The sequence below is a fragment of the Dermacentor albipictus genome, chromosome 2, assembly GCF_038994185.2.
Source record: "Dermacentor albipictus isolate Rhodes 1998 colony chromosome 2, USDA_Dalb.pri_finalv2, whole genome shotgun sequence".
Taxonomy (NCBI): Eukaryota; Metazoa; Arthropoda; class Arachnida; order Ixodida; family Ixodidae; genus Dermacentor; species Dermacentor albipictus.
Window position 1 is genome coordinate 79,959,034 of NC_091822.1, and position 479,508 is coordinate 80,438,541.

Below are 479,508 nucleotides of genomic sequence, written 5' to 3' on the forward strand. Positions count from 1 at the left end.
GCACTGAAGAGAAGCATTAGATCATTAATCATTGGCCATTAAATCCTTTATATTGATCTCCCGCTACAGGTACCACCGAAGAGCCGATTGGGGAGGCAGCAGCTGCGGATCCCCATGCACTCACCAAAGGAGGGGCCATCCGGGATAATGAAGGGCGCGCCCAGCTTTCGCTCATAATTTCATTGCCACACATTAAAACTAATCTGAGCAGCGAAACTGCTTGTCCGTTTGCTGTAAATAAAAAAAGATTATGTGCTTATTAACGTGACTTCACGATTAAAGTAATAGAGGCAGCACTTGGAATTGCTGCCAGAATGAAGCATGACATACATATTAACATGCATGCGCATCATATGGCGTGGTAATTAATTTATGTTGATCTCCCTCTACATGTACTATCGAGGAGCCAATGAAGGAGGACCTAGCTGTAGAGCGCCAGGTTACCTGCAGCGCCAGGGCAGTCCGGCCTACAGAAATGTGCGCAAGCATGTGCGCAAGGCTTTTGTTCATAACTCCATTGCCAGAAGTAACAACTAATTTGAATATAGAGATTGCTAAATCGCTTCTGCAAAATGAATAGAGGTTTCCTTTGTGAAGGGGCGTTCTAAACGATTTTGTCCAAGTGATCAAAGGGTATATATGAAAAATGCTTCGGCGAGACAATGCTTTTACATCTAAATTTTATAATGATACCACACGCGGAGTAACCCCTACATACCCATAACATTCTCGCAACCAATAATCTACTTTTTCTCCTCAATATTGTCATGACGTGGCTGTGGTGGGTTCACAATCCTGGGTTCACAATGTTGCCTTGTAGCAGCGATTACACTGGAGCCTTCGACGAGTCATGAATAAAAGGCGACGCGCTGACTCGCAGATCAGATTTTCGACAATCGCCGACTGCGTTCGCCGCTAACGCTGTGCTTTGAATGTCACTTGCCTTTAGGGGCACAAGGTCACTCAATAATGACTTATTTTCATCATTCATGGTTTTGCTAAGGTGTCCTTGCCCGTCACTACAACGTGATTTCTGTTGAAGAGTCTTTTACGTTCATTTACGTTTTGACGCCCCCGTAAGTTCCACACATCGAAGACAATGCCCGCATCGCCCCGGACCATCGAACAAGCCGCAGGCTGCAAAACCTGCCTCCCGGAGCACGGACTTCTACCTAAAACGACCGAAAAGATCGTGGCCAAATCAAAATACACAATGGCAGTCCCAGCGTTCGCCATCGTGCTGCGTACCAACTGTTCTTCGAGTACAGTCAGGCTTCGTCACACTGCACTCTGATGAAGGCTGTTCCACTAGCCGAAAACGTTAACACGTCTTACTTCTAAAACGTTCGTCGCCTCTTTCCTGCTTATGTTACGCCGGCTCCTGCGTGCTGAATTTTGAAGAAACTGATATATATATATATATATATATATATATATATATATATATATATATATATATATATATATATATATATATATATATATATATGTATATATATATATATATATATATATATATATATATATATATATATATATATATATATATATATATATATATATATATATATATATATATATATATATATATATATATATGGGTCATTCCATCTCAAGTGTACTCGGTGTTTTATCGACCATCTGCGATTCTGCTGAAAAAAATCATACTGTTTTACCTCAAAGTGCGAAGTAATTATTCAAGCGATTTTTCTTGAAAAAAAAATTTCTAATGCCCTGAGGACGCTTTGAAGATTGCGCACACAAGTGAAACTGTGCCAGGTAGAAAAATTTCTACAAAGTTATTGCTTTGACCTGTTACTGCGAATATTTTTTGAAATAGTCGCCAGACGGTGCTCTTTCGTGACTATTGTCGTTTATTACTTTTTCTTTTAATTTACATAATTTTTAGCCGTTAGGAAAAGTCGACAATTGCCCCTTTTTAAATATTTTTTATAAAAGAAAGTAACGTTTCCACGAGGAATATATTGACAATAGGGGCTTGGTATGTGTGTATACTAGATGATAAAAATATTCGTATAAGAAATAAAGCCTAAGCTTTTGCTTAATGTCACGGTAAATATGAAAAAAATTACGTTCTGACTCAATTTGTGGCTTCATTTTCGCAATGTAGCGTTCCAAGTAAAAATATGGCATAGTCGGCATAGGATAGTATGCTTTGCTGTCTATCTATGTACAAAGATTCAAAAGATTAAATTTTGTTTTAAGCGAGAAAAAAATTTTTGAACTGCACAATCACAAGGTTGCGCGGAGCATCTCTTTGCTTCGCCTTCACTGCATAGCACGTCGGCCGGTGTTTCAGTCTCGCTCATTTTACGCGCTTCTTTTTCTTTTTGAAGACGAGGTCTTTTTTGGCGACTTCAGGTTGATTTGCGGTTCGTGGGGACTGAGTTTCTGGCCATTGTCATCTTGTAAGATTATATAATTGCAGGCCTTCTAGTGCACGTAGGACAACAAATAGGCGTCTGAGTTAAGCTTGGAACGCAAAAGATGCAGAACCTTAGTGTGCTAATATATACGGAGAAGTTATAATGCGTAATTCTTAAAAAATACGGTGAAATAAGTTCGATCAACATGCCACCAGTCACTAAAAACGCGCCAGAACAGGAACCAGAACTGTGGCTTTATAAGCCACCTGTGGCACGCAAAAAGAGCAAGAAACGTAATTCAACTTTACGGCCCGGTTTTTTCGTCCTCCTACGAATGTAAGGCTAGAATTTTTATGTGCATCCGGCAACACAATGGCGTTAAAATCACCCCTTGTCCTGGAGAGGAAATACATGAACTAGAGACATCGTGTAGTTTAAACGTGCCATGAATTATTACGCAAATCCATGTACCTGAATTCCCAGAAGCTGAAGACGCACCAAAACTGTCGTCCAGTCTGTCGACTTGATACATTTTCTTCACACCTCGATCATCGCAAAGAAACTGTAAACATGAACGCCGGTTTGCTTCTGTGACAGCTGTAGCTTTGCCTGGGATAAAGCGGAGCAGTAACAGACGACACACCTATCGTCTGCTCGTAATGCACGCTCCTCCCGTCGTCTTGACGTCGCTTTCCCAGCCTCGGTGGGTGGCATCGCGGGACGCGTTTACGATACGAATACGTGTTCCAACCAGACATTTAAGGCCGCTTCGCAGACATTCTAGGTATCAAGCCGGCCAGTGGCCTTTTTCGTTGTTTTAGGTTTAGCAGAACGCCACAAATCGCCTGTTCGTTGAATAAAGCCACAGTTCTGGTTCCTGTTCTGGCGCGTTTTTAGTGACTGGTGGCATGTTGATCGAGCTTATTTCACCGTATTTTTTAAGAATTACGCATTATAACTTCTCCGTATATATTAGCACACTAACGTTCTGCATCTTTTGCGTTCCAAGCTTAACTCAGACGCCTATTTGTTGTCCTACGTGCACTAGAAGGCCTGCAATTATATAATCTTACAAGAAGACAATGGCCAGAAACTCAGTCCCCACGAACCGCAAATCAACCTAAAGTCGCCAAAAAAGACCTCGTCTTCAAAAAGAAAAAGAAGAAGCGCGTAAAATGAGCGAGACTGAAACACCGGCCGACGTGCTATGCAGTGAAGGCGAAGCAAAGAGATGCTCCGCGCAACCTTGTGATTGTGCAGTTCAAAACTTTTTTTCTCGCTTAAAACAAAATTTAATCTTTTGAATCTTTGTACATAGATAGACAGCAAAGCATACTATCCGATGCCGACTATGCCATATTTTTACTTGGAACGCTACATTGCGAAAATGAAGCCACAAATTGAGTCAGAACGTAATTTTTTTCATATTTACCATGACATTAAGCAAAAGCTTAGGCTTTATTTCTTATACGAATATTTTTATCATCTAGTATACACACATACCAAGCTTCTATTGTCAATATATTCCTCGTGGAAACGTTACTTTCTTTTATAAAAAATATTTAAAAAGGGGCAATTGTCGACTTTTCCTAGCGGCTAAAAATTATGTAAATTAAAAGAAAAAGTAATAAACGACAATAGTCACGAAAGAGCACCGTCTGGCGACTATTTCAAAAAATATTCGCAGTAACAGGTCAAAGCAATAACTTTGTAGAAATTTTTCTACCTGGCACAGTTTCACTTGTGTGCGCAATCTTCAAAGCGTCCTCAGGGCATTAGAAATTTTTTTTTTCAAGAAAAATCGCTTGAATAATTACTTCGCACTTTGAGGTAAAACAGTATGATTTTTTTCAGCAGAATCGCAGATGGTCGATAAAACACCGAGTACACTTGAGATGGAATGACCCATATATATATATATATATATATATATATATATATATATATATATATATATATATATATATATATATATATATATATATATGTATGTATATTGTACTGTAAAATAGGGAGCAGTGGGGCTGTGTCTAGGAGAGAGACAACGACGACGAGAACGAACAACCTTGTTTCGGTGCTCGGTCGGCTAAACTACCTCTCGCTGCTCCAACGTTCTAGTCGCGAACGCTTGCTGCTCAAAGTGCTTCGCGACATTTGGTGGAAGGTGCTGGACTTATTGCAAACCTGGAACTCCGAAGCCGGACGATCCCTGCCACATCTCCCATGCCTGAGGAGACTAGTCCTACCGCGCCACCCATGGCACCGCCTCCAGTCGTCTGTCCTGGTGCGCCACGCCAACGGGATCCTCCCATATTCAATGGCACTGACGATCATGACGTAGAGGACTGGCTGTCTTCATACGACCGAGTATTTCCAACAGTCTACGCCCGCTGTTCTCAATCCGTGGCGCACCCATGACAATCGACCTATCTGTTATTCGTGTGGCCTACCTGGGCATGTAGCACGGCTTTGCCGCCGGCGTGGATGGTATCCTTCGGATTCTCCAAGGGCACAAAGTAACGGTTTCGACTCTCCGTTCCGTTCTGCTACTGCCGCTCAGCGCTTCGAAGCCTCGTCTCCTCTTTCCCGACCCTTCAATACCCGTCGGTCTCCGTCTCCCCGTCGGCGTTCTCTGTCGCCGCTTATCCGTCGTCCTGAAGCTATCCGAGAGGAAAACTAAGGACCGCAGTTCCGGAGGCAAGAACTGCGATCTCAGCGAACTCCTCAAGACCTCATTTATTTCCTGCGTACGTCCTTGAAGTTTATGCAGAAGACATTGCCGTCCATGCGCTTGTAGACACGGGAGCAGCAATATCAGTGATTTCGGACCAGCTTCGTCTTACCCTTAGAAAAGTCGCGACGACTTATTCAGCCATTTCATTACGTACAGCAAGCGCTGCGCCGATTGAACCCTTAGGGAAGTGTACCCTGGGTGTTGTTATAAGTGGCGCTTTATACCATATTGAGTTCGTTGTCCTGCCTCGCTGCTCCCATGCCATGATTTTAGGATGGGACTTTCTGGCCTCTCATCACGCCGTTATAGATTGTGCCCGTGCTGAACTCGTGCTGTCGCCATTCGGCACCAACGTTTTTGAAGATACTGATGACACTTCCGGTCGTGTGTTCGTCACCGCCGACACCGAGATTCCTCCATACTCTGCCGCACTTGTACCCGTTTCCTGCGTTGGGTTTTCCGACTCCACAGTTCTTTTCACGCCGTCTAAGCTTGTTGCTCGCCGCCATCCTTTCTTGCTTCCTTTTGCCCTTCTTGCCATTCGACAAGGTTCGAGCGCACTTTATGTATCGAACCTGTTTCCTTGCCCTGCTAGGCTGCTCCACAATGAGTGTCTTGGTTATGCCGACGAAATCGAACCAAGCTTCCTTTACGACGTGCCAGACGACCCGGCTTCTCCTCCGGTTGACGCTCTGGCCCTTCAAGTTTCTCCTCCCACGCCGCCGTGTGACCCAACATTTTACCAGAGTATTGATCCCAACCTCACTCCAGCGCAGCACGCCCAGATCGTCCATCTTCTAGACCGCTTTCGCACGTCATTCGACCTACAACAATCTCGCTTAGGCCGTACTTCCACTGTTGTCCATCACATCGACACCGGCAACCATGCGCCTTTACGCCACAGGCCGTATCGTGTATCCGCCACGGAACGTAGCGTGATCGCTGAGCAAGTTGCAGACATGCTCCAACGCGGCGTCATACAACCTTCGCACAGTCCCTGGGCTTCTCCTGTAGTGCTGGTAAAAAAGAAAGATGGCACGATTCGCTTTTGCGTGGACTATCGGCGACTTAAGATCACACGCAAGGACGTTTATCCGCTACCCCGTATTGACGACGCGCTAGACTGCCTCCAAGGCGCTGAATTCTACTCATCCTTAGACTTACGATCCGGGTACTGGCAAGTGCCAGTGGCTGAGTCAGACCGTCCGAAAACGGCCTTCATCACACCTGACGGTTTATTTGAATTCACCGTGATGCCATTTGGCCTGTGTAATGTGCGTGCCACATTTGAAAGAATGATGGACAACATCTTGCGCGGCCTCAAATGGCAAATATGCCTGTGTTATCTGGACGACATCGTTATCTTTTCACCGGACTTTCCTTCCCACTTACTTCGTCTTGAAAGCGTCCTAAAGTGCATCGTCGATGCTGGCCTCCAGCTTAACTTGAAGTGTCACTTCGCTGCCCGGCAGCTGGTCATCCTCGACCATGTCGTGTCGAAAGAAGGTGTACTTCCTGATCCGGCGAAACTACAAGCTGTTGCCCAGTTTCCCCGACCAACGACTTTGAAAGACCTGCGCAGCTTCATTGGATTAGCGTCATACTTTCGCCGTTTCATCCGCAATTTTGCTACTATAATAGCACCTTTAACGCAGCTTATTCATGGTGGCCACAACCTTTCAACCTGGTCACCGGATTGCGATGCCGCCTTCACAAAGCTGCGTCGTCTCTTGACGTCACCACCAATCCTGCGCCATTTCGACCCCAGTGCTCCAACTGAAATACACACGGATGCCAGTGGCGTTGGCCTTGGGGCCGTTCTCGCTCAGAGAAAGGCTGGCTTCGATGAGTACGTCGTTGCCTTCGCCAGTCGTGCACTCACTAAACCTGAATCGAACTATTCTGTCACAGAAAAGGAATGCCTGGCTATAATTTGGGCCATAACCAAATTCCGTCCGTATCTTTATGGCCGCCCGTTTGACGTCATAACTGATCACCATTCGCTGTGCTAACTGTCATCCTTAAAAGAACCGTCCGGTCGTCTTGCTCGATGGGCCCTTCGACTGCAGGAGTATGACATTCGCGTACTGTATCGTTCTGGCCGAAAACATTCGGATGCGGATGCCTTGTCTTGTTCGCCACTAACAGACGAGGCTAGCTTCCCGAACGCCTCATTGTCCGAGTCTTCCCTTGCTGCCACGGACATTCTTCTGGAGCAGAAGACCCATGGATTGTGTCCATGCTGCGTTTTTTTGTCCAGCCCATCGACACCCACTAACAATCGCGCATTACGTCGCCAAGCACATCACTTCTCCATTCGCGACGGGCTCCTGTACCGTCGCAACTACCTCCCGTACGGCCGCAAATGGTTGCTTGTCATCCCGCGACACCTGCGTTCGGATATTTGCGCAGCGTTCCACGACGATCCCCAGTTCGCGCATGCAGGGGTACTGAAGACATACGCGCGTCTACGCCTTCGTTACTACTGGCGGGGGATGTTTCGATTCATCCATCATTATGTCCACTCCTGTATGGTTTGCCAACGCCGTAAAGATCCCCCTCGTCGTTCAACCGCCCCATTGCAGCCTTTGCCTTGCCCAGCACGTGCTTTTGATCGAGTCGGCATCGACATTTATGGACCTCTGCCAACCACATCAGATGGCAATCGCTGGGTAATCGTGGCCATCGACCATCTTACGCGCTATGCGGAAACTTCCCCTTTGTCCAGCGCTTCTGCACGTGACGTCGCCTGGTTTCTCCTGCGCCACATCATCCTTCGCCACGGAGTTCCCAGGGAATTACTCAGTGACAGAGGCCGCGTCTTCCTTTCCGACGTCATCGAGGCTCTCCTCAAAGAATGCCGCATCATTCATCGCACCACTACTGCGTATCATCCGCAGACGAATGGCATGACCGAGCGCTTTAATCGCACTCTTGGTGACATGCTGGCCTAGTACGTTGCATCCGACCAAACCAAATGGGGCCATGTTCTACCTTTTCTGACCTACGCTTACAACACCGCCAAGCAGACTACCACGGGATTTTCGCCCTTCTTTCTCCTGTACGGACGCGAACCTTTTTCCACAATGGATACTATCCTTCCGTACCGCCCTGAGTCCACGGAAACAACTACCCTATCCGAAGCTGCTGCACACGCAGAAGAGTGTCGCAAGCTTTCCCGTATATTTACGTCAGAAGACCAGCAACGCCAGAAGCACCATCGAGAAAGCCCCAATGCTCCTGTATCCTATGCTCCTGGCTCGCTAGTGTGGCTTTGGGTTCCAGCCTCTACCACTGGACTGTCACCGAAACTCGCGTCGAAGTACCAAGGCACCGCGTGATCAAACAAACGTCTCCAGTCAACTATATTGTGGAACCCCTCGAGCTACCTTTGGATCATCGCCGTCGTGGACGCGAAATTGTGCATGCCCAGCGTCTCAAGCCCTACTATGATCCGCCTGTGCTGTCCTACCCGGAGGTCACCGGGACGGCTTCCTTTTCCGTGGGGGAGATAACTGTACTGTAAAATAAGTAGCAGTGGGGCTGTGGCTAGGAGAGAGACAACGACGACGAGAAAGAACAACCTTGTTTCGGTGCTCCGTCGGCTAAACTACCTCTCGCTGCTCTAACGTTCTAGTCGCGAACGCTTGCTGCTCAAAGTGCTTCGCGACATTATATATATATATATATATATATATATATATATATATAATCCTCCTCCGCAGTGCTAGCAAAGCGGGCACATATATATATGTGCCCGCTTTGCTAGCACTGCGGGCACAGCGGGCATATATATATATATATATATATATATATATATATATATATATATATATATATATATATATATATATATATATATATATATATATATATATATATATATATGTATATATATATATATATATATATATATATATATATATATATATATATATATATATATATATATATATATATATATATATATATATATGTGTGTGTGTGTGTGTGTATATGTGTGTGTGTGTGTGACGGTGTTTTTAAGCGTGAAAGAAGCCCGCGAACACACGCAAAGTGACTCGAGAGCCCGCTTTGCTAGCACTGCGGAGGAGAAGGCCACTTCGACAACCGGTACCCGTAACGGAAGATGGGACTACGAGTCTTCGCCGTTAATGCGCCGCGTCCACATCTTGGCGAACGACCATGTGACATCGCCAACTACAATCGCTGCGACAGGGTCCGACGTCCTTGCCATTCACCTACGCCGGGACGTTACCTTTCGCCGCAGAGCCGACCGTCACACAGGACCAACGCGTGGCCAGTCCGTAAGCCCATATCCGCAAAACTAAAAGCAGCAACCGATGGAGGTGCGGTTGCTGTTCGTCGAAATGCTGAAAATCCTGCGCCGACGACGACGTTGCAAGAACCACCTCGACACTGCCGCAACGAAACGACGCCATCCGCACGACGCCTCGAAGCCATGCAAATGCCTTGTCAAGAAAGACCGACGACGCGACGTCACAACGACAAGGCCGTGATCCGACGCCACAACCTAACCGCAACGCAAGGCGAAGAACTGCCGACCTCGACGCGCTTCTGGACGGCCACGAAGTCACCGCTCTAGTGGACACAGGAGCCGACTACTCCGTAATAAGTGGATCATTCGCCGCCCAATCGAAGAAAGTCAATGCTGCATGGGACCACCGCCAAATTCGGAAAGCTGGAGGAGACGTGAAAACGCCGACTGGAAACTGCGCAGCAGGCATTACAGTTCATGAGCGGACTACGACGTTCTTTGTCCTCTAACAGTGCTCGCGAGACGTAATTCTGGGTTTGTACAGCGTGTTGTACAGCGCAAGTAAAAGCAGCCGAACCGCTTTTACTTGCGCTTTTGCTTGCCGAAGTATTAGCGAAGCAATAAAAAACTCAGTGCTCTTCCACTCTGTGAAGAAGGATGACCAGCGATGTTGTGTATCTGGTCCCCTTAATGGCGAACTGCACCTCCGCCGCGGGTCGGCCCGGCATTGCACTATCTTCGGGATGGGCCCACGTATGGAGAGTGCTTAACGCCTGCTTCACCTCCGCTGAGGGTCAGCCCGGCATTTCTGACCTATCTGACCTTTCGCTTGACGTTATTTGTTGCCATGTTGCTCACCATACAGGAAGCATACTTTTTGGTAAGCTTCCTAGTTCTTTTCCTCCACTGTGAATCAATGTTTTTCCTCCGATGCGGTAGGGGCGAGCGTCATGTGGAGGTGCCGCAAGGAACCGGGCGCGCCGCTTTGTGGCCTTTGAGATTTGTGCGCGCAAGTCAGGGAGGCCATGGCCGCTCTGTGAAAAACAGAAACGCTGAAAAGGGGGTTTGTAGTGATCGGAGGCGATTTTAACGCCCAACACATGGCATGGGGTTACAAAATCGAAACTCAAAAAGGCAGGAACCTATGGCTAGACGCGCAGCAAGAAGGCCTGACCCTCGTGACCGACCCATCTGTTCCCACGAGAATAGGTACCAGCGTTTGCGCGGATACTTCGCCAGATCTAACATTCACCAAGAACATACGGGACGCGCAGTGGACAAATACGCAACACGACTTTGGGAGCGATCACAATATACTAGAAATAACGGTAAGGGCAGGACCGCGCAAGACAAAGGGTAGACCACTTAAGATTGTCGACTGGGACAAATTCAGGAAAATAAGGGAGGAGGCCGATGACACGACACAAGGTATTGATGAATGGACCGAAAAACTAAAGGGAGATGTGGCGGCAGCTACGAAAACGGTCCCACCGGAGGCGCATCTAGAGAACGTAGACAGTAAGCTTCTACACATGTGGGAAGCTAAGGCAGGGTTGCAACGGAGATGCAAAAAACAAAAGCACAACCGGACGCTTCGTAGAAAGATAGCCAAATTGAACAGGGACATAGAAAAGTACGCCCAGCAGCTATGCAAACAACAGTGGGAGGAAAAATGCAACAACATGGACAGTCAGATAGGAATGGCAAAAACGTGGAACATCCTTCGATATTTGTTAGACCCGGACGGGACAAAGTCGGCACTTAGGCAAAATATAAATCGGCTAATACAAACGTACCGACGGACAGAGCAGGACTTCCTCAAGGAAATCGAGAAAAGATACATCTCGCAAGTGCTGCCCGTCGTACACCCTGACTACACAGGGCAGGTAAATGACGAATTAGACAGCAAAATCGGCGAGTCAGAGGTCAGGGCAGCCCTGCAGAAACTCAATACCAAGTCGGCACCCGGACTAGACGGTGTAACGAATAAAACGCTAAGGAACTTGGACGATGAGTCTGTAGCTAAGTTAACCGAATATATTAACGAATGCTGGGAGGCAGGGCAGATTCCGCAGCAATGGAAGACGGCACAAATCGTGTTAATACCTAAACCAGGCAAGCGACTGTAAATTGAGAACTTGAGACCCATATCTCTCACTTCTTGCGTGGGGAAACTCATGGAGCACGTGGTCCTAGCTAGGATGACCACCTACCTCGAAGACTGCGACGCGCTCCCGCCCATGATGATAGGATTCAGGAGAAACCTCTCAGCGCAGGACGCTCTGTTACAACTTAAACATCAGATCATAGACGATTCGGGCAGATCAACAAAGGCAATTCTCGGGTTGGACTAGGACTGGGAAAACGCACGTACGATTATGTACGCAATTTTCTAACGGGCAGAAAGGCAAAGATCACGATAGCGGACCCAGTTTCGGAGGATATCGAGATAGGCAGCGCAGGTACGCCACAGGGCTCGGTCTTATCACCGATGCTATTCAATCTGGCGCTTATCGGGCTGCCAGCCAAGCTACAAGAAATCGAGGGTCTAAATCATACCTTATACGCAGACGATATCACCCTATGGGTGAGAAACGGAAGTGACGGGCAGATAGAACAAACGCTTCAAACAGCGGTCGAAACAATCGAAAAATATCTAGAGGGGACAGGGCTAACATGCTCGGCAGAGAAATCGGAGCTGTTACTGTACAGACCGACTCGCAGAGGTCGCAAACCATGCAACTACAGGGAAGAGCTCACCCATAGAGAGGAGATACAGTTACAGACGGCCGATGGGAAACCCATACCCAAGGTCGATAGGATCAGGGTATTGGGGCTCCTCATTGAAGCTAAGGGCAACAACGGAGAAACCCTCAGAAGACTGGAGGGAACTGTAGCGCAAATCATGAGGCTAATCAGAAGGATAACAAATAAACATAGCGGGATGAAAGAGGAAAACACGATCAGGTTAATACAGGCCTTCGTAATAAGTAGAATAGTGTACGTAGCGACGTACTTAAAATGGCAGGTCGCGGAAAAGATCAAACTAGAATGCCTCATTCGGAAAATATACAAACTAGCCATAGGACTACCGATCAGCACCAGCACGGACAAGTTGCTGCAATTAGGCCTACACAACACTATAGACGAGCTCATTGAAGCGCAATGTACGGCACAATATGAACGCCTCTCTAAGACTAGAGCAGGCAGACACATCCTAGAGAGATTAGACATAGGTTACCACGCACAGCATGGTGTCAAGGTGGACATCCCGAGAGATACAAAGGAAAGATTGGTAATACCTCCGTTACCAAAGAAGATGCACCCAGAACACAATGAGGACCGAAGAAAGAACAGAGCGAAGCAAATACAGAAGAAATTCGGCAGCGACAAGGACGCAGTGTTCGTAGACGCGGCTCGATACAGTGGCAGACGGGGGTTTACGGCAGCCGTAATCGATAGGGAGAAACGGTGCAAGACGTGCGTGAAGATACGCACCACAAGTAACGAGACAGCTGAAGAAGTAGCCATAGCGCTCGCAGTAGCTCAGACTAACGCCACCGTGATAGTCAGCGACTCTCAGACGGCAATAAGAAACTTTGCCAACGGCCGAATCTCCCCGGAGGCACTACGAATTCTTCTTGCAGGAGGGCAAAATTACAAAAGAAAGATATACATCACCTGGACACCAGCTCACACCCTCGCAGAGGACGGCAACAACGAGGCGGCACATGACGCGGCTCGAGGGCTTACGGACCGAGCCGCAGTCGCAAGTGACGCCCCGACACCCTCCGGACGTGACGGTGCGGTAAATGAGTGGGAGTGGGAGGACAGAATGACAACATATAATGACATTACGAAACATTATAGGTTACAGAGGTGCATATTCCCGCGACCTCACGCAAAATTGACAAAAAAGCAGTCTGTCGCATGGCGGCAGTTACAAACTAGGACGTATCCGAATCCTGCGCTCTCGCACATCATATATCCGGATGTATATCCTACGGACAAATGCAAAACATGTGAATCCAGAGCCACTCTGGAGCATATATTATGGGAATGCAGAGGGCTAAATAACAATAAAGAAAACGCGGCCTCTAGCAGCAGCCTTCGCACGCGCTGGGAAGCAGCGCTGCTCAGCCCCGCCCTCGAAGATCAATTATGGGCCGTCCAGCGGGCCGAGGATGCCGCCAGGACCCAAGAACTCCTGGCCGTCACCTAGGTGGGGCCTTTGGCCCTCCCCACCAACTCGCAGGGCACACAATAAAGTTCTTTCCTCCTCCTCCTCGCGTAACAGCATTATGTTTTCTCGTATAGTCATATTACAATCCCACGCTATCATGTCTGTAGGTTGTGCGTAAGTAGTACTTTACGATTTTTCTGGATAATTTACCTTGATAAATTCAATTAGTTCAGTAACTTCCTTGCTCCACAGGGAGGGCCTGTGTGGTTCGGAATGCTTGGTTCTAAATTATTTGTGCCAAAATGACGTCCGACGCTGGACGCCGGCGCCGGATTTTCTGCGACGTGGGCCCTTAACAGGAAGCTTTAGCTTGGACCACTGCGTAAGAAGTTACTTCATACACCGTGGCTCGGACCCAACTCCGATGGGGCCTATTAATACATGTAAAATGCAAAGACGTTTTTCTGAGATAACCCCTGGACCTATTTTAATGAAATGTGTAGCATTTGAGAGATAATGTTAAGTTCTAGTGACAGTTGGAAGCGGAATCTCGATTTAGGGCTTGAATTTTGTTAAAGGAATATTCAAATATTCGAAAGCTCGAGAAGAATAGAAGCACGAAGTTTACAAATAATAGTTCTGCATCATGAATAGATATAACGGTTCTGTAAACGGCATCCATTCGATCATTCAAAGCGGAGAAATCCGATATGCCAATTTATATCTTACGTGAATTTATTACGTTGTGTACAAGGGTTCTGCAAATGTTGTATTTTCATATTACGACTTTTTTTCCAGATTCACGTGTAACATATTAAGCGTGTCAACTTTACATGTGCTATCAGATGCAATTCCCAGAATTGTGATGTCATTTTTCATTGCGGAGTTACAGAGCTCTAAACTTCAAAATTTACAATTTTTGCCAATCTTTAATAAAGAATTGACGACCTAAATCCAACATTAGAAACAAACAGTCACTAGATGTTACGTTTTTATTTTAAATGCAAGAAACCTCGTCAAATTCGGCGCAGTGGTCGCCGAGAAAAACGAATTCTCCTTTTACATGCATTTAGATAGGAGCACCCGAGCTAAAGCTTCCTCTTAACGCTGTCACGTTAAAATGTAGGCAGCGCTATACGTATAGCAACACAACATATTGAATTGAGCGCCGAACACGGCGACCTTAGTGCAGTGAACACATTCAATGAATCCATGCGAGAGGGAACACCGTTATATTTCGTGGCAGTACAAAATACAGAGATACAACGAAAATTGAGGCGCAATGAGATTGGCCAAAAAAAAAGTATTTCATATACAGTTTCCATATCGCTACCGAGCCGTGCTTCACGACAGCATACTGCGTCATAGTACGAATTAACCAGAAAAGAAAGTTCACGTTGGCGAGCTTCTGTGCTCGGTGCGTGAAGCGGGCGGGAAAAGCCATTCGAACGGCGGTCACGAATCGCCCTCTGCGGCGGCCGTCGCAGAGGTCGATTCGTGCTCGTCGTCCTCCTTGCTGCGCAAAGAGGCGGCCAGCGGGTTGCGAAAGGTCTTCTCCTGCTTCGAGGCGGTGGACGCGTCGGCGTCGCCGCTGCCGCCGTCGTCGTCTTCGTCGTCGGCGTCGGTGCTCTCGTCTTCTCCTTGCGAGGGGCTTGCACCGCTCTCGGGGGCCAGGGCACCCCAGCGGTCCTCCTGCATCACCTGCGCGCCAGTGCAGAGGAAGCCAAGTGTCATCTTGTTGTTCCACGTCTGCCTGTCGATGCAGGGTTCCCGTCACCATTTCGATCGTCGCCATTGCGGCCCCGCGAACTAACTGGCTGAGTCAACAAGACGACTGGTAGGAAGCGCAGGCGCACTTAACGTCGCCGTCGGTCGCAGTAAGAAAATGACTTGAGTCATCTCTCCTTGAGTAATCGTTCTGCTGGAACACTGCCAAATAAATACCTCGCAACTGGGTGAAACGTATTACTGGAAGAAATTTCACGAATGTTTTTCGCTTCAGAGAAGATAAATAAGTTACAAAATGTAAGAAATTGTACAGATCCGACAAACATATTGGAACCTTTGTGAAGCGAAGAGGTTCATTAAACACTGTACGACTAAATCCGATGTAGTTTACCTTTTGCTTGGTGAGGGCCGACCGGAGGCAGCAGCAGAGTACAATGCACCAAGTGAGCAACAGATCGGCCAAGCCAGCTATAATCAGGACCAACGAGCTGAGTGGCATCACTGAAAACAAAAGGAAATAAATAAAAAGGAGAGCTAAAGCGCTGTCATAACGTGAACGTGAAACGTGCATTCTTTGAAGCAATTTATTTGTTTGCTAACATACTGGGCCTACTTAGCACTTAGCCAGTGGCGCTGGCTAACACTTCGCGGAATATGTGCGCTTTGCTCCCACCTACGGCAAGTTGGCAAGTTGTTTTTCTGGTTAACTCACCTGTCCCTTTTCTTTGTTATATAGTTCTACATTTGAATTAAACATGGCAATTATTTTTATTATCACTCGTCTGACTTCATTGTTTAATTCATACGAGGGCGACAACATACCGGGTGTCCCAGGAAACTTGTACCAAGATTTTTAAAAAACTCGAGAGATTTAGAGACATTGAGCCGGCTGCATAGCAACCGTGGTCGCGTGTACTTATTGGCAGTATTTATTTCATCACGAAGTATTAATTAATTGCTTTTAATTAGGGATTTTTTTAAATTACTGCTTGAATCGCGAACATATCCATGACAAGTTGTAGGGCACCTCAAATAACTTCCGAATCAAGCATTTGTTTCGTTCTCAGCTCTGCCTCGTTGGTTTTTCCGAGAAAAAACAAAAGCGCGCTAGACATCCAAAATACGAAATAGATACGCGCTCGCGCGCCTCTACACAAGCGCTCCCAAGCGACGGATACGCGGCTTTACTAGCGGCGGCAGCTCGATACAGGGCTCCTCACTATGTGATAATCACGGCATCATGAGAACACGCCGCCGGCACTTGATAAGCGTACAGCGGAACCGCAGGGGGTGGGGTGGAGGAGGGGGTATTTCGAAGTCGGAAAGCCGTGACGGCGCACTTGGGTGTGTAATTTTGCCCAGTCATCTTGTTCTGTAGATAGGCACGCCCGGAACATATGTTCGTTTTGTTCCCTTGAGCAATACAAACAAACCTTGCGCAGGCTATGTCCATCTCTAGTGCATTTTCACTGATCTGTACGGCCAGGATAAGCTGTAAAGATGTAAATCATTCTTGCTTGACGTGTCAGTGCGTAGTTAATAACGGGAGATCTCAACCGTACCACGCCAATGGCCTACTCTTCAAGAAGACGGTCATGCCCTCCACGAATGATCAGAAGGCTAAAATGATCCTGGCTCTGGGGGCGGCGCGCGGCGACAAGAGGAAGGCAGCCAAGCTCTTCCGGATGTGGCATTGTGGAGGAAGCCATAGTCAGTCAGCAATACTTAGAGCGTACGAAGTCCTTTGCAGGTGGAGTAGCTTCACAAGAAGAAGCGACACAGGACTGCGACGGTAGTTCAACAAGCGGAAACGGATGTTTTGACATTGTTTGCTGCTAACCCTCACAATAGTGTGCGCGACGGCAGTGCAGAGGCCGGAAACTCAAGGTCATCAGAGGGGAGGATATTTTAAATAAAGGTCATATGCACCCATGTACTACATCTTCTATACATCTACATCTATACTACATCTATACCATGTACTACATCTTCATCAAAGACTTGGAAACCGAGATTTTGAAAACACACTTGACTTTGCCAATTGGATTTTCATGAAATGTAAAGAAGAACCGGACTTTCTCACTCGCACGATTTGGACGGACGAGGCTAATTTCTCCAGAAACGCACAAGTTAATCTTCACAACGCGCACTACTGGAGTGATAGGAATCCCCACTGGCTGGCACAAACATGACGCCAATACTAGTGATCGTTTAATGTGCGGTGCGGCATTTTTGATGGCAACGTCATCAGACCCATCTTTTTTTGACGACACACTAACGACGCAACGCTACGTCAACGACATCCCCGAGGGCCGCGTGAACGACGTCAGTTGCAACGTTCCACTTGCACACCTTCGTAACATCTGGTTTCAACACGATGGTGCCCCTGCACATAGTAGTACTTATGCTATCTTCGGCTGGTCGTTTCTGAGCACTCTGGAACGCTCTCGCGAGCGGTGTTGTCTTCGGCTGGTTGAAAGAGGGTGCGCGCCCTGCGTTCGGCTGGTTCTTCTCGATTGCTCTCCTCCATCTTGGAGCGCTCTGAGGCGCTCCGAGCCCTGTCGTCGGAACAGTCACTGAGACTGAAACCATACTGAAACGTCATCGCAGCGCCGGGTCGCTGCCGTTGGCGACGGCCCACCGTAACCTTGGCAACCTAGATCACTGCATGCTGGCGTCTCGACAAACGTTCGTCCCGCCGGCACGTCCGCCGGTTTTTCCGGCAGCGTCGGGAGCTTTGGATAGGCGAATCATCGGACGTTGGCAGTAGTCACGTGGTTTCGCATCAGCAATTTCCTCCTCCGAGAGCGAGTCGCACGTTCGGCTTGCGCGCTTGTCCCCTGCCTTTGAGCTCGGGAAACGACCGATCTACCCGACTCTGCTTCGGGGCATGCAGGCGACCAGTCGAAGATACCATTAGTCTCGAGAATGGCTCGACAAGATTTTTCCTGAACATTGGATTGGCCGGCACGGACCTGTACCCTGGCTTGAAAAGTCACCGGACATGACACTGCTGGATTTCTTGTGGGGCTACGTGAAAGGTAGCGTGAATAGCAGCGAAACTACCACACTGGACGCCCTAAATTCAAAAATAAGCCGAGCCTGCCGCGAGATTCCAACGTGGTTGGTTAAAGCTGAAACAGCACAATTGTTGGTAAGAAGCAAGTATTGTACTGCTTCAGACCTGTTTGAGCACGTGCTATAAGTGGTGATGGAAAATGACAGCTCGAAACTGGCGTAAAACGCGACTGTTTAACGCACCTTCATGATGTCACCCTATCCTTACATAAACAAGCTTGTGACAAAAATAGAAATAGGTAGAAAACTACTTTGTCTTGCCTCTTTTCCGGAGTTCAAGAGATAGAAGGGGTAAATGGCTAAACCCGTTGCACCGTTGGATGTTTCTTTGTGGGCGGCTGAGACGCCTTACGTGCTTTCGGTTTATTTTTTAATGAAATAAACTGCTGAGTAGCTCTTACATGTTCTTCCGAGATCTGCATCTTTTCTTCTTTCGTGTTCTTTTGCGTACTGTTCTTTTAGCATTGGTTGAAATTGTAGCTTCGTTTTATGATACGCGAAGGTTAAAGCTATCCCGAGTGCCTCATGATCGAGCACAACACTCTCGCGTCCGCAGATGCTGACGTTTATCGCACCACGCTAGTTAGGTCGCGAAACCTCTCGAGTCATCCTACATGGCGAAGCCTCGTACGATGCGGCGATAAACGAATGCGGCCGTATACCTTTCAAAGCTTGCTTGGACGCGCTGGAGTAGCGGCGGGCGAGCGCGCATCTATTTCATATTTCGCGTATTTCGCGGGATTTTTACAAGGCACACTTCAGCACGAAATAAATGCTTCATTCGAAGGTTACTTAAGGCGCCCTACAACTTTGTAATTGACATATTTGTGATACACACAATAAAAAAATCTCGCTAAATAAAATTAATTAATTTATACTTCGTGATGAAAAAATACCAGCTGTAAGTACACACGACTTTAGCTACTATGCAGTCGGTGCGATTTCTCTAGAGCTCCTGTTTCTTTTTTCTTTTTTTAATCTTGGTCCAAGATAACTGGGACGCCCCGTAGATGTTGCAGCAAAAAGGTGCTACGTGCTTACACGCTGATATGGCATGCAACATAAAAGTATGTTATGCGTTGCCGAAATCACATTTCAAGTCAGGGTCAGGCTATACATGGAACCATATACGAGAATACCATATTTTAACGTTCACGATAAGGGTTTAATTACAAAGGGTAGACTGGACGAGGTTCCAGTACGATCTTCGTTTTTCTTCAGCGCCCGATTTTTGTCCTCCACCAAACGCTGCGGAATAGTAGCATATCGTAACAAATAACCAAAGGTGTGGCGTGAAAGAGTAGGAAATTCACCTTGGGCCTTAACCTCAGTTGCCCGTTGTTAGATATGGAGCTGTTTCCTGAGGCTACTTCGAGTTCCACAAACCACTTCGAATCGCAGCACAGCTAATTGAGGAATGCAGAAGCAGGAAAGCACATTCCAGAGGAGCGGACGAGCCAACAAGTTTGTAAGCCGCCGGTAGCTATTCTCTGCTTCACTCTTCCAGAAAGCGAGGGGATAGCACGGCATTGTTGGAAGTCAAGTGGGTGCCAAACCAAGACGGCGGTAAGGCGCCGTGAAAGCCGGACGGCTGTGACGTACCGAGAAGGCCCAAGCGTACCTCTTCATCGCCTTTGAAGAAGACAATTGCTACCGCTGAGGAGCCGAGCCACCGGGAGCAGGTGGGCCCTTGTGCAATGGAGCATGAGCGCCCCCCCCCCTCCTTCTCCACTTTAAAAGAAGTGGATTGCCAGACTGCGAGGCAAGATCGCAGGGGGATCATGCGATCAAGAGGGGAGGACCAGGCGCCGACTCTCTTCGCCGGGTATGACACCATCGCACGGGCGCCTACCATTGGCTGAAAGTGGCGTCATCGGAGCGGACTCTCCCATTGGTCAAACATGACGTGACTTCCAGTGCTCGGAGGGTTTATAAGAAGCCTTCCAGAGAGACCTGAGCATTCTGGGACATTCCCTGATTCACCTCTCTCGAACTTCTTGCCGCGGGCCGCAGCGTCCGAGTTGCTGCCGGCCCGTAATGAGTGTACGACTGTTAAATGACGCTCACCTCCCTGTATATAATGTATAATAAACCCTCCCAAGTTTTGTTTTCATCCCGACGTCCGTCCCTCAACCCCTACATCTGGTTGGCAGCGGTAGGATCGCCACCGAATGCATCAGCTGATGGCAGCGCTACGGATCAACCTTCGTCGAGAGAGATCCTAAGGAACCGGGAAGAGCGAAGAAGAGAGAGCCTTCGTCGAAAGAGGTCCGAAGAAACTGGGAGTAGCGAAGAAGGAGCGAGCCTTCGACCCAGGGAGTCCGGAGGAACCGGGAACAGCGGACGAATGAACCGGATGGCAGGGTGCTGCAACCGTAAGTGAGCGCGTGGTTTTTTCCTTATGATTCGCCAGACTCAAATGTTGTGTGTTCATTTTGATAATTCTGGGAATCGGGAGTTTGATGCATTGTGTGTTTGCACAAATTAATTAAGGAAAACAGTTTTAACCACCTGTCGGGGCAGCTGCCATGGATCTTAGAAGGTTGACGAGGTTAGACTTGTTGTTGGTGTGCGACGATTTGGGAGTTGAGGCGGACGAACGGATGAAAACGCCAGCTATCATAAAGGCGATTCAAGATAGTGGCAATGATGAGAAAAGCATTGAGCTTGCTTGGGAGGTGATACAGGAACCACTAGAGCGGGAGCATCGTGTACGTGTGCGAGAGCGTCGTGAACTTAAGAGTAAGAGTAAGCGTGAAGAACGCGAGAATGAACGGAAGCAGGAGCTTCAAGAACTTGCTCTTAGGTGTGAGCGACGCGAACGTGAGTATCAGGAACGTAGGAGCGTGAGCAAAAGTATGAGAGAGAGAAGGCAGCACTGATCAAAGAAATACAGCATTGTGATCAGTTATTGGCACAGAGACAACGGCTGTCTGAGAATTCTGTAGGTAGTACAGAGCGAAAGAATGAGGAAGTGTCTAGCGGGCTTTCGCCAAAAGCCTACGAGAAGAGCAGTGCCTGTGAGATTGGCTGCCGATTGATAAGTGAAGGGAACAGGCTAGCTGCTAACGATGCCTTAGTGGCAACAGAGGCCGTTAAAGGCCGCAAGGAGAGCGACGAGGTGCTGTGCCAACAGATGACTGTAGAGACAGCTAGGTCAGCTGCGAACAAATTGGCACAGTTACCGAGCGTGTGCGTCGCTGGTAATGTTAGCGAGGTTGCTAGCGAAGAAAAGGGTACTGTTGGCGCGACAGAGGCGAGCACCCACGTAGAGCCAGATCTGCGTGCAGAAGTGAAGTGCGAGCTGGACGATGCAGTTGAGAATAGTTCTCGGGGTGGCGAGCTCCGTAGCTCACGAGAGAACAACTGCATTGTTCAGGGATCGGTGCGGCTCTCCGCCAGTCTAGGTAGCCTAGAGAGGGATGATTTAATAAGGAATCATTCGGACTGTGCGCGTGAGACAGCGATCGATACCGACGGGCTGTGTGCCGATGCACAGCGTGCGCTGGGCAATGTAGTAGAGGGCAGTTCGCAAGAGTGCGAGTTGTCTAACTCGAGTAAAACCTGCTCCATTGTGCCAGAGTCGGTTGAGCTGTCCGCCAGTCGAGGCAGAGAGAGTGTTGATTTAAGTGAGAATCACTCAGACTGTGCGGGTAAGAGACCGATCCGGGCCGACGAAATGTGTACCGGCCAGCACGACGCACGAGAAGGCGACATGAAGGCGAGTGCAAAGAGAAAGCGTCGTAAAAAGAAGCGCAGTAAAGACCGAAAGACGGTAATTAATGTAGCGCCGCCAAAAATGGCGAGAAACCCAAAAGGGCAAGGCGCGAGGAAAGAGGTGCGGTCGTCACGGACGATGTTGACGCATCAAAAACGTTCGAGCCACCGGTCAAAAGGCGACCGCGAAGCATGTTCTGCACAGACGCGGACAAAGGGCACGAGGCAGTTAAACTCCTCGTCGTTCCGTAGTTCTTTTCACAGCTCAGCGTGCAATTCGAAGAAACGCAAGGTGGCAGGACGAGACCAGGTGGGGAGTAGCGACGCGGTCAGTCGAGGTCCTGTTGAAAGCGGGGCAGGAGGACGCAAATTGGCAGGAGACCGTAACGTCTTGGGGGAGCTGATAGTGAATCAGCCCTTTTGTTGTCTCTCGGCAGCCAGAGTAGCTTTCAGACCACGCCCACCCCGAGTACGGCTCAAAGTATGAGTCAGTCATAAGCGTTTGGAAAGGGAGGCCAAGAGAGCTTCCGGAGAAGTAAAACGTGTTATTTTGTTTTATTTTTGAACATCCTAGAGTTTTCGCGATTTGAGACTAGGATTTCTTTCAATGTGTAATGTTTGAGCTTTGTGTTTTCGTTTGAGAAGCTCCGTGATTTGAAAGATGCGTTTTAAGTAAACATGTAGTCTCGCGAGATGCTCATTAATAAGTAGATATGCTTTTTTTTGTGTGTGTGAGTAACCTGAAGGTAAAGGTTATCGTTGAGAGGCCTATAGTAACGCGCGTGTGTTATTTAACCTTCTTTCTTTTTAAGTATTTTTGATTTTTCTAAGGTTAACCGCGTAGTTTTCAGTGAGTGCATGAGTTGCACTGAGAGGCGTTCATAGTTCCTTTAGCGCGTGCCCTGTGTGGACGGAAGGAAGCAGATTTATGACTGGGTTGCTCGTGTGTTGAGGGCAGCCGTATTCTGACTTCTCTTATAAGTACGCGTGGAACGAGTTATTAAAAGACGCATTATTTTAAGAGTTCTGCGGAGTGTGTAAGTCCCGCAAGTTTAATTGTTCGTTTATATCACGTGTCCTGTAGGACTTTCAGGGAAGAAACGTGAGTAAGCGTGAATGAAAAGTTTGCCTACAACGCAAGTACGCGTTTTGTTTAGTGACCACAAGGCTAGTGCGCTTGTGATTACGTACTTGTGAGGTTGACCAGATTGTTCAGTGGCGATACGTGCGATAAGTGCGCCACTGCGATAGATTGGAAACATGCTGTTCGTGTAGTTAGGCCACTTAAGTTATGTTCGGCTGTTTTCATTTGTTGTTTGCATCGTCAACGACCTTTTGTTTTGCAACAACAATAGTACTCTGGTCTTGTCGGCATTCGAGGAGAAATGGATGGCTGTTTGGAAGGGTGGTTACAACTGTTTTGTCAAAATTGGGGAACTAAAAGATCAGGGTTCATTTTGACTTAGTAATAGCCTGGCGAGTCAGGGGCGAAGAGCCTGCGCTTACACGTGGGGCAGCGCTGTGTTGTTTTGTTTGTTTGACGTCTGTTCTCCAGGGCCAAGGATCCCGAGGGTTGTCAAACGAGGCTCGACACCAATACCCTGCAGGTTCTTTCAGCGTTCCTCATGGCCAGCGAATTGAGTTCACCGGCCATTCAGAACAACCGGGGCGAGGACGAGCTGTTAGATATGGAGCTGTTTCCTGAGGCTACTTCGAATTCCCCAAACCACTTCGAATCGCAGCACAGCTAATTGAGGAATGCAGAAGCCGGAAAGCACATTCCAGAGGAGCGGACGAGCCAACAAGTTTGTAAGCCGCCGGTAGCTATTCTCTGCTTGACTCTTCCAGAAAGCGAGGGGATAGCACGGCATTGTTGGAAGTCAAGTGGGTGCCAAACCAAGACGGCGGTAAGGCGCCGTGAAAGCCGGACGGCTGTGACGTACCGAGAAGGCCCAAGCGTACCTCTTCATCGCCTTTGAAGAAGACAATTGCTACCGCTGAGGAGCCGAGCCACCGGGAGCAGGTGGGCCCTTGTGCAATGGAGCATGAGCGCCCCCCCCTCCTTCTCCACTTTAAAAGAAGTGGATTGCCAGACTGCGAGGCAAGATTGCAGGGGGATCAATTGATCAAGAGAGGAGGACCAGGCGCCGACTCTCTTCGCCGGGTATGACACCATCGCACGGGCGCCTACCATTGGCTGAAAGTGGCGTCATCGGAGCGGACTCTCCCATTGGTCAAACATGACGTGACTTCCAGTGCTCGGAGGGTTTATAAGAAGCCTTCCAGAGAGACCTGAGCATTCTGGGACATTCCCTGATTCACCTCTCTCGAACTTCTTGCCGCGGGCCGCAGCGTCCGAGTTGCTGCCGGCCCGTAATGAGTGTACGACTGTTAATCGACTCTCACCTCTCTGTATATAATGTAGAATAAATCCTCCCAAGTTTGGGTTTTCATCCGCGAAGTCCGTCCCTCAACCCGTACACCGTCCAGATACCTAAACACGAAGAAATTGTTTTCGCTTCAATAACTAGCAAACGGATTAGTAGATGAGCAAGCTTTGTCGCGGTGCATATAAACTATGAAAGCTTATTTCCCCTATCACCGAACCCTTCGTGTTGCACTACGTGTAATGGCGGATCTTCTTTAATAACGAGAAGAAAAACTAATTATTCCACTTTTAAGGTCACGCAGTATGACGCTCGACATTGGATATGTCCCTTTCGGGCTATTGTTCAGACTAGCTTGATAGACTGGACTTTTTGAATAAAGCACAATTATCTGCAATCAAAAGGACATTGATATGGAGATCAACAACTGTTGTATAGGTTTCTTAAGAGGAACATTTAGTTCGGGGCCAATTCTAATACTGCCTGATCAAATATATGTAAAACGCACAAACGCTCGTGAGACAACCGCGGGACTGTTTTCAACTCTATTTCTTGCATTGCAGAGAAAAAGTTAAAATCTAGTGACTGTAGGAAGCACAATATTTATTTGCCGCCTGTTCTTTAAAAAGAAACTGCTAGAAATCCATAACTCTAAAAAAAGAAAGGAAGAAAGAAGAGAGAGACAAGCATAAAGTTTACAAGTCTGTAACTCTGCACTAAAGACAGATATCGCAGTACTTAAACTGCACTTGTTAGAGTGTCTATAGTGGACCAATTTATACGTCAATTTACAGTTCATGTGAATTTGCTACAATGTTTACAAGAGTTTCGTGAGAATCCTACTCAGATATTAGTGGCATGCTTCAAAGCGGAGTATACTGCGTCAAACGTGTGCGCTTCAGATTTATTGTTAGCTGCAGTTTAGACAATTATGATAGCGTTTTTCATTGCTGAGTTACTCGACAGCTTCGTTTTTGGAAATTATACTATGTTCAACATTCCTTATATATATTCAACAATCTAAATAAAAGCTTCGCTTCCAACAGTGACTAGATTTTGTCTCTTTCTTTTAAATGCGTGTAACCTCATTAAACTATTCAAAGTGGTTGCCGAGAAAGTTATTTCTCCGTTCCCATGTATTTAGATAGGAGCCCTGAGCTAAAGCTTCCTCTTACGGCGCAATGCGCACAATAATAAATGAAGGGAGCCGTACATATTGTCACCTTGTAACTGGCTTACATTGGACAAAGACCTTAAAAATTTTGCTAAATTCAAGAATCGTGAGGCCAACCTGAGTATAGTCAGTGAGGAATAGCCTCGTGCAGAAACGATTTCATGAATGTTGTTACAAGTTCTGTCGATGATTACGGACCTTACGCTTATGTGTGTGTTACATGATGCATTTTCAATCCCGATCGAGCTCGATGGCAATGGAAGATTCCCCGTGTGACACAGACACTTCTATTATACCATTGCGAGAACCGCGTTGGGAAACTGATCAAGTTGTTAGGTTCAAGTTAACAAAATGAGCAGTAATATTTCCAAGCATTTGTCAACATGTGGAAGTCAGCGAAATGGAGTGGTTGCTTTCAGCGAAGAATCGGTTGTCCCTATTTTTTTATGGAATGTGATGACACAAAGAACACTACAATTGTCACTATTGATCATAGTGACAAACAAAAGATAGTTGTTAGAATGCTGAAGTGGTGGTTCCGCAAGCTGACGTAACATCAGATATACGCAATCTTTCAAGGCCGCTGAAGCGTCTTACCTACGCTTGCAGCAACAGCTATAGCGCCCTCCGTCCCTCTTTGAGATTATTTAAAATAAAGTTCAAGAACGATGAAAGATGGCGCAAGGTCCATCTAAATAGGCTGTGAAGCTTGCAATGAAAAGCGTGCTGAAACCTATCGCCAGATATATCAGTTTGTGGCGCACCATTGAACCTCCACGATGTGTAAAAAAGAAAACCTGTGTAAAAAAATGTACGAAAATGTTTAATGAAGATACTGTCATACTATAAATGTGCCGTCTCAAATATTTTTGCTGTACTAAAACAACGAATGTCAATTTTTTTATTTCACCATTTATTAGTTTGTTCTTGGTGACCCCTACCAACCAGTGATTCTGGCGCAATACTTGGCAAAACTGTGCAAACGAGCTATTATGCCAGGCGGAATGGCGTTACTCACTTGAACGCGGCGGTTGCATCCGAGTTCTTTTTATTTGCCTGCGTGTTTGTTCAAAGTGTAGCGTACGCTTCACTTAAACTTTTCCCCGACCTAGCACAGGGCATTCATTGGCGAAAGGTGTAAGTGCAGGTTCTTTTGTTATCGTGCAAGTTCACGCGACGCGCTGTGTCTCATCGTTACGATAAATGTGGAACGCTCCGCGAAGAAACGTCGCGCTATGTTCGTTCGCTTTCCGTAACACAGGCACTGAGTGTCCGACGGGCAGCAGAATTACTATGTCGAATGTCTTAGAGATAATGTGGGGCATTGTTGTCTTGTCTGATAACTGATGGATATCAATAGATGTTGTCGCACGGAATTGTGAATGATTCTATCAAAAGCTTTCTCATATGTTGCTACATACATTACGACTGTGTGCTGGTCGTACTACTTTTCATCCATTGAAGCGTACGTGTGTTGTTTGGTCAATTATATTGGTTAAATTATTCTAGACTAATAAAAGTGAAGTCGCTTTTACAACCTCTGTGGCACTGTCATTTATTTCCATCCTATAGTCGCTCACCTCCCTAAGGAACCTACTGGAGCAATTGTCAATAACAGCCTAAGTATGCTCACATTAAGATATACGCCACCCCTATAGTTTAATGACACGCTGGCGCTTCATTTGAGGCGTCGCAAGCTTGCCTAAGCCTCAAAAGAAAAATAATTGCTGGCGTAGCAGTCGAAATGCCGGACGCTAAAGAAATTCAAAGATTCGCGCCAAGCAGCATAAGATATTGACGTCACTGCCATTTCCGGTTGTGACATCACTCTTTATTTCTATTTTTGCTTGCTGTTAGTGGTCCCCTCGATACGTAGATGGCGACGGTCGCAACGAGCCGCCATTTTCTTGACATGTGGGCTTCTATGGAAGCTTCGCTATAACAGTTTACATATACCGTGGATGGTGCGCGTTTGGCTGTCGTTAGCAGCAAATACACAGCGAAATACTCATTACCCTAGTAATAAATATTACCAAAATGAACAGAGCCTGCTTTTAAAGATAGACTTTCGCCTGCTTTAAAAAAAGATTTTCGGATAAATTATTTGGCTCGTTTTAATAATAATAATATTTGGGGTTTTACGTGCCAAAACCACTTTCTGATTATGAGGCACGGCGTAGTGGAGGACTCCGGAAATTTTGACCACCTGGGGTTCTTTAACGTGCACCTAAATCTAAGCACACGGGTGTTTTCGCATTTCGCCTCCATCGAAATGCGGCCGCCGTGGCCGGGATTCGATCCCGCGACCTCGTGCTCAGCAGTCCAACACCATAGCCACTGAGCAACCACGGCGGGTCTTGGCTCGTTTTGGAATAACTTATACACAAGCCACGTCACTTAAGGTATAGCTGTGGGAGGCCTTGCGAATGCATTTGGTCAACCTTGGAGCCATATTTTATGAAGATTCCTTTCAATTTGCGCACTTCTTGTACCCTCTCTTTTCCTTATTGACATGTGAGAACGAGGCCATGTTGGCGCACAGATATGGCTACTGGGCTACTCCTTGCCGAGGCCATGTTGGCGCACAGATATGGCTACCCGGCTACTCCTTGCCTCATAAACGGGTAGCATGGTTACACGTAATCTAGCGCACCTTATCGTGACGGAATCAGGCGCCACTACGCCGCCGTTATCGGCGGTATACCTTACATGTGGTGACATGGATGATGGCACGAAAACAATAATGTTGTGCGAAATACATCGTTGCATAATTCGGCTCACATAGGCATGTAGAACGTAAGGATTCCTTTGGCTCGATTCTATGCCTTTTTTATCGACCACCGTCCACGGCCGGCCGATCGGGGCGATAACATGAGCGGACCGCCACTCCAACGACTGACGATGCGCGTAAATGAATAGCATTGGAATAGAATCGCTATACGATATTCCGGCCACACTTTCGCACACATATATTGCGACGCGACACTCACGGCACATGGAATTGCCCAGCTGGGCTTCGTCGCTGTTGTCGCCGCAGTTGTTGACGTTGTCGCACCTGTAGCCCTTGTAGATGCAACGGTCACCGGCCGTGCACTGGAACTCGTCCGGTCCGCAGGCGCCGTCCTGGGCTGTGCGGCGACGGGAAGGTGCGCGTCGGTCAGTCGCCATTGCGAGTTAGTGAAACGTGACGTGCGTGCGAGACAGAAAGCAGTACGCAGTTACAGGCGGACTATTGTTAAGTTTTCCCTCCAACAGTTCAAGGCCACAAGGAGATTAAAACGACATTGAAGCGCAATAAAAAGTTCAGTTCTTCATTATACTCGGCAACCGGTGCATCAATTCCAACAAAGTTTTTTTTTTTATTTAATGGTAAATGTAATTATCTACCGACTGCGGGTAGCACGTTTTCTTTTCTTTCTCATCCATATTTTCTTACAAATATCTTAGAAAACTGCAAGAAAAAATACGACAGCAGATCAGTTGACATCTTAGTACCTAAGCAATAAGAACGCCACAATTCTGTAAACTGTGCGTATTGAGACATCTAAAGCAGGTATGTCTTATACACCGCTTCAAAGTAAGTACTTAATTTCTGAGCAAGACTTGCGCAAAGCACTCGTAAGCATTGTAACGATTTGACGTGAACTGTAACCTTACACGTCACGTTTTCGCGCATTACATTATGTATCAGATTCTGTTTCATGACAGCGATATCTGTTTCTGGTAGGGAGTTACACATTTGCGAATATTGTGCCCCCAAATTTTTATACCTTACTTATTTTCGGACATTTTACCAAACGTTCGAGGCCATAAATCAGATTTTTGCTTCCTACAGCAGGTAGGATTCAGTTGCCCAGCTTAAACGCAACAAATTTCATTCAAATCGGTTCAGCGGTTATCTAACTCGAGCATTTCTGGGTTTTACATGCATTTGAACACAGAAATGTGAGTTGTCTCCCTGGCTAAGCCTCCATTTCGGCTATCAAAAGATTACATTTCCGCAATATCAGAAAGGTCGCTCCTACCGCTCTACCGCTTCTGGTTTAGTAATCCAGAAAAATGCATAAATACGGAAGACTGCCGGGTGACTCTAGCTGTCTCGAAGTTCATTGCGGCTAAACAGCAAAAAAAAAATCACGTATTACACAGGGAAGAAAGGGCGCTGTCTTGTCTCTTTTTTACCGTGTAATACGTTATTCTTTTGTCTGTTTAGATGCACTCAAGTCAAATCAACTATTTATTTATTTATTTATTTATTTATTTATTTATTTATTTATTTATTTATTTATTTATTTATTTATTTATTTATTTATTTATTTATTTATTTATTTATTTATTTCAAGGTACTGTCAGCCTCAATGCGAGGCCTTAGGTAGGAGGGGGCATTTCGAACTACCACAAACAATGAACAAGATACCAGACAATATTGCTTTGCTGTAAAGCTGCACAAGAAACAGCACAGAAAATAATTTCCATTTTGACGAGTAGAGGCAAGACAACAGAGTTACGGTCTATGCGCTAGTGCGCAGAGGAATGCTGAAACCGTTTCGCATTTAACATTGTTGATGAACAACGCGCTCGATTCAGAAACTGTATGCGGGAAAACTAATTTTTAAATACTTTAGTCCTGCATGAAATGTCTAACCTTTTTTGTGCTGTACGAGCGTGTGGAGCGCTGGTTAGCCGGTGAAATGTATGTGCTTTTACCTATGCCTAATTGGTTGTAGAGTAAATAGAAAAATAAACCTATGTCTATCTCGGTAACGCAATGGTGCAAGATTTTCGAATTCTGCGGCTTCTGGAAGGCATGATGGGGACGTGCGCCAGCTGTACGAGTTAAAGATGAACATAGCTGATTTTCTTTGTTACCTTGTTAAGTTTAATGATGTTATTTGGTGCGTGCGGATCCCATACAATAACTGCGTGCGCTGGAAGAGGTAGAATAAATGTCTTGTATGTCAAAACTTTTATGTCAGGGCAAGCTTTTCCTAATGTCCGCCTTCAAAAGCCAAGTTTCTGCATTAGTTTGTTATAAATTTATGTTCCATGTTTCACAAAAGACAAGATAAGCGTGAATCCAGTTAAGTAAGGTTCTTTCGGTTAAGTTGTTTTTTTAATGGATTTTAGCTTCAGTGAAAATTTGGAGTGAGACAAATGGTCGAACTTTTTTTTTCAAAATCGAAGAATATTATGTCAACTTGGCTTTGCCTGTGTAGAGCTGTGGCTGCGTAATGAATCGTTTCTACCAGTTGAGTTACAGTCGAGAAACCTCGCCGGAAACCAGACTTTGTGGGGTCAATTATGCCGTTATCGTTCAGGAAAAAAAAAATTATGAAACTGTGCTTGAAAATTATGCGTTCGAACGCATTCGCGCATGTGCCGAGTAAATATATCGGCCTATATGATGTTAGTAGGGACCGGTTTTCAGTTTTTGGTATCGGGATGACTTTTGCGTCTTACGTTCGGTTGGGACTTATGCGCATGACAGTGATTTCTCGAATATTATTTAAGTAGTATGAGCACCACTCAGCATACCAGAAAAGTAAGGAATTCGGGATTCCTTCAGCGCCAAGTGACTTCTTGGAGTGTAGGTTAAGCAAAAATGCCAATACACCTTCTTGAGAAATACCGTACTGACGTCACCCATTGGCAGAATGTGCAAGGTCGATCCAAATAGGTCGCGAAGCTTCGGGCGAAAAGCGGTTCAGTACAGATTGTCACCGACATCAGCATGGGGGGTTATGGGAGCAGCGATTGAAGCGCGACTATGTTTGGAGGGAACAAACATTGGGAAAGAAAAACGCGTTTTTTTAATTCAAACGAGACACAGTTAGATTCATTCAACGAAAATAAAATTCCTAGACAATTTTATACATTCTTGACGAGTTAAGAAAATAGAAGTTTAATATTATTATTATTAACAAATGCATTTCTTTTAAGCGCCCATCGCTACAGGGGGCGTTGACGCCACTATCACTCGCAATGCAACGCACGTCTTGAAATGGGCAGAAAGGCGCACTCGTATCACCTGTTGAAATACGCCCCCCTCACAGTTTGTGGTTTCTTGCTTGTCAGTTTGTCTGAATTTGGTGACGTGGGTAGCTTCATTGCTTCTTAATCTGTTCATTTACTCTGGCCGTGCTCGCAAGCTCACGTAAACTACGGCCAGGACAAGCGCAAGTTTGAAGAGGCAATCCGGAGTGAAGAACTCGCTCTCCAACTCTGGGCCGTCCAGCAGGTCCACGACGCCGCCAGGAAACTCAACCTCCCGGTTCCGTCGTGGGAGACGCCCACTCCATGAGAGCCCAAAGCTCTCGTGGCCTGCAGGACCTGAATAAAGTTGATTTCCTTCCTTCCTTCTTAATCTGTTCAGTCAAATGTAGTGAGTTACGACCGCCAGATAATTGTGGAGTTGTTTTCGTGCGACCGCGCTGGCCGACGGGCTTGGCATCCAACAATAGGATCAGCACTCTACACCTAAAGCTTTCGTCCGCCTCCAAAGAAAGTACGTTCTGTGCAGGGATGCGATTTCGACAACCGTACGGCTGGCCTTTTCCTGCATCGCTTTCCACGCTGAAAGCTCGAAATGCCCATCCAGTCGAATGGCAGGCCATTTGAATATATAGCTCCAAAGGAAGAACAACAAAACAAATTTCGCGCCTTCGAAAACAAAATGACGTCATTTCTGCTTTTAACGGACAAGGCGTCACACTATCTTTTCTTCCGCCGGAAGTGTTCCCACCACATACAGATGGCGCTAAGCCCCATGGACCGCCGATGGACCGCCATGTTTTGAACGTATGGGCTCCCATGGAAGCTTCGCTACCAGGTACATTTACCTTGGAATGTGCTCGTAACTTGAGAAGTGTGGGCTTATTAGCCCCGAGAACGAACGCGAGCGGCGCTGCGAGCGCCGCTCGCGTGACGTCAGGGCACGGACTCGCGCCTGTCGTCTGCTACAGTTCGGGCGTTGTCCGGGCGCTTTCTGCGGTGTTTTCGTTTGTTCGACCTCGTTCTCTCTGCTTGTATACTTATGGTGGTCGTCTCAAATATATTTTTACGACGTCTTCCTTTGCGAACATTTATTCAAAGAGCTAATTTCTTAGACAACAATGCAGCTCTCGAAGGCAACGCTACAGTGCCAGCCGAAGCGACGCAGACCAGCCCATTGGGGGTTTTTCATACGCGGATAGACAATCGCAAAAGCATAGCCTATAGGAATCCAGTTATGACACCATACCTGCCGCGGTGCAACAAGTATGTCACAAAGCTCGCTATATATGACTTCTACAGCAGTTACGTTGATTTTATTCCGCTAAAACAGGTTTGCCCACGACGAGTAGTTCATGGTATAATATCGAATTTTCGCATTTCCTCACAGAAACGCTCGGCAGTAGCACGGGGACTTAACTAATACTGGAGCTTAGATTTTACACGCCTCATTTGCTTCTTTAACTGCTTGTCAACATTAGGCGGTTCTTCACGTGTTCATTTTTTTTAAACGGCGGAAACTTGAAGTAATGTTAATGAAGGCTTACAGCTATTTACAGAGTACAAATAGGAATGTACCAATATATATTCCCTTTTCCGTGCTACACGTTCAACTCACCTCTTTAGAGCGCGTTTGTTAATGATTAATAATGTATGTTATGTTCCTCTTTTTTTGTCTATGTTACCTAGTGTATATCATTTATTTATTTCAATGCCGCAGTGTGTTTTGCATTGTTATTGTGGAAATATTTCACTGTTCTTTCATATATTGTATAACTGCAATGTTTTATGGCCACTATATAAATGTAATTTATATGGCGCTTGCTGTGTTACCCCATGCAGCCATATTGTACCTAAGGGGGTGAGGTTACCTCAAGCCGCGTCTGTGCGACTTTTTTCCCTCATCCACCTCCACTTACCACTCCTATGTACATGTGTGTGTGTAAACGGAAATTAATACATCAAATCAAACTCACTTGAGAAATTTACTGGTGCTTGTTACTTGAGGAATATACATGACGAATCTGTTTGGCGAACTGACACAGGCTGCTCGGCCCAATTCATTTAGTGAAGTATGCCTGCTGGACCGCATAGCTGCAGCCAGAAAGAAGTCGAAGCGTCAATGATTAGTAGTATGGGACATATTGAAGATATCGAAATTCCCCCGGTGGAGGGTCAGAAATCAAGTGAAAGTATATGCAAGGCTTGTGGTGCTTTCTTTATTAATGTTTGCGATTGGATTGGAGCAAACTTAATTTGCCTGCAAGGTTCTCTTTTATGTACCAACGAAGCGAATAGTTATCCGTTTGTATAATTGAATAACGCTGGATCGAGACATGGTGAGACAGAAGGTGCTTAAATTTTCCTTTTCTATACAGGAAATCTAAGCTGCGGTGTAGTAGCTCGAGAATACATTAGCCATTCCAGTTGGCGCTGTAAAAAACATGCTTTATGGTTTTAATTCGAAGTTGTAGTGAACTGATGGGTTTCGTGAACATAGCGTGCCTCGCCATATGGACAGTCGATTGCTACCGTTACGTGATCAGGGGGGTGCCATATTGTCGATAAAGGCTACTGGCCAATATGAAATATTTCATCACTTTCAATTGAGTGGCTCTCGATCTTAACAATAAAACTTTTCTCTCAGGTGATTGCTACTATGGTGTTTGTGAATTAACTATGTAAATACTCTACATGACGCGCCGTCGTGTTAGCAGCCATGAGCAATTCGTTTTTTGAAGGCCTGTTTCTGAGGGGGATGAAAGTAGCAGCAAACTTCTTCATAAGAAATGCGCGCCTAACTATTTTTTTACGCATTAATGAAAGGCCATATTTGAATAGAACAACACACCAGAGTAATAGGAATCATGATGACAGCTTCGCTGGGCAGTGTCTTTCTAACATCGGATAACATGTTGACGCCAATTACCAAATTTTTCTTCCACGTAAAATGCAATGCCTCTCATAGCTAAATATTAAAGGAATGTTAAGTGTTTATCGAAGCATCATACACAACTTCGCGCGTTGAATTTGCAGATATTCTTTTTTTAGTCAAAATTTACCGATAGACGCGGCGCATATATGCACTGCTAAACCTAATAGACCCCTTTAACGCTACTTAGCTTGCGATATCTAAGCCGCAAAGTTTCTCGACTCACACGCTTTTGAAGAAGAAACTTTGGTTAAGGTATGGCAGCTGAAAGAAGCCGACGTATTCTTCAACACGTACGGCTCGAGCCACCCATACCCCAAGCATACACGAAGGGAACGAGCACGCGCGGCAGCCGAGCGAGCCGGAGCGAGCGGAGTCCTGGCCGTGACGTCACTCGCGAGAGGGCGCCACACCTAATTCTCGCCGCTAATACCGTCATCGTGTGTGGACAATGAGCAGAAGCAGTGGTTGAGCCTATCTGCGAATTCTGCGTCGCAAGTTACAAAGATATCATTGATACAAAGTCTGGATGCATTTTTTTTTGTGACAAGTGCTGCCAGAACTTTCCGAGGATGAAACAAGAAAGTTCTTCAGTGTTATTGTCCGACAGTGATCCTTGGCCCTTGTTATGTTAATTGATAATAAAATACGTAAGCTGAGCAACCCATCACTCATTGCAGCTCATTCATTTCAACGCTGATTCGAAGTTCCCGCTCCACGCATCCCTGATGCCATGAATTTTCACAGCGTCGGTGTGGGTCTGGTTTTGCCGATAGATAAGGATCGCACTTAACTGTAGAGGCAGCAAAGACTCAGCCTAGCAAGTTTGTAAACTTTGCTAAAGCCGCCCAAATGCGAGCAAATACGTTAGCATTCGTGACGTCACACTGATGTAACGGTGCTATGGTTTCTTTGCTAAATTCAAGAAGTTTGGTTATATATGCTACGCAGTAGTCAACCTTTCCCATCAAAAGAATGAAAGCAGAGTCTGGACATTGAATTTCGAGTGTTCAATCCTTACAGACAAGCTGGGTGTAAACATTTCTGTAGGTGACTTTTTTTGCTAGTTCTGGTCAGTGATGACAAAGGGCAAAAAACAAACAAGAACGTCAGAAATGAATCTGCGGGTAAATTAGGCCTCTGCATATACAAAGTTGCTGCACTTTAGTTCAGCATGCTGCCTATAGTGCAACGCATGGCCACTTTCGTGAAGGAAGTACCACGTTGACATCATGTTCCACGCGCTGATCGTTCCGTTAGCAGTGACAAAAATAATCATTTTTTTCTTCCTTCCAAGTTTTCAGGAATTAACTTGTTCATCATCTTTGAGCAGGTTATTTTTTTAATGACAGAAGTGCGAAATGAAATACTGTTCACTAAATCATTATTTAGTTATTCTGAAATCGTGAAGACTTAGCATAAAAAACACATGGCATTATCCTACCACGTAGGCTCACTTTCATTAAAGTCTGCAGCACTCTGGAATTAATTTGCGTACACTCGAACGCCTCTGAAAAAAAAAAAAGCCACCACAACAAAATTACCTGCATAACGAAGGCATAGGTAGGTCCCGGCCGAATTTCTATCTTTCGTATGCATTGCGCTTTCAAGGAAGACAAGTACAATACATTCGTCTACATAACGAAGCAATTTAGGCGTCCTCAACGCCTCACTCGTCGCTTTACAACGAATACTCGTACAGAGATTGGCACCACCACCGCACTCCGAATTATCTACGAGGATATGGCAGCCTCCCATGCCTGAAGTAAAAAGCCCAAGGGGCAGAATACTTTGACGAGTGCTACCACAGTGTGCATAATAGTGAAACGATAACAGTATATGGTAATGCTGATAGCCGGTCCAAAATCAGCAACAATATAGTTATGAAAACCTCAGTGCATCTGCTCGGTGGCGGTACTCATACCGAGCTGTGGGAGCTAGCTATGGAAATGAATACAGGCGAACCCTGCGAACAACAATCGCAAGCACATATGGACTAAACTCGCCCCTGCAGAGGGGCCATGTGAAGCTATCCCTCTGAAAGTTCACGAAGTGACGTAAATTTCACCGAGCGCCGGCCAGCACTTCCCTTCTCTGTCGGCTGGAGTCGCGCAAACTCGTCGGCCGAACGGTTCAATATGGATTACTAACGAGCGAATTCTTTCACTAAGCATCTCTCGAACTCAATTGAATTAAGGACTTCCTTTTGCTGGACATAGGATCGCCGGCGCTAGTGCAAGCGGTACAGTGAGTGAGCTTAGTCGTTGATGAAATGGCACCCTGGAAGTCGAAGTCATCCGCAGTATGAAAAGTACGAACAGAATCGTCAAGTGCACCTGACAACGCAAGCTCAAAGCAATTTGACTCAAACTGCGCGGCCTACCTGTAGACGGCGTAAAATGCTATCGCACTCTGCACAGCTGCATATTCCAGGGGCTGCGAAGTGCGCGTGCCCCTTTGAGAGACATGCGCCCACTCACATTCCGTGTAGCTGGTGGCAACCACAGCGAGGATGTAGTCGTCGAAGAAGTTCGTCAGGGGCGTCTTGGAGAAGAGCTTGAGCTGCAGCGAGTGCGTCGTGGCGAAGTGGTAGTTTTGCTCGCTCGTGATCCGGCCGCAGCGCTCGTCCTTGTCCGAGCCAAAGTTGAACTTGGTTATCACCTGCGAAACGAAGGGACTATAGGTTCAACACTGCCGGCGGCAGTACGAGATCAGATTGACCCCGTCAATATGTACTGGAGGTTAGGACAAGGTCGCAGATTATGTTACTCGACTTGATAGCCTCACCAGATTTACAGCGTTCAGGGGGTTGCAACTCTTAAGTTGTTTGCGTGTACGTAGCAGGATGCCAGCCCAAAGTCTCAACGGACCTAATCCGACATCAGGCTGTCCGAACAAACCAAGTCGACACTCACGACTGTTGCACGAAATCAGGAACACTTCTGCGAACAACCTGCACCGTTGGTTCCTTGATCATGCGAGAAAGGGGGGCGCACTCACGGAGATGTAGTCGATGCAAGACTCGTTGAGCAGGCCCATGCGCAGGTTCATCTCGATCACGGACACGATGAGGCCCGAGCTCCCCGGCGCGGAGAACTCGAAGCTGCACCCGTTCTCGCCTGTGCCTCGCAAGTCTCGCAGCTGCGACGCCGTCAGGATGCCGGCCGATTGGGTCGCCGATGTGTCGTTCAGGCTCTGCTTGTGGTCCTTGCTGTCGCAGTGGTCGTTCAGGGACACTGCAACGACCGATCAAGGCGATCGGGGACGTTGCCGCCGCTTAAGTAGCACGATATAGGCACGGCGTGAATGTGTATCGTCTTTGTTCACACAGGACGTGACCCGCCCTGGTGGCTCAGTGGCTATGGCATTGCGTCGGTGAGTACGAGGTCGAGGGCTCAATTCCCGGCCGCGGCAACCGCATTCCGATGCAAACTGAATGTAAAAACCCTCGTTTGCTGTGCTTTGTAAGCACGTTGAAGAACCCCAGGTGCGTAAAAAAGAACCCGGAGCTCTCCACTACGTCGTCCCTCATAACCCACCGTGCCGTTTCGGAATGTTAAACCACAAATTTTCTTAACACGTGACATCGCGGGAGCGCGGGGACACATTTTCCTCTGAAGCATGGATATGAATTTTTCCCACTATCGGAAGCGCGCAAATGTAACCAGACAATTTTACGTTTTATTACGATAGCAATTATATGGACACTCCAGGAGCATTCGTCGCCGTGAGGTTCCGTATAAAGCCCAAGGGCGACAAAATCTCTGCCGCGCGCCGTATGATGTATGTGCAAGTGATAGCGCGCGAGGGTGAGCGGGCAATCGCGGCTCTATCTCGTGCAAGCAAGGGAGGGAAGTGGGGAGGAAGCGCGCCGTCTTTCGACGCGCGAGGCTCCAGGTGCCCGTTCTACTCCGGGCTGCCCGGGCCGCTTTATCTTGAAAGCCATCTGCGACGGGGACACAGTCCGCCACGCGCTGTGTTTCCGCAGCTTAGTTCACGTTGATGCGAGACGCAGCACGAAGATCAACTCGCTCGCTGCTGCTGCCGATCTTCCTCGCTCCAGCGTATTGACAGTGAGTTTCCGCGGTCATCGAGTGAGATTTGTTCATGTTTGCTTGTGCGTGCGTGACAGGCGTGCTTGTTAACTTATTTAGTATGCCTATGCTTACGAGTTTACACGGCCGATAAAACTACTATTCTTGCTTCGTACAGCTGTCCACTAATTTGCTACCGCAATTAGTGCTTCGCCTTTCAGGCGAAACTGCGACTTTCTATCTACCTTTGTAAGATGTGTATCGTTCAGCTAGAACGTATGTTACCGGTCCAGACCGGAACCACATATCTAAATCACCTGGTCCTTGATCAACACCTACGCACCAGATCGCATCACTGATCAGCTGTCCAGATCTTGACCACTGAACGAGATCGCTCACTTGTTCAGAACTGGGTTACAGACACACACCACTGCTAACTTGTCCAGATCTGGACCATGTCTAGACCCTACTTGTCTATATGACTGACGACTTTTCCAGACCTTGACCATAGGGTTGCATCACTGGTCCATTGTTCAGACCCGGCCCACCGGCCCACACAATTAGTCACTTTTCTGGTCCAGGACCACTACACCAGAATAGAGGTGGCACATCCAAATCTCAACCATTGAAACAAACTACTGACCACTACTTTAGATCTGGATCAGTTGACCAGATATCGCTGCGGTCCTGTATGAAGCTGGGGCGTTTGGCGAGGGTTCCTCGTGTTAGCATGTCACTAGCCACCCTCCCTCTGGAAGCGCTCGTTATGTACTGCACTAGTAGGTCTGGGACCCACGTAGTAGTTGTTGACTGGTCGGTGAAGAAAGAAGGCGTGCGACAATGCTCGTGTGATTTCGCCTGCTGGGCGTAGCCTGCTAGCTGTATGGCCATGTAACGTATTATTCTTCGATTAAGCAACCTCTTTCTACTACAACTTGTGCCTGAGCCACCGACGGAAAGACAACACTCGGCACACTCGTGTTGCCACAAAGATCTCCAAGAGCGCAGGCCGGGGATGATAAAAGGGACCTCAACTTTGCCAACCTTCCTTTTCCGCTCACCAGCTACGCGGCATTATAGCGCTTAAGCTACGGGCATAGATCAGGCATGCAATGGCGTATAGGACAGTGAAGCTTGCAAATAATGCGCCGTGAATCTCGAATTGAGGCTTTTCTACAACTATCTTTGCGATCTTCCAAGCTGATAAGAAATAGAGAGCCTGGGACTCGCATTTTAAATTTGTGACAATAAATGGTGCCGAGCTTTTCTCGAAACAAGGCAACTGACAATGCAAGCACGCAAGACCCACCAATTTTGTATGCGCTGGGGTCATCGGGTTCGATGATTGTTCCTCCAGCGGCCGTGATGACCATGGCGGAAGCAGTGCATAGCCATAAAATCATGTCTGGTGGGAACGCCACATCGGAAGAAGGGAAAAAGATGATGATGGTGATCTCAAACTATGGAGCGTACCCGCTTATGGGGATGAGTCAAGGGAGCGTTTATGAATACTAATAAACGCTGGCAACGCCTATAGATACCTCGAGTCAAGGACCGAGTGGCGCAGGCAAAATATAATAATTTAGCCCACTTTTCAAGCACCGTAACAGAAACGATGAAGACAAATTTAAAGGCGTGATTAAACAGATGCGGACGATGAGAGTTCTCTGTCTTAAGTAAAAAATAAAACAAGAAGTTTTGCGGATACAATGCGCATATTGGAATCTATGCGAAGCGAAGTTTTGATGAAGCGTTTAATTAAGTGCTATAAATTAGCCCATTTCTTTCCTTCGTCTTCGGCGTAAAGGAAGCGGGCGCGCGCGTGTGATCTCGCTCACCCTTGCTACGTGATGTGGGAAATCTTATATTGGCTTATTCTTCTCATTTATTTTATATATACGGCCCGCGTCTTGGCCGATCGCCCGTGTGGCTATGTGTCATAGTATCGAAATCGTCATCATAATCAACACGCGGACACGCTTCTTGGCTTCCTCATTGTCGATATTTGCCATAGCACGGAAATCATAATCATCAACACGCGGTGATCATCTCAAAGAAATAGTTGGCCTTTTCACAATATGTACCGCCAACTTGTTGGTCAATCTCCCGTTGCGGGCATGTTTCGTTGTACCGACCGCTTCTTAGCAGCGAAGTGCAGACGACGGCAGCCAGGAAAGTGACTTCCGGTCACAGTGCGCTCGAACGAAACCTTGGACAGTCCCCGACAGCTGGATCACGTGGCTGTCACACGCTCTTCTGTCAGGGCTAGGCAGACCAGAAGCCGCAGACGGTTTGCAGACAGTCTGTGACTCCATACTCGAAGAGACCCGCTGATTTCGCTGTGGATCGGCGGATATGGAAAGAACAAATACAACGAGCTCCCGGCTACCATTGCGCTGCCTCTCGCACTTTCTGAACGCACACGCAAAGCTTGGCGAATAGATAGAACCCCTTAGGTGCACTATGTATGCGAAATTCAAAGCGTAATGGCATAGCGTCCCGCGCGTAAACTGCGCTATCACGCTATATATCTAAAACTCGCTTTCTGCAAAGTTCGTTTGCTGAACGGTAACGCTATTTCCCCCAACCCCGCTAACCTAACGTTACACAAAAACAGTATAATACATAGAAAAAGTTTGTTACGGAGAACGCGTTGCGCGCGACAGCCACAGGTACCTTTTCTTATGCCACCAACTACTAGCACTTTCAGATGGTGTTGATTATGATGACGATTTTCGTACTATATGGGGCACGTACCCAGAACAAGGTTTTGCCCAAGAAGCAGGTGGTACATACGGTGCCAACACCAACTAGCAACTTAATGGCCGTGCATTGACGGTGATTATGATTTCCATACTATGGCACATAACCACGAGGTGGCACCGGCCAAGAAGCGTGCCACTTATTATAGTGAATTTCCATACAAGAGCACATGCGGACATCGGGGGTCTGACCAAGAAGCGAGAGGTACATCACGTGCGAACGCCAGCTTTGATATTATTGCCGCATGTTGATGATGATATCCATAGAATGGAACATACCTACAGTAGGAGATTGTCCAAGAAGCAGGCGGCGCATTCAAAGTAAATGAGAAGAAATGAAAAAAAAAAATAGAAGCTTATATAAGATTTGCCACGTTGCGCAGCACGGTTACGTGAGAGCGCATAATGCGGGATTTTTTTTTTTTTGCGAATAAATCTCCATGTCTTTTCCTAGTTTTACGGCACTATACGCGCTTCCATAAAGAAACTTTTTCGTGGACTTTTGCACCATTAATACTGGTTCTTTTTTTGTAACGTTTGTTTTATCGTTGTTTCTTCAATAACACTCATTTGCGGTGCCGCATTATGACTAGCTGCTTTTAAAAGCTGCGTTCACTCACTTTCCGCGGAATTCGTGTATGATCGTTACATCATGTCGCCTGAACACTAAGCATCAATGTGAGCTCGTTAGCTGTCGGTAAAAGAATGATACTTTTACGGGGCTCATTACAGACGTTCTGCGTCAAGACATCCGACAGTTTCGTTTTATTTAAGTCCTCGATAAAGTGTGCTGGATGAATTCGCCGTCATCAACATGAGGTGCTTTAGATAAGTGCCGAAATGTGCTGAGCCGTCGTTGAAAAAAAAAATGTCGTTGGAAGACGTTGACCCGTGCTTAGTAGTGCGGTGCACATGTCAATGCAAGAGTGGGTTCGGAATGTACAAAGCTAACGGTTCTTTATTTTCCCGGGCGGGGGGGAGGGGGTCTTTCTCCTTTTGGCCCTTCCATTTGGCGTATTAGCTGGTTCATTTCCGGATTACTCTTTCGTGGCAGAAGGATTGTTTGCTGGCTCAAGTTTTTGTAACTCGTGCCACCTTCGGTGAGTTCCTTCCACCTGGAAGTACTCAAAGGTTGCACAGTACATAACTGCGATTTGGGGGCAGTTTGTAAGTGACGATTGTTGCATTTGCCTTATGATTAGCGAGTGCTATAGTTCTCGTTGAGCAGAACGTGAAAATGTAACTAGGTCTGTTTCTTATGAAGGTTGCGATATGTTTTCTAGCACGCACTGACATTGTCGCAACTCTTCACGCTTAAAAATTAACCTTGCACTGTTTCTCTGTTGCGTTTGAAATTGACCAAATCCAGTTGAAATTGGAGACGGTGCGATGCGGGCACTCGTATGAGAGGCGTGTATGCACATGAGGGCAATGGCTTGCTCACCTGTCATAATGAGGTACCTCGCATCCTTCATAATTCGTTGATGGCTATGAACAAAACAGTAAATTGCAGTCTCGCCCGCAACACCAAGCAATGACGCGATTTCTGTCGAAATAGGCATAAATCGCCGTAAAATTCGGTCTGTTTCGTATTGTGTTTGTTGGAGTGAACATTCGCCGATGAGAGCGAATAAACTCATTTCGAGAATAAATATACGGATCCAACGCACTTGCTGGAATCCACGCGAAGTGAAGCTTTAGTGAAAATGCTTTAAAACTAACGGCGAAGCATGCAATCTTGTTTACTTTAATCCTATGCAACGTGTAATCTGATGGAATGTTTACGTTGATTCATCACAAAGGTCACAACTTTCCTGTAATGCAATATTTTACAGCGAAGCTGTATGTGGCTAAGGTTCCGTGCATTTTTGTTGTCCGGGAACAAAAACTATCAACGTCAATGGCTCATACCCTCGTAAGCATTCTTGCTCCCGTAAGCGAGCAATAAATGCAATGGTTCATAGCCCCGTAAGGCAGAGGCTAAAAGCACTCAACAAAGTGAAGCAAACAGTGCTTAAATTATAATTGCGCATACAACATATAGAACAGCATGTCGAAAACTGTCATCACCTATGGCTCATACCCCCGTGAGCAAAATGGCTCATACCCCCGTATATGGCTCATACCCCGTAAGCAAGCAACAAATACAATGACTCATAGTCCCGTAAGGCTCATGGCTACTCGCTTTGCGTAAATTAGCTGCGATGACACTACCCCTGTTGTCGTTGTCAGTTATTTCAGTGAGGATGTATTCGTCCCGAAAAGGGAGTGGCTTAGCGTTCCGTATACTGCAGACTTTGCAATATCCCTTGCGAAGCCACGTCGATCCGACCCAACCGACCACCCATCGGCGTAAGTGCATCGATTTGACATTATGAAAGAATGTTATTGCAGCTGCGAGTGAAATAATGACCACCGATCAAGACAGTAAATGAGTGTGCGTACCTTTCGTCGCGGTGCAAGAGCAAGAGAAATACACTCGGCCCAGCGCTGACATATGTTGCTGACATATGACATATATGCGTATGTTGCTCTAGAGCATGTCGACACCAGCCTACAGGGCTCACCGTCATATTTACCCTGATGGCTCCGTTACGCCTACATCATCTGCCATTGCTGTGTGGATGATGCGCCTGCGAGTTTTACCATCTCTGCCACTCTCAGTCACCACACTTCAGCAACAGCCACTGAACAAGCTGCATTGCGGGTACCTTTTAATTACATCATACACCAGACAGCTGAGACTCAAGAGCGGCCCTGCAGTCCTAGAAGTCGTCGCGTACGCAGGAACAACTCGTAATAGACATTAGACGCCTATGCAGTAAAGTCTGCGAACTGCATCACGGCGTTGTGCAGCAGTTGTTACCAGCCCACTGCGATATACAATGCAACGTCCAGGCTGACTGTGCTGCCTGGTCCAGATACGTTTTTCTAGAAATGACGCGGTAACACTGGTATCAATTCACGCTTGGCGTCTCGAGCGATCTCTCTGAACAGATGCAAGGCACCAGTAAGGACCCCTACGCAAAATAGATCCATCGTGTGACTTTTACATGCCGCGAGGCTTCAATACACGAGACCCTAAAGCGCTGCTGACGTTCTTGCAGGCCACGAACCTTAATGAAACTTTGTAACTAGCTCTGCAGTGTATATACGTATATATGTGTATGTGTGACTGAAAGTGATGTTCAGTGTTTATCACTGAACCGCCTGAAGGGTTGCGTCTCTTCAGGTGGTTCCGCGTCGAGTCGCTGGCGTTTGTCACGTTCTCCCAGTTGTGAACCTCGGGATCAGCGCGGCTATAGCGCGGTGACGGCCTCTGGCTTCCGTCTCGTTGACTCGCACACTCGGATCGGATTGCTGACGGATACGCATGGCTTCTACTTGCCGTTGCCTATACACGGGGTCGGCCTTCCAGGCACGATCGCGCTCGCGCTTACGTTCGCCTACGGCAGCCTCTACTGTCGTGCGCTGCACCCGCGGCCCATGGTGACGGCCGGCAATTCATTGCGTGACGCGCGTAATGCAATGCAGATATATGCAGTTCGTCTGGGTAGCATGGCGTTTTCCAATTGGTCGAGAGCATGACATTGTTCCCATTGCTCTTATCGGTACAACTACGAATATAAACTGCAGTGGTCAACGCAGACGTGTATAGTTGGCTTTCCTGCAGTGCATTTTCGGCACTCACGGACAAATCAGTGAGACATAGAAAGCTTCGCTTTAAAAGTTGCACAGACACTTAAGTCTCCTCACATGTATTAAATGCGAAAGAATCCGACTCTTCCGCGCGATACTATTCACTTGGTCATGTGCTCGAATTGTGCAAGGTCAATTTTGAGGGCGGGCCACCCAAATTTTAGGACTGGGCTAAGTCAATCTTGGGAGTGGGCCAGGTCTCTTTTGAACGTGGGTCAACTAAATTTTTGAATTAGGCAGTCAATTTTTTGGGGTGTGAGCCGCTCAAATTTCGGGGGTGGGCCAAGTCACTTTTTGGGGTGCGTGCCACGCCGTCGGACGCTGTGCCTATTTACCGTGGGATTTGACAGTGCGAGCCGCAGCAGTTCCAGCGCCGCGAACGTGACGTCATCACTTGATCACGTGCGTTTTCTTGCCATCGGATCTGAACGCCGGACGCTCACCGGATTTTCCGCTACATGGACCATATAACGTCATCGGCACGGCTGGCGCGGTGTTACGTTTGACCGGCGGGGGCTGGCGATCTTCGGGGAAGCGACCAACGGAAAGGCGCCCCCAGGTCTGCTGCAACTACTCGCTTTGAAAGGACGGCAATACTTCAGTCCCCAGCCCATCGGCGCCACCATTGATGCGGCGGCGACTCGTTTTGTAAGGAGGACAATGCGCCGCGTCCCCAACGAGAGGGCGCCGAGATGGCTAGACGCAGTCGGAGGAGCAAGTGTTGTTAGTGTGTACGCCGTCGCCGTCAAGGTCTGTTTGGAGAAGGGGAGCTCCTGGAAGCTATTTTGCGGTGCCGTCTGACGCAGCTTAGAAGTCGTCAGTCAATGGACAGACGCGGCGGCCACTGACTGCAAGGTCAACTCTGGGATAAAGAGGCGCCTGCTCGGGTCAAGCACCGCGTCTGCGAAAACCCACTCACCTCGCCGTGGTCAGTGCAACCTGTGCGGAAGTGAGTGCGTAAACCCTCCTCATCAAATGCGGGTCGGCTACGATGGCTTTGGACGCTCCGAATCGGTGGGCGGTGAACTAGCGTTTTCTCTCACCTAGGGATCTAGGGAGGGCAGTGTAGTTAAAGAGCCGTTGGCGGCTCCTCAGTGTGCATTCCGCTTTCAGTCATACTTGACTGACGAACTGTAACGTTCTCATGTAGATACTGTAAATAAATCCCATATTCCTCGTTCTCGATAGGAACAAGTCTCTCCCTTCAACAACGTCCTCAGCGTGGATAAGTTGGACGACGGTATGGACCAGCTACTATTATTCCAAGCCCGGAGCAGGTGGCTACAGCGCCCGACATAACTCGGCGCTCGGAGCCACGTAATAAGTTCTGTATCGGCGCTTGGAAAGAACAATAGATGCACAGTACGATAATAATTAGATAAATAACGACGCCCGAAATGAGAGAACGCATACGACATACGGGTTCACTTCGTGGAACGAGGACCGTGTTTTCTTTTTTTCGGCTTACTAAGCCTCTTCTCGCGGCGAGTTTTTTTTTTGCGTTTACTAATACAAATCAAGTAATCTTTCTTTTTATAGTCTTTCTAATAGGACCAACAAAGTCCTTTGTGAAAGGCCCCTCACCAGGCCCGATTGCATATTTTGGTTATGCACTGGAGAGTGTGAAACATCGTCTGAAGAACGTTTACGGAAATAAGTTTTTAAATCCTTTCATTATTGAAATAGATCAAAGAAATAAACTTTGCTGTTACCAAGCCGCCAGGAGGCAAGCGTCACTGCCAACGAATACATTCTGTGCCTCTAGTAGCGTTCCCAAGAGGTGCTCCTTAGGGTGCCTTGATGTCCTCCTCCTCCACAGCTGCGGCGGAGGAGGAGGAGGAGGACATCAATGCGCCCAAGTATTCCTTCCCTGCTTTCTCCCCTACTAGAGCCGGTGCACGTACCATGGCGTCGAGCCCCGCTTCCTTTTTACTGCGAAGCTGTATATGGCTAGGATGACAAAAACTATCATCATCAATGGCTCATACCTCCTGTTAGATACGGGACCTTTTCCTGAGCCTCCTCCGAGTTCACCAGACCACATCGAATCGCGTCACAGCTAATTAAGGAGCGCAGAAGCACATCTACCCCGTTCCCGAGGCGCGGCACGTGCAAACGAGTTAGCGTCCCCCACCTCGTACGCCGCAGGTGGAGCTATTCACTGCTTGACTCTTCCCGAAAGTGTAGCGAGAACCTGGCACTGTTCCAGGTAACGTGGGTCCCGAAGCAAGACGGCTGTAATGGACCGTGAAGCCCTGGCAGCAGTCGCCCCCACGTCCGCCTTTGTGACGGTAGTTGCGGACCGGGAAGGCAATACCGCGGCAGAAGCTTGATGTGGGCTAGTTGGTTTTGCATACTTGATGAAAAGAGCGCTACGAAGACGCGGACTAAAAGAACAACATGTACGACGGACAAGGCGCTACTTCCAACTAAATGTTTTTTTTTTTGAAGAAACAGGACTTTAAATAGATGCGGCCAAGAATGGCCCATCGTTACATCACGACCTCCCTATCTCATTATCTCATCTTTTCGGTAAGCGTCACGTAACATCTAGTTGGAAGTAGCGCCTTGTCCGTCGTACATGTTTTTTTAGGCCGCGTCTTCGTAGCGCTCTTTTCATCAAGTAAGCGCTTCGACAATTGGGGCCTAAGGAGCCACCCTCTCCGCCGGGTGTGACACAATCGCACGGGCGCCTACCATTGGCCGAAAATGACACCTGAGCGGGCTCGCCGATTGGCCGAAAATGGCCTCACCTGAGCGGGCTCGCCGATTGGCCGAACGTGACGTGACTTCGAGACACCGAAGGGCTTAGAGACCGGGAGCAGCAAGAGAGCATTCCTTGATTCATCTCTTTCGAGCTTCTTGCCACGGGCAGCAGCGTCCGGGTTGCTGCCGGCCCATAATGACTTTATGACTGTTAATTTCTTTGAACCCTCAATGTAAATGTAAATAAAGCTCCAGTTTTCACCTCAAAGTCCTCCTCAACCTCGGCCAACTCCCGCACCCAACGGCAAGGTCCAAGATATCTGGGGTACAGCAACGGGATCGTCCTCAACTCCAACACCCCGTAAGCATTCATGCTCCCGTAAGCAAGCAAAAAATGCAATGGCTCATAGCCCCGTAAAGCAGACGATACAAGCACTCAGCAAAGTGAAGCGAACAGTGTATAACTTCTCTCTACTCACGCATACAACAGGCAGAACAGCATGTCGAAAACTGTCATCAACAATGGTTCATAACCCGTGAGCAATGGCTCATACCTCCCTGAGCAATGGTAGCTGCGATGACCCTACCCTGTTGTCGTTATCGGTTATTTCAATATGATTGTGTCGGCACTGAAAAGGGAACAGTTTACGCGTTCCGTGTTGCAGACAGACAACACAGAACACGGACCGTTGCGATGGCACACCGATCCGGCTCAACCGACCACCCAGCGGCGTACGGGCGTCGATTTGAATTTGCAGTTGCGAGTGAAATAATGACCACCGATCAAGAAAGTAAACGAGTGTGCGTACCTTTCATCACGATGACCACCCATCAATACAATAAATGAGTTCGTTACTCTGTGTCACCTCCGTGTCGTGTGCTAAACAGCTTCGCTGATCAACCACCTTCACAGAGTGGAATGGCTCATATTTTTGTGTTTCCCTTACTTCTTTCTTGCGCCATGACGTTGCACTTTCCGCACTGGATTAGCCATGGTGACTGACGAAACACGCACCGCGAAGAGGCATTTGTTCGTGTTACATCGACTCTCTTGCTTGGTGAGCGCCGGACGCTGGCGTAAAAATAAAATTTTTTTTCTCTCTCTCTGGCTTCATCCGGAGCCAGCTTCTCGAAAGGGAGGATGCGCGGCGTTTGGTTTGAAATTTCAGCTGTTTTTGCGGCATACAACGTCGTGATACATTGCAGACACTATCGTCAGCGCGTCGTGTATGGGACCCGCCGTGGTTGCTCAGTGGCTGTGGTGTTGGGCTGCTGAGCACGAGGTCGCGGGATCGAATCCCGGCCACGGCGGCCGCATTTCGGTGGGGGCGAAATGCGAAAACACCCGTGTGCTTAGATTTAGGTGCACGTTAAAGAACCCCAGGTGGTCAAAATTTCCGGAGTCCTCCACTACGGCGTGCCTCATAATCAGAAAGTGGTTTTGGCACGTAAAACCCCAAATATTATTATTATTATTATCGTGTATGGATACCGGGCGCTGGCCAGATGACGTTACGGCCGTTTCAGCTTCTTGCAAGATCTGCCGACGCCATCCGCTCGGGCTACGACGGAAACGAGACGATTTTCTGAACAGCAACAGACGTGCGCAGTTTCAATGCCTCTCTTGAACGCTATGCTTGCTCGATTCTGATAAGCAAATCATTGCCCGATCACGTCAGCATTCGGACGCATACGGCCATGGCCGATCTGGAGCGCGCGCCTGCGCAGGCACCAGACGCGCGCTCTAGACTGGCTATGATACGTCATGCGCAGTAGTACTGTACTGGGTGTTCCTACGAAGGCGAACTAACACTGAAACTTAGCCGTTTCGATATAAAAGGACGTTTGCTTGGGAGATATGCCGTCAGTAGTGGCGACCACGGGGTGACAAGCCGTAATTAGTCGCCAATTAACGAAAAATCATTAGCTTTTAAACTTTTAGTTTTTGCAGGCTCATCGCCGAGAAATTGAAGCGAGCAAGATGTATCAACCTTTGGATCCACAAAAAGCACGATAGTCCGCGGTACAGCGGCACGACGCATCTCGGCTATCGGAGCGCGCGAAACAGAAACTAGGAGGCTGCAGCGAGCGCAAAGCCGCGCCCCTCAAGGCGACGATTTACCCGCGTCACCCAGCAGCGGGCAGCCAGCGCGCTGCGGCTCCGTGCCCTTCGCTGTCGTGCGCTGGCTGCTCGCTACTGCGTAAGCAGAACTTCGCGCCAGCTTTGCGATCGCTCCTGTCACGGCTGTATTTTTCTCCAAGGAAATGCATAGCTTAGATAGGATGTAAAAGAGCTCCCTTCTTGCAGATGGCGCGATGAACAATAATTTTAAAGCTTTTTTATGTTATCTGGTAGGTTTATTTTTTTTTTGCTTCCTTCATTTGCTATTCTGCTTTTGTCCCCATCCCACAAAATCTATTATGAACTGCCTTATCAGGCGGACTCGTCCAAACACAACCGATGTCCGAGTACCTTGACTCTAAGCAAAGCCTTTGAAATCGAAGCGTACACGTCGCCCTTATCATTTGTACTGCGCTCGCGAAGCTGTCCCTCATAGTGAAAACCATACTCTAATTACGAAGGCAGTATAGCTTTTCAGTAGAGTAATAAATCAACGCACACGAGCGAACGTGTGTGCTATATGAAGCTGCCGCGCCGCTAGTGTGTACTAGAATAACGTCGAATGGGAGGAGTGGCTGGGGCGGCGCATGCTTTGCAACGAGGCCCACGACGACGAGAAATACTGTGGCAGCACTGCGATCGAAGTGGATTTAAGTAGGCTGCATCAATGTCGGGCCGTTGGAAGCTGCTGGCGATACTTCTCGGAAGGGTCATTCGTACTATTTCGCACCGAGAACGACCTAGAGGGGCGCTGCGAGCCCCGCTCGCGACGTCAGGGCACGGATTCGCGCCTGTCATCTGCTGCAGTTAGGGCGGTGTCCGCACGCCTTCTGCAGTGTTTCCATTTGTTCGCTGTCGTTCCCAATGCTTGTATACATATGACGGGCCTCTCAAATATATATTTTACGATGTCTTCGTTCGCGAAAATGTAATCAAGGAGCTTGTTTCATAGACGAAAATATATTTCTCGAAGGCAACGCTATAGTGACACCCGAGGGAGCTCAGACCAGCCCATTACAGGTTTTTCATGCGCGGATCTACACTTTCCAGTGGTAGCTCACGTGAATAATAAAAGCATAGGCGCAAAAGTACAGCACATAAGAATCTAGTTAAGATTCCATACCCACCATGGTGCAATATGCATGTCACAAATAAACGCCGACTACATATGACTTCTACAACATCCATCGTGATTTTAGCCCGCCAAAACATGTTTGCTCAAGATGAATAGCTCACGATATAATATCGAATTTTCCTATTTCTTTACAGAAGCCTACGGCACTAACACGAGGACTTAACTACCACTGCAGTTTAGATTCGGCCAGCACCACTTGCGTTTTTAACTGGTTCTCAAAATTAGACCGTTCTTCACCGGTTAAATTTAAGTGGCGGTAACTTGAAGCAAAGCCGATTGAGGTTCACAGCTGTTTGCAGCACACAGAAAGGAATGTATATTTACTCCCTTTCCGTGCTACACCTTCAACTCAATTGAGAAATTTACTGCTGCATGGTGCTTCTTGCTTGAGAAACAGACATGATGAATCTGTTTAGAGAACTGACGCAGGCTGCTGCGGTCAAATATTTGAGTGAAATATGCCTTTTGGACCGGTTCGCTGCCGCCAGCAAGAAACCTAAGGCCCATTCATTAGTAGTGTTGCACATATTCAAGATATGTGGAGGTCAAGTGTTCATGTAAGACTTGTGGTGTCTTCTTTAAGAAGCGGGTACGCGAGGTTTTCTTTTATGCACTGACGAAACAAATAGTTTTCAGTCTGTGTAATTAAACAACGCAGGATCGAGACATGTTGAAGCAGGATGTGTTTGTATTTTCCATTTCAATACAGCCTAAATAAGCTGCGCTGTAGTGCTTCGAGCATGCTATAGGCATTGTAATTGGAGCTGTAAAGAGCTATATGATGGTTTCAATTCGAAGTTGTAGTGAAATGCTGGGTTTCGGGAACAAAGCGCGCCTCACCATAACGACAGTCGGTTGCTTCCGTTGCGGGAGGGGTGTGCCATGTCGTCGATAAAAGCTAGCAAGGGCCACTGTGACATATTTTATTGCTTGCAGGTGATTGCATGGTTCTCGATCTTAAGCACGAAATTTTCTTTCATGTGATTGCTGTTATAATGTTCGTGAAGTATATATTATTACGATATCATCGAGCGATGCTCGAGGGACGAGCCGCCGCAAGAACGACGACGAAGTGGGTCTGTGCCCTTGGCGCGAGTAAATGTCGGCCTAGTGCTCTGGCTCCAGTCCAGTGCAAATAGCCTGTAAATAGCCTCTTTCATCTGTGTGTTTCTACACGTAACAATATATACGATGCGCCGTCGTGTTTAACAGCCAATGCGTTTCTGGGTGCCTATTCTAAAGAACGGTGAAAGTAGTACCAACCTTTTCACACAAAATGCGCGCCTATCTCTTCCATTTGGGCCTTAATATATATACAGTTGCCACATTTGACTAAAGCAACTTACCATAGTGATAAGAATTATGATGAAAGCTTCGCTGGGCAGAGTCCTTCTAACACGAACTTATAATGTTGACACCAAATATCAAGGTATTTCTTCCATGCAAAATACTATGTCTCTCATACTAAAGTAATAAGCGAATATGAATTGTTTAGAGGAGCATCATAAATAACTTTGCGTGTTGAACTTGCAGACGTTCTTTTTAAGCAAAATTTGTGAACAGACAGGTTGTATATATGCATTGCAAGACCAGTAGACCCCTTCAGCGCTACATAGCTTGCGATATCCAAGTCGCAAATTTTCACGACTCACGCGGTTTCAAAGAAGAAACTGCGGTCCGCAGATGGCAACAGAAATAATGCGAAATAACCTTCCGTAAGTAGGCTCAAGCCGCCAATACACCAAGCACGCACCAAGAAGAGCGCGCGCGGCAGCCGAGCGAGCCGGAGCGAGCGGCGTCCTGGCCGTGACGTCACTCGCGAGAGGGCGCCACTCCAAATTGTATATGACATCTGCAGTTGATGCCTCCGGAATAGATGTCTTTCTTTCTCTTTAATTATCTTTTCTTTTTTTATGCCGCTCAGTGATTGCGCATGCATTGCGGCAACAGTGTCGGCTTTCATTCTACCATGTTATTCTACGGTTCCCTCTGAAGAACACATATTTTTTCTTGTTCTTCAAACAGCATGCACCTCTCCAGTGTATTTTTGAGCGTATAGTTTTCCATCAGTAAGTGAGTAAAAACTTCAATAGGTGGTCTTGCGAAACGCACACGGAAAAACACATGTAAACTTTCTGCTTGCTGTTTCAAACAAATAAAACATTTCTGGCCATTCCGGCGCCCTGTACTTGGATTTCCAGAAAGTATTCTTATATAAAAAGAAAAGAAACTGCAGTCTAACATTCCATCTACGTTTCCGTCTTCCTCGCGTAACAGAACGCGGAGTAATTGGTACGGGCCCTTTTATTGCGGTCGGACCTCGGGCGCAGAAAACAGTTTTAGGTAGCCATTACATATGCTGATTTTTCGCCGTAAGCCACGTGAAATTTTTTGTCCAGTAAACGCTTAATTAGTAGCTACGTAGTGGATATGGCGCTGTGCTGCTTTACGGGTTCCAACCAGGTCGGGGAATTCGTTATTAAAGAACGCGAAGTGGTGAAAACTGAACAGCGTGCCTGGGAATCATATCGCCAGACGCAAAACGCCAGAATTCGTTTAATTAAAAGAGAAAAACAAGAAAAAGAAAGGTAGCTGCGTCCTTTAGTTTTTTCTAGAGGTGTAAATGAAAAATTATTCTAGAAGAACTTTTTGTTGGGCTAGTTGGTGCATATTACTGAAGTACTATAGCGCCAAACAGACGACACAAGAAGGGACATGGACGAGCGCTCGTCCATGTCTCTTCTTCTTGTGTCGTCTGTTTGGCGCTATAGTACTTCAGTAATTATTCTAGAGTCCGACTTTTGAGAAAAAACATCCTACGCTTTCATCTTATATTTCATACGTAAATGTAACCCCGTTCCCAACTGTACGTCCGCTCAACTAAGCAGCTTCTGCATTATAAACGGTTGCTTTCAGTTATCCGGTGCACTATCACAAGGGCAATAATGAAGCAATTAAAGGAACGGCAGCCCTCACATACACGTAGAGGTATTTGTAGATCTGCTATGTTTGTTGAAGAAGTGTGGTACCACATTGGGCACCCAGTTTTAATGGGTTGCAGACATGGCGAGGCTGTCAAAAATGTTTTCTTTGCCTCAATCAAAAAAATCAGTTAGCAGATTTACAGGCTGCCCCTAAACGGGGCATTTATATTGAATGACAGCTAGGAACTTGTTCAGCAGGACCGATTAGCACCCACGCGTTAATTATCCCACGAACTGGTGCACCTCTGTGCAACAGCCACGGCTCTCCAGAAGCAAACTCGTTCGGTATAAGAGTCATCACTCACATGGCCCCTCACCTTCGAAATTTCAAATTAAGTGCTGTCATGCGTTACATTCTAATGGATATGGCTACTCGACAATTTTTAAGAGTGAATTATGAAGTCGAATACAATTTGAATAGCAAATACCATTCGGTTAGACAATATGTTTCTACTTCATTTCGCGTGTTGGCACGTTGAAGGAGATCGCCAGACAAGCCAAGGAGATTGCATAGGTAGACTTCCCAGTCTCCCCAATTCAGTCTGGGTACTTAGGAAATATCTTTTCCTTAACACTGTTGTCCATATTGACGTCCAATAATTGCCTTGATTCCCTTTCTCAGAAATTCTATTTGTTCACCTGGGGCTGGTGCAGCTTTAAAAAAAACATGTTTATTCTGGTTGGGAGTTTTCACTTTTTCAGTCGGTGCATTTAGAATATTTGACCATTTTCCTTAGCATATATGTCGCGGATACACAGGGTATCCCGGCTAACTTTAGCCAAAGTTTAAAAATATGCAAATGCCACGTAGCTGGAAGAAACCAAGGTAATGTTTTTTGCCGTCTCTTGGAGATGCCCAGATCATGTTCTTCATTCCGTCAAATTAGATTAGTATTAATTAATCAACTTCTCAAATATTCAGATGAGAAGTGTCAGTGAGAAAATTGTAGAGCTTCTAGAAAAACACCCAATACAGCTTTCTGTTCCTCAATACGTGCTACATAAAAGTGTTTTTTCCTAGTGTGAAAACAGCTTGCAAATGCACGCAATATCGCCATGCGACTGGCCGCTCGAGGCATTCGGTGATCACTCAAAAAGATGCTCACGCACGAGTAGAAAAGCGTGTACGCACGTTAGCTGCCATGCAACAATGGAAAATGCTGTATTGCTGTTCCACTCGTTAACGCTATGAGAGCACTGCTTTTCAACATGAACTTACTTGAAATTGACACACATAGTGAAAAAGACAGCGCCAGCCAGCAAATGGCTTTTGAGATGAAAACAAAGGTTCATGCTTAAACGGTTAAACTGCATACACATATTTCCAATGATGGGAGAGCGCCATGATAGTACTCAGCATAGTATAGCTTCTAGTATTAAGAGACATTCGTTGATGATTTCATATCTGAATTTCCTTTTAAACTGGTAAACTATACGCCTGACCATGAATGTAAACCATGATATCACTTTTACCATAATACCGTAACATGTCTGAGTCAGTTGTCAATATGTATGAAGCGAAAGTAAATTCATGCGATATTTCGAATGCACCTCTGTCACAAGAAGCACAACAGTGTGGTGGTCACTGAAGACACAGGACTACAACATGGCTAAAATCATTTTTATTTCAGAAGAATACTCTTCTGATTTTCTTAAATAATTTCTTTCGGCCTAGCGCACGTACGTCATACACTTCACCAACCTCATTCCCTCAGGCACTCCTCTCTTTCTCTCTCTCTCTCAACTTTCTCCAGACGCACAAGACGCGCTTTTTCTCTGCAGCTTTCACGCCATGCAGCAAAGGAGACGAAGCGACAAGGGTGGGACAGAAACAGGAAATAAAAACGACAGACAAGAGAAAAAAGTAAATTAAAAGGAACAACAAGGCAGAGACAACTTTGGGTCTACGGCAAGCGTAAGAGCGGTGAAGCTACAACAGCTGTAAACATTGTATGGCACATTTCTGTCTCTTCTTTCTCAGAACTAGAAAAGGTGGGCATGGAAACTCAGAGCATGAGTTGAAGTTGCACCAAGCACATGCGTCTGCATTTCTCTCACTAGAGCAAACATGAAGGAAAAAAAAAAGGCCAGCAGGGAAGAAAATGAAGACAATGCAAAATGCACGTAGTGACTTTGCTTCTATGGGCAGTGTTTTGTTAACGGCAGCCTTGCAAATAAACTGCAATCAAATGCAATGCGCAGCTAGCGTTCATTCAAAGCTACACAGCAACAGGATGACGCGATCAAGCAATTGTGTGGCACGTTTCTGTCCTCGCACTGTTTTTCAATAGCTGACATGGCATCAATGCATGGTTTACAGCAACATTCCGACGGTAGCTTGCACCAGTTGACGAGGTATGCTCGTGAACTGCAAAAATTTGTGACATGCTGTTCCTGTGCACACTCACGTGTGCCTCAGCTGAGACATTGTTTCACAAATTTAAAGAAATAATAATGCGTAAGCTACTAGGAATCTTGACTCAAATCTCGCATGAAGATAGAACACTGCAGCGGATGCATGGTGTCCGTTTGTTGACAACCCAGTTTATCTTGTCAAAATGGTGTAGGTGAAAATATTTAACGCTAACTGGCTCCGATAGGCGAAAGTGGTTCATGCCAAAATTCCGACTTGAGGTTAAGTGGGACTGGACAGTTCAGAACTGACAGAACTGGTTAAAACCACTAGGGGCTTTTTACCATAAATATTGTGATTGGTTTCTCTCTCCGCCATGGCTAGGAATCAAAGAATCAATGCTTCTAAAAAAAAAAATGTGTTCGTGTCATTAGTACAATACTTATTCAGCAGAAAAAAAAATCGAAGTGCACCATTATGCTAAGTTGCAATAACATGATATAAGCATTGTAAATGATAGATTTCAATGTGTAAGAACCAGTAGATTAGGCGAAAATTTTGAAATGTCTAACTGCTTAGAGAATGACTATGCAGGTTCTCGGGTGCGTTGCTCAGGTGTGTTGAACACAGCACGTAGTAAATAACATGAGTGTACAGCAATGCCACAATTGCAGAAATGAGATGATGGGCGTCTCCTGAAGTATACTGTTTATCAGCGCATATCACTGCAATTATTCATCAGTGCTCTGCCAGAATCCTGCCCTGCAGAATAGCACAAGACACATTTACCCTATGAAACTAATCCCCCCCCCCTCCAAAAAAAAATGAACAGGAAATAAAGACCTGCATGTGCAGCTACTCGTATCGACAAGTTTCTCGCCAGCAAGCCCCTTTCATGAGTAAAGCAAAAGGGACCCGTGAACAGTTGTGTCAAATTTGTGTGTAAATATTATGCTCATGCAACCCACCTGTCTAAAGTGAGTAGTCAGGCTCCAGTACAATTGTGAAGCCCTATGCTTTGGTTTCTGAATGTGCAAGAACTGCCCGAGATGCATAAGAACAGCTTTGTGCAGAATCGTAAGTAAAATGCATTGCGGTGCCTCATATCCTTGCCTCAGGCACTTTAGTTCATTCGTCAGTCCCAATAATTAGGAACAAAGGATGTAAAACCATGACATTTGCAAAAACAAAACAAAAAAAAAGACAGTTCGGTATATCCCGACTTCACAGGAAATTTGGGTGGTCTTCTTGTTTTCGCAGCTTGCATTTATGTAAGCACAGGGCACAACTGGATTTCCCTCGGCACAACCATTGAGCTCAGCCAAATCGGCTTGGCAAGTATGCCTGGTGAAGTGCCTGAGACAAGAAACTACTGAACCCTTTGTTCATCGGCAGTCAAAAGCATTTGTCACATATTATGCATAAGCATCACTCCTGCAAAATGGGAACCGAGCACGCAAATAAGCTGTTGCACTCCAGACTTCAAAAGACGCTCATGAGTAAGGCAAGCACGTCTCTGAATTCAGAGGGGGGATGGCAGCTGTTGTTCTAGAGAGATTTTACTAAATGTTTCAGACTTCCCAGGGGAAGGGGAGCGGCCCTCGTCAAGGCTCGTTCACGCAGCATAATTTTGCGGCGTGAAATCGTTAATTCGCATTTGTGGATGTACTCTGGACATCCTTAGATAAGCATTTTCAAGAATGAAACAGGCTGAAGGGGGACAGCAACTGTTTGGGAGGAGTTGAATGGAAGGAAAAAGGGAAGCATCAGAAGAGATGTGGCAGGGCGCTACTGGCCTTGACTGAATGCCACAAAGTTTCTGTTCACATGGACAGAGAAGAGTGGTCACACATAAGCAACGTCTACTCCAACATGCACAAACAAAAATAACATACACTCATTTCTCTTTCTGTACAGCGGTGGAGGTGGGGGGCAAACATCACACACACACAAGCGCACATACATACATTCATAGGAGCTAACAAAAATCGGGTAAACAAGTCTACATCCAGAGAATTTTACAATGTCCACCACACCTACCAACACAAGTATTTCTGGGAAGTAAGGCTGTGGAACAAGAATGAAACAGAAAAAAAAAAATTTGGAAGAAGGGTGTTGGAAAACAGGAAAAGGTGAGGCCTACGTGAGTGCATGCACACACACGCACACACACACCACAATGTAAAAAGGTGGGGGTGGGGAGGGGATCATCACATGGTGTTGTACAGCGGGTTGGCATGCCTTTGCCGCACGGTCAGTTTGCTCAGCGGGTGAGTTTTGCCTTGTTGCTTGCGCACTTTTCTCTGGAGGCCACCAGGCAAGGTAGTGGTAGCGTTGCCAACAGGTGCCGGCGCTGGCATGGTAGCAATAAGCGCCACGGTGGGTGTAGCAGTGACCATCGCCGGCGGCGAGGATTCACCGGCTCGTGGTGCCCTCGGTAGGAGTGCCGTTATGCTACGACTAGCTGACAGCTTCCGAAGTCTATCAGCATCGAGACTGGTACACCTGTTTGGCGTGGGTGGGGCTGGAACCGCAGGCTCTGGCAGTAAGTCTGCACCAGTGGGCCGGCCCTCCGAGAAGGCACGAAGACCGCGTAGGGGCTGGCTGCAGCCATGGCGCTCACACACGGGGGAGTTGGGCGTACTCGAGCTGCCGCCACTTATCGGCTCGTTGCTGTCACCGCTGTTCCTTTCGACAATGACGAGCCTCTCGGCAATGCCAGCAGGTTTAGTCTTGCCATTCCGTGCCTTGGCCTCCAGCTCTTTGGTGAGCCGCTTGACTACGCCAACTGCAGATTCATCATCATCCAGCTGCTGCTGCTGCTGCTGCTGCTGCTGCTGCTGATCGGTGGTATTGTTACCGCTGCAGAGAGCTGGAGAGTCACCAGTACTAACATTAGGAAGCATGGTGCTTCCGAGTTCTTTGATGATTCGAGCTTGCTCTTTTTTCGTGCGTCCTGTGCTGTCCCCCACCGGAGGCTTCCGGTCAGTTCTGGCAGCTGGAGGCACTGCCGCTGTGGTGCCTCGCAGCGGTTGCAGCCCTTCTAGCACAGCTCTCTGCTGTCGCACAATGCCCACTTGGGGAACTTCGCTCAGCTCTGATGCAGGAGTGATGTTTGATTCGATATGTTCCAGACCCTGACCGGAACAGAGCAGAGGCGAGTAGGCTTCCGGCGAACTGTTAGCACAGGGGATAAAGTGCATGGCATTGGAGATGACGTGGCGTGTCTCGCAGAGGACTTCGTTAACGGCTTCCATTACTGATGGTGTGCTCATGCTGTGCTTAATTTCAGGACTGGCCGAAAATGAGGGTAGCGGCTGAGCTTCGCCTGATCCCAAGGCGAGAATTTTGGGCGGACTTCGCCCGCTCATGCATGTTGATGCAGCAGGCAGGGCAAGAGACCTGGGCCGGTGCTCACAACGCAGGCTCTGAGAACGGAGTATCTGCCTGCTAGGTGAAGAACCATCAGGCAGCTGTTCCGGAGGCGTGGAAGGTGTGGAACGTGTTTGTGACGGAAAAGCGCCGCCTTCGAGGCAGAGTGAACGGGCGAAGCTTTTCTCTTCGAGGCACGGTTTTGCCTTGCGGAGTTTGCAGCGAGTTGGGAGCCCTCCAGTGCGATCTACCGGCGGTCCCGTCCGCTCTTCATGGAGTTCGGTCTTCTTGCCATCCACCTGAAGCTCTGCTACAAGAGGCAACTGTGGCATCACAGCCACTGTGGTATCTCTGCGTGCTTCCACCATGGTACCCTGGCTCCTGTCCTCCCCAAAACCCACCTGTAGCTTGCAAATCTCTGCCAATGGTCTTGCAGAGCACACAACGGCATCGTCAGAGTCGCAATGCAGCAAAGGGTGATGGCGGCCTGCCGGCCGGCAGACCACCTGACTAGAGGATGCCAGCAGGCCTATATCAGTTGCTGACCTTTGCAGTGCAACGCCCCCTGGACCTTGCAAAGTGGGCACTCTGTCTTCCACACTTCTCCTTAACACAGAGGAGAAGGTAGCTTCCTTAGCTGTAGGAGGTGGTGCCACTGTTATCATCGCCGGTTCTAGATCCTTGTCGGAGTCACCAGCTCCACCTCCCAGAGTCCAGGTAGAAGGTGCAGGTGACGACTTCACTATCACAGCCATGTGCTTTGGGGTCAGTGGCTTGGTCTGAGACGCCACAGGCTGCACATCTCTCAGCAGCTCCAGTGACGATGACTCACCTCCGCCACAGCTCGGTAGACAGCTGTACAGGTTTACCGCATTCTCATCAGAGGTGCCGGTTTTCGCAGGTCCACCTAAATATGCCGATGGTGGCTTGTTTGACCATGTCACTGCCAGTGAATCGGCTGTGCCACTGCGGAGGATTTCAGGCTTCGCTGCCTGTTTCGCTCCAGCTGCCACCGATTTTGGGACACCAACCTGCGATTCCAGCTCGCAGATGCGATCCTTGACCGAAGCAACGCGGCGTAAGCCAGGGTCTTGCTCATTATCAGTAATGGCAACGACAGCGGGTGAGCACATGGAGGGTGTCACGGGAGCCACAGTGGGAAGGCCAGCCTTCGTGCCGTTGGCAGCAGCATTCTTTGCATTCTTCTCTTGCTCTGTGGCTTGAACTTGCTGAAGTGTCGACATGGCGCTGGTGTGGGGTATGGTGTAACACAAAGGATCTGTTCCATACCGAGGGCGCCCTGTCCGCCTCCGAGAGGATTTTGTCCTTCCATTTGCGAGGGCCACTGAAACATAAAAGCAAATTGGCATTCATACACGGAGTTGAACCCTGTTTTAAACTAAATGGACTGTAGCTGACTAATGGATATGACAAGGCAATGGTAATTACCCTTTCACGTCCCACATAACCGGGCTTTTAAAAAGTTGTTTTATCCTTGACACGTAAAAACTCATAATGTAACTGATTGTTTTAACGAAGTAAATATTCCCTAGAAATTTATATAATGAATCATATTTAGTTCAGATTGAACATTTACTTATCATTTGGCAACAACTGAACTCTGGCAACACACAACACTCCAAGTAAGTCGTCTGATGCGGCTGTTCAAAATTTTCTGAAACTTTCAAATACCTGGCAATGTGCAAAACTAGCCACAGTGCCAAGTCAGTGACTATGGCCTCCGAGACCAGGCAGCGCGTTGCTCACTAATGGTCTTGGAGGCTGTACTATGGCCACACTATACTTTCTCAACCTATCGCCACAAGGTCTCTTCAATTTGTTGTCCCGGCCTGTCCAGGACTGCCCAAGGCACTGCATACGCAACACTCATTGGGCTCAAAGCACCACCTCGGGCAGTCTGGCATTGTCAGGGATGGATAATGAGGCCCACCAACTCCCATGTCCAGTGCACACAATGTCCTGCACTATAGTCGAGTGTCAAGTTATCATCCGAGCACCTAGCCGATTGGTAAATCCTGTGCGGTGTAACTGTGGCTGCACTTAACTGCTGCATAGGTGCAATTAAGTTAAGGGCTTCACCTTCAGCTCTTAGTATTCTCGCTTATCAGCATTTCAAGAGCGAGAGCGCACCAATGGAGCACTGCAAGCACCCGACTTCACACAATGCGGATTACTAGACACCAGCGTAAAGAAAAAGATATAGTTCGTGGGGACACTCGACTCTCACGTGAATGAATGAATGTGCGATGTTTAGTGGCGCAAGGGCCAGGTATGGCCAAAGAGCGACATGCTAGTGTTAATGAGCTTGCAAGTGGACTGATGAGTTCTGTGAAGTTGATGAGATGTGGCTGTAAAGGGGCCTAACATAGTTGCTGTGAATTGAGCGAAATCTGTTTAATAAGGTTATGGCAATGACTAATGACGTGTGCTATCAGCCTTAAAATGCACTGCGAAAGAATGATGCACATACAAAATGTCAGATGCTAAAATTGGCTAGGGCACTACTGCCTCACCAGAGCCCTCGAAACTGAAGAGCCTAAATAAAAAATTAAATTTTGGGGTATTATGTGCCAAAGCCACTTTATGATTATGAGGCACGCCGTAGTGGAGGACTCCGGAAATTTCGACCACCCGGGGTTCTTTAACATGCACCTAAATCTAAGTACACGGGTGTTTTCGCATTTTGCCCCCATCTAAATGCGGCCGCCATGGCCGGGATTCGATTCCGCGACCTCCATGTTCAGCAGCCCCACACCATAGCCACTGAGCAACCACGGCGGGTCTCAAGGGCCTAGAGGCATGTGCTAAACTAAACAACTATCATAGCAGCATCCTCTGGAAAGAGGATGTGCCACGAATTTAATAGGCTTATGACATGTAGGACAACATCACTCAAGAAAGCGAGGACTGGTTTGGTCTTAAAAAGCGGTTTCTCACCAAGAAACATAGCTGGATGAAGAGGGACACAATAGCGGTATGCAAGAGGAAAATGTTTCTTCCCGTCTCTTTTGGCTTCCCAACACTCCAGGGAGATGTGGAGGATGGTCAGTCTTTCACCACATCTACCACAGGTTGGAGGCTTGTCACTAGTCAAGAGAAAGTTACGAGTGCCAAATGTGTGTCCTATTTTAAGTCTAGTGAATAGGACATCTGTTCTTCGTGTTTTCGTAGTTGGGGGCCAGCAACCTAACTTCGGCTTAATCATGTGAAGCTTATTGCTTGTTTCAGCGTCCCACAAGCGTTGCCAGTGGCTTTGCAATTTGCTTCGTAGGAAAGGCTTCATGTCTATGGCAGGGACAGCAGCAGAACGAATACCTTGCGATGCTATTGATTTGGCGATTTTGTTGGCAAGCACATTACCTTCAATTCCTCTATGGCCAGGAACCCAGCATATCACTACATGTCTACACGATAAATAAATGTTGTACAAGATTGAGCAAAGTTCAATAAAAACAGGGTTTGTATGCTTTTATAAGGACATTAACACTTTTAGAAGACTTAAAAAATATTTGAATATTATTGCTCTGTCAAGCTTTAATTTCTTTATATATTTTACTGCAGACAGTACTGCATAGGTTTCTGCAGTGAAAATACTTGTTAGGGGGTTCAATACATCAGATTTAGAAAAAGAGGGACCAACAGCAGCATAAGATGTGCCAGCATGTGACTGACGCGTCTGTGTAAAATTCAGAGCACAAGTAGTTCGACTAAAGTTCATGGAAATACACAGCAATTTCGAGCTCAGGAGCGTGCTTTGTGACCTCAAGAAAGGATACATCACAATCTATCACCTGCCACCCCCAGGGTGGTAATAGCTTAGCTGGAGGCATTAGGCGATGTTCGAGAATTGGGACATCCATTTCTTCGCTAAGTTCTCTCAAGTCGCTAACGATTGTGGAACACGGATTAGGTTGCATTTTGAGAAAGCAGGTGAAGCTGATGTATGTTCTCTAAAGGTGCAGTGACCGCTCATCTGACTCTACGTGTACACTTTCGACAGGGCTTGTTCTAAACGCGCCAGTGGCCAGGTGGTTACGCAGATTGTGATTGGGATGTAGAAACTTTAGTGTGCTCGGGGCAGCAGAGTGATATAGCACTACACCATAGTCCAATCGTCGTGATCGAATTAGGCTCCTGTGAAGATTCAATAAACACTTCCTATTGCTACCCCATGTTGTGTGGGGTAGGATTTTGAGTAAGTTTATTGCTTTTAGACATTTTGTTTTAAGATATTTTATGCGTTGAATGAATGTAAGCCTGGAGTTAAGTATAACACCTAGAAATTTGTGCTCTTTGCTCACAGGTATTTGTTGCCTATACATTTCGACAGGGATCTGCAGCAAGCTTGTTCTTTCTGGTGAAAAGAACACAAACTTTCGTTGGGGTTCACATTGAACCTGTTTTTGTCTGCCCACTTATAAACATTGTTCAAGCACTGTTGTACTTGTCTCTCACAGACTGTTAGGTTGCAGGATTTGAAACCTATTTGCATTTCGTCTATGTAGAGGGAATATAAACTAGCTAGTGGTAATGATGTAAGAACCACTTTCATCCTAACTACAAAGAGCATGCAACTGAGTACGCCTCCCTGGGGTACCCCTGTGTCCTGTATGAATGTACGCGACAGTGCATTACCTATTCTTACAAGGAATGTACGGCTGTGTAGGTAGCTTTCTATAAAGTTTAACATATTGCCGCGGATGCCCAGCGCTAACAGGTAGCGCGGGACTCCATAACGCCAAGATTCCATAACGCCATAACGCCACAACGCTAAACACGGATAAGAAGGATTGTTTATGTGCGAAGGCATCGCGAATGTTTGCTTCGATGCGCACGATATGGTCAGTTGTGGATCGTCCTTCTCTAAAATCAGATGGACATCAATCAAGAATTTTGTTTGACTCAAGGAAGTATAAAAGGCGACAGTTTATCATTTTTTAAAAAAGTTTACAAGTGCAACTTCTGAGAGTGACTGGGCGGTAACTTGTATCTAATGTGGGGTCTTTGCCTTGTTTCATAACCAGAACGACAACGGCTTCTTGTCATGCAGTAGGGAGGTACCCTGCAGCGCATATAGCGTTGAAAAGTGCGAGTGGCGTTATTTGAGCATCACTGGGGAGGCATTTCATCATGTCGTACATGATCCTGTCAGGTCCAGGTGCAGAGCTCTGACACGCAGTCAAGGAGGCTCTCAACTTGGCAATTTAGAAGGCAGATTATAAGGTCCATTCTGTCTGCATTTGCGTTCGATGGCCTTGTGTTCTGGTACTTGTTTGTGCTTTAGGAATGCCTCAGAATAATGACCAGAACTCGAAACACGCTGAAAGTGTTCGCCAAGAGCATCAGTTTGGTCTTTCAATCTGTTCTCTTCAACGTTCACTAAGGGCAACGGATGAATTTCTTGTCCCTTTAGCCTTCTCAGCCTGTCCCATCCTTTAGCTTGTAGAGCATACGAATTTATGCCCGAGAGAAACCACTGCCAGCTCGCCCTCTTTGCATATTGTCGCGTCCTTCATCTCTGGGATTTACCTGTTTAAATTTTAGATTTTTGGCCGTAAGACATTCAAGTAGTTTGCCCCAAGCTTTATTGTCTCCTCTGTGCCTTTCTACAATCATAATTCCACCAGGGGACCCATCTTTTGAATGAAGTGCCCCTTGTTTGTGGAATGAACTTTTCAGCAGTGCCAATGATAAAAGCGGTAAAGTATGAAACAGACTGCTCTATACTAATATTATCTATAAGTCTTGTGATAAATAGGTGAATTCCTTAAAACATTCCCAATCAGCTGAGGCCAGTTTCCAGCGAGGGAAGTGCAGAGGGAAGTGAAGTTGGTTTACTAAGTTCAGCGTTACTGGGAAGTGATCACTTCCAAATGAATGTTTAATCACACCCCATTCTAAATCAGGGAAGATAGAAGCGGAGCTGATCGACAGGTCTATTGAAGAGTATGAATTATGATGTGGATTATAATATGTTGGTTCTTTCTTATTGAAGAAGCACACATCGGAAGTTAAAAGGAAGTTTTCGATGAGTCGAGCTCTCACGTCACATTGCGAGTCGCCCCACATTGTGTTATAAGCATTAAAATCTCCGAGTACGTAAGGCTCGGGAAGCTGATCGATGAGGTTATAAAAATCTGTTTTTTCGAGACGATGGTTCGGGGGTATATAAATGGAACATACAGTGACCAATTTATAAAAAAGAATGGACCGAACTGACACTGCCTCAAGGGGCATCTGAAGGGTGACGTACGATGTCTGAAGGGGGAAGGCAAGTTACAGACTTGTCGGCTACTATGGCTTCACCGCCGGTGAAGCCATAACGTTCTTTTCAAAAGATTCTGTAATTATGAAGAAAATTTGTGTTCGTAGGTTTCAAATGTGTCTCTTGAACAAATAGCAACTTTGGGTTGTGTTTGTGTAGTAGTTCTACAATGTCGTCGAGGATATGAAGAAGTCCTCTGACATTCTATTGTAGTATTTCTGTTTCTATTATGATAAATGTGTCTGGTGCTGTGTGTTGAAGATATGGAGATTAGCTCACGGGCCCTTTCGAGGCATCATGATGCGAGGTTTGTCTTTTTTTTTTTTTGAAGCGATAGCAAGAATTCCATCGGCGGTGGTGGCCCCATCTGGCTGGTTGTTGGTCCAAACACCCGGCATTGGCTCAACCCCAAGATCCCCTTTTCCCCGGACACGACTAAGCCGCACACAGTTAGACACAGGAGGGTCCAGCCCTCGTGTGCTCGGGTACGTGGTGTCGCAACAGACCAAACGCTTGCCGACGCAGACGCCCCTGCGGGCGACTCTCACTTGTCCCTTGACATTGTTTCTTTCACATGGCTCTCGCGTCTCTTGTAATCCAGCTTCTCTGCCCAGCTAAGTGCCGGCGGCAGTCGGTGTGATCGTAGGTTACCTAGTATGAGAGATGGCACGAGTGTTGCGCTACTAACGCCACCTGATGGTGGAGTTACTTGGGCATAAAGACCTGTTTGGCTAGGGGCCGGCGAGTTGCATGGATGGTTCGCACACGGCTGCAGACATGTTTCACGGGACCGTCTCGAGAAATGCTTCAGAGCAGGGCCCTGGGATGGACGAATGCAACCGTTCACGTGTGACCGTACATGCAAATGAGTAGGCATTCGTGTCTAGTGTGAGGGCGAACATAGTTGTTGAATATCCTGTTGCAGTCAGTCAGACTTCCTCAATTTGTCGTGCACCCATCGGCAAGTTCTATGGGTAATAATAATTCGGCTGGCTAAATTGCTGTATAAAAGGCGCATTAAATGCCCTTGTAATTGTCTGCAGTACTCTGTTGCCGTTCTTTTGTCCCAAGAGCATGTTTGTGACTCCACAAGTTGATACCTCTGCAGCTGCCTTTATTTGTCTGCTCGTGTCCAGCGACGACCATTGTATGAAATCAGAGTATTGCAGTGCTTCTAGCATATTCAAGAAATGCTGATAACTGAAGTGATCAGCTTATGCCAGAAGAATAAATTTACACATGCACTCTTTATTCCTTTCATGATCTTCCACCGGCTGTTATGTTGGCGTAGGCTTAACAGGGGATAACAAACACAACCACACCGTCCAGCAATCAAAGTTGGCCTGGAGAGTGGTGAACATTTACAGTTAAAACTTTGTTAAAACAATACATTTTTCACGAGTATTTTAGACACTAGAGAGCATTTTTTCAGTTAGGTAGGGGGCACACAATGCTATTTACAAAATGAAGATCCCGAAGGCTGCGAGTTCTACGAGCAGCCAGTCAACAACAGTGGGACCTTCAGACAAAAGACACTGGCCCAAGTTACCTTCTGGAGAAAAAAATAAATGTAATAGTGAACTTGTGTTGCGCAACTAATCCTGACCCATAGAAATGCATGGGTGCCAGCGAGGACCTTCAGTCCAGATCAAATTACCTGAAAAACTTTCTTAACCAGATCCAAATTAACAAGCCTACTACAGTATGCAGATTTTTGTGGTTTATCTTCTTCACCACAAAATTGTTGGCTGGATAAACTTTGTTAATTATTTATTAAATACTTCTTTCTTTCAACCCTTTTGTGTTTAGAAACAGCACTTAATTTTCTACAAGTTATAATGCTGCATAGTATACTAAAGCATTGTCTATAACGACGAATGCTTTTCTAAGAATCTTGAAAAAGAATGATACCTTCCTGCAGTAACAAAAGAGTTAAAAGAATGTCAGCAAACATGCTGCATATCTAAATCACGCGGAAGTCGAGAAAGGCAGAGAGGCACCAATTACCATGGCAGGGGGTGGGCATGCACTCAGAGTTGTTGTTGCTGTTGTTGGCAGCAAAGAACACCTCGGAGGCGAGATCATCTGGGGACCACGACTTTGGCCGGCTCACACTACCAGGGACCAGCAGGCTGTTGGAGGCACTGCCACGACTGCCACCGATTCTCGCCACGTTGTTGGCGTCGGCTGGGCTGCCACGACCTCCACCGCTGCTTCCCATGGCGAGTGCCTGAGAGGCTGCTGCTCGACACTCGCGCCTGCCTCCCCCACGGTCAGGCTGCTCGTCCTTAAGGTTGGTTTCAGACTTTGAGCGCCAGATACTGTTGTGCCGCTGTTTGCTGCACAAAGATAAAAGAAGGGAAGAGTGGCATTAGCACTGGTGTCCTGCAGCATCATCAAGCTGCACTATTGGACCAATGGCAAATGAGAAAGAATCCTTGTAGGGGCGCACAAATTTTTGAAACTTTAAATATGGATAATATCATAATTTCAATGTTCATATTCCATTGAAAAACCATACCATTAGATCACTTTTGAATATTAAGAACTAACGAAGTATTTGAGAGTGCACTGCTGGGCACAAATTTTGTTTCCCATGGTTATTGTCGGCAGCGTGATGGATGTGGGGCCTTTGACAATAAAGAGATCATGGGGGGCGAGGCAGTACCAACAGTGGACTACGCTTTAGTTGGCTGGATGACTACTTTCTGAAGTCGTCGTCTCATCACATAGGTGATCATTTTTTGATCATGGTAAAAGAATGTTTAAATGACCACTGATAATGTGTTCATTATTTTTTAGTACTATACAACATTCCTACTCATAAATGGTTCAGTAGATAGCACAGTTCACAAATGCAGAATGCTGCTCGATATGACATCATTACATTGTCATCATTATCGCACCAATCCTGCTTTTTTTCCCCCTCTCTTTCTTCCTTTGGTGCTAAATTTGGTGGGGTTGGAGACATTCAAAAGACAGCAATTGCTTGGATTTTATTCAGTCATCAACATTTGTTTTAGTATCAAGACTTACAAGAGTAGCTCTGAAATGTTGTTTCTCCTGTTACAGGGATGGCAGTGTCCTGGCTCGCTCTACGAAAACTTAACTGGACCAAATAAGTGTCTGTCACCAACTTTGTTGTGGAGATAATTTTGATGCATTAAGGTTATCGGGTACTGGTGGATAATGAGTGAAACTTTGTTGTGCCAAAAATTTCATTGAACCGGCTTTCATTATGCAGAGATTCAACTGTATAATTACCTACCCTTCCTTATTGCCACTGATTACAAATGTTTAAAAGCTTTCAACCAATGAAAGGTGATGAATTCCAAGTGTCACATGAATGCAGTGAAGTGACACAGATGTGTGAGCACACTTACATTCTGCTATAAACACTACACAAAAAATTTGCAAGCACACATCTCTCCATAGCTCCTATGGCATTATTGATATGCCAGATCCTATGCTCGAAAAAGGCACAAGAGAGGGCCTCCTGCACTGAGAGTGATGTGGCAGGCTAGCGTGCGAGAAAAGCTCACATGCACGCACATAATGCATGCAGATATGTGCATGCATTAAATCTTGCCATTGTTGTTCTAGTGGTGGCATACAAACTGTACTAAGACGTCCGCTTGCAATTGATATCATGTGCCGCCACCTTTTCTGCAAGCTCCAGTAGACATTCACTTAATCTACCATCATGAAAGACAATGCACTCATGCAATGTATGCATAGGAGGGGACGAAATCAGGTTTACATCTTTACACTTGCTGTCCCAGTGGCCAAGTTAGGAAGCAAGCGCTGTGGTGATTTACCTTGCGTGCAGGATGCCCTGGTATGTCTCGAGCTGTTTGAGGAACCCCGAATTTGGCTTGATGCAGCTGCGGCGGGTCTTGACGAAGTCAAGGGCCTGCCGGAGGTCCCAGCCATAGGCCTTCATCACATATGCAATGACCACCGATGCCGAACGGCTGATGCCCATCTTGCAGTGCACCAACACTTTGGAGCCCTGCTCTCTGCAGGGAATCGGTGGAGACAGCCAACACTGTTGAGGCCTGCAGCTCATATTTCCCACACTTGAATTGTGCAGCAAGATACAAACACACCTTCTCCAAGAATATTAAGTCATCGCTTTGGTGACAGTGATTGTGCCCACAGTTAAACTGCATGCCAAGTTATCTGGTGCCCTACATATGATCACACTAATGAAATACACCGAAACAGCTGACCAACACGTTGCTGCATCCACAACACCATTTCTGGAGCAAAGAGACAGTCCCAAGGTAGACAAACCTTACTAGCAATGTTCTTATACGTCTTATCTGCTAAGTTTCAAGTTTCACCTGCAGCACAGGGCTATCCAGCAGTGACACAAACATGGGAGTTCCTGTGAAATGCAGATCATAAATACTGAAACACAGAACATGTGCCGTGCAGTGAGACAGAGAGAGAAAGAGAGAGAAAGAGAGAGAAAGAGAGAGACCATTGGCAACAAGGTGGTAAATGCAAGAGTATTAGCACAATGTTGCACCTCTGAGGTCCTGGATCCTTGATTGAAACTACATTAACCATATTACTAGGTGTCGTTCAGGAGCTCAAAAACACACACGTACACATGCATGCACGGATGCGCTCCTCTAAGCTTTCCCATACCACATACCTGCACCCAGCTTCCTACACTTCCCACACTACCCCCCCCCCCCACACTATTTTATGCTTTGACAGTACTAACGTTAACACATTAACCCTTTCAGGGTCAATGATGCAAGTATACAGCACCGCGAACAAGTCCGAAATGATTGGTGCCGTATATTTACGGTGCCATCTGTATGTTTAAAACAAGCGCCAATTTCCAAATTTTTTCTTTTCTGGCATGTGCTGCCACTATGTGGGAATACAGGGTATTTTTTTTCTCGTGCCTCCCTCTCTCGGTTTTCGTTGCATGGTTTGTTTTTGAGCTAGTTTGCTCTGGCGCGCATATATACTATCACTCACTCTTTGGCGCATGCACGGGTGGGTGGTGGTTTGGGTTTTGTTGCGCAGGTAGTTTCAGCTTCTTGCGCTCGCAAAACTGATGGCTATCTCATTACTAATTGCTTAAAGGGCAATCGCCTGTTTCTCGCTCGTTTAGTGCTCACAGAGGTGCGCATAGGAAGGATGCCGCCGTACATGCGTTTCCTTTTCTTGTCTATTTTGGAGACTCGCAAAAACTGATTGCCTCTGGTTGGTGATAAGATGGACATTAGTGTAAGTGTCATACTTTATGCTTTTTTGACGGGCACACAACCACACAGTTTTCTTGAGTGCACTCACCTATGCAGTTCGATTATGCTATGGATGTAAATATTAGTGTAAGAGCAGGAACATTTCAGACTTGCAAAACATTCTCGTGTGCACATTTTCTAAGCCTTATGTGTATAACAATGAATCAAATTTTTAATTCTTATAAGTTTATTTCCTCTTTTAATTGTTGTTACTCATGAATAAACAGTACATATATACGAAAGCAAAACATTTTTTTCTCACTTTACAGTCACCCTAGAAAAATTACAGTAAATTTTTTTCGAGATAGGTCCCTAAAAAGGATTGGAATCTGCAATAAAAAAATATCAACCCTGGGCGGTCCCATATGGCGAAAAAAATCGAACCTGAAAGGGTTAAAAAAGGAAGTGAGGCTGGGGATATAAACGTGACATGAACTCTTCGATCTGGAATGAGGGGTAATGTCACTTGCAAACCATAGTTGAAGCAATGGGAGGGGGCCCCTGCCACAATGGAGGTGGCTCACAACATCTTATTGTTGCCTTGAAACATTTGATCTGCTTCTATCTCCACCATTCCTTAATTTAAATTAAAATGTGGGGTTTTACGTACCAAAACCACAATCTTATTACGAGGCATGCCGAAGTAAGGGCTCCAAAATTAATTTAGATCACCGGAGGTTCTTTGATTCTTTAGCCCTCAATCTCAAGCTGTAATCAGCATGGGAGGTTGCACCAATATCGCGAATGAGAAGTCGCACTTGTTCAGCTTAATGTTGTGCTGCTCCCAGTGCCAAAGATAAGCTACGCTTGGCATTGAGGGAAAGCAGCCCTCAACAGAACATATTTTTTATTTTTGTGTTTATTCTAACCAGAAACCGATCAAGTTATGTATTTTCAGAAGCAGAATGACATCAAAAAAGATTATGACCACATATAGAATTTCGGAAATTTACTATGTTTTTTCAGAATTCATTTGAGGGTTAAAGGGTGTCAAGAATGGCGAGCTGTGAAAGAAGATTGCCACACAGTTACGACAGGGCGACACGACGCGCACCTCTCCCTCTCCGTCGCTGCAGCTGGGAGGCGTTCAAAGAAGCGGCCTTTGCGCTGGAATCCGCCGCCTTACTCCAGCCCCTTCGACATTGTGACGGAACTAGTTCGGTGTGTGAACAATGATTCCGGAGTTCCCCAACGCGGAGCTGATTTGACACGCATGGACAAGCTGCCGTGGGGACGACGTATTTTGGAGCGTCTCACGCTTCGGCCTAGCACGGAACAACGAGCGACCCTCGATCGGCGCCGATAGTTTCCCGGAACGGCACCCCGCGCGGTTGCCTCTGTGTACAGAGCGCGGTTGCCTTTGTGTACGTAAACTGGTCTGCAGAGCAGCGGCGAGTTGGTGATGAGTAAACGAACGGTCGCCGCGTCGTAGGACCGGCGCATCGAGTGTATAAAAACTGTGGTTGTGCGAATGCTGAACACTTCTCTTGAGCAGTCATGTTAGACTGAGTCACTTCTCTCATGCAGTCATGTTGGACTGATACTCTTTTTCTCAAGCAGTCATGTTAGACTGAGTTAATTTCTGTAAATAAACCCCTTTTCCTCGTTCTCGATGAGAAATAGTTCTTCACTTCATCAACGATCTCAGCGTAAATAAGTTGGACGACGGCATGGGCCAGCTACCTTCGAATTCATGCCGTACTCCAATCTTGGCAAAGGACCACGGACGATGGGATTGAGCCCCCAATCCTGACAAGGGTCAATGAATTTTGGGTATTTGATTTATGTGCCAAAACCACGATTTGATTATGAGGCACGCTGTAGTAGGGGACTGCAGATTAATTTTGACCACCTGGGGATGTTTTAACGTGCTCCCAATGCATGGCACATGGGTGTTTTTGCATTTCACCTTCATCGAAATGTGGCCGCCACGGCCACGATTTGATCCCGCGACCTCATGCTAGCACAAGACCATAGCCGCTAAGCCACCGTGGCAGGTCTCCACTATTATTAAATTCTTTTGATGAATTAGTGCAGTACAATGATGTCTGGTACGCACTGTACAACTTGCAGAAAAAACGAAAATTTATGACAGGCCTTGTGAAGATTAAGCTCTTCGTTTGCAATTGAATGTTCCTCTTTAAATATAAACACTGTGTGAAACATGAAGACAACAGATGCGGGAAAGCAGACGCTTGAAGAAAACTTACTTGGCTTGCGCAATATACTTGTAGGTCTTATCCCAGTGCTTGAGCATTTCTGTCGTCTCATCATCATAGACACGAATGTTGAAGTAGTCGAACAGGCCCGGATAGAAGTTGTCAATTTCTCGAGTAACATTGAGGATGTGGCCAACCCTGCAAAACACCATTCGCAAAGAGAACATAAGTCATCCAAGGCAACAAATAGTTTTTTGAACCCTTACAATGTGACATGTTTCAAAGGAACTGAATTATCAAAGCACTCCTCAGTTACTATGCACGTTGCTGCTTCTGTGTGCCTTCTACTTAGCAAATGGCAAGTAAGCTTCTAGTTTTCACTAAGTAAGACTGTTCTGCTGACTTAATGTTGGTTCACCTTGTTAGGCATTTGCACTTCACCAAAGTCAACCAAAAATCTGAACTCCCCTGTCCTTTATTGTCCTATCTAAGCAGGCAGTAATGTCCTACGGTGTATAAATTGCAGCTAGAATGCATCAAATAACTGCATCAATTAAATGCAGAACAATACAGTAAAGATTTAAAAAATTTTTATTAATCTGACTTTCATGTCTTTTCAGACACATCTATTGACTGCCCCAGTTATGTATCTATAGCTACACAAAGCCATTGTGTAACTCTGCAAGTTGACACAATTAGCTTTCAGTGTGTCCACAACAGTGAACTTTGTAGTCTGTTGACTGGAATCACTTAGTTCTCACAATGGACAACCTCTCAGTGAGCCACATCTCAACAAGGTAGAATTGCTATTTTTTTCAATGTTCAGAAGCTTCCGGCCCAGACAGAGGCCTGACCTATGCAGTGGAAGTCTGACAGCTGCTCTGTCACATGTGTGCAGTGATTAAAATATCCAAGCCAGATGGGGTACACAGGAAGATGAAAATTTAAAGTGATTAAGAGTGGTTAAACAGGGAACGTCTGTTCCTTCCTTGTTCCACCACTGTTGATCCCTTGAACAAGAAAGGTCGCACATGGCTACCACCGCTAGCATCAAAATCAGCAAGCTGTAAAGAACGGCGAGTTGCGCAACAAGATTGCCACCTTGCCACCCGATTACGACAAGGGGTGCAAGACGCGCACCTCCCGCTCTCCGCCGCTGCAGCTGCGAGGCGTTCAAAGAAGCGACCTTTGCGCTGGAATCCGCCGCCTTCCTCCAGCCCCTTCGACATTGTGACGGGACGAGTTTGGTGTGGGGACAATGATTCCAGAGTTCCTCAACGCGGAGCTGATCTGACACGCCTGAAGAAGCTACCGCGGGAACGTCTTATTTTTGCGCTCTCACGGTTCTGCATGTTGCAAAACAACGAGCGACCCTCGAGCGGCGTCGATTTTCCGGAACGGCACCACCTTCAACGCCGTCGCTTGGGCTTCGGAATGTGTGTGCCTTTGTGTCTGTAAACTGGTCTTCAGAGCAGCTGCGAGTTGGTGATGTGTAAACGAACAGCCGCCGCGTCGTAGGACCGGCAGATCGAGTGTATAAAAACTGTGGTTGTGCGAATGTTGGACACACTTCTCTTGAGCAGTCATGTTAGACTGAGTCACTTCTCTCATGCAGTCCTGTTGGACTAATACTCTTTTCTCAAGCAGTCATGTTAGACTGAGTTAATTTCTGTAAATAAACCCCTTTTTCCTCGTTCTCGATGAGAAGCAGTTCTTCACTTCATCAACGATCTCAGCGTAAATAAGTTGGACGACGGCATGGGCCAGCTACCTTCGAATTCATGCCGTACTCCAATCTTGGCAAAGGACCACGGACGAAGGGATTGAGCCCCCAATCCTGACAACTGGCTGACAGCGGTGAGATGGACTTTGCGACATGGTGCTGTATCTGCGGTGAGTGCTTGGTTTTTGCTTTGACTCTCTAGGCTTCATTTTGTGGTTGTTCTGTTTAGAACAGTAGGGAAGCTAGATTGTTGTGTGTTAGCTAGGTTGTGTTTTCCTAGCTAGATTTAGAGAGCAGAATCAAGGCAGTAAAGCAGCAGTCATGGAGTTAAGGACACTGCTGAGAGACGAGTTGTTGATTGTTGGTGAGGAACTGGGCCTAGATGTACGCAAGGAAATGCTCAAATCGGAATTATTGGAGCTAATTTCCAATCAGGCCAGTGAGCAAGATATTGAAATGGGATTGGAACTTCTCAAAAAGAGAGAGAAACGGGAAAAAGAAAGAGAAGAACGGGACAGAGAAAACCGCGAGTTTCAGTTAAGGAAAATGCAACTTGAACTTGAAAGCAAACGTTTGGAGTTGCCTCAAGGAAGTGAAGGCGCTCTGGGTCGATCAAGTGAGGCAGAATCATACCGCATGGACAGGCTATTAAAGCCATTTGAGGTCGGGACCGACATAGGCTTGTTCCTAAGCAATTTTGAAAGGACTTGCGAGAAGATGAACTTCGGCCCGAGTACATGGCCACAGCGGTTGCTGTCTATGTTGCCGTGTGAGGCGGCGGAAGTAATCGCCAGACTAAGTGTGCAGGATGCATATGATTATGCGAAAGTTAAGGCTAGTCTCCTGAAGAAATACCGCCTTTCAGCCGAAGCTTTTCGGCAAAGGTTTAGGAGCACAGGCAAGAAAGATAGCGAGGGCTATCCGGAGTTTGCGTATAGCTTAAAGGCCAACCTAGTCGAGTGGCTTAAAAGCGCGGAAGCGTACGACAGCAGAGACATGATCATTGAATGCATGTGTCTAGAGCAGTTTTACAAAACCATCCCCCAAGCTGTGAAACTGTGGGTGCAAGACAGAGGTAATGTAAACACTGTGGAAAGGGCGGCTGAATTAGCCGAAGAGTACGCAACCCGTAGAAAATTGAACGCCGAGGAGGGAAACTGGGACGGTCGAAATGGACCGCGGAAACCATTTCCGTTCAAAAAGGGTGCGCAAACTAGACGATCCGAGCCTGTAGACATGGCGGAAAAGCCCGCAGAAAAGAGCGAGGAGAAACTTAACGGAGAAACCGCACAAGAACAGAAAAGAAAGTTCGGATCTTTTAGACCAATTCGCTGTTACAAATGCCACAAACTGGGACATATAGCTGTAAACTGCGAGAAGTCTAGCGTAGTTTTTTCCTACGTGGAGGAAAAAGATGAGAATATGGAACTTTTAAGTCCGTATCTCCACAACCTGCAAGTTAATGGAAAACCATGCCGAGTGCTAAGAGACAGTGCCGCCACGCTGGACATTGTCCATCCGTCTTACGTGATGGTAGAGGACTTCACCGGAGAAGTAGCATGGATAAAACAGGTTGTAGAAGAACACAGCGTGTGTCTGCCCATGGCCAAAGTCAAAATCAGTGGACCATTCGGGGAGCTAGAGACTGAGGCTGCAGTTTCCAAATTTTTGTCACTGCAGTATCCCTACATCTTTTCGAATCGCTCGAATCAGTTACTGCGTGACAGAGGGCTCAAACTGGGAGAGGGCATAGTACAGGCATTGACCAGAGGCCAAGCTCGTAAGATCGCGGCGCTTTCGGCTGAAAATGCTCAAGCTCCTACAGCTGAAGCAGAAAAGGGGATAGCTTCAATACCCGAATCCGAGCTAGGCCCGAGGGACAAAAGAACAGTTGAGGAGAGCCTGCCAGTTGACCAGCTCAATGAGAGCGTAGCACTAGAGTGTCAGAGTTCTAGCCTGCAGGAAGAGCATGCAGACGCGCTCACAAGCGAGACAGGGTCGTTATTATCACCGGCCTCAAAGAACTTTGATCAACTCTTACGCGTGGATAGAGAGTCACTGGCAGCTGAGCAAAAGAATGATGAGAGCTTAGCTAAATTACGTGACACAGCTAAAGAAGGCATTGCTAGGCGCAACATAACGATACATGAGAAAGGAGGATTGTTGTATCGGCATTACAGAGATCGAAAGGGTAGGATTTTAGATCAGTTAGTCATACCTACTAAGTATAGGGAGGACCTTTTGAGTCTTTGTCATGGAAATGGGTGGTCCGGCCACCTAGGCATAAACAAATCAAAGGAAAGATTGCTTATGGAATACTACTGGCCTGGCTGTTTCAAAGATGTAGAAAACTTTGTAAGATCATGCGACGCCTGCCAGCGTTCTGGTAAACCAGGAGAGACTTGGAAAGCCCCACTGAAGGTAGTGCCCTTAATAACAGAGCCTTTCAGACGACTTGTAATAGACACGGTAGGGCCTCTTCCAAAAACAAAATCAGGCTACAGGTACTTGTTTACCATGCTGTGTCCGGCCACCAAGTTTCCAGAAGCAATCCCTTTGAAAGAGCTCAGCTCCACTGAAGTAGTAGACGCGCTTTTGACAGTGTTTGCACGAGTTGGGTTTCCAGCCGAAATTCAGGCAGATCAAGGGTCAGTATTCACGAGCGCACTGACTTCCACATTCTTGCAAAAGTGCGGGGTAAAGTTAATACACAGTTCTGTCTATCACCCTCAGTCAAACAGTGTAGAGAGGTGGCATTCGGTGCTTAAGCGAGTTTTGCGTGCGCTCTGTTACGAGCACAAGGAGGACTGGGAGAACTGTCTGCCGGCAACTTTGTTTGCTTTGCGAACGGTTCCACATGAGGCAACAGGGTTCTCACCAGCAGAACTAGTGTATGGGAGGACACTCCGGTCTCCACTGAGAATGTTAAGAGAGATGTGGGAGGAAAGAGGGGAGAGTCCAACCGTGGTTGAATACGTGCTAAATTTACTGGAACGGCTAAGCGCAACCCAAGAACTAGTCGGAAAGAACATGGCACTAGCTCAAAAGAACGCCAAATTCTATTACGACAGGAATGCGAGGCTTCGTACGTTTAACGCCGGAGACCAGGTAATGATCCTCAAACCTTCAAGAAAGAACAAGCTTGAAGTTCACTGGGACGGGCCCGTTAAAGTGTTGCACAAACTTTCAGAAACTAACTATGCTTTGAGAATGCCCGGTCGCAGGAAGGAAGTGAGGATATATCACTGTAATTTGATGAAGCCGTATGTAGAGCGGAGCGGAGTCGTTAACTATACTGTCAAAGACCCGGATGGCATTGGTACCAAGTTTAAGGAGGATAGGGCAACCTCCAACTCTGAAATCGGCCTAGAAGAAGTAGTAGAACACTCGGTAAGCTCGCATGCTCTAAGACCCGAGCAGCTAGATGAGCTAAAAGGGGTGTTAGGGGAATATCTCGACAGATTCAGCGATCGGCCGGGTAGAACCAAACTGATAACGCATGAAATTGAGCTGACTTCTACCGAACCAGTTAGATCAAAACCTTACAGGGTGTCTCCAAGACAGAGAGAGATTATGGAGGCAGAGATACAGCGCATGCTAGAGTTGGGAGTTATTGAGCCCGCTGAGAGTGACTACACGTCACCGCTAATACTCGTAGAAACCCCTAACAAGGACCCTCGTCCGTGTGTTGACTACAGGAAGTTAAATGCGATCACTAGGGATCAGCTGTACCCGATACCCAACATTGAGGAACGAATTGAAAGAGTTAGCGCTGCTAAATACATTTCAACTATAGATCTCGTGCGGGGGTACTGGCAAGTTCCCCTTTCAGAAAGTGCCAGCCGCTATGCCGCATTCATCTCGCCTGTAGGCACTTTTCGCCCTCTCGCACTCAGCTTCGGGCTGAAGAACGCGCCGTTTAGCTTCTCTAAGTTAATGGATATTGTCCTAAAAGACTTGCAGGAGTTCGCCTTACCTTATCTTGATGATGTAGCCATTTTTTCGGACAGCTGGGAACAACACGTATCGCACCTCAAACAGGTGTTCTCACGGTTGAGGGAAGCCGGCTTAACGATGAAAGCGGAAAAGTGTAGGTTTGGTTGTTCGCAGGTTACTTATCTGGGCCATGTTGTTGGTCAGGGCATGAGACGGCCGGCTGAGCTGAAAATAGCTACGATTGGAGATTTTTCTCAGCCGCGCACGAAAACGGACGTTCGTTCATTTTTGGGACTTGTGGGGTACTATCAACGGTACATTCCGAATTACTCGCAATTGGCAAGTCCATTAACAGACGCCCTCCGAAAGGGAGCACCGAGTACCGTACTCTGGGATAAGGACAAAGAGAACGCTTTCCAAAGTTTGAAAACGCTATTGGTTTCTCGCCCTGTGCTTCGCGCGCCAGACTACACTAAGGAATTCATAGTTCAATGCGACGCAAGCGACAGAGGTATGGGCGTGGTACTTAGTCAAGTCGGCGACGATAACGAGGAGCATCCTATCCTCTACGCCAGCCGTAAACTAAATGTAAGAGAGGAAGCCTACAGCGCTTCAGAGAAGGAATGCGCTTGTTTGGTTTGGGCCGCCCAGAAGTTGTCGTGTTATTTGTACGGAGCGAAGTTCATCTTCGAGACCGACCACTGTCCTCTGACGTGGCTCAATCAAATGTCACACAAAAACGGCCGCTTGCTCCGATGGAGCCTCACTCTCCAAGAGTACAACTTCTCCGTTAGATATAAGAAGGGAAAGTTGCATAGCAATGCGGATGGTTTGAGCAGGCTACTTTGAATTCTGCGTTTGAGGGTCCCGCCTAAATTTTAGGGTTACTAGTGTTAATTTTATTAAGCGAAGAAGATCCCCTCTCATTTAGCAGGATTCCCTCCATGATTGCTGAATTTGTCAGCAGGAATTTGCTTCAGAAATTGGCATAGTGAAATGCAGCATTTTTTTTTGTTTCTGCACTTATGTTGTTGTTGTTTTTTTTGAAGCCTAGCGAGTCTAAAGTGAGAGCCAATGCACGTCATCTCGGCGCAGAGCCGTGTTGTGGGGTTCATTTTGCAGTTGCCTGTCCTTGTTGGATGTTTTGGGGCGGTGACATCAATGCACAAGTGGTCGCTGCGAGCCAAGACATCAATCCCCCCCTGACCAGCAGCCGTTCTCTTCCTGCCTAGCGGTTGTCAGCGCTAGACAGTCGAGACTTTTCGGGCCATGGAGGCGCTGTAAAGAACGGCGAGTTGCGCAACAAGATTGCCACCTTGCCACCCGATTACGACAAGGGGTGCAAGACGCGCACCTCCCGCTCTCCGCCGCTGCAGCTGCGAGGCGTTCAAAGAAGCGACCTTTGCGCTGGAATCCGCCGCCTTCCTCCAGCCCCTTCGACATTGTGACGGGACGAGTTTGGTGTGGGGACAATGATTCCAGAGTTCCTCAACGCGGAGCTGATCTGACACGCCTGAAAAAGCTACCGCGGGAACGTCTTATTTTTGCGCTCTCACGGTTCTGCATGTTGCAAAACAACGAGCGACCCTCGAGCGGCGTCGATTTTCCGGAACGGCACCACCTTCAACGCCGTCGCTTGGGCTTCGGAATGTGTGTGCCTTTGTGTCTGTAAACTGGTCTTCAGAGCAGCTGCGAGTTGGTGATGTGTAAACGAACAGCCGCCGCGTCGTAGGACCGGCAGATCGAGTGTATAAAAACTGTGGTTGTGCGAATGTTGGACACACTTCTCTTGAGCAGTCATGTTAGACTGAGTCACTTCTCTCATGCAGTCCTGTTGGACTAATACTCTTTTCTCAAGCAGTCATGTTAGACTGAGTTAATTTCTGTAAATAAACCCCTTTTTCCTCGTTCTCGATGAGAAGCAGTTCTTCACTTCATCAACGATCTCAGCGTAAATAAGTTGGACGACGGCATGGGCCAGCTACCTTCGAATTCATGCCGTACTCCAATCTTGGCAAAGGACCACGGACGAAGGGATTGAGCCCCCAATCCTGACAAAGCGCAACAAAGTCTGCTTTACTATGCCGCCCAGTTACTTAAGCCACAAAAAGTTAAAGAGCCACTCGCCCTTTGTCTTTCAGTTCCTCAAGATTCGAGGCATTCCACTCGGAGCCAAGGTAGAGGTATTCGAGGATCTCAGTTGCCGCATCCATCTGACCCAGGATGGTAAGCATCTCCTGGTCGATGAAGGACTTGAACTCCTGCAGGCTCATGTCCAGCTCCTCCTCCAGCCGGGACCGCATCTGCACAGCCCACAACAAAGGTTAGCCCTTACTTCTGCTTTGTTTTCTGCCTTTTCCAATGGCATCTAGCGAAGATGAATGAGGAGCCTTTATGTAGAAATGCTCCTGAAAGTTATCTAGCACAGTAAAAAAAAATATTGACCTCATTCTGTGCCGATATGTTGTGAGCACAATCAGACAGATTAAAGCCCATAACTATAATCCTTATTAGAAATTTCGCACAGATCTGTGAGCACAATGCAACGGTACATATTACTTGTAATGCAGCATTTAATGAGAGAGCATGCTGCACTGGCCTTGAACAAAAAGCAAACTGAAGATGGGTGGGGCACTGATACTGTATCAAGTCCCTCAGCCAGCATGACTATGACTTACACGAGAAAAGAAGAAATGTTTCCAGAAGAATTATGGTATATCTATTATTGCCAAATTTGCTGAAAAATAGCCGAGACAGCATCTCTAAACTGAAAGACAAATTGTGTCTGACAAAACGAACCTCATCTTTCTCCAGTAACTGCAAATACAGCTAATGAAATAAAGAGTTGAAAAAGAATACCACCGACCAGGTAAGGCCATCACTGCCTTTTTTTTTTTTAACTGTAGGTTGCAAGGACAATGTGACCTTCACATCACTCTCCAAAGTGCTGATTAGCTCTTAAATGCTAATGTAAGAAAGGAAACAAATGTACTCACAAATTTACTGGTCACTTCATCCAGATCCACAGACATCATAAGCTCCTTCAACTTGCTCCTGATAAGTGCTTCTGTCTCTTCCTTTTGCGATGACCTGGAAAAATATGCAGAAAAAAAAGAATTCAGGAGAAATTCCAGCAGAACCCAGTCCACCATGAATGTAGACATAATTGCAAATAGGGTTGAAGCAATGTAGCAACAAGCCATACTGCCACCACCAAAATGCATAACATACGAGGCATGCATGAGATGGAAGCCCGCATGTGACATGGGTTTGATAGCACCTAGCACTAAATAAATTTTAAAGGATTTTTTTTTGTCATTTAATAGCTACACATACGCAGTGTCGCAATACTCGGTGACCAAAGTTAATCCTACAGTTAGATTTGAACGTGGTTCCCTCAGCACAGCAGCCTGATGTTTTACCCATTAGACCATCGACTACCAGTGACCTAAGTTGACGGGAAAGAGGTCAGCCAAGGACTGACAGCTGAACAGACATGACAAACTGCGTGAAGTTCCCAAAAAATGCTTATCGCGTTATTAAAATTTTTGTAAAAGAAAACGCCAGCTGGATGTTTCACACAAGATTCGTATGCCATATTCATATGTAATATGATATTCACAAGTAAAACATGCCTGCGTGTCTCGCACTGCAAGGGCAACATGGGCGCAGTAGAAGTGCCGATACCTTACATATTGGGAAGGAAAAAAACAAAACATCAACCTCAACATGCGTGCGCTACGACGTGATCCGTTTAAGCATTAGCAAGCAACAGGTGTCGAAAATCATGCCATAAGGTTATTCTATCACACATAATGAGAGAGAGAGAGAGAGAGAGACGAAGAGGGAAAGGTAGGGAGGTTATCCAAGGACGCGCCCAGTTAGCTACCCTACACTGCGGCTAGTCTCACTGCACAAATTGTAAGGCATCAGAGAAGGCAGCATCATGCCAGGCCGTCAGGAGGTCGATATGCCATTTCTCTTGCATCACACATAATGGTGCAAGCAAAATGGCATAGCCAACTGGGCACGTCCTTGGTTAACCTCCCTGCCTTCCCCTCTGCGTCGCTCGCTTTGCCAAAAATATATATCAGACACTCAAAAGAAGTAAAAGAAAAGAGTAATAGCAAGCAAGGAAACAAACAAACAAAGTTGCTTGCAACAAGACTAGATGAATGTGTTAGCTTTAGGCAACACAGGCTTTAGCCTAAGCCAACCATTGAAAAATTAGATTTGCGAGATGTTGCTTCACTGCAGTGACTAGTGGCAAGGCAGGAAAGCTAGCACAAAGTAGCTTCGTTTTGAAAGCCAACAAAAAAAATGCTGGCATTTGCTTGAACAGTGGTGCTGCTTACTTTAACAAAAACAGCACGTCATTTACTAGGCATCACAAAGTTGGTGCGGATTTCTAGCAAATATGAAACAGTCGTGGCACGTTTTAACAAGCGTGACTTTAATGAACTGCATGCATTTAGAAAGTACCATTTATATAAAAAATAGTTTAGGCGCTTTGAAAAAAAAGATAGGTGATTATTGTGTTGCAATTAGAAACCACGGCTATCAAGACTGCTCATCTACTGCACACTGACTATGTGGTCGACCTCTTCCTGGTGTGCAACATTTCTTTTCCCCACACCGTTGTAACTACTGTGGCCAACTACTGAATTTCGGACTCTGCCCTCAAATTCTTCCTCATGGCATAAGACCTCGCCAATCTACTGCCACCACAGGAGTGCTGCATATCGTCACTGTCAGCTAACCTTCTTTCCAACATCTTTTTCGTTGCTTTAGTAACATGCCAGCCAAAGCACTAAGGATGCCATTATTTAATTTGAATCGTGGTAAGCTTTCTTCTTGCAAAAAGAAAAAACCCAGCTTTACAAGCCTCAGCATGAGATAGCTGACAGTCCATCGAGTCTTTGAGGGCCCAAGGGAAAAAAAGAAGACTATTGGATGGAAACTCACCGTGAGCGATCGAAGTCAGGCGTCGGGGGCCTCTTGGAAACCAAGTCGTCCATCGCATGCCTTTGGAACAAGAGAGAAAAAGAAAGATGAAGAGCATCACCGTTAGTAGCTGAATGAGAAAGCTGACTGCTCATAACTGCAGGAAGTGTTACGTACCACTCGTTAAGGCAGGACTGGTCCGACTGTATCCTCTCAGCATAGTACTGCACCCACTGATGGGTTCCACCCCCCTGGAAGTAGTTGAACTCCCGTGCTTTGGCACACGCCTTGTGCAAGGACTGCAGCGCAGACCTGCGAGTCAAAAACAGGGGGGGAAATCACATTAAGTTTCCCACGTCTCCAAAGCACTGTTCAATCTCAACATATCAAAATTTGATAGTCCCACTTTTGGTGCACCATATAACCTATTTACTTGAATAATGATAGCACATTCGGTTTTTCTTTTTCTTTCCCGTGTAATGATTGCACCCCAAACTTGCCGCAGCAATATGTTGTGAGCCAAATTGAGCTAATGATGATCGGTACCATGCTATGTGGACAACTCTTCAAGACATACCCAGTGGTCTGCACACATGAAACATTCTTAAGCAGATGCCCCATTTTACTCCTTTCATCACTTTCCACACTTCCATGAAAAAAGAAAGCTACAACCAAACTTGCCTTGGCTTTATTATTTGTAGGCTTCATAATGGTTGTGGTCAACAACAACAAAAAATGCGCCTTTGGTTCTTCTCATCTGCACTCTTGGGCACGCAACAAATCGCGAGCGGCAACGATAGTAGCCACGTTTATACTGATACGTTAGAAGTGTACCCTATTCGAACACCAATACTTGTAACACAGCTAAGATATCTGCCCACCCTTAGCAGAAACATGCCGTATTAGGATAGTAGTGAAGACAAATGCCACAGTTTCCGCAGCATACCCGCCAAGTGTTGCTATGTCACTGGCAGCTAAGTACGCCCACCTCTGTTTCTGTCCCCTCAAAGTAGACATGGCTATGTTATTGCCACAGACTTGCCGATATTAATGATATTATTCATTACTGATACGGAAGAAACTGTTTCAATACGTACAATGTACTCGCAAAAAGAAAAAAAATCGCGTTCAACGCGTTCGGCTTGCTCTGCCGGCCACCACCTGTTTTTTGACCAGTTGTCATCCCACAGCAAATGTAGGATAAAAAAACATTTTCTTTTCGCGGGAAATTTAACTTATGCAATGATCGCACCCCTGAATTTGCGGCAATTTTTTTTCTACAGAGAAGTGCGATCATTATGCAAGTAGATGCGGTATTCAACAAACTTACGAGCTGTACTTTCATGCTACGATGCTTAGGGATAAGTTTCAGTATTCGGGGCTTCTCGAACATGTGGTCTACCAAGAATATTCCTTGGAATTGGTTTCCCTAATGAGAGCACTCAGACCATTGAGGCCAACAACGAAAATTATTGTTAGAAGGTGCCAACCAAAACGATCCCATTGAACATTCTACCACCTCATTGCCTCCTCCTAGTCGAACCTCAGCATCTCTTCCAAGCCTTTTATAGTAAAGTTTAAGAGTCAGTGACTCCTTTCTCCCACAGCCTTTTGTAGGAGTCGATACGAAAGACTTTGGAAGAAAGCAGTCAACAGCTCGCAGACATTACTATACGAGGCCCTTCCGAACAGCAGCAGCCGCATAAACATTACCGAAGCCTTGCAAAATATAACAAAGTGAGCAGCAACAGATCCTGACCATGTCACCGCAAGCTGTGTCTCGCTGTAAGTTATGGGAAACATCACTGGACGCCTCCGTGCTTGGCATTCTCAGATGCTGTGTACTAAATAAACGCCCTTTCATGAGCAATCAAGAAAGAAGAGCCCTTCTGTGTCACAAAGCACATGCACAACATCAATAAAGATGCAACACAAGTAGAGCTCACAGGGTACTATGAGCTACCGCCACATACAAGCACAGATGAAGGTATGAATTCAGGGCCAGACTAGACTGCAGAGCCCAGCATGCTTGAACTATGCAGAAGGTTGTGAGGGATGCCATAGAGGGAGCGTCCAGGATTAATTATGACCACACAGAGTTCTCCAACGTGCACACAAATCGTGCAACAAGCGCTTTTGCATTCCTCCCCCAATATAACGAGGCTGCCGTAGCAGAGAATCGAACCCTGGACCTTGTGCCACCGCAGTGTATGAAGACCGCATATGTAGAGCTCGGTATGTAGAGCACAAGATTCGTGATCTTAACATTGTAGGTTCTTACACCACCATTTTCGGCAACAAAATGCAGTCGATAAACCAGGCTGCACACCGCGCGAGCGTCAGCAGTGACCATTTGGCTAGAAGCCTTTGCAAACCAGCCATAGGCCAAAACAGGAAATGTACAGTCGAGTGCTAGAATTCACGGACCTCAGGATCCAATAAGATATATTGTTCATACTCTGGGTATTTGCCCAATTCTTACACGCCCAACAATGAAGAGCGCGCCGCCTTTTGTGTATAAATTATAAAACTAACGCAGAAATAACATTAAAGCTACTAAACAAGTACAAATCTAACGCGCACGCGATATTATGGCATGAAAAATGGGCAAGGGTATATTAAGTGTTGCACCATCGCGGCCGCTTTCCTAAGATCAACTTAGCCGCAGTACATCTATGTCAGGTGGTAAAGCATACAAAGGATGTGATGGCGGTTTTGGTTTCATATCCGACTGCCCCACGAAGACAACTTTCGGTCCATTTTTCGTCAAAAAAATAAAAAGGCCGCACATTAGAACTGGGTAAATATCGTAATACGTAAATACCGTAACACATATAACGCTCACTTGGCATCCCTCCAGGTAATCCAGAACCAATCCATAAGAATTATTACAAGCAGTTCACGCTTTGCAAATGGAAAATCACCGCTACATGGAAACAACATCCTAACCATATCAGAACTCACCAAATATAATCTAGGGATTTTATTCTATAAATATATGACTAAGGAACTACCATCTATCTGCTTCTCACATTGTGAACCGACAGCTCATAGTCACACTAGATTGCACTCAATAATTTCCGCCTACCTAAAGTGCGTACTAACTATGGTAAACAGACTGCAGAATTTTCCTCAATATCGCTTTGGAATACGCTACCACGCATAATCAAAAATGAAAAAAATTTATACCAATTTAAAACAACTTTCATGAGCATTCATAATAAATACTTACTGATATTGTCCGTCTTTTTTTTCTAATTTTGTTCTGTTCCTTTACTGTCATGCTGTTAACAAGTGTTGTTATTACTCATATCCTATAAACATGTTTTCATATTACTCTTAGCTCTCATCTGTACTACTGTTGCTTTAAACATTGTATAGCATCATAAGTGTCTTTAAGACGAGGTCCCGATACAGTATTCCGACTATGGGACCTCCTCATGTATACTATGCACATGTAATATTATGTATTTTTACCGATGAAAAAATTATGAAAAATTATGAAACAAAAAGTCATTGGTAAGCTGCGTTTATTGCTTGAAAATATTCCTAGGACAGGCCGAAGATAGGAGTTTTTGAAGGGAGAGGACATGTGTTCAAGGCATTTACTATCCCCTAGGCTCCGCCGAGACACGTCCCAGTGCCTTAGGAAAGGGGAGAGGGAATAGAAGAGAGAACTGGTCGTCGCGGCCGCAGCATATATAGCTGACAGCGGCAGGCAGACGGCGCACTTACAGCTTAGACACTAGCCCTGTGTCCGCCAAGAACCTAAACGAGCGGTCGATCACGTGCTTCATAGATAAGTACTATCGAGAGCACCCAGCTCCGTGCGGACAACAGGAGATATATCGGAAGACGCGTAAGTTGGGTCAACACTCACCAGCGACCGGTGGTGAATGCGGCGGTCAGCTGCGACGTCCACATGACGTAGGGGACGTCGCCGACGCGAAAGTGGTGCGCGCTCATCTCCAGCCGAGCCGCGAACTCGACCATGCCGCACTCGAACGCTTCCGCACAGCGGGCGGAAGAACCGCAGTCGGCGAGCAGGGCGAAACACATGACGGCTGCTCGAAAGGTGCGGAACGAACGCGCGCCCGACACAACTGCAAAGGTTCTGGCGAGCCCGCAGAATCGCACGGTGTCCCTTGCGAACGCTGTTGAAGGCTGATGCGAGGGAAGCTGGTGTAGATGCACGGACCGTGCGAGGCTTCGAGAGAACGTGACCGCGCACGTGTCGGCTATTTCATTTGCTCCGCGAGACGTTCATCTGGCACAAGGGAATTCATAACCGTAGAAATGTAGCATTAGGCTACATTGGTGGTGGCGTCTTCTCGCGGTCAGCAGATGATTTCGAAGAGCGACGGAGCATAGTGCGGGTACGAATGTAAAGAACAATTAATGCACACCTTAGATATCAAAATAACGATTGCGCTCTATTCATGTGGCCATAAAAAAAAGCAACGGCAGTAATTCCGGAAGACTCATTCCTTCAAATCTGACGATTTCAATGACGTCCCTGACACCTATAAAGTGCCCGCTGCGATTGGCGAACTCTTCAGAAAGCTGGGTCTTCGGAACGGGAAGAATCGGAGCATTGTACTTCCGTCTTCGAAGTGACCTAGGTTGTTCGTCCACAAACCAGATGCACGTGTTGGCCAGGCCACAGCTACACAACGATCAATGGACTGTCTCCCGGCTCTCCCACAGCCGCCGAAAGATCGCGAGATGACTAGCTGCGTTCGATAGTAAAACCACGATGGGAGTAAGCAGTGCACGGGCTCAAGAACCGCGGCTCGACTCCGGGAGCAGCGAGAACAACTCTGTCCTTTGAGCGGAGCAGCGGGGCGGGAGCCCACGGAACGCGCACATAGCAGCAGCGACCGCACAGCGTCGAGTGGTGACGCAAAAGTGAGCCAGGCCGGGCCATGCGGCGACTATAGCGGGCGCTCCGCGTAGGACACACGCGTGGGAAGGCGGGCTCCGGCGCGCGCCCACGCGTCGCGTCGGCCAGAGCCTTTCTGGGACCCTGGCAGACAAATGGCCGTTCGACGATTTCCCGGAAGGCGATCAGCGGACGGAACGAGAACAGACTGTGCGATCGCCGACACCCATCGCGAAGTGCACGGTGCGCGCGATCAAACGCACCGCAGAATCGCGTGACATGGTACGCAAGTGTGTTCCGCGAACATCAACCAATTGATGAAGTTTCGCGGACCAGCTTTGGTCAATAAACACGCCACAGTAGAGGGTTCCAGATTATTGTATTTCTTCTGTCCGGGGTCCTTTAACAGATATACGAGAAATATACGAGGCTGGCAATCGACCCAGTAGTGGTCTCATAGATGAGTGGGACAACAGCACTTTTACGACGCGGACGGCGCGTCTCGACGCTGCTTGTCTTTTTGTAGCGACGCTGTTAAGGGCTACTTTGCCCGGGATCGTGTCCATGCGTTAACACAAAACTATCATCATCACTAGTGGCTGTAGCGTCATCGTCTTCCACAGCCGACAGCTGACTCGTTGGCGCCCCTCGGCGCTGCAGCGCGCACGCGCTCGTGCCATTCGTCGTCGTCGTTAATTAATTAAGTAATCAGAAACAGAGGCAAGCAATTTTACAGCGAAGCTATTAAGGGCTAGTTCCCCAGGGTCGTGTACGTGTATAGACAAAACTCCCTATACGTGGGCCGATCCCGAAGATAGTGCAATGCCCGGCCGACCCGCGGCGGAGGTGCAGTTCGCCATTAAGGTGGCCACATACACAGCGTCGCTGGTCATCCTTCACAGAGGGCGAGGTCACTGAGTTTTTTTTTTTTTCGTTCGAAACGCAATGATGTGGTAAATATCAATCGGGTACCGCCTTATCGATTGCAGCGCATCTAAACAACACGACTAATCTAACCACGCCTTATTACTTTGCCGTACCAATAGTTCACGCTGAGATTGAAGCTATTGCAGAGCTTCAACATAACAGATTTAGGAATACGTGTCCGACTCCGACATGTCGCTTACAGAGCGCTAATGAAGAAAAAGCACACATTCTGTTTGTGCTAGTATACGCGAGCTTCCTGCTTAACAAGCGGAAGTTGTTACGCAGGCACGCTTCGCAGTTCTCGGCCGAAAGAAATGCACAACGACAACGCGCAGCTTCGTTTCAGCCGTGAATGTGCGCGCCACCGCCTGTTACGAGCACCGCGTGCCAGAGGCGCACGCCTTATTAGCCGCACGACAGCACCGCGTGGGCCGGCTCATTAGGAATGCAAAGACCGCGCGCACGCAAGCGTGAGCGAAACCGAAGGAAGCGTGCAGTGGAAAGCTGCTGCTGCGACCAGATCCGGGCAACGAGAAGGCAGCGCGATTTATACGTGGCTTTATTTTCTGTAGGCGCTGCAGTGTAAAAGCGATGGCACGAAATCAAACGAATTTGACGCGAAAATTTCTCAGGCAAACTCGTAAATCACGAGGAAACGCAAGCGTGCTAAAGAGATGGGGCCCAACGTTTTCACCAAATGAGAAATGAGCGGTGCATAACACGAATGGAGAAAGAATTGAGAAAAACACCGTTTAAACAGACTGCACTTGTATAACATACATAACGTGCAGCAAAATGCGTCTAACAGATATAAATGGCGTGGTTCCACCGCGTGAGCTGACCGCGCGCGGCCTGTGAGCGCCAGAAGGCGTTCATTAACGTAACTATTAAATAATGAAGTTGACAGTAAACACGAACAAGACGTCCAGACAAATATATAGTAATCCCTTTATCAATAAACGGGCGAAAATGTTTCGTTTGTCGTAGATCCGTCCTGCGTTATATATATATATATATATATATATATATATATATATATATATATATATATATATATATATATTCTGCTTAGACGCTTACCGCTTTCGAATAAACTTAGGTATACGCTCGCGCTCGCTTGTTTCCTTTCTTTGTGTCCCGTCCGTCCGTCACGCCATTCTTACACCAACGACTGGCGGTTAGTTGGTAAGCGAGATACAAGAAAAAAACATAAGATTCGACGGCCTGCAGCAGCCTTGTGGGCGCTGGGCGCTCGCCGACGTGCAATGGAATCCGTTCGGACACACGGGCGAATGAGACGAGCGAAACGGAGACGGCGGCAACACAGTTGGGGCAATGAAGAGACCTGCGCCATTTAAAGCGAGTTTATTCCGCTCGCACGACCCGCGTCCAAGACGGGGCAAACCCATCCAGAGGCCGCACTCGACGGCAAGACACGGAGCTAAGCGGCCGCTTTGGACGCTTCAAAGAAGGGCAAATGTTGGCGCGTGCAAAAGGAGGCGGCTGCGAACCAACGAAAGGGGAGACCCGCCGAGCAGAAAGAGAACAACAATGAAAAGGGAAGGGCGTTATGAAATATGCCGCTCTGTCTGGCCCTATCGCAACCATTTCGTAGCTCTTACCGCGAAACCCCCGCGTATATACCGACGGCAGCGGCAGCACGCGATCGTTCTTTTTTCTTTTTTTCCATGTATGCGGGTCGTCGTCTTCCCCAGTTCCTAGAGAACATTCGCGATTTTATTACTACTATTGTCGTTTGTCTCCTCGTTTCGTTCCGCTTTTTTGCGGAGAGTGCAGCGAACATGCAGACAATGACTTCCTGCGCAGCGAGTGTCGCTGGCGGAGGCCGAGTTCCGAGAAGTGTGCTGCAATACACGGGCGTGAGTCATGCGGAGAGGCTGAATATCTTGCAAAGACAGTCATCGAGCGTCATTAGGCGGCAGACTTGTCGGAATCATCAGAAATGAATGTTCTCGCGACGTTACCAGACTGTTCACCACGCTACTGGCAGAAGTTAGCCGGACTACGGTTGGTAAAGATGCATTATTAGAGAGGGGAAGAAGCCACGTGCGTTTCGTCTCCCCTTGCGTGCTTGGCGTCTACTTGCGTTGTTTTAGTGAAACGAGCGAACCTCTTAGAATCGTGAAATAAGAGAGCAGGCCCGCATAAGTGCTGTAGCGCTGCTGCTAGTAACTGCGGCGCCCGCATGCAGATGCGACTCGATAGCTGTCGTTATCGACTCTTTGTTGGCCGTTATCTGTAATTTCAAGCTCGTCGATAATGTGTTCCCGAAAAGGTTACCGGAGTTATTCCAGCCTTCCTTTACTGTCGGCTTTCTTAAACCACCGTGGTTAACGCGTATGAACAGCGCCAAGACAGAGAGCAAAATTAATTTTGGCGTAATATTCAGCCATCAGTTTGCTTAGGTTTCGGCTGCAGGGACACATAGAATCCACGATATGCCTATGAATTTCTTAGTCTCGTCGCTAGATCTAATACACTGCCACGCTCGAGAACGTTTTCCTTCCCCCTGTTATGGACCAGATGTCTGCCGTCCTGTTTTTATAGCAGATAACCGGTCTCGCCTGTTTTACGCATTGCACGACTTGCGTTGCTCCTCTTAATCGTCAATGGATTGTCAACTGTATACTCGCGTTTGACGTCCCATGCAGATTACAATATTTAGATCGCTTAAACGTTTTCCTAACTGCTGGTTGTGCAGTCGCGACCGTCCTTTCCGGTTTCTTTGTTAGCATACGAACTTCGACGTCATACGTTTGCACTGACAGAGTGCAGCGGTTATGTTGTATTCTTATATTCAAGCATATAGGTAAGCTGCCATTCATGACTTGAGATTAAATGCGAAATATGTCTCCCCCTCCCCCCCCCCACCTTTTCTTTTTACCTTTTCCAGATCTTTCTCGAGACAAGGGCTCTCCGCACTACCCGAGCTATATAAGCACACCATATTCGACTGCTTCTATAGATCGCGACCATTTCCGTGCCAGCAGTACAAGCGAACAGGCACTATGGAAGTGTGAACGTACGCATCCTCCCCACCCCTACCTGACGCACTCCCAACAGATCCTCCAGACCCGCTCTCTCCCATCCCCTCAGCTGCTATCCCACTACTGTGGCACCTCCCCTACATGCTCCCTATGCGGAGACCCTCACGCCACACTCTCCCACATCCTCTTTGGCTGCCCTGCCGATCCTCCCCCGCAGGGACAGCCCGCCATCTCAAGCTGGGAGGACTGGGAGGTCCTGCTCTCGTCTACGGACCCGACATCGCAGCTTACTGCGGTGGCTCGGGCTGCCGACGTCATGAACAGAAGGAACATGAACGTTTCAACGTAGTGCGGGACCGTGCGGTGGTCCAGGGACCCAGAGGAGTCCAAACTCCCTTGCTATCAATAAAGTTTTTCTGTCTGTCTGTGTCTGAACGTACGCAACCGAAAGTATGGAACATCCCCTCAACCTCAAAACTGTCAATTCGAACGCCGAAAACAAACTAAAGAACAAACAAACTGTGCAGGTCACCGTCAAACGGGCGAGCGAGGCAAGTCGGCACAGGAGAGAAACGTGTGAGAAGGCTTTTTGAAGAGAACGGCTAGCGCCTCAATAAATATTGCACACTTTTAATGCGCGCCGGCCCGTCAAACATTATGAGCTTTCGTTTTGCAACGGCTCCGCCAACAATGCCCAATGCCTTCACATTATACTGACCCGCAATGGCTTAGTACAGCAGAGACTTAGTACATTAGTACAGGATCAATTCAGAAGAACAAGGAACGCATGGCGCTCAAGAAGGTCAAGGAAGCGTCCACAGCGGAAGACATTAAAAGCCAAGAGAAACCGCAAACCCCTTGCCTCGCCGCTGTAGACAAACGACGTTCACCCTTCCTGGCACGAGGCTTCGTCGAAAGGCCCTTTAAACGAACCTGGACCGGAAACGGCATCGCTTAAACAGTGCACTTTCTGTGCCAACGTAAAACTCATTGTTACTAGTTGGGGAAAAGAAAAAAAATCGAGGCAAGCCACGAAGGCTGGCAACAAAGCGTTTCGCAACGCGTGCAGAAGCGCACTGCCGCAACTGAAGGATATACGGGGTCCCCTGCTCTAGCAGTCCATTCGTCACGCATCGTTAGCCTTGTACACTGCCGCGCAGCGCCTAGGGGAGCACAGTTCCGTGCAGTGCGATCCAAGGCGTCGCATCTCTGCTCGAGCAAAAGAAGGAAAGGGGGAACCCCGCCAAACGATGCGCCTTTCCGGCACCAACGGGCCGCCGGAAGTACACTCCGAAGTTTAAGTCGGGGCCACCTTTCATCCAACGTTAAAGAAACTCTGCGATGTAGGCTGCACGTATACGCGTACCCAGCAAACTCGCTGCCGTGCGAGTCAGCATCATAAGGAGCCCGAATAGTGACCGGTCTAAAGGCACGCGCAATGTTCGCGCTATTACACTCGCGCAAGGAGCTCTCACAGTCACCCATTCCGAAGGCGTCCCAACGCACAACGCAGGGCGAGAAACCCAATTTGTAGCAAAATCTGACAGCGACTGTGGGGGCAATCATCTAGCAAGTTTCTTACGAAGTTTCTTCCCCGAGCTGTTTGGCGAACGCAGCGTGGTTAAGCCGCAATGTGCCAGCACTTTCATGAGGGAGGAATCGTATGTTGATCCGTACGGCGGTGTTTGCGGCTGGTGTAGTCCTTAATGCGCCATGAAGCGGCCTCTACTTACGGGGCGTTCATTTTTTAAAGTTTTGCAGTATCATTAAAAATAGCTTACGGCAGATATCGCAATTCCTGTACCTTGAGCTGGATTATTCGACGAGTCGGACATTACCAGCACGACAAATCGAACTATTTAATTAACAGAAATTCACTAATTAACTTACTATTTAGTTTACGACCCATACTGCAAATTGCGAACTGTAGCCAGTGAGTTTGCAAGACGTAACCACTTGAAATGAATTTTCAGGAGGACACCAGTCTAGAAATATTTCCCCAATCGCGGGACAAAATACGTGGACGTTCCAGTTACTTTTGTGCTCAAATGCATAAAAGAGCACTATTAAGAAAGTTGAACAGTGCATTTTCGCGCCGAGTTTAAGAGCGCATATCTCCAAACTTATGTCATTCTGGAAATTCATTCCAAGTGGATATGCCTTGTTAAAATTCGTAAATTACAATACGTACCATAACGTAACTGCTTAAGAAGGTAATTAGTGTTTTTCTGTTAATTTAATGTGTGCTTCGATTTATCCTCCAAGTAATGGCCACCTATCTGAATAATCCAGCCCAAGGGCTAGAATTAGGTTATCTGCAACAGACAATCTTCTTAAAAAAAAAAAAGTTCTGTAAAAGTTAAAAATGATCACCCCGTGTTGAACAGTGGCTATAGCCACAGTGCTATACATGATGCATTACGTAACTTGAGCAGAAGCAAGGTAATGTTGCTTGCCATCGCTTGGAAACAATCGTGTCATTTTTTGCATTTCGCCTAATTACATAATCAGCCTTAATGAACTCAAATATTATAATTAGATGAAAAGTTTCAGAAAATTGTACAGCAACACGAAAAACTCCCGATGCAGCTTTTCGTTGCCCAGTACGTGCCGCACAAGAGTTTTTCCAAGCGTGAGAGAAGCCAGCAAAAACACGCAAAATTGGCGCGCGACTGACCGCTCCAGGCACTTCGCGTGTATTCGCGGGCTTCTCTCACGCTTGGAAAACACTATCTTTCCTGGAGGTGCAAACTTCCTCACTTTATACGTCTCGACGCTTTTTTACATTTCATAACAGTAACACCGGCCGGAGTTTCGTCCTTCCGAATATTTTTCGTCAGACATAAAGTCGACGTAAATCTACGAGGAACACTTGCAGACGCGAAATGCGTAGGGTATTCTGCGATGCCAGGTGTCACGTTACGCCTGGTGGCTGACATTTAGGGCATACTGTTACGGTAAATGTCACTGAGACCGATGCTAGCTTGAGAGTTCAGACAAAACGAAGTATTAGCAAGTAATAAAAGCCCACTCATCTGAATTACCGCTGCTAATAGAGCGCCGCTTACTTACAACATGTCACGATGCAGTCATAAACGTTCCCGTGCTCAGCGCATATCTATATTGCCGTTCCCTGTTAGCGCAATCCAACGTTGTCACGGTAGCACTAGAATCGAGCGTCACGCGCGGTGAGCTCCACACGTGCACGGCTTATGGGGGGAGCAGCGGACACGGCGTGGTCGTCTTTCTCGTTAGCGCGGGGGGCGTTTAGGCTGGCCGGACCAGCCACGCAAACGTGTTCTGCCGCTCGAGAAGCGCTCCGCTGCGAGAAATAAAAAAAAAAAAGCGAGGAGGCACGAAACAAACTGCATGGCAGCGAAAGCGAAGTCGGCGAATGACGTGGTCAGCACACGTACAAGCTCGTGAAAGGGGTTGCGACGCGCGTGCAGGTGCGCAAGAAGTGGCGCTGTCGGCGACGGAGGTGGCACCGCGGCGGCGCCGACGCGAGAAGCGTGCATAATTGACACGCGGTATGAGCACACACGGGGCGTGTCCGATCGCCAAATGGAAGGCAGCGAGCACATTTTACTAGTCGATCGCGTATAGAGTATAGTGCCGCTGTAACGTCGCCGGTGTACGGGTAGGGGCTTTCCGCAGGCGTATTTTAGCTAAAGGGATCCGCCAAGTCAGTTCACGAGTCCAGAGGCGAAAAGAATGAACAAATCACGGCCGAGCGTGCTCAACGGTTGCGCGAGTGCAATGAGCATTGATAAGACAGGGTTTAATGTCAATGGGAGAGCCCAGTATCGCCAAAGGGTTAGCCTGCAGCCGTACTGAGAAAAACCAAAATACATGCATCATAAGCTGGATATCCAAAAATCCCATATGATGGATAAGAACATACGGGGTTTTGTATGGGATCACCATACGTTCCCGCGGGATCATTAGATATCGGGGTGAATATGACGAGGGACACGCACACACACACGCACGCACACAAAGAAAAAAAAACGCCCACACATATACAGGTTCCGGTAAAACAACTCAGTGGTCCATTCCATTCCGATACACTGCCTCCCCTTCGTGCAGCCCCTATACAGAATTATCTTCACACAGACGAAACGCACAGACACGCGAATGCGAACAAATCACACAGCAGTTAACAGGGGCAATGACCCACGGAAGCGCATCTGCAGCGCGCAGCACAGAGGCTCCACACAGAGAAACTTGCGTTGGTGCCAAACGAAAGACAGACAAGGCAAAAAAAGAAACTGCCAAAAATACAGGCGACGGCGCGAGACAGGGAAGGTCTCGATAAATGAAGTGCCGACGGTCGCATCCCTTGATATAGAGCTGTCAACATCGAAAGCGAGAAATTTTCTCTAATGGTTTCCCTGCGTCATCAAAGCAACCTGCGTCGGTCATAAATATATACTACAATCACTAACCGAAAACACTGCGAACTCACCACCGCGAAACCAGATCCAGGCTTTTGTACGCTCAGGTTTTCTTTCATGGCAGAAGAAAAAGAACCGGGTCGTGGGTGAAAACGGCGTATGACGGCCAGCAAGGCCGTCATACGCCGTTTTCCCAACTCCATCTAGCTTGGCGTATACCCTGTAGAAGTACGCAAGAGACGCACTGCAGCGTGCTGTGCCACGCGCGTAATGCTTGGCGAGCGCTTACCGTGCTGCCACTGCGATGCCGCAAACAGGAGAGTCGCGCTTCGGCAGCGGACCGGTTACATGTGTCAAAAGACGACGAACTACCGCATGTCGAGGAGCGTTCCTACGCACGAGCGCAAGCGCGCGTTCAATCAAGGCCGGCTTCCCGCGAGCCAACTCTACCGCGCAATCGTTTCAGTTTGGCGCGATCGTGGAAAAGCAGATGAACGCGTATCGTTGACGATCGTGTAATGAGAACGGGAGCGTCGCGGATCGCAAGGTGAGCAGATGCACTGCTACCGAAGAAGTCAATTCTATGATCCGCGTGCATAGAGACTGGTTCGGCCAGTATAGCGCAACGCAGGGACGACAGAAAAAAGAACACCACTGTTCTATGTTTCACTTCTGTCGTTCGTACACGTCATGCTGGTTGAACCAGTCGATATGCACTGTTAGATATGGAGCTGTTTCCTGCGATTACTTCGAGTTCCCCAGACCACATCGGATGGCAGCACAGCTAATTGAGGAATGCAGAAGCAGGAAAGTGCATTCCAGAGAAGCGGCCGAGCAAACAAGTTTAAGGCAACAAGTTCACGTGCCAACAAGTTCGTGCGTCGCCGGGATTAGAAGGGGGCCTCGTACAATGGAGCTCAATCGTCCCCCTTCGGCTTTGAAGAAGGCATCTGCTACCGCTGCGGAGCCGAGCCACCGGGTGCAGGTGGGCCTTTGTGCAATGAAGCATAAGCGCCCCCCCTCCTTCTCCAGCCTAGAAGAAGTGGATTGCCAGTCTGCGAGGCAAGACCGCAGAGAGCCGCCAGGTGCGACACCGCGACACGGGCGCCTACCATTGGCTGAAAGTGGCGTCATCGGAGCGGACTCTCCCATTGGTCAAACATGACGTGACTTACAGTGCTCGAAGGGCTTATAAGAAGCCTTCCGAGAGAGACCTGAGGATTCTGGGACATGCCCTGATTCCCTGATTCACCTCTCTCGAACTTCTTGCCGCGGGCCGCAGCGTCCGAGTTGCTGCCGGCCCGTAATGACAGTACGAATGTTACTTGTCGCTCACCTCTCCTTGTAAATAATGTAGAATAAATCCCTCCCAAGTTTAGGGTTTTCATCCCGAAGTCCGTCCTTCAACCCCTACAGCACCAAATTATATAAAGCAGATAACGAGTGTATCCGCCACCTATACGGTCCGCTCCGTTTCGCACCACAATGTCGACTTGAAGCGACGCAACCGGAGCTGTAAGCACCTCTTTACTCCGTCAGTGCAAGCGCGCTCGCTCCCGCTTCCCCCCCCCCCCTCCTCTTCGGCTGCTCTCGTCGCGTAACTACACAGAAGAAACAGGAAACGTCAGAGCCTCGCTCTTCCCTCCTCCTCGTCCCCACCACCGGTCTGTCGGGGCCTCGGGGGCTTCTGGCGCCTTCGCAGCGACTCCGGTCAAGGCTTCCGGGCACTGACTCACAAGCCGACTATGAGGCGGTCCGGCCAGGCACGCCGGGGATAACCACCGTGCAAGTACGGGGACGTTCCCCCGCAGGACAAAATATACGTGCAAAAGCAAGATGTAGAGAAACGCCGCACAACGACCATGGATCACGACAGCGCAAAACAGCCAGCCACATGGGTGCCCCTCCGAACACGATATGCGCGACGACGGCATCCTGCGGAAGAAGCGCGTCCCGCAGTTGGCCATCCTCCCTCCCCCCCACCCCACGAGGCCCTGCTACGGCGGCAACAACATCCGTGCGCGTCCTGTGCAACGTACGGGAGGCAGGGAGAAACCCCCACGGTTCGCGGAAGGTTGCTGAACTGAAGCAGGGCCACCACAACAACCCAACGCAGAGGGGTTGGCTGAGTCGCCGTGTGTTTGCAGACCTTCATCCGGACAGCCATTAGGTCTCGAGGGGAATCCCTTACGCCAACCATAGCACAGCGAGGACCATCACGCCAACAGATGACTATGCGCAGAAGCAATGGGAGAAATGACGCCAGGGCATTCGCATCAACCCTTTATGGCATCGCCCAACTGTGACTGATGTTAACAATGGCAGCACTCGCGTGGGAGATCGTATTGCAGTGCGTAATCACACGTCATGGGACTCTGGCTTCCATATGGCCCGGTGACCTCTCACGAAGGTGGGTGGAAATGTTACCCGCATAGGCCGCGAGCCAGAAGGCCTTCTCGCTGCCACAGGAACACCGGAGCGAATGCACGAAATGCACGCACGGACAGCGTCACCGCAAGGATGCATGAGGGGAAACAAGAACAATGAGAAACACCAACAACGACGACGACATAGGCTCTACGCCTCGCTTTCGTTCAACAAGATTTGCATGGAGGCGTTCGCATGTGCACACGGGTTCTTTCCGTCGACACAGACAAGAACGACGCGGATAAGAACGACGAAAAGAAACAGACGAGAACAAAAGACACGACCGGACAGGCGCTGTACCATTGCTTCATTAGTTTAGAAGAAGTCTCAAGCATGAAGTCAACAAAAATTTAAAAGAGACAGGAACGTTCCCATTAACGCTGTGCCATAAATGCACGAGGCGAGTAAGGCGCAACAATGGCCTTATCGAATCTCTAGTTATGATAGATCTAACTCACTACTACAGCCTGCGTCGCTCGGTGCGCGAGAAATATGATCCCCCTATAGGGCTTGGAATCGGCCACCTTTGTCCTGCTGCAAGACTCAAAGGCGGTGCGCGCGTTTGCTGCCGGGTTGTTATCGTTCTTTTTTTACGCAGGCACGCAATACTGCTTTAAAATTATAGCCCCTCCAGAGAGACGGCTGAACGCGTGCTACCGCGGACACTGCACGCCCCTTCAATCACCGACCCGGTAGCCTGCCGACGACGACGAGCCTCCGCGCAGTACACAGCCCGTATTGGGACATCCGTGCAACGGGTCAGCGAATTGATATCAGCGCTGCGCCCGAAGCGACCACACCCTCGACGTAACTGCCGCCGGCCAGCGCAGAGTAGGAAGGGGAAAGTCGAGGGTGATGATGACGATGAGAAAAAGAAGGAGAAAAAAAAAACGATCTTCCACGCCGATTGTGCATAATTGATGGTAGCGGAACATCGGGAGCGCGTATTACACGCTGCTCCTGGGCTCACGCCACGCGCACACTGCAGTACACTGCAGTGCCGCGCCTATACACAGTGGCGGCTCACGCAACAGATACGCATCGCATCGTGTTCTCGTAACAGCGGCGTTAAGCGCGGGTCTACAGTCAGCGAGGGTGGAGCTCTCGTCCCGCAAACTGAGCGGCCAACCGCACCGACCGTCCGTGGCGGTCTACGGCGGAGCAGCTGCCGCCGTACTTGTCAGCGATCTGGGCGCGCAACAATCACGACGAGAGGTTGGTCTGAAGCGTGATCTCAATTCAAAAGTACGCCTCCGCCGAGCGTTCTGAACGTAGTGTTTACACGAACCCTATCACCCGGGAAGTGCAGAACCTAAAGGCCCTATTACGCGCTAATGATCGAGTGGGCTGCACACTGACCGCAAAATGTCGTCTCGTGGCACAAAGGGCGAAATATTGCCAACGTGTCCCGAGCCGCGCTTGCGGCCTCAAATCGTAAACGGTGATTAGCCTCGCCGCCCCGACTCACGTGCCGCAGACCGAGACAGGCCCGCGTCTCTGCGGTGCTGCTGGGCATACATAGTGTGTGCCGCTTTCGTCTATGCTTTCTCGAGGCGAGACAGCGCAGCAATGCCGGCGAAAGCACAGCTCGAGGAAGAGCCGAACCGGGGTGGCGAAATATGCTCGGAAATCCTATCCCGTGTTTTCTTGTGACGCGGCCCCAAACGCTGAGGCCCCACTGCATACACAGCGTGTATATGCGTATTCATCGCGCACCTTGTAAGCAAGCGTAATGCGATTTTTTTTTTTCTGCAGCGCGGTACACAACGGGTGTATGCGCAAGCGTCAGGAGGACGCGCATACACGGGCGCACAAAGGAGTGTTCCGTCTCTTCGGCTCGGTCGCTCGCGTGCCGAACAAAGATCGCTCGTCCTTGGACACCCGCAGGGGCTGGAGCCACGCCACGGGAAGAGACGAGACAGACAGACGCGCGCAACAACGGGTCGTGTACCCTCGAGGCGTCGTCGCGCGACGGACGAGGGACTGCCGCTTCGCGACGGCTCGCACAAAGGCGACGAATTATGACAGTTATATTTCTTTTCTTCTTCTACGGCTGTTAGTCGGGGCGTCATCCTATTGCGCGACAGCGAGGCCCGTGTCCTCTTCCACAAGACGTGGAGAAGAAAGCTGAGGCCGCGGCGCTCCGTTGCGACACGACGCTGCACATGCCACGAGGGCCAAGCCGTCTCGTCCACGAAACACTGGAGGAGAGAAAGCACATGAACGGAGATTACCGACGGAGAGAAGCACCGTGGCAACGAAAGATCTGGTGTTACCTCATACGCGTGGTCTACGAGGGATGCCGAAGAAGGACGCGTCATTTCGAATCGCCCGCGTTTCTTTCAAGCGGCGACCACTAAATCTATTCAGTCGAATTAAGTATTTCCTTAAGCCACAATTTGCATTCATTAGGCGGCGGGTGGTTATTTGTGGAGAAAACGAAGGGCTATATTTACCAATCAGAACTTCACGCCTGAACCGCAGCGAGTATAAAAACTAAAATACTCTTATATTATCCGACGCTTACATTTACGCATGCACGGACACGCAACCAGATGCTTGCGGTTCTCTCAGGGAGCCATTTTTCAATGGGACATTCAGAGCTGGCGCCTCCTGCTCAGGCGGCCGAGTGGCTTCACTGCCCATTCAATGCCCACACAGAAGTCCCAGCAAAACCAAACGCCACGACGGATTCGGCGCCAGCTTGGCACCGAATCCGTCGCCGGCGTACGTAGACCGATATATAATCCACGGTCATAAGCCGCCGCTTCTCTCCTTGAAGGACATCGTTCATGAAGCCAACATTTATTACTCATTTCTGCAACTTCAGTGCGCATTCGAAACGACCTGCTTCGCGCGGTAAACGGCATCCGCTAAGCGTCGCAATATATGCGTCGCGGCTCCAACTGTGAACGGCAAGGCGAAGGCCCCGCTGCGCGCCAGGTGCTCATTACGACACACGGCGCGGGAGGGCCAGGCTTGGCGGCGGCTGCGTCTTGTCAAACAGGGGGCCCACTCGTCAGGTGAGCGCGAGGGAGGAGGAGGAAGCCCTTGAACAGAGGTCCTTGTGCGAAATGAGGGGGCTGGAGTCTCCGGTGGGGGGGACACAGAGAGCGAGCGGAGACGAGACCGGACAAGGCAGGGAGGTCAGCGGGCGCCGTCTTCGCGCGTTCGAGGAAAAGTGGGCTGACAAAACACCGTTTACCCTAGCCAGCGTGATCGACTATCTGCACACACACACACTTCGCCTTCGTCACTATACGGCCAGCTCCACAACAAGGCGGCTGCTATTTGAGCAACGCGTGTCAAGAGAGAGCAAGTGCAGCGTCCCCGAAAAAAATCTTCATGACGTTTTGCCGTTGGTAATGGCCAATTCTCAACAAAATCGACGACAGTTGAAGTTTGAGGCCAGCCTTTGAGGAAATGGACGCAAGGTGTCGAAATGCCCTAAAACTTGGCGAAAGTCAAAAGTACTCCAGTAAGGGTTGCGAAGCTGAAAAAGAAAAAAAGAAAACAACCGATCCTATTTGGAGTAGTTTCCAGCGGTAAATACGATGCGCGACCCTCTTGAGTGCTGCTCTTAACGTAGGTGCTCTTATCGTCATAATTAGGTTGAAGAGCTCTGTGTCAACGTCAACTATTACCCAGCTCCGCAAGGACGGTGCTCTTCTCGACTCGAAACCGCAGGGACAAGAATGAAAAACCAAACAACGCAGCAGCTGATAATACATGAGGACATGCACTTCAGCCGCCTAAGAGAAGGCGCTATCTCTGTTTCTCCGCGTCGCAGGCACGACAAGCGAGGGAGCCACCGCGCAGAGCAGACGACGGCAGACTGGTCGCTGCGTGGGGCGCGTGATTCATTCGCCCGTGATGCGTACCGACGTAGACTGCACAAAATAACAAGACCAGAAAGGCAGGGCAGGACATGCCGCGGGGAACAAAGGGCGGCCCCTGTGCTTGCGCCGCCGGAAGGCCCTTGGCACAGCGCCCCAGGAGTCGACGAACACGGGCCCGCGGAGCATCCGAGGTCATTCCGGTTAGCTCGAAACGAGGAAGCGCCGAAGGAATGACGCGCAGACGAGCCACAACAGGAGACGATGGCCGAAGCGCGGCACATATACGTGCATGCGGCGGCTCCGGCATCATCAGTGCGATTCTTGTTGATAACAAGCGCTTGTGGTGTCCATCCTTCCTTATCAGGCCTTGTTGCTTTCGCGATACCTGCACGTTATCAGGAAGGATAACGGGATCTCGGGTTTTGGAAAATGGTCGGCACTCGTAACTGTACACCACTGTAATTGCGCCGAATAGCGTAGTAATTGAAAAACTGAAGTTAAAAGAGGCGGGAGGGACGTGGAGAGGGTGTACGAAAGTGAAACGTCCATCTCATCACAAGGAACTGCTGGAAGATAGTCCACAGCGAATGAGCAGCGTACGAAATTTCTGAGACGGCCACATGCTTGGTCGCCAAATAACGCTTCACCTATAACTCAGGGACTCCGTGCACGGGGCAAAGCCAAACAATTATCGAACGCGGAACGTGTTACAAACAGCCAGCACGGTCGACAGCTTCGCTCACAGCATATGGATATGCATATGCGCTGTGCACTGGCCAAAGAAAGATAAGAGAGCACACGCCCCTGTGAACGAATAGCGCCCGAGTCGGGACCCCCAGTTGACGAGGCGAGAAAATTGGACGCACAGCATCAACATGGCGTGTCGTGCTTCACTCACTATAGTTTGGCACCAAGTAAAAATGGAAATCAAGTTCAAATGAGTCGTGTATGTATATATATATATATATATATATATATATATAGTGCTGTAACACATACAGTCGCACTCAGGACATAAGATTTTTCTTTAACAACCGCAGGTCCACCTGGCAGGGCGACGGCGGGGCTCACCGCTACAAACACAAAGCGTCCGCAGATGCTTCCAACACCTTTTCGTCGCTTGAAGCCCACTGGCGATGAGACGCGCACGACAACGAATGTCAAGCGTGTCACGCGTTGCGCGAGCTCTTTTCGTCACCTGTCACGGATTGCTCAAGGGGCTCACGCACGTGAGAACGGCGGATTGATACGAGCGCATAGATAAACACTGATATGACAACGCGAAGAGCGAGTGGATAGCAAAAAAGACATGTTCACGTGCGTACCGATGTCGGGGTCGCTGTTATAGCCAATTTGTTGCAGAAGACTGCCTCGAAGGAATCGCTCAGAGGTGACCGTACACGGCGCGTGGATCCACTGAGAGCGGAAGGTGTTCGCAAATGACATCGCTTTTGGCTTCGTATACACTGTTCTCCCTGTGCAGTGAAACTGGCCCCGCCGCAGTACGCTGACTGGGCATGCACAAGTATAGACCCGGGGCACCGTGCAGGTGGCCGTGACCGAACCCAGCGTGCGCACGTCTGCTTGCGTTGTGCATTCACGTTCGTGCATTTTTTTGTGTCCGAGACAGCGAGAGAGAAGTGAAATGACGTTGCGAAAGGGTGCTACAGCTATGGAGGGGAAAGGCCTCTCCGTTCTGTCAAGCAGCCAGCGTGTCGTTGCCTCAGCAACCGGCGCGCAAAAGGTTCGGATGGATGGATGGATAAACGTTTACTGAATACAAGAAATATCATAAGGGGAAAACGTGAAGGCTCGGTTCCCCATCCGAGGACTCCAGCGGCCGCCGCTGCTTGCTCAGCTTGATCCAGGAAGGATACCCCTTTGGGTATCCAGGTCAGCACGGGCGAGGACGGACTTCCAAAGGCTACCGCAACATTGTATCAGAGGTGAATGTGCCTCCATTGGCATGTTCTGGCATTGCCATGTTACATGCTGCAGCGTCGCTCTCGACTCGCACCACGAACATTGGTTTGTATGTTCACTCGGATTTATAAGATGCAACCTACCCAAATATGGGTGTGTACTTACCAGCAGTTGTCGAAGGCTACGCGCCTCTTGCACATTCAATAACTTATGCAGTGGGACATACCGCTGTCTTGTCTTACGTTGATGATCTAGTATAGCGCGAGCAGTGTGTGGTTGGTACTGCTGATCCCTGTTGTTCTTAGCTCGGTTTGTTAAATCAAGAGCTAAGGAGCGCTGGCTAGAGTCGGCGGTCAAGAGCACGCATCCAAACGTTTTTGAGCCGTATTTCCAGGCTAGGCGCCGACGTCTCCACGTGACCAATACCGGCCGAAGCAGCAGTCACGGTTTTGCGTCTTGTACGGTCGTCGGCTAAGGCGCGTAATCGAGAGTAGGTGTAAGCATGAAATGGCAACCGGCAAATCAGATTGGTTGGAGATGATACTAGCCGTAAACTTAAAGTGAGTGTAGTGCATGTTCACAACGGCACAACCCACCGCACCGCACCACACCATACTGTGAACTGTACCATATGGACTCTGCCCAGTTGGAAGAAGAAAACCGGCATAAGGCGACACGGCAGGCAGCGAAAGACGCCAGGGAGACAGAGCGCACTAACCAGCTAGAGCTAGAAAAAGACAATCGCCTGATGGAGGCACCGCGCAGCGTGGCGCCATCTCTCGAGGCGACGCAAAACCCGCGCCGCGGAACTTACGGGCCGCTGGCGTTCAAAAGGGCACAGGTAACTCTGTCTTAGCGCCAAAAGATGACAATGAAGTGTATGGTGCCCTGTATCTGCCTTTTGAGCGTCACCTAGTGGAAATGACAAATAAAACTTTAGTGTACTAGAAGTTACGGCTTGAGTGATATTGTGAACATTAGGAAGGACTCGGAAGCAATATTTTGTTAACTTGCTTGGAGAGTAACTAGAGTATGTAATGCGGTCCCGTACAATGGGTAGGAGAGGCCGGAGACAGCATTTTCCTCCAAGTTTTGACCGGTTGGCCGGATGATCTCGTTTTGTTCTCGCAACTTGCCGGGATACCGGCTATGGCTTTTGGCTCAAGGTCACTCGAAGGTCGCGGACAACGGGAACTAAAAGCATTTCATGCTCAAAAGGTCACAACCGCGACCATCGTGCTTGCGTTCCGCGAAAAACACAAGAGGGCGAAAGGAGCGCAGCTAGCGGGAAAGCGCGACCTTGTCTACACGGTATACTGGCACCCAGCAACTCCGCGGCCCGCCGACCCAGTGGCGGCACACACGCGACGAGCAGTCACGCTCCGGGCCGCTAGCTCGCCGCGTCCCTTTGTCCTGTCGGCTGCGCCAGCAAAAGAAGAAAAACAAAGACACGTGCGGCGGCACATTCTCCGCCACAATGCGACCGCAAATTAATGGCCCGTTCGCCGCTTTGTCGTCCGTGTCCCGTCACGGCCACGCGATTTCGCGAGGGCAGCCCGCAGCGAAAAGGCTACGCACATGCGCACTCCCGCTGCTCTGCGCATGTCGCTGACCGCACCTCGAACCAGCCCAAGCAGAGACCACCCCCGCCTGAAGTTCGGCGTACACAGCATTTGGCCTTCTCAACGCTGCCGGCGACCGTCGCAAAACGTCCGCGCATACTGACGCACACAAAAGTTTCGCGAAATGCGCAAGCTGAGAAAGAACTCGGTAGACATCTCGGCGCACGCATGTATACCCATTAGAAATTATCTCTGCACTCGACCACGAATACGAGCACGTGTTCTGCATCTGTTATCCCCACAGTGCCAAACGTATCCATTTTGATTGATTCAGGCGCGGAAAGCTTAATCCCTAGTAGGGAAGCTTAAAACCCATAGCTGGGCGTTTAACATGTTCAAGGGGTTCCATTTGTTATAGCTCAGCAAACCAACAATTAATCGATTAATATACCAGTTAATAAGGATCAAATAACATTTTATTGTCTGCTTGCGCGAACTTGCTCTCCACGACCAGAAATAAATGTGAACACTTTCATTTTTTCTTTCGTGCCGCATGGCGTTTGGTCTTTGCTGGGCTAACTGCAGGCTATTTCATCGATCAATCAATCTTTCATCTGTACGAAATACAGCCTCAACACAATGCAGGCATACGAGCGGTGGACGTCCGAGCCACTTTTACTGCGAAACTTGCAGTTTCACGTCGCTCTGTTGATTCATTATATCCAAGTGCAGAAGTGCACGAACACCTATCGCATAACGGGCAGCGACCTTCGCGTCCGGAAAACGCAGCCTCCAGTAACAACCGTTCAAGATACAAACGAGAGCGTTAGCAAGCGTTGGCAATTGCCATGACTCGGAAGTGCTAACGCTGCAGTGGGTGCATTTTTCTCCAAAAATGGTCACTACGCACGACTCGCAAATGCTCCCAAATTTACAGTACATTTCGATTCCTTCTGCAGACTGAGGTAGCCGTTGGTAACGATCTAATTCCTCTATATAAACCCTCAATAGCGGCCGAGGTAATATAGCTGACAGAGCGAAGTTTCTGCGCGGCACGCAACTGTGCGCAAAATTAGGGAGTCAAGGAGAAGTTGGCCTATGGGGCCACGATGCGACGATGACACGTGTGACGCAACGACGACGGCGAGCGTTGTGAGGGAGCAATATAGCGGCATCAGTGATTTCCCTAGCGAGCAATACGGGACTGACGCTCCGCAATAACTGTATGCAAATGTACGTGATGCAGAATGGCAGACCAGCTCGCCAAGCAAAGCGCGAACACGAGCCCCGGCCAGCTGGAAAAAAAAATAAATAAGCGCACCGTCTGTACAATGTAATAACTGCTAATGCATTTTATGACCCGCCGTGGTTGCTCAGTGGCTATGGTGTTGGGCTGCTGCGCACGAGGTCGCGGGATCGAATCCCGGCCACGGCGGCCGCATTTCGATGGGGGCGAAATGCGAAAACACCCGTGTGCTTAGATTTAGGCGCACGTTAAAGAACCCCAGGTGGTCGAAATTTCCGGAGTCCTCCACTACGGCGTGCCTCATAATCAGAAAGTGGTTTTGGCGCGTAAAACCCCAAATATTATTAATGCATTTTATGCACGGTGATACCGCACTTGCAAGATCGATCAGCGCGCCTTATAACTCAAGCTGAATCGCGTCGGGTGCACCTCGTCGAAGCGCAGCTAGTTGCGTAAAGGCACGTAATAAAATTGCCGCAACAGCAGCTGCAGCAGCAGCAACGTCGGCCAAGAAGCTCTCGCGACGGAGACACCATAAGTTCAAGGCAAGCGGCTTATCATTCCGCAAAGAAAGGAAAAGCGAGACGAGGCCGCCAGCTAGGCCGCGCCATGTACAACGACCACTTAGAGAAGGCGTGCACCGAAGCTGGCTCATTTACAGAAGAGACGCGCCTTGCAAGCTGGAAACCGGAGAAGTACATCCCGCGAAGCGCCGCCGCGTCTTTATAGTTAGGGCTGGCTGCGGCGACGGCCGCGTCTCCCTTCGCCACAACTCGGAGATAACAGTCAATAACGACAGCATGTGTGTACAAAGCAGCGCAGACGCTGCAAGGTGCACAGGCGGCACCGATGCGCGCACGATTTTCCCACCGTCGAGGCACACAAAGTGCAAGTTCGGTGAACCAGCGAGGGGGGACGCTACGTACCGGTGGCATCGAAAAAAAAAAAAAAAAGCCGGACCGACTATGCTTTTCGTGCACTGATTTATGTGGGACAGGTTTTTCTTCGGACTCGCAAATGCCCGCACTCCCGTCAACCGCGCGTTTTAGCTGCCACGTCTATCCAGAAGCCACGGTTGTTGCTGTCGCGTTAGTTCGCGGCGAATTTAATATTAAAAGCAGACATCGCAGCATGAGAAACGGGTACCGCGTTCAAGTGTCAAGTCTTCACGTTGCGAGCGAAATGAACGCTAACCGAATGCGTGACTTTTTTTTTCTTGGGTAAAAATCGGTACGGGAAAGAAATAAGAGCAGGTGGCTCTGTGGCAACATTCTTGGAGAGAGAGAGAAATGGAGAGTGAGCGCTAACCCGACAGCCTCCTTCCCCATCTCGGCTGCAACGCTTGGCGCAAATATGTGCAGTCGCCAACAAAAGTTTAAAAGCTAATAATGCTGAAGCGAGTTTTTTTTTTCTTTGTTTTTGCGCAGCCTGTCCACGCCGGCTGAAATCGAGTGGTGCAGCCTAGACGCGCCCATTCGGCCAATTCGATGTATTCGAGCAATTCAACGTTGCGCAACTGTCCAACAATAGCCGATAGCACGCCTCGAGCTTTCAACAACTGCCAGGAGGGGTCGCCACGGGGCAAGTGGCCGTGGGCATACCGAGGCAGCGTGGGATCAGTCCAAGGCAGGCGAGGATTTGGACGTGCACAGAGTGCGCAACAGTTCCTTCAAAGGCATACGTGAGGCTGAGTCAACCGACCGCCACCCTTATACACACACACACACACACACACACACACACACACACACACACACACACACACACACACACACACACACACACACACACACATACATGCAGTGCTCGAACGCGGCACAGTCGACAGCATAAGTGGCATATGCGGCTTCGGGCGAGGTCTGCGCTCGCTCTGAAGGACGACGGCGCATAACCCTTCCGCCGTAGAGGTTCAACTGAACGCACACGCATGGCTCGTCCCGTTTAAGAACACCCGGCAAGCGACGTCGTTAGATAAAGCAGATTCCACAACTAACGCCTGCGACGAAGCGTGACGGCCGCTAAATGGACTGATTTGTGGCCCTTCTCCCCGCCACCGCCATTACTGCAGAGTGCCCTCCAGCGTTCCTCGCTTAGGTCGCGACCGGGATCCATGCACGCCGTCGCATGCGTGCCACCGACCGCAAATGCGCAGGGTTCACGAGCGCACGCGAGTGGGCGGCGACAACGCAACGGAAGGGGAGGGGGGGGGGAGTGGTCTCGAAGAAGGAGTGCGCTAATAGAAGAGCGGTCTCTCCTCGGGGATCTAGCTACAGAGTTGCGCGAGAACAGAGATAGACATTGTCTCACAAGGGGAAGGGGGGGGGGAGAGACAAGATTTCGAAGCATCGGTTGCGATAGCAAATTAGTAGACAGCTATACGAAGTAAGGATAGTACTTTTAACGGCTGTATAAACCAGTAAATAATCGCTTACTAACTAAATTAGCAAACATAGTCTCACGCGCGCACAAGCAAATACGAATGCTTCTCACTCGATGACCGCGGACACTCGCTGTCAAAACGCTGGCGTAAGTGAGCGCGGCAGCAGCAGCGAGCGAATTGACATTCGTGCTGCCTCTCGCTTCAGCGCAAACTAAGTGGCGAGAACACAGCTCACACGACGTCATCAGCACTAGGCACACTGTTCCATCGCAGATCGCTTTCAGGAAAGGTAGCGCACGGCCGCGCCACATGCAGCCGCCGCCGGCTCCCCTCCCTCCCCTCAACCCGGTGCCTTGGGTCCGGCGGAAGACGGCACGCTTCCTATCCGCTTCCCTCCCTTGCGCTCGCGAGATTGAGCAGCCATCGCAAACTCACCTACGCATGCTTTCACTCGCACAGACAGCATACGGCGCCCGGCGCCGATGTTATCGCCCTTGGACTTTATACGGAACATCACGGCGACGGCAGGAATGCGTCTGCAATATCCGCATAATCGCTATCGAAACAAACGCAATGCGAACGCATACAAATGCCCGAAACAAAGCGAACCGAGTGCCATGTCCTAGCTGCAACGAGGGCTCGAGGTCGACAGCCATTTTTCGACGTCGCTGGGAAGTCGCAAAACGGGTTCTTTCTCTTGGAAGCGTTGTGTTGCACGTGTCCACGAATACCTAAACTCTTTGTATGCGGCAAAAAATATCTGTGGCAAATCTCCACGTGCGTCGCGTGACCGTCAATAACGTAAAGATGGTCCTGGGGACGATAAAGGATGTCTGAAAAAAAAAATGTCTGCAAAGTCTAAAAGAATTCGCGATCCCGTTTCTGGATTGCATTGCGTCTCCCGTTTGCTTGACTGGTACATATCCTTCATGCTGCTCGTGAAAATTGATTGACTTAGAACCGATTCACAACTAGCGCCGTCGAGTACTGGCACGTCAAAGGACGTCTTCACGCTAATTTCGCTCAAATCATAGTACGCACACTGAATTAACAACACAGCTAGTGATTACAAAAGACGCTCCAAATACGAGAAAGCTTTGTAACGCCGCAGAATACAGGCACTCGCCGTCCCCAGCAGCAGGTGCGCACAATACAGGACTAGTTGCTTCCGGTACACAGGCGCTCGGGCTGACGCGTCGGCCAAGGACACAGACCACGAGCTCCTTTCCGCTCGCAGAGGACAATCGCGTCAGGGACACACAAACAATCCCGTCGGACTGTGCATGGAAGCATCACGGTGCCCTCTACCTGAAAGCATAATAGCGATGAAAAAGAACGTCTGGGCAGGAGCCCTTGTTTTGTTTGGGAGCAGGAGGTGGCTTCACGTCGGACCAAGTGTACGTGTCGGCGCCCATTATCGAGCGCGAAAAGAACGTGCAGACAGGGCGATATCAATTTTTCTTGTCACGTCGTATTCTTCCAAAAAGAAAAAAAAAAGGATAGGAGTTTTCTTACACAGTGCAGTCGGCGACAAAGCAAATCAGGAAGGATATACGAGACAGGAGATGTACAGCCGATGACCCGTGCGTTGCCTTTGTGGCCATGTTTCCGCTGGCTTCCAGCACGCGCACATCAGTGTCAGGCTCAAAGGCACGCGCATGAGGCGCAATACGGCAGCGGTGAGAATGCAAACCACGAATATTTATTTGTATGTGACAAGGCCCGTCATTCGCTGGCCCTGATCCCTCACAGTGGACAAAGGATATTTGGAGGCAAGACACCGGACAAAACATGTGCCGCCATATTTCATTTAACACCGCTTGTGGTTCACGGCATATGTTATACCTTCTTTTCTGTCCTCGTCGTCGGCGTATAAAGGAAGCCAATGATAAAGAAAAAAAGAATATTTCGGCGTCTAACACCAGTCCTGCTGCTGCTTTTTTCAGTCCGGGCTGGCGCGCGCTGGCAAATTATCAATACGAGCCGACGAACCTTCTTGGACTGTCCTTTCGCTGGGACCATCCGCTGACGTTCGGGAGCGCACACGATCGACGTGCGCATTTCGTGTGGCGTGAAGGTTCATCTGCTCTCCGCCTATTACACGAATGCTCAGTTCGTCGCTCTCGAACTCCTCGACCATATGCAACGAGTCACTATGTCACTAGACGCACCCCGTTTAACCTTACTTCCCGAGAAATAGCCCTCGTGAATCCCGCACCCTACCGCCCTGTCCGCAGGAAGGCTATACCACAGAGTGCAAACTGTGGTATACGCAACCTCCAATCGCTCGAAATCTGGCTCAGCTCCACCACCCGAGGCACGAGAGGGGAGCCCCGCCCGCAAGTACTCGTAAGCTATACATGTCAGGTGAGACCTGGCAAGGCGCCACTCCCGCTGATGAACGGATCCTTATTATTTCAATAATTTATTCACTTTTGAAGGCTGGCCCTAAGCATGAACAGGAAAGTTTAAAATCTGAGCTTTTACGCGCCAAAACATCATCTGATTATCAGGCACGCTGTACTGGGAGACTGTACTAAGTTTGACCACCTGGGGTTCTTTAAGTACGTTTATACATTCCGCCCCTATACAGATGCAGCAGCCGCGGCAAGGATTTGATTCCACGCCCTCCTGCTTAGCAGCCCAACAACCGCAGCCACTAAGCCGCCACAGTGGGTAACGTAAAAGTTTAACACAGCCACGCCGGAAGTTTCAAAGTTTCAGACAAACAGGAACCGTCGCACTCACCACATGGCCTGCACGGAGACCGGCTTGAAAATGTAATGCCCGCTGCTAGATGTCACGCTGAAACCTCTGAAAAGGAACAGACAAAAAGCAAAGGCAGTCAAAGAACTGTCACGGCACCGTCCCCACCAAGCAATCGCTGCGCGACGGGACAAAACAAAAAGAACAACAGGTTTGCTGGGCTTATGATACAACAAATACAGTTCACAGTGCCTTCTATTTTCCTCTTGGCTACATCATTCATATGAATTAAAATAATCTCCTTTTCATAACTTGTTTGACGAGATAATGTGCTGTGAAACTAAACCTGTCTGAAGGTGTTGCAGCCGTGTGATGTCAATTCTTCACAGCCCTCCGTAGTGATGATGTGCTATTATTGTTGCTTGGCAACAATGGACAAATGAAAGACAATGTAAACCCAATGTACAAGCGCTCGCAGACCGTCTATTAAACAGAAAAAAGGTATCGATGATTATCGCAGTTTTCTTTCGATAAGAATTCGAAGGAAGATATCCGTGAAAAGGCCAGAGGCTTGAATTCTGAAACGTAATGCATGTGCACAAGCTTGAGAGAAGTGGACGAAATGAAATTTCGCATTTCGAAAAAGGTATTTTACTATTTTAAGTTATTAGAATGACAACCGATTAGTGCTATCACCACGAGGAAATAAAATACGATTAATGCTAAAACTATTAAGACAATCTGTAAACGCCATTGCTGCGATGTCCGACAACTTCCGCTTGCATTAGGTCGCCTTCGAAAGCGAATTTAGCGCAATGCTGCAGGTTGCATTTAACGCTTAGAGAAATTATTTCGGTGTGACAATTAAGCATCCAAACATTCGCTTTCGGCATGTAACTTCCACAACGGTTACGGCCAGTTTGCATACTTAACCTAACATTGCGTGCTGCGATCTAGTGCTCACTGGGCCGGCTGAACACTTGCGCAGTCCTCGAGATCGGTCACACCACCGTCCGCGAAAGAAACACCAAACTGAAGCTGAAACGAGCGGCCGCGGACCCACAACCGCGCAGGAAAACACTTGCACAAGGCTGTACGGGTACAAAAACAAGCGAAGCGTTACAACAAATACCCGCCACGGAGTGGACAGCCATCGGGTCACTTTCGACGACGTCCATCAGCCGTGCCGATGAACGTAAGTAAAAACGGAACAACGCAAAAGAGGGCCGTCGCAAGGCTCGAACCGTGCACGCAGTCGCGCGAGGCGTTCGGAACACCGAGCGAGGCGACACCAGGAGCTGCGTCCCCGCACTTCACGCGAAGATTGCCTCGCCGATGACTCTGTCACTGTCAACGGCACACTGACGACGTGGGGGCGGAGCGCCTCTAGCGACACGATCGCGTGGGAGGCGACAGAGCAAGCGGCGGCTTGAGCGGGTGCGCTTGCGAGGCGGCCGCGAGCGGAAATCGACGAAAAAACGCACGACGAGGGGGCAACAGCCCGCCACCTGTTGGGGGGGGGGGGGGGCACGTGTCGATGGAACCGATCACTACGGGGCAACAAAACGGCGCAAGGCTGCGTGATCGACTGTAGTCGAAAAAGCTCCGGGATTCTACAACAGGATGCGAGTACTCAATTAGTACTGCACAAATTTTGCGGCCCTGCAAACATCGACTGCTCGAGGTGCGGATTGCATGTGTGTGGTACTGTACCAGGAACAACCTTACAGGGAATCTGCTAAATGTCTAAAATTCACCGAGACCGTTCAGCAAGGTTGTGAATGAAGATATATATTAAAAGAAGAACCAAACTGTTCTGTCGAAAAAATCAACAACTTCCCGTGAGGTCCTGAACGGTGCTATATTAAAAGTCAAACTGATCTGCTGAAAATTTCCGTCACAGGATCCCATATCAACTGATCGATCCCGTCACCGACTTCATTTAATACACGTACGTCTACGAGTATACGGTGTCGAAAAGCAATACCTAACATGCTGAACAGTCACTAGAACGTGGCATTACTTTACTACCGTGAAAGTAGTGTGCGCTAGTGTAGAAATGATCTTAGAGAAAGAATGTAATATAGGTCCAAGTCAATGAACATTTCTGTAATCGAAATCTCACGTCCAGCAAAAATAGTTGACAAAGAACAAAGCTGTACGAGATCCGTGAAAACTTCTCGTAGGAGTACAAATAACACGACCTGTTAAAACTTCTTGAATGGATACTTTCGCTTGCCTGGATAACATCCCGGTCATTCTACCTATTTCTCTCTCTCTTTCTCGCAAGGCCCGCAAGAATATTCAAATGTTATTGTAAGCTCATGCTGGCACCCTTATAGATACCACTCAATGCGTGTGCATACGCTTGCATAGACCACTGGAAACCCAGTACAACGCTGTTTAAGGAACTCATCAGATGTATGCAAATTTTGACTCGGTTGCTGCAATGTTGGCGTTCATTACGTTTTCGCGTCTGCCTGCGTGGCGATCGTTCAAAGTCTTCCGCAGGCTCCCACTAAAAGAGCGTATGCGATCCTAACGGTTCGCGCTAGCCGCCTACACGCAAGCCGTGCCACACACATCAAACCGCCACGTTTGATATGCTGCAAAAGCATACCGCGTTAGCGACAAAACGAACGTATCCTCTCAACCATTTCACACCTGCCCGCGGTTCTTAGGCAGAGTCCAAAATCGGCAGTACATGTGCCCACAAAATATCTTGCGAGAAACTGTATATACGAGAACACATTTAAAAGAAGAAGAAAAGAAACACGTCTGTCGCGGTAGCGCTACTGTACTCCTTGAGCTGGATTAGACAAAAACGTGTACATCATCTTCAGGAGAAGTCGAAATAGATAATCGAGTAATTATTCATCTCCCTGATAACTTCGAAATTACACACTTCACATGGCACAAGCTTTGTGGGTAGGATGCAGCATGGCGCGTGTCATACACGCATGCGCCATCGCATCGTCGGTAGACCGCATTTCCCCGACGAGTACATTGCCGGTGCACAGGGAGGCACGTTTACAGCAGGTCGCTCCACTACGGCGAGCTTCCGCAGACACCTGTCATACGATTTTCGGGAATGCCGTGCGCGCACCTCCACACATGTCGCAACGCTTACGTGTTCGTGCAGTACTAATACTACCCGCCCACAGGGCACAACTTCAACATCGTTGCTGAGGGAGGGTTGTGGGGGAGGGGGTACACACAAAGAAAAGGCGGGCTCGTGTGCTACGCTATTACAAGAACACCGAACCATTCGCGATTCTCGCGGAGAACGGGCGCATGCTGCAACCCGATGCTGTGCCCGACAGGTGTCGAGGCAAAAGCAGGGACTTCCGAGTCAGTGTAGCAGATTGCCCGCATAGGCATAATTACAATTGAAATAAAGAACGCTGTTATACCGTAATGTCTTTGACAAACGAAAGTCGTTTGTATACCGAAGACTTTTATTCATCCCTGCCAGACCGAGCACGCCGATCAATATATATCTTCGCCGAGAGGCGGTAATGCGGGTGGCAAATACAGGCCACCACGCCGTGTTTACATGCACCCTACCGCTAATGGGGGGGGGGACCCACCCTTGCTCTCTGCGTTCGTCTCTTGGCTACGTGTATAGACAAGCGATCACCGTACAGCCTCAACCACAAATAGCTCGCGAGCTGCCGAAAGAGACTGCGGCAGCCAAAGAGGGGGCCCCCTCCGTTCAGCCGTATAGTGTTTGGGATATGCGGGAGCTCTCGTTGGACGCCAGACGTAAACCTCCACGTGCACGGTATCGGCGCCAAAAGGGGAAAAAAAAAAAGCAAGCCCGAGATGGTAGGGGAGCCTGCGAGGAGGACGAGCCTCCGCTTCCAAAAACGAGATGCGGATACGGATGAGCGCGCGTCGAACTCCCGCGTGTTTGTGTACACGCGCGCACATAAGCAAAGCAGGCACGCAGAGCGAGTGGAGGAGGGACCGGAGAGCAACGACCTCGCATGCAATCGCACACCAACAATCCGCGCAAGCCTCACTGCACATCCCATTGCACGCTAACTGCAACTTGGCTGCGTTACTAACGCCAGATTATAATCCCGCGCGTGTAATCTGTCGCCTACCTGCCAAGTTCGGACAAGCCAAGTCCGGAAGATTTTGTGACCGGGTGTGGGGTCGGTGTCGGTGACTGCCGCTCTCACTCTGCATTGCTCTGTGGTACCAACAAAATTGGCGGCGAGGAGTTACGGAGTCGCCATCTATCGGAAGCGCCTCGCTGGCGTAGTATGAGGGATCACGTGGCGCGCTCTTCATAGGTTTTGCTGTCGGCGCTCACTGAAAACACCACGCGCGAGCTCTCCCGGACATTTCTGTAAGTACTTTTGAAACGAGAGAAGTTCTTACTGCCCAAATAATAATCTTGGGCAAACTGAAAGCACAGAATCCTTTACAAACGCGATCTCTTTACCGAATACGTACAGTTAACGCCACTGCGCGCGGTCGCCGCGATGGAGTCTCCCGATTGAACCGGCTTCTTGCGTGAAAGATAGGTAAACGCTGAGAGCAAACTATGTGAAATATGTTCCTATAGTGTTTGTATAACTAAATGGAGCGTAATAGAACGAAGCCTCAATGCAGCGATCGCGCAGATTCGCAGCGACCGACTGCGCGTCTGCATGCTTGTCCGCGCACTGTTTCGTTTTCTCCACGTGCGCGTTTTCGCACCGTGCCATGAGCTTTAGGCCGCAGAATATGAGCATTTGACAGTATACAAGCAACCATTGCTGCGTGGGCGCTATCAGAGCTGTTCAAAAATAATTTCATTGTAGAGACTTCGACGCCTACAGGGACTGTGATGTGCCGTCGCGACGATTCAATATTTTTTTTTCTTCTAAATTCGTTGACCTTTCAATATTATTTCTCGAGTTGCGTCGCACTGTATGTTTATCGGTGTTCTCAGCGTGCAATTTCCCGCTGCTCCTTTTTTGTAATGCAGTGCATTAATTCACAACACAAACATGACCATATGCCATGCTTTTTTTTAAATGTGCTTCGTACCGCTGCCTTTCCACTCCACTGAACTTGATCGTATCTATAGCATCGAAAAGTTTATAGACCAAACCGTCGTGACATTAGTCGTACAGCGGACTCGGGCGAGCGTCTCAGTGCGCGTTTTCAGAACATCGCAGACCGGGCGCCGTAGCAGAAATCTTCCTCGCGTCTGTGCTTGCTGCATACCCGAGTTGTAGCCGATGTCTGTTTGCCGGTTTTATGTTTCGCGAGCCAAGCTTCACACAGCTTCTTGTCCTGCGGCTACGTGTGAATAAGGCTGACACCGGCCTCCGTTACGTGCGTCCGGCCCTGCGGCACCGAGCAGTAGCCTACCATGTTGCGCGCCTTCAAAGGCAGCCACTACCTATTTTAGGGCTTTCAAGCGTTGTAAAGGAGACACTCGGAGGGGGAAAATTTCGCCACTAAATGAGGACCGCAGCGTACGAGGGAATTTAAACTCGTTTTCAGCTCGCTTCGGCGCTCCCGAAGCAGCCGATGCGGCCGCTATGTCCACGTGATCCCTCCTAGCACGTCACGCCGACGGTGGCGCCAGCTTTTCCAGTGGTGGAGCTCGAGGCCAATACCGAGCACTTCCGTTGAGCTACTTGGCAGTTGAACTACCACTACTTTAGAAATAGTTGATACTTTTTTTTTCGATAGTGTTCCTTGCTGCTTTAAGCCATGACTGACAGTAGGCCTACGCAACGCCAAAGCGGCTGACGCCGAGAACGATGGAGAGTCTAGTGTTGCTGTATTTGCGGAACTCGGCATTCGCTCACTAGCTGAATGAGACTACGGCCAGGGCACCCAACAACTCCGTCAGCGTGAAGAGCGGCTCGTGTGGCTGACGAAATAACGCACGTATAGGGTTTCCCTACTACTTTCTTAACAATCCTATGTGCCATGGACGTCCCACCGGATTGGACTGGGTTGGATTTCTTTTGCCAATATGGCCAGACAACGCAGTGGGTGCGCATAGAAACGGGGCACAACTGCAATTGACGGTTTGCAAAAATACTATTGCGCATGCGCGAACACGGCTGTCACGAGCGCCCTCTACATGGTTAGGTACGAGAAGCAGACGAACCGCGCCTTGAGACGACGGTTTGTGGTGGTTTTGATCGCGGTATTCTCGTGAAAAGGACGGCTCGTTGTGATGCGTATTGTGCACAAAGTGTTTCACGAGCAAACGGAGCACGAGTTTATTTCGGTTTCCGTCCGAGAAGAGCTATCCGGCGAGGAAAGCAGCATGGATAAGCGACGGCCGGAGATGCCATCACAGCACACAACTTGCTCGCTCCTCGCCGAGCCGGTTCTCATCGCGCTATCATCTGCTACTGAATTGTCATATGCCAGAGCTGCGAAGTTATTTCGGCCTGCAAGCTTCGAGACACCCTTAAACGCAGCCGCATTTTGCCGGAATAGGGAAAGTTCAAGATGGACGGGGACGGACAGCGCTTGCGAACGCGCCGTGGTGTCACTCAGTTGTCGCTGACACGTTATTATACTAAATATTATAAAGTGACGTCGAAAGTGCGTCTCATATGACAATCAGCGCCTAGTACTACGCCACTGAAGTGATCGAAACACACCATTCGAGGGCAGTTTGTGTGACCGACGGGCAGCGCGGAGCGACCACTGCGACGGAGTTCGGCTGGTTTGCTCTTTTCTGCCGACGGTGTACAGATAGGCAAATGTATTTCCTATTTAGCCTTTTAATACTGATGCATGAGGTAAAGAGCTAGCAAAAAACTATGCCTTCACTTCCTAGCAGAAGCTTCTTCGTAACCGGCGACACCCACGGCCAGCGAGCGAGGCCTACCGTCTTCATCGATGGCAATTAGTGCGTCGAGAAAACGGCGCGTCGTTTGAGACATTCCCGTATTTGCCGTGCGCGAAAAAAGGACCGTCGTAACAAGTCAAACAGCTCCGTGAAGCTTTGCTTTGTTCCAGATGGGCCATATTAGTAGGATAAACTCTCCTAAGCGGAACATCCCACTCGGCGCGCTCACTTTGTCGGCAGCCGCCGAACGCTCGAGCCGGCAGGCCTAGCTCCCGGTTGTCGAAGCAGCAGCCGACGGCGCTTGTAATGAAAACGGAGCTGGCCATAAAGTGTTTATTTTCATGAGTATTTTAGCGTCTGGACAATTATGTCGCGGTTAAATGAACGCAGAGTTGGTTGTCTATACTCTGTCGGCAGCAAAGGGCAAATAAGGCTAGCCGCCTTGCACGGTGGTCGCTGCGCGCGGCCAGTCTGCGAAACCAAGTGTGGACACTCGGCGACACATCGGCAGCGTGTTTCGGCGACGCGCACTCTGCTCTTTGTTGAGGGAGTGTATTTCGCACGCGTCAGTCCCGTGCTGGCATCAGCAGCCCCAAATATACGATATCTTTAACGTAATTGTCATTCAGTGCCGAGCCTCGATGAGCCTGGAGAATAGTGGCAGTTATACAAAGCAGATGTTTCCACACGCGATCAGTTTGTGTGGTACGCTTCGAGAAGTCGGAGGTCTATGACATGCGCGAAAACTGGAACGGAGTGACGGCGTCTTCAATTATTTTTGACGTCATGAACACACGCGGTTGCCGCGGCAGAGGCCAGGCAGCAGCCGAGAAACGAAACTCGCTCTCTAACCATATAATCTCGCACGCAGAGCACTGCAGCTTTGCCTGTTGTGCGCCAGGTGGCGCTCACTATTTTGCAAACCGTCAATTTCCGGGAGATTTTCCTGTCAAGCGTACAACCGGAAGAAATGGCCGAAATCTCCCGGAGTCTCCCGGAGAATCCGGGAGACTGCGGGTGTGTCAATGTCGTCTAAACAAGAACAACGTAGACCACATGGTGAATACTACGGACGCGCCAGTATATTGCAGTTATTTCGCGAGTCAGACAGTGTTACGATCAGCCTACAGGGGTACTGCTCTGCAAAGCTATTCCAGCCCGCTGCACGTGCTTCGACCGACCCGCGGTGGTGGCGCCCTTCAGAGAACCAGCGAGGACGACAGGATTTAGCGACCATGAACTTCCTTCAGAGAACTGCGGACTACGGCGGCGTTAATCCACCATGCGCCTCGTTCGGAGAATCGGTGACGGCAGCAGGGCAGGCCACGTTTGGTGCCCAACGTATTGTTGGTTGATTTGCCGGGTCTTCATGGTCTCTCCCTGCAGCAAGAAGAGCTTTCCCTAACAAAAGGGTGCTTTGCGGTACGGGGGCTCTAGGATTCGTCACAGTCTGCTGACACTCGTGCGACTACAGGAGAAAGGCAGCTCTGGAATTTAGAGGCGCAAGACAATGGGCAACCGGCGGCCGCGCTGCGGGGGTTAGCTCGGGGAGCCGACGCCCCTTTCAAGACTCAAGATAATGGACAACCGGCGGGTCGACTGCGTTGACGCTTGACGCTGCGAATCGGCGGTGAACGGCCGTTTTCCCTCCCCTAGGGATCTAGGGAGCACGGAGTATTTATAAGCGGCTGTTTGTCGCTGCAAGTGTGTGCTCGTGCTCGTGAGTTGTGTGCTCGTTTGCTGTATGCTTCGTCTTGCGTGCTCCATTTGGGAGCCACGCTAGACTGTCGATGTATCTCTTGTTTAAAATGTAAATACTGTAAATAAACCCTGTACGCCTAGTTCCTCCCAAGTTCCTCTCTACGACCTTCAACCCTTACAAATGGTGGCAGCGGCGAGACCGTCCGTTGTTGGATGTGGAGGACAATCGCAATTGCTGTCCCCCAGATTTTGGACCTTGCCGTTGGATGCGGGAGTTGGCCGAGGTTGAGGAGGACTTGTAGATGAAAACTGGAGGTTTACTTAAATTATTTACATTGAGTACAAAGAAATTAACAGTCATAAAGTCATTACGGGCCGGCAGCAACTCGGACGCTGCGGCCCGTGGTAAGAAGCTCGAAAGAGATGAATGAAGGAATGCTCCCTTGATGCTCCCGATCTCTGGCTTTTAAGCCCTTCGGTGTCTCGAAGGCACGTCACGTTCGGCCAATCGGCGAGCCCGCTCAGGTGTCGTCATTTTCGGCCAATAATAGGCGCCCGTGCGAGTGTACGTCACATTGGGCTCAGAGGGTCACTCCTTGGGATCCAATTGCCCGAGAGATTATTTGTCTGCGGTATTGCCTTCCCGGTCTGCAACTGCCTTCACGAAGGCGGATGGCGGGATTGCTGCCAGGGCTTCACGGTGCATTACAGCAGTCTTGCCTCGGGACTCACGTTACTTGGAACAGTGCCAGGCACTCGCTACACTTTCGGGAAGAGTCAAGCAGTGAATAGCTCCAGATGTGTCGCATGAGGTGGGGGACGCCAACTTGTTTGGACGTGCCGCATCTCAGGAACATGGTAGATCTGCTTCGGCGTTCCTTACTTTGGTGCGGCGCGATTCGATGTGGTCTGGTGAACTCGAAGGAGGCTAAGGAAAAGGTCCCGCATCTAACACCGACAACTCCTACAACTGTATGCCAGCGGTGGGTTCGTCCGACAACCCTAATAACAGTAAAAGAGGCGATTGTAGGCAAAAGAAGCGGTGCTACTGCGACCTCAATGTCAACAGCCTGAAGGAAGACTCACTGCCATAAGTTGTTCGTACACATGAATGTCGTCCTGCTACTCCAGCATAGAACATATGCACGTGCCCTAAGAAATAACATCGTGGCTGAAACCATCGTAGATATGATTATCAAAGTCAGCGATAGCTTCCTTGCGCGACTCCACTGCCCGCCTCCATGCTATCCCGTGACCCACGACACACGTTGCATGGGCACATCAGCCGACACACTAAGGCGTCACCACGCTAAGCAAACGCGCGAAAAAAGTTCTGGTTATTGCAATGTCGAGCTACTACCGAAAACGTAGAAAACATGAGCGCGCGAGACATGCAACATTGTCGTGCGGTCACCAGGCAACTATACGCCAAAAATGCCCACAGAACATGCATGGGGTACAGCACTGTCACTCACGTATCAACGAGTTATATCTACAATAATGAGCTGCAAGTTTGAATAGGCGTGAAAAACTGCTACAAGTTAGATATTTTCCATGTCTTGAATAAGTTCTACAGCAAGAGACCTTCAAGCGAAGCGTGTTTTCATTGCGATTGAAAGCAATTAATACTTGTTGTAAACGAAAGTACGGTTTTAATTTACAGTGCTCATAACATTCTGCATTTTGTAACATTATTACTTTGGAACAAATGTTACATCATTTTGCAAAGCTATCAAATTTGCAAAAATAATTGAGCAAACTGCAGATTTCCCAGGCATTTGGTTTCCCAGGCATTTGGTTTCCCAGGCTTGCTAGCACATGGAAGGGTCGAGTTTTAGAATGATTTCGATTCTGTATACCACCTGCAATAGCCTCCTGGCAAGATCAGGTGGCTAGTTCCTCCAATCAGGACAAATGTTCCTTCAATTGCGACTTCCTGGGGAAACCGTACGGGGTTTCCTTTGTAGCGTCGAGCTAACGAGGATATTTCCCCAAGATGATGATGATGATACGCGCATTCCCTTTGAAACAAGGCGGTAGCACACACAAAAATTTTTGCACCTTTAAGTGTGCTGGTTTGTCCCATGGCTTAGCCTTGAGGGGAAAACTCGAATCGCTGATGGGAGACAAATGCAAGTTTTATTTTCTGATGACTTTTTGTGGAAAGTCAATGTGACGGATGCACAGGAGGACTACACTAACACTGCAGGAAACAACCTTTCATTGCTCTATCAAACTGTCTAGTCAATGTTTCAGTGCGCACCGAACACGTGTCGTCAGAAACGGTACAGTTTTCAACTACGGCTTTTCTCAGAACAGCTTTAGTTCGAACACGCTGTCGCGCATAGGAGAAAAAAAAAAGGGGGGGGGGGAAGCCTTAAAGTTAGTGGTGCCAACCATAGCCCAAACCAGCAGCTCTAGGAGTTAACCTTACTTAATGTGCATGGCACCAAACTCCTCGTTTTAACCTGCCTCCTCTACATGAACATTGAAACGCTTTTAATGTGTCAATCCTACATTACACACAGCAGAAAGATTCGCATCCTTTCGCGTGCCTCGTACGCCGCAACAACCAGCAACTGGTAGGCAACGTGCCGCCCGTACGTACCCGTCCCCGTCGAGTGTGATGCGGGCGTCGGCCCAGACGGGAATGACGAGCCCGATGGTGGTGCGCGAATTGCAGTCGATGCCCAGCAGGCAGGCCTCCTCGGCGCCCAGGGAGCCCGTCCGGGAAACCACGACCAGGTAGCGGGTGCGACCCGCCGGGTGGGCGCTCTCCAGCTTCACCGCCTGCGTCGGAACACGCCCACACTTAGGACAACTCGGGTCGGCGCGACGAGTGGCAACGCTATGGCGAGATCAAACGGGGGGGACCAGCGGCAGTATTTTCAAGCATTTACACGCACGATGTAGACAGGAGCAAGATCCGTGCGCCAGTTCCTTTGAATGTGCTTCCCCATGCACCGAGCAGAAGATGGCGCCATCAAGTACTTATAATTACAGTACAGTAATTACCAATAAAGTAACGGGCAATCGTTATTATAAAATTTTTTTAAGGGGTGCTGAAGTTAAGTTCTTTCACGGTAAAAAAAAAAATTCTTTTTCTTCTTCCTTAATAGAGTGAATTAGCGAAAGCTACTTAGCAACCTGTTTGTTAGTGCTAAGTTTTTGTTTGTATTTTTTTTCCCAGTAAGTGTAACGCGTGATTTTGATACTTATTCTATAACTTAACGGAATGAAATGAGCATAGCATGAATCCACTGGTAGCCTATTGTTCCACGCCGAAATAGATTCCTGCTTTAAAAGGCTAGCCTCACGTGTTACCGTGTATGTGCTAAATAAACGAGTACCAGGTCGCGGGCTGGTATCGCGCTGCTCTGCACAACAGGGAGCGGAAATCGTGGCGCTCGCGTCAGCGTCGTCCCACGCAGGCACGCTATACGCTAGAAGTAGGCAAACAGCATTCAGAAATTGTGCTAAGCTTATAGGCTGTACACGATTTGCCGACGTATACACGGATTTCCAGGAGAGAAACACGAGAGCACGGCTGAAACGCAACAACCCCAATAAAAGAAGCTATTGCTGGGAGGAAACATTGCGGCTGCAGGCTCTAATCAGCGTTCTTCAAAGACAGTGCTTCGACAGAGCAAGCTGCGGTCGGTGCCAGCCAACGCGATCGTGCTTGTGCAGTGAAATGAGCAATGAACGAGCGCACTTGCCGAAGGACGAAAACAAGCATTGCGCAACAAGAAATCAAGGACAAAATTAAGGATTCAGAGCACAGGACAGGCGCTATAGTTACCGCTGGTCCTGTGCACTGCATCTTCACTGTTGCGCCGTATTTACCAGTTCTTCGGCACGAACCAGCTCACCTAAGAGAAAACGCTTCGCTGTGGACTTGCCGGCTCACTGTCTCGGATGCGGGTGGTGAGCAGCTAGCAACACAGTTCTGAGCAATGAAGATTTTAGACCGAAGCGAGTGTGCTGTACCATGTGGCCAACCAGACGCGGGGTGAGGGGGGGCATCACACGAAATTCAAGCGCGATCAGCTTCTTGAACCACACATTGTTAATCTTTCCTCACTGAGAGATGTGGTGTCCTTTCCGCGTATGCCGAATGTGTATTGTTAAGAATGGCGAGCTGCCAAACAAGATTGCCACACAGTTACGACAGGGCGACACGACGCGCATCTCCCCCTCACCGTCGCTGCAGCTGGGAGGCGTTCGAAGAAGCGGCCTTTGTGGTGAAATCCGCCTCCTTCCTCCAGCCCCTTCGACATTGTGACGGAACTAGTTCGGTGTATGAACAATGATTCCGGAGTTCCCCAACGCGGAGCTGATTTGACACGCATGGACAAGCTGCCGCGGGAACGACGTATTTTTGTGCTTCTCACGCCTCGGCGTGGCGCAGAACAACGAGCGACCCTCGATCGGCACCGATAATTCCCGGAACGGCAACCCTCCAACGCCGTCGTTTGGGCTTCGGAATGTGTGTGCCTTTGTGTCTGTAAACTGATCTGCAGAGCAGCGGCGAGTTGGTGATGAGTAAACGAACAGTCGCCGCGTCGTATGACCGGCGGATCGAGTGTATAAATACTGTGGTTGTGCGAATGCTGAGGACACTTCTCTTGAGCAGTCATGTTAGACTGAGACACTTTTCTCAAGCAGTCATGTTAGACTGATTTAATTTCTGTAAATAAACCCTTTTTCCTCGTTCTCGATGAGAAACAGTTCTTCACTTCATCAACGATCTCAGCGTAAATAAGTTGGACGACGGCATGGGCCAGCTACCTTCGAATTCATGCCGTACTCCAACCTTGGCAAAGGACCACGGACGATGGGATTGAGCCCCCAATCCTGACAGTATGCGTAAATGTACGTTTCTAAAAAATAAATTTCAAGTGGCATACAGAAGCGCTTGTTCTATCTATTCTCTGCCAGTTTTGGTATCTTGTAGTACTAAGAATGCGTATGTGGGTCTCAACAGCCAAGTAGCTTAACAGGGGGCACTATTAAGAAAAGCGCGTGTAAGTCGTATCCATGCGCCCTTGACCATCGGGACGTCTTGCTGTGCAGACTCGAACTCCAAAGTACGCCGCGTATACTACGTTCGAGGCCGAATCACTGTCCAAAATTATTGTCCCGCACATCGCACTGTCCAGTCACGCCTCCGTCCACGCTATGTGAATTACCCGTTGAATTCTATTTAAACATCTATACCCACCCGAATTTAGATTATTATTTTGCGGGTTGGCTTTTCACCACCATTATGTTATCATCGTCACGGAACAGCGATCGCCCATCACAAGAAGCATGTCTTTCGACGCCAGCAAGCACTTTCAAAGTTAGAGCAACGTTGTGTGCCTTAAGCACAAACATCGTGGTTCGCTTAGAAATCGCTTTATCAGTTCTCGGTGATGCGTCGGCACGAATATGGCGAAACAGGCCTCTGTATAGGTGTTCTTTGCAAACTTGCAAGCAGTGTTTCAGGTCGATTGGCTGACGAGATACAAAGTCCCAAAGCTACGCAGCGCCGATCATAGACGTCGCAGAACATTGCACTGGATCAGCAGAATTCCTTTAGGCGCGTACAATGTTCGGCACACGAGTTTTTTCAGTCCACCACGCTGTAGAATGCGACGATGGCCGAAAGTAAAACCCGCGGCCTGGTTCTCGGCATCAGAAAGCCGCATCCAAATATAAGTCGACGTGATCGGTGAGTGGGCCCGCGCACTATCTGCCGCAATGGGTTCAAATTTAGCGACTGTGGCCAGCACGTACTGTTAGATATGGAGCTGTTTCCTGCGCCTACTTCGAGTTCCCCCAGACCACATCGAATCGCAGCACAGCTAATTGAGAAGCGCAGAAACGCGGAAAGCACATTCCAGAGGAGCGCTCGAGCAAACAAGTTGAAGGCCGCAAGTTCACGTGCAAACAAGTTCGTACGCCAGCGGTAGCTATTCACTGCTTGACTCTTCCAGAAAGCGAAGGGATAGCCCGGCACTGTTGGAAGTAAAGTGGGTTCCAAACCAAGACGGCGGTATTGTGCCGGGACGGCCTGACGGCGGTAATGCGCCGTGACAGCCGGACGGCTGTGATGTACCGGGAAGGCCCAAGCGTCCCCCTTCTTCGCCTTTGAAGAAGGCATTTGCCACCACAGCGGGGTCGTACCGCCGGGAGTAGATGGGCCCTCGGACAATGGGGCCAAAGCGTCCCCCTTCTCCGCCTTTGAAGAGCGCATTGCAAGTCTGCAAGGCAAGACCGCAGAGAGCCGCCGGGTGTGACACCGCGACACGGGCGCCAACCATTGGCCGAAAATGGCGTCATCTGAGCGGACTCTCCCATTGGCCGAACATGACGCGACTTCCAGTCCTCGAAGGGTTTAAAAGAAGCATTCCAGAGAGACCAGAGCATTCCCTGATTCACCTCTCTCGAACTTCTTGCCGCGGGCCGCAGCGTCCGAGTTGCTGCCGGCCCGTAATGACTGTACGACTGTTACTTGACTCTCACCTCTCTGTATATAATGTAAAATAAATCCTCCAAGTTTGTTTTCATCTCGAAGTCCGTCCTCAACCCCTACAGTACGCACATACGGTACACGATGCCCATTTCGCCAATACACGGTTCTTCTGGCCTCGACGAAATCGAAAGCACCCACAAATTAGTCCATCACGGTCAAATATAGAGCCACCATATACAGCGATATGACCGAGATGGTCGGGAACTTCTGGCATGCGAACTTTTGAGACAGACAATACCTGAATACCCCGGTCAAGCGGGCAAGTTAAGTGCACTTACGGGGAGTGCACTTCGGGACCTTGAATGACGCTTTAGGCTACGCGGTGCTAAAAGGCAGAACAGAGCACACTCGCAGTGAAGAAAAATTGGCAACAGACTAAGATCGGATTTTTTGAAGATGTAGATTAAAAAGAAAAAAAAAACTCCTAGAAAGTGATTGTGTTAAGTCGTATTATAAATAAGAACACACTTCAATATTTTTTCAACAAGAATGAAAATATAGCTAATCCATAACAACATTGTAACGTGAGACGAGGCGGCATTTGATCGTGCTAGAACAGAATATGAGCAAGTTCTGTTCTGATTGTTTTGTTAAAGGCTGTTCAACTAAAATGAACTTAAGTGACCTTTTTTTTATGCATTACATGTTGTACCATTTAAACCGCTGGCTGCGAGGCTACGCACTCAGCAAGCAAAGTGCGTTCCGTGAACGCCCTCGATCCGACCGGAGTGCACTGTTCTGCAACTGACACTGCACTTGCGACGTTTAGATTTGGCAAAGTGTACTGAAACCGAGGGACACTCTCCATAACTATACTTGCCCGCTAGACAAGGGTGTTACTTCGTTGGTTTTTCCGGGTTTTCGCCGACCCTCAAAGGACGCAGTCTATGCTCGGTCGTAAACAAGCTTTTCTTATTTTATTTTTAAAGACTTTTTATGCAGTACAAGTACGTTATCAAAGCGTAAGCGTTTGTTACACGATGTTCTCGTGCATCTACAAGTGCACTTACTACATGCGTTCTCTTGAGTGCCGGCCTCTCGCATGGAGCGCAGACAGGTCGGCGTGTGATGAATTTTCCACGGGCCGTTACTCGAGCACATAAGCATATCGCTTCCACATAACGCTTTCTCTGCATGCACAAGCTTTCCCCTACGCCTGCCGGAGGCTGCGGCGCGAGAGGAAAATCAACACAGTGCTGCCACTGGATCGACAAAACAGCGCCCGTCCACGAGCACGTACCGAACTCGTACGCGATTTGCGGTAACGAGGAAAGCGTTCTTTAAAACCGCACTCAAATCGCTTTTCAGCAAACGGGCCTTCGGTTTCCTTTGCGACGCTTCGAATCAAAAGCGTTTAAACTCAGGGAGGAAACGTTGCGGCGAGTACAGTCGCAGGCGTAACTAAAATACGGAAGTCACGAAGCGCTCAGCCTAAATCCTCGGTGACGCGGCAGCAACGCAAATGGTAACTGGCACTGCGCGCGTCTCTTAACAAATGCAAAAAGACGATGAAATAATACCCCATTACGAACGCATTTGCTCGGACTGCCGGTTTACGTCAGTCGTTTTAAATCTCCGTAAGTTTCAAAACTGGCCTACCCGCCTACTCCCTTTCTGTCGGAAACGTGCAATTATTCGCCCTTCCGTTCGGCAGTGCCTGGAGCAGCAAGGAAAACGGGCAAAGAAAACGCGCGCGGCAGGAACAGTTCGCGGCGCCCGCTGAGTCATTCCAAACGTGCAGCTCCAGGGCGAAATCCGCGGTTTCAGGCGGAAACCGCGTGCGTGAGCCTCGAAGGCTTCCTTTATTTCTTTCGCTCAGGAGCTGGGAGCTCATCGTACCGGAACAGACGCGCGCTCTACCGCGTCGCCTGCGCATTTCCGCGCTCGAAACACCGACCAAGCAGCGGCCGACTGCTCTGCTCGTGCGGCACGGTGCACGTGCGGGCGACGGAGGAGCGCACGCTTGCCATAAGACGCGTTCGAACAGCTGAGCTGAATAAAAAAACTAGGGACTAAAATAAAGCCGGACAAGGACGTCGTCGTGGTAACTTCCGCAGTACTACGTTTTTAAGCGCAGCTGTTCAAGCTATTCATATACATATAGTTGAACCAAGTGGTGCACTTAAATACGTCCTCATGCACACTCGTCCCTCCCGAAGTACCGCGATTCTACGTGCAGCAATGTCCCCTGTGCAGCGGAAACCGTTTTCCTCCATGGCGACGTTTCTGAAGAAATCACCATACAGTTACAATTATACGACGACTACGATAATAATAATAATAATAATAATAATAATAATAATAATAATAAAGTCGAATGCTTTACGTGCCAGAACCACGATCTGATTTGGAAGCACACCGTACTGAAAGACTGGATTGACTCTGGTCACCTGCGTTTGTTCAACGTGCACGTGAAAGCACACGAGCGCTTTTCGCACTTCGTCTCCATCGAAATGCTGCCGCTGCGGACGGGATCGAACCCGCGCGCTCGAGCTCAGCAGCGCAACGTCATGGCCCCCGAAATATCGCGGCGGGCGAAAAGGCGACTACGTGACACCGGCAGACCAATCTCGGCGTCGCACCTATTAACTTCTCCAAAACTTCTTGCACTACACGGGCGAAGCTATACATGCGAAAACGAAGATGCCAAGTACAGCTACTGACGCGACACAGAGAGCACTCGGGAATGGGGAGAGGACGTCTTTGTGCTAAGCACTTCACGCGGAACTCTCGGACAAATGCTGCCCCCAATACATGTACTCAACTTCAGTGTTCACTATACGCACTCGCCGCTGACTCTAACGGCCCGCTGAGGTGCAAGTTTTGCCAGCCAGTTGCGACAGCGGCGTCAACTTTTCTTGGAAAGCCACCGTTACGCTCTAGCCTCGGCGCCGTTGTGACTAAACGCGATCGGCGGACCAACTATTGTTACTGAACCCGCCACCGCTGTTAGGAATGGCCGTACGGGGTGACAACGTGCCAGCTATTTCAGCCCGCTGCACGTGTTCCTATCCAACCGGACGGGGCGCACTTCAGAGAACTGCGAATAAACCGGCAGCCACGTGGCGCGGGGTCAGCTCAGGAATGTGGTACTCGGCCGCGCCACCCGGGACTAAGCAGAGTTCTACGAAGCCCTCTGACGTCGGCTCCGGACCTTTACACCTGTGTGTGTGTCCAACACGAGTATGTGGGGCCGCCTCCTCCAAAAGGGCGGGTCATCTTCGGTGACGTCGAACGATGACTGGACGAACGTTTCCGTCCACTGGGAATCAAGGGGGGGACCAAGTGCTTATAAGCAGCGTTTGCCGGCTGCTAGAGCGTGCTCGTCGTCGGGAGCTGAGTGCGCGTTGTCAAGCTAGAAATGTATTAGTGAGCTGTGTTCTCGTAATCTGTTTGCTGTATGTTAGTCTTGCGGGCTCCATATGGGAGTCACGCTAGACTACCAATGTATCTTGTTCAAAATGTAAATATTGCCATTAAACCCTGCTCGCCCAGCCCTGTCGTCCCAAGGTCATCCCTACAACTACGACCGCTCCAATCTTACACCGCCAACCTGATCTGCTATGAGCGGGGGAGTTGCCGAGGGAACGTCTCCGGAGGCCCCTACCCACGCTACGTTCAAGACGCAACACAATAGACAACCGGCGGCCTCGCTGCGGGGGCCAGCTGGGGGAATCGGATGTACCATTCCTGACATCAGCTCGGAACGAGTTCGGTGGGCGAGCAATGGTTCCGGAGCTCTCCAGCGCGGACCTGATCTGATACGCATGAACAAGCTGCCGCGGGAAAGCCGTTTTTTGGTGCTTCCCAGGCCTCGACCAGGCACCAGACAACGAGCTACCCACGATTGGCGCCGATACTTCCCGGAACGGCACCCCTCCAACGCCGGCGTCGGGCATCGGAATGTGTGTGCCTTTGTGTACGTAAACTGTTCTGCGGAGCGGCGGCAAGTTGGCGATGAGTAAACGAACAGTCGCCGCCTCGTATGGCCGGCGGACCGAGTGTATAAAAACTGCTGTTGTACGAATGCTGGACACACTTCTCTCGTGCAGTCATGTTGGACTGACGCTCTATTTCTCAAGCAGTCATGTTAGACTGATTTATTTCTGTAAATAAACCCATATTCCTCGTTTTCGATGAGAAGCAGTTCTTCACTTCATCAAAGTCCTCAGCGTAAATAAGTTGGACGACGGCATGGGCCAGCTACCTTCGAATTCATGCCGTACTCCAATCTTGGCGAAGGACCACGGGCGATGGGATTGAGCCCCCAATCCTGACAGTGTGTAAGCCCTCGTCTAGGGTGCCTGGTCGAACGTTTCCCTCACCTTGGGACCGAGTGTTTATAAACCGCTGTTGTGCGGCTGCTCAGTGCACTTTCTCTCACAGTCATGCTAGACTGATGAACTGCAACGCCCTGATGTAGATGGTATAAATAAACCCATATTCCTCGTTCTCGCCGAGAAGCAGTCGTTCCCTTCAACAACGTCCTCAGCGTCGATAAGTTGGACGACGGCATGGGCCAGCTGCCATCTAATTCATGCCTGACTCCAATCTTGACAACTGGTTACGAACGGTGGGATTGACCTCCCAATCCTTACACGGCTTCGCGAGCTCAATCTAAAATATGAGTGAAAACAATTTAATAACATATCCCTACAATTAAAACAATATTCCTTCAGTGCTCTACACGCGCTTCCTCAAACCAATAGGTACAAATAGCCAGCACGCTTTTCTAGCGCACTATCGAGTGCATTCGGAAGCGCTGGCACAAAATGGTCACTGCATGATATAGCAAGCGATAGGCGGCATGCGCTAAGGTTGCGGGGTACATTCACATGAAAAGGAAGCAGTGCCCGAAATAAATCACACAAGAGGCGGCCGACCGATAAGCAAAAAACGGGTCGTTACGGTATGGGCGATCTTAACGGCCGACAACGCATCCCCAACCAGAGTTTCATGCAATAATTACTGGAGGAAACTGTGGCGCCAGTGTCTACGCCAGCTGCAAGCAGGGCAAGTTCGGCCAGCGTGGAAATGATGGCTATTAAATGGATTTGCCTAAACTTCATCCTTCTGGCTTTAAATGGCTTGGTAACTTTGCAAAGTGATCATTTCTTAAAGAAAGCACTGCGTTACACATAGCTCAGTAAGCATTATTGAAATTATCCGACGGCAGGATTCGAACACAGGACCACTAGCACAGAGGCCAGATATCGAACTCGTTACGCCATGGACGCATGCATCGACAGGCGGGACCAATGAAATCGGCGATTATTCGCGTTGCTTGCATTAGCTTTCGCATTAAAAAGTATAAATTGCTTCGAAATTCCGGCCAATTTAGGCCCAGATAAAGCGTAATAAACGAAGCCACAAGAACGTCTGCAGCCCCAAGCCCGAACATGAAACAAATCCATGCACTACCCATCATTCCCATGGCGGCTGAACGATCGCGGCGGCAGAGTTCCCCATATTAATCGCAGGGAGAAACACTGCGGCGTCAACAGCCCACGCAGCCGAACGCAAGTGTCCATCGAAATGCACTGTGCCAAACTGCTTACATTTGGGACGAAGTAGCGGAGAGCTTCACGTTAATTTCGTCTGCGCGGTCCTTCGAAGCGCACGAAAGCAACGATATACAGGAGTGTTTCTTGCGCGTCAAAATGTGGCCGCCACCATGCATTATCGGAAAAAAGTAGAGCGCAGCTATATGAACGACGCGACATGAAGACACGAGCAAGCGCTGTCAATGCAGCTGCGAACGCGCGTCGAAGTGCGGCCACGCGTGCGCGCGTACAAAAACGCGCTCGACTTGCACGAACTGCGCGCACACGCGCCGGGCTCGCGCGACCTTCCTTCGACCAGGTGCCGCAAGCGCCAGCGCTGCTCACCGACCGAGGCAGAGCGCCGATCCGCAGTTTGGCCGGCCGCTCAAAGCGCGCGCTTCGGTAGAACCTTTCTTTTTCCCATGCAGCCCTTATCATACAGCTGCCTGGCATGCTTTGTTACATACTTGCCACTAAGAGGGCACACCTTTCTATGTGTGTTCTTTAAGCGGCAAATGCGTGTTAAAGCAGGCGGGAACACGTGGCTTCTAGTTCCTCTCCTGTTGTTGTTGTTGTTGTTGTTATTACTATTATTATTATTATTTTGCAAAGGAAAGGTACAATGACCGTCTGGCTTCGGAAACATGCCTGCTATCGTGTATTCGCTCAACGTGAACAGTCCGAGAGGTTCTGTAGCCCACCGATCACGAACGCACCGTGAATGGCACCACGTGACGCATATGCACGCTAATGGAAAAAATTTACGGGTTCTTTACTCAACTGAAGTAAAAGAGCAACCCCAGCCACATTAAGCGGATCGGTTGAGAAACATTAAAACGACATTGCAATTTAGACCAATGGTGTTGTCACCACAAAGATTGAAACTAAAGTAAATGAAAACAGCAAACGAGTTTCGGTTTTCCATTATTGCTAGCCAAGCCTCCCTCCACTCGCAAAGTGATTGACCTGTTTGCAATTCCGAAAACGTGACCTACAGCTGGACGGTGTATCTCATAGTGCGACCGCGCCTTGTTCTTAAGGGTTGACACCGTAGATAATGCCGCAGCGTTTCCAATTTATAAACAAACGTGCCACCATATTCGGCTCCGATTTATAGACTTTGGGCAGTCGTTTGGAAGCGACACGACAAGATATGCCTAAGTTGTCAGCCTATATTCCTCGTCATACATTTACCTTGAAGGATACACCAACACAAGCGAACTGCCAACAAGCGTTTCTTGATCAGCGTGGTATCGCGCCGCAAACGAGAACTGCGCGCTGTGCAACACTGTTGGCCGCTGTGATGGAACAAGGGCTGGGCGCATGTAAAGGAACTGCAGCGAAATATACGGCACGCGATTCGAACAAGCCGCGTCAAGCTCCAAGTATTCGCCCACGTTCTCAGTTTTCATCAGCGAACGAGCCTCCACGTCTTCGACAGCACAGCGATTGTTGAGATATACGACACGTTGGGCGCGTTCACACACAAGAAGGCCGCACAGGTGTTATTCCTCGTGGCGCGGCCGCCTATTCGCAACGCGAGCTTCGGCAAACAGGAGAATCGGGCCGAGACTGCATTCAACGCCCCCGCACGGGCGCCGTTCGCTTAATCCAGGCGTGTTCTCACCCGCCCACGCACGCACTGCGTGCCGGCGTGCGCGACACCGGCGGTTAAGCTACACATTTCCCAAGCATTCTATCAACTGCGGGAGAAGGGATACGCGGAACAGGGAGGAGGGAGGGGAAAGGAGTTCAGGAGGCAAACTTTGTTACGCACCGCCTCTTCACTGACCGAGCGCACAATGGAGAGAGCATGCACTGGGTCACTCTGGGGCGCCGCAACCGTTGGGGAACAAGCGCGGCTCCGCACCTTTGCGTGGTGTGCCGAAGCGTTGAGGGTAATGAGATTATTACGAGCGCGGCCCTATAAGGCGTCGCACGAGACTTGCTACCAGTTCGAGACACCGGCATACGGTTCGATTGCGCTCAATTACGCACGACGCTGCAGGGACACGCTGTATAGCTTGAACGATTGTTTTAAGCGATGCCTTATGGGAATTATCGCCGCGCAGTGCAACGCCTGCGCAGCAAGCTATGCACAATAGTGAACGCACGCAGGTCTGTAGCCGCTACTATGCTTGCGCCCCGTGGATTCGCCCGTTCGTTTATTTCCCCGACGAATCGGCCAAGCCGCGAAGAACGAATGCGGCATTTCGTCTTAGTCTCTATGGTCTAACGGACGTGCGATTCCCGAAAAGGAAAACAACTCGAATATACAGTCAAATAACTATTCTGGCCTAGATTACCCTGAATCGGTAAAGCATAGGGCACGGTCTAAGAAGTCAAGTTTTCTAGGCACAATTTTCTATAGTCAGGCGTTAGCGCAGCTTAACATCCGTTAACGCCCACTTCGAGCGAGCGGTTCTGGGCCCGTTGAAGGGCAGCGCCTCGTTCTTCTGCTGCACCGCCGGCTGCCTCGTGTGCGTGCCAGAACGCAGGCTGAGGGCCCGGCCGGCAGTCTCTATAAATTGGCGCGGTCACGTGCGCACGTTCCGAAGCGGCCGCCGCGCGCGTTGCGCCACACGAGAGCGGCTTTCGTTTGCGCAAACGGCCCGGCGCCACGCCTCGCAAGACGCACACAAGCGTGGATACGCGGCGCAGTTGTTTCAGCAGCGCGCTTCGACACCGCTACACGGACAGGCAGAACGCACAAGCGAGCCAGAGGCGGCAACACGAGTTGCTTGCGAAAGGCCGCAGCACTAGACACGCGAGCTTTTCTGTTGTGAGTGCGTGTGCGTGCGTGCGTGCGCGCGCGCATTAGTGTGGACTTTTGCCACATGCCCAGACCGAGGCGCGCTGCCCTCGAACTTGGCTGCAGCAGGACGAGGCCTCTGCGAACCCTTTCGGCGCGAAGCCTGCGCGGCTAGCTCACACGCGGCTGTATAACCGCCAGCTCGTCACAGTCGGGGCAACACAGAGAGGGAACTGCAAGCGAAAGCTGCGGACCGTTCAAACAGCAGATATAGCGCGCGAGTTTATTTTGTACCACTTTTCTTGTCCTCTTAACGAAGCGAGTCACGCGAACGCGATTGAAGCGATCACAATAGCGGCGCGTACACCGCAACTTCGTTCGACAGGTGGTCCGCGTCGCCCTGACGTAACGGAAAAAGCCCACCGGTACTGAATAGCTAGGCGTTAAGGGCGCAAACTAGCCGTGTAACGTAGCGTACACAACCGTTACATTCTACAAAGGAGTACACCATTCGGGAGGACGCTCCCCAGTAGGCGCGACGCTTGGCGCGGAACGAGCCCTGCGAGAGCCTCGCGAGGGGACTTGCAATCGCTGTCAACTTCATACACCGCCCACGAGGGCAACTCGCTACACACACACACACACCCCGCAAAATAAAGCGGACGCTCACAACGCCGGCAGTCGACGCGCGAGAAGGGGTCGCAGCATAGGCGGTGCACTTGCACCGCGCGCGCGCCGTTCGGCCGGGTCCCCGAGGAGCGGGGGCCGCGGGGTAATCGGAGTAATTAAGCCCGCGCGCGCCCACCCAGGCGGAGCGTGCTGCCCCCTTCGTACATAGGCCTGTACGTCCAGCGGCTACCTGTGTTCGCGTGCAGCCAGGCTACACGGTGCTGCTGCTGCTGCCGGGATCCCCGCCCCGGCCTCGTTTCTACGCCCTTCCGCAAACACCGTCGAGTTTCGACACACCCGATATACGCGGCGGCGGCGGAGAAAGGCAGCGAACGTGTGTGCAGGTGGGAAGGCGAGACTCGTAAATTGAGCGCATCGAAGCTTGAGCAACCTCGCTTTCGGACAATTTCCGAACGTTGCGCGTGCGCCTATACATGTACGCGCTAGCGCCCCTTCGTGGCACAATTCAATAAGCAGCCTTGCCCCGCACCTGCCACGTACGCAGATCAGTCGCGGAACACGGGCGTCGCCAAACGCCGAGCTCCTGCTACGAGCAATGGTCTAGCGAAAGCAACGTTAAGCTTAAGCTGCGCTGTAAATATGTCAGCCCTGCCGAGAGCGAAGAATGTGCGCGTTAAGGAAAACAGCACGAGGAGCTATAGGGGAAGGGCCTGCATGCGCGGCTGCCACCTTCAATTTCCCGCATCAGCTCCCTTTGACGCCTTAATACCGAGGCACTGTGAGGCAAGACTACAAAACCGTTTGTTAAATATAAATGAATAAGCCCGAAAGCTCAACTCAACGGGTTTCGTAAACATTTCAAGGAAGGGACGGCAGAAGTGTTCCGTGCGGACTGGGGAAAAGGCTTAATCCCACACTTAACAAAGGGATCGTACGGGCCCCACCACACGCTTTTATAGTAGGATGTTCGCTTTTAGTAGAATTGTCCAAGACAACAAAAACGGCGCAGTCGTCGGCTACGTTGTCGATATCAGCGAAAAATAGAACTGAGGGCAGGGTGGCCCAACGTTTATGGCCAGCATTCGGCGGTGTCGCCAATTAATGGGTGTCATCAAAGCCACGCCCCCTCCACCAAGTGTACATGGCAGTGAGTTTGACTACGCGAAGTCATATACATTTCGCGCATATTACGAAGTGCGGCGGCAGTGCCAGACGATAGAAAACACAACGGGCGAAAGTAAACGCTTCTTGTCAGGAGGACCACCCATTGGTGTTCGCTGCGCCCGAAATAACGAACGAACAGCGAGACCGCACGAAGCTCTGGGAGGAAAACGGGGCCAAGGATATACTACGGCGAGCGACCGTGTCCCCCCCCCCCCCCCCCCATCACGTCCGTCAACGGAGACGGAAGGCGAACAGATTGGCGACGCGAGGAGGAGGGCGGGAAGCGTTTCCTGGCACGGGGACCGCGAAGCGCGACCAGACGACCCAGAGCGCCCGCCGGCGACAGAGACGTCGGCTTCGAGTGGCGGCGGTACTGCGCGGCGAACAAGGAGGGGGAGACCAGAAGGTGGGGCAGGCGCTCGGGCAAGGCCCACGTTGGAGTTCAGCAGTTCTGTTCGGTGGGCGAAGACAGGCTATAGACATCGTATAGCAAGCATAGCACCAGGCGTAGGGACATGCGGGTCAGGCCTTTGTCGAGGGCGCGAACCACGACAGACACCTGCAGATACTTCGCTGCACGGGCTCTCGGCGCTCGAAACGGAGATTCAACGGGCTCACTACGGCGAACAGCCAAACGCGCGTCTCGCCGCGGGCAAGCATGTCGATCGAAAACTTTGCGACACGACCGCCGTCGTCGCGACTCCTGGTGTGTTCGCAAAACGGTGCGAATGCCACCTCACTCGACGGGGTGCAAAATAACGACGTCGATGATCCGAAAATACGCGAAGCACACGAAAGAACGATCTCTCTAACCTTAACTCAAACAATCGGAAGATACTCCAATACGAGGCGGAACCAACTGAAACGACAGACGGCTGTCTGCTGAGCAATGCGAGTGTGGGGCCACATCTGGCGGTGTTCCAGAGTTTTCTTTTTATCCTTTTTATCTCTAAAAGAGGCAAAGCGCAGTAGCGATTCGCAGAGTTACGCATCGTTCCATCCGCAATCGGCAACTGTGGAGTATACGATGCAACAAATAGGTGGACCACCTCGTCACGGTAACCGGAGGAGACTGAACCTATGCGGAACGATTCGTAGGCGTTGACCTCGCATCTGGGGTGACCGCCCGGTCCGCGACTAGCGGGACTGTCCGTCATTGAGGGCTATTGTCTCGCGCCCCGCAAGAGATACGAAAATCTTCAAAAAAATGTCTTGCATTTCACGCTTTATTATTACTGTTCGGCAGCGCCTTGAGTTCGGCTGCATCTGGCCACCCTGTTTGAGGACGTGTTAGCTGCAAGCACTCCCAAGCTTCTAAAAAAGCCAGCCAGCCGCGCGGTTCACGGCGGCGACGAATGCTTTCGGCGCCAGCTGCGCGCGCCGTCCCTCCCCCCCCCCCCTCTCACCCCCTTGATGTGGGCCCCCCGGTCGAACACGAGCGCGCATTCGCGTCTTACCACGCACTGGCAGTGGCAACGAAGCAACTTCAGTGCTTGGACTCGCAGCGCGAACTAACGTTCAGTGACCTTGCGAAGGTTGTTGCAGGGTTCCAGTTGACATTGGCCATGAACATGGACGAGCTGTATAATGAATTGTGCTGTCGGCAGCCAGCAATCAGGCGGCTTGTCGCAGCGAAATAATAAAAAAAATGTTTAGGAAACAAGTGGAGGAGCTTGCTCAAAAGTGCTGCTTTTTCCAAATCTGACTGTAGTGCGCTGTCAGTTGTGCTGAGCATTCCAGTGACTACTGCAAGATTTGGAGTCGGGCTTGTAGGACGATCGGAGGAACTTGGGGCGACAAGGACTAGGCGAGCAGGATTTAACTGCAGAATCTACAGTTGAACATGAGATACATTTACACAGTCTAGCGTGACTCCCAAATGGAGCCCGCAAGACAAGGTATACAGCAAACGAGCACACAGCTCACGAGTACATTTCGAGCACAGAGCACGACGACGAGCACACTCTAGCAGCCGACAATCGCTGCTTATAAGCACTTGGTCCCCCCTTGATTCCAAGGACACAGAAACGGTCGTCCAGTCATTGTAAAGACGCTGCCTCTCGCCGGGACGGCTTACACAAACACACGCACGCAAACACAGATGCATGGCCCGGAGCCGACGTCAGAGGGCTTTCGTAGAACTCGGAGCCCACCCGGGTTGCGCGCCCGCGTATCACATTGTCTTGCGTCTTGGTCGGCGCGTGGGAAGAAGCCTACGACGACGTTCCCGCGGCAACTCCCCCACCCGTAGCAGATCAGGTCCGCGTTCGGGAGCTCGGTAACAACAGTTGGCCCGCCGAACTCATTCCGTCACAACGGCGACGAGGCTAGAGCGTAACGGTGGCGGTTTCAGCACAAAGCCTGCTTCGTCAAACGCATCCTGGCTGAAGCGACGGAGAGTGGAGGACGTGCGTATTGTTCCCGACACAAAGTAGACTTAGTCACGCCGTGGCTAGAGGTTGGCGGCGGCGTTTCAAGATGAGGTTGCCACCGCAGGCGTAAATGGCTGGCAAACTTGCACTGCAGCTGGCCGTTCTTAACCCTACCTCTTTCGCGGAGCGACTTTCTTTCTTTTCACTCGTGACGGGAGCTTGGAGCAGTGAACGAAGCCGATGCAGCACGGATCTGATCAAGGCCAAAATATCGGTAAAGGCAAACTATGAGTAAATCTGCCAGGAGTTCTACCAGTTCGTGCGATCAGACCGAGCCATGTTCGAGGCGGTTCGGTCTGACGAAATAAATGACTTGAGAGAGTAAGACAAGCGGCGTCGAGTGCTTCCCAGGCTCTTAACCAGTAATGTGTGGAAACTAAGCCACAGTTGTTTTGCGAGTGACGATTTTTAGGTGCCAAATTTTACGTTGATATTATTAACTTTGTTTCGTGTCGGAGCATACTACACTGTATATATAAAATAGTTTTGAACTTCAACTTTTACCAGTTACTCTATTTCCCTGTTTCAGAGATGACAAAACATTGCAAGAGAAAATTTCTCCCCTAAAGCTAAAAAATAAATTACTGTAGTTAATTTCTCATCGTGCTGAGTCAATACCCCCCCCCCCCCCCACCTCCGGTCAGCGTGTCCCGCATTGCGCCAGTAAGAAGGTGGTCACCTTACTCGTCTCTTACCCAATTACACCAAACCTCGTTAGGGCAGCTCTCCGCGCAAAGGCAGCAAAAAGAACGCGTTATCAACTGCCGCTGCGACTTTACCGCCGCAATGCCACTTCTTGCGAACATCGTCGCACTACCCTCACAACTGGTTAGCACGAAGCTCGCATGGAGGCAGGCGCTGCGTTGCCGTCCAACGACGCGTTCCGTAGAACGTCTATAGCGCGCAGATGAGAAGGCCGACTGCGCTCCTTGGCGGAATTTTCCCAGGAAGCAGACACCGGAATAGCCGAGCTCAGGACGAGATCTCCATGCGGCGAGATGCAGATAGAGAGAGTGAGAGAGAGAGAGAGGAGAAAGAAAGAGAACAGGACAAAGAAAAATAAGGGCGCCTGTTTTCGGGAAACCTCGTCGCTTTCCCAACGGACTCGGGTGTCACCGGTCCCGCGCCGGAAGCCGCGATACATGCGCGGGACTCGTACGCAGAAAGCAGCTGCCAGCCCGACGCTTTGCCGGCGCGCGTTTCGCAAGGCGGCGGCAGCGAATTAACAACACACACGGAGCAGCAATCGCCGTGCGCCCTGACGATACAGCGATAACCAGTGCGGTACAGTCCCGATCAATTTGAAGGTGATCGCGCGAGCATCGACTGGCGGGCTTTCCAAGCAGCATAGCGGCCGATTTCGGAACTGCGAAGATAGAAATTGCGCTGCCTTCTTCCCCTATTATGCTCTTCCAGGCTGCAACCATCACCCCCAAGTCCAACTCGCCACATTTTTGTGTTTGTTTCCCTTTCATGGCAATGATCTGTGTGCGTCGCTTCCTCATGCATATCTTGCCTAACAATGACGCCTCTGTGCAAAAGCTCATGACGCAATCGAAATTAATTTGCAGGTTATGCCATGAACGGTGACGGGAGTGACAGCTTTTCAGGAAACACCAAAAGAGAGAGAGGAGAGCTATCTGATGTTTCCCTCTCGACCGACGGTGATGACGTAGCGTGGCGCTGCTCCTAGGTAGTTTTGGTCGCTTCTCGAGCGAATACCTTCAAATTGATCGCGACTGTACACCTTCGCGATCAAAAGAGAGACGGGAATTTCGAAGCTCGCAGTGCCAAACTTTTCGTACACGCATGCGCGCGTCGAACGTACGTTTTTGTTTCGTTTTGTACGGAAGACTCGCGGTAAGAGTGCGTACACGTATAATAAAAATAAAGGGCCGTTCAGCTCATATATTCCAAGTGCCTGAAACGTGCTGCACCGCATCGCGGCAACTTCCAACGACATTGCACATTACGTCAACGCTACTGCGAAGAAGAGGTGTAGATCAGTGTCACCAAATGTCATTGTCCTTTCAATTCGCGCAGATCACCTCGAAGGCCGCATATATGCAGGCATCTCGAAAATCAACACCGTCGATCGTTAGACTAAAAAGTTCATCACGGTCCGAAAATCGGACGCGGGACAACCAGCTGACAGGGGCCGAGTCGGTCCGCTCCAAGCGTTGGAATTGTGGTTGAAATCGGTCACTGTACGCCTCGGCAGCGCCAAGGTGTTCGCCTCTCGCGAGCCACACACATACACACACAAGGGCCGCCGACAGATTCCCGACTCGTTCGCAGCTGTATTTTTGCTCCGGCTCGCGCAAAAGAAGAAAAAAAAAATAAGACAGGCGACTCACCATTTTGAGCGTGTCTTCACGCCGTAGCATGTACAGCATAGACTGCAGGTGCGCCCTGATGTCGCCGGCCACTGCAACACACGGGGGAAGGAGGGAGAGAGAAAAGGAAATGACGTCACTTTCGGCAACGGTTTCACGCCAGCCATCACGGACGAATTATACACGGCAATCGAAATAACACCACCGCGTTACATCGCTCGCTAAGTCAGGAATTCTCGCCAACGTACCATAACAGAGAGGGTAGACAGTACTCGCAAAGACTGCAAAATTGTGGGTCAAGTTTGCTGGTCAAAGCATATACGTCACATCGGAAGGAAGAACAAAAAAGAATAACGTCGCGTTGCTAAAGAGGAGCCAGCGAGTAAGTTAGCGACGGCCCCTTTTAATGCAAAATCCCAGGGGCTTTCAAGGCAGCCAAACCCTTACGTTATTCGCTCTTGTCTCTCCTCAGCTCACCCGCACTAACCCTTACGTTAAGCACAGCAGCACCATTGTTAAAACAAAAAAGAAGGAAAAAGAGTTAAGACAAGGATAATACCGGTCATGTGAACATGACGAGAGCGCCTGAGCCAGTCTTGCGGTTTGCTACACTCTACTTGGCGAAGCCAACGTATACCTTCAGCTATTATGTCCTGTGGTTGTTGGTCAGGGCAAACCCCAGTATTGGCCAAGTTATAGCAAAAGCCCTCCTGCATAGTGAGGCGTTTAAAGGCCAACTGCAACTAAATTTCATTTTGGCTGAATTTCTTATAAATGAGAAGTATATATACTACAGAAGCAACATTTACAAAGCCAGTTGGCCGGTAATTGTCTACTTCTTTATTGGCAGCCTTAAAGAAATAGCACCTGAGCAGACGACGCGTGCATCTGGTGGTTGGCCGAAATAACGTACAGTCGCGGACAGAATAAAATGGACCACGGCATCTCCGAAACGTTTAATTCCCGAGCAGCCTGTAGCAGTAACCAGTAAAACTGCCCACGACAACGTTGTTAGCATAATCTAGTCGAGGTCCAAAATGCAAATACAAGATTGCGTTGTGAGGTTGCGGAGATATTCAGCTTTTTCTTAGATTTCATGGTCCGTAATATTCTGTCCACGACTGTACATATCACAGCACGCCGCCTCCATTATTTTTCGTTGCGCCACGGGCGCCCCAATATTTGAGGTCATGCCGAGGAGTCCCACGATCTGAATCACACGTCACTTCCGGCAAGCAATAATAGGGTCGTTTCTTTTTCTTCCTTTTTTTCCAGTTTTGATATCGAACACGCCTACCTTGCGAACATGTTGCGACGCATCAGTTTGTATTTCAAACGTAAAACTTCGCACAGAGATATCGCATCTACACTATCCGAATCTAGGCTTTCTACGTGGCCCAAAATTTATTCGCAGTTGGCATTTAAAGGGACACCAAAGGAAAATATTAAGTCAAGCTAAAGTGACAGACTAGTGCTCGAAAATCTCTAAAGGATCAGTCAATATTATCGCAAACAGAGCCTTAATAATTGAGACATTGACGTAAATGCAGGATATTATTAGAGACTCCCCCGGGGCATTCAAGTACTTGCCCGATGACGAAAGCAATCATCAGTTAATTTCTCTCACTAGTACTCAATCACGCATTGCAAAAACATATCACTGAATTGTATTATAAGACGAAATAAACTGCTACTTGTCCGGTCCCATTTCACTTCTAGTAAAAAGAACTCATTGGCATTACCCTTGGCAACGACTCGGGCGGTCGAAAGGTTTCGTTTTCGCTCGACTCTGCACCGCCGACACTTTCGCATTGTTTCAGTAGTTTCGTTATTGCGTAGTGCTGCGCTGATTCTGCTGGCTCGCGAAACTCGCGCACCAAGTGCAAGCAGCCGAGAATTCAGCTTCCACGTGATGTCGCGGGATGTCCGAACGGTCTACGCCACTTGACCAAAAATCAGCTGATGCGGCGAATCCGCCGCTGTGCCTTGGCTCGGTACTGTCGGTACCGCCGTCTGTGGGGCGCCGTTTTACTCACCCGCGGCAGCAAATGGCGGTGATGGCGCATGCAACGTCACCACTCCCCCGTTGGGTGGCGGGAGATTTGAATTTCGAAAAAGGTATTCGGACCCTACAGATGCAATTTTCTCGCAAACAAAGTCTTTTCTTGGCACGAAACAAGCGTTGCGAGGTTTCAGGTATGGTACTTAGACAGTCCACGTCCACTTGATATTTGCCTTTAGTGTCCCTTAACGGAAGCCGCGTAAGCAGAAACGGCTTTCAGAATTGATCTGCGCGGTGCGCTTCTATGAAACACATGGCCTGGGTAGCTAGATCGTGCACGAACGATTCTAGAAGAAAGCAGGTATGCCCAGTAATGAGCAGAAATGCTGACAACAGGAAAACCAGCGCACGCTCCCGACATTACCGTAACATTACCGTAATCGACTGCTTGCGTGGCGGTCGAAATGCATGACGCTAAAGAATTCGAAGAATACGCGCCAAGCAGCATAATATTTTGACGTCAGTGCCACTTTCGGTTGTTACGGAACTTTTTTTTTTCTTTGCTTGCTGTTAGTTGTCGCCCTCCCCCTCCATTCTTACAGGTAGATGGCAACGGTTGCAACGAGCCGATATTTTCTTCACACATGGGCTTAAGCTTCGCCAGCAGTTTACATATACTTTGGTAGAGCTACAGAACAGATTAAAATTCTTCGATTTTTCCATGATGTTTGTCCTGTTTACAGATTGTGGACTCCATGCGAGAACGCCCTGTAGGAATGTCAGATATGAAAACAAGGTATTTCATGGCTAGTATACTTCAGACGCTCGAAAAATATGCCTGATGTAAAATCTAGTGAAAAAGATATGAAAGAAGTGAAAACCCATGACCTGACGACATACTGACACGGAGCCCAGTCGTGTACACCTTATAACACAGTTTTACTGAATCACGTTACGTATATTATTTTAACTTGCAGCGCAAATCCAACCAGAAGTGTTTCAAGACGCACGCGACAAGTATAGAATACCACTGCTTCCATCAGTGGCTTTGCTTCTGATGCAGTATCTTGGTGCGCACAAAGCGCCTGGAAAGGTATTTGGGGAGAGCGAAGCACACAAAACCGCAACTATATGCGGAAAAACATATCGCTATACACTGTCAGAGTTGTCGGACGATCCCACAGCTGGCATACAGTTGTAGGAGTTGTCGGACGATCTCGCCGCTGCCACCATTTGTAAGCGTTGTAGGTCGTAGAGAGGAACTTGGGAGGACAGGACTAGGCGTACAAGGTTTATTTACAGTATTTACATTTTAAACAAGAGAGACATTCGACAGTATAGCGTGGCTCCCAAATGGAGCACGCAAAACGAAGCATACAGCAAACGAGCACGAAGCTTCAAACACACTGACGAGCACGCAGCTCACGAGTACGAACACGAGCACAGAGGACGCTGTCAAGAATGGCGAGCTGCGAAACAAGATTGCCACACAGTTACGACAGGGCGACACGACGCGCACATCTCCCTCTCCGTCGCTGCAGCTGGGAGGCGTTCAAAGAAGCGGCCTTTGCGCTGGAATCCGCCGCCTTCCACCCGCCCCATCGACATTGTGACGGAACTAGTTCGGCGTGTGTGAACAATGATTCCGGAGTTCCCCAACGCGGAGCTGATTTGACACGCATGGACAAGCTGCCGTGGGGACAACGTATTTTGGTGCGTCTCACGCTTCGGCACCCCGCCAACGCCGTCGTCGGGCATCAGAGCGCGGTTGCCTTTGTGTCTGTAAACTGATCAGCAGAGCCGCGGCGAGTTGGTGATGAGTAAACGAACAGTCGCCGCGTCGTAGGACCGGCGGATCGAGTGTATAAAAACTGTGGTTGTGCGAATGCTGAGAACACTTCTCTTGAGCAGTCATGTTAGACTGAGTCACTTCTCTCATGCAGTCATGTTGGACTGTTACTCTTTTTCTCAAGCAGTCATGTTAGACTGATTTAATTTCTGTAAATAAACCCTTTTTCCTCGTTCTCAATGAGAAGCAGTTCTTCACTTCATCAACGATCTCAGCGTAAATAAGTTGGACGACGGCATGGGCCAGCTACCTTCGAATTCATGCCGTACTCCAATCTTGGCAAAGGACCACGGACGATGGGATTGAGCCCCCAATCCTGACAACTGGCTGACAGCGGTGAGATGGACTTTGCGACATGGTGCTGTATCTGCGGTGAGTGCTTGGTTTTTGCTTTGACTCTCTAGGCTTCATTTTGTGGTTGTTCTGTTTAGAACAGTAGGGAAGCTAGATTGTTGTGTGTTAGCTAGGTTGTGTTTACCTAGCTTGATTTAGAGAGCAGAATCAAGGCAGTAAAACAGCAGTCATGGAGTTAAGGACACTGCTGAGAGACGAGTTGTTGATTGTTGGTGAGGAACTGGGCCTAGATGTACGCAAGGAAATGCTCAAATCGGAATTATTGGAGCTAATTTCCAATCAGGCCAGTGAGGAAGATATTGAAATGGGAATGGAACTTCTCAAAAAGAGAGAGAAACGGGAAAGAGAAAGAGAAGAACGGGACCGAGAAAGAGAAGAAAGGGACAGAGAAAAGCAAGAGAGAGAGGAACGCGATAAAGATCGCGAGTTTCAGTTAAGGAAAATGCAACTTGAACTTGAAAGCAAACGTTTGGAGTTGCCTCAAGGAAGTGAAGGCGCTCTGGGACGATCAAGTGAGGCAGAATCGTACCGCATGGACAGGCTATTAAAGCCATTTGAGGTCGGGACCGACATAGGCTTGTTCCTAAGCAATTTTGAAAGGACTTGCGAGAAGATGAACTTCGGTCCGAGTACATGGCCACAGCGGTTGCTGTCTATGTTGCCGTGTGAGGCGGCGGAAGTAATCGCCAGATTGAGTGCGCAGGATGCATACGATTATGCAAAAGTTAAGGCTAGTCTCCTGAAAAAATACCGCCTTTCAGCCGAAGCTTTTCGGCAAAGGTTTAGGAGCACAGGCAAGAAAGATAGCGAGGGCTATCCGGAGTTTGCATATAGCTTAAAGGCCAACCTAGTCGAGTGGCTTAAAAGCGCGGAAGCGTACGACAGCAGAGACATGATCACTGAATGCATGTGTTTAGAGCAGTTTTACAAAACCATCCCCCAAGCTGTGAAACTGTGGGTGCAAGACAGAGGTAATGTAAACACTGTGGAAAGGGCGGCTGAATTAGCCGAAGAGTACGCAACCCGCAGAAAGTTGAACGCCGAGGAGGGAAACTGGGACGGTCGAAATGGACCGCGGAAACCATTTCCGTTCAAAAAGGGTGCGCAAACTAGACGATCAGAGCCTGTAGACATGGCGGAAAAGCCCGCAGAAAAGAGCGAGGAGAAACTTAACGGAGAAACCGCACAAAAAGAACAGAAAAGAAAATTCGAATCTGTTAGACCAATTCGCTGTTACAAATGCCACAAACTGGGACATATAGCTGTAAACTGCGAGAAGTCTAGCGTAGTTTTTTCCTACGTGGAGGAAAAAGATGAGAATATGGAACTTTTAAGTCCGTATCTCCACAACCTGCAAGTTAATGGAAAACCATGCCGAGTGCTAAGAGACAGTGCCGCCACGCTGGACATTGTCCATCCGTCTTACGTGATGGTAGATGACTTCACCGGAGAAGTAGCATGGATAAAACAGGTTGTAGAAGAACACAGCGTGTGTCTGCCCATGGCCAAAGTCAAAATCAGTGGACCATTCGGGGAGCTAGAGACTGAGGCTGCAGTTTCCAAATTTTTGTCACTGCAGTATCCCTACATCTTTTCGAATCGTTCGAATCAGTTACTGCGTGACAGAGGGCTCAAACTGGGAGAGGGCATAGTACAGGCATTGACCCGAGGCCAAGCTCGTAAGATCGCGGCGCTTTCGGCTGAAAATGCTCAAGCTCCTCCAGCGGAAGCAGAAAAGGGGATAACTTCGACACCCGAATCCGAGCTAGGCCCGAGGGACAAAAGAACAGTTGAGGAGAGCCTGCCAGTTGACCAGCTCAATGAGAGCGTAGCACTAGAGTGTCACAGTTCTAGCCTGCAGGAAGAGCAAGTAGACGCGCTCACAAGCGAGACAGGGTCGTTATTATCACCGGCCTCAAAGAACTTTGATCAACTCTTACGCGTGGATAGAGAGCCACTGGCAGCTGAGCAAAAGAATGATGAGAGCTTAGCTAAATTACGTGACACAGCTAAAGAAGGCATTGCTAGGCGCAACGTAACGATACATGAGAGAGGAGGATTGTTGTATCGGCATTACAGAGATCGAAAGGGTAGGATTTTAGATCAGTTAGTCATACCTACTAAGTATAGGGAGGACCTTTTGAGTCTTTGTCATGGAAATGGGTGGTCCGGCCACCTAGGCATAAACAAATCAAAGGAAAGATTGCTTATGGAATACTACTGGCCTGGCTGTTTCAAAGATGTAGAAAACTTTGTAAGATCATGCGACGCCTGCCAGCGTTCTGGTAAACCAGGAGAGACTTGGAAAGCTCCACTGAAGGTAGTGCCCTAAATAACAGAGCCTTTCAGACGACTTGTAATAGACACGGTGGGGCCTCTTCCAAAAACAAAATCAGGCTACAGGTACTTGTTTACCATGCTGTGTCCGGCTACCAAGTTTCCAGAAGCAATCCCTTTGAAAGAGCTCAGCTCCACCGAAGTAGTAGACGCGCTTTTGACAGTGTTTGCACGAGTTGGGTTTCCAGCCGAAATTCAGGCAAATTCAGACGAGCGCACTGACTTCCACATTCTTGCAAAAGTGCGGGGTAAAGTTAATACACAGTTCTGTCTATCACCCTCAGTCAAACAGTGTAGAGAGGTGGCATTCGGTGCTTAAGCGAGTTTTGCGTGCGCTCTGTTACGAGCACAAGGAGGACTGGGAGAACTGTCTGCCGGCAACTTTGTTTGCTTTGCGAACGGTTCCACATGAGGCGACAGGGTTCTCACCAGGAGAACTAGTATATGAGAGGACACTCCGTTCTCCACTGAGAATGTTAAGAGAGATGTGGGAGGAAAGAGGGGAGAGTCCAACAGTGGTTGAATACGTGCTAAATTTACTGGAACGGCTAAGCGCAACCCGAGAACTAGTCGGAAAGAACATGGAAATAGCTCAAAGGAACGCCAAATTCTATTACGACAAGAATGCGAGGCTTCGTACGTTTAAAGTCGACTTAACGGTGAAAGCGGAAAAGTGTAGGTTTGGTTGTTCGCAGGTTACTTATCTGGGCCATGTTGTCGGTCAGGACATGAGACGGCCGGCTGAGCTGAAAATAGCGACGATTGGAGATTTTTCTCAGCCGATAACGAAAACGGACCTTCGTTCATTTTTGGGACTTGTGGTGTACTATCAACGGTACATTCCGAGTTACTCGCAATTGGCAAGTCCATTAACAGACGCCCTCCGAAAGGGAGCACCGAGTAACGTACACTGGGATAAGGACAAAGAGAACGCTTTCCAAAGTTTGAAAACGCTATTGGTTTCTCGCCCTGTGCTTCGCGCGCCAGACTACACAAAGGAATTCATAGTTCAATGCGACGCAAGCGACAGAGGTATGGGCGTGGTACTTAGTCAGGTCGGCGACGATAACGAGGAGCATCCTATCCTCTACGCCAGCCGTAAACTAAAGGTAAGAGAGGAAGCCTACAGCGCTTCAGAGAAGGAATGCGCTTGTTTGGTTTGGGCCGCCCAGAAGTTGTCGTGTTACTTGTACGGAGCGAAGTTCATCTTCGAGACCGACCACTGTCCTCTGACGTGGCTCAATCAAATGTCACACAAAAACGGCCGCTTGCTCCGATGGAGCCTCACTCTCTAAGAGTACAACTTCTCCGTTAGATGTAAGAAGGGAAAGTTGCATAGCAATGCGGATGGTTTGAGCAGGCTAATTTGAATTCTGCGTTTGAGGGTCCCGCCTAAATTTTAGGGTTACTAGTGTTAACTTTTATTAAGCGAAGAAGATCCCCTCTCATTTAGCAGGATTCCCTCCATGATTGCTGAATTTGTCAGCAGGAATTTGCTTCAGAAATTGGCATAGTGAAATGCAGCATTTTTTTGTTTCTGCACTTATGTTGTTGTTGTTTTTTTTGAAGCCTAGCGAGTCTAAAGTGAGAGCCAATGCACGTCATCTCGGCGCAGAGCCGTGTTGTGGGGTTCATTTTGCAGTTGCCTGTCCTTGTTGGATGTTTTGGGGCGGTGACATCAATGCACAAGTGGTCGCTGCGAGCCAAGACATCAATCCCCCCCCTGACCAGCAGCCGTTCTCTTCCTGCCTAGCGGTTGTCAGCGCTAGACAGTCGAGACTTTCCGGGCCATGGAGGCGCTGTCAAGAATGGCGAGCTGCGAAACAAGATTGCCACACAGTTACGACAGGGCGACACGACGCGCACCTCTCCCTCTCCGTCGCTGCAGCTGGGAGGCGTTCAAAGAAGCGGCCTTTGCGCTGGAATCCGCCGCCTTCCACCCGCCCCATCGACATTGTGACGGAACTAGTTCGGCGTGTGTGAACAATGATTCCGGAGTTCCCCAACGCGGAGCTGATTTGACACGCATGGACAAGCTGCCGTGGGGACAACGTATTTTGGTGCGTCTCACGCTTCGGCACCCCGCCAACGCCGTCGTCGGGCATCAGAGCGCGGTTGCCTTTGTGTCTATAAACTGATCTGCAGAGCCGCGGCGAGTTGGTGATGAGTAAACGAACAGTCGCCGCGTCGTAGGACAGGCGGATCGAGTGTATAAAAACTGTGGTTGTGCGAATGCTGAGAACACTTCTCTTGAGCAGTCATGTTAGACTGAGTCACTTCTCTCATGCAGTCATGTTGGACTGTTACTCTTTTTCTCAAGCAGTCATGTTAGACTGATTTAATTTCTGTAAATAAACCCTTTTTCCTCGTTCTCAATGAGAAGCAGTTCTTCACTTCATCAACGATCTCAGCGTAAATAAGTTGGACGACGGCATGGGCCAGCTACCTTCGAATTCATGCCGTACTCCAATCTTGGCAAAGGACCACGGACGATGGGATTGAGCCCCCAATCCTGACAACGCCGACGAGCACACTCTAGCAGCCGACAACAGCTGCTTATATCCACTCCATTGGTCCCTAGTTCCCTAGGTGAGAGAACCGTTCGACGTCATCGTCAACGCAGTCGACCCGCCGGTTGTCCATTACCTTGAGTCTTGAAAGGCGCGTCGGTTCCCCGAGCTGACCCCCGCAGCGCGGCCGCCGGGTGCCCATTGTCTTGCGCCTCTAAATTCCAAAGCTGCCTTTCTTATGTAGTCGCCACGAGTGTCAGCAGACGAACTAATCCTGGAGCCCCCGTACCGCAAAGCACCCTTTTGTTAGGGAAGCTCTTCTTGCTGCCGAGAGAGACCATATCGGCTGTGGCGGGTTCAGTAACAATAGTTGGTCCGCCGATCGCGTTTAGTCACAACGGCGCCGAGGGGGTGTTGAAGCGGCACCTCGAGGTCCCTACGAAATGAGTCACCGTAGAAATTGTGATAGGCTTCCATGGTTCTCTTGGGGGAAGCGCGCAACGCTCGCAGCTGCAGCTGGCTGAGAAAACTTGCATGTTGCCACCTCGGCAGGTCATTCCTAACACCACCAAGATCGAGCGTTTTTCGTACACTGTAGGAAATGATTCAACTCACGGACAGCACAGATTTCCTCAACCATCTATTTTTCGATAACGGGTGCGCTCACAGAAAAAAAGGAGAGAGAGAGAGCATAACAAAGGAAAGAAGGAAACGTTGCAACACGCCGCACTGCCGTGGCATGTGTATAGGAAATTAATTGAGGCTCTGTTGCGCACAAGGGTACAGACCTGAAGACAGCGTAGCGGTACGGGGTAAAATAAGGAAAAACTAACGAAAACAATAAAAATAAAAAAAACAAGCAAGCTCGAGCCACAAATCCTTCCAAAAAGTGACGCTAACACAATCGGGTCCTCAAGCCGCCAAATTTTACTGGCACCGATTCAAGGTCAATCTCAGTGCAGCCGCCACAAGAGTGCGAACGGCACGTACGGGAAGAAGGAATTGTTCCCTTCGTGCTGTTTTACGCTAAGTGCCACAACGTGCTAACGTTAATAAAGAACAGTGCGTGAATGCACACTTTCACTTCTTTTTTCTAGCTTTCCTCGTCTCTTTTATTGCTTTTTCTCTTAATCTCGCTCTGCTGGTTGAAACGTCACTTCAGCGTTTGTACAAATTGTTCAAAAAAAAAAATATGTGACCGACATGACGCTGCAGTCGTATGTGCACTGAGGAAGGACAAGTCGGCAGTCATTCACTTCTAGTCTCCGATGCACCCTTGCAGCTGAAGCGTTATCTTCCAAACCTTGTGCCCCATACTGTGCACAGTCACTTGCGGATTCCCGCAGAACTGGTTTGTCATATTCAGCGTCTACGCGATTCGAGTTGTCGACTAATCTAGGCCTCTCTTTGCGATCTGCCAGCCTCCTGGTTGGCTCAAGACGATAAGGGCGACCACCCCAGCAAGGCGTTGGTGCAAGGTTCCAAATGCGAAGCTTTCCTTTTGAGAAACTAATATGGGTTTCCTTTGTAGCTTCACGGTGTTCTCAGAAGGATGGCATTTGCTTTCTTCCTTGTTCATTAAAAAAAAACTTCCCCCTGGAGGAGCCATATATGGCGGTGCCGTGTTCTGGTGGTCAGGGCTGCGGGCGGTGGTTCGTTCGAAACCCGCCGCCAGAGGACCCAGCCGGTAAAAACGGGCACAGACGTGACCCTGACCTGGCGCCCAGCTTTTCTTCTGGGGTGTGCGTCTGGGAGAGCTATGGGCCTCGTAAATACCGCTTTTGGCTCCTTATGGATCGACACTGTCGGACAACTCCAACCTGAAAAGGTGGCACTCGAAGCGTAATGCCGCAATCACGTGGGACAACGGACTGCCGTGGATTACCGCTGTCGCTATATTTTTTTTTTTCTCTGCGTGTTTAGCAGAATAAATTAGCAAGGCCAGGTGGTCGAATCGCAATTTCCCCCGTAAAAATAAATATACCGTAATATATAATGTTTTAGTAACGCTGGAAAGCGCCCGCAGCTTCGAACAGGAGCAGCTGCGCCCGCAAAACACGAGCGAACGAGGGCGTCTTGAAACGCAAATGTGTTTTGGACTCAAACCAAGCAAGCGGCCGCCTCCTGGCTCGGCGCGCTATAGTTACGCGTTGGTGACAGGTAAACAGCCTTGCTGACGTCACGTTTACTTGCGCGATAATTAGAGAGCCTTTGCGAAGGGGTTCTCGGAAAAACGCTGGCCACCGACTGCGACCGCCGCCGAAACACCGACTTTTCGAGTTCGCGCATGCATGCACATTGCGAGCTCGGCACAGCGTGAACGAAATGGGACGCTTGCCGCAACAATCTATTCCACGTCGTTAAGAAAGAAAGAAAGAAAGAAAGAAAGAAAGAAAGAAAGAAAGAAAGAAAGAAAGAAAGAAAGAAAGAAAGGAAGAGAAAGTCACCGTCGCTTGACTTCTCAGGATCGTGGCGGAGTACAAAAGCAGATTGTTGAGTTATCAACTGCCCGTAATCCTGCGAATTGATATCTCGATCTTGCGACGCTATCAAGGCATTCAAGGCGTACAGTCAAGGCATTCCTATCAAGCAAACAAACCTCGTTCACTAACTAGCGCAAATGGCGAAATAATTGTAATAGAACACAAGAACGCGACAAATAACATTACGCGGGCGAGCGTACCCGTTCGCTGTCAAGCGTTTCTCGCCAACGGCAGTGTGGCACTGTACAGCTCACAGCCATAGAAAGCAGGACATAGTAAGCACGGAACACGGTCCCTAGAATGGCGTATATTCCTGTTCGGTCGCTTTCTGGTGAATACGCTGTAAAGAACGGCGGGTTGCACAACAAGATTGTCACCTTGCCACCCGATTACGACAAGGGGTGCAAGACGCGCACCTCCCGCTCTCCACCTCTCCGTGCTGCAGCTGCGAGGCGTTCAAAGAAGCGACCTTTGCGCTGGAACCCGCCGCCTTCCTCCAGCCCCTTCGACATGGTGACGGGACGAATTCGGTGTGTGGACAATGATTCTAGAGTTCCCCAATGCGGAGCTGATTTGACACGCCTGAAGAAGCTACCGCGGGAACGTCTTGTTTTTGTGCTTCTCACGGTTTGGAGTGGCTCGGAACAATGAGCGACGCGCGATCGACAACGTCGATTTTCCGGAACGGCACCACCTTCAACGCCGTCGCTTGGGCTTCGGAATGTGTGTGCCTTTGTGTCTGTAAACTGGTCTTCAGAGCAGCTGCGAGTTGGTGGTGTGTAAACGAACAGCCGCCGCGTCGTAGGACCAGCGGATCGAGTGTATAAAAACTGTGGTTGTGCGATTGTTGGACGCACTTCTCCTGAGCAGTCATGTTAGACTGGTTCACTTCTCTCATGCAGTCCTGTTGGACTAATACTCTTTTTTTCAAGCAGTCATGTTAGACTGAGTTAATTTCTGTAAATAAACCCCTTTTTCCTCGTTCTCGATGAGAAGCAGTTCTTCACTTCATCAACGATCTCAGCGTAAATAAGTTGGACGACGGCATGGGCCAGCTACCTTCGAATTCATGCCGTACTCCAATCTTGGCAAAGGACCACGGACGAAGGGATTGAGCCCCCAATCCTGACAACTGGTGGCAGCGGTGGGATGGACTTTGCGACATGGTGCTGTATCTGCGGTGAGTGCTTGGTTTTTGCTTTGACTTTCTAGGCTTCATTTTGTGGTTGTTCTGTTTAGAACAGTAGGGAAGCTAGATTGTTGTGTGTTAGCTAGGTTGTGTTTTACTAGCTAGATTTAGAGAGCAGAATCAAGGCAGTAAAGCAGCAGTCATGGAATTAAGGACACTGCTGAGAGACGAGTTGTTGATTGTTGGTGAGGAACTGGGCCTAGATGTACGTAAGGAAATGCTAAAATCAGAATTATTGCATATCATTTCCGAACAGGCCAGTGAGGAAGAAATTGAACTGGGGTTTGAACTTCTGAAAAAGAGAGAAGAACGAGAGAGAAAAGAAAGGGAGGAACGCGATAAAGATCGCGAGTTAAGAAAAATGCAACTTGAACTTGAAAGCAAACGTTTGGAGTTGTCTCAAGGAAGTGAAGGCGCTCTAGGACGATCAAGTGAGGCAGAATCGTACCGCATGGACAGGCTATTAAAGCCATATGAGGTCGGGACCGACATAGGCTTGTTCCTAAACAATTTTGAAAGGACTTGCGAAAAGATGAACTTCGGTCCGAGTACATGGCCACAGCGGTTGCTGTCTATGTTGCCGTGTGAGGCGGCGGAAGTAATCGCCAGATTGAGTGTGCAGGATGCATATGATTATGCGAAAGTTAAGGCTAGTCTCCTGAAGAAATACCGCCTTTCAGCCGAAGCTTTTCGGCAAAGGTTTAGGAGCACAGGCAAGAAAGATAGCGAGGGCTATCCGGAGTTTGCATATAGCTTAAAGGCCAACCTAGTCGAGTGGCTTAAAAGCGCGGAAGCGTACGACAGCAGAGACATGATCATTGAATGCATGTGTCTAGAGCAGTTTTACAAAACCATTCCCCAAGCTGTGAAACTGTGGGTGCAAGACAGAGGTAATGTAAACACTGTGGAAAGGGCGGCTGAATTAGCCGAAGAGTACGCAACCCGTAGAAAGTTGAACGCCGAGGAGGGAAACTGGGACGGTCGAAATGGACCGCGGAAGCCATTTCCGTTCAAAAAGGGTGCGCAAGCTAGACGATCCGAGCCTGTAGACATGGCGGAAAAGCCCGCAGAAAAGAGCGAGGAGAAAGTTAACGGAGAAACCGCACAAAAAGAACAGAAAAGAAAATTCGAATCTGTCAGACCAATTCGCTGTTACAAATGCCACAAACTGGGACATATAGCTGTAAACTGCGAGAAGCCAAGCGTAGTTTTTTCCTACGTGGAGGAAAAGGATGAGAATATGGAACTTTTAAGTCCATATCTCCACGACCTGCAAGTTAATGGAAAACCATGCCGAGTGCTAAGAGACAGTGCCGCCACGCTGGACATTGTCCATCCGTCTTACGTGATGGTAGAGGACTTCACCGGAGAAGTAGCATGGATAAAACAGGTTGTAGAAGAACACAGCGTGTGTCTGCCCATGGCCAAAGTCAAAATCAGTGGACCATTCGGGGAGCTAGAGACTGAGGCTGCAGTTTCCAAATTTTTGTCACTGCAGTATCCCTACATCTTTTCGAATCGTTCGAATCAGTTACTGCGTGACAGAGGGCTCAAACTGGGAGAGGGCATAGTACAGGCATTGACCCGAGGCCAAGCTCGTAAGATCGCGGCGCTTTCGGCTGAAAGTGCTCAAGCTCCTCCAGCTGAAGCAGAAAAGGGGATAGCTTCAATACCCGAATCCGAGCTAGGCCCGAGGGACAAAAGAACAGTTGAGGAGAGCCTGCCAGTTGACCAGCTCAATGAGAGCGTAGCACTAGAGTGTCAGAGTTCTAGCCTGCAGGAAGAGCAAGCAGACGCGCTCACAAGCGAGACAGGGTCGTTATTATCACCGGCCTCAAAGAACTTCGATCAACTCTTACGCGTGGATAGGGAGTCACTGGCAGCCGAGCAAAAGAATGATGAGAGCTTAGCTAAATTACGTGACACAGCTAAAGAAGGCATTGCTAGGCGCAACGTAACGATACATGAGAGAGGAGGATTGTTGTATCGGCATTACAGAGATCGAAAGGGTAAGATTTTAGATCAGTTAGTCATACCTACTAAGTATAGGGAGGACCTTTTGAGTCTTTGTCATGGAAATGGGTGGTCCGGCCACCTAGGCATAAACAAATCAAAGGAAAGATTGCTTATGGAATACTACTGGCCTGGCTGTTTCAAAGATGTAGAAAACTTTGTAAGATCATGCGACGCCTGCCAGCGTTCTGGTAAACCAGGAGAGACTTGGAAAGCTCCACTGAAGGTAGTGCCCTTAATAACAGAGCCTTTCAGACGGCTTGTAATAGACACGGTAGGGCCTCTTCCAAAAACAAAATCAGGCTACAGGTACTTGTTTACCATGCTGTGTCCGGCTACCAAGTTTCCAGAAGCAATCCCTTTGAAAGAGCTCAGCTCCACTGAAGTAGTAGACGCGCTTTTGACAGTGTTTGCACGAGTTGGGTTTCCAGCCGAAATTCAGGCAGATCAAGGGTCAGTATTCACGAGCGCACTGACTTCCACATTCTTGCAAAAGTGCGGGGTAAAGTTAATACACAGTTCTGTCTATCACCCTCAGTCAAACAGTGTAGAGAGGTGGCATTCGGTGCTTAAGCGAGTTTTGCGTGCGCTCTGTTACGAGCACAAGGAGGACTGGGAGAACTGTCTGCCGGCAACTTTGTTTGCTTTGCGAACGGTTCCACATGAAGCGACAGGGTTCTCTCCAGCAGAACTAGTGTATGGGAGGACACTCCGTTCTCCACTGAGAATGTTAAGAGAGATGTGGGAGGAAAGAGGGGAGAGTCCAACCGTGGTTGAATACGTGCTGAATTTACTGGAACGGCTAAGCGCAACCCAAGAACTAGTCGGAAAGAACATGGCACTAGCTCAAAAGAACGCCAAATTCTATTACGACAGGAATGCGAGGCTTCGTACGTTTAACGCCGGAGACCAGGTAATGATCCTCAAACCTTCAAGAAAGAACAAGCTTGAAGTTCACTGGGACGGGCCCGTTAAAGTGTTGCACAAACTTTCAGAAACTAACTATGCTTTGAGAATGCCCGGTCGCAGGAAGGAAGTGAGGATATATCACTGTAATTTGATGAAGCCGTATGTAGAGCGGAGCGGAGTCGTTAACTATACTGTCAAAGAGCCGGATGGCATCGGTACCAAGTTTAAGGAGGATAGGGCAACCTCCAACTCTGAAATCGGCCTAGAAGAAGTAGTGGAACACTCGGTAAGCTCTCATGCTCTAAGACCCGAGCAGCTAGATGAGCTAAAAGGGGTGTTAGGGGAATATCTCGACAGATTCAGCGATCGGCCGGGTAGAACCGAACTGATAACGCATGAAATTGAGCTGACCTCTACCGAACCAGTAAGATCAAAACCTTACAGGGTGTCTCCAAGACAGAGAGAGATTATGGAGGCAGAGATACAGCGCATGCTAGAGTTGGGAGTTATTGAGCCCGCTGAGAGTGACTACACGTCACCGCTAATACTCGTAGAAACCCCTAACAAGGACCCTCGTCCGTGTGTTGACTACAGGAAGTTAAATGCGATCACTAGGGATCAGCTGTACCCGATACCCAACATTGAGGAACGAATTGAAAGAGTTAGCGCTGCTAAATACATTTCAACTATAGATCTCGTGCGGGGGTACTGGCAAGTTCCCCTTTCAGAAAGTGCCAGCCGCTATGCCGCATTCATCTCGCCTGTAGGCACTTTTCGCCCTCTCGCACTCAGCTTCGGGCTGAAGAACGCGCCGTTTAGCTTCTCTAAGTTAATGGATATTGTCCTAAAAGACTTGCAGGAGTTCGCCTTACCTTATCTTGATGATGTAGCCATTTTTTCGGACAGCTGGGAACAACACGTATCGCACCTCAAACAGGTGTTCTCACGGTTGAGGGAAGCCGGCTTAACGATGAAAGCGGAAAAGTGTAGGTTTGGATGTTCGCAGGTTACTTATCTGGGCCATGTTGTTGGTCAGGGCATGAGACGGCCGGCTGAGCTGAAAATAGCTACGATTGGAGATTTTTCTCAGCCGCGCACGAAAACGGACGTTCGTTCATTTTTGGGACTTGTGGGGTACTATCAACGGTACATTCCGAATTACTCGCAATTGGCAAGTCCATTAACAGACGCCCTCCGAAAGGGAGCACCGAGTAACGTACACTGGGATAAGGACAAAGAGAACGCTTTCCAAAGTTTGAAGACGCTATTGGTTTCTCGCCCTGTGCTTCGCGCGCCAGACTACACAAAGGAATTCATAGTTCAATGCGACGCAAGCGACAGAGGTATGGGCGTGGTACTTAGTCAGGTCGGCGACGATAACGAGGAGCATCCTATCCTCTACGTCAGCCGTAAACTAAATGTAAGAGAGGAAGCCTACAGCGCTTCAGAGAAGGAATGCGCTTGTTTGGTTTGGGCCGCCCAGAAGTTGTCGTGTTACTTGTACGGAGCGAAGTTCATCTTCGAGACCGACCACTGTCCTCTGACGTGGCTCAATCAAATGTCACACAAAAACGGCCGCTTGCTCCGATGGAGCCTCACTCTCCAAGAGTACAACTTCTCCGTTAGATATAAGAAGGGAAAGTTGCATAGCAATGCGGATGGTTTGAGCAGGCTAATTTGAATTCTGCGTTTGAGGGTCCCGCCTAAATTTTAGGGTTACTAGTGTTAATTTTATTAAGCGAAGAAGATCCCCTCTCATTTAGCAGGATTCCCTCCATGATTGCTGAATTTGTCAGCAGGAATTTGCTTCAGAAATTGGCATAGTGAAATGCAGCATTTTTTTTTTGTTTCTGCACTTATGTTGTTGTTGTTTTTTTTTGAAGCCTAGCGAGTCTAAAGTGAGAGCCAATGCACGTCATCTCGGCGCAGAGCCGTGTTGTGGGGTTCATTTTGCAGTTGCCTGTCCTTGTTGGATGTTTTGGGGCGGTGACATCAATGCACAAGTGGTCGCTGCGAGCCAAGACATCAATCCCCCCCTGACCAGCAGCCGTTCTCTTCCTGCCTAGCGGTTGTCAGCGCTAGACAGTCGAGACTTTTGGGGCCATGGAGGCGCTGTAAAGAACGGCGGGTTGCACAACAAGATTGTCACCTTGCCACCCGATTACGACAAGGGGTGCAAGACGCGCACCTCCCGCTCTCCACCTCTCCGTGCTGCAGCTGCGAGGCGTTCAAAGAAGCGACCTTTGCGCTGGAACCCGCCGCCTTCCTCCAGCCCCTTCGACATGGTGACGGGACGAATTCGGTGTGTGGACAATGATTCTAGAGTTCCCCAATGCGGAGCTGATTTGACACGCCTGAAGAAGCTACCGCGGGAACGTCTTGTTTTTGTGCTTCTCACGGTTTGGAGTGGCTCGGAACAATGAGCGACGCGCGATCGACAACGTCGATTTTCCGGAACGGCACCACCTTCAACGCCGTCGCTTGGGCTTCGGAATGTGTGTGCCTTTGTGTCTGTAAACTGGTCTTCAGAGCAGCTGCGAGTTGGTGGTGTGTAAACGAACAGCCGCCGCGTCGTAGGACCAGCGGATCGAGTGTATAAAAACTGTGGTTGTGCGATTGTTGGACGCACTTCTCCTGAGCAGTCATGTTAGACTGGTTCACTTCTCTCATGCAGTCCTGTTGGACTAATACTCTTTTTTTCAAGCAGTCATGTTAGACTGAGTTAATTTCTGTAAATAAACCCCTTTTTCCTCGTTCTCGATGAGAAGCAGTTCTTCACTTCATCAACGATCTCAGCGTAAATAAGTTGGACGACGGCATGGGCCAGCTACCTTCGAATTCATGCCGTACTCCAATCTTGGCAAAGGACCACGGACGAAGGGATTGAGCCCCCAATCCTGACAACGCTTGCACTCGCGTAAGTTGCAGCGCGCCACTCCGCTAAAGCGAGCGGCATCCTGACCACCAAATCGGCCAGTCAGCGCGGACAAGAATCGGTTAGCCCTGAAAGTGCTCGACCGGAGGAACACGCAGCAGGGCCCCTGGCTTCGCACGCGGGCGCGGCGGACACGCTGCCCTGGCTGCCGCGGTATTCCCGCGAGGTCCGCCTGCCAGGGTGCGCCGACCAGCGCCTTATAAAGCGGCGACTCCCACCTCGCGCAGCGCGGTCTCCGAGAGGAGGGCGGGCGCACTATTTCGGTACGCGGCGCGGATCGGGGGGGAAGGGAGGCAGCGGGCGCCCTTTTCGGGGCACGGGCCGCGAACACCGGGTTCACCGGGCGGCGAAGGACCATCGGGCCGAAACGCGCGCGACGACCGCGCAAGCGGTCCAAGCTCCCCGACGAGCACTGGGCGCGTTTACGTAATGGAAAGGGGTGTGCAAGCGGACGTAAGCGGCGGGACGGGCCCGAGCTCGAGCCACGAGGCGGCGCTCTTTCGCAATTCGGGCGGACTGCGCGTGTGCCGAGGACACGGGGCGTCACAACCTGCACGCTGCTATGCGCGGTGTTTTCCCCGTTCGACACTCGTTGCGTCAATGAATGGCGATGCCAACGAACCCTGCGGTTACGTAATAGTTACGTTTGCGTTATAACTAGCGCGAAAAAATAATATAAAGAGGCATTCCCCATGTCATCGAACCCTGCAGAATTTGAGCATATATACAATCACGCTCAGTATGAGCTGCAACGCGAATGTGCGTGGCAAAGCGGTGGCTCCTACTGAGCGTGATAGTACCTCAAGTGTCTAATGCGATTTCTACGTTGATTCTCACGTTAAAGAGGCCATTACGACCTTGCAGCTTCAGTTTTTTTAGTAGGACTGTATTTGCGCCAGAGTGTTACTAATCACGTGACCTGCCAAGGACTTGACTTGCAGAGTTTCGGGAACATTTACCGCTACACAATGGGCCAGATGCGAGTAAATACATTTGAAATTCCCGACATCACGCTGACGTCGTGGATTGGAAGTATGGCCTTCATTTTATTCTCACTAATTGACATCATACCGTGAAATAAACGAAAAGTAAGCTTTAAAAGAATTATTTAAGGTTTATGCTTCTCTAGTTTATGTCCCATTAAAATAACCGCTGTCTTTCATTCGACGAAGGGCAGCGGCGTCTGCGAATTTCCAGCGTGGAAAATCTCGCTATGTGATCGCTTCGCGCGGGAACTGAAACATCGGAGTGCTCGTGTACGGTCAACCCAACGCAACCCCCGAAGCGTTAAGCGCCAGTCGTTATAGGATATTTGAGTCGGCCTCCGGCATCGCTCTCACGCATTTGAAGTCTAGCATGCTATGTCTACGTTAGCCTTCTGTATGAGGCCGATGGTGTGGCTAAGACAGCGATCACTGAGGTTTTGCAGACCAGCTTGATGCATACGAGTTTTGTACTTCCGCATTGTCTCTTTGCCTTGTAAAGCAATTATACCCATAAGAGACCGCCTAAAAAGAACGCGACGGCTGTGTGGACACAATTTCTGTAAAATGGATGAGGGTGTCGTCAAGGATGGACTCAACACGACCAAGCAAAAAAAAAAAAAAGCTCTTCATCCCCTTGAGGCTTCTCCAGCTTCAATCACACTTGTTAAAGTGGTAAATCGGTCGATTCAGTAGCCATTTTTCACGATAACAAATTTGCAGATCCCACGCACTGTTGAAGACTATGTTATGCGAGGCATTCTTCAGGTACCTGGCTATCCAGCATTGCTTGGGGTTCCGCAAAACAATACCAAGTGCACCGACGCGCCCCTGTAAATGGAATAGTTGTAAGTCGCGAGCGTAGGCGTTTGTGTCGACACCAGCACGGCGGGAATCACGTTGTAGAGGACCGTAGGACGACAATATGGTGATCTCTACGCGAGTCGTTCGACACCAGGCTATGACCTGGTGATTGTTGGGTCCTACATTGTTTGCGTACGAGAGTAAGCGAAAGAGACACGGACCCCGGCGTCATCAGCCACTACGTGTCATACAGTCGTACGCACGCATGACTATTTCATGTAGTTTGTATGTTAAAACAACGATGACATTTGTACTTCAGCGAATAAATGGTAAAACTTGATCAAATTGGGCGACCGTAAAGTCTGTAAAAACATCGTGCAGTTTCTACGTAGCGTACGCTCCTACGAGGAAGGTACGGTAGCAAAGCTGGCCGGTGCTGGAGATGGTGCAGTCTAACACGGCTCGTCAAAGCGTGAGCTGTTATAAGGAAAGACGACGACACAGTAGCGGGGAGTACACGCGCCGAGTGTTTCGAAGACCTACAGCTGGCTTTGGAATGAGGGAAACCTGCCTGTAATCGTGGCCTTATGGTTAAAGCACCCGGCCGTTGTGCTCGATGGCAGAGGTCCGTTCCCCACATCGGTCACACAGTTATTTTATTTTTCTTAAAGCGATGCGAGAATGGGAACAACCTACCTACGCAAAATGCCAAGAATGAGGCAAGGAATGCTTCGCATTGAAATAAGACACCGACTTTTGCCACCCACAGCAAGACCAGGCGTTGTCATCATGCTGCATGATCGGCCAACGCTGTACAGAAATAAGGACACTCGCAGAGTCGACAGTCGGCCGATGGGCCCCTCGACAAGTGTGATTTGTACTGTACGGTATGCTGTTATCACTAACCAAAATTAGCTTATTCACTGGCGACTACCTCCTAGTCCAACAAATGAGGTAGTCGCACAATGTACCTACAGGTAACCTGAACGTCTGCCACAGTTAAAGGCGCAAGCTTTTCCTCATCGGAATGGCACCCACGCTGTTACTATCCTTCCGTATATTTTCTAACTTTGCATCGTTGCTAAACCACAGCTTAAAATTAAAGGCAGAATGTTGCAGTAAGGGCACGTACGTGTGAAAAAAATTTCGATACACAGCCTATCTCCGAGTCTGATTGTGTGGGCTCAAGCACGCGCGCACACATCGCACTGGGTGCTCCGTCCGCTTCATTGGCAGTAGAAACTGCGACCATTCCATGCTAAATCTCTCCAGTGCGTCTCACAGAACCCGAAAACAACCATGAGCAACTTTCATGAACGTGTGTAGCTGGCATACAACATGAGCGTCTGCCCAAGCCAGCAGGACTACGGCTCACAGATGGCACCACTGCCTACGCAATATGGCAGCGGCCATGACAAAGAAAAAAAAAAGAAAGAACAGGCTCTATAGGACGACCAGTGAAAATAATTCCTTCAAGAGCACGAAACACGAATGCTGAACTCACAAGAACTGCAGAGTAACGCAGTTAGCTGTGCGTGGCCGCAAGTGGCCAAAGTGCAACGGATAATAATGTACGACACAGACTTCGTTCAGGTCCCCTCAGCTCAAGAAAAAAAAAAAAAAAATCTCGGAGGTGCTCTTAACACGGTTTTCCCACTGTTACGTTTAACGTATAGATATAGTATAATTTATCGTAAATAAGACTATACCGCGCTGTTTAGCGTAGGCAGTTGGCCGGCAAGCTATAGGGCTGCGTTCCTACTAAGCGCGCACCGTGCACGGCGGAGTGTGGCGAGCGGCGCTTACGTCGTCGTCCCTGCGCGCCGGCGGTGGCCGCGGGATTGCCGGCCAGCGGGACGGGCGAGCGGGCGGCGCACCACCGCGTGCTGCTGCCCGGGTTCTTGCGGCGCAGCACGCACGACGACCAGGCCAGCTCGTACTGGGAGCACGAGGGGCCCGCCGCGGCCAACGGGCCGCCGCCATCCGACGGCTGCTGCTGCTGCTTCAGCCGGGGCGGGTCGCCGCCCGCCCGGCCCCTCCCGGACTTCATCGCCGCCCGGCGTCGCGTCAGCGAGGCGATGACCATACCGATTGGACCAAGGCTCGGCCCCTGCTACAACCATAGGACGCCGGACACATGGCCGCGTCCGCTTGCACTTCTGCAGGAACTTCGTCTTCTTAACTTCCACGACCCGGCACCCATCTTGCACACAAATGTCCTCACCTTGCCTCTCAAAAATACAGAGTGCGGCAGGTATTTAAGGACACACATTCGTGACCTCTAGGTACATAATAGCTGCAAATACTTCTTTGCTGCAGGTAACCATGGCAGAACTCCAGCTTACTCAGCAAATGAAGAGGCACGCAGTTATCGTGTCCTTGGCTGCAGGAGACCTTGATTCAGAGATCGCAACATTCTTGAAGGTTGCCCGATCATTTGTGTTCAAAGTTCGGAAAGAATCGAAGGCTGCCAGGGGTGATGTGGACGCTGTTTCACAAAGGAAACGACAGTGTCAGCGTTCTGCCACTCTTAGGACACCAGAATTCATTAGTCGCGTCCACCGTATCATTGATGAAGACCCTGGAGAGTCGATAAGAGCCCTAGCCACGGAGGTGGAAGTTGACGAGGCCACTGTCAGACGTGTGGTTCATGAGGACCTTCGCTACAAGCCTTATGCTATGCGGAGAGGGCAGTTCTTGTTTGAGAAAACCAAGGAGAACCACCTGACCAGTACTAAGCGTCTCCTGAACAAACTGAAACACCCAGAGGATCCTGAAATGTTGTGGTTTTCCTCCGATGAAAAAAACTTCGTCCCGGACCAGAAGCTGAACCGCAGAAATGATCGGTGCTGCGCGAAGGCCCCGAGGATGTTCCAACTGTCATGCGCACAAAATTTCCAGCATCAGTGATGGTCCTGGGTGTCGCGAGCACTGAAGGAGACGTGATGCCACCACATTTTTTTTTCTCTCCAAGGTGCCAGAGTTACCGCAGTTGCTTACACTGAGGTAGTGAACACGCTTGTGCAGCCCTGGATTGCTGCTGTAGCACGTGAGAGGCCCTATGTTTTCCACCAAGACTCTGCACCATCCCACACAGCCCATACCACTCAAGAATCGATGGCCGAAAACCTCCACGACCACGTTACTCCAAACAAGAGGCCTCCGAGCTCCCCAGATCTCAACCCAATGGACTACTACGTATGGGGCGTAGTTGAGACGGTGTCCAATAGGCACCCACACAACACCCCTGAGGCTCTCAGCGGAGCTGTTGTTGATGCAATGGCGCATGTTCCGAAGACGCACCTCATCACAGCCTGCGGTCGGTTTCGGTAGCGTGTGGAGTCTGTGATGGCTGCTCTCGGTGGTTTCATTGAACGATGACATTCAATGCACGCATGGCCACCTGTGAAAAACGTTAGTTATAAATTATCTGTATCCAGTATCTGTGCCTGTTTGCGTGTGGGCGTAAATTTGTTCTCAAATACCTGCCGCACCCGCTATTGCGACCGAACCCATCTCGCGACACACGTAGGCTAACAGTCAGTTGGCTCAAAGTGTGACAGGCGTTGGAGGTAGCTGTGCACTCGGCTGTGGAGTTGCCTCTGCGGCAACGCAGCTCTGTAAACTGCGAAGATAAACCTGAAGCCTTTTCAATGTGTTCGCATTCTAGGGCTACATCACGCACTTCCCAGGGTTATCTGTTTGTTTGTATCTAACCCTTTTGCCACCTACCTCGGTCACTCGGCATAATCCATGGTCGAATGCGTGGCGCATCGGGCTGCTGTGCTGAGGGGACAGGGTTCCAAGCCAACCATCGGGCCAACTTGGGTAACAGAATGTGGCATTGTGCACATACGTGCCGCTATTCAACGAACCTCTTTCCCGAACCGAGTGCTCTTAGGGAAGCGCGAAAGAGGAGTCTCGCTGCACTACACACACCTCATAAATGATTCGCTTCAACGGTGGCAATACGTTATCTCGCTAGATTCATTCAATACTAAACGCATTACCATCGACAGCCATCGCGAGATGGACTCTGGCGATTTTTTTTCCCTCATACGCCTTGACGTGTACCTTAGAAGGCTACAGTTGGTTCTTAATGAGAGGAACGGCGCAACCCACTTAAAGGAATCGGCCAAAAATTAGTTTGTAGAAAAGGTCAGGGGAACGTCCTTGAGTACTACACGACGAAAGTAAATAGCGTGAAATCTAGAAATTAATGTTATCTGATACAGATATGAATCGAAAATGACAACAATAAGATAACTGTAAATAAAAGTGATTTCCTAGCACGGCATAAGGGACGCGTCGTCTTTTTGACTCTAAGGTCAGAACTAGCAACTGTAAGTGTTGTGCCAGAGAGGATACTCTGTGCCTGCCTGATCTCGTTCAATAACGTCAAAGAGATGCCCAAGGCCAGCGAAAACTTAAAACGAAGCGTGATGATCCTTGCAAAGTACACTTAGGATGACACACGTCGGAAACGTACTTGGCTGACAGGTTATTCTTACTTCCCGAAATCTGCGTCAACTGTGACACTGAGCAGGCACTATCTGGTTTCTTGCTTTGTTTCTGAGGTCCCTTAAGTTGGCAGATTCTGTAAAAGCAGTCTTGCACTTCCAGCGCAAGTGGTATATGTGCAGTTTCATCAGTCAGCACGGGAACAGTCGCTAAAAAAGGCTTGCATACAGAGGACAACGCTTCAGACGATGTCTGGACCAACTTCGCGAAACCACTTGAATGGAAGGGAGCAAGCTTACAGTGCTTTAGAAGGGTTCATCGAGAGAACGACAAAAGACCCGACGCCGCGATACCTGTCCACGTGTCAGCGTTAATTTACAACGAGCAACAATGAATCTGCATGTCTGCACGGATTCTTGCAACGTACGTACATACACTATATGAATAGCCCATTGTTTTCTTTTCAGTTCAACAACTTAGCCTTTGGCATCCACAAGTACGTACACGTACCTGTCGCCGCTGAACGTCCTGTCCTTACGTTTCGATTCCGCCAGGCTGGCGCTGCTTGTTGGTGAAAATAAAACAGCAAGGAAAAGGCGCAAGCTATGAAACGGGATTTTCCTCAATCCACACGTCAAGTCATTAAATCGCACTAGATGTATCTTCTACCTTAAATTATAATATAATCTCAAAATTTGACAGTAGATCACATGAGGTCCACCCCGCTTTCCGTCGCTTCTGGTCCTCAGCCAATCTCACCAAACCCCGATTACCAAATCCCGTCCACGGATAGTTGTCACGCGTCTCACTTCAAGCCACTACCTCAATGTATATTCTTATACGTGCTTTTATAGACAGTCAAGCATCAGACCTCTTAAGTGCGCGGCAGTAAAAGCGTGTAAGTATCGACACAGAGATAAGACGAACTCCTCGGCGTCCTCGTGGGCGATGACGAAGTCTGCAGCGCTATGGCACAAGGGCAACACAGGCGAAAAGGCGTCAATATTATGACACATGGTGAGAAATTAAGGAACGAAGGAAGGAAGGGAAGGGAAGTAAACCAGACTTTGTGCAGTTTTCAACCCCCTACGGTGTATGTATATGTGAATGGATGGCTGTATACTGAGACCTAAAGACCCTTTCGTCGATAGCACATAAATATGACCGGAAACGAGCCTAAATCCCTTGTATTTTGAATTTTTTTCTGGCTTACGTCAAAGTAACTTGGCTGCTTGCATATTATTCATGCATATCCTCTAACCCAACGAGCTTTTTTCGCTCTGCAACGTAACCGAAACTGTTCTTTCTGAAAGTTTCATTTACTGAAACAGTTGAATCTGCTGCCGATTTCTTTTTTTTATATTTTTCTCAGTTCTCTTTTTTTTTTTTCTTGCAGGAACGTTTTCACTGCGACGGGAAATTTCGTTCTTCAATTTCGCTGTTTCCTCGTTTAAACTATCGTTTTCATTTTCTGTTGGCCCTAAACTAAGGGCTCCACCCTACGAGGAAGTCTCCCCACCTTATTCTCCCCACCGTTGCCTTTACTGGGGGAGGAGGGTGCTTTTTTCTTCCCTCCTAATATAAACCAACTTGAATCTTAATTTAAGATTTCCGATTTATTTATTTTTTCCTCTTCAAAAGTTCGTAGGTTCAATTTGAATGGAATATATCTGACGTTCTTTTCGCTGATAAAGAGAGAGAAAAATTTGTTGTGAGAAATGCCGGAGGAGCTGTGTCTCTGGCCTATTACTACGGGTACAGGAGAGCGACTTGCATGCAACCAAGCTAACGCCGCCGGATTCTTGTACGATCCCCTCTAGAGGGTGACTGTTAGTGTTTCTGAGGTCATCATCGTCATAATCGAAACAAGAAGACAAAGTGAAAACAAAGATCGCGGTCCACGTTCGGCTGGCCGCCGCGTGCCACGCGCCTGGCCCAGTCCGTGACAGCCACGCGCCTCGAGCAGCCGGCCGAGACAGAAGCAAGGTCATGGGCGAGTCGAACAAGTCCAGCGGTTTTGTGCCTGCTGCGCACAACCGCGGCGACGCCTGGAGCTCCCGAGTCACCCCGCCGCCACCGCCGCCGCCGCAATCGCTGCCGACTTCGTCGCCGCTGCAGTCTTCGCGACGGGAATGTCGATCCCCGTCGGGGTCCTCCGTGTCGGCCGAGGACCGCGCGTTGACCGACCGGCCGCGGGACGCCAGCGTGACCGAGGAGTACAGCGAAGGTCAGTGGCTAAAATGCGACTCGACCGAGCTCAAGCGGCGCCGGGAGATGGCCACGCAGCAGCAGCAAACGCGACCGCCACCGCAGCAGCCGCTGCCCGCCGACGCGGCCGAACCACTGCCGCCGGCGGCGGCGGCAGCTAAGCGGCCCGAGATGCCCTGGTTCTGCGAGCGTGGCTCCACCCTCGAGTACATCGTCTCGTCCCTCAGCAGCAGCGTCGAAGAGAAGCCGAGCCTGCGGTCGGTCGACGACATTTCGCCAGTGGCGCCGGAGCGCAACTCCGTTCCGGCCACCCCGCCTCCGACGGCGCTGCGGTGGTCGCAGATCACGGGCGGCCACGCCGAGCCGGTCGGGGGGCGGCCGCAGGGGAGCCTGTACGGCGGCACCGAGGACTCGCACTTGCCTTACTGGACGACGAATGCCGAGTGCACCGGTAGGACACCCGAGTGCCCGCTGAAGCACGATTCGATGCCCGCGCATCTGCAGGTTTACGACACGGAGAGCGCGCGCGAGAACAGCTCCCGCGGAAGCAGCGCGCCCATCGATGGCGACGACTCCGAAACCGGCGCAGAAGGCAGCACCACCAAAAGCACTGGCGACGACGGCAGCACCGACCACCACGCCGAGCCCGAAGCTGGAAAGCACGGCGCCGCCGCCAGACGGCGATCCCAGCAGGAGGAGCTCACGCTCGAATCTCTACGGGAAACGCCTGGCGCTAAAGAAGCCGCTGCGATACCGTCGGCAGCAGAGCCACTCGCGGCGAAACCACCGATGGCTGCTGCAACAACAACGGCAACCTCGGCACAACCTCCCGCAACCGAACTTCCAGCAACAGAACCTTCAGCGACAAAACCTTCCGACACAAGCCTTGCAGCGCCACGGTCACATGCGACTGCAGACGCTACAGGCACCACAGCTGCCCTCGCACCTGCTCTTACGGCCGCTCAGGCAGTAGCCGGCCAAGCCAAGGACAGCATGGAACACCAAGCTCCAGCGGCTATAACGTCGCAGCACTTAGTCGTTTCGTCGCCTTCCGAGAAACGTACGCAAACTTGTCCTAGGAAACTGCAGAGAGCCCAGCTACCGTCGAATGAGAAGTCACGGGGCGGTGGCATCGACCGCGAGAAAGCGGGCGCCGTTCCGAAAACGGGAGACCAGCTGCGTTCGTGTTACGACAACAAGCCGGAGTACCACCACTACGTGACCGCGGTGCTGCAGAGGATACCGATGAGACTGCTGCTCTTGGACCTGGCTCTCGCCTTTCTGTTCGTCATCTTTTCGCACATGACAATCATGAGCCTGCGAGAGACTGCGAGGTCGACAAACGCCACGTCAGAGTTGCCGGCTTTCGTCAGCGAGCGGCCCGTTTGCCGAGACCCCGCGTGCGGCTCCGCCGGGCTCAACCTTTTCTACACGCTGAACGAGTCCGCGGACGCGTGCCGCAGCATCTTCGACATGGTCTGCCACCCGTGGGTGCACGAGCCGCCGTCCAAGTACCACAGGGTGCTCGTGGGAGGCGAGCGACTCGTCGTGGCCGACGTGCTCCGCGAAGTGGGCAACTTCTTGGAAAGCCAGCTGAGCCAAGTGTGGCCATCGACCAGCCGTGGCAAACTGGCGCTGCTGTACGCGAGCTGCCGGGACGACGAGAGCCGCGACCGCGCCGGGCTGGAGTACTTCCGAAGTCTGCTTCGACGCTACGAAGTTGACCGGTGGCCGTTTGTCGAAGGGCGCGCAGCCTTAAGGAGGCCACAAAGAGTGCTCGAGCTCTTCACGCGCGACACGGGAGCGGAACCCTATTTTAGCCTTCGGCTGAGCAAGTCGGGAGACACGTTCCTCTTCACCGTGGGCTGTCCGCTACTCGGTCTGCCGCCGCTGAGCTTTATCGAGAAAACGGCAGACGTCGGAGTGTACTTAGACTACATCGGCTTCGTGCTAAAAGCAGTCGCGGGCTTCTATACGAACCGAAGCGACGTGCCGGCCAACGTAGTAGCCTTCGAAACGAGCCTGGCGAGAACGCACGTGCAGTCTTGCAATGACGAAAGCGGCGCCTATAAACGGAAGACGCTGAGCGATCTGGCCGGCAGCAAGTGGAACTGGGAGCGGTTCGTGGACGAGGTGACCCAAGGAACTGCCAGGAAGTACCGCCACCTCCAGTCGGCGTCCTGGGAATACGCCTCCAACGTCACGGCCATCATCGTTGGCGACAGCGTGCCGGCAGCCAACTACTTCGGTTGGAAAGTGGTGAGCCGACTCGCTCCGTACACGACCACGACCATGGCGAACGCGTACAAGCAATTCCTCGAGGCGACCGGCCTGGAGACTCATCAGCCGTCGAGGCACTGCCTCACGCAGGTCAACCAGGTGCTGCCGTTCGCGATGGGCCGCGTGTACGCACTCAAGAGCCCCAGGACGTCGACAAACTACGAGGCGTCCCGAGTGGCCTACCACGTCGCCAGGAGCCTGGACATCTACATCGTCAAGGACCACCGGTCGCTGGCTCCAGAGGTCGAAAGCGTGTACCGCAAGATGCGCTCCACGATGGATCTGACCCTCGGCTACCCCGAGTGGGCGGCGGACGAAGCCCGCGTGGACGCGTACTACGAGCCGGTGCGGATCGGCGGCTCGTACCTCGAGTCTCACGTGAGCGCCGCCAGGGTGACCTACCACCGCAGCTTCGACCCGGCGCGCAGCATGTGGGGCCGCGAGCGGCTCATGTTCCCGGAAGACCCCGAACGCTGGACGCTCGATCCGGCCTGGCTGTCCATTTACGACATCCAGGACAACCGCTTCTACGTCCTGCCGGCCGTCCTCCAGCCGCCCTACTATGTGGAGGGAACGGCGCCTTCCCTCAACTACGGAGGCTTGGGCTTCCTGCTGGCCACGGCTGTGCTCACCGAACTGTTCTCCCACAACGCGGAGCAGGCAGCCGCGACGTCTTCCGACGGCAAGTTCCTGGCACGTTCGCTACGCACTGTGCGCGCTCGTCTCGTCCAGGCCGCGGCGCGCTGGGGTGCGGGGGCAGCGCACGACGGCTCCAGGAAAGACGCCCTAGCCGCGAGGGTGGCGTACCTGTCGTACCATATGCACGACGACTTTCGCGACGGTCCAACCGTAGAAGGGCTGCAGACGGTGGCGCCGGACCAGCTCTTCTTTATCGGCGTGGCCCGCACCCTGTGCACTCTAGCCCGCAGTCGCCACTACGCTCGCGTTGTGGGTCAGCGAACTTTGGTGGAAGCGCTGACTGCGATCGACGACGCCCTGCTGCCGCTTCCAGAGTACCGGGACGCGTTCAATTGCAACGCTTCCGATATGCATCGATCAATTGCCAAATAGCATTTCATCCTCGATAAAACTATTTAAATACAATTTTGCTGTATTATCGCTAAAGTCTGCCCATAGCCGGATCTATTCTATATGTACGCATATTCGCACCACTATCGAATGAATAACGCTACCGAGAGTCGTTTTCATTGAACCGAGCACATTGAGTCGTCATGAACACGGGGAAAACTGTACAACCGCTTTTATACGTGTTTGCAATCAGAATATGTATAGCGTGTCCAGTTAATTTAGAATCGAGCCTTGCTCGTATCGTCTCGTATTGTCGTATAGTCCTTACTTGTTAAATAAAACTCCATGCTGCAATCTAGACTTCAGCGACTATGAAAATTCTGAGGTTTTCCAGAACCACGTTCCGATTTTGAGGCACTACATATTGCGGGGTGCCTCCGGATGTTCTGACCACCCGGAGTTCTTTAATTATGTGCGCCAAAATCTGTGTGCACGAGCGTTTTTATCTTTTCGCCGCAGTCGAAATCCGGCCTCCGCGGTCGGAATCAAAAGGGCGACCTCGAGTTCGGCTGCGCAACGCCATAGCTATTAAGCTATCGCGGCGGATATTTCGGCGACTGACATTTTAACACCACGTCGAAATTCCTAGACCGCATGCATTTTCACAAGCTCGGTTGAAAGCACTACTACACAATCTAGTCTCCTGTCATCGCGGTTTCATTGTCCTATCAACATGGAAATGCTCTACTATGACAATACAACAATATTTAGCTCACACTAGTCTCCGTGTTTTCGCAGAGCCTCGCCAGACAAGACCAGTGAAACCAACAGTGCTCAGTGATGTTATTGACAGGGGTAAAAAGGAGGATCATTCGCTTCACAAAGTACAGATCGCAACAGACAAACTTTAAAGAGCGGCCAGCCAAGGATTATCATATCCAAGTCGACAGTCGCCCCCGTAGGCACACGCTGACTGCGCCGTTGACACCGCAGAAGGCCACGAAAATAAATACAGGGTGTCCCAGAAGTCTTTTTTTTAATTACAAATATGCACCGGCCATAACACCACTGTATTTCTTCCTTTGTGGTTATGTCAGGCTTACCAAACACCAGTGAACGACATAGCAGCATTATGGCGCAGAATTTCTGACATAACATCCATCCCTCACGAAATGCTGACCAACACCTGGGTAGAATTAGAATATCGCCTGGATATCCTTTGGGCAACAAAAGAAGCACCCGTGGAAATTGTATGTGTGTACACAAAAACTGTCACCTGCACTTCAAGATAAAATATATGTGTCTAAATGTCATATTTTCTACCTTCTGCATGTTTGTAATCAGGAAAAGACTTCTGGGACACCCTGTGTGTATGAACAGAAACTACAACAAAGTCAGTTCGTAATTAGTTTGCTAAACGTCACTAACAAAACTACTAGAGTAAATCATCTGGATTATAGTAATAGTGTGAACGTCTTTATTGAAATTGGGGTGGTGAGGTTATCATATGGGGCGTTTGCGAAATATATTCAAAGGTCCCAGATATTTACGTACGCGCACGCAAATGTCGTTTTGCTCTCTTTGTATTCATCATTCGCTGAATATATAGTGACGCAAATGGACACGGGTATAACAAAGCTTACGAAATTAAGCTCTCTACCTATAATTTCTCCAACAGTGCACGTGTGCCCCTGTAAAGCTGTCTTTTCTGCTCGGCAACTGAGCTATGCGACATAGCCAATGCTCAACGAGAGATGCCGACGATAGGCCGCCGCAATGGTGACGTGATCGAGTCATTAGGGCGTCAATATTTAATATCTGTATTTTCACCTTTTCCAGCTTTTGTTCAATCTCGGGCTCAGCAAGAGAAGAAGAACGGTAGATTGGGCGAGCTTGTGGTTTTCCATGATGTTTAAAAACAGCGCTAAAGGCGTACAGCGATGGCGATGTGAGTGTGTGTCCCATATTATATTCTGTTGTCCGGAGTACGTCTTTAGCACTGCTGTTAAACGTTATCAACAAGACAATAGGCAGTTCTAGAAGTGAGTGACCCAAAGTTTAGAGGACGCTATCGGCCAGGCGGACAAAAGAACGCAAAAGGCCTACGAAGACGTTTTGGCACTCAATGTGTCAGCGCGACAATTTTTGCTGCGCTGCAAAGACCGAGTAATGAATCAGAAGCGGCAGCACGGCACGTTTTGGCCCACGCCCCCAAGCGCTCCCTGCCCATTTGGATCCTCCAATGCGGGAACGAGAACTATACGAACAACATCCTGAAAAGAGCCAACGTTCCTTCCGATTAGAGTTGGCTTATGAACGGCCAGTTCTACTAGTGTCATGTTGTTTAGTGGCGGTGAAGAACCGGACAGTGACCGAACCGTGAATCGCGAATCAATATCCTTAATGGGGGAACTTATGCCCAGAAAAACAACAACAGCACAACGGTTAGCCGCGATCACAGTCGTCAGTCATTGAAATGCAACCTCGCGGGTCAAGTCCATCCGCTACTTATGCATGCGTCAAAGCACATTTTAGAATAACCGCTCGTCCTCGCTTACAGCCGAGAATGCGCAACAGCATTCGCGTCGCGCCAGCAATTTGATTAGGCAATATTCATTTGGTACAGAATACAGGAGAACATGCAAGACATTTTAGACGCAGTAGACGCGCCTTGAGCCGAGCGACAGATACATAACGGTGACAATTCCGCTGAAATATGGTCCCCACCAGCAGTGGCGTAGCAACAGGGGGGGCCGGGGGGCCGTGGGCCCCGGGTGCAAGGGGCCAGCGGGGGGGTGTCCTATACGTCTGAAGACACCCCTCTTTCCACCGGCTACACCCGGGGTGGGGGGGGGGGGGTTACAGAAGACCTATGGGCCCCGGGTACCAGACGACCTAGCTACGCCACTGCCCACCAGAAAGCCAAAGATTGCACAGTGGTACCACGGTTCACGAACTTTAATTCGCTTCGCGATTCGTGTCCCGAACCGAATCAGTCGTGAAGGAGCGCTTCGAACAGGAAACAATGTAAATGTGGTTAATCCGTTCACACTCTGGGGATTTAAAGAAAAATTATTTCAATACAATATCAAAATAAATTCAGTACTGTACAGTGCAGTACAGTAAAAGGATCGTATAACGAGAGGTAATACACACACTTTCCTGGCAGGAGGGAGAGGAGGGTGGGTAGCCTACGTGGCAGCCGATTAAATTAATAAGGCCAACATGGCGATCTCTTTCAAGGATTTGCTCCTCCCTTGAGAACTGAGCCTTCGGCTAACAAAACAATTTGTGCAGTGTGATTTGTTTGTCTCCTCCTCAACACAACCACCCGAAAACGAGAAACCACGTTGTCGTTGATAAGGTTAAGCACTCTGTTCGCTGCAGTGATGTTGGAGTCGTGCTCCACAACGAAGACCTGGCATTCAACCAATTTTCCCAAAATTTGATGGCATAGCCTACCAGTAGACCTCTTCGTCAGAGTAGAAAGTTCCTCGACAAGGGCATTCTGTTGCTCAGCGTGAATTTCAGCAAGTTCTTCTGTGGTCAGATCTCTTCTATGGTCTTCGAGAAGTTCATCCAAGTTTCCATGAACAAAGCCCAGACTACGGAGAAAGCCCAGACCCTTACTCCTACAGGTGGACAGAATATTTTCGACAACCTGTGCCTCAAATTCTTCAATGTCAAGCTAAATGACGTAATCGGCCAACGTTCTTTCTTGAAAACTTTATAGTAGTAATAACTTCTTGAACTGATGCACCATTACACAGCTTTTACTTCAAACCTAAAAATCAATCGTAAAGTAATATTTACTATAAATAAAGGTGCTTTTAGTTAACGATAAATGGCATCATCCGAGCGCCACAAGAACTATGTCCGTGAACCCGATACGACGTTCGTGAACAGAGGCGGAGTTCTAGAACCTAGGTAAAATTTTGCGAACGCCGCTGTTCGCGCACGGAAACGCGTTACAGCTGTACTATCGACATAACTTCAAACGCGAAATACTCAAACGTGACTAGATGGCGCAGTCGCGTCTCCAGCTCAGCCTGCGTCGGTAACAGTGGCTTTCATTCAGGATCTGCAATGGACATACGGCTACACAGCGTGCTTAAAAACGGAATACAGAACGACTGCGCATAGCACTGATTTGTGCTTAGAAGGAACAGGAGTTCCGATCAAATTTCTCTCGGGCTCGCGCTTCAATTAAAGCTGACGATATATGCCGATAACATAAGCCACTGCTGCAATTTCTTACACAAGGTGGGAACAACAGCCTTTCCTTTAGCTACCTTCACATTCCGCCCGGCAACCTGCATAACTTTTTGTGTAAATTACAACGTCAAACTAAATTCCGGGGTTTTTCAGGCCACACACACGAAGTCATTATGAGGCACCCAGTAGTGGGGGGCACTCAGGCGTGATTCTGACCACCCGGGGCACAGTGCATACTTCGGGGCACTTTTAAACGAGCGAGTGCATATTTCGCCCCCACCGAAATGAGGCCGCCGTGGTGAGGTTGAAATCCACGACCTCAAACTCGGGAACACAACGTCATAGCCAGTGGGCTACTGCGACGGATAAAAAGTTACAGCACATACGTTCTACGACGTTAATTTTAGAGGTAAAGTAAATTTTATATAAGTAATCCGTCCATCAGCGATCGTCACATTGAACCTGACGTCCCCGGCAAGGACTGATGAGTCTCTCGACAAAACACGTTCAGCCCCGTGTTTTCCTGAACCACGCGGTATCGCACAACGAGAAACGAATGCCCGAGGAGGGCACGGAGGCGGGCGGGCACTCACCGACGTTGTTGTTGGAGCAGCGGTAGACGTGCATGGACTCGTCATGAGGAAGCACCAGCGCCGTCCCCTTGACTGCAAAGTAGGTCTCGCTGATGCTGCACAGAGAAGGAGAGCGCACGTTGAAGAAAAAAGGACTCGAACCATCGCGTTTCAAAGGCTGAGGGCCACTGTAAAGTTATCGTCAACCGTAATCCGCGTCGAAACACGTCAGAAAGCGACAGAGCTTTGCACGTTTCCGCAGAACTCATTTGGGTAAATGCGGGGAAATTTTGCAAAGTGTAGCGTCAAGCCCGTTTCACGCGCTGCGTACTGTCCGCGATTCCGGCCGCGGCAGAATTCATACTTTCGCAGTGACGCTGTGTCTGACCAATGGCAGGATGGGAACAGGGCGTGACGCACAAGAACTTGCGCTCGCTCATGTGGGAAGTGATGATCGCGGCGGCGGGAGGCGCTGGAACTCGCAACATGTGAAGCGAACTATTCGTCATGGCGCCGCTGGTCCGCATCATTAAGGCGAACCTTTCCTGCGAACCGTCCCGGACTTTCCTCACCGTGGCTGGGTGCTATAGGACAGCGCTACCATGTTTACTACCTTTATCCTGGAAGCTAGCATTGTTTTCTACGGAATCACTCAGTAATAAAAGAAACGATACGTAAATATCCTCGTTGCGAAAATACACGTAATCGAAAGCACAATTCCTTTATAATAATGCAAGCCTTTTTTTTTTTTTTCACCTACACTTTTTCAAGGTTTGGGGTTTGGTGCATCTTCTTGGTCAGACTTTCGCCGAGTAAGAAACAGCTTACTGCTGCACTATATCCAGGATGATCGGCCCGCTCTAGCCCGCGCCCCGATATATAGATAAGGTGCGATAGCAAGCGGGCCCAATCCCGGATACAGTATAACGCGCGGTCACGTGGGTCACGCGTGCCCGCGTCTTTTGCGTCTTCACTGGCGAGCAGGTACCAATCTCTACGGTGGAAAACGCTCTGCAAAAGGTTGGATGGCATTTATTTAAGCGCTTCACGAAAGCTTCACGTCTCAAACTAAAACATGCGAGTTGGATCTGCATAATTTTGTTATTATTATTATTATTATTATTATTATTATTATTATTATTAGTAGTAGTAGTAGTAGTAGTAGTAGTAGTAGTATAAAGAAAGAAAAATTTGTCCACTGGCGCTACATGGACGGGAACCGCACGAAGGTAGACAGCGCTGCTTTAAAAAAAAAAGAAGAAGAAAAAACAAAACATGGAAGACCTTCATATGCCAACGGCGGGTTTGGAGGACGAATCATCTGCGCCACACCGGTCGCGACATGTGCGGTGCCACACGTAGGCGGGAAGGAAGCCGCTCCTGGCATCGCTGTGCGCGAGGGCGCCGCTTTCTCGCGAGACGCTCGCCGTGCCGACCCGCCGCGCCTTCCGCCGCGCGGGTGGTTGCCGCGAAAACACACACCGCCACGCTGCTGCGTAATGTATTCACAACCGACGGGCGGCGGAAACGATCGACTCTAACTTGACTGGGCATGGAATAATGCATGCGGGCAAGGAGAAAGCGAGCTTCGCTAACAAACTTGACGGCCTCCACGTCGAGAAGAAAATGGCGTAACACAAAAGAGAAGCACACTTGGTGCTGTAACATCGTAAGAGCGAGCGGTGCGGAAGGAAAAGAGGAGAACAAGGCTGCGCGAGAGTTTAGGGCACGATCCGAGCTGAAGGCTGCAGGGACAGCGATGCGCAAGAAGTGGGTGGGGAGAGGGGGGGGGGGGGCTTTTAGATGTCTGCGCCCACACTAGCAGACAGAAAATATACGCACGTTGGCGCTTGTACCCAACGAAAGAAAGGCACGGGCGACTCTCACCTTATGATTATTCAAAGTCGTTCTGGTTAAAAAGAGCACACGATACCGACGCCACCCCTCACTTGCACGTGCTGCCTCCGAGCGCCGCGTTCTCCCATCTTCCCTTGCCCGCTCAAATCGGTCGAGCAAACCAGCAGTAAAGCCATAGCGTGTACTCGTGAGACGGAAATTTCCGGAGAATGCCGGAAGTTTCTGCGTGCAAGGCCGCAGCAAAGACGATACCGTGTTGTCTCAGCCTCCTTCTATATATTATACTATATATACTATATATTAATATATACTATATATTATTCGTCGCGTAAAAGTATGTGTTCGTGGTTTGTCGTCGTCATCGCTACTGCTGCCGTAAGTATTTCGCTGTTGCACCGTAGTGCTTTGGCTCGTAGTACCTCCGTCAAGTGGCATCGTTGCTTACGGATCCTTCGGACGTATCTGCGTGCATACTGCGGCCGACAGCACGATCGTTCGCTTACCAAACGTTACGCCACCGTTATCGTGCTCCGCAGTCCTACGGACATTCCTCTAAAGCCCTGTGCCCGTACATAGAACTCACACGTATCGACGCACGCGAAAAGCCGAGCCAGCTTCATCAGAGAGAGCCCCGAGGAGTTAACGACCTCTCGTGCAGCTCCCGGCGACGGGACGTCGCCGGTGACGATGCGTCGCCGGTGACGATGCGTGACCGCCGCCATCGCACGCATATACATACCGCGCTGCACACGTGGCAAACGCGATCTACCGGAGTCGGCGGCTTCATACAGGCTGCACCGTAACTTATGCATGACGGAGGAGAGCGCCGCGCTTTAATTCGCGCCAGGGGTGTTGCCACGGGCACGCGGCGCCTCCGTGGCGACACATCGGCGCCACATATACACCAGACGTGTCGTGTCGCACGCGAGACGCAGGAAACTGGTACCCGCGCAGACGCAATGCCTCGGGCGCGCTACACAGTGTTGTGCTCTAGTTCGATTCACGATTGCGCCCAGTTTAGCCGACTAAGCCACGTATGAGCGCGGATACAAAGGCAGCCTAAATGAGGCCGAGAGTTTTTCGGCGGGCAGCTAATCAGAAAAGGAACTGGGCACTTTTCATCTGTTGCCGCTATTCTTTTATCATCATCATCATCATCATCATCATCAGCCTGGTCACGCCCACTGCAGGGCAAAGGCCTCTCCCATATTTCTCTATTCTTCTCTATTCTTCTCTATTCTTTACTATTCTTTAGTATGCGCCAACATCGTGACACAATAGACAGGACACGCCTTCCTGTTTATTAGTTTCTATGCATCCCGTTCATAACCGCGCAGCGTTATCATGCTGTGAGAGTGAGCGCACTGGTTGCGCGCATACATATGTGTGTGTGTGTGTGTGTGGGCAGTTTTTTGTTGTAAATGAGGAGAAAAGACGCGTGCGCGCTAGCAGATGTCTGTAGCTTTAATGTCTGAGCTGTAAGTATACAGAGGTGTCTGCATGCTTTTCTACAATATAGCAAAGCAGGGCAGCCCAGTGAACAGTGTCACCGCAGTAAGGCCTCGAGCCCACTGCATCTCTAAGACCACCACTGCGGGCTATGTGTTTTCGCCGCAGACGACGCTACACGTCAACGGTCGCCAAGCGTTTCGTGCGCGTTGTTAAGAACGGCCCGATGACATGCAAGTTTTGCCTGCCAGTTGCGACAGCAGCGGCAACCTTGTCTCGGAACGCCACCGTTACGCTCTAGCCTCGTCGCCATTGTGACTAAACGGGCTCGGCGGACCAACTATTGTTACTGAGCCCGCGGGAACGTCTACTGAGACCCCTTCCCACGCACCGACCAAGACGCAAGATAATGGGCAGCCGGCGAGCGCGCTGCGGGGGTCAGCTCGTGGAATAAAAGTCCCCTACGGTGCCTGGTCGTCTCCCCTACGGTGCCTGGACGGCCGTTTCCGTCATCTGGGTATCGGGGGAGGACCGAGTGTTCATAAACCACTGTAGTGCGGCTGCTCAGGACACTCTCTCTCAAGCAGTCATGTTAGACTGATGTACTTTCTCTCGCAGTTATGCTAGACTGATGTAGATACTGTAAATAAACCCATATTTCAGAAGCAGAAGCAGTCCTTCCCTTTATCAACGTCCTCAGCGTGGATAAGTTGGACGACGGCATGGGCCAGCTACCTTCTAATTCATGCCCGACTCCAATCTTACGAGCGATGGGATTGAGCCCCCAATCCTGACAGAGTTCAGACCTTGAGTATATCGCAGCCAGCACACGTTGTTTTTATCGCTTTCGGTAACGAAAGTTGCGCCCACCGCGGGCCAGCAGGCACATCGCCCCGCGGGGCTCGATTACGGAATGTCGCCGCGCGGGCGAGCGACGCCGCCGCGCCCGATGCACGAGGCGAGCCTCGGCACCAGCCGAGCGTGGCGGCGGTGCATTCGAAAACGAGGCGCGACCGCGAGCCGAGGCCGCAAGCAACGCAGCCAGAGCTGGCGACGGCGCTCGCGAAAGCCGCGAAGGTCACGAGACGCAGACGACACACCGGTTTCTTCGACAGCGAGGACTGCCAAAGCCGACGCTGGATGCTCTCCTACCACCCAGAGCGGTCAGTCCGCTCAGCACCCAGGAAAATGCCGTGCGTTTAAGGCAAGCTTTCATGTTACCGGTAATCCTACATTCGAATGGTAGAGAACATACGGAGGAAAAGGCAGACACTCTGCAATGCCCTGTTTCTTAAGAGTAGTTCTCTCGTTATCGCGAGCAAACTAGCCAGTGGAGCTAATCTTACTAAAAGAACAAGACAAACATTGTGTCCGTACGTTGGAGGGAACGTGATAGTCAAGGTGCGGCGAGTGCTAACCAAACAAACTAATGCTAACGACAAACGACATCGGGAGTCGTATGGAGGATCACGGGTGACGCCGGCTTGATCACGAAAGCGTGCCGATGACACCAGATCACGGTAGCTGCGGCACATGTTTTTCAGGGAGGTCATGGGTGAAGTAATAAACTCCCAAAACCGAACCGCAAAAATACAGTGCGCATTCCATACGCGAAAGTCTCGGCTATTTATTGCGGTCACACCCGCTCTGCTACTAGGCGGAGCGTACACGCACACGGAGTATATTACTGCGACCTCATTCAGCTCCCCCGTCAAAAGGGCGGATGGGAGCTGAAAAGAAAGTACTCGTGCGCGTACAAGGGAACGCTATTAGGAGGTCCTCGCTCTATGCAGGAAATGTGTCGCCATCTCCAAGCAGGTACACAACGGGGGGAAAACGAGCCATCCGATGTCGGCGCACACCTACTTCCGCATCTCGTTCGCCGCATGACGGGTGACAAAGGGACAGAGGGCAAAACGGGAAACGCACCGTAAGGCGGACAAAAAAGAACATATCGCGCACATTCGCGCGCCTCTTGCTTGCAAAGAGCTGTGGAGAGTGGAAGAGGGACGTAAAAGAAATAAACGTTCGGCCGCAGGCAACCTCTGACCCACCCGCTCCGCCTCTGCTCGGGGTGGCCGCACTGCCTTATGGTGCGGCGGCGCGGGCCGGTATTTTTAGCGGCAACCGGGGAAAACGCATGCGCCACGGAAGCGAGAGCGCGCGCTCGGGAGGAGACGCTCGCGTCGCTAACGCGCCGCAAGGCACGACAGGGAGAGCGCACACCCAGCGGGGGTATGCATACGCGCGCGAATATTACAGACGCGCCGCATCCTGGCACCGCCTGTAACGAGCGACTCGTCTTCCGTGTATGCGCGACAAACAAAAGGAGATGGTCGTGTAGCGGGGCAGCATGTGCAGGTGGGGCTTCTGCGCCACAGCGCATTACGAAGGTGCGCTCTTGCGTGTCCGTGCTTGCCTGCCGGTGGAAGGCGCACTTTCTCCCGCGAGAGAGAGAGACAGAGAAAGGGAGAGAACACTTCTCATTCAATATTGCGGCGCATGTTCCCATTCTAAACAGTGTTGAACCTCCTGGGTTTCGAGAGTCAACGGATGTTCGTTCTCGGCTTGCCACCGCGATGCTCAACATTATATGTCGACCCGCCGTGGTTGCTCAGGGGCTATGGTGTCGGACTGCTGAGCACGAGGTCGCGGGATCGAATCCCGGCCACGGCGGCCGCATTTCGATGGGGGCGAAATGCGAAAACACCCGTGTACTTAGATTTAGGTGCACGTTAAAGAACCCCAGGTGGTCGAAATTTCCGGAGTGCTCCACTACGGCGTGCCTCATAATCAGGAAGTGGTTTTGGCACGTAAAACGCCATAATTAAATTTAAAACATTATATGCATTGCGCGCCGCACCAGTTATTCCTCGGCATGGATACGACCGCGAGCAGAACGTTTTCGACGACCAACATGAACGCGGGCATATCGATGATTACATCCTGACGGAACCCCCCCCCCCCTCACCGCCCCCCTCACCGCCCCCCTCCCCTTCCCCGCCGCCGTCATTTTATGCCCTGCGTCGACAGAAGAGCAGGGGAAACGTTCCCGAGCAGACATGCCACACACTTCAGTTCATGTTTGCGCGCGGCTGTCAGAGTAAAATGGCGAATGCTTTTAGTGTGACATCACAAGATGCGTTGATAGTGCAGAAAGACAATTCATGACGTCACGACAGCTGCAGAGGAAGCGGCTAGTAGGAAAAACTCGTGTAAAGTTATATCGTGAGCGAGTGACTTGATAGGTGAGTGGTAAATGTGAAAAGCAATTAATTAAGCATCCTATCGTAGCTGTTTCTATATTCAAAATTAATTAAAACTGTTTAGTTGTGGGCTAACGTTTTGCTGCTCACTAACTCTCTCTCCCGTTTCAAGGCATTTCTAGCATTGCTTGAATTGCTTCGGATTTGAGCAACCATTTGCAATTTAGTCGCAATTAAGGTACTTATATTTGGGCGAATACAATATTTACCTACCACATCACGCCTTCAAAAGCACCGTAATCCCGCGAGAGCTAGAGGTCCCAACTGGCGCCTTAATTTCATTGGGAATAACAAATGCAGCCTCTCAACCTCCGTCACGAACACACACACGGGCAGCCGCGGAACCTCGGGTGAACATTACACTGCTTCACAAACTCCATTGAATATTGTGATTTTCAGTCTTTTAAAAAGGACAGATAGCGCGACGGGTGCATAAACAAAACGAAAGCGCCCTTACAGTACACTAGACAGTGAATCGACGGTATGTCCACATGTCACTCGATGCGCCAGACTATAGAAACATATGTATCAGTTTACCGTGCCTGCACCAAAGTCCGCGCGCCAGTTCACGCAACCGTGTTGTTCAAACAAACGTCTCTGTGTAACGAGAGACGCACTTTCGCAGCCGGCTTCTACTCATCTGTCAGTGCGAGCGGGCAATGACCGATAACCTTCCACGGAGAGTGCGACACTCACGCGAGATGCTGGCGCAAGTGCCGATTACTCTGAAAACGCGAGCACGTACACGCGCGAATAACGCCGATAAGACCTGTCCGCAAAGCACTTCGCGTGCGCGTCCATGCGCGTGCTTGAATACGGTAAACGGTTAATGGAAAGCACGCTTCCACTAAGAACGCCTGTCTAGCGAGCTCAAGGCGAAAGGGGTCCAGGTTAAAATGGGACACTGATCATTCGGCTTCTCTTGCCGCTCCGCCTGGAACTTACGGGTTTTCCTCCTTAGCTTTTCCTTTCGGCAATAATCGTTGTGGTCCCTTAACTGGCTTCAATGTTCGGCTCGTCGACGTCCGTCGCAACATGTGCGCGCGGGGTTTTTTAAAGCATGAAGTGTTTTTAGCCCCCGCTGTTGGCGACCTTCAAGAGACATTGAGATAAAATCCAGAGCCATTGCCCGGACACTCAAGACAATAATGGGACGAGGCTGGGGTGAGAGCGAAACGACAACATTCGGGCATCGTTGCGAAAGCAAAACGAGATCACCCTGGCAACGAGCCAAAAATTGAGAAAATGTAGTCTCTGGCCCCCAACGCCTCGAACAGGGCAGCATTACATATACGCTAGTTACTGCCCAAACACGTTGAAAATATACTGATTCCGATTTCTTCCTCATGTTTGCTCACATGACCTGTAACTTTCTAGTACGCTGAAGTTTAATTTGTCATTTCCAATAGCGGGATCAAACAGGCAGATTCAGTGCACCATACACTTGTTTGTCATCTTCTGACGCTGAGACAGGGTTGTCTGTACTCTTTTGAACGCCAGTGGTCCGTGAGTTACGCGGCGCGGGTTTTGAGCGACATCCTTCGAGAGATGGCGCCACGCTGCGTGACCAGGCCGGCAGCATGCCGCGCGCCGTGGATGGTTGCGAGATGGTTGTGAGTAATCGTCGTAATTACTCCAACCAATCTGCTTTGCCGGTAGCCATTTCATGCTTACATCTACTCTCGATTACGGGAGAGCCAGCAGTTCTTTTTTTTAACCTAAACTGCATCTGTACCGTAAGGAATCGCGCCGAAATGCACATGTAGCTTCGCACTCCAGAGTCATTATGGTTGCGCTATATACACGTACCTTCTTCCATCTCAATGCCACTTACGATGGATGCGCAAAGGAGCTGTTATACCCTAGTCACACAGAAATGTTTCAAAAGCCATAATGATCGAGGGCCTTTTAAACATCGGAAATCGAACTCGAGAATGTTGCGTTGCAGTCACGTGGCAGCTTCCAAAGACCATCGAGAGTTTCACTTGTCGCTGGTTTCGTTCTTGTTTTGTCTGGAGCAAAAACTTAGTTGAAGCAAGCAAATTACTTCACTATATACTTGGGTTACAGTCAAGCGCTTTAGACTGCCAATGACACCATTGGAGATAAGCTGCGACCCACTTTTACGCAGTGCTGGCAACATTGTAGGCAGTCGTCGCTCATATACTGCTTCACCGCGCTTGTCTTGCCTTGTTGCCTGCACACAGCGAAGCGAGTGGAGTACTAACTGTGCGAGGCCGAGTTCAATCGCTTGATCCGACTGCTTATAATGGTACATATAAAAATTATTTTTAACCTGACGCGACGCTGATAATTATTTATAGAATGTTTCGGCCGCAGACATTCCTTCTGCGCGTTGGTTCGAAAACGCTGCTACGAAGGCGCGCGACCGCACCATTTCTAGACCTTCGATATTTCGACAGAATTTCATGCAACTCCGACGACTCGACTGGTTATTGACTCGAAGAACGTCGAATTCGCCCGAGCAGCAGCACTTCGCTCCTGAGTCGAAGTACTATCGATTCGAGGGCCTTCGAAGTGCCAGTTTGGCGGCAAAGCGTCGGTAAAGGCAGGAGACACACCCGCATGGACTATCACTCCGCCTGCCACAACGTGTGTGTGTACGCGTGTTCCTGGGCGAAGCTGCGACTCCCACGGTACCTCTTTCAACGCCCGTTGCACGTGTCCCGGAAGGCGCACAGTATCGTCGCACGAGTATCAAGGAGCGTGCCCGAATTTCGTCATAATCTCGCATTGCTAAACAGTCCGCGCCGAGACACTGGAGTTGGAGAAAAATCGAAACGCCGGTAAAACCAACTCAGCTATCAGTACTTCCGGGCCCGGGAAGCGGCGGATGGTGGACATCAACAATGACGTCAGCATCCAATGGAAGATGTGTCAAAAGAAAGAAAGAAAGAAAGAAAGAAAGAAAGGAAGGAAAAGGTGTTCGCAGCGCAGCGCCTTTACTTCGTACGCACGTAATTCGACGGAAGCTATTTTAAGGAGACCTTTTGGAGGCAGCAAGTAGAGAAGGAAAACACGGGCCGAAACGTTTAGACGCCTCCTACAACGGCGACATGTATCGTAACGAAACTTTGATACCCTTGAAACCTACCCCGAAAACAAATAAAGTTCGAAAGCAGTTTATTTGGCTATCAATGTCAATTTATCACCAATTAAAAATTAAAAAAAAAAAGAATGCGAGCACGACAGCTCGAGGCGGAGAATCATAGGAGTGTAAACGACCCAGAAATGTTAAGTCCAACGGGACCTACAGATAATGTGAGTGGCAGTGAAGCTGCCAACAGAGTGAATTAAGGAAGTATAGTGCAGTAGGAGCAGCAGCAGTAGTAGTAGTAGTAGTAATAGTAGTAGTAGCAGTAGTAGTAGTAGTAGTAGTAGTAGTATAAGGAGTCAAACGCCTGCGGTCTCTTTTTTTCTCGCTTTCCCTTTCCTTTGAGAGCCGGTCACGCGACACCCAAGTCCCGTGCCGACGGCGGCAGATGAAGACATCCACGCGCGTCCTCTTGACATGTCGCTGACGAACACCGCCGCGCGACAACAAAGGGTCGCCTTGTCGCGGCCTCGGCATTTTCAAAAAGAAAGGCCCCCCCGGGCCATTGTCGCCACTCGAGGAGTGTGCCCGCCTTTTCAGAGCAGTTCAACGGCCGCCCCGCCAGCGCCCGCCGACACGGTGTTTTTCCTAATAGCCCCCCCCCCCCCCCCCCCCCCCGCTGTGTGCCTTCCCTGCCCCTGGGCGCCGTCGTCCTCGCAGTTGCCCAGATGGCTGAGCAGAGGCGACGCGTGCAAGGAGTGGCGCTTCCAGCCAGAACAGCTTCTCCATCACGCGTCCACTTCCCAAGGTCTGCTTAAGAACATCGCGCAGGCTCGGGCACCTTTCTGAAGGCGGTCGAGTTACTGACGCTCCACCGATAAGTGACCACGTAAAACTCGTTGTTACGCGTTGTTTGCTATGTAAAAAGTGCTTGAATATGACTAATCACACTGAATAGGCATAAAAAAGGTCAATAATAATAATAATAATAATAATAATAATAATAATAATAATAATACACTATAGCTGGAGCCATTGTGCCGTAATGTCCCTGGTAAGCATTACCAATAATTATCGCTTAATATACAGCGCAATAACGCGGTTCTCTTTTCTTCACATGTATTATGTTACCTTCTTGCGCATTTGAAATACTACCGACTTACTATGACAATGCAAGCAGCAATTGTATATCGAATTGGCCCTATTGTATTGTTCGTAATTACATTTCTGTTGCCGAGGTACCTCCAGTACCGAGTACTCAGTGCTACCGAGGTAGTAAGTACTAAGTTATTGCTATTCACTAGCTTCAGCAGCCAGTGAAATGCACTATCCCTTTACAATCTTCCCTTACTAAGGTAGCGCTTTTCGTGACAAGTACGGTGCTAGTATCTAGTTAGCGAATATGACGACCTTTCTTTTAGGAGTGTAGCTGCATCAAGCGATGATAACCGTCAAACGAGACAGAATTTCGCCATTTTCACGCGCCTCGTTATTCAGCGCGGCTTTCCTCCAACGTATTTTTTATCCCGGACTGTTGGATTGCGCGACCGCTGTAAATAGGCCTCTTTCAGAACATATTCGTTTTCGGCGAAATGCCACTTATAACGAAAGTCCGTGCCATGTCCGATGATGCTGTTTTATCGTGGTTTCACTGTATTTACTGTTCATTTGGCTTTGACTACAGTGCGTATAGAGTTCATATAGATTGCTGCTGTGCTCAAAAAGAGATTTCTTATATTTCTGACATGCACATGTAATGTAACAGGCACCACGAAGCAACATCAGGGTAACCTATTACTTACATAATTTCCCCGACGATACATAAGAAACAAAAGCAAACCGAAGAAAGGAACGAAGTTAGCAGGCGCCAACAGTTGGGCGAATGTTCAGTGGCCACCGTTAAGCACAAGTTTCGGAGCCAGACCACACGCGTTCTCGATCGTCGCAGCGATAGAGCGTCTTCTTCGACGGGGCACCCCACGTTTCAAACCGTCCGGCAGCGGATCGATATCGTTATTGTCTCCGGGACAGGCCCAAACGCAGCGGCGAGAAGGAACGGGTGCAGTAAAAATGAACGGCAAGCCCTACACGAACGAAAGATAGATAGAGAGCGAGAGATAAAAGACGGGGGGAGGAGGAGGCGCGGGAGACAATGGCCACACCGGCGCGGCGAACCCGCTGCGGCGCGCACGCGGTACCACGCACCGGGCGGATCCGCGCGCTCCCACCGCGGAAGCGATCACCGGGCCACGGGGCTGCGCAACGAGCCGGCCGACGGGCCCGGGCCACTTACGCGTCATTACGCGCGCGCGCGCCCCGCCAGCGGGCCTTCTCTCTCTCTCCCCCAGCACTTCCCATCCCCTCCGGTTTTCCTTTTTATTAAGCGCGGCCAACGAGCGCGCTTTCCAGTGTGCGCCAAGCAACACGCGGCTACACAGTACACACGGGCGCGGAACGAGGTTACAGGGCGATCCGCACCTCTTCGCTGGGGGCCTATACACACGCCACGGCGACCCCCTCCCACCCTCCCGCGCCTTCTGTACCCTCGCGCGCTTCCGTCGCTCTCATTTGCATAGAATCCGCGCACGATGGCTCTCGCCAAGGAGTTGCGTGCAGCTCGCCACCGACGGCACTGACTCTCGGACCGGTTTGCGCGCGATTCGGCAGCGAACCGGTCAGCCCTTTTTGACGGGTCGAGCGATCACGAAATCGAGACAGATTAACTAACAATTTGCCCGCACAAAGCGCCGTCACCTAGCTACGCGTTCTCGTAATGTCGCCGGGCCATCATCGGCGATGCCGGAGACAAGAGGGAGGGGAGAAAACGCCACGCGAAGTGATATCCGCCCTGATGATACGAGGCCCAAATGGGATGCAGTGAAGAAGGAGGGCACAGAGGAAACGAACTTCAAAATGAACATTTGACGGAGCACTACTACATTTTCGACTCGTAATTATGGAAAAAAATTAAAGTCAACAGGAAATGCGGAGCTTACTTCCCATTCCCAATAACGAAAATGGAAGTGAAGACGAACAACCTGGCAATTACAGTGAACCGCCACCGTACACATCCAATGATGGAGAACTGTCCAGAGGCTGGCGGGTCTGTCTTTGAGCAGAGGGCCATATTGTTTTCTTTTTGTCCTAATGTCAGCAGCGCCCTCTTAAGAATATGAAAACGCACAGCACAAGTAACCATGCCCTAGAAAATAAGTTAGACGCTTGAAGGAATTGGTTCGGGCTAGTTGGTCTGTCGTCATACTGGAAACCTCAACAGCGCTAAAAAATGACAGGGGCAGACACAGACACGGCAACACACGGCACTAAGTTCCAACTGTTTATTTCGGAAGATGCGCACGCATTTTTATGTATTTCCTGTGCGCGAACAAACGTGTGACTTCACCTAAAGGATGGCGCGCATACATGGCCCTTTACATAAGCCTGTTTCTCATGAGCACGGCAACACCGTCACCATCTCATATCGGAACGGGCTTATGCAAAAGATCACGTACGCTCGCCATCCTTTACATACAACGTCACACTTTCGCTGACGTATGTGCAGGAAGTCCGGAAAAAGACGTGCGCCTGTTTGTGATATAAACAGCTGGAAGTCAGCGCCGTGTGTTGTGATTTCTACGTCTGTCCCCGTCTTTTTTAGCGCTCTTGAGGTTCCCAGTATTTTGCCCTATACGCTTCGCTCAGAGCTTTTCTTGGCGGTTGGCTTTGCGTAATTATGTGAGCGAAATCATTATTTTTCAGCTGAAGTCGTCAACACGGGCACTGACGTACGCGCACGCCGGCGGTAGCAAATCGCGGCAATCGACCGTCTGCGCGCGGAGACGAGCAACACGTTATGCGCGGAACTGGCCCGCGGTGACGCAGAACGCAACGGCGCACAGGGGGGGGGGGGGGGGGGGGGTGCTATCGAGCGATAGAAGAGCGCGCGGGATAACCGCGAGAGTTCCGCGGCCAAATCCTCGCGGTATAACGGCGGGCTGCTGCGCGCGAGGGAGTCATGAATATGCTGTAGGGGTTGAAGTACGGGACTTCGGGATGAAAAACCCACAACTTGGGAGTATTTATTCTACATTATGTACATGGAGATGAGCGTCAATTAACAGTAGTACAGACATTACGGGCCGGCAGCAACTCGGACGCTGCGGCCCGCGGCAAGAAGTTCGAGAGAGGTGAATCAGGGAATCAGGGCATGTCCCAGAATGCTCAGGTCTCTCTGGAAGGCTTCTTATAAGCCCTTCGAGCACTGCAAGTCACGTCATGTTTGACCAATGGGAGAGTCCACTCCGATGACGCCACTTGCAGCCAATGGTAGGCGCCCGTGTCGCGGGGCACACCTGTCGGGGCTCTCTGCGGTCTTGCCACGCAGACTGGCAATCCACTTGTAGGCTGGAGAAGGAGCGGGGGGGGGGCGCTCGTGCACCTGCTTCATTGTCGGATGCCCACCTGCTAATCCCGTGACTCGGATCCGCAGCGGTGGCGAATGCCTTCTTCAAAGGCGAAGGGGGACGATTTAGCTCCATTGTCCCAGGGCCCCTTCTAATCCCGGCGGGACACGACCTGGGGGTCGCAAACTTGTTTGCACGTGTCGTCTCTGGAATGCGCTTTCCTGCTTCTGCATTCCTCAATTAGCTGTGCTGCAATCCGATGTGGTCTGGGGAACTCGAAGTAATCGCAGGAACCAGCTCCATATCTAACAGCTCGTCCTCGCCCCGGTTGTTCTGAATGGCCGGTGAACTCAATTCGCTGGCCATGAGGAACGCTGAAAGGAGCTGCAGGGTACTGGGGTCGAGCCTCGTTTGACAACCCTCGGGATCCTGGGCCCTGGAGAACAAACGTCAAACAAACAAAACAGCACAGCGCTGCACCACGCGTAAGCGCAGGCTCTTCACCCCTGACTCGCCAGACTATTACTGAGTCAAAATCAACCCTGATCTTTTATTTCCCCAATTTCGACAAAACAGTTCCAACCACCCTTCCAAACCGCTATCCATTTCTCCTCGATTGCCGACAAGACCAGAGTACTATTGTTGTTGCAAAACAAAAGGGTCGTTGACGATGCAAACAACAAATGAAAACAGCCGAACATAACTTGAGTGGCCTAACCACACGAACAGCGTGTTTCCGATCTATCGCAGTGGCGTACCTATCGCACGTAATGGTGCCACTGAACAATCTGGTCAACCTCACAAGTACGTAATCACAAGTGCACCAGCCTTGTGGTCACTAAACAGAACGCGTACTTGCATTGTAGGCAAACTTTTCATTCACGCTTACTCACGTTTCTTTCCTGAAAGTCCTACAGGACACGTGACATAAACGAACAATTAAACTTGCGGGACTTACACACTCCGCAGAACCCTTAAAATAATGCGTCTTAATAACTCGTTCCACGCATACTTATCAGAGAAGTCAGAATACGGCTGCCCTAACACACACGAGCAACCCAGTCATAAAGTCTGCTTCCTTCCGTCCACACAGGACACGCGCTAATGGAACTAAGAACGCTTCTCCGTGCAAATCATGCACTCACTCAAATCTACGCGCTTAACCTTACAAAATTCAACACTTAAAAAGAAAGAAGGTTAAATAACACACGCGCTTTACCATAGGCCTTTCGATGATAACCTTGACCTTCAGGTTACTCACACACACACACACAAAAAAAAGCCTATCTACTTATTAATGAGCATCTCGCGAGACTACATGTTTACATAAAACGCATCTTTCAAATCTCGGAGCTTTCTCAAACCAAAACATAAACAAAGCTCATACCTTACACGTTGAAAGAAATCCCATTCTCAAATCGCGAAATTTTCCGATGCTCAAAAATAAAACAAGACACTTCATTTCTACGGAAGCGCTCCAGGCCTCCTTTTCCAAACGCTTCCGTCTGACTCATACTTTGAGTCGAACGCGGGGTGGACGTGGTCTGAAAGCTACTCTGGCTGCCGGGAGACAACAAAAGGGCTGATTCACTATCAGCTCCCCCAAGACGTTACGGTCTCCTGCCAATTTGCGTCCCCGCGCCCCGCTTTCAACACGAACTCGATTGACCGCGTCGCTACTCCCCACCTGGTCTCGTCCTGCCACCTTGCGTTTCTTCGAACTGCACGCTGAGCTGTGAAAAGAACTACGGAACGACGAGGAGCTTAACTGCCCCGTGCCCTTTGTCCGCGTCCGCGCAGAACATTCTTCGCGGTCCCCGTTTGACCGGTGGCTCGACCATTTTGGATGCGTCAACATCGTCCTGGACGACCGCACCTTCTTCCTCGCGCCCTGCCCTTTTGGGTTTCTCGCCATCTTTGGCGGCGCTACATTAATTACCGACTTTCGGTTTTTACCGCGCTTCTTTTTAAGGCGCTTTCTCTTTGCACTAGCCTTCATGTCGCCTTCTCGTGCCTCGTGCTGGCCGGTACACATTTCGTCGGCCCGGATCGGCCTCTTACCCGCATTGTCTGAGTGATTTACATTTAAATCTACTCTCTCTCTGCCTCGACTGGCGGACAGCTCAACCGACTCTGGCACAATGCAGCAGGCTTTACTCGAGTAAGACAACTCGCACTCTTGCGAACTGCCCTCTACTACATTGCCCAGCGCACGCTGTGAATCGGCACACAGCCCGTCGGTATCGATCGCTGTCTCACGCGCACAGTCCGAATGATTAACTGAATCATCCCTATCTAGGCCATCTAGACTGGCGGAGAGCCGCACCGATCCCTGAACAATGCAGTTGTTCTCTCGTGAGCTACGGAGCTCGCCACCCCGAGAACTATTCTCAACTGCATCGTCCAGCTCGCACTTCACTTCTGCACGCACATCTGGCTCTACATGGGTGCTCGCTTCTGTCGGGTCAGAAGTGCCCTTCTCTTCGCTAGCAACCTCGCTAACATTACCAGCGACGCACACGCTCGGTAACTGTGCCAATTTGTTCGCAGCTGGCCTAGCTGTCTCCACAGTCATCTGTTGGCACAGCACCTCGTCGCTCTCACTACGGCCTTTAACGGCCTCTGTTGCCACTAAGGCATCGTTAGCAGCTAGCGTTTTCCCTTCACTTATGAATCGGCAGCCAATCTCACAGGCACTACTCTTTTCGTCGGCTTCTGGCGAAAATCTGCTCGATGCTGCCTCATTCTTTCGCTCTGTACTACCTACAGAATTCTCAGACAGCCGTTGTCTCTGTGCCAATAACTGATCACAATACTGTAGCTCTTTGATCAGTGCTGCCTTCTCTCTCTCATACTTTTCCTCTCGCTCACGTTCGCGTGCCTTCTCACGTTCGTGACGCTGACACCTAAGAGTAAGTTCTTGAAGCTCCTGCTTCCGTTCATTCTCGCGTTCTTCACGCTGACGCTCACTCCTAAGCTCACGACGCTCTCGCAAACGTACACGACGCACACGCTCCCGTGGCTCCTGTATCACCTCCCAAGCAAGCCTAATACTTTCATCATCATTGCCACTATCGTTAATCGCCTTTATGATAGCTGGCGTTTCCATCCGTTCGTCCGCCTCAACTCCCAAATCGTCGCACACCAACAACAAGTCTAACCTCGTCAACCTTCTAAGATCCATGGCAGCTGCCCCGACAGGTGGTTAAAACTGTTTTCCTTAATTAATTTGTGCAAACACACAATGCAACAAACTCCCGATTCCCAGAACTATCAAAATTGAACACACAACCTTTGAGTCTGGCGAATCACAAGGAAAAAAACCACGCGCTCACTTACGGTTGCAGCACCCTGCCATCCGGTTCATTTGTCCGCTGTTCCCGGTTCCTTCCGGACTCCCTGGGTCGAAGGCTCGCTCCTTCTTCGATACTCCCAGTCTCTTCGGACCTCTTTCGATGAAGGCTCTCTCTTCTTCGCTCTTCCCGGTTCTTTACGATCTCTCTCGACGAAGGTTGATTCGTAGCGCTGCCACCAGCTGATGTATTCGGAGGCGATCCTACCGCTGCCAACCAGATGTAGGGGTTGGAGGACGGGACTTCGGGATGATAACCAAAACTTGGGAGGGATTTATTTACATATTATGTACAGGGAGCTGAGCGTCCAGTAACAGGCGTACTGACATTACGGGCCGGCAGCAACTCGGACGCTGCGGCCCGCGGCAAGAGGTTCGAGAGAGGTGAATCAGGGAATCAGGGCATGTCCCAGAATGCTCAGGTCTCTCTGGAAGGCTTCTTATAAGCCCTTCGAGCACTGCAAGTCACGTCATGTTTGACCAATGGGAGAGTCCACTCCGATGACGCCACTTGCAGCCAATGGTAGGCGCCCGTGTCGCGGGGCACACCTGTCGGGGCTCTCTGCGGTCTTGCCACGCAGACTGGCAATCCACTTGTAGGCTGGAGAAGGAGCGGGGGGGGGGGCGCTCGTGCACCTGCTTCATTGTCGGATGCCCACCTGCTAATCCCGTGACTCGGATCCGCAGCGGTGGCGAATGCCTTCTTCAAAGGCGAAGGGGGACGATTTAGCTCCATTGTCCCAGGGCCCCTTCTAATCCCGGCGGGACACGACCTGGGGGTCGCAAACTTGTTTGCACGTGTCGTCTCTGGAATGCGCTTTCCTGCTTCTGCATTCCTCAATTAGCTGTGCTGCAATCCGATGTGGTCTGGGGAACTCGAAGTAATCGCAGGAACCAGCTCCATATCTAACAATGCGAACCGAGATCGAGCGTAGAACGCGACGACGAGATGCGGAAAACCGGCTGTCGCCTGTGACTGGACGCGACTACTTTTACGTTCTGCCACTTTCCTGAGTAGTATCTGATCATTTCATATGCTGTCTTCTTCTTTCTTTTTTACACTGCGCAAAACATTTCGCCAATTTAGCCACTCAGCTTCTTTCAGAGACTCGAGAAACACAGCGCGGGATCGAGCCCGTACCAGCGCATGCACCAATCAGCCACGCTGCTGGAAGAGCCTCGCTCATGCACGCGCGCGTTTGGCACGAATATTAAAAAAGAATAATATGATAACGTCACATTTATGAGACTTTCTCTTTTTTCTGGTAATTGGGCTGAAGTCGGCACACTTCACTGTCTTCCTTCTTTCTTTGACCCGTGTTTTATTTCACGCCACTTTTCCATAGCCGAATTCACACCCAATCACCCACCTGAATCACCGGGTTCTCAACTCGGTCTACTTAATGAGGTTGCCGATGACAGGATGTGAGAGAGTACATCTCACTCGGAATCACCCCGACGATGGAAGAGCGCATCAGACCAGCGGCTCGCTTGATGCATTCTCTAGAGCGAAATGCATCCGACCTAAGGTAGGTTACGTTAGGTTAGTACTGTTACGTTTCACCTACGACGCGCGGTAAAGCCAGCGCGGATGCAACGTACGCCGGAGCTTCGTTCAAAGCGGCGGACATTTTGGCCCGCTCGGAGCGGCCGCGACGCATCCCCGCCGAGCGCGTCCCGGCGTGTTCAGTGCCACGTGTCTTTGTGTGTGCGTGTATGTGTGTGTGCCCACGCTTGTCAAAGCGCGGCAGCCGGGGAGAGGAGCTCCCCCAGTGTGAAGCGAGGAGGTCCGACCGGCGCCGGCCCGGCTGATGCGTCACCTCCTTGTCTCTACATGTCTCTCAGTCCGTCCGTGCCTTGCTGTCACGTGGTGTCATCTCCTGACCTTCCTTCTTGCCCGCGACGCGAAGAGTATAAGAGCAGCTGCCCCCGGACGCCAGGAGAGAGGCTCCAATTTCTTCTGTTGAGTAACGTGCTCTCCCGTCTCTCTACTTCGGTCGACCTGACCGCCCGCTCTTTGCGATGCTAGAATAAACAAGTTGTTCTGTTAGCAGTCGCCTCATGCTTTGCTGGGACCTTCGGATGCTTCCAGTGTGCCCCAGGCCGCCAGGCCAACGCTATCCTTGGGGCTTGCGACCCATTTGCAACAACGGGCGCCAACGGTCCGGTTGCAACAACGGGTGTCAGCACTGAGGTTCCAACAGCTGGTGGCAGCGCTGAGATTCCAACAGCCGGTGCCATCGGTGCGGATCAAACAGTACGTAAAGGATGTACGTGAAGGTAAAAGTGCAGAAAGGTGAAAGTACGTAAAGCTAAAGGTACGTAAAGGTAAACGAATGCTCGAGTCAGCCGCCAGAGAGCGACACAGATCGACACTTCAATGACTGCTTCCATTACCGGACGCCATTCGTCGAACCGAACAAAGCGCCGCGCAGTCTGCTCGTGGCGCACTGCAGACGTACGCTGTGTGCACATATACACACGCACGGTGCGTGCCTCAGCCTGCGAGAGGCACACCGCGCAAGAGTCCCGGGAACAGACGACCGCCGCGTGGACGGCACAGCTGCGCCCGTCAGCGACGACAAAGGCATCAGCGACAACACGAACCGCGCAAAAAGACCTCGCGCACATAAGCCCCTCCACATACGCCTACCTATACCGGCCAGGCTCGAACGCGTGGGAGACGTGGGCGGCAACACGACGCGTCGCCGACGTGCCACGAGGAGCGCGATAACGCGGCCTCTGGTGGCAAACAACGCGCGAAACGTAACGTAACGTAACCCGCGCATAACCGCGACGCCTGCGCGCACGGGTGGCCCGCATCGCACGCGGCAGCCGTCGGACGGAGACTGCCAACGCGAGCGCCTCGTCTGAATACAGAGTGCGCCTTGTTTCCCGCTCTCTTGGCGAATGGCCTGCTCCAGCCTGCTGACGTGACCTTGCTGACAAGGTCTGACAAACCCTGCCTAAACCATGGCGAATGTTGGGGAATGTTGTCCGAGATCAGAAACAGTGGAACAAGGAATACCGCTGTAAGCCAACGTTTCGACAAGGAGACTTGTCACTGTCAGGTGACTTGTCGTTGGCCCCGAGGAGGACGAATCGCCTTGTCGAAGCGTTGGCTTCAAGCGAGATTCCTCGTTCCACTACACTCCCCACCATTTGAAGCTCCCGTTGTAATTTGAACTGCTTTCTTTTGTTTGGATCACTTTGTCCGTAGCGCCCGTAAACGAAGCGAAATGTTTAGAAGTGCCTTCCATCCCCTAATTCATTAATACCCCTGTCACAGGGGAAGATTTAATGTCATTCGATGCATCGAATGCCATTCGGTCTCTTGCGGTGCTACACAGTAAAATATAACGGCATTCGCAAATGATAGCAATGACGATCTGGATCAAAATTTGTGAAATTCAAAGAAATTTTGGGCCTATTAAACGCGTTTAAGAACTTTTGCGAGTACTTTTAAAACGGAGGAAAACATTTTGACGCCAATTATTCACAACTAAAAGCACTTCGATCAACACATCCAATATGGCCGACCGCCGCAACAGACTCCTGATGCAAAGAGTAATAGCGCTTGAGCACAGCCCGTGGTGAAAATATCGCGACAAAAACAATTATTCCTTTTTGTAAGTCTAAAGAAATATCTTCTGACTTTGCTGATGCACGCATTATTTTTTCGCGTTGCGTGTCGCTGTTGTCTATCTGGGGTGAAAAGTATACATTCGGTTCGAAATCGAATGCGAATGAGTTCCCCTAACTCATTCGATAGCAAATGTCGTTCCATTCGAATGGCGTTGAATTTTCCCGCGTAAATTCCGATTAGTGGGATTATATGCGAATGCCATTCGATTCGAATGACATTAGATCTTCCCGTGTGACAGGGGTATAACTTTGTGCGCGACGTCAAACTGGAGCATCCGCCTCAATAGCGAATAGTATCTTTTTCGGGACACTGAAGGAACGAATTCCGTTCTCTCAACCTCGCGACTCATAAATGTAACTTAAACACTGTGTAGTTACTACAAACGAGCTCTTAAACCAATATCATTCCTCTTTGGCCCGGAGTTATGGCTCAAATGCAGCTCCCAAGTTAAAAAAGCTCAAAGCGGAGGCGAGAAACGGAGCCCGGCACGAGCAAGCCAGAACTATTCGAGCAGATATCCGCGTCAGTGCCACAAGGAGCGTACGTACGACATATTAAGGCAAAATGCCAATCATAAGAAATTCGCAGAAACCCCGAAAAATATTAGTAATATCCCGAATTCGTATAGCTCAATAACGATAACACATCAACGGATTCACGAAAAGGCCGATGTCACAAGGTCGATCGACACTCAGTGAAACGCAAGAAAAGGACCCGAGCGCGAGCCTGCTACAAATAGGTCGCGCGCGAAGAAGACCCGACCTCTTCCCCGTAACCCCGGCCGCCGAAGCCACGCACGACATCACACTCGAATTACGCGATAACGACGCCCATGTCACTGCGTGCGAAAGCGCGATTGTGTTACGGGGTCTGTATCGCGCGCGGGGAAGCAACCTCCCCACGCGGCGCTCTCTCCCGTCGTCCCCGCCCACTCACGCACACGAGTGCGCAAAACCGCCACGACCCATCTCGCCGCAGCGAGGTCCGTTTCGGCGACGTAATGGCTGCGTCCCCGCACGCCAAGGCACTGCGGCGAGCCAACCTTTCCAAAGGCGGCGCCGCCGCACCGCTAGCTCGCACCGTTGACCCCGTGGCCGCCACGAGACGCGCGTACACTTCCACAGTGCGCGCCGAATGCAACCCTCACCCCCCCCCCCCCCCCTACACGTCCTTGAGGGCCGCGGCGCGGACGATGCTGCATGCAGCGGTAATTCCAATTGCCCGAGCGGCGGCGCGAGCACGATTGTGTTCCGACGACGACCACACACGAGCGGGGCGGCGGCGGCGGCTCGCTCGGCGAAAGAAAAAAGGAGTTCAGGGCTGTGCGCCAGGAAGGCAGGCAAGCGAGGCTCGCTCGGTGCGTCCTCGGCGCCCAAGCGGATGCGTTTCTTCTGCACGGCCGAATCGCGCAAAGGCGCAGCAGAGCGGGCCGTTATGTCACGGAGAGAGAGAGCGCGCGGAGCGGACGGGTGCGGACGCTCTGCAGCCGATGCGGGACGCGCGCAGGGAACATCGTGAGCTTGCACGCGCTCCCTCGCTCATGAGCGGGCAGTAAGAAAGTGGTACGACGCCAAAAGTCACTGCGAGGTACGGACTTGCGGTCATTTGCGAAATGGCACACAGACAGAACGAGCGCACATGCATCAGAGACTGCAATGGACAACGCAATTACGAAGCGCCGGTGGAATCCGTCGAGACAATTCGATCGATCTCGGCACGCACCCCCATACGGGGGAGGGGGGAGGACGAAACTGGGTCACGGAGTCTCTTCGCTTCGACAGAGCGGCCCGAGTCCCAAAACATGAAGAACCATACAATCTATTGGAATTTAGATGAGTACTGCCCATTACGCAGCCACCCCCTACAGCGTTCCTCAAAAAACAAAATGACGAAAAATGCCGCACTGGTTGGTGATTTGGAGGCCGCAGTTTCAATCATGAAACGCTTCCCCGCAGTACGGTAAGTGATTTCGGAGGGTAAACTCATAAACCAAAGAGTTATGCAAAGAAAGCTATTAGGGATCGAACAGATCGAGAGAGAGGGAGGCTCTTAAATGAACCTTGGAGAGGTTTGCCTGGCTTCATTAAAGAGTCAATTATATCAACAGGCAGAATATCAAGACTAGTGAGCCGTTCACGAAGTCATAGCATAGAATAAAAACTAGGTTCTCCGGAGGCGGCGGTGCGTTCGGGCGGGCGTCGAATCGAGACCGCAGCGGCTGTAGGCGTAAATTCGCCATATTGTCGGCTCTGATTTGCTAATATAGAAGCTGCGCCCTCTCTGATTGGCTCACGATGCAAACATGGCAGAGTTTGACAAGGTCCAGCCACGGCGGTTCGATGAAAAATTGTGTGGCTGTGGTCCTGCATAGCACTCTGAACGTGTATACCTGTATCAGCTCTTTGTACTGCTAACCTATCGCGCAAGTCTTTGTAGCGACGCCTCGTGCGTCGTACATACATGGAGCGTACACGCGTCGAGGCCTTGATCGGACAACTTTGTCACGCCAGTGGAATAAGGGAGCCGTCTGAGAGGCCAACGAAATGTGTCTTATGTTCTTCGAAGTGTCTTCGTTCTAACCTCCACTGCGACTCTACAGAAAGTCTAAAGCACTGCGCAGTGACTATCCTCAGTCGAGGTGTGAAGCCACGCTCGATTTTCTAGACGCCAGCAGGAGGTCCTGCGCACTTCCTTTTTCACCGTTTTCTCATTACACACAGCTTACAGTGCGGTCCACTGTTAAAGGGAACACAGGAATATCAATCCCGTGCGAATTTGCCCTCTGGCAAGTGTACAATCACTCCACTTTGCATCAGATGACTTTTGGTTGACGGCACTGGCACCTTTCTACACACTGGTGCACTGCATTGACGTAGTTTCCACAGTTACATGCAGCTGCAGCACCAACAGAGTGAGAGCCACACATTAGAGTGTTCCTTTTAACAGTGAACTACACTGTACGTTTTACGAAGAACAGCATGCTGGCCACGGCTCCTGTACCTGCGTAAATTTATACCTTCTCGCTATTAAGCTTATCATTTTCACCACCCTACTTCCACTTCACATATATTGTATCTGTTATTCCCCCAAATCCCTTCTCCAGCGTGCAATAGCAGACACTTCCCTCAGGCCCGCATCTTCCCCTTTCTGCCGTTAAAAATTCTCTCTCTCTCTCTCTCTCACTCTATTAAGAATAAGAGTAATTAGCGTTCATGAACACATACGCCATTGCCAAAACTATACGCCATCGTATAGGTACTAACGGCTATATAACTGATCTGTTCCCCAAAATGCGTTCATGCAGTTTTCCTTCTTTTGTTATCGGGATTATCAGCATCATCATCGACGTTTGCGCGAGCTGCCAGCTGTCGGGGCAATGACAACGGTCCGAATACGAGTGTGACCAGCCAGTTACGTGTTTATACTGTATACCTAGCTAAGTTGAGCCAAACGCCAAGCAGTGTTCAGTACCCGCCAATCATCCAAATTGGTTGATCAGCTAAACTAGATGCGTTACTGTATTGTGCATCGTTTTCACAGCTTAATTAGCTAAACAATGAACATCAGCAAATAGTAAGGCAGTATCTAAGTAAGAACAGCGATGGGACACATTTTGCGTGAGCCTGCGAAGTCGCAGCGTATCCAGTGAACAGACGCCGACGCTGTGAACCGGTCGGTAGACCGACGGAACCGATGCCTTTCTGCAGGACGCGTGTTGCGTCTACCATATCTACCACAACCATTATATCCCGACATGTGGCTGAGTGAAGTATACGATCACCGTTATGTAACCTGAGGCGCGGAATAAAACATGTGCTTTTTATGACGAATAAAACTAAGAAGCGTTTCGCGCGTTCTCCTATAATACGGAAACAGGCCGGCAACGTTTCGAACAATGACAGAGGGGGGCAGCAGTGTAATACCTTTCAGTGAGTCACGCGCACACTCAATACGGAATTTCAGCATATATGGACGACATATAGGAACAACAACGGACGTGGTCTGCCACAGTCGGAATTAAAATGCGAGACGCATTTTTTTTTTATATAAAAGGACAGCAATTCTCACAAGAGCAGGAACTTGTCGCCTCCTGTGCGACTGCCCCCACCAAATGATCCTGGCCAGCAGCATTTTCATCTGGTTACATGCCAATTTGCACCGCTCGGCGATTTTGGCTGTTGATGAGCCACCTGTACTAGTTGGAAAGGCACTCGGGCGAAGCAATTACTATTACTGCTTTGCTTCATCGCAGTGCTCGGTCCTGCAGCAGCAGCCAGCAACAGTTCTCCCTCTCTCCTTGCTAGTGCGTCATCCACTTTCGTCCAAATGCGCTCGCCGAACCAACAACGAAAATAGATGGCGAGAGTCCAAAACAGCAGTTCGCCAAACCAGCATGCCGCGCTGGTAGAGGCAAATGCGTGGAGCCGGTACTGCATAAAACTCGGTAACACGAAACCTATACATTTGGAGCTACAGGGAAAAGTGCATCTGCATGTTGGAGACGCTGAAATGACCCGAGGAGCGCACAAGGTCCCGTTGCTATGGCCTAAAAGCGGGAGAAAATCTGCAAAAGAACCCGACCCCGATCAGAAATTCCAAACGAGTCCCATTCACAATACCGCTCCTCTTCGTTGATAGCTACATAGACAGAACAAAAGACACACAGAAAAGAGGAGAAGGTCAACGCCACCCACGCAGAGAAGAAACAGGGCTTAGGCGGAATCCGTGCTGCTAACTCACTACGCGACTCGTGTGAAAGCAAGTCAGCGATGCAGCGCGCCAGAACAGGCGCTCTCGCGGATACCGCACGACACACAAGAACTAGCCATGGCTCCTCCGTAGCCGGCACCGCATCCTTTCTCTCCGCTGAAGCGAGCGAGCGAGCACGCACGAGCTCTCACAGCGCGCGCGCAGATCGCCCCAGTTCCGAGCGAGGACTTCGCGCCCGGCGCGCCGGCCTTTCCCTCGGCGCGATTCGAGCCTGGCGAGCGAAAGGGGTGCGAGACAAAAAGGGGGGGACCCGCGTGAAAGCAGCCACCTCATGCGCCCACCGCAGACCGCCCAGCGAGGTCAACACCGGTGGATGGGGAGAGGGACACGGCCGACTTTTCGAGTGCGCGGAAACGGATGGGACGGACGAGGCGGTTTGTCTTGCGGCGAAGCGCACACCACCGTGTATATACCTATACACGCACGTATATACTATATACGCTCGACCGAGTGGCGGCGTGTAACAGAGGGGCGCACCATAAATCACGGTTGCGGCGCTAAAACAAGCCGCGACCCCTTTTTATGCGGGTGCACGAGATAAGGGACGAGACGGGACCCCCGCAGATCCGAGTGCGCACCACGGCCGGGTTCAAGGTTCCGAAATACGAAGAGCCCCGTCCCGTGGTGGTGGTGCACACAAAGCCACTGCATCGGGGACTGGTTTCGTTACCCCTCGCACGCGACCTCCCGCGCGCCCTTAAACGAGATTTAGAACGCAGCATGCGCCTTGCTTCGCAGCTGCCTCCAGACACACGCAAGCGCCGCGCGCCATTCCCCGAGCTATATAACTATAGCACTGTACAAGCATGCTTGCGGGATTTCAAAGGTTCGGTCTATGCGTACGAACTGGACGCGGCAAACGGAGCTAAATAGAACAGTAAAAAAGAACTAGAAAGACAACGGAGGAGGCCCGCCGCGAAGGGTTACAAGCGCACATTTCACGACGGCCGGCGATAAAGAACGAGTGAGTTATCACGGAAGACAAACGGCTCACGAACTCGCAGGCACGGGGTTCGCCAAGCTTCACGCAGTGCATTCGCGTGTGTGTGCGCGCGCGAGCACGCTCGCTCGAAAGGTCAAAGCACGGGAGCGCCGAGACAGCGCTAGAAGTCAAGCTCACCGAACGACTCGGCGGAGAAGCAGGTTATTACCCTACACACACTCGATACGTCATCGCGGCTCCGGCCGCGCGAAGTCCCTCGCGTGTTTTGATTGTGCGCGAGAATGATGGGCGCTCGCTCAAAGCGTTCGCTAGCGCCTAATCGAGGCCAGCGGCTCCGCGCGGATGACTTCATCCGCGGGCGAGAAACGAGGACGAGCCAAGCACGTACGCGCAACTTTTCAGCGGCCCGTGATGTATGCGCGCCAGATTTATGCAACGCCATTTAACCACTATGTATACATACATCCATGGCAGCCGTAAGTTTTCGTTTCAACCTGTGACGTTGCGATCACTTCAGGACCATAAAATCCGCCATTGATCTTTTTAAATTTATTTTCATCGTAGCAAGACAGAAGAAGAGAACAAAGAAAATGCCATCGAGAATTGTTACGTGTTGACCACACAGTACTTGGTTTCGCAGATGGCATTATCGGCGGTTAATTCCGAGGGTGTCCCAAGCTGAGCCCAGTATAGTGCACCACGCAATTTTAAACAGACGATTTACGCTTACATAGGTTTAAACTCAACATGTAGCACCGGCTAGACAAAAGCAGTATCACTGAGTCGGTTCACTAAACGGTTAAGTCTAATACACACGAACTTGGAATTACGGAAACCTTGAACTTTCACTGCCAAATAACAAAGAAAACACGCCTAAAGTATTACATGTGAACAGTCACCTTCAATACGATCTTTTCGCCATGTTATTTTCATTTCCTTGGTGAGCGATATCAAATGTTCGAATCATACGGAAGTATCACAACCGACTTCAAAAAGAAAGAAAGAAATGAAATGAAACGACGTTTTCGGAGTTTTCGAACGACGGCGAAATACGGAGCAACCAACGACTAATAATCTCGCGGTATATAACAGGATGCGGTCAATTTGACGGATAACACACGGTCGACAGGTTTGCGAGGGGAACCAGTACGGCAGCGTCACGGCACGTTCCGCAAGACGCGGTGGAAAACCGGGGAAGACGGAGACCAACCGCCGGCACCTCTAACGAAGGGCTCCCGTTCAATGAGCGCCGATGCGCGAGCCTCGATGCAGACGGCGGTCGCTCAGCCGCAACCAGGTGACACCGATCGGTCGGGCCCGTCACGCCTGCCCCTCCCGCTGCTGTTGCTCGTCCGCGCAGCTGTGCAGTTCGGTACAGCGGCCAAGCGGCTGGTTCGGTTCGTACTGCTCGGACCTTTTGCTCGCACTGCGGCTCCAATTCAGACCAACGACAACGCCAAGAGCCGCCGTCTAAGTAACAGCTGGTTCGAAACCGAAACTATAGACCTTGCCATGGGCGATACAATAAATACGAAAGACTTCAAGTAGGCTCATCCACAAAAATGGTGGATCTCACACGCTGGAGGGACGCTATAGCGCACGCTTTGGGCACGGGCAGATGCATTCTAGCGGCGGACTTCCAAGTTCTCCATAGAAATCCAGCTACCAGAGTACCACACAGCGCGTTGCGTGAATCAAAATCGCAGCCCAGGTGCACTGCACCCAAAACCGCGTGCTCACTGCCGTAATCGGCCACTGAAGCCTTTCTCTCGTACGCCAGTTGTGCGTGCATTCCCGCGAGCTCTTCTTCAGCACAGCCACCATGCCTAATTTGTCACATAGCCGGCAGCTGGCAGACTGAAAGCTGAAGTCGCCATCAGTGTGTTATGCATCTGGTGCGCTATTAATTACTGCGCTATAAACGCTTGATGAATACAAACTACATATGTACAGGTGGATAAAGATTCACAGTGCACTGGGCCTGTGCGCCGGTCTCTCAGATTGGTATACAAGTTCAATCACGACTGTACTTAGCTATAACGGTGTCCCGGCAACCCTCTCGGTCATACGCATGCATGTACAAATAAACGCACTGACGAATATTTCCAATGTGTAGACAATCATATGTAAAACATTAAATACTAAAGCGGGCTTCCCCACAAGAAAACTATTGTTGTGGAGATGCCAACTTTAACGAACACGCACATTTGCCAGTAGCTGTCGCACGCCCCTACACGGTCAGTCCGTGAAGTTTTCAGTATCAAACATGGTACAAATACTATTTCTACATCCCAAGAGACGACGCTGTACGGAAAAAAGCGATGCTCAACCTTTCAGGACACATAAGAAGCGTTCCTCGTTAGCGGACAAAAAAAAAAAAAAGAGCGGCAGAAAAAGAACAAGAACAAATGGCCTGAACAAACACCAATCACTCGTCATTCTAAAAAAAAAAAAAACATTATTTATGGGGTTTTACGTGCAAAACTACGCTTTGATTATGAGGCACGCCGTAGTAGGGGACTGCGGAATAATTTGGACCACCGGGAGTTCTTCAACGTGCACCTGTATCTAAGCACCGCGGGTGTTTTCGCATTTCGCCCCCATCGAAATGCGGCCGCCGTGGCCGGGATTCGATCCCGCAACCTCGTGCTCAGCAGCCCAACACCATAGCCACTAAGCAAACACGGCGGGTACCCGTCATTCTCGTCAGAACGTGATGCGAATAAGAATAAAGCGCACCAATAGCATACATGTCCAGCCGTGTATAGGCTTAAACTATACGACCCCATTTTTCGGCTCTAGCATGCGCCGCCATGATCGGGCCCAAGGAAAGCTCCTAGGTGCATCAACTTGACAGCTTCTCCAGCCACAGCTTTTCAGACCGCCGCTCCAAACGAAATAAGCCCGCACTCTCACACATTCGCACACACGCACAGACGTTCGTTCTTCAAATGCGGGCCAATGCGAAACTCAACCTAAAGAAACACGAATAATTCGACAGACACGCTGTCTCTGAAGAAAGCCCGCGAGAAACATATACACAGACTGGTACACGAAGAAGAAGAAGGCAAGCCATTTCGCTTTTCTAGCATTTCCTCTCCTTTCGTCCTTCGGTGCCGTTATTGTATCGAACGGACCATTTCCAGCCGACGTCAAGTGTGCGCTGAATAATGATGGATCGCGGAACTCTCCGCGCTCCAGCGCGCACAATGGCAGCCGTGCGTTTAGTCACGTTCCCCTTCCTTGGACAAGACATCACGAGAGCGCACGGACTGCCGAAATTATGAACAGAACAAACGAACGCCACCTGGGCGTCTGAAACAGCCTCTGAATGCAGACCGATCGAAATGACGGCACGTTATACGCGAGGAAATGACCACGAATCAAGCCAAGGCTATGCGGCATACACCTTGTGTGTGTGACACCTGCCGGACGTGCGCGTGGCCTACTTTCGGTGCCGGTGCGATGAAATGGGAGAAGCAAGAAGGCCTGGCGCGTTTCCGCATCCTATATGCAGAAGTGCACGATTGCGAAAATGCTAGACTTAAATGCTGAATTTAAATGTATCGAGCAGCGTCGCCACGGTAAAAGAAACTGCGTGCAGGTGCCCATGCAATACGCTTGTTGCGGGTGAGCGAAGGAAAGGATGGGATACAACGTACATGGACCACGCACACAGCTCCACATGGACCACACACAGCTTATACACACACACGTGTATAACCTGTCGAGGCAGGAACGCTACTTCAATGACACTGGCAGCAGTTGCGTTCAGCTATATAGTAAACTTGACTTCACCGCTGAGGGGGGCGCCCGCGGTCTCACGGAACTGCCAGGCTCGCGCATCCCGTGACACGACGTGATCTACAAGGGTCGACAGCGCATACATTCAGAGCTGGCCGCCGCCAACTTCCTTATACCTACCCCCCCCCCTTTTTTTTTTGAGGCATGTCTTTAAAAACAGTTCCATGCGACACTGCACGCAGTGAAGAGTACATGCAATGTCTTGTTCCGGCGTTCGACCTGAGATTAGGCAAAACGATTCTCCGACGCACAGGGACACAACGCAAAGGGACGGGTGCGTTCGAGTGATAAATGCGCATGATTGGCCGATGCCAGTATCAGTGTTACACATTACTGCGAAAAGGTGCACAGCGGGCGCTGCGTCAGGGCCAGCAGTACTAACCAGAATGGCTGATAGCAGTGTACGCGATGCCCGAGGCTGGGCGGGGCAAGAAAGCATTCGGCTATTATGCCACTGTCGTCTATTTGATCGGCAAGGACAATTACTTTTTCAGCGCATTGAGACGAGTGGAGGACTGTTCACTGCCCGTGCAGACCATCCCCAACGATCGTCAGTTCTGAAGGCAGTGAATGCAGTGTTGTTCCTCTTGAGAACGACTGACGTGCGTGAGCGCTGTTAACCTGCATAGCGCTGTCAGCGCGCGCGCACTGCGCATTCAATGCGTCTTACATTCATTTCCCTATCATCCGTCTATTCCCCTAGCTGTTACGCTCCTCCAGCGTATGGCACCAACGCAGTAGCTTCTCTGGTTGACATCCCCGCCTTCTCCGTCTCCATATTTACCTCTCTGAGCAAGCTCACGAGTACAATAATGCCAGCTCTAGACTTCGCTCATCGTCGACGAGCGAAAATAGCGCGCGAAGCACTGGCCAGAAGCTTCCCCGCACACGCGCCCGTAAGAATAAAGACACCCCCCCGGCCATTTAACGACGCAAACTCGCTCATCTCCTCCAACAAAAGCCCAACCCGCCCCAGCTCACAGTGGACCCGCACGTGTGCTACTTTCTACACTCGTTCATCACCATCTCGAGCAGCTTCCTCGGTGCTCAGGCCACATTTGCATCAAACTCGACCGCGCTGCTCTTCGTCCCTCATCGCAACGGCAACATTTTGTGTACAGGAAGAGCGAGCAAAAAGAAGAAAAAAAGAAGTGTAGAAACAGCCGGCCGCCACAATCAAGCGACGCGGAACGTGGCCGCGGGCAACAAATCCGGCGCTCGCGTGCAACGAAAAGCGCGCACGCACGCCGCGTTTGGCTGTCCGAGCCGTTCTACGCGTTCCCAAAAGAAAAAAAAAAAGAAAAAGAAACCTAGCCAAGCCAAGGCGGTGATGCAGCAACGACGACGACAACAAAGACAGCTGGTTGAAGGGATGGGCGACGTGAAGTGGAAGGGCGCGGAGGGGTCTAATTCTCCCGCAAGGGAGGCGACGCGTGCGGGCGTGCGCGCCGGTGAAGGCGGGGTCCCAGCCGTGAGAACGGGGCCAAGACACGCCGCGCGGGCTGCTCCCCTTCAACACGGCGCCCGCCGCAGAGCATGCACATGCGGCGGGCGGGCGCACGCAAACCCCGTCCGCGCGCCGATTCTGGACCCAAAGCCGCGACCTCTGCGTGGCGATCGACGCCGATTCCTCGAACGCAGGGCTTGGCGATCGTACGAACCAGGTTGCGAGGGCGCTGTGCGCGAGGCCAGGGAATGCCTCTCGACCGGAGGGCGAAATGAAATAAACGGAAAGAAAGAAAGGAAATTTTTGCAGCTGACTATATCTTGGCTTTTTAAGGTTTCGCGCACAGAACGACGCAGCACATCGCCTGTGAGCTGACCATGCACACAAAGTGAGCAGGGTCTTCCAGGAAGCTGGAAAAAAAAGAGGGGGACTCGTGCTTTCCTTGAGTATGTTAAAAGCACTTCTTGTTGGGCTAGTTTCCTTGAGTATGTGTGTGTGTATATATACATAATTTTTTTTTTCATGTCTTGTAACAGACGTACGTCACTTCAAGCGCAATTAATAGGGAATGGCAGGTAATCAGAACAGCTGCAGTACAGCAGCAATATTCATTATTTCCGAGTATACTCGCGACCTCGATTATGTTACATTCAACCACGCCTCAATCCCGCTCAACAACTACTCCGCAGAATTACATTAACGAGGAAAGTGCCCATTTTAGAGGCGTACGTTCAAGTTATAGGGTCGCATTCATAAACCAGATCACTCGGCAATGGACCTCTGGGCAAACGGGAACACAGAGAAACCAGTCGATGAGTGAGTAGAAATGAGATTATCCCGCAAGAATCGATAGCATCGGAGAAAGGACCCTTTAATTACGAAGACACCCCCCCCCCCCCTCACTTCATTTCCGCATACCCGACTACCGTCCCGCAACCAGGCGCTTCCGTCACCACAGTCACGCTCCGGCGCAATCCATATTATCAGAAACCGAAGCGCCAACCACGGGACCAAACTCGCGCGCGTTCCACATCGCAAAAAAAAAAAAAAACCGACGGACGTAGGCGTCAGGCGCAGAGCGCACAACGTCGTCGCCGCACCTACACCGAGCGCGCGGATACGGTACGAATCTCTTCTCTCGATCAGCGGTGCCCAAACAGGAAGCCCATATGTACCCCGACACAAGAAGCGCGCAACAGCCGGTGCGAACGCGCGCAAGGAGAAAACGCACGCTCTCTCCCCTTCGAGCGAGTAGAAGCAAAGGCGAGACACGTTCACCCTCCTCCACGGCCAATAAATCAAAATTGAGACGTCGCTGGCGCCAGAAATATCGAACAGCGGCTCCGCGCACGGACAAGTATCTCGCGCGCAACCGTCGAGAAAGACGAAGGCAGACCAGGCGATCAAATCGCGCGAAGCAGAACGAAGAGGCGTTTAGACACAAATACGGAGTGCGTGTCGACGACAAGCTTTGTACGGAAAGTCGGCCGGCAATCATCGTTGGGCGAACCACCCGTGGCAATGATATAGCCCACAAAGCAGGGAGCTCTAACCGGCTAGCGAATGATTACGCGAGACATCGAACCTTGTTAAGAATGGCGAGCTGCGAAACAATATTGCCACACAGTTACGACAGGGCGACACGACGCGCACTTCCCCCTCTCCGTCGCTGCAGTTGGGAGGCGTTCGAAGAAGCGGCCTTTGTGGTGAAATCCGCCTCCTTCCTCCAGCCCCTTCGACATTGTGACGGAACTAGTTCGGTGTATGAACAATGATTCCGGAGTTCCCCAACGCGGAGCTGATTTGACACGCATGGACAAGCTGCCGCGGGAACGACGTATTTTTTGCTTCTCACGCTTCGGCGTGGCGCAGAACAACGAGCGACCCTCGATCGGCACCGATAATTCCCGGAACGGCAACCCTCCAACGCCGTCGTTTGGGCTTCGGAATGTGTGTGCCTTTGTGTCTGTAAACTGATCTGCAGAGCAGCGGCGAGTTGGTGATGAGTAAACGAACAGTCGCCGCGTCGTTTGACCGGCGGATCGAGTGTATAAAAACTGTGGTTGTGCGAAGGCGGAGGACACTTCTCTTGAGCAGTCATGTTAGACTGAGACACTTTTCTCAAGCAGTCATGTTAGACTGATTTAATTTCTGTAAATAAACTCTTTTTCCTCGTTCTCGATGAGAAACAGTTCTTCACTTCATCAACGATCTCAGCGTAAATAAGTTGGACGACGGCATGGGCCAGCTACCTTCGAATTCATGCCGTACTCCAATCTTGGCAAAGGACCACGGACGATGGGATTGAGCCCCCAATCCTGACAACCTCTACACATGAGCAATGGCCCTCCTAGCCGCCCCCCTTGCGGTATTGAGTCATCAGTCGAGCTTCTGGCTGCGTCGTGAAGAGCTCGGTCTATAGTTCTGTCTGTGCTCGTTTGTGCACGCGAAGCGCTATTGTACCTCTTTAGAGCGGCCAATAGGTCGAGGGGCTGGCTGACGCGCTGGTCTATACAGCTGTGCGTACGTATCTATGTCCTCGTCTTTTCGCGTTGCTTAAGCTTCCAATATGGGCATGCAAGGCCGACTGGCCACTCAATAGGCGAAGTCCACCGGCAACGTGTATAACGCTCCACACTGATCATTTCTGCGCAGTGAAGAGAAGATTGCGCACGAACATAAACGCTAATACAATGAGCTTTGGTCAAAGGTGCCCACTTATTCCATCCACCGAAGAGCAGCTGGGAACCAATTGGCGAAGGAATGGGATGGTCGGTCAGTGTGTCCAACAAAAGAGACTCAATAAGCATAATGTGGGAAACCACTGCATGGAAAGCTAACGTAATGTCCCTCCGCGGAATGCGCGTGACAGATAATTATGCTACGCGTCTCGAAAAAGGGCACGTACACTGTCCACTATCGTGGGCTAGATAGAAATGGCACAACGGTTAAGGTTAAAGAAAGCGAACCCCTTACATTCTGTAGACACATAAAATTTACGCATGACATTCTCGTACGAGTTCAGTAAATTCCGCGCTTATTCTATCGACGGCACAGTCACAGAGGCACAAACGCTACAACGACATCATTAGACATCGGCAGCACATGACTTGAAACAACCTTGTGGTCACCCGTTCGGATTCTATACCTTGTCTTAACTGAAAAGAAAGACTGTCGGACTGCTCCGAAGACTGGCATTGGTTGCTAAAGCTACCTATAAAAATTTGGCAAGTCTACCTCTGCATCCGCCATGCATGTTTAACCGCTTGTCTGCCGCAATGTAAAGAGACGTTAATGCACGTCATGTGTACGCCTCAAGAATGTCCATTTGATCGCAACACAAACACAACCATTATAATTGACAACACTGCAAAGTAAACAACCTCCTCTCGGCGTAGTCGAGAGTCAGAAAGAAATGTTAAATCCACCGGGACACCCAGGCATACTGTTGTCCCCATGCGGGTCTAAAGGGGCTACGGCAGCGGTGCATGGAACAAACTGGCCAAAGGTGCTTCGAACCGCATCCTTATTTGCGCCGACCTCGGCGACGCAGGTGAGGGGGCTACACCGCAGCAGGGGAGGCAACGAACAGCGAGGGGCGCTCACCTGGCCGAGAAAGAGGGGAGAGGCCCAATCACCGTAATCCAGTCGCAGATGATGGAGACGTCGACGACGAGCGGCGGGTGGGCGGAACGGGGCCGTCGACGACGGCGCGCTCTCCCCTGACGGACATCGACGTTTCTGGGTTAATTGGGGAGGACTCGCAGTAATGACGAGGCCCGCGGCCGCCCGGCCGGAGCCTTCGCGGTCTCGGGACGACGACGGATGTTCGACCCTCGCGATGTACGCAGGATGTGCCGGCCAACGCCTATGCGGCAACTGTCAAACCGTCGCCGCCTGGGATCGGCAGCGTACAAGGACGGAGCGGCGCACGCGCCCTTGCAGCTCTTCCAGAGCGTCGCAGCTGCGTTGAGGGACACAACGTGTCGTGAAGCACTCGGATAAGCACCAGCCTACAGGTGGGACAGCGCCTCCGCCCGCAGTATAGTTACCGGACGCCGCCGCCGCCTTGCAGAAAGAGAGAGAGACAGATTGCGACCTCACTGTGCTCCCTGTGGTGGTTGCGACAAACTACGTGAAGCGCGAGCATATCGCAACCGACGGCCGGAAAACGCGCACAAGGCGTGGCCAACGGTCGCAAGCGGATGCAGGAAGTCCCAGCTACGCGTGCACGTGTGGCGCGTGCGAGAAGTATACGGCGCTCGACAACTGCAACTCGGCCACAGTGCAAGGGCGACGCTGTATGCAAAGCAGCAACGAACATCGGTCAGAAGTGTAAGGAAAGAATGCTTAGAACGCCTGCGAGAACACGGGTTCTACAGACTGAAGGAGGCTAGAGAAGGAGACATGCGCGGTCGCTCGCTTGTGACGTTCCGAGAAGGCGGTCACTTTCGCTGACGGTATAGATCACAAAGGATAGAGATCTCGTCGCACAAGTCCATGCATATACTAAGGGCCAAATCTTTATTATGGTGCCAGTGTGTCAGTACAGTTCGCTCACAATTTTGCCCACAGTGCATTTGAGAGCAGTGCCGCCCCATCTTCATGATGTCACCCTCTGCAAGTTCGCTACAGGATCACTTTTGACATTTCTGCGTCTTCTGTGAACGGCCACGGCTACTTTTCTACCTGGCGGGACTAAGCGCAACCTTGAAGACCGATTTCTCCTTTATTCTTGATATGCGTAAATTAACAGTATACTGGAATACGTAACTGAAATCTGTGCTGCTTAGGGGCTAGTCCGCTGTGGCACACTATTGCGAACGAACATTCTTCGCAATCACTTGCCATAACTGTCTCAACTAAAGAAGGAATTTGGAAAGAATGAACGTTATAGAAAATGTGTGTTAGCCACACTCCCCCTTTTTTTTTTCTTGCCTACACATTTCGCATACATTTTCCCCTTCCCCAGTGCAGGGTAGCTAACCGGAGAAACCCTGTGGCTAGCCCACCGCCTCTTTATTTACATTTATCTCCCTCTCTCAACTAAAGCTTTTTCGAACACAAGGCGCGCACTTCGAACGGGCACTAGGCAAAACAACACGAATTTGCTATCGGGGCGAGAGAGAAAAAGAAAAGGTGGGGTTTAGCCAAGAAGTTTCGAATCAAGCTTATGGACACAGCGTACATCATCTTGGCCCTAGCGAAACTTCTGAAGAGCCGCACCAGGCGAGAGTCCACATGTAGAAAAGTTCGGCAGCATTGTTACACTCCTGTTACACGTGAATGCGATAGCCTGCTGCACACCTGGTAATGCGCCATCTTTATCGTCGCGTTGCTGCTTTCGCAGTTGGGGTTTTTCGGCTCGTTTTCGACGCTTAGCTGCGGGCTTCGCGAGCTCGTATAGCGAGGCGGATCAGACTCGCGACAACGACGTTTCCTTTGCATCCTTTGAGCAGGGGGATAGAAACGTATGCTGCTCTGTGTGTTGCACGGGTGACTTAAATGAATGTATGCAGACATTGTTCGCTTCACTTTCCTGAGCGCATGTAGCCTCTGCATTACGAGAGGGATGAGCCATTGCATGTTCCGCTTATTGAGGGGGGTATGAGCTATTGCTGATGATGATCGCCTTTGTACCATTGGACCGGATGACGCGCTTGTTCAAGGCCATCGGGTGTATGAGCCACCTAAGGTTTTCGCCTAGGTGGCTCGACTTTTGACAACGTTAACAACACACTAAAGAGCAACGCTTCAGATTGATAAATTATTCCTTCAAAACACTACTTTCGTTGATTTCGCTGTGAGATACTCATTATTAGCAAAAATTTTTTAGAAAGACGAAGCTCCACACTTTTTTTTTTCCATTTTCAATTCAACCACAGCTCCCGAGTACGTCAGTGTAACGTCCTGTATTTCAAGGTGCCTTCTCGTATTTGGACCATTATGGCGCCAGTAAATGTTCGCGAAACTTTAGGTTCAGTGAATGGCTTTGCAGTTGTGAGCGGCGCGCACTCTCATAACTTAGTCGTCTCACACTGCGCGGACCTGTCAAACAGCGTGCTCCGCCGCCGCAATCCCGTAGATCAGGAGGCGCCCCGCATGGTACTTTGCTCCCCGCAAGAGACCCTTGAGTAAACACGAGGAAAGACTCATCGCTCCGATGCCCTGCCACGGTTCCTGGGACTGTAAGAGATCCTTGGGTAGACACGGGGGTTCGAGCGAGGCGGGAGAGCGAAATGCCGGAAGGCGAGAGAGAGAGAAGAGCCGGAGGCGAGCCGAACGAGAGAAAGGGCACAGGAGATGAACGAGAGACGCGTCCAAGGAAGGCAGCGACGGCAACACGCTTCCCGCCGACGCTCTGCAGATAATAAACAATTTTCATTTAAGCAAGTATCCAGCCTTCATTGCTGTCACAGTCGACATTTACGGTTAAAAGTTATCTATGGCCAAGTAGACGCGTACCGTGAAAATCAATGGCATGATCACGGTAAGCTGGGCGGGAACTTCCAAGGCTGAAATATAAATTACGGGGTTTTACGTGCCAAAACCACGATCTGATTATGAAGCACGCAACTTTCAAGGCGTCTTCGCCCCCGTTCTCCCGTTTCTGAGTCTCTTATGAGACGCATGTCTAAATAAGTCTCCTCCTCTCACGGTAAGCGTGGCTTTTTCTTTTTTAGTATATTGTAGAAGCGTGACCCACTAATACAGCTAAACTTGCTTTCTCGTCAGTGTCCCTTTAAACATGCGCAGTAATGCGGAGTGTCCGGCAGCGCCAATAAGCACGTGAAAGCTCATGATTATATTGCGCTTAGTGTTACACTGACGATTTTAAGTGAAGGACAGGACGCGGACGTACGTAGCGCAATACGCTACGTACGTACGCTACGTACGACCACGTCCTTCACTTAAAATCGTCAGTGTAACACTAAGCGCCATATAATCATGAACGTTCACCGACTAGCCCCGTCCATTGCTTTATTAAACGTGAAAGCTGCCGGAGATATGAAACTAGACTATAGACACCCGTACAGGCGCGCCGCAAGGGGACCGTTCGAAACACGACGAGCGGCCCCGCGTGCACTACATCCGAGGATACGAAGCGCGTTCGAGAAATGAAAAATGAGGAGGTAGGCTTCTTCCACTCTCGATGAACACAATCGAACGAAAGACGCTGCAGGAACCACGAGCGACCGGCGCGCGTCCTAGCGACCCACCGAACAATGGATGGAACAAAAGCCCAACTCCATTACACCCGCGTCGAATACGAAGAGACAGAGAAGAAAAAAATAAAAGAGAAGAAAGAACACAGTAAGTACAAGCAAATGCATTTCGCGATGACACCGCTATGCGCGATGGACGCAACTCGAGACAAGCGCAGTCGTCGTAACCGAATATCGTCATCGTGTTGCGCGCGGACGCAACCGATCGGCGATGATGCCTCCTCGAGGAAAATGAAAGAGGGAGGGGGGAGGCCATTCGACCGCGCGGCGCAGTCGTTCGGGCCGCGAGCAGCGTTCGGAACGACCGCAGACGTACAGCGCCAAAATCGTCGCGCACACACAATCCCGGGCGGTTCGAGAAGGAACACAACGACGACGACGACTGCACACCGTAAGGCCCAATAACAGCGCGTGCGATGATCGAATCCGAAGAGACGGTCATCGTCGCCAGAGGCCGATGAGAAGCCTCGTAACTATACCGCGTGCTGTATTCTTCTTTTCCTTCTCTCTCTGCTTTTCCCTTCAGTGACAACAATGGACAATCAGGCGCAGCCGTTTAGCTGTCAAGCGGCGGCGGCGAAGAAGCAAAGAACCGTCGGCTGATGGAGTCCGCCGGTCGTTCGGTCGGCCGCCGATGTAGGTTGGACTAGGTCGCCGAGAGCCCTTCGACCATTCGAGGGTCGAGAAGAACGCCTTGCGAGACAGCGAGACGACTTGTGCGGAGCGAAGTCGCCTGTTCGAATGCCTCGGCGAACGTGCAACATCACAGGAGGTCAAAATGAGACGGCTGCAACGCGCTATTGGCAGCTTTCCAGTTATATAACCGAAGCATCCCGCGCTGAGAACCCTTGGGGTCATGGGTCGCGCGGTGACGTGTTCCCTTGTTTAGGATCTATCAGAGCTACTGGAAGGATCAGGAAATCGCCGGCACTCTCAGCTTAACGTCGGTACTGCCTGCCGGGCTGTTTAGGAACAGACATATGCTGCGCCGTCATTTAATGGCCGCGGATTTTTTTGTTTTCCATATCCACGTCTATAGTTTTCACTTGCCGACCATCAGCCAGCCATTGGATGGTCGGCAGCTATATAGATACCAGGTTACAGAAGTGCCAGATTTGGAACGAAATGACAATCGAGCCTCTCACCAACAGCTCTATAGCTACGGTTAATCAAAAAGCTCCATCATCAATGGCCCTTTCAGGGGGCACTATCGAGGAATATTTCTGCTTTGTCTATATAGCCACCAGGAAGCTAAAAAAAGATCTTCCAGAGAGACCCTTCCCGTGTTTCACGATACCTCAGGGCAAAAGCACAGCCGTTATATGGAAGTAAGAGATGGTGACACAATCGGCCATGTAATACTGAACATTCCGGCACCTCACCAGATGTGCTAAAATCGCAGGTGCGTTCCTCCGCACATCTACTCTGAAGGGAAACTATAGGCAAATATTCAGTCAAAGTGGACTGTTAAAATGCCATTCCAGGAACCTCGCAGCGCTTGTTTCGCGCATTAAAGGGAAAATCGCGTCTGAAGGGTGAAGATACCGTTTAGCGCAATTCGAATCGCCCGCCCCCGAGCGGGGTGTGGGTGACGTTGCATACGCTTTCTCCGCCCTTTACAGCCGTCTTTGAGTAAAACGGCGACCGACAGACGGCGCTACGGTTTTTTGTGAAAAATGCAAACGCGCGGCCACGGAGAAACCGATCAAGCCAAGACAGAGCGTCAGATTCGCCGCTGCAGCTACTTTTCTTCAAGTGGCGTGGACCGTCCAGGTGGGGACCATAGTCCCGCGACATCACACAGGCGTAGAAATCTCTGCTACTTGCATTTTGTGAGAGTTTCGCAAGCCATAAAAGCCAGCGCAGCACTACGCGATGACGAAAGTAGCTACACGCAAAGGCGCGGGCGTTGCAGAGTCGAGCAAAAACAAAACCTTCCGGCCGCCCGCGTCGTTGTCATGGGTAAGGTCAACGAGTTATTTTTTCTAAACATCGAATGGGAATAGACAAGAAGCATTTTCTTCCGTCTTATAATCCAATGCAATTATCTTTTTATTACGAGAAGTTGAGTACTAGTAACAGAAATGAAATGAGAAGTGCCTTTGTCATCGAGCTATTACCTGAATGTCCCTGGTGAGTCTCAAATCGTGTTCTCCATTTATCTCAATCTCTCGATTACTAAAACTTCTTTCGCGATAATACTGACGCCTTAGGTGTCCTCGAGCATTGATGTATCATATTAGCTAGACTTAATGTTTGCCTCTAGTGCGCGTTTAACATAGCCTACATTCAATATAACTGGACATGTATCAGGATACGCACGACATGACATAGATGATATGGCATGACAAGAATGACATAATGTGACATGCATGACATGAATGGCGCGCGTGAGGTAACGTGATGTTGTTGTCCTGCTCCTGTCGTCACACGGAAGCTCGAGCAACGCACGCAATTGCTTGTTTACACAGAACCAGCAGGTTCGCCCAGCTGAGCCGCCATAACGTAAAACTATTCCAATCTGTTTTTATTCCAAGTCGGCCATTAGCACTCCTTGATAGGTCAAAATGGCTCGGGCTGTGGTCATATGGGTGTGGTGCTCGCCCATATTGGCTGGACCCGAACCATTCTGGCCTATCAGCCAGGGCTAACGGACGATTTGGAATAAGAACAAATTATGATAGTTTTACGTTATAGAGCCCCTGTACGGCATCTCATTGAAGTGCCCCGAAGCGATGCTGGGTAGTCAGCTACATGCAAAATTCTTCGCATAACATCGATTCCCACAGCACTTGGGGATCTGCACAGTTCTTTCTTTCCTTTTCTTTTTTCCCCTCCAGCGCGCAAGCGAAGCGTGCTTTCTTACTAGCAGCACAGTAACGCAGTGAAGCCTAACGACAAACACTACCAAGGTATCGCGATCAGTGAGCGACGATGGGATGGTTGGTATTGCAATAAAGTGGAAAACAGCGCGGCAGGACGAGGACTGACAGAAAGTAATAAAAAAAGAATAGAAAAAAATACTCACGAATCAAGAGCGAGACAGGGGTTTCGAAAAGCTCTCCATTTGTGCGTGTAGGGGCTTCTTTCTTTATCAGTGTCTAGGACGCATTAGTGTAATAAGAGTATAATTATTCCTCAGCTGCAGTATCTTCAGGCATACATCAATGTTCTGACTTAGGTCCTGTACTTATTCTTATACACGTTAACGATCTCACTATCAATATAACATCCTCTATCAAACTTTTCACCGGCTACTGCGTAATTTATCGCATTATTACTAAGGATTCTGATCTCCTTTGCCTACAGTCCGGTTCCAGCACTATCTCCTCTTGGTGCTGCCGATAACTTATGACGCTAAGGAATGACGAGTGCAAATCTATGCGAGTTTCACGCCTTGCTACCAATGCTGCCTTCTTTTCGTATAACCTTAATGGTAGGCCGCTGTATATTGTTCCCTCCTTGAGGTATCTCCGCGTTCACATTACTATCAGCCTGTCCCGCAGCAGGCACGTCAACTACGTCACTAACAGTGCCAGTCGCATGCTTGGTTTTTTGCGCCGTAACTTCTGTTCTGCGACCGTATCTGTCGAACTGCAACTTTACAAATCTCTAGTGAGACCTAAACATGAATATGCAGGTGCGATTTGGGACCCAAGTCAGTTATTATTAAAGGAAACTAACAGATACTAGACAGCGACCAGTGCCCGACTGCTACTGGTCCTCTCAGTAAGGCCTTCGGGCCCGAGAATATGAAACTAAGCAAGTAACTAGCTAACTAACTGAACAAAAAATTAATTAATTAGTTAATTAACTAAATAAATGTTTACAACAACCGGGACCTCCAAATGGGCGAGGCCATGTCAGACAAGTATCAGCAGCTTACTTCCTTAGCCGGTGACCGGAAAGCGCACTCAACAGAAGAAAGGCGAGAGCTCTGTGCCAATATTCTTCCTTGACATGGCGCCAACTGACATGAGATGGCGCCAACTAAGTTGCTTTGTAGCAGTAGACTCGCATCCTCGGATGGGAGGTCCCCCAACTCGTTTCCACGAATTCTGTTTGTTTTTTTCCCCCCTTTTCGCGAGTAAAACGCTCGAACGTATCCTTCATGGCCACACTGCAATGACAAAACTTAGTGACGTCAACGCATGAGCGAGCCCCCTTCACTGGGAGGGAGGCTGAGCCCGGCGACGAAGACGGATATATTGAGCCCATTCGAGAACCTAGAATGAGGGTTCGGCAAACCGCCAGACACGCGTATGAGCGCGCACACTTTGTTCCGCGGAAGCGATCAGCGTGTGCAGTTGCGAAGCGGGCTGCCGTCGTACGATTCAGCCGGGAGTCTCGGCCGTTATTTGACCGTCAGATTCAGGTGCGCCCACCGCACAAACAAAGAAGACGGCCAAAGCAAGCGAACGATATCGGAGATGCCAGATCCGAGTCGCACGACGCCTTCGTGCTCAAGCTCAGCGCGTCCGGAACGCGGGTCAACCAGTCTAGCGAGACGCCGTCACGAGGCGCCACGGCAGCGACCATCGGGGTCGCCTCGGATTACGACGCCGCACTGCGCTCCCCCTCCAGTCCCTTCTCGGCGACTGAGAGAGTGGAGCGCTTTCAGGCGAAGGGATCGGTTAACGGCTCGCGCAACGAAAGCGGGGCCCGGCGACAGGCGTCGGCACGGGCCCCGCAGGCAACGGCGGCGCAGGTTCACCTGAGCGCCGAGTTTCGAATGACCGCGGGAATGTGCACGCGGTGAGCACAGAGAAGGAAAAGGCGCGTGTGTGTGTGTGTGTGTGTGTGTGTGTGTGTGTGTGTGTGTGTGTGTGTGTGTGTGTGTGTGTGTGTGTGTGTGCGCGCGCGTGTGCGCGTGTGCGTGCGTGCGTGCGTGCGTGTGCGTGTGTGTACACATATAAAATCTTTCAAATAAGCTACGAGATTGTAACGACCACGCCTGCCCCCGTAGTTCCTTTGTCAACTCGGTTGCCAGGAGCCCGAGCTTTGTGTCGTACAGGAGAGGATGGACACCGATGTTCAGAGATCAATTAGTAAAGAAGTCTGCGCGTCCCACGCACTGTGGGAATCGATGTTAAGCGAAGCTTTGTATGCGGTTTTCTTTGATTTACAATAATTAGCGGTGATGTTGGCGGCGAATGTGCAATTTCTTCAGCGTTTAGTCCAACACGAGAGCGGTAATATAACTTGTGTAGATGCATTCGCTGCTAAAAAAAAAAATACATTATGAGGTTTTACGTGCCAAAACCACTTTCTGATTATGAGGCACGCCGTAGTGGGGGACTCCGAAAATTTCGACCACCTGGGGTTCTTTAACGTGCACCTAAACCTAAGTACACGGGTGTTTTCGCATTTCGCCCCCATCGAAATGCGGTCGCCGTGGCCGGGATTCGATCCCGCGACCATGCATTTGCTGTCTGCACCCCGTTTCGCTGCGTAGCGAAGACGTTCCTGGGTGCACGCTTTGGAGCCATTTTGCTGGCGCATGTTGACGCGCTCCTTCTCCATACGTGACCAGCACGCTGTTGAGACGCCAGCTCCAAGCGCTCACTTCAGGTTATGGACGATTGTAGTGTTTACACTATCACAACCCAGCACGCGAACTCGACAGCCCAACACCTGCATTCTTGCCGTATAGGAAAGCAGGCAAAGCAGCTGCCGCACGCATAAATTGTGCAACGCTGCTGCGGCGGAAACGGCCCGGATGCGCAGAGGCAAGCGCTATCTGGTAGTGTTGCAAAAAATCCGGCGGCACGCGCGGCAAAACCATCACAGCAGCAGCGCCCGGAAAGTCGGGAGAAGAATGAAAAAGCGCGCAACTATAAACCCAAACCAAGAGACGCGCGCTGTCGCTAGTTTACTCGCTTCATCGTCCACTCACACCATCATCCCAAACATCAGAGTAAGGATGAGAGAGTGAGAGAGGAAAACAAAGTCACGCAGAAGGTCCTCCGGGGGTTGTCGAAGTATGCGCAAGCATTGTGTCACTTGCTCATCTCCATGCAGCCCGGTATCATTATGGATATTATGAAACTTGATCCGCGACCAGTATAAACGGCAGCACTGCGGCGACACGAACTGTTGCGGACGGCGGCGCAAGGTGAATCGACGACGCAAGCAAACTACTGCAGCTGGCGGTGCCGGGTGCGCTGATGACGTTCCGATCATTATAAGCGATTATCTCTCTTTAGCGCCTCATCCATCCGCGTCGGACCGTTATGAACCGCGATCGACCGTATCCCGGCGGCGGCTGCGTATGGAGCGGCCGTGCTGGCCCCATCTTGAAAGCGACCTGTGATGAAGACGGAGAGCTGCGAGTGCTGATAGCTTCGTGAGCGCTGTGTTCTCGCCGCTTAGTTCGCGTTGAGGCGAGAGGCAGCACGAAGGTGAGTTCGCTCGCTGCTGCGAGCCCTATCTTGAAAGGGATCGTCTTACGCGACGAAGGGACCGTTTTCCTCGTTAGGTAAGTACAGAAATGAGTACGCATTTAAAAGCAGAAATCGGCAATTACTGTGCTTCTGAGCTGATGAACTGCTACACGAGCAGACTTGCCTGATTTCTTGCTGAGCGAAAAAAAAAAAAAAACAGAATAGTGCTCACATACCACGCAGGATCGCCCAACAAATCCGGATGTCAGCGGAGGGAAGGGGAGGTAAAAGCTTGAAGGAAAAATCAAGACATAATGAAAAGTTTTAATTCTAACAAGGCTTTCCAACAGGAACTCTTCAAAAACTTCATTCCTTTTTTTTTCCCTCTCTCTAACGTCACGTTCTCGTCGACTACAGTATTACCTGATGTGGCCTACGAAATACCTTCCCGGACGCGCCCACTCTCAGAGTCTGCGTGGCGCGGAACACTGCGCACAAGCTGACAAGCGCAAACGTCCCGCGCCAGCTTAGTAGCTGCGCGTTCGACCGGCTCCCGACTTCGCCTCGCCTCAGGGAAGCGAAGTTCGATGACCAGAGCACAGGCAGACAAAGTCTTATTTTTCGGCGCAGGGTGAGGGAGAAGCTCAGGGTGAGCAGGTGAGCTCACGACTACGACACGACGATGACAGCATAACGTTACGTAACGGACACATAAAACCCAGTTTCGATATGCTAGCATGTCACCCTAGTAAATGCAGAGAAGATATGTGCGCTTGACTATCACGCCCTGTACACGTCGTATATGTACCTGGCGCTCGAGGACCTGCAGTCGGAAGAGAACGTACGATGACCCGGGTGAAACGCTCACTTTCATGTCCAGTCATCATTAGTGACGCGCGAACGAGCCACCTTCTCGCCCGGCGGGGAGGCAATCCAGCCCGGTGTGCGTGAGCGCCATTATAGCGACGGCATGCCTGGTCTGCGCCGGCCTTCCGCCCCGCCCGAACGACACGTCCGACCAGTGCACTCGAAAGTGCGCCCGTGAGTCATTCAATCTCAATTGGCTCCGCCAGGCTGCCCCCGCGTGACGACGGCACCAGGAATCCTGGTCACGATCTCCACAGCTTCGGTCGCAAGCGCACGCGACGGAAAGAAACGGATCCGACAATTCGTTGCAAAAAACATCTGCGGCGTATCACGACGCCTGTCACAACTGCAGCACGCCTGCTAGAGAGACCTCCATAGCTCTGGTATACCTGCGGTTATCGCCTTTCGCGGCGCAACAAGATAACACGAAAAGCGAAAGCACATATATCTTACCGGCAGAAGGTTTTGGATTTGCAGAACAACCCGGGAGCGTCTCGTTCGGCCTTTTTCAAACACGAGCACAACAAATTGTTCAATGCATTAGCATTAGGAGTGTTAAAGTGGAGGAAAAGCACGTGTGTGAAGTGTGGGAAGCCGGTCACGTGGTAGAGGTATAGGGGGGATCACGGAAGAGCTTAGGAGAGCGCGTGTGTACATAAAGTGCAACGGACGGTGGTCAGCTCCAGACCACCGTTAGCTCCACTTCGCTCCTCGAAAAGGCAGGACGTGTGTCGAGTGAACTTCTAAACACTTAGTAATTTGGCGACCGAGATTTAAATTACGGGTCCGGGACTTCAAGGAAATGCGGCAAAATGCTAACGCACTCTCGCATTTACCGCTATATCACCACTGATTGTCTATGCGATCAGCATTATTTGCCTACTTTAGCCGGTCTGAGCCCGCCCGCCCGTCCGTTCGTCCTTACAGCTTCGCGATATGACACTCTCGTCGTGCCATCGTCCTCATACAGTCGTCATGCACTCACTGCCACACCACCGTCGTACGGTCTCTCCGTCGCCGTCAAAACAGGTTCATCGTCCTAATCCCGCAATGCCGTTGTCGCCACGCCACTGTAGGCATACAGGCTTCGTGATACGGTCGCCGTCACTTCATTGCCGTCAACACTCGTCTATCATCCCATTGTCCTGATACCGTTGTCATATCACAGTCGTCATTCCGTTTTCGTCATACAGTCGTCGTCGTGCATTCGTTACCACACTGTCGTCGTCGTGCCATCGTGGTCGTTTCGTCGTCGGAATTCTAATGTCAGCCGAATCTCATCCCGCCATCGTCGTCAGACATTTGTCATACCTACGCCACCATGCCATCGCCGTCGAACGAAGTAAAAAGAGAGTACACACTACGCCAGAGGTTACCCGCGAAGTGCTAGACGTCGAATGCACGTTAGCGCAGATTCGTGGCAGCCGTGCGACCTTAAGGTTATCGACGTGCCATATCTGGAGCGCCGTAAACCCCCACCTTTCTAAAATTACAGCGTTGGGAGTGAACGGACTGTAACCCAGAGGGCTTCCGCGGTGCCGTGCTGGCAGGCGGTTGCCGCGTGAGCCGAACAGCTGCTCTTCTTTAAGTGTGTGTGTGTGAGTGCGCGCGTGTGTGTGCGCACGTGTGTGTGTGCGGGAGGGGGGGGGGGGTTACAGAGCAATAAAGCGAGTAAAATCAAAAGTAAAGCGAACCGAAACGAACACAAATCGGACGCGCTTCTCGGCCACGAACCCGGCTTTCTCTCCCTCCCAACCTGCGCCGTGCGCCTGTCGACCTCGCAGCAGGCAAAGGTCCACAGGTCACCGCACACGCCCCGCTAAAGCGGCGCAAAGCCCCGCCGCAACTGGCACGTATGGGACTCGGGCGCGATCGCAGAGTCCCGAGAAGGGCGCGCTCGAAGCCACCGATGCGGCGTCGGCGTGGGTGTGCGTCTGCCTGCGTGCGGGATGCACGGCGATACCGTGTGCGCGGACGGGACTGCAGGTCGCCGCAGCACACTCGCGGGGCGCGACGCTGTGCCCTCCGCACAATGGTCGAAATAAAAAAGGGGCTGGCAGAGGCAATGGGCGGGCGAAAAGAAACAAAAAGAAAGGGGGGGGGGGTAAGAAAAAAAAGAGAAGTTTCGAAATGGCAGTCATGCCGTTTCGAAAATAAGGGCTGGGCGTGCGCGCAGTCCCGAAATAGCTCGCTCGTTCGAGGATGCTGAATAGCACGTGCACACTACACGCGTATATACACATAGAGAGAGAGAGGATGAGAGAGAGAGAAAGAGCGTAGCGGCGCGTTTGACGCGAAAGACAGACAGGCCGGCCCGACAGCCCGTGCGCGCATAGATATACGTATAATGCGGCAGGCCGCTTCAGAAAAGCGTGCGCTCATGCACGCATTCGTATGCAAGCACGCACGAAGCGAGTGCCGGCGTGAGCGCTTTTCGAGCGTTCACTCTCCGTGAGGTTGAATCGGGCGCTTCCCCAGCCGCGGCCCCGCCCGTTGAATGGGAGCGGGAAGCGCGCACTATAGCGTACATACACGCAGAATGCCAGGGCGCCGCGCTGCGTCAGCGCCGACAGCGCGGCGGACTGACAGCCGTCGTAGCGGCGTCGACGCGCTTTGCAGCCCCTATACGTAGTGCGTGTGCCGCTAAGAGCGGCGACAACCTGTCGCGAGAACTATGGCTGGCTGCGCTCTCTGCGTCATGACAATGCGGGGAAACAAACGAGCGTCCCCGTACGCACAGCATTAAATAACGTATATAAAGAAAATAGCGAGAGAGAGTCGGCAACGCCGAATAGTGCGTCCAGGGGACGTATAGAGGAGATTACTGGTCTCTAGAGAGGCTGGAGAAACAATGCTTGCAGTAATAATTATTCCAGCACCCGTTTCAGGCTCGATGGCAGGTAAACAAATTTTAATTTGGAAAGCGCCGTGGAGATCGTGATATACAGCCCACGCCAAGGGCAATCGTATACAATGCCTTACTGCACGCAGGAGGGCATGCACGCAGAAATGACGGATCCTCAGGATGTCCACGAAAGGGAGTCTCGTCGGGAGTTTTGAAGACGCACAGATGCAAGACCCTCTGTGCCGTCCACAGTTGTGTCTACGGGTTGCCAAAACGTGTTCCAGAGAGAGAGAGAGATTATCACAACATGCGGAGTTATGCTCTGCAGACAGACACGGATCGGACAACGCGACGTCCGGGGGAAAATCTGTGGGTGGCACTGCTTCCGGAATCGGGAGGCGAAATGCAGCGAGGCCGGCCCGTCGCGTGGAAATATGGCGTGCTGGCAAAGAAAACCGCCGTGTGGCGGCGGAAAGGGCGCTTGGTGGCTGATAGAAACAGAGGCCCGCGAGCGCTCATGGCAACCACCGCACACGCGCGGAGCCAACCAGCAAAAGCAATTTCAGCAACACGACACTAGATGTATATATAGTTTCGTTCCACTTGACTCTTCCCCAACTGCTGCCGTGTCACTCATACATTTCGCGGCCGTGTATATGCTCCCACACCGACAGCATGCGTGCCCTCGCCTGCCAAATCAATTTTCAGCGCTCGCCCGAATCTGGACTGGAACCAGACGGTTATTGGTATACACACGAATATTAACTGGCGTGTTCAAGGCCCGACATAAATCCCACGGATTTCACCGAGAATCTCACCACACAAACGATCCATTCTCTGGTGGCCGAGATTTTAATGGCGTACTATGGCTAATGCGGATCTACTCGTCACCGTAGTGCACGTACCGTTCTGCTTCTCGTCCGTTGTACTGTCTAACGTGCTATTTTTCCACCACAAAGCAACATCAACCGTAAGAGTAGCTACACGGCTGGAAGCACTTCCTCGTTGTCCAGCGATAAATTCCGATGCTCGACGTCTATTTCGCGAGCGCTGATTCGCGACGTTAAATCACCCCAACATAAACGCTCGATCGCAATTTTACGGTATATATGTATAAACGCCGAAGAGAGAGAGAGAGAAACTAACCTCAAGAAACATGCAACAGCGCACGTGAAAATAACGCCGGCAAAAACCTGCTACATAAATCCGCAATACGGCAAGGCCACCGCGTAGGCGAGCACCGCAGCTGTGGCGCCTTGTTGCTGGCAGAAACCACGCGCCCGCATTCGTGAGCATGGTGAAATCGTCACTCGGATGGCCGCGCGCGAACACACTGGCGGGGGGTGCCCAGCCGCCAATCCCTCCACCCATCCGTCAACGTCGCCCAGGGAGGCCCGGGCCACTCATTAACGCCGCGCAAACGAAGCGGGCCGATGCGCTCAAGTGCGCACGCGCACTGCTCGCGGGGGTCGCGCGCGTCACATGCGGCCCCGAACCGCTGCGCAGCGGCCAAGCAACGGGCTGCGTAGAAGTGCTTGCGCTTCTACCAAAGCCAATAGGCATTGCTTACGAGAACGACGACCGTCAAGCGAACATCACCAAATATAGAATCGCGCGCAGAGGGCAAGGAATAACGGCAGGCAATGTAAATGTATAGAGCCACTTGTTTAACTGAGTAGCTGTACATATTGCACGCACCATACCTCTTCGCGCAATCCTCATTCTCCTTGTCCTGGCTGAGGGTCTCTCTTTCCTTCTCTCTCAGGTTCGTTCCGGCGGCATCGCCAGACTTCTCGAGCGCGCATGCTCGTCCATGCCCCCAGAACCCAGAGGCAGGCTATAGCCACATACGAGGCGTGTTCAGGAAGTGTTGAAGTCGCTACCGGACAAAACGCTTATACGTCTGCTATAAGAGAAACGACGGAAAAGCCATTGTTCTTACGGAGAAGAGTCAATGGAACAAAAATGTTGAACGCAAACAGCCCACTGTAGGGGTTGAAGGACGGGACTCCGGGATGAAAACCCAAACTTGGGAGGAATTTATTCTACATTATATACAGGAGAGGTGAGCGTCAATTAACAGTCGTACAGACATTACGGGCCGGCAGCAACTCGGACGCTGCGGCCCGCGGCAAGAAGTTCGAGAGAGGTGAAACAGGGAATCAGGGCATGTCCCAGAATTCTCAGGTCTCTCTGGAAGGCTTCTTATAAACCCTTCGAGCACTGCAAGTCACGTTATGTTTGACCAATGGGAGAGTCCACTCCGATGACGCCCCTTTCAGCCAATGGTAGGCGCCCGTGTCGTGGTGTCACACCTGGCGGCTTGCTGCGGTCTTGCATCGCAGACTGGCAATGCACCTCGAACAATGAGAAGGGGAGGGCTGCACCTGCCTCATTGTCGGATGCCCACCTGCTAATCCCGGCGGCGCACGAACTTGTTGGCACGTAAACTTGTTGCCTTAAACTTGTTTGCTCGGCCGCTTCTCTGGAATGCGCTTTCTGCTTCTGCATTCCTCAATTAGCTGTGCTGCAATCCGACGTGGTCTGGGGAACTCGAAGTAATCGCAGGAACCAGCTCCATATCTAACAGCTCGTCCTCGCCCCGGTTGTTCTGAATGGCCGGTGAAATCAATTCGCTGGCCATGAGGAACGCTGATAGAAGCTGCAGGGTACTGGGGTCGAGCCTCGTTTGACAACCCTCGGGATCCTGGGCCCTGGAGAACAAACGTCAAACAAACAAAACAGCACAGCGCTGCACCACGCGTAAGCGCAGGCTCTTCACCCCTGACTCGCCAGACTATTACTGAGTCAAAATCAACCCTGATCTTTTATTTCCCCAATTTCGACAAAACAGTTCCAACCACCCTTCCAAACAGCTATCCATTTCTCCTCGATTGCCGACAAGACCAGAGTACTATTGTTGTTGCAAAACAAAAGGGTCGTTGACGATGCAAACAACAAATGAAAACAGCCGAACATAACTTAAGTGGCCTAACCACACGAACAGCATGTTTCCAATCTATCGCAGTGGCGTACTTATCGCACGTAATGGTGCCACTGAACAATCTGGTCAACCTCACAAGTACCTAATCACAAGCGCACTAGCCTTGTGGTCACTAAACAAAACGCGTACTTGCATTGTAGGCAAACTTTTCACTTACGCTTACTCACGTTTTTTCCCTGAAGGTCCTACAGGACACGTGACGTAAACGAACAATTAAACTTGCGGGACTTACACACTCCGCAGAACTCTTAAAATGATGCGTCTTCTAATAACTCGTTCCACGCGTACTTATAAGAGAAGTCAGAATACGGCTGCCAGAGCAACCCAGTCCTAAATCTGCTCCCTTCCGTCCACACAGGACATGCGCTAATGGAACTAAGAACGCCTCTCAGTGCAACTCATGCACTCACTGAAAACTTACGCGCTTAACCTTAGAAAATTCAAAACACTTAAAAAGGAAAGAAGGTTAACTAAAACACACGCGCTTTACGATAGGCCCTTCAACGATAACCTTGACCTTCAGGTTACTCACACACAGACACAAAAAAAGCCTATCTACTTATTAATGAGCATCTCGCGAGACTACATGTTTACTTAAAACGCATCTTTCAAATCTCGGAGCTTCTCAAACGAAAACACAAACAAAGCTCATACGTTTACATATTGAAAGAAACTCTAGTCTCAAATCGCGAAATTTTCCGATGCTCAAAAATAAAAAGCAAACACTTCATTACTACGGAAGGGCTCTTGGCCTCCCTTTCCAAACGCTTACGTCTGACTCATACTTTGAGTCGAACCCGCGGTGGGCGTGGTCTGAAAGCTACTCTGGCTGCCGAGAGACAACAAAAGGGCTGATTCACTATCAGCTCCCCCAAGACGTTACGGTCTCCTGCCAATTTGCGTCCCCGCGCCCCGCTTTCAACACGAACTCGATTGACCGCGTCGCTACTCCCCACCTGGTCTCGTCCTGCCACCTTGCGTTTCTTCGAACTGCACGCTGAGCTATGAAAAGAACTACGGAACGACGAGGAGATTAACTGCCCCGTGCCCTTTGTCCGCGTCCGCGCAGAACATTCTTCGCGGTCCCCCTTTGACCGGTGGCTCGACCATTTTGGATGCGTCAACATCGTCCTAGACGACCGCACCTTCTTCCTCGCGCCCTGCCCTTTTGGGTTTCTCGCCATCTTTGGCGGCGCTACATTAATTACCGACTTTCGGTCTTTAACGCGCTTCTTTTTACGGCGCTTTCTCTTCGCACTCACTTTCATGTCGCCTCGTGCTTCGTGCTGGCCGGTACACATATCGTCGGCCCGGATCGGCCTCTTACCCGCACAGTCTGAGTGATTCTCACTTAATTCAACACTCTCTCTGCCTCGACTGGCGGACAGCCCAACCGACTCTGGCACAATGCAGCAGGCTTTACTCGAGTTAGACAACTCGCACTCTTGCGAACTGCCCTCTGCTACATTGCCCAGCGCACGCTGTGCATCGGCACACAGCCCGTCGGTATCGATCGCTGTCTCACGCGCACAGTCCGAATGATTATTAACTGAACCATTCCTCTCTAGGCTATCTAGACTGGCGGAGAGCCGCACCGATCCCTGAACAATGCAGTTGTTCTCTCGTGAGCTACTGAGCTCGCCACCCCGAGAACTACTCTCAACTGCATCGCTCAGCTCGCACTTCACTTCTGCACGCACATCTGGCTCTACATGGGTGCTCGCGTCTGTCGCGTCAACAGTACCCTTTTCCTCGCTAGCAACCTCGCTAACCTTACCAGCGACGCACACGCTCGGTAACTGTGCCAATTTGTTCGCAGCTGGCCTAGCTGTCTCCACAGTCATCTGTTGGCACAGCACCTCGTCGCTCTCACTACGGCCTTTAACGGCCTCTGTTGCCACTAAGGCATCGTTAGCAGCTAGCCTTTTCCCTTCACTTATTAATCTGCAGCCAATCTCACAGGCACTACTCTTTTTGTCGGCTTCTGGCGAAAATCCGCTCGATGCTGCCGCATTCTTTCGCTCTGTACTACGTACAGAATTCTCAGACAGCCGTTCTCTCTGTGCCAATAACTGATCACAATACTGTATCTCTTTGATCAGTGCTGCCTTCTCTCTCTCATACTTTTCCTCTCGCTCACGTTCGCGTTCATTCTCACGTCCGTGACGCTCACACCTAAGAGTAAGTTCTTGAAGCTCCTGCTTCCGTTCATTCTCGCGTTCTTCACGCTGACGCTCACTCCTAAGCTCACGACGCTCTCGCAAACGTACACGACGCACACGCTCCCGTGGCTCCTGTATCACCTCCCAAGCAAGCGCAATGCTTTTGTCATCATTGCCACTATCATTAATCGCCTTTATGATAGCTGGCGTTTCCATCCGTTCGTCCGCCTCAACTCCCAAATCGTCGCACACCAACAACAAGTCCAACCTCGTCAACCTTCTAAGATCCATGGCAGCTGCCCCGACAGGTGGTTAAAACTGTTTTCCTTAATTAATTTGTGCAAACACACAATGCAACAAACTCCCGATTCCCAGAACTATCAAAATTGAACACACATCCTTTGAGTCTGGCGAATCATAAGGAAAAAAACCACGCGCTCACTTACGGTTGCAGCACCCTGCCATTCGGTTCGTTCGTCCGCTGTTGCCGGTTCCTTCCGGACTCCCTGGGTCGAAGGCTCGCTCCTTCTTCGATACTCCCAGTCTCTTCGGACCTCTTTCGACGAAGGCTCTCTCTTCTTCGCTCTTCCCGGTTCTTTACGATCTCTCTCGACGAAGGTTGATTCGTAGCGCTGCCACCAGCTGATGTATTCGGAGGCGATCCCACCGCTGCCACCAGATGTAGGGGTTGAAGGACGGGACTCCGGGATGAAAACCCAAACTTGGGAGGAATTTATTCTACATTATATACAGGAGAGGTGAGCGTCAATTAACAGTCGTACAGACATTACGGGCCGGCAGCAACTCGGACGCTGCGGCCCGCGGCAAGAAGTTCGAGAGAGGTGAAACAGGGAATCAGGGCATGTCCCAGAATTCTCAGGTCTCTCTGGAAGGCTTCTTATAAACCCTTCGAGCACTGCAAGTCACGTCATGTTTGACCAATGGGAGAGTCCACTCCGATGACGCCCCTTTCAGCCAATGGTAGGCGCCCGTGTCGTGGTGTCACACCTGGCGGCTTGCTGCGGTCTTGCATCGCAGACTGGCAATGCACCTCGAACAATGAGAAGGGGAGGGCTGCACCTGCCTCATTGTCGGATGCCCACCTGCTAATCCCGGCGGCGCACGAACTTGTTGGCACGTAAACTTGTTGCCTTAAACTTGTTTGCTCGGCCGCTTCTCTGGAATGCGCTTTCTGCTTCTGCATTCCTCAATTAGCTGTGCTGCAATCCGACGTGGTCTGGGGAACTCGAAGTAATCGCAGGAACCAGCTCCATATCTAACACCACTTAATTGTGACACCACCGTTTGCATGTCACTGCCACCGAACCGCTACGTAAAGTTATTCACGCGGACACCTAAAGTTATGCGAATGAGGTGCTTAGGAGAAAGAAAGAAAGAAAGAAAGAAAGAAAGAAAGAAAGAAAGAAAGAAAGAAAGAAAGAAAGAAAGAAAGAAAGAAAGTGAAAGTGAAAGGCAGGGAGGTTGACAACATTGCAGCTCGTTTGCTATCGCACATATTTATGGAAAGACATAGGCTCCGAGTAATGAATACTTCCTTCAGGAAGCACAGTGGTACACGTTAAAGAACCCCAGGTGGTCCAAATTTCCGGTGTCCACCACTACAACGTGCCTTATAATCAGATTGTGAGCTTGGCACGTAAAACCCCGTATTTTTTTTTCTTTAGGAAGCGCAGTAACAGGAAGTGGACCATCCCAAAGGGAGAAACTAGAAATCGAATATATTTCGTAGGGTCCCAGCATAGTGCAGGAAATAGAAGTGTTAGGTAGGGTAAATGGCAGTGACCAAAGATTAGTGAGGTCTAGCATTTCTCTCAACTTGGAGAGAAAAAGTAAAATTAGTCAAAAAACAGGCCAACCTAGACGCAGCACGGGTAAAAGCAGACGAATTTAGGCTGGTTCTCGCAAAGAATTACGCAGCTTTAGAACAGCGTGATCAAAATGACATAGAGGTAAGGAACCAAACCCACAACACTGGCTTCAGAAGCAGCAATTGAAGTGGGAGGTAAGGCATCAAGGCAGCCAGTAGGCAAGCTCTCCCAAGTAACAAAGAACCTAATAAAGACCTTCGGTTTGTAGATGACATTGTCCTGCTCAGCAACACTGGGGACGAGAGAGAGAGAGAACATTTATTTCAACCATCGGGGTCACTGCTCTTGAGGTTGCGGGGTGGTGTCCTCATTCCAGGACTCCACTGGCCGTGGCTCGACGAACTTGCCGGACGAGCGCTTCTTGGTACGCCAGGGTATCGCCGGTCCGCTGTACCTCCCACCGCTCAAATGACGTGCTAGGCTTCTTAAAGGGTTGTGGTTCGCCCCTGCACCCCCATGATATGTGGAAGAGTGTGGGGCGTGTGGGGCCGCGCCAAGGGCAGATGCAGCAATATGTTAGGGGGTACATTTTGCTGTATCTGTGTAGGTATGGGAATGTGTTTGGAAAAGTCTGAGAGCTACTGCATCTTCAGAGCTGAGCTTTTTGTGAGAGGGAGGGGGGGGGGGTGTAAATCATGCGGTTGACCCGCTGGATCTCGAGGCGTTCGCTGTAATTGGACGGCAGGGGCACGAAGGTGAAGAGTGGGGATTGATGGGACGATTGGTTTTGCCCCGCTCGCCTGGTTAGCGCGAGTGCTAACAAATGATTGAGGATCTTAACCGAAACAGAGTGGGGTTGAAGGCTGATATGCAAAAGACAAATATAATGTTGAATAGCCTGGCAAGGGAACAAGAGTTCAAGATCGCCAATCAGTCTCGATAGTCTTCGCAGAAGTACGTTTATCTAGGTCAATTACTCAGAAGAGACCCTCATCATGAGAAGTAAATTTACGGAATCATAAAAATGGCTTCGCAGGCATCCGGCAGGCATTGAAAAATGCTGATTGGGAGCTTACCACTATCGTTAAAACAAAAGTCTACAAGTATTGCATTACGCCGGTGCTAACATGTGCGGCAGAAACTTGGAGGTTAACAAAAAGCTCAAGAACAAGTTAAGAACCACGCAAAGAGCGATAAAACGAAAAATGTCACGCGTAACGTCAAGAGAATGGAAGAGAGCGGTGTGGATCAGAAAGCAAACGCGGATAGTCGATATTACAGTAGTCATTAAGCGGGGGAAATATGGAACTCGGTATGCCATGTAATGAGTGGGGTAGATAACCGGTGGGCCATTAGAGTTACAGAATGGGTGTGAAAGGAAGGGAAGCGCAGTCGATGACGACAGAAAACTAGGAGGGGCGATTAAATTAGGAAATCTGCACTGGCAAATTATGAACGAGCTAGCGCCAGACAGGGTTAAGTAATTGAAGGCCACAGGGAGAAAGAAGCCTTCGTCGTGCAGTGGACATAAAAATAGGCCGATGACGGTGACAGCGGTGGAGGGGGAAGCGGGCAGAAAAGTAATTTGGGGAGTGGGCAGCAGCAGCAATGACATGCATCACACGATCACCCAGCAGCGGTTCGCGCACGTAACGCGAGCCACAAGAGATGCGCGGCCGACGTTGCAGACGACTTCTGTCAAGGAAAAAAAAAAAAATGCCCGCCGACGCAATTTAACGCCTCTTTCCCTCATCAACCATGCCGTGAAACGAAGAGAAATGCATGCGCACAAAGGGAGAAAACGGGGAAACGTATGCAATACCAAAAGGTGGCGTTCATTGGTGGCACGCGCTTCACGTTCCCCGCCGGATAAACCTAATTTTCATAGCAGAGACGTTGATGCCCGCCCCGATTCCGCGCATACCGCCACGTACTACACTGCGCGGTCGTTCGCCTCCGGACGGGTCCGCGAGCCACGATGGCGGCACGCGTCACAATCCGACAGCGCAGTTATTGCGTGCCCGGCTCGGCGGCTCCTCCGCAGCATAAGCGAGCGCCTCCCGAAAATTACGGCGCATACATGGCATTCCTCGCGGAGTACGGCTGCGTGTCAGCGCTTTCCTAAAGACGAATATTTTCTCACAATGCTCGCAGCCGACGAGGCTCTTCAGCAATGAAATACCGAGAGGAGATAGCGTTGAGGGCATTACACGTACCTCACTTCCACAGGACACTAATTGCGCTCGATACACAGCACGATGGCACGGCGTTCTTTCGTTCAGCAGGCGTTAGAGCCGGATGAAAGCGTCGTAGAAAGTTATAACAGTCTGCCTTTGCATGGATTTTTCTTCCTTCTTAAGCCCGCTTCCCAGCAACGTTCTTGTTTCGACATTGGCGTCAGAGAAGATTAGATAGAAGCCCGGTTCGCGTATACGGAAAGGAAGATGTAAGTTTTGTACCTGCGATGACGCCGCGTGAGACTTCACCGCTTTAAGGCGTGTCAAGCGCTTCTCGTGACTAATAAATAAGCGCGCGATTACTTCGCTGTGGTAAAGCGAGCTTTTAGGATGACATAAATTATGGCTCAAAGAAAGCAAAAAACGCAACGTGCGAAACCGATATCAATCTTGCCTCCAAGTTACAGGCGCTTTTTGAGGGCGTCGCCATGCCGGGCGCAGTCCCTTCCCGTGGTCGCAACTCCTGGCGACATCGTCGCCACCAGAAACTCGCGCCGCGCGTATATACCTAATGCTGTCGCACGCGCTCTGTTGCTACGACTCGTGAAGATGCCGGAAGCATACAGGTTATTTTTTTTTTTTCTGCAGGCTACATCTCTTGCGACATTGTGCTTCTATCTAGATTCTAGCCTTTCAGGAGTCCGAAAAAAAAAAGAAAATTGGAGGACGCTTAAGCTTCGCCTTCAAGAGTGGAACGCGATAGCGTTCCCGTCGACCCGCCAATGGGTGTAAGACAATGGGCTACAGGGCAGCCATCACTTACGAGGCGCCCCGCATCAGACGCGGTGAGCGTCGAGCCATATGGTCGAGCAACGCGGCGTTCGGCGCAGCAATGAAACGTGCGCCTGAGCAAGCGGAGCGAACCAAAGAACTCGGTATCCCGGAGGGGGAAATGATGCACGCCAGCCAAACGCCGTGATCGGCACGGGCAGAGAGATAGAGAGATAGTGATCTAAAGAAAGGAAGGACGCTTGATTCTGCGGAGGGAGCGAGGCGAAGCGTTGTCAGGGGAGAGAGTCCGAACCGCGACAGCTCCAATGCGCGCGTGGCGCGCCATCTGTCGGGGCAGCGCCGTACATGGAGAGGAGGGGCTCTTCTGTGTTTGCCGCAAGATGGCTCTCCGTGTGCGGAAAGCGCAGAAGAAATGCAGCGAAACGCACTTCGCTACTCGTGTAATTGCGACTTCTGTAAGTTACATGTTCATAATTACCTATATACACCACAGTATAACTTTCCACGGCTCGTTTCGAAGGCAACACCACATTCACTAGAGGCGCGTTTGTACCTTTTGGAAGCATCGAAATCGTGGCTGAGTGGTAGCGTCTCCGTCTCACACTCCGGAGACCCTGGTTCGATTCCCACCCAGACCATCTTGGAAGTTGCTTTTTATTTATGGAGTGCCTGCCGTGATTTATCGCTCACGGTCAACGCCGCGAAACGCTGACGCCGACGCCGACACCCGACGCCGACACCGACGCCGACGACACCGGCTTTTCTGCGACACGAGCTCCTTAACGCTATCGCGTTAAAAGACAAGATTACCCGTACGCGCTCGACACAATTCCCGGAACTGTACGAACACGAAGGAACCATACAACGACTGGCTCCCGCCCGGGATAAGGGACGACAAGCCGCAGCACGCAAGCCGCAAGGAAGGAGGAAAAGAAAGAGAAAAAAAAAGAAACGGTGTCGAAGCACAAGGGGCCGCCGCACGGGCTAGCGGTTTCGCCAAAAAGGGACATCGCCGCGGAGCGCAACGGCGCGCGCCTTGCCCGTCCGAACCGCAGGTCGACGGCCCCGCGCCGAGTCGCGCACGAGGGCACGCGCCGACGGCCGCGCTCAAAGCAAACACTGTCGCACGCAGCGGCGACAATATTTGCTTCGCTGCGTTCCTGCGGCCAGGCACTGCGACACGCGCAGACCACGGTTCCATCGAGGAAACAACGAAACCGCGAGGGTTAAAGGAAAAATAAAAAATAAAAGGGGGGGGGGGGTCTCTCTCTAGCGGCCTTTGGCTTCGCCGCAGCGTCGCGCAACGACACGGTCACCACAGAACTGGACGACGAGTTCGCTGGAGCGCGCCGAGGAAAAAGAAAGACCGCCCGCGCGCCGGGTTCTCTCGGTTTCCGCGTGGACTTTTTCGAAGCAAGGAGCGGCGACTCCCACTCGGAGACAACGCGCGCCCAGGCTAGCCGCATGGGAAGCCAAGCCGAGCGAGCCAACGCGGGTTCCGGTTCCAGAGCCGCAGTCGCGCCTTTGTATCGCACACACGGCTCTCCTGCATACCGTCTTTGCGCGGTTGGGGGCACCCGCGTAGCGGCGCGTCCGCCATGCCGTACACGCAGATCGGCGCCAACTGTGGCGGAGGGCTCGTCACGTGTCAACTGTGTCCGCGCAGCATAGCGCGGGCGCGCAACGAGGAAAAAGGAAACGGCGAGAGAGGAAGACGAGAGCCCCGAGAGAAAGCGAGCGAGCGGCACCGCAAGCGCGGAGACAAGACAGCGGAGCACCAGGAAGGCACGGTTGAAAGCGATCGCTAAACACGGGGACAAAACTGGGATTCCAGGTTAGGTGACACACCCCGCCACCACGAGCATTGTGCCACTCGCATTTCCCTACCGCACACGGGGGGAGGGTGCTCCGAGTAAAGACATTCGAGCACGGCAAACACGCCTCGGGACGAATGCACGAAACGCCCGAGATAGAGGCGGGAAGGATATAAGGTAGACAGAGATTGGATTGTGGGGTTTTACGTGCCAAAACCACAATCTGATTACGAGACACTCTGTAGCGTAGGACTCCGGATTAATTTTGACCACCCGGGCTTTCTTGAGCGCGCACCTAAATCTACGTACGCAAGTGTTTCTTGCATTTCGACCCCCATCGAAGTGGTGGCCCGGATTTGAACCCGCGACCGCGTGCTTCGCAGTGCAACATTAAGCTACCACGGCGCGGCGGGTAATATATACAAAGAGAATGCACGCACATAGGGGTGGGAGGAAAGCGGGTAGTGGACCAAGTCAAATCTTTGTTGAGCGATAAATTTCACATTGTAAGAGAATCGGACCGCGATTCATCGACTGGAATTATACTGATTATGGTCTTTATCGCGCTAATCAAAGCTGAAGTTGAAAAGTGCACCATCGCGGGGGGCTCCAGAATTATTCTGATCCCCAAACGTTCTTTATAACGTGCACTCAAAGAACAAAAGCAGATGGGTGTCTTCGCATTCCACCACAGTAGGAACACTGTCGCCGCGAGCGGCAATCGAACCTGCGACCTACCAGCGCTATAAGGGTAGCCAAAGAGCCACCGTGGCGGGTGTCTCGTAAAATGAACATTCGAGTACAACTTGATAAAAGCTTTGCCCTTTTTTTTTCTCTTTACATGTCGTACAAACAAGTGGGGGGAAAAAACCGACTACACGCGACGCAGGACACCGGAATAAGGTACATCCATGCGGCTATATATATATATATATATATATATATATATATATATACGCGTCATACGTGATAACCAGATTCAAAGTCGAGCATAGAGCAGCGGCGAATAATTTATTTTGTTGATGCCATTTAATTTCACAATTAATTCTAATTAGCATTTCTTTTATTTCTGCTCAGAATGTCGCGCTGTCTATGAAGAATTTGTAGGAAATAGAAAAAAGAAAAGAAAAACCTGGCATTTTTTTAGCCAAGTATTTTTTGCCCGCTTATGTGTTCCACCTGATAGCCCGCGAACAATGAAATATATCCCGTGACAAACCGCCCGCCCGCATCATAAAGCAGCGCCCTCAAACAAGCTCTATAGCGCTTAGTGCCAGAGCCGGCGGTTTAACTGGCTCACCCCATAGAGTTTCCAGCAATAATTACTAGAGGAAACTCTGGCGCTGCCATTGTTCAGGCGCCATGGGAATGATGGGTAGTACACGGACTTTAATCATCTTCGTTCTTAGGGCTACAGACGTTCCCCTTGTAGGCTCTGTCTATTACGCTTCATCTGGGCCTAAACTGGCCTGCATTTCAAAGCGATTTATTACTATTTTTTTAAATGCCGAAGGAAATAAGACTCTGCAAGCACGCATAATCACTGCTAATTGCAGTGGTTCCGCTTGTACAGGCATCCGTGGCGTAATGGTTTTAATATCGGGCTCATGTGACCAAAGGTTCTGTGTTCGAGTCCTGCCGTCGAACAATTTTAATAATGCTTACTAAAATTATTCATAATGCTTTCTTAATGATGATCACTCTGCAAAGTCACGAAGCCGTTTAAAGTTAGAAGGACGAAGTTTATAGGCAAATCAATGTGCTACCCATCATTTCCATGCTGGTTGAACTAGCCCTGCTTGCAAACTGCGGTATAGACACTGGCGCCACAGTTCCTTCCAGTAATTATTGCATGCGACTCGTAAGGCGCGCCCGGCCTGTTCGCAACAGCGCGGCACCTTGGTGTTGATAAGCAAAGAGTGCCGATGGTTGATCCGTCGTGGAAAGAGTGCGCTGCTTTATGATTCGAGTGGACGAATGGTGGCGTGATCTTTTTCTTCGTTCTTTTTTTTTTTCATTTTTCGCGGGCTTAATTTCTGCCGGAAGAAAATAAACGGGCGAAACGTAGACGCATCAAAAAATACCAGTCTCAAGATTCTTTCAATTTTCTACTAATTATTGAATGACAGTTCGCCATTGAAAGAAGTAACTGAAAAAAATTGCTCATTACAATTAATTAATTTAATGGCATCCACAAATATGTTACTGGCGGCTGCTTTACCTGGTTGTGAACAATCTGCACTCGGTTATCTTCGCGTAAAAAAAAAGAAAAAAAAATGGCCCGTGTGTTTTACGATGCACGATAGCTGAGACACTCCGTTTATACTGGTGTACAATGCAACCTGCTTGCGTAAGCGAAGATAAGGCAAGACACATTGCGAGGCAGCAAGAAACGATTCAAAGAAACAATCGCAGTAACAAAAAAAAAGTACGCTTATGTACACCGGAAACAAGGAAGCCCCCACCGAAACAGCACCTTCCGCGTCCGTTCCTCCCACCGTGGCCATTAGTTCACGCCGCCGCGGCTGCGCAAATCGGGCGCACATCAGCTCTAGGGGAGGGGGGGGGGGGGGAGGCAGCATCGCGAACGGCCGCTCGTTAAGGGATGGGCCGCAATCGCGAATCGATTGTCTCAGCAGAGGCAGCACCCTCGCAGATGACCCAGATGCATGGCCTGCACGGGTGGTGGGATGCGCGCCGCCATAAGAAATTACCTTCGTTGTAGTCGTCAAACCCCGACGAAATAAAGGGACGCACCGAGCGAAAGGAACAGCGCATGCCCTCGCCTCGCGCCTACCCATCGTTTACTCAGTTATATACGCAATCTTAATTGCATCGAAGATACCCACCCCGATTCCAGTTGCTTTGTTTCGCAATCGCTTCTGAACTGTTCGCTCGCCTTGCACGTACCATACAACGGCAGGTTCACGACGGTAATTCGGACGATCCGCCTGACGCTCGGGCCACGAAACCTATGGCGTACATAAAGAGCTCCCCATAAGACAAAGTCATCTTTGACTACGCAAGCCATCGCAAGCCTAAGGTGATTGACAATCTACGAGAACAGCGCGCTGCCAAAGCCACCTTGAAAAAAGAAATGCTACGTCAATTGTACGGTATCCCGACGAGCTTGCAGCATCACTTAATAACTTTTAAGAGGGGGTGGGAGGGGTAGGATAGCAGAAAAGTCGAATCCACTATTAATATCCCAAAGAGCAAGTGACGGAATATTGAATAGATCACCGATCACTTTTATTTCATTGGCGTTAGCACAGTCGACTGCAAGGAGCGAAAAAAATCCGATTAACACCAAAATCTGGCCAAGCACCGAAACAACAGATAGTACCTGCAACAAGCGCACGCTCTCACGTTCTTTCGAAGGAAACAATAGCGCGAACCAATCACCGATTTCAAATGCCGGTGAAGTGCGTCATCTGGTCGAGGAAAGGGAATGGTAGGAAAGACAACGGAAGCTCCGCTGCGTCTGCCCAGCACTGGGGAACCGCGCGGGCAGGCGGCGTTCAACAAGTAAGCTTGCGACCATTTTGCCACCGTCTTCCCAGACTGATGCGCGCGCCCTCTTGCTTTGCGCGTGCACGCCGGATGATGCGGGAGACACATGGTGCGATTTTGGGTGCGATCGGTCGTACGACCGTTCGCACCGGCAGCCGCACTCAACAGGTTCTCAACCAAATCCCTCGCACGCGGCGCCGAATCGCACGCCGCGCATGCGACCAACTTGCTGAATATTCTCGTGCGACCGCCGCATCGGTCGGGCGACCGCAGCCAATGACAGCGCAGGTAGCGCGAACGTCACGGCCACGTCATAGACCCGACGGGGCGGAGCCGGCGAGCGAGCGCCTCGCCGCTCCGATCATGTCTGTTTTTTTTCTCCCTGGTCGAAACGAGGGCCTCTTTCGCCGCTGACGGCGGCACATAAATAAGCAGCAATTTGTTTCTGACACGATATAACTTATAGAATAAAGTGGCCTCAAAAGAGTGCATGTTATGAAGCGTCGTGCGATATAGTAAACGGACGCCGTCAGCGCAGATGCGCCAGCAATCGTCTATACGAAGCGGCTCGCCTGAGTGGCGTGTTTACTCATCGCTACTAACGGCACCGAGAAAACTAACCGTATTTTCACTTAAGAAAAACATAAATGTTCAAGCATTGATTGTGCTGATGAATTTAGGCGCTTAATTACGAGCTGCGGACGCATCGGCATGGGCCCTCGGCCTCGGATAGACGGCCGGCGAGCTAGGCCTACACGGTCTCCCAGCGATCGCAAGCTCGCCTGGCATGCTCGTTCGCTTCTGTCGGCGCCAATGAAATCAAATGTGCTGCAATATAAGCGTAGGATAACTGCGTACACGTTGTGCCGACTAACATAGACGCTTCGTTTTACGAGCTGCAAGCGATCGGCGATCGTGTCACAAGCGCCACCGGTGTCGGATTCGGTGGCCGAGCGAGCTGTGCCTGCCGGCACAGCCATCGGCGGCTGTCAAAGGAGCCGTTACTGCTAACGCGGCCTTGTGGAAACACGTCTACAGTGCTTCCATGGGCGTGTTTATATTGTCATCGTTTGTTCCAAACAAGAGAGCTGTGCAAATACGTTTGCTTTCACTTTCTGTTCGAAGTTATGCAGCATTCCAAACTTCCACGCAGGGGCGCCGGTTCTGGGCGGAGCTAGCCGCCGCTCGGTCATTCGTACCATGTGTCCCGAATCGCCGCATGCGGCAAGTCGCACACGACGCGCCGTACGACTGATCGCACGGAAAATCGCACCATGTGTCTCCCGCATGATGCGAACAAACCAGTCGCGAGCAGCGCCGCGGTGGCGCCGCTGCTGCCGCGATGGAGCGTGCCTCGGCTGCCGGCCCGATGCGAGGCTCGGCGGGCCACTGGGCGAGCTGTACGTAAGCGCCGGAGGAGCAGAACGCGCACTCGTGCGCTCGTTACACGCAGCACATACACACACACTCCGGGCAGCGCGGTTACGGAGCCAGCGCACGCACGCAATCGGACCGTGCGAATCTGGCCGCGCCACAGAGATAGCAGCACGCGGCCGCGAACGCAGGAAGAGACCAGCGTCGCGGGGCGAGGCAAATTAGCCGGGCGCACTGCATCGGGCCGTGCCGCCACCCCGAGCGGGCGCTGCGGCCACTTCCGCGTCGGAAGTGAGCGGCCCCGGCGATTGAGCGATGGCGAGGCGTGTACGTGGGAGCGGGGCTACGGGCGTCTCTTACTTACCCGCGCGACTACATATAAACACGTCTGCCCGACGCGGAGATGACAGCGCCAGGCCCGAAAGATCGCGCCCAACCGTGATATAACGGGCCTAGCGGGCCGCTAAACCGCTGTTGTGGCTTGGCGGACATGTCGTTGCGCTGCCATAAAACACGAGGACGCGGGCTCGATTGCCTAGACCGCAGCGGCCGCATTTAGATCGGGGTGAAATGAAAAAAAAAATATTCTATGCGTTGCATTACAGATGCACGGTAAAGAACCCCGGGTGGTCAAAACTGTTCCGGATCCCTGCCCCCTACACGGAGTGACTAATCTAATCGGGACATTGTTTTGACAACTCCAGGTAAATGAGCAGGGACTCTTACCGCGTTCAGTGGAGCGGAAACGTCGGCCCAGTGGCTGTCGCTGCTCGCAAAGCTTTCCGAGCTGGCCGACTCGCGAGAACCAAACGAGAAGCGCGGGTCTCCATATAAAGGCACAGCGCGCACAGCGTGCAGCGGCGCCTACAGGCACGAAGTCGGCCGCGATCCCGGAGTTCGGCGGCAGAGGAAGACAATGCGTCTCCTAACAAAGGTTTAGCCAAGAACAAAACTGCGCATATTCCAAAGCATCGCAATGTTTCCACGCTACATGGTTTTATAGATCGCCATCGAACCGCAAATTAACCGATTACGCCAATACCCTTAATTATGTCGATGCTCACGCTCACGTAACTGCTATAATGAATGTGAACGGCAACACAAATTCGCTTTTTTTTTTTTCGATACACACGCTGTCGAGCTCTGGCCAGTTCAAGAGAGAGGGAAAAAAAAAGGGAAAGAGATTAACCTGAATTACATCTCATGTTTGTTATTCTGCACGTAGGTTGGTGAAAAGGCGAGTTAGAAGAGGGGGAAAGAGAGACAAAATGGCAAAAAAAAAGAAGAAAACCGCTACTATGCTTTAACACCTTCTCATAAGATATATAGTCGCGTCTACGTTGGCGGATTGTCTCTTCTGACAAAGGTAGGTTGTCCAACTTGTTGAGCACGGCAGTTAGCGTCTCTGAGCACAATACTCCGGACACTGGCATATAAGATGCCTGACGGTTTCCTCTTCACCGCAGCGGTTACAAGCTGCGGTTGCAGAGAGTAGGTAGAGAACTTTACAAAATAAAAAAAAAAATCGCGTTTGCTTTCAGTTGAACTGACTGACCAAATCATGTTGCATAAGAAAGTGGACGGGTTCGTTATAAAAGAACTAATTTAAGATGACCGCTGACCCGATGCGATCTCACGGGCAGTTTGCGAACGAACGCCTGTGACCGATGGCACGCATTACCCGGCCTGCAGATGCACCCGCGTTCTTGCAAGTAAATGAATTAAACCTTAATTTCAGTTCAGTTTATCGCCACGGGTCCCTTCGAAACTCTGTGGCAAGGTGCCTACAGAGTCAAAATCCAGTCTTACCCAATCCAGTGCACGTACACACAATGAGCAAGCACTCGCCAAATTCGCAGTGTCACGTAAGTAAATAAATCATATTAAGCAGGCTTTAAGATTTTTCGGATATCTCCGTTGATTACAGAATAGAGACTTGTGGCATACCGCCCCACCTATATTATGACCTCCCCCACCATTGGTCGCATCAGATGTTCAGCCATTTCCACGCACGTATAGATGCACGGACGACCACAGGCCTCGCGGAGCATGGGTTGTGCACGCTGAAGCACGGCACAAGTCCACACGCGCACATCCAGTTATGTATATGTCAGTCCATGCGCGACAGATTATCATCACGTGCGGGTTGAACTTGACCGCTGTCAGGATTGGGGGCTCAATCCCATCGTCCGTGGTCCTTTGCCAAGATTGGAGTACGGCATGAATTCGAAGGTAGCTGGCCCATGCCGTCGTCCAACTTATTTACGCTGAGATCGTTGATGGAGTGAAGAACTGCTTCTCATCGAGAACGAGGAAAAGGGTTTATTTACAGAAATTAAATCAGTCTAACATGACTGCTTGAGAAAAAGAGTAACAGTTCAACATGACTGCATGAGAGAAGTGACTCAGTCTAACATGACTGCTCAAGAGAAGTGTGTCCTCAGCATTCGCACAACCACAGTTTTTATACACTCGATCCGCCGGTCCTACGACGCGGCGACTCTTCGTTTTCACATCAGCAACTCGCAGCTGCTCTGAAGATCAGTTTACGTACACAAAGGCAACCACGCTCTGTACACAGAGGCAACCGCACGGGGTGCCGTTCCGGGAAACTATCGTTGCCGATCGAGCGTCGCTCATTGTTCCGAGCCACTCCGAACCGTGAGAAGCACAAAAATACGTCGTCCCCACGGCAGCTTGACCAGGCGTGTCAAATCAGCTCCGCGTTGGGGAACTCTGGAATCATTGTCCACACACCGAACTCGTCCCGTCACAATGTCGATGGGGCTGGAGGAAGGAAGCGGGTTCCAGCGCAAAGGCCGCTTCTTTGAACGCCTCCCAGCTGCAGCGACGGAGAGGGAGAGGTGCGCGTCTTGCACCCCTTGTCGTAATCGGGTGGCAAGGTGGCAATCTTGTTGCGCAACTCGCCATTCTTGACAGCGCCTCCATGGCCCGAAAAGTCTCGACTGTCTAGCGCTGACAACCGCTAGGCAGGAAGAGAACGGCTGCTGGTCAGGGGGGGATTGATGTCTTGGCTCGCAGCGACCACTTGTGCATTGATGTCACCGCCCCAAAACATCCAACAAGGACAGGCAACTGCAAAATGAACCCCACAACACGGCTCTGCGCCGAGATGACGTGCATTGGCTCTCACTTTAGACTCGCTAGGCTTCAAAAAAAGAACAACAACATAAGTGCAGAAACAAAAAAAAATGCTGCATTTCACTATGCCAATTTCTGAAGCAAATTCCTGCTGACAAATTCAGCAATCATGGAGGGAATCCTGCTAAATGAGAGGGGATCTTCTCCGCTTAATAAAATTAACACTAGTAACCCTAAAATTTAGGCGGGACCCCCAAACGCAGAATTCAAATTAGCCTGCTCAAACCATCCGCATTGCTATGCAACTTTCCCTTCTTATATCTAACAGAGAAGTTGTACTCTTGGAGAGTGAGGCTCCATCGGAGCAAGCGGCCGTTTTTGTGTGACATTTGATTGAGCCACGTCAGAGGACAGTGGTCGGTCTCGAAGATGAACTTCGCTCCGTACAAGTAACACGACAACTTCTGGGCGGCCCAAACCAAACAAGCGCATTCCTTCTCTGAAGCGCTGTAGGCTTCCTCTCTTACATTTAGTTTACGGCTGGCGTAGAGGATAGGATGCTCCTCGTTATCGTCGCCGACCTGACTAAGTACCACGCCCATACCTCTGTCGCTTGCGTCGCATTGAACTATGAATTCCTTTGTGTAGTCTGGCGCGCGAAGCACAGGGCGAGAAACCAATAGCGTTTTCAAACTTTGGAAAGCGTTCTCTTTGTCCTTATCCCAGTGTACGTTACTCGGTGCTCCCTTTCGGAGGGCGTCTGTTAATGGACTTGCCAATTGCGAGTAATTCGGAATGTACCGTTGATAGTACCTCACAAGTCCCAAAAATGAACGAAGGTCCGTTTTCGTGCGCGGCTGAGAAAATTCTCCAATCGTAGCTATTTTCAGCTCAGCCGGCCGTCTCATGTCCCGACCGACAACATGGCCCAGATAAGTAACCTGTGAACAACCAAACCTACACTTTTCCGCTGTCATCGTTAAGTCGACTTTAAACGTACGAAGCCTCGCATCCTTGTCGTAATAGACTTTGGCGTTCTTTTGAGCTATTGCCATGTTCTTTCCGACTAGTTCTTGGGTTGAGCTTAGCCGTTCCAGTAAACTTAACACGTATTCAACTACGGTTGGACTCTCCCCTCTTTCCTCCCACATCTCTCTTAACATTATCAGTGGAGAACGGAGTGTCCTCCCATACACTAGTTCTGCTGGTGAGAACCCTGTCGCTTCATGTGGAACCGTTCGCAAAGCAAACAAAGTTGCCGGCAGACAGTTCTCCCAGTCCTCCTTGTGCTCGTAACAGAGCGCACGCAAAACTCGCTTAAGCACCGAATGCCACCTCTCTACACTGTTTGACTGAGGGTGATAGACAGAACTGTGTATTAACTTTACCCCGCACTTTTGCAAGAATGTGGAAGTCAGTGCGCTCGTGAATACTGACCCTTGATCTGCCTGAATTTCGGCTGGAAACCCAACTCGTGCAAACACTGTCAAAAGCGCGTCTACTACTTCGGTGGAGCTGAGCTCTTTCAAAGGGATTGCTTCTGGAAACTTGGTGGCCGGACACAGCATGGTAAACAAGTACCTGTAGCCTGATTTTGTTTTTGGAAGAGGCCCTACCGTGTCTATTACAAGTCGTCTGAAAGGCTCTGTTATTAAGGGCACTACCTTCAGTGGAGCTTTCCAAGTCTCTCCTGGTTTACCAGAACGCTGGCAGGCGTCGCATGACCTTACAAAGTTTTCTACATCTTTGAAACAGCCAGGCCAGTAGTATTCCATAAGCAATCTTTCCTTTGATTTGTTTATGCCTAGGTGGCCGGACCACCCATTTCCATGACAAAGACTCAAAAGGTCCTCCCTATACTTAGTAGGTATGACTAACTGATCTAAAATCCTACCCTTTCGATCTCTGTAATGCCGATACAACAATCCTCCTCTCTCATGTATCGTTACGTTGCGCCTAGCAATGCCTTCTTTAGCTGTGTCACGTAATTTAGCTAAGCTCTCATCATTCTTTTGCTCAGCTGCCAGTGACTCTCTATCCACGCGTAAGAGTTGATCAAAGTTCTTTGAGGCCGGTGATAATAACAACCCTGTCTCGCTTGTGAGCGCGTCTGCTTTCTCTTCCTGCAGGCTAGAACTCTGACACTCTAGTACTACGCTCTCATTGAGCTGGTCAGCTGGCAGGCTCTCCTCACCTGTTCTTTTGTCCCTCGGGCCTAGCTCGGATTCGGGTACTGAAGTTATTCCCTTTTCTGCTTCCGCTGGAGGAGCTTGAGCATTTTCAGCCGAAAGCGCCGCGATCTTACGAGCTTGGCCTCGGGTCAATGCCTGTACTATGCCCTCTCCCAGTTTGAGCCCTCTGTCACGCAGTAACTGATTCGAACGATTCGAAAAGATGTAGGGATACTGCAGTGACAAAAATTTGGAAACTGCAGCCTCAGTCTCTAGCTCCCCGAATGGTCCACTGATTTTGACTTTGGCCATGGGCAGACACACGCTGTGTTCTTCTACAACCTGTTTTATCCATGCTACTTCTCCGGTGAAGTCATCTACCATCACGTAAGACGGATGGACAATGTCCAGCGTGGCGGCACTGTCTCTTAGCACTCGGCATGGTTTTCCATTAACTTGCAGGTCGTGGAGATATGGACTTAAAAGTTCCATATTCTCATCTTTTTCCTCCACGTAGGAAAAAACTACGCTAGACTTCTCGCAGTTTACAGCTATATGTCCCAGTTTGTGGCATTTGTAACAGCGAATTGGTCTAACAGATTCGAATTTTCTTTTCTGTTCTTTTTGTGTGGTTTCCCCGTTAAGTTTCTCCTCGCTCTTTTCTGCGGGTTTTTCCGCCATGTCTACAGGCTCGGATCGTCTAGTTTGCGCACCCTTTTTGAACGGAAATGGTTTCCGCGGTCCATTTCGACCGTCCCAGTTTCCCTCCTCGGCGTTCAACTTTCTACGGGTTGCGTACTCTTCGGCTAATTCAGCCGCCCTTTCCACAGTGTTTACATTACCTCTGTCTTGCACCCACAGTTTCACAGCTTGGGGGATGGTTTTGTAAAACTGCTCTAGACACATGCATTCAATGATCATGTCTCTGCTGTCGTACGCTTCCGCGCTTTTAAGCCACTCGACTAGGTTGGCCTTTAAGCTATATGCAAACTCCGGATAGCCCTCGCTATCTTTCTTGCCTGTGCTCCTAAACCTTTGCCGAAAAGCTTCGGCTGAAAGGCGGTATTTCTTCAGGAGACTAGCCTTAACTTTCGCATAATCATATGCATCCTGCACACTTAGTCTGGCGATTACTTCCGCCGCCTCACACGGCAACATAGACAGCAACCGCTGTGGCCATGTACTCGGGCCGAAGTTCATCTTTTCGCAAGTCCTTTCAAAATTGCATAGGAACAAGCCTATGTCGGTCCCGACCTCAAATGGCTTTAATAGCCTGTCCATGCGGTACGATTCTGCCTCACTTGATCGACCCAGAGCGCCTTCACTTCCTTGAGGCAACTCCAAACGTTTGCTTTCAAGTTCAAGTTGCATTTTCCTTAACTGAAACTCGCGATCTTTATCGCGTTCCTCTCTCTCTCGGTTTTCTCTGTCCCGTTCTTCTCTTTCTTTTTCCCGTTTCTCTCTCTTTTTGAGAAGTTCCAATCCCATTTCAATATCTTGCTCACTGGCCTGATTGGAAATTAGCTCCAATAATTCCGATTTGAGCATTTCCTTGCGTACATCTAGGCCCAGTTCCTCACCAACAATCAACAACTCGTCTCTCAGCAGTGTCCTTAACGCCATGACTGCTGCTTTACTGCCTTGATTCTGCTCTCTAAATCTAGCTAGGAAAACACAACCTAGCTAACACACAACAATCTAGCTTCCCTACTGTTCTAAACAGAACAACCACAAAATGAAGCCTAGAGAGTCAAAGCAAAAACCAAGCACTCACCGCAGATACAGCACCATGTCGCAAAGTCCATCTCACCGCTGTCAGCCAGTTGTCAGGATTGGGGGCTCAATCCCATCGTCCGTGGTCCTTTGCCAAGATTGGAGTACGGCATGAATTCGAAGGTAGCTGGCCCATGCCGTCGTCCAACTTATTTACGCTGAAATCGTTGATGGAGTGAAGAACTGCTTCTCATCGAGAACGAGGAAAAGGGTTTATTTACAGAAATTAAATCAGTCTAACATGACTGCTTGAGAAAAAGAGTAACAGTTCAACATGACTGCATGAGAGAAGTGACTCAGTCTAACATGACTGCTCAAGAGAAGTGTGTCCTCAGCATTCGCACAACCACAGTTTTTATACACTCGATCCGCCGGTCCTACGACGCGGCGACTCTTCGTTTTCACATCACCAACTCGCAGCTGCTCTGAAGATCAGTTTACGTACACAAAGGCAACCACGCTCTGTACACAGAGGCAACCGCACGGGGTGCCGTTCCGGGAAACTATCGTTGCCGATCGAGCGTCGCTCATTGTTCCGAGCCACTCCGAACCGTGAGAAGCACAAAAATACGTCGTCCCCACGGCAGCTTGACCAGGCGTGTCAAATCAGCTCCGCGTTGGGGAACTCTGGAATCATTGTCCACACACCGAACTCGTCCCGTCACAATGTCGATGGGGCTGGAGGAAGGAAGCGGGTTCCAGCGCAAAGGCCGCTTCTTTGAACGCCTCCCAGCTGCAGCGACGGAGAGGGAGAGGTGCGCGTCTTGCACCCCTTGTCGTAATCGGGTGGCAAGGTGGCAATCTTGTTGCGCAACTCGCCATTCTTGACACCGCGCGCAAAGAACGCGCCGTAACGGTGAATAGAAATTGGAGCAAAAAAATGTAGACGACAAGGAGTAAATGGTTACTGAAATGAGACACGAGGTATATTCGCCTTCACAGACCGTGGCCGTCTCCGACAGATCAAGAGCAGAAATTTGCGAATTTTTGGCATGGGACATCTCGAACAGTTACGTGGGCTTTCTCGTCTCGGTATCCATCATGCGTCACGTATAGGCGCGTTCCTCGATTAGAAGAAATAGTGATATCACAGATTAACTGTGACAAACTTGTACTTCTACACTGTGGACGTCAACTGACTCATGACTCATTTTTATTATTGGCAACTGCGCGAGAAAATGAAACGGAGATAGACAGAAGAACGGCAATAACAAGGCGATAAATGATGGATTGGCTAAATATTTAACCGAGCATTCGATCGATCAATTGATTGATTGAACGAGTGATTGAGCTTCAGCGTGCACAACCCATGCTCCGCGAGGCCTGTGGTCGTCCGTGCATCTATATGTGCGCAAAAATGGCTGAAATTCTGATGCGACTAATTGGAACTTATGGTGGGGGAGGTCATAACAGAGGTGGGGCGGTACGGTGTTGCCACCTTTTTGTTGGCGGCTTACAAGAACATTTGACCGTTACATGAGCAGACGGCAGCGACATAAGATACAGAAAATCCATTAAAAAAAAGGAAAAGAGAAGAATGACCTGGCCCTGCGCCTGTTGCTCTAACGCTGCGATTTTATTCCACAGGATATAGTAATTCCCCCTTCAGTAACCCATTTGGTCTCGACGCATCTAAAACATCGGCGAAGAAAATTATGCTAACCTACAACGGCACGCGAGCCAGCAGGCATCAGGCGAAGTCCTCGACCCAATCGACGGATCTCGAGAAGACGCAGCTGCTAGACCTCATACGCGTCCCGAATCAACGTCAATGCAGCTCGTTTGGATGAAATGGCTCCGATTGCTTTCGCCAAGTCAACCGCACGAGTCTTCGGCCGAGTCAACCCGCCACTCTGCCTTGAAACGGCGGTAAATGGGTCACCGCCAGTCGCGACGTCGCCTTACAGATTTGTAAGGGGCGCGGCGAATGGAGCCGGAAGCTGTCACCGTTTCTCGAAGCGGGCCTGCGGCTCACAGCGGACGTCGGTCTGGCAACTCGTGGCCATAGATATCGCATGCAAGGACGATGTGAAGTCTCCTCTGGTGCATAGCCAGCGTTGCGCGAGCGCCTTCGCTCGGTGATAACTTCAGAATTCTGCACAAGCACCGGCTACGAAACCGCACGGCACCTGCATTCTCTGTCTCCGCGCTCCAAGATCTGTATCTCATGAGACGCCCATGTTGGAAGATGTTCACCTCTGCCGGGGCGGCATGGAAATAAGGGAGTGTGACTGGCTGGCGCATCCGTACAAGTTCTCTGGGTGGGAAACCGGCGTATTTGCCACCGCATTCCTAAAGGTTGCCGCCATCGATTACAGGTGCTTGTCCAAGGCGTTGACAAATATGCGCTCACACTTCCGGGGCATCAGTGTCCTTCGTCGGCCTGTATTTCCGACCCCTCCATAAGGTCACTCCCCTCAATAGGAGGCGCTGTAATTTCTTATCAATCTAACACATACGCTCTGTTAGTGGTCCGTATACTCTGTTAGTTAGTGTTAGTGGTCCGTATACATCGTTACATCTCAACACCCCAAAGGCGTTAATTAGACGTTTGCCGCGAGGCAAACCCTCACCCGTCCATCAGCGACGTCAACACAGTGTGGACACCGACTGCTTACGGGTCGACAAAAGGCCAATAACCCCACCACTACCCGACAGCCTGAACTATAATGATAAGGGGGGCCCCAACATCAAATGCTACCGAAGAACGACGGCGAACTTGGATTCGCAGCTTGCTATCCTGCCACATATTTATTGCATGCCATCGGGCTTCGAGGCGGGGTTACTGCGGAGCGTTGCGTTAGCATGGGCGTGGTATCGCAAAGGATTCGACGATTGTGGTTTGCTGTTAGACAGCCTTCAGATTTCCTAGTCGACTCGGCTAGGGAAGAGGAATGTATTAGGAGCGGAGACTTTTCGTGCAGTTGGGCAGATGGTCCTGATGTGAACTCGGACGTCTAACTTGCTCCTGTATGGAGTGGGCTCCCGTCACTGGAGCCGTGTAACTATGCAAATAAACATTTTTTCCTTCGTTCACACTACCGGACGTATTTGCCGATTAGGTTAGTGTATTCCCTGTCCTAACGCCACCCTAAACAACAACACTATACGCAAAAGAAGCCTTGGATGAGCAAGAAACTTCCTCAGAGTGCACCTGGTCTAACGCCAAAAACACTTTTTTTTTTCGACGCACCGCAGGTCGTACAAAAGATGTGCATTCGTGCAATTTTTTGACGATAATGTCCCAACAGCAAACGCGGTTCGCAATATTGCACCGTTCCGGCTGATGCCGGAGTTCGTCTGCAGGTTTATGAGCACGAGACCTGCGAAGCCGTTTGTTCTGCGCCTCATGCAGTATCCACCCGAACACACGGGCCGGCGTAACACACGCTTGTCGATCGGCCTCCGCCAGCGGGGAACAAATAGGCGCGGTTATCGGCGCCGCTTCTCTCCAGCAGCCGCGGCACAAGGCTTTGCGCGCACGGTCGTAGCCGACGCGCAACGTAGAGAACAACGCTGCCGCCGCTGGCAGATCGACTCGGACGGACTGCCCTCGCTTTCCGGGCCTTTATCGGTTCGCCCTCCCACCGGCTTCGCAAAGAAAAAGTCTCCGAAAGACGATCTCGGCGGGCGGCAATCCCTCCGCGGGCGATAAGCCCGGGCGCCTTTGTATACCGACGACTGCGCAATACGGTGTGTGTGCGTGTGTGTTTATACCCGAAGAAAGCGGCATCGCAACCGCCATCTGGGCCGCGGTCGTTAAGCGCGTACGAGTGCAGCCAGGCAGCGTCCGTGAAAGGAGCCTTAAGAACCTCGCATTGTTGCCGTTACTGCGGTTGTTGCGGCTTCTGTGCTCTTGTCTCGGTCGGTATCTGGTTTCTCTTCAGAAAAGCGAAAGATTACTTTGTCGTAAACCCGCCCGCATGTCCTCGCGGATATCTCGCCCAACAGCTGGATGCGCTAGGCTATACAAATAACGGAAGAGAGAAGGGCCGATATGTAGGCTCTGCGAGGCAGCGCAGTCGCTTGGTCTACTCGTGACGGATCAGTTATATAGCTGTGTGGCCTGCATAGGAATAAACGCGTGATATGCCGTTGGGCTGTGTCGACGAGCATTCCACGTGCTTCCATTCCATACGACAAGATATAGTTGGGAACAAACGAAGCAGCCTCTGCAAACGCGACCTTCGTGCCACGCGTAGGCGTTAGATTTCAGAGCAGACAACAAAGCTGAACTCGTTTTACTGTAGGCGCTTACGGTGGTCCAGTATAGAAAGGAAGAAACGAATAGAAATGCCTCACGGCGGCCGCAACAGCGAGCGAATGACAGGGAAAATTAATTAAAATTAAATTATGGGGTTTTACGTGCCAAAACCACTATCATATTATGAAGCACGCCGTAGCGGTGGGACTAGGGAAATTTGGACCACCTCGAGTTCTTTAACGTGCACCTAAATCTAAATACACGAGTGTTTTCCCATTTCGCCTGCATCGAAATCAGGCCGCCGTGGCCGGGGTTCGATCCCGCGACCTCGTGCTTAGCCGCCCAACAACATGCATAGCCACTAAGCAACAACGCGGATTGAAAAATGAACATATAGTGCACTGCATTGACGTACCATATAGCACGTCGAGAAGCTGCGTAAACAAGAAACGTGTCTGCACGACAGGCGCGGCATGCGCCGAGCGAGAAATCGACAACGGTGACAATGCGGTAGAAAACGATCACCGATAAAAAGGGAAACGATGTCCTCGTGATATAATGTGGTGCACTGATGTCTTCGAGACCATGTCATGTTCGGGCACAAACTAGCACGGTGCGGCGTTTTAAAAGGAAACGCATAGGGGTCGCCCTCTGAGTTGTGGGAGGGGAAGGGAGAATGAGAGAGAGAGGGGGGAGGGTTAGAAGTTTCTTGAACGCATGCGCGCACAGTGAAAATGTTACGTAGTGAAAGGCCATTATAAACAGGCAAGTAGCCTGTTTATAAACAAGCAACAGCGCCTTCAGAGCCAGGTGCGCCAATGAACGGCGAGGTTGTTCGTCTTCCCGTATCATGATTGTAGACAAATAAGGCCGGTCGTCAATTTGTGCTGATGCACAATTACAGAATAAAGAAAATGAAATGAGTGCTCCAGACAGCAAACCAAAGTAAAGGTGTTTGAAATCCCAATCCCGAGAGGTCCAGCATCACTGAAGCCATGGGGTTGTCGCCCAGAAGCGAAAACAAACGTCTGCTGCATAGCGCGCCTTCCCTGCAAAGGACAGTTAATCATGGCGCGTCGACTCATCGTCGATCACATTACAGGTCAGGAGAGACCAAACAGAGCGCAGCGATAGCATTCGGTGCTCCGGAGAATGGCTAAAAGATCCATTAAGTTTTCGCTCGCAGGAACATGAGGAGAGAGGGAGTGGGAGGTTAGCCAGATTAAGTGTCCGGCTGGCTACTCTGCACGGGGGGACAGAAAAGATAAGATGACAGCTTGTAAAGCTGACTTAACTGCCGTGACCCAATTACACCGGCGCACGTTAATCGATTCTTACACGGCAAAGGCACGTCCGCATACGAAAGCGAAACAATGGCCGCAACAAACATCTGTTATCCAGGGAAAGAAAAAGAAAACCGTACGCAGTTTTCATGTGTTCGCGACGCTTTAAAGAACAAGAAAAAAGAAAGCCAAGTTCCGTACGCAATAAGCAGAGAAAGCTCGCTTGAAACCTGTTTGCTGCAATGTAGCCCGTATCCAAAACTGTCGCAGCAAGTATGCAAATTACGCTATCCGGATCTCGCAGGGCACCATTCCCCTCGATCGCCAGCATGATAACACGGAAACTTTCTCGCCTTAAACTGGAACGCGCGAGATATGTGCGATCAACTCCAAAGCAGCAATGCAGTTTTACACATTACAGACCTTTGGGATGATGATGATGATGATTGGAGTTCATTGGCGCAAGGGCCAGATGTGGCCAAGAAGCGCGTGTACCGAACATGTGCCTAAAGCGGTGCCACGTGACGCATCACTGAATGAATTTACGCATCGCCATCGCAATAACAAAAAACTGTGTGTGTGTGCGTGCGTGCGTGCGTGTTACTACACTTACCGAGCGAGCCTTCAATACAAGCAATTTGATCATTCCTGCCCTCTATGTCTATTGGAATCGACTGTGCACTCAAGAGGTTTTGTAAAACGTGCCTCTGCCGCTTTAGGCTAGACTTCCTTTACTCCACTGCAGCCGTGGCATTGCGTTCACAGTTCGCCCGGCCACCGCGGGCGGACTCTACAGCGGTTGTTAAGCCTTTGCTACAGTCGCATGCTGGCGGCGCCATACGCAGCCGACCCAGAACGCAGCCCACATGCTAGTGCTTCTTTTCATAAACGCTTTCTGCGTATACATATTGCACTGTGGCTCAACCACGCTTACAAAACACGGCGGTGAGAGATAGAGATAAAGGGGAGGCGGAAAATTATACAAAAGCGTTGCTAAAAACGGGTTCTCGGAAACGTTAGGATGTTAGTTACTGCAGTTAGTATCAATGTACTTTGACCCTCAGCTACTGGCGCACAGTAATTAAGCGACAGGGTTGCCAGCCTCATTTACGTTCCAGCACTTGCACACCCATTTGCACCATGGTGACCTCGAGCTGGGCGCTCATGCATTTGCATACGCAAAGGTCGCGGCTAGCAAGCCCGTAAGTGGGAGGCCGTGACGTCTGCGGAAAATTAATCGAAATCCGAGGCAAACCAAGAGAGAAAATAAAATACATAATTTTAGAAAGATACCTCCAGAAGAAACGCTCACGGCCTCTCTAATAACAGCGGCATCACGTTTCGTCAGGAAAGGCGAAACAGGAAAACAGTTTATCATAAACGAGCGAGCTCTTGAATACGAAATATGCCTCAAAAGAAGAGAGAAAGAGAGAGAGGAAATCTCGAGCGCCGCCTCCGTCCAAGGTCGTCCCCGCCGCTGTTTTGTGCCAGAGGAAGACGTCTTCACGTGACACCCAACAGGCCGCAACAACAACAAAAACACTCGCCCCCTCGAGGGGCACAAACGCCGGGGGAACGGCGGCAAAAGCGAGCGGGAGGGCACGCGCGGCCTCGGGCAAGGTCGCGACTCGAGAGCGGCGGCGACCGTTATATGCACGCACCGCCGCTTGTCGCTGCGGGACGCCGCTACTCGAACGCGCCTCGCCGCCCTCCGCGTCGTCTCGGACGAGGGTCTGGCGAGAAGCGGTTTCGCCGGGACAGCGGCCAAGCTTTGGACGGGTGCCAGCAGGAGCCCAACCAAAACTCGCACCTCCTCGCGCCCGCTGGAAAGACAAGCGGGGTCCCGCTGCGGAAGCAAGGGTGCCGCTGCCACATAGCTGATGCGCCGCCAGAGAGCGGACGACGGCAGCAACACACACACACACACACAGAGAAAGAGAGAGAGAGAGAAAGAGAGAGAGAAAGAAGAGGAACGACGGGCCGCGCACTCCCGCGGCCATTAATTTCGCGCGGGCGGCAGAGGCGCACACTCTGCTGCGCGCATCCGCAAACGAGTCGCGCGCTGTTACCAACGGAGCCGCCACCTCCACAGCTGTCTTAGATATGTGTGCATACGCTCGTTGCGCAGCCGACAAGGCAGGCGGGCAAAGAAGAGAGGGCGTTGCGAAATTTTGAAGAGAGAGAGAGTCGCGCGCGCCACATGATTGATGCAGCTGGCTCTTCTCCTGGCAAGTGGGCCACTTCCGCGTCGTCGTCGGACGAAACGCTCCGTTGGAGACGAAGCGGGACGGCCGACCAGACAAGCCGTTTGTTAATCGCCGCGCGGAGGAAAAAGTGGAGCGGCGCAGTGGTACGCTATAAAGGCTCAACCAGACGTACGCGTTCCAATGCGTCCGCACACGCCGCGCTGACTCGACGCCGCGTCGCGCCCGACGGAGGAAGAGGGCGCGCACCCAAACGATGCATGAGTTGCCGCGCGTAGCCGCGCGTCTCGTCGCGGCGGCGCAGTGTTGCTAGCTTGCCATGTTCAAGGCAGTGTAGCCTTCGCTTAACGGCCATGTTAAGCAATGTGTTACATATTGCAAGAAAACACAATAATTTTAGCTTAAAATTTGTTTTTATATTTCAGAAACATATTTTACGACTCCTTGTGGGTCATTCAGCTCAACTGCGACCTAATATGAGTATTTTGAGCCCGGCGAAACCTGCAGCAGCATCGGCATAGCATCACCAGGTACTGAAGCAGCTTGCCCGGGCTAAAGCCCCTGCATCTTTAGCCCGGGCTGTGGTGGCTAGAGGGGGAGGTGTCGGCATCGGAGCGCCGGAGAGGCAGCATTTTTTCAGGACGATGCGGCGGCGCTGCTGTCGGCTCCGAGATGGTTCGCTGCGGTTATTTGGTTCCGCTGTGAAGTGCTTTCTCGCTCCGCGGCTTGTTGGGGCGCAAAACGCGCATCGGAAAATCATTTTAAAGGCTAGGCGGCTTTATCCCTGCAGCTGGCCTAACGTACTATGTACTAAATTATGTACAGACTTCACGACGCGCGCTTGGAGCCGGAGAGATTGCTCAAACACATCACGCTAGGCATCTCGGAGACGACGAGCGCGCCACCTGTCGCTGTCATGAAAAAATGCTGCACCGCCATACGCGGCGCAGCCCCAAGGTAGATGTACTGGTAGCGAAGGCTCCATAGACGCCCATTGGTCCAAAAAATGGCGGCTCGTGGGCACTCCAGCGCCCCCTGGATTTTGGGGGGCAAACTACGCAAACGTGACGTAGAATGACGTCACGCATACGAATGCTTTTGGCGCGAATTATAAAGCGGTCTTTCTGTAGAATCCGCGCTTTCGAGCCCGTACCTCTCGAAGGTTGCTGCCTTTCAGCGCGCCCTAACCTTTGCCAGTCAAATGTGCTCGAGTTCCTGCTAGTTATGGCCTTGTTAATGTGCAATTGGGAACGCAATGAAAGTGACTGGTAAAGGAGGGCCAGCATAGAAAGGCAGCAACACTTCCAGACACTGGCGAAGCATGCATGATTCGTAGTGCAAATACTGGTGCTAGTACTTTTGAGAGCTTTTGAGTACAGCAAGGTATGATGCACAAAGCACTGGCTCAAGTGCACAGTTCGCAATAGAGTGTACGGCAAGTATGGTTTTCATAGTTTCATATTCATTGTTTATTGCAGCAACCAAATAAATACAGTCACAAAGCACACCCTTGGCACACAAACAAAAAATACATGTCACAGGCAGCACAAGCAGTATTGTTTAAGTTGGCTAATCATCTCAATAGTCACACTGCAGATAGGAAAAAGCCCTGAAGTGCCACGAAAGTTGTCAGTTAGGAAATTGAAAAGTATAGAAAACAATGCTACGACAGCTTCAATTGAAGCAAACATAACATGACATAAGTAGGCGCATCAACACATACCATAGAGCACACTGGGATTATTCTTCACATTTAATTTCTTCAGCTGAAAGAATATAGCAGGTGCGTTTACATCTGCAAGGCAATGTTAAAGCCAGCTTTAGCACCCTCAAACGTGCTCAACGTAGGAGCAAATACCATACATTGAGCCGGCGTACCATCTCCAGAGTATTTCTAGTCGTTAGCCGGATCAATTTGAAGTAATTTTACGTCAACAAAAGTACACATGTACGTCAACAAAAGTACACATGTACGTCAACAAAAGTACACGCTGTCGCAGTGTACCACAGAGCATCGTTACTTCACATGCCGCAAGCTCATCTTGAAATGAAGCGCTAAGCGCTTCAAAAGAAGAGGGCGAAGCGTGCAAAGACGGAAAAAGACTTCGCACTGGCCGCACGCCGAAGGAAACGACAAAACCGAGAAAACTGCCGCAGCGGTGCAGCGGGCTGCAAATCTTACCGAACGGTGACAAAGAAGCGACGTGCAAGGACGACGAAAACTTCGCAAAAGGAGCATTTTGAGACCGGCGAGCTAAATTTATACGCTTTACCAGGCGCGCCATCGCAGAGAGCTGGCGATAACAAATCGCTTCGTAAGCTCCCGCCACTGTGGCCGGGTTAGCCGGGTATCGAAACAAGGCCTGCAAAGACGCGCTGTAATGCACCGCACACTCATAAATAGGGGGCAGGTCAAGAGTGTTGCAAAAATACAAAATTTGCCAGGTTTTAATAAAATGACTTACCTCTTTCATAAAACAAGGTGCTAATATATTTTTTCTTTTCTATTGGCAGATTACATTCCAAATTTGTAGCTTTATCATTTCTTTATATGAGTGTTTTGCCCCCCATACTCTGGTTGTGCTGCAGTCGCGCTAAACCACTTTTCGGCCCAGCCTTCGCCACCACTTTAAATCCGCCTTGGCAGCCCTGCCGATGCTGACACCTCCCGTTCTAGCCACCCTACCCGGGCTTGCCTGAACGTCGCGCGAAGAATCGTTCCGGAAGTGACGTTGGCTTGCCGTGGTCATGTGAGGTGCGTCATGCTACTGACGCGAGCGGCAGCTTCCGGCGCGGGCGCAAAAAACCTAGCGGTTGTAGGTCTCGACGCCGCCGCGCGCCGACACGCGAAACAGCCTCCGCGCCTGACGCCGTACGCGCCCAGGCGTGGTGCGGCGCGTGCGGGCGCATTGGAACGCGTACGTCTGGTTGAGCCTTAAGTCATGCGCGCCGCCAAGAATGCATCTGCGCACTTGCGTAGGCAAGGTGAGAAGCGAAGGATTCGCGCACAGTGTTTTCCTTCTGCTCTCGCGCGTGTCTCGCCCACGTGCGGTGTTTTTTCTACGCCGCGAGGGACAAAGGAATCGCGCGCGGCAGCGCACCGCGATCTTTCGCCGATCTACAGACGCGTGCGGAGTCGTAGTTCGCTGCATATCTGTAAACACGAGGGCGCAGCTCTGTCGCCGTACTTAGCAACGATTACTCTCATTTCCCACGATTTTCGCCACACGTCACCGGCTGGGACACCGCCGCGACACCGCGGACACTAGGCACGATAGCCGATAACACAAAAAATGGCGCATTCTGCGCGATGTGCACGCCTGTGCGCGACAGCATCCAGTATACACTCGCGCGTACTCACTTTACTGCAGTTAAAAAGAGGCGCGGCGCTATAGCGCTGGCGTGCTAATTTAATTATGGGGTTTTACGTGCCAAAACCACTTTCTGATTATGAGGCACGACGTAGTGGGGGACTCCGGAAATTTCGACCCCCTGGGGATCTTTAACGTGCACCTAAATCTAAGTACACGGGTGTTTTCGCATTTCGCCCCCATCGAAATGCGGCCGCCATGGCCGGGATTCGATCCCGCGACCTCGTGCTCAGCAGCAGCGCTGGCGTGCTATATACCAGCGAAACAACAGGAGAACGACCCGGGGGGGCCCGCTTTGTGCATATACCGAATAACAACGTGGGCGTTTATAGGCGGCATATCCTTTACGGGGCGTGGACGGGAAACGATGCCATCATTCTTCACATCGTCTCGTGCACAGCGACGACGAACCTTCGTGTGTCGGAAAGTGACAAATTACATACGTCTCAAGTTCATTCTGACGAAGCACGAACACATACCGCACCGTAATAATCATCCACTTAGAACGAGGCGCCGCCATACGCAGTGTAACATAATCTCTCTTCTCTCTCTCTCTCTTTCTTTCTTTATTCTACGCCCTTGGCGCGAAGCCAGCACGCGCACGAGGGCGTCGCGGCCGAGGCAGCGCACTATCGATTGACCGAGCTTGTCCGCTGGCGACGTAGAATTATCGACGAGAAAGTACCGTATAAACTGGCACATAGGTCGACCCCTGACCTTGACTTGGCCAGAAACAATGTGATTCGCATTGGTCACAATGTGCTCCAAAAACGCTATATTACGATTTATACGGCATACGAAAAGAAAAGGCTGGGCCGCAGGCCCCAACAGTTCCCAGATTACCGAACGAGTCGAGACTCTCACACCTGCTATCGGGCGCAGAGCTTCTCGCAAGGATGACTAGAAGAAACTTTAGCGCAAGTGTCAACGGGAGCAGCCGAGCAGGGCGGTTCGGTCAGCGTGGGAATGATGGCTAGCGTATAAATTAATTGCCAAAAACGTCGTCCTCCATGCTGCAGTCGGCTTTACGAATTTGCGAACTGATCATTATGGACAAAATGTTGCGTCATACATGCGGGAATTCGCAGCGACTATGTAAGTCCGCAGAGATTCGTTGTCTTGCGCGCGTTTGGAAAACCTGTTTAACATCTAGAAAGGTAAAGCGTAATATAAACAATGCCACGCGAACGCCTGAAGCCAAAAGAACGGAGATTAGACAAATCAACGCACTAAACCATTATTCTGGTAGAGCTGAACGATAGCATCGCCACAGTTCCGCATAGTAATTTTCCTAGAAAACTCTTTGGTACAGTCACAGTCTCCCAAATCGGGCTGAGCGCGCACAGATCTCAGAGGCCATTATACGGGGCAACCCAGCTAGTTGCGAGTGTACATAAGAAGGCGGAAGCAGCGCGCGCTGCGCTCTTGCTCTGACCGCTCAATCCCGACCAATTTGAGAGACCTCGCCGCACCCGTCTATAGGCGTTGCGCTCCGTACGCGCTCCTCTGAACGTGGCCCTCGGGAAGGCCCAGACAGCGGCTGGCCGAAACGTTGCCGAAATGGCTCAGCACGCGAGTAATCCCCAAGACGATCCCGCGCCGCGCATTACGAGGGTTGGGCCGCGCCGGATTCCTTGCCCGCGACAGGCGGTGTTTACGCTTAAAGACTTTTTCATTAGCTGCTGAAGATGGAAGGAAGGGCTATCCCTGGCTCTCAGCCGTGAAAAATTCACCTACTATTTAATCTCCTAGAGCCCGTCATGCGTAATTTCAACACGGCGACCGACGCTTCTTTTTTTTTTCTTCTTTTCGGTAGTGATCGACGAACCAAAATCAAAGGCTCTAAACAAGTGTTAGACTATTCGGCTTCAATGCGGAAGCGTTGTTCGCGGTACATAAGCTGCTCGAAACGCCGAGCTTATTAGGTAGGTTTCAGTACCCGACCTGGGCGTCTTGCGTACGGAGGCGGAATACTGTCATCGTTGTGATTCAGCGTTCTTTCTGGTCTGCATAGCTGGGGATTCCAGATACTGCCGTAAAATCCAGTTTCATTTGTCTGCAATTATGCAAGAGAAACTCGAAATGCCGAATACTTATTAACGTCAGTCCTTTCTGATCCTCTCTCTCTCTCTCTCTCTCTCTCTCTCTCTCTCTATATATATATATATATATATATATATATATATATATATATGTGTGTGTAATGTGTGTGTGTGTGTGTGTGTGTGTGTGTGTGTGTGTGTGTGTGTGTGTGTGTGTGTGTGTGTGTGTGTGTGTGTGTGTGTGTGTGTGTGCGCGCGCGCGCGCGCGCGCGCGTGACCCCCATCGTTGAGCGGCAAATAAACGACCCCGTGACCTCGCGCGCAGCCGTATAGAATACCATAACCACTCAACCACCGCGCCGGGCCCGACGTCATTTCGTTGCGACACCCTTTCCTATTACTCTTAACTCCACACAACAGACGCATAAAGTACGGCATAACAACAAAACGACATAACGCCGGCGGCGACCCCGATTTCCAGAGGCGCTCGACGTGCGGGGATTCTGGGAACGAGTCATCCATCCGTCAACTCGGCGACCGCGGCACGGCTCACGTCGCCGCCGGCCGCGGCCGGTACGTGCGGGGATAACGCCGCGAGGGAAGCGAAACGCGATCAGAATCGCGACGAAGCCAGCAGCACCGTCGGGTACAACATGGCATTGCTAACGGTTTCACGTACATGCGACAGGACTCGTGTTCTTCCGGCATGAAATATGGATCCCCCCCCCCCTTTTTTTTCCATAGTTCGTGGTTCCACAATAACGCGTCGCGTATAGCCCGAGACTCGTTATCAAAATTAGGCGAATATGGTGGCGGTGGTATCAGCGCTAATGAAATGAAGAGCGGCGCAGTGATTTCACAACGACACTGCAGCGCAGCGCCGACAAAGAAGCGAGAATGCGTACATTGCACCGACCGCAGTGGCTCCTCACGCGGCACGGTGACAATGCACGAGGATGACAGTGAATGGTGCCGCTGCATCGTCGTTACGAGGCGACACGCGCGGCGAGTAGGGCATGCTGGAGCGTTTTCGATGTTTTCTCCGTCGCTTTTTACCGCTTGTTCCCGTACGCACGTATACTGCGATTTTCGCAGGTGCGACTAACGAAGCAGCGCACGGCTCAGTGTTGACGCTCGTCCCGTTCCCTCTCGTTTATCCCTGTTCGTGTTGCGCATCCCGTCACTCGCTGCAGATAACGTTTTTTCTGCCCACAAACGCACACTTGGGCATACCTCCAAGGCAAACCCGTCCGCACGCGTGACGACTCAAAAGTTGGCAGTGGAAGCACGCCGAAGGGCCGCGACGGTTCGTATTACCCTCGCGGCAGCTTGGCAAATGCTGCGCGGCTCTCGGCACCTTCAATCGCGCGCACGTAATCTACACGAGGGCGCGACCGCAAATGCCGTCCGGTCCAAGGGTGCCAGTCGACCCGTGGGGTCTAAGTATGGACAGCTCTGCCAACAGCGAACGCTCGGAGACGCAGACCCGATCGGATCGAGGTCGTTCGGACGGTTCGACTTCCTCAAAAGCCTCGCGTGCCCGCTCCGAAGCTGTCCGCAGGGCTACGCGCCGACGACGCGCATCAAACAAACAAAATGCTTGTTCGCGCATAGCAACATGCGTAGGATAGTCGAGGAAGTCGACGAACGAGATTACATAAGGCGGGTCACATACGAAAGAAACAGAAACGTGAACGACCTGGTGATTTCAGCACAACAGTGAAAACGAACACAATAGATCACGAAGCGAGCCGATCTTTTTTTCAAACAGCTATAGTAACGCGGTTGTCACGCGTATGCCGTAACCTTGTTTGACTCGAAAATGAATAACCATATCAATAAAAGCGGTGATACGCTGCTAAGCGGACAGCCTTGACACGTCGCGTGTTTTATAAAATATCATAAGAATCATGCCGTAACTCGGACTGTGGCTTCCACCACGAGAATATTCCGTGTAGCGTACGTAGCGTCCTGCTCTTGGCGTCCACAGGGAATGCGGATCGCCTGCTTCTCACGTATACAAAAATGGCACTTCGGCCTTATCGATTTGGCACGCTAACCGACCGACTGATCGCGATCGACGACCACGCGTGCATGCGTGCATCGATCGAAACGAGGAAGTGTGCGAGACGCCTCGCGCGTGTGACCGCTTCGCACGTCGTTATCGGCATGCCGTTTGTTGTCCCGCTTTACCCGCAAACTTCCAAGCAGCTTAACGCTCAATTGGCTCCGCGTGCACGGCGAGTGGCTGTAAGCGCTCGACAAGGGTAGAGGCATCGGGAGGAGGCAGTTCGGACGCGGGCACTCATTCCCAGGCCGCTCGCTAATAACACGCCCGGCTCTCGCAGCACGTGCCGCGCACGCCAAGAAACGGCGCGCCGAGCGAAACGCGAAAGCGCGCTAATTAGCCGCAAGCGTAGGTGTGCGGCGCGGGCTTCCGCCGGCGCTGTGAGGAAACCGCCTGCGCACGGCGCGGGAGACAATCGAATCGCCGGAAAGGAAAGCACTTGGCGCCCGCCGGCAGAGGGGCGCGCGATTGCGGTGGAAAAGGACAAGGCCGCGCGGTGTAAACAGCGCCGCAAGACCCGCGAGGACGCCGGAGACGGCGCGCACACAATGCACGACGAGCGCGGACGACTTGCGCACAGCGCGGGTTTCCCGGCGTCCGCGTTTGTTCTCCGCGTTTGTTCTCCGCGGCGTGTTGCTGCGGCGGAAACAATGGTGTTTGCATGGAGCGTGCGCTCTCGTTGCGATACACAACGCCCGTGCTCTATTAGCAATGCGCGCGCGCACGAAAAGGGCGTCGACACGCTTAATTAGTAGTGAATGCGAGTTGGTCGGCGGTCGCTATATTGCCGCGATCCGAACAGATCGCGAAAACCCTGCACAACAGCGCAGCGTATGGCTGGCACGAAACCGACCGAATCCGCGACCGCTGAGAGTCGCTTTGTCAGCTCGACCGAGCGGGAGGTATGCTCCCGATGATAGGGCTAATTTATCGTCAAAATTCCCAAAATCAAGGTTTGAAACTTCTTTAGCTTCAAGTCTGCGGTAACGATTATACATTAAGCTTCGAATACGGTCGCTAATAGTTTATGTATCGCGCAGCATTCCAAATTTTCGATCGCCCTAATTCAGATAGCCGCAGGCTCTGCCGTAAGTAAGATTACATCGGCAAAATGGGACGAATTTTCCTGCTCCTACTACGAGCGTTTCTCTTATTCTAAGAGCATCGCTGGCCTCAAGTATTCTCGTATAATCAGCTGCACGGCAACTTTCGCTTCTTCACAAACGCAAGCCACTTCGTGCATGTATGGATGCAGTATTTTATAGCACTAAGTTTCGGCTGTGTTGTTTTTAATTCGACGCGTCTAACGGTCGACGTTGCGCGCACCGACGGCACTAGTGGGTACATGTAAACCCGCCTAAGTCATTGAACTCTCGCTGTTGGTTCCAGTCCACTTCGGGCTCCTCGTACACTGATCCCGCATCGCCTGCAGCCCGCAACATCAAAGGCACCGTCTTCGACAGCTGTCGCGTGGGATCCAGCTCAACTGTGGCGCACCTTACCATGCAAGTGCGCGCCTGTGCGGCATACAATCCGCTCCACACTGTCACGAGTGCACTCCCCGCGTATACGTTAGGTGCACGCTTCGACCGCGAGGATGGGGCGAAACAAGTGCGGGACGCAGACGAAGGGACGTTGTAGTTTCACGGTTATCGTAGCCCGTATCACTTCGTCCTGCATCTCTCTCGTCTTTGGACAACGCCGCCTGCACCCCGGGGACTCCACCCAGAGACGGCGTCGCACGGCAGATGCACGAGGTTGCGAACAAATCGAATGCGCACGATACGACGCCAACCATGGCACCACAGCAACTCACCTTCGCTGGGTCTTGCGGTGGATTTCTTCCTCTTCGCCCTGCTCCCCGGAGCCATCTGTCTCGTCCTGCACGCACAGAAAAAAAAAAGGGCTCGAGTCAGCAATCGGCGTAATAGGAATACGCACGCAAGATGCGCGCCATGAACGTCTAAGGTCAAAACAATCGCTTCGCGTCGTTGCGTCATACCTGAATAGCGGGGCAAATCGTTATTCGGACCATAATTGACCCGCTGATTAGGCACACTCGACAAGAGGAGCGCATGCGAATAACACGCACAGGCGGAAAGAGATGCCGGCTTGCATGAAACCTGGAGACATTGACTCGATCTCTACACGTGCAAAACTGATTCCCCACACGATTATGTTCACTGTAGCCCTTTTTAAGGGCGGAAAAGTCAACAAAAACATTGAGCCAACAACACTCGACTAGGCAACATACACACACTGCGTTATTTAGAAAAGCTCCGTCCTATACAGTATTGCTCGTACGAAAATTGAAAGTAGCTCTGTTACACGCTATGATCATAGTGACGCTCACACGCCGCGGTTCCTTAGTGGGTATGGTCTTGGGCTGCTAAGAACGAGGTCGCGAGATCAAACCCCGGCCACGGCGACCGCATTTCGATGGGGGCAAAATGCGAAAACACCCGTGTACTTAGATTTAGGTGCACGTTAAAGAACTCCAGGTGGTCCAAATTATTCCGGAGTCCCCCACTACGGCGAGCCTCATAATCAGAGAGTAGTTTTGGCACGTAAAACGCCATTCTTTTTCTTTTTTTTTTTAAAGGCTAGTGACGCTCGTGTACAGAACCATGGTTATACCGTCCCTCGAACGGCCAGTGACTAACGTAAGTGTGACTGCGCGATTGTGCGAAACTTCACCGATGAACTTACACTTTCATTGCGAACTCGCTCAGAACGAATTCGCATTATGATGGGTGACTCTTCCGTTGAGCGCGCTAACGATGACGTCACTTTCACGCCGACGTCCAATCACACTTTCTGCGTGACAGTTCACGCACCGCGGGTCATCACGTCTCGGAAGTTTCAAGCCAAGCTCCGTCCGCCCAACAAGGCCGGACGCAAGGCGCACAGGCGGCTGTTGCCGAGGCCCGACCTCGACAATTCAGCAGTCGGCGAAGTCAAGGGAGCAACATAGGTGACGCGCAGGGCTAAGCGTCCGAACGTTTTGCGAGGATTATACGTCGCAGTAAGTCAAACTGACCGTATGAAATGTCGCAACAACCAGCCGTCTGCCAGACGGAGAGCTGCGACAAAGTGCCGCGATTTTGATTACGGCGCAGAATTACAGGAAGCGCTAAACGGCGTCATTACGGCATCAACGAGGCGAATCGGAATGCAGCCACGCGGGAGTCACAAAACAATTCGCAATAGACGGCGGCCGACAAAGTGACGACGCAAGTGAAAAAGAAATATATATTACGATAACAATAAGGCAAGGCGGCGAGAAGCCGCAATGAAAAAAGGGCAGCGACCGCTGCCTGCCTGCCGGGTCTCCTCAAGAGTCAGTTGCTTCGTCTTGCGATCCAGCCTGCAGAACGGCGCCGCGGCAGCAAGTGGATCGCGTTACTCTGTATCCGCGATTCGAAAACAGGCAGCGGGTCCTTTGACTCCGAATGCGCACCCGCCCCGCTGAGAGCGCGCTGCAGCGGCCGCAAACAAGAGGCCTGAGCGGAGTGGACGCCAAACTGTAGCTGCACATTTCGCGGGAAACGCGTCCCAAGCTCTGTAGCAGCCTGGGTGTATGACTCTTCTTTTTTTCTCGCCCTTTTCATGAAACTTCGTTTACCTCACGGGCATCACCAGCTATATACAGTGTTCCAAACCATTTGCTACCGGTGCATGCTTCAAATCGCTTGCGGTAAGTGGTGTTTGCCATGATGCTACCTTGTACTCCCCTTCCCCTGCAGCGGGAACTTCCAGTCGCCGCCGCGGTTGATCGGCTGCCATGGTGACTAAAGCTGTTAAGCACGAGGGCAAGGGATCGACTCCAGGCAGCGGCGACCATATTTCAATATGAGCAGTACTCAAAAAACGATCGCACAGTTGCATTATTGGGCACGCTAGAGAAGACCATATGGTCAAAACCTAACTGAGAGCCGTCCATTTCGTACGAAGTGCTGCCGTAAAGACTTTAAAGCTTAACGCAAGAAAAACCGGAAAATGTATAGCGCTTACTTCGCCTCATTATTATCATCATTAGTAGTAGTAGTAGTATTGCGAGCGCGACATCTTGAGTTCTCATAGTAACGCGCGTAACACCCTTCACGTCCATCAATTAATTAGCTTGTTGCGTTACGTAGCCGAAACAAAATCGCGATTTTCTATCGCGGCATGCATCACAGCCCACGTGCCGCTTGGGGACTTGCCACTATTTCATTTTTTTTTCATTTCACTTGAATAAATGAGCGGCCAGTCACAGCGCGCAACTATACCACCGCTACGAGCAGCCATCCACTCCAGTAAACTCGGACAGACACCTCCTCACACTCCCCGCCAACGGTACGAGCGCGCCGCGCCGTCTTAAGAGCGCGCGCGCACGCGCGCAAATGGCCGCTGAAGCGTTTATAAAGCGAGCGAGCGTCCAAGAACAATGACCGGAAACCCCGAGCGTCCGGCGTGCGGCCACACGAGGAGGCGTGCCCCCACCACGGCCGGCGCAGCACAGAAGCACCGCGATACACAGCCGCCATCGCTCTCTCTCTCTCTCTCTCTGTAGCGAACCGGTCCGCGGGACGACAGCAGCCAGCCCGCATCGCGCAAACACTCGGAAGCCGCCTTCGCCGAGCAGTGTCCGTTCGGGTCGTCGTTCTGTCACCCCGCGCTGGTTGCTGCTGTTGTGTGTCTCGAGGCGGTGCGTCTCGTTTTTCTTTTGAAGCACAAATGTCGTCGGCGTCGTGTTGGCTTCCGTTTCGACCGGGGACCGGCTTCCTCGGTGACGCAAGACCACCGAGGCTGACAGCTGATCGATCGTCCCGCGGAAGCGGGCAGCGCAAAGGGCGCGCGAGCGGCCTTCTGCGCGCTGTACGAATCCGTGCATATACATAAAACGCTAGCGACGAATCAGCGAGAGACAGAAGAAGAGGTGAACGCATAGGTTAGAGACAGAGAGAGAGAGAAAAGCACAGAGGGAGCTCCAGTATTCGCATGGACCTTATAACCAGGCGCTGCTTTATCTATGAATTGTTTTGAATTTAAGTTCTTTTTGGCCCTTCGTTATTGGTTCACGTCACGCCATGGTGTTCGCTATAATGAGTGTCGACAACCACCTTGGACGGGTGATGAGATATGTATAGAATGAAAATAAAGAACTTAACCTTATAAGTCGACTCCCGTTAGTTATACTTTTGGCTCATTCGAACGCAAGTGAAAGTTCCGGAGAGAAACCATACACTGTTATAGAAAGAAAACTCGTTTAAGCTCGAACACGAAAGGATGCAGTTTCGGTTCATTCGACCCCCCTCCCCCCCCCCTCCCCCCGAGTTCCATTATGAGCGTAGAAGTCACTAAAAGCTTGAAAACACAAATCAATTCAGCAAATGGCGCTGCTTCTTCCCAGAACGACGAAAGTGACGGCATTAACCTGTCCTGCAGTGATAATCCATAATGACGACTTACGATGTGCCATTGGCGATGCCTCTTTTGAGGATTTTTTTCAACGTCGACGGCAGTGTTGAGATCTGTGGGCCGACGATGACATGATAGTTTTTGTAATAGTGTATTGAAGTAGTCTGTCAATGACGACACACTACCTCATGCAAAAGAAAAAAAAAGATTTCAGTTCGCTCTCTTTGCGGCCGTTTCTTAATGTAACCTTTCACCGATAATTCGACCAAATTTTTCGGTCCCGCAAGCATCGAATTAACTGGAATTGACTGTACTATACGGCCACTGAATAATGCCTATACGAAGAAAGACATCGTTCTCAAGACTCCTTAGGTGCTATTCTGGAAACTGTCAAATTCCCCCCGTTGCCGTTCTCAGTCAATCAGAGAGGCCGAAGCAGCTCTGCGGGCCAATCAGACCTGACAAGATGGCGAGTTGGACAGTATGCCGAAATCTTACAATGTCTAGAACAGCACTCCTCGTTGCTGATGGACGTCCTTGGACTAACAATATGCGCTGCGCGGGTTCTTACGGAGAACGCCGTCCCTCGGCCAGCGTACACTTAGTCGTTACAAATCTAGACCACACCACCGCTATAGTTTGCGTTAACATTAATTATCTTCACTATTAAAGACGCGCAGCACGCGTCGCACGCAACAGGCACCTTCATGCTGTTGCATAACCACACAAAGCATCACAACCAATCGCGTCACTCACGCGTCCGACAACGGCCAAGGCGCACATATTCGCGCAGATAAACCTGCGCCTCGTCGTGTACCGCGGTCATTGCGTACAAAGCGGCGGGCTAACGCACGCAAACACAGGAAGCGTGGGCACGCCACACACGGCGCGCGTCCCGCGTGTGTCGCCCACAGGCACGCCGCGAGCGACCACGGCGGTCCGCAACGCAAGCAATTCTCAGGGTCTCCTCGGCACTGGTTGAGGCTGCTCGCCAACGAACACTAATATACGCGCCGAGATGCTCGTCCAAGACCGCGCGGGCTGGCCGAGACGCCTCCGTACGCATGCGCGAGCACACACACACACACACATCGCTGGCCTGACGAGGTCGGCTATGCCTCGCGGTTACAAAAAATGGGGGACTGCGCGCTCGCGGCATTCGAGCGTGCCTCGTTCGCTTCCGCAAAGCGCTGGCGCTTCAAAGGGACTGGCGAGTCTTACCACATGCGAACAGAAGTCAAGAAGCTGTCGAGAAGCGCACCGATCGGCGATCCGCCGGGGGCACGCAAGTAGAAAATGCGCGACGCAGCAACGCTGACGCGGCACCACTAAAGTGACATAGTTATATGCTTTATTGATATACTGCGCTTGTGGAATGCCAAAACGATATCAAGCGAAGCCTCGGAAATATCAGAAAAGCACAGAAACGAAACAAACGGTGAATCAACATCCAGTGAGGCCATGGATTCCGAGCGTCTGCCTCGGGGTTGCTGAAGAGTTTATCGCTTAAACCAGGATTACATTAAAGGAACAGAACACTCAATTGAGAGTTTTAATAACTTTAAGCAAACAAACAAAATTCAACGAGGCCGGTATAGCTTGATGTCCGTGGCAACAGAGCGACGTACTGGAGTGCGACCTATAAATGCGCTTACTTGAAAGGGAAATTTACTCTTACTTGAAGTTCTCCACTCTACTCACCAATCTTTCGACTAAATAAGTGCGTATGAAGCCGGGAAAGAACATACAATTTTCAATGCTGATTTGCAGGTTCTGTTTACTATAGTACAGCTACGCCGCTATTTAACACGAAATATTATAAAAATGACAAAGACTAGCAACTATACCATGTTACGACTTTGCACCGCTGCACCACTATTACGACTTTGAGGTGGTCCCGTAGCGCTCGTCACCCGTTTCGTGACAGAGCGTTAGTAGCGAAGACTCCGAGTCAGGCGTCGGTGAGAATAACGAAAGGGACTTTATACACTATATACAGGTCATTATACAGGACAGGATCGGATCGGCACTGGGGCCGAGAGCTCACAGCAAACGCGACTGTTCCCGCACGGCGACGTCCGGCGAAAACGCGTGACACATCTCACTCCAGTCGAGAGCGGTACTGGCTCCCGGTGGGTCGGCGGATCCGGTTTTTTTAGGCGGCTCGTCGCGGCCTTATAATCCCCGAGAAACCATTGTCACTAAAACGGCCCAATACTAAGCCAGCACTCGACGGTCGTCCGAGAGGTCCAACCAGCGACCGCGCTGGCCACCCGGTTCAAAGTTCGCGCGCGCGGTGACCTCCAGGCAAAAGGAGGTGCGGCGCCGGGCTGTCTGGCACTTGGTGGCACGTTTGAACATGTTGCTTGCCGATGCTTCTCCGCAGGACACCGCTGCCTGACGGCTCAGCATCTTGACTTGTCAAGGGAGAATTAGGGCGCTGTGCCCTTCGGCGCAGCCCCGGGTTTGTCCAAAGGGCGCTCGCAGGATAAATTCTGCATCTTGCAGATTCGGAATCCGGGCTGGTGGTAATGGCACTACAACCAACAAGACCCAGTTTGAAGTCGTTTTCTGTTCACGGCCGATCCCCCAAAGTTGGTTGCGCCATTTCACAAAGGAACAACGTATCAACCAAGCTCACTGATTAGAGAGCTTCGCCACACAGCGGCAGGCGGCATAATACGTAGCTCAACAAGTGCAATGTGACCCCGAATCAGGCGGCGCCTCGACTGAAATTCACTTTTTTTTAATGGGTCGTTACAGTTGTTATGCTGTCACTCAATCTATAACGGTGAAACGCTCACTATGTCAAGCCGGAAGCACTGACCATTCTTTATCCAGTTTAAGGTAGAAAGTGACCCGCGCGTTCCGAGAAAGAAAGCAGTTTAGTCGATGGGAAAGGAGAGAGGCCAAGCCCTGAATTCTTCCACGTTGCACGGTCAAAGAACGAAATGCGGTTATACCGCCAAGAGAAGCCCCCCTAAAATGTACGTTAAAAGCGATGGCGCGACGTTTACGAGCAATGATATGTCTACGAATACAGTTATCATTTGGCCCATTTAATTGATAAAAGTAAAATCACGTTGAGTGTTTAAATCGCTCATCCCAAGCTACGCTAATTGAACAACAGCAACGCACCGAAATCACGCCATGCGACCCGCATTTTTACATAGCTCATCGGAGAACGAACGTGATGAGAGAGCTAAGGGGTGCTCGGCATGCAATAATGCTTTAGAAAGTAAAACTGGGCGCACCAAATGGGAAGGGTCACAAGAATTGATCGAGATAGATATGCAAATTTTAATGAAACAAGCGAAGATGTTTGCCTGGATAACTACTGCCTGGCGTACTCTAAGCGGTGGTTGGCAATTGTGAGATATACGCACAGATCGCACAGACACACATATACAATAACGGACACGCACAGGGGCACTAAAACACAGTATTCGCAATGACTCGTTAAGACAAACGCATAACGGGAAATTGCGGGCGCCGAGAAGGTTTACCCTCGAGTCAGGTGATCGTTTCGCGGCGTGGGAGCGCTACGACGGAAGGTTGCACAAGTGGGTCGTTAAGAACTTCGCTAACAAAGAGATGGAGGAACAAAAGGCGTTTCTCAAGGACGGGGACTTTCAAGGAAACGGGGTTTCAAAAAAAAAAAAACATTGCGCATATCAACTTTTTTTACAGTGCCAGTCATTTCCGCACGCGAGACGAAAACGCTGGACCAGAACTCACAGTTAGTCGCTGAAAAGAAAGGCTTGCGCAACAGGGAGTGTGTGTGTAGGGGGGTCTATCCGCGCATATGTGAGAGTGCGGCGGTCGAGCACCGCGAAACCGGAAAGGGGTTCAGGAAAGGCGCGCACGCACAGCGCTTCCGAGTGAACGCGCAAGAAGCAGCGTGAGTGAATAATCACGCCGGGCAGTAATTACGCGAATCAGGAGAGCATATATATCGGCACGCACGCGCACTGCTCAGCGGACATCAAGGACGGAGAGCCTCGCGTTATACGCGAATAGTCGAGACGAGAGGAGGCGCGTGTCGACTCTCTCGGCGAATTAGGCCCCAACCGAGCCGGCATTAGAGCAGCAACCTCCATTCGAGCCGAGGCGAGCGAGCGAGTCGCGGAATACGCTTCCGCGTATTACCGCACGCGACAGACCGGAAAGACTGGGCACGTGAGCGATGTTATTATTATACGAGCGACTCCCTCGACCTGCGTCTTTGGGTACGTGGCGGCGCGCCATGCGCACGAGCTCGGTCGGTCGACGCAAACTGCACGTGTGTGCGCGCGCGGCTGATCGAGCGAACGTCGGTGAAATGCGCCGATTTAAACGACAGTCTATTGACGCTCCGTACAGTGGGCTCGTGCGACAAAAGCTGTGCGACAAAAGGAAGAGTCAAAAGCCTTACGCAAGCTTGAAAGATAAGCTGTAGTACCATCGAGGACAGTTTCCACCAAAGCATCACCGGCGTGTTTCTTTCTTCTTTTTTTTTTTTACTTGGACTCTTCTAGTGGCTATACCGCGACTGCAAGAATGCAACTCTGCCAAAATTTCGTTATCGGTGGCACAACTGACAGCACTTGCGCTAAAATGACGATGGTTCCCAAATTGTACGTAACACACACACACACACACACACAGGGAGAAAGAGAGAGAGAGAAGCCCATGCGCGCGCCACTGCTCCTCGCGGAACTACAGGAAACGTGGCATTTCGGAATAAATTTCAAGAGCCCAGCAGGCTTTCAAACTCGCAATAAACTAAATTATAATGTTCGGAAAGCTCGCATAGTTGTATAAATTTGTATGGGAACTGAAATAATAGCAAGTTGGTTCGCATTCAGATGCGGAGTACAGCAGACACTTCATCTCTTGCGCGCTTTGTTATCGAGATGCTCGTAGACTTCGAGTTCCGACGTGTGGATCCGCCTATCAATGAGCGTAAAATACAACACAGCGGCACAAAACTCGCGAAACAAAGAAAGTCTTCCAAGCTGAAGCGAACAGAGTTGACGCGGCACTTCTGTCGAGCCTTTCGGGACTGCAACAATAGAGAATGAAATGAGCGCAGCCAATTTGGTGCGCCTTTCGGGATGCAAGCATGAAAGACCTGCAGACATGCCGACTGCGGCAGCATGCACACGGGGCTTTCCCGCCGAACAAGTAGGCGTCCCGTCCAACAACCGGCTTCACCTTTCCGCACAACCACCGTAACACGCAGGGGCGGGCTCGTTAAGCAACCGCGTTATAAGCTGTTTAAGTGCCCTCGCCCCATCAACACGAGCGGAACGGACTCGTTACTCCGCTGATTCACGCGAACGCATACATCGCCGGCAGCGGCTGCATCACGGGAGAGAACGTTCCGGTTCCAAAGGCGACCGACAATCGCGTTCGCCCGTAGGCAAGTCTCCCGAATTCTCGAAGGAAAACAAAAAATCGTTGAAGAAAGAAAGAAAGAAAGAAAGAAAGAAAGAAAGAAAGAAAGAAAGAAAGAAAGAAAGAAAGAAATGGTCGCCCTTAACAGCTTGGGGAGCATCCACCTCGCACGCGCAACAGCGACCGAGCAAAAACTAAACGCGGACGCTGCAGCTGGTTTTTCGAAGCGCAACGCAGCCACAACAGCGAACGCCTACGAAACCAAGCGTGAATGCTTCCTCGTTCCTTGAAGATGGAGAGAGGGCGAAGGGGATCGAGAAAAGGACTTGTAACAAGTGTGTGCGAGACGAAGCGAAGGGAATGAGACATCGGCACCAACTGGAATACACGGCACGTGACTGCGCAATCACGAGACAAAGGGGAAAAGGCGAGCGGTCCCTCCTGCCGTGCACAGGCCGCGCGCGGTCAGCTCACGCGAGGGGAACACGCTATTCATCGCTGTTGCATGCAGTTTGCAGCACGTTATCTACGTTATATAAGTGCAATCTATTTGAACGGCGTTTTCGTTCGTAACGCGTACTTACGACTGCCGTAAACGCAATGCTGTATGATGTAGTCAACTACAAAGTTTCACCGAACGCGTAGCTTCACAACGCAGCGTAGTATTCGCGTTTACAGCCTCTACAAGCATATGTGAACAACACTACGATCTTCGGTTTCACTGGCTGCTATTACAGGCTGCTCCAAAATTGAACTTTTTTTTCAGATTCCGTGGTGCGTAAACTGTTGCGGTTCACTGTACACCGACGCATACACGTCTGAAGGCAGAGTCTTCGTCCAGGCTCCATGCGTTTAAATTAAATTCTCGGGCCTCCCCGCACGAGATTCTAGGCTTGTCCCACCCACCCAAATCAGCGGAGGAAACGGCAACAATACCGCTAACTTATCAAGCACTACTGCAGCACTATCGCCTTGGACGCAGGGTATACCCTCCACCACATCCAAAACTAACGAGAAACGAAGGCACTGACTACAGGCGACTCCAGAGCAATACCTTTACCCATGGAAGCTTACTGCATCATTTCCACCCGACGCTATACAGCTACACCTGTCCACACTGCAACGTGCCAGACAGCCTGGCGCACCTCCTACTGCAATGCAAGAAAACCCGAGAAACTACCACAGCGGCACAACTAGTAGCCCCAGCAGACGCAGACCCAAACCTCCTCGCTGAAAGGTGGGAGGCTGCGATCTCCAAGCCTGACCTGGTCGACCAGCGCGAACTCGTTGCCCGGGCCCGGAGGGCGATCCAAGCCAGAGGGTTCCTGGAATAAGGGACCCTCCCACCTTGAGTGACAAGTCACTCATTCAAATAAAGGTTTCGTTCTCTCTCTCTCTCGGGTTTTACGTGCCAAAACAAGCGCGCCGTAGTGGGGTACTCGGGATTATTATGGCCACCAGTTTTTTATATTTTTTTTTTAACGTGCACCAAGTGCATGGTACCACGGGCGTTTTCGCATTCCACCATTATCGAAACGGAGTGAACAAGGAAACAAATAACAGTCTCCAGCTGCGGAGACCGAGTAGTCTCCGCTGTGCGACACGCAATTGCGAAGCCCGCGTTATAGCGCAGCACCGAAGAACGCAATACACGTAGGCAGGTGCGCACACGAAACGCTCACGCAGGTGCCGTAACCCCCACCCCCCTCTTCCGGCAGCACCTCCCTCGTGCTCGTCCTGCTTCTGCACGGAACTCGAGCGCGCGCGACGACCTCCGCGTTTGCATTGGGGATTAAGCGAGCCTGGAGCAGAATGCTCGTTGTGCGCAAATATTGGACCGGCCTCAGCACAAAGGCGTTGTGAGGCTGGCGAGCGTGAATGGCGCGCGTACACGAGGGTGGGCGGAATACCAGACGCTCACCCTGTGCCCTAAAGCACCCGCCACGCCCCCCCCCCCCCTTTTTTTTGGTACTCCTTGGCGGACGACCGGAACTGGCGAGCTTGTGCGTACTTGATGTACTCTGTAATCCCGGAGTTGACCCGCGCGATGGGCAACGAAAAGCTGACAGGTTGCCAGAGAGGAAGCTGCGCAACCGGGAAGTCGCACGAATCGAGGGGCCCGAGCGTAAACATTGATCGTCGCGGGAGGTGAATGCAGGAACGAAGTGCTTCTGCGGTTAAAAAAGAAAGCATGCGCTGCTGTAACGGAAGCTTTTCTGAAACGCACACAAAGGCGTAACTCGACTGCGGAAGTGAACACGCAACGCAACGCTGTCGAGCGTAACTGCAGAGAAAAAAAATAATAACGAGGAAGTCCTGTTTACAGAAGAACGAACTCGCCACAACACGAAAGTGGTCTTTGTGATAGTGTGTCGGTTGCTGCTCATTCACAAAGTAGCTCGTACAAACACAGCGCACATTTTCATCGGCGGGCCTCGTAAACCCGGATGAGAAATATGAGCCTGGCGCATACGATTGCGCCGAGCGTACTTGAAATCCGTGCACTGCCACGCGTCACGCAACTTCGATGCATGTAACTGGAGCAAACAAAAACAAATGACTAGACAGCGGCAAAAATTAAAAAAGAAAAAAACGTGGAAGCACGCAGGCCTATCCTTCAAGCCATTAGAGTCCCGAGATCGACGCGCGCGCTAACTCCGGACAGCTAGGGAAATGCGAGGAGTGAAAGTAGTGTCCGGGTGGTGCACCCGCAACCCCTTCGTGGTCAACCCTTTCAGGTGCACAAAGAGACGCGGAGGAAGTTGCGACGTCGGATACCTATGGTAGTCGGAAGAAAGAGCAAAGGACGGGGCGTGGCGTGAGCCGTCCCAACGACCCCGACGGGTCGAAGGGCTTGAGGCGCTCTCGCGCCAGGAGTCCGTGACGCCACGGTTGCAACAGTAAAAAGCGCCCGTCCATGGAAGCCCCAGCACCCACCCAACGGGCCGACGACGTGCGGGCAGCACTGCCCAACAAGACGGGGGACTCGAAAAGGTCACCTCCGCGTCCGGCCGACAACAAAGGCGCCCTTGCGGCAGGCAGGCGCGCTCCATTCATCTCGACCAACTCACGGTCGTTACAAGGGCGAGCGGCGATCCACGGTGATCGTTCCTAGAGTCACTGTAGTCGTTCCGGGACACACGAAATAGCCGCTGTTTTCCCCTTTCGCGTCTCGCTTTTTTCCGTAGTTTACCGCTGCGCTGACTAGCTACAAACCGGCAGAGTCGTCGTACCACTGCTACGAGAAACGAACCGAGGAGAGCAGGTCACGACACAGAGGGAAAGCCTTCGGCCCTGCAGCATGCGTCTCTCTTTCTTACGCGATACACCTGCGTTTCTTTTTTTCCCCTGCGAGGACCAGCGGGCACGGCGAAAACAACGGGGAAGCTCGGAACGTGGGCGGACGGCGGCCACGCGGATAACTCGAACGCACTGCGGACCAGCCGGTGGGACGGTGCACCCCATACCGGTCGGCGAACTACGACAAGGTTGAGTGCGCTTCGCCAAAGCCACCGCTAGACCGAAAACGAAGGGGAGGGGTGGGCGGGGGGGGTGTCCTTGTTTCCGCATTTGTTCTACGCCATACAATCCATGCCGGACATGGCTAGTGTCGCTACAAAGGACTCGCTACTGTCAAGACGCGAGCGCGAACCCCTCCGCCGCCCGCGCGCCGTGTTGTGCCCAAAATTTTTAGGGTCTGTGCACCCATGCCGCTCTTTGAAATGCAGCCTAAAGAAAACGGAACGCTAACCTCGATAACCACAGACCATCATGTACGCAACACCACGCATTTCGATGAAGATACTTCACGGCGATGTATAATCACAATAAGTAAGATAACACTTACACGATACGCAAGTGTAAACTAGAGCGCCAGACAGAAATAACGAAAAAAATATACAGGGAGGTTAACCAGGCTGTACCTGTTTTGTTACACTACACTCGGATGGAAGAAGGGAAAGGAAAACGGGAAGAGAATTCTAAAGGGATAAGCAGTCACGCGCAGACAACAACGTTTACCCAGCAGTTACCATGCTCTCGCCGAGGACAGTCATCATAAATAAGTACGACCCCGAAGTTCTTGATGCCGTCCAATAGTTGCGAAGGCGTGAAATCCGACTAGCAAGGCGTATCCCCCTATATTCCAAACAGATAAATCACACACACACACACACACACACACACACACACACACACACACACACACACACACACACACACACACACACACACACACACACACACACACACACACACACACACACACACACACACACACACACACACACACACACACACACACACACACACACACACACACACACACACACACACACACACACACACACACACACACACCTATGATTTCGTGGGTGCGTCTCCGCTTAGTGTGATGCGACAGGCGACCAACAAATCTGTTTTCCCCTCCACCTTTCTTTCTTGCATATGAGGAATTACGCTTAAGACGTCGCGACTGTCCAGTAGCGTCCAAGGCGCCGGTTCCCCGTCACGCGACTGACGGCAGAAGGTTACGACAAAGACACATCACGAATCGCGACACGTCTATGCGGCACGATACGTCGCGTCATTTGTGATCACGCCTGCGGCCTCGGAGAAGCTTGCCGCGACAGCGTGCGCACCGCGCTGGACCCGCCGCATCGCGCGTCACTGCGCTGCCCGGCACAACGATGACCTTAAGGCGCAAGGGCACCAAGGACGTCGCCAAGCTAACGACGAGTCACCGTCGCGGGGCGTGCACAGTGCGGCACGCGATTCGGAGCGCGGCGCCCAGAAACGCTAGCAACGCCGCAAGGAGAAAGCTGGAGGGCTTGGAGAAGTTCGGGGACACAGAGAGAAAGATATTTCTAGCGAGCAACTTCGCAAACGGAAAACATCGAGGGGGGCGGGGGGAATAAGAAAGCGGTTCTGCTGTAACGACTGAGCTCCTATACCAATTCAAATGTTTGCAACAACAAAAATAAGTTGAATAGGAGCAGCACTTGTTCAGACAGCGGCCAAATTCTATTGCTCCAGTCGTGTTCGCACATACAAAGAGGCGCGCGATGAATCGCGTATTCTCAAACTTCTCCTAAACCTGTCTCCTTGCCCTGTGGTTGTGAGGGCTTGCATCTGAACAAAAAAGCTGGAACATCCTCAAGAACAACCACCCCCACGCAAGCCTCTCCTCGACCTCCGAAAGCAACACAATCGTTGCACGATGAACTATACCGTGTTCAAGCTAGCTGTCGTGCGGCAACAAATCGCCGCTGCGTCCATTGCGTGCCGCTTCCCGACACCAAGTAGGCTATTCTCATTCTGCATCCTCCGACTTCCCTATCGACCTTATACAATTCGTACACGCCTCCGTAATCGAGGCGCGCCCACGACTGAGAAGACACGCAACATATACATCCACGTGCCCATAAGGTTCTTTTTATAACTCGTCACCAGTACAGCACTGCGCCGACGTGACCCGAGCCAGGCGATCGACCGAACATCCGGTGCGCGCAGCAGCAAAGTCGCCGGATGACGTGAGCCCGCTGCGGGCCTGTCGCCGACAAAGCGCGCACGGCGACTGCACCAGCCTGGACGACCGGAGCCGCGGTCGTTCCTGAAATGGGAACGGTCACGCTCCCCCGCCCACACAGAGTGCGTGATGAGCGGCCGGCGCGCGACCGCGGAGAGCCGGCCATGATATACAACAGTGCACTGGTGCGCAAAGCACGGCTTCCTGCCGCAGTGCTATATGCGCTGCAGTAGCGTTGTGCGTATCGGGCTAGACGGAAATTATCCCGCGATAACGCACGAAAACAACGGAATGGAGACACACATAAGTTATGACTCTCCTTCACGTTCAAGAACACGCAGGTGCGTGTGTGCACTACAACACACGAGACGTATCAGGCATATAGTCGTTAAAGCTGCACTTCTGCTGCACATCAACTGGCTATCTCTCGACGGAATCTCTTGCCATAGGAGCAACAGGACTGCGGAAGGCACTTAAGGAACGGACAATGCACAGGAAGTTTGTTTAGACGTACGTCACTGCGCATTCTGCAACACGCCCTCCATAAGTGCATACGAGACTTGTAGCTGCAGCGCTGCATAGGTACGGCGGCGTCGACGCCGCCACAACTACAGCGCGTAGGACACTGAAGCGCATATATTACGGCCGACGCACGAACACTCCCGCACATAATGTGGGAATCCACCTCGCTCCCGTTTTTTCATCCCCCCGTCAGCAGCGAGACTGACTGGACAGCCTGGCTCAGTTCCGGGGACGTCGACCGACAGCTTGAGCTGGTGCACTGGGCGGAGAAGGCCAAGCAGGCCCAGGTCCTTACTTGAGCCCGATCCCTCAGCCACGTCCCCCTTTACCCTTCCCCCTTTCAATAAAGTTTACCACCACCACGAAGCAAACGACACGCACGGTTGCCCTTTCACAAGCGAATAGACTTGGCGCCACTTGCGTGCGGAGAACTCCACAGCACACGACGGCAATTTTCATCAATTCAAGCTAAAGTGGCTCGTCCCAGCCACGCGGTCGAGGCGTTGTCAAACGTCAAGTGCCCAACCACGTCAGGCAAGAACAAATCTCAGCTGCACGTGCCCAGCCTACCCTACAGAGCTCCTCCTCTGACTGATAATGGCGAAAAGGGTCGCAAGCACGCATCGGATGCCAGGCAGTTCCCCACCGGAGGCGCCCATCGAATATACATACGGCACAAACCATCGAAACGACGCGGTCGCGTGCACACCGAGCGACGGCCAACGGCTGCCGGCGAGTGGAAGCATCCTGGAGCCACTTCCGGGTTTTTCTCCGCCCCCCCCCCCCCCCGACAACCACGGGAACTACTAACAGTATCGCATAAGCCCACTGTGTATACTCACTTCTTGTTTCCTGTCCGCCTGCAGAAAAACAATGCGATGCCACCCGCTTGCACGGGAAACGGTTTGCATGCGCTAGCGAGTCGCACAGCGACAGCTTTCGCCGACTGAAATTCTTCCCTTCTCCTCGATCCCCCCGCTCATCATAATAATACTTATTTTTTGGTTATTTAAACCTACGTTCAGTTGTAGTTCACGGGGCAAATTATCAGTGAGAACGGAACACAGCGGCTAACGCAAGGGTACGCTGAAGTATCGTCGTCCTTCGGACAGCTTCTTGCATTACTGCTTGGGTCAAAATTACCAGCTATCTGACAGAAAACTGCCATGCATGTCACGGTCCGCTGCATTGTTAACATCCATACCATTTGCGCAAGGGCTCCTCTTTTCTCTTGCCTGAACAAGCGGCACTCTCTGAGTGAAACAAAACGAAACATATATATAAAGAAACCGGCACTTTGCCCAGCGGAGCCTGACCGAGGAAGTTCCACGGCGCCGCTCTGCCCTTTCATTTGCTCGCAACTCGCGCAATGGCTGCAAGCGTGGCTTAGGTCAAACCAGAATCATTCCATGTTGAAGGAATCTGGTCACACGGAGCGCACTTTCCGTCAATCGCGGAGCACATCGTGCGAGGCGAGGCCGCGTGCCAAACCAGCGCACGTGAGTGCGCTATCTGCTCGACGCGAAAAACGGCGCACACAACGTGCGAGCGAAAAACACATTTCGTGCACGCACGCAACTGCACGTGACCTCTCTGTCGCGTAAACAAAATCGACCCTAACGCCGAGTCGCGCGCCCAGGAACGAGCGCGGGGCTCTCTCGACGATCGGTGGCGCAGATTAGAGCCCGCGAAGAAAACTCGGCTACGCTTGTATCGCCATCATCATCAGCAGCAGCATTTTCCTCGACGTTCGTTCTTTCCGTGGCCCTGTGGCCTTCTCACCTCGTAGCGAACACGTAACCGCATCTGCACTCGTCCGTCTTCCCGCTACTAACATCTCGTGTCACGCACACAGCCGCGAATGGTGATCCCGCAGGTCACTGTGTTAGTGGTGGCCGCCGGTCGCGCCTCGCGAGGTGCTCGCACGCCACCCGACTCCCACAGCAAACCCACGCCTTCGCGGTCGCGCTGCCGAACGCGGCCAACGACGACGGCGAAACCGCGCGACCCGGTTCCGCGCGCTTTCTTTTCCTCTCGCCTCGCGCGCAACACCGGAGCAGGAAAAGCGTCGGTGGCCGCCTGCAGCGGCAGCCGCTCCCTTTCGATTCCGCAGAGGAGGAGGAGGAGGCGCACCCCCGGCGGCGAGAGCAAACAGGACGCGACAGACGCTCGAAGAGCACGACCCTGACCCTGCGCCCGCGGCACGTACGTAAACGCGCATGCAGAGTGCGCGCAGTCTTTTTTGTCGCCGGCCATGAAACCAATTCACTTGCCTAACACGACAAACCCGGCCGACACGACCAGGCAGCCCGGGACTACTCGCACCAGCGTCACGGGACCGTTCGTGCTTGAGAAATCATGGCAAAACGAGATTTCACTTGCTTATTTGTATATTTATTCACGGCACGCCTTCTCAAGGCCGGTGAGCGCTAGAGGAGTTGTAATATGGAGATGAAAAAGGTAGATTTCACACACGAACAAAATATAAGGTTATGATGAATTTTAAGTGGAGGTCTCGGAGTTCGCTGTCTGCTAAATTCTAGCGATGGATCCAGAAAGGCGCCTGTAAGAGTAGAACGCTCGGGAGAAAAAAAGAAAAAAGAAAGAGGCACACAGTCCCGGTGCCCCTTAATAGAACGGCGATAGGGGAGCTGACTGCGCTATCCAGAACCCGGGGTGACACAGTTATTGCTATCTGACTTCAAATCTCCCAAGAGAAGGCTTTGCGATGGAACAATTTGCCTTACCAAGAGCAACGTTGCAATTGGTGGTTGCAATTCAAAGCTGGCGGCACCATAAAGACGAGACCGGTCACTCACCGTAACAAAACAGACCAACAAACACAGCTTCTGTCGGTGCTTTTCTCTCCCCCCCCCCTCCCTTCCCGACGTTCGAAGCATCAGCTGCAATGGCAAATGTCTCGGGCGTCAGTCCTCTTCAAGAACCGATCACAAAGACGCGCGCACGATCGAGATATTGGAGCGGCGAAATGAATGGGCGGACAGAGAAATACTTCCGCGCTTCCCTCGTCTGCGCCGCAGCACCCGAACGAGGGCGCAATCAAGACGGCCGAAAGAAACGCCGAAACACACAACAGGCGAAGAGAGGCTACAGGGTTTCCCACGGATGCCTGCTTCAAACCTGCAAACTTCTCCAGGCACACGCGACGGCCGGCAATCGATGCGCGGCCGCGAATGCCTGCCAAATAACACCGAACGCCCGTGCGGGCACGTTCTCCCACAAACGGGCGAACAACAGGTGTGGTCGAAACAATAACTGCGCCGCGCAAGACAGAACGTTTAACGTGCTCTCTCTCTCTCTCTCGCACGCACGAACGACCGCGCTACCGCTGGTCGCCGGGCGAGCAACTTGCGTAGCGCGCCAGCGCGGAATTAACGGCGCGAATGGATGGCGCAGACGCGGGCGCGTGACAGCGCGTCTCCGTTTCCTCGTTTTGCTCGGCCGGCTTCGCTCGCTCGCTGTTGTTTCGCCTCTGTTCGCGTGCATTAGCCGCCGCCATCGATGCGAGATCACGTCCCGAGGCGCCAACGAGCCGCGCTATTCCGAGAGCCCGACGCGTGGACCGCCGCCACAGAGCGCCGACACCCCGAAGACAATGGGGAACGCTGTTCATTTTTTCCCGTACTTCCTTGTGCACGTATCGGTTCCCAGGAGCCAATGGGTTTCAATTTGCGCGTTTCGAGGGACCGGGCATGATTCTGGGTCACCCGCTAGTGGAGGACAATGGCCGGACAAAAAACGCACGCCCAGAGCGTTGGCTCAACAGATGAGCACGTAGAAGAAGAAAAAAAAAAGAGAGAGAGACATATCAAAATGATCATTTCTGTATCTTCACCGACAGCTCGGGAGTTATGCGAGAGGAACGATTGGCACAATGCGTGCTGTCAAACGAAGGCGAAATGAGTGCGCAGAAGGGAAACTTCGCAGGGCTGCTGACGAGCGAGCACACCCCGACGCGCGCGCAGGCTCACGTCTCAAATAGAGACGACTGGCCATCGAAAGAACGGACAGAAGAGTTACGTGCCGTGGCCTAACATAAACTGCTACGCACCAAAAAGAAAAGGGCCCTTCCTACGAAGTGAGACATCTTGTAGGAAGGGTCGATAGCAATCCGTTAACATAGGGCCCACTATTTATGTGTCTCCAAACATACACACAGTCACACAGTCGTTACAGAAGTAAGTGGAGAAAATAAGGACTCATAGAAAAAAGAATGCAGTTGCACGCGCTTTCAATACGCCGAACTCAATATAACTTATATCTTGAAGTGTTACAGCTCCACAATACACATAATTTACACTGCGCCGGGGACAATTCACACCGTGCTTCTTATAACACGAAAGCGTTAAGGTTCCCGCCGTGTCATAAAATCGACTGTTGGCGTCTTGCGTCGGACGTCGTTAAACGAAACATTATCCCGAACCACAACCACGCAGGCCCTCCCGTGCAGCGCAGAGGCGTTACTGAACTAACCGAATTCCTCAAATGCGTCGGAAAAATCGTGAAGTACAGTCTAAGCACAGCCTACAGACGTGACAGCGCCGGATTGTAATTTAAAAATCCCAGAAAGCATAATTCTGTAACGCGAGAACTCAAAATATAAAACCCTTTATCAGCGTTTCTATACCTTGAGCGGCGAGCTGCACTCGGTTCCTTGCAACAACACCATCCAGATGGCGCTCGCCTCCGTGCATCCGCGGCCCAAGTAACAGGCCGCGTTTCTACCAGAAAGCTCGTCTGCTCGCCTTCGTGCACAGCGTTTGCCGCCAGCGTTTCCCGGTAAACATTACGGTTACATATAAGCTGCACTTGCCGGGTAGCGTTAGCAGTCAGGCATGCTTCAATGCAATCACGTTCCACTCTCAATTTAGCATCCTCCATATTTTTTACTTCGGTGCATTTCTAAAGATGACCTTCTGTATCAATTTCATTCTAGGGATCTCAAATTTGTTACTGCCTTGATCAGACCGATTCAGTAAGGCAACTGATTCTACGGCGTCTCCATGAAACAATAACGTAGGGCTATGTGGGTCCTGAAGTCGCGCATTTAATGAAGCCGTTCAACACCGCTTCATGGCCGCTGGAGCTAATTAATGGAATTCTCGATGTGTGAAGCGCACAAAGGCATTGCGTAGGCTCTTTTCATACGCGACTGCCTTCCAAAGGCGTCGTCATCATTACGCCCACACGTGGCGGCGATGAATAAAACGTGCGCCCTTATGCAAAATACATGACGCGTAGCGTAGTACGCTAGCGTCCCCCTTGCCACACGCAAAGTGAGTTTGCGAAAAATCAGGGCAAGGTAGGAGAGAGAACGTATACATCGACTTTAAAGCCACGCCGACATCGCCAGAGGTGTTGAAAGCGTTCGTACGACTTTCGTCGACACGGTAGAACGCGTCAGGGCTTGTCCTACGCACAGAAAGACTACCGACAGAACTCTGCACTCTCTCCCACTGGCCATGTGTGTGCACAGTATAAACACGCACAGCCCGCGTAGCATGGACGCGAAACGAGTGAGGTGCTGCGTGCGAAGCAATTAGAGCGGCGAAGCGGTGAGTCCCCCCCTAGCCTTTTCGTTAATCATTGGTTCTCGCTCGCACTCGTTTGACTCGTTCTGCACCCTTGGATGCAGCGACGTCGTTTTCCTGCGAGCACACACCGCACCTTCCCTACTCTCGAAGAGGATACGGAGTTGGCACAAGCACGCCTGTCTTACGGCATCCCATTCTCGGTTTCTTTTTTTCACGCGGCGTTGCATTTGTACGGGCGGAAAATGGAAAACGAGCGAGCGAGTGAAGCAGTGAGCTGACTAGCAGTAGTAGTGGTTTAATGTGTGAAATGACGCTTATTTCTGCAGCCCAATATTGATCACGGCGCAGCGTCAGGGTGAGGGAAAGTGGGAAATAAAGGTGAGAGCAAGAGAAGAGAGGGTTGGGCAGCAGGAGTCACGTCCTTTCATCGAGGAGGTCGTCGATGAAGGCAGTGGCCGGCGGGTGGCGGGCGCTTTCGGTAGGCTGTGATCGCACTCGCTTCCACAAACACCAAGTGGCTGCGGAGAGCTCGGAGGTTGGGGGGGGGGGGGGAGGGTGTACAGGAGGTCGCTTGCTGTTCCAACAGGCAGGCCCTGCTGGCTGTAGACAGTGATGACCCTTGAGCGTTCTTGTGCCAGCGCTGGGCGGGCACAGAGAAGGTGATCAAGGGTCTCGGGGTCGCAGCAACGTCCGCAGGCCGGTGAGGTGGAGCGTACCTTGTCGTGCAGCCGCGCCGCCGTCCAGGCGCAGCCCGTGCGGAGTCGAAGTAGCATTGATGACTACTAGAGGACACCTGGCAGCGTTTGCATTCAGTGCTCATCTTGCCAAGAAACGACGGACAGGGAAGAAGGAAAAAAAACGGCAACTCGCGAGAAATATTAGCCGTCTCGACAGACCGATGGCTTAATACGGAGAAGGAATTTAGTCCTTATATCGTTTACCTGGCACGTTTTTCAGACCAGCTCTGCAAGTGTAACGAAAAAGCAAGAGTTCGCGTCATTCTGGCTTCCTCGTCCGACTCTCATCATGCCGTCTCCACCACGACACCGTCGTCACAACGTCGTAGCCACGCCATGGTTTTATCATCGTCTTCACTTCAGTAACGTCATCCCTTCGTCATGATGTCCTCGTCGTAATAACGCCTTCGTCGTTCCATCGGCGTCAATTGTTCTGCGTTATTTATGCTGTAATGATACTGACGCCATTCAATCGTGATTATGCCGTCTTTGTCATGACGCCAACGTCAGTCACTGTAATGCATCCACTGTCAGACTGTCGTCGTCGTGCCATCGTCCACCCAGCTACGCCATCCGACTCCCGCCGTGCCATCGTCGTTACAGGCTTCGTGATACAGTCATCGTCACGCCATTGCCATAATACACTCGTCGTCATCCCATTGGCCTCATGTCTTGCCATCGTCGCCACTGCATCGTCGTCGTACCGTTGTCGTCACGCTGTCGTTTCACCATAGTCATCGCGTCAGTATCTCCATCCCAACCTGGTCATGTCGTCGTCCGCGCACCCCCCATCATCGATCCATCGACGCCATTCCTCGTTCCGTCATTCTATCGTAATCATGCTGTCGTCATTCAATCGCGATTATGGCGTCATTGTGATGCCATCGTCGTCATTTCTCACTTCTTCATCCGGTTGTCATCACACAGTCGCCGTCCCACGATCAGTCGTTATCTCCTTGTCCTCATGCCGTAGTCATTACGTTGTCTTCGTTATAACCATTGTCATAATTTAAATATCGGCCTCTCATTGTCGTTATACCCCTTCGTCGTCCCATTTATATCATTGCTCCATCATTTCATCGTCACCGCACTTGCGCCATACAGTCTTCGTGATGCCTCCGTGCTCGTGGGCGGCCTTGGCAAGCGAGTGCCATAGCGAAATTGGACGACATCCGATTATGTAACATATAGCCCAATCAATTAGAGTCACATAATTGCCACTACACGTCTTAGATAAGCGGGACTTCGGGAACGTGGCCCGTCGCCACGTTGCTCGATTGCTATTTTTGCATCCCCGTCGACATTCATCGCGAGATGAGTTCTGCTGCGTTTTTACTTATTGGTTCTTTTCTTTTTCTTCACACGAGCAATGTCAAGTGGCGACACAGTCGAAGGAACCTGCAAAGCGCATGCAAAATGTGCTCTCTACCACGAAAATAAACTGTCCCTAGCGCTACGTCCCAAAGTCAGCCCAGAGGCATTGGCAAGGGGCCACGCTGGATCGTGCGTGCTAAAGGAAAGTTCAGGCAGGCACAGTGTCTTGTTAGGCTGTTCCGTAGAAACACGCGTGCCGTGTTCGCTAGGGAACTTTAGAAATAGGGGACTCAAAGTTCGGGGGCGCTATCGGCAAGGCGTAGAAAACAACGCAAAAGGCATACGAAGGAGTATCGGGTTCTCGAGTACGCAAAGCCGCTTAGGAACGTTACATTTCCGAAACTCCACTATCGCTCCTATACTATTAGCACACGCATTTTCATAATGCGTGACTGTGAACGCCAATATATACTCAAGGGAAAGCCCATGTGCTTGAGTTGGGCGAGCGCGCAGTACGTGTATATTTCAGCCCTCTCACCTCGTGAAGTCTCTCTCTCTCTCTCTCTCTCTCTCTGTGTGTGTGTGTGTGTGTGTGTGTGTGTGTGTGTGTGTGTGTGTGTGTGTGTGCGCGCGTGCGTGCGTGCGTGCGTGCGTGCGTGCGTGCGTGCGTGCGTGCGTGATTTACCCTTCTTCATCCTCCTCCTCCTCTGGAAGGTAGATAGCAGGACGTGACCCTTGTTAACAGCCATACCTTTAATTCCTCCACTATTTTCACAGACGCCCCTCTGGGAAGTGCCGAATGTCGGAATCTTTTTTTGATGCTAGAAGTGAGCAACCATAATGTTCAGGAGTAAATCAAGCTACATTGTGCACATAACTAAAACGCAGCAAACCGTGGCGAGCTGTACAAACAAAGAACACTCTCGCTGCACAAAATGTGGTCGCCATCTGTCGGGCGTTTCTCCTCTAACTCTTTGTCCTGTTAAAAATATTATTTCGTCTATCACACAGTGAGTCAGTATTTGCGTTGTTTATTTTAGTAATTTTAGTTGATTAAACACGATATGCCACCAAAGTTAGTTAGTAAAGAGTGAATGGTGATTGTCTTACTTTATCTAATGGATAATCTCCGACCGCGCTCACACGTCGATCGTCGAAACAACAAAAGCTTTTCCCATGCGCTGTTCCAATTTTACTTACATTTTTACATTCTTTTCTTATGCACAATTATGATGAATTATGATCATAATGATGAATTATGATCAATTTATGGGGCGGCAAAAGCAGTATATCAACTTATGTCCCCATTCACCAGCGGCACGAGTATGTACCAAAAACCTTCAAATCTTTCATGATCTAGGCTAACGATTATCCGCCCCATTCCACGCCAAATTAACGATCTTCGGGTGCCAAAAACACGTCGTGCCCACAGGACAAGACGCTGGCCGAAAGTTATCGTATTCGGCGAATACATCGTTGCCCATAACAACAAGCTGGAAAATAACGAGAAGCTGGTGTACGTGCATGTAAGCGTGTGCGACGTGGAGTGGGCAGTCTCTCGGTGCTAGAGGCAAACTCCACAGCAAAATGCGGCTGTACCAGCCGAGAGACTGTACTTAGCGTTTCCCTTTATCTCATTCGTGGGACCGAGAGATACACGTAACACTCCTACACACGCAAAGAAAAATGTTTTCGAAAGGATATCGATACCATCGTTAGGGTCTTCCTAATTACCCTATCACGCGAGGTGCGGCCTACTAGGCCCGATATATGTCATTCCGGAAAAGAAAATTGCCAACACGAGCACACCAGATGCAGCACCAACGCTCCTCGGGGCAGGCCGCATACAAGGGCATTATTTTAAATTAAGGGCGGCGCCCCGATCGAAACGCGGCCGCTCGAGCGGCAAACGTGTCACCCCCGGCTTTTCGAAATGGGCAAACATAATGACACAGCGCCACCGCAAAAGAAAAAAAATAAAGGGGGAGTCGCCGACTTCGATTGCGAAAATCGGGGCCCACTCGCGTTCACCGCGTGGGTCGCGCATCTGCCGCGCGTGTCACCCTAATTGCCGACCGACGGAATGACCCGCCACGCTGATCGCCCCTGCGGTATGCGCAGGCTGCTCTACGGCGAGACCCGAAGTTCTTTTTTCCTCTAATTAATACGGAGCTACGCGCATTCGCGTCTCTAGACGGCGCCGACCTCCAAGAAGCTTGAATCGATCCGCGCCTCTATCTCTCGTCTTATCTCGGACTGGTCGCACGCGCCACGGACACGGACACACGCACACACGGCACCCGAGGCGGTATGCACAGAGAGGCACGCCAGTGGCCCATCCAGCAGCAGGGAGGCGTAACCGAAGCTCGAGGGAGCGAGAAGTGGAATGGCATCGGACAGCGACGCAACCTTTACTTGTACCTGCTCAGGTTGCCGAGAGCGAGATGGAAGGAAAGAAAGGAGACAAATTAGGCTTCCAAACTACCATGTAGACGCTCCAACCACCGAATGCGCAGAGCCCGTGGAGGAAAAGCGTGAGAAAGGACACATTCCCTCGGCTTGTCACTGTTTGCTATATTCCTACTTAGGTCATCGTACGCACATCTTTACTCGTTCTCGTTGTTAAATAGCAACGCGCTCACACGTACGTACATGCACAACGTTACGTGAAAGCGTTTACACACTCGATACGCGACACTCGCAAGGCCGAGCATCCTGGGCCAAGCCGGACGGCTGCTTCACGAAGAGGTATAGAAAGCGGCTTTGAAGAATGGGCTGCGAAGCCGAAGTAGACGGCGAGGCGTCTCAAGTTCAGGAAGAAACTGGTCAAATGCCATTGTCGTCGTCGACACAGTTAACGCAATAAAATGAAGCATGCGAAGCAAACACGCCATTTGGGCTTCTCCCTGTACGTCCACCACTGTACCTACACGTGTAAATATGGGCGTCAAAAGGCCACGACGTTGCGAATGTTCTCAGCCACGTGCAGGTGCTTACACGTATATACACGAGCACGCCGAGCTCAGCAAGCGTTGCGAATCGAGGCGATAGCCTGACCCAGCGTTCTCGTGCGATCATCCGTGTAGCGCGTGTCTATCGTCATACACGTGCGCGCGAATAGAACAAATAAAAACGAAAGCGGGCTGCGCCTCGGCAGGTATTCACGACGGGGCACAGTGTGCGCGGCTCTTCAGCCTTCGCGTGTGGCGCTTCGCACTTCTCTTAAAAAAATTTTTTTTCCTTGCAAACCAAGCTACATAGTTCGAACACGGCGCTGATCGTCATTCGGGAAAAGGCGAGGCGGTGCGTCACACATGCACGCCCTGCGCGCTGAAAACGCGACCGCGCAACCCTGGTAACGTCGCAAACGGTGCGGTCACGCCAGCGTAACGGACACACGAGCGATATAAGAGACTTTTAGCAGTGCCTTATTACGGTACGGTAAGCGCGGTATACGGTACGGTATTACTGTTCCGTACTAAATTACCGCAATGACCGAAGACGTTTTAGCTGCGTGTGCCGCTCGATGCGTACGGTAATCTGATAATGATGATAGCGGCTAACATTGGGGCTTTACAGAGTACAATAACTATGCGCTGAGCGCGAAATATTCATTTTGACGAATACTAGAAAGCTGTAGCTTGTTCATACACGCATCATTTTTTACAAAAGGGCCCGGCTACGGCAAACTTAGACACCAATCACAAGGCCGGTGGCGACATCTTGTGACACTTCGTCCTGCAACACGTGAAACCTTTTGTTACATAGGTGTTTTTATCTAATCAATACATAAAAAAGGGTTTGTTTCTTGTAAATTGCACCGCTGCTGACAATTTACACCAGCAGATAAGTTGAATATAGTTAGTTACTGCAATAAAAACTCTGTGTCCCCTCTAAGTAAACTCTGCATCACTAGATGGCGCCACCTACCTGGGTTTTTTTTTATGCCACTGCTTACTTGTTGTCACTTCGTCGCCCTGCAGATGTTGGTTTAAAGTAACCTCTTGCCATGGTATTATCATGGTAAAAAAAAAAGCACGCGAGAGGTGGACTCTGTGGCCGACATCAGCTTCTCACTGTTTTGGCTTGGTGCAGCTCAGCTCGCGACACACGGTGCTAGCCGAGCCTTACCGCCTCGTATGCCGTACGGAAAGTCATACCGTACGGTACAGTTCGCGCATGCGCAGTCGTCGACCGGTACGGTATTACGCACTTACCGTACCGTATACCGTACTTTCCGTAGCACCGCTAAAAGTCCCTATAGAAGGGGAAAAAAAGGAAAAAAATGATAAAAGCAGCAGGTTCGCTTCACCGTTCGCGGTGACCACGAGGACGACGAGAGAGCCCGCCTCTCTCCATCTCTCCACGGCCCGTCTCATACAAACAAACGGTCGTGCGCGCACACGCACGCACACACACACACACACACACACACACGCTATATGTATGTACATGCAGAAAAGGCAAGCAGCGTTCGCGGCCAAAGCCGGGGACGCGCAGGAAAAGCGGGCCGCCCAGATGGCGAGCCGAGCGCATCTCCGCCTTGTCGTCGCCGCCGCGTCCTTTTCACTATGGCGCGGCGAAAGACGCCCGGCCACCGCCTGCGTGTTTTTCGCTTTCTTCTACATTCTGCTCATATCTGCAAGGAGAGCGAGTTCGGCGCCAAAAGGGAACGGCGCGCGCGTGTGCATGCCGAAAGAGTGCGCGTATAATAGAGAAGCAGACGCCGACGTGGCGCGCCCAGTGACCGCGACCGGGGCGACGCGGAGGCCCGCCGTAAGCTCGATAAGCCGTTTGTGCCGCACAGAAGAAAGGACGCGGCGCGGGGGAAAAAAGAAAGAACGACAGAGGAGAGGAGCAGGTACATCGCTGCCCAGTTTTGTAATAGACTCGTACTCACATATATACCTACAATATCAAGAGTACCTGTAATATGTCCGGGAATATGCCCAAGATATGCGCCGTATCTTGCGCATACGGCTCATACCTTTGTGCATGCTGTTTTCTCCGCGCTGTTTGCATTGAAGCCATAGAGAGCACGGTCGCTTCGCTCGCTGCTGCTGCCGCACTTGCTCACGCCGACGTTTCGACAGCGAGTGTACGCGGTCATTGAGCGTGGTGTGTTCGTGTTTGGATGTGCGCGCTCAGACCATGTTTGTTCACTGAGTTAGTAAGCGAATCTTTCCAAGTCTATACGACCGATAAAACTACTACCCTTGCCTCGTACAGCTATCTACTAATTTGCTATCGCAATCGATGGTTCGCCTTTCGGGCGAAACTGCTACTGTTTTAAAAGGTTAGCGCAAGCGCGGCTCATCCGAACACCTGCATGCGGCAGCGTTGACAAACCCGCGCCCTGGAACTTCACTGTACGCCACACAACCCATCGTATACCGAGCGATCGACCCCACGATTCCAGCATGGCGCCCATCACAAGAGGCTCCACAGCTATACTACAGAGTGCCACACGGTCTCGGCCACACTGCTCTCCTGTCGCGCCACAACGCATGTAGCAGCACTATACGACGCGGCGCTACAAAATGCCCGCTGGAAACGGAGAAGACATCGGCGGCTGCGGCGCGGCCTAACCGTGCGTGCCTGCCCGCAGGCGACGAAATGGACCGTGACCGCATGCTCGGCCGATTGGCCCTTCTCCGCGCGCCTCTTTTCGCCGTGGCGCTCCCCATTCTCGCTCTCATTTTTTTTTCTTACCCTCCCTCCCCCTTCCCTGCAGAAGACGGAGTCGATCCGGTGTAAACACCCGCCGGACGAGAAAGCGCAGCCACGACCGTGCTCGCTTTTTCGTACGAGCGTGGCCACCGAGACGTGTACGCATATCTGTCTGTTTTCTCCATGCCCTGTCTCTACAGACTGGCTATTTTTACACGTCATAATAGTCGGCGTGCGGGACTTCACTGAGAGTACTCCTGTGCCACCCATGCCGATTAACGGCGCTGCCGCAATCGCTTATCTTCCCCTATATTTTTCTTTCTTTCGCTCACTTCAATATTCCGCGGTTCCCCACGTGCTGTTATTCTATCGGTCCGTACACGCAGGGCTTATAGTATAGCGTTAATCGCGAGTGAGCGCGGATATGTTGAATACAGGGTTGTCCCAACTATCGCGCACCAAGATTTAGAAATCTGCGAGTGACACGTAGCAGGACAGAACCAAGGTAATGTCGTTTACGTCGCTCGGAGATACTCGGGTTATTTATTACATTCCGCTTAACTACATGATTAGTCTTAATTAACCAACTTCTCATTATAATTAGATGAAAGGTGCCAATGACAAAATCGTAGAGACACGAAAACCTGCCGACATAGCTTTCTGCTGCCCATGGAATACGTGCTACATTAAAGTGTTTTTCCGAGCGTGAAAGCAGCCCGCGAGTGCACGCAATATATCCGCGCGTCTGGCCGCTCGAGGCATTTCGGATGTCAACTGACACGTAAATCCGGCACCTAATCGAGCGCAACACATGCATACGAAACACTGCATGCGCCACCTGTCACACGTCTTCGCTCCCGTGTACTTCTTAATATAGGCAGGGGGCAGGTGAACTAGAACGGAACAGTGTGTTCAGACATGCTCCGTAGGAGAGGAGCACTGCACTGCGACCACCGGCGGGCCATGTCCTCTGGACACGTGCACTGCGCAGCCAGTCCATGGTAACCTTGCGCTGAACCGTCAGATGCGCTTTCTCACGCAACAGCGCCCACGTACCGTAAAATAATTTACACCCTAAAAAGCAAAAAGAGGTGAAAATATGTCTATAACTCACACCCTTAGGGTGTCATTTATATAGATAACACCCTCAGGATGTGAGTTATAGACACATTTACTCGCTTTTTCACGTTTAAGGGGGTAAATTATTTTGCAGTGCGCGCGACAACCAGAAGCAAAATCCTCCGAAGTCTTCGCAGCTGCTGCTGTTTAATGCCTGACGGCGGACGCAAGCATCCGCGATTGCTGCTGCCGTCAACGGGGCTAGTAATCGCGCGTGTTCTCGGCTACTTCCTGTCATTCAAAAAGAAACAAAGCAGAAAACGGCATTTCAGACTGCCTCCGTCTCTCCTTCCTTTACATACACATCGACACGGTTCGAGCGATGGCCGAGTGACACGTGCCCTCCCTTCCGTGCCTAACGATCGCGGAGTATAGGGCGATTCGGCGTCCGACAGTGGTCTTGAAAACCACTGGAGCAATCCTCAAACGGCGCTCACACGGCTGTAAAACACTATTGGGCACACGGAAGGGTTGCGACGAATACAAACGTATAGCGCAGGCGCACGCCTATTTTCTTTCTTTTTTCGCCTCTCCGCTACTATGCTGCTTCTACCAAGAATCCATCTGTTGCACGAGAAAAAGAGAAGCTGCGGTCGGAGACAAATGAGCTTGAACGCGCGCTGAGGTGGCTCCAGCCGCCAGGCGCGACACGCCAGCGCATCAGGCCAGTTTGACGTGCTTGCACCTGTCATCAAAACTCGGCTGAGGATTTTGACGACGAGAACCCTCACGCGTTATCACGTAGAGCTACCATTGCAACATGTATCCTTTTGTTTCTTTTTTATTTGGGGGGGGGGGGAGGATATGTACTGTTTAACCACCAGCCTTGACTACTGATATACGTGGCGGAAGGAGTTGGGGAGTTGCATTAAACTGAAGAAATGACCGCCAAAGATAAATTATCGCCTCCCTCGAAAAAGCCCATTGAAGAGAAGAGAGTCTTAGGTTACGGGACGCAAGCGACTTGCGTCCCCTAATCTAAAACTCTATTGACACGATTCTTTTGCGTGTCGTGCCTCCGTCCGGCGATGGCTTTCTTTCTCTTTTTTTTTCGAACGCTTGTGTGTAGAACGGAGAGAAAAACGCACGCGCTGAATCGGTGCGCGTATCCATCTGACCGCGTTTAATACTCATGAATAACGAACGATCCGCAGGGAGCCGCGATTACAGCGTGACGAATCGGTATACACCGGCGAGAAGGTCGCCACGCCTCTAATCGATTGCGGCAGCGCCCATATAGCGATACCAAAAGATTAAATATCGTTCTGCGCCTATGGGTACACACTGCAACTTAGGCGAGCGAGCGTCAGTGAAGTCGTATATTTCGCCAGTCTCGCACCGCGGCAGACAGCCACGCGTACAATCGTTAGTCAAGACGCGACAGCGATGAAAACGAAACAAAGGGATCTCGCGAAAGCTCATTGGGGTCACAGTCGTGCCGCGCTTAGCGTGAGCCCAACGACCGCGTTTTATAAGGCCGCGGTTGCGCCGGAGACTCGCAAAATAAAACGCGGGGAAATCGCGAGGGCTCTTCTTCGTCGCGCGGTATTTGCGAAAGCAAGGTGGCTAATGCGCGTCGTCAGCGAAGCGCACTGCACGCGGCCGGGATGGACTATGCGGCCATTAATGCAAGCGCTGCAGTGAGGGCAATGCGCCGTTTGCGAGTAGCGAATCAACGTGCAGTAGCCGCGCTACGTGTGCTCGCCAAACGCGCGTTAAATCATGAAGCTGAGAAGGTCGTTTTCCCGGCATTGCATTTTATACAGCGTCGCCGATTAGGAACGAGGCAAACCGAGCGCCGCGAAGGTCTGCCAGCGATATCTGCCAGTGACGCGCCTTTCGGAAGCTGCGGTAAGTTACGGATGCTACGTGAAAGTCTCTGGTCCAGCGAGAAACGGGAGTGAGTTTAGAATTGCACACGTCGTCACCAGTGAAATCGCGACCTCGATCAAGGTCGCGGACTCTGTTCCCGGCTAAGGCGGCCGCATTTTAAAGCGAAATGTCAGAACGCTCGTATACCGTCCGTTGCACCGGGTGCACGTTAAAGAACCTCGGGAGGTCAAAATTAATCCCGAGTCCCCCAGCCCGGCGTGCTTCATGATCAGATCGCTGCTCTCTCACGTAAAACTCCAGAATATTTAACAACCACAACTGCGAGAGCATAGGAGCTGCTATGAGAGCGGCGCATCGTCGTCCGTAGTCATCGACAATTAAACCAGGAAAAAAGAAAGAAAAACGGCGATAGTTCCTGCAGGGACACAGCTCTTTCTCTCGTCCCTTCCGCCCTCGCCCACTCTTCGCGTTACGGCCACGCCCCTCCCGCTTCAAACAAGCAGCTCTTCGGGAGCAGCATCGCGCCACGGTCAAGTGCCGCACGCACAGCGTTACATAAGCGGGCGGCTGCAAGTGACACACGCACGCGCGCTATTATAGCGCGTGCCCGCGGGCAGCGCGGCAACCCCGTCGCTCGCACAATCAAAGCAACGCGCGTGCGGCTGCTGCGCGCGCACACAAGGGAGTTCCCAATCCGGAACCGAGACGCGAACAATGCCTCGCGGGGGGGGGGAACACGCAGCAGCGGCCATCGCCCCGATTGTCTCCAGAGGTGGACCGCCAGCATTATATCGCGCGGAGAGGACCCCGCGGACAGGCGGCGAGGTCTCGAAAAAGAAAAGCGAGGAGGATGGGGAGGACACCTCGCGGCACGACGAGCTCGGCTGCTCGCGACCAGAGCCGACGAGTCTCGAAGAAAGCGCGGCCAAGTGCCCTGACCCTGACAGCGGCCGGGCGCGCAGGAGCCGACGACGTGCCATTGCAGCCGCATAAAGGAACGGCGCGCCCATTGTCCTTGCAGCGGGTCAGCGTTGGACGAGTGAAGGAGAACACAGGCAAGAGGAAAGCGCGATGCCTTGCGGGGTGAAGAGGGGGCGTGCGCCGGGACGACAATATTACGAAGCCCGTGCCTCTCGTCTGGCCGCAGCAGCGACGGAGTCAAAGGGGGCTCGTAAAATATGGCCGGTCGGTTGCGCGGGTACAATGTTGCGTGCGCGTGCTCCTGTTACGCACTGCGGTCGCAGTTGCGGCCCGTCTCGAGGGAACGACGAAGTGCCCTATGACGGCACAGCTATATATATATATATATATATATATATATATATATATATATATATATATATATATATATATATATATATTAGCACACAGACATATTTGTATGCAAGTGCTGCGCACTGTTTTCATGAACGCTCCTGTAGGTTTCTTGGAAAAAGCAGCATTACGCTTTCTCGGAGATATCAGGGCTTCCATTGTGTTTCTCGAGGAAGATGAACGATCGCGCATACTCGGTCGAGTAGCATCGACTTGCATTGTTCTTGAGAGAAGAGTAGGAAAATGGCGGGGGAAAACAGGTATAATTACCACTCGGCAATATGCCACTGCGAAATCCAATCAAATTACCGCATGCTTGGTTAAGAAATAACGCAAGCAACGTACATAATATATAACACTTACTATTGCTTACTGTTTCTGCATGCAACACAAGTCCTCTTTCGACGACCAACACCAACAAATTGACTAACGTTTCCAATAGTCGACTTCCCGCCGTATCCAGAGACAAGCCTTTTATAACTGACTAGCCACAGGAACGGCCGATGACAGAGAACTAACCAACTCGGCAAGGTTGCGGAATTACATCGTCGTTTACGAGTCGTACGTTGTTCAAGATTCGTGTATCCCACGCACGCGCTGGGAGCAGACATGTACCGCCCCGAACAATGAGTGGGAGCTGGCGATAGTATACACAACCTGACAGGAGATGGCAGGAAGCTAACACTTAAGAGGACAACTTGTACGCAACCATACATTATCGTCGAACTGAGCTAACTCAGGCACGCCAGCTGGGGTAAAATGCAGGAACGCGCCAAAATGCGCGACCGATGTTTGGAACCACGGTCGAAACGCCCGTGCGGTTCGGCGCGCTCGTTAACACCTTCGCGCGATACCGACTTCAGCTCCGGGCTGTAACACCGCTTTCCGTGGCCCGAACCTGTCTGCGACGAGCGAGAGCGCGCGGAATGCAGCGGGTGTTATCTTGTGCACACCCTCGAGTCCTTACTCTTCATCTCCTCTTGTCAGTAGCACAGCACGCCGGGCCCCCACGTGCACCGGCTCACCTCACTCCCGCGTTTCATTGACGATATCTCCTACTTTCGCGCTCATTCATTCGAAGCTAGCTGATAAAGTAACAAAAAAAAAAGAACAAGAAATCACGAGGGCTGAAAAGTAACGTGTTATCGCAAACGAAATGAAATAACAGCGGCACAAGTAGCGAAGGGTGATGGCAATGGACAATGGAAGCACTCAAAGTCACAATACATCACGGAACGGCTGTCTCTAGGCACACTACTTACAGGAAAAGTTAACACAACGACGACGCTATACATCTGCACCCGCTGCGTACTTGTGAGGACGAATTGAGGTTTGGTATACGGCCTGCACAGCGGGATGTGAATACACGTAATGTGAGATTCGCAATGTGAGCGAAATTGTGCTTTATCTCCTCTCTACCTCTCTCATTTCATCCCTATGCCCCCTTCCCCAGTGCATGGTAGTAAACCGGATGTGCTTGTGGTTGACCTCCCTGCATTTCCTCTCTTTTTATTCTCTTTATCTCGCGAGTGCGACTGCGGTTTAGAAGGCGAAGGAAGGAGTGCTCTCGCTCCCCGGAACTCCCGAGTACGCGGCATTCAATGCTAGTACAACAATGCGAAGCATCCGGGAATTCGCGCGGTTTCCACCAATAGTCACATAGCGCGCAAGCACGCACCACATGCAGCTAACATTGGCAGCTGGGACTTGGCTATGGTATAGGTTGAACACATATAACAGTGGCCGCTACTTTTTGTATTCCTTTCCCTACTTCGTGCTCTTTATTTTCGGGCCTACTCGCACAGTGGACTTCTGGCGCTGTTTATGGAGCTGTTTCCTGCGATTACTTCGAGTTCCCCAAACCACTTCGAAACGCAGCACAGCTAATTGAGGAATGCAGAAGCAGGAAAGCACATTCCAGAGGAGCGCCCGAGCAAACAAGTTCACGTGCAAACAAGTTTGTAAGCCGCCGGTAGCTATTCTCTGCTTGACTCTTCCAGAAAGCGAGGGAATAGCACGGCATTGTTGGAAGTGAAGTGGGTGCCAAACCAAGACGGCGGTAATGCGGCGTGACAGCCAGACGTGCCGGGAAGGTCCAAGCGTACCTCTTCATCACCTTTGAAGAAGACAATTGCTACCGCTGAGGGGCCGTAGCACCGGAAGCAGGTGAACACTCGGACAATGGAGCATGAGCGCCCCTTCCCTTCTCCTCCTTTGCAGAAGCGCATTGCACCACTGCGAGGCAAGACCGCAGAGAGCCGCCGGGTGTGACAACGCGATACGGGCGCCAACCATTGGCTGAAAGTGGCGTCATCTGAGAGGACTCTCCGATTGGTCGAACATGACGCGACTTCCAGTGCTCGAAGGGTTTATAAGAAGCCTTCCAGAGAGACCTGAGCTTTCTGGGACATTCCCTGATTCCCTGATTCACCTCTCTCGAACTTCTTGCCGCGGGCCGCAGCGTCCGAGTTGCTGCCGGCCCGTAATGTCTGTACGACTGTTAATTGACGCTCACCTCCTTGTAAATAATGTAGAATAAATACTCCCAAGTTTGGTTTTCATCCCGAAGTCCGTCCCACAACCCCTACAGCGCACGTCATTCGAAAAGAAGCGCCTGCGTTATTGTAGGCCTCACATTCATTCCCTTCATTATGGGCACGTGGCAATGCGTGCTATGCGGAAAACAATCGGATCATTTAGAGGAACGTGCTCGGCGTTCTTTTCCCCCTCTGGTTTACCTTATACTGCCTCCGTTACTTTATTTTTATTCGCTTGCTTTTCCGTTTAATCGCAGTTCTATTTTTCGCGTAGCACTGCGCAGTGCAGGCATGCCGCCACCCACTCCCTCCGACCGCGTAACAGTCGCCGCGTGCCGTAAGCCAGATAACGCCAAGCGACGCTTCGCAAGCAGCCGCAGAAGCGAGGTCGAGACGAGCAGCGCAACGGGGCGTCGTTCGCGCAAACGGGCGACCGAACGCTGCGGGCTCGTCGCCTCGACAGGACCCGCCGCAACGGGACCACAGCGTCGCGCACGCTCGGCCGGCCGGGTGCAGAGACGGCGCCGCGATAAGGCACGCGCCCGCCATCTCCGTTCCTTCTGCAACAACGCTCGAGCTCTGAATGAACGGCGTCTGCGCTTTGGCTACCCCCCGCCCACCGACGCCGCCCAAAGCGTGGAGGCAACACGCACTCGAGTCCTCACGTTTCGCGCATCGCACCTGTCTGTCCCGCGACTCACTCGCGAACGCACGAGTTCTTTTATCTGTTAACGCACTCTCTGATGCGCCGACGTTTCTCGTATAGCCCTCGATTCGCGGCGGCGCATGTGCGCGGCCTGCTCTAAGCCGTATGCGGCTCGCGCCCGCCGGTGGTTCATCCTTTGCTTGTTCTGTGCCCCGAGTGTCGCGTCTGTGTGGGCGCGCACCGCTTTGCGGCGTGTTCGCGCTACATAAGGCTGCCGCCTGCGCAGATGCGTCCAGATAGCGAACGAAGCGAAATAAAACGAGAGGAGCCGTGAAATGTAGAAACTAGGTGACCTCCTATGGTGCCGAGTGGGTGGCGGCGTTCGGAAACGCGTCGCCTGTCGTCCTCGCCGCTGTGTGGCGGACGGCACTCGCTATATATAATCGAAGGAGACACCGAAATGGGAGATAGAAAAAAAAATGCCACAGATTAGGCTGCCACGCAAGCTTTAGTGCCCTCGCGCAGGTGGATGGCGGTTCTGGCCGGTGCGTTCATAGGCTCACCCCGAAACGAACCGCCCCAACGATGTCTACAGCAAGCAGCGAAATTAGCGCACCTTTCAAAGGGAGAGAGAGAGAGAGAGGTGACAAGGGAAAGGCAGGGAGGTTAACTAGGTTGAACAAGTTTGGCTGTAGCCTGCACCGGGGGAAGGGGGAAAAGGGAAATGAAAGATGAGTAAAATGAGATAAGTTGCACGGACACACACATACGTAACGAAGCGTACTTCGTTCAATTCTTCCAAAGCGGTCATATAGGCTTGTGTATCTCGAAAGAAACGGCGCGCGCTCTTTCGTGGCTTTGCGCGTGCGTCGCCGACGTGCGAGGCCACGTTCACTGCAGGGCCCACAAAACTTCCGATGTCCTTCCTTCACTGTCTCGTGCGTACGAAGTGGCTGCACATCCTGAAACATTCTACCGGCTGCTGTGCTAACACGCTGCGTGTGTGTACGTGTGTGAACGCGTCTGTGTCTGCGTGCGTGCGTGCTTTCGTTGAGCGCTTTCATAGTGTTACAAAAAAAAAAAGAAGCCTTACAAAAACGGCAACACTCGTGCGTTTAATGCACGGCTCCTATCGTACAATCTTAAATCACTGGATCGGGAACCACCATTGTTCAGATGGGATCCCACTTACTCCTGTGCTACTGGCTCTTTAACGTACTTCCTCTCAGCGCAAACCCACAAGCTTCACGAGGGGGAAAAAACCGGGTTTTCCTCGATCAAGACTGTCCGGTCGATATTTAGGAAGAGATAACGGGAATGAAAAACTGCCCGGTTAGATGTTAATTTTGCACGAGGACACCAAATTGGGGACGCGCTTTTATCAGCCGCGGCCTATCTGACACGTTTGCCCCAATGTGTATGGTCGCCAAACTGACCCGCCTGTGAACGATCGCTTTTTGTGGGAACGTGAGAAAAAAGAAAAGAAAGACCGTTGCTCACCGGCCAAGGATCCGTTCGATGCGAAGCCCGTCTTTCAGCGGAGCGAAACCGCGACTTCTGCAGAGATAAGAACCGCGTCTACGCGGCACCGAGCGGCGCGCGGCTGTGGAACAGGGTCCTAAAAGCACTGTCGCGCGCGGCATCGATTCTATCGTTTGCCCCGCGGCCAGTGGGAGAGTTGCGCAAGCGTGGCGTTATATAAATTTAGATTTGTATCAAGAGAAGCTTCCAAAAGGCGGGCAATGCGGGCGCCCAACAATGCGACATGCAATGCGAACAAGCCGTCGCGTTCCTTTTTAATTAATACAATCGCGAGACTTAAAACGTCTCATGTACAAGACGGGGATTATAGAGAGAGAGGCCGAATTGGACGGCTCGAGAAGTAATTTGGACCGCCATGCGCCCGGGCTTCCTTAACGCGAACTGTGTGTGTGTGTGTGTGTGTGTGTGTGTGTGTGTGTGTGTGTGTGTTTGTGTTTGTGTGTGTGTGTGTGTGTGTGTGTGTATATATATATATATATATATATGCGCCTCGGCGTAAATATGGCGCGCGCAGCGACCGCGAATCGAACCCGGGACCTTCTGCACCGCGCGCCGTCGCGAATGCGGTCATATAGAATTGAGCAAATCCATCACGAGGACAAAGATGTGGAAGCGTTTGGGGGCAGCTAAGTAAACATTAAATAGGATGCTACAAGTATGGTATCAATGTTAATGTTATGTCCCTCGCTGTGGATGCACGCCCTTTCACTTATCGAAGAGATGAAAAACAGACGTTGGTTGCAATGCTAACCAGCCGTGTGTCGCGCTTATTCCAAATCTGCCGCTGTCTCGATTAAATGTGTGCGGCTGCAGTAAACGCAGTCATCAGCAAACACAGAAACACGCGCGTACGCCGTTCGCTCAGAAACGGAGTACAACGAAAGAGAGAGAGAGAGAGAGAGAGAGAAAGAGGCAAGAGCGACGACACCCGAGTCGCATCTGTGAACCGGGTCACGGCGCTGGAGGCGGCCGTCGGCGCGAAGGTGGCGCTACTCCGCAAACCACGCCGTCGCGGCCACGGCTGCAGGGTCACTCTCGCTCATTTCGGCTGCACCCCTCGGGAACGTATCTTCTCCGTGCTCGTTGCTGGGGCCGGGTCAGCGCGAGCGACAGGTACGCAGCGCGCGACACAAATAACGAGGGTGATCGCGCGGCGTCGAACGACGTCGCGGAGAACGAGTGAAAAAGAAAGAGTGAGAAAAAAAAGAAAAGCCCATCGACCACCGTGCGCGGCAAGAAGAGATACGAAATTGGCACATAAATATAGTCCCGCGTGACTATATTTATCTCGCACATGCAGCGTCAGATTTTCCCGCACATGTTTTATTAACGGTACAGCGTAATCGCAAGCACGCACAGCGCCCGTATTCGTGCAGCGCCCTCTATCGTAGCAATCGACGCGGAATACACGGCCCCGACGAGTAACCGCCCCCGCTTCTTTTGCCGTTGTCGCGCCTTCGTGCCTTACGGGCCCGGCCATGCGGCGTCCACCTCGTATACATGCCTGGGGAGCCCGCGTTCCAATTAATCGACGACCGCAAAATAGCGCGCGCGACTATACGAGCCAGCGAACAGAAACGACACACGGATGGAGAGAAGACTAGAAGAGAAAAAATGGCTGTGGCTTAGCTAAGGTTAAGCCCAGGATGCGAAGCATACTAGCCTTTATTTTAGTTGTTGAACCACTGTTTAGCCTGGTGAACTGCTGTTCCTTGGCTATATTTGGTTCGGCTAGACGAAGAAACAACTCATGCGTTACCCTGCTTCGCCTTCAAGAGTGGAACGCGACAGCGTTCCCGTCGACCCGCCAGCGACTACGCGCCCCGCATTGGACGCGGTGAGCGTCGAGCAACGCAGCGTTCGGCGCGGCAACGAAATGTGCGCCTGAGCAAGCGTCGCACGCCTGAGCCTTAGAAACAGCTCGTTTCTAAGGCAACACCGCATTCACTAGAGGCGCTTTTGTACCGCTTTGAAGCATCGTACTCGTGGCTCAGTGGTAGCGTCTCCGTCCCACACTCCGGAGACCCTGGTTCGATTCCCACCCAGCCCGTCTTGCAAGAGTTGAGCCAAAGCCACTTCTCCTCTGTCGTGACGTCACGGTGTCACGTGATTTCATGGTCACCGCCGCGCCTGAGGAGCTGGGTTGAGCCCTCGTAATATGCTTCGCATAAAAAATGAAGGAGGCCGCACCGCCTCGCGCGCGCCCTTAGAACGCGGAGCTTCGTATTTCATCGTTTCGCGTGAGTGGCTCCGGGGTCGCGCCAGAAAGGTAATTGTTCTGTGCGCGTCGCGAATGTACGGCCAGACTTTTCTTTCAAGAGGGAAGCGGGCCTCCCTTACTTTTATGGCTTTCTCTTTCACTGGCCCCCCGCGGACTCCAAGCTGTGCGCGAGAGAAAGGACCCCGCTCCCTCCGTTCGGTTCCTGAAAGAAACCCAGTGACGACGCTTCGGGGTGGTCGGCTGTTGTTTTCCGTGCCCGGGGGCGTCGACGGGGATGGAGAAACCACAGTTGGAAAAGCGCGGGACGGGCAGACTCGCCCCACCAGCCCTAGAGACCGGACCACTTTTTTACGGGGCTAAAACTGAACGTTTTGTGTATTTTTGACTTGCTTTTTTGACCTTCTCAGAGTAATTAAAGTTTGTTTTAAATGTTCAACTGCGTTCGACCCGTTATCTAGCTGGACAGCGGACGCTTTGATCCCGTCAAGTGCGATCCGCGAGGCCAGCATAGTAAAAAAGTGAAGTCGACTGCCATCGGCCGCCAACTCAACGTCCGCTGCAGTGGAATACGTCGCACGGCAAGACCTCCGGTTTGACCATGACATCCGCCTGCTGCAAGGACACGGCATCGCCTACAAGTTGAGCAGCTGACGGCACACAGGGCAACGACAAGGTGGGCTCGTTTCAAATTTCATCGCGCAGCTTAGCAGGCTTCACGGCATACGTCCGCTTTGAGTGAGATACGTCGTGAAGCACGCACGCCAAAATGGATCAGGACAAGCTGACGCCTGAAACGTCTCAAATTATGACAGCAGAGCATGAAGCCTCCACGGCAAATATTCGACCACAAAGAGCAACTACGTTTTCCATGAAAGCTAAAGAAACGTATGAAACGAGCCGCGAAGAGCACTGCCGGAGAATAGACGCTGCCTGGAAGAACGTGGAGACAGCTATTTTCAAAGTGTCATGTGCAAAAGAGGAAGACGTTAACAACGCCGCAACGCAGCTTCGCGCAAGCTACGAGCGCTACGAACACGTCGCAGCCAGATACTCTACCTTCCTCGCCAAAACGAGCAGATCTGAAACCCAGCAGGAATTGGAACTTCAGAAAGCAACCGACGCAGATCGTTATGTGACTGTGAGCGACAAATTACGTGAGGCTACACAACGAGAACGCGACCGCTTACAAGAGGTAACGTCGCAGCACTCTCTATCGGCCCACTCAAGCGTTTCTTCGAGGTCACGACGATCGGGCTCGTCAACAATCAGCCTAGCCGCCGTACAAGCACGCGCACAAGCTGAAGCCGTCCGGGCAAGAGCAGAGTTTGGTCGCAGAGAGGCCGCAATGCGTATTGAGAGGGCAAGGATTGAGGCTGAATTGGATATTTTGCAGCATGAAAAAGAAGCGGCAGCTGCAAACGCACAGGCGAATGCGCTCGAGGCAGCCGTGGAGCAGGATGGCGGGGAGCGCATGCGCACGCTCCCTCCTGTGGACCGAACGCTGCAGACTAGGAGTTATATCGATGAGCAGCAAGCCCTACGCAACTCTGCGCTCGTGTTTACTGAGGAGGCCGTTACCAACTCAAGCGACGACGTAAACAATGCTCGCACGGCGCCGAGGGCCAACACAGCTGCGAATAATTCGATGTGTCTGCGAGCTGATGAACGTCCACCTGACTACCATGCTGCCCCGAACAACCCAAGTTTTAAGCATGCTGGAGCGACAAGTCGTCCTATGGACTTACGAGTTGAACCGCAGCCGCTTGTGCACGCCCCGACACACAACAGTTCAAGCTCAGAGCTAGCCGATGTCCTCAAATTCCTGTGCCGCAAGGACCTTGTTTCAAGCGGTCTTACCAAGTTCGATGATCGACCTGAGAACTTTCGCGCTTGGAAATCATCGTTCAAAGGTGTCATCAGAGATCTAGGTCTTTCGGCCCAGGAAGAGCTGGACCTTCTCATCAAATGGCTCGGCCCTGAATCATCAAATCAGGCTCGGAGGTTGAAATCGGTGCACGTGGATGACTTTTCAACGGGCTTGAACGTTGTGTGGAAACGGCTCGACGACATCTTCGGGCGCCCTGAGGCAATTGAGGATGCACTACTGAAGCGGCTGGAAGACTTCCCGAAGATATCTTACCGGGAAAATACCAGACTCCAGGAACTTGGCGACCTCCTGCTAGAACTCGAGGCTGCGAAAACTGACCCGTATCTTGCCGGTCTTGGCTATTTGGATACCGCAAGAGGGGTCAACAAAATTGTCTCAAAGTTGCCATCTGGACTTCAAGAAAATTGGATGTCGGCGGGGTCGAAATACAAGAAAGATCACGACACTGCATTTCCACCCTTTTCTTTCTTTAGCAAATTCGTTAGAGATCAGGCCAGCATGAGGAACGACCCGAGTTTCATCTTGCGTGCACAAAATGCGCCGTCTGAATTCAATCAGAGGAAGCAAGACAATGCTACCAAGACCACGCGGCAAAGATCGTCTGTGTCAGCGAGAAAAACAGAAGTGGATCCTGCTTCTACCAAAATTAATCGAGATGCAACTGCTAACGAACAGCAAATGGAATCGAAGGACTTGAAAAGGTGGTGTCCATATCACAAGAAACCTCACCCTTTGGAAAGGTGTCGCGCCTTCCGTGAGAAAACCTTGGAAGAGCGGCAATCTTTCATAAAGAAGCAAGGGATCTGCCTACGATGCTGCTCATCCAAGAACCACATGCAGTGGCAATGTCAGGCAGTTGTGATATGCCTCATATGCGACAGCGCCGACCACGCCACAGCGCTTCACCCAGCACCGCCAACCTCAGAGCCGTCAAGGGCTAGTGGGTCTGATGACAGTACCACAGATGACTCAGAAAGAAGAGTCACATCTAGGCGTACTGAAGTGGCAAACGCTGACAACAGCACAAGGTCGTGTGCCAAAATCTGCCTCGTAGAGGTCACCCATGAGACTCAGCCTGAGAAGACAGTTAGAGCGTACGCGATTCTTGACGACCAGAGTAATCGCTCGTTGGTTAGGCCAGAACTCCTCAACGATTTCGGAGTGAAGGGGACGCCTACGCAATACACGCTCCGCACTTGCTCCGGCAGTACTGAAGTGGTTGGAAGAGTCGCTCATGGTTTTTTCGTGCAGAGCATGTCAGGCGAAGTCAAGTTTCCTCTTCCACCTCTCCTCGAGTGCAAGGCAATTCCAGAAAACAGAGAGGAAATTCCGACACCTGACGCTGCAATGCACTACCCGCACTTGAAGTCAGTAGCAAATCACATTCCGCCTCTCGAGGAGGCTGGAATACTGCTCCTTCTTGGCCGGGACATCCTAAGAGCTCACAAGGTTCGTCAGACAATCAACGGACCCCACGACGCGCCGTATGCTCAGAAGCTCGACCTCGGATGGGTCATTGTCGGTGACGTTTGCGTTGGTCGAACGCGGAAAACGGGCAGCGTCAACGTGTTCAAGACCCATGTGCTGGACAGTGGGCGACCATCTCTTTTTGAGCCATGCCCAAGACATTTCTTTGTTAGGGAGGCGCCGATTCTCTACTCTGCGGATAAGGTCTCAAAAGATTTACGATTGGCAGCAACATTGGATGACAACCTGGCCCCGAATCTTTTCGAGATAACAGAATTTGACAACCAGCGTGCTCTCTCCATGGAAGACAAGACATTCCTCAAGATAATGAATAGTGAATTCACCCAAGACAAATTAAACAATTGGGTCGCCCCTCTCCCCTTTCGCACACCGAGAAGTCGGCTTCCGAACAACAGAGAACAAGCTCTGTCTCGTCTGCTCTCGCTACGGCGTACCCTGCGAAAAAATCCTGAAACAAGGGAACGTTTCGTGAACTTCATGAACGAGCTCTTCATCAAGGGTCATGCGGAGGAAGCTCCACCACTTCACGTGGACGAAGAATGTTGGTATCTGCCCATATTCGGCGTTCACCACCCCCAGAAGCCTGATCAAATCCGAGTCGTGTTTGACTCCAGCGCTCAGTATGAAGGGGTATCTCTGAACAACGTTCTCCTGACCGGCCCTGACCTGACGAATAACCTTGTGGGGATTTTGATACGCTTCCGGCAAAAACCAGTTGCGGTTACAGCGGACGTCCAGCAAATGTTCTACAGTTTCATGGTTCGCGAGGACCATCAGAACTACCTGAGGTTCCTCTGGTTTAAGGGCAACGATATCTCCAGAGAAATCATAGAGTGCCGAATGAAGGTTCACGTTTTCGGCAACAGCCCGTCGCCAGCTGTTTCAACGTATGGCCTTCGACGGACTGCCCAACAAGCTGCCCCACGATTTGGTGAAGATGCCAGGAAGTTCGTTGAAAGAGATTTCTACGTCGACGATGGGCTTAAGTCTCTTCCAAGCGAAGAAGATGCCATTAGTCTGCTGCAAAGAACACAGAAAATGCTTGCAACGGCTAACATAAGGCTGCACAAGATAGCTTCGAATAGGCAGAATGTGCTGAATGCATTTCCTCGAGAGGACCACGCCCAGGGACTGAAGAACCTCGACTTCGGCACAGACGCGTCGCTTACGCAAAGAAGTCTCGGTCTACTGTGGGACATACGCGACGACAGCTTCGTCTTCAGGGCTCCTCGTCAGGACAGGCCATATACGCGGCGAGGAGTGCTGTCGACCGTCAACAGCCTTTACGATCCACTAGGGTTTGTGGCTCCAATAACGGTTCAAGGCAAGTACCTTCTCCGTGACCTCGTGACGAAGGGTTATGACTGGGACACACCGCTTTCGGACGAGAAAAAGCAGAGATGGGACGAGTGGAAGAACTCTCTCCAGACACTACAGCACCTTCACGTGCGAAGAACGTATGCGCCAGTCTCGACGCTTGAAGCCGAAAGCAGGGACATTCATGTATTTTCAGACGCGTCCACAAGGGCCGTCGCAGCTGTGGCATACCTACGCGTGACTGACAAGCAAGGAAATAGACACGTCGGATTTGTGATGGGAAAGGCCAAGCTTGCTCCACAACCAGAACACACCATCCCCAGGCTTGAGTTGTGTGCAGCAGTGCTTGCTGTAGAGATGACCGATTCTATACTACGAGAATTGGACTTCCAGCCGAACTCGGTCACGTTCTACACGGATAGCAAAGTGGTCTTGGGTTACATATACAACGAAACAAGAAGGTTCTACGTGTATGTGGCCAACAGGGTTCAGCGGATACGTAGCAGCACGCAACCTGAACAATGGAAATACGTTCACACAGACGAAAATCCAGCAGACCACGCCACTAGAACGATTCCAGCAGCACAGCTTAAAAGCACGAACTGGTTGTCCGGACCTGATTTTCTCTCACGACGAGAAGAGGAAGCACGGCCGTCGAGCTTCATCCTCTTAAATCCTGATGAAGACAAAGAAATACGCCCTGAAGTCTGCACTCTGGCGACGGAGGTGAACAGACGACAGCGACTCGGAGCTGAACGCTTTCATAGACTCTCGAACTGGAAATCTCTCACTCGTGCTGTAGCAAGTCTGATCCAGGTTGCCCATCGCGCAAAGAACGCATCACAAGGAGAGGTAGCTCCCGTTGAGGCGCTCTCCAAAGCCAGGCTCGTCATCATTCGCGCAGTACAGCAGGACGCATTTAATGAAGAGATATGCTGTATCCAGAGAGGAGAGCAGGTTCACAAGACAAGCTCGCTTCGAAGGCTTGACCCATTCTTAGACGCCAACGGCTTGATCCGCGTCGGCGGCCGCTTGAACAGAAGCGACCTTCCAGACGATGAGAAACACCCTCTCTTATTGCCGGGTCGGCACCATGTGGCGAAGCTTCTCGTGCGCCACCACCATGAATGCGTGCAACACCAGGGCCGACACTTCACAGAAGGAGCCGTACGAGCTGCTGGGTATTGGATCGTCGGAGGTAAAAGGTGCATCTCATCCGTGCTGCAAGCATGCATTTCATGCAAGAAGCTGCGAGGGCGCTTTCACGACCAGAAGATGGCTGACCTTCCGGCAGACCGAATCAGCACAGATCCTCCTTTCACGAATGTTGGAATCGATGTTTTCGGTCCCTGGATGATTGTCTCTCGCCGAACGAGAGGTGGTGTTGCAAACAGCAAGCGCTGGGCAGTCATGTTCACCTGCTTAAGCATTCGCGCAGTGCACATTGAGCTGATCGAATCAATGGATACGTCGAGTTTCATTAATGCCTTCCGAAGGTTCCTAGCAGTGCGAGGGCCCGTCAAGCTAATACGCTCTGACTGCGGGACCAATTTTATCGGAGCTTGCAGAGAACTTGGAATCAGCGCTGAGGGCATTCATCGCTCACAAATAGGCAAGTTCCTCAGCGGAAACGGCTGCAAATGGATATTCAATCCACCGCACGCGTCCCATATGGGCGGTGCGTGGGAGCGGATGATAGGCATTGCACGTCGCATTCTTGACTCAATGCTCATGCAGTCACGTCATCAACGACTCACGCATGACATTCTTGCAACCTTTTTGGCAGAAGTTGCGGCCATCATTAATGCCAGGCCCATAACTCCTACTTCGTCTGACCCCGAAGATCCCACAATCCTAACTCCGGCGACACTCTTAACCCAAAAACACGGAAGCGCATCTGTAACAACTGGGCAGTTAGATACAAGCAACCTCTACAAACGGCATTGGCGTCTCGTGCAAAACCTGGCTGACGAGTTCTGGAAGCGCTGGCGCACAACGTATGTCACTACTTTGCAACAACGCCGAAAATGGCAAGCAACAAAACCCGACCTCAAAGAAGGCGACGTCGTTCTACTCAGGGATAAAGAAGCAACCCGCAACGACTGGCCCGTCGGAGTGATTACACGAAGCCTGCCCAGCGCAGATGGAAGGGTGCGCAAGGTCGAGCTGAAAACAGCCAAAGACGGGGTTGTGAAAACATTCTTCCGGCCAACAACAGAAGTTGTGCGTTTGCTGTGACCGTGATATAGTGGTGGCGTCTTAACAACGGAAGACACCAGACGGGGAGTGTTCTGTGCGCGTCGCGAATGTACGGCCAGACTTTTCTTTCAAGAGGGAAGCGGGCCTCCCTTACTTTTATGGCTTTCTCTTTCACTGGCCCCCCGCGGACTCCAAGCTGTGCGCGAGAGAAAGGACCCCGCTCCCTCCGTTCGGTTCCTGAAAGAAACCCAGTGACGACGCTTCGGGGTGGTCGGCTGTTGTTTTCCGTGCCCGGGGGCGTCGACGGGGATGGAGAAACCACAGTTGGAAAAGCGCGGGACGGGCAGACTCGCCCCACCAGCCCTAGAGACCGGACCACTTTTTTACGGGGCTAAAACTGAACGTTTTGTGTATTTTTGACTTGCTTTTTTGACCTTCTCAGAGTAATTAAAGTTTGTTTTAAATGTTCAACTGCGTTCGACCCGTTATCTAGCTGGACAGCGGACGCTTTGATCCCGTCAAGTGCGATCCGCGAGGCCAGCATAGTAATAGAGAGTTTTAGTTTCGGGGACGCAAGCGGCTTGCGTACGCAAGAGCTAGGGGCGGCGGTACTGCGCATGCGCAGACCTGCTTGCGTCCCCTAATATAAACCTCTCTAATGTGTCACTTTGTGCGCGACTACGCACGTCGTTGCGCTAAACAGGGAGGCTCGAGTGTTGAACACCTGTTCCCAACTATTAAAAAAAAAATTTCCTTTTTTTTTTCCGAGTCTTTTCTTTCTCTTGCGCTTCCACGAAATATCGACCCGATCACCTTTCAATTATTCATGTCGCGCTTTTGTTTATTATTGGTAAAGTTTTGAGCTCACATTAAAAGTTATCGGGAAGATATGGTCATTTGAAATCGTTTGCGTACAGTGAGCATTGGCTACAACTACCGCTCGTAGATACGTGCCATATTTAAGAGGCAGCAGCAACAAGCGATATGAGCTCGCAGACGGGGGTAACGGAGGAGCATCCGAGTCGTCGATGTGGGACGTCTGGAGGGAGAGGGGGGGGGGGGGTCAGGCGGAAGGGTCGCTTTGCGCGTGCGGTCAGCATACAGGAAGCACAACGAACGCGATCTCCGCGATGCATTGAAAAAACAGTGAACGTCAAAATTTTTCAAAAGAAATGACGCGTGAGGCGGAAATTTACTACGAGGCACGCGGCCGCGATTCACGATATCGGGACCACTTCCGCAGGAAATCGGGTTTGTAGAGTGAAGAAACGGAAAAATGTCGTGCGCTCAAGGAGAAAGGAACGACGAGCGAATGCAACGACGGTGACATCGCATAGTCGAATGAGAAGAGAGAAAAAGAAAGGGGGGGGGGTAGGTTGCATTAGCGGCGCTTCATAGAGACGTCGCTTCGCACTCTTGCGCCAGGTCAGATATTTAGGACGCCGATTGAATCCATAACCTCGAGAAGCGCAGCGAGAGTGCACAATGACTTTTTTTCTTTCTGACGAGACGCGCAAATTGACACGAAGTAGGCGGGAGACGCTTCGTCTGTGCGTGTTAATCTTGTGGAAGTTCCCTCTTCTAATACGTACAGCTACGTTTCTCAAACAGCGTGGTCCGCCAAGAAGCTACAGTATACCCCTGCGCACAATACCCTCGGCTGGCCGGGAGGGAGGGACAGCGGGGCCACCAACCGCGTCCCTGTTCCCGCGTTATGCGGAAGCTTCCACCGGGAAATGTGCAGGTAAGTTTCAACGAGTATCGCTAGAACTTGCACCGCACCGGGTCTCTTCCGCGAACGCACACACATGCACGCGTTCGGCGCAAAGCACACGCGAAAATTAAAGAAAAAAAAACGTCGCTCGTGCGGTCCGAGTGCTTGGCCGGCCATCGCGTATGCAAGAAAGCGGCACGCGTTCACGCATCGCCGCCGGGTGCGCAGCGAGCCGGCGCAGAGCAGGACTTTGGCCGAGGTCGGCCGAGGAAGCGACTAACGAACTTGGAAAGGGGGGGGGGGGGGGCGAGTAGGAAAAGGCCAGCGTACAGGTGAGCGGCCGTTGTTCCCCGACCCGGGGGGTCACATGACCCCTCCTCCAGCTTGCCGACAAGGGGCACACTTTCGGGTTCGAAGCTAATCTTTCGCACACTGCGCACCGATGCGCACTTCGTTGCGTATCGTGTTGCGTTCGTATCTTTCTCGAACAAACATCACTTACGAAAACAGCGGTGCTGTCCCGACCAGGATGCCTGCTTGCCGTGAGCACTTGCGGCCTGTTATCAGACATACATGTACAGGACGTGTTCCTTTCTTTGTTTTTCTTTTTTCTTTAGCTGCGCCAGATTCTTCAAAATGGCCTGTTGCAGACAGCACAATTCTAAATATTGATCTAAATTTTACCTCGACGGGACTGCCATTATTTCTAGGAGAAATCAAACTGCTTAAATAAATAATTAATATAGTTATGGTAATTATTTTTAATAAATAACATTACGCACAAATCTTAATCTACAAATTGAAGCTAATGAGTATGCAAGGCATATCGACTTGGAATGAATCTTCAGGACAACGCCAGTTTCCACATATCAATTTGAACGTGTACGACCGAATGCATGACATTCTAGTTACTTTTGCGCTTCAATGCATAAAACGACGTTTTCTTGAATAGATAAGTGGAACAGTGCTTTTTTTACCGCAAGTTTGACGGCGAATGTCTCGAAACCAGTGCCATCCTCAAAATTTTAAGTGAATATGCCTTGCATACTCACTACAGCTACAGTTCGTAGCTTGATATAGCTACCGTAAATAATTAATTAAAGGTTAGTTAGCGTAAGCATGTTAATTATCCAACGAAGCACTTTGATTCCTCGAAAACGTAATGGCCCCCTCATCGAGTAATTTAGATAACCGGTTAGAATTGTTCTGTCTAGCCACAGGTAATTTTTTTAATTGGTACAGCTAATTAAAACAAAACCACGCGTGCACGTTAGCAGCCGTCCAGTCTGTGCAGAACGTCGACGAGGGTTCAAGTCCTGCCCCAGAGGCTTGTATAGATGTGCCGATGCAATGCGAGACACCCCGCAGTAGTCAGATGTGGCTGTGCACTAAGTACGGATATGCTTCACTTCGCAAAGTTTTTACAAGAATTGGCGACTTAGGCTCGGTGTTTCCACAATGCCTTTCAAACACCATGCATATCCGCGACATCAAACGGGGTGTCACGAACGATGGTGGGGCTACATCGACCCTTAATTTAAGGCATGCTGTTTGTAGGAGTTCACGTGGCTCCTCGCCGATGGGTAACTGTTACTGCTTTGAATTGGCCAGAACGTGGCGTAGCTAAACACCGGGAACGACGTGGTCACAGAGAACCTGCTTCAACGGCTTCGCAATGCAGGAAACGGGTCGTGGTAGCCTAAAACGCGTTAATACGAACGATTTCGGTTAAAGAAACATAAGTGAATGGTAGTGGTGCTGAGCTTCATGGGACACAAAAACGAAATTCAGTACACCAGGCAGCTGACGTCTGCAACACGGGAACCCGAGTAATAATATTTCCTCAATTGTTGTTCTCTCTCATTTTTTTTCTTATTTGCGCGAGCTGGACATAGCAAGAAAAAAAAAAAACGTCGCCATTTGCTTCTAATGCCTCGTCATAATTCACGTTCGCTTTAGATGCGCCCGACAAACTGAAATAGGGCACGCTGCAAGGACAATTAAAAAAAAAATCGAAGGAACACAAATTATTCTACAGTAGCCTTCGCGCAAGCGAAATGCGCGTGGCATACAGGAGGTACACCGCAGCTACAGTCGAGAACAGAAGTGTACATTATATATATATATATATATATATATATATATATATATATATATATATATATATATATATATATATATATATAAGTTTGCAGGGACGGCATGGCCACAATTAGTACATGACCGGGGTTGTTGGAGAAATATGGGAGAGGCCTTTGCCCTGCAGTGGGCGTAACCAGGCTGATGATGATATATATATATATATATATATATATATATATATATATATATATATATTTTTTTTTTTCAAAGGCGTAAGTAAGTACACGAATGGGCCTACCACCTCCCCCTTCTCTGTGCCCTCGAGTGGCGCGACACTATGGATGGAGAGAGACTAAGCAGCAGCGTTGTTTACGCATTGGCGCGTACACGCTGGCTTCATTTTCTGTCCGCCCCCTTCATACTGCACTCGAGACCCGTCGCCGTCCATCTGCGCTATGCACACAAGAGACACGACGCGCACGGTGCTCTCAACCCATATAACGCAGATCGCGCGGGCGTGTCGGGTGGGCGGGGGGGGGGGGGGGCGCAGCCGCGCTTTCGTGTGTTCACGCCATGCTCGTGCGCACACCCGGAAGCGCGAACGCGGAGGGAGAAGGCCGGACGCGGGGTCAAAAACCTGGCGCCCGAGGTCGCTGGCTGTACGCATCGAGCTCCGTAGACGCCACACGCAGCGATATCAGCTGCGCGCCTGAGGGCCGCAGTGGGGGGCGACGACAAAGGACGGCCGCTCCCCCAGTCTTCCAGCCACTTGCGCCATCGAACCCTGAGCCGTCCGTGCCGTGTGATATAAGCGTGAAGAGAGAGAGAGAGAGAGAGACGGGTATACGACTGGAACGTGAGTGCGCGCGTACGCCTGAAGACCCAAGAAACATGCTAGGTTATCCTCAACAGAATAACGGCGCACAACCCTAATTGCCCTCGGACCGCTTTCACGAGGTTAGCGTTGCAATTAGCGCACGAGAACGACGACACATTGGCATTGATCACCAGTATAATTTCTCAGCCAGAACTTCATCGTGTATCCATCATGTATTAATTAGACTGAGCGAGAACAAGTGGTAATGGGAAAAGTCGGAACAACGTAAGATGCATTCGCTGCGGCTGGCGTTGGCGAGATCGTTTATTTTAATCGTGTTTGCAGCCCAAGTAGTTGCAGCAACGTCTATACTGCAAGGCGTGTTCAGAGGCTCGATATCGCCGCAGATTGTCTCGCTCAATGGACAGGCGAGAGCACGATCGAACGGCTGTCGTAAAACCAGCGCGCGTACCGAAAGCACTATTTGCACGCTCAGAGCGACACGCGAAGCTGCAATCAAGCACCCATGCGAGAAACCGCCATATTCCAACTACAGGATGACGAGACGCCGCTGTATACGCGCGAGCGGGCCAACCTGCAGCGACGACGGTCGTTGACCCAGTCACAACACGTACATGCACGCGCCAAGCTGCTGACGTCTCTCGCCCAGGCGCTGTCATTTCTTGCACGCTGTCGGGTGTTGCACGGGCGGAGTAAAATCGGGACCGAGGTGCTGGAAAAAAATAGATAGCGCCGAAGAAGGCACGGCCAACGCAAGAAGGTACTGAAAACAGCGGGGTACCACTGGGCGGTGTGATAGGACGGCGAAATAGGTGTAGGAAGAGGAGCAGCCGGTTCACCCAGTTTCCTGAACGCACGTGCTGCGAGAAGCCCCAGTTGCACTTTTGTCTTTCTTGGATAGCGAGGATAAAGCAGGCCGGGAGAGCCCCCCCGCCGGGATGACGTGATTGACCCGCATGCCCTGAATCGATCCGGCACCGGTGACGGACGGCCGGGGTCAGTTGGACGGCCGCCGAAGTCGCGGACACCGCTACTTGTTCGGACAGGAGTGCGAGCGAACTGCCGATGTAACGGAGTTGGTTTCAAAAAGCGGGAAGGAGGGATGGGCGCAAGTGTCGTGCTCTCGTGGACGCTACCTCGGAGCGGCCAGCGTTGGCCGTCAGCTAAAAATTTGCTTACGCTGCTGACACCGTTTCGCAGTTGCCTTCTCTCTTACCTTCTTTCGAAAGAGAAGCCAGATTTCCAAAATCCATAATTACGGTCGAAACTAAAAAAAAAAAACTTGCATTCTGATCACTGTTTCCCTTCTGCAAGTTGTATCGAACGGTGATACATCGCGAAGGCACCACTCTCACAAAGGCGCTTACCAGCGTGCTTCAGTGTTGAACATACGGAGACCGAGTGCATTGCAGAACAAATCCAATGCAAATCGAGAGCTGCTAAGCGACTTCGATCTCACACGATCTATCTCGCTAAACTTCCACTGCGCGTCGAGTGCCGATCACGACCTGAAAAGTTCGACGCAAACCGGCCTCCAGAGGTATAGTAAGACTGCCACGTTGCCAGAGGCACAACACACACTCGCAATGATTTCAGCTTCTAGAAATCATTTTCAAGAAAAAGTTCCTAGCCCGCTTTCAACGTAGCGGTCCACGGCACCGTCCACATACCGGGTACAACGGTTGACGTGCAGAGACAGCGCAGCAGACGGGCGTCAGCTCTCACTGGCCAGAACCAGAGCTGCCCGATGGCTTACTAAAATTAAATTACGGGGTTTTACGTGCCAAAATCACTTTATGATGAGACACGCCGTAGTGGGGGACTCCGGAAATTTAGACCACCTGGGGTTCTTAAACGTGCGCCTAAAGCTAAGTACAGGGGGGCTTTCGCATTTCGCCCCCATTGAAATGCGGCCGCCGTGGGCGGGATCGGATCCCGCGACCGATGGCCTATCGGGGCGCAAATCGGTGCGCTCCGCGCGAGCTCTGACGTATGTACTATACGCACACGGCAGAGCCACACGGAGCGCAACAGGCTCTCGCGCTGCGGGCGTAATAAGAGGACGTCGCAGCAGGAAGCGGCGGCCAGACGAGGAACCAGCCGTCGCGCAGTTGTGTGCGCCAAAAGTCGTTGCGCACCCTAACACCCCGTGAGCCCGGAACGAATCCACGCGGACGTCGCCGGTGCAGGCACAACCCTATATGCAACTCCCACGGACGTAAAGATAAAAGCCGAGGCGCCACTTTTAGCACGACCCGCAAGGCCCGCAGGCCGGCCGCATATCGGCGCGACGAAGCGGCCGGTCAAAGACAGCGGACCGCACTTGTTTGCCTTCTTCGACGCGGACAAGCAATGTGCGGCAGAGGAAGCGGGGTTTCTCGATGAGAGAAAAAAAAAAGAGAAAAGAAAAAAAGAGAATGATCGCCCAGGCGGACAGCGGGCCCGGTTTTCCCCCCTTGGGTTCCTCTTCTTATTCGGCGCTTCATACGTTTACCGAGTATATAGGCGGCAATTCAGCTATCGGCGAGCGCGTGCAGAAGGATCGGGTTTAGGATAGCAACTACCTCTTCTCAATGGGGTCAGCGCACATGAATACGGTTGTGCATTAAGCACTGTCCATACACAAGCAACAGAGAGCTACCATCGGCGACAGTCAGCCCGAATACGTCGCCCATTTCCTTTTTTTTTTTTCGTCTCCACGCTGTTACTAACTTTACTTATATTCAAGTACTGTAGCTTTTTTGGTTTTTTTGTTCTTTTTTTCTTCTTTATTTCCTTCCCCCAACATTTTGCGGCAAGGTACTTATTTACAGGCTCCCACACCAAAGCAGACATAACAAACACTTCCGCGTAGACCCGGGGAAGTGGAATGTTCAGTGCACGGAATTAGAAGCCACCGACAGACCACGACGATGGAATAGTGCATAAAATACGGGCATCCCGCATACAGCCGGTTCGGAGCTTATGTGCGGGAACGTTAGTGATCTCATCTACCATTCCACGGCATGCAGTGGGGCCGCCACAAAAATGAAAAAAAAAAAACTCTACTCGACGCATAGAAACCTTTACAGGGCGATACAATGCTTACTGATCCCTGCGCACAACGAGATACACACGACCAGTATTTTAGCTATAGGTCCGACTATAGTGTCGCACCCATACCTAAGAAATACCCAAGGGTATACGGGCGCTGAGTCAACAGCCCAGGAATACACAGGCTTACTCGAATCCTGCTGCTACATGGAAAAGCCGCAACGCACGTCGTTCCGTTCGCTGTATCGTTAGCTTAAGGCAACGAAAAACGATTTCACGCCGTTAGCAAGGTACCACCGCGTTTCGATCGACATGACGAACAGCAAGCAGACTTCCCGCAATTGCCTCGTAAACCACGCCATTCCGATATCGCGAGTCGCCCTGGGATAACAACAGTGCAGTAACCAAATTTCTGCGAGCAGAAGCGAACAACGCCCCGAGGGAAACGAGGGAAAAATGGGGAAGACGCTTGGATGAATGAAACAAAAGACAGGAAACTACTGGGGAAAAAAGATAACTCCGGCCGCGAGCTGCAGCAAAAGGGGGCTCCCGAGCGTCGTCGCCGGGGGCCGAGACGGCGGGCGCCTCCGCCCGTCGCGACAACCCGACGCCGGCGGAGGCAATCAATGAGCGCCAGCACCGCTGTACTTACCCCCGATGCCGCCCGAGATCCCTCGGGAGGGTTGCGCCTTGGAGGACCGCATTGTTTCAGAATGCATGGAAACGTCTCGTTGGGGAGCGCTTGGTTCACATTGTGGAGGTATTCATTTTGCCTCTACGCATATCGAAAGCTCTCTCTCTCTCTCTGTGTGTGTGTGTGTGTGTGTGTTTGTGTGTGTGTGCGTGTGCGCGCCTTTTTACTCTTTATATATATATATATATATATATATATATATATATATATATATATATATATATATATATATATATATATATATATATATATATATATATATATAATTAACACAAATTTAATTAACGACTAATTCAGTTTTTCACTAAGTACCTTAGGGCCATACTGCAATTTATACATTCTAGCCGCGGAGTCCGCAAGGCGGATCCACTTGGAGCGAATTCTCAGGATGACCGTGATATGGAAATATCAATTCCCGAATTTTGCGGAGAAATGCATTGGCATTCCAGTTACTTTCTTAACAAAACGCCGTTTTATGCACTGATGCACCCAGGGTCCGATATTTATTAGTCCCAGCATAAGAAACCAACAAACAATGAAACCAAAGATCCTATTTAATACAGTCGAGCGATTTAAACATACCGGAGTTCGTAGCATGCAAGATATCTTTCAGAAATACAAGTGTCACAGTGATCAGTCTTTATCTACAATGTGCTAGCAAAATATCAGTAGACAGCTTGGTGAATGTGTTTGGTATCGCAAACTCACATGTGCTGGTTTGTGGGGACTTCAACGCACATAACGTCATCTGGGGCAGTGAATATAACGATTCCCGTGGAAGCATAATAGAGTCTGCCGCAGAAAAAAGTAATCTTATCGTGTTAAATGACAACTCTCCAACGTTCTTGCGGGGGTTTCGTTACTCAAGCTGTATAGACGTCACGCTCTGCTCACAAGACCTTCTTGATGGCGTTGAATGGTCAACGGACATAGAAACGCACGGTAGTGATCATTTTCCGATCCTGGTAAAACATCGCCTCATACGGATGGAGGGGACCCGGCGCTACTCAAAACATACTAATTGGCAAAGTTTTCGTCACCACTTGAGTAACTCATTGGGCGAAAATCCAAGCTTTCAAAGTTTTGCAAATATCTTGTGTGAGTCTTACGAGATCTGCACAAAGCAAGTCACTGTTCCAAATGAATACGCTGCAGTCGACGGGGAATATGAATATCTAAGGGCAATTAGAAGACGAGCCGAACGGGCTTACCGCCGCAGTGGAAAGCTGGATGACTACAAGATGGCACAGAAAGTTCGGTCAACTTCACGCAGACGCTTACAAAAATTAGGTACGAGAAGGTGGCGAGAATACTGCGCGTCGTTGTCTCCCTTTACTCCAGTTCCCAGAATATGGTCAGTTGTCCGATCTTTTACTGGTCCAGTTACCCAGAGCCATCCCTTCCGAGCCCTTGCCGTAGCTCGAAGCACTCCGGAAACATCTGTTGCTGACGAATTCTGCCAACTTATATCCAGACCAGGAATTCCGTTCACTTGCCTACAATTTACAAGTTCGATAACACTAGCAGAACAGAAAGTTCATGCGTGCTTTATGTCACAACATCCTCAACTTGACTGTGAGTTTAGTCTAAATGAATTGACATGTGCTCTTTCGTCATGCCGTACAAAGACAACCGCAGGCCCAGCTGGCGTCACGTATACGATGTTAAAGAACCTAGGTCCTGTAGGAAGAATGGCTCTTTTGGAGATATTTAATGACATCTGGATAAGAGAGACTCTGCCAGATTCATGGAAATTAGCCCGGGTAACTCCAGTACTAAAACCAGGAAAGACTCCCCTTAGTCTTGACTCCTACCGACCCGTCAGCCTCACAAGCTGTTTTTCCAAACTAATGGAGAAGATGATAGACTGTCGACTGCAGTGGTGGTGTGAACACACAAATATGTTTTCCAATTACATGACCGGTTTTCGACAAAATCGGTGTACAATGGATTCAGTATTAGACATTGCCACATGCGTCGAACATGAACGAAGTTGCGGAAATGTGACAGTAGCAGTATTTTTAGACATTCAAAGAGCATTCGACACTGTAAGTCACATACACATCCTTGCTGGTATGTTAGAGCTTGGCCTACACGGTCGAGCACTACGATGGGTATCAAATTTCTTGAAAGACAGAAAAATATTCATGGAAACAATCGAAGGCGCGAGTAATTATCACAGCATCACACAGGGCCTTCCGCAGGGCAGTGTTCTCAGTCCGTTTTTATTCAACTGCGTCATGGCAGCCTTGCCCCTAAAGCTCCCGTCTGGTCTACAGTATTCGCTGTACGCAGATGACATCTGCATATGGGCCTCTGGATCTCATATACAAGACATTCAAACAACGCTGCAAGAGGGACTTGACATTATCGACACCTTTTTAAAAGAAAGAGGCATGAGTCTTTCATACGCAAAGACAGCCGTACTTCCTTTTACTAGACGACAGCTGAATAATTTCCAACTTAGGCTTAATGGAAAAACTTTGATGTGCGTGAAAGAGCATAAATTTCTTGGAATTATTCTTGACCGCCAGCTAACATGGGCTTCACACATCCGCGCAATTGAAAAGCAGACCAATGCAGTAATAAACGTACTTCGGCGACTCGCAGGTACAACGTGGGGGGGATCAGTCTCTTCACTACTAAAAGTTCATAACGCACTCATAAAACAAAAAATTGCTTACTCGGCTCCTATTCTCCATGGTTTATCGCAATCTTCTGAGGAACGCCTTCAACGTTTACTGGCAAGAGGGCTGCGAGTGTGTCTTGGGGTTCCGCAGGCTACCTCGAGTTCTTTAGTAATTGCTGAAGCTCGTCACCCACCATTTCCAGTCATACGAACGGTTGAAACATGCCGACATATTTATCGCATCTTAACCCAACACGAGAATCATCCATTAAACCTCGCGCTTACCGAAAGAAACAAAAGCAAAATTCACGATTTTATTCGAGAACATAAAGCATTATTACCAAGGTTTGAAATATGCAAAGTGGATGTTTGTTACCCTCCCTGGATGTTAACATGTCCTAAAATAGAATTATCGGTTGACGGGATTATATCTAAGAGAGACATGTTCATAGTAGCCGCCCAACAACTGGCACTCTTCCAAATTTACTCCTTATATCCCCAGTACATACACGTTTATACAGATGGTTCGTGTCATAAAAACTCCTCGACTTCAGCATTCGTCATTCCACATTTAGCGCTAGAACAAACATTTAAATTATCCCGAGAGACATCTTCCACCGTGGCGGAACTGTTTGCAATCCTGTGTGCTTTGCGGTTCATAGCATCAAAAGAACATTCGCAAAAATGGGTTATCTTTAGCGATTCGCAAGCCGCTCTCACATTACTACAGAGCAATAAGAAAAATTCTTGGAACACTTTGCTATTGTATGAGACACTCAAAGAACTTACAAAAGCAAGCGCACTGAACCACGTAATTGCATTCCAGTGGATACCTGGGCACTGCAATATTCCTGGAAATACTGCAGCGGACGCAGCTGCGAATCGGGCGCACAATAACGTGGAGACAACCAATCTTCCTCTATTGCGTAGTGAAGTCCGTCTGCTCCTGAGACAGATTTCTTGTCGCCTCAGCAAAACTACCTGGTTTGATCAGCAAACTAAAAACTCTGAGTTATACTTCATAGACCCATGTATAAACTTAACAATGCCGGGAAATCTAAGAGACAACAGAAAATTTGAAACATTGGTACACCGCCTGCGTCTTGGTACTGCATTCACTAAACACTTCCTGTACAGGATAAAACGTGTCTCTAGTCCACAGTGTTCTTGTGGCCATAGAGACGAAGATGTGCATCATCTTCTCCTCGAGTGCACTAAATACAATCCACAAAGAAGGGTACTGCGAGCAAATTTGTTGATATTAGACAGAAGACCTTTCACTCTAAAAAAAATACTTGGCCCATGGCCAACTGCGGGCCTTCAAAAAAGAGCGCTTCTTGCTCTGAAAAAGTTTTTAGAGGAGACCAACATTTTGGGAAAATATTAGGCATCAGCTGATCCGAATGCGCTAAATGAGTAACATAAACATTGTTCGTGATTCATAATTGGTTTATGAGGCGATCGCAACTTTTATGCAATATGTATAATTCTGTTCTGTTCTTGCAGTGCATTACATGTGTTGAGTGTTCTGACTGTTCTAAATATCTGGCTTTATATATGCGTACGTGGACTGGACTTATACACAGAACTTTGCGACTCATATACTGTTGGACTGTATATTTTTTATTCATCCAGTGTTCTACTTAGTGTTCTACTGAGTGCCATCTTTCGTGTCGCTATTCTCCCTTTTTACGCAAACTTGTTTTCCTTTGCCAAGTGACAAGGAGTAGCCGGTGCCACCATAAAGGCGCCAACCTCTCCTAAAATTTCATCTCAATAAAAAAAAAAAACCAAAGAGAGCATAGGGGAAATTGTCTGTATTTTGCACGGTTTCCCTCTTCGCAGATGCTCGCACCACTGAAGAACTGTCAGACAGCTATATAGCAGCGCAGTCTCAGAATGAGCCAGCAGAGAAATGTACTCTTCAGAACGCCTCGCGAACTGCTGACTATTAAATAGTACTGCCTTAACAGCGACAACAGAATTTTCGCAAACGCGTTACAGCCGTCATCGCAGCCCGCGTCAACCAACCTGTTATCAGGGAGTAAAAAGCCCGAGAGCTCGAAGCGAGCAAGGTCGTCGTATCTCGTGCGAAGGACTCGGGAGAAGAAATGGCTCTTCAATGAAAACTTTCCTAACAGGCCTTGGCACATCCACGGTCCCGATGCAGAACACACACACACACACACACACACACACACACACACACACACACACACACACACACACACACACACACACACACACACACACACACACACACACACACACACACACACACACAAACACACACACACGCTAGTACAGAGAAGACAGCGCCATCGGTGGCGCGCGGGCACGTCACGTTGCCACATTTTTCCCCCGCACTACATCCGGAGCTTCCGCGAAGCCGCTTTCAAGACCAAACCTCTACTCTAAATACTGCGCGGCCGACGGAAATAGCTCGCTATAAAGGCTCGGCCTTGGCCCAAATTATATCGCCTTTTTTTCTCCCGCTTTCTCTTCGGGTGTTCAGCCTCTTCTTGGCTCGGCACACACGCACACCGCCGCCGCCGCCACCACCACGTTCGTGGCCGTGAAAGCGCACCTCGGCGCACGCTCGGTAAAAAAGCCAATCGTTCGGACCAGGCAAACACGAAAGTGAAATGCGCAGCACATACAGCAAGAAGGGCGCCTGCATTGCGAAGGGAAGCCCCCGCCTGGACGAGCAAGAAGATCCATCACGCGCGCCGGACGCGGCTGCAGATGAAGGGAGCCGCGCCTGACCAAGCGTCTCGCTTCACTGCAGATGCCACGCACACGCACACGCACTCTCCGCTTGTGCCGTACCGATTCGCACTCGCCGCGTCATCTCGGCTCGCACGACTCTCGCAGCACGGCGGCTACGCGGACGACGAACATCAACGAGAGTCGCGAGGGACAAAGGGCGGCGCTTGTGAGAGCGAGCCTGGACCCGTCGCGCGAGAACTGCCTTCCGCTCCGGCTCTCCGCCGCCTCGGGCACATTAGCCCGGTTTAGAAGGCGCGCCGTGTTCGCCGCGGCTAAAAAAACTGACGGATATACTCGACGGATTCAGTCCGCTGACGCGCCGCATAATCTGACACGGTCACGGCACACGATCACGGCGCCTAAGTTGCGCTAGAGGCAGAGCCGTTGCGAATGAACACCTGCTAGCAGCATCGCGAGGTTTAGCCCGTGTGTACTATATATACCACGACAGGTGCGTCGACGGAAGTTGCGGTAAGGCTTCTCATTAGGGAGGCAGCAAATGCGAGAAGTAGCGCATTCGCTGTCGTCTAAAAGAATGGCTAGCGTGGAGCCGGCTGCCCCCTCATCATAAGCCTCATCAATGCGGGGAAAAAAGAATAACTGAAAAAAAAAGAACCGGAAATTTCAAAGAGAAGCGTCGCAGAAGGCTTGCCACTATGCCAGAACCGGCGCCCTGCGACTACGGCCCACTGACACGAGGCTGCTACGTCGGCTGCTCCCCGTGAAGTATTCCCCCTTGATAATATGTCTCATAGCCTTTGTGGAAAAATAAAGAGCGTTAATAACGACATACAGCGGTACGCGGAATGGGCCACCTCCTCAGACTCGGTGAGGAGATGAAGGCGCTCGTTAACGACGCACTTACCTTGCTCCAAAGCCGGGCAGTTGCTGCCTCAGAACAAAGATACCTCTTCTATAGCATAGAAAGCAGTTATTCTAGCTTTATTTATTATTAATATTATTATTATTATTATTATTATTATTATTATTATTAATGCCGAAGTACGCTATAGAAACGCCGCAGTAACCGCACGAACACCATCAATCCATGCAGGAAGTCCAGGAGAAAGGTTGCAAATGGCCCACATGCACGTATAAATCGGTGCTGTGAGAAGGGCAGCTGTAATATGCGATCACTGCTTGCACCAGGGTGACAACCGAAGGGTCTGATCGAGCCCCTGACGAATCCGGCGCAGTGACTTAACCAAGCGCGTAGCAGGCGATGCTTTACTTTCGTCAGCTAAACCGCTATTCGGTATTAAGGAAATTTCTTTGCAAGCTTAGCGAAAGCTTAAATGATTGCTAAAGTTATTCACTTTTACAAACTTTCGAGCGACTAGCACGTACATTGTCAAATCCGAGCAGGTCGCTTCTCGGAGCCACGCACGGCGCGACAGCACACGCGACAAAGTGATGTGCCGCCGCTTTCGTGCGACGCCAAACGCGGGGGGAAGGGGGGGGGGGCGCACGCGCCAGAGCTAATTTGTCGGGAGCGTTGCAGCCTCGCAGATAGGGACGGCGGCGGTGACGCAACGACGACACCAACTATTAACAATCGGGCGAAGGTCGCCTAGTGAAACGGACCGGCTGGACAAACGGACACGCCTGCAGGGAGGGGGTCCACAAGCAGTACGATGATCGCGTGCACGGAAAGCGACATACCACCACGCGGCGGCGAATGGCGGACAGGCCGCACCCAGCTGCTTACGCGCGCGGGCTTTCGACGGCGCACAACGCCTGCCCGTCGAGTGACTGTAAGCCTCTACTCTGATTGCCTGCCCTAAACCTACAGACGACTGGTGTACGTGCTACATAAAGATGCGCGGTCGCTGCCAACGGGCCCTGGCAAGGGTTGTAATCACGACCGATTAATCACGGCTCTCTGCCGGCGCCCGAGTCGCTGTACCTGTACGATTGTGCGCGCTATACGCGAAGCGCAGAAATTACGCAGGTAACAGTGCCGCTGACAACCCAGTTACCGGCTCGCGGCGAACAATTTCTTAACCCCAACCGCACCGGTCACGTACAGCGGAAGACTTATGCAGCGACACGAGCCCTTCGCGTGAATACGATACAGACAGCGGAAAGTAGAAGCGCTGATAACCCGAATCGTGGATTGATTTACTACTGCCGCGAAAGCTCCCTTCACCCGAGGAGACGGCGAAAGGAGCGCGCTTCGCTCCAACTGCCGTGCACCGACATTATGCGCAGACGCAGGGACACCATCTTTCCACGAAACGAAAGACGGCTGCCGACCGCCTCGGGCGCGAACGGGGGGTTATTGGACCGCAAGCTCGTAAATGCGTTCGCCAAACACGGCCGACCTCGAGGAAAGTGCACGCGAGGCGGGCAGTTATTGCTGACTGAGAAGTAATCTTCCGCGGCTGTTGCGTGCGGCTGCGGATACAGTGAGCCTCATACGCGTATACATAAAATATATGCGCGCGGCCAAAGAGCGAGGACACGCGCAGCCATTCCAAGCCGAGGACATCGGGCGGAAAATGGAAGGTTCTTTTTTTTTTTTTTCAAGAGGAGAGAGGCGGCTTGATCGACCACTCTGTCATCTTTCCGCGAAACACGCGGTGATGAGTCTCGGCAGCGCACGAGATTTCCAGCCAAGATTTGCGCGACGAGCACGCGTAGCAAGCAAGCAATACCACCACGGAGAACGACCGGTCGAGCATTGCATGGGGCGTTCCGTTAGAGCCTTCCTTTGGCTTTGAAGCGGCGAGGTTTGCTGCCAAGCTGGACGACCCTTATCGAATTTTGGAGAGACGCCGGCGGCGCCGCTATAATCGGCAAAGGTGACGAGGATCCCACGGTGCGTTTTCCCTCCCGTGCGCGCAGCTGCCCCTCTCCCGGAACCCCAAGTGCGCGTGTAGTTACTTCCTGCAAGCTGTTTGTCGTCGCCCGCGTAGAATTACAGGAGCTGCGTTCATTTCGCACGACAGGAAAATCATCCGTTGCGTTTCGTCATCGCTTTAATGCCGTTCTGCGTGGATAATTTCTTTCCTCGTCGACTCGCAAGGACTTAGGTTGTAGATGTGCAAAAAAGAACGCAGAAAAAAATAATAACACGAATTGCGGATATTTCAGGGCACAAGCGAATATAACGTACTTGGCAAGAAACGTGCTACCGTAATCCATCTGCCGTCAGATGTAAGTAAAAACAATGCAAATGTAAATTAATAGACACAGGCATGCACGCCACTATCGCACGTTGCTTGTCAGCATGTCTGCATATAGTTCCGCATCGAAGTACGAGGCGAAGTTGTACTGAAATGGCCTACAATGACGACGCGCGAGCATCTTCTAAGCTCGTCACATCATGGCATACAAGCACAGGGCAGAATAAAGATAATATTTAAGGAATGCAAACGAGAAATTAGACGGCGCGTACGGTTCTTAAGAACTGTTCATCTGTGTTTTGGTATTAAGCTAATCAAAACGTTCGCCTAGCAAGTCTGACCTTGCGGCGTGAAGCGCCGCTGGATCGTTAATTAAATCTCGCCAGCGTGAATCTCTTCTCTCCTCGGTGAAGTTATCCGCGATGAAGAAGCGCCGCGCGAGCCTGTCCCACTGCACGACCTCCACTCGAAGTCCGGGAGATCGAATTGAAGCTCGCAAAGCGCTAGAGAAGTCTTCGTGCTGTAAAGAACGGCGGGTTGCACAACAAGATTGTCACCTTGCCACCCGATTACGACAAGGGGTGCTAGACGCGCACCTCCCGCTCTCCGCCGCTGCAGCTGCGAGGCGTTCAAAGAAGCGACCTTTGCGCTGGAATCCGCCGCCTTCCTCCAGCCCGCTTCGACATTGTGACAAGACGAGTTTGGTGTGTGGACAATGATTCCAGAGTTCCTCAACGGGGCGCTGATCTGACACGCCTGAAGAAGCTACCGCGGGAACGTCTTATTTTTGCGCTCTCACGGTTCAGCATGTTGCAAAACAACGAGCGTCCCTCGAGCGGCGTCGATTTTCCGGAACGGCACCACCTTCAACGCCGTCGCTTGGGCTTCGGAATGTGTGTGCCTTTGTGTCTGAAAACTGGTCTTCAGAGCAGCTGCGAGTTGGTGGTGTGTAAACGAACAGCCGCCGCGTCGTAGGACCAGCGGATCGAGTGTATAAAAACTGTGGTTGTGCGATTGTTGGACACACTTCTCTTGAGCAGTCATGTTAGACTGGTTCACTTCTCTCATGCAGTCCTGTTGGACTAATACTATTTTTCTCAAACAGTCATGTTAGACTGAGTTAATTTTCTGTAAATAAACCCCTTTTTCCTCGTTCTCGATGAGAAGCAGTTCTTCACTTCATCAACGATCTCAGCGTAAATAAGTTGGACGACGGCATGGGCCAGCTACCTTCGAATTCATGCCGTACTCCAATCTTGGCAAAGGACCACGGACGAAGGGATTGAGCCCCCAATCCTGACAACTGGCTGACAGCGGTGGGATGGACTTTGCGACATGGTGCTGTATCTGTGGTGAGTGCTTGGTTTTTGCTTTGACTCTCTAGGCTTCATTTTGTGGTTGTTCTGTTTAGAACAGTAGGGAAGCTAGATTGTTGTGTGTTAGCTAGGTTGTGTTTTCCTAGCTAGATTTAGAGAGCAGAATCAAGGCAGTAAAGCAGCAGTCATGGAGTTAAGGACACTGCTGAGAGACGAGTTGTTGATTGTTGGTGAGGAACTGGGCCTAGATGTACGCAAGGAAATGCTCAAATCGGAATTATTGGAGCTAATTTCCAATCAGGCCAGTGAGCAAGATATTGAAATGGGATTGGAACTTCTCAAAAAGAGAGAGAAACGGGAAAAAGAAAGAGAAGAACGAGACAGAGAAAAACGAGAGAGAGAGGAACGCGATAAAGATCGCGAGATAACAAAAATGCAACTTGAACTTGAAAACAGACGTTTGGAGTTGTCTCAAGGAAGTGAAGGAGCTCTGGGTCGATCAAGTGAGGCAGAATCGTACCGCATGGACAGGCTATTAAAGCCATATGAGGTCGGGACCGACATAGGCTTGTTCCTAAGCAATTTTGAAAGGACTTGCGAAAAGATGAACTTCGGTCCGAGTACATGGCCACAGCGGTTGCTGTCTATGTTGCCGTGTGAGGCGGCGGAAGTAATCGCCAGATTGAGTGTGCAGGATGCATATGATTATGCGAAAGTTAAGGCTAGTCTCCTGAAGAAATACCGCCTTTCAGCCGAAGCTTTTCGGCAAAGGTTTAGGAGCACAGGCAAGAAAGATAGCGAGGGCTATCCGGAGTTTGCATATAGCTTAAAGGCCAACCTAGTCGAGTGGCTTAAAAGCGCGGAAGCGTACGACAGCAGAGACATGATCATTGAATGCATGTGTCTAGAGCAGTTTTACAAAACCATTCCCCAAGCTGTGAAACTGCGGGTGCAAGATAGAGGTAATGTAAACACTGTGGAAAGGGCGGCTGAATTAGCCGAAGAGTACGCAACCCGTAGAAAGTTGAACGCCGAGGAGGGAAACTGGGACGGTCGAAATGGACCGCGGAAGCCATTTCCGTTCAAAAAGGGTGCGCAAGCTAGACGATCCGAGCCTGTAGACATGGCGGAAAAGCCCGCAGAAAAGAGCGAGGAGAAAGTTAACGGAGAAACCGCACAAAAAGAACAGAAAAGAAAATTCGAATCTGTCAGACCAATTCGCTGTTACAAATGCCACAAACTGGGACATATAGCTGTAAACTGCGAGAAGCCAAGCGTAGTTTTTTCCTACGTGGAGGAAAAGGATGAGAATATGGAACTTTTAAGTCCATATCTCCACGACCTGCAAGTTAATGGAAAACCATGCCGAGTGCTAAGAGACAGTGCCGCCACGCTGGACATTGTCCATCCGTCTTACGTGATGGTAGAGGACTTCACCGGAGAAGTAGCATGGATAAAACAGGTTGTAGAAGAACACAGCGTGTGTCTGCCCATGGCCAAAGTCAAAATCAGTGGACCATTCGGGGAGCTAGAGACAGAGGCTGCAGTTTCCAAATTTTTGTCACTGCAGTATCCCTACATCTTTTCGAATCGTTCGAATCAGTTACTGCGTGACAGAGGGCTCAAACTGGGAGAGGGCATAGTACAGGCATTGACCAGAGGCCAAGCTCGTAAGATCGCGGCGCTTTCGGCTGAAAATGCTCAAGCTCCTCCAGCTGAAGCAGAAAAGGGGATAGCTTCAATACCCGAATCCGAGCTAGGCCCGACGGACAAAAGAACAGTTGAGGAGAGCCTGCCAGTTGACCAGCTCAATGAGAGCGTAGCACTAGAGTGTCAGAGTTCTAGCCTGCAGGAAGAGCATGCAGACGCGCTCCCAAGCGAGACAGGGTCGTTATTATCACCGGCCTCAAAGAACTTTGATCAACTCTTACGCGTGGATAGAGAGTCACTGGCAGCTGAGCAAAAGAATGATGAGAGCTTAGCTAAATTACGGGACACAGCTAAAGAAGGCATTGCTAGGCGCAACGTAACGATACATGAGAAAGGAGGATTGTTGTATCGGCATTACAGAGATCGAAAGGGTAGGATTTTAGATCAGTTAGTCATACCTACTAAGTATAGGGAGGACCTTTTGAGTCTTTGTCATGGAAATGGGTGGTCCGGCCACCTAGGCATAAACAAATCAAAGGAAAGATTGCTTATGGAATACTACTGGCCTGGCTGTTTCAAAGATGTAGAAAACTTTGTAAGATCATGCGACGCCTGCCAGCGTTCTGGTAAACCAGGAGAGACTTGGAAAGCTCCACTGAAGGTAGTGCCCTTAATAACAGAGCCTTTCAGACGGCTTGTAATAGACACGGTAGGGCCTCTTCCAAAAACAAAATCAGGCTACAGGTACTTGTTTACCATGCTGTGTCCGGCTACCAAGTTTCCAGAAGCAATCCCTTTGAAAGAGCTCAGCTCCACTGAAGTAGTAGACGCGCTTTTGACAGTGTTTGCACGAGTTGGGTTTCCAGCCGAAATTCAGGCAGATCAAGGGTCAGTATTCACGAGCGCACTGACTTCCACATTCTTGCAAAAGTGCGGGGTAAAGTTAATACACAGTTCTGTCTATCACCCTCAGTCAAACAGTGTAGAGAGGTGGCATTCGGTGCTTAAGCGAGTTTTGCGTGCGCTCTGTTACAAGCACAAGGAGGACTGGGAGAACTGTCTGCCGGCAACTTTGTTTGCTTTGCGAACGGTTCCACATGAAGCGACAGGGTTCTCACCAGCAGAACTAGTGTATGGGAGGACACTCCGTTCTCCACTGAGAATGTTAAGAGAGATGTGGGAGGAAAGAGGGGAGAGTCCAACCGTGGTTGAATACGTGCTAAATTTACTGGAACGGCTAAGCGCAACCCAAGAACTAGTCGGAAAGAACATGGCACTAGCTCAAAAGAACGCCAAATTCTATTACGACAGGAATGCGAGGCTTCGTACGTTTAACGCCGGAGACCAGGTAATGATCCTCAAACCTTCAAGAAAGAACAAGCTTGAAGTTCACTGGGACGGGCCCGTTAAAGTGTTGCACAAACTTTCAGAAACTAACTATGCTTTGAGAAGGCCCGGTCGCAGGAAGGAAGTGAGGATATATCACTGTAATTTGATGAAGCCGTATGTAGAGCGGAGCGGAGTCGTTAACTATACTGTCAAAGAGCCGGATGGCATTGGTACCAAGTTTAAGGAGGATAGGGCAACCTCCAACTCTGAAATCGGCCTAGAAGAAGTAGTAGAACACTCGGTAAGCTCGCATGCTCTAAGACCCGAGCAGCTAGATGAGCTAAAAGGGGTGTTAGGGGAATATCTCGACAGATTCAGCGATCGGCCGGGTAGAACCGAACTGATAACGCATGAAATTGAGCTGACCTCTGCCGAACCAGTAAGATCAAAACCTTACAGGGTGTCTCCAAGACAGAGAGAGATTATGGAGGCAGAGATACAGCGCATGCTAGAGTTGGGAGTTATTGAGCCCGCTGAGAGTGACTACACGTCACCGCTAATACTCGTAGAAACCCCTAACAAGGACCCTCGTCCGTGTGTTGACTACAGGAAGTTAAATGCGATCACTAGGGATCAGCTGTACCCGATACCCAACATTGAGGAACGAATTGAAAGAGTTAGCGCTGCTAAATACATTTCAACTATAGATCTCGTGCGGGGGTACTGGCAAGTTCCCCTTTCCGAAAGTGCCAGCCGCTATGCCGCATTCATCTCGCCTGTAGGCACTTTTCGCCCTCTCGCACTCAGCTTCGGGCTGAAGAACGCGCCGTTTAGCTTCTCTAAGTTAATGGATATTGTCCTAAAGGACTTGCAGGAGTTCGCCTTACCTTATCTTGATGATGTGGCCATTTTTTCGGACAGCTGGGAACAACACGTATCGCACCTCAAACAGGTGTTCTCACGGTTGAGGGAAGCCGGCTTAACGATGAAAGCGGAAAAGTGTAGGTTTGGTTGTTCGCAGGTTACTTATCTGGGCCATGTTGTTGGTCAGGGCATGAGACGGCCGGCTGAGCTGAAAATAGCTACGATTGGAGATTTTTCTCAGCCGCGCACGAAAACGGACGTTCGTTCATTTTTGGGACTTGTGGGGTACTATCAACGGTACATTCCGAATTACTCGCAATTGGCAAGTCCATTAACAGACGCCCCCCGAAAGGGAGCACCGAGTAACGTACTCTGGGATAAGGACAAAGAGAACGCTTTCCAAAGTTTGAAAACGCTATTGGTTTCTCGCCCTGTGCTTCGCGCGCCAGACTACACAAAGGAATTCATAGTTCAATGCGACGCAAGCGACAGAGGTATGGGCGTGGTACTTAGTCAAGTCGGCGACGATAACGAGGAGCATCCTATCCTCTACGCCAGCCGTAAACTAAATGTAAGAGAGGAAGCCTACAGCGCTTCAGAGAAGGAATGCGCTTGTTTGGTTTGGGCCGCCCAGAAGTTGTCGTGTTATTTGTACGGAGCGAAGTTCATCTTCGAGACCGACCACTGTCCTCTGACGTGGCTCAATCAAATGTCACACAAAAACGGCCGCTTGCTCCGATGGAGCCTCACTCTCCAAGAGTACAACTTCTCCGTTAGATATAAGAAGGGAAAGTTGCATAGCAATGCGGATGGTTTGAGCAGGCTAATTTGAATTCTGCGTTTGAGGGTCCCGCCTAAATTTTAGGGTTACTAGTGTTAATTTTATTAAGCGAAGAAGATCCCCTCTCATTTAGCAGGATTCCCTCCATGATTGCTGAATTTGTCAGCAGGAATTTGCTTCAGAAATTGGCATAGTGAAATGCAGCATTTTTTTTGTTTCTGCACTTATGTTGTTGTTGTTTTTTTTGAAGCCTAGCGAGTCTAAAGTGAGAGCCAATGCACGTCATCTCGGCGCAGAGCCGTGTTGTGGGGTTCATTTTGCAGTTGCCTGTCCTTGTTGGATGTTTTGGGGCGGTGACATCAATGCACAAGTGGTTGCTGCGAGCCAAGACATCGATCCCCCCCTGACCAGCAGCCGTTCTCTTCCTGCCTAGCGGTTATCAGCGCTAGACAGTCGAGACTTTTGGGGCCATGGAGGCGCTGTAAAGAACGGCGGGTTGCACAACAAGATTGTCACCTTGCCACCCGATTACGACAAGGGGTGCTAGACGCGCACCTCCCGCTCTCCGCCGCTGCAGCTGCGAGGCGTTCAAAGAAGCGACCTTTGCGCTGGAATCCGCCGCCTTCCTCCAGCCCGCTTCGACATTGTGACAAGACGAGTTTGGTGTGTGGACAATGATTCCAGAGTTCCTCAACGGGGCGCTGATCTGACACGCCTGAAGAAGCTACCGCGGGAACGTCTTATTTTTGCGCTCTCACGGTTCAGCATGTTGCAAAACAACGAGCGTCCCTCGAGCGGCGTCGATTTTCCGGAACGGCACCACCTTCAACGCCGTCGCTTGGGCTTCGGAATGTGTGTGCCTTTGTGTCTGAAAACTGGTCTTCAGAGCAGCTGCGAGTTGGTGGTGTGTAAACGAACAGCCGCCGCGTCGTAGGACCAGCGGATCGAGTGTATAAAAACTGTGGTTGTGCGATTGTTGGACACACTTCTCTTGAGCAGTCATGTTAGACTGGTTCACTTCTCTCATGCAGTCCTGTTGGACTAATACTATTTTTCTCAAACAGTCATGTTAGACTGAGTTAATTTTCTGTAAATAAACCCCTTTTTCCTCGTTCTCGATGAGAAGCAGTTCTTCACTTCATCAACGATCTCAGCGTAAATAAGTTGGACGACGGCATGGGCCAGCTACCTTCGAATTCATGCCGTACTCCAATCTTGGCAAAGGACCACGGACGAAGGGATTGAGCCCCCAATCCTGACAGTGCCCACTGCGATCGCATACATAAGGGGAGCGCCGTTCCGCAAGGGAGCGACAGCGAGGGTGACTGCCACCAGCTTAGTCACGCACCGATATATATATATATATAGTGTATACAGCGCTCAAGGGCAAGACCGCGCCCGCAAGGTCGCACGCCCGAACCGAATCCCAGATGCCGGACGCCCGAACACTTAATTCGAGGGGAGAGAGCCATCGTCGCAGTGGACGACGAGGGTCGTTGGGGGTCCGCGCCGAGCCGATGTGCCGTTCTGGGTGTACACTTGGCCGACGATGCATGAGCAGCAAACAGCGGCGCACACGCATCGGTGTCCTCGGCGCCGCTATCGCCTCGATAAAAAAGCACGCACCGCCTCCTCTCCCGCTCCGTTCTAACAGCCCCCGCGCGCGCCGTTGAAGCGTTGTAGCACGAGGAACTGCCCCATGCATACACATGCAGGTAGAGCGCTAAGCCCGACCCTCATCCGGTTTATGGGCGACGCGGACGACGAGCCGCTATCGAAAGCGTCAAGCTCGGTCCAAGCGCGCGCGTGCGCCGAGATATATGGCGAGTCGGCGAGGCGGTCGCGTATCGGACCGAAAAGCAAGTGATCCCATGCATATACATATATAACACGGGGCGGCGAGAAAGCTATCACACACGGCCCGCAAAGGCGGACGGACCCACTGAGCGCCCGTCGCAGGCCGTTTCTCGCGAGGACGAGTGCGCCGCCTAAATCCGGAAGCGGTTTGTAACGGACGATCCAGTAGCCGAGACGCCCCGCCGCGGTGGCGACGACGTGAACGGCATGTTGAGGTCGGCCAGCTTCGAGTAATGCCTGTTTCACATGCTGCGACTGGAACGACGAAAATCGGTGCTGTCGCACGCGTCGCAGAGCGATTTTTAGAGGGCCCATTTCACATGATTGCGATTTTAACAATGCGACTGGTGCGATTCCCAGGGTTGCTTACTGCCAGGTTTCATGGCACACGTTGCACAATTATTTTATTGTAATGAATAAAACGTTTAACTTATAATATTGTTGACTTTTCTTTATTAGGAGCAAATAATATGCTTGTTTTGTAATTTAAAAACGTGTTGAAGTTAACATTTGTTTCGGAGTGCGCGACGGCGGTTTCTGTAGTTCAGTGCGACATCGCGCACGTAAACAATGGTAAACAGCTGTTCGCAGGTGGTTCAGCGATTCTTTATTCTATGGTTCAGCGCTGTGTGTTATTTTATCTACCTTCTATGACCGTTTCGTTCTGCCTGCGCTACAACAATATACAAGATGACCTATCGACAAGTTCATATAGCTACCCTCACCGTATATGCAGTATTCGGAATTCGGCTGCCACGAAGTTGTCGTGTCAGCCCAACAAGATCCTCGCGCTACCCGTGCTCGGCGTCAGCTTCTGGAGAAATGATGCGTGTATATTGCCCGTCATTGCGCATATGTGGTGCCTGCTCCTAGCCATATTCTTACGCCAAACGCAACAAGAAGCACCAACCCGAACGCCCGCGTGTGCCCCTGAACGAAGCCTCAAACGATCTGTGTGATTACGACGTGGAATGAAAATTGTGTTGTGAAATTCAACCTTAGCGCTAGCCTGGTTCGTCCATCGCCGCGCTCGCGCTGCGAATGTATATATGGGAGCCCTCTCTAAATATTTCTAAAGGCGCAAAAGCCGACGCATCAAATGTTTCGAGCAGTTACCGTCACTTTTGTAAAAACCTGTACGTTGTAACATAGCATTCTAAAAGACACGCTTCTCGTCCACTTTGTTGTCCCGTGTCTCGCGCTGGTAGTATACTAGGAACTTCTAACAAGAAGACCATATCAATACGCGCTATTCATAACGCAGGATCGTAGGCCCACGGCAGGCGGACTTGCCGTAGAATTTTTCAGCTTTCTGCTCAGCCTCGCACGCCTCTCAAGGTTAGCCTGTTTTGTGGAAATAAATATTATTATTATATTATTAATGTTATTAGATATTATAGCTTCTTCACTGTAATTTATAGCAATCATCCGGATTTCTTAAGCTAGTCATGCATTTAACCTGTATTAGATCAACATTGTTACGACGTGTTTACGGGAGTCATTTAAAACTAGATTGCTCAGCCAGAGAAAGAACAAATGCAAGCCTCAGTGTTTATTCCAATTTGGTATTCCTAAACAGATTGTATTGGCAGAATTTTATGCCTGCTTGCATTTCCTGCAATTCAATGTTCAGAGCTGGAGAAACTTATTCCTTTTCTTGCTGTCGAAAGGCTGCTTCAATGTCGATAGCAAGCTATAATTATTCATTTCGAAAGTGTTAAGCAATGACTATATGTCTAAGCTTATCAATGCATTTTTGTTCTACGAACACAATTAAGTTTTCTCTCTCCCTCTCATTGACAGCCATGGAGTGAAACTGTTCACTTTCATAAGTATCCGGATGCAAACATTCTGGAGTTTGTCCTGAGCATTTATCTGCATCCTATAGTGTGCATGTATGTATCAAGTTTTTGTGTTACAATCGCAGTGATCTACACATATTGTTATATTGCAACAAACAAATTTATTTCACTTTGTTTTCAAATCTACAATGTGGCCATGCAGTAACGACTGCATTAATAAGCAAAGAAGAAAACTGCAGATTCAGTGTACGTGTTGGAATCTATGCGAAGTGAAGTTTTTGTCAAGTGGTCAATTAAATACTGTTAAAGTAACTGCGATATATACAATTTGTCTTATTTTCAACAATCCAACATGTCATCTTTTGCAAGGTTTGCTTATGCACCGCATAGGTCACAACCTTAATGTAATGTAATTTTTATGCATTACACTGTTCACAAACCATACCGAAACGCAAATGGCAGTTAATGTAGATGCACGCTGCGAGACATCAATGCAGTGACGTTTGTTGAGCAAGAAATGATGCGAGGTATATGCAGATAAATGAATGACATGTGCTTATATACATATTTATTTATATACCTCGCAGGCTGCAAGGTTGGAGTATTATGCGAGGGGGAATAGAAAAGTAGCTACAGAAGGAAGAAGGGCACAACATAAAAAAAACATCAAAAAAAGCAGTGCCAATACATTGCACCAACTAGTCCGTGTTTTACTGGCACAACATTATACAATACTTAACAAACAATAACAGAAAAAGTTACTGCCCGTGCACCCTGTACAGACAGTAAACCAGCAAAGCTGAAATGTGCAGCCCCGGTGTTTATCACTGGGTTAATTTCAATGGTTTATTCAAGTCTTTCTATATTATTGGTTATGTCTGTGTTTCTTAATGAGGTTATGCACATGTTTGGCTTGGGTTTATCACATTGTTTATTTGGAATGCCACACATTGCACTTTGCAAGATCACTATCATGGAAAGTGCAATGAGTGGTTCATTGTGGTATTCCAGCGGGTCCATCAAAGTCTTTCTGAATTATGTTACACACTTGTGTTTTTTAATGCATTAATCATAATGTTTATGACTCAGTTATGCACTGCAGTTACGAAGTGACACACCGGGGCTGCACATTTCATTTAATTAAATACAGGGACACATTTTCGAACCTATTGGGAAGTCGGAGAGAGACTGCTGCACGCGTGCTCTGCTGCTAGAGAGAAACGACGTCACTATCGGTCTAGCCAATGGCCCACCACACCTTTGCTGTGAGATAATAATGACATCATGATCTTGTCTTAACCCCGTCCCCCTCTGTGTCCCTTCCCTGCAATAATACGCAGATAAATGTATGTTTGAAATGCATAAGCATTTCTGTCTACCCAAAAAGAAATGTCGCCGTCCATCATGCAAGACGAATGCAATGGCTCACACCCCCTTAAACAATGGCTCATACCCCTACACTAGGGTTTTTGGGATCGGACCATGAGTGTTTCGCCTAGGCATATACAGCTTCACTGTAAAAAGAATGAACACCTTTCTGCTAGAAACCAAGGCAATCATGAGGTGTATTAATATATGAAAGTTTATTGAACATGCCGAGTAAATGCTGTTCGACAAGCAATAAACCGAATTTACACAAAAAGCAGAAGCAAGATCTGATGTGTGTCCATACAGATTCCAACAGGAAACGCATCCATCTCTGAAAGTGTAACAGTGGCCATGCTGACACAAGATTCTCCCAGTGTGTTTGCATCTACAACATCCATAATTTCTCTAGGCAGCCGATCTCCACAGAATGCTAGCTTCTTCCTCTACAATGCACTCTCCACATCTGAGCGTGCATTGTAGAGGAAGAAGCTAGCATTCTGTGCAGATCAGCTGCCTAGAGAAATTACGCAAGCTGTAGATCTAAAAATGCTGGGTTAATCCTGTCAGCACGGCCTCCGTTAGAAATGGATGCAATTCCTCTCGGGAAACACACATGAATTTTTGATTCTCCTTTTTGTGCATGTTCAGTCTATTGCTTGTCAGCGAGCATTTACTCGGTGTGTACATTAAACTTTTGGTTGTTAGATCATCTCGGTTTTCTTGTTTGTCCTATGTGTTCTCTGGTGCCATCTGCAGCCAGGCTATTCGTTTTTTTTTTTTTTTAGACTGCAACAAGTCACTTTAATGGCCCTCATGATACCTTATAAAATCTTTTATTTGGCCAATGTAGCAAGAATGTACAGTGTGAAGCAGTAAGAACAGGGTATGCTAACTTCTGATTAAAAGGTTTATTGTGAAAATGCAGTGATCTATAAAGGTTACCACAAAGTAGTACAGCAATAAAACCTGATAAAGACTAGTGCTTGATGAAACCAAACATAAAAGCAGGAAAGGGAGAAAATACATATAGATATACAAGTCCAGGGAAAAAAAAACATTGTGATCATCAAGTGTGCATGTGGCTACCTTCCAGGAAACTCATTTTTTTCCCAGTGGCATGGAACTGGAAGTATGTGCTTGCATAAACAAGCTGTCAGTCCGTCTATTGGAATAACAACAAAGTTTCTTGAAAGGTGCTGGCATGCAGGATTGGCAATTGTAATGATTTTTTTTTTCTTGCACTTGGAATTTTTCTATATTTTCTTTCTGTAGCATCTTTATTTATGTTTGCCTGTATCAAGCACCAACTTTTATCTATCCTTCAAAGATGTCTTTCTTTTTCTGGGGAAAACTCGGGGAAGGCAGGAGATGGAAATTCAAGACGATGAGCAACATGAGAACAAGGTGAAAGTAGGAGCCAACGTTTTCACACGTGGACCTTGAAGAAGACAAGTCCACTTGTCGAAACGTTGGCTCCTGCTTTCACCTTGTTCTCGTTTTGCTCATCGTCCTTTTTTTTTGTGCTAATTTATATAACTCGCCACATTTTTACAAATGAACCTCAGTTGAAAGTTCGTCCTCATCCATATCTAGTGTCATCCTGTTGATACTGCTTCATGCTATCCACTCTTGCAACATTTGTGTGTGTGTGTGCACACGCGTGGATTTGGATGTGAGATCGGGCCCTTGGGCAGAGGTATCATTCTTCTCCTGTGCAGCCTTATGAATTCATTAACTATACTGCAACAGAAATTCGATGGACAGGAACGAAGTGAACACACCGAGTACTTCTTTCTTGTCTGTTGTCTATCTGTAGCACTTTAGTTAATAATGAATATACACAAACTCATCTAGTTCTCAGTTATTATGTCAGGCTTATAAGCCCGCTTGTTTCCTGAAATATCTGCATGGCTATGTATTCTGTAATTTAATTTCTGGCTATGTGCTTGCAAGTCGCGTGTCAATCTCCTGATTTTCCCGACAATCTTGTGTGATGTGCAGGCCCAGACAGTTTCTGGTGAATCCATGCAGGGTGTAATCTGCACTACAAGTGCTGCTTTGATTGCCTTCAGTTCAGCTTTTCTAGGTGTAGGATGACCTGGAATGGTACTCACTTATATGGCGTTTAGTTTTATGTAGTGTCATACTACTGTTACACTGGTATTGCCAGATGAGTGTACTATATGTGCCTTATGTTTGCTTGCATTTTCATGATTAGCAACCTCCTCTGTGTGTTTGGCAGTTGCATATAGTCTCCTGCCCTAATTGTTTGCCCCCATATTCCACGGTATGGGCCTGTTGTGTTTCAAGTTCAGGTACTCCCGAGGTTGTGTTTCTGAAGGGAGGGGTAGTCATCTTTGCATCTCGTATGCTAGCTGGCATAGTATCTTGGGACGAGGTTCTGAGCTCTTGAGACAAAGAATTTGTGCTGCAGGCTGCAACTCTACTCCGTCTAGGAGCTTGTTCGTCAGCTCTTTTTCATAGAGGTCATCAAGCATGGTACAGTTGGAAAGACCTGTTATTACTACCCGATGCCTGTATTCGATGAGTTGTCTTTTTTGTGTGCTGCTGGTAATTCATACCGTGCCATACCTTGGACACAAGCACAGCATCTGCGATTTTCTATAGTATGCACTAGTCCACCCCCATTATTTCGAGATTATTCTGTTCACCAGGTGTGGAAGTTGCGTCCAGGCATTGCATAATTGTTTCACCCACGTGCTGGCTCTGCCGTCACGGGCTTACACTAGCTGAGGATTTGTGGATGTTGACTTGCGGGCATATTTGTCCAGCTATGTGGATCACAATGTGCAATCTTGGGTAGTTCTTGATTCTAGTCTTTCTTTTTTTTTCCGACGTCCATATGAGCTGACTTATCAGAAAGCGAGAGGCCAGACTGGCCAAGAAAGTCTGCAGTGTTGTCGAGGGCTTGTTGCATCATTCTTGATTTCTGTATAAGATAGCTTTCCCATGGACTGTAATACACCATAGGCTGTAGTGTTTCTTGTAGTATGCCCGTGTTGTTGGTGTGTGTGCGCCAAATGTACCTCCAACTCTCACCTGAAATTTTCTGTCTTTCAGAAAGTTGCTGTTTAAGTGCTCTACCAGAAATGTTTTTGCTTATCGTTCCTCTTATTAGAGCAGCATGAGGTACTGTTGTTAAAAGCCTTTTCACTCTCTTCACTCTTTCATAAGCAGTATTACACAATGTCCTGCAATAAAGTTTCTGCTGCTTATGTCCCACTCATATCTGCCAGAAGGGACAACTCTCGAAAAAGGTTTTCTTTGTGCTATGTGTGCGACATAGTATGAGCATTCATGCCTTTTATACATCTGTAGAACCAGCTTCCTGACAGAGTACTTGCTACACCTGCTCATGCTTATTTGTGCAGTGCTGTTGAACAATACATATCGATGCAATGAATATTTACACACTCGAATTATCACAAAAGATGGTTGGTTTACAATTCTGCCCTTTGCTTTCTATTGGTGTTAGATTTTGCATAAGCATGCCCCCCTATGCAATAGTATTTTGAAGTGTAAGGGTTCAATAAAAGGTGATGAACTAAATCTAAGTGCAAGAGCTTTTTTTCTCACCTACAACTCCCATCGAAATGCGACTTCCATGGCTGGCAAATCAACCCCTCGCCTTGTGTTGGCAGCAGAATGCTATAGCCACAGTGGCAGGTGAACAAATTGAAGAACAATATTTCTGTCTATAATTTTTTTTCTTGCCTGTATGTAAGTAAAGTTTGGAATAAATTTGTCATGGCAAAAAAGCCCAGTTTATGGTCTTTTATTGAATAAGCCACATATTGTGTATAGTTGAAACGCAGAAATTTGTTCTGAAATCCTTGGGTGATATATGTTCTTGCAAGTAGCATGGTATTTCATTACTTATAAAAATAATAATCGCAGCGGATATCGTTATATGGATTTACACACTAATATATGTGATCACAAACTTATTAGAAACTTACTGGAAACATGGAAGGCATGTTTCTGCACACTTGATCCGCTGTGAATGTGCAAGAACTGCTTGTACTGGCTGACTTCACTGCACAGTTTTGATTTACTTTTCTTCAACGTGTCGTTTTATACTGTTTTATCCCCACAAGAACAGGCCGTTTGCCTGCTTTTCGCATTGTTGCACGAGTTCTACATAATTGTGCTGGAGGGTACGTTGTCACTTTGCCTCTATAGCAAGCAATTTAATTAATCTGCTAGCTGTACAGTTGATTACCTTGCAGAGCAAGTGTTCATACAGATGCAGTAAGGATACAAAGTCCGCAACATAGCCTATGTTTATTGGTTTCTGTGCAAGAAAAAAAAAAATCTCCAGAGAAGAGGTGCAACTTAGCGTGCATGTAATATTTTATTCAAGCCACGGATTTAATACTACCGTAGCAAATTCATTACGATAGCCTACACTTTTGCTCTGTCAAATTTAATAAGAGGCAAGATAAGCTTTCAAGATGAATCGGGAAATTCATGCGTGAAAACCGACAAGAAAATGCAACTGAACGGTACCGCGTTCAGCGCAACGTAGAAACTTCGGGTACTTTGCTGTCTTGTCATTTGCCCTTGCCGAGGTTGAAATAATTCAAGCTGCTCCGTAAGCGCGATTTTTGCATGCTACTCAACAAAAGAAAATTGTGACGACCTCGTCGTCTGCTGGGGATCGAACACCTCCTAGGACTGACAACTCGCAAAGGCGCACGAAGCAAAGGTGAAAATGCACTTCATTTGCTGTGTAGCGTGTCAACAAACGCATAGCAATAGGAGAATGCAATCTGTACAAGTTTTTTATTCTCCCTTAATTCGCGCACGTACCTAATTCGACGATCCACGTCTCCGCGATTGCACTGCTCGTGCGAGACGCCATCAAAACAAACCGGCGAAATAGCTCCGTTGACAGCTCTCCGCGCAATTTCGACGGAAAATCGCAGCGATCGGTGCGACGGTGCGACTGTGCGACCAACCGGTTGGTCGCAGCCGAAAATCGGGGGGTCGGCACTGCGACTGCGATTTTCATCGCAAACGACGGAAATCGCACTTCCGGTGCGACGAAAATCGCATCATGTGAAACAGGCTTAAGCCGAGGAGGCGCCACGTGACTTCGCCGAGGACGAACCGAGCGCGTAGGCAAGGGGAGTTCAGCGTGCGCGGATTTCGAGCACTCGCCGGGCTGAATCGAGCGCGGACCGCTAACAACTGGCCTCGGGAAACCCCGACACTTTGCTGTGCTTAGAGTAGAGCCGGCAGTCCGATAAAAATCTCCACGAATGTGCTCTCAGGCGTCCATTCGAGGAGAGCTCCTGTAAAACAGCTATGTAGACGATGCTACTATAAGCATACATCCAGGCATTGGAACTTCCTAGAAATGAGGCGGAAATTGTTGAATTTTAGGGTTTTACGCGCCACAACGACGATTTGATTATGTGGCACGCCGTAGTGGGGGAGTCCGGAATAATTTTGACCGCCAGAGGATTTTTAACGCGTCCCCGAGGCACAGTGCACGGGCGTTTTGGCACTTCGCCCTCATCGAAATGCGGCCGCCGCGGCTGGGATTTTGATACCACGGCCTTGTGCTTAGGAGCGCAACACTATAGACGCTAAGCCACCGCGGTGGGTGCGCAAATGATACTTTATTACTACTGCACTTATGTTAACACCCTTTGATCAACCTTGCGCGGCGAAAGCGAGAAATATACGTAAATAAAAGTGTGAGCAGTCCTGCGCCTGGTGGCGAAATTCCCCAATCAACCGGGCGCTTCCAATAATAATAATAATAATAATAATAATAATAATAATAATAATAATAATAATAACGTGTACCACGTGTACCAGAAAAATACCATATACAAAAAAGTCGTGTTTTGCAGGCTTTCTTTAAGGCTCGGAAAAAAACTTTTATGTAGTACGTATTGAGCAAGAGCAAAGTTCGATGGCGAATTTTTCAGGATGGTCTACAATTGCACCATTTACAATTTTGCTCTGAATATAATATTTCGTGAAGTTGATTAACTAATAACTCATGTATTTAGGCGAAGTACACAAAAATAATTTGACTTGCTCCAAGCGACGGCAAACAGGATTAACTTGGTTCTGTCCAGCTTGCATGGTGGAGTAGGAGGAGGAACAAATTTTAATTGAAACCAGCAGTTTAGTTGGCTGGGCCTAGGCCTCGCACGCTTTTAAATTTTGGCACGTTATGTGGGACACATGGTACACGTACTATCACATACGCCAAGCGGCAGGCGAGAAGCGTGATGTGTTACAGGCGCGACCACTGGGAGCAGCGGGAACACGCGAGTGGCAGCGAAAAAAGAAAAAAAAAAGGGGGGGGGGCTTTAGCGTAGCGTTCTTGTATATGCTCTAGCGTAAAGAAAAGCCCCTTAAACTTCGTAAAGTAGTGCCACGCTTTGAAGAATGCCGCCTCCTCCTCGCGCGCTTTGGCCGAGGCCGCCGCCGCGTCGCTATTGGCCTAATAGCATCACGTGGGCCCACGCGCCTTGCTTCAGCGCCATTTTAGCTCGAGAAGCGTCTACGGAGTGGCGAGGAGCGCATGTTGAGGCCGTTGCTACGCTCGAGCAATGTAGGTGGCGCCACGGTCGAGGAGGGAGCGCGAAAGAGAGGAGAAACGAGGAGGAGTGAAGGCGGAGGAGGACAGTGGCACTAGTTTACGAAGTTTAAGGGGCTTTAGCGTAAAGCTCCTAGGAGCGCCACCACCGGCGCCTCATGAAGTGTTGCGGCGCAGGCGCAATCAAAGCGATAGGCGGCGCAGCGTCGAGCGCGTCGACTGCTCCGGTCCCCCCCAAATTTCGTGTGCCCGCATGCAACGCCGATAACACGGAGCCGCGAGAACGCGCGATCCCGTGAGCGAGGCGCACTGAAGGAGAGGAGCCATGTCAGACGAGACGCCGGGCTTTTCGGGAATCACTTTGACTGCGCCGGTGGTGTGTATACATTCTGGTGAAGCGATGCGTCTACCTTTCCTGTCGCTTTTCTTTTTTTTTTACCATCACGCAAAACAAATTCAGCGTTCAACGTAGTACATAAGAATGGGCCACGAAAGCGATGTTTCATTAGGCACATTTTGTTCAGAATAACTGTTTTTAATAGACTGAAAACTCAGGTACACCTCCTTTGATTTCCAAACACCACCGACGTTATAGCAGTGGTGGTGAAATACGGACGTAAGTGCCGATAAGAAGTCGTGCCTAAAGTTCTCGTCCATAAACGCGTCCTCTAACGCATCGGGCGCTTCACGCACTTAAAAAGAGTAAAACGAAGGGGGAGTGGGGGAGGAGGAGGCTAAAAGAAATACGCAATGGTGAGCAAGAAGACCGAAACAAGCGCCGTGTCCACACCGCCCTGGCTGAACGCGTTTACAGCTGCGAAAGCCGTTCGTATTCAGCAGCGCAGCACGCAAACGAGGCCCGCCGCGTACACCATGGGAGCGGCCGCGCGAGCACGCGACCCGCTCATAAACGCCCTCCAGGGCGGCGACCCTCGTAAAACCAAGCGTGAGCTCGCCCCGGGTTTCGAGAGTCGGTTGACGCGCCGTTCGCACGCTGTAAAAGACAGCTATAGGTTGTTTTCCTCTTGCTTCTTTGCACCTATGAGCTTTTAACATTCCGTCCGTGCCTTCTACGCGCGCCAATGTCGCTAAACCTGGCCGCGGACTCCCCCCCCCCCCCCCCCCCGCCCCCTCAAAAGAAAGAAAGCGAGCGCACCGGCGCCAGGATACGTGTAGCTAGGATTGCGCGTCGTAAATCAGGCAACCGAGACTCGAAGTAGCGGGGATGTAGCGCTTCCACGCGCTTCTCCTAATCGGGGGCAGCGGCGCATCACGCTGAGTGGGATTGGTCGGGCGATCCCACCCGTCGATATTTCTCGCTCGCGCGATCGAGGGCGCGACAGAAACAATTAACGCCAGGTGGCCACAATTAATCCAGAGACCCCCACGACGGCGTTAGGCTCGCATCGAGCTCATCGATCCGACTATCCTCGTGGCGTTAAACAACAAACCGCCGAGTGGCAGCAACCTCGGGGCCATCGAGGCCACGCTATAGTGCATCAGCGGGCACGCCTCCGCCAGTTGCCACGCATAAATTGGCGCCGCTTTCTCTGTATGGCTCTCCTTACTCGCCAGACTCGGGAAGAATTTCGCGCAAAGAAGGCGGGATGCGAAAAACAACAACAACAACAAGAAATGAGAGTACCGACCTGGGAAAACGACCTTGGGATGTTGTGCTGCGTATGCAATGCGGGCAGCGCGTGCCAGGCGAGAAAAGAGCGCGCCAACGCGGGCCAAATTGGGGGGCTGCCTCGAAAGGCGCGCGCTGCGTGGCCGCGCCTACCGGACAGCTTGCAGAGAGACGAGGTGCGACGACGCGATGCGTTGGTGGCGACGTAGGCCCGCGGTTCCGTGCTTCAGTCAACGCGACGGGGAGGGGGGCGCAACGCTCCATCTTGAACCTCGACAGGTGCTCACACGTAGCGGAGTCGAAACGATTCCGGCCCCCCGTGTACGTGCGGCACCTCCTAAACTGCGTCCTGGCGACAAAACAACCGAAGCGCGTCGCTCACCCGTGAGAGCACGGGACCACGCACTTCGCCTCAAGTGGTACGTACACGGGACGGTTCGACCAACAACGTCGCAGGTACGCTGAATACAGAACAAAGTGATTTAGCTACGTTAGCTACCTGCCTCTCTCCCGCCGAGTGTTAGACATCCAAGTTAACGGTTGCCGTCGGACACACCTTTCTCTAGACTCTCCCGCTTCGTCGGTTGTGGTAAACGTATACATATGGACACTTTATGAGGCAACCACTCTACGCGGTGTTAGATATGGACCTGTTTCCTGCGATTACTTCGAGTTCCCCAGACCACATCGGATGGCAGCACAGCTAATTGAGGAATGCAGAAGCAGGAAAGTGCATTCCAGAGAAGCGGCCGAGCAAACAAGTTTAAGGCAACAAGTTTACGTGCCAACAAGTTCGTGCGCCGCCGGGATTAGCAGGTGGGCATCCGACAATGGAGCAGGTGCAGCCCTCCCCTTCTCCTCGTTCGAAGTGCATTGCCAGTCTGCGAGGCAAGACCGCAGCAAGCCGCCAGGTGTGACACCACGACACGGGCGCCTACCATTGGCTGAAAGTGGCGTCATCGGAGTGGCCTCTCCCATTGGTCAAACATGACGTGACTTACAGTGCTCGAAGGGTTTATAAGAAGCCTTCCAGAGAGACCTGAGCATTCTGGGACATTCCCTGATTCCCTGTTTCACCTCTCTCGAACTTCTTGCCGCGGGCCGCAGCGTCCGAGTTGCTGCTGGCCCGTAATGTCTGTACGAATGTTACTTGTCGCTCACCTCCTTGTAAATAATGTAGAATAAATCCCTCCCAAGTTTGGGTTTTTCATCCGCGAAGTCCCGTCCTCAACCCCTACATCTGGTTGGCAGCGGTAGGATCGCCTCCGAACGCATCAGCTGGTGGCAGCGCTACGGATCAACCTTCGTCGAGAGAGATCATAAGGAACCGGGAAGAGCGAAGAAGAGAGAGCCTTCGTCGAAAAAGGTCCGAAGAAACTGGGAGTAGCGAAGAAGGAGCGAGCCTTCGACCCAGGGAGTCCGGAGGAACCGGAGGAACAGCGGACAAATGAACCGGATGGCAGGGTGCTGCAACCGTAAGTGAGCGCGTGGTTTTTTTCCTTATGATTCGCCAGACTCAAAGGTTGTGTGTTCAATTTTGATAGTTCTGGGAATCGGGAGTTTGTTGCATTGTGTGTTTGCACAAATTAATTAAGGAAAACAGTTTTAACCACCTGTCGGGGCAGCTGCCATGGATCTTAGAAGGTTGACGAGGTTGGATTTGTTGTTGGTGTGCGACGATTTGGGAGTTGAGGCGGACGAGCGGATGGAAACGCCAGCTATCATAAAGGCGATTAATGATAGTGGCAATGATGACAAAAGCATTGAGCTTGCTTGGGAAGTGATACAGGAGCCACGGGAGCGTGTGCGTCGTGTACGTTTGCGAGAGCGTCGTGAGCTTAGGAGTGAGCGTCAGCGTGAAGAACGCGAGAATGAACGGAAGCAGGAGCTTCAAGAACTTACTCTTAGGTGTGAGCGTCACGGACGTGAGAATGAACGCGAACGTGAGCGAGAGGAAAAGTATGAGAGAGAGAAGGCAGCACTGATCAAAGAGATACAGTATTGTGATCAGTTATTGGCACAGAGAGAACGGCTGTCTGAGAATTCTGTAGGAAGTACAGAGCGAAAGAATGAGGAAGTGTCTAGCGGACTTTCGCCAGAAGCCGACGAAAAGAGTAGTGCCTGTGAGATTGGCTGCCGATTGATAACTGAAGGGAAAAGGCTAGCTGCTAACGATGCCTTAGTGGCAACAGAGGCCGTTAAAGGCCAGAGTGAGAGCGACGAGGTGCTGTGCCAACAGATGACTGTGGAGACAGCTAGGCCAGCTGCGAACAAATTGGCACAGTTACCGAGCGTGTGCGTCGCGGGTAAGGTTAGCGAAGTTGCTAGCGAAGAAAAGGGTACTTCTGACCCGACAGAAGCGAGCACCCATGTAGAGCCAGATGTGCGTGCAGAAGTGAAGTGCGAGCTGGACGATGCAGTTGAGAATAGTTCTCGGGGTGGCGAGCTCCGTAGCTCACGAGAGAACAACTGCATTGTTCAGGGATCGGTGCGGCTCTCCGCCAGTCTAGATGGCCTAGATAGGGATGATTCAGTTAATCATTCGGACTGTGCGCGTGAGACAGCGATCGATACCGACGGGCTGTGTGCCGATGCACAGCGTGAGCTGGGCAAAGTAGCAGAGGGCAGTTCGCAAGAGTGCGAGTTGTCTTACTCGAGTAAAGCCTGCTGCATTGTGCCAGAGTCGGTTGGGCTGTCCGCCAGTCGAGGCAGAGAGAATGTTGATTTAAATGAAAATCAATTAGACTGTGCGGGTAAGAGACCGATCCGGGCCGACGAAATGTGTACCGGCCAGCACGACGCACGAGAAGGCGACATGAAGGCGAGTGCAAAGGGAAAGCGCCGTAAAAAGAAGCGCGGTAAAGACCGAAAGTCGGTAACTAATGTAACGCCGCCAAAGATGGCGAGAAACCCAAATGGGCAGAACGCGAGGAAAAAGATGCGGTCGTCTCAGACGATGTTGACGCATCGAAAACGTTCAAGCCACCGGTCAAAGGGGGACCGCGAAGAATGTTCTGCGCGGACGCGGACAAAGGGCACGAGGCAGTTAAGCTCCTCGTCGTTCCGTAGTTCTTTTCACAGCTCAGCGTGCAGTTCGAAGAAACGCAAGGTGGCAGGACGAGACCAGGTGGGGAGTAGCGACGCGGTCAATCGAGTTCGTGTTGAAAGCGGGGCGCGGGGACGCAAATTGGCAGGAGACCGTAACGTCTTGGGGGAGCTGATAGTGAATCAGCCCTTTTGTTGTCTCTCGGCAGCCAGAGTAGCTTTCAAGCTTCGACCACCCCGGGTTCGACTCAAAGTATGAATCAGACGTAAGCGTTTGGAAAGGGAGGCCAAGAGCTTCCGTAGAAGTAAAGCATGTTGTTTTGTTTTATTTTTGAGCATCGGAAAGTTTTCGCGATTTGAGACTAGGATTCCTTTCAAGGTGTAAGGTTTGAGCTTTGTGTTTTCGTTCGAGAAGCTCGAGATTTGAAAGATGCGTTTTAAGTAAACATGTAGTCTCGCGAGATGCTCATTAATAAGTAGATAGGCTTTTTTTTTGTATGTGTGAGTAACCTGAGGGTCAAGGTTATTGTTGAGAGGCCTATCGTAACGCGCGTGTGTTTTATTTAACCTTCTTTCTTTTTAAGTGTTTTTGAATTTTCTAAGGTTAAGCGCGTAGATTTTCAGTGAGTGCATGATTTGCACGGAGAGGCGTTCTTAGTTCCATTAGCGCGTGTCCTGTGTGGACGGAAGGAAGCAGACTTTATGACTGGGTTGCTAGTGTGTGTGGAGGGCAGCCGTATTCTGACTTCTTTAGTGAGCGTGCGTGGAAAGAGTTAGTAGAAGACGCATCATTTTAAGGGTTCTGCGGAGTGTGTAAGTCCCGCAAGTTTAATTGTTCGTTTATGTCACTAGTCCTGTAGGACTTTCAGGGAAGAAACGTGAGTAAGCGTAAGTGAAAAGTTTGCCTACAACGCAAGTACGCGTTTTGTTTAGTGACCACAAGGCTAGTGCGCTTGTGATTACGTACTTGTGGGGTTGACCAGATTGTTCAGTGGCACCAATACGTGCGATAAGTACGCCGCTGCGATAGATCGGAAACATGCTGTTCGTGTGGTTAGGCCACTTAAGTTATGTTCGGCTGTTTTCATTTGTTGTTTGCATCGTCAACGACCCTTTTGTTTTGCAACAACAATAATAGTCTGGTCTTGTGGGCAATCGAGGAGAAATGGATAGCTGTTTGGAAGGGTGGTTGGAACTGTTTTGTCAAAATTGGGGAAATAAAAGATCAGGGTTCATTTTGACTCAGTAATAGCCTGGCGAGTCAGGGGTGAAGAGCCTGCGCTTACACGTGGGGCAGCGCTGTGTTGTTTTGTTTGTTTGACGTCTGTTCTCCAGGGCCAAGGATCCCGAAGTTCGTCAAACGAGGCTCGACCCCAGTACCCGAAGCTTCTATCAGCGTTCCTCATGGCCAGCGAATTGAGTTCACCGGCCATTCAGAACTACCGGGGCGAGGACGAGCTGTTAGATATGGACCTGTTTCCTGCGATTACTTCGAGTTCCCCAGACCACATCGGATGGCAGCACAGCTAATTGAGGAATGCAGAAGCAGGAAAGTGCATTCCAGAGAAGCGGCCGAGCAAACAAGTTTAAGGCAACAAGTTTACGTGCCAACAAGTTCGTGCGCCGCCGGGATTAGCAGGTGGGCATCCGACAATGGAGCAGGTGCAGCCCTCCCCTTCTCCTCGTTCGAAGTGCATTGCCAGTCTGCGAGGCAAGACCGCAGCAAGCCGCCAGGTGTGACACCACGACACGGGCGCCTACCATTGGCTGAAAGTGGCGTCATCGGAGTGGCCTCTCCCATTGGTCAAACATGACGTGACTTACAGTGCTCGAAGGGTTTATAAGAAGCCTTCCAGAGAGACCTGAGCATTCTGGGACATTCCCTGATTCCCTGTTTCACCTCTCTCGAACTTCTTGCCGCGGGCCGCAGCGTCCGAGTTGCTGCTGGCCCGTAATGTCTGTACGAATGTTACTTGTCGCTCACCTCCTTGTAAATAATGTAGAATAAATCCCTCCCAAGTTTGGGTTTTTCATACGCGAAGTCCGTCCTCCAACCCCTACAGCGGCTCAGTTGGTGTCTTGCTATACATTTTGCTAATAAGCGTGTCTCAAGAAGTTCAGCAAATAGACGGCGTGTTCCGCTTCCGACCGCGGCATGCAGCTCCAATCGGAGTGCAATGTATGCTCACCCCCGAAATGATACCTCTGTGCGCGGTAATGAGTTCCGTGCGGAGATAATATCCGGAGCAGCTTACACATATACGGCGTCCCTTAAAGAGCAGGAGCGGCTTGTGAAATGTTACAGCGTTCGCGAAACTGGTGAGTAGTAATACAAAAACGTTCGTCGGGACCAATACAGGCGAAGGGGAAATGCGATCTCTCGGTCCGAGGACCTGGACAGGGGCCAGTTGGACGCCGTTGGAAAGCAATTACACGAGGATGTCATACTGCAAGACGTTACCGCCAAGGTCGGTACTTCTCTCCGCACTCGTGCCAGCGAACGCCTTCTGGGGAGCACAAACGATCTCTCCACTCCGGAGGCGTGCTTGTCAATCTCGACACGCGCGGCTGCTTTGGCTCGCATCGCGAAAGTGTTTGCGCACTCTTCACACCGCGAAGTACCGAGCACAGGCGCCTGCCCTTGCATTGCCACAGGATCGACAAACGACTTCGGCGGCCCTTCGCGCTGGAAGGTGCCAGGCATTCCGGCAACCGCTGATGCAGGTCGAAGACGCTCCGGAGGCACTACAACTGAGTTAGCAGTACGTTCGTAGATACAGCCTGTCTAAGCCGCTCGCCCAACAGTGGGAAAAAAAAACATGGGTGTGTGTTTCCCTGTAATGACTTCAAGTGCAGGCGACACAAAAGGATTGTGATTTTGTCCTTCATTTGCTAAAACAAATGTATCTGAAGGGCGTGCGATTAAATAAGGCTCCTCCATCTATTTCCGCTCGCTTTTCACGCTAACAGGTAAGCAAGCTGGAGAGAGGAGAGAGAGAGAGAGTACAATAACCTCAGCGAGAAAACCGACCACCTTCAGAACCTGCATTTTGTTAAAAGACCACTCAAAGCTACGACCGAAGCTAGATCTATAGGGGCGCGGATTGCAGCGCTTAATACCGTGTACGTGCCAACAGCTACCGCCTATTTTCCTCCCGCTTCCTCCTCCCCCTCCTCCGCCACAGGAGTTGCCGCGCAGAGAGGGTTTTTTTTTTTTTAAACCGTACTTCAATCGGCGTAATTCCTGCTTCGCATCGATGCACGGACTCTCCAGACTTGCCGAAAACTTCGCCATAAAATGAAATCGTTATCACAAGATAAGAAGTCTTACCCTAGTGGAAGACAAAGCTTCCGGCACTATAGAGGAAAATCATCGATGGGGAAGGTGCCGCTGCAGCAGACGGCAAATAGCAGAAGGCATGACCGACGCAGGAGGCACTATGCCGCGAAAGTGGCACAACGACCGTGGCACTCGGTGCCAGATGGGCGAATCCAATTTGCAAGCCACCAAATGTCGACCGACCGAACGGGCTCGCGGGGCGCACGTGTCAACCCCGCCCCAGAAAGCTTCGGCTCACGCACACGTGTTCGGAAAGAAACTTCTATTACCACGTCGCATATGCACGCACGCGCTCTCGCCACACGGCGTGTGTGTATAGACCTGCAAATTGCCGTCGCCGTCGTTACAGATTACCACACCGGTGACAGCGCGATGAATAATAGCGGCCGCAAGACGGGTGCACTATACGCGACAGCGGGAGGGGGAGGCGAGTACCGTCTGCTCTCTTTCTATATTTTTAATCAGTTCAGCAATCGGTTGCAAGGGCGCAACAGGTCTGGGGATGGAGGTCACCCGCTGACACACACGCAGACGCAAGCGTGGTCTCGGGCACGAAACCAGAAAAAGTAAGAAAAGGAAAAGAAACAGGAGTGAAGGAGGGAAAGGAAAAGAGGGGGTGCAGGCGGAGTCACACCGTCAATGACAACCTCAAAAGTCATCCTTCCCCAAAAAGCCGCAAGCAGAACTTGCCACCTCACGTACACGCGTTGTCGTTTGAAAGTGGAGCGTGACTGTGTGCATACAGGTTACGCGAGAGAGAAAGAAAAGACGTATATATATATTATACCTTAGAGGAGGGCGGGGATCAGAGAGCGATGAAAAAAACGCGCGACGGTCGCTCGCTCTATGCATGCGATAACCATTCAGGGACAACCATTCGTCTCCCGCGACCAGCGCATTTATAAACGCGGTTGCAGCCGTCGTCCGGACGAGGCCGCCCATATGCGACGGCGCCAGCCGGAAAGACCACTTTCTTGCTTTTGCGACTGCGACGAAAAAAGCTTAAAAAGGACACGCGAAGAAAGAAAAACGCCCTCTACTCGAAGCTGCACGCTTTCGGATTCACGGGCGTGGCCGCGGCTTCGTTTTTTTTACCAGGCGAGCGGCCCGCTACTTGCGCGAGCCGGCGACGTGTGTACGTGCGGCACGCGCGAGCGAGTGGGTGAAGCGCAGAGGATCCGCCGGTGACTCTGCCCTCCCTGCAGGGGTCGCGCGGGGTAAAAAAGAAAAAGAATAAAATCTATCGGACTGAAGTGGGTCGGCGACTTTGTAACCCAATTCCTGCCAGCTCCCGCTCTCGGTGCGCGCACTGTTAACGGCGATGAGAGATGACGCCAGCCCCCGCGGCGGGACAGCGCGGCTGGGGTCGCGGCTGCAGGGCGACCCCTTCGTCTCCGGCCACGTTATGTGGCGGCGGATCGGGATGACGCAGCGTGGGTTGCGCGTTGGCACCGCGTGCGCCCCACTTCGGGCGCCGATTTCCATTTTCAAATCGGCTGTCCCGTGATTTGTTTACGGTGTTTATTTATTCATTAAGCATGAGCAACGCAGAACGGTAGCGCCGCCTGGTGTCGCACACGTGCAGAAGTTTGCCGAAAGGGGCGGTACTCTCTTCTACAGCGACGAGTGTGCTAGAAAGAACCCCGCGACTATTGCCAGTGCAGTCCATGTCGTTTTCGCATTATTCTGACTCGTATCGTGTGCTACAAATATAGTATAGTTATTCTGACTCATAGCAAGGTACAGCGCACGGTTCGACGGACGAATTTATTTTGATTAATTTAATTATGGGGTTTTACGTGCCAAAACCACTCTCTGATTATGAGGCACGCCGTAGTGGAGGACTCCGGAAATTTTGACCAACTGGGGTTCTCTTTAACGTGCACCTAAATCTACGCACACGAGTGTTTACGCATTTCGCCCCCATCGAAATGCGGCCGCCGTGGCCGGGATTCGATCTCGCGACCTCGTGCTCAGCAGCCCAATACACACTATAGCCACTGAGCAACCACGGCGAGTGGTCCGACGGACCAAGTACTTGTACACTTTTGAAAGCACGTAACTAAAAAGGAAGTTCTCGTTATGCAAACGGTATAGGGGCACAAATAACTGGCAACAGTTCAAGAACAGTAGCCAGTTACGCGGCTCGTAACTGTGCGTCGGCGTGGAAGAGATACCCGATCGAGGCTGCGACTCGTTGCTGCAAACATAACCCACTTGGCTACGCGAGTGTCAGGTGCCAGAAAGAGCCTACGACATCTCCTGGTGGTATAGAGTAATGAGACCAACCTGTCCCAGCTATCCACGACCCTCCTCTGTAACTTAAACGTAAACGTGTCTAGATAAGACACGAACGCATTTAAACGGAGGCACGTCCAGTGCGGTGCAGAAAGGAGGAAGTCAAGCCCCGGGCGTCGCTAAGACCACGTATCTGGTACACACTGCAAACATCGTCGCCCTGGAAAAAAAGCCTATACAAGAGGCGTCCGTATACGCGCCCTCCATTTCGGGCAGGGCGAAAATCGCGCGCGTTGTTGCTCCTCGGGGTCGCGCGTTTCCACACGGGTATTTACGTGCCACGCCGGCACCGAAGTCGGCCCCCCCGGCGTGTCCCATTGTTTATTGTGCTGGATGCGACGGTGACGGCCGGCGGTGCCACGGCGCAGCATCGCGGACGGAACAGGCAGACCACGGCGTGCGCGACGATGCGTCGTGGCGCGCGGACAATCGGTTTCGGGGCTGCGTGCTCGTCGCGCTTCCCAAACTGGGACGGATCGGCGGGCTGGCACGAGAGCGGGGTCGCACGGAAAAAAAGGAAGCGAAAACAAAAACGCGCACATCGTAACACGGACAGCGCCCACCTACCATGTGGCGTGCAAAGTGACAATGGAGAACTTCGGCCCACCCGCGTAGCCGTGTACCGGTAAATTTTAACCGTGCGAAGTTTCCGCGTCAGCGTCTGCGTTGCACGCGCTTCGTTCTGTGCCAAAGACTTACCGCGCGGTCGGGTGTTCTTCCTTACGCAAGGACGGCCCGCCCAAAAGTCTATAATACTATAAGCCGCTGTCAAGCGTCTGCTGAAGCATCTACCGCATACGGAGAGACGCATTTCGGCGCGGTAATGAGCCACGACTGAGAGTATGTCACGCACAGGTGGAAAAACATAAAAGGAAACTACGCAGCGCATAACTAAACACACGCTGGCGGAGCAAACTTACGGTCGCGGTTCGGAATGCGCGACAAAAAGGGGCCGCCATCTCGGAGGGATTTCTCGCCAGAAGGTGCATATGCCCCGGGGCCCCGCTGAGAAAATTGTAGCTGAGCGTTCTTGACGCGGTCATATCTTGACACCAACTGCCGGCGGGTGAGCAAAAGTTGCAGTTCGAGGCGTACGGATAGCGGAGAACCATTCTTCGGGATTTGCGTATGAGCGGCACACACGGCTGCCGCTGAGTTTCTCACGAAGCTCTCCGCTCTCTCGTTACAACTGCGAGCGCGACTGGAGAAATGCGCGCAGGCTGCGCCGCCGCTGAAGGACGCGGCGCTTTTTCGCCGAGCGCGAGACAACGGCGCGCATTCTGTGCATAAAAACGCGCAGAGCTGGCGGTCCTCGCTGTACGCGGCTTTCGCGCTCCCAGGCCACTCACTGCTCGCGCCTTTCGATAACGCTGCCTTGCATCCTCTCTCTCTCTCTCTCTCAACTTTTTTTTGTTTTTTCCTCGAGGTATGCAGGCTACGCAGAATGGGTGGGCGTACAGGTATGCGCGCGACAGGTAAGCAAGCCCCCATGCGGCAGGAGTGCGCGGGCGATACACGCGGCGAACCTTAGCGGGGGAATCCGATGGACGGGCCCCACCCAGGGGCGTCGATATTTTCGAGGACCGACAGGCTCGCGAGTACCACGGATGACACGGTCGAGTTATACAGCGACATTTCCGGGACAAAAGTTCAGCGCCCGCGAGGGTCGCAGAAAAAAAAAAAAAGTGCAAGCGTTCTCGCAACCCGAGTATGAAATGTGGAGCTGCAAAGCGCAGCCCGTATACTCCAGTGCGTGCCCACGGCGACGCAGCTCCACTCGATGCAAGATTATAAACGCGCAAGCGTTAAAATCCGCCTTATTCGTCCAACAATACGTCAGAGAAGCACAGTGCGTGCAACGTACGACCGGTGCTTCAATTGCGTCCAACGGGTTTCGAACAACTGAACCCATCTTTCAGACCAATCGCGCGACGTGTCGGATGCCGCGCAGTGGCATCCGACTCAGTCTGAAGATGGCACTGCTCCCACAGTAGCTTTATTTACGGCGACTTACGTTTCTTTCTGTAATTTTATTTTTTTCGTCCATTTCCAGTACTTTTATCACCCGGCCTTCATAGTAACGGCCAGCCGCTTCAAATGGAAAGGGACCATTTAATGATCGTCATCATCATCAATACGTCTGAATGATCTAAGAAACTTGCCGAAAACCTGCTGTTGGATGTGTTACGCGAATTATGTTAGTATTATGACGGACCGGGTGGTTTGCACGGGTGTTCGCGCTCGATCAAGACGCAACCACCACGTGGAACTTGGGATTGTAACCACGCATTGCAATCACGGGCGCAGTGTGTTCCACGTAAACAGTTGCACGGCAGCACTCGACTCTCTCTCTCTCCTTCGTAGATAAGAGAGTCGAGTCCGGCCGTGACGGCTGCAGTTTATGCGACACGCCAATATGATACAACTCGGCGTCCTTCACAGCGTATTATAAATGCCGTGGACACGACCAACCCACGCCTAGATGTATGCAGCGGCTGTATACGAGGTCCGCGTTCTTCCCAGAGCCTCTGCGAACATTTTGATGTTGTTGAAGCCTGCACTCCGTAAATATTTTGTATCCCCAAAACGCCCCACTACACGTCGCACGCGCTGCAAGGCCACGGTATTCCACTCGGCCGTTGTCATTCCTTCACGGCGAACTACACCGCTTCACGTACGCAATTGAAGCACGCCGCGTGTACTGCACTGCGGTTTATCGTTGCAACTGGACGACGACTTGCGGCAGGGCTGCCTCCCTAAGCAGTTGTGACGTTGCGATTGCAATGACAGCGAACGAGTGAACGACAATGTGGCCATGGAGACACGCTGAACCCGCAATCGTTGATGAAGACAACATGATTATAAAAAAAAATAAAGGTCACCACCCCTCCCACATCCCCACACCGCGAGAAGAGTCGAGAAATGCCTCACGGAATCGAGGACGCCCGCTCATAGAAGAGGCTAGACACAAGCAACACAAACAAAAGATGCGTGCACGCGACATTCGAGAAACTCAAAAAAGAAGGGGGGGGGGGGTACAGTTTCAACATAATCATAAAGAAATATATATATATTTTTTTAAATGGGAGCAGTGTGACGTGCGTCAAAAACGGCGTTGTTCCCGTTCCGGCGACGATGCGTCTCTCGCTGAAGGTCACTCGGCAGGTTGTCACGCAGCACCCAGAGGCGCGGATACAAACACGCCGGCCGTGCGCCTCGCTCCTTCCATTCTTCGCCTCTCTGATATACGGGTCGTCCGCTGGACGGAGACGCCGCTGGCCGCTTTGTGCGCGCAAGGCGGCGCACAACGGCGGAGCCGCGTGTACAGGCGCCAATTGGACGACTGCGCGGCGGACAGCGCGGGTCTGGGCACAAGTACAGGGCGGAACGGCGTCCCACATTCCGCCGGTCCAGAAACCGACCGCGGGCTATACGTGCGCACTCCTTCTCGAGAGGGACTGGACCGGGAACGGCGGCTTGACTGCAGCTTTCGGACACAAAAGGACGCACAGCTCTGAAGGAGACAGAACGAGGGAGCGCGGAAGGAGGACACGCTGTCAGAAGTTCACGCAGCAGGTGTCCCTGACCAGCTGGCGAGACGTGGTAATCGCAGGAAATCACAGCTCCGGCGACAGACGGGGCGGGAACGCCGGACAAAGGGGACTCCGGAAAGTCGGGCAAGATCGACTTGTTCTGCGGTCGCAGCGTTTTCTTGTACGAAAGCAGACGGTCACAACGTCGAGGTATATATGAAAAGCGAACAAATAACAACCAAACCACGGCATAGCTCCCTGGTAAACCAGTTGTCGTATTACACTGACGTTGACGTTTGTTTCTTTCCTTTCTTTCTTTCGCCCTACAAGAAGGCGACCACTGAAATAAGAAACAAGACAAGCGCGTTCCTTGGCTTTTTTATTTAAGCATTGTTGTGTGACGCTAGGCATACGAACGTCAACGAAACCATTGCCAGAACGGTAAACTGAAACCGACACGTCACAGCAGCGACGGACGGCCAGCGAAGAATGCTTCTTGGCACGAAGAACAAAGAACCGGACTATGCTACAAAGCCACTACTATGCTACAAAGCGAGGCTGAAACGTGTAAAACGAAGTCATCTGCTCGCGCCATAGGCGCGGCGCGCAATGTTCTTCCCCGGTGCTTGCTGGCGAAAACAATGAATAATCTATCCGAAGTGTGAGCCTAACAGCGGAAGCAGAGGCGTTGTGCAGTGCGCTCGATATGAGACCATCCCGATTCCGACCGTCACGGCATCACCTCCTTCGTCACCTGTGGCAGCTCGTTGACGGCCGCGTGCAGTTCGTTGTGATCGCGAAAGGCACCAGTAGCAGCGGCAGCGACACAGCTGCATAACTGCGACCGGTAAACCAGCCACCTCGCACTTGGCGTCAAGGCTTCACGTGAACGCGGGCGCGCACCCGCCAACGCCCGGTTGCCGTGTCGCCTGTCATCCAGCGTACGGATGCGGCAGCAGCTGGGAAACAAACGAACGGCGCACTTAGCACACTGACCGGCAGATATAGGAAGGGGGAGGCGGGCGTAGGCAGCCCCCCCCTCCCCCCGTCCATCCAAAACAGAGAAGGGGGCGAATACCCCGCACGCAGAGCACGAAGGAGGAAACAAGAGCAGAGTCTCTCTCCGTCTCGCGTACAGCGGCCATTTACCGGTGCTTGCGGCCAGCTGCGGCCCAATATCAAGTTCACGCAAGCCGTGATGCGGCCGGCCGAGGTAAACGAAAAAAAATACACAGCGCGGCAGGATTCCGTGTCCGAGTGCCCGACGCGGATATACACTAAGCGTACGATATCGCGTCCATCTCCGCCGGCCCGCGAGGTGCAGGGGAGGCCGCGGCGCTCCTCTCGGCGATGCTGGGCCGAATCAAACGACGGACCCGGAGCAGCGGGGAACGCGTCCGAGATGCTGGTGCGAAAGATTTAAAGAAAGAGAACAGAAGAAAAAGTCCAGTGATACGCTTGATAAACGAACGCGAAAAGAGAGCAAGATTTCCGATCTGGAGCACGGTCAGGTTGCGCATCGGTAGCAAAGGGCTACCGATTACACACGAGAGAGAGAGAGAGAGAGAGAGAGAGAGAGAGAGAGAGAGAGAGAGAGAGAGAGAGGGGAAGGCAGGGATGTTAGCCAGTCAAGGGTCTGGTTGGCTACCCTACGCTGGGAGAAGGGAGAACAGGAAGAGAAAGAATGTGTAGAGGCGTGTACGGACAGTACTTGAGTTAAAGCCACTCGAGTACAGGAGCTGCAGGAAAACGAAGTAAGGCATGCGCTAATTAACTATCAGAGGGACAAGTCCAGTTGTAAATGTATTCGATAACAACGATGCATAAAGTGACATGGAATGGGGAAAGAAAAGAAAGACCTTTATCACTAGATATTAAACGTGGGGAAGAAGCTATAACTAGCCAAGCATCCAAACGGTACTCCCTCTGTTATATCATGATTCACCGTTGGAAGGGCGCAAGTTTAACATTCGAGAGCAGTATACGGGATATGAGAAACGCCTTAGTACCAAGGATGCACTTCGATCACATGCGACTCTTTAACCTGCGCCCAAGGCGAATTTAGCGCACCAACGTATTTGCGTTCCGCCCTCACAGCGCGGGCGGTATGATTTTACGCTTCCGTACGGGTAGCTTCGGTAAGCGCGACTTGGGTAGGCGGACATCTTGTTCTTTAATAAGAGCGAAGAAGCCCTTAGTAGAGCCCTCATTTGAACTCGAGACGTTAGGATCGAGACGCACTCAATTCGCACGGCAACTGCAGCTCTCCTCAGGAAGTTAATGCATACCGCCAGCAAAAACCGCGTTTCGAAGCTAACCAGCAGGAGAACAAAAGCACCGTCCTGTCATTCTCCTTCGTCCCATCATGGCGCCGTCTCTCTTCTACGACAGTGCGCCGTTAGCCATGCCAACTTCCACGTCATCAATCCAGACGGGCAGCGTCTCTCAAAAGCTTGTTTTCGCCACCGAAAGACGCGAAACTTGGCCAAGCTCGGTGACTCAGCGCGCTGTCAGCCCCGTGCGCAGGCCAGTCTGGCGACACAATGGCCTTTCGCAACGCGTTTCGTCAGACGAGGGAAAAGGAATGTAAACAGCGCGTGGAGAAAGTTGACAGCGCGTTAAACGAAAGCGGATTGAGACGTCCATCTGTGCTTCCTTCCTATTGTGCCGTCTTTCAAGGCACTCGTATTCGGCGACAAACGGAGGCCCTTGGCCCAGACCTCTGCTGCAGTCCACGCGGCCGCTGTATTCTTATAACGTAAGCTGTCAGGTTAAGTAAGGTCAGCGAGCGACACTCGCACATTCCAAGAGTGAAAACTCGCAAAGGGCGGTGTTAGCTCAAGCCTGCGTATATTTGATACCAGTGCGTGCAAGTACGTTGTAAAGGCAGGAGATACCGTTTGTAGTCCCGTTATTATCGCGCTTGAAAATCAAAATCCGAGGACACCTACGCACTTCGTGAATGCGAAAGCAATGATGTCCAATTGAACGCCGCTGAGCGGACCTTCGAATTTCGGGCTGCGAGTAATGTTTTCGAGCTTTGCTGTGGAGTACGTTATCTGTAGACCGGGACCATTTGGACGATGTGGCTGAGAAATCAAGTGCATTTATTTATTTATTTGCTGCGCACGCGGCGGCGCCCTGTCCCCTCACGCAACACGTGGCGCGCTAGTGCAGCGGCAGGTGTTCCCCTTTCGCACGCTCGTCGAGGCGTACTCATGACGTGCGTGGCAGCCAATGGGAAATACGTGCCGTTTCGCTGCTACAGATGAGAGAAGCCGGCCTTTTCGCTCAATGGACCATTTGACGCTCTCGCATAAAAAAACAACTATTACTCTGTAAACTGCCCGAATACTTGCGTTCTTTCTTTCTCTTTTCTTTCCTCCCTTTTTCTTTTCTTCGTCATAAAAGGTCTTACACATCGGAGATATCCCTCCCATTACGAGAAACTCTGCAGTGAAAGGTTCTCTCCGCGATTCCGACACTTACATTTACTGAAACATTCAAGGAAATATGAGTGACGGGCGCTTCAGCCCTAGGCCCCCACCAAGATGCGGTTGTCGCGGAGTAGAATGTGGAGCACGTGGCCACCTCGGGCTCGTCTGAGCCGCTGGTGCAGTTGCGGAGACTCGTCTACACGCGCTACGCCTAACTGTCGGGCAGGCAAGAATGGCGATGGCGACGCTGATCACACAACAGCGAAGACCCGAGATGATGCAGTCTCGGTCCAGTAAGCCAGCCCATATATTCTGCGAACACGCCGCGAACACGATTTTTTTTAAAGCTTGCCTTAAGCACGTGCCTCCCGAATGGATGCAAATTAATTTATTATTATTTAACTTCAGACGACGCACACACACAGCAACTAACTTCGCACAGCAAATAATCAGAAGCAACAAGTCACTAGATTACAAGGACTTTTCCAGCGAGTACTTCAGGAATTTGTCCGCATAACATTGCTCAAAGCAAGTATCCCTACGGCACTCTTTAGCCGAGGAAAGACTTGCAACATAAGGTTCGGAATCGTCAAACGAAACATTTTCGCGAACAGACTTTATTTTTTGCAAACCTTGGCGCAGTATTCGTAAAATCGTAAAACGGGCCCAAATTCCTCAACATAACGAAGACTTCAGGAGAGTTGACAGGTATGTATATATACTTTAATTGATGCCTTAATGTATACCGAAAGCGCGCGGTTCTCTTTTTTTTCATATATTTTATGATTTCCCTTTTTTGTGTTTTTACAATCCCATCGACTTCATATGACAATGCAAGCGGCACTTACAAATCGAATAGGCCCCATATTTCAGTTGCGTTGGTAACTACGCTATCGATGTAATATTTGGTTAGTACTAAGTTAGTGCTTTTTTTATTCTAGTTTCAGCAGGTAGTGAAAATACTAACCATCATCTTACCACCTGTACTTACTAAGAAGGCAGCGCTTTCTTTGGGACAACTAGCGTGTGAATATTTAATTAGTGAATATGACGGCCAGCCTAACTCAACCAGAAGATCGGCCGTCGGAAACCACTCCCATCAAACGAGTGGCGCGTGTCCGGCGTACCCGCGAATGCATAACTCGATTCCACAACGAAACCGCGTGCCACGATGGGGGCGTCACGCAACCCGCTCGCTCCACGCTCGTCCCGGCGCACCGCGTCGTGTGTATGCAACACTCCGCGCCGAAAGGTGGGGCCAGGCACGACGCTCCTCCGCGCGACCCCGTGGGGTTCGGGCCGATTCGGCGGCGACCCCGCTCCGTTGTTTACGCGCGCGGGGAGACCGCTCGAACTTCGCAGCGGCAGGCGTGTTATTATGTTACCGCGCGTGTCCCACCTCCCCCCCTCTTCTTCCCTATGTATAGCCTCTGCGAGAGCTGACAACACAGCTTGCGCAAGGCGGCCTCAGGTGGTCGCGAATCACGCCGTGTCCACGATGACCGAGAAGGGGAGGAGGCTCCCCTTTGATCTTCAAACGCCGCTTGCGAAATTTTCTCCTCCGCAAAGGAGGTCGATAGGAGGAAGTGGCGCTCGGGCCCCCTCCCCATGTCTGCGTGATGGACACTTGAAGCGGCGTGCCCATGTCTTGCGGACGCAGCCGGCTCCGAGCGATTGTTGTGCACGCTTTAAGTAAAGCTTAGCCGGTGGAGGTCGATGGCTCCCCGACGGCGCTGCTTGTGTTGAATCGAACCTCGGGAGGATGAACGACGCCCAAGTGTGGCCACGTGCCGGCTGGAGACGTCGCCGTCTCGCGTGCTGCGCCGACGCGGGACCTTCGGCCTGCCGTGTTGGGATACCCCTCGAATGGCTAACGAGTACGCATATCAATAATAAAGACACAAAGCTGTGTGCCGCGCGAGCGAGCCGATGCAAGTGACGCTAGATTGTTACCAGTTCTGATATTCGCGAATACAAGAATAAGCGCTCGCCGCGGTGTCGTATCTATGCTCGTCCAGCCCCTCAAGGCTAGCGGTTGGATTATATAGCAAATTTGCCCTAATAATGGGAAAATTGCGCCAAAAGCGAGGACAACAATTAATCGCGGAGCTAAGCACAAACAGGGTGTAAAGAACGGCGGGTTGCACAACAAGATTGTCACCTTGCCACCCGATTACGACAAGGGGTGCAAGACGCGCACCTCCCGCTCTCCGCCGCTGCAGCTGCGAGGCGTTCAAAGAAGCGACCTTTGCGCTGGAATCCGCCGCCTTCCTCCAGCCCGCTTCGACATTGTGACAAGACGAGTTTGGTGTGTGGACAATGATTCCAGAGTTCCTCAACGCGGCGCTGATCTGACACGCCTGAAGAAGCTACCGCGGGAACGTCTTATTTTTGCGCTCTCACGGTTCAGCATGTTGCAAAACAACGAGCGACCCTCGAGCGGCGTCGATTTTCCGGAACGGCACCACCTTCAACGCCGTCGCTTGGGCTTCGGAATGTGTGTGCCTTTGTGTCTGTAAACTGGTCTTCAGAGCAGCTGCGAGTTGGTGATGTGTAAACGAACAGCCGCCGCGTCGTAGGACCAGCGGATCGAGTGTATAAAAACTGTGGTTGTGCGATTGTTGGACGCACTTCTCTTGAGCAGTCATGTTAGACTGGTTCACTTCTCTCATGCAGTCCTGTTGGACTAATACTATTTTTCTCAAGCAGTCATGTTAGACTGAGTTAATTTCTGTAAATAAACCCCTTTTTCCTCGTTCTCGATGAGAAGCAGTTCTTCACTTCATCAACGATCTCAGCGTAAATAAGTTGGACGACGGCATGGGCCAGCTACCTTCGAATTCATGCCGTACTCCAATCTTGGCAAAGGACCACGGACGAAGGGATTGAGCCCCCAATCCTGACAACTGGCTGACAGCGGTGAGATGGACTTTGCGACATGGTGCTGTATCTGTGGTGAGTGCTTGGTTTTTGCTTTGACTCTCTAGGCTTCATTTTGTGGTTGTTCTGTTTAGAACAGTAGGGAAGCTAGATTGTTGTGTGTTAGCTAGGTTGTGTTTTCCTAGCTAGATTTAGAGAGCAGAATCAAGGCAGTAAAGCAGCAGTCATGGAGTTAAGGACACTGCTGAGAGACGAGTTGTTGATTGTTGGTGAGGAACTGGGCCTAGATGTACGCAAGGAAATGCTCAAATCGGAATTATTGGAGCTAATTTCCAATCAGGCCAGTGAGCAAGATATTGAAATTGGATTGGAACTTCTCAAAAAGAGAGAGAAACGGGAAAAAGAAAGAGAAAAACGAGAGAGAGAGGAACGCGATAAAGAAAGGGAGGAACGCGATAAAGATCGCGAGTTAAGAAAAATGCAACTGGAACTTGAAAGCAAACGTTTGGAGATGTCTCAAGGAAGTGAAGGCGCTCTGGGTCGATCAAGTGAGGCAGAATCGTACCGCATGGACAGGCTATTAAAGCCATTTGAGGTCGGGACCGACATAGGCTTGTTCCTAAGCAATTTTGAAAGGACTTGCGAAAAGATGAACTTCGGCCCGAGTACATGGCCACAGCGGTTGCTGTCTATGTTGCCGTGTGAGGCGGCGGAAGTAATCGCCAGATTGAGTGTGCAGGATGCATATGATTATGCAAAAGTTAAGGCTAGTCTCCTGAAGAAATACCGCCTTTCAGCCGAAGCTTTTCGGCAAAGGTTTAGGAGCACAGGCAAGAAAGATAGCGAGGGCTATCCGGAGTTTGCATATAGCTTAAAGGCCAACCTAGTCGAGTGGCTTAAAAGCGCGGAAGCGTACGACAGCAGAGACATGATCATTGAATGCATGTGTCTAGAGCAGTTTTACAAAACCATTCCCCAAGCTGTGAAACTGTGGGTGCAAGATAGAGGTAATGTAAACACTGTGGAAAGGGCGGCTGAATTAGCCGAAGAGTACGCAACCCGTAGAAAGTTGAACGCCGAGGAGGGAAACTGGGACGGTCGAAATGGACCGCGGAAGCCATTTCCGTTCAAAAAGGGTGCGCAAACTAGACGATCGAAGCCTGTAGACCTGGCGGAAAAGCCCGCAGAAAAGAGCGAGGAGAAACTTAACGGAGAAACCGCACAAAAAGAACAGAAAAGAAAATTCCAATCTGTTAGACCAATTCGCTGTTACAAATGCCACAAACTGGGACATATAGCTGTAAACTGCGAGAAGCCTAGCGTAGTTTTTTCCTACGTGGAGGGAAAAGATGAGAATATGGAACTTTTAAGTCCGTATCTCCACAACCTGCAAGTTAATGGAAAACCATGCCGAGTGCTAAGAGACAGTGCCGCCACGCTGGACATTGTCCATCCGTCCTACGTGATGGTAGATGACTTCACCGGAGAAGTAGCATGGATAAAACAGGTTGTAGAAGAACACAGCGTGTGTCTGCCCATGGCCAAAGTCAAAATCAGTGGACCATTCGGGGAGCTAGAGACTGAGGCTGCAGTTTCCAAATTTTTGTCACTGCAGTATCCCTACATCTTTTCGAATCGTTCGAATCAGTTACTGCGTGACAGAGGGCTCAAACTGGGAGAGGGCATAGTACAGGCATTGACCAGAGGCCAAGCTCGTAAGATCGCGGCGCTTTCGGCTGAAAATGCTCAAGCTCCTCCAGCTGAAGCAGAAAAGGGGATAGCTTCAATACCCGAATCCGAGCTAGGCCCGACGGACAAAAGAACAGTTGAGGAGAGCCTGCCAGTTGACCAGCTCAATGAGAGCGTAGCACTAGAGTGTCAGAGTTCTAGCCTGCAGGAAGAGCATGCAGACGCGCTCCCAAGCGAGACAGGGTCGTTATTATCACCGGCCTCAAAGAACTTTGATCAAATCTTACGCGTGGATAGAGAGTCACTGGCAGCTGAGCAAAAGAATGATGAGAGCTTAGCTAAATTACGGGACACAGCTAAAGAAGGCATTGCTAGGCGCAACGTAACGATACATGAGAAAGGAGGATTGTTGTATCGGCATTACAGAGATCGAAAGGGTAGGATTTTAGATCAGTTAGTCATACCTACTAAGTATAGGGAGGACCTTTTGAGTCTTTGTCATGGAAATGGGTGGTCCGGCCACCTAGGCATAAACAAATCAAAGGAAAGATTGCTTATGGAATACTACTGGCCTGGCTGTTTCAAAGATGTAGAAAACTTTGTAAGATCATGCGACGCCTGCCAGCGTTCTGGTAAACCAGGAGAGACTTGGAAAGCTCCACTGAAGGTAGTGCCCTTAATAACAGAGCCTTTCAGACGGCTTGTAATAGACACGGTAGGGCATCTTCCAAAAACAAAATCAGGCTACAGGTACTTGTTTACCATGCTGTGTCCGGCTACCAAGTTTCCAGAAGCAATCCCTTTGAAAGAGCTCAGCTCCACTGAAGTAGTAGACGCGCTTTTGACAGTGTTTGCACGAGTTGGGTTTCCAGCCGAAATTCAGGCAGATCAAGGGTCAGTATTCACGAGCGCACTGACTTCCACATTCTTGCAAAAGTGCGGGGTAAAGTTAATACACAGTTCTGTCTATCACCCTCAGTCAAACAGTGTAGAGAGGTGGCATTCGGTGCTTAAGCGAGTTTTGCGTGCGCTCTGTTACGAGCACAAGGAGGACTGGGAGAACTGTCTGCCGGCAACTTTGTTTGCTTTGCGAACGGTTCCACATGAAGCGACAGGGTTCTCTCCAGCAGAACTAGTGTATGGGAGGACACTCCGTTCTCCACTGAGAATGTTAAGAGAGATGTGGGAGGAAAGAGGGGAGAGCCCAACCGTGGTTGAATACGTGCTGAATTTATTGGAACGGCTAAGCGCAACCCGAGAACTAGTCGGAAAGAACATGGAAATAGCTCAAAGGAACACCAGATTCTATTACGACAAGAATGCGAGGCTTCGTACGTTTAAAGTTGACTTAACGACGAAAGCGGAAAAGTGTAGGTTTGGATGTTCGCAGGTTACTTATCTGGGCCATGTTGTCGGTCAGGACATGAGACGGCCGGCTGAGCTGAAAATAGCTACGATTGGAGATTTTTCTCAGCCGCGCACGAAAACGGACGTTCGTTCATTTTTGGGACTTGTGGGGTACTATCAACGGTACATTCCGAATTACTCACAATTGGCAAGTCCATTAACAGACGCCCTCCGAAAGGGAGCACCGAGTAACGTACACTGGGATAAGGACAAAGAGAACGCTTTTCAAAGTTTGAAAACGCTATTGGTTTCTCGCCCTGTGCTTCGCGCGCCAGACTACACAAAGGAATTCATAGTTCAATGCGACGCAAGCGACAGAGGTATGGGCGTGGTACTTAGTCAAGTCGGCGACAATAACGAGGAGCATCCTATCCTCTACGCCAGCCGTAAACTAAATCTAAGAGAGGAAGCCTACAGCGCTTCAGAGAAGGAATGCGCTTGTTTGGTTTGGGCCGCCCAGAAGTTGTCGTGTTATTTGTACGGAGCGAAGTTCATCTTCGAGACCGACCACTGTCCTCTGACGTGGCTCAATCAAATGTCACACAAAAACGGCCGCTTGCTCCGATGGAGCCTCACTCTCCAAGAGTACAACTTCTCCGTTAGATATAAGAAGGGAAAGTTGCATAGCAATGCGGATGGTTTGAGCAGGCTAATTTGAATTCTGCGTTTGAGGGTCCCGCCTAAATTTTAGGGTTACTAGTGTTAAATTTATTAAGCGAAGAAGATCCCCTCTCATTTAGCAGGATTCCCTCCATGATTGCTGAATTTGTCAGCAGGAATTTGCTTCAGAAATTGGCATAGTGAAATGCAGCATTTTTTTTGTTTCTGCACTTATGTTGTTGTTGTTTTTTTTTTTTTGAAGCCTAGCGAGTCTAAAGTGAGAGCCAATGCACGTCATCTCGGCGCAGAGCCGTGTTGTGGGGTTCATTTTGCAGTTGCCTGTCCTTGTTGGATGTTTTGGGGCGGTGACATCAATGCACAAGTGGTCGCTGCGAGCCAAGACATCAATCCCCCCCTGACCAGCAGCCGTTCTCTTCCTGCCTAGCGGTTGTCAGCGCTAGACAGTCGAGACTTTTGGGGCCATGGAGGCGCTGTAAAGAACGGCGGGTTGCACAACAAGATTGTCACCTTGCCACCCGATTACGACAAGGGGTGCAAGACGCGCACCTCCCGCTCTCCGCCGCTGCAGCTGCGAGGCGTTCAAAGAAGCGACCTTTGCGCTGGAATCCGCCGCCTTCCTCCAGCCCGCTTCGACATTGTGACAAGACGAGTTTGGTGTGTGGACAATGATTCCAGAGTTCCTCAACGCGGCGCTGATCTGACACGCCTGAAGAAGCTACCGCGGGAACGTCTTATTTTTGCGCTCTCACGGTTCAGCATGTTGCAAAACAACGAGCGACCCTCGAGCGGCGTCGATTTTCCGGAACGGCACCACCTTCAACGCCGTCGCTTGGGCTTCGGAATGTGTGTGCCTTTGTGTCTGTAAACTGGTCTTCAGAGCAGCTGCGAGTTGGTGATGTGTAAACGAACAGCCGCCGCGTCGTAGGACCAGCGGATCGAGTGTATAAAAACTGTGGTTGTGCGATTGTTGGACGCACTTCTCTTGAGCAGTCATGTTAGACTGGTTCACTTCTCTCATGCAGTCCTGTTGGACTAATACTATTTTTCTCAAACAGTCATGTTAGACTGAGTTAATTTTCTGTAAATAAACCCCTTTTTCCTCGTTCTCGATGAGAAGCAGTTCTTCACTTCATCAACGATCTCAGCGTAAATAAGTTGGACGACGGCATGGGCCAGCTACCTTCGAATTCATGCCGTACTCCAATCTTGGCAAAGGACCACGGACGAAGGGATTGAGCCCCCAATCCTGACAAGGGCGGATCGCTCGCTACGCTAGCTCGCACGAGGAGCACAACCGGAACTCTCGCGCACCGCGCACGTGCAGCCAGCCGACCGCAAAAGCTCTCGAAGCACGGAATTAAGTCGCGATAAAATGGCGTATACTCGCGGATTCGGCACTCACCCTATAGATTCCACGCGCGTAGCGTGTGGTGTTTCCACGGGGAAGCGCCTGCACACTGTTTGCATACCTGCCAACCTGTGAAACTTAACATTCGTTATATCCCGCAAACACGCTACCGAGGGGAGGGGGAATGGCACGCATTTCTTCCATCTTTTTTTTTAAGCTTGAGCTGAGCACGTGTCCTTTTAAGGATACACGGGCGCACTTTCTTAACGATGACATAACGTTTGACTTAGCACATGAGCAGCAGCAAGCTTCGAACCGCAAATACAGTAACTGTTCCAGCGACTTTGCCTTTACTAATTTCGCCTGCATCAGTAATTTGTCAGTAGAAACTTGCCCCAAGCAATGGACCCCTATTGCACCCTTTCATGGCCAGAAGTTTTGCAATGGAAGGTTCGGAGACCAACGAGCGAAACGACTGTTTTTGGTAAATATTGAAGCAACATTCGCAGAATCGCAATGAGCCCGAACTTACGAAAAATTCGAAAGAGTTGGCAGGTACATGACACTCGACCTTTTCATTCTGGTGCGGAAGCTTTCTCTGTAACTTTCCTTCTCTTTTCTTTTTTTGTTTGCCTTTTCTTTTTCTTTTTTTTGCGAGATCTGTATTACGAAATATTTCGTGCGCATGGGTACGGTGCGTATGTCTGGTGTAATACCCGAGCCCGCTGTGTCGTAGCACCCGTGACGGAGAACGGAAAGATCGAAATAACTGTGAGAAACATAGAACCAGCATATTGTTGCAACGTGAAAAACAGGGGTCGTAGAGGAGGCACAGCAGCTGGTCACCTTTTTAATACCGAGCGCAACTGCGACTTTTTCTTCTCCACTGCGCCTTGACAAAAACGTTCATGCATACTCGCGTTGTCCTCTTCTTCATGGGTGTACTGACGCGACAATATTAAAGACAACGAGCAAAAAATAGGAATCGCGTAAATCTTATAGCTCTAAGAATATCATCCGCCCATCACTTAAAACAGTGAGTGTCTAAATAAACTGGAAAAGTGAGTTATAATACTCGTACCACACAGCGCGGAAGGCCGAAACACCGAACTTTTCAAAGATCATGGTGTACCTAATACCGCCGATTCGAACCGTTTTTAGCGCTGCGTTCAGGCCCTATGCGGATCATTTGTTGGGTAAGTGGACGTTTACGCACTAACACTGGTACGGGATGTGAGCGCGTCATACTTCGGCTTACAGGAATTTCGGCCGACACTGGTGGATGTGAATGCACGCGCCGAATCAACAGCGGAGCAAACGTGGACGCATCTAAACAGTGCCGCACCAAGTGGCGAGAAAACGACGCGTCGACAATTAGGGAACCAATCAGCCAAAGGTTGCCTTCAACCAACTCGCTTGCGACGTTCGCGCAAAACGCGCCAGCGATGTATGGCCACCAGCACGATCTGCGTCGCAAGAACAGAGCGCCTCGCGCCGACGTCGCCGATCCACGGACGACGGGCCGTGGGCGACAAACGGTGCACGAAAAGTAAAGACGTCGCGCGTTCCCGCAGTTCTCTCACCATTCCTCGACGGCGGCGTCTCCCTAGGGGGTCAACGCAGTCTGAACGTCGGCAGCCGATGGGCGTCTCGAGAAACGGTCGCAGTTCATTCGTCACGCCGACGTAGCGGACGAGGGAAAAAAAAAAAAGAATGCAGATCTCTCGGCGACACTCGCACACACAGGCGCGGCCGCTCGAAATGCCCGCGTTCGGCGAAGTGAAGGAAGCCGCGGTGGACGGAGGCGGCGCGCGAAAGCTGGCGACGCACGCCGCGGCTCGCGCGATCGCAGCGAACCCGGTTCGTCGGACACGACGCGCGAGCAGCTTGCGCCAGCCCGCGTCCGCGACGCCGCGTTCGCGACGCGCGAACAGAGACGAGCCCCGCAGTGGAGGAGCGAAGAAGTGGCCGCGACCTCGGTGCACACGCGTGCACGTATACCTCCGATCTTTAAGCGAAATAGAATGCGGCAAAGCGAAGGCGAGGCACCGCTAAAAAAAAATGTGGCTGTAGCTACACATTCGCCGGCGAACGTAAGGCGAGCGAGCCGCTTTGAAATACCACGCGCCGGCGGCGACAGAGGACGCACAACGGCGCTGAAAAGAAGCAGCCCGCAAGCAGCCGGGGGAACCGAACGTTCGCGCTGACCGACAGACGGAGCTCGCAGAGGTGGGGAGGCGCGCGGTGCGCCACGCCACACGCCCCTGCACATGGCGACGCGAGGCTGCAGTGCAGGAGAAGAAGCGAGCGCGCCGGAGCCGGTCAAGGACGCCGGCTCGACCGCCAGGGACGAACGACGAGACCGGCTGGACGGGACGACGCGCGTAATACCTGTCCCCGCCGAAACGCGAGCCTGCCCCTCACCTCGTTCGCCGCCCTGCTTTGCATCACGATCCGTCCGTCTTTCTCTTTTATAAAGAACGAGAGAAAGAGAGAAACTAAGGCACGGAGCCGACGCGGCGGAAAGAGAGAGACCGCATGGTCAAGTGGCGAACGGAGATCTGAGCCGAGATGTACGGCGATGATACGTCGTTGACCCTGGAGGCAGGTGGTGGTGGTGCGCCGGCGGCGGCTGGTAGCCTCGAAGCCGGCCAGAAGATGCAGCAAGCGAGAGTTAAGGCCGCATTGCCAAAGGCGCGTACTGACTGGGAGCTCTGGCTCGACTCGATAGAGTTCGTCGGCGATTCCTGCCACGAAGGAGCTGACAGAGAACCACGGAGGATATTATGCATTTGAGTGCGCCGAATGCTTGGTTGCAAAATTTCATTACCTTCAGATATTTCTTGCCGCTCGCTTTACGTAAGTTGGCTGCCGTTTCCCAAGGTGCGCAATATTTACTATATTAGCATTATTCCGTTTTGCAACATTTACTGATTTGGTCAAGCAGCCAGGCAGCACTACCGTTGCCTGTCGTCCGGTACACGGTTGGTGAGAGGTAATTAAACTGAAGAGGCAGTTTCGCGAAAGCTATACTCCAGTAAAGAAGGCCGGAAAGCAGGGCGTCGAAATCTTCTGAAATATTTTTAATGTCTACAATGTTGTAAAAAAAAAACCGAAAGAACGAATGGTCATAATATTGATGTTCACAAAAGACGAAAGAAAAGAACACCCGCAATACTAGCGCGACTGTAGAACGAATGGAGCGGACCAGGTGACTAATCTAACGAAATGCCTTTTTTAATCGTTTCAGTGCAACACGGAAACTGCACCCAACGTGCAACACCTGCTCTGGACCTGCCCCGGAATTGAAGAGCCATTGAATTGAAGAGCCATGAATTTGAGTAGCTACTTCGTGAGTCGACAATAGTGTGCTGAAATAAACCGTCACCGATCTAATGTTAAAGCTCTCTCTTCCGGCGTGCCGCAAGGAAGCATTTTGGGCCCGTTCCTTTTTAATATATACGTGAACGACATAACACACATAGACAGAGAAATAAAAATGGTTATGTATGCTGATGACACCAGCTTATTGTTTTCAGCCTCATCCCACTCGGACATGGTCATGAAAGCAAATACAGCACTTAGGCAGCTTGAAAAGCGGACAAAATATAACGGTCTAAAAATTAACACTTCCAAAACAAAGGCCACTATTTACCGTCAAAAAAACAAGGATGTTCATATTAACGATGCTATCGCTCTTAATCATTTAAAAATAGAGATAGTGAATTCCTTTTAAGTACTAGGTGTACTTTTAAACGAGAAAATGACATGGGATGATCACACAAATTAAGTAGCATCTAAACTGTCACGTGTCATAGAATCGGTTTACATTCATAGCACATTTTCCCTATAAAAGTGAAAATGCTACTTCACAATTCATTGCTCTGTTCCCATCTAAATTATTGTCATTAGGCCTGGGGGGAAACATCACTCACGAATCTACGTAAGTTACACGCTCGGCACAAAAGAATGCTCAGAATAATATACAATGTAGCATATGACCATCCATCGAAACCGCTCTTTATGAAAGACAACATAATGCCCATTCACGATCTGTACGCATACCGCTTCATTTCTAAATACATTACCGAGCTCAACAACAATGTTTCGTTCATTGCCCAACTGACTTCACTGCAGAAAAGGAATATCACGTACGCAACCAGAAACACCGATATTTGGCACATACATTCATTCAGAACAGGTTACGGACAGCATATGCTCAGAAACACTCTTCCATATTTCTTAAACCTGTGTCAAAATTACAATTCATATCTCCAACGCATTCGACCAAGAGATTTGAGTCATTTTGTTTCAGCTATACGCGAAAGGGTGACACTTTTTGTTTGAAATGTGCGACATGGCATTATGCACATCACTTTGTGGTCATGGATTTGTACATTTGTGTAAAAATTGGCGTTTGTTGGTGCACTCTGATATTCCTTTTCGTCTGTGCTGACATGCTTGTACTGTGTGCCTTTTTCTTTTTTCTAAAAGTCACGTATTTGTATCGGGGAGGCGAGAGCCCGTCAAACTGGAAACCTAGCCTTATCTCGCTGCCTCCCACATCCTTGGGATGGAAAATAAAGGCATTATTATTAATATTATTCGAAAGCCCCGCCGGTGTCGTATACGCTCTTCGGAAGAGTGGATACAGTTCGAGCCTCACTCACTCGGCTCGCTGTGGTCCTTCGCCCTGAAAACACGCACCCAGCGGGGTAGGCACAGTGCCTTCGACTCCGCTACCCCTTGCTATACAGGCCCCAGCGATAGCTCCTCATATATTTATAAAGTTGAAGTGTGTATTTCAGATGCATCACGCTCATTTCCTAGCAGAACAAATATTAGGCAGGCTGCTTCAAAGTTAGAAACTTGAACCGTTCCTCAGGGTTGAGGCAACTCTCCGGATTTCTTCGAGAACACCCGGCACACCGTCCACGCAGTCCTAGAGGCTCAGCTTTAGTTGCGCTTCAGCGCGGAGCCAGTCGAATGCGCAGCGCGCGCCGTGCAGCCGGTGTATCTACACGCACGCGCTGGCAGGCGCCGCGCAGCGTCTTGCCGATCGCGGAACACAAGGACGCCGGCGTATAACGCACGTCGTGACTGCACATGACGCACGCACGAAGTGCATTACGCCCGCGAACAGTGCACGCGTGAACAACGGCGCTTCGGCTTCGCTGCAGCGCCCCCTCCAGCCCCGTGCGAGCAGGAGTGCAGTGCACTGCTCGCTCTCCGCGACGAGGGCCGGGCGTGAAATGCACGCACATCCGGGCGTGCGCATCGGCGCCGCTGCACACACAAACACACACACGCACACGCACACGCACACGCACGCGCACACACACACACACACACAAAAAAGCGAACCCGCCCAATGTACACCGAACTGCCGTAGAGTTTCCGTTCCGATGTAACGACGGCCGCGCGAAACATCGGAAATCAATGTTACCCCCTCCCTCCTCCAGAAGAGCCACAGGCCTCGCCTCGCCGTTTGTGTCAAAAAAAATAGAAGACGGAGGGCACGGAACCCGCAACTTGTTTAGTTGCCTGGCATAGCCCCGCATTTCTGCCAGCATTGTTGTCGTAGGTGTCTTCAGTATACGTTTAAACGAGACGAAAAAAAAAAAAAGGTTCGAGGGAAGATGATCGCAGGAAGTCATCAACGGTGGGCACACGGGAGAAGCTGTCTTCGCTATGACGGACACGAGTCCCGTCGTCGAAGCCTTCGTTGGCTCCGGACTGAGGCTCCTCTTGTTCGTGCACGCACTGTTCGTCACTCTTGTAACACGCGGCGTTAAAATCGCGTTAGTTAAAATCGCGTAAGCACGCCTCGTGTTTATCATTTCCTTGCTTCTTTCTTGTTAGATTACTATCTCGTACTGTATCCGCTGCCTTCCGTTAACGTCTTCCGGGCTTCGAGGGTATAACGCGAACAAACGCCCCAACTGTTCAGAAGAACGGCCAGCGATCGCAAAGCCCGCAAGAAACCCGCAGCAAGCTGAATAAACCCTTCGGCACCAGAAGAAGGTGCACCTGTGGAAGGAAAGTAAGGCGCTAAAGAAGAAGCAGGATAACAACAAAGAAAGTGAACTCGACAAAAAGACTCATATTTGTCAGGAAATGAAAACGAATCGGTCTGCGGTCTTTGCAGCAGTTCGATTTCTCAGGTGACGCCGGCCAGAAATGGATTTTGATACCGCGGTTGCGCTATACAACCCCCCCCCCCTCACTCCTTCCATTACCTCTCTGGTTCGTTCTTTTATTTCCCCACCTCCCCACTTTTTTTTTTTTTAAGGAAAGGCTACACCAGCGTAAGGGAGACAGAAGACAGACTATCGCCTTCCCGGGCAACATTTGGAAGAAGAAAGTGGGCGGAAAGTAGACGCAGCAAGGACTTCTTTGCATGAATCACTCGTCAACTGAAGAAGCACCTGACTGTATGACTCAGCCAATGCTATTTTGATCCAGTATCAGACAAAGACAGACGAGGCACGCGGCGCACAACAATGGAAAAGGAAACCGGCACGTACGGAAAGATCCATCGCGCATCACAAGGCTTCAGGATAACCGCGTGCTGCACAGCCCGTTCCAGTGTCAAGAAATGTTTATCATAAACGGCGACGTTCACTCTAGACAGATCCCCCTGCTGTTTCCAACACAATTAGCGTTTCCATGGCAAAGATACACACGTCTGACAAAAAAACTGGCGGGGGGGGGGGGGGTATAGGGACGGTAAGACAGGAAATGAAATGGAAATGAGGTAAGAGCCAATGCAGAAGTGAAACCACACGCGCGACATAGTCAGTATGCAATGTCCAACATCCATATGCGCAGCGTCGATGCAAATTAAGCAAGTGGACGACATGCATTACATTTCAAGGGTTGGCGCCAATGAAGGCTTTCTATAGTTGACTCGCAAAGAAAGATACCAGGCATTTACGCGAAAGATAGGTGGCCCCGGTAAACTACGACCACCTCAAATTTTCCACGCTAACGCCGAAATGCGAAGCTGTGGTAGCTTGTACGCAGGCACCCACCGTCCCTCTCCCCCTCCCCCCTCTCTCTCCCGGTGTTTGTCGCTGCAGCTGATCACATAGACGGGCGAGAACAGTCTTTAGTGTCTGAGCGCGTTTTGCTACGCTTCTCAATGTGCATGAGTGTTATCGGCGCGTGGTTCCTAATTAAGTCTCGTGATACTGCGCTGGAGATGAACACCGGCGATAATAAATAATGATTGGTTAAAAGAAAGAAAAAAATAAAAGAAAGAAAGGAAGGAAGAAAACGGAGCGTCATTACTGTGGCTCAGTCGCTGTTGGTTCTCTAGAAGCATTATAAGTGTGTAAATATATCTTACAGCGAGCGTTTATGCTCTACCGCACCTGTTAGTACACAGTGCGAAATTGAGGACGGCCGGTCCCCTTTATAACCGGCGGATAAACAAGAGGCGCCAAAATATGCCGATGGTCTGGATCGATATGTGCAGGCCGCTGCTTTCCTTTGGAGCGTAATTTGTTGCCACCCAATATGATGAGCTATTTTCAGAACGGAAGCTCGACTATCCTCCACAACGCACGTAGTGAGAAGCCAGTGCGATGAGATTTGGGTACGGCTTTATTGAGCCAACCCCCCCCCCCCCCCCCCCCACACACACACACACTTGATGAAAACGAGGGTAACCGCCTTGAACGTTTAAAACACTACAATAAAAGCAGGACGAGCGATCGCGAAATCATGCGAAAGAGCCAAAGAAAGTTATCGTTCGCAAAAGGAAAAAGAAGGAGAAAGAAAAAGAACGCCAGGCGACGCGAATTCAGGAACCTCAATATGTGCGACTGAACAACGCTTAATTTCCGTCGAGCGGCACACGGAATCACCATTCTTGCACGCAGCGTCTAGTCCCGGCATCCACCGCGGCAAGGGTGGGCACGCGCAACCATCCGGGCGACGCAAGGTCGCCGCCGATTCCAACGCTCGCTTTTTTTCTCGCCGCTCCAAGACCAAGGGCGCAGATTGCGAACGGGGTCCCGTCGGCACACGCAAAGCGCAGTCGGGCGCACGAGGCGAGAAACGTCTAGCGGGAAGAAAACGAGATGCCGGTCAGAGGAGAGACAAAAGAATTCGTGGCAGGACTCGCCGACGCTTTCGAGGCGGCGGCAGCGGAGGAAGCCCCGCTCCCCGCCGCCGCCGGCAGGGGCTTCCTCGGTCGCTCGCTGGTCGCCCGCCCGTGGGCGACACGACCGCCTCGCGACACTTCGCAGACGGCGGAGGAAAGAAAAAGGGGGCCGCGCAGGAAGCACGCGAGGGAGAGATATGGGCGCACGAGAGGAAACCGGGTGCTTTTTCCTTCACGGGCGCACGAAGCAGAGGAACCGCGCGAGAAGCAACAACCGACGAAACTCGAGTGAGCCGCGCCGCCAGGCTTCCCGGCCGCGCGGATAAGCCTGCCCGCAGGACCCCGTGCCATCGTCGGGCCCGATCACATAGTGCTCGTTTCCATTGAAGCACTCTGCTTCGACATCGCTCCGCGGCTCGTGGCTCCGCACACGATCGTATACACACGTCGCATGCGACGGTGCCTGACCGTGCTGTCCTGGAGGGAAGCTTTAGCGCCGCGCTAAAGATGTATACGAAGACACACACATTCGAAACGCTTTCTTTTTGTGCGAAACACGCCGACCACTCTAGGCGCAGCAGATAGTCTCCTTTGTCACATAAAATAATCTGAACTGATGTCAGCGTCCATGTTCGTGTCCGTCGCGAACGTCCTGTGCACTTCGTGCGTTCGCGTACAGTTCCCTCGCTCAGTTAATATTTGTGCGCGAGTGAGCGTGCATGAGTGGGTGTGTCAGGGGGCGGAGGGGCAGGTGAGCGTGCACGAGCATATGCGTGTGAGGGGGTGGAGGGGGGAGGGATGCGTGCCAGCGCCTCTGGGGGATAGCTATATCCAAACGCAAGACCTTTTGCGTATGAGCGTATATGCCCCCAGTTTGAAGATTCGCGATCTGGGTGCACGAAGCTCGCCGACAAAACTTGGCACGACACCAAAAATGAGGCCAGCGGTGCAGCTGTCACGGCAGACGATGGATGACCCAGATAAGAATAGGCTAGCGGCGCTGCCTACGTCAATCGTCGTCCTCCCCCGACTTCCTTTCGTCACCTTTGATCTGCTGTATTGGTTGACTTCAGTACGATAAGACATATAATTAGATAAAGAATAAGAGAATAATTATATGAACAAATGACGGCAGAAACGAGCGAAAGTACGCTCACGCGGTATACGGGTTCATTTCGTAGAACGAGGTTTTCTTCTTATTTTTTTAATGACGCCATGTCGCCGTAGAGACGATATTATTTTCGGTACATGGACGCCACCACCTTCGACTGTTTATCCGAATAACTTATAAACTTTGTTCGCGGTGACGTCAAGTTAACACCGTCTTGAAACAACATTACGCTTGCACGAAACGAATCGACCATCGACTGCTTCTTAAACAACAGCCATACTAACATCCAGTTATGACGGCGCTCTAACACTGTCGTAAAATAGTCCACAGTACTCGCCGTATTTTTCTTTTCTTTCTCTCTTTATCCCGCTTGAGTATTTTTGTCCCTGCGCTGGCAAGGCTGAGACGACCGGTCCTCACAGTAGGTCGCCGGAGAAAAAAAAAAAAAAAAGAACTGCTCTCTCTCTATTTCTTTTTTTTTTTTCAGACAAGCAAACCGAGATGACAAAGACGACGCGGTCTTCTCCTGCGCACAAACTGCCGGAGCCGCTCGCGGCGCCCTACACCTGCAGAAGGTAGAGTTACTGTATATGCTACTAACTGTATGTGTATATGCTACCGTATATGCTACCGTGTATGTGCTACCTGCGGTAGCACATACAGTAACTCTAGCAGAAGGCACACTGCAGCAATCCCAACCACGTAAAGGCCACCTGCACGCACGTGATGCTGACGCGATCTCTTTCGCACTTTCAAGGCGCAGAACCAAGAGAGTAGATGCGCAGCATCGAACACGGGACGAGTATGTCGCCACAGCGTCGACCCCGCAACGGCACTGGGGGCCGGAAGATTACATATATATGCCGAAGACGTCTCGCGGATGAGCACAATGCCGGCATCTTTATTACAATATGTAACGGTGCAAGCAAAAAAGAAGCTACGAACAACGATGACGGTCTGAGGTCATGGAAGCGCTCAAGATAGCCGTGCAGTGCACGTGTGCTTCCGATCGCTCGACGTCGCCTAATTGCGCCGGCCCCTGGCGGGCTAACGCGGCGCGCAGACGACCCGACACACAGCGACCCGCACTGAACAGTCCGGGTCGGCGGCTGCCACGACTACTTGCAGCCCGGCTCCGCAAAACGCTAAATTTTGGTGTTCGTGCGCACAACGGACAGCGAGTCGCTGGAAAAAGTGCGCACGCGCCACGGAAAGATACTTAATCAACTCTTTGTGAGTACTACTCCATTCTTCCTTTTTCTTTGTCCTTCTTCCGCCACGTCGCGGACACGGTGACCGCACACATAAAGAGTGGATCGAAAAGTTGCAGCAAGCCCACGAATACGGCAAAAAAAAAAAAGAATGCACGACCAGCGCAACGACCGGCCAGACACGAGAGTGCATTCTTTCCGCCGTTTCCCCCCCGTCAAACACAGACAAGCGCGTGCGTCTACGCCCCGTGCCATCGGGCGGCGGAAACTCCCTCGAAACGCGGAAGTGTCTCCCTGCAGGGCGACACACGCACGCACGCACAGACAGCGCCGAGTCGGCGACCGCGTGCTCCCACAGCGTTTCGAAGAGACCGGCGGCAAACGGCGCTGAAATGCGACTGGCGCCACGCTGATTGATCCGGCGCGCCCCAGCGGCTCTTGCGGGCCACAACAGTCGGCTGCTCGGCAACGGGGACACGCCGACGGCCACGCACGCGAGCTGCACGGCACCTGCCACGCGCGTGCTACGCCTGGGCGGACGCATTACGCGTGGTGGGCACACGCTTCTGTTTTTGTCACTTTGCTAGAGCGCTGTTTGTGAAAGAAACGCTGTGTGGACTGGAGAGTATGTTATTTGCTCGCTGCTAGCGTGGCTAAAGGCGGTCGTTACGGCACAAAAAGGTTCTAAAATTCTAAAAAGAATATAACGAGTCGCATGCATCGCCCCGTAAAATTGTTCTTCAGCCTTCCCTGAAGCTATGCACTTCTCCGGTGAGAACGACACAATGAACGACGTGACAATGGCAGGCCAATAAAAAAAAAAAATGTCGGGGGGGTGGGGACGGAAGACTTTGCCAATACCCAAGAAACGAGGAGCAGCCTTTCAGATTTGGCGAGATGCACGAGAGAACGCAGGCTCGAGTAAAAAGAAGGCGTATTGTGGCCCACTTGCGAGCGCCTGTTTGAAACGTTCTCATTTTGTTGCTCTTGAGCATGCACCTTGTCGTCCGCTGGGTTTCATCAAAAGTAGTAGTAGTATTTGTTTTATTTTAAATTAATAAGAAAAATGAAAGCAAGGGAACTATTGTTCATTGCACTGTAACTGTCTAGCTACATCTGCATAGACGGACAGCGGTAACCGTTGGCGAGGGGCTGAGGGGGACTGAAGAGACCGAGGTAACAGGCTATTTCTTATTCGTACAGTTTTCCCTGCAGTTCAAGCCCTTGTGAAACAAACACAAGTTGGGAAGAAGGCGAGAAGGATGTCCTACTATGGTGAAATTACTAATTCGGTAGTTATGTTCCATCGAGTGATATCTCATTGATTCCTGCATCCTCACCGACTTAAACTTTACCCGTGAAAGAACCAACGCCCTGTAGACGTACCAGGCACAGACAAGTACGCTTGCAGCTACTCAGCGATATACTTTATACAACAAGCCGGTAACGTAACGCTGCACAAGTGGATCGAGGGGGGCAGCTAGTGAAACATTAGAGGGGAGCGTGAGAACGGAGAGAGAGAGAGATGGTGGGGAAGTCGCTCGCGTGTGGAGGAGGCCCTGACAGACGACCCGCGTATAACGCACACGCAGTAACACAATGTGGCCGGAGGCTACGCACGATGTTGGGGGGCAGTGCGTACAGCAGCAATGACAAAACAAGATGGGCGGTCCAGAGCGCCTGCGTCCAGCGGTGCGTCCCCGACGTACCACGTAACCGCCACGGGCGCAAGTACCGCGGGACTAGAGGAAACAAAAGAGAACCACCAATGCGGCAAAATCGGAACACCTGGACGAGAAGGAAGAAAAACGGCGAGACAAGAAGCGGGCCATCGAGAGGCCTCGCGTCGCCGAACAACAGCGCCGGCCGGGCCTTTGCCGACCGAGCGTTTGATACAGATAGCCTCGAGCAACCGCCCACGCGCGCGTACACACCGCGCCGTCTAAGCTGCAAAAAGGGGGACGAGTCGTGCACGCAATAAGCCCGGTCAGCGGGACGGAGAGCTGGTGGAAGGATGGCGGCGGGCAGCGTTGGAACGGAACGAAGACGCAGAGAGGAGAGATGAGACGGCCGCGGAGACGGTGCACGCCCGAGCGGTCCGACACGGAACGGGCGGTGGGCGGAGCAGGGGGATGCGTGCAGCGCCCAGCAACGCGCGCGCTGCAGAAGCGGCATCGGCGGCCCGATTCTGTCGCCGGCCAACTTCCGCGCGGGCGGAGGAAACGCGGGTTCGCCGCGGGAGGTCCCCCCGCGCCGCTGCGGTGAGCGCGCACCACTGCGTTGTTCTTGAGCACCTCGAGCCGCGCTTCGAGAAGCAAGAATGAGAAAATAAAAAATGGCTGACTGACAGACAGACAAGAAAGAAGGGAGGAAGTCGATAGGGCGAGACGGTAGGAACACGAAGAAAAAAAAAAAAGGCGAGAGACGGACGGATCGGTGCGCCTGCGGCAACGTCACGACGCCCGTCGTCCCACTAGGGTCGTACCGAGGCGGCCACGCGAAGGAACGCGCCGCTTCGCTTCCCGTACACAAGTGACAGCGGAATTGCGTCACCGCGCAACACCGTCGACTGGGAGAAAAATTAAACCGCGCAGGAATTAATAACGCGCGGCTTTCCCACACGATCGCGGGCGACCGGAACACGGAGGCTGACGAGTGGACGGCACGGCGCCGACGAACCCCGCCGGTGCGCGCGCTCTGCGCCGAGAGCTCGTATAATTTCGCCGGGAGGTGGCGCGGAAATGCGTTTCGTTAACGCGCAGCGGGCGGCCTTCACTCGCGCGCGCATCGACTCACCCTTCTACATTGACGTAACCCGACGAAAGCTTGCGCAGAGTTAATTTTTTGCATTCGCGTGTTAACGAGCTGGGTAAAAAAAAAAACAAAAAGAAACTACACGTCTGGGAAACGTCCTGCGCTATTCTTCTTCGTGATATCTTACGCCGTTTCTCGTATCAACGTTTCTAAACGGGAGCAATTCTGTAATATTACATAAAGGCGACGACTTTTGTTTCTTACAAAAGCAGATATATATCACTGCAATTTTACTACGGCGCTGCTAACGAGCATGAGGCAGGATCCGATCAGGATATTCTCCGCGACTCTCTTATAAGTGGTGATGATGTTCGACTAACGCGGCGGAGAGCTGGATAGTCCGCAATCTTTTCGTTATAATGAATTCTCTCTCTCGTTTCGACAAGGAATATTATCATATGCAGGTTAATAATTACCATTGACTGAAGGCAACAACCTGTAAGCCAATACAAATATTACAGGTTACATTACAGGTGCCGCCGTAAAAAAGGGTCCCGTGCGCGCGTTAAAATATGAGACGCCAGCATAAATCAAACGATAGGCACGCCACACCGCGGATACTTCTCTCAGGCCCGTTGTTCGCGAATTCAAGCAGGTTTGCCAAGTTCGCGCCGAGGAAGCGCGGGAGCTGCGACCAAGTGGCGGAAGCGCTTGTTGCAGCGAGCCGGTTTCCTCCCTGCGTGCACTCGGGACCTCGGTTCGCGCCACAGAAATGACGCGGGCGACGGGGCTAAGCAGGCGGTCGCCGACTACTCAACTAGGCGCGCGGGACGGGCCGCGGCAACTCAATCAGCCCGGCTGCCAGGCGAGCCGAGCGCGCGCGGCAGCAACGCTGATCATCCACGCGGGCTTCCGCCGCGCCACAACACGCAGGTCGCAGCAGCGGTGATGGAGCGGCCTGCACTGACGCAACCGCCGAACTGTTTCCACGCGGCTCGCTCGGCCCGTGTAACGCGCTACACGGAGGGCGTGCAACTATGCAGGCGCGTAACTAACAACCGCGCGCAGGCGCGTTCTTCCGCACGTGGAAGTTAACAGCTGCCGCACAGCTATGTAGACTCGGTCACGTCAAGGCGTCAGCCGCGGGCGACGAGCCCGAAGTGACGGCCGCCTCGCCGATGGAACGGGACCGAGTCCTAGAGCGTCGAGGGAGTTCCGCAATGTCGTGCTTTTTTCGCGCGTAACGCTGAAACTGTCAGCTGTCGGGGCCGTCTGGACGCCTCGGTCATCGCCGTGCACGACGCATGTAACGGTGATATCTGTTTCTCTCTCGAAAGCAAAGCAGAAAATATAATAATCATAAAGCCGCTGTGACACCAAACGCGCTTCCGTCGTAACTTCCACCTGAATTCGTTGCGTCTATTTGACGCCGCGTCATATTCACGCCGCAAAAACAAGGCAGAACAGCACTCGATGTGCTTGATAGAATTAGGGCAGAACTAAGTAGCAGTGAGACTTGCGCTAACGCCTTTCTTGGTCTCCCGTTAGTGTCTTCAATACGTCCCTGCCTACAGCGGAGAGAAAACCACAATTTTGGCCGTTAGTGCAATGACTCCAACGCGCAGCCTTAGATGTGCTTTCCTTGGGGGGGGGAGCAGTCACGTTGCCTGCAAGCAACTTTTAACCCAGAAACACACCATGCATAGAATTCCTTTGAAACTTGAGGTAAACAAAGTCACTCATTCATTAGCAAAGTTCTGACCTATATAAAGGAGCGGAAGTAACCATCACACAAACAGGCGAATGAGTAGCGCCATATTTCAGGGACCAAGCGTGCGCGCGCTGTAGCTATAACCCGCGCGACGCAGGCGCTTCAGCGTGCACCGGCTGTATCACTGACCGCAACCACAGAGCAGGTAACGGTGCGTTAGAACGTTCTAGTACTCCGCATGCACGTACCAGGCTCAGTCATGTGCTCCAGAAAGCCACGGCAAAACTCATTATCGTTTTGTACTCTCACGTGAAACACGGGGACGCAAAAAGAAAAAAAAAGAACTAATTGTATACGAGTCGGGCGCTAAGAGCATTGCCCCCCCCCCTCTCTTCACCTGCAGTGCCCTTCCCTCACTCACGACGTTGACGCGCGACCTGCGCGAGCGAGGCGGCGACGCTCGATTGCAGTAACCCGATTTCCTTTGTATCCTCGGGCTTAGCTGGCAAATCTGACCGCCCGATACCGGAACGTGCCTTCGGCGGCTGCAGTTGGCGGCATCTTTTTTTTCTCTGCTTCGTGTCGCACTCCCGTCAGCTGAGGACAAGAGAAGAAAGGAATAGAATACGGACGACTGGCGTCACTTAATCACTTACGGGCACGGTGTCCCTCACAGAAGCAACAATCGACGGCCCATTGTCCTTTTTCCAATACAGTCGAGGAGGCAGTGGCACGCAATTTTACTCGAAGGTCTTCGTCGAACAGGAACAGAGCTGGCACGTGGAAATTACAGCCTACGCGCTGTCTGTGCCCGGCGGCTGTGGCGCTTGCACAGGAGCACGCTTCGACCGGTGGTCCGGGAGAGCAGTCACGAGGCCACCGAAAATGGGCGCGCGAACCCTGCGCCGCCAGTTTCAACGGGTCTACGTAGGGCGACAGGGTTTAATCGCCTCGCCACTAAACGTCGAGTCAAAGAGGCGCTAAATCAGATAACCCACGGTTAATTACTCTTCGAGGGCCCTATTCGCATTTACTTGGCCTAAATACGCTGATCACTATATAGCGAAGAAATAAAAGTTATAAACGTTTCCATTTGGAGAAATCTATGTTAACAGTACACTAGCAAAACTGTAAGGACGATGCACTGCAAATGCTACGATTGCATGCAGTACAGCCACTGCGAATGCCTACTAACCGAGTTAAGACAGATTATCTTGCCTCCTCTACGCTTCTCCGATCCTGCGGAGGCTTAAAATGGTCGGAAACGGGGACGACTAAAGACGGATATATAAACTAGCCTTTAGGATTGAGAGTTTTAACTGCGTCGTATTACTGTACACGGAAACGCGCTTAACTATACATTAGACATTCGGCCAAGCTTATTTATTACCGTACGGTAACGCACCTGGCCGGGCACACGTAAATCATTCTACACGGTAAAAGGCACGAGGCGCAGGGCAGCTATAACGCAGTAGCGTATATTCCGCAGGACCTGGCGCTTTTTCGCGTATAGGTTAAATGAGACAGGTTTAAGAGCCCACAACGGCGAGTTTTAACATCCATGCCGCATTACCGCATGGCAACGCTCCCGACCATCGGGCAAATCATTCTGTCCGCCTATACTGTGTCGAAGAACGGAGCAAATACAATCCGCACCCCGATTGCCGCATTACCGCACAGTAAATGTACTCGACCACAGGGCCAGGCAGTGCTAAAGCCACAGCGCAGCGTCCGGAGCATAACCGAGCCGACAGCCCAGACACCCGGCAGGTTCGAGGAAACAACCTCCCAGAGGAGTCGAATTAATCGCCGATCACGCGTCGCCCGTGCAGGCGGCAAGGCGGTCGCATTGCTGCGCTAACCAAGCCGCACCGGCGTGGACACGCACAAGGCGGCGGTTACGAGAGCTGAGGTAATTATAACAGCAGCAGCCCAGGCGGACACGCATATGACGCGGCCCCGACGGCGCAAGACCGCGCCGGGAGAGCGCGAAAAATTGCGCTGCGACGACGACTGGAGACGGCGCGGGCCGCGACGCTTATCGCAATCTGGGCGCGCATAATTACCGACGCAGTGACCCCCCCTCTCCCCCCCCCGCTTCTCACTCTCCCCCCACCCCCAGTGGCACCCTTTCACGCTGTCCTCGTAGCCAGAGTATTAAGTGAGGAAATTAGGCTTCCTAGGACAGCTGCATACGGAACAGTAGGCTTTGGTAACACGGCGGGTTTTATATGAGCATACGCAGTGGGACTAGACGAGCGTAACATCGTACTCGCGTGTAACAAACGGTTACGCGCGAATACAACACCTGAGTGGATCCTCGAGGAAAATGTAACGCCAAATTATTTTGATGCAAGCTTACACCCCGACCCGTACAACTGCGAATGCAGACGAGGCTTGTCGAGTGTGGAGGCTTTTTTACGCTATATAGAGAGGACGTAGAAACGGAACATGAGCGCCGATATACCACGAAAGAAATTCCCGCTCGTGGCACACGTGACGCTGCGTCACTTTGGCAACGCGTGCTTGCGGCTATTTTTTACCATTAAAAGATATCGTTCACTGAACTACAGGATAAGAACTATGCTTGGCAGCGCTGTTGTGGCCTTTCACGGAAAAGACCCAGGTACTCAAAGACGCCGCGTAGTAATTGATATTAACCGCGATCGGTAAGTTTAGAAAGTTTCGTTAAATGTTCTCGTCTGATAGGCATTGTGTTCCGATTCAATAAATACAAGCAAAATTTCAACACGACAACGTACCTGTGTAAACGTTTAAACTGACTCAAATGTTTATTTTCAGTCTCTCTTCGCTTTCGTGCCATATCAATAAAGCGTAGTGTCCAGACTACGTCTCGATAATATTTAGTCACCTATTAGTCATAGCGAGAAGCTGGACAACCCGGCCAGCTTATTTAAGGACTCAAAGCCCGAGGACGCCCTTCTAAGTTCACTAGGGTTGAGGATTGGGCGAGTTGGTATTGCATTCTAGAACTGGTACAGCGCAACATACGAAGGAAGAAACAGGCCGAGCCGGCCAGACAAACAGCGCTCTCTGTTCCTTTATCTGACCGGCTCGGCCTGTTTCATCCTTTGTATGTTGCGCTGTACCAGTTCTAGAAGCCCTTCTAAGACCGCGAAACTTGACACGTCAAGGAGCATTAACGAAAATGCGACGTGCGCAGACAGGACAGCGGTTCGGGAGTAATCGGCTTTCAAACGGCGACTACTCGCCGACGAATCGCTACCGGCTCGTTCATCGTTTTGCACCTGTCCGACAACTCCTCACCAGCTCCAATGTACGTTTATCGCGCAGCGATGCGTTCAACAGCGCTTTCCACCTCATTAATTACCACCGCGCATCAAAGTCGGCAACGCGGCCCGTTCTGATGCTGCAATTCACCGTGCTATTCCCCAACAAACAATTCCCCTCTTCCTCGCAGCCGGTCGCGTGTTTGCGCCAGGCGAGATCGGCGGGGCCAGGCCGAAGATTAAACGAGCGCCGACAGCTCGGACACAGACTACCGCACAGCCTTCCTTCTCCACCGCTTCCTTTCCTGCTGGAGGGAGCCTCTTCACCGCACCCACTGCCGCCGCCGCGCAATCACCACAAGCGTGTGGCGGGGGCGCGGCCGGACCGGCTTCCTCCTGCGGTCTTCATTGGGGCACCGAAGGGGTGGCGCAGAAGCAGGAAGCGGAGGGAGGGGAAATATAGGGCGACGTGAGTGGCGCGCATCGTTTTCTTCGTGCTCGCCGAGTCGGCGAAAGAGAACCGGGCGAGCAGTTGAAACGCACACGGAGCTTCCAAAGCGGGCGTAATACAGGGGCAATTGCTCAACGAGAGAGAGAGAGGGGGGGGGGGGGGGGAACGAACAACGGCTGTCGCGCTATCGCAGTCGAAGGTAAGGAGACCGGCTTACGGAAGCGAGACACCGAAACAAACAGCGGCTGTCCATTCGTCTCGAGGCGCGCGGAACAGATGAAGCGGCGACGGATAAAAAACACCTCGACGCTGCCGCCAGATATCCGAGCCTGCAATGACCACGCGCAGACGGTATCCTTACCCGTGCGGTGTGCAGATAAGCGCGCATATGGGCAAACAATGGACCTGCACGAGAAGATCGGGAACGCATAGACGGAGGAGGGCTGCTGGACAACGGCAAACACCTCCGCGTGCTCGCCGGCCTGTGCTCTTCCGCAACCGGTTTCGAAAGAACGCATCAGTACGCTCAAACTCACGCCGCAGTATGCGCTCGCACGCAGGGATACGCATTTCGAACGTCCATAACTTCACCGCACGTTCGTCGCGCCGTGATCGGTGCTTCGCGCGGAGCCTCCTCGTTCTAGCGCGCGAGACTACAACAATGCCGAAACAACGAACGAGCTTCACTCGATGGGCGGGTCTCGTGTGCGGTGCGATACTGCAGGCCGACGGTGAGAGGCACGTTTCCCTGCATCTAGGTCGCGTCACGTTAGGTTTCGAGTCTGCGAAACGAACGGGCGACAAGAGGGGAAACAGGAAATGAGCGACGGCATCAAATCACTGAGGCAACGTTGCTTTTGCACGCGAGCCCGTACACGACCGCAGTTAATGGCAGCTCTGTGGCACCGGCACAGTCGCCACGGGATTTAGCAGGCGAAGCGGAGTGAGTGTGTACACGCGTCGGAGAATGTCGGCAAACAAGTACGGTTATACCAGAGTCCTTCCATGTTTTTCTGGTCACGAAACTCCGCCGTCACTCTATGGGAGAGGTTCATATACTGCCCATAGGTGCCGCGACGCGGCGCCACTGTGCCACAGAGGGCACCGTTCGCGTACCGAAATGCGTGCGCAGTGCGAGGCGAGCTGATTGTTGGGGTGCGTTCTGTGCGTGTGCTGTGCTACTTTTCGAGTGTTGGGCTGTTTGGTTGAAGTGGTGGGGTGGGACAACGATGCCGAACACGTGTTGCGTGCCTGGGTGCCGTTCCGGCAACAAAGGCACGACTGAAAACGTGTCGTTGTTCTGTTTACCAAATAACAAGGATCAGCGCGAGAAATGGAAGCGGGCCATACCGCGGCAGGGAAGTGGCGGTTTTAATTTCGAATCGAAGTATACACGTGTGTGCGCGAAACACTTTGACGCCTCGGACATCGTCACAGCAAAGGGGCGAGCTTCATGTCCAGCAGGGGGTGGTAGGAAACCAACCAGTTGAAGCGGTACCAGTTAAAGGGACGCAGTAGGTATCACGATTATCGTGTAAAGGTGACCACTTACAAAAAATTGCGATGCTGATGATGAAGGAGAATAAGGGTGTTGTGAGATCTGATCAGGGCATTGATGACAAAACACATTTGCTTTATGCTTTGTTGCAACCTCAATTTGTGTTATACCAGGATAGAGTAGTTCACAGCAATAGCGCCCTTACCCCGACCATCTATGAAAGGTATAGCATTAGAATTCCTTTAAATGCAAGTGGTAAAACAGAATAATATGCATTGTTTTATTTTCCATTGTCCTTTAGTCTTGGCTATTGGTGGGCTACAATTCTACAATTGCATGTACTTTTAAGTCTATAAGCTCCTATGAGTAAGAAGGTTATTAGCACACTGTTAGCTACATTTGTGTTGTGATTTGCTGAGCAAGTTTTATTTGCATGTTTAAGTAACAGCTGAAGAAGTAGAAAGGTGGTATCTCTAACAAGCCATTAAAAAAAAATTGCTGTATTTGTGATGTGGCTACTTGTGTTCGTTGAGCAGCGTGAATAAGTGCTGGGCTTACTGACGCTTCTAAACGACTGCTTGCTAAGTCAATTGCCTAATTACAGCTAGTTTCAACTGTGCAGGTCCTAACACTTCAGGTTCGCCTTAATCCGTTGTTAAAAGCCGCACCAAAGACATTTAGTAGCGAAGTTCGTCTTGCATTAATTCTACCTAAATCTTATTCAGAAATGGCATCGCTTCGCAAGAAATCTTAAGCGCATGGAGCAGCTCAGTTCCCTTTTCTTTGTCATTAAGTATTCTACGGTAGCAGCCCTTTGCAATAGCAATTTCATTCTTTTGATCTCGTTATAAGATTCTGCCCACAGAGTCCTTCTCTGCCACAGTTTAACAGAAACTGAACAGCTGTGCTCGGCGAACAATCTGGCGCTATGCGCAACGGAGAATTGGCGCATACTCATCTGGTGATAAGTGGGACCACTGGCGTTTTGTTGCGAATGCGCGGTGTTTAATTCTTAAATTAAACACCGCACATTCGCAACAAAACTAATATATTAAAAAGCGGAGCCCACCGAAGCGTTGAGGCGAACGGTGATGACGAAGCAATCCGGACCGAGACCGCCCGGCCGTGTACAGCGGACGCATTTCGACGGGGGCGAAATGCAAAACACCCGTTTATATAAATTTAGGTGCATTTTAAAGGATCCCAGGTGATCAAAACTAATCCCGAGTCCCCCACTACGGCGTGCCTCATAATCGTATCGCGGTTCTGGCTCTTAAAATTCCAGATCTTTATTTTTTTCTGTCTGAGACCGCCGCAAGCTCCATGTTATGAGCGGCTTTTTTTTTTTTTCGCCCCGTGCGCTCATATCATCGCAGAAGACACGCTCAGGCAGTAATTTAATTATATTCAATGTTAAAAATAGTTACGTGAGAGTAAAGCGATCGTTGAGGAAGTTGAGAAAGCTAGAATACCGAGGCTGCCCCACACACAACCACAGCGGTAGCGGCGTTCGCATGCCCTCTCATGCACGGTTGCGCCTCTAGCGGCGGGCGCTGGCGCTATATGAAACTGAGGCAGCAGTTTCGTGACCAGGGAAAACATGGAAGGACTCTGGTTATACCAAGTACAGGTTGACGGTCGGACTGGTGCACCGGCGCCGTTACTATGGTTTCAATCTGGAAAATTGAGCAACTATACTGCTAAGTTTCAGCATCTACATCGGTTTGAGCATCTACACTGGCAACTGTTACACCTTGTAGCGTCCCTGCAGGATCACTATGCCGTGTTACGTTTCGCCTACGACGCGCGGTAAAGCCAGCGCGGATGCAACGTACGCCGGAGCTTCGTTCCAAGCGGCGGACATTTTGGCCCGTTCGGAGCGGCCGCGAGCGCGCCCCGCCGAGCGCGTCCCGGCATGATCAGTGCCACGTGTCTTTGTGTGTGCGTGTGTGTGTGTGTGCCCACGCTTGTCAAAGCGCGGCAGCCGGGGAGAGGAGCTCCCCCAGTGTGAAGCGAGGAGGTCTGTCCGGCGCCGGCCCGGCTGATGCGTCACCTCCTTGTTCCAACGTGTCTTTCAGTCCGTCCGTCGCCGCTGTCACGTGGTGAAGTCCCGTGACCTTCCCTCTTGCTCTCAAGTCCGAGAGTATAAGAGCAGCTGCCCCGGACGCCAGGAGAGAGGCTCCGATTTCTGCTGTTGAGTAACGTGCTCTCCCGTCTCTCTACTTCGGACGACCTGACCGCCCGTTCTTTGCGATGCTAGAATAAACAAGTTGTTCTGTTAGCAGTCGCCTCGTGCTTTGCTGGGACCTTCGGATGCTTCCAGTGTGCCCCAGGCCGCCAGGCCAACGCTACCCTTGGGGCTTGCGGCCCAGTTGCAATAACGGGCGTCAGCACTGAGGTTCCAACAGCTGGTGGCCGCGCTGAGATTCCAACAGCCGGTGCCATCGGTGCGGTTCAAACATCTGGTTGCCAGCGGTGAGATCGCGACAACGGAGGCCAGCAGCGAAGAAATGCGGTTGACTGTATGCTGAGCAGCACAACGACCATCCGGGAGCAGTGCAACGAGCCCTGTGTGATGACTGGTTGCCTGCAGCGGAACGACTGCGCTGAAATCTTGGCTGCGAGGTTTGGTGAGTGCGGGACTTTCTTCTTCTGAGTTTTTGCCAGGCTTTTGTTAGTGTCAGAAACAGAGCTGGTAATTGTGGTTGTCGTTGCTGCCGGGTTAGTTTGCGGCAAGACAATAGTAGGCAGTAGAAAAAGCAGCATTCAGAGCAGCCATGGATTTGAAGTCGTTGCGCAAACCGAAATTGTTGGAGCTTGCAAGAGAGTTGGGTCTGGATGTCTCAGACAAACTCAGAAAACCAGAACTGCTAAGGGTTATTCTTGAGTTAGGAGCTGAGGATGACGAGCTGTCGGAATGCCTTGAGACCATTGAGGAGAGGGAGACTGCAAAAAGGCAGGAGCGCGAACTTAAAGAGCAAAAAGATGAGCTTGAACGTAAAGAACAGAGAGAGAGAGATGAGCTTGCACGTAAAGAACAGAGAGAGAGAGATGAGCTTGAACGTAAAGAACAGAGAGAGAGAGATGAGCGCGAACGAAAAGAGCAGAAAGAAAAAGAACAGCGCGACCACGCTTTGGAAATGAAGCGTCTCGAGGTAGAGATGGAACGCGCTCGTAATGGAAGTCAGGCACACGGTGCAGGAGAACGAGTATTGTTCAAAATGACTGACCTGATGCGGCCGTTTAAGCTTGGAGAGGACATTGGTTTGTTCCTGGTTAACTTTGAGCGAACGTGCGAGAAGCAGGGGTTCTCTCGGGAAACGTGGCCACAGCGCTTGCTTACTTTGTTACCCGGCGAGGCGGCCGATGTAGTCGCTCGCTTGGAGAGAGAGGAGGCAGAGGATTTCGACAAAGTGAAATCGAGTCTGCTAAAAAAGTACAGGCTGTCCGCGGAGGCGTTCCGTCGGAAGTTTCGAGAAAATGAGAAAGGCAAAAGTGAGTCGTATACAGAGTTTGCCTACAGGCTTATGTCAAACATGCAGGAGTGGCTCAAAGAAGAGAAAGCGTTTGGTGACCACGAGAAAGTTCTGCAGTGTTTCGGGCTGGAACAGTTTTATAGTCGGCTACCTGAGAACGTGCGGTACTGGGTCTTGGATAGGCCAGACGTTAGTACGGTGGCTAGAGCCGCTGAGCTAGCCGAAGAGTTTGTGACGCGTCGGGCTCGCGGAGCTAAGGACGGTCAAAAGGGTGAATTTGGCTCTAAGTTCGAGAGGCCGAAGTTCACGCCCATGAGAGCAAAGGGGGACACCCGTACTGCGGATGCGAGTGAAAGCAGTCCGACCGAACGTAAGGAGACGGCGGCAGCCGAAGCCGAACGCAGAAAGCGGTTCGAGACGAGGCAAGCGCGCGTGTGTTATACGTGCCAGAAGCCGGGTCACTTTTCGGCGCAGTGTCCAGAAACAAAAACAAAAGTAGTGTTTTTGTCATTATGCAGCACTGACGAGAACATGAAGCTTCTCGAGCCTTACATGCGAGACCTCCTCGTGAACGGGAAGGAGTGCCGAGTGCTTCGCGATTCCGCAGCTACGATGGATGTAGTTCACCCTTCTTACGTAGAACCCGATATGTTCACAGGCGAGTGCGCATGGATCAAGCAAGCCGTGGAAGCTCATAGCGTGTGTCTGCCCGTAGCAAGAGTGCTTATTGAAGGACCTTTCGGAGCACTTGAGACGGAGGCGGCAGTGTCATCTATGCTGCCCCCCCAGTACCCGTACCTATTTTCGAACAGGTCCGATCACCTCCTGCGCGAGAAGGGGCTTTTGTTTGGTGAGGCTAGCGTTCAGGCCTTAACCAGATCGAAGGTTCGGGAGCTCGCTGCAAAGGCTGTAGTTGCGGGGCCGACGTTGTCGAACGATGAGAAAGGGTCAGAGGCGCAGCAAGCTGATATTCAGATCACGCCCGAGCTGAATAAAACTGAGCCTGTAGCGTTGAAGGCACCAGATACTGGAGAGGAAATGCCCGATGCGGGAAAGTTAGAAGAGCTATCTGAAGATTTGCTCGTAGCGCCTACGTCAGACGGACTTAATAGGTTGCTAAAAGTCAGCCGGTCGGCTTTGATAGCCGAGCAAAAGAAGGATGGCAGCCTAGAAAACATACGCTGCATTGTCAAGGAAGGTATCGCCAAGAAAAATGCTCGCTTTGTGGAAAGAGGTGGGGTCCTGTACCGGAAGTATGTAGACCGCAGGGGAGTCGAGTTCGATCAGCTGATCGTGCCTCAGTGCTATCGTCAGGATCTTTTGCGCTTGTCGCATGGGGGTTCGTGGTCCGGACACCTAGGAGTTAAGAAAACTAAGGACCGTCTCTTGCAAGAGTACTATTGGCCAGGGTGTTTTCGGGACGCAGACCACTTTGTGAAGACATGCGACACCTGTCAGCGGGTGGGCAAACCAGGGGACAAATCGAGGGCGCCGTTGAAGTTGGTACCTATCATTACGGAGCCTTTTAGACGGCTCGTTATTGATACAGTGGGACCTCTGCCGGTAACAGCCACGGGGTACAGACACATTTTGACTGTGATCTGCCCAGCGACAAAGTTCCCTGAAGCAGTGCCGCTTAAAGAACTCAGCTCAGTTGAGATAGTCAATGCACTACTGTCCATATTTGCGCGAGTTGGTTTTCCTGCGGAAATCCAATCAGATCAGGGCACAGTGTTTACTAGCGCTTTGACGACGGCCTTTCTCGAAAGGTGCGGGGTAAAGCTGCTACACAGCTCAGTGCACCACCCCCAGTCGAATTCCTTTGAGAAGCTCCTCTCCGTCATGAAGCACGTGTTGAGAGCATTGTGGTTTGAACAGCAAACTGACTGGGAGCTGTTTCTGCCTGGGGTGATGTTTGCATTACGGACCGCGCCGCATGCGGCTACGGGGTGTTCGCCAGCTGAGCTCGTGTACGGTCGCTCGCTGCGATATCCGCTTCGCATGCTTCGGGACGGATCACTGCCCTCTCCAATGGCTGCAGACTATCTCTTTCACAAATGGCCGCCTCCTGCACTGGAGCCTCGCTTTGCAACAATATTCCTTTGAGGTGCGTTACAAAAAGGGGAGTCTCAACGGTAACGCCGATGGCTTAAGTCGAAGCCCCTAACGTGGGAATCAGCCTCAAAATTGTTTGTTATTGATGTTTTTCTTCCTGAGGCAGGATTTTTAACATATTGCTTTTGTGTAGTGTTTCAAAGTGATGATGTGCTTTCTAGTGCAATTTTCCAATTTGTGGACGCGTTCTGAGTGCTGCTAGACTACTGTAAGGAACTAGGCAGTAGTATTAAAGGGGAAAGAGCCTGGCATGGCTTAGTGAGGGTTGTGCCGTGCTTGCTGACTGAGCGGCTGAGTTTCGGCGTAGTTCTAACGCTTGCTGGGAACGAGAGAAAAATGAGAACTCTCCCGAAGTCACTTTGCAGTGTCCTCTGTGAACCTGAACGTGAGAACGAGGCCTTCTCGGTGCGCTGCGCTCAAGAAACGCCGAGGGACGACCGACTTCGGTTATGAGCATCATCGAGCGACATCCCTCCGGACAGCGGATGCAGTCCCCTGACCATCGGGATCTCCCTCCCCCGGCGGGGCGGTCTGTTACGTTTCGCCTACGACGCGCGGTAAAGCCAGCGCGGATGCAACGTACGCCGGAGCTTCGTTCCAAGCGGCGGACATTTTGGCCCGTTCGGAGCGGCCGCGAGCGCGCCCCGCCGAGCGCGTCCCGGCATGATCAGTGCCACGTGTCTTTGTGTGTGCGTGTGTGTGTGTGTGCCCACGCTTGTCAAAGCGCGGCAGCCGGGGAGAGGAGCTCCCCCAGTGTGAAGCGAGGAGGTCTGTCCGGCGCCGGCCCGGCTGATGCGTCACCTCCTTGTTCCAACGTGTCTTTCAGTCCGTCCGTCGCCGCTGTCACGTGGTGAAGTCCCGTGACCTTCCCTCTTGCTCTCAAGTCCGAGAGTATAAGAGCAGCTGCCCCGGACGCCAGGAGAGAGGCTCCGATTTCTGCTGTTGAGTAACGTGCTCTCCCGTCTCTCTACTTCGGACGACCTGACCGCCCGTTCTTTGCGATGCTAGAATAAACAAGTTGTTCTGTTAGCAGTCGCCTCGTGCTTTGCTGGGACCTTCGGATGCTTCCAGTGTGCCCCAGGCCGCCAGGCCAACGCTACCCTTGGGGCTTGCGGCCCAGTTGCAATAACGGGCGTCAGCACTGAGGTTCCAACAGCTGGTGGCCGCGCTGAGATTCCAACAGCCGGTGCCATCGGTGCGGTTCAAACAGCCGACATACTATCCGCTGCCCAGGACGAGCCCAGCCCGGGGCAAGCATGCATACCTGGTTAAAAAGCTTTAATTAGCACAGTGCAATGTCTCGAGGAACCGCGTGCGTAGATGAATTTTGTGAGGCCGCTGGTTGGTTGTCTTAACTGATCTTTCTTTTTTCCCCCATAACAAATGTGAACAGATAAGCTTCACGTTAGTGAACAGGCTTAGTGCAGTTAAATATAGTAGACGACTACGTTAACATTTGTCTTTCTTTTTTCTTCCATGTCAATCATTCTGAACACTGAAGAACCTTAGCTGGCAGCTTAGTAAGTTTTGCGTTTAAAGAAAATTCACACCAGTGGAATTTCTCGATTTTTCTTTCTTTCTTTTTTTTTTTACATGCGCGTAATTGGACATGGCGTCACGCGTTGAAGCTTGCCTCTACGGCAAAGCGGCGCTCCATCACCCGCACTGGGCCAGCCGCGCGCGGGGACCCGGTCCAATGAACCGCACGCACCGACGGTCTCGCGCCTCCACCGATGCCAGTGGGCGGGGGGTGCGCAGACGCCCCCCTCAGCTGGCGCGCCTAATGAACCGAATCACTGGCCGAGCACCTCGTCGAAGTTACTTCTCGGTGCAACGGAAGGGCGCGCTCGACGACCCACCGGGCCGCACCCATCCATCACTAGGCGGGCGTCGAACGCCACTGACCGGGCAGAGAGCCCACGAAGCCTGTGCTTTCAGAGGAACGACACGTTCCTCCTCCCCCTCCCCCCCGTCTCTCTCTCTCTCTCTTTAACTGCTCTGCGAGAGCGGCACGGCCGTACCGAGTTCAAGACACCGACACGCCACGGACGATTGCCGCAGTCACGTTACGTTTGGTCTCTCACCGCACGCTGCTTACAAATGACAGCTCCGGGTAAGACGACATCGTGCTCTCCAGCGAAAACGGAGGGACATAGACAGAGTGGGGCCAGAATAATGGGAGACGACTAGGGGGCCGTATTTGCCGATACTTCCACCCAAGCAAATCCCCATCAAAGTGCTAGAGAAATAAATCTTTTCTACGAAGAAGCAAAAAGAAAAAAAAATAAGAACCATGCACACACGAAAAATAGTGCATACACGAGATTTAAAAATACTAGGAGGGTTCTTTGTATTTTAACGCACAAGAAATATACCCCCCGATAACACTGACACCCTGACAAAACAGGTACCTTTCCCCGCGAACTCGAGGCAGCCAATCGCGTGCTTTCAAAAAAAAAAAGAGAAGAAGTCTGGGCCCTCAGCCTGGAATGGTTCTGCAAGCAGGTGCTCGCGGGAGTTCGACTCCCAACTACACGCATAAGCACGCATCTTGCAGGAGAGAGAGAAACACAAAAATGGCTTTTTCGTGCCATCGTATGCCTGCGTTCCCCCTCGGAGGATTCCAGCCAACGTCGGAAATTTGAGATTACGCGGAGATAACGTCGTTCACTCCGTTACGCACTGTACGCTGCAGATCACATCGCGCCGTGGCGCACGAGAACCCCAACAGGTTAAACGCAACTCGCAGCGCAGGTTCTCTTGTCGTCTGGTTACAATGGCCTGCCTCAGAAGTTACTTTCACGGTTGACAGCAATGAAAAAGGCTGGATACTTGCTTTAGTAAAAACTGTTTATTATCTGCAGAGCGTCGGCGTGAAGCGTGTTGCCGTCGCTGCCACCTTCGGCCGCGTCTCTCGTTCGTCTCTCCGTGCCGTTTCTCTCGTTCGGCTCGCCTCCGGCTCTTCTCTCGTCTCGACTTCCGCCAGTTCGCTCTCCCGTCTCGCCTGAACCCCTGTGCTTGCCCCAGGGTCTTTTCTTACAGTCCCAGGAACCGAACCATGGCAGGGCATCGGTGCGATGAGTCTTTCCTCGTGTTTACTCAAGCGTCTCTTGCGGGGAGCAAAGTACCATACGTGGCACCTCCTGATCTACGGGAGTGCGGCGGCGGAGCCCGCTGTCTGACAGGTCGGCGCAATTGCGAGACGACTAAGTTATGAGAGCGCGCGCCGCTCACACGGTGATGGCAGGCTCCGACAGACGAGAGCGGAACGCTTAGGGCCCATTACATGTTGATGGGACGAGCGGTAGTCAGCAATCCAAACTGCTTCGGAGGCCCCGAGATCACGCGCCAACGGCGATTAGCGCGCGTACGACCATGACACAGTGCCGGTGCAACGTAACGCGTCACACGGCGAAGAAAGGCGAAGCTCGTCCAGCCGCCGGGCTCATTGGACGAGAACGCGAGGCTGGCTATGCGCGTCCCACGTATACTCCTCGGGGCAACAATTAGGCGGGAGTCTCGCACCTCGACATGGTCACCCCGGAGAGACAAAAGAGTCGCGACGCGAGAACAAAAGGCGACAAGACGGGGACGGACGCGCCGAACGATCACTGCGGCCGCCGTTTTCGCGGCGAGGAAGCGGAAAGCGCCAAGTGTCCGCGCGGCGTGTCCGGCGTGCGCTTGCAACCTGCGAGCGCAAGGCCGCGCACGGTGCCCGGCGCCAAAAGAACGCGGTCGAGGTCGCGGCAGCGCTTCGGACAGGCACAAAACGCGCGCGGCAGAGCACGGATGCACTCCCCCTCCTCCTCCCTTCTCTTCCCGCCAGCTGACGACATACAAGCGCACGCTGCGAGTTTCCACACAAACCTGAGCGGCCGGCGAGCCGCAGCTACACCGTGGTTGGCAGGCGTTAGTAGTGCGAGAGCGTCAAGTGTTATTTGTCATCGCACGCCGAATTCGCCAAAAGTATCCGTGGAGACGGACCACTCCGCACTACAGGCTGAGGACTGAACGAACGGGGAGGGTATTCACGAAAAAATTTAAATTCACGCTAGAAATGTTCCTATAAAAGCGGTGGACAGAAAACCGCGATATCAGGCGTATAAGCGAAGGCCGCCGGCAAACGGCTCTTACGAAGGCGAAGAAGCTACGTGAATTCGGTCTGGTAACTTTTACTTCCCGTGGCTCTTTCATTCGTATATCGCCAGCCTTGTGGTCCGCGACTTCCGGTAAGGGAGGTTTGTGTCGTAGCACCCAAAACGTGTCCTACGTGGAGCGCAAGGAGCAGCCAGAGTGAGGGACGGGTGGATTCGCGTGGACTACCACGCGTCTCCGAACGGACAGGGTCGCCACGAAATGTAGAAGGGCAGTAAGCAGAGGACTGGACTCGCGACAGGTGGACGGCTTCCACACGCATCTATAAAAGGAAGAGAGACCCCGACGGGGACTACAGTCGCTTCGGCTGGCGATTTCTTTATCCGGTGCCCCAAAGCAAGCAGCAGGTCTCGTTGGTCGGTTGACGAGAAATTCTTTTCTGGAGGATTGTCCCGCGATAAACACGAGTACTAGTCGTTTCGGTCTCTTTGACCGCTTTTATTTCCCATTCTTTTTTTTCGTTCTATACAATGAAATGAAAAGTCACCGACTGCTCCAACTTCGTGCCCTTTTAACAATAAATACATAAATCCATTTTTCGTTTCTACGCGAACACGCTCACTGTGGACGGCGGAGGCAGTTCTGCCGCATTCGGAGGTGCAAAGGAACCAGACGTGCCGCATTTTTCTCTTCCTGTTCTTTTCTTTCCCCGAACCTTACATACAGCGAGTCAAGAAAGAGAAAACGAAACCCGAGACAGGCAAGCGCACCGCCGGCCTTCGAATAATCCCGCTTCTCATTCTTTTCTTCTCGGCCCAGCAATCGCTCGCTGCGCACAAGACATGCGTCGGAGCGACGCGCGCACGGCGCCCGCATCCTCGGTGCACTGCCTCTGCTCGAAAGCGCGACGCATAACAAGGAGCGGCCGGGGCTCCAATTCGATGCGACCTTGGAGAGAAAAGTGGACTGCGAAAGCGCGCACGGGTCGGGCTGGTTCAACCAGTCTCACCGGGACTGCACGGCGGAGCGGACAATGGGCGCCCCCATCTTCCTCTGCGCGCGTATTACCAGCGCGGCGCGCCCCATTGTTACCCGCGGCGAGATAACTATTACCCGATGGTCTCCCCCCCGCCTCTCGCGCTGTTATAACGCTGTCCCGCCGGCGAACAAACGCGGACAGATAGGGCGTGTGCTTCCGCACCACCGCGTGCAAGGGGCCACTCGGCGCGACAAAAGAGCGATAATGGAGGGTCCGACGCGATGGCTATCGCGAAAGTCAGACGAATGGTACGTTCACACTGAGGAATCCGGCGTCTACAGCGAATGGAATTCTCCTGCCGCCGAAAATCGCGTAGTTCACACTGCTTGCGGACCGCGCCGCCGGAAAGACATACAGCGCCATCTGCCCCATAAAATGCTAACCTCCAATCAAGCGCGGGATGTCCCGGATGTTCGCGAGTTGTCTCCGCTCGCGTCGAGTTCGTGTGTTTATGTTGCGCGTCTCCACCATTTCTTGGAAAGACAATGATGAACCCCGAGCAAGAAGAGGCAGTACTGCTCGGCCTGTTGGCAAGCACCTTTCTGGCGATGCATGACGCGCAGAAGCATTCGCCGAAGAGACGGCGGCAGCGGCGTTGGTGGGTTCGCCCACCAATCTCGCGACCGATGTTGTGCCACAAGTCGTCCTTCTGCACGTTGTCTTTGTGCTTCAAGTGGCGCTTATCGTAGAGGACTGGGTGGTTGCGCACCAGTTAGATCAGCATTTCGGATGTGGATGTCGTGGCGGACTTTGATGACTGCGACGACTGCGACATGATGTGAGACACGGCCGCCATCTTTGGAAGTTCTGTTTCGCGCTCCCCGATTGGTCAGCGCCGCGCGGCGGCGAGGCAATCCGGCGGCAGCTGCCGCAAAAATCGGTACGGGAGCGATCGGCGCGGAAGGGGCTATTCCGGCGGATCTCGCCGCCGCCGAACTGGGTTCCGCCGAACTGGGCGCCGCTCCAGACGCCGAATGTCTCAGTGTGAACGGGGCAGAAGGAACATCGCACTGCGTGACCGGTCGCCCGCGGCTGCCGCTGCGTCGCGGCTAATACGGGGCGGGCAAGCGCGGGACGAGCAGCTCGCACGGCGGCTGTGGAAACGTCCCACCTGTTTCCTCGAACCTAATATTCCTCCGCATGAACCGCAATTAAAAGCACTTTTCTCATCATCAGTATCACGGGACTCATTGCTTTGATAAGCGACGGCGACAGGGTACGGGAAACCTCGTCGTGATGAAATTCAGTCGAACACGTGTGAAAACCCAATCCGGTCTCGACGCGGCAGACTGTTCTGCCTTTAGTGCAAGCTCGCCGAACTAACCTACAACGAAGACAGAACCGGGCTGTCGCTTACAACGGGACCGTGCACGACGAAACGAACGACGTCCTAGCACAGAACGGCTTCCGTACGTGCCTCTAAGGTTCGAGGCAGTTGAGGCACTTTCTCGTGCAGGTTGCAAACCACATGCTAAATTAAATGAATTTTACAACGTGCGCTGTACCTCGCACACGATCGATACATCAGCCTACCATAGACAAGTTACCGTTAAAAAAAATACAGAGATGATATTAAAACAACAAAGACGATCCCACGAGCATAAGTGACATAAAAGTACCCAGACACAAAAGAAGTAACTCCATCAAAGAGCAATGGCCTGCAATCCCGAAAGGCCGATCCATCTGAGCGCTTCCGCGCTCTGCGACAATGGCAAAGCCGTGTCTTTTCCTCTCCCAAAGTGACGGAATATGCGAAGGCGGGGTCACACACATGCAATGGTAAAAGCAGTTCGCTGCAAGGCGTGCATGCTCTGAGAGCTGACACGGCCATTCTCACCCCGGTAGCCTCATCTAGTGCTATAGTATAGACTCTTTTAGTACTCGCCTGTCGTCCATTGCGCGATTGTCTCTCTCCTCCTTAAGTGAAAGCGCAAAATGAAGGAGAGAGGGGGGTAATGGTCGAGATAGAGGGTAGGGCACACGCAGAGAAGCTGTCAGCGGGAGGGGACAGAGACGGTGTCTCCCCGACTGCGGAATACGCCCCGTTCCCTCGACGGAACAGCCGAGGCGTAGTGCTTATTTTATAGAGACGAGGTGCGTGTACGCGCCTGAGCGGGAAAGCGCTTTGATGGGACGCTACTGCTGCCCCTGGCTCCGAAGAAAGCGCTCCACTTTCCAAACGACAATTTGATGTTCTTCTCCTCCGAGGGAAACGGGGAGACGAGACCAGGTGGGGGTGTCGAAAGCGACGCGGCACGGAGGCAGAAAGCGCAAATGCGTAGAGTGACGCGGTGCCGTCCCCGGTGTGGGCCTCAACGACCGTCCTTGCCATCTATTCCCGACGCGTCATGCTATGCTAGCGTCGCACGAGAGAGAGAGTGGGAGACGATAACGATCTCGTGCGGTAACGCAGAGCAGCGAGGAGGCGAAAGAGCTGTGAAGACCTGGCAGTCGCCACAGAGACACGCGGTGCGAGTCGGTAGCCGCCAGAAGGAAGCGCCATACGCGAGCCTCCCCAAGGTCGGCGCGGTCTCTCGTCTCCGGCCGCTGCCATCAGATTCTTCTTCTACTTCCTCTGGAGTTTTTTTTTTTTTTTTCCCCTTGGCCTTCGTTCCGGCCTCTCCATTCGCGTTTTCCCTTTTGTGGCAGGCCGGCGGCAGCTGCGTCTTCATCGCCCGATCTCAACGCGCTCTCGCATCCCGGCACTCGCCGAGAAAAGAACTTTCGCTTTTGTGCGGGCTGCCGAGAGCGGCACGCGAGTGAGTGCAGAATCGAGCGCGGAAGGTTCTTCTTGCTATTCCTTCTGCGTCCGCTTCCTTCACTGGAGGCGCCTCAGTGCAACAGTGTTTCGCTGCACCGCGAAGGAAGAAGCAAAAGTCTCGCGTGGTTCCTACGGGACGCTGAGAGAAGAAACTCGCGGCAAGGTAGTACACTGCCGGCGCGCAGCTTTCCTGCTTTTGACATACAACGCCAGGTGAGAGGGAGAGAGAGAAGAAGAAAACCTGTAGATTTCAGCTATTCCACTGGCTCTGAACTCACTGTGACTGCAGCTGCTCCTCCCGCTCCTTTCTTCGAAATTCCTGCAATCAATCATCTGCACTCGCCCGAGTGTACGCAACGTCGGCGGCGACACAATGGCAGTGGCGGCATACCGACGACGACGGATAACTCTTGGTGATCGGTGGAACGGAAGAGTATCCCTAAAGATATAGACTGATCCATTATCATCGTTCTATTTTTATAAGCACAACTGTTCCGTACTACCGATCACTACCAGTCAAGGAAATATAATTTTCTTTTTTTATATAAATACAGAGTGACGGTAACAGATACTACATTATACCTGTTATCAGTCTACAGTTAAAAGGACAATTGTTCCGTGCAACCGATAACCTTGGCTACATGGCGGATGGTTAGGGAGGGTGGCCAGATATTAGTTTCATCTTCACCACGGCAGCCTCACAAATGCGAAAACATACGTTTATATACACAGACTTTGGTACATGTTAAAGAACCCGAGGTAGTTCAAACTTTTCCGGAGTCCCCCACTACGACGTGTGCCTCATAATCAGATCGTGGTTTTCGCACGTAAAACCCCATTGTTATTTAACCTACTCTTTTCGACTCCGCGCAGTTCTTTGAAGTGCACCTAACACTCGGGAGACGGGCGTTTTCGCATTAAGCCTCCGTCAGAATGAGGCCGGGGATACAAAGCTACACGGCCGTTGAGCCACCGTCGACGGTGGTATAATGTACTGATGATGATGTTCAGCTATAAAATAGGTGGCAAAAGGGGCGTCGCCTCACGTTTTTTTCTCTCTCAAGTTATGCCTATGCATAACCTTCCCGGTCGCTGCACGCAACCACAGTGATCGCGGCGGAAAACTACAAACACCCGACGTGTGTCACTTGCGGGCGGACTCCCTCAAAACGGACCTGGAGGCACCGCATCACCAGTTATTCTCTGCGTGTGGACGATGCATCCTTTCTCCAGCTTATCAAGTGCTGAATGCCCGGCTGCAAGGCGCCGTCGTACACGGAAGAAAAGAACCGGAGATCCTTTGAGGCGGACCGCGGCGCATTCCGATCAGTGCGCCGATTGGACCAAGCGGGCACCCTATTCGAGTTGGCGAGAACTTTTCCTCTTATTGGCTCGCGGAATAGGAAAAAGCCTTTTGAAACCGCTTCGAGTGTTAAAGAGACGGACTGCCAGCGTTCGCTGCGTCCGTTCTCCGGTCGCCACCGGCCCGGCAGACACGCCGCCGGTGATCGTCTCGGAGCTGAAAGAGCTCGAACCAGTAAATGTTGTAGACGCCAACAACACTTTGCAGAGATGAAAACAGTCGTGTCTCCATTTCTTTTTAAGGAACGGCTTCCGTGTGTCAGTAAACATAACTAACCGCGTACACGAGCGTCTCGGAGCGCTGCGCCTCTTCAGCAAATCTGACTCCAATGACCGACCGATGGGAGTGTTACGCAAACACGAAACCTACGACCGCGATACGAAAAAAGCCGGGGTGGATGGTTGCAAATTATTTTGCCGCGAGCTCCCGCACCGCAGCGACTGCTGAGCAGCGCTGCGGCTAAGATTGCATGTTATAACAGTCAAGCGCCGATCATGACCGCCCAGTGCAAGCAAGCAAAGGTCACCCGTCTAGAACGCGTTCAAACTCCTTCGGTGAAGCCTGTCACGCAGTATTCACCATTGCGATATGATCGGCTGGTCCACTGGCAAGATACGTGCGAATCAGGAAAGATAAAATATCGGCAGCAGATGGAAATGCCAAGGAGAGCTCGAAGACGGCCAATACATCGCTATCAAGCAGCGCCTTCATGTTTCATGTTTGCTTTATTCGACGAGGCTTGCAGAGTTCTCATCCAAGGGACACTATATACGAATTATTCAATAATAATAAATTACGTTTCTGCAAGACGTTGTGTTTAAAACGTGGCGGTCATGACATGTATCCGGCTCCGAAATAATTTCTGGCGCGTGCAGTCAGCAACAGCAGAACCTTCGAGATCCGTTTCTGTTTCTCCAATGGCAACCGTCACTTTAGCCGTCGATTTGGACACTACCTATAGCCCCGGAATGTTCACGTTTTACCGTGTTACCTTGCAAGGAAAAAAAAAAGAAACGAAAACAAATAACAAACCCCGAAAGACGGATGGCGACGGCGCTTTGAACATCCGGCACCATCTCACCAGGGCATCATAGATTTTGACAGCGCCTAGTAGGGTCTATAGTTGATTGCTCATCGGTAAATGAACGTTATATTGCATTTTAAGCCCGTACTCAGCAAATCTCGAGAGCTTTTTACAGCGAAGCTGTTAATTAAGGGCTAGTTCCCCCAGGATCGTGTCCACGTGTAGATGCAAAACTATCTTCAGGTTTGGCTCCAGCGTCGTCGTCTTCCTCCACAGCTGCCTCGTTGGCGCCCCTCGGCGCTACCGCGCGAACGCGATCTTAGCAGTGCTCTCGCATTCGTCGTACTCATTAACAAATTCATTAATTAACGTAAGAAACAGGAAGACCTCACCAGTATTACAGCGAAGCTGTCAAGGGCAAGTTTCCCCAAGATCGTGTCCATGCGTAGACGCAAAACTTGCCGTACGTGGGCCGATGCCGAAGATAGTGCAATGCCGGGCCGAGCCACGGGGTAGGTGCATTCGCTATTTAGGGGCCCAGATGCACAGCTTCGCTGGTCATCCTTCTTCACAGAGTGGAAGGCAACCGAGTTTTTTAAACAAAAATGGCTCAAGCAGGAGGTAGCACTTAAACGTGACATCACACTGACGTACTGCCTGAACTCCTCTGCGCGAAATTAAAAAGAAAGAAAGAGTTTAGCCTTCATTTTCGTCGAGAAATTTGTGAAGATCAAAATTACATAAACTAAAGGAACAAGTGAGAGAAGCTCCCGTCGTACATTGCAGCGTCCCCGCGTACATTCAGCGCAACCGGAGCTGCGGCTGGACCTAGGGAAGAGAAAGACACGCAGCAGACAGAGAGGAACTCGCTCGCGGGACACGCACACAAGGTGAAGGCGATCGGAAACCACGCCGACAGCGGCGCCGATCCGCAGCGGACGCGCTTCGCCGCGCGCTGCCGCAGGAAAGGCGATATCGATGCCACCCGATATCTCGGCCGCCAGTGCGTCTCTCTCGGTCAGCCGCCGCCTCGGCTGCGGGGACGCGACAGGGAAGAGGAGGAGGGAGGGCGGCGCGTGCGGGGTATATCAACCAGCGGCCCACTGCCGGCCCCGCCGTGCAGCGAGGCTACTGCAGGATGATTCCGACCCGCACTCGTCTTTTGCATTGGCATGTTCCAGTAACTTCATTCTTTTTTTCCCCCGAAGGGGTGTGCCGCTTTCTACAGCGAAAATTTTGAGCGAGGATGGAACGATAACACCATGCCGTGCGTTCGAGAAGCACTGCAAGAGTTGGCTTTGACATGCCAGGGGATACTGCAGCACGGGGACTGCCCTGTACTGTCGTTAGACTGCACTTGTACGAGGGTAAGGATGTAATGGAAAGAATGAGTCTGCGGTGACGGCTGGAAGTCAGAAACAGGTGTTGCAGAGTTGCCTCAAGGGTGTAGAGTGCGGGAGTTTTCGTCACAGGTGCGCGGTGTACGCAAGGAATCCGCAAGATGGCGTTCCAAGGGTGTTTCTCCTCCCTCTCTCCCCCCTCCTTTCTCTCTCTCTCGTTTTATGTTTAGGAGTTCTTGAGTGCCTACTCATGAAGACGGATTGCGGCGGAGGAAGTATCCGCAAATTAATTACGTTGTCTTCTTCGCGTCTTTACGTAGGCAAAGACTGTATCGAATAGCGTCGTTCCAAAATTAAGAAACAAAATTGGCGCACTTCGGCGATTCATATGGCTCTGAAACATGTACAGTCACTGTGACAGCAGCAGACTTCCAGAGAAATCAACAGAAACTACTACATATTTTTTTTTAAAACAAAGTTCAATATCGTATTAATGTGCCATACACTGTTAACCTTTGTGGCTTCCAAAATAAGTGCGCACAAAACTAATAAGAAATCTTTAAGCGCGAAATTCGTTATAGCGCCTCCGTCTCTCACCTTGGCGCATTGATCGATAACCAGCGAACGCGGTGGTGGGCAAAGTTATGTTTCTTCTTCAACATGTGTTGAGGGTGAAGCTGAGAAGGCGACGCGACTGAAATGAAAGGTCTGACACAGTAGGATACAGCAAACTCGATTCGCAGGTTTTTACCTACTGTCGCATTAAAACAATACCGAGTCCTTTAATACCTCAAACATACTGAAGTATCAACGCGCCCAAAGCTCCCTGCCCAAATACACAATAAATGAAAACAAAGCCCTTCGAAGACAGACGAAAGAGGCAAGCGGAAAACATGAACGAGGTCGAGGATAGGCCAACAGGAGACCGGACGGAGCTACATTGGCGACAGGTCAGAACGTCCTCCCAACTGCGAATACGGTCCTTTCGGGAACACGGCGACCAGACATGATAGTGGCTAACATTGACGAGTTTCGATGCGGCATTGCTTGTCGATCTCCCGATCCAAAGGGATGCGGCCGCAGACATCATCACCATCATCGCCCACAAACTATCCCTCGAAGTGGGATTGTTATAGCTCCGTTGCGTCACTGGCGAGGAGTACGCATTCGTCTTACGATCACAGCGGAACAGTCGGTCCGTACTCTAAATACGATGGCTAGTGGACTAAAATCTGTCTAGGGCCGGTAAGGATTCATTTTACTCGCTTCAATGCGTCCTTCGTCACCCATTATTCACGACGAGCGGATTCCGGTGATAATGAGGGCGGAGCGCCGCTCGGAAAGCTGACAAAATGCGAAAAGGAATGGCACTGGAATATAATCGTTGCAGCTGCATACTGACCTAGCTAGACCTCCGGCTGTACAGATCGTTCGAAAAGGTGGGATTACGAGAGCTTGGGCTTGCTACCTGCGAGTATTGTAAACTTCGAATCGAATCTATTCGCCTTGTTTCTCGGCATGTGGAACATTCTTTTGTAGTAGCACCATAACGTTCTCGACGCATCCCCCCAACCTTACAATTTCCTTTTTTTTTTTAATTTCAGGTATGGCAACAGGCTCAATTCTTCAGTGAGCTTAAAATTAAAGCGCGGTGCTCTCTCCAGCTGCTCGCGGCACCCCGCGCATCGTGACATGCGCCCGCCGGCGCTGCGCACACGTGGTGGGGAGTAGCACACACGCACGCGAGCGGGCAAAGTTGCGACACGTGACACGCTCTTCCGGCAGCGAGACAAAGCCGCTGTTGTGCCAGCTGGAAAACCAACCACTGGCGGCCTGCTGCGGAAGCACGCCTCGCGAGATACTCTCCCGCATAAGTGAATCAGGGGCGCGCTGTCGTTATTCTCATCCATAACAAAGCGAGCTAGTCTTTTATTTACGTGCGTCGGCGACCAAGTTACGCGAACTTCAAAAAAAAAAAAGAAAAGAAAGAGGGAGGGAGGAAGGGAGGGAGAAAACAAATTGCCATAAACGCTCTCGCTTTCCAAAACGGCAATTTTCCTCTTTCGACTGAGCCGCATCAGAACGCAGCTTCGATGTGAATGCCATATCGACGGCTGGCAGGCTATGTGGACGTCGCAGTTGTGCGTATGCCAAGCGCAAACGCTGCTGACGCACCGAGGATGTGGCAAACCTTCGTCCGAAACTTTCTTTTATCGCTAACAGCATACTTCTCGACATCATTAATTCCAGATTAAGAGCGCGACACCGCAGTACAAATGGCACGGCGATGCGAATGCAACAGACTTCATCCCGTCACTTCGAATGCCAGGCTGCGCAACGTGCCCTTTCGCCCGATTACAGCTACAAAGGCGTAAAGGGCAGCCCGACAGCGGCCACTAGTACGCTTTCTTCTTCGAGGTTAGTTCTGGGAAAAGGTTGTGCGCAGGTTGCCGAGCGCACAACATCTACGTAAACGCAGATGTGTCACTTTGAGGAGTATTAAAGACGTGACGATTTCCTCCGAGTATTTTTCTCCGTGATTCTCTGTAGGACCACCTTCGCCGGAGATTCGGCGAAGGTTAACCGCCAGTGCAGACTCCGCTCGAAAAACGGAAACTCACCGTCGCGTTGTTGGGATGCCAGGCGAAGTAGCGGCCGGCCGACGAGGCGGTGAGCACTCCCCGGAGCAGGAGCGACGAGCCCGACGACGAGCTCGGCGCGGCTGCCGGGGCAGCCGAAGGCGCCGGCGGCGAGCCACCGCGGCGGTGGAGTTGCCCGCCGGCGGGGTCGCCTGCCGGCAGGCCGCTCAGAGGCGGCATGGGCGCCATCGAGCCTCCACCTCCGCGGGTCTCACGCGCCCGGCCCGGGGCGCTGCACGCACCGCGACCCAGGGCACGCCAGCCGCGAGGGCCTGCCGGCGAGGACGACCACGACTCCGCGACGCGCACCGCCACTATACCGACGGACACCAGCGGGGGCGACACGGCACAGCGGAGACGACGACGGGACGGTGGGCGCGGGTCCAGCGATAGAGGTGCGGGTATCTCCGGCGATGATCTCCGACGAAAGGCGGTCGTAAGGCGTACGCCTTCGGCGGCATACACACCACAACACTCGTTCGAAATCAGCGGGAACACTGTCCCGTGTTATTCCAAGCGTGAGGGACGCAGGAATCCACTGTTTTCAGCGTCTCCCCAAAGGCAGCGACCACAGCAGAAGAGGGGGAAGATACGTCCCCTCAAGGTATCCGCAGTTGCTGCGTCACACTTCGAGGCAAGCGAGAAATAAGCCCAAAGGAAGCTGGCCACCACTTTCACCAAACAGCGTACACACGCGACGGTCGAGTGCAATGGCAAACCCACTGCCACGTTCAGATCCGCTCCGACCGGTCCACGTTTCTCGGGACGCGGAGTCCAGTCCCGTCGCACCGGTCACTCCCTCCTCTGTGGCCACACAACGTCGGCGTGCACCAACAAAACGGTAGACTCGAGGTGATATCCGAGACCTCTCGACAGAGTTCAGGCGTTCGTCTCGAGCAAGGGACGAGCAGAGCGGCGTCGGCAGTTCCCGCGGTGAGCTCCGACGTTCGGGGCGAGCACGCTCGTGTGACGCGAGGCGCGCGACAACAACGCGGCCCTTGTTTACATCGCGGGGCGGCGAGAGCCCAGAGAAGGCCTGGCCGTGCCGCTGGCTTCCGCACTTGCGCCGCCTAGGCCAACGCGCGGTTCAACGCACCACGCGGACGCAGGCGCTCGACTGCTGACTGAGCGCGCCCCAAGTCGAGAGTCGGCGGACAACGGGCGACAGGTTTTCCTCCTCCGCCTCCTCTTGCCCCGCCGCAACGCCAGAGGGAGCGAGCCGACGGGAGGGCGTGCGCTGCTGCAGTGGCGGCAACCTTTCGGAAGAGGACGACGACGTCGAACGGGACCTCGAGCTTCGCGGGCATCCTGAGCGAGGGCGCCACGGCACTGGCACCAAAGGACTTCGGGCTTACTCAGGCGATGTCGAAGGGCACAACAAAAGCGCGCGCTACCCTTGTACGAAAGTGCCGCCGTTGCCGCGCGACCGGCTGCTCGAGGCACTCGGCGTATATTCGCGGGCTTCTTTCACGCTCGGAAAGTCACTTTTATGTAGCACGTATTGAGCAAAGGAAAGCTGTATCTGGAGTTTTAAATTTAGCTGCACAATTTTGCCATTGACACTTTTATTCTAGTTATATCAGAGGCTGATTAATTAAGACTAATTATGTAGTTAGGCGGAATGCAAGAAATAAAGTATCTCCAAGCGACGGCAAACGCTATTACCTTGATTCTGTCCAGCTACGTGGCATTTGCATATCTTTAAATATTAGTGCATGATAGTTGGGACACCCTGTACATATCCACAAATACATCAGCCGACCGAGTTAGCGACCGGCCCTACGGCACCCAGGAGTCAGGCAGCCACGCCAAACCAGGCAAAGTAGGCAAATAAGGCTTCGCTTTAATAAGGTTTTACAGAAACGCCCTCGCTAAAACTCATAGCTCGAAACATCGGGCCTATGTAGCGGAGGTTTGACAAAACCACCACGAAAAAGACGCAACACACACACACACACACACACACACACACACACACACACACACACACACACACACACACACACACACACACACATATATATATATATATATATATATATATATATATATATATATATATATATATATATATATATATATATATATATATATATATATTTATATATATAAAGAGAGAGAGACGCTCAGGACGATCACAAGTCTCATGCTGCTCAGTGAGTGATTGATTAACGAGTCATGAGTTAGCACGTTGCGACACAATGACGCACAGGGCAAGTTTTTCTCCAATATTAGAGAGTTTTAGAATAGGGGCCCCAAACGTTTTGGGGCCCCAAAGATATAGCGTCGAAGCCACTGCGCATGCGCCAGACGCAAACTGTGTTTGGGTTTTGCGTTGGGAACGCTATTTCACCGATTTAGCGGGAGCTCAAATAGCGTTCCCAAAAGCTTTGCGTCAACAAACATGGCGGCACCCATCGAAGCGACGGCTCTGACCTAGCAACAAACTGGGTTCGATTCGCGGTAACGCGTGAAGTTCGCAAGCTAGGAGAAGTGACTGCAGTTATCGCTTTCTCTCAACTAGAGTATGTTATGAAGATTGATTCATTAGACGCCGCTGATTCCGAATTCGAGTGTGGATTTTATGGCTCGTAGGCCTAACACGTACGGCTAAGCTTGGCTGGTGAAGGCACGTAAAGTTGGTTTTGTTGCTCAAAACTAAGCCCAACTAATTGTTTGCTGCTTGAAGAATAACCTCTAAATTGTAATTAAACGCAAATACACGCAAGTCAAAATTACTATTCATATCACAAAATGGAATATTTTATTTATTTTTAATCGTTTTTCTTAGACGCCGTAGTGGCGCTGTCAGCCCAAGACGCTATCCGCAAACGCAAAGCCCTATTCTAAAACTCTTCACTCCTGCGTGCCCCAACGCTAACTCCCGCAAAGCTGTTTGGGGCCCCAAAATATTGGGGCACCTGTTCTAAAACTCCCTATTCTTTACTGCGTCCGCCGTAGTTGTTGCGCAATATTTCCGCCGCAACAAACTCAAGCACAAACACAACAGGTATTTTTTTTTCTTTTTTTCCTGAGAAATAAGGCGACACTATGAACCGCCGGCGCACCTTTTAACGTCGGTTAGCCTCAGACAAAGGAGAGGAAAGCGAGCGGGAGAGGGACACAATTCTTTAGAAGAGGCTGCGAGCAGAGCCTCTTGGCGTTGTCAGGATTGGGGGCTCAATCCCTTCGTCCGTGGTCCTTTGCCAAGATTGGAGTACGGCATGAATTCAAAGGTAGCTGGCCCATGCCGTCGTCCAACTTATTTACGCTGAGATCGTTGATGAAGTGAAGAACTGCTTCTCATCGAGAACGAGGAAAAAGGGGTTTATTTACAGAAAAATTAACTCAGTCTAACATGACTGTTTGAGAAAAATAGTATTAGTCCAACAGGACTGCATGAGAGAAGTGAACCAGTCTAACATGACTGCTCAAGAGAAGTGCTTCCAACAATCGCACAACCACAGTTTTTATACACTCGATCCGCCCGTCCACGACGCGGCGGCTGTTCGTTTACACATCACCAACTCGCAGCTGCTCTGAAGACCAGTTTACAGACACAAAGGCACACACATTCCGAAGCCCAAGCGACGGTGTTGAAGGTGGTGCCGTTCCGGAAAATCGACGTTGTCGATCGCGCGTCGCTCATTGTTCCGAGCCACTCCAAACCTTGAGAAGCACAAAAATAAGTCTTCCCGCGGTAGCTTCTCCAGGCGTGTCAAATCAGCCCCGCGTTGAGGAACTCTGGAATCATTGTCCACACACCGAATTCGTCCCGTCACCATGTCGAAGGGGCTGGAGGAAGGCGGCGGGTTCCAGCGCAAAGGTCGCTTCTTTGAACGCCTCGCAGCTGCAGCACGGAGAGGTGCAGGTGCGCGTCTTGCACCCCTTGTCGTAATCAGGTGGCAAGGTGGCAGTCTTGTTGTGCAACCCGCCGTTCTTTACAGCGCCTCCATGGCCCCAAAAGTCTCGACTGTCTAGCGCTGACAACCGCTAGGCAGGAAGAGAATGGCTGCTTGTCAGGGGGGGATTGATGTCTTGGCTCGCAGCGACCACCTGTGCATTGATGTCACCGCCCCAAAACATCCAACAAGGACAGGCAACTGCAAAATGAACCCCACAACACGGCTCTGCGCCGAGATGACGTGCATTGGCTCTCACTTTAGACTCGCTAGGCTTCAAAAAAAACAACAACAACATAAGTGCAGAAACAAAAAAATGCTGCATTTCACTATGCCAATTTCTGAAGCAAAATCCTGCTGACAAATTCAGCAATCATGGAGGGAATCCTGCTAAACGAGAGGGGATCTTCTTCGCTTAATAAAATTAACACTAGTAACCCTAAAATTTAGGCGGGACCCCCAAACGCAGAATTCAAATTAGCCTGCTCAAACCATCCGCATTGCTATGCAACTTTCCCTTCTTATATCTAACGGAGAAGTTGTACTCTTGGAGAGTGAGACTCCATCGGAGCAAGCGGCCGTTTTTGTGTGACATTTGATTGAGCCACGTCAGAGGACAGTGGTCGGTCTCGAAGATGAACTTCGCTCCGTACAAATAACACGACAACTTCTGGGCGGCCCAAACCAAACAAGCGCATTCCTTCTCTGAAGCGCTGTAGGCTTCCTCTCTTACATTTAGTTTACGGCTGGCGTAGAGGATAGGATGCTCCTCGTTATCGTCGCCGACTTGACTAAGTACCACGCCCATACCTCTGTCGCTTGCGTCGCATTGAACTATGAATTCCTTAGTGTAGTCTGGCGCGCGAAGCACAGGGCGAGAAACCAATAGCGTTTTCAAACTTTGGAAAGCGTTCTCTTTGTCCTTATCCCAGTGTACGTTACTCGGAGCTCCCTTTCGGAGGGCGTCTGTTAATGGACTTGCCAATTGCGAGTAATTCGGAATGTACCGTTGATAGTACCCCACAAGTCCCAAAAATGAACGAACGTCCGTTTTCGTGCGCGGCTGAGAAAAATCTCCAATCGTAGCTATTTTCAGCTCAGCCGGCCGTCTCATGTCCTGACCGACAACATGGCCCAGATAAGTAACCTGCGAACAACCAAACCTACACTTTTCCACTTTCATCGTTAAGTGAACTTTAAACGTACGAAGCCTCGCATTCCTGTCGTAATAGAATTTGGCGTTCCTTTGAGCTATTTCCATGTTCTTTCCGACTAGTTCTTGGTTTGCGCTTAGCCGTTCCAGTAAATTCAGCACGTATTCAACCACGGTTGGACTCTCCCCTCTTTCCTCCCACATCTCTCTTAACATTCTCAGTGGAGAACGGAGTGTCCTCCCATACACTAGTTCTGCTGGTGAGAACCCTGTCGCCTCATGTGGAACCGTTCGCAAAGCAAACGAAGTTGCCGGCAGACAGTTCTCCCAGTCCTCCTTGTGCTCGTAACAGAGCGCACGCAAAACTCGCTTAAGCACCGAATGCCACCTCTCTACACTGTTTGACTGAGGGTGATAGACAGAACTGTGTATTAACTTTACCCCGCACTTTTGCAGGAATGTGGAAGTCAGTGCGCTCGTGAATACTGACCCTTGATCTGCCTGAATTTCGGCTGGAAACCCAACTCGTGCAAACACTGTCAAAAGCGCGTCTACTACTTCAGTGGAGCTGAGCTCTTTCAAAGGGATTGCTTCTGGAAACTTGGTGGCCGGACACAGCATGGTAAACAAGTACCTGTAGCCTGATTTTGTTTTTGGAAGAGGCCCTACCGTGTCTATTACAAGTCGTCTGAAAGGCTCTGTTATTAAGGGCACTACCTTCAGTGGAGCTTTCCAAGTCTCTCCTGGTTTACCAGAACGCTGGCAGGCGTCGCATGATCTTACAAAGTTTTCTACATCTTTGAAACAGCCAGGCCAGTAGTATTCCATAAGCAATCTTTCCTTTGATTTGTTTATGCCTAGGTGGCCGGACCACCCATTTCCATGACAAAGACTCAAAAGGTCCTCCCTATACTTAGTAGGTATGACTAACTGATCTAAAATCTTACCCTTTCGATCTCTGTAATGCCGATACAACAATCCTCCTCTCTCATGTATCGTTACGTTGCGCCTAGCAATGCCTTCTTTAGCTGTGTCACGTAATTTAGCTAAGCTCTCATCATTCTTTTGCTCAGCTGCCAGTGACTCTCTATCCACGCGTAAGAGTTGATCAAAGTTCTTTGAGGCCGGTGATAATAACGACCCTGTCTCGCTTGGGAGCGCGTCTGCATGCTCTTCCTGCAGGCTAGAACTCTGACACTCTAGTGCTACGCTCTCATTGAGCTGGTCAACTGGCAGGCTCTCCTCAACTGTTCTTTTGTCCGTCGGGCCTAGCTCGGATTCGGGTATTGAAGCTATCCCCTTTTCTGCTTCAGCTGGAGGAGCTTGAGCATTTTCAGCCGAAAGCGCCGCGATCTTACGAGCTTGGCCTCGGGTCAATGCCTGTACTATGCCCTCTCCCAGTTTGAGCCCTCTGTCACGCAGTAACTGATTCGAACGATTCGAAAAGATGTAGGGATACTGCAGTGACAAAAATTTGGAAACTGCAGCCTCAGTCTCTAGCTCCCCGAATGGTCCACTGATTTTGACTTTGGCCATGGGCAGACATACGCTGTGTTCTTCTACAACCTGTTTTATCCATGCTACTTCTCCGGTGAAGTCCTCTACCATCACGTAAGACGGATGGACAATGTCCAGCGTGGCGGCACTGTCTCTTAGCACTCGGCATGGTTTTCCATTAACTTGCAGGTCGTGGAGATATGGACTTAAAAGTTCCATATTCTCATCCTTTTCCTCCACGTAGGAAAAAACTACGCTTGGCTTCTCGCAGTTTACAGCTATATGTCCCAGTTTGTGGCATTTGTAACAGCGAATTGGTCTGACAGATTCGAATTTTCTTTTCTGTTCTTTTTGTGCGGTTTCTCCGTTAACTTTCTCCTCGCTCTTTTCTGCGGGCTTTTCCGCCATGTCTACAGGCTCGGATCGTCTAGCTTGCGCACCCTTTTTGAACGGAAATGGCTTCCGCGGTCCATTTCGACCGTCCCAGTTTCCCTCCTCGGCGTTCAACTTTCTACGGGTTGCGTACTCTTCGGCTAATTCAGCCGCCCTTTCCACAGTGTTTACATTACCTCTATCTTGCACCCACAGTTTCACAGCTTGGGGAATGGTTTTGTAAAACTGCTCTAGACACATGCATTCAATGATCATGTCTCTGCTGTCGTACGCTTCCGCGCTTTTAAGCCACTCGACTAGGTTGGCCTTTAAGCTATATGCAAACTCCGGATAGCCCTCGCTATCTTTCTTGCCTGTGCTCCTAAACCTTTGCCGAAAAGCTTCGGCTGAAAGGCGGTATTTCTTCAGGAGACTAGCCTTAACTTTCGCATAATCATATGCATCCTGCACACTCAATCTGGCGATTACTTCCGCCGCCTCACACGGCAACATAGACAGCAACCGCTGTGGCCATGTACTCGGACCGAAGTTCATCTTTTCGCAAGTCCTTTCAAAATTGCTTAGGAACAAGCCTATGTCGGTCCCGACCTCATATGGCTTTAATAGCCTGTCCATGCGGTACGATTCTGCCTCACTTGATCGACCCAGAGCTCCTTCACTTCCTTGAGACAACTCCAAACGTCTGTTTTCAAGTTCAAGTTGCATTTTTGTTATCTCGCGATCTTTATCGCGTTCCTCTCTCTCTCTATCCCGTTCCTCTCTCTCTCGTTTTTCTCTGTCCCGTTCTTCTCTTTCTTTTTCCCGTTTCTCTCTCTTTTTGAGAAGTTCCAATCCCATTTCAATATCTTGCTCACTGGCCTGATTGGAAATTAGCTCCAATAATTCCGATTTGAGCATTTCCTTGCGTACATTTAGGCCCAGTTCCTCACCAACAATCAACAACTCGTCTCTCAGCAATGTCCTTAACTCCATGACTGCTGCTTTACTGCCTTGATTCTGCTCTCTAAATCTAGCTAGGAAAACACAACCTAGCTAACACACAACAATCTAGCTTCCCTACTGTTCTAAACAGAACAACCACAAAATGAAGCCTAGAGAGTCAAAGCAAAAACCAAGCACTCACCGCAGATACAGCACCATGTCGCAAAGTCCATCTCACCGCTGTCAGCCAGTTGTCAGGATTGGGGGCTCAATCCCTTCGTCCGTGGTCCTTTGCCAAGATTGGAGTACGGCATGAATTCAAAGGTAGCTGGCCCATGCCGTCGTCCAACTTATTTACGCTGAGATCGTTGATGAAGTGAAGAACTGCTTCTCATCGAGAACGAGGAAAAAGGGGTTTATTTACAGAAAAATTAACTCAGTCTAACATGACTGTTTGAGAAAAATAGTATTAGTCCAACAGGACTGCATGAGAGAAGTGAACCAGTCTAACATGACTGCTCAAGAGAAGTGCTTCCAACAATCGCACAACCACAGTTTTTATACACTCGATCCGCCCGTCCACGACGCGGCGGCTGTTCGTTTACACATCACCAACTCGCAGCTGCTCTGAAGACCAGTTTACAGACACAAAGGCACACACATTCCGAAGCCCAAGCGACGGTGTTGAAGGTGGTGCCGTTCCGGAAAATCGACGTTGTCGATCGCGCGTCGCTCATTGTTCCGAGCCACTCCAAACCTTGAGAAGCACAAAAATAAGTCTTCCCGCGGTAGCTTCTCCAGGCGTGTCAAATCAGCCCCGCGTTGAGGAACTCTGGAATCATTGTCCACACACCGAATTCGTCCCGTCACCATGTCGAAGGGGCTGGAGGAAGGCGGCGGGTTCCAGCGCAAAGGTCGCTTCTTTGAACGCCTCGCAGCTGCAGCACGGAGAGGTGCAGGTGCGCGTCTTGCACCCCTTGTCGTAATCAGGTGGCAAGGTGGCAGTCTTGTTGTGCAACCCGCCGTTCTTTACAGCGTTTACTGTAAAGTTCGCTCGTGCCCCATGATGCGTAAGCTGTGCCGTGAAGCCGTTCCGTGAAGCATCCACCCGGCGGTAGCATGTCGCTCGGCAACGGAGGCTCGTTAGTGCGGGCCGAGCGAGAGCAGATACGCTGATCGCGATATAATTGTCGGAACTGAACCTACGGGCTCATTTAGCGACGCTGCAAGATAAAACGAAGAGCGCGCTGAGGCTCTTGGACGCCGTAAGATAATTACCTCGAGATGTGCAGACAGCGTTCAACATGCGCGCAGTCATAGTAATCTTTTCGTACAGTGACACAGGGAGCCATTCAATATAAGCGACGCTTTTTCCGACGAGCTGTGAAACATGAACGTCCAGCATTCTTATGCGCGGTGCACTATGTGCTGCGTAACACAAAGAGACTATAACTTCAGTTTTCATCCCATTACGTCACTTCCGTCGCCTGCGTCGAGCAAACGAAACGGAAGATATAAACTAAACTTGTCTCCAGTGCTCCTTCCAAATCGAGAAGCTCGAGGCGTGCGCTTCTGATGATTTCGCTGCATCATTAAGCTGTAAAAACAGGCACACTGTCTGGTTGCATGATTTGGTTCTCGAATTTCCCGCGCTGTATCACAGAGGCTTCAAACTTTAGCACATGCTCTGCGGAGGTGGTTAAGATCCGCTCACATCGAATGCAAGCATAGCAAGTGTACAAGCGCTCTATCTGGGCAGCTTCGATTCATCGAGTGTTGAACAACGCAATTTCGACAAACAACGCAAAGTGCAAAATTCTAACCATCTTGTGAAGCCTCTGCAGTGGAGCTCGCCCAAGGGTTTTATCATTTACTCGTTAAACAAAGCTTGAGCAAATAGTCTTGTTATTTATTACGCAAGCAACGCGTATTTACTTAGACGCTCCGACATCACATTAATGTGCCTGGCTAAATTAGCCTACCTTTAGAGAGAAGCTGACGAGATGCTCAATAATTGTACGGAAAGTTATGGATATTCAACGCAGCCACTGTCGCTGCTTCGAAAGCACGAAATATATAAATCGCAGGAACGATCAGCTCTGCTACCGGGGGTCACATAAACTGTGTATCTGCTTGGTCGACGTTATCTTGCTACCCGTCGCTTTCACAAAGCCACTGCTTCCACGCTTGGCTTGGCCGATACGTCAACTACCGTGAATTATATAAAAATGCGCGTTGATTTTCAAGTGCGGTCTAAGAGAGAAGTTGTAATCTTTATAGGCGACGCAAATACTTGTAATACCTCGGTTTTCGACCACACACACACATATATAATTTTTTCTGTCAGGGATGTTGACGCTCTTCATGAGCACTGCCGTACGTATTACCATACGGCAATGGGCCGTCGATAATTTATTTCCCGCAAAACAGATTCATGAGATGAATCTAGTCGTGTGACCAAGGCGACGCACATTCACTGCCATACCTGACCAGGCAGTGTCTGTGGTTGGGCAGACATATCGGTGAAGCGCAGGCCGATCAGCAGAAATATTTGTCCATCCCAGCCTTAAAGAACGACAAATTGTTAACCGTACTTGAAACAATAAATATTAATATGTCTTCTTTGACATCACTGCTATGCATAACGCTCTGTTTACAATATCTAGCCCATCATATAATTTTCTAGGTATAGAAAAAATTACACACACACACACACACACACACACACACACACACACACACACACACACACACACACACACACACACACACACACACACACACACACGCGCGCGCGCGCGCGCACACACACACACACACACACACACACACACACACGGATACATACATACAAATAATAAAAAGAACAAACTCTACCTTGCAAGATGAGTCGTCGTAAACTGTGAACTAAGATTCTGAACAGGTCCAGCCGCCTCAAGTTCACGACGACAGATTGTGAAGAGAAAAATGGTGTAAAGGGGAATGTTAACATTCAAGACACACCAGTTTTATTAACTCCCCACCTCGCTTAGCCTATTTTGTTTTCTTTGCGCAAGGATTCCTGCGAGAGGTTTTTCAAGTGATAACAGTGACTGTCTTTCGGGTTCGTCTGTCGGGTGACTGTCGAACGTAATGCCAACGCACTCGCGTTCCGTACGGTGGTGCCTCGGGTGAGACCTACAGGACGAGAGTCATTCGAGAACAGCGTTCGAGTGAACTTTTATCTTCATGTGATACGAGCAGTTGATCTAACGCTTTCGTGCTTTTATCCCGCACCATCCCTTTCAAGCGAAGGCAAGTCGTTTCGCTGCGCCAGAAGGCGAGAGCTATTTATCGGTATACGCTCAGCGACAAGCGACCGATATGTACTACCAAGGTACTACGTGAACAAGCCACGAGAAGACACGCGATCGGAGAAAGCGTACGTGACGGAGCCGAAAGGGCATCGCAGATACGCGTCTGAAGATAACGGCTTCGCTCGATTCTTTCGCTCGTTTTCGCGGTGGTCGGAGGTTTGGTGGCGCGTTGTTGGACATTCACCGCCGATACAAAGGTGAAGATGCAAAGTGCACGTGCTCTCGCACAACCAAGTCGCCGAACAACAGACTGACATCTGGGGCGACTGGCCCTGCAGTGGAGGGCCCAGGCAGGCGAGAACTCTTTTGCCGCCGCCCTACTCCCTCCTCTGTGGTGGCTGCGAGAGGAGGACGGCGGTCGTCTTCCACGCCGGCTCTCGCACCGCTAACATACGACGAATCGGCTTATGTGTATAGGAATTGGAACTTTCGGCCGAAAGATGTCGATAAGTGGCATTTAAGAATGCGGCTTCTACGGAAAAGTGGCGAATCTGAGAATTCGTCATGACTTGTCAACTGGATCCGCAAGTTGCGAGCGGACTCGCCCAACAAAAGGGCTGGGTGCTGCTGCTCTAACGGTTTAAAAGCTCCTGTGCGTTTTGGCATAGAATCTCTGGCGAAGGAAGCTTTTTTTTCTTTCCCCTTTCCTTCTCTTTCTTGTCAGGTATGCCAGCGTCGCCCGTTCCTCTCTCGCCCCTATTTTTCCGGGAAATACAGGGGGACTCACAAACCGCGCCACGACCAAAGGAAAACAAGACAGCTTTGCGCGCGTGTTCGACTCCATTTCCCTCCGCTCTTCCTGCGTCTCCCCATCGACTTACGTGTATGGCTGAAAAAAGGAAGAAAGAAAGGAAACCCGAGATTCTACGCGCTGTGAACATGGGCCAGCAGGGGAATGGGCTAACAGGGTAAAAATGTGAGCACAATTGACCACTTGCAGAAGTACGACTGCGCATGCACCAAAACCGGCCGCGGGGCGGTGCTTCGTGAGCGCCGTCTCCGTGGTTGGAAAGCAAACTGCGCTGCTCGGGCGTGACATGCCGGCCAACTGAGTCGCTTTCGGCTGCAAACGAGCCATTATTATGAAAATGGTAATAGTAATTTCTTCAGATTTCCGCCCGCGAAGGTTAATGTGGAGAACTTTGTGGACGGCAGCGGTGAATCGGTCGAACCTGGACGGCACGCCGTGGCAGCTAACAGTGCATTCTAGGATCTGTGGCTTATGCAGGTGACTTCTATTTTCTTGTCATCTCCTGCCAGTTCTGCAACGCTGAACAGAAGGCCAGCGACGTGCTGGCAGGGCTCGCTGAGGCTGTAAAATATAAATAATGCAGTTTTCCTTCGCGCTCGTCACTGAGTGACCCTGAGTATATGCGAGTACGATTAAGTGATTTGTGAAGAACGGCGCAAACAGATGCGGCCAGTCTATGTAGGTCATGTCATTTGTGAGTCTGTGCTCGTCTTCTTTTTTTCCGTACATGTCAGTTGTGTTGCGCTCTCTTCCAACATGACTTCGAACCAATTCGTCAAACTATCTGCCTTGATGAGTATTCGCGAGTGAGTGGGAGCATACTGGCCTGCGGACGCACGCGCTGCCCATATTTCAGCTAATATAACATAAAATAGGTTGGCGTAAGCTTTGAGGCCTTAGCGCTCGCAAAAACAGACTGAATAACCTACCGCGTACATATAGCGCATGCGAAATTTGGGATACGGCTTCGTAAACCACAAGCATGCAACACAGCAGTTTGGCGAAACAGCACGAGATGAATATCAAATTTGCAAGCTAGAACGTGTACATCTGTTGTTCCATGCAACAACTAAGAGTTCGGGGAATGCGACAGGCATAAAGCACTCATCCAGCCACACATTCACAGTGCTCTCCGGTAATGTCGCCAATGGCTTTTGTGAACCATGCTGTAACCACGTAGATGCCCGACTTCATGGATGGCGTGTACGTAACTCCTATGAGGCCAAGTGGAAGGTAAACGGTGTTTACGTTAAGTTTTATGTGCTTGACTTAACCCTCTTTTTTTAAAGCCCACCGGCGGTGTGCCTGACAAACGCACGAAGTGTTGGCATGAAGATAACCCCACGCATTGTCGCTCATTATCCAGCGCTCTGAGAAGTCAGCTGTCCGTCCCATTTGCAAAAACGGCAAGAGAATGAAGTCCTCTTCAATCATATTTAAGGCAGGTCATATATGGCAACTACCAAAGAACGTTGACGCTTTCACAAAACGTGATAGAAGCTCTGCAAACAACGTCGCCACTCGATGCCGCCGTACCAAAGCAAGGCTGGAGCCGGGATGTTTTCCAACCAAGCGGCGAGGCGCAAGCTTCCCGTTTTTCGCGCTAGGTGGCACTCCGACTTCTGCAAGTGGTCAATAGGAGACCGAATAGCAGGGAGAAGTAAAGTGGGGCTACTCGCAATCTCCGCAGTATATTAACAGCGACTATTAGCAAGTATGTGCCAGATAGTGGACGGAAATGGGCGACCGCACAACCAGCGAGCCTAGCTATTTCAAGAGGCAAAAGCCAACTGGTCACTGTGGATAGAGTTCTAGGAAATCGGACACTATAGCGAATCGCGAGGGCTTCGTCATTATTCGCGATCCAGTGTCAAGGCGTTTTCTTTTTTTTTTTCAAATACAGGCGCACAGCTCGTCCACCCGAAGCGCCGCGCCTACGCCGACACCTGGCACGCACGGACTTGCGCGAAATCCGCGCCATCCCGCCACGCGAGACACGCACGACAGGCCCGTATACCGATTGCGAGAAAGCAGAGAAACGCTATATTAACGCGCTAGCGTTAAGGAGCTCGTGTCGCAGAAAAGCCGGTGTCGTTGGCATCGGTGTCGGCGTCAGCGGCGTTGGCCGTGAGCGATAAATCCCAGAAGGCACTTCATAAATAAAAAAACATCTTGCAAGATGGGCTGGTGGGAATCGAACCAGGGTCTCCGGAGTGTGAGACGGAGACGCTATCACTCAGCCACGAGTTCGTTCCTTAAAAACGGGACAAAATCGCCTCTAGTGAATGCGGTGTTGCCTTAGAAACGTGCCGTAGAAAGTTATACTGCGGTGTATATCAGTAATTATGACCATGTAACTTACAGAAGTAGCAGTTTCACGAGTAGCGAAGTACGTTTCCGCTAAATTTCTCCTGCGCTCTGCGCACACGCAGAGCCATCTTGCGGCAAACACAGAAGACTCCCTCCTCGCAATATACGGCGCTGCCCCGACACGTGGCGCGCCACTCGCCCTATGATCGCGTCTGCCTTCATGGCGCATCGGGGCACGTCTATCTCTGCCGATCGCGACGTTTGGCTGGCGTAGCGCGTTTGAGTAGGCGGTGCGAACGGGATGCGACAACGCTATCGCGTTCTACTCTTGAAGGCGAAGCTTAAGCGTCCTCCAATTTTTGAATGAAGTGGTTCATTTCTAGGAGGCCTCTCAGAGGTCCAAGGCCTCGAAGTCACACTGGCCGAGGTGCTCGCTGTGGAGGCAAGCGAGGAAGCACACTGGAGGACAACGTCGAGCCCGTCCTCTTCCGGATAGCGACGCCGTATTAGCGGCAATGCGTCTCCTTCTTCGTGTCGAGCGGAAACGTACAACGCAGCTTTTCCCAAACGCGAATGATCAACCGAAAAGAGCGCTGCCAGCTTCCTGACCACAACATCTGCATATGCACGCATGACATGTCTTTTGACAAAATTTTAACTGCGACTATTTTACCTCACTGCCTTTGTGACAACGAAAGTTAGTCGTCATTCTAGCGTTTGCATCGCAAAATAAATATGTGTGAGCAGTTTTTGACAGCCAGGCGCCGACAACGCCGAAAGGGCAGATCTGTAAAATAAAACAAACAGCCCCGCCTGCATCACCAAGGTAATCATATAAGTGGAGGTCCAGTGGGTGATCTATAGAGGCACCGAATGCGCCTGCTCTACGACAGAGACGTGACCCTGTCGCCTCCAAGCAAATTGTGCGCGATAACGGCGACAACAGTGCCCTGGACGGACTTTCGCACACGATTGCATAGTGCTCAAGGTACTTGACGCAATTCCTATTATTAGAAACGTTAGAAAGCAGATGCAGATTGAATTCCTCGCGTACCACTCTCGCTTCGAGTTGTCGTCGACTCTGAGCAAACAGTTCGAAAAGCACGATGATATACCACAGCTGTCAGGGTTATATCTACGCTTAAAAAGATTACAGCTTGTTCTTTACCCTGCCCCAGTTCAGGGTAGCCAACCGGGCAAAGCCTGGTTAGCCTCCCTGCCGTTCGCTGATAATTTTTCCCTCACCCTTTCTCCTTTTGACAGCGCTACAAAGGAGAAAAGGACACCTGGCATCGTAAATTTACAGAAGTGTGAGATCTCACACTTTTGTTTATCATTGGAAAGAGAAGGCAGCAGCGTGCAATTTTGAATATGCTGCAACTTTGAAAGTGTTTTGCATGACGATACCTGCTTCCTGAAATACGTGCTGTAGCAGGCAGCATTAGCTATATTTCTCCACAACCGGGACCGCCGGGAAAGAAAAGCCGCAGCTGTGCCGCACTGCAACTCGCAGGTGACGGCGATTCGAAATGAAATTCAAACCGCGCTCCGCATCACCGTCAGAGCGCGCACGCAGGCTCGGTCAAGACGGGTGAGTCAGAAACCCGTTCGCGTCGCGCGGGTCGACTTTGCGTTGCAGTGACTCAATAGATGATTCCCATCTCCCCTTTCGGGCGGCTTGTGACAAGGTGTCAGGTTATCGAGATCAAGCCGCCCGCTCTCGCCGGTCCGTGAGTCATCTGTAAGTCTTATACAGTCACGCGAAGGTTTCGCATTTCTGTTATGCGAGTGAAATCTGACAGAGGAAACTGTTAGCTACACAGATTTCAATTCCGACTGGACGAAATTACCGAAACAGCGGAACCAGCAACCGGCGATATCAGGTCCGCTCGACTAGCGTAACACGTGGCTATTTGCGACACGAGAGAGCGAATAAAGAAGCGGGTTATCTGTTATACAGTGCCGTCTTGTAGCCATAAGTGTTGTAAGCATCCCATTGCACGTACCCTCGCCAACAGTTTTTTTTTTAAAACTTGGCTACGCTAAAATACTTTAAGATATATTTTTTTAATTTTCTAGAATTATTGTAAAAATCTATTTTTGCGCCTTTTTCTCAGATAAAGAATTTTAGGGAAGTTTTACGCCTATGGTTCAAAGTATAGCTCGCTAAGAGAAACAGCGAATGTGATACAAGGCCGGGCATTCGCATTTTTCAGACATGGAAGTAAGCACAAGTTTCAATGAACAATCAAGAGAATGATTCAAGCAATAAATCAAAGTTCTTTGACTTCTCTGCAAGAGATTGACGTTTTCACCTCGGCGCTAATGGCTGTTTTTTTTTTTTTAGGGGTCACCGCGTTTATTGATCTTTCACTGTCCAATTTCTGCTGGACGGTGTTCAGCCGAACGGTCAATATTTACGCATCGACGGCAAACCGGAGCAAATTTCCCTACAGCAGAGTCTCGATCCGGCATCACACCCTCCGTAGAGCGATCTCCACTGTCCGCCGAATCCTGAAATCTCCCGCTCGAAGGTTTGGCCGCTGAAGATAAATAAAAACACGCAGTAAGAGAATCCCACATCTGACACTAAGTCCGAGGACCTGCAAGTGGAAAAAGGGGGCCTTTTTTTCCAAATCCGATTACCTCGCAACGCGGACGCACGGCTGCTATAGAGGGTTAATCCCGGTCCGTCGCTGGAGATCCGTTATGGAGGCTGTGTGTCTAACGCTGTAAAATATTCACTCTACGTTTTCTTCTTTTTTTTTTGTCTCTCTCTCTCTCTCCTTTCGGCGAGGGCAAGTAGTGGGGAAACAGCCTTGCCCCAACCCAATACACTTCCGTTTCCTCTTCTGCGCGACGCGCCCAACATGCGGGGGCCTGTTAAGTTTCTCCGACCGTCTCGAGGGTTATTAGTCCGAGCCGCACACGCTCGTCTCGTTCTTATACTTCCTCGTCGAATTCGTGGCAAGTTTCTTTCAGAGTCGACGAGACTCGCGGGCCAGCACTTCCGGCAAGACGATCTCGACAACGAACGAGGCTCGCGGAAGTGACGTGTATATATATGTACGCGCACAAACGCCGCCTCGGATAAAAACTAAGCTGCAGCAACAACAACGCCCGATAGGAGATTCGCGAAATTCCGAAAGTTCGGTGCTCCACGCGCTCGCGTCGACTCGCGCAAGATGACGGACGCAGCGCTGCATAGAAGTGGGAATAAAGCGTAATTGCCCACCCGTGAGCCCGAAACCTTGCATAATTTTATCCTCTTTACTCCGCCGTTGCCGCTTGCAAGCGACGCTCAGCTTGAAACAGTGTTGCGAGTGCCGGGGCGTGACCGAGACCTGTAAGAAAGCCTGCTCACGGCATTTCTAAAAGGACATGTAAAGACAAAAGTAATTTGACGTGTGCTAGCAGACTGCCCTTCTAAAACACCAAGACGGCCACTCTCACCACTGTTACGAACGGTCTGCGGGGGCTGGCGAACTAGAGGAGAAGCGACCGATGAAACCTGCCTGGTGTTAGGAATGTCCGTACGGGGTGACAACGTGCCAGCTATTTCAGCCCGCTTCACGTGTTCCAATCCAACCGGACGGGGCGCACTTCAGAGAACTGCGAATAACTGGCAGCCACGTGGCGCGAGGTCAGCTCAGGGGAGTTCTCGAGGGCAGGTAATTGGCGGAACCTCCCCATGAGCTTTTCGAGACAACAGACAATGTGCTACCCGGCGTGCCACCCGGGACGGAGCTGAGCTCTACGAAGCCCCTCTGACGTTGGCTCCGGACCTTTACACCAGTGTGTGTGTGCGGCACGTGTATATGAGCGCTCCTCCTCCTCCAAAAGGGCGGGTCATCTTCGGTGACGTCGAACGGTGACGTCGAACGATGACTGGACGAACGTTTCCATCCGCTTGGAATCAAGGGGGGACTGTTAGGCCGCTCATCTCTCGAACACGCAGAATGGACGGCGGAGGGCTGCATGATTGTTTTGTATATACTTTTGAAGTGCCGCGAGCTGCCCGTGCGTTTTGTGAATAGGGAAGCGTCTAACCCCCCAGCGCCTCAGGCGGCAATCGTTTCTGTGGTTGAGGGGTCGGACGGCCCGCGTGGTGTTGGGTGACGAGCCGAGGCGCGCGCCGCCGCGGGGGGCGCGGTGCAGAGGCGAAAAACGGACTCGGAGAAAATGCTTTTACGCGGGCTTTGTTGACATTCCGCCGATGGTCATAATAGGGCCACGCGGACAAAGCTCGAGCGGACAAAGGTTGTATACGCGACGTTGTGGCGCCGGCTCTTGAGTCCCCTGCTAATTAGAGACGCAGCTGCCAGCAAGGTTGACCACGTCTGGCGCGTACGGAGCGGGGGGTTCACCCCCCTACGCATTCGGACGGCAGCCACGTGCATCTTGTTTTGAGCGCTGGGGAGAGCCCGCTTTGTGTCGTGTTACAGCATGCAGTGCGCGCCGTAGAGAGGGGCGCGGCGTCGTTTGAAGAGCACCCGAGTCCGGATGCCGCCAGCGGTAATTAGTTTCCTACCAGGAAAAACCTTGAGGGGGGCTACGGTACGCGGTGTTGGGACACCAGCGCCCGGGCCACCCTTGCTGGCTAGAAACGCCGCTGAGGTGCGAGATGGCCTCAATAAATCATGCAGGCCTGGCGTGTTTGACGAGGCCGTCACTGACCACGTGGAAATAGGAGGGGGAGAAGAAGATGTGGGAAGAGGGAAAACAGGGTAGTTTTCCAATAGATTCACTTATGAGAGTAAGCCCATCCCTTTGGGTTGTGGCTTAAGAAACTGTCAACTCTCATTGGCAATTGCTTCCGTGGGATGGGCTAACGACCCTACCGCCCTTTTTCTTTGTCTCTTTCCCCTATAACAACCGAGACGAGGTGCTTGTTCCTCAGTCTAGGCTGTAATCACTAAACCTGATAGAACAGTAAGACTCCGTACGATGCAACGCTAGTCTGGGCCGTAACCACTTAGTGGTAGAACAGTGAGACTCGGTTGATCGTATGTAGTGACAGTTGTCCTAGGCTCTAACTTAAGAGAAAGTAGAAGAGTAAGGCGCTGTTTACTTGTGTGTTTTGTATCAGTGTTCTTTTGCTCACTGTGTATTTGACTGTGTAAATATTTCCGTTGCAATATATCTTCAAGTTTTGTTACCTCCAACCTGCCTCCTGCTTCATCAACGCCGATAAACACCTTGAAGAGACTTTGGTCCAATTCAAGGAGAAAAGAACAACACAATCATCAAAAACTTAACTGGCGCAGTCGACAGGATCGGCGAGCTCTACAACATCGAATCCTGGACCAGTGGTGAAGGGATCAAGTCATCCAACGAGCACCTCCTGCACCTTTGAGAAGATCCCACAGCAGTCAAGCCCGGCACCGTGGAGGAGATCCGAAAACGACAGTGCATTCAGCAAAGGGTGAGCAGGATTTCTTGCGTCTTTCTCAAGTTGGCATGGCAGTTGATGTGTAGAGCAAATGGTGAGGACACGCGGGGGCGCAGAGACAATGGAGTCTAATGGAGTTGAGGGTGCGACTGTGGCGGAAATGGATCGGAATCGGGAGTTATCAAATGACGATAGGCTAAATTCCGATAAGTCAAATGAATTGAGAGAACCCAGTCAGAGCCAGGAATTTTCGCAGCAGGCATCTCAGCCTTTGCAAATTCCGAATGATACAAGAACGCTTGAACTTGAAATTCAAAGGCTCAATGCTCAGACTACCTGTATACAACTTCAGATCGAGTACGAAAGGCTGTTGCAGGCAAGGACGAATGCTGAACGTCTCAATGGCACGTCGTCCAGCGCTGAGTCGGACCGGGGCGATCGGAGGCGAATGGGCTTCGACTCCGTCGAGCAATGCGCAAAAGTGCTGAAAGGGTTCCGCCTGCCGTGTGACGCGGATGTACCCTTATGGTTTGAGGAGGTAGAAAGACTTTTTGCTACTTACGGGGTACCGTATGAGAGTCGCGTGCATTTAGTCATGCCAGCTCTAACTGAGCGCGTTCGCTACCTACTGCGTAACCTCAACCAGGAAGAGAGTACAGATTACGAGTCAGTTAAACAAGCAGTGTTGATGGAACTGAAGCTTTCTCCGGCAGAGTATCTGCAAAGGTTTGAGAGAGCAGTGAAGCGGAAGGAGGAAACGTGGTCACAGTTCGCGTCGCGAGTGAAAACGTATTTCTCCTACTACCTTCAAGTAAGAGGAGCCGACACTGTAGAAGTGATGGCAGAACTCATGGTTGCGGATCGTATAAAAGCGGGCCTTAGTATAGAGGGTCTTGAATACGTGATGCTACGAGAAGGCGAGGGATGGCTTAAGCCACCTGAGATTGCCAAAGTACTACAAACTTTGGAACAAGCCAAAGGCAAAGGATACGCCTCAAAGTCATCAGTGGCAGAGATGGGGCAAAAGCAGACGCGCGTAGCGAAAAGCGCCCTCAGGTGCCACGTATGTCACAGCTCAGGCCATTTCGCTAAGGATTGCCCGATGTCTAGTGACAAGGAAAATCAGCCAAAGAAGGCTATCGAGCCAAGGCAGAGGGCACAAAGGGTGTCGATAGCCCACGAGACGGGAAGTGAGATACCGAATGGAGTCCTCACTGCAAAGGTAGAGGCCTTGAAACACAAAGGCGAAGGCATGACTAACCTGCAGTTGATCCCTATCTCATGCGGAAACGTATCCACAGATGCGATTCTAGACACGGGAAGTGAAATAACTGTCATACGCGAGAGTCTCCTTCCGAAAAGTATCGTGGAGCCATCAGGCACAATAAGATTGGTGTCTGCATTTGGTAAAACTATCGAGGCAAAGCTAGCAACGTTGCCGGTAAAGTTAAATAGCCCGCAAATGGCGGCGGAGCCCCAGAACATTGACCTACTCTGCGCGTTGACTAATGAGCTCGTCGAGGGCACAGATTGTTTGTTGACCAAGGAAGATTGGGAACATTTATTCAAGGCCAGCAGCTCTCTGGAATCCATTGTAGCACCGGCCGAGCCTGCTCAGAGGATAGAGCGATCAAATGAGAAAGCCGAGGCAGTAGCCTGCAATGTTACTTTGGAGGAGGAAGGTGTTTCTGGAGAAGTTGAGCTAATTGATGAAGAGAGGGATGCGTCAATAAGCCAGAGAGAAGAGTTCCGCAGATTGCAGCTAGCTGACGCTACCTTAAAGAAAGGTTGGGAAGATGCTCGGAGTGGGAAATCCGGCATGTTCGTCTCTGATGGACTCTTACACCACTGGGACTCAATAGTAGGCACCCGAGTGAGACAACTAGTTGTTCCCAAAGACAAGCGCAGTGAGGTGATGCGTTTAGCTCATGAGTCACTATGCGGAGGGCACCTAGGGCCAAGGAAAACTAAAGTGCGTATTAGGTGTAATTTTTTTTGGCCTGGCATGGAGAAGGAGGTATTAGAGCATTGTCGTTCATGCCATGATTGTCAAATTCGCTCTGACAGGCGTCGCACGGACAGAGTATCTATAACTCCTCCCACTAGGCCAAATCACCCTTTTCAAATTGTCAATGCAGACATCATTGGACCCTTAGACAGACCGTCAGCGAAAGGTCATAGGTACGCGCTATGCTTGGTAAACATGTGCACAGAGTGGCCAGAGGTTGTCCCACTGCGCTCGCTGACAGCTAAGGCGACTTGCGACGCGTTGATTGAAATTTTCAGTCGCACTGGCGTTCCGGAAATGATCTGTTCCGACCAGGGCACTAATTTCAAATCACAGCTCACACAGTCGATGCTCGAGAAATTAGGTTGCGCACCAAGATCCTCAACCCCAGAACACGAAGAGAAAATAGCTGCAATTAAGAATGTAGCGACACCGCGCACTAAAAAGGAGATACGCATCCTGCTAGGACTGTGCGGCTACTATCGCGAGTGCGTCCGAGAATATGCAGAGGTGGCGAGCCCGCTCATGCGGTTAACAAAGAAAGGGGTACCCAATAGCATACCCTGGTCAGAGGAAGCTCAGACGGCGTTTAAGACGCTGAAACAGTCCCTGTGCGAGGCCGTGGCGCTCAGCACTCTGGACCCATCTGAGTCCTACTGGCTTTTCGCAGACGCGTCAGCTACGGCGGCGGGCGCTTGTTTGGCGCAAATGACAGCTGAGGGAAAGGAGAGGCCTATTGCCTTTGCCAGCCACCGCTTCACGCCGACTCAGACGCGATGGTCGACAATTGAGAGGGAAGCGTTTGCTATTATATGGGCCTTAAAGAAGTTTGACTACTGGCTTTTTGGTGCCGAGATAAACGTTGTTTCCGACCACAATCCATTGTCGTACCTTACAACTTCGACTCCACACGGGGCAAAATTGACAAGATGGGCGCTGGCTTTACAGCGATATCACGTGTCAGTGCGACATCGGAAGGGTGTCAGTAATGGTAACGCGGATGCTTTGTCCAGGCTTCACAACAGCTCATGGAAGCCAGCGTAATACTATAGTGCCATGCCAACTGGATGGGCGTGAATGTTCCTGCTCACTTGGCGCTGTATATTGCGGACTTTGTGAATGCCGATTCAAGACCCAGAGACACTAGAGTGCTCTTACAGTTTGGAACTGCAATCGTGTGCTTGATAGTTTGATGACATGTATTGTGTATTTCTTTTTACTCTCTTCTTGCTTTGTTATATGAAAGTGTTTGTTGTTGTGATGTAATTAGGCTAGGGTGTGGTTAGAATGTTCATTACGTAATCGCGGCAGTGATTGATCGTATCACTGAGCGAAAATCAGCCCAGTATACTCTTTAGGGGGAACGTGTTAGGCCGCTCATCTCTCGAACACGCAGAATGGACGGCGGAGGGCTGCATGATTGTTTTGTATATACTTTTGAAGTGCCGCGAGCTGCCCGTGCGTTTTGTGAATAGGGAAGCGTCTAACCCCCCAGCGCCTCAGGCGGCAATCGTTTCTGTGGTTGAGGGGTCGGACGGCCCGCGTGGTGTTGGGTGACGAGCCGAGGCGCGCGCCGCCGCGGGGGGCGCGGTGCAGAGGCGAAAAACGGACTCGGAGAAAATGCTTTTACGCGGGCTTTGTTGACATTCCGCCGATGGTCATAATAGGGCCACGCGGACAAAGCTCGAGCGGACAAAGGTTGTATACGCGACGTTGTGGCGCCGGCTCTTGAGTCCCCTGCTAATTAGAGACGCAGCTGCCAGCAAGGTTGACCACGTCTGGCGCGTACGGAGCGGGGGGTTCACCCCCCTACGCATTCGGACGGCAGCCACGTGCATCTTGTTTTGAGCGCTGGGGAGAGCCCGCTTTGTGTCGTGTTACAGCATGCAGTGCGCGCCGTAGAGAGGGGCGCGGCGTCGTTTGAAGAGCACCCGAGTCCGGATGCCGCCAGCGGTAATTAGTTTCCTACCAGGAAAAACCTTGAGGGGGGCTACGGTACGCGGTGTTGGGACACCAGCGCCCGGGCCACCCTTGCTGGCTAGAAACGCCGCTGAGGTGCGAGATGGCCTCAATAAATCATGCAGGCCTGGCGTGTTTGACGAGGCCGTCACTGACCACGTGGAAATAGGAGGGGGAGAAGAAGATGTGGGAAGAGGGAAAACAGGGTAGTTTTCCAATAGATTCACTTATGAGAGTAAGCCCATCCCTTTGGGTTGTGGCTTAAGAAACTGTCAACTCTCATTGGCAATTGCTTCCGTGGGATGGGCTAACGACCCTACCGCCCTTTTTCTTTGTCTCTTTCCCCTATAACAACCGAGACGAGGTGCTTGTTCCTCAGTCTAGGCTGTAATCACTAAACCTGATAGAACAGTAAGACTCCGTACGATGCAACGCTAGTCTGGGCCGTAACCACTTAGTGGTAGAACAGTGAGACTCGGTTGATCGTATGTAGTGACAGTTGTCCTAGGCTCTAACTTAAGAGAAAGTAGAAGAGTAAGGCGCTGTTTACTTGTGTGTTTTGTATCAGTGTTCTTTTGCTCACTGTGTATTTGACTGTGTAAATATTTCCGTTGCAATATATCTTCAAGTTTTGTTACCTCCAACCTGCCTCCTGCTTCATCAACGCCGATAAACACCTTGAAGAGACTTTGGTCGACTTCAAGGAGAAAAGAACAACACAATCATCAAAAACTTAACTGGGGACCAAGTGCTGATAAGCAGCGATTGTCGGCTGCTAGTGCGTGCTCGTTGTCGTGCTCGAGATGTACACGTGAGCTGTGTGCTCGTAAGCTGTTTGCTGTTTGTTAGTCTTGCGGGCTCCATATGGGAGTCACGCTAGACTGTCGATGTATGTCTTGTCTAAGATGTAAATAAATCCTGCTCTCCTAAGTCCCGACGAACAGTCAAGCTCCTTTTTACAGCTACGACTGCCAAATCCTACATTTGAATGGCAGCGGTGAGATCGGCCTACAGCTCGTAGATCGTCCGACAACTCTAACAAATGGTGGCAGCGGCGAGATCGTCCGACGAATCTAATACTGGCCAGCTGCGATGGCTCACTTTGTGAAAACAACAATGCGCCGAGTCAACAGGCCATCGGCGCCACCATGTCTACTGCAGCGACTCGCTTTGAAAGGACGACAATACGACAGTCCCCAGCCCATCGGCGCCGGGATGCATACACGCAGTCGGTGGACCAGGTATTGTTAATGGATTCTCCGTCACCGTCACGGTTTGTTTAAAGCGGTGGAATTCCTGGAAGAAGGTGTTTTGCGGTGCCGTCTCACGGGTCTTAAAAGTCGTCAGTCAACGGACAGACGCGGTGGCCACTGTCTGTGGAGTCAACTCTGGGACCAACCGGCGCCTGATCAGGGCGTGACCCGTGTCTGCGAAAACTCTTTCAACTCGGTGTGGTTAGTGAAACCTATGCGGAAGTGAGTGTGTAAACCCTCCCCCTCAAAGCGGGTCGGCTACGATGACTTTGGAGGCTCAGAATTGGTCGACGGTTCAACGGCCGTTTTCCCTCACCTAGGGATCTAAGGAGGACAGAGTGTTTATAAGCAGCCGTGGCGCGGCTGCTGGGTGTTGTCAGGATTGGGGGCTCAATTCCATCGCTCGTGGTCCTTTGTCAAGATTGGAGTCCGGCATGAATTCGAAGGCAGCTAGCCCATGGCGTCGTCCAACTTATCCACGCTGAGGACGTTGATGAAGGGAAGAACTGCTTCTCATCGAGAACGAGGAATATGGGTTAATTTACAGTATTTAAATCAGTCTAACATGACTGTTCAAGAGAAGTGTCAGTCCAACGTGACTGCTCAAGAGAAGTGTATCAGCATTCGCACCACAGCAGTTTTTATACACTCGGTCCTCCCGCGATACAAGGTGACGCGAACGTTCGTTTACTCATTGTCAACTTGCCGCCGCCCCGCAGAACAGTTTACGCACACATAGGCACACACATTCCGATGTCCGGCGCCGACGTCCGGGGGGCGCCGTTCCGGGAAACTCGGAGCCAATGGTGAGTAGCTCGTTGTCTTGCGTCCCGATCGGGGCGTGAGAAGCAACAAAAAACGGCTTTCCCGCGGCAGCCCGTTCACGCGTAGCAGATCAGGTCCGCGCTGGAGAGCTCGGGCACAATAGTTCGCCCGCCGAACTCGTTTCGTCACAACGGCGATGGGGCTGGAGGATCAGCCGGCAGTGTCAGCTCAAAGCCCGTTTCATCGAACGCATCCTAGCTGAAGCGACGGAGAGTGGGGGATGCGTGTCTTGTTTCCCGGTCGTAACTGGGTGGCAATCTTGCAATGCAACTCGCCATTCTTAACAGTGTGCATTCTCTTTCAGTCATGCTAGACTGATGAACTGTAACGTTCTCATGTAGATACTGCAAATAAATCCCATATTGCTCATTCTCGATGAGAACAAGTCCCTCCTTTCAACAACGTCCTTAGCGTGGATGAGTTGGAAGACGACATGGGCCAGCTACTATCTATTTCCTGCCCGACCCCAACCATTACACCACGACAGGAGGCTTGGTAGTCCAGAAAATACGCAACGAAAAAAAGAAAAACGAAAGACGTGCCGAAGCCAACTTGACCGCTTTAATTCGCCGTGACGTCATTGATTCTGACGGCGTCAGCTCAGGCCTAGTTAATTTTCCCCCAGTAAAAATAAACCACTTTGCATTCCAAAGGCGCCAAAGACTGAACATGGTTTTGAGGACCTTTACTGAGCCACAAGGGCCGAAATTCCAAAAAATTAACTTGAAATACATGACGTCACACTAAATTGGCGCTGGCGTTACATCGCAAATTACTTGTTTCTTAACTTTTTTTTTCAGAACTAGGGCTCACTTTCTATTACAAGAAGCATCGTCTTGCCGTGTAACTAACGAAAGTAGAGTTTTTAAGAGAGCGTTTTATCGGTTTAAACTGATTTGGATCACACATGGCTGACCTACCGTCGAAAGTCTAGGACTTCCGGCAGCAGATGGCTTGCGCTTTCGGCAGATATCTGAAGACGTAAAAGCAGACAGGAACATTGCAGATGCGACAAGGCCTATACTCTACAATTTATTTCTTAACAAGAGGGCGCTTGGTTTTCCGGCAGCCCAGTTTTCCAGTCCCAAGAGCACGGGGGTTCCTGGCAGGAACTTAAGGATTGCAGAGCAGCGTTAAGAGGGAGGTCCGGTCGCAGCCACACGGAGCGGCTTGTCAGCGAAGTAACGCACGACGGCCGCTGACAAAGGGCGGTCTTCTTTCTCTTGCTATCTCTCATCCGTCGCCATAGAAACACTCAAAACGAGAACTGGGGGGGGGGGGGAGGGAGAGGGCTCAGATATTGAAGCAGGCAAAACGAAAATGCTGCTACACGCGCAAAATGACGAAAGGAAGAAGGACTACTATATTGCCTCGCTTTTCTAGGTCGCTTCAGAAACGAGAGCCCCCCGAGGGAAAAAACAACTGATAAACAAATACAGCGAAAACCAAACTCGCGCTGGACGCGTGCGCGCGCAGCATCGTTGAGACGACGATGCACGCTCCAGAAAACCGACAGGGGGGAGGGGGGGTGGCGATAGTACAAATTCAAAAAGTGGGCGACCCGCTTTTCCACTCTTAATTATGCTTTTTTCTTTTCACCGCGGTCCCTTCGGCGGGTCTTTTTTGCTCGCCAAACGAGCCGTCCGGACAGGGCAGCAGCGGAGAAAAGAAAGCGAGCCACGCATGCACTCCACAGGGCCCCTGCAGCTCATCCGCGCGCGCTGAAAGACACAAATCGGCGGTCCCGAACCAGGAAATGCGTGCGAGGGGGGGCCGCCACACGACGCGGTCAGCAAGCGCGCTCCTTTGTCCACACACACACACATCCACCCACAATTATGCGCGCACACAAAACTACCTGCGCCCCAAGAAATTCACTTCCCCGCATTCGTGCGCTCGGTGCACGCGGAAGCGAGACGGAGCGGTACGCGTCGCGTGGCTCGCGCATCGTCACGGGCACCACCGGAACTCGGAGCCCCCCGAAGCACGCGGCACCGCGGTTTCGGAATAAAGAGAGAGAGCTCTGCATCAGCGATGCCGGACGCCATCGCAGGGTGTACGCTCACGAGAACGCCGGAAAGTTGGATAGAGTCGACTTGCAAGGCCAACATTTAAGTCGTTGGGTTCGCACAAACGCTAGCGCGAGCATCGGGCCGAGGGATCGAGCACCGGGGAGGGTTGAGTCGCGCACACTTTATCAGGGGTCCCGCGCGACTCCGATGACACCGGATCCTTCGCTGCGCTGATTATAGCCCTTGCCCATAGCAATATACTGACGGAGCGCCGACCGCGCACGCACTACGCCAATCGGCCTTCTGGCTGCAGCAACACATGCAGGCTCTCCCCAGCCCTACAAGCTGCGTGTATCGGGAGGACGGCGCGCTAACATGAGCTCCCGCGGACATGCACCCAAGGCTGTACGCAGCACGTGGCACTACATACGCCACCGACGCCCACGAATCGAGCAAAGTGCGCGTGATTGCAACTGTCGGTCCGCTGGCGGTTACATCGCTGCTGTCGAGGAACCGGCGCCCCGCGAGAGGAGTGGGTTTTATAACATAATACGGCGTGTTCCTAGCTATGCGTCTTCGTCATTAAGGGTAACAGCGAGACGCGGCACGGCAGCGAGAGACATAAAAAAAGGCCGCAGCGATCGAACTATAAAACAATGGGCGCCGCGCGGCTATAGTGACCCTTTACGAGGGGCGGCATTGCCACGCGTAATTGCAACATGAGCGATCGATCGAGTAGACGGCGCATGAAACCCAAGGCTTTGGCCCATTAGGCTACTACGCATGCTGTTCTCCCATTCTGTAGCGTGGTACGTAATCGTTCCACCATCCCCGCGTTATAGTATAATGCAGATTAAACAGCGCATGAGGCTGCAAGCACGACAACCTTCTCTCCACTACAGGCGTTTTTCTCAAGCTCTGTCTACGAAACGAGCTGTCGTTTTATGATGGCAGCAGAGGTCGGCTAACTGACGCATGCAGGAGGTCTGCATGTACACATAGAAAGGCTATACAGAGCGGGCCAAGTGCTACGTGGGCTCGTGCGCGCAGCACAGGTCTGCCTACTGATGTCACTTTGTTTCTCATTGTCGTATCAGCCTGCATGCACAGCGAAGGCTGCGCGCCGTAAGCTCACTCGCAGGACTAACAACCCAACAGATAACAGCGGAACTAAAAGCAGCGCTATCCCATTCCCGCCACCTGTTTCGCTCGACAGTTTCACTGTGTGTGTGTAGATCGGATACCCTTATACAGCCGACATCAAATGTTTTATGGTCAACTAAAGGTACGGCATGCCGAGTTAAACATTTTATCGTGGAACTTAACGTCCCAAAGCCACAAAGTGGACTACGAGGGACGCCGTAAGCGGAGGAGGGGGGCTTCTGTAGCGAATTTTGACTATACCTGGAATTATTTTTCGTGTACACTTACAGCAACGCTCACGAGCGTTTTCGCCTTATCCCGGGAAGCGAATCCGACACCTCGTGCTCAGCAGCAGAACGTCACAGTAACTGAGCTGCCGCGGCGAGTGTAATGCATACGGTGTATGATGGCTGCGCGGCAAACGAAACGTGTTCACTGAGACTGCAGCTATACCTAGAAACTAAGCAACGCGTACCTTGCACGAGTCACATGCGCCTGTGCGTATACAGCAGTGTGAGTACGGATACCACGGCGCTAAACAAACAGTATAGAGCGGATGGTTGTCTAAGACAATATTATGCAACGTGATGCTGCTATACGATCGACTTCTCAGGTGTGAGAAGCATTCAAACACCAACATCATTGCCCTAAAAAAAAATTAAATTATGAGGTTTTACGTGCCAAAACCACTTTCTGATTATGAGGCACGCCGTAGTGGAGGACTCCGGAAATTTCGACCGCCTGGGGTTCTTTAACGTGCACCTAAATCTAAGCACACGGGTGTTTTCGCATTTCGCCCCCATCGAAATGCGGCCGCCGTGCCCGGGATTCGATCCCGCAATCTCGTGCTCAGCAGCCCAACACCATAGCCACTGAGCAACCACGGCGGGTTCATCATTGCCCTCTTCTCCGAATCGACGCCACCTCGTTCTCCACGAGCTGACACCGACAGGACAGAAGAAACCGAACGTCAAAACGACGTTACCCCCTTTTTTTTTCCCCCGAGCTGACACCAAGGATGGGCAAAAGGGAAACACGGGCTCCCGAAGAAGACAGCGATGACGACAGGACCGCCAGAGGTTATTTAAGGCCGTGCTGGCCCACGTGTTAAGAGGTGCCGCTCGAGACTCAGATGAGTCACATCCATGTACCAATGAAGTGAATACAATGTTTTCTACTTTTTTTTTTCGTCCTCACTATGCCCGGCGTCGTCGTCGTTTCCTGATTCTTGCGGTGAAGACCCACCTCACCCGGTCGAGATTATATCAATGCGTACGTCGTGCCTATCACTATACCCACTCGCAGGGTCCATCGCGGGGCCTTGGTCCTTCCCGCTGAGAAGAGTTCCCTACAACAACATCAGAAAGTGTTACATAACATCGATGTCCGCATCGAATCGACGAAGATGACAACGCGTGGCAGCAAAAACACCGTGATACAAATGCGCGGGCTCAATATATGAAGGTTGGCAAGTGACGAAATATTGAGCATGCGCTCTGTAGAGAAGCGAAGGACTCTTCAAGAAGCGGCGTTGAAAGTCCCCCCGCTCACCCCGTCTACGGCAAGCGCGTACACGTACACAGAGGCTTCCACTCCAGTGTGCGCTTATCTCCGTGGGCCAGCGGCGGCAAACGAAGAAACGAGTGCATCCGGCCGCCTTCGCCGACGAGCACGAGACCGGCGCAGCTTGCTCGGGCTGTACGTTCCTGCACTGGCGGTGGGTCCCGCGCGTCACGTGGGAGAGCGTTCGCGGACCGGCGGGCCGAGACGCGGAAGACCATCGGACAACCCATTCCTTATACTTGGCCGCCGTCAAAGAGGGCTGCCAGAAATAAATAAGGACGCGGCAGAGAAAAGGCAAACGCGCGCGACGAGGCGGTCCCGCGCGAGCAGTCGCCGAGCAGAATCGATGAGGCAAGCGCGTGCAGGTGCACGCGCATTCCCCTGGCCGCCCACCCAGCTTCCTGCCATCGGTGATCAGCGTGCCGCCGGGACACGGCAGCGCAGGAAAGAATCGGGCCGCGGCGTTTCGTCATCGTCGTCTTCCTCATCAGCTTCCGTACCGACTCCGCATGCCGGAAGCCAGCGCGCAACGGCGTATTATTCGTCTTCGCGTAATAACAGGCTTCGACGGCATACACGCGGACTCACCGGTGGCATCTCCTTGCATACGATGCCCTTATGCGCAGCAAAAAGAGGAACTTCACCGTGAGTCGCTGCAAGTGGAACACGCGTGCGGCGAGCGGACCGGCACGCTCGTATAAACGTGTAGACGCGACGCTCGTGCAAAAAATACGAAACCCCCGTCGGACGATCGAAGCAGCCCCCCTCGGCGCTTGATTTTTTACGCTCGTGACGTCCTCCGCCTGATAGCGGTCGTGCGAGCTTCACCTTCACCATACGGACGCGCGCTGCAGCATTGCATGTAGAATGCACGCGCATTACGATGATGTCAGCGCGCTTTAACGCAGGGTACAACCGGTTAATGGACCGTCGATAGGTCGTGTGCGGAGGTCTGCGGATATCGGTTTGGTCAGGCAACGACTGGTAGGAAAAGGTAGAAAGCGAATCGAGCCCCGGCATCCAGCCGACGGGAAATCGGCCTGTCGGTTACGCAAGGCCCATCAAAGACCGGCTGAATGCGGGGGTGAGAGCGCAGTGCATTCAGGAAGCGCCCATCCAAATCGCCTTCGGACGCAACGGTGCGAGACAGCCCTTCGGAGGAAAACGCGCGCGCGCCATTCAACGCTGAACGCAGCAGGGGGGGGGGGGGGGGAGGGAGTGAAAGTGCCCCAGACAGCGGAACATCTCGGAGGCGGCGCGGCAGCAGGCGGAAACGTCTGGTTCATCGCTGAAGAGGCGTCCGAAAAGCGACGGAACACGCGCTGTTTGTCCCGAGGGCGCGGGATCGAATCCCGGCCGTGGCGGCGGCGGCGGCGGCGGCGGCAATTCGATGGGGGCGAAATGAAAAGAAAAAAAAAAGCCCACGTATGCCGCGCATTGGGTGCACGTTAAATAACCTCCGGAGGTTTACAGTTATCCGGAGTCCCGCACTACGGCGTGCCTGGTCGTGGTTTTGGCACGCCAAGCACCAGAATTTAATTTTGTTCGTCCCGAAAATGAGGACGCGACACGGTCATCACGATGTCGCTCAGACAATCGAACACCGGCTGTCAGCCGACTCGTTCGCTGTGCTTCAAGAAGCTCGCCTCGTTCGTGACACCCACACTCGCCTTGCGGAGGAAGTGTCGGGTTGAAGTCCGAGCGTGGTATACGCTGTGGCTTCCCCGCCGTCGGTCGTCGTGCATCCGAGTCGGCGCGGTTCTCGGGTCGGCCCTCCGTGAACCGCGCGAGATCCGTGTCCCGCGGAGAAGCGACACACGCACTGCTCGGTGAGAACGAAGGCGACACGGCCACGCGTGCAGTCCTTCAATCAAGGTAACCGGCGTCAACTGACACCGAAGGAATCGGTCTATGTAGAATGATAAAAACTTATACTTTTGTTATTATCGCGGCAATTATAGTCGATTATGTGAACGGAAAATGAAAGTCCGTGCTTTTATGGCGAATTCGGTAAACCGCACCGGTGCGCACAGGGTCGTCCCAATTCGCCGTTTCATCCATTCGTTGTCGCCCCAGTGCGCGCCGGCACGATTTGCCGCATTAACCATTAACTTCGCGCCCGAAACCCAGCGCCGGAGCGTCAGTGTGACGGCACGATTTCAAAGTACATTCCCGTATTTGGGCATTGTTAGATATGGAGCTGTTTCCTGCGATTACTTCGAGTTCCCCAAACCACTTCGAGTCGCAGCACAGCTAATTGAGGAATGCAGAAGCAGGAAAGCGCATTCCAGAGAAGCGGCCGAGCAAACAAGTTTAAGGCAACAAGTTCACGTGCCAACAAGTTCGTGCGCCGCCGGGATTAGCAGGTGGGCATCCGACAATGGAGAATGAGCAGCCCTCCCCTTCTCCTCGTTAGAAGTGCATTGCCAGTCTGCGAGGCAAGACCACAGAGAGCCGCCAGGTGCGACACCGCGACACGGGCGCCTACCATTGGCTGAAAGTGGCGTCATCGGAGCGGACTCTCCCATTGGTCAAACATGACGTGATTTACAGTGCTCGAAGGGTTTATAAGAAGCCTTCCAGAGAGACCTGAGGATTCTGGGACATCCCCTGTTTCCCTGATTCACCTCTCTCGAACTTCTTGCCGCGGGCCGCAGCGTCCGAGTTGCTGCCGGCCCGTAATGACTGTACGACTGTTATTTGACGCTCACGTCCCCTGTATATAATGTAAAATAAATTCCTCCCAAGTTTGGGTTTCCATCCCGAAGTCCCGTCCTCCAACCCCCACAGCATTCGTTGTTCGGTGAAATCTCTCGAAACTTGCCAAGTTCCGTGTTTTCACTCGTTCAGTGTGCAACATAGTCCTTTTTTAGCGATAAAGTTTCCTGGCGCAACGTAGTCAAATCCATGACGTCACCGCCAGTTAGTGCGGAAACTTCAAGACGGCGTCGCCACCCGTCTTTTGTTCTTGCGCCTTTTCTGACTTACTAACTCCCTTTTCACTGTGAGAGTGGTCTGCTATTACAGATTAAATTATGTTTCCTTCTAGTGTCCCTTTAATACCGCACTATCCGACGTCTCATTACACTAAAGCATGCAGAACAGTAGCACTGTTGCCGCTATTGTGGAAATAAAAAGACAACAGAAAAAAAGTACGTCGCAAGATCTATGTCTACTCCTGCTTCACCCGCTCCCTGAACAGCGATTCTGTTATGCTCGCGACGTGGTGCGGACGGCTATATGGCGTCTGAAGTTTTCAAAAGTGCTTTAGCCACTGCAAGAGTTTGTTGGCGAAGCTAACATAAAATTCGACGCGGTTTGAGGAGGACTAGGTGAAATATTTTTGTAGCGGTAAATTAAGCATACTTATTTGTAGTCAATTCAGAAAGGTAATGGATTTTTAGCCGCTATTTAAGTAGAACTAGGCTACGTCTTCTGTAAAATGTCATTCCTAGCGGTAGAACGGTCACGCACGAATTGGGTCCCAAATTATGGCACTCAAATAACTTTTTATCAAATTGTGGCATCGTGCATTGACTATCCAGGTTTGATGATTATAACTAAACAACCTAAATCAATTTACAGCACCAAGCGTGCTATGCACTCTTTATTTCTCACAACACCCCTGGAACGAATTATAGTTACATGCAAATAACCCATCATCACATGGACGGTATTACACTATTGTATTTACTTTTCTCCCACTCATTTTCTTTTTTAAGGATGGCTTATGACTGATGTTTTATTATCTATACCCATTCCAATTTGCTATGCCATTTCATAGACTCTTTTTTTCATATAACAACTTTCAGTGTCGTGAAACGTTTTTTCGTGTGACTTTTCGCAAGATGTCTGTCTACGTGCATGCGACTGACTCAGTATTGCATAATTTGTTGTGACTTACTGCTTCTGTCACGGACTACGAAACCAAGAGCCACTCGGGAGACTAGTTTTTTCCTTTAGTCATGGCTCGTGGGCAACACGACTGTAATGCCCGAAACAATAAACGTCGAACTCTAAGCGAAACGAAGTGGCAGGATGCCTTCTGAGCTTTTCTCCTGGACGGCGGCCGCTACCCCTACCCACATGTGCACAGCCCCTACTTCCCAAGTAACCACGATCGAGGACGTGACATCACGACCACGCTTCGGTTGGCAGTCCCCACCACTGCAGCGACTTCTGCCACTACATATATGCTATGCTACGGGCACGGGCACGCCGCACCCATCCTTTCGCTTTTCACGCCTCGAAGACCTCGCACGGCCACCTCAATAGCCCCGCCGTCACAGGCGTCAAGCTTCCACACGTCCTCGACCTTGGCGGGCCGCAAACATGGCGCGCACGCGTGCCCGAGCGGCGGCCGACAATGGCGACAGGCAGGGGCCGCAATTTCCTGAGCGCCAAACGCGCCGACGCCCCCCGCGCGCATTGGAAGAGCGGCACGACAAGCGCTTGGCACGCGCTCACGGCAAGAAGCCATCCTGTCCGGGGGCTTTTCTGCTGCATGCGTGCACGCCACAGGGATGCTGCTCTCACCCGCGCCGCTGGCTGTAGCGCGCTTTCTCCCTTCGTCGCCCCTGGAGGACCCTTGTCCTATCGGACGGTCAATTACCGCTCGGTGGCGAAACCGACCGGCTGTTTGGAAAGCCCGGCCTCACGGTCGTTTCAATCGTGGCCTGACGGTTAGCTCCAAAGGGAGCGCGACCCTGTGCTTCCACGGTACGGCAGCGCCGAGCCACACACGGTTGACGCCCGTATGCCCCCGATTGGGGTGACCCATTGCCAGCTGCTGTGTTCGCTTTCTCCTACATTCGTCTCACAATTATTCCCTCAGCAACAGCTCGGAGTAACCAACAGGGACGCGGCGATTCTTCTTCCACGCTTATTTATTTATTTATTCTTCTTCATTACAAAACAAACGGAGCTGTCCCCGTGAGAATTCCAAGAAATGGTTGCTTTAAAGAAACTAACACGTAATGCTGGATCCATAGGGTTTCGTACAATAATTACAAGAGGGAATTCTGGCGCTAGTGCCTACGGGAGCTGCACTCGGGACTGTTCAGACAGCATGGAAATTGCGGCAAGTGCTTGGATTCGCATAAACTTCGTCCTTCTGGCTTCAAACGGCTTCGTAACTTCGTAAACTTGCAATTCTCAACAAAGTACGGCGTAACAAATAATTAAATAAACATTATTAAAACTCCCTGACGGCAGGATACGAACACAGGACCTCTAGCCCAGAATCCCGATATTCCAACCAATACGCCACGGACGCATGCACCGACAGGCGACGTAAAACGCCCTTACGAATTTATCGCGGGCAAGCCAGTGCCTTGAGACACTTGGCGCGTTTCGATTCGGCCGCCTCTACAATCTCAAGCGTAGCAATTAGTAGCGATTGTGCGTGTTCGCAGCCCCTTCTGCACTTAGAAAAGCACAGATTGTTTGCTTTGAAATTTACGATAATGAAGGCATACAAAGCGCTACAAACAAAGCCACAAGAACGTCTGAATCCACAAGCACGAAGACCAGACAAATCCATGCATGTACGTCCCATCATTCCCATGGTGCCTGAACGATTGCAGCGTCGCAGTTCCTTCTAGTAATTATTGTAGGAAACTCTATGGCTGCATCCACACGATGGGACGGATCGCTGAATCAAACCGCAGATGAGCGTGACGCAGTTGAGCTGCAACGTATCGCGCAGCAAGCAGCTAGTGAGCAGCTTGCAGCTGCAGTCACCGTCCAGCAGCTTGTCTGTCCCGTAGGATCACACTCCAGATCGGGTGGATGACAACATTGCCTTTCACGAACATCCTCCACCTTGCGAGCTATCGCAGAATAAGTTTGCCATGTTCGAAGTCCATGTTTTAGAGCGCAGCTCTTTGGCGTCCGTTCCTGGGTTTCGCGTCGTCGTCGGCGTTGTCGTCGGCCTCGTAACCAGCTCCGCCCCCCTTTCATCTCCCCAGCGCTAGCAGTGTTGTGCCATTACCACAAGCCCGGATTCCGAATCTGCAAGATGCAGAATCTATCCTGCGAGCGCCATAATTCTCGCTTCACAAGTCAAGATGCTGCGCCTTCGTGCGGGAGAAGCCTCGGCGAGCAGCGTGTTTGGACGTGTCCGCGTGTGCCAGACAGCCCGGCGCCGCACCTCCCTTTGCCTGGAGGTCACCGCGCGCGCGAACTTTGAACCGGGTGGCCAGCGCGGTCGCTGGTTGGACCCCTCGGACGACCGTCGTGTGCTGACTTTGTATTGGGCCGTTTGAGTGACAATGGTCCTCGGGGATTATAAAAGCAGCGACAGGCCGCCTCGAAAACAGGATCCGCCAACCCACCGGGAGAGAGTGTCGCTCCCGACTGGGGTGAGATGTGTCACGCGTTTTCGCCGGACGTCGTCGTGCGAGAACAGTCGCGTTTGTTGTGAGCACTCGGCCCCAGTGCCGACCCGTTCATGTCCTGTATGATAACCTGTATATAATGTATAAAGTCCCTTTTGTTATTCTCATCGACGCCAGGCTCGGAGTCTTCGCTACCAACGCTCTGTCACGAAACGGGTGACGAGCGCTACGGGACCACAAAGCCGTAATCGTGGTGCAGCGGTACAAGTTCGTAACACTGGTGGCACCGGTTGGATGTCGTAACACTGGTGGCACCGGTTGGAAGTTCGTAACAGCAGCGACCGACTGATACCGCTGGATGCCGCTGACGCCGCTAGAGAGTCAAGATAACGTGACTGCATAGAACACCGTCGCCGCCATGCAGAAAGAGGAGGAAAGGGACCCCCCCCCCTGTTCTTGTGTGGCGGATAGGGTGCTCTTCAGTTGCCGACGCGCCGGTTATTTCACGTAGGCCCCGGCACGTCGACGAATACGTGACCACCTTCCCACGACTAGACCTGGTTCTTAGCGCTGCGGAAGCGAGGGTATCATATTGTTTGTGTCGGCATCGGCGGCGTTGTCCCTGAAACCAACTCCGCAGCTGGGGTTGACTCACTATCGGCGTCAGCGGCATCAGTCAGTCGCTGCTATCTCTTCCCTCCTCCCTTTATCGTGTTGTCCGCTTGCTGCGCGCGCTTCTGCCCCATCGTTTGCCGCTGGGTGTACACGCCGCCCCCCTACCCCCTCTTCCTGCGAGTCTCCGGTTGTCAAAGCGCCGGCTCGAACGTAATTCCTTTCTTCGCTCCTCATCCAATGCAACCCCTGTGCGGTGGCAATCAGAGAGCCAGATCGGTGGCGGCGGATCTGTATATGTGCACCGCCCGAGCCGAAATTGCCGCTGCCGTTCGCCACTGCGAAATTATCTGCCAGTTCTTTCTGAGCCATGAGCGAGACGACCGATGGAAGTCCTCCGTCTGCTGCTGCTGCTGCTAAACGAGCTGCCAGAGCAGAGGCCCAGCGCCGTCGCCGTCAGAATCCAGAGGTGCGTGCCGCCGAAGCAGAAGCTTACCGTCACCGCCGTCGAGATGATCCAGGAGTACGCGTCGCCGAAGCAGAGGCTAAGCGCCGCCGCCGAGAAGACTTGAGAATCAAGCATTGGTGTACCAAGTCGAACATATATCAGTCTATTTCTCCGACCACAAAGCTTCCTTCATGACTGTCAAGAACTGTTAGTGGAGTCTTTGTTAAAGGAATACGTGTGAAAAATAAAAAAAAAATTCTGTGATAGCGCATACATGTGTTGCTCGATTTCTTTGCCTCAATCTATCGAAAAGGTGAAACAGCTTATTTGCTGCGCTCAAATTTCGCATTAGGAAGTAACGTAATCGTCGGTAATTTTTTTTTTCGAGTTGTCGATTAATTCGTGCGATCTCCTAGGCTTCTGGCTAGCTCAGGAGTCGATCGACCATTCCGAAAAGGGGTTGGTCATGGGTTCGATCCCCCGGAATATGGCCGAATTTTCCTTCAACTGCCACGCTTTCTTTCTGGGAAAGCCCTATAGGTTTCCTTCGTAGCTTCGCACTACAGTCCTATGAATGGCAATTTTTCCCTTTCACAAATGTGGGGCGTGATTCGGCGGCTCTCAGCCACGTCACGCTCGCCCGCAAACTGAAACGGCGATTCGTCCCTTGGCACGAATCCAGCTTAAAAGGCCAAACATCCGTTATGCAGTCGAGCGCAACGCACATTAGAAGATATAGTCATACCGGCGGTCCGTATCGACCGAAACTCATGGTTCGTGTACCGAACATTAAACTCAATATTCAAAGACTATTCCAAGAATTTTAAGGATGCCGAAGACCAAAATTCAAGGTGGGCAAAAACAAACCTTATTCCGACACACGGACTCACAAACAGTGAAATCTCCTTATTCTTAGCCCTAACATCTTACAGCTAACAACTATTTCAGGCTCCAGCGTCGGTTTCCGATTGTAATGACGTCATTCACCATCTGCCATGATTATTTGTACTATCCGACATTTATTTTGCCTTTTCATTTTCATTTCAGTTTATTTGGGCAATTACAAAGCTTGTCCGCGAGGCAAGACAAAAGGAGGACGTAATCATGCTGACCTTTGCCTTTGAAGATGTCTTTGCCTCACTGGAGTAGCAGAAGAAGCAGTCAAAGATACTTGTGTTAATGCAGAATGATTTAAACTTACTTTTCGCCAGGCATTTCTAGAGCCCGAAAATGAAGGCACGATAACTGTAATGTGAACCAACTAGCAAAACGAAAAAATGGCGGCACGGCTTGGTCGCTTGCTCTGGCTTCTCTAGCTTTGTCTAGCTCCGCGATGGCAACGGCGATTTAAACAGGCCTGTCGTTGGTGGCTGTGGTCACGTCGCATTGGAATCGTTCCGCGACACTCTCCAAAGAAAATATCTAGGATTGTTTCCAAAGAGATAGTGTCTATGTCATAGCCCCGATGCGGAGTTTCTTACTTATAATGTTCAAAATTGGCCCCCAACTCCCGTTTTCAAGGAATTCAAGCGGTGCATTTATATTCACAGAGATTTAAGGACACTTGAATCTGCTTTTTGTTTTTGTCTTCAAGTTCAAAGGTTTTTCAAATGCTTCAAGGAGTTTTCCAAACCTTGCAAACTAGAGAAGCGCGTTAGTTAGATTTGGGGGATCAATGCCCGTGCTGACACCGTGGCATGCCAGGCTCAGTGGGCATGGAAAGCAAACCTCAACACGGGCACACAGGCACACAGCCAAATGCACTTTCCATTCCACGTATTCCTCGCTTTGTTGTATATATTACCTGCCACGCCTTTTAACTACAACGTAACAAACTATCAGCCTCGGTTCTATAATGTAAATACCAGTGGGTAAAGCGGCTTGAAGTGCATGCACAAGCCGACAAGACTTTCAGAAGGCTGCAGAGCCACCTTGACGGCTTTTTCAGTGCGCAACGATTTTGCCCGCATCAGTCACTTCCTCGAAATGCGATTCCGACGTCATTTACAAGCGCGTCGCCTCGAATTGCTCGCCAACAAGAGGCTACGACGACAGAAAACCCCGAAACAAGAGCGCGGTGCTAATAAAGTCGCCAAGGACTTGACGGCTTTGACGGTCCAGAGGCGCGGTATACGAGCCGTACGCCTAAGAGCACGACGCTGTTAGATGCAATATATATAGTGCAAAATGTACATACACATATCTAACACGCCACTTATCGACGCAGACAGGTTGGATCGCGTACGTGCAACAAAGACTGGGGAGTGCATCTCAGAGCAGAGCACAAGGCCTACAGGGGAAGAAACAATAGCTGATCTCTAGCATGTCGGCGTATTGTTTTGAACACATGAAGTGCCCTTGCAGGTGCAGCGACCGTAGCCAAAAAAAAAAAAAAAGAGGAGTCTTCCACACCACAGTAGACGGAATACTGCTATTACATTGCTCGCTGAGCATAGTTGGCAGCAGATGTGGGCGTGTAGCCTCGGGTAATTGCTATCGGAGGAGGTTTCTGTTCGTTAAGTGACCTGCGCAAAGCCCCGTGCAGGCCAGCTGCAAGCAAGCAGTTGGCGTATCGGGTAGTTCTATTGCGAAAGCACTGCTGTCAGGATTGGGGGCTCAATCCCATCGCTCGTGGTCCTTTGCCAAGATTGGAGTACGGCATGAATTCGAAGGTAGCTGGCCCATGCCGTCGTCCAACTTATTTACGCTGAGGTCGTTAATGAAGTGAACTGCTTCTCATCGAGAACGAGGAAAATGGGTTTATTTACAGAAATTAAATCAGTCTAACATGACTGCTTGAGAAAAAGAGTATCAGTCCAACATGACTGCATGAGAGAAGAGTATCAGTCTAACATGACTGCTCAAGAGAAGTGTATCCAGCATTCGCACAACAACAGTTTTTATACACTCGGTCCTCCGGCCATATAAGGCGGCGACTGTTCGTTTACTCATCACCAACTCGCCGCTGCTCCGCAGATCAGTTTACGTACACAAAGGCAACCGCGTTCTGATGCCCGACGCCGGCGTTGGAGGAGTGCCGTTCCGGGAAGTATCGGCGCCCATCGTGGGTAGCTCGTTGTCTTGCGTCTGGACGAGCAAGAGAAGCACCAAAATACGGCTTTCCCACGGCAGCTTGTTCACGCGTAGCAGATCAGGTCCGCACTGGAGAATTCTGGCACCATTGTTCGTCCAACGAGCTCGTTCCGTCACAATGGTGATGGGGCTGGTAAATGGAAGCGGTTTTTGAGCACAATGCCCGCTTCTTCGAACGCCTCCTAGCTGTAGCGACGGAGAGTGCGGAATGCGCGTCTTGCCCCCTTGTCGTAATTGGGTGGCAATTTTGCCTTGCAGCTCGCCATTCTTAACACTGCATAGAGAAATATTACGCGCTACATGGCGAACACTCGCATAGTCGCGAATTGTACATGTCCTTCTTTCACTATCCTTTTAGGAGCTTACTGTCCGCGATCTCTTCCACGATGGTAAGTAGTATGTAGGCACCTACATACACGCCGGCAGAATTATCTGCATTTCAAGATCTCTCTCTCTCTCTCTATCTCTAGCAAAAAGTTTTTTTATCATAGTTTCTGTAAACTCAACCTCCCCATTCTTGCACTGAAGCCTACTCGCCCTTTTCTCCCGTTGTCTTTTACTGGCCGCAGTTGAGGCGTCAGCACCAGTGTCGTAGTCGCAGAGACAATCACGGCACCATAGACAGCTCGCAGCCAGCACGGCCTTCCGTACTTCTGATTCATGTATATACAAATGAAGCGACCTGCTGCTTACTTACTGCTACTTAAAAGTTACAACTTACTACGAGTGGCAGACTAGAGCACACCACATATGGTCGACGTCTCTGTATTTCACATCAATAAAATATACATAACTTTCTCTCTCTAGTGCTGTCCTAGGGTGAAGGCATCATTGCGGTTGAAATAGATGCATTTACCTGAATCACTCTATACAGAACAGCCAATTGCCGAGTGTTCTCGTCTGCACGGGCCGCTTTGTTTCGACGCGGAGCACCGCAGTGCCGCCAACGTGCGCCGCGCTCCCCGTGCCCGTCGGCGAGGCGCGACAGGCGCCGGCCGGCCAGCCGTGAAAACGTATGCGCGCCTTCGGGTCACGCCGGCCTGCCTTCCCACCGTACACCCCGAGGTCGGCGTCCAACGGCCCCGCTCGCTCGCTCGTCAACGTTGTGCGTAGTGCATACAGTATGGCAACGCCGGTGCACAGACAGACAGACAGAGTCGCGCAGCGGCTCCCTTCTCCCTCGGGACTGCTACGGCGACACGCGTGAAGGGCGCTCCATTCACGACGTTGCGTCACTGCGGTGATAAGGAGAGCGAACACGGCGAGTCTCGCAATGAGCCCCGAGCTGTAGCGTCTGAGAATAGCCGCACGGCAGGTGCGTTAAGGCAAGAAGGGGAGGACGCGCGTGCTGCGGCGCAGCCTCTGCCGTACGCACACGGACAGGAGAAGCACGGACAGCGCACCTCGAAGGACGGCTACGCAATCGGCGATCAAGAAGTGACACGATACGGAGCGCTGCGCCTCCGCGGGTCCCTCTCGGGCGGCTTCCTCCCGCGCGTAGCCGCACCAACCGCGCTGACGTCAAAAGCAACAAGAGTCGGCTGCAGGCGTCCGCGCTGTTGCATCGCACAATACGGCAACGGGGTGCCGCCAGCCGACCTCCGAATCGCTGCCATTCCTACGCGAGACACGCGAGCACAGTTTACGGAAACGCGACGCCGGAAGAGCTCGCTTCGACCGCGCAGCCGGCGCTCACAGGGGAGCGCGGCTCGCGCCCTGCACAGCGCGAAGCACACTGCACGGCGCAAGACGAAAAGTGCACGGCTGGCGCTCTTTTTAAAAAAATTCGGCGCCCACTTCGTGCAGCGAAATCGTTGGCTCCGCGAGCAGGCAGGCAGGAGAAGAGAGCGCCTCTCGGCAACGTACTACAGCTACACCGACTCACTCCTCGCGCGTGCAGCTAACGATACCGGCGTATAACGAGAGTGAACGGCCCTCGCGACATGCGCCAGTGCAGTACTACGCAAGGAACAACGCACCCGCCACGCGTGACGCTCGCGTCAGTGGCGCGCCGATATCGCCGCGACCAGAGCCAAGGAAGCGATGCACAGCGGGCTCGTCGAAATGTCTCCCGGCACAACGACAGGCAGCGCACGGAGCCGAGGCAAGCGCAAGAAAAAAGGCGTCACGCGGCGCCCGGACGGACGTGCAGCACGTTCCTGTCGCCGTGAACGTGTGCGGGGGAGGGGCTGCCGGAAAGGCGGCGGGTGTCGCACGACCGAACCCCTTCCGTGAATCAATCACTGTCGGCCCAGTTTTTTTTCTCGCGAGGCGAACCGCGCGCACACGCCACCGATTCGTTAGGGCGCGTACGTTGCAGGACGACAGCGGATGCAATTACCCCGGCAGTGAACGCTGACTGAGTTGGGACCCCATATTACTCGGCAGAAATGTTTAAACTCGGCAGGAGGAACACCACTTTCCCGTTGGAGCGCTGTCTGTACGCTGTTACGAACGGCCAGTTTTGGAGAGCTTGAAAGGAGCACGACCATCGGAGCAGCGCGAGAAAAAGAAGCAGCGCTTCTTCCGCGCGCGCGAAGCATAACCGAAAACGGTTACGGGTCTCGTGCCTGTAAAACAGCAACCACGCAACAGACAGCTCTCAAGTACTATTTTTGGCGTCTCCTCGCCACGGCAACAGTGCCGTCATTATGACCGAAGTAAGAACCGTGAGCGTAACTGCATTCACCGCTAACCGCTCGTGCAGACGGACCGCATTTTCGCTGAAGTTACGGCGCCATTCGCCCGCAGACCCTCCATCTAGAGAGTTTTTAGCATACCGTTGTCATCGTCCTTCTCAGCCGCCTGCCAGCTGTGCGAATGCTAGCCAAACCGAACCAGTTGCATGCGTGGTGTGGCTTTGAGGCTGCGCGTGCAAAGTTGCAGTGGCGGGGACGGCATGTATAAGTATAATGGCAGTATGCTAAAGATCGCTACTGACGCCCTTGGCTTCACATATACGCTGCGCCGATAACCGGCTTTAAATGCGTTCTTGTGCTCTTATCGTCCATGTTTGCATTGTGTAGCACCTTGCCGAGCGTTCCAAGTAATTCGTTGTCTAGCCAGAACGTTGTATTTGCATGCGGACGTGAAGTGAGCGCGCAGTCGATTCGTGCGCACAATTCTTTGTGAGCCTACGCACCATGCGGAAGCGAGAGCTCAATATCACCTTGCGCCTGATCGAAGACAAAACACACACGCACATGTATATTTGAGGGCACTCAAGTTTCACTTTTCGGAGAAACAGATTACCTATAAAAGCAAAATTACAATTAAGAAGAAAATAAACTTTATTAAAAAGAATGAATGGTCCGATAGTTTCTGTTGTGGTGGCCTCCGGTGGCAGCTCGAAGTCATTGGACTCGAGCCGCCACCGATAAAAAAAGAAGAAAAAATTCACCCGCGTTCATACGCGCGTAATAGTCCTACTTCGACTTCACGTGCTCAAACTCTATAGAAAATAATGAACTCTATGGCGCATAAAAGTGGTCACGGTATGTCAGTGATCTCTTCACGTACACGGTGCCAGTTCACGTTTGTCAGCTGTAGCATATAACGGCCAACCGCTGGAACGTTCGTGCACAGCCAAACGAAGCTCCGGTCGAAAAGCATCTTCTAATTCGTCGGCTTTGCCACGCGCCTGAGCTTTGCGTCACATACATACACTATAGCCTGGCGGCCGCCATGCATGAAATCATCGCAGCCCGTTTCGGTGGCTCCACGCACGCAATTCCATCCGCATACAAGCGTTTCGCTGTAAGGCACGCAAACCACTCTAATGTAGAACTTACTCATACGCGCACTGCGGCACGCGATAATGCAATTAGGTAACCTTGGAGTGGGTACAGCTGGTTTACCGTCCCAGACAAGCTACAAGGGCAGTCTCGTGGCAACATGCAACGCTAACGACTCGAGTAACAAGAACCTTCGGACTATAGCCGCAGGCGCCTCGTGCATCTCCCAACGCGATCTGGTGCTGCATGTTGCGACAGGCACCGGCGTTGTCCCACGCGGAGGAGCCGTGCAATTAGCGGCGCGTTGGAGATAAGACACGACTGCGTGCGCACTAACAAGCGCACGACAGCGAGGCAATGATTAACGTAACCTACATGACATGCCGTGACATGTTCGACGTGACCTGACGAGACATGTTCGTCACATTGCCTGCCTGTTAGCATTTGTTCGCTAACCTCGGTGTCTCTAAACATTAAACCTGTCATTATGTGCTCCATCGCCAATTGCGCAGCTTTAATAAAGTGCACAGGCGAGTTTCTCGCTGTCTCTGTCTCTTTGAAAGCGATAGCGAGTCAGAATCTCGCGGCCGAGAACCTCACCCGCAAACTCGTGCTCGGCAGCACAACGAACGACACGGCCACTGAAGCCCATCCGCGGCGGGATATGTACGGGAACATCGCCCTCGACGTCGGTTACGCAGGCATCGCTCGGTGTTGTCACCTGCTGAGCAACGGCGGCCGGCTTTGTTTCATTCTCCACGTGGGAACTGCCCTAAACAGCCACGACCACACACTAAACGTAAGGGGCTTTTCGCGAGGCGTCACGAGTGTAACGCAGATGGTCGCGTGAGCTATATTGAAAAGGCACACCAGAAAAGGCGTTCCGGCGACCACAGAAATCGAACTCCAGTCTTGGGAGTATGGCAGAGTCAAGTGTTCGAACAAGCGATCCCGCCACAGCTGTAACTCGCCAAACAATGCACGACGTCCTTGCACGCCTGGCTGCAGTGACTCGCCAGTTCTAACGCTTTTAAACGCTCGTTGGAATCTATAAATTAAATTCAAGAATATGTGAGCGACAAAGAAAAGAAAGGAAATTGGAAATACCAACGGCGTTTTTGTGGAGTTGCACGGAAATCATTTCCAGTCACTTAGAGTGAAGATTGAGAAGACCGCCTGCAGAAGCGCTTTCCGCAGGCCTCCTTAATAGGAGAGAGAGAGAGAGATCGCAGCTATATTTAGAAAGCGCACAATACTAAGAAAAAAAGAATTAATAAATATATATACATAAACTAGGCCCGAACTTCTCATCGCTAACTACTCTATATTGTGATTATTGTGGCGAATCGACAACTGCACACGCACGCACCACGGGCGACCTCGCAGACCAAGTTATCAAAGTGACGTTTCCATATAAACTTCGTATCTCTTGCTATTTCGTGGACACTGTGACGCGCTCGCGAACGCTCAGCACACCTCACTTTTTCTGTGACATACCGCCACAGTGGGTAAAGTCCGCCTATAACGCTGTGGCATAAAAAAAAAAAAAGAAAGCACAGACTGCGCACCGCTGCGCGTGCGTTAGCGCAAACAGGCATAGCTGCACGGACCTCAGCAACGTGTTCCTATCGACCGCAATCGCCTCTCCTCCTTCTTTGCAGCTCCTGTAGAGGAGGCTCTGGAGCTCTCTGTTTCTTTTTTTCTTTATTTCTTTTTGTTCTTCGGCTAATGAGTTTCCGATGTACTTATAGGGCGAAGTTGAAGCACCGAGTTTGAATCTTTAACGAGATTGACCGCGCTGCGTCTAGTGCCAACGCTGTCAATCAATACGTCAATGACACAAACGCGCAGGCTCTGCTGCGAAAAAAAAAATTAAAAAAAAAAGCCACTTCGATATCGGCAACGACGAGAACTCTACTTGGTCACACGGCTGCGCGCGTGCCCGCACCGAATACGAGGTCCCAAAGGCCTCAGGCCGAAGAAGCAGCTATCGATTTACCATTCCTTCCCAGAACAAGCGGGCACGTGCAACCCCGCCACCGAACACGGCGTGCTACGACACGTAAGACGAGCCGCCCGCCACCTCCTACAGCGCCCTCCAAGAGAGTCTGCGCGGTACAAGCTGAAGTCAATATTGGCTTCGACGTCCAATGCATTACGCGGCGGGAGCGCGGAAATTCATTACGCGAGAGGTCAATACCTAACCCCACATTCTCGACTTGAAAATGAGTTTCGGTAACAAAGTGGCACTAATCCCATTTCCCGCTCACCTGCCGGTTCCGTTTCAACGGGCTGTACGCAACGACTCGATTCAGAGCACTCTCACACGGCGCTGAATTTCGAGCCTGCCATTCAGCGGGGCTTCATCACTAAGTGGATCCCGCGCGGATCATAGATAGAATGACATGGAGGAGGAGGAGGAGGAGGAGGAGGAGGAGGAGGAGGAGGAGGAGGAAGATGACAGAGAAAAAAAAATGCGGCGGCTAGTATCTACGAAAAGACAGTCTTGTTGTTGGCGCAGACTTACTCCCCTGCATAACGTCTGAATGAACCGAAAAGACGGAAAGCCTTTAGCGAAATCGCACCCGCCACTTCAGAGTGTAAACGCTGCCCTCACGTCTCACTTCCTTCCCGAGGCGAAAATTTCCACGGGTCGGTCGAAGTGAAAACTTCGACGGCCGCCTGCAAGCGTACCGACACGGCGATCGGAAGAGAGCAAATTACGCCGCACGGCACGGCGCCTACGGTCACAGTGCGCATCAAAATTTCTTGCGCCAGGTACTCGAGTATACGGGTCATTCGCTCAATTCCAAACAAGAGAATGAGTAAACGAATGTGAGCACGTGTGTCACGGGGGTCTAGCTAGCTGTCGCCGCACGGCGCCAAAATTATCAGCGTCGGGAGTATCGGGGAGGTCAATGCTCCGCTCAGACAACTGACTCCGCATGCCGTATGCATACTTTTTTTCCGATTTTCACTTTGCCTTTGTTTGCGCTCCTTTGCAGGTCGCTCTATAGACACCGCTGTCCCATTAATAACGTGCAGTGTCGTCGAAGCCGGAGTGGCCAAAAGAAGAGCAGGAGGAGAAAAGCTCGTAATGGAAAACGCGTGCACAGACACCTGTGCGGCCTCTCACTCAACATGGCGAAGAGCACAATACGCCGTGCAGAGCGATAACACGGTGCTCCAAAGAATGCTTCCGACAAACCGTAAAGCGGCGACTACGTGCGGCGCCCTACGCACTTACCGCCGCGTTCCCTCGCAGTAGTAAACTCTCATAACACTTCCAATGCGTTCGTGAGGCTGTCCTCGGCTGCGATCACTCGGGTTTCCTACAGCAAGGTGTTCTTTGGTGCAAGTCTATGCATATAGGTGTTTGCGAGCGTTATTGGTTTAACGCTAAGTAACTCGCAGGCGTTCGAAGGAGTCCAGTTTTGAATGTCCCCCGTCGTAGTGTTGTGCAATACATTGCAACTCGCCCATAAGTAATCGCAGCGCACGAATCCACCGAACGGCGACTGCCGGCGAGTTCCGACAAGCTGCGGTGTTTCTTCGAGGCGCGCTCCTCGAATACTACTACCGCAGGAGGGTAACCAACTGGAGGTGTCCTCCTCTGAGAGACAGTTACGGCCCTGCACTTCTCTCTTCCTCTCCTTCAATAGTCACTACACACACACTGCACGTGTTTCCGTACCGCGGTCACGTCGCGCTCGCCACAATATGTGCTCTTGCACCAAATGCCCACGAGCAATTTTTGCACTCCGAATGCACAGTACGAGGTGTGTTCAAAAAGAAACCCAGCTTTTGCTATAACGCCTTCATTGCTTATTGCACAACACTTTAAACCGCTGTGCCCCCTGAAATTAGTTCCCTCTATACCGACAAAACGCTGTTCCCATCGTTTCTTCCATTACTGAAGTACTATAGCGCCAAACAGACGACACAAGAAGAAGAGACACGGACGAGCGCTTACTAACAACTGTTGCTATCATTGTTATCAGTTCTTATCAGGTGTTATCAGTTGTTAGTAAGCGCTCGTCTGTGTCTCTTCTTCTTGTGTCGTCTGTTTGGCGCTATAGTACTTCAGTAATATGCACCAACTAGCCCAACAAAAAGTTCTGCTGGAGTTTCTTCCATTATTGGAAAGCCTCCGGGAACGCACTTTCTGGGATGGCGCGCACGTCTCTTGTAGCATTCTCCTGAATCTCTTCTATGGTTTGGAAACGACGCCCTTTCGGCGTTGTTTTAAGTTTGGGCAACGGGAAAATGTCTGCTGGGGCCAGGTCCGGGGATTGCGGTGGATGGGGCACAACGGGGTCGCGATGTTTTGCTCTGCAGCTGCGGATAAGGGGCGACGCGTGAGCCGGCGCAATGTCGTGATGCAACATCAAAGTCTGGTGTTCCCACAATTCAGGCCTCTTACTGCGCATGGCATTTCTCAAACGCGCTAGCATTCCCTTGTTTACCATAGGACCACGCGGTACAAATTCTTTATGGATAATACATTTGCAGTCAAAATATACAAGCAACATCACCTTGATCTTTGACCGACTGCGCACTTTTTTTGAAGGAGGAGACCCGTTGCCCACCACTGAGACGACTGCACTTTCGTTTCAATATCATAGTCATAAACACACGTGTTACAATGTCCTCAGGGAGGTTTTCAACGTTATTGCCAGTGGCAAGCAGCTACTGGGTAATTTTAACACGGGTCTGTTTCTGATCGTCAGTCAACAAACGCGGCACAAATTTTGTAGCACTGACACGACGCATCTAAAATTTGTTGCTTAAAACTTGAGGGCACGATCCTTCGCCGATGCCCGCTTCGTCAGCAACTTCGTGAACAGTTAAACGACGATTTGCACGAATCACAGCACGAACTCTCTCGACATGGTCATCACCTGTTGACGTGGAAAGTCGTCCAGGCTTGGGATCGTCACCGACCGACATCCTGTCGTGTTCAAAACGCTTAAAGGGACAGGCAACAGCAGAGAACATGAATCGAGACAATCCCGCTGATGGGAAGATTGCTTATCGTATTGGTTAAAACGAGCTATGTATTTCTCAAAAAAGCTGGATTTGTATTTTTAATTTCCCCCTAAAAGTACGACAAATTACCTTTGGCGACCCACGCGTCAAAAACATGAAGATGCATAAGAAGTCTATCATGCGACCTTCTACTAGTCGACGCGGTTCCTGGTCTTATTAGTATTTCAACGTAGTAAATTTTTTGCGGTTACGACTATAACTTGCAATGCGCAGATAGGCCTTCGTTTGCAGTGAGCAGAAAAGTGGCGCTGCCTTCGCCTTCTTTTTCTATGAGTTGGCTTGGCTCGTCTATCGAGAGAACAACGACGAAGGGGGCCAGTCAGCCATGACGTAGGCGCGTACTTGGGGGAAAACGCGATACAAGTAAACGTTGGTACGTATAACAACGCAAACGTACCTCTCGTACCAGCTTTTTATTTTCAAGTGTGGTTGAAAAGGTCAAAATGTAGGCGGTTAACCACAGTTGCACTCACTCCTTTGAAAGCAGAACGATGGGCGGCTTTCACAATTTACGAGGCGGGCTATCGGTATCGCTCTCAATTCTCAGCGTTGTTGGAAGAGAGACTCTTACTTTTTTTTCTAGCCTGTTCAGATCGAAAAGTTGTGCTTAAAAATATCCACGAGCTTTTGGAAGTAACCGCTGCAGGTGTAAACACTACCGAGGGTGAGGTTTGCGTTGCGCCATAAAAACCTAGGCCCTTAAAATTCGGTTGTCAGTCCCTTTAAACCACTCGTAGTATTGCGTGCGACTCGTGCAGTCCTCCCCGCATGCTCGGCTAAGCAATCGAAATGCCTCTGCGAAGGTTTTGCAACGCTCGTAGCAAAATTTCACGCACACGCACGTTGTTCTTCAAGCTCTTTCGTTGTCACTTTGGCACACATTCGACGAACAGCTTCTGCACGTGGTCACCTCAGCGGCTGTATAGATGGCCAACTAACGCTCAGAGCTAAACGCGGCAATTGGCAGCTGGCTGTCTAAACCTACCGCTACGTGCGCTCAGTAGCATCAGCGCGCTCCCTCGCTGCCGGTTGGCGCGCTGTTTCAAAAGTTCGGTTTCTTTATTTTTATTCTTTTTCTGAACCCACCTGGCATACACAAAGCCTCCGGTGCCCGGGGAACCGAAACCAATACCTCCTATACTGCATATGGCAACAGAATATCACACCTTCAGTCACGACCACCGCTTCGCTTTTGACTGAGCCGAGAGCGCTGTCGCGCCATTCGCCAGACAAACTACGAAGCGTTACGTGCCCGACTGTTTGATGCTTTCTCGGCGCACTTCGCCTACGGAAGGCACGCGCGCCGTGTGGAACGGAACGAGAAACAGACGGCGCCCATATTGGCGGAAATGAAAAGGGGGAGGGAAAAAGGGGGGAGCGGAGGGCTCACACGACTGCGAGTCTGCCGCGCAAGGGTGTGCTCGCGTGAGGCCACACAGTCAGCCAGGTGGGCGCACGTGTCTGCGCGTTTACGCGCCTGATCAAAAAATATATCGAGAAACCCAAGCCCCATTTTGCGAACGCGTGTGGTACCAGGACGGCGCAAAGCCATCGAGCTGGCTTGTTCCGAGAGAAACTCGGAATAGACGACGTGTTCCGAGGGAGCAGCACCTCAGCGGTTCAATCAAGCTATGACTCTGAGTAAACTGTAAATGGACTTCGCCGCGCCCCAAACGCCTCAGAACGACAACATTATTATTATTATTATTATTATTATTATTATTATTATTATTATTATTATTATTATTATTATTATTATTATTATCGAAAGCGTCTTTACGCTTATTACTTTCCTTACCACTTCAATTTTCTTGAACACCTTCATACCGCCCGATTCAAGCCGATTCCGGAACACTGCTCGGGCCGCAGGGGTCGTAGACTCTAAGGGCTCCCTCCTCCCCATTCCTGCTAACGCAAACAGGAAGAACGGAGCCCGATTGCGTTTTCCTCTTATTTTACCGAATAAAGTTCGTTCCTTCTTCTCCCAGAGTAGATACTGCACCATTTGAACAAAAAGGTGCAACAAACCAACGCTTTCTGTCTTACGGACGCTCTGTGCAGACTGCTCGTCCGTGAACGTGCCAGGGATGCGTCACGGGCGACCCGCGACAGCCTCCTCGACGCGCAACAGACCGCGTGTCCTCCTCGAGCTCTCGCTCGCCCTGGCCGAAGATCGATGGCTGCGGATCAAATTACGGCTAAAAATTAACGGCCGCACGCACGCGCAATCAAGCAAGCTCGGCTGAAAGCAGTCGGGAGGCGAGATTAACTAATTTTGGAATACTACAGTCGCACTGGAGCACGTTGAGGGCCTCCTCTGTCAAAGGTGTAACAAGTTGTCATATTACAATAGATCATTGTTCGGGTACGCCAGAGGCCAGCCATCTTCTACCCACTTCCATTCTACTCTCCTACCAAGCCCCCGTTTTTATTGTAATGTAGAGGGGCAATCTAATAATACAGCTCAGGTACATTTTCTTTGTTTTCTTTTCAAATATTAATAACATAGTGGGCAACAATGACCGGTCGCCAGTTGCCCCGGCCAACGAACATCACAAGAGCTAAGTACGTCAGTATCAAAATTTGTAGCCACTTGAGAATGTGGTTTCATTCGTTTCCTTTTCCTTCTTCTTTTTTTTTTTTAATTAACGACAGAAACACAGACGAAGACCTTCCAGAACTGTAGGAGGCCATGCTCGCGGTCCCGGACTTGGAGGACCCGGCCAGTGAAACAGCAAAGGCCAATGGTTACCTTAGGCGGAGGAGGCCACCCACCTTCGGTGAAGATAGAAGCACTCTTTCTCACTAGCTCACATCTTTAAACGCTTATTCTCTGTCCGTTCTTGCGAGGCCAATATTCCTGTACCTCGTTTGCAGCGTGCAGATTTTACTGAAGTTATACACGCTGTTTCCATATGCGTTGTACCCACTGTTACTTCATCGATTTGTTACAAGTGGTTGCAGTTTACGGCTACAAAATAAGGAGAAGGAATATAAACAAAAATATTTGTAGGCTCCTGCGGAAGTTTTGAAACAAAAGAATCCCAAAAGGACGATTGGAAAATAATATATATATATATATATATATATATATATATATATAATGGGCATGTTCAGATAAGAACGGTAATCGAGGTCCCATGACCATTTTTTGTTTTCAATGAAATTTTTATATCTGATGGGCAAATGTGTCCACACAAAGGAATCAACCTTAGTTTTGCAAGAAACGTCGTAGTTTTCTCGGAAAAAAATCGTATGTCACAAGAGGTGGAGAACGTCGTTTTTGCCACTTCGCAAAGTTGCAAGTTTGGAGCATCACTGCATCCACAATAAATTTTTTCTGCTCATAAGTATTTTTCTGTTACCTCTTTGTAACATTTACTATACGAACAAATAAAAACACATTTTTTCGCTGTGTTAATCTTCTAAATAAAAAATCCCAAACTTCGCTTCCGGAGCTATTCGGTGCAAACAAGGCACTTTTCAGGGCAGCCTCAGGGCAAGATGCGTGAAGATATCTACACTTAATCTTTTTCTCAATATTTTCCAGCTACTTTTACTCACTTTAGGCAAGTTTTGTAGTTCTACACTTGACAGATGTTTTTCAATATGGCCTCAAATTCGGCCGAAGTTCAAAAACGTCAAAAAAGTGACAATTTTGACTTGGATTTTAAAAAAAACATCATCGAATTTCATTAAAATTTGCCTGAATAATCCTCAATACTCGATAATATTAGGGTACCAAAAAAGTGTTGCATTATATTGTTTTAAAGTATGAAAATGAATACAAAACTTAGTTCATGTTTTTGTTATCTAGAGTTGCTTATTACTGCCTCTTAGAAATAGTAACTCTCAGAAATTTGTTTTAGCACTTACTGAACTTGGTTACATATTATTTACCACAATATCCGAACCATCCTCAATGTTTGTAGAGCTTCTACTCGCTTGTTAGCGGCGTTCTTGATGCGTCAAAATGGGAATAAATTCGCTATTCCACCTGATGTGTCAAGAACTGGCTGGCGGCGGTCAAACGTTTTTTGTATTGCCTAATTTGTCATCGTAAGGTACATTGGTATGTAATCGATTCTTTAAAAATATTAGCTCATTTATCGGTGCTTAGAAAAGTTTTTATATATTAAAATGAATATTAATGTGTTTCTGAAGCCGACGTTTCCGCACCTGCATCTGTTTACCTCTGTGTTCAACGGTTCGACAGGGCACAGTCAGGAGACAAAACGTCGTCTTCGGAAGGGGACAATTTATCTGCAAGGTTTTTAATCAGCAGGAGTTTTAATCGGGACACAATTTACAAATGGCATGCCGTTTATGTGCAGATTGCAATTCAGAAAATCGTAACAATAAACGGCAGCAGTTGACTTCGGTATGCACACATTACATTGTCCAGGCCGAAGTACAAACCAGATCACAGTCTCTTCCATTCCGAAGCAGCGGTGGATGCCACGTAGGATGCACTGCCTTCATTTGATTTAACGTACTTCCACATGTGGAGTGTCTGAACTCCAGGCACTTTCTTTGCCGTTTTCCATTCTTCCTTCTTCATTTCGCGAAAGTCTGCAAGCTCCCTCTGTGGGAGCTCCAGAATGGTGATGTTCTTTAGCGTTCCTTGAACTGCGTCCACGAAGCCGCTGGCTGTTTGTATGGCCTCACTTGCAGGCTTCCGCAAGTTGTGGTGTGATGCTCGATGTTTCACAAGCCCACCAACGCCGTCGCAAGCATTTTTGCCGTGTCCAGTGGCCGAAAACATCCATTTAGTCTCTTGACATTCACTGCGTTGTAGCATCATGAAACTTATATTTATTCTTGAAGTGAGCGGGAGCCCCGTCACTCACATGTGTTATCTTGGTGTAGATTGGCGCGTTGTCTTCCAGGTGTGCTTTGATTTTTGACAGAGCCAAACATGCATGAGCTGAATCATGAGACATATCGTCGGAAATAACGGCGTAGTTCCGAGTTGATTTTCTTGACGTGACAACGCAGGTAAACACGGTGACCTGCTTTTTCTGCCAATGGTACGCTTGTACTGCGTCTGGAAGCACAACTGTCCAGTTTTCGGCGAAATCAAAATGCAAAACAATTGCACCTCTCTCGCAGCTCTGTTTTTCATCATGTATTGCTTTTGCTTGCACAGATCTGATATAGTTGTGGGGAATCCATTTCATGGTCATTCTTAGAAATTCTCTCATAAATGATGAAGCGGTCATAGTTTTTTTAACTAGCTCGCCGTATTCCCATGAAGCAATCAACACCTCGTCCTCGCTGCTCATATCAAAATTTTCCAAAGTGAAAATGCCATCTTGTGGACAGTGCTCACAATTCCTGAGGAAACATGACGCAGTAGGTTCCTGGCATACGCAGAGACTCTGCATATCATCGGGAGAAAGCGACCTTCCGGAGGCGTTCTGCAGTCCCACGAGGCACAACTGAAAGTTTGCACAGCACACGCAAACACACACTTGCCACTGTGGCGAGCATTTCACCCACTTAGGACGCAAGGATATGAATTTTGTGAAGCCAACCTGGGAGGCAGGGTGAGCTTGCTTGTAGAGGCGGAATGCTTCTCGCAAGGACCGCGTCATGAACCGTTTAGGTACCCATTCCTTCTCTCCCTCCTTTTCGATTCTCACGACATCCTTTTTGTTCGGTGTCTGTCTAGAGCAATCAAGTTCATCCATGGTGTAATATACTAAAACGGTGGTAATGTCTTCGTGTTGTAGCTTACATCTTGTATATCGCTCCTGTGTTGACCATACGCATTCTTCATCCACCATCTTCTTCGATTTTTGAATAACGTACCTCGTTGCCTCTGGAATAACTTCCTGCACATATTTCACAGTTAGGTTACGTGGTAGTAGTGTCAGCAGCTGGCAACGCTCTTGAAAGGACGTACACCTATTGTAGGCAGCATGTAGGTTGTCTTCCCACCTGCTGCATTGCGCACACTTTTCTTGCGGCGCACGCAAAGTCTCTGGGATATTATATGCTGCCTGTATCCCTGATAGTATTTTCGTCACCATAGATCTGGCCACCTCTTCCTGCTTTCGCTTTGCATAGGAAAGTCTGAGGCGTTTTTTTAGAGTGCTCGGTGGCTTTAGGGGCGAGATTCCGGAGGTAAGGCTGACACTGGAGTTTAAATTTTCTACGATTTCTTCTCCAGGGCGGAATTCTTCGAATGTTTCGGTCGACTCTGCCTGCATATTATCTATGTCTTCCTTAAACCGACGGTAACAATTCTGACAGATGAAGTCACTTTCTCGTACTCGGAGAGCTTCTTCTGGAAGTAGGACTTTTTTGAGAGCAGCGACATTGAGTGTCTTTACACTGCGAAAATTACGTCCTTTTTCAATTCTCTGTTTGTGCCTTTCTGAGTAGTCGGCACAAAACGTTCGCCGCGGAAATCTCATCATGAATGCGAAAGCTCACCGCTTCCGAAGATTATCGTGGGACAGAAGAGCAGGTGACGGATGCAGGGCCGAGGGCTGCTTTTCCAAAAAAAGGATGGATGGATGGATTTTTAACACAGGCTGCCCGCCGTCGACACTGACGCTGGTTCGGTCTGGCGTACGAGGTGAGACTGAGATACCAAGTATGCTTGTCGTGGGAGCCCTCGAGCGCAGAGAAACCACGTGAGTACAGAAAACGACCCCACCCTCTACCAGGCCTGCAAAACGACACGCGAAACTCGAGATCCGAACAACGTCCGCTCATCGGGCCTGTCTCGGTCGAAGGTCCAAGGCTGAGGTATAACCGCCAGGCTTTCCGTGCGTTGCGATGGAAAGATGATAGCAGCGGCTAGAGCCTCGGTGCGGTGGCGGCACACATGGTGCTATGAAATTCAGGGTCGCGCCGGGCGTTATATAGCTATAGGAGCGGCTGCCAAGCGCGGTTCATCCATGGAGCGGCGGCAGCTCGTTAAAGGCATCTTGAGAGTAGCGACGGGTGCATTAAATGTTTGCATAAACGACCACTAAGCACACGTCACTCCAAGATAACGTTCTAAAATATGCTTACAGTAAGTTAAGTCCCACTGTTAGAAGAGTACGAAAGCGAATAGGAGCTTTAGACCTTTGATTGTAAGAGAAAAAAAAAAACTTAAGAATCACACTTATGAACTCAGCAACTGTAGCGTTTAAAAGTTACCCACAAAAAGACAATACTAAATCCAGCTTCTCACGATAGCGCATCCTAAGAGAAAATACTGAGCAATCGTAGGGATTGAAATCATGAACTCAGTTATGTATTCATTTTCATACTTTAAAACAATATAATGCAACACTTTTTTGGTACCCTAATATTATCGAGTATTGAGGATTATTCAGGCAAATTTTAATGAAATTCGATGAGGATGTTTTTTTTTAATCCAAGTCAAAATTGTCACTTTTTTGACGTTTTTGAACTTCGGCCGAATTTGAGGCCATATTGAAAAATATCTGTCAAGTGTAGAACTACAAAACTTGTCTAAAGTGAGTAAAAGTAGCTGGAAAATATTGAGAAAAAGATTAAGTGTAGATATCTTTACGCATCTTGCCCTGAGGCTGCCCTGAAAAGTGCCTTGTTTCCACCGAATAGCTCCGGAAGCGAAGTTTGGGATTTTTCATTTAGAAGATTAAGTCAGCGAAAAAATGTTTTTTTTTATTTGTTCGTATAGCACATGTTACAAAGAGATAACAGAAAAATACTTATGTGCGTAAAAAATTTACTCTGGATGCAGTGATGCTCCAAACTTGCAACTTTGCGAAGTGGCAAAAACGACGTTCTCCACCTCTTGTGACATACGATTTTTTTCCGAGAAAACTACGAAGTTTCTTGCAAAACTAAGGTTGATTCCTTGGTGTGGACACATTTGCCCATCAGATATAAAAATTTCATTGAAAACAAAAAATGGTCATGGGACCTCGATTACCGTTCTTATCTGAACATGCCCATATATATATATATATATATATATATATATATATATATATATATATATATATATATATATATATATATATATATATACTAAATCGGGAGCTTTGTTACAACTGGAGTCACCCCGGAACCTTATTTAGTCAAAATAATAATAACAATAATAATAATGACGTCAGCACACGAGCGGAGACATCGATGAATCAACAAGCTCTAGGTAACCAAGTTACTTCATGCCGGTTATAATGTAGGACGTTCATCGATACCGCCGCCGCCCCTAGGGGCCTACGCGGCGTGCAAACAAGAATAAGTAATTACGTCCGTCGAAGGGAAGATAAGCTGACAATGATGTAATGGCAGCGTGTGTAAATCACTGCCCCCTAGCGATAGAAAGTACGTCATTCGTCTCACAGCTGCGAATTTGCGCTCCAAGGTGAAACGGCACTTGACCGCAGAGTGCGGCAACGCCTGGCAAGTATTAGGACACGAAGGGCCAAAGGATGCGTTCGCGACCGATGAGCAAGGCAGATGCTTGTTTATATTTGTATTCAAATATCAGTGCGTGCACGTGTGTTATATCAAATTATCTATGTGTACGCCTCATATTTAAAGAGAATGACAGGTCGCGCTTTACTAAATCGTAAGTTTTCTGGTCGCAGAAAGCACGGGTGCACAATCGGGACAGACATTTACGTTTAGCCGTGTTTCACCGTATCACGAGTAAAACCTGGGTTTTCCCGCTGCACCCTGATACAGCCGTATCGCCAGTGCGCTGTTCTCTCTTTTTGACCTACGGAAAGCCACGCGCTCAACGACGACTCTGGTGTGCGCCGAAACAGGTGCACGGGCTTCGTGCGATGAGGCGCATGCGCCGCCAAGCGTCGAACGTGAATGCGCTGCACTCGGCAACGGAGCTCCGTTGAGCTCTGGCCAAGCGCCAGGGTTTGACAACGAGTCAATGGTTAGGGTTAACTTCGCGAAGCAACGCAGCAGCTAAGAGAGACACTGCAGCTGGGCGGAGGGCTTCAGAGTAATTTACTACACACCAGAGAAAAATGAAATTCAACTACTTTAGACTAATTGCATTAATTTCAGAACTCTATTCCAGTTGGCCCAACTTCACTTTCTGAAAAATATGGAGCCCAAGTATTTACGGACGCATCGGTAAACAGCGACGCTCAAGGCGCTGCAGCAGATTTCTTCTGCCTTTCGACTGACATAAGAAGGGTGTCTCGAATACCTCATCCATCCTCATCAACAACTGCGGAGCTGGCAGCGATTGATGTTGCTCTGAAGTATGTACAGGAGGAAATAAGCACATCGAAGGTCGTCATCCTTACAGACTCCCGTGCTGCCCTTTGCAGGCTGTTGAGAAAGGATGCCAATAGCCCAATTCTACGCAGTGTAGAGTCCGCCGACAAAATTACTTCTCGTGGAGTGTCCCTCATCGCCCAGTGGATACCTTCGCACATGGGTATTGCTGGAAACGAGGAAAGTGATCGCCTCGCTTAAACCAGCAGACACCTCATGCTGGGCCGCAGAATGCCGCAGCCACTGTCGCGGCAGGAACTTCTGCTGGAACGATACATGGTCCCGGAGCGAGGAATTTTTTTAGCATTTGTAACAGTAGAAATGAAAGTTTCGTTTAGCACCTTAGAGAATTTGGATATGATCCACTCAGCGAAACAAAAACAACAGACTCTTTTCCTTACGGACTAGTCTGGAAGATAAAATGTCTAAAACAGTTAAGGTGTTTTATTGCTACTGTGAAGCGGGAGCTCGCAAGCAGCGATTACGCCTGGCGCGAATGCGTTGGCACTATAAAAATATATTCACATTCTAATCTACTCGTTTATTTGTTTTTCCTTCTTTCGCTTCATTTTATCACTGCTGCTGATAGTGATCCCGGTCAAGTCCGTCTTTAACACGTTCACTGCTGTGCCGACCTACGCTGACACATTGTCAGATTGTACGGACATGGCAGCCCGCCATAGATAAGCCCCGCGACGCGTCGTCGGGAATTGATAAAGTCCCTGCAAAATGCAGATTGATAACGGCCGGGCTGAATGGGACACCTCCGACTCTTAAGCCGGGCGACCCACCAAGCGTGAGAGGAACCAGCGGCCTCGTTTAAAGCGAAAGCAAAACAGACACATCGCAGTCTTAACAGCGTCGTATGCCCGTAGGTGTTCATTTGTACCGTGGGCGCGAGTGCGCGGATGAAGGGGTTCGTAGCAGCGAAGAAACTGGAGCGAGTCGGCTGCGTATCCCTTTCTATTCGGTGGGCCGCTGCTCGTGAACAGAAGCAGCTGCGCGCGTCCGACTACCGCACGTCCACCCACGGACTCGCGCCAGCGCCGTTGTCGATTGCTTGCCTTGCCTATCAGCTGTGTTTGCTTGCATGCGTTTTCACTTCGGTATCCGATTTTTATTAAGGCCGCACAATGTTAGCTTCGTACTTGCGCTCGCTGTTACACCAAATGCCAGTAATACAAGACTCGACTTGGATCACATTCTCGGCGCGCTTCGCGCTAATTTGTATCTGATCGTTATCATCACAACGTGACCTGTACCGTCACAAACGGTAGCAATCGAACTTGTCATTTGGGATTAATCAGGTTGTAGTACCCAGCTTAGGACACGCTAAGCAATAGCGCCGTGGAACGGCGCTAATAGTAATGCGGATTCATTTTCTCGTAATTGTGCCCTTAGGGACAGATACGAGCGTGAGAAAAGAAAGAAAAGTGACGAATTAATGACGTAAACAGAGACGCATATCGCTACGCGACGGCAAAGTTCGAGGACGAGGTTGTTTTGTTGGTAATGTACTCAATAAAGGTAACGGAGCTTCGCATGCACAGCTGAGCCTATATGAACCACAAAAAAAAAAGAAAAGAAGAGAAATGCTGCACTCAAGGCCTGCGGCAAGCGGCGCGGTGTTTATACGTGCTGAGACTCCAGTCAACAGTCGTTGCGGCTAACAAAACACGGAGCAGCAAGCTGAAATCGCGCTTCAAGAGACGACAGAAGAGTTCTGCGGTGTGCACGATGGCTCGTTTCACAGCGTCGTAAGGCCGACGGTCACGACCAGCTACGCTGGGGCCATGTGTCGTTGGGCAACCACCGCGAACGCTTTAGGACGAATGTATGGCAGACGAGGCGAAACGGCGAACAGCGCTCGTCCAACGAAGCTCGCTACGACAGAGATGCTCCCAAAACAGAACTCACAGCGTTTGGGCTCTGCGTGGAGGACTCTGGGCTAATTATAACCCCCGGTGTCGGCTGCACGCGAACATTTATAGTACGCTTCAGGCGCTCGCGGTTGCACCTCCGGTTCGGGCGAGCTGCCGCAGAACTGCGCATCCTGAACCATGCGCGCTGAAGAAATCCTACTGTGAAAAAGCTGCTGCCCTTATAGAGCGATAATGCTTTCCTTTAAGTGCGAAGAAAAGCACGCAGCGATTACGCAGAACCGAAAGCAAAACAAAATAAAGCACCGCCAGCGGTCGCAGCAAAACAATCACTCGTCGCCTGTCAAACGGCAGTTGGAGTTGCAGTTGAAACCGCGAAATCAAACAGAGCGCGCTCGACGTAACTACGAAGAGCCGGCCGTTAGCCATACATAGTGTAACGGACACCTTAAACGACGAGAAACAAAGCGAAGGACGTTTGCCTGACTTACAGCTGGATGAGGCTCCTCGTCCGTCGGAGAGTTATCCGTGGTGCGACACGGAGAACGTAGCACTGTCACGAGAGACATGGCGGCGAAACTTCGCACACTTTATCCGAAGGCACTCGCACGATCTTTTCAAAGCCGGTGACGCTTTCTCGAGCAGTGGAAAACCATGCTCGGCGAAATGTTTGGGGTGTCAGCGCACAACTCGGATACTACAGGTCCGCCATCTTCCCAAGCACCTTTCTTTGAGAGGTTTTTTCTTTTCTTACGAGAGCACCGCAGCCATTGCGCATGCGCTGGCGCTGGAGGAAGTGCTAGAGAGGGAGAAAAGAGAGAAGGAGTCAACATGTTCGCCGTCACTTCCGGAAACTTCATGTGGCCTTCATCGACTTTTCTTTGACGTCGGCGCTGTCGGTCAGCAAAGTCGCAACAGATTACGCAGTAAATTATGAGCAAGCTGCTCTCGCGTCCTTCCCGCGCGACACGTCAGATTCTGACGTTTTATTGCGCGGCGTCTATGATTCTGTTTTTGCCGCTATGCTCCGCGCGCTTCTCAAAACTGTCTCGGCGCGCGGTCTAATACCGGTGCCATGCGGCCACTTGCGATCGCGATCGAGCCCGATCTGAATCGAAATCCTTTACTGCGATTGGCTCCCCCCCCCCCCCCCCCCACAGCTTGCGCAAGAGAACCAATAGCGACCCAGAAATTTTATCCCGATCGCGTTTGATCGCCATGAAAAGCGCGCCGTGTGACACCCGTATTATTTTGTGTACCAAAATAAATCGTGTGCTGGAACGGTAATGCACAGTTTACATGCGACTACGCAAGTTGAGAGCACATACGTTTTACATCCGGCTACCAAGCATCCCTACAGCTCTTCACTGTTTCTCAATCAACGCTAATAGGAGTAAAATTATACACGGTCCTCGAACTTTTGTTGGCGTAGCAGTTAGATGCAGGGGCTCACGATGAAGCGTTTACAGCTGGCAAGTACCGCGTTTATAAGCAAGAACTTTCACACAATCCTCGCAGCGTGACGTGATACGAAATCCAGGAATGCGCGGCGATGCAGCCTAACCCTTTCAGTACTGAGGAAAAAAAAAATTAAAAAGGGATGTGGCCTGAGGGAATAAGTGATTGCAAAGGGTGTAAATCTGTGATATGTCGGTACTTCTCAGGTGCTCACGCGATGCACGACTGCGGCTTTCCATCATGTCCGTTGGAACCTTACCCAACGTAGTTACTGTAAATTTACACTGCCCTACTCAGTGCAGTGAAACACCTCGAGCAATTACTACAAGAACACTGCAACTGCGCCAGTAAAATGTAGACTGCACAAGTCCTATCACATCGGTATCAAGGTAGTGTGGGTGTAGAGACAGTAGGAATCAGTTCAATCACATGGCAGAACAACTGGCTTGATCAGCTCCCTCATCTAAAATACTGATAACCTACTACATTTCATTCATGCTCTCTCCACCAAGCTCTTGAAGCTAACCTCCCTATGTTTCTGCTTCCTTGCACACAACTTTACCCGGGCACAGTAAGTGTCTCTGCAGAGAGAAAGACCAAATAAACATTTTTCTTATGTGAATGTAGCTTTGGTGAGGTGTCCTCATTCCAGAATGCCTTAAGCTCGGGTTGCGTCCTGGGGCCTCGTGATCCGCCGTTGCGATCCTCAAGGTCGGAGCTGGCCAAAGCTTTCTCCCAAAGCTTGTCCGTGTGATAGAGGTCTAGAGGCTTTAATGGTGTCTGTCTGCAACCTTTACTATATACAAAGGGGAACCGGGTTCTCTGCAAGCGGCATCGCAGAGAGAATTGTGTAGCAGCTATGAGGTGATTTTTGGTTGGGCAAGGGAATGTATTGAATTGTAGAGCTCGGAGGAATCTCTCTTGCTGTCTAGGTAGAGACGTGTGGGGGACAGTATGTTCCGCGGGTTAGCTTGTTGTAAAATTGTGTGATGTCTTGGTATGAGACTAGAGGTTGCATGCCCTTGGACTCGGATTCCTCGGCGTCGGCTCAGTGGATCAAATCTCGAGTCACGTGGTCGGTGATCTCATTGCCAGGAATACTGTGGCAAGTCCAGATGATCATGACCAGAGCATGGGGACCAACAACAGTTTGCAAAAGAATGTGTCACAAGAGCTCAGCTCCTGTGGCAATGGCTAAATACTGAGGCCTCCATCTTGAAGGGCTCAGTAGCACTTATTAAAATCAGGAAATCTTCCAAAATTTCTTAATTTCTGGTTCATGTTTATTCTTTGTGCAACACTAACAATTTCATTTTTATGAAGAGCTGCAGGCTAGAATGATTAGCTTAGGCAAAATCATTAGGCTGATTTAAAGGCATGTATTGCGAGTTCGTAAAATAAAATTTATAAAAGGGGTGGACTTCAACACATGACACCAGTAGCCTGCACGTTTTTGGCCACAGCTCCTTTATTACAAAGAAATATGCCTCTCTGGAGATTCTCATCCAAAATTTGACCTGAGGTGCAAAAAATTATGGTTTACAGATGTTCAGAGTTCATGCCATTACTATGGGTCTCTTGTCAAAATATGTCTAGCCAATTAATGAAAACTGGAGTTTGTATTCAGTGCCCAACAAACTCTTATAACCAATATGTTGCTTCCATATTTCCTTGCAGACAAACCAAAACACTGTCCACAGAACACACAACATTCTTGAATATTAACCGGGTCAATAGCAGCAAAGTGGAAACCTGTTACTTCAAATATCATTTTGCAAGCCTCCGAGCACCTTTTAATGCATACTTCAACAAGCCTGCGGGTGGCGGCAAAGGTTAAGCTAAGAGTGCACAAATAATTTAAATTTCAAATGTGAACCAAAGGCTTTTGTTTCAAATCAGAGCATTTGATTCAATAGTTACATGTTCAATTTTAAGAAAGCATCTCATTATGGCCAGATGCGCAGGCTAAACCACGATTATTAAAGCATGTCTATCATAGAACCTATACTGGCCACTTGGGTGGTCGTGCTGATTCAATAAGGAACCATGGGGAGCTTTAACTTATTCTTCTTTCAGAAACTGGTCTACTGAATGAATTCTCTTTAATTCCAAGTCCTGTCAAACCTTGTCTTAATGAAGTCACATCCGAGATAAAATAACTTGGTTTTAGAAACATTTTGGAAAGCCGCGCATCGTTCTGCTTTCCAAGGAGTGAGTGCAACTGTGGTTGACCACCTAAACCTTGACCTTTTCAATCACTTTTGAAGATAACAAGCTGGTACAATAAGTTTGCGTTGCTGTACAGACCTTTCTTATATTTGTACTGAGTTTTCCCCAAGTACATGCAATATCACGGCTGGCAGGCCTCTGCCACCATTATTCTATCCATAGATCAGCCAAGACAACTAATCAAAAATGAGGGCAAAGGCAGTGCCACTTTTGTACTCACTACAAATGAAGGCTTGTATGCACATCGTAAGTTAGAAAAACTTATAATAGAAAAGGAGTACTGCATTTCAATACTAATAAACAGACCAGGAACTACACATACTAGTAAGTCACGTGATAGGTTGCAACTTTCAGTGAAGAATTAAAAATATAACTGCTGCTTAATGAGAAAGACAGGGCTCGTTTTAGACAACACACTAAGCAATTCTTCCATCAGCTGGGTTATTTCGATTTATGTTCTGAGCGGTTGCCTGTCCCTTTAAGTTTTTTTTTCTTCTACAATCAAACGCAGAAGAAAGAAACTATGTTCAATTCGATATTCACATCCAGCATTCACCGAATATTAATACTC

The 479,508-nt window shown here is 50.7% G+C and overlaps 2 protein-coding genes and 1 pseudogene across 5 annotated transcripts; all 3 read right to left on the reverse strand.

The window, feature by feature from the left end:
* Positions 1 to 14,796: 14,796 nt before the first annotated feature.
* Positions 14,797 to 40,058, reverse strand: LOC135896083 (uncharacterized). The gene is made up of 6 exons (XM_065424411.1): positions 39,934 to 40,058; positions 37,591 to 37,826; positions 37,071 to 37,251; positions 28,658 to 28,795; positions 15,703 to 15,812; positions 14,797 to 15,284 (listed from the first exon to the last, which is right to left on the reverse strand). The coding sequence occupies exons 1-6, from the start codon at positions 40,025 to 40,027 to the stop codon at positions 15,039 to 15,041; spliced, it is 1,005 nt and encodes a 334-aa protein (XP_065280483.1). The 5' UTR covers positions 40,028 to 40,058; the 3' UTR covers positions 14,797 to 15,038.
* A 15,581-nt stretch (positions 40,059 to 55,639) lies between these two features.
* ssh (Protein phosphatase Slingshot) lies at positions 55,640 to 475,985 on the reverse strand. Of its 4 annotated transcripts, none has more exons than XM_065424416.2 (14): positions 475,742 to 475,985; positions 268,413 to 268,477; positions 178,422 to 178,516; positions 143,289 to 143,359; positions 124,499 to 124,680; positions 113,412 to 113,477; positions 84,250 to 84,384; positions 84,094 to 84,153; positions 82,125 to 82,218; positions 81,256 to 81,431; positions 73,521 to 73,667; positions 69,862 to 70,062; positions 68,051 to 68,382; positions 55,640 to 61,102 (listed from the first exon to the last, which is right to left on the reverse strand). In XM_065424416.2, exons 1-14 carry the CDS (start codon positions 475,817 to 475,819, stop codon positions 58,596 to 58,598), a joined length of 4,209 nt encoding a protein of 1,402 aa, XP_065280488.1. In that variant the 5' UTR covers positions 475,820 to 475,985; the 3' UTR covers positions 55,640 to 58,595. The 4 variants fall into 4 exon arrangements, with proteins under 4 accessions (XP_065280488.1, XP_065280484.1, XP_065280485.1 ...); XM_065424412.2 differs by lacking the exon at positions 475,742 to 475,985 and adding an exon at positions 414,404 to 415,535; XM_065424413.2 differs by lacking the exons at positions 178,422 to 178,516; positions 268,413 to 268,477; positions 475,742 to 475,985 and adding an exon at positions 165,409 to 165,849.
* Positions 468,523 to 469,686, reverse strand: LOC135896090 (uncharacterized; annotated as a pseudogene).
* Positions 475,986 to 479,508: the final 3,523 nt, after the last annotated feature.

Bases quoted from the DNA above. Each gene is read 5' to 3' on its own strand.
- LOC135896083 (XM_065424411.1), bottom strand. From the start codon at position 40,027: ATGATTTTATGGCTATGCACTGCTTCCGCCATGGTCATCACGGCCGCT. The intron at 37,252-37,590 runs GTGAGTGCGCCC...TTCGTTTCGCAG, and splicing joins CTTGCATCGACTACATCTCC to GTGATAACCAAGTTCAACTT. The intron at 28,796-37,070 runs GTGAGTGGGCGC...GTCGCCGCACAG, and splicing joins TGCCACCAGCTACACGGAAT to CCCAGGACGGCGCCTGCGGA.
- ssh (XM_065424412.2), bottom strand. From the start codon at position 414,610: ATGGCGCCCATGCCGCCTCTGAGCGGCCTGCCGGCAGGCGACCCCGCC. The intron at 113,478-124,498 runs GTACGTACGGGC...GTTCCTTTTCAG, and splicing joins ATCACACTCGACGGGGACGG to AGGTTTCAGCGTGACATCTA. The intron at 82,219-84,093 runs GTGAGTTTCCAT...ATATTTTTCCAG, and splicing joins CCTGACTTCGATCGCTCACG to GTCATCGCAAAAGGAAGAGA.